Source organism: Myotis yumanensis, unplaced genomic scaffold (assembly GCF_028538775.1).
Source record: "Myotis yumanensis isolate MYYU_CA2020_CCGP unplaced genomic scaffold, mMyoYum1.0.hap1 SCAF_8, whole genome shotgun sequence".
In the NCBI taxonomy this organism is placed as follows: domain Eukaryota; kingdom Metazoa; phylum Chordata; class Mammalia; order Chiroptera; family Vespertilionidae; genus Myotis; species Myotis yumanensis.
This window is the reverse complement of record NW_027223759.1, coordinates 21479095-22035842: the sequence shown is the minus strand read 5'-3', so window position 1 is coordinate 22035842 and position 556748 is coordinate 21479095. Positions and strand designations below refer to the sequence as shown.

At 46.4% G+C, this 556748-nt stretch overlaps 19 protein-coding genes, 1 long non-coding RNA gene, 1 other non-coding gene and 2 pseudogenes across 52 annotated transcripts; 11 read left to right on the top strand and 12 right to left on the bottom strand.

The window, feature by feature from the left end:
* The first annotated feature begins 13382 nt into the window (after positions 1-13382).
* IHH (Indian hedgehog signaling molecule) lies at positions 13383-20070 on the top strand. Of its 2 annotated transcripts, none has more exons than XM_070422170.1 (3): positions 13383-14067; positions 16506-16767; positions 18634-20070. In XM_070422170.1, the coding sequence occupies exons 1-3, from the start codon at positions 13753-13755 to the stop codon at positions 19290-19292; spliced, it is 1236 nt and encodes a 411-aa protein (XP_070278271.1). In that variant the 5' UTR covers positions 13383-13752; the 3' UTR covers positions 19293-20070. The 2 variants fall into 2 exon arrangements, with proteins under 2 accessions (XP_070278271.1, XP_070278270.1); XM_070422169.1 differs by lacking the exon at positions 13383-14067 and adding an exon at positions 14099-14429.
* A 10757-nt stretch (positions 20071-30827) lies between these two features.
* On the top strand, positions 30828-63287 carry CFAP65 (cilia and flagella associated protein 65). 6 transcript variants are annotated; one of them, XM_070422163.1, is made up of 35 exons: positions 30859-30903; positions 31480-31662; positions 32647-32696; positions 33101-33273; positions 35878-36059; positions 36457-36559; positions 37023-37189; positions 37363-37562; positions 37855-37994; positions 38519-38741; positions 39115-39380; positions 39677-39877; positions 40090-40449; positions 42096-42233; positions 42939-43184; positions 43690-43914; positions 44865-45023; positions 45241-45391; positions 45828-45956; positions 47047-47260; positions 47545-47673; positions 51644-51820; positions 52143-52209; positions 52356-52466; positions 56148-56339; positions 56435-56593; positions 58000-58143; positions 58334-58447; positions 58602-58709; positions 60175-60219; positions 60412-60614; positions 61043-61171; positions 61709-62224; positions 62891-63022; positions 63144-63287. In XM_070422163.1, the coding sequence occupies exons 4-35, from the start codon at positions 33145-33147 to the stop codon at positions 63262-63264; spliced, it is 5580 nt and encodes a 1859-aa protein (XP_070278264.1). In that variant the 5' UTR covers positions 30859-30903; positions 31480-31662; positions 32647-32696; positions 33101-33144; the 3' UTR covers positions 63265-63287. The 6 variants fall into 6 exon arrangements, with proteins under 6 accessions (XP_070278265.1, XP_070278266.1, XP_070278263.1 ...); XM_070422164.1 differs by lacking the exon at positions 31480-31662 and having other exon boundaries at positions 30828-30903; positions 51662-51820; XM_070422165.1 differs by lacking the exon at positions 31480-31662 and having other exon boundaries at positions 30828-30903; positions 56217-56339.
* A 17105-nt stretch (positions 63288-80392) lies between these two features.
* Positions 80393-83744, top strand: FEV (FEV transcription factor, ETS family member). The gene is made up of 3 exons (XM_070423316.1): positions 80393-80444; positions 81169-81243; positions 83158-83744. Exons 1-3 carry the CDS (start codon positions 80393-80395, stop codon positions 83742-83744), a joined length of 714 nt encoding a protein of 237 aa, XP_070279417.1.
* Positions 83745-96542: 12798 nt separating this feature from the next.
* Positions 96543-103349, bottom strand: CDK5R2 (cyclin dependent kinase 5 regulatory subunit 2). The gene has a single exon (XM_070422161.1). It carries the CDS (start codon positions 103185-103187, stop codon positions 102078-102080), a length of 1110 nt encoding a protein of 369 aa, XP_070278262.1. The 5' UTR covers positions 103188-103349; the 3' UTR covers positions 96543-102077.
* On the top strand, positions 96624-96747 carry LOC139015892 (small nucleolar RNA SNORA42/SNORA80 family; annotated as a pseudogene).
* A 32848-nt stretch (positions 103350-136197) lies between the features above and the next one.
* WNT10A (Wnt family member 10A) lies at positions 136198-149026 on the bottom strand. The gene is made up of 4 exons (XM_070423315.1): positions 148534-149026; positions 147248-147510; positions 139631-140010; positions 136198-137277 (listed from the first exon to the last, which is right to left on the bottom strand). The coding sequence occupies exons 1-4, from the start codon at positions 148647-148649 to the stop codon at positions 136780-136782; spliced, it is 1257 nt and encodes a 418-aa protein (XP_070279416.1). The 5' UTR covers positions 148650-149026; the 3' UTR covers positions 136198-136779.
* Positions 149027-155428: 6402 nt separating this feature from the next.
* On the bottom strand, positions 155429-168308 carry WNT6 (Wnt family member 6). The gene is made up of 4 exons (XM_070422160.1): positions 168229-168308; positions 158337-158557; positions 157809-158143; positions 155429-156344 (listed from the first exon to the last, which is right to left on the bottom strand). The coding sequence occupies exons 1-4, from the start codon at positions 168306-168308 to the stop codon at positions 155883-155885; spliced, it is 1098 nt and encodes a 365-aa protein (XP_070278261.1). The 3' UTR covers positions 155429-155882.
* Positions 168309-190341: 22033 nt separating this feature from the next.
* Positions 190342-201375, top strand: PRKAG3 (protein kinase AMP-activated non-catalytic subunit gamma 3). The gene is made up of 14 exons (XM_070422159.1): positions 190342-190381; positions 190751-190790; positions 191183-191338; positions 191702-192054; positions 193016-193097; positions 193521-193579; positions 193698-193743; positions 193953-194007; positions 194199-194325; positions 194422-194587; positions 196207-196244; positions 196425-196571; positions 196914-197142; positions 197967-201375. Exons 1-13 carry the CDS (start codon positions 190349-190351, stop codon positions 197028-197030), a joined length of 1419 nt encoding a protein of 472 aa, XP_070278260.1. The 5' UTR covers positions 190342-190348; the 3' UTR covers positions 197031-197142; positions 197967-201375.
* A 14262-nt stretch (positions 201376-215637) lies between these two features.
* CYP27A1 (cytochrome P450 family 27 subfamily A member 1) lies at positions 215638-250055 on the bottom strand. Of its 2 annotated transcripts, XM_070422158.1 has the most exons (10): positions 249508-249586; positions 221589-221695; positions 219431-219621; positions 218440-218639; positions 218115-218312; positions 217777-217949; positions 216754-216920; positions 216468-216549; positions 216175-216387; positions 215638-216020 (listed from the first exon to the last, which is right to left on the bottom strand). In XM_070422158.1, the coding sequence occupies exons 3-10, from the start codon at positions 219592-219594 to the stop codon at positions 215901-215903; spliced, it is 1317 nt and encodes a 438-aa protein (XP_070278259.1). In that variant the 5' UTR covers positions 219595-219621; positions 221589-221695; positions 249508-249586; the 3' UTR covers positions 215638-215900. The 2 variants fall into 2 exon arrangements, with proteins under 2 accessions (XP_070278259.1, XP_070278258.1); XM_070422157.1 differs by lacking the exon at positions 221589-221695 and having other exon boundaries at positions 249508-250055.
* A 12121-nt stretch (positions 250056-262176) lies between these two features.
* TTLL4 (tubulin tyrosine ligase like 4) lies at positions 262177-292127 on the bottom strand. Its single transcript, XM_070422155.1, is given in 20 exon segments — positions 262177-262605; positions 263297-263382; positions 263764-263834; positions 263982-264192; positions 264828-264930; positions 266482-266613; positions 267282-267416; positions 267709-267807; positions 268103-268225; positions 269485-269613; positions 269845-269927; positions 270028-270219; positions 270959-271035; positions 271375-271485; positions 271912-272033; positions 276377-276440; positions 276801-276910; positions 277797-279151; positions 279153-279370; positions 291898-292127. Coding segments are annotated over 19 exon segments (3489 nt in total). The 5' UTR covers positions 279276-279370; positions 291898-292127; the 3' UTR covers positions 262177-262442.
* On the top strand, positions 289032-296040 carry LOC139015018 (coiled-coil-helix-coiled-coil-helix domain-containing protein 5-like; annotated as a pseudogene).
* A 1986-nt stretch (positions 296041-298026) lies between these two features.
* On the bottom strand, positions 298027-325648 carry STK36 (serine/threonine kinase 36). Of its 4 annotated transcripts, none has more exons than XM_070422152.1 (27): positions 325589-325648; positions 324917-325089; positions 323971-324111; positions 323784-323861; positions 322096-322226; positions 321607-321856; positions 319420-319513; positions 318948-319144; positions 318658-318833; positions 318137-318242; positions 315296-315439; positions 314297-314476; positions 309090-309187; positions 308314-308419; positions 306910-307060; positions 306589-306716; positions 305940-306044; positions 305300-305398; positions 305125-305213; positions 304803-304866; positions 304522-304632; positions 302637-302711; positions 301804-301984; positions 301444-301591; positions 301074-301221; positions 299788-300534; positions 298027-298745 (listed from the first exon to the last, which is right to left on the bottom strand). In XM_070422152.1, exons 2-27 carry the CDS (start codon positions 324998-325000, stop codon positions 298602-298604), a joined length of 3975 nt encoding a protein of 1324 aa, XP_070278253.1. In that variant the 5' UTR covers positions 325001-325089; positions 325589-325648; the 3' UTR covers positions 298027-298601. The 4 variants fall into 4 exon arrangements, with proteins under 4 accessions (XP_070278253.1, XP_070278252.1, XP_070278254.1 ...); XM_070422151.1 differs by lacking the exon at positions 325589-325648 and adding an exon at positions 325366-325466; XM_070422153.1 differs by lacking the exon at positions 325589-325648 and adding an exon at positions 325366-325466 and having other exon boundaries at positions 318975-319144.
* Positions 325649-325806: 158 nt separating this feature from the next.
* RNF25 (ring finger protein 25) lies at positions 325807-332198 on the top strand. Of its 3 annotated transcripts, none has more exons than XM_070422149.1 (10): positions 325807-325878; positions 328103-328177; positions 328428-328530; positions 328622-328689; positions 328787-328856; positions 329960-330031; positions 330140-330283; positions 330526-330615; positions 330900-331034; positions 331230-332198. In XM_070422149.1, exons 1-10 carry the CDS (start codon positions 325838-325840, stop codon positions 331806-331808), a joined length of 1377 nt encoding a protein of 458 aa, XP_070278250.1. In that variant the 5' UTR covers positions 325807-325837; the 3' UTR covers positions 331809-332198. The 3 variants fall into 3 exon arrangements, with proteins under 3 accessions (XP_070278250.1, XP_070278249.1, XP_070278251.1); XM_070422148.1 differs by having other exon boundaries at positions 330523-330615; positions 331230-332197; XM_070422150.1 differs by lacking the exon at positions 325807-325878 and adding an exon at positions 325985-326650 and having other exon boundaries at positions 330523-330615; positions 331230-332197.
* A 272-nt stretch (positions 332199-332470) lies between these two features.
* Positions 332471-336647, bottom strand: BCS1L (BCS1 homolog, ubiquinol-cytochrome c reductase complex chaperone). Of its 3 annotated transcripts, none has more exons than XM_070423312.1 (8): positions 336566-336647; positions 335022-335390; positions 334791-334930; positions 334405-334599; positions 334067-334130; positions 333666-333835; positions 333103-333220; positions 332471-332960 (listed from the first exon to the last, which is right to left on the bottom strand). In XM_070423312.1, the coding sequence occupies exons 2-8, from the start codon at positions 335339-335341 to the stop codon at positions 332711-332713; spliced, it is 1257 nt and encodes a 418-aa protein (XP_070279413.1). In that variant the 5' UTR covers positions 335342-335390; positions 336566-336647; the 3' UTR covers positions 332471-332710. The 3 variants fall into 3 exon arrangements, with proteins under 3 accessions (XP_070279413.1, XP_070279414.1, XP_070279415.1); XM_070423313.1 differs by having other exon boundaries at positions 336431-336573; XM_070423314.1 differs by lacking the exon at positions 336566-336647 and adding an exon at positions 336509-336524.
* A 171-nt stretch (positions 336648-336818) lies between these two features.
* ZNF142 (zinc finger protein 142) lies at positions 336819-360526 on the top strand. Of its 6 annotated transcripts, none has more exons than XM_070422138.1 (10): positions 336819-336931; positions 337197-337321; positions 338354-338667; positions 341729-342328; positions 343343-343474; positions 346020-346844; positions 348554-348731; positions 350006-352901; positions 353518-353623; positions 354550-360526. In XM_070422138.1, exons 3-10 carry the CDS (start codon positions 338388-338390, stop codon positions 355017-355019), a joined length of 5487 nt encoding a protein of 1828 aa, XP_070278239.1. In that variant the 5' UTR covers positions 336819-336931; positions 337197-337321; positions 338354-338387; the 3' UTR covers positions 355020-360526. The 6 variants fall into 6 exon arrangements, with proteins under 6 accessions (XP_070278239.1, XP_070278240.1, XP_070278242.1 ...); XM_070422139.1 differs by having other exon boundaries at positions 337197-337597; XM_070422141.1 differs by having other exon boundaries at positions 337197-338667; positions 354550-354734; positions 354836-354973.
* Positions 356338-385220, bottom strand: PLCD4 (phospholipase C delta 4). Of its 3 annotated transcripts, XM_070422144.1 has the most exons (16): positions 384357-385219; positions 378896-378951; positions 378602-378760; positions 377197-377425; positions 375943-376072; positions 375145-375376; positions 369847-370048; positions 368655-368799; positions 365416-365568; positions 361165-361341; positions 359312-359468; positions 358934-359050; positions 358532-358704; positions 357610-357745; positions 357110-357259; positions 356338-357031 (listed from the first exon to the last, which is right to left on the bottom strand). In XM_070422144.1, the coding sequence occupies exons 2-16, from the start codon at positions 378915-378917 to the stop codon at positions 356925-356927; spliced, it is 2289 nt and encodes a 762-aa protein (XP_070278245.1). In that variant the 5' UTR covers positions 378918-378951; positions 384357-385219; the 3' UTR covers positions 356338-356924. The 3 variants fall into 3 exon arrangements, with proteins under 3 accessions (XP_070278245.1, XP_070278244.1, XP_070278246.1); XM_070422143.1 differs by having other exon boundaries at positions 356338-357259; positions 384357-385220; XM_070422145.1 differs by lacking the exon at positions 365416-365568 and having other exon boundaries at positions 384357-385218.
* LOC139015014 (uncharacterized) lies at positions 384768-405334 on the top strand. The gene is made up of 3 exons (XR_011472399.1): positions 384768-384809; positions 399344-399405; positions 405134-405334. It is a non-coding gene; the product is annotated as an uncharacterized lncRNA (long non-coding RNA).
* Positions 393104-416088, bottom strand: CNOT9 (CCR4-NOT transcription complex subunit 9). The gene is made up of 8 exons (XM_070422146.1): positions 415698-416088; positions 404613-404792; positions 403370-403485; positions 401774-401883; positions 397834-397943; positions 395752-395850; positions 395460-395551; positions 393104-393914 (listed from the first exon to the last, which is right to left on the bottom strand). Exons 1-8 carry the CDS (start codon positions 415719-415721, stop codon positions 393746-393748), a joined length of 900 nt encoding a protein of 299 aa, XP_070278247.1. The 5' UTR covers positions 415722-416088; the 3' UTR covers positions 393104-393745.
* Positions 409962-410096, top strand: LOC139015909 (small nucleolar RNA SNORA79). The gene has a single exon (XR_011472558.1). It is a non-coding gene; the product is annotated as a small nucleolar RNA SNORA79 (small nucleolar RNA).
* A 206-nt stretch (positions 416089-416294) lies between the features above and the next one.
* USP37 (ubiquitin specific peptidase 37) lies at positions 416295-499997 on the top strand. Of its 3 annotated transcripts, none has more exons than XM_070422132.1 (25): positions 416295-416441; positions 420111-420206; positions 425897-426121; positions 430114-430285; positions 432008-432108; positions 435070-435248; positions 435602-435676; positions 441430-441527; positions 443304-443388; positions 450702-450860; positions 453126-453257; positions 453420-453543; positions 454044-454234; positions 467357-467474; positions 468755-468834; positions 471765-471929; positions 474318-474383; positions 477111-477252; positions 482582-482837; positions 483711-483877; positions 488769-488829; positions 491970-492085; positions 494473-494542; positions 494855-494993; positions 495521-499997. In XM_070422132.1, the coding sequence occupies exons 3-25, from the start codon at positions 425966-425968 to the stop codon at positions 495606-495608; spliced, it is 2940 nt and encodes a 979-aa protein (XP_070278233.1). In that variant the 5' UTR covers positions 416295-416441; positions 420111-420206; positions 425897-425965; the 3' UTR covers positions 495609-499997. The 3 variants fall into 3 exon arrangements, with proteins under 3 accessions (XP_070278233.1, XP_070278232.1, XP_070278234.1); XM_070422131.1 differs by having other exon boundaries at positions 420111-420251; XM_070422133.1 differs by lacking the exon at positions 474318-474383 and having other exon boundaries at positions 420111-420251.
* Positions 499843-529042, bottom strand: VIL1 (villin 1). Of its 2 annotated transcripts, none has more exons than XM_070422135.1 (20): positions 528863-529042; positions 520404-520488; positions 520008-520082; positions 518743-518939; positions 517154-517262; positions 516879-516989; positions 515151-515353; positions 514966-515044; positions 514645-514743; positions 513864-514017; positions 513222-513322; positions 512996-513133; positions 512224-512382; positions 511056-511235; positions 510397-510542; positions 509583-509727; positions 508984-509172; positions 507515-507583; positions 506028-506168; positions 499843-501783 (listed from the first exon to the last, which is right to left on the bottom strand). In XM_070422135.1, the coding sequence occupies exons 2-20, from the start codon at positions 520476-520478 to the stop codon at positions 501670-501672; spliced, it is 2484 nt and encodes an 827-aa protein (XP_070278236.1). In that variant the 5' UTR covers positions 520479-520488; positions 528863-529042; the 3' UTR covers positions 499843-501669. The 2 variants fall into 2 exon arrangements, with proteins under 2 accessions (XP_070278236.1, XP_070278235.1); XM_070422134.1 differs by lacking the exon at positions 528863-529042 and adding an exon at positions 524162-524199.
* A 4109-nt stretch (positions 529043-533151) lies between these two features.
* Positions 533152-538661, bottom strand: CTDSP1 (CTD small phosphatase 1). Of its 5 annotated transcripts, none has more exons than XM_070422127.1 (7): positions 538310-538661; positions 536891-537054; positions 536417-536521; positions 536252-536308; positions 535561-535653; positions 535266-535451; positions 533152-534761 (listed from the first exon to the last, which is right to left on the bottom strand). In XM_070422127.1, exons 1-7 carry the CDS (start codon positions 538374-538376, stop codon positions 534633-534635), a joined length of 801 nt encoding a protein of 266 aa, XP_070278228.1. In that variant the 5' UTR covers positions 538377-538661; the 3' UTR covers positions 533152-534632. The 5 variants fall into 5 exon arrangements, with proteins under 5 accessions (XP_070278228.1, XP_070278229.1, XP_070278230.1 ...); XM_070422128.1 differs by having other exon boundaries at positions 536417-536518; XM_070422129.1 differs by having other exon boundaries at positions 536906-537054; positions 538310-538659.
* Positions 538662-542044: 3383 nt separating this feature from the next.
* Positions 542045-553042, bottom strand: SLC11A1 (solute carrier family 11 member 1). Of its 4 annotated transcripts, none has more exons than XM_070422122.1 (15): positions 552853-553042; positions 552191-552272; positions 551215-551337; positions 550792-550911; positions 549857-550032; positions 549432-549502; positions 549030-549097; positions 548732-548887; positions 548007-548165; positions 544747-544836; positions 544519-544638; positions 543987-544136; positions 543475-543548; positions 542969-543122; positions 542045-542829 (listed from the first exon to the last, which is right to left on the bottom strand). In XM_070422122.1, the coding sequence occupies exons 1-15, from the start codon at positions 552975-552977 to the stop codon at positions 542719-542721; spliced, it is 1779 nt and encodes a 592-aa protein (XP_070278223.1). In that variant the 5' UTR covers positions 552978-553042; the 3' UTR covers positions 542045-542718. The 4 variants fall into 4 exon arrangements, with proteins under 4 accessions (XP_070278223.1, XP_070278225.1, XP_070278224.1 ...); XM_070422124.1 differs by having other exon boundaries at positions 549926-550032; XM_070422123.1 differs by having other exon boundaries at positions 552191-552324; positions 552853-552938.
* Between the last annotated feature and the right edge of the window lie 3706 nt (positions 553043-556748).

Genomic DNA, 556748 nt, shown 5'->3' with positions numbered 1-556748 from the left:
AGTGCTTTGCAAGAAAAAACATAAAGGCCATATGAGATAGCCAGAATCTTAGACAGTTAAAAAGTCAACTCTGGACAGATCTGGAAAATGTAGCAGACCAGATTGGCAAAGTCCCTTGTCCTTCTCTGCTAGGTTTTCCTATATAAGTAAACCATCTGAAACTCTACCTTTGAGAGACAGGAAGGAAAGTAGAACTCAGATGTTAACTGGGATCTGTAAGGTAGAATAAGGGGTCAGGGGCAGAACCCACAGAGGCCTTTTCTGGTTTATTTACCATGCATATGGTGGTCAAATGCCTCCTCGCCCTCATATTCTCTCTGGCTGGGATTGGTGTTTCTGTCCTCATATCAAGTTCTGGGAGAGTGGGCAATCCAAGCAATAATAGAATAATGATTATAAAGAGAACTACAATAGTGACATTTATTGAGCAGTTAATGTATACCAAGTTAATAAGTGCCTGACATGGATTCCTCACAGCATCAGATGAGGAAGATACTGCTAACCCACTAGGAAATGGAGTCTTGAAGAGATTAAGTGGCTTATCAAAGGTCACACAACTAATAAGTAACAGCCAGAATTTGAACCCAGACAGCTGAGTTCCTCATTCTATACATTACTGAAACCATTTTCCAGGAAGGATGTCAGATCCTTCTTTCCTGTCTTCCACTGTGGCATCCTTCTATGACCCTGCCTATTTTCAATAGGATGTTCTAGTCCTCATTGCTCCTCAAGGCAGGAAACTTTAAAGACTCCAGGACTTACCTCCATGTCCTTACCTGTTGGTAGAGTCGGAGAGAGTCACCAGGGCTCATCCCAGTTGCTGCTGTTAACTTTCTTTACCTCCAGACCACAGTGTCCAAGGGTGTACCCAGTCGTGACTGTCATCGAAGTGAAGTCATTGGGAACCAAGTAAAATCAATCTATAGATGCCTCATTTTGTTCTTTAGTTTCTTTTTGACATATTTTAGGTAACCAGATTTCAGGATCTACGAGATATGAGACGACATGGGAAAACGGAAAGACTTCCCCAGCAAGCTGGGAGAAAATATGGGTTCTTCACCTGGATAATCCCTCTACCTTAAGAGCACAGTCTCCAGAGTAGGCCTTTTTCATCACCGGGGGTTCTGGCGTTTGTGAGTCCCCCCTAATTAGAAATAAAATCCTAGAAGCATAACTTTGTTTCATGTTCTCAAAAGAATGTGTACTTTTTTAAAAGGTTAAGTAAGAATATGCCTAATGGCCGAAACCAGTTTGGCTCAGTGGATGAAGCATCGGCCTGCGGACTGAAGGGTCCCAGGTTCGATTCCGGTCAAGGGCATGTGCCTGGGTTGCGGGCACATCCCCAGTAGGAGATGTGCAGGAGGCAGCTGATCGATGTTTCTCTCTCATCGATGTTTCTAACTCTCTATCTCTCTCCCTTCCTCTCTGTAAAAAATTAATAAAATATTAAAAAAAAAAAAAAAAAGAATATGCCTAATGACCTCTCCGTCCACTGCCCACTGTATCCCCAAAAGGCTGCTGTCTCCATGGGGATATTGCCCAAACACAACCTTCTATAAACATTGCTTCCAGAGGCCCTGCCTCAGGCATTCTTGCCCTGAACCTCTTACCCCCCAAACCTAGGGGTGGTGGTTGAGAATCTTTCGTCCCAGGGCAACTCCAGGGAAATCCCTGCCTTGACAAATTGGCCTAACCAGGCTGTATTCCAGCCCTGCCCCCTGGCTTGGGCCCCTCCCCAAGGCCCCCAGCCTGGCCCAACCCCCACTCCACATGCACATAAAAGGGTCGAATTCTCGTGGCTGCTCCATAAATTTTATTCCGTAAATATTAGTTTTCCCTGTGTTTAATAAAGCAGTGGCCCACCTCCCCGCCTACCCGCCCGCTCCCCGGGGCCGGGGCTGGGGCCAGGGCTGGCTGGTGGGAGAAGGGACTCTTTCAATTGCTTTGGAGTATTTTTAGAAAAAAAAATAATATAAGGTGGTTTACACGAGCCAGCCAGCAAACCAGGAGCAGGACTAGAGACCTCGAGGAAGTTCCTGCAGGAACTTGACCTAAAAAGTAGAGAAATAGCGCCACCTAGGCTGCAAGGCCTACTTGGCCTGGCTGGCTGGCTCACCCCTCCCCCACAGTCAGCTAGGACTGGCCAGCTCTTTGCTGGAAAAGAAATCTTCACCCCTTAGCACTCCAGCTGGGCCGCATCTCCTTTACTCAGGCCTCACAGAGGGCTCTCCCAGCAGTCCTTGAAGGCAGAGCCCAAGCTGTGTCCTGGAAAATCCTACTGGGGTCATTCTCTTTCCTCCTGTGACAGGCAGCCAGTCTCCCAGATCAAGGAGTGTTTCCAAAGGATAGTGACGTTATTGAGAAGGTAGGAAGGAGCTCCTAGTCTCTGTCTTCCCACTGAATCCTGAGGCTCACCCTGGAATTCTTAGGGTGTAAGGTGGCAAAGAGTGAAATCGGTGCTCCTTGGCTCTGGACTTGAAATCTCTCCTATCAGATCTAGAGCCTCCCACGCATCGCATCTAATGCAGGTCCCCACAGTGAGATACTCAAGTCTCCTGCATACTCAGCCCTCCTGCTTCTTAATTTTATCCTGTGGTACATCTGAACTCCCTTTTCTTGCCTTTCTGTTCATTAAAACCTCCCATTTTCTGAAGCCCTTATATCCTCCTCCTCCCTGGTCCTCTGGAGATAATTAGGAGCCCCATGTGTCACTCTCCATAGAAAGATGGCGGAAGGAGCAGGAATAAAAGTTCGTGCCCCTTCTCCTGGTCCTGATTCAATCTCGTTCTTGACATTGTCACCAGGGCATTTTCTTCCCTCCAATTATTATGTCCCCCATTTTCTCCTAGTTTTTTTTTTTTAACTGGTTTTGATACAATCATGAGATGCTTCTCTAACCTTCGAATTTTCCTGAAGAAGAAACTGTTCAAAAGGAGTAAGTGACACACTGCAGGGAAGCCACCATTCTCAGAGCTCAAGGCCCTTGGTTCCTAGTCCCTGGTACCGACATCAGTAAACCTTCAGGCTCACAATATTGTAATGGATCCTACCAGGCACTTAGATACCGAAAGAAATGCCAGAGGAGAAGGGAGCCACGGTTTGGAGGAAGGGTTTTTTCTAAGACCTCCTGGAAGCTGCTTCTGGGCATGCCTGTTGAAGGCTCCTACTGCTCTATTTTTCATGTTCTCTTAGACAGGGCCTCCAAAGATCCACCCCTAAGTGGGAGTGTGTGAAGTGCCTGTGTGTGAGGGCTAGGGACCCGAGGGAATCCCTCTCTACTTGAGGAACCTCAAGCCCATCTGGCCTCCATATTTCATCCCACAACTTCAAGGACTACTTTCTCGTCTCCTAAGACTTTGCTTTGGCGGTCCGTTCTGCTTCCCCTCAATTCTGGGGTCTCATGTCTCTACTCCGGCACATGGGAAGTCATTAGGTAGCATGACTTCCAGAGCATTCTAGCAAAGGCTCAATTGCTTTTCCAACCTGTTAAGTCCTACCTGCACTCAGTATTTCTATCTGGGGGGGCAACAGGTTTTGCTATGCTCTCCACACTCCCTTTGAATGAATGCTCACTTCTCCTCACCTAAGTCTCATGGGTTCCGGAGGCTCTGGGTTAGCCTGGGGGAACCCGGAAGAGGCATTGGAAGAACTCCAGGGTGTGGGGAGCACACAGCCATTGACTCACCTGGGAAGACTGTGCCCAGATTACTTGTCCTGCTGGGCCAAGGGCCAGGAGTTAAAAGAGCATGCAGTACCACACTCTTCCTCCCTCACTCAGGCCAAAATCAGTAGCAGGGTTAGAATTGGGGACTAGGACTCCGGGGCTGCTTGGAGTCCCTTTTGAAATCTGGGTGTTGTATTTACTTTTTCATATTGGCAGCTGGAAGGGGAAGCCCATCCCAGCTCGGCATTGTTGTCTAACATGGTTAATCAGATCCTATAATCCTGCTGTGGAAATATTGGGCCTCACTCAAAACAATAGAGACCAAGAATATTGTGGTTAAATTTCAACCAACTGCCTCCCTGGCCTGTTTGCCTAACCTCTACCCCCCTCTCCCGGGCCAGAGTCCTCCTGGCTTTATGGACCCCTGATAGGATCGACAGCGGTCAGAAATCGGTGACAGGAGAAGGGAGAATGGAGTAGGGGAAGGGTAATCCTCTTGATTGGCTCTCTATCCTGCCTGTCCCCTCCCACCCTAGGCCTTGAAGGGTGAACAGGGAGTGGTGAAAGCAGTTAGAGCTGGTGGGGAAGCCCCGCGGGGTCTGGATCTGTGTTCAGGGGTCAGGGGTCAGGAGCAGTACTTCTGGGAATCTTGGGTGGTAAAGAGTTCCCTTATTCAAGATGGAAAAAGACTGCTGCTGGACCAGGAGACTGCTGCTTCAGTTTATTATGGCTGCCTGGAACTTCTAGGGCACAAAGCAATGCCAGTTTGTCCCATGTCACATATGGGAGAAATAGGAAGGCACTTGTTGGGGGAAGGGGAGTTGGCAAAAAGGACTTGTGTTTGATTAGTAATCTGGTATAACAACAATATAAATAACTAGAGGCCCAGTGCACGAAATTCGTGCACGGGTAGGGTCCCTAGCGGCTGCTGGCTGGGGGCACCTCCCTTCCCCCCAGCTGCCTGCCACCGCTGCTGGTCCCACCCCCCTGGTCGAACTCCTGGTTGAACCCCCAGTTGAGGGGACAATTTGCATATTAGGCTTTTATTATATAGGATAATACTCTGATGATGTGTGAAGGTGACACTGAAACCCTCACTGGAGTTTTCTGGTAGTGCTAATGTTCACTATGTTCTCTACACTGAGTACAAATTAAATGTGGCAGAATGGGACTAGATAAGTTGTACAGTGACATTGTGAATCAAAAAAGGACACAGTGTCTGGATGGGTGGGGGGAGAAGGAGGTCGTAATACATGGTGGCAGGGAAAGATTGGACTTCGGGTGGTGGGCACACGGTGCAATATGTACAGATCTTGTAACATAGAAACCCACACCTGAACCCTATATATTCATGTTGACCATGTCACCCCAATCAATTTAATTTTAAAAATAAAGAATGAAAAGGGGGGGGGGGGGGGAATTAACATGGCGATATGTTTACCAAAAGACAGAGAACATTCCTCTTGCAGATACCTGGCTTGTGAAGTGGTCGACTTTGAAATTGTACTGGGCCGTCATGCACCCAGGATGCACTGGGCACAAGTTGCAGACACACTGTGTTTGGAGTGTCAGCAGTCAATGAGGTAAAGCACAGTGAGGCCCCAGCTCCAGCACGGTGGAAAATTGAATGTTCAAAGTGAATGTGCATTTTTAGGATTTAAAAAAAAATATGTATTTTACTATTAATTTCAGAGAAGGAGGAAGAGAGAGATAGAAACATCATTGATGAGAGAGAATCATAGATTGGCTGCCTTCTGCATGCCCCACACTGGGATTGAGCCTGCAACCCGGGCATGTGCCCTGACTGGAATCGAACCGTGTCCTCCTGGTTCATAGGTTGACGCTCAACCACTGAACTGCACCACTGGGCCATTTTTAAGATTTGAAGAATGAAATAGCAGAGTTGTGCCAAATGAAACTATATTTACTTAATCTATTCATACAGGATGGGGATGGAGGAACAACAAAGAACACTTGATGTTTCTCACCTAGGGTGCTATGAGATAATTCAGGGACTGACATGGTTCCTATGGATCATTCATCAAAGCCATTTTAAAGCAGGGACTGCTTGGTGGGGGCTGTGCTTTGCACCACAAAGGCATGTGGAATATAGTTCCTGGGAGTGAGACTCTAAGAGGTATGTTTGTTCAGGAATCTCAAAACTAACTTAATGGCAGACATCAAATGGCATTGTAGCAAATATGAAACTGACATCAAAAGGATCTAATGAGCCCGGCTGGTGTGGCTCAGTGGTTGAATGTCAACCTATGAACCAGGAGGTCACAGTTCGATTCCTGGTTAGGGCACATGCCCGGGTTGCAGGCTTGGTCCCCAGTGGGGGCATGCAGGAGGCAGCTGATCAATGATTCTCTCTCATCATTGATGTTTCTTTCTCTCTCTCTCCCTTCCTGTCTGAAATCAATAAAAATATATTTTTTTAACAAACATCTAATGATGATGGAAAACATTTCAACAGCTGAGCAACTTGAGTAACTAGTGCGAATAATTCAATGAGAAGAATGATCCCCAATGGAAGCTTCAGAGAATGAGCCATGTTCCTGACTGAGAGGGGGAATGAAGAAGCCAAACTAGTTCGTTTAACCTTATGCTACACATAGACTTGAACTGCAAATGGGAAAGTCCAACAGGAAAATCCTGGGTCACTACAAAGGAATTCAAAGGAATGGTACAGGCTTGTAGAAAATGTGTGGGGAATGAGATTGAAAAATCCATATTCAAGCCCTAGCTGGTTTGGTTCAGTGGATAGAGCATCAGCCTGTGGACCGAGGGGTCTCAGGTTTGATTCCGGTCAAAGGCAGGTATCTAAGTTGCAGGTTCCTCCCTGGCCCGGGCCCTGGTCAGGGTGCGTGCAGGAGGCAACCAATTGATGTGTTTCTCTCACATCAATATTCTCTCTGTCTTTCCCTCTCTCTTCCACTCTCTCTAAAAATCAATGGAAAAATATCTTCGGTGAGGATTAAAAAAAAAGATAAAATAAATCCATATTCAACAAGAAACAGGAATAATTAAAAATGCATTTACTCAAGTCATAAATATACTCACTAGCATCTCACCAATTGGCATTATGCTACATATATATGTACATGCATACATATATGGCCACAAAGACATACTCCTGCTTTCAAGGAAACTACAATCCAAAGATGATTTTAAAAGGTTAGATTTTTTTTCCTAAAAACTTTTCAAGCATATGAAGTACAAAGTGAGAGTCATGACTATGTATCTCTTTTTTAACAAGTTTAAAAGAATTGTATGTATAAGTGCTATTTGTTACCTGCTTTTACTTTTGCTTAACTATATTGTGTCTATATTTCCATGTAACACAAAGTTCTTTAAAGGGTACATTATCTTCATGCTGAGCTTTATAAAAAGTTTGAAAAACACTCTCATAATCATAAAGGAGAGTCAAGCTTACTCACTCCATTTTCCCTGTAGCTTCATCTTCCACCACACTGGTCTCCTTGCTATTCCTATAATATGCAAGCATGTTAGAGCCTTTGCTCTATGCAGTTCTCTCTACTAGAATGCTCTTCCCCCAGTTAACCACTTAGTTGAAGCCTCACCTCTATCAGGTCTTTGCTTAAGTCCCACCTTCTTACTGAGGCCTCCACTGACCACCCCACCTGGCAGAACACCTGCTTCCTGACCTTTCATCCTCTTCCCACAAGCTGGCTGTGTGCTTCCAGTCCTTTTCACCATCTTCGTGTTTTGCGTTCATAGTCTTTCCTTAATCCCTTCTAAACCATTCTAGATTTTACTTATTTTTATATTTATGTGTGATTATCTGTCTCCCCACTGCCTCCCACTTGAATAAAGCTCCATACGAGCAGAAATCTAGGGTTTTGTTTTTATTGTTCTCACACCCCAAGCACTGTGAACAGTGTCTGGCACTTAGTAGTTGCTCAAAAATAGTTGTTGATTGAATAAATGAAGATATTATCTCTCTTACATGCACACCAATACACACGTCTGCTCACACCAGCAGCATCTTGAAGTGGTTTTAGAAATTTGTGGAGATAAATGGATGTAATCTTTGTTGTTTGCAGCAACCAAGTTGTAAGGTGAGAGTTGGGCTTAGATATCATTTTGTTAGTTATAGCCATAAGGGAACAAATTTATCATTTTGCAGAAACTCAGAATACAGCTTATTTTTTAAAATATATTTTTATTGATTTCAGAGAGGAAGGGAGAGGGAGAGAGAGATAGAAACATCAATGATGAGAGAGAATCATTGATAGGCTGCCTCCTGCATGCCCCACACTGGGGACCGAGCCTGCAACCCGGGCATGTGCCCTTAACCAGAATGGAACCTGGGACCTTTCAGTCCACAGACTGATGCTCTATCCACTGAGCCAAACTGGCTAGGGCAAGAATACAACGTATTAAAAAGCCAGTGCCTGTATACCTTCCTTATTTGGCTACAGAGCCCCAGCATCCTTAGGGTGCTATCTCTACCAAGGGAGACTGGTGAAGCAGTGACCAGCATAAACCCAGTTACAGAACGCCAACAGGCATGTCAGGAGCATCACTTGAGCATCAAGAGTAGTACCCCTATCCCACTTTACTGAACATTCAATGGACTAGTATTTTCCACGATTCTCTTTAGGCAACTATTTCTTCCCAAATAGAGACACTGGGGTGGAAATAAAGCTCATTATTTGGTAAATATGTTATTATCCACACCAGAAATATATTTATATGTATGTCTTCCTGTCTATAAGAGTTTCCCACAATGTTTAGTCTCTGATGTGAGGGGAAAACACATTCTTTTTGTAACTAATTCTGCTGCCTTTTCCTCCCCTTTCAAAGTCATCAAAGCAAGGTCTTTAATGCTTGGAGCTCTCTGAAGTGCCTTGTAATGAGCTTATTGTTTGGGCAAAGGTAACTTGACATTCCCATTTCTAATCAATAGCTAGCTTTCAAAGCATTGTTAGTTTTGAGTGGCTCTAATTGGATCTCTGGATGCATTCTGGACTGATCTGAGGCTTGAAAGACAGGCATGTTCCCATTTCTGCATTTGGTGGAGTTGCTAGCTTCTTAAAAAATCCAAAGTAGAAGTTAAGAGTGTACCCAACCAGCTGGGGAAGTGGTCAGTCAAATAGAGTTTGGAGTCTTAAAAGCCCAGGATGAAGATAACAGAAGAGTCCCCTAGATTTAGAGAGAAAATGAGTGACTTGAACAAAGGTCAACAGCCCAGCATGCCTGTCCTAGGAATCACCAAGATACTGATTATTATGGAGTCAAACAAGCCTGGATTCCAACTTCAGTTTCCTTACTGACAAGCTCTGAACCTCAGTTTCTCATTCATAAAATGAAGATAATGGTGTCAACTGCATCCGGTTTTCATGAAGGTTACATCAGATAATATTAGGGTTTCTTCCCTCTACTAGATCATTCAGCGTGGCTCTTCATCATTACTAGTGCCATCATCTTTGCTTGGACCACTGCCCTTTTCTGTGGATCTTCTTCATTCTTGTCAGTCATTTCTTTTCCTCCTTCAGAATGGACTTTTTCCGCAAGAGATCTCATAACAGGCTCATCGTTTCTTTTTATTTTTAATTTAAAAATTACAGCTGACATTCAATATTACATTAGTTTCAGGCTTACATCATTGTTTCTTAATTCCATTTCTTCTAGAGCAAGTTCAGCTTATCTATTAACCTATCTGATTTATAATACATTTTTTTTGTACTCACTAATGAGTGGCATTTATGGATTTGTAACTGCCTTTTATTTTCATGATTTATCCTTAGGCGTAAATGGTAAATTCCTTGAGGACAACAACTGTGTCTTCTACTTTTCTGTTTGTGTTTTCTATCCTTATGTACCCATTATACTCGTGTGTACACGGTAGATGTTCCCTAATAGAAAGAAGTAGGGCCTCCTTATCCCCACTACCGTTTTAGGGAGAACATACATGAGCATCCTAGACGGGTAATAGGCTGCCTCTAGTGGACCCAACAGAGAATAAAAATGAATTATACATTCGATTTGTACTTTACAGCTTGTACTTTAATCCTCTTAACAACCTTACGAGGTAGGTGATCTTAATTTTCACTTTATAGATGAGAAAACTAAAATTTAGAGAAGTCGCGTGACTTACCCAAGGCCACACAGGTTGAAGGTTATAAAGACAAGTATTCAGGCACAGATCTGCCAACTCCAGGCCTAGCGCTCTTTCTACTGGCCAGAGCTGCTGTGCATTGGGTCATGGGAGTATATTTTTCTGACCGCATTCCTGAAGCTTGTTTGACTGTGGCTCGGAACCAATAGATTTAGAGTGGATTGATTTGGTCAAATGGCAGGATTAGGAGGAAAAAAAGACTAGTTGAATTAGAAGTGTGGACTTAGTGTATATGTGAAAATATACATAACATATATATTTACGTATATATGGGTACATCACTATAAGTACACTATACTTGTATGAGAGTGTTACAGTCAAGATTGACTGAAAATACTAACATGGTAGTCTACCAAACAGATCTTAAATAATCAGGTTCTATGGTGTATTTTCCTCCCTCCCTTTTCTTCCAAGCTATTTTTCCAACTTTCACTTTTGTGAACAAAAAAAGTGAATCATGTTATCCAAAGAAATATATTTTACTTTGTTCTCTTCAAATAGAGATGTTTGAGGAGTACAGAGCTCTAAAGGTGAGAGTAGAAAAGTGATTTTACCAGTTGGCCCAGGACCCAGATCAGGTGCCCTGATGAGGCCCTGCCACCTCTGCTCAGACCCCAGGCCTTTGGTGCCTCCAGAGTGGATATCTCAGTTCCCCAGGTTCCCTGCTGGCAAGAGCCTGAAAGTGACCAAAAAGAGAGCCAGACTTTATTTGATAGATCTAATGGATTGGCCTGATTCAAAAGCTACCACACATCCACTAAACAGCTAAGAACATAGGCAGCCAAGAAATGATCAGGGTTCTTAGGCCCAACTTGGTTTAACAGTGCTGCAGGGTCACTGCTGTAGAAGGCATGATGCTTCTAATTTCTCCCTTCTTCTCCCCCTTCCTCTGCTGAAGGATATTGGACTGATGTTTATCTAAATTTGAGCTTCAGCTCTTGAACCACCATTGTGTCCTGAGAAGAGGCTATAGCTTTGGAGTAAAAAAAATCTCCAGGTTCAAATCTTAACTGTGTGATCACAGGTAAGCTACTTTACTACTAAAGCTCTAGAGTTGTAGATCTGTAAAATGAGAATAAGAATTACTGTGTACAGAGCGTTATTGTGAAGATTTACTAAGTGTTTAAAAGCATCTGTCATAGAAAAGATTTGGTCACTGTTAGCCCCATTTGCTTCTCCCAGTACACACCCTTATCACTGCTCTGAAGACTGTCAGACCGAGGAGGGTCTAGGTTCAGTGCAGTACAATCCAAACCAAGGTCGTGCAGCTGCAGAAGCACCCTCACCAAACTACACCAGCACTGCATAAGTAGTTCTTATTTGACACTGATCCGATCTTTACCGGAGATTTGTATTGAACAAGACCACAGTTTAAGAGGAGAAATAAAGAGGAAGAAAGGCAAAATTAAGAAATCATTATAAAGGAGAACTTCTGAGAGGATCTTAAAGAAATAGTCTTTCACTTGGATAAAAGAAGATTGAAAGTGAGTCTAACAACCTTTCAAGACCATGGGTAGGAGAGAATAAACAGGATAAGAGCCCTAGTTGCTAAGGCCAGAGAAAGAGGAAAGGGGATGAATTTGCATTAGAGAGGGAGGAAGAAGGAAAGCTTGAACTTGAGGCAAAACTTGTATAGAAAATGAGTATCTTTTATACTCATTTTCTATACAGGTTTTGAACTCTACAGGATTTTCTCTTTTGGAACTCCATCAAAACAGGGAGCTCCTGTCTGTGTGGACTGGACGAGGTACTGAGCTGGCTGCATGGTCTGTCCCAGAAATCTGAGGGGAGGGGGATATTGCAGGGATCATTCTTAAACCCTGGAAAACATAAGTGAAAGCACTCTGAAAGCTTTCAAGGAAAAGAAGCAACATCAGAGTGATCTGTGAGTCAGAGATATAGAATCTGAATGCTAACGTGAGAATGAATGACGCGTGGGGAGGAAATATGGGCAAAGGGGAAGGAAAAGAAACAATCCATTTTTGTTTCCCAGTGACACATGCCACTCCACTCCTGGTGGAGCTGTCCTAAATTCCCTGCTGTAAGCCCCAGTCCTTTTCTGCAATATGAAGTGCTTGGGCTAAACCTTATCTTGAGTGAGTCCCTCCCCATTCTGAACTGTTTTCACAAAATTGATCTAGAGAAAACGTGAGTCCATCTGCGAAAAGCCATCTTAGCCCCAAACCCGAGCTGTACTGAATGAGTGGGCACTGTACTGAATGAGTGGGCGCTGCACAGAGAGAGGGTCAATATATCTGCTCTGGGGTCCTCCACTCCCCACCCCTCACCCCCACTGGAATCCCCAGGGGCAGGTTGCTTATCCTCTCTGAAATTCAAAATCTTCACTTGTAACATGGGGATATTAGCTCATTTGGGGGTTGTGAGTTTAAATTAAATATTGCAAGTAATAATATCTAATAGTTTCCATGTATCGGGCACATAAGTACCTATTGTATCAATATTCTTGGAATGAGAATTTTTAAACCTTTTAATTGCTCAGCCTTTTATTTCTATTGCTATTGACTTTGTAGAATATACACAACTAAATCATATATGTAGTTTGTTGTGTGGGGTGTGTGTGTGTTTTACACACTTGCCTTTTCTTGTTTTAGCAGAATGAAACCTAATTCATTCAGCTTTCCTGAATGGCATATTAAAATAAACACACAACCCATGTTTACTTCTCCAGCTGCCTCTACATATTCTCTGTCCTTGTTAATTTGTAAAGTAGAAGGAAGAGAGTAATTGTTTAGCAGCTCCAGTAATTATTTAGTGGCATATTTGTATGCCACTGGCTTTTTTTTTTTTTTTTTTGCATTCTTAGCAAGCCCCCTGCGTTGCCCCTCTTGATGGTGGCCAGTCGGGGTTTCTTTGGTATTCTGTTGATGTCACTATGTTGGCTGCACTTCTCTACACCTTGGCTATCCCTTTGCAATTTCATCTTGCTTCTTTTCACAGCGTTCCGTTCCCAGCTTCACAAAAGGCGGCTGAGAGGGCGCGTCTCCTGCGCCAGGGTGGGGCACCAGGTTACCAGCGGCCTCCTGCCTTTTGGGTTTACTTCCCCGCAGGGGACACCGTAGGCGGCTGTGCGGTCCGGCCACTGCCCCCCCGCCCCTCGCGTCCGGCCGCGCCGTGGGTTGCGGTCGCTGTGGGGGTGGCAGCTCCTGTCCGGGAGGTTTGCGCCTGGCGGGGCACCCCGGAGCCGCGGGGAGCCCAGAGGCGAGGCCAAGGCGGGGTGGGGCGCGTCCGGGCGGGGAGGGCAAACTCAGGCAGCGCAGGGGGCGCTGAGGGCAGCGGGCGGGCTGGTGGACTCGCGGTGGCGGAGCGAGCGGGACGAGGGCTGGCTGGTGCCGGGGGCCGCCCGCCGGAGGGGGAGGAGGCTGCGCTGCCCTTGTTGCAGGTTCGCTGTCGAGCACACAGGAGGCAGGGACATGGGCAGGGTGCGGTCTGCGCGGGGCCCGCTCCCGGATCTCTTCCATTTCCCCTCTCACTCGGCCCCGGGCTGCGCCACAGACAGCAGCAGCTCCCGCTCCGCCCGAGCCGCCTGACCGCCGGGCCGGGGTGCTAACCGCGGGGCCCGCCAACCCGCCGGCCCGGCCAACCCAGCCCAGCCCGGCGGCCCGCAGCCCCGCCGTCCGCCGCCCCCCGCCGCCGCCGCGTTGCCAAAACAAACGGGCCGGCCTATTTATTGGCGGCGGGCGAGCCGGGCAGCTCAGAGTCGAGGCGCCGAGGGGGACAGCGCGCCGCCACCAGCCAGGGCCCCGGGCCCCCGCCCCGCACCTGAGTCCCGCCGGCCCTGCGCCACGCCGCGCAGCCCATGGCGCCCCCACCTGGAGCCCCCCGAAGCCACCCCGACGCCTGAGCCCCCTCAGGGCCCGGGTCGACTAGCCCACCCATCAGCCCACCAAGCGCCTTCGCCCGCCGCTCTCCCGGGCTCCCGGCCATGTCTCCCGCCCGGCTCCGGCCCCGACTGCGGTTCTGCCTGCTGCTGATGCTGCTGCTGCTGGTGCCGGCGGCGCGGGGCTGCGGGCCGGGCCGGGTGGTGGGCAGCCGCAGGCGGCCGCCGCGCAAGCTGGTGCCGCTCGCCTATAAGCAATTCAGCCCCAACGTGCCCGAGAAGACCCTGGGCGCCAGCGGGCGCTATGAAGGCAAGATCGCGCGCAGCTCGGAGCGCTTCAAGGAGCTCACCCCCAATTACAATCCCGACATCATCTTCAAGGACGAGGAGAACACGGGCGCCGACCGCCTCATGACCCAGGTGAGCGCGACCCGCCCTTCCAGGGCGCCGCTGCCGAAGCACCGCCACCTGCCCGGCCCTATCCGCCCTCCCTGGCACTTTTGCTCCACTGGTTGGCACGCCCCCTGGCACCTGCCCCTCTCGCCAAACCCAGCTGCTTCTTGCCCAGGATGGGACAGCCAGGGGTCCCGGCAGGCGTGTCGGCATCCCCGATCGATCGTGCCGATGGCTATGAGAAGAGCTCCCTGCCGCCGAGCGCCACAACCCAGCCGGTTGGCCACGGCCCCTCTGCCCCTGCGCGCTGGCAGCTCGGGTCATTCGCGGCATCCGGCACCCGGAGGCACCTCGATCTGGCTGCCTCCTGCGCTACCGGGATCCACGCGGTACTTCCTGGCCTAACCCTCCGCACGTCTGCGCCTCTTTCACTTAGAAGCCATTCGGCACCCCGAGGCGAAGCAGCTCGGGGTGCAGAGGGCCCCACGGCCTTTGCTCCACGCGCGGTCGCTGTAGGGGTGGCAGCGCCCGTCCGGAAGGTTTGCGCCTGGCCGGTTTGATGCGCTGCCCCCGGTGGGGTCTGGGGTTAAGGAACAGCGAGGAAGGTGAAGGTGGGAAAGAGAACTTGCCGGGAGAGACCACGTGTCTGTGCAGAGAGCTGAGAGGCGCCCCTGCGTAGAAGGGTGGGGGACGGGGGCCTTTGAGCGCTGGGGCCGAACTTGGGGGACCCCTGGGCTTGATGGCGGGGATGGGTTGGGTTGAAAGGGAGGAGTTCGGGTGCCGGCGAGGCAGGGAGCAGAGCTAAAGTTAGTCTTTGCATGCTAGGACCAGCGCTCAGCACAAGCGCTGAGGAGTGGAGGGTGGGGGGTGGGGTGAGGGGAGGATTGGGGGGAGACGCAAGCTTTCTTCACTGCAACCAGGTCCGCAGGGGAAGAGACCTACGTCCCCTTCCTCAGCGGCCCACCCATGCGCCCCCCTTCCCCCCCAAGCAGGCAGCCCACGTTCTAAGTGCTTTAGGAAAAGCAGCTAGACCACGGCCCTCGGCATGCGCCCTGGCGCCGGGGCTGGCCGGCCAGTGTCGGGGCGAAGGTTGGCTGGTGGCCGGGCCGGGCTGGGCGCAGAGGAATGCAGATAAGGATCCGGGCCACGGGCTGGGCAATCATTGACAGCGCGCGCCCCGGCTCTGGACCCGAGGGGGCGGGGGGTGGTGGGAGAGAGAGAGGCGGAGAGCAGGGGCCGCCAGAGAACATAGGTGGGGGGCTAGAAGCCTGGAGGCAAGAGCACACGGAGCTCCCTCCTGGGGCAGTGAGCGCCCCAGCTAGCTTGCCCGCCAGGGAGGACTACGGGCCTTGGGCTGTAAACGTTGTTGGCTCCTGGGAGACAGAGTCCAAGGGTCTGTGGGGCCGGGCTCTGCGGGGTGGGGGTAGGTTGAGACAGGGGCTACCCACGCCTGGCGGCACCTCGAACTTCAGAGTCAAGGACTGTGGAAGGGCCCCCTCTCTTGCCGGCCCCTCCCCCCAGTTAACTGCAGGATCCCTTGGGCTGCAGGCACGCGGGGAGTCAGCACAGACAGGTGATCGCTCCCGTCCTTCCCGCGGGTGCGGCTCTACTCCCACCCCATGTGAGGCGGAGCGTGGAGGCGGCTCCCTGAGATTAGAAGTTCGATTTCTGGAGTCCCTTCCCAGATGGGAGCAGCGCAGAGGCGAGGAGGACTCTGGGCTCGGGGGACATTACCTAAGACGATCAACCCTGCGGAGACCCTTGTAGCGGGAGATGCTCCGCGTCGCCCTAATAGGGCCAGGCCGGGCACTAGTCCTTCCACCAACTTCTGGGGACAGGGCTGCCCTCCTTCGGCAGGGGTGCGGGCAAGTTTGGACATAAGAGGGTCCCAGCAGGAATGCTTTGTGGTGCCCGAGGGATCCAGGTAGGCCAGGGATTCCCTTCCAATACACCCCCATGCTGCTGGGTCTCCGCACCTGCCGCGCCTCCGGGGCTGGTGTCCCCGGGCCTCAGCCCTGAGGCTACGGTGACACCTACTGGGCATCTCTGGCCTTGCACGCCTAGTAGGCCCGCCGCAGGCCGCTCCCGCCCCTCGAGGTAGCAGGCTTCCCTGGTCTCCGGTGCTTCCGTGAAACAGAAGGACTTGGCGTTGGAAAGGTGTAGGCTGCGGAGGAATTAGTACCCGTGCGGGGCAGAGAAGGGAGGGGCCACTTATCCGAGAAAGGAGCCCTCAGGGTATAGGGCTTGCCATGCGCTTCAGATTTGCGGCATCACTGTGCGGTCCAGGTCCGCGGGGCAGCCGATGCTATAACGGAAGTAAGTTAGGGCTCTGTGTTCCGAAGAGAGAGGAAAAGAGCCCCTTTCCCGGTTTCCCATCTCCAGCGGTTGCGCTGGGAGAGCGAGGCTAGGACTCCACCTGCACGCGGGCCAGCTCCTCCCCCTAACTCAGCGCTTTCCTCTCGCAGCGTTGCAAGGACCGCCTGAACTCCCTGGCCATCTCGGTGATGAACCAGTGGCCCGGGGTGAAGCTGCGGGTGACCGAGGGCTGGGACGAAGACGGGCACCATTCGGAGGAGTCGCTGCACTACGAAGGCCGCGCAGTGGACATCACCACGTCGGACCGCGACCGCAATAAGTACGGACTGCTGGCGCGGTTGGCAGTGGAGGCCGGCTTCGACTGGGTGTATTATGAGTCCAAGGCCCACGTGCACTGCTCCGTCAAGTCCGGTGAGCCGCTGCCGGGGGACTGGGCCCGGGGCCGGGGCCGCAGGGCGTGGGCAGGCGGCGCAGGGCCCTCTGGGGCCGAGAAGAAAAGACCCGCCCGGGGATGGAGGCGGGAACCCCGGGAAAGAGGACGTCGGCGGCACTCCCCGCTTCCTCTTGTGACCGCCTGCTCCTCCCGTGCCTGGTAGTGTCAATGCTGGGAGCCTAGTGAGACAGGGCCCTGTCCCGGCGCTGCTGGGTGCTGACCTTGAGGTCCACAGTCAGCGGTTCTCAACCTGTGGGTCGCGAACAATGAAAATACATCCTGCATATCAGATATTTACAGTACGATTCATAACAGTAGCAAAATTACAGTTATGAAGTAGCAACGAAAATAATTTTATGGTTGGGGGTCACCACAACATGAGGAACTGTATTAAAGGGTCGCGGCGTTAGGAAGGTTGAGAACCACTGGAAGCCTGCGGCAGGAGGTTCAAGACAGCGAGCTGAGCGGATGTGGAAGCCAGGCTGTGACAGACAGCCTCCCCACCCAGGCTGGTGCAGAATGAGGCGGGTGGGGTGGGGGCAGGGGCCAGGGCTGCCCAGACATCAGCAAGTCTGACCAGGAGCCAGGAGCCCAGAGGTTCAGAACCTACAACGGGGCTGCAGGCCAGACCCTTTAGGGCACTAGGTATGCTCTTCCCAGGGGGTGCAGGCATCCCCAACTCTCCCTCAGGGCCCTGAAACTGGGCATTTGGGGGCAAAGCCAACCACGAGGGCCAGAATAAACAGAATGGACTCAATAAAGTGTATTTTCCCAAATTTGCCGCCTTGTTGATCCGAATTGGCAGGCACTGGGGCCTTGCCCCTCTCTCAAATCTTGTCAGCATCCCTGTCAACACACTGAATCCAGTCATGGATGCTTCAAGTGTTTCCTGTGGGACTGCCAGCCTGGCCCCAGGGCTGCAGGCTCAGCCCGCCATGCTGGTACCAGGCATAATCACATGCACAGACCCTGCACATGGAGACCAGGCCCCTTTTTACTATTCCTGATCCCACCTGGGCCCACAGGGGTGACCCCACCCCCACTCCCACATTGCCCTTCTCCTCAGCACTTTCCTGCCAATGGTATCTGTTTCAAGTCACATCCACCCTTCACCTGCAAACACTGGCCCGGTGCCAGCTCCCAGAGAGGCCACTTCCATTCCTTATTCCTGACCCCCAAACACTGTTCTCCATCCCACGCACTGATGCCACTGTGTCCTGTTCCTGCACAAGGACCCAGCACATGAATTGAGACAGTGATTTTACCATTGCCACTGAGCTGGGCTTCCCTGGAGTCTATATTCACCCCGCGGCTGGTCTTCCTTTCACTTCCATATGGACTCCAAGGCCCAGCTCTGGCACAGAACTTGGCATGTCAGTCTGAGAGGGCACCACTGGGGGAGTGAGAAATAATGGCACATTTAGACCCCAGAGGAGCTAAGTGACTCACCTTCTCCACGAGGCTGCAGCTTTCTGGGTGTCAATCACAGCTGATCACTGCTTGGCTCAGCTGACCTCTGACCTCTCTGACTGCTGCACAACATTGTCAGGATTGAAAACAGATGGGGACTTCGTCTGGGCTTCAGGATGGCCTTTTCCTTCTCACTCACTGGAGCCACAGTATGCTCCTCTCATTGGCAAAGGATTAGACTGGGGAGAAGGGCAGAGATCACATTGTGGGTTGGAGTGGGTTCAAGGCTGCATGAGAAGTGGGGATAGGAGCCAAGATATGGTGATGGGGGCTCTTTGGGAGCAAGAGGGAGCACTGGCTGGGCTTGGGAAGGGTGCTATGACTGGGAATTGAGCTCCACAGCAGTAACACCTTCATGTCCCTTCTTCCCACAGAGCACTCAGCTGCAGCCAAGACAGGTGGCTGCTTCCCTGCTGGAGCCCAGGTGCGCCTGGAGAGTGGGGCACGTGTAGCTTTGTCAGCCGTGAGGCCAGGAGACCGGGTGCTGGCCATGGGGGAGGATGGGAACCCCACCTTCAGTGATGTGCTCATTTTCCTGGATCGTGAGCCAGATAAGCTGAGGGCCTTCCAGGTCATCGAGACCCAGGACCCCCCGAGACGCCTGGCACTCACACCTGCCCATCTGCTCTTCACTGCCAACAATCACACAGAACCAGCGGCCCACTTCCGGGCCACATTTGCCAGTCAAGTGCAGCCTGGCCAGTATGTGCTGGTGGCTGGGGTGCCAGGCCTGCAGCCTGCCCGAGTGGCAGCTGTCTCCACACATATTGCCCTTGGGGCCTATGCCCCACTAACGAGGCACGGGACGCTGGTGGTAGAGGATGTGGTGGCCTCCTGCTTCGCGGCCGTGGCTGACCACCGCCTGGCTCACTTGGCCTTCTGGCCCTTTCGACTGTTCCACAGCTTGACCTGGGGCAGCTGGACCCCGGGGGAGGGTGTGCATTGGTACCCCCAGCTGCTCTACCGCCTGGGACAGCTCTTGTTGGAAGAGAGCAGCTTTCACTCACTGGGCATGGCTGGGCCAGGGAGCTGAAAAGATTCCTCCACTGTCCTCCCGGAACTGCCCAACTGGATCCAAAGGCCTCCCTACCTGGAGGGCATTGGCCCTGGAAGAGACCCGAGCAGGGGGTAATGGATCCCACCATTGCCGCCCCCTACAGAGATATACCATTGAGACTTGACTGGGCAATGCCAAAGTCCTCCACCACCATCTTGGTGTAGTGACAGAGCTTCAAGCTGAGCTGGCAAAAGGGTGGTCTGTCCTTCTAACTATAGACCTCTAGACTGGCACAGTGGGTCCCAACCCAACCAGCTCTCACTACGATTTTTCATACCTGCCTCCCCCAATGGGGAGAGCCCATTCTATCTGTCTTAGGCCCCCCTTTGGTGGGCTTGCACCTCAGTTGATGCTGCTAGATTCCCTGGGAGCCAGCAGGGAGCTGGCTGGACTCAATGCTGCCTGGAACTGAGAAGGCTGCAGGGTGGGGCAGCCATCCTGGCCATCCTGAGACACGTCCTTCCTCCCTGGCCACACTCCTTGGGACACATCCAGAGACTGTTGCTGTCAGTGGGCAGAGTTCTGTGTTCCAGCCAATGTGACCGTAGAGCCCAGGACGGGGAGTGGGCTGGATGTCCTTCCCACCCCTGTCCAGGCTAAGCTCCCTCTTCTGCTGAACCATGACCCCCGCCCCCTCCTCTGGTCAGTCTTCCCCACCTTATTTATTGGCACCGAGGGGGAAGCCCATGGGAGAATTTGAGGGACATTTTGGTGTTTTCTTCCTTTTGTAATAAAAATTATTTAAGTTGTTAGAGCCATAGAGTCCAGAATGCTGAGTGGATTCAATAGTTGGATAGTCCGGAGTCAGGGATGTGCTACTTTCCTCTGAGGACAAAACCTCCAGTACTCCACCCCCTCTACAGGCCTGTTCTCATGGAAGCTCTGCAAAATCCCAAAAGAAAGCTGTGTTCATGCCAGGGCAGGCCTTAGCATGCTGACCCCAAGGTTGGACCAGAGAGAGAGAGAGAGATGAGGTAACTAGTTCATGGTCACTTCACTCATCTAGACCACCACCTCTAGTCACGGTGCTTTCCCTGCTGACTCAAGTCTTTCTTGGGGCCTGGTTTTCTGACTCTTCATTGTGATCATGGACCATGGCATGAAATTATTCTGGAGACATCACATCTGCCTTCTGACTTCTTGGATAAATCAGGGGTCCCTAACCTGGAAGTTCTAAAACCTCAGAATCACCTAGGCAGCTTGTTAAAAATTATTCTTGGCCCTACTTCCAAGATTTTGCTTTAATAAATCCAGAGTGAGGGCCCAGGAACTTAATTTTACAAACACTCCAAACACGGCAGAAGGCCCATGGATCACACTTTGAGAGACATTACTTAGTGTAGAGAAGGCCCAGTTTATTGCCAAAACAGAATGATACTTTTGCCAGCCCCGCCCAAAAGACCAATCTTGGGGTGAAGGTGGGGCCCTGTGCTCACTACAGGTTAGCTGATTCCCAGGCTCAGTGGTACAATTGTTAAATTTTCAGAAACTTCATGAGCCAGTTGATATAGACCATGGTGGGACTATTTATACCATGGAAATTGGCGTATGCTACAAATTAGGGTTCCTCACACTGTGGAGAGCTGGTTGTTAGAGCAAACCACTGCCAAGGTTCTAACCTCCTACAGAGATTACTGTGCTGGGTGACTGCTCAGATTTTTATCTTACCAATCCCCATCTCCATGGAGGAAAACTCCAGAGAAAACTTCATTCCCCCAGGAACCGTGTCATCTGGGGGAATAGGCCCCCACAAGGCTATAATGAATAAAAGCTGCTATCATTTAATGAAGATTTCCCATTGCCAGGCTTTGTTTTAAGTGCTTCACATGAAGCACCCATTTAATTTTCATAACAGCCCACTGTGGTATATTCTATAATATTACCATTTTTTCCAAATGAGAACACAGAAGCACAGGGAGGTTAGTAACTTGCTCAAGATGTTACAACAAGTGATAAGCAGGATTTGAATCTATGCAACTTGGGGTGAAGGTGGAGACCTGCAACTTTTCTGGGAATCCTGGACTCAGGTGTGAGGAAACGATGTGAGCAGGGAGACCAGGAGAAACAAGCTAAAAAGTCACCCTCCACCTCTTCAGTGTGATGGCCCCTAATCCCTCCCTCCAGAACCCAGCTTGCCCCAACCGCTGTACGAGGCCAAGGCCCAGCAGAAGGTCAACCATAGAGCCTAGGCCCAGGCAGCTTCTGATCCAAAGCATGGCTCGTGCTCAGCCCTTGGCCAAGGCTGCTGCATCCACAGTTGTAACCTTCATTCAGAGTTGTAGCCTTTAGTCATTGTTTACTGGACACCATGTGTCAGGCGCTGTGCCAGAGCGAGGGAAAGAGGCAGTCCCTGCTCTCAGTGAACTGGATGGCAGGGAGCAGCACAGGAAGAGGGATGTCCATGCCATGTGCTGAGTGCTGTGCCTGACATCCTCACAGGGGCTATTGGAGTGCCACAGAGAGGCTGGAACTAGGAAAATGTCCTGGAGATGAGGACCATGCAGGAAGGGCAAGGAAGTGTTTGCATGGCAGGTGAGTAAAGGAAGGGATCCAGCTAGGGGTTTGAAGGAATTACCACCAGGTCAGCATTGCAAACCTGTTCAGTGCCAGTGGGTTTGGCAAAGCTGCCGTAGACAGGTGGGCAGCAGTTAGGTTACACTGAGCCTTGTGTTCCATGCCTTTGGACTTCATCCTGAGGGCTTGGTGAACGCCTGTAGGGGTTGAAGTTGGGAGAACTTGCAACTAGATGGTTTCAGAAAGCTCACCAGGTTGCAGTGTGGAGGACAGACCAGAGAAGGCAGCTATGGAAGCAGGAGTCTATACACTTGGTAAAGAAGTTCACTAACTTTTGGACTGAAGAGGTGGCTGTGGGGGCAACGGATTGTAGACAGAAAAAGGCAACGGATTGTAGACATTTTGGCAGGAAAATGGCCAGGACTTGAAGCCCATTTGGATGGGCAGTAAGGGTGAGTAAAGGGCCCAAGTCAACTTCAGGTTTTTAAGCCTGAGATCCCACCTTGGCTATGAGGCCTCTGGAACAGCCTTGGCAGACTACCTCCACATAGAGGTCGCTGCACCCTGGCTCTTTGACTTGTCTGTGCAGAGACCTCTCCTCAGATCCCCATCCCCAAGTTGTCCTTACATGTTCCTCTCTTGTGTTTGGAAAGACCCAATTACCTTGGCCATGGCTCTTCTGAAGCCACGTGGGCCTGCACTCCCTCTTCTCCCCCAACATAGCCTGAAGGTGCTGCCTGCCCCGCAGATGGCATCTGACAGGAAAGGCTGAGCCCAATGCACCAATCCTTTAGGCAACCAGGCCTGCTGCTAACACAGCAGCTCAGGTGTGGGAACTGGAAATAGGCACCTCTCCATTTAAAAACGTCCCCTGAGGAGATCTAACTAGAGAAGGCAACTCTTCTGGCCTGGCACCAGGAGACCCTTGCACTTGGGGCATGCGAGGGTATGTAGCATGTCTGGATTTCCTGGTGGCAGCTCCCCCAACCCTGCTCTGCCCTCTGGGTGGGATGCACCTCCCGGGGCTTGGCCCCACATCCCATACCCCAGCTTGGTTCTCAAAGCCTCTTTGTTCTACTGGGACAAGCTGTGGCCAGCCCAGACCTGATAAGGCTGAGTCAGGCCGATAGTATCCCCAAACCACACCCAGGCTGCCTTGCACACACACTGAACTCACCTCAGACTGGCATAAATGCAGGATGCTTCCTGCCCAGGTTTGGGTCTGGAAGCCTTAACCTCTGGGCTGACCCTCCCTTTGTTCATTTAAGACCTCTCATCTGGATGGGGAAGCAGGCTAAGGGGATTACCCCCATTTTAGAGATAAATGAACTAAGTCTCCAAGAGGAAAAATGACTCACCCATCGTTATTTATTCCATAATCAGGAGCATCAATTGTGCTAGGTCTTCTACTTACAGCATCTTTTAAAATCCTAACTGCCTACAAAGTTAGATTGTTCCTAATTCTTACTTTGCAGGAAGGTAAAGTCCAGAAGCCCAGAGAGGTGAAGTCACTTTCCCATGGTGGCACAGTAGTTGAAACCAGAACCCAAGTCCTCTGCAGCAGCAACTGAGGGAGGTAGGAACTGATGAGTCATCATCCCACAAAGATGGGAGGAAGTCACTCCCATCATTAGCCTAAAAGATCTGATGAAGCTGGGGGTGGCCAAGAACCTGTGAGGGAAAGTGGTCTTGGAAGAATAATGTTCTATGAGAAAATCTCATTTTGGTGGGAGTGGCAATGGTTAAAATAAGTCCTCGGTTATTTGAGTCTCCTCTCCCCTTGAATCTGGGCTGAGGCTAGGAAAGGCCATGTAGCTTCTTCCTGGTTCTACCCTGAGACTGTCAAGCTGAAGCAACTATAGATTGGTGTTCCCATCCACAGCCTAGCTGAGTGCCCAGCTGATGGCCGGCACAAACTTTCAGCCATGTGAGGGCACCATCTTGGATGACCAGCCCCGTGGAACTTTTGGATGGCTGCAGCCTGGCCAACATCTGAATGCAACTGCATGAGAGACTCCAAGTGAGAGCTGCCTGGCCACACCCTTCCTGAATTTCTGACCCACAAATGCATAAGCAAAATAAAATGATTGTTTGGAACCTTGAAGTTTGGAATAATTTCTTATACAGCAATAGTAAACAGAACAAAGGGCCAAGAAGGAATGGGAACTGATGAAGGCATCTTCTAAGGCTTTCCAGGGCCTTTAATACACTTTTACACAAAAGCTTTTTAAAACGGAGCCTGCATGAGGTTGGAGGAGGTGTAGTGCCTCTTCATCTTCTAAAGGGGCAGCATGAGAAGACACACTGACTAACCTTGGGGCAGATAGAGATGGAGACAAAGGGAAGAGTTGATAAGCACATCTCTTCACACTCAACTTATTGAAAAATGTTATTTGTGTATCTGTTCTGATGGCAGGATCTCTCATGATAGCAAACTCTTGAAGGAATGAAGAGCTTTCTGGAAGGAAGGAAGCTCGTGTATTTGGGCCAGTGGCCAGCAAGAAGTTATACATGGCCAAGTAGGAGAAAATGTTATTAGAGATTTTTTTAAAAACCCAGTGTTAGAAGCTGAAGAAAGGGCTCAGAGATCAGGGACACGGAAAAGAGCTGGACATTCCTGTGGGCAGTTGCTGGCCACATTTTTCCAGAGTACCCCTGTCTGCAGAAACTTGCAGGACCTGGACAAAAATATCCATGAAAATAAACTAGAAGCACCCTGCTGCCCCACTAAACTCCAGGTGTATCTGCATCTGGCTTCTGTGCACACCTCCAAATGCCCAACTTAAGTAAATTCAGAGGAAAGTGATCAGGCATATAATGGGACATGGGTGTGGCTCTGGGGAGTAATTGGGGAGTGTAGGGGTGGAATGAAAGATTTCTTGGTTTTGAACCCATTATCCCAAAGAATCACAAAATGGGAATGATCAAAATCTAATAAAGATGGGGGAAATACACATTTACAGTAGAGAATCCTGGCAGACACCACTTTAGCCAAGTGATCAAAGTTAACATCACCAATAAAACATATTGACATCATGTACCCTCTAATACAAGGCACTGAGAAGGGCATATCACCTCTCTGTTATGCTTCTCAATAATGGACACCTCACTCTATTATAAGAAACTAGAGGCCCGGTGCATGAAATTCGTGCATGGGTAGGGTACCTAGGCCTGGCTGGCGATCAGGACCAATCTGTGGAGTGACCAGTGGGGCAATCAGGGGGGCCCCCTGCTGTCACCCGCCTTGGCCAGCCTAGTACCACCCACTCACCAGCCATGCCTCCCGCTGCTGCCTGTTGCCTCCCTCTGCAGGGTGGGGTGAAGGGGGGCAGCACTGGCACCCACCTTGGCTGGCTTGGGACCTGCGGGCTGGGGGCAGCTCCTGCATTGAACGTCTGCCCCCTGGTGGTCATTCTGCCATTTGGTCAATTTGCATATTAGTCTTTTATTATATAGGAAAACCCAAATTGAGGAAAATTTTACAAATAATGGACAGTACTCTTTTTAAAAAAATATATTTTATTGATTTTTTTACAGAGAGGAAGGGAGAGGAATAGAGAGTTAGAAACATTGATGAGAGAGAAACATCGATCAGCTGCCTCCTGCACAACCCCCACCGGTGATGTGCCTGCAACCAAGGTACATGCCCTTGACCGGAATCGAACCTGGGACCCTTCAGTCCACAGGCCGATGCTCTATCCACTGAGCCAAACCGGTTAGGGCTGGACATTACTCTTAAAGAAAGTCAAGGTCATGAAAGACTAGGAAAACTCAGGAAATGCATAGGTGGGATCCTGGATTAGATACCAAAACAGGAAAAGAACGTTAGTGGAAAAACTTGTGAAATCTAATAAATTTTATACTTTCATTAACAGTATTTATTGTATCAAGGTTAACTTCTTAGTTTTGAGAAATGATCTATGATCATGTAAGATGTTAACCTCAGGGAAAGTGGGTGAAGGGTTTATGAGACTTCCTGTACTATTTTTGTAACTCTTCTGTATATTTAAAATTAACTCACAATTTTTAAAGCATCTAAAAGATAGAATCTCATAGACCAGTCAAAGATGGTCTCCTTTAGCATACATGAAGTTCAAGCCAACTTCCATACTCAAAGGAAGCCAGTGGTCATGACTCCTTTACTTGAGAGAAGACCCTGATCAGAAATGGATTAGAAAAGGGTTTGAGGAATTAGATAGAATGGAAAGTAACAAAATAATGGTGTTCTTCATTCATTCAGAGCCTGTCATGAGCCAGGCACTGTGCTAAGTTCTTTGAATATTTTATTCCACTTAAATTTCACAACCTTTGAGCTGTTAAAGTTTTCCCTGCTATGGAAAGAACAAGATCATAGCTGAAAGCTGGTGCAGTTGAGATTCAAATCCAATCTGCTTTACTCCAGAGCTTGTTCTCAGTCACTCCACAGTACTGTCTTCTCAGAAATATCCCTCATTTAGTTCATACCTCAAGGTTTCTGCACTGTGGGTGGGGAAAGAGGAGATAGAAGGCAGGAGGAAGTGGATGGGCTGGTCATCAGGAGCTGTCCATGGTGCTGGTCAGAGAGACTTGGAGCTAGAGGGCCAGCAGGAGATGGTGTAGGGAAGACAGCTGGGAGGTCTCACACAGAGAAGGAGCACTGTTCAGAGTAGAAGGAAAGAGCGGTTAGATGTGGTAACAGGTCCTTCACCAATGCGGAGGAATTAGAGGGGGAAAGAAGCCGGTGAGGTAGGATTTGTTTTTGGGTCTAAATTGCAACTAATAGTATTCAGTATAGCTATACTGATTATTGAAATCTGGAAATACTTTGGTACTATTTGGTAAATAGTCACTGACTGAGTCCTCCACTGCTGTGGTGGCTGCTCTCTCAGTCCCTCCCTGTGCTCCCAGGTTCCCCCATGACCCAGCAACTGAAGGGTTAAGGCCTGGCACAATGTGGGCTCCCTGAACTCTGCTCCAGTTCCAAGGCCCCTTCTCATAGGTCATGTCAATACCTTACCAATTGTTAAATATTTTACCCCTGTTTATCCCCATTTTAAAGATGTGAAAAGCGAGGTTCTAGAATGTTGAACAATTTACTTGAAATTGCTCAGCTACTAAATGCTAGAATCAGGACTTGAAATCAAGTCTTCTGGATCAAACCTCAGGTCCTTTCCCCTTCATCTCCCTACCATTGGCCTGCATGTCTATATACTTTTTGTGGGGATAAAGAATATTAGGAGAAGGTTATCTAGGGGGCTTAGGTTGGCACAGGAGACTCAGAAAACCCTTTGGGGGCCCCAGGCAGAATAAAACTCTTTTCTTTGAATTCTCTTGCCATATGGCAGCCTACCCCAAACTACTGCTAATTTTGTGCCATGGTAACTGTTTCAGGCTGGAGGTGCCATCAGTCTCTTAGTGCTCTCCCCACCCCCTGCTGCTCTAGGGGAACATGACACTCTAATGCAAAAAGTGCTCTATGCCTGCTCCTTGATCCAGTCCTAAACCAATCCAATGACCCTTTTAGCTGCAGTCTTCTCTCACACTCCACCCCTTGGGCTGAGCTTAGAAGATTTATTCCACTAATTTCACCTCTTAATCTCATTCCCGTAAATTAAATATGCCTTGGATGAAGACCTGATTTCCAAACTAACACTCCAAATGGAGTCAGTCACAGGGAGAGAGTTTTACAAGTGCTAGAGCTGGGTTGCCTTGCCATCTGGACTGCAGATTACTCTGGCATCTCCTTTTGTCTTTCTCCACCCTGGAGCGGCAAGGCAGCCTCCTTCTTGGAGAAACAAGAGGAGGATGTAAAGAGGAGAGAAACTTCTCACCTCTCCAGTGTGCAGCAGAGAGGCTGGGAGGTGGTAAGAGAGGAGGGTGCACAGGCCAAGTGGTTTATTTATAGGGACCTCCCATTCAATCAGTGACTCTGTGTGTGTGTGTGTGTGTGTGTGTCTAACTTTGTTGTCTAGCATGTGTCAAGTACTTTACACATTCATGATTACTCAGTCCTTACACCAGCCTTTTGATAATTATCACCAGCCTTTTGATAATTAACAGATGAGAAAAGTGAGGCTCAGAGAGGTCATGTGACTTGTCCAAAGCCATAGCCAGTAAAAGGCAGAGTCAGGATTAATATCAGATCTGCCTGATTTCTCAGACCAGAGTCTTCTCTATTCCATAGTCATGAGAGTTGGAGGTAGCGAGTTATGGGTGGTGTGGATATGTGTGGAAAAATGCTTAGAAAAGATACTTTTGTGTGTGTGCACTGGAGCCCAAATCACTGAGTGTGCTTTATCTTTATTACCCCCACACCCAGCTTTCTACTGGAAGGATTTGAGTCCATCTCCTACTCATCCTCCTCCTCCTGTTCTCCTACATCCTGGTCTTTGTCAATTTCCTGAATTATCACTCACCTTTGTTTGGAACTTTGAACCAAATAACACCACCCCCATTGTCTTTTTTAGATCCATGAAGGATATAGTCACTAGGACCCAGCACCCATTATCTCCTACTAGAGGCCCGGTGCATGGATTCGTGCATTGGTGGGGTCCCTCAGCCTGGCCTGCACCCTTTCGCAATTTGGGACCCCTCGAGGGATGTAGGACTGCTGGTTTTGGCCCGATCCCCGCAGGCCAGGCTGAGGGACCTCACCGGTGCACGAATCCATGCACTGTGCCTCTAGTATGCATATAAGATCTTTGGTTAATCTCTTCTCCCCTCCTCCCTTCTCTCTGCGATTCATCAGTCTGTTCCATGTTTCCATGCCTATGCATTTAGCGTCTGCCCCTTGGTGGTCAGTGCACGTCATAGCTACCGGCCGAATGGTCGAATGGTTGAACAGTCGCTTAGGCTTTTATATATATATATATATATATATATATATATATATATATATATATTCTGGAGTTCTGAAAAGGGGGGCTTCTAAAGCAAATCTCAATTAAAGTCATGATTGTGGGGACATCCTCTCCCATCCTCAGGCTCAACTCCTTGCCACGCTCTTTTCTATGCTGTTCACCTCCTGGGGCAAAGTCTAGGTTGGGTCTCTTTTTGCATCTAAGATATACCTTTGAAATGTCAGAGTAATCTCCTTTCCCAGACCCCTCAAGGCACAATCCCCCACCAGAGCATGAGACCACAGAACCCCTCATTGTTATCTTGTTCCCTCAATACCATCTCTACGTGCTGTAAATGTTAATTACTAACTATGCTGCACTCACCAATGTAAAAGAAGTATGCATCTCTGTTTTACTTTTTGTTCAGTCCCAGAGATTTCCTTACTTCGCTTTCTCCTGCTCCCTTAATTTACCATCTATGAATTTTATGTAACCCTCCTTATGTCTCCTCCTTTTATTCCAATGTATAAAATAAGCTGCAAAGCTGCCATTCTGCAGAGTTTTTTCTCAGTCCATTGAAATTTTGCTTTCTGCCAGTTTGGCTCAGATAAATTTATAAAAAACATTTGGACGTTTCTTATGTCAACACTACTAAGAATTCCCAAGTCCAGAATCCACCAAGGTTTGGGCAGATCTCTGGAGGGACAGTCCCCCAGTGAAGAGGCACAAGGATGTGTGGCTCCTAGCATGAGCTTTTCCTCCTACTTTTTAAAAAATTTGACTTCAGAGAGGAAGGGGAGTAAGAAAGAGTTAGAAACATCAGTGATGAGAGAGAATCATCAATTGGCTGCCTCCTGCATGCCCCGTACTGGGGGTCAAGCCCACAACCCCGGCCCGCAGCCCTGGGAATGTGCCCTTGACTGGAATCGAACTGGGGATCCTTCAGTCTGCAGGCTGGCGCTCTATCCACTGAGCAAAACAGGCTAGGGCTCTGCTTGTGGTTTTGTCTCTGGGATTGCTGAGGCCACCACCAAGCCTTGCCCCAGAGTCACTTCTCCTTACTTTTTTTTTTGACCTAAAAATGAACAAACAGGTCTCATCATTCCAGCTGAGTCAGGATGACCATTTCAAAAGAGCATAGGGGAAAATCAAAAATGAAATCATTACAGAAACTATAAACAGCATAAAAGTTATCATGTCCACACTTCAGGTCTCAGATTTGAGAATAACATTAAAATCAGTTCAAAGCTCACTGAGTTCTGCATTCCTTGATCCCAAGTAAACTCCTAACCTCACTGTGCTTGCATAACCAAATGGGCCCTTGGCCTGTCCCTTCCCTCCAGTCCAGCCAGCATCTGGCCATGTGATCTCCCAGGCCAACTCAGTCCACTTTGTCAACAAAATCTATCTTTTACCTTTCACGAGTAAACCCCAACTTTCCCAAAATGAGAATTTATTTTCTGGATTTACCCCGAGACTCATTAAGGTTTCTCCCCTTAACACCAATCCCCATCACTGTCCTGGGCAGTGAAACATCTTCAATTGTCCATGAATGAACTTTGAGACTTTTGGCTTCACCCATCAAAGGCATCTTCACCAAATGAGACCCTTCCCCACAATACATCCAGACGAATGAACAAAGGGTCCAGAAATCCATAGTATGTATAACAATGCCTTCTTCATACATTAACCTTCAGATCCCTTCAGAGAGTTAACTTTGTGCTGGTCAGGAGATAAGGACACATTTTCTCCAACCAGCAAAAGGAAGCCATTTGCAAAGCAATGTGCAAATGAGAAGTGCTACGGGCTGCTTTTCAATTAACAATTGCAATCACAGAATGAAGTTCCGCTTGAGATTCTGACCCTGTGTCACCAACTCGTGGGGAAAGAACAGGAACGACTCCCACTCAGGTGATGTGTCCATGGAATAGCTTCCTATGAATTTGGTCGTCAATTAAAGTCACGATTGCGGGGAGGTCACGACAAACAAGGGACTATACATATCATGTTGCAACTGGTAGAAGCCCAGTTACTATTTGCAAGGAAAGTCGTAAAATCAACAAACAGTGTAGGACTTAAAAGTTGGGCGGAGCTTTCGCCTTCTCTGAGCCATGACTCATTTGGGCTGCCGTAGTTGCCCTAGGATACCAGAAATCGACGCTTCCTGTATCTATGGAGACGACAACAAGGCGGCGGTGTGAGTTTTGAGCGTTGATCTCAGGGACTCAGGAGCTGCTGCGCGAGTGGCCAGGAAGGTATCTGCCCCAGAGATCGCCTCCTCCGGGAAGTGGCCCCGGGTCCCCTCCTTGCCCTTCAGAGAGTCCCGTGGAACTGAGACTTGGGCGAGATCAATCAGACTGGGATCCCGAAGAGAAAAGAGGAACAGCTATAAGTAAATTTTGTCCCTTCATTTTACCTATTTCTTCCTCCCCCAACTCTACACAACGACCTGCCACTTTTCTCACTGCTCATTTAGGAATTTTCAGGTTGGAAATTAGAAAATTAAGCAAACTGACAATATATTTTCAAAGTCCTTAAAATAGAAAATTTGATTGAAAAACACCACCTCCTTGCATAATGATTGCAGATGTGTGTCTTTTGGAAGGGTGGTGCAGGCCAATGTGGAGGTTATGATCATTAATTATAGTAAAATAAGTTTATCTAGGGCTTTTTCAAATCCTTTATTTCATTTGAGCTTAGCATTAACTTTGTGAAATAGTTAGCATAACCCTCACTTTACAGGTGAGGAGACTGAGGCTCGGGGATTTGGAGAAACTTTCCCATCTCAAATGAATCTAAGCAGATACCAGAACCCAGTTTTCTTTTTCCAGGATCAGCACTCACTTTCCTAAGCCCTAAACTCTGACCAGGACCAGCTTTCTACCTCATCCTCTCTCATTTCTTCTACACTCACTGGGATGTTCCATGTGCTGACTGGAGACTTTTTCAGAGCCCTGAAGTCACAGGCATTAATGAAGCAGGGTAGAACTACAAAGCCATCTAGTAGCAGCAAAGTAAGGGACCCTCTTCTCTGTTTCCTCAGCTTGCATTTCTTTGATTGCATTTGAAGGTACACTTCACAATTGAAGGTAGGGGCTTACCTTTCTTGTCCAGTGCCTAACAGGCACTCAGTAAATGCTTTGTGAGTGAATGAATGAAGGAATGAATCTAATCAGAGGTTTTGAAGATGTTGCCAATTAGGAAATGAATAGATTCTGAATGAACAGAATCTTTTGCTCTGGGTAGGTGGTGGGTAGGGGATGGGAGAGTGTCTGATGGAAGTATGTAAATTTCTAAAGGGTGACCATAACATTGTCTACGAAAGCATAATATATTATAATAAGGAGCTGACCCCCAAGCCTAAAAAGAGATAATTTTAGGCCAAATAAAAGACAAACCACATCTACTCATATACTGTTTTAAGAATTAAAGTACATGTGAAGGCCTTACAGCCCTGCCTGGCAAGTTCTCAGTTAATGTCAGTAGAAGGTTTTATTAATTTTGTTATTGTTATTCAAAGAGGTGGGGAAAGATACTGAGTTGTCTGCAAAATATACATATGTTCAAAAAAGGTATTACATTGATGCTGTCCAATATGATAGCCACACGTGGGTGTGTGTGCTGAAGGGAGTCTGCTAAAGGAAGAGGGTATTTGAGGAGATGGAGCCACAGCCTTGTCTGTTCCCCTAGAGGAGGGCCAAGCATCGTTTTGAGTATTTGGTGAAAGCTGTGGACGCTCTCTCTGGAAAAGGTCACTTTCCCATACACATGATACTTTGCATATAATTTGCCTATATATTTGCATATAACTTATAGCTCTAGTCCACCCATAGATTCCTTTGCTTTAAAAGTTGTTTCATTTATCCTTGGGAGGAGTCATTATTTCAGTGAGTGCTTACTTTAAACCTGGACTACAGGTTGCATACTGGTAGAGAAAACCCAGAAGACTGAGAGCCCTCCAGTCTCATTAGCCTCTTTGCTCCTTATTCTTCTCACAGGATCAAGACACATTCAGAGGAAAGATACAGAGAGAAAAAGCCAGACAAAGGTAATGCATATGCTTCAGTAAGTCTCACTGGGGGCTTTCTAGGAAATGCCAAGTATGGCCATAGAGGGCAGGGTTCCTCTTCCAGGTGCCTTTGCTGAATGCTGAGTCTTTAGGTTCCCAGCCCTGGATCTCATTCAGGCTCATTCCTCATGGTGCCAGCTCACATCTGTTGCCAGAGCTGGGAACCAGGCACTCTTCCGTGATAATGATGGCCATGGGGAGTCTACTCCATTGGCCTCTCTTTTTCATGTCCCTCCTGTCTCTCCTCTGGTCTCTCCCAGCTCCAAACTGGCAGGAACATCCGGCTTAGCCAGGAGCTCTCTTTTCCTTCAGAAGGCTCTTCTTGTCATGACCCCTAGGACTTTGTGCTTTATCAATATGTAGATGTTGATTACTTTTTGCAGCCCCAAGCCCCATCACAAGAACGAGAGACAGCAGGGATTATACCATGACTTCCACATCGTACCTGAGTACCAGCACAACGGCCATTCCCACTGTCACTGGCAGCAGTATTGCCATGAGTGTCTGCAGCAGCAGTAGCAATGTCAGTGCCCGTGGGAGCCCACATCCGGGGCAGGTGAGGCAGGGTACAACAGGGCTAGGGCTGACGGAGGGGTGGCAGGAGAGGGGAGGGTAGGAATCTGAAAGGACCTGACTCTCATGTCTAAACCCATATCTAGACCTTGTACAGATGGAGCACCAAGCTGGCTGGCATGATGGTAGCAGTGAGTGACCGTGGTGGGAGGGCTCTAGGACCATGTGAATTGGAGACTGATAGAGTAGCCAGGAGCTCCCTTTTCCTTCAGAAGGCTCTTCTTGTCATGACCCCTAGGACTTTGTTTTTGACCAATACATAGATGTCGATTACTTTTTGCAGCTCATAGGGTTCTCTCTATGTGATAGAGCAAGAGTGGGAAGTGGTGGTCTAACGGTGGGACTACGGGGTATGGCTTTGTCTTTGAGGCAGTGTGTGCCTGTGTTTGTGAATCCTTAGATGTGGTGGTGGTTGCACTTGCCTCCCTATGGACCAGGGGTCTTCTCACCCCTCCATCTTTGCCATTCCAGGCCTGTTTGCCCTAAGATTCACTTACTACCCTTCCCTGCTCTACTCTGAGCTGGCAGGAGATTGGAAGGTGGGAAGAGGGGAGAAGCCAGAGTATTTCTCTTCTGCCCTCTCCACCCTCTCCATCTCCAATAGCAGTTGCATCTCTCTGTGACTCCAATCCACTCCGGACAGGCCTGTGGTCTCAGAGAAGCCCACCACCTCATCTAACATAGGTGTGGTTGCAAAATATATATATTTGTGGTTGCAAAATATATAAAGGCTAGCAATACACACACACACACACACACACACACACACACACACACACACACACTAGAGGCCTGGCGCGTGAAATTTGTGTGTGGGTACAGTCTCTAGGCCTGGCCTGCGATCAGGGCCATCTTCCCCAGCTGCCCACAGCTGGCCCTGCCCCCCCCCCCCCCCCCACGCCTGGTTCCTGGTTCACCATCAGGCAATCGGAGCCTGCCGGCCAGGGAAAAAGACCAAGAGGTGGTCAGTGCGCCTCATAGTGACTGGTCCAGTGGTCATTCTGGTCATTCTGCCATTGGGGTCAATTTTCATATTACCCTTTTATTATATAGGATTTTAAAAATAGATTTCAGAGAGGAAGGGAGAGGGAGAGAGAGAGAGAAACATTAATGATGAGAGAGAATCATTGATTGGCTGCCTCCTGCATGCCCCCTACTGGGGATTGAGCCCATAACCCAGGTATGTGCCCTTGACCAGAATCAAACCAGGGACCCTTCAGTCCCCAGGCTGATGTTCTATCCACTGAGCCAAACCAGCTAGGGCTGGTTGCAGCTTCTTGTTGATTCTAACTTCTGGTTACTTCATTATCTACTGGTTGTACATTCAATTCCTTGTTTTAAATATCCAGAGTGGCTTCTGTTTTCCTGGATGATTGATGCACCAACTGATATTTATAATAAATTACCCTTGCTCACCCATGTAACCTTTTCTCCATGGAAAAATTGGGAAAGAAAATACGATGTTGGCCAGCTGAACTCTGCAAATATTGACATTGAGAGTATAACCTCCAAGAGAGGAGGGATTTGCCAGTCATGTTCACTATTGCTGTCCTGGCACCTAGCTCAGTGTCTGGCTCATAATAGGTAGTTAACAAATATTTGTTGAACAGATGAATATTCCTTATGCTATATATCCTATATAATAAAAGCGTAGTATGAAAATTGTACCCTTGACTGGGAGTTGTCCAGGAGTTTGACCAGGGTGTGGGGCTGGCCAGGGGAAGGGAGGGAGGCCCTGGCTAGTGGCAGCAGCAGCAGCAGGCAGCTGGGGGAAGGGAGGAAGTACCCGGCCAGCAGCCAGCAGCTGCTAGGGACCCTACCAGTGCTTGAATTTCATGCACTGAGCCTCTAGTAACAATATAAAATGATCCTTGGTCAAAGATAAAATGGCAATGAGTTGAGCCTTCATAGCAATGACTGTGGTAGGAAGAAGCACCTGGTTCATCCTCCTTCCTCCTTGCCCCCTAGGGGGGTTCCCATCCCCCCCTCCTCAAATAGATAGGGATCACAGATGGGAAGTATTGCCACATGGCACCTCTAGTGTCATCAGGAGTAGTGCTTGGAGTGGCCCCAACGTTAGGGCATGGGGTTGCAGGCAAATTGACTCCTTCCTTTACTCCACCAGCCAGTTGAGGGAGGAGAGGGAATGGAGGAGTATCACTGTGGTCTGGATAGTGCCTGTGATATACCACTCCAGCTGGCAGAGACTTCTGTAGTAAAGGGTAGGATGGGGAGGAAGGAGGAGGAGGCAGCATCTGAGAGGTGTGGTGTCTAAGGGTGCATTGAGGCACACAAAAGGATAGCTAAGACCGCTAAGAATGCCGATGCAAGGACCAGATGAAATGGCCTACGGGAGGCTTTATGGGCAGGGTTGCCAGGAATCTAGTTGGAAAACCATTCTGGTGATCTCAGTAGAGATAATATCTGATTCCAGGGTCTGCCTTCCCCTCACCTTCTCTCTCCAGACCATCCCTCATGGCTGGGGTATGATTCATTACTTTCTGGAGGTGGAGAGATCTTTGCCTGTACTCTGGATCTTGGAATCCTGCTCCAATAATTCGTCCTTCTGTCTCTGGCAACTGAACAGCCAACCAGCTCCAGGAACACTCAGGTGTGCTTCTCAAAGAAGGACAAAGTGAAGAAGAAGGTCATCTGGGGCATTGAGGTGGCTGAGGAGCTGCTATGGAAAGGCTGGGAACTAGGGAAGGAGATCACCAAGAACCTGGTTCTGAGAAATCTATCCTTGAAAATCCAGAAGATGAAGTACAGGTACGAGTATGAGTGGTCAGAGACCCAGCCTCTGATCCCTCAAACCCCCAAAGCAGGCACTCTTTAAAAAAAAACTTAAAATGTTACATGAATTCAGAAGAGTGTATAAAACATGTGCAATTTGAAGAATTATGGAAAGTGGAACCCATGTGACCAGATTAAGTAATGGAATAAGTGTCCAAAGCTCCTTCCATTATGTGTCCCTCCCTATTGGAATACTAGCCCTACCTATAAAGTTCTATAAGAAGAATAGTAAAATGAGAGAGATAGGTCCTCCTGTGACAGAGCCCTGGTTTTTCCCCTTTATGGTCTCAAGGACTTAAGCCTGCTTAGCTTTCCAGGGTCTTATTACTCTGCCCTGACCCTGAAGTGTGTGTCTTCTGGTTCTCTCCTGCAGGCCCCCCAAAACCAAGTTCTTCTTCACGGCCATGCCTCAGACCATCTTCCTGAGCCCGGGCATAACCCTCACACTCCCCATCATCTTCCGGCCTCTGGAGGAGGTAAGGCTCACCATGGTGAGCAGAGGGCAATGAGCGACACATCCACAATGACCTTGGAACTGACAGAGCAACACAGAGGCCCCTCCAAACTCCAGCTGGGAAAGCCCTGGAAAACTTAGACCCTAAATTCATTAGAGCCTAAACTCATTCCAGTTGGATGCGGCTCTGCTACTATACTGGTCATCAGAAAGCCCCAGGTTCCTTGACCTCTTCCTGCTCTCAGGATGTTCCCCCTAAATATGTTGTTCCCCACAAAAGGGGCCCCATATCTTTGAGACCAAGACAATGGTAGAGCACAGATAACCAAACCTCTCCTCAGAGACTGAGATGGAAAGCCATAGCCTAGCCCACCCCTCAGTGGTTTGGGGGGAAAGCCATGGGCTGGGGAGGAATGTGAGGTCCCTGAGTACTACCCAGGTACGACTGACCAGGGACTGCCTCTGCCCCCACCCCCTCACTGCAGAAGGAGTACATGGACCAGCTGTGGTTTGAGAAAGAAGAGGGGAAGTTCTTTGTGGACCTGAGGGCCACCCTGCCTTGCCACAATCTGATCTGCCCACCGTCCCTGCAGTTGCCCATGTGTGCCATGGGGGACATGGCTGAGGCCTGGTTCTGCCTGGACAATGTAGGGTAAGGGGCTCAGAGATGGGGAAGCAAAAGGGTACCTGGGAGAAGAGAGACTGGCCCATCTGGTGGGGAAAAAGGTAGGGGGAGTAAAGAGTGCTGCCCAGCCCCTCTACCTTTCTAAAGCAGGGGCAGTGAGCATAAGGAGCCCAGTGGCTCTGACTTGCCCCACCTTCCAGGGACCTGCCTACCTTCTTCACCTGGGAGTTCTCAAGCCCATTCCAGATGCTGCCCAGCACGGGCCTGCTGCAGCCAGGTCAGGCTTGCCAGATCAAGGTGACCTTTCAGCCTCTTATGGCTATCATCTATGAAGTCCAGGCCACGTGCTGGTATGGGGAGGGCAGCAAGCAGAAGAGCAGCATCCAGCTGCAGGCTGCAGGTGAGGCTCAGCCTCTCACCTGTCCCCAGAGCCCACCTGCTGCACTGCCCTGGGTCTTAAAGCCTCCATGTGCCCCCCAACCCCACCTTCTGCCCTGGCCTGGCCCCCACGGGACCTCCACCAGCTTCTTGCCAACCTCCAGCCCTGCAAGCCTTGCCTTTTCTTTGCCTTCCTTGGTGTCATAGACCAGTGTTTCTCTGGGTTCACCTACCTTCTTTAGGGGTCTGTTCAGCTGGGGCCACAAAGGCCCTGGTCAGTTTTTCCCCAAGACTCTCCCCCAACTCTGCCTCAGGCAAATGCGCCCAGCTGCTAGTGAGCATAAAGGGACCAGAGGACCAGGATGTCGAGGGCTTCCAGAAAGTGCTGCACTTCGGCTCTGTGGCTGTGGGCTGCACCGCCGAGAGGCAAATCAAGCTGTATAATCCATCAGTGGTATACATCCTGTGCATGGGGGTGGGAGTGGGGGCAGGACTCAGGACCACAGGGCTGGGTGCTCCTGACACCCACCCCTGTACAGAATGTCCCCCTTTCTCTCCACACCTTTGGCTCCAAGCCTCACATAACCCATGTCTATTGATACATATACAGTCTGTGTCAACATGTGTCCTCCTCTCTTCTCAGCTGGGGGACTGGGCTTTGGTATTCCATGATCCTCCAGATCAGTCCCCAGATCAGCCCCAGGACTGTCCTGATCCCAGAACCACAGCTAGCCTTTATGGTACCTTTGGCGGGAGGAGGTACCCTTCTGGTCAGTCCCAGTACAGAGCAACAAGGAGCCTGCCCCACCTTACTGCAGGGCCCCTTCCTTACTCTTGGTGGAAGTAGGGTCACCAAAGTTGACAAGTGAGGCACAGGCTGGATGCCAGCTGCCCTGACCCCCTTGGCTAGGCACCTTGGTAATGACAGACTGCCCCACTCTGTGACCTGACCCCTCCTGTCCTCACCTGGCCCCACAGGTGAGTGCCCCCTTCAGGATTGAAGTGGTTCAAGACATGCTGCCCAAAGACCAGGCCTTCTCATGCCCCACGGCCTATGGCATCGTGCCTCCAGGAAAGAAGAAATGTGTGTCGGTGTTTTTCCATCCCAAGACCTTGGACGTCAGAACTCTGGACTACGTGACTGTTATGCCCTCTGGCTGTGCCTCCCCAACCCTGGTCAAAGTCGTTGGTTTCTGTAGAGGTACTGGCAATCCCAGGACGCTGCAATTCTCTGGGGACAGGAGCAGCCCATGCTTAGGATTGGGAAATGCTGCTTGCCTGCTAAGAGCCGGTTGCCTCCTTGCTCTTCAGCCTCTGTGTTTGCTGCCCCCTGGTGGACTCAGTGGGGAATCAGTTGAGGACACCTGGAGATCATGTGCCTGCCCTCACTCCTGGGGACCTGGAGGTCTGCTCAGGCTGCTGGGCTCCCAGCCTTTCCAGCCTGGCCGCCTGTCTCCAGGCAGCACCACCTCCCATCAGTGGGACCCTTTCTGAGACACCCTTGGGGAGGCTGATAGTTCAGCCCCACCCAGGCGGCAGGGCCCACTCACAGGGACCCCATCTCCTATGCCCAGGTCCTGATGTGTCCCTGCAGCACTACTGCATCAATTTCAGCTGGATCCACCTCGGAGAGCGCTCAGAGCAGTCCCTGTGGATTGAGAACAAATCGGACTGCACGGCCCACTTCCAGTTTGCCATTGACTGCCAGGAGAGTGTCTTCAACATCAGGCCCACCTTCGGGACCCTGGTGGGCAAGGCTCGCATGACCCTGCTCTGTGCCTTCCAGCCCACTCACCCCATCATCTACTTTCGGCGGGTGGCCTGTCTCATCCACCACCAGGTGAGTGGGGAGGGAGGGGTCAAGGAGGGGCTTCCCTGGGAGTTGGAGAGGCCAACCTGAGGCCCCATCATAAAGACAATGCTTGGTGCTCACCTCTTTATCTCGAACTTCTGAGGCCGTCTGCCTGGATCGTCTCCTCCAGAGCCCCAGCTTGGCTTTGGAGCCACAGTGTGGCCGGAGGCACCTAAAGTGAGCACCCCAACCCACACCCCTGGGCAAGGTCATTCAAACTGTGCCCTGACCAGCTGGTGGTGGGTGGGGGCTGAAATCCAGCTTCACATGGACAAATGTCACAGGACCCACTGTTCCTGGACCTGATCGGGACCTGCCACTCAGACAGCACCAAGCCGGCCATCCTGAAACCTCAGCACCTCGTTTGGTACCGCACGCACCTGGCTCGGGGCCTGACCCTCTACCCCCCTGACATCCTGGGCCAGATGCTGAGCGAGAAGAAGCTGGAACAGGATAAGAATGGAGCCCTCATGATTCCCATGGAGGTTCGATGGAACCCCCTGGGCCCTGGGGGCAGGCTACCCCCCCCAGACTCATGCCCCCTTCTTTAGCAATTCTTGGGCAGCCCTGTGCCTCCATAGCATGGTGGGGGTGACCTGTGCAGAGTTCTGGCAGCTTTGTCCAGAAAGAATCATACAGGTGAGGGGCATGTAGGAGGAATGCAGCTGGGCCTCCACCCGCTTGTCTCTCCCACCAGGACCTGGAGGACGTGCCGGCGCCGCAGTATCCCATCATCCCCCCCATGACTGAGTACTTCTTCGATGGCACCAAGGACCTGGCCATCTTCCCCCCGCCTGTCAGCCTGGAGCCTGTCGAGGTGGATTTTGGTGCCTGCACCGGACCTGAGGATCCCAACCCTGTCCCACTGTGCCTGGTGAACCACACCAAGGGCAGGATCACTGTGGTCTGGACACACAGGTCTAACTGCCCCTTCTGGGTGACCCCAGAAACCTGCGATGTGCCCCCGCTCAAGTCCACAGCCATGCGCCTACACTTCCACCCGCCTCACCCAAACTCTCTCTATGTGGTTGAGCTCGAAGCCTTCGCCATCTATAAGGTGTGTGCAGACACATAGGACGGGGAAGGTGGGTTCTCTGGCCCAGAGCCTGAATGGCAGGGCGGGGTCTGAGGGGGTTACAGAGGGTTCCTATAGGACCTATCCTCTCTTCTCCTTGCCAGGCTCTTCTCCTTGGCTTCTTGGCTGGGAAGTAGCCTTACTGGTTTGTGTTCTCCCAGGCTCAGGGCCCGCCTTGGCTGAGGGCCTTCTTGTCATGTGTGATTATGTCTCAGTCATGTGTGGCCTCCCACCCCCTCCAGAGGGAGATCTCAGCTGGGTCCAGCCCAGGGGGAATTCTGGTGTAGGAGTTGCTGCTCCTGGCTTCTCTTCTAGTCCTTGAAGTAGGAAGTAGTCCCTCTAAAGGAGCTGGGGACAGGAACGAGGGCCTGGGGACAGAGGTGCCAGGTAATTAGGTGTGTGTGGGGGGAGGGGGAGCTTATAGCACAGCACAGTTTCCCTTGGCCAGGAAACTCCATGCACAGGCTGACCCCAGCCCAGCCTCAGTCCCAGGCGCACATGGCTCCCTCCTCATCTCCAGTTGGTCCTGCCCTTTCTCTCCCTTCCCCTCTCAGCTCTGCCCACCTCACTGTCTCCTCACTGTCTTTCCCGGTGGCCTGGGTGGTGGGGCCCAGAGAAGACCTGAGCAGTGCAGTCAAGATTAGAGTCCTTTACCAGCCATGTGACCTGGGCAAGTGCCTTGATGTCTCTGAGCCCTGGTCTTTTCATCTATAAACGAGATCACATCCAAACTTCCGAGAAGTCTTTCTAAAACTGAGTCTTTAATTGTCTCCATTCTAATACCTTGGCAGTGGAATGTGGAAGTCTGTAGGAATGAGGCTGTGGACACCTGCCTTGGCCAAGGCTGAGCCTGACAGATATTTTCCCCCCTTTATTGATTTTTAGAGAGAGAGGAAGGGAGAGGGAGAGAGAGATAGAAACATCAATGATGAGAGGAAATCATTGATTGGTTGCCTCCTGCACACCCCCTAACTGGGGATTGAACCTGCAAGCCAGGCATGTACCCTGACTGGGAATCAAACCAGTGATCACTGGTTCCCAGGTTGACACTCAACTGCTGAGCACACCAGCCGGGCAGCACGTCAGATTTTTAGGTTGCATGCCTAGCCCTGTGCTGCCCGATACAGCAGCCACCAGCCACAGGGGGCCACCAAGCACTTGAAATGTGGCCAGTCCAAGTTGAGATGCGCTTTAAGGGTAGAAGACACTCTAGATTTCAAAGACTTAGCATGAAAAGAATGTAAAATACTTCGCAAATCACATATACCGATTATATGTTGAAATAAAATTTTATTGGGTTAAATAAAACATAATTGAAATTAATTTCATGTGTTTCACTTTATTAATGTGGTTCTTAGAACCTTTAAAATTATGTCTGTGGCTCACATTTGTGGCTCTCATATTTCTATTGGCCAGTGTCTCTCTAAGCACATTTCTCCAGGATGTCCTAGGGCTGGTGTGAGGACTGAAGGGCGGTTGCTGAGTGCTCGCTCAGTGTGGGGAGCCAGGCTTGCAGCAGGAGGGGCCTGATGAGGACTCCTGCAGTGCAGGGGGGCAAGCTGGGGTGCCACACAGGGTCGGACACAGGACCCTGAGCTTGTCTGTGGATCCACCCCCACCCCTTGCAGGTCCTGCAGAGCTTCAATAATATTGAGGAGGACTGCACTGTGTGCCCCTCCTGGTGCCTGACACTCCGGGCACAAGGCCACAGCTACTGTGCTGGCTTGGAGCACCACATCCCCCAGTATTCCCTGGACGCCCCCCAGGTGAGCATGGCCCAGCAGCAGTGGGCGGTGGACAGAGAGCCTGGCTTCTGCCATGGCCTGCAGATCCCTCTCCCTTCTCTGATGGTCTGAGAAACGCATCCCAGCACTCTCTCTAGCTGTCCCAACCTCTTCACCGCCAGTCCCTGGGGACTTTCTCCTGGGCCACGGCCCCGGAACTGAGGAGAGCCTGGGGCTTGGACAGCTGGTCCCTGCCTGCTCCATCTGAAATACACCCCTGTCCTCTCACTCGGGTTTAAAATGCTCCAGCTCCTTCGTTTCTCTGTGCCCCATTTACTGAACACCTGTCAGGGGTAGGGCACCACAGAATGAGCCCTTGCTGGGATTGCTGGGGCTTTCACTTTCTCAAAGTGGGGTTCCCCTCGGCCTCCTGCAGGAGAATCATCTAGAAGGAGCTGCTCATCCCAGAGCTCCTGAATCAGGACCTTTGAAAGTGGGTTCTTCCAAAAGATGGTTTGAAGGTGCCCTAAAATGAAAGAACTCTTCCTTAACCTTGGGGGGGAGGTCTTGGAGGCCTGTTTCCTGGGGCCAGTTCCTATGGTCACTCTGTCTCCCTGTCTGGAGGTCTCTGGAGGACTGAAGCATTTTTTGGTGCCAAGCTATGGCCTCTCTCCATTTCCTGAGTGTGTGTCAGGGGTGGGAGGGCCTGTAGATCTGAGCATGGGTCCCTCTTCTCTCGCACCCCAGCTGTTTCCTGCAGTATCTCCCAGTGAGGCCTCCTACCGCAGCCTGCTCCTCACCAACAAAGGCTCCCTGCTGCTGACCTTCAACCTGACCCCCAAGAGCAGCCCAGACGTCTATCTGCGGCCCAGCTCGGGCCTCCTGGCCCCTGGGGCCCACCAGATCTTCCTCATCTGTACCTACCCCAAGGGCAACGCCTGGAAACAGCACATTTTTTACTTCCAGTTCAATTTTTGCCCCCAGTATCTTAAGGTAGGAGTCAGGGGTAGGGGCCTGGGTCCTTGGGAGTGAGCCATAGTCTGGAGTTGCTCCCTTTTCAAAGCCACATGCTGGGGTTGGCCTTTAATGCTCACTTAAAGTAGCCAAGGGACTGCCACTCCTTCAGGAAGTGCATGGCAGGGAGGTGAGCAGCTCTCTCACCGCTCCAGGCCCCTTATGGGGTCTGGGTCAAGAAAAGGGATTCAGAGTTTCAACAGGAAGGAGCAAGGCAACACAAGACTCCTATCTGCAGGTGGTAGAAAGAGCCAGGCCAGAGAAAGGGTCTGGGGTGGTGGAACCATCAGTCCCTGAGCTCTTTCCAAGAATCATCTGGGTCAGTCCCGATCCACTCTGCCTTCGACAGAAGCTGCCCGGGCCCAGGCTGGTGGGAGGCCTTTTGCGGCCCCTTGGAGCTACCCACCCATGGCTTCCTGGGCATTCAGGGGCTACAGGGCTGCAGGGTGAAGTCAGGGCACTGACCTCCCTCCTCTGGCTCCAGGAGGTGAGCATACAGAGCCGGGAGGAGCCACTGCAGCTGAAGCTGGACACCTCCAAAAGCATCTTCTTCAAGCCCACCCGGGTGGGCTGCTCCTCCACCAGCCTCTTCACCTTCCACAACCCCGCGCGTCTGCCCCGGGAGTTTGAGTGGAGGGTCTCCCAGCAGTACCGAAAGATGCTGACCGCCCAGCCGGCCAGGGGGCTCATCCAACCCAATGAGAGCCTCGTGAGTTCCCTGCCCCACTGCCCAAGGCCATCCTCACCTCAACCATCATCTCTTACTCATGCCTCTCAAGGGCCAGGCTTACTATGTGCACTTCCCACTTGATCCATAGTCACCTCCCCCAGTCTTACAAGTAGATGTGATTGTTACCATTATCATCACTCCCCATTTTGTAAAGAAGAATTAAGACTTAAAGAAGAAAATCCATTCACTAAGTTAGGAGGTGCAGAGCTGGGACTTAATCCAGGGTTTCTGATGCCACTGCCCAGGGATGAGTTCACCCTCCTCCCATGGTCACCCAAAACTGTGAGATCACCGGGAGGTGGTTTGGAGCAGCTGGATTTGGGCCAGGAGTGAGGAAAGGGACTCCTAGAGGTCCCAGTGGCTGTCTGGAGGGGAGCACAGACTAGGAGTAGGACACCACAGAATGAGCCCTTGCTGGGATTGCCGGGGCTTTCACTTTCTCAAAGTGGGGTTCCCCTCGAGCAGGGCAACTGCACCCTCGATTATCACCTGTTCCTAGGACCCAAGCTAGCATCCTGGTCTATGGCCTTATATATTAGTTGGGAGGCCAAAACAGGCCACAAACCACTAGCACGTGGTCGGGGTAGTAATCGGCAAGGCAAGAGACAGACTGTGGAGTCAGCCTTGAGAGTTCACACCCAGCTCCCATCAAGCACCCTCACCACTGTGTGACTTTGGGCAAGTTACCCCAGTTCTCTGAATCTCCAGCTTCTCATCAGAAAACGAGGCACTAAAATAATACCACTTCCCTGGTGGGGACAAAGGATTGAGAGGCTTTGGAAAGTAACATGATATATATAGTGTGGGTAAGATAAACACTCAGGAAGGGTTACTATCGCTTGGTGTCCTGCAATGGGACTTCAGACAGCCTGGGTGGAGAGGGGGGGGTTCCTGAAGACCCCACACAGGGAGAATCTCTGTGACAGCAGACGCTGACGTGGACCTTCAGTCCCCTGGAGGAGACCAAGTACCTGTTCCGAGTGGGGGTGTGGGTCTGGGAAGCCGGCCTGCCCTCAAACGCTAAGCCCCCCACCACCATCCACTACATTATCCGGCTGGTGGGCATGGGCATCACCAGCACCATCTCTGTGAGTGGGAGAATCCCGGTGGGTTGGGGTGGGTGCTGGGGGTCAGTGTACCCCAGGAGACCCAGGTGATGGGAGCAGGTGATCCGAGAGGGCAGGAGATGGGAGCCCTCTGGCCCCTGGCCCATACCCCTGGAACTGCCCTTCCTTGGGGACTCAGGGGTGGGAAAGCCAGAGCTGGGGGAGCCCCCTACCCTGGCTGGCTGACTCTGGCCCTCAGGCAAAGGAGAAGGAGCTGGACTTTGGGAACGTGGTGGTGAACAACCAGCAGTCCCGGTTTCTGGTGCTCCAGAACGAAGGCAACTGCACCCTCGATTATCGCCTGTTCCTGGAGCAGCACAGCCCTGAGAGTATCAGCAACGACCCCCTTGGTACTGGCCTGGGCTGGGGCTGGGGCCAAGGAGGCGGGCGCTGGTTAAGACTGGTTAATCAGACCACGGTTTGTGGGCAGGCAAAGCAGAGCTTAAACCTTAGTGCTTCTACTTCCTAGATGCTTGGCATTGGGCTGGCCCTCTCTGAGCCTCAGCTTCCTCATCTGTAAAGCGGGGCTAATGGCAGCACCTACCTCACAGGCTGTTAGGTGGATCAAAGTGTTTAGCAAGATGCCAATGACACAAAGACAGATGCCCTCTGTCTTGGTCTGGGAGGAGGGACTCTGCTCCCCATTTTCTGGCTCAGAGCCTCCTCTGCAGCCAGTGCTCTGCCAGCCCCGGGGGGATATCTGGAGAGGAGCAGGAGAGGCAGAGCCTCTCTGACCTGCACTGAGGGCCCTCTGCCCTTGACCTCACCTGGGTCATCCCTGAGCAGCTCTTCAGCTGGACCACACAGAGGGGAGCATGCCACCCTGGTCCCAGGACACCATCTGCCTGACCGCCTGTCCCAACCACCGGGCCCAGTTCTTGTGGACCATCAGTTACTCTCTCCTCTCGCACAGAGGTACCTGGGTCACCTGACACGGATTCAGGGCTTGGAGGAAAGGGTGAGGGCTATGTGAGCAGGACTTGGGTGGGGAGATGCGGAGGGTCCAGGCAGAGCTAGCTGACTAAGTGTGAGTGTCCTGGGGTGCACCTGTGGGTGTCTGGTGTGTGCCTCTCATACCAACTACCTCTGTGTGGGTGTCCGTGTATGCGACACCTGAGCCGTGGAGGTTCAGTGAGGAGGTTAGAGCTGTGCTGATTTACTGTGGGATCTCAGGCAAACCCTCAGCTGCCCTGGGCCTCAGCCACCTCCTCAGTGGAACGGAGTTGTTCCCAGCCTGCTCGGGGTCAGGGGACAGCATCCAGGGCAGCAAGAAGAGTGGCTCAGAGTGTGGACTTGAGCCAGACTGCCTGGGACTGGATCTGGCCCCTGCACTTATTAGCTATGTAATCTTAGCGGGTTGTTTAACCTCCCTGTGCCTCATTTTCCACATCTGTACAATGGGGATAATAACAGTGCACAGGCAAGAAAAAGGAAAGCAGTACTGACACAGGTGACCGCATGGAAGAACCTTGAAAACATGTCGAGTAAAAGAATCCGCTCACAAAAAGCCACATAGTATATGGTTCCATGTATGTGAAACATCCGGAATGGGCAAATCTATAGAAACAGTAGATTAGGAGTCATCAGAGGTGGAGGGAGGAGAGAATGGGAATGGCAGCTACTGGGTTTCTTTTTGGAGTGATGGAAATGTTCTAAAATTAGATAGTGGGGATGGTTGCACAGGTCTGAATATACGAGAGAACACTGAATTATATGCGTTAAAGGGTTAATTTTATGGCATATAAATTATGTCCAATAAAACCGATAGTAAGAATTAGTTTGAACACAAATGCGGTGCACATTAAACACAGTGGTGTGTGTGAAGCACTTAGGACCGTGCCTGGTACGTGCAAGCATCAGACAAGGGCTGGCTGTCGTTTGGAAACGTCCCATAGCCTGGGGGACATCTGCTGCTCCTAACCAGGGCCCCAGGGGTCCCACACGCCCCACCCCAGGGGAGCCGGGAGGAGAGCCCACTCCTCTCATCCACATCCCTCTCCTCCAGATAACAACATTGGGGAGAAGCGGGAGCTGTGCCGCGTCTTCCTGACGGCTGTGTACCCCTTACTCTCCGTCCTGGATGTCTGCTCCTTGGGCAGCGCTGAGGGCATCACCCCCAGGCACCTGTGGTACCTCTTTTCCCTGGACTTGCTCAACAGTTACCTGGAGCGTGACCCCACCCCCGGGGAACTCATGTACAAGGTGCCCACCAGGCACAGGTGAGCCGAACCTGGGAGGGGGTCAGGGCCTGTTGGGGATATTCTTGGAGCTTTCTGTCCACACCCTCAACACCAGGCCCTGTCCAAGAAGTCGCTCCCTAACTCCCCCCAAATCCTTGCCCATCCCTAGAGGGGCCTGGAGAAGGCAGGGATCAGCTTGGCATCCTAAGTGCTGCCCAAGTCCCAGAGTCCCTAATTCCACCTGTAGGGCGATGAGTGCCAAGCCCCTGGGAGGTCCCGCTCTTCTTATTCCTGTCTCTGAGCCATTTCTCTGCTCCGCACAGCACAAGTCTAATCGCACCCGTCTACACCCCTCTGAAGCTTGACTTCAATTTTGGGGTAGCGACCATAGAGGCCCCACCCTCCGTGGTGCTCCTGGCCCTGAAGAACAGCGGAGTGGTGCCCCTGGACTGGTAGGGCTGGCGTAGGGGGTAGCTAGGTGCCTGGGGGCAGAGGGGGCAGGTGCTGGAGGCCCTCACTTGCTGCTGGTAGACCTGGCTGCCTGGAGTCTGTGAAAGCGGGCACCCCATCGATGGGCTGTGGTGGCCAGGGTGGGACTGTGGCTGCCCAGCAGGACGCAGGGCCTGTCACTGGCTGGGACATGACCACAGGCTGGGAAGTGGTGGCATCACCTGCTGGAGACGGCACCGTCATCTCAATATTTAATGAATGAGAAGCGTCCACTGAGCATCTGCTCCATGTCAGGCTCTGCTTCACAAGCCTTTTTCCTCCAAGCCTCACGCCAGCCATGTGGGAAGTCCTCCTTTGCTGACTGGTTCACAGACGGGAGGCTAAGCACTCAGCACAGCCAGGTTTAACCCCAGATTTGTCCACTCTAGGGCCCCTGTCCACCCCCCTTAGTCAGCAAGGCTTAGAACAGCTCTTGTGTACCAGGCACTGTGCTGGGCACTGGGGCACCCCTGACAGAGCCCCAGTCCAGTGAGGACAGGCCTGCATGGGGGTGAGTAGAGGGTCTCAGGTGGGGTGGAGGGAAGGGGAGAAAGACAGGGATTTGCTGCTGCCAGGGGGTCAGGGAGGAAGGTGTGACTGAGTGCAGCCCGTGGGGCTGCGGGAGGGTGGAGGCTGGCCCGGGGCAGGCTGCACTTCTCTAGTCACCCGGGGCCTAGGCCGGAGACCCGAGCCACACGCTTGGCCCTTCCTGTGCTTGGCTTTCCTCCCACTGGGGCCCGAGCTTGTGCCCAGTAAACATCCCGTTTCCACGCCAGGGCTTTTTCTTGTTCTTCCTCCCTGTCTCTGCCACGCGCCTTGATTTCCTAGTAAACTTCCTTTTGATGACTTCCAACTTTCCTTGGCTAAATGGAGGTGAGAGAGAAGTGTCCCATCTGGGTCAGGCCGGGGAGAGAGCCAGGAGTCCAGCCTGGGCGTGACAGTGGGTGGATGAGGTGGAAAATACGCAGGCAGGGCATCTGGGAGCTCAGGAACCTTCCTGCCTGAGCAGAGGGTCTTGGGGGTGCGATGCCCCTTACTCTGGCTTATCCTGCTCCTCCCTGTGGAGGTTGCTGGGGACACTGGCTCCCCAGGCGGCTCCTGCTGAGAAGGGCTGGATTCTGAGTAGCGGAGGGCTGTGGCTCTGAATGACTAAGGAAGCTTGGCAGGCAGGGCTGCCGGCTGATGGGGAAGGCCTAGGGCCCGTTTTGAGCTCTGGATCCACCATTCACTGGCTCTTTAGTAGCCAGGAGCCAGGTCCAACGGGGCTGGGGGGGTGGCGGGGGAGCTGGGGGGGGGGGGGGCGGGACAGGAAAAGCGGCGCTGGCCTGTGTCCTGGCATGGAGCAGGGTATTTTGGTGGGTTGTGTGTGCATGTGTGTTTGTGTAGGAGCAAGCCAGCTCCCACTCTCTGTGGAGAGGGTCCAGGTTGCTGGAAACCGAGGCGAGAGGAAACCCAGGCAGAGTGCCCACGCGCGGGGCCGTCCGTCGGGAGATCACTGGAGGTTCAGGAAGCAGTCTATGCTTCTTCCAGGAGCCCAGGCACGGGGAACCTTCCTTGGATGGCTGGACTCTCCTAGGCTTTTTGTGTGTTGTGTTTCCCTTCCCTTCCTTAGAAGGCTATTTTTGAAAATTCTAGCTGGTCTCGGCTGAGTTTATAAAGAACAAACTGAAGGTTTTATTTTTGCCAAGACCAGCAAGAAACGGGAATGTGGACTTGGCCTGGAGGCGGCAGCCAGCAGGACAGATGGAGTAAGAATCCCAAGGATGAGGAGAGCATGGGGGGAACAGGGAGCCACACCCCGTTGCCCACTCCCTTTGAGCCTTCTCCTCTGACGCCTCTGCCCTGGGTGCAGCGAATACTAGGGGCCTCGTGTTTTAAGGGGAGATTCCTTACAGGGGCCGGCTAACCTCGTTTGTTTCCTGGTGCACTCGGTGGGTTATTGTCTAAATTTTCCCTGGGGCTTCCTAGGCACAGGGTCCAGGCTGGCTCTCAGATAGGAATGCAGGCAAGCCCAGGCCCTGCAGCAAGGCTTTCTGGGCAGACAAGCCTGTGGTGCAGGGTGATATGTGCAGCGCAGGAGGCCACCTCACTCCGTTTTGGACGTGAGAAAGGCTTTTTGGAGGAAGCTACAACTAAGCTAGGCCTGCAGCCTCTGGAGAAGCCCAGGGAGATGCACAGAACCTTCCAACAGAGCACCTGGCTTGTACGTGGGTAAGAGGAAAGGGCCCAGCATGACTGGAGCATTGATGAGGAGGGAGGGGAGAGCCTCAGATGTGGCGGGGTGGGGGGTGGGGGGGATCCAGCAGGGGCCAAGGTCTAGGCCTTAGAATCCTTCTCCTTCCTAGAGTTTGGACTTCTTCCCAAGAGCATCCATGGGATGTAAACTGGACGAAGGGCAAAGATATCATCTACTTACCAGACCTGTCACTCTGGTCTGGGTTTAGGAGAGAGAAACGGATTAGCAGTTTGAGGCAGGGGACAGGTGGGGAGGCTGCTGCAGCCCCCAGATGGGGGAGCCCACACTAGAGGATCAGCAGGGGAAGGGGTTCAGGATTATGTGGAGGGAGACTGGGTGAAGGCGGTGAGGGAAACGGAAGTATTGAAACTATTTAGATGACCCCCAAAATGACAAGATCTCCACTGGTCAATATCCCCCAGATAAAAATGACAAAAGCTGTTTATTCACCTGTAACAAGTCAACCGACACAAGGTGATGGGAGAAAAGTAAGAACTTCCCCTGCTCCCCTTCAAGTCTGCCCTGCTGAGGTGAGAGCTTCCTCCCTCAGCATTGTATAACATACAGACCCAGCGAAAACTACAGGGTTATTCATTCTCTCTCTCTCTCTCTCTCTAATAGCACATTTTACATACTACTTTCTGCTCAGCATTATATCAATAACGTTCCCTTTAGCTAAATACAGATCAATACATAGATCTAGCTCATTCTTTTTAGTAGTTGCATAATATCCCATTACATGGCCATAAATTATGAAACCACTCCTCTATTGGATGACATTAGTTGTTCCCAGTGCTTTATATTTTTCCACTACAAAGGAGGTTGAATAAACATCTTTGTGTGTGTGTGCATGTGCATGCATTTATTTCTGCAGGTTACTTTCTCAAAATATAATTTCTGTGTCAGAGCGCATATACATATTTTATTCCAAATTCCTACCAAAAAAGGTGGCAGCAGCTTCTTCTCTCCCTACTTACTTTTGAGGGTATCTCTTCTTCCTAGACATAACAGCACTGGATGTAACTCTTCACATTTCTGATGTGAAAATATTTCAGATCAACTGGAAGTTTTAATTTGCTTTTTCCAACTCCCATTGAGCCTTTTCAGATTTGTTGACCATTTTCTCTTCCCCTCTGACTTCTTCCTGTTCATAGCCTCTGCCAGTTTGGGGCCATCTCTGTGCCAGACCTCAGGTTGTGATCTTGGCCTCCTTTGTCACTTGTTTTGTCAGCAAGTGCAGTGTCTGCTTTACTACAGCACCAGGCATTTCAGGGGCATTAATCTAGGCCCATCTTTCTTCAGATTCCAGAACGCAAGTCCTGCTGGGACCTGGACACGGTCCCTCTCGGGGGCCCGGGTTGGTACTGCTGGCATTCTTAGGAGCCTCAAATGGAGTTTTGTCACAGAAAACCCTCCAGGGTTAATGGGCAGCTCTAAGTGACCCACATATATAAGCAACCCCCTTGAGCCCCCAAACCCACAATGGGAGCCCGCCCAGCCTTCAATTCCCGTTTAGTCCTTGTGCAATGACATTCTACAGCAGCCACGTTTGCCCGGCCATGCATGGGACAGCTTTCCAGATGGGATGAAGCAGGGAGGCATGGAGAAGGTGCCCCCCTCCCTCCTGGGGCTCAGAGCTCCCGCCTCTCTATTCTGAGTAAGAGGCTTCATCCGTCCTGCTTTGTACCCCCTCCCAGGGCCTTTCTCTTTCCAAGTGACCTGCAGATCGACCTGGAGCTATGGGCAGAGCAAACAGAGTTTGACAGCACCGAGCTGCACCACATGCGTGTGCAGGACAATTGCATATTCTCTATCAGCCCCAAGACTGGGAGCCTGAGTCCTGGGCAGGAGCAGGTGGTGGAGCTCAAATACAGGTGCTTCCCCCCACACCCCCGTCCCTGCACCGCCCACCCTGCACTTCCAGTCCTGGAGATCCCTCCTTTCCCCTGGCTCCCGGAGAATCCTAGCCTTGCACTGTGTGATTCCAGGGTACCCTGAGCAGCCACCACCCTGGGAGGATTCTGCCTTCCCACCTACAGGGAAGGTTTAATTCCCCTCTTGTCCCTTCCCAACTCAGCAGCTTCCACATGCTCCCAGGGCAAGCCAACTCAAAGCCACTAGTGTGCTGTGATCATTTGTTCTCCCACTGGTACCAGGGCTCCCTAACTCATCCTGGACTTGTGTCCTCCCTTCCAGCCACCTGTTCATCAGCACTGATCGCCTCCCAGTGCTCTTCAAGGTGTCCCATGGCCGAGAGATCCTGGTGAGGCCCCAGCCCTGATCCTGTCATTGAACAATCAAGAGAGGAGCAGGGACTTATACCCCCAAGGAGCTGGGGTCTGGATCTCTCTGCTGGGGGCTTCGCTTCCTCCCTGGGAGGAATGCTACTCATGAGCTGTCTATCTCCAGATAAATTTCATAGGTGTGACAGTGAACCTGGAGCAGAAGTATGTGCACTTCACCTCCACCGTCCACCAGTTCATCCCTGTCCGGATCGGTGACACACTGCCCCCACGCCAGGTCAGTGGTCTACATTGTTCTGCTCACCAAGAGGCCTACTTGTTGATCTATGTGTATCTACAAAAGTTCTTGACAGGGTGACAAAGACACTGCCTTCCAGAAGCCCTCACTCTAAGAGGTGGGCCTGCAAGTTGGACCCCGAGAGACCCAAGGCAAGAGGCTTCAGCTTCCTGGTGCCCAGTGCCCAACCCTCTGCCAGGCCTCGTTCCCATGCAAAAGCAAGGTTATTATATTTGTTCCTCTAGCACAGGATTCTTCAAACCACACTGATAACCCACCCCAGATCACAAATCAATACATACATGCAAAGTGCTCTGATGGTTTGTTTTATTATATTCTGTTACTTTTTTTTTTTAATCTTTATTGTTCAGATTATTACATTTGTTCCTCTTTTTTCCCCCCATAACTCCCCTCCTTCCAGCTCCCACCCCACCCTCCACCCTCACTCCCCACCTACTGAGTTCATCCATAGGTGCATGATTTTTGTCCAGTCTCTTCCCGAATCTCCCATTCCCCTTTCCCCCCCAAGAATAGTCAGTCCATTCCCTTTCTATGTCCCTGATTCATTATAGTCACCAGTTCATTCTGTACATCAGGTTATTTATTCACTTGATTCTTAGATTCATTTGTTGATAGATGCATATTTGTTGTTCATAATTTGTATCTTTACCTTTTTCTTCTTCCTCTTCTTAAAGGATACCTTTCAGCATTTCATATAATACTGGTTTGGCGGTGATGAACTCCTTTAGTTTTTCCTTATCTGTGAAGCTCTTTATCTGACCTTCAATTCTGAATGATAGCTTTGCTGGATAAAGTAATCTTGGTTGTAGGTTCTTGGTATTCAGCACTTTGAATATTTCTTGCCATTCCCTTCTGGCCTGCAAAGTTTCTGTTGAGAAATCAGCTGACAGTCGTATGGGTATTCCCTTGTAGGTAATTGAGTCTCTTTCTCTTGCTGCTTTTAAGATTTTCTCTTTGTCTTTTGCTCTTGGCATTTTAATGATGATGTGTCTTGGTGTGGTCCTCTTTGGATTCCTTTTGTTTGGGGTTCTCTGCGCTTCTTGGACCTGTAAGTCCATTTCTTTCTCGAGGTGGGGGAAGTTTTCTGCCATTATTTCTTGAAATAGGTTTTCAATATCTTGCTGTCTCTCATCTTCTGGGACTCCAATGACTCTGATATTAGTCCGCTTAAAGCTGTCCCAGAGGCTCCTTACACTATCTTCACACTTTCGGATTCTTTTTTCATTATGCTTTTCCAATTGGGTGTTTTTTGTCGAATCTTTGGTTTGATTCTTGCACTCCTCTGGTCTGCTATTGGGTATAATATTCTTTATTTCAGTCCGTGTATGCTTACTTTCTAATTTCTTTATCGTAGCATCGAGGGTCTCATTAGTTTTCGTGAGGCTCTGCACGAATTTATGGCAAGCCCTCAAAATTGCGATTCTTAGCTCCATATCCTCCATTTCTGTCATGTTTTTTTGTCTCCGCATCTTTTCTGCTTTCTTGGTGCACCCCCTTGTGGTCTCTGTGCGCAGTCTTGTTCTAGCGAAGCCTTAATTGTTGTAGTTATCACTAGAGGGATTTGACCATCAGGCCGACTGGCCTATTCTGTTACTTTTTAAAAAAATGCTGGACATAACCCACTAAATTGGTTTCATGACCTGTTCACTAATAGGTCTCAGCAACAGTTTAAAAATCACTGCTTTGAGAGGGATATCTTTCTGCATTGTGAATTCACCTGAAGCTATAAGGTTTTCTTTATTAGTTGGAGGGAATCAGGTTCCTTTGCTGTGAAAACATACATTGAAAATCTCCAAGAGGGGGGCATAGTATTTTCCTAAGTATTTTATAGCTCTGAAATTTCCAACTGTTTAGAAGCCCTTGTGTTTCTGGGCAGGGGCCTCTGGCCATTTAACCTAGAGCAGTGGTTCTCAACCTTCCTAATGCCGAGACCCTTTAATACAGTTCCTCATGTTGTGGTGACCCCCAATTTCATTGTTTACAAATTGAACATAATTAAAGCATAGTGATTAATCATAAAAACAATATGTAATTATATATGTGTTTTCCAATGGTCTTAGGCGACCCCTGTGAAAGGGTTTTCGACCCCCAAAGGAGTCGCGACCCACAGGTTGAGAACCGCTGGCCTAGAGGAAGAGAAATGACAACCTGAGATGGGGTTGCCAGCAGCAAGCTCTGTTCACTTCCCTACGTCACCCTCTACTTCACTGGCTTCCCAGAAGCCTCACCTGAGGCTGGGCATGCCCAAGCTTGCAGAGGTCCAGAATCTCAAAAAGGAAGTCAAAGGCTCATGTGCCCCAGGAGAGCTTTTCAGAGCGACCAGACCACTCTCCTGTGGCCCTGAATGCAAACAATGGAAAATGCCCTCAGACATGGAGCCAGCAGATCCAGTTGTGCCTCCAACCAAACCCCACAACTGTGGGCAAGCTTCCTCTTTCGTTCATGATGACAGATGATGGCCTGGACTTGCAAGAGGGCAGTGGAAAGAGAGAGAATTGAACAGATTTAATTTACATTTTGGAGGTAGAATCATTGGGACTTGCTGGGGATTGGATCTGGAAAGTAAAAAAGGGAGGGAGCCCGGCTGGTGTGGCTGAGTGGCTGAGTGTCAAACCTATGAACCAGGAGGTCACAGTTCAATTCCCAGTCAGGGCCCAGGCTCAGGTTGCAGGCTCAATCCCCAGTGTGGGGTGAGCAGGAAGAGCCGATTAATAATTCTCTCTCATCATTGATGTTTCTCTCACACACTCTCTCTCTCCCGACCTCTCTGAAATCAGTAAAAAAATTTTTTTAAAAAGAGAGAGAGAGAAAGTGAGGGAAGGAGAGTGTATTGGTCTCCTACTTTGAGCTACTGGGAGTATGTAGTGCCATTTACTAAAAGGAGATACACTGCGGGGAGGAACGAGTTTTAGAGTGAAGAGGTTGGTTTGGGCCAAATTTGAGATGCTTGTGAGACAACCAAGAGGGGTTATCCAGTAGAAGTTGGTACAGGTCTGATGCTCAGAGGATGGTCCAGGCTAGAGAAATAAAGTCAGCATATTCAGGAGTGGGTGCTAAACAAGATGAGAGGACTGGGCCTCAGTCCAGATGAACACTTTATTCTCTCTGGCTTCTGTTTGCTCATCTCTAAAATGACTGATTGGACCAGAAGATCTCTGGTTTCTTCCAGGACGTTCTGTGATTCCCAAACTTTGAAGTTAATCCTGGGGGACCACATGCCTTCTTTCTGCTCCCCCTTGTTTGCCTTTAAGCAGGAAGGCCTCTGGTAGCAGATGTGGAAAGTGGCAGTCGCACAGGTGACTAGAACCAGAGCCTAGAAAATGATGAAGAGTCAGGATGGTGCTTGCTTGGACAATTTCCCTAAATGCCAATACTAAGGACATGAGCTAAGTGTCCCCTTATACCTTGACAAAGGTAAGTTCAGAGCAAATAAAATGAAGATTACAGATTATCTTAAAATATCACAGCCTGAAAATACAGTTATATACTTCTTGGATGATGAAGCCAGAAGGGAAATCAGAGGTACTTAGGGGAACTCTGGGACTGTAAGTGTGACTTATGGAGATCAACCTGCCCTCCCGCAGTGGACACAGAATGCCAGGCTCTCTGCATTGCAGCCCTGAGCCCATATGGAGGTTTCCTTATCTCCACCCCCTGCAGATATATGAGCTGTACAACGGTGGCTCGGTGCCTGTGACATATGAGGTCCAGACCGACATCCTGTTGCAGGTTCAGGCAAAAAATTTTGACCACCCCATCTTCTGCTGCCTCAACCCTGAAGGGGAGATCCAGCCAGGCACCACTGCTCAGATCTTGTGGATCTTCTCACCAATTGAGGCCAAGACCTACACAGTGAGTAGCAGCCTGGGCTAACATGGGGCTTGGAATTGGCCTCCTCAGCAGGCCTTGCTCTGACTAGTCCTTTCCCCACCCTCCTAACTTCCCAGGTGGAGGTGCCCATCCATATCCTGGGATGGCACTCGGCCAAAATCCAATTCCAGGGACTGGGCTATGACCCCCATGCCTTGGGGGACACAGCGCCTTTCCACAATATCTCCTCATGGGACAACAGCTCCACACATTCAAGGCTGATGGCTCCTGGACAGGTAGGGGGAAGGGAACTGGGAAGGTCTGAGGCCTAAGAGGAGCTTGATGGCCCAGGGTGGCCAGTGCATGGGAATGGGGATGCTGGGGAGGAAATTGTATGATGTTGAGAATGGAGAGATACAGAGGTGAAGTCTGGAACCAGACTTCCTCCAGATTTAGGAGGCAGCACCAGCTCCATGGGAGGCTTATCCTGCCACCTAGTGACCACAGGTGTTCCTGCTCAAGCCAGTCTATCCTCTTCTCTGGGCATTAAGGCAAGGTTACTAGAAGGCGTAGAAAGAAGGGGTAGGTAACACCTAGGGCTCTAAGGTATTATTTTCAAACAGAACAGCCCACCCCTGGACCTAGATGGATTTTGCTGAAAGATATCTAGAGTCACTAACACTACCTTTAGTTCACATACTCCTCACTGTTGGGAGGTCTGACCCATTTATCCATCCACCCATCTATCCATCTCCTCACTGACCTGTATGCCAGTTTACTCATTCATGTATCCATCCATCCATGCAGTTCTCCATCCATCCTTCTAGGCACCATCTAATCATTACCCGCTCCTACATCTGCCTGTCCACCCTTCCACCACTACCCTTTTGGACTCTTACTGCAGGATATGCACTATGGAGGCCCTGGGAACACAGAGAAGAGTCCGACAAAGTCCCAGCCCTGGAAGCACTCACTCAGTCTGGACAGAGAAAAAGTGTTCCTTTCCTGTGACCTCAGTCTTCCCAGACACCCCTATAACACAGCTCCTGTTCTGTGCCCAGTGACAATAACAACAGCTGGTCACCCATTAATTTCTAACCATCCTTCAGGGCCTCAAACTATTTCTTTATTTCTGTCTTTTTCTTTTTTTAAAATATTTTTTATTGATTTTTTACAGAGAGGAAGGGAGAGAGATAGAGAGTTAGAAACATCGATGAGAGAGAAACATCGATCAGCTGCCTCCTGCACATCTCCTACTGGGGATGCGCCCGCAACCCAGGTACATGCCCTTGACCGGAATCGAACCTGGGACCCTTGAGTCCGCAGGCCGATACTCTATCCACCAAGCCAAACCGGTTTCGGCATATTTCTGTCTTCTTTAAGCAAATTCTGATTTCTCAGCCTTTCCAAGCCCATTTTAATGGTCAAAATCATAGGATTCAGAGTAAAGCTAGGTTTACCCAAGCTTCACCTGTGAGAGACCTTTGGAGAAAATATTTATGCTGTCTGAACCTTAGCAGCATATCTGTAAAATGGGAATAGCAGTAGAACCTGTATCATAGGGCTATTGGGAGGATCAAATGCATGTAAATTGCCTACCATTGTACCTGGACTGTTGAAAGCACTCAGTAATTGGTAGTGGTTGCTCTGATTATTATTTTTTCACATCCCAAAGTTGCTGTTGTGTTGTCTCCACCAATAGGATGTCTTCCTGTCCCAGTCTCACGTCTCCCTGGGAAACATTCCTGTGCAGAGCAAGTGCAGCCGCCTGCTGTTCCTTAACAACAGCTCCAAAAATGAGACAATTGTCTTTGCCTGGCAACTGAAGCCTCTAGAGTTCGGGGAGGTGAGAGCCGATTGTGTCCACAGATTCTGAACCTCCAGCAGAGTTCCAGACCTACCCCCTTGTCCCATCTCATCCCACCCCATCCCATTCCCTCCCATCCATACATCCCATCCCACTTCATCCCATACCATCTCAGCTTGTCCCATTCCATCTTTGTGAAGCTCCAGAGACTCCTTCCCCAAACCAACAGGTGTCCGTGAGCCCCATGAAAGGGAAGGTGGCTCCGGAAGAGACGATCCCATTTGTGGTAACTCTGAAGGCCTCAGTGCATGCCAGTTTCTACAGCATGGACCTGGTATGCAAGGTAGGATCAGCCCCAGAAAGAAGCTGAGTTAGAGCACAGCTCCCAGCCCTATTAGATCCCCAGATCCCCAGGGTGAACCAGCTCCTGGAAGGACAGAGGGCCCACAGCAAGCTGCCCAGACCTTGGTCTTCTCTTTCCTTGTCTTGTGCCACAGGTATACCAGCAGGACCTCCTGAAGGAGTTCCAAAAGGAACTGCAGGAGTGGCAGGATGAGAAGGTGCGGCAGGAAGTGGAGTTCACTATCACAGATAGGAAAGTGAAGGTGAGGAGGACAGAGTGGGCCTTGAACACCATAGATATTTCTGATTGGCCTTACCAGAGATGACAGAAGTAATGATCTGAGGGGGTCTTACATGCAAAACTGGCCAACCTGCCTTAAGAGAGTAGATTTCTTTCATTAAACTAATCATAATATCTCCCCAAGAGACTCTTTGGATACAGAAGGCTGGCTGACCATCCTGCTTCATGTAGCTAGTACTTAACAGGTGCCTTTGAAGTGCTGGGTACTAGGGACCAGAGGAAACAAGATAGAGCTCACCCTCTGATGGGGAACAGTGCAGTACAGTGGTTTCTGGTGTAGACTCTGGGAACAAGTTGCCCGGTTTGGATAATTTCTAGCTCTGTGATCTTGATCAAATTATTTAACCTTTCAGTTCCCTCAACTGTAAACCGGGGGGTCATATGACATCTGGGATTGGCTTCAAGATAATTCAGAGGTGGGGTAGAGATGAGACAAGATTGGCTGTGATTTGCTAATTATTGAAGCTGGGTGGTGGGTAATGGAAGATTCTTTGTATACAAATTTATATATGTCTGAAATTTCCCAAGGTTAAAAATGAAAGTTTTCCAAATATTTTAAGTGTGAGTAAAATATTATCTGCTTTGAGTGCTCTTTGGGGGATCAAATGAGTTAATACATGTAAAGTGCCTGCCCCCCCCCCCCCCCCAGTAAGCATTCATTAAACATGCTATGAGCATTTGTCAGGGGAGACCAATAATAAACATAAGACAAAATGTATCTTGGTTCCTCCTCCAATCTCATAGCTTTCCCATGGTAGTATTCATGTTCCTTGATCACCTTTGTGTCCACCACATAGCTTCCAAGGAGGGACTGCTCCCCTCTAAAGCTCTGACCCACCCTAATCGGTTTGGCTCAGTGGATAGAATGTCAGCCTGTGGACTCAAGGGTCCTGGGTTTGATTCCAGTCAAGGGCATATACCCTGGTTGCAGGCACATACCCAGTAGGGAGTGTGCAGGAGGCAGCTGATCGATGTTTCTCTCTCATCGATGTTTCTAACTCTCTATCCCTCTCCCTTCCTCTCTGTAAAAAAATCAATAAAATATATTTTAAAAAAATAAAGCTCTGATCCAACCGTGGAGGCAAATCATATCTTGAGGCCACAGAAGAAGGGATTTCTGCATTAAACCTTTTTTTCTGAATTAAATCTTAATAAGAGAGGCTGTTTCCTTATCACACCAAACCACAAAGCTCTAGGGCACAAAGACAAGCCTTTTGGGGCAGCCTACACATATTTGGCGGCACCTCCTCTTTCCTTCAGTTGGATAACTAGGTTTTCCTTGTCTTTAGGTTGCACTTTCCTAAGGAAGGTTCTGGAAGAAGGTGTTTCTAGAACTTGGGCAAGTTCAAGAGGGCAGCAGGTCCTGGCATTGGCTTCAGGCCTCTAGGCCTCTTGTATCCTAAGCAGGGGTCTCTTTGCTTTCACAGAAAAGAGCATATTATGAAGCCTATGAACCTGTGAGGAGGTACAAGGTAAAGCAATAAGCCCCAGGACCATCTCCTTGGATAACTTGAGAGGGTCCTTGCTCGCTCTCAAAGATACCTCCAGCCCCTGGTCCAGCCTCCTAGAAGGGTAGAGTCAAACCCCTGCATGGCCCAAAAGACCATTGGTGATGGGAGTACAGTCCTGAAGCCCCTGCCATCATTGCCTCTCTCTTCCCAAAGACGCTGCCCCCCATCAAGAAACAGCAGTCTTTCGATCCACCCACCAGCTGGAATCTTAGGATCCCAAAGGAGGAGACATCCTGGCCATGTCCCCAGCCACCCTCGCCAGGCATGCTCTACTTGGGCCTCACTGCCCGCGCCCATGCCATCGACTACTTCCTGGACAACTTCTTCTCTGACTTTCCCCGACACTTCTTGTACCGGTGAACTCTCAGGGAGTGAGGGGTCTCCTTCCTCTACTTTCTACCCCCCTCCCCTCCAGAACAGGGGCTGCCCAGACCCAACCCTTCCTGAGGGCTGGAACAGGTGCAGTGGCAGGGGTGGAGGAGATTGGGGCTAATATGGCATTGTTGGGCCCAAGATGCCCCCATTACTACTAAAGCCAATATGCAGAGGAGGCAAAGAGCGAGCCAGAAGCCTCCAGGGAACCCACCTAGGCTTCCCCATCCCTCCTTCCTCCCTTTCCAACTTGGAGCCTCTCCAGGTCCTACATCAACTCTGAGGGTTGGGTTTAGTCCCCCAAATGCAGTAGCACTATGTCCTCTTGACTGGGAGGCCACTGCCACTGCTTGTGTCCCCAGTCCCTGCATGGTGGCTTGTCAAGGCCACTCAATGTCATGGCTCACCCCAGGATGCTGCCAAAGAGGACGTGCATCAGGGAGGAGTCAGAGGCTTCTGAGAAAGAATCCACTGACACGTGGGGCCCTGTCTCCAAGCAGAAGAAGCAGCTTTTGGTTGACTGTCTCACTACCATCATCAGGTGACTGTCCACCCCATGGACCCTAACCCTCATTTCTCCAGCCCATTCAGTCAATTCTGAGTCCACTCACAGCCGCTGAAGTCCTAGCCCTTCCTTTCCTGAAAAATAAAATTTCCTCACAAGATCCTTCCATTGGTGGCCCCAGGCTCTCTAGGATGGTACAGCTCCAATAGAGCTGGCTGGAGGGATCATCAAGGCTGGGTCCCAAGTTCTGCCCTGTCCACGGCTGGTAGATGATGTCTAGAGGCAGTTCACATTCTCCTCAGGGTTTCTGTTCCTCATGTGTGTAACTCAGACTTCCTGGCTATGTCTCTACCATATAATGTTCACCTCTAAGGCTCCATGGGGTCCAGAGATACCTTCCTCTAAAGAAGGATGAGGGTAGGAGCAATGGACCAAGGGCTTCCCTCCCCCACTTAGCTCCTGTTTGTGGACACAGTAGGTGAGAACCACTACTTGGGGAACACTGAAACCAAAGCCTCACAGGGGGCCACAAGGCCTCTCAGTGAGAACCTTCTCTTCCTCCCTGCCATGCAGGGGCCTGCTGGAAGATAAGACCTTCCATGAAGCCATGGACCAAAGCCTAGTGGAGCAGATTCCTTACTTTTGCCAGTTCTGGAGTGAGCAGTCAGCCAGGTTCATGGCCCAGTCCAGCAGCCTGCACGTAGGACCAGGCCTGTTTCTGTCCTCCAGCAGCTTGGAGGACAAGGAAGGCAAGGAGCAGGAGGAAGACAAATGGGAGCTAGGGGAGAAAGATGGGGAAGAGGAGGAGAAGGAAGAAGAGGAAGAGGAAGAGGAAGAGGAAGAAGAGGAAGAGGAAGAAAAGGAAGAAGAAGAGGAGAAAGAGAAGAAAGAGGAGGAAGAGAGCAGCAAGGAGGAGCCTGAGGAGGATGAAGAGATGATGCAGGAGAAGGAAGAGAAGTCGACCTGGACAGGGACTGAAACCACACAGGAGCCTTCATCCCAGGAGTCCCTGAAATGGTGGTGGCAGCAGCAGCTGAAGATCATAATGAAGGAGGAGCGAGAGCAGGATGAGAAGGTGGCCATCAGCAGGTGAGCAGCCAGACCCAGGTGAGGGTTTGGAGGAGGGCTGTGTGCAGAAGGATCCTTCCTGCAAGACAGTGGTATACTGGGGTGGCCTCCTGTGCGCGGGTCTTCCAACTCAGTGTTCAACGGTTGGAAGGGTAAGGCCTGGGTGGGAGTATTTGCAGAATGGCAATCTGAGCTTTAATTTTTTTCTCCAAGACCTGCCTATGAACATTCACCATCATACCACTTCAAGGAGAGTAGTTATAGTCTTCAAGATCTCTTAAACGGGTTTCTAGAACCAGGAGAGAAGTTCCACCTCCTCTTGTACCACTTTCCCTGGGACTGCTCCGCGGTTGCTTTCTTTTGGGGTTGGGATTCCCTAGGCCCCATGTAGTCCCTTCTGTACATTCTCATTGTTGGATGCCTTTCCCCAAACGTGGCCGAGAGATGTGGACTACAATTGCCTGGGTTCTAATCACACTACTGTGCCAGCAACATAACATTTGACAACTTGGGCTCTTTAAGTGTCGGTAAACTTGGAACGAGGATGCCGCCTAGTGTTGGGAGGGTGGGGAGGTCAATGAGAATCCAGGTAGCGCACGTGGCACACGGTACAGCACCGAGGAGGCCAGCAGAGAATGTGATTGTGGTGGGTGACACCGCTGACACCTACTCTCTGGTCCCCCGCAGGCTCCCGGCTTTCGCCAACCTGCAGGAGGCGCTGCTGGAGAACATAATCCAGAACATCCTAGTGGAGGCGAGCAGAGGGGAGGTGGTGCTCACCTCCCGGCCGCGCGTCATCGCTCTGCCGCCGCTCGGCAGGTGGGGGCACCCGGGCCAGCGCCGCGTGGACGGCAACGGAGGGGTGTGAGGGGTGGTAGGGACGGGCAGGTTTGGTCCCAAATCTCGCCCTCACCCCTACCTGGGGCTTTCTGTCTTCCAGGATTCCGACTGTAGACCTGCTGCAGGGGGCGCCCCAAACAGCCGTGCCTCGGCCGGTGCCGCCGCTCCCTGCCGACACTCTGCGGGCGCCAGCGCCCAGCCCCTTCGATTTGCTTCGATAGGTTCTAACCGGTCCCCTCTCCACCGCCCCACCAGTAAAGCATCTAGCTTTTTAATTTTTATTTGTTCCTTTCTATATCTGTTTTTATTTCCCCAACGCGGGAGCCACTCGCACTGGGTTTGCTACGAAACAGATGGTGGGAGCGGCGGCTGTGGAGTGCCGCAACTCATCGGAGACCCAGGGGCTGGCTGGGAGATTGCCCTCTCCACTCCACACCGAGGCTCGGCGAGCGTTCCCGCAGCTGACTGCCCGGCGCTGGATCTGGTCAGGCCAGGGGAGGGCGCTTTGGTTGGGGCCCGACTGGCCTTAAACCCCATGTAGCCCGGTGGACAGAAACTGAGCGCCAGGCCTGGTCAGTGCAGCAGGTGGCCTCGGGTCGAGGTGACCTCTCCAAAGCCTGGCCACTCCGCCCTAAGCCTTTTTTTCAGCAGCTGCGGGGCTCCTGGGGCTCTGCTAATAGACTGGAAAAAAAGGGAAACCGAAGCGCTTCGAGGAGGACCAAGTTACTAGACACTGGGGCGCCGGTGTAGGTCTCTATTAGACAGAGTGCCACAGTCTCTACCAGCGACTCGCGTCATAACCCTGAGTCCCCTGACCAGGGGTGTCCCGCCTTCCCTGAGATACCCACCTCCACTCCCCCTAACCTCCGCCAGGCAGCCTGTGTCCTTTGCTCTTCTGCTCTTCGGCTCCTCCCATCCCCTCTCCCCACCCCCCGCTAGAGGCAAGTGGGTGGAAAAGTGACATCTGGTGTTGTTCCAGAGGCGCCCAGGTCCCCAACACTCCCCCCCCCCCGCCCTCCGCCCCCCGCCGCCCGCCCCCCGCCGCCAAGGCCTGGAGGAGCTCTGGCCCTGGAGCCCAGCCGGGGCGGGGAGGGGGTTGGGGCGCTCCGCCTCCTCTGAGTCAATATTTGCCCCGAGCAAACGAGGCCCGGACAGGTGTGAGTGTGCGTGTGTGTATGTGTGTCTAGGGGCGGGGACTGAAGAGGCCGTATAAGAGGGCGCTGAGCCCGGGCTTTGGCACAAGCTCCGAGGTGTGCGCTGGGGACTTAGCCAAACGGGCCCGAGAGGGTGGAGAATGGCCAGGAAGGGAGGGGCAGGCCAGGTGCGCACCTGCGGGGGCCTCCCTGGCCGCCGACGTGTCAGCCGCAGTTGCGCGCAGGCGAGGCGGCGGCTGGCGGAGTGCAGTTCGGCACTGCGCTCGCTCGCGGAAGACCAGGACCGGATCACCAAGGGCCACAGCCAGGCCCCGGGCCCTCCGCTCCCGCCCCGCGACGAGCCCCTCGCACAAACCGGACCTGAGCGTTTTGTTCGTTCGGCTCGCGTGAGGCAGGGGCGGCCTGTCAGCATTCGCCCGGAGGCCCAGCCCCATCGCCACGCAGGCACCTGCCGCTGCCGCCGCTGCCACACGGGTCGGAGAGGCTGTGCGCCGCTCCCAGGCGAGATCCGGCTCCCATCCGGCCCCACCCGCTTTGCCTTGTCCTGCCCTGGCCCGAAACCCCTAGGCTGCCGGGCTCTACTGGGGTAACCAGGCCACAGGGCAGGCTCCACCGGATGGCACAGAGGGCTGTGACCCAGAACAGGAACCTTTTAAAGGTAGAAACCCAGTTTCTGGTCCGACTCTGTCCCAGGGACTTCTGTGGCCTTGGGCAAGTCATTCTCGGCCTCTCCTGGGGCTTTCACATTTGCAAAATGAGGACGATGGTCTGGCCTCCCGTGAGTCTTCATATCCTGGTTCCTGGGAAAGTTGGAGGCCCACAAAGGGATTGAAGCAGGAGTGGTGAGATGTGAAGCCGGATGGGGTGGGCTAGAACCATGCTGGAGATCAAGTCTTTCCTCCAGATCCCTATGGTACTGCCAGCTCGAAGGTTCACTCACTGCCATCTCTCTGGCCCCTCTTTTAGTCTTCCCATGTCCGGGGTCCCAAGGCACAGCAGCTCACTACCTTCCCCAAACGTAATAATTCCACAACCTCTTGTTTCAGGATGGGGGTGGGGTCTGTGTGGCCCCCAGCATAGCTGAGAGTCCATGAGTCATTAGCTATAATCCAAACCTGGGACAGACCATCTCCCTTTCCAGGGACTCAAAGTACTAAGATCTGACATAGAGGAGGGGAACAGAGATTGCTCAAGACCCTGGCCTCCTGCTAAGAGATCTTAGAACTGAGGGTTTCACACAAGGCTTTTGGTCAGTCTGAGCCCCTAGCTGAGTCTGTCCTTGACTCCAGGTGTCCTCCGTTCCCCTTTCCAAAATTGATGGTGATGCTGAGCCAGCCCTGGATGGAGGGGCTAGTTGTAGATCGGAGGTGGAAGTAAGGCTCCTTGGACAGCAATATGGAGCCCTAGTTCCCCCTTAGGGTGAGGAAGCTCATGGGGAGGGAATGTATCACCACACACCCAGGCCTAGGCAGCCCACAGGGATATGAGAACAAGGGTCAGGAGTCACTGGTCCCTTCCAGCTCTAATCTGTCTGTTGCTGGAGGTGCTTGCTGGCTTGTCCCCCTCTCTCACCCTCCCCCCACTCCACTGCCACACTTCACACGACCACCCTCAGGCCCCATGGGGATCTGCTGTGTCCTTGTTGCAGAGAAAGAAAGAAGGAGTGGGGATGAGATGGCTCTGACAGATCCCAGGCAGGTCTGGGGAGAGGGGCGCATTACAGATGGGATCTGTGGGCACAGCAGCCATGGATGGGAAGGAGGGATGCATGGGTCCCAGGCTGGGGTGTGTGCGGTCCCCATTCTGGCCTCACTGACCAGGCTTCTGTCCTGGGCTTAGCCCTCTGCTCCTTGCCTGGCACTGAATGATGTGCCTCTTAGGGATTAGGCCTGGCACTGGCAAGTCCTCCCTGTGTCTTGGAGGGCTTCCTCTCCCCTCCCCCAATCATAGAGGGGGGCTAGAGCTCCTCCCCTCTGGCTGGGACTCTAGATCCTGGGGCTGCACAACAAAGGTCTCCCTAATGATCCCTAAGACACACATAGAGCAGTCCTTTGGGGAGGGAGGGGATGTTGAGAAAATGAGGCTACCAGTGGACTGGGACATGCCCTTATTCCTCTTCCCCCCCAGAGCCTAATTTCCCTGGGCCTCCACCCCCCACCCATCATAAAGACCTGCATATCTTGGCCCTGTCCCCTCATCCAGGTCCCTCCTCCCCTGCCTGGCCAGGGGCGGAGTCTTTAGGCGCCAGGCAGGCCTGCAGGTGCCAGGCTGCCTATGTAAGGGGGGTGCTCAGCAGCTGGTGTTTGAAGGGGCCCATCCCCCCTCGCCTGTCCAGCTCCCAGCCAAAGCCTGCTTCCTGTCTTCCTTGTCAGCACGCTGGGCAGGGGAGGGAGCAGGAAAAGGGACTGAGCTTGGAATTCAGGCAGTGGTGGGACTGGGAAACTGCTGACTGAAAATGGCATTGGGAAGAAGGATGAGATGAGGGCCAAGAACACAGCCAGAAGACAGATGGACAGACAGAGGGTGCTGCCCAAAGGTGTGTGAGATCCATAGGGGAAATTTCAAGGCCCAAGAGACTGCAGACACCGCCCCCCCCGCCCCCACACACACACACACATACACCCACAATGAAAGCAAGAGCTAGAGAGAGACCTGAGAGAGAGGCAGAGACCACTTGAGAGAACCCAAAGAGGGACAGAGACAATGTGAGATAACAGAGATGTACACTTAAAAGAGATGGAGGGATTTAGAGATGGAGGGTCAGAGGTCAGGTAACCAGAGGTGGAAGGCACAGTATAGGTAGAAGGAGGGGGAGGTGATGTGGAAACAGCCTTCACCCCATCCCACATTGGTGAGGGGAAATTGCCTCCAGAAGAGGAGAAAGTGTGGTTTCTATGTGGGCTGCAAATGGGACAGCCAGGGCTGGAGGTGGGAGTGACACCCTCTTTTGGGGGACCAGTCTCTCCCCATTAAGAAGCAGAAGCCAAAGAGGGGCAAGACTCAGGCCATGAGTGGGGCATGATCTGACTCCATCTCTCCTCCTTTCTTTCTCGGCCACAGCTGGACAGAAAGACAGACAACTGTGGCAGCTGCCCTGCCTCCACTGTCCACCTGCTGATTCTGGCCCAGCCTTGGAGCCTCTGGGTGTGGAGGCTGCCCAGGGTCTATAAAGAGTGGGGGACCTGGGCTTGGAAGCAAGGGGGGGTTCATAACCAGGTACTAATCCCCATCAGGCCAAGGCAGAAGCAGAGGCTCAATGACCTTCTTAGAGATTAGTCCCCATGGTGACAGCAGGCAACTCGCCCCCTCACTCTGGCTAGGTCTGAGGGGGAGGGGGGAGACTGGGTAGGAAGAGCGGGGAACCTTCCTGAGGCATCACGGGATCACAGAAATCATGGCTGGGAGGCCCCTCCGGGATCAGCAGTTAGCTTAGTTTACAGGTGCAAAACTGAGGCCCCAAGAGGGGAAGTGCCCTGCTTAAGACCACATATAGAGCCAGAAAAGGTGTGTGGACCAGAAGTCAGATCTCCAGTTTCACTCCCAAGCATTCTTTCCAGAATAGCAGAGGCCTGAACAAGAACAAAGGCTTGGGATACTCCCCTCTGACCTTCCCAGTCCTCCCAAACAGGTCATAGCAGAGTGACTGGAATGGGATGAGGCAGAAAGGCTCCTCATCCTGAGTGTTAGGCTGGCTTCCACAGGCAAGTGTGGGAAGGGGGATGCAGATCCCAGACTTATGCTTGCTGCCCTGGATCCTCTCCTCTCCCCACCCCAGCCCCAGGGGGTGGGCAGAACCATGCAGCAAAGCCAGTTATAAACATAACAGGAACAGCTAACATTTATTGGGTGCATACAGCAGACTGTGTTTTACATGGATTTAAATCTTCACAGCAGTTTTTAAGACTATTATTCCCATTTTACAGAGGGAAAAGCTGAGAAATAGAGTACAAGTTCATCTAACTTATAAGCAGTGGAGCTTGGATTTGAACCCAGGCAGCAGTGTAACTCCAGAGCCCATCTTCAGTGTATGATGATGGGTGGGTGGCTGAGATGATCTTCTCTAGGTGACCATAAGCGGGATATGTGCATGTGAAGGTGCATACTCAGGTGTCGCTCCAACACTCAGCACAGTGCCTGGCACATAGTACATCTTACTAAATATTTGAGAAATGAGTGAGCAATGTCAGCCCATCAATGAGTGTGACTTTGAGGTGTTTATTAAATGCTGGGATGTTTACCTGTGGTGCATGTGGGACCCATCCATGTGCCTGTACTGTGTGAACGTGTGTATGCGTGCACATACTCCCTGTCGCTCTGTGCCAGCCGGTGCCTTTGTGTCTGGGTGAGTGGGTAGTGGTAAAAGCTGCCTTCCATCTCCCTGGATGGTGGCCAGCTCTCTATCCCTACTGAGGGGCTCTGTTTATAGCAGGATAAGACAATGGGTCTGTGTGGGTGGGGCTCCCACCCCCTCAAGACCCACCTCTTTGGGGCCCAGCTGTTGGACCCTGCTGGGGCTGAGCTGGTCTCTCACTGTTATCTCTGTCTCCCAGGAGACCAGGCCACACAGCCCCAGGGAAAGTGCTCATCTGCCTGTTCCTGGCTCCAGACCTGGGGTGGGGGCAGGGAGTGGAGGAGCAGAGCTGCAAAGGAGGGGCTGGTGATGGTACAAGGGTGCAAGAGGGCACCAGTCACAGAATTTGCATCTTCAGTCACCAAAGCCCTGGCTGATTTCCCAGTGAAATGAGGGGTAAGGGTGAGAGCAGGCTGATTTGATAGGACAAGGGCCACCAGGCACGTCTCAGCTGCCCAACAGTACTGAGAAGTTGGGCCTTTTATGGGATGGGGCTCTATATGAAGGAGACATCACTTCTCTGGGGATTCTCAGGGCCTTTAACTGGGATGGGGACCTGGGTGAGAGGCCAGGATTGGGTCTGAGGGTTTCTTTGTTGGATCTATATGTCCCCATATAGGATGGGGGTATGAGTGGGATCTACAGGAAACAGAACTGGGTCTAAGGCTTTCTCTGTGAGATCTTAGGGTGCCTTATGAGAGGGGTGTTTGGGTAGAATCATAAGTGGGGGAATGTCCTGAGGATTTCTCTGTGGAACTTTGGTCCCTATAAGAGATGAAGAGCCCTAACCGGTTTGGCTCAGTGGATAGAGCATCAGCCTGCTGACTGAATGGTCCTAGGTTCGATTCTGGTCAAGGGCATATACCTTGGTTGCGGGCACATCTCCAGTAGGGAGTGTGCAGGAGGCAGCTGATCGATGTTTCTCTCTCATTGATGTTTCTAACTATCCCTCTCCCTTCCTCTCTGTAAAGAAATCAATAAAATATATATATTTTTAAAAAATGAACTGGATGGGTTCTCTGAGGTGATGAGACCTCTATGAGATCTTGAGGTCTCTTGAAAGTGTGGATGTGGGGACACTGTTTTTTGTTTGTTTGTTTTGTCTTCCTAACTCTCCCTCTCCACACCTAAAGGCCAAGGCTGTGGCTGTGGAGGAGGTAGCAATGAGGGTGCTGAGCTGGCAAACAAAGCCACCTGTGCATCCACCCTCAGGAAGCTCGGGGCAAAACTGATCTGGGAAAACAAACAGGACCAGCTGCTGGGGGGTTGGAAGGGGGGCTAGGAGGGGGTTGGATGAAGGGAGACTGGGGGACTGGAGCTGGACCAACCTAATGGACAAAGAAAGGAAGCTGGGAGGGCGTCCATAGTACAGGAAAGGGACAGAAACCCAGAGTCCCATTCTGGCACACCAGGCAGGGACCCCTGACAGCCCCTTTCTTGCTCCTTCCCCTCAGTGGTTCATTCTTTCCTTTCTCCCTCAACTTTGAGGTCCAGAGTCGGGGAGGGGACCCTGACTGGAGAGATCTTGAGAGAAGTCTAGAGGTGGTCTGGGCAACTAGCTATTGGCAGTGTTTGGTGGGTGTGCAGACAGCTAGAATGAAAAGCTGTGGACTGTAGGGTGGGGGCAGTGGTACCTATACACCACCTTCCTGATGAGGAAGCTGAGGTACAGGGGAGGGGAGAGGCTGGCTAGTGCCCCACAGCTTCATAGTGCAAGCCAAGATGGGAACTTAGGCCTAGAAGAGGAGCAGTGACCCTGCTCACCACACATACAGGGTCCCCACCCCAAATCTCAGCCGGACTCTTAATTCTAATTGGATCTCAGCTGTACTACTACCACCACTTCCCCCAAGCCTTTGAAACACACACACACACACACACACACACACACACACACACACACACCCTCCTGCGGAATACAGTCTTCTGATCTGACCAACACCTGGACTGGAAACAGCCCTCCCAGGTGGAGCCCCAACTTCAGGGGCATGCCCAGACCCTGGGCCCCAGATCCTGTAAACACAGTGTCCACTCTTACAGACACCCCGCAGCCTCGGATCTAACACCCAGCCCGCGTCACCGACCGGCGAAGACGCACAGCCTGACGCACTCGCCATGGGCGCCCGCCACCCCTCCCAACCTCAACTTTCTACCAGCTGCCTCTTCCACCAGCCCGGCGGCCTCAGCTTCCCTCCCAAAGTGGCCCGTCCGCGCCTCCTGGTGGCTGAATCCAGAATTCTACAATAGAGATAGGGGAGAAAGGCAGAAGGGAGGGAAAGAGAAATTGGGTTCCTCACCTCACACTGCTGCCATAGTCCCGATTTGGGAAGCCAAGACAAAAGGCCAGGACACCGAGTCCAGGATTGGTTCTTGCCTCCCTTGATTGTATTTCTCCCTTATGGTTTTGGGGAAATTATGGTCTATTTGTGTCTCTCCAAACCTCCTCTAGGGCAGGGAGTCAGGGGACTGGGCATGGTTCTGACCCATCCCCATGATGTCCCTGCTTTGACTTAAACCCTCCTAACTTGGACTTTATTCCCCATGTTGTAGGACATTCACCTTCACATACACTGTGATCCTCAAGAGCAATTCCTTGCCAGTAAGAGAGAGACACAGGGAAGGGGAGACTTTGGCTGCCCTCAGCACCTATTCTTGGCACTCCAGAACTTCAGGGTGGGGAACTTGGTAGGATGGGCAAACCATTACTCCTGCACTCTCATTGTAGAATTTCCTCTACACCCCATCCCCATTGGACATTTGACCCAACCTGACCACCTTATTCACTCATTCAAGATTTACTTAGCGCCTACTTTGTGTCCAGCATGGTGCTAAGGTTTGAAAATAACAAAACTGACACAGCCTGCTTAAAAGGAGCTTACATTTGGTCTAAAAGAAGACACTCAGCACACCCATAAACACTCATAAACAAAAAATGAAAAAAAAACAATTTTACAGAGTGACAAATGATACAAAGAAAACAGAGTGATGTGATGGACAGTAAATGTCAGAAACAGGGTCACCCATGCCAAGAAAGTCAGCCACGCCAAGATCATGTGACTAGGACACTCGAGGGAATGGGGAACAGCAAATGCAAGGGCACAGAGGTGGGAATGAATTCAGCTGTGTGGTTAGAAATCCTGCTGCAAGTTGTGAGGAAATGTCTTCCTTGGGGCCTCCCTTAGGGCCCCAAACCTTTCACCTCCTTTCCTCACCCCAGCTGGCCGGGGATTGGGGGCGAGGGCCTAGTCAAAACAGAAACCCAGGTTCACATCTCAGCTGGGACACCTCCTCCACCAGCTTCCGCAGGACCTTCCTAAGCTGCCACTTCTTCTGTGAAGTGCAGGGCAAGGACAGCTCCTACCTCTCGGATATGGTGTGAGAATTAGCTGAGCAGAACGCCTGGCCTGAACTAGGCAATCAGTGATCAGCTGCTGGCTCTCAAGTAGACTGGAGACCCCAGCCCAGTCCCTGGAGCTGTCAGGCGGCTGGTAACTACTCTAGCCACTTCCTTAGTTATTATTCTAGGTGCTTTGTAAATCCGAGCCCTCCCTTGGGCGGTTCAAATTTCCTGCGCTCAGCACTGCCTTGCGCCCCTCAGCTCAAGAAAATCCAGGAATACAGCGCGGATCTGGGAACTCAATTTGGGAGGAAAGAGGCTGCGGTGGAGCCATCTTACAGGGAAGAGAATACTGAGGGGAGCCTGTCTATCTCTACCCTAGAGTCGCCCAAAAGAGAGGCCTCGACCTAGGGCTGAAGAAAAGGTGGACTTTAGACATTGGGAAGAACTTTCGTGCCTCCAGTCGGAAATGCGCAGTTTCAGTGAGGCCTCTGGGTAGTCTGGTACCTCTAGTTCGGAGCGTCTGGGCCAGGGAGGGTGTGTTCTGTTCGAGGTCGCATGCGCCTTGCCTGGCTCTGGCCCCCCAAAAAGAAAAGGCTGAGTCACCCTTGGTTGCAGGGTGCGCGGGACGTGTGCCTCAGCACTTTCTAGTGTAATCCCCGAGGACAGGGGCCAGATCCGCGGCTGCAGGAAAGGCCTCGGCTCCTCCGGGGACAGCAGAGCTGACCGCAGCCTGCCCGCTGACTCAGCTCCCCCCAGCCCAGCGGGAGAGGGCGTGCGGAGGGAGGCGAGGCGGAGTATAAAGCCCCGCACGCCCGGCCCCTGCGCAGCCTCTCCATTTCCGTCAGTACCACGCTCACCCGCCTGGTGAATAGTCCGTGCTGGGGCAGGGTCTTTTCAGGGCGGGGGAGGGCGAGATGACGCAAACCCACTAGCAACCCGGGTCCAGACCCCGGGGCCTTCTCCCTCAACCCGGGTTGGATGGGCCTGGGCCTGGCTCCGGAGGGGGTTCGCGAGATGCTGAGCACTTGGTCCTGTTCTTCTTGCCACAGTGGCATGAGCTGCACCCTCCGCGCCGGGCCGGCCGGAGTCCGCCTGCCTCACATTCAGAGAGAAAGAGGACTCCAGGGCCGCCGCGGTCCGCTGTTGAGTGACTGCACGAACACCTGCGAGCGCGGAGGCCTGCGAAGGGTACGCTCATTAAGGTGGAACGAGGTGTGTGAGTGATCGCCCAGGTGCGGCTGGGCTGGGCTGAGGGGCTCTGGGCTCCCCTAGCCCAAGTTCCAAGCCTGAGACATCATCTCTCAGCCCTCTGTTCCCCAGTCTGTAAGACCCACCAACAGAGGAAACCCTCTGGCCTCCCCCAAATCCCCAGCTGCCTCAAGACCAGTCATACGACAGAGTGTGAGTTAAAAGCATAAACGCGAAAAGGGAACCTTTGTGCAGAGGCGGGGGAGCTGTGGGGCCAGCTTGAACAATGAAGAGGTTTCCAGTTTAATCTCCTCTCCAAAGTTAGAGGCTCTACGCTTCATTTAACAAAAGAAGACAAATCTCTTCCACGTGATCCACCTTGGTCTCCTAGAGCCTGGGTCCTCGGGAGAGCTGACTGCTGTTATCATAGGTTGTTACGCAGGTTGGGGTGCAGTAGGGTTCCTACACCTACTTTTGCAGGCATCTAAATTCTTTTTTTTTTTAAATATATTTTATTGATTTTTTACAGAGAGGAATGGAGAGAGATAGAGAGTCAGAAACATCGATGAGAGAGAAACATCGATCAGCTGCTTCCTGCACATCTCCCACTGGGGATGTGCTCGCAACCCAGGTACATGCCCTTGACCGGAATCGAACCCGGGACCCTTCAGTCCGCAGGCTGACGCTCTATCCACTGAGCCAAACCGGTTTCGGCTGCATCTAAATTCTTGATGTGGAAGCACTTGGTTGGGTGATCTTTGTAAGCTGGAAAATTCTTTCCACCCTAAGGGCACTGAGCTGGAAGTCTGGACCCCTCAAACCCTGCTCAGGGTGTTTAGCCCTAGTGGAGCTGATCTGCCTTGCAGTGGATGCGTCAGGGAAAGGGCCTGGGATTAGAGGAAAGGATCGGGTTTCTCAATCTTTTCAATCACAGCAACAAGGGGGAGGGGGAGGAAATAGTGCTGCTGGGCAGATGCTTCCCAGCTCCCCTTACCTTTCCGCAGCTGGATGGCCTATGAGTACCCCAACTTCCAGGGACAGCAAATCATTCTGGAGAAGAGTGACCATTCTTGCTGGAGCGCCTGGAATGACAGTGGTGGCCACCACAGCAGCGACCAGCTACTCTCTTTCCGGTCTGTGTTCTGCCGGGTGAACACAGCTCTCTCCCTCTTCTTCTCCCTCCTAACTCCTGGATCCAGGCCCTGGTCCCACCGTCCTGCCTCCAAAAGGACATCCACTGACTGGGGGTGCGTAAACACATCTTTCTTAGATGGGTGGTAGTGGCATTACTTCCCAGAACTAGAGGGCTTCCCATGAGATTGGATTGTGGGCCTAAGCCAGACGTTGAAGATCAGCACCACGGACAGCGCCGAGTCCATGCCAGTCTTGAGAGGCATGGGGTTTCCTCACATCCAGTTGTGGGCAAGAGTGAGAGAGTGTCTCTGTCATCACACAGCCCTATGAGGTCTGGGTGGCTGCTATTAGCCCCAGACACTAGTGTGGAAATGGGGATCAGATGAGACTTAGAACTCAATCCAGGAATCAAGGCTTAGAAAGGTCAGTGTGTGTGTGTGTGTGTGTGTGTGTGTGTGTGTGTGTGTGTTGTGGTGAAAGGGTTGGTAATAAATCAAATATACTAAAGGGGAGGATCTCACTTCCTGTTTGTGCTGACTTAGGTACCCTGCTGGTGAGGCCAGGGACTGGGAGGTGGAGGGCAGAGAGCAAGCTTCTCCATTCCAGGAGACCAAGGAGCCTTTCAGGGGGAAGAACCTGGCACTGTGGAAGCCCAGACCAAACCAACACTGATGCCCTGGCCTATCTGTTCTGACTCTGCCATCCAACCCATTAGTTGGGCTGCCCAGGGTTCTGGGCAGGGGATTGGGTTAGTCAATGAGGCCCTTAGGGAAACTGTCTTCATTAATGGACCAGATTTCTCTCAAGACTTCTAATTTTCCTCATGAAAAACAGGTCAATGTCACAAGATACTTTCCAGCCCTGACCTGGAAGGGTCTCTGGGACACCCCTTTCAGTCTCACCACCTCAATCCAAAGTCATAGAGGAGACCAGATTGGGAATCTCTGAGCACCCCAGCTTTTCAGGCTGCTAGGAAGCTAATGGAATAACTGCCAGGAGTGTTTGTGGAGCCTAATTATCTGCACAATCTGTGTTGGCAGTGATGTGGGGGGAGTGATGCTGAGAATGTACCCATTAACACCTCTTTGGAGGGCTGACCCCTACCTTTCTGTGCCTCAGAACCACAGTGACAGCCCTGTGACACTATTTGAGGGGGACAACTTCCAGGGTTGCAGGTTTGAACACAGTCATGACTACCCATCCCTGCCCTCCATGGGTTGGGCCAGTAGGGATGTGGGTTCCCTTAAAGTCAGCTCTGAAGCGTGAGTCCTGGGACTGGAATAAGGGAGATGAGAAGAACAGAGAGGAGAATGAGGAAAGGTAATGGGCATGCTAAAAGACATAGTAAGAGAGATGTTGGAGACTGGAGGACAGAGGGAAGAGAGGTGATGGGAGACTTGGAGGGAAGCAGAAGAAAGTGAAATGGTGGAGATTGTCTGGGAGGGAGGCACAGGTCATAGGAGTCAGGGGAACAATATAGGGATGGGGAAATTATTAAAAACTTGGATGAGGAGGGAGTGGAGGGCAGGAATAGGGGACATGGTCAGGAAGGTGATAGGAAGATGTGGACCAGTGAGCAGGGCAGGAAGAGATCTATGTAGGAAAGCAATGGTGTTGGAGCTGAGGGTTGGGAACTGTGAAAGGAGGACTACTATGAATGGAGGACATTGATGGGGCAGGGGCAGAGCCTACTTACCACCCTTTTGCCCTCCCTGGTCTAGGTGGGTGGCCTACCAATACCCAGGCTACCAGGGTTACCAGTATGTATTAGAGCAGGACTAGCATGGCAGGGAGCTCCATACCTACAGCGAATTTGGCACACAGGTCCATACTGGGCAGCTGCAGTCCATTTGAAGAGTACAGCAATAGGCCATATGGCCCCAACACCTCTCCTGAGGACCCTCAATAAAGCCTCCTGAACCTGCCTGCCCTCTTGCCTCTTTTTTTGTGTCTTGCTTTGTGATTTCCATCCTCATCTTTCTGAGGGTCCTTCCCTGCCAACCTGACTTTCCCTTCAGGCTTCAGGACCTTTGATTATGGAGCATTACTGAATTAGTGTGTGGCTAGACTCATGGGGCTGAGAGGAAACTGCTGGGAAGAGTCTTGGGTATCCTGTTACCTACAACTAGTCCCACACCACTCCTTGGTGAAGGCCCATGAGCTTGGGATGGACACTGTGGCCACACGGCACTGTTGCCATCCCCTGGTTGGAGTGCACACAGCTCCACAGCAGGATTTAATGCTGCATGTCAGTCCTGGGACAGGCACCATCATGCAGGGCAGGGCCTCTGTGCAGGAGCTCTGTTGGGTTCAACTTTAACCCCTACGGCATTTCCAGTCTTTATTGTCACCTCCCTCCCTTTTTGGCTAGAGAAGCTTGCATCCTTTTCCCAGCCTTATAAAATCTCTGCCTTACAGAAAAGCAAGAGTGTGAGAGGAGGAATTAGTGGGAGGTTTCACTGGCTACCAGACCTTCTAAGGGGGAGACTTCCTCTCTCTGAACAGAGCCTCCAGACCCTTTGTCTGAATAATAATGATCCCTCACATTGTTTGAACTCCAGCATTTACAAAGCACTTTCATACCCCTCCTCTCTACTGTTCCAAACAACTCACTCTTCATTCTTCCTCTTCCTTCCCACTCTTAGGAGAACTGGTGAGCTGGAGAGGCAAACCCTCAGCCACTGACTACAGTGAGCCTGGGTTATGGAGCAGGTAGCAGAAGCCCACAGACATGGCAGGACTGAGTGTGGCAGCAGCCACCAGAGCCCCTGCCACCAATGTAGTTTCTTCCTAGTTTCCTCTTTTGTCCAGGTAATAACACCCTCAGTCCCACATAGGCAGGACCTCCAAGGCTCTGGGGACTCCTCTCATCATGTCCCTCCCTCAGGAATGCTTGTGTTTTCCAGCCCCTAGTGGGCTTATCAATGCGGAGGGGTGGCTCAGATCATTGCCCCAACTGAGGGGAGGCAGGGTGATGTGGGAAAACAGTCAGACTTGGACCTGGAAGTCCCCGAGGGTCCAGCTGTGCAGTCAGGCATCTGCTCCCTGGGGGAAGAGCCCTGAACTAGATGTCAGAACACCGGAAGTCAGACCCAATCACATATCACCCCTGAGCTTCGATTCCCTCTTTTGTAAACTGGGGCTAGTGATCCCTGCCTTATCTGTGTCACAGGGATGTTTGGATGATTCGTTGAGAACCCCCTGAAAATGCTTGTGGTGTTATGGAAAAGCACTGGGGCAGTCAATTAGGACCATCCTTTCCTTTCCTTGCCCCCCCCACCCCCACCCCGCCCCATGGATCCCAGAGTTAGGTCCAGAAACCAAGGGACAGCGTTCTAGGTGGGGTCTATTGCAGATGATTCTCCTAACACTCCATGCTTCATCCATTTCACCAATAAAAAAACTGGACCTCCTCTGAGAGGGAGAAGCCTCAGTGAGGCTACCCACTTAATTGGTGACTTGAACAGGGGCTCTTGACCCCAATCCATGCTAAGTGGAGGCTGACCTAAGCTGTGGCTTAAAGCCTCAGGCCTCAGAAAAGCTCCAAACTTTTCTGGGCCCCAAAGGAGCCTGGGGTTCCTGCCTAGTCACAGGCTCCTGTCTCTTTGGGGGATAGTAGCAGTAACAATAGCTAAATGCTTAGAGAGAGCCTTGTCTGAGCAGTCAGCATGTGTTGTATAAGCCTTATAATCCTGTGTAATAGGTACTATAATCCCCATTTTACAGATGAAGAGACTAAGGTGGAGAGATTATGTAACTTTTCCAAAAGTCACACTTGGAAATGAGACCCAGAGTTGAACCCAGACAAACTGGCCTCAGAGCCCAGCAGGCCTATCTCCCCACTCGGTTTTGGGAAGCAGACAATGGGCAAAGAAAGATCTGGTCTCTACCATCAGTTGAGCTGTTCTCTCTCTGGGAGGGTCTGTGGCTGCTGGAAAGGTCAAGATGGCTTCAGAAACTGGCAGTGTGACCCTGAACAGGGCATTATCTGTCTCTAAGTATCAGTGTCCTCACCTGTACAACAAGGGAGTTGGGGAAGCTAATATTTGTAACAGCTTTTGTTTTCCCAGACCTGGGGGTCAGACTCTGCTCCCCACACTGACAACAAAGGTGTGGGGGCTGCAGAGGCCCATTCCAAGCAGACTGGTGGTTTGCAGAACCCTGTGGGACCTGCACCCTGCCTGAAACTTGCTCATTGGCTGCACTCAGCCAAAGGCCAAAGCGGGTAGAGGAAGACAATTCCTTACCAATACAGCCAAGATCCAGATGGAGTTAAAGGCCAACTCTCATCTACCACCCACACACACTTGCCCATCCCCTACCCTCCCACTTACCCCCCATCCAACACCCGCACAAATTCTTCCTGGAGCCCACCTACCCTTTTAACACCTGAGTCCTCAGTGAGGCAGGGGCTCAGAACCTGAGATGCTGATCCATCACCAGTTTAGAGCTGGGATGTCTGGATAGACTGCTCATGCTGGGAAGCCTCTCTGATGAGAGCATTAAGTGACTGAACCTTGGTGTCTCCAGGCTCTGACCACCTGCTCCTTACTTTCTATCTGGGGAAGTGCTAAGAAAACACCCTCCACCAGTAAAGACAAACACTGGCAGTAACAGCAAGAACCCACCACGTTAGACTTTCCAGCCATTCTCAGTCAGGCACCCCAGAACCAGGATCCTACAGAAAACTTGCCCATTCTAATCCATGTGCCCTGGAGTCCCAGGCCTCATCACCTCCTGGGCTCAAGTAGTGGGAGAAAAAGGCCTGAAGGGTACCAATTCCAACAGTAGCCACCAGGCGCTTCATGGCTGCAGGTGGCTCCTGGCCCAGAGCCTTTAGCCAGCACCCCTCCTTGGCAGCCTTTCCAGAGTTAGGAAGACCCACAAGTGCCCAGAGCCTCCAAGCCCCTGGGAAGCACATCAGCTTGGCTAATACACAATCAGCATCTTTGCCACTTTTTCAGAGTGGATTTCAGTCTCCACTCCCCCTGAGTTGGGGGCCTTGTACAGTACACAACCCTGTTTTAGCCCCTTTACTCTTGTAAGAGTAAGGTGCCAATTCCCAAGTGATTTAGGGATAGCCAGGATGGCAGCAGTTGTGAGGGTGGATGTAGGCTGGGATGACATGGTATGGGAAGGCTGGGAGAGCCGTCATTGTGGTGGAAGGGGAAGGGGGCTCATGAGCTTACTGTATGCCACAAATTAATGGGGAACAAATGAATGAGAAAAGGGGGAGAGAGACAGGAGGGAGAGAGAGTGGAGGCAGGAGGAGAGACTAAACGGAAGAGACCCAGAAAGGGGGGAGGGGCAACCCACTGCAGTTGTGGGGAAGACGCCCCGCGCGGGCCCAGAGGCCTGGGAGCCCTGGAAAGGCAGACAGGGAAGGAGATTGGGTCTCCAGGGAAGAGCAGAGAGTGGGAGAGGAGTTGGAGGGAGAAGGCTTGGGGAGGAGGGGTGCGGAGATAAAGGGAGCCACGGCTGCCCGGCCTGGGAGCGCAGCGACAGGAGAGAGGGAGGGAAGCGGAAATTTAAAAGTGAAGATGCAGATAACGCAGCCTGGAGACGGGAACCCGGGTGGGGGTGGGAGGAAGAAGGGGGAGGAGAGTGAAGCGGTGAGGGGGGCGGGAATGGTCGGGTAGCAGGAACTGTGGCCCTGAAGGTCCGAGGTGGGGCCGCGTACTCCACCCCACCAATGTTTGCTAAGACTCAGGGAGGCGGAAAAGAAACGCGCTCCTGACCCCTGTCAGAGCGCAAGGCCCAGGCCCATCCCCCCGCGCGTCTCCCGGCTGCGGGGCGCGGGGGGCTGCCGGGTGCGCTTGGCTACAGCACGGCGTGTTGGAGACTTTATTGCGATGGGGCGATAAGAGGGGCGGGGGCGGGGTCCCGGGGGCCGAGGCGACAGCGCTTTAATTAAAACGGAAATTGCGGCCCCTGCCCGCGCCGGGGGCCGGAGGGTTCCAAGCTGCCTGGTAGCTGGGAGCGTGGCTCCAGGACCCCCTCCATCCCCGCTTCACCCGGCCAGCCCCCTCCCGCCAGGCCCTGCCGGACCTGGCGCTGTCTTCATCTCCCAAGTACCCGCGGTCGCATCGGGCGGAGATCAGTACCCCAGAGCGCAAAGCCTGACGCGTCCCCCCTCTCTCACCCCCCCCCCCAAACCTCCCACCACCCAGCCTCGGGCGGCGATGAGACAGAGCGGCGCCTCCCAGCCCCTGCTGATCAACATGTACCTGCCAGGTACCAGGGACCAGCTGGGGGCTGGAGGCACCGGGACCCGGGGCTGGAAGTCTAATCTGGGACGTGGGAAAGGGATTGTTGGGGTCCAAGGGAAGGGGTGCAGTCCAGAGATTCGGATCGTTGAAGGACTGAGCCATCTAGGGCATTGGAGGACGGCAAAGACAGATGGAGAGCTGTGGGGCTTTCATGTGAGGTCTAGAAGACTCGAAGTGAGCAGATTGGGAGACTGGGAGGCCGAGGGCGCCAGCTCGGGGGCTGAAAAAGCCTGAGGGGGAACAGCGGTCTTCGATGTGGTGGGGACTCGGTGCGCGTGCAGCGCTGGGAGGTTGTAGTCGGCCGGGCGCCGCCCCTGCACCCTCGTGGCTCCTCACCTCCGTGCTCCCAGTGTTCCCACCGGCCCAGCCTTCCAGGCGCCCTCCTCTTCTCTCCGATGGGCTCCCCGCGCTCCGGCTCGACAGACGCAGCCCCGGCTTGGCTTTATAAGGCTCCCGCCGGCCCGTTCGGAAAGCGGATTTCCTTTTTCCTGGACGCGTTTCCTGACTTGGGCGTTATGGAGGGGCTCAGCGCGGCGCGCGCCCGCCCGGGCCAGGCTCCGGGAGGAGGAGCCGGGCAGCTCGGGCCCCCAGCCTCACGCCCCTTCTGGAGCCTTGGCCGCGGGGCCCTTTGGGTCAAGCCCGCAACCTCCGCCTAAGGTCCCTCTGACTGTTTTCTTCTGCTGCCACAGATCCGGTCGGAGAAGGTCTCTTCAAGGAGGGGAAGAGCCCGGGGTGGGGGCCGCTGAGCCCTGCGGTACAAAAAGGTGAGCTGGCTGGTGGACTGGGTACGGGGGGCGAAGACAGAGGATGGGAGCCAGGGCATCCACCCAAGGACAGGCGGCACCGCTACCAGAACAGGGGGTGGAAGGGATGTGCACTGCAGCGCTCTAGGAATCGGAGGGTCCGGGCATAATTGTGGGAAGAATGGGCGGGCAGGCGGGGGGTGGGGGACACGCATTCACTTGGCCTGAGCTCTTGCAACTTCCAAATTTCAGGGCTGAGGGAGAGGATCCTGGCCCCCACTCACTCTTCTGGGGACAGGCTGAGGTGCTTGGCATCCTTTCCTTGCTAGCAACAGGAGCACAAGGCCCTGGCACCACTGGGCAAAGAAAGAGACCAGAAGATTTACTCCCTGACCACTAGCACCACTGGCACCTACCTGACTCACTGACCCGCAGCGGCCAGGCTTTTCCCGCCAAGTCCCCTGGGTCATTGCTGTGGATTCCTATGTTCAAGGCCAGCTCTCCGCGGTGGCTGCATTACCTTCTGCTTTGCCTTGCTGGTGGGGCTTGGCTGGCCTTGCAGGCAAAGCCTCCCTACAGCTCCCCATCCAGTCGGTACCCTAAACTGCATGGTTGCAGTTAATCATAAAAACAAGGCCGGCAACAGTTTTATTCAAAGGGGAACAGGACTTCCATCAGGAAGGCCTTTCCAGGCCTCCGATGGTGCTCTGCATCTGTACCAGCTGCACATTTTTACCCAAACCCCCTTTGCTTCTGACCTAAAACCCAACGCTCCCTACCTGGAGCCAGGCAGCTTCTCTCTGGGCTCTTGTGGAGGGATTGTGGTTGAAATTATGGGGGGCAGCATCTGAGTTCTGAGCGAGTCGTTGAAAAAGAAAGAGAGGTTCCCCAGGCTCGATTGGATGAAATCAGACTTTGAGAAAAATCCATTTTATTCTAAAAGGGGGTGGGGGTGGGTGTATATCAAGATTTGTCTCTGCTTGTCTGATTGAGGCTCCAATACAGGGGAGTGGGAGCTCTGGGGCATTTGACTCTCCTCACACTAATATCTGGGGAAACCTCCTTGTCACTTCCAACAACCCCAGAACAGGGAGAAGGCAGAAGAGCCTGGAGGTGAACCAAAGATGGGAGAAGGCAGGGAGCTAAGCGTGTCGGTTTCCCAGTCTCAGCCCCTCTCCTCAGAGCTGTGCATCTCCCGGGGAAGTATAGCAACTTTGCAGGCCAGGAATCCCGCCTGTTCCGAAAAAGAGGCCCAACCTATTCAGCGCCAGACTGTGGGAGGAGTGGGGAGGGGGCGGAGTGGAGGGGTATAGGAAGGTAGAGAGCCTTCAGAAGCTGCCCTTCTTCTCATGCCTGGGGGCCCCTGTCCCCATTCCTGTCTGAGTTATGCAGCAAAGAAACCACCCACCACCTCTTCCCCAGCTCAGGCGGCCAGCAGACTGACTATATGCCTTTAGGGGCTGGGCGTTGTCCAGTGGCCAGGGTGGTCCTGTTGCATGGTGGTCTCCTCTCTCTGGCTCTCGGTATATGGTCCAGCTGGGATGTGGCAGTTTAAACACCTGGGCAGGCTACCCCCATGGTTGTGCAGGCTCTGCTCCAATTAGGACTCAGGCCCAAGTGACCGCAGGGGCTGATATCCTGTCCTTGCTCACCTTAGGGAGCCCAGTGTCTTGCTGCAAGGCTGCCTCCTTGCAGAGGAGGTGATGCTTCGCCCTTGCTCCCAGTTCTCACAAAGCCAGGCGCTGGCGGGCCTTGGTCCTCCTAAGTGGAGGCTGTGTTTCTATTGTGGAAAAGGCGGTCACGACTAGGACAGCTTTGCTGATCAGCCCCTCCCTGGCCCGCCCCTCCAGCTGGGTTGGTCTCCCGTCTCCTCTCACCCCTTTCCCCACCTCCAGCCCCCCATCCCGCCCGTGGCTGACGACCCCCTCCCCACAGGCAGTGGGCAGATCCAGCTGTGGCAGTTTTTGCTGGAGTTGCTGGCGGACCGTGCCAACGCAGGCTGCATCGCGTGGGAGGGTGGCCACGGCGAGTTCAAGCTCACGGACCCGGACGAGGTGGCGCGGCGCTGGGGCGAGCGCAAGAGCAAGCCCAACATGAACTACGACAAGCTGAGCCGCGCGCTGCGCTACTACTACGACAAGAACATCATGAGCAAGGTGCACGGCAAGCGCTACGCTTACCGCTTCGATTTCCAGGGCTTGGCGCAGGCCTGCCAGCCGCCCCCGACGCACGCCCAGGCCGCCGCCGCCGCGGCTGCAGCTGCTGCCGCAGCCCAGGACGGCGCACTCTACAAGCTGCCGGCCGGCCTGGCCCCGCTGCCCTTCCCCGGCCTCTCCAAACTCAACCTCATGGCCGCCTCTGCCGGCGTCGCGCCCACCGGCTTCTCCTACTGGCCGGGCCCGGGCCCCGCCGCCACCGCCGCCGCCACCGCTGCGCTCTACCCCAGCCCCGGTTTGCAGCCCCCGCCCGGGCCTTTCGGCGCGGTAGCCGCCGCCTCGCACTTGGGGGGCCATTACCACTAGACCGGCGGCGGGGTGGCGCGAGGCCTCTCCCAGACGCCCAGGCCCGCCCTCAGTCCCATCTACGTCCAGGGGAGGAGTCCCCACGCCTCCCCACCGTTCCTTTGACTTCAGATTTGACTCCATTCGCCGCACCCAGCCCCGGGAGAACGGATCTGAAACCGTCTCAATCTTCCTTTAACAGCTGATTCCCCTCACCCCACCTCCCAACCCCTAGGGGAGGGTGACTGTGTCCCCCCACTTCCTCTAACTTCCATCTTCTTCTAGACCTCAGATCCCTGACGGGAGGTTTTCAGATTTCCCTGTTGTTTCCTCTCATCCACCTGTGCTTAGGCCTGGCTCCGGGAAGCCCCCTCCATTAAGACCCCCCTCTCTTTTGAATTCCAAATCTTTTCTCATATTTTCTCTTCCCCATGGAGCTGCCCCGACCCCAGTAGGGCGGAGGCCTCTCACAGGCCACCTTCTCCTCCTGGGCACTTCAGCAAGCTTGGTCAGGGCCACTGCCCCCATGACTTACCTACGAGCTTTGGGGCCCCTCCCTCCCACCTCTATTCTCTCGGCTGGACAGGCTTGGTGTGTTTCTATTCCGTTCCAGACCCATTAAAGCTCCCAAGTTCTCTGCTGCCTCCTCTCTCAATTCCTTGCTTCACCAGAACCTTGTTTCAGGGAGGAAAGAAGTGAGATGCCCAGCGTAGGCCTGAGCAGAAAGGCCTGCCAAAGAAGAGCTGGAGAGATCGAGGGCAAAGAGGCTGGGGTGCTTGCTACTGGAGGGGAGGGAGGAGCCCATGGTGATGGGCCCAGCCAAGAGGGAGGTGCCATGTTCCAGATACACTCCCCCCCACCCACACACACACTCACCTTGCAGCCGACCTCAGTCTGCCTCACCCTGCCTTCCACTCACACCTTCACCCTACTTTATCCCAATTTCATCCCAACACACATGGTCATCTCACCGTTTCCCATCTCACCCATCCTTCACCTGCCCCTCATCTCATCCTAACCTCCGTCCTACTTCGTCTCATCTCCACAAAACACAAACTCAATCTTTCCTCAGTCTCCCATTTCATCCACTTCTAACCCTCACTCAGACTTCTCTCTCTCACCCTCACTCACAAGCCGCCGCCCTGCCCAGACATCTCCATCGTTCTCTCTGGATCTGCCGTCTCATTTTCAGGAGGGACCCCTCCGCCTTCCTCGCCTGGCCACTTCCAGCCAGGGCTTGTTGTGTACCCGCCTTCTCGCGAGTGGCGCGCGCCCTCTGCTGGTTGGAGGAGGGTACTTCCGGGCCAGGTTTTGCAGCTAAAACCTTGGAAGGCTTTGCTGGGGCGAGGTGTGTTGGAGCCTCAGGTGTGTCGTCGTCCCCCACCGAAGGCTGGAGGACACCGAGACTTCAGAAAGGAGGGAGAAAAGAGGGAACCCCAGCCCTGCACTCCAGGTTTGACCTCAGGAATGTGGAAGCCTGAGAAGTGAGTCAAGTGTTTCCTTCTTCTGGCTGGGTCTTTTCCCTCGCCATCTAGAGGCCCTTCTGAATGCTGCTCCCAAGGGGACCACGGCTCTTACGTTCTCTCGGCGCCTTTTAAAAAACGTATTGGCAGGAAAACTGCCTTAAACATGTCCCCATAGATGGAAACAACACCGGGGAAGGTACCTGAAGTGATAGCTGGGACCTCGAGCTGCACAACTAGGCAATCTCCTCGCTCCTCCTTCCTCTTGGTTCTGGTGTTTCTTTCCCAGGGCACATCTCTTCCTGGACCAAAGGCTCCTCGCTGGTTGGTGGGAGAATGCCTGGGCTCCTACAGGCAGTTTGGGAGATTTTCCTAAGCCCTGTAGGAAGGAAGGAGAAATGCAGGTGGAAGGCTGGACAGTTAGTGCAGCCAGAGCCTGAATGTCCCTTCCCAGAGGGCTGATGAAACCAGGCAGGTCCACTAGGGAGAGAGTCTTGCTTTCTTTTCATTTTATTTTCCTGACTTTCCAAATAACACACACTCAGCATAGAAAAGTTGGAAAATACACACATCAGGCCCCCATTAAACATTAGTTGATGAGAGTGTAATGAAGAATGGGAAAAAGTCCCCTACAGTCCCATTATACAGAGGCTTTATTCATATCTCTTTGTCATAATTTCCTGCCTTTTAGAATGTAATGGTAGCCTGCTCTAGTCACTTAGCATTTGGGGTGGTATGTTCCACGTCATGTAGACATCATGGGTGGGAGGGTGGGCTCATGTATTCCAGGGAGCAGATGAGCCAGGGAAGGAGTCCTTAGTGACTTGCTCTGATTGGTTTCTCCATAGTCCTCAGTGGCCCTTGGTAACCTTGCTTATAATGTCAAACCCTCCCCCAACCCCTAGGATTACACAAACCCGTGTCTCCTCCTGTAATGCGTGCTCCATTCAGCCAAGCTCCACTTGCCTCCATGTGCAGATGGAATCAAAAGCCCAACTGACCTTAGCTGGTTTGGCTCAGTGGATAGAGAGTCAGCCTGCTGACAGTTTGATTCTGGTCAAGGGCATATGCCTGGGTTGCAGGCTCAATCCCTAGTAGGGGGTATGCAGGAGACAGCCGATCAATGATTTTCTCTCATCATTGATGTTTCTATCTCTCCCTCCCTCTCCCTTCCTCTCTGAAATCAATAAAAATATATATATTTTAAAAAGCCCAAGTAGCACACCGTGTGTGGATGTCCATGTCCACACTGCTTGAGACCTGCACAATCACAGAGCAGTGATGCCATCTAGGGCAGTGAGGCTTGCAGAACACTTTCACATCCGTTAGCTCCTGTGACCATAGGCAGACATAAAATGGCTGCTGTGATGTACTTTTCTTAGGACCTTCTGCTTCTCTGGCCTTTATCTCCCCTTCAGCGTGTCTTTAAAATGCACTTGACTTTTGCTTGTTTCCCACCTTGTTTATAATTCATAACAAGTAGTGCCGCTAATAATAACACTGTGCCCTACCACTTACTGACCCTGACTCTTGCCAGGCTCTGCCTGTGTTATTGCTTTCCAGTGGCATCTCCTTTATCTGGCCACAGCCTTGCCAGGTGGAGGTGGCTACCTCTATTTTCAGATGAGGAAACTGAGGCTTGGAGAAGTTAAGTGACTGGCCAAGCCTGTCACCCCAGAGCTCAAGTCCTCACCGTCACACCAGATCCCCTCCTGCCGGGCCTTCTTGGAGCACTTCTTTTGCATGTACATGTGACCTGCTGCTTGGCTATTGCAGGTGTACTTGGTCTAACTGTCTAATCATAGCAGAAATGGTTGATTATAATGAATGAGGTGATGGCTTGTTTTCTGAGGGTCCTTAGTTAGGGCCCTCAGCTGATGAAGAACAAAGCAGAGGCTGTTTTGTTGCCCATTGTCTTTTGCAAACCTTCACTTTCCCAATTGTGTTCCTACAAGCTCAGAGTAGATCACTGGACTCTGGTGTGGAGCTGCGAATCTGAATGCGCCTTGATTTTGGTGGCAATTCCTACCTAGTTTGGTCAGTGGGATTTCTCCCTGACTCCTCTGTCCTGGGATGGTGGGTCTCATGTCCACAAGAAATTAGCCCAATGTCCCATTGACTGTGACTTTTTCTGACAATTCTCTCCCACTGGATCCTGTTTGCTATTTCCTTCTTTACGTTCATTGTAAACAAAAATGAACGTAAAAAAAAGCAAGGGCTCTGGGGCTGGACTTCCTGGATTTGAGCACTAGTTCTGTCACTTATTAGCTGTGTGACCTCAAGTTACTTATTTGTGCCACAATCAGCCCATCTGTAAAATGAATATGATACTAACAGAACCTACCTGATAAGGTTTAAATGATTATATAAATACCTTGGTTTTCTATTATTAGAAAAACAAACAAACAAAATCCCAAACAAAGCAACACCTGCCTCTTCCTCACTAGTCCCAATCAAATGCTCACCATGTATGTACCCTGGGAAGAAACTTGAGTGGTTACACCTATGTTTCCTAGCCGATCCAGACCTTGTCCTGGGCCCAACTGGCAAGCTTCACCAAGAACCGCCCTCTTCACTGGTTATAGCCACCATGGCATGGCTCTGCCCCCTATATTCAGGACATCCTTCATTTCTTTATGGAGTAACAAGAGAATGTACTGAATTTATAATTTATAAGATTTCAGCCAGTTACCAGATGTGTGAGTTTGGGAATATGTCTACATTGTTAGAGGACTTAGTTTTCTCCTACAAAATGTGGATAATAGTAGCACTTACATCCATGGTTATTGTGTGGATTAAATAAAAATAATATTAGCAATAACACTTACCATAATTCTCACATTTAATAGTACCCAAATAATATCCTAATATTATTTCTCTCAATGTGGCGGACACAGCTAGCTCTCCCTTTGAGTTGCATGCTCCTCATTTTGTACAGTAGAGTTGCCACTGAGAAGTGATTGTCCATACAGAGTCTAAAATCCCAGCCCTCCTTGTTTTGTTTTGTTTTTAGAGAGGAAGGGAGAGTGAGAGAGAGAAACATTAATGATGAGAAAGAATCATTGATCAGCTGCCTCCTGCGTGCCCCACACTTGGGATTAAGCCTGCAACCCGGGCATGTGCCCTGACTGGGAATTTGAACCGTGACCACCTGGTTCATAGGTCAATGCTCAACCACTGAGCTACGCTGGCTGGGCCCAGCCCTCCTTGTTTTTGCTAATGGAATATGAATAAAACAATAAGTGTTGCTCCCAGACCAAAGCATTTAGAATTGGATCTGCCTTCTCCATACTCTTATTTCCTTTCTGCCACTTGGATTCAGAGGAAGACTAGTTCCTAAGAGATGACAGAGCTACAATATACTAGTAGAAGGATCCTGGTCCCTAGGACATCATATGGAAAGAAGTCACCCATCAAAATGCATTGGATGATGACAGGAAATTTGGAGGATTTCTTGTTATAGCAACTAACATTGCGATAACTAACACCAACATCACATTTAATCTTTATAACAATCTTCTGAAGTAGACATGGTTTTCCCCATTTTATAGATGAGAAAACTGAGGCATGGAGGGTTTAAGTCTAAAGTCACATGTGAGAAAGGGCAGAGCAGAATCTAAGCCCCATCTGATTTCAGAGGCAATGAGTTATCTTACCCAGTAAGGATGTGAAGTAGCTTTTGAAGTAATATAAAAAGTACTAGTAATTATTGAATACATATGTGCCAGACATGATTTAAAGAACTTTACATTCATTTACTCCTGAAAACCCTCTAGAGTTGGTTCTGGTGTTATTCCCATCCTATAGATCATCTCTCATGGAGGAATGAGCAGATTCTGGAGATTCTGAGATATGCAGGAAGTGGCAGGACTATCTGCCCATACCCTAGCTTAAACAGAAACAGGTTCCCAATTCCAACACTCACCATGGGCTCCAGACAAACAATAGAGCAAGAAATACATTTTAGAAGACTTGTGGCCAACTGTGAGGCTTGCATTTATTTCAAATGACATGGTGGAGAAGAAGGAGCCCAGATGGACATGAATCCAAACCCACCCTCTGCCTACTCCCTATGGGACTGAGAAAGCTACACTTTCTCTCTCTCTCTGAATCCCAGTGGCTTCATCTATAAAAAGGAGATGTCAGCCCTAGCTGGTGTTGCTCAGTGGATAGAATGTCAGCTTGTGGACTGAAGGGTCCCCTGTTTGATTCTGGTCAAGGGCATATGCCCTGGTTAATAGCTTGATCCCTAGTAGGGGTCATGCAGGAGTCAGCCAATCAATGATTCTCTCTCATCATTGATGTTTCTATCTCTCTCACCCTCTCCCTTCCTCTCTGAAATCAATAATAATAATAATAATAATAATAATAATAAACATGTTGATTATACCCACCTCGTTTGGTTTGGTTTGCTGCAAGGGCACAGCATGTGCCTAAAGAATCCATCATGGGGAAAATTGGACAGATATATGCAAGAAAATGAAACTAGACCACCAACTTACACCATACACAAGAATAAACTCAAAATGGATAAAGGACTTAAATGTACGACAGGAAACCATAAAAATTCTAGAAGAATGCAAAGGCAACAAAATCTCAGACATATGCCAAAACAATTTCTTCACTGATACAGCTCCTAGGGCAGTTGAAACTAAAGAGAAACTGAACAAATGGGACTACATCAAAATAAAAAGCTTCTGCACAGCAAAAGAAACCATCAACAAAACAACAAGAAAACCCACCTCGTGGGAAAACATATTTGCCAACGTCATATCTGATAAGGGCTTAATCTCCAAAATTTATAGGGAACTCATACAACTTAACAAAAAGAAGATAAACAATCCAATCAAAAAATGGTCAAAGGATCTAAATAGACACCTTTCAAAAGAGGACATTCAGAAAGCCAAGAGACATATGAAAACATGCTCAAAGTCACTAATCATCCGAGAGATGCAAATCAAAACAACAATGAGGTACCATCTCACACCTGTCAGAATGGCCATCATCAACAAATCAACAAACGACAAGTGCTGGAGAGGATGTGGAGAAAAAGGAACACTTGTGCACTGCTGGTGGGAATGCAGACTGGTGCAGCCACTATGGAAGGCAGTATGGAGGTTCCTCAAAAAATTGGAAATGGAACTCCCATTTGACCCTGTGATCCCACTTCTAGGAATATATCCCAAGAAACCAGAAACACCAATCAGAAAGGATATATGTACCCAGATGTTCATAGCAGCACAATTCACCATAGCTAAGATCTGGAAACAGCCTAAGTGCCCATCAGTAGATGAATGGATTAGAAAACTGTGGTACATCTACACGATGGAATACTATGCTGCTGTTAAAAAGAAGGAACTCCTACCATTTGCAACAGCATGGATGGAACTGGAGAGCATTATGCTAAGTGAAACAAGCCAGTCAATGAAAGAAAAATACCACATGATCTCACTCTTTCATGAATAATTAAGACCATTACAAACCTTTGAACAATAATAAATACAGTGGCAGAGCTGCCTCAAACTGATTGTCGGACTGCAGTGGGAAGGCCAGGGAGGGTTGGGGGACAGGAGGGAGGGGAGTAAGAGATCAACCGAAGGACTTGTATGCACCCATATAACCATAACTAATGGACATAAGACACTGGGGGGTAAGGGAGGGCAGGGGCTTGTCAAGGGCGGGGGGGAAAAAAGGACACTTATGTAATACCCTTTGTAATACTTTAAGCAAAAAAAAAAAAAAAAAAGAATCCATCATGAAAGGCTGCTCCATAATTGTCATTCTCTCCAGCATCCACCAGCCCAGAACAGATACCTGCTCTGTGAGCACAAACCATCTCCCACCAGCCTAATCCTCCAACTCTGCACCCCAGTTCTCCTTCCATGAGTCAGAGAAATTCCTTGAGTTTCTGTGAGGTTGTGGGAGAGGAAAGTAGGTAAAAGCTAAAAAGCCAGACCCTGAACATTGGATTTCTTTTTCTGGAAGAAAAGGCCAAGTTGCTTAGCAACACAGCAGGAATTTGTCAGGGAGGCTCTAGGCAGTTCTGTCCTTTTGCATCCTGCTGCGGGGAGAGATCTGGGGTGACACTAAGTGAAGAAATGAATGGGAAAAGTGGGGAAGGGTCACAGGCTCTGATGGTAACCTTTGGGTCTCATCCTCCATTCCTGTGATCACCTTCCCAACCACCTCACTCTTTCACTTTGGTTTTCTACCCGTGACACACAGAGGCAGAGAGGCAAGTTCTAGGGTCTGTCTTGCACACACATCTGTGCAATGGTCACACCTGTGACCAAGTACCTAAGGGCCAGACTCAGGACCACCTTATAATGTGTACTGTGCTTTACAGCTGACAAAGCACATCCATATGATTTCACCTGATACTTACAACAGCCTCTTTAATTCTATGTGACAGTGAGGGGGAAAGTCTCAAGGTTCCACAGTGAGGGAATAGCAGGATCCAGATTTTCTACAAATCTCAGCATATTTCCATTACGTGTTGTAGCATGGATCTTAGTCCAGGCATTAGTACACACATGTGTACACACTTTTCCATGTGCTCTCAGTTTGAAGTTATTTCATGCCTAGTGTCCCCAGATGCCCCAAAGTTCACCCCTCTATCCCTTCCCTCCCACCAGTCACAAAGCAGGTACGTTGTGATGGCAGAGATCAGCTGTTCTTCCCTGCTGGCCCCAACCAGCCTGGGGCAGGGGGATCCTTGGAATGGAGAGTCCCAAGAGGGGTCTGGCCTTCTCAGGAATGTTGCTGTGCTAGGCCAGGCTGGCACAAATATCTACACACTAGCAGCTGAAGCAAGTCTCCTGGCTGGTATTCCAGAGAGAGGCATGTGGATCCTACTGGGACCAAGTCCTGGCAGCAAGAAATAAATATAAGTCACCCAGTCACAGATAGCTCACGGGAGGCCCAAGCCTCCACGGCTCTGAGCTGCCTCAGAGGCCAGCAGAGCTGGTCAGAGCAGCCCCAGGCTTCATTCTGGACTCTGTAGTGGTCCCTTAATCCTTCTGTCAATATTTATTAAAAGTGCTGACTACCATAGCAATGGTTGTTACCCTAGCAACAGTTATATTGTCATTCCTATCATAGCCATTTGATAGCCACAACAAATCTGATATCCTTGTTTCCATCTGATAGATGAGAAAATGAAATTCAGAGAGGTTGGATAACTGTCCTAGGTCAACAGTTAGTAAATGATAGAGTAAGGACTCAAACCTCTGACTCATAATCTTTTGTTCATCACATCACAATATCTTCACATGTCAGAGGGGAGGAAGGAGTCCCGGGGAGACATTCAGCCACCCTGTCCTCTATTCCTGAATTACACACCAGGAGCATCTAGGCCAACATAGCTCAGTTGGTGTTCTACACTGAACAGCCAATTTGAGTATTTTGATCAAAGTTTTATTGACATCCAAAAAATGGTCTTGTGTGTATACAGCAAGATACACAAAACAGAATATTCCGTTTTAAAAGAAATAAAAAAGCAGCTGGTGAAATATGAGAAGCATTTTCATAAGTCATGAACAAGGCAAGGATGTCCTTTTTACCCCTTCTGACCTGTCATTATTGCTACTACTAAACACTCTACTAGAGTAATAAGACAAGAAAAGATATATGCTGTATGCACATATTGGAAAGGAAGATATTAAAGTAGACTTCTTGCAGACAATATGATTGCCTACCTAGGCAATCCAAGAAATTCAACTGGAAAACAATTAAGAACGAATGAAATGAGTACATCCAGTAAGATATAAGATTAACGTAATTTAAACTTAAGGTTCTCCTATAACTCTGTAAAAATAATGGGAAAAATGGATTTACAACAACAATTAAAAATACACTCTCAGATGAACATAATGAACAACATGGAAAACATTTAAATGAAAAGGCTATAAATCTTTTTTTTTTAATTTTTTATTTTTCGCTAAAAGTATTACAAAGGGTATTACATAAGTGTCCTTTTTCCCCCCCGCCCTTGACAAACCCCTGCCCTCCCTTCCCCCCCAGTGTCTTATGTCCATTAGTTATGCTTATATGGATAAGGCTATAAATCTTAACAATGGAATGTAAAAGAAGACCTGAATAAATGGAATAATTAGCATGTTCCTGGGTGGAATGATTCAGTTTTGCAAAATGTCAAATCTGTTCAAATCGATCTATGAAAGTGATACAGTCCCAAAGAAATTTTATGGAAATTGACAGGCTTGGTTCTAAAGTTCTTCTGGGCTACATTTAAGAATAGCCAAGCCAATTTTAGCAAAAGAATAATGAGTACACTGCAAAACTACAGTTATTGAAGGTGTGGTTTGGCAGAAATAGTCAAGCAGACCAATGGCACCAAGGAACAGATCCATGTATATGTGGGGATTTCATAAAAAAATGAAGATGGCATTCACTGGGGGAACAGGAAAACTGTTCAAAGGTTGGTACAACTTACTATCCATTTCTTGCTGCATACAAAAATAAATTCCAAAATAGATTAAAGAATAAAATAAAGATACTATAAAAGTAGCAGAATAAAATTAAAAAACAAAAACAAAACCTAACCTCCAAATCCAGCAAAAAACAAAACAAAACAAGAGCATTCAAAAAGAGAAGAGAAATATCAAGTATCTAGGAGGAGTTAGTTATCACAGTTGTGTCCAAAAGATATATACACACATATTTGTTGTGTATTTTTTGGCAACCAAAGATAAGCATAGAAACTGTTATCACTTACCCATTTCATATTTCTGAGATCCTACTACATTGCCAGGCAGTGTGCTCATTGTTTAAATAAAGAATGTGAGTAAGTTAATGTGAAGAGAAAAATTTATTATTTGAATGAGGAAAAATGGGTCTTCTATGGCAGTTACGTCTTCTTTGAATGGTTTTGTATGGATCCTTGTAAGGGTGTGTACATGTGTGTGTCCATTTTCTGTGTATGTGCATGCACCATACCTGTGCTGTGTGTGTACATACACATGCTTGCTGGGCTAAATAAGTGTCTAACTGCTCTTGTCCAGCAAGGGAAATTCATAAATCTGAGGAATTTGGTGACAGCTTGGGGTAGTGGTGGAAGGGAGTGAAGAGACGAGTGGGGCAGGGCTCCTTTTTTTTTTTTTTAATCCTCACCCAAGGATATTTTTCCATTGATATTCAGAGAGAGTGGAAGAGAGAGGGAAAGACAGAGAGAAACATCAATGTGAGAGAGACACATTGATTAGTTGCCTCCTGCATGAGCCCAGACCAGAGGCTGGGCCGGGGAGGAGCTAGCAACCAAGGTATGTGCCCTTGACTGGAATCGAACCCAGGACCCTTCAGTCCCCAGGCCGATGTTCTATCCATTGAGCCAAACCGGCTAGGGCTGTTTTTCTACTTTTCCAGACACTGCTCAGCCTCATATTTTTCTTCTTTCTTTCCTCCTTCCTTCCTCCCTCCCTCTCTCCCTTCCGTCCTTCCTTCTTTCCTGTCTTTTTCTTTCTTTCATTCTTTTAAAAATATTTTTATTGATTTCAGAGAGGAAGGGAGAGGGAGAGAGAGATAGAAACATCAATGAAGAGAGAGAATTATTGATCGGCTGCCTCATGCACGCCCCCTACTGGGGATCGAACCTACAACCCGGGCATGTGCCCTCAACTGGAATCGAACCTGGGACCCTTCAGCCCACAGGCCGACACTCTATCCACTGAGCCAAGCCAGCTAGGGCTCTTTTTCTTTCTTTATGATTTTCCTTTCTTTCTTTTTTAAATCATCATCATCTTCTTCTTCATCATCGTCATTATCATCATTACCAACTAGAAAACTCAGGAAAGGACTAAGGGAGTAAAACTGGTCATTTACAATCCCACCATATAGAAAGTTGGGGGAGGTAAAATAGGGTACAGTGGGTCAAATATATGGTGACAGAAGCAGACTTAATTTTGGGTGGTGAACACACAATGCAATATACAGTTGAAGTATTATAGAATTGTACACTCAAAACTTATATAAACTTATTAACCAATGTTACCCCAATAAAATTAATTTAAAAATTTTAAATTAAAATTCCACCACTTAGAGAGAACTATTAATATTTTAATCAACATCCTAAAAGTTCCCACATGTGCACACATGCACACATACAATCTGTAATATATCTATTGACTGCCTACTGTGTGTCCAGCACTTTGCTAGGTACAAGGACTCTAGCAGTGAACAAGATAGAATTTTATCAGGTGGTGACAAATGCTATGAAGAAAAATCAGGAGTCTGTGATGGAGGGTGACTGTGGGGCAGGCTGAGATGAATTCATCAGGAAGAGGGACTATTAAGTAGAGATTTGAATGACAAGAAGAGGACAGCTATTTAAAGGTGTCTCTCTCATATTATTTTTAACCTGCTATTTTCACTTTGTCATGGTCATTTTTCATGCCAATAAATATAGACTGATGCATAATTTTTAATGGTCCATAATATCCCAATGAATATTCATTTATCACAATTTACTTAATCTCCTATTGATGTATCCATTTTTTATCATTATAAATAATGTTATGGCCCTAGCTGGTTTAGCTCAGTGGATAGAGCATTGGCCCACAGACTAAAGGGTCCCAGGTTCCATTCTGGTCAAGGGCACGTACCTCAGTTGCAGGCTTAATCCCCTGCCCTGGTTGAGGTGTGAGTGGAAGGCAACCAATCGATGTTTCTCTCCAACATTGATGCTTCTCTTTCTGTCTTACCCCCTCCCTTCCACTCTCTCTATAATCAATGGAAAAATATCCTCGGGTGAGGATTAAAAATAAATAAATAAAGTAAGTTATGATAAGCATCTTTGTATCAGGTTTTTCCCTGCTTACCTTTTTAGGGTAAATTTCTGAAAATGTGGTAGCTGGGTCAAATAGCCAAGTTGCTCTCCAAAAAGACTAAACAAACATGTATGTCTACAAGCATGGTGAGGAAGTGTACATTTCCCTCAGTTTTTTCGTGGTTTCAAATGTTCCATTTTTATAACCTTTGTCAGTATAAGAGATTCAATACCCCATTACTGTTTTGATTTGAACTTCTTAGGATGGTCAATAATGAAGTTAAATATATTTTTATGTATTTATTGATTATTTACATTTTTGTGTGACTTACCTCTTTATGGTTTTAACTATACATTGAAAATATATTGTGTTGTAAATATGTACTCTCGGCTTGTCATTTGTCTTTCAATCCTGCTTTGGTTGTTATTTTTCTTTCTCTATTTCTCTTACTTACATTCAAAAGCTCAAATGGAGTCAGATGAATCAATCTTCTCCTTTAAGGTCTCTCTATCTCAAAAAAGATGTTCTCCATCCAACCCAAGATGCAATAATAACAATACCATAAATAACTCATATTTTATCCAAGTATTTTTATTTAATATTTGACTATATAGTCATATATTAATTACTATTTTCTAATTATGAAAACAACATACTCATGCATTTTTATTTTTAAAAATTAAACTCCTCATAGTGCCCCATGTCAGAGCAAACTGTGGCCTTGACCCATTGTCTGGCCTCTGCCCATAGGCTGCAGGCATTGAAGTGAGTTACACAGTGGGAAAAAAATTTAAACTCCACAGATAAGGTGAAAGTCCTCTAGACATTTATCCCAGTTCATCCCCAGAAGTCACTTTTTAAGAATGATGTACATCTTTCTCAAGCTTCTATTTTGTATACACACACACACACGCAGAAATTATAGTTTAGTTTAATTTGTTTGCTTTTGCATAATGGTATTGTACTGTATGTATTGTCATGCAACTATTCATAATACAATATGCTTTGGATATCTTTCACATCAGTACATACAGTCCAATCCACTCTTTTTAACTGAATACTACGGTCAGTAATTTGGATGTCTCAAAATTTATTTGACCCCTAACCTATGGGCAGATATTTAGGGTGATTCCAAGTTGTCTCCCTCCAAACAATAATGCATTGTTAAAAATATCTGTTATGTCTCCTTGTGCACATGTTTAAATATTTCTCTAGGGTTAATACTAGAAATTGGAATTCCTGAGTAAAAATGTATGTGCATTTGAATTTTAATAGATACTTTGAAATTTCTCCTCTTCTAAGGCTTTTATGGCTTTTTACTTAATTTTAAAAATCAATTTGAAATTTATTTTGGGGTAAAAAATGAGGAAGAATTGACCTTTTCCTTCATAAAAATGACTACTCAGTTGTAGCAAAACCATTTACTAACTAATCCATCTTTTTCCAATGGATTTGAAGTGGTGCCTTTATCATATATTAAATTACCACAATTGTTGAAGTTTAACTTTGGGTTATGCCTTCTGTTCTATGGATTTGTCTGTTCCTGTATCAGTGCCATATATTTTAGCTACTTAGGTCTATAATACATTTTAATAGCTGGTAGGACAAGTTCTCCATCATTATACTTCCTTTTTGGGCTTTTCTCCATAGTCTGTGTTTTCCTGGGATAACATAAATTATTTTTTTAAGGAGTAAAATGTAAAAGATTGTAAAGAAATACCTCTTTTCCTATTTATATTGTTTACTAGAGGCCCAATGCATGAGATTCATGCAAGGGGCTCAGCCCTTGCAGCCCTGGCTTCATCCAGAAGGTCATCCGGAAGGACGTCTGCAAGGTCTAATTAGCATATTAGCTCTTTATTATATAGGATTATTACCTTTCCTTCCTTCTAGGTTGTCACATACAAGAATGTACTCAGAGAGACTAATTGTATGATTTATGGGCTTAACGCTAAACATTAATCACAGGAGACCATAACCAAGGGGTGGGCTATATCTCCAAGTAGAAAGAGAATTTGGGAGCAGCTAATTGCTGAAGAAATAGTGAGGAAAAATCTACGGGGAAAATCCTGAAAGCCCAAACTAAATTGGGAGTATTTTAAGCCAGAAACTATGAGGTTAAACCTGAATACTGAGAAAGGAGGCAGTGGTGGGGCCACTGGAGTGAAAAGTCAGCTAGCTAGTCTGCAAGTGCATCAGAGAAATTGACTCTGAAAACCTCGTCTATGTATTAAGGAACTTGAATCCTAAGACTGTGCCCTGTGGTCTATTTTGTACCCAATCTTTTACCACAGTGAACTAAAACCATTTTTTCTACATCTCATTTACATATCTAGCCTGTGTAGGTAAAATACACTCTCATTGTAGGGTGTCTTCTTGTAGGGTGTCTGGCAAGGTGCTGAGAGGCAAGGTAATGGTCTTAATAATGGTATTTAAATTGTTGAGCTCTGTGCTATCTTGAGGCCACTCTCGGCAAATAGCATGTATGATGTATAAAGGGGTCAGCAGTACCACTTAAAGTAGGGCACATGATGAAGGTCAGGCCCCACACCTAGCTGCCAAACCAGCCCCTATTGTAAAAATCTTCCGGAAATGCCTATTTGAATGCCTGAGGCAGAGTCCTCAGGTGGATAGAGGCCACAGGATGTCCCCTTAGATACTGCCAGATGCTCTGGTTGCTGGGCATCCTGCCTGGCAAGCAAGGCAGTTACCATGACAACACCCCCCCCCCAACTCTGCAATTTTTTGTTTCTCCTTTCCCATTAAGTACCAAGGTATTCTAAGGGCAGGCAAGCATAAATCTCAGGACAGGATGTCCTCTGCTCCAGGAAGTGGGGCAGGGAAGGTGGGAGTGGAGATGTGTATGTTACAATTGAAAAAAATCTTCATCAGTATAAATGCATATGTACCTACTTCTGGGTTAAAATGTGTGCCTTTTGTTGTATATCAATGCATGTATTATGCAAATGGTTGCCCATTTGCTGTCTTGCTCCCCTCCCCTCTCTGCTGCCCCTGTACTGGGAGAGTCCCCCTCTTCTCCCCCCCCCCCCTCCCCCAAACCAGGAGAAGTGCTGAGTCATGGCTCCAGCTGGATTTCTGTCTCCTATTCTTCATCTCCATTTTTTCCTCAGTCCACTCCTCACCCCCTGCTGGGCTCTCTCTAGAGCTCTGGGTCCTCTTCAAAACCTCCTTCCTGAGCCTGGACTCACTTTCCCAAGGTCCACTTCTTGGCAGTGAAAAGGAGGCACTTCGCTATTTCTAAACTTACTTGCTTCTCACCTTGCCTTCTCAGAAGATAGTTCTGAGCTCTTCACCTTACAACTGCCTTCTCTCCCAGAAAACAGGAGTCTGATCTAGTTGACCCAGAAGGCTATTTCTTCCATGCATTCATGCTGATCCTCCTCCGGTCCTTCACCCCTAATCGGATTATGTCAAAGCCTCATGCCTTGGGGCCCGGCAAAGAAAGTGAGATTTAATTTGACTCCACACACTGAGACTTTTTCTCATTCTAGGTCTTCAAGTGCCAAACCACAGGTTCCTGGAGGGGTGTGTGTGTGTGTGTGTGTGTGTGTGTGTGTGTGTGTGTGTAATACAGGGAGGGTGCTCCGTCAATGGGTTCAAGGGCAATACCTAACGCAGTAACTCCAATCAAGTAGTCTTGCTAACTAGTTCCAAAAAAGGAAGATTAGGACTGTTTCCCCCGCTAGAAGACGAGAGGAGAGAGAGAGGTGGCCCCGCCCATCCGCTCAGTCTGGTTACTATGGCGACAGCCGCGGGGTGACCCAAGTGCTCCTCCCTCCCTCCTTCCAAACTAAGAGAGATGACGGCACCGCGCTGACTGCGCCAAATTCCAGCCAATGGGCGGCTGCTCCCGCCTTCTCTTCCGCCAGTTCTCCCCCCCTCCCCCGGGAACTCGATTCACAAATCTGGACTGGGGATTTCCGGCTCCAGGCCGGTCCACGGGTGCTTGACAGAGGCTGGGGGAGAGTCGAAGTCTGTCCTCTTTGGAGGGCAAGTGGAAGCGGCATTCCTGGGTTTGGGGCCAGACTCCTGTAACTCGCCAACAGAATAGATCACAGCCCACTTCCAAAGACCTAGTTGAGACCCAATCCGCAACTCCTCTTGCCCCTACAGGTCCCTACCCAGCTCTTCCTGCCCCTGCGCGCCAGTCAGCACCACGGACAGCGAGCCTCGTTCTTGAGGACCTCGCCCAGTTGTCCCTCAGGATTCTCCCGGCGACTAGGGTCAGAGACGCCAGCGCTTTTACTGGAGACAGGCTTCCTTGGGCCAATGAAACAGTGAATGGAGCGCTTAGCCATGTGGCTAAGAAGGCAAGGGAAACCAAACAGAGATCTCAGGCTAAATAGGTTATTTCTCTTTCAACCACAATCAATGGCTCCCTTCTCCCAGGTTGCCTGTGTCCTAGCCTCCCTGGAGATAAAGAGCCAGGTCTGAATCTCAAGCATGGATGGTCCTCCCAAGTCTGCTCTGGGTAGGCGTGTGGCCGAAGCAGCCTTGAAGCAGTCCAGTGGGTGAGGGGAAGCGTGTGAGGCTGCGTGTGGCAGTCAAGCCCCACCTGAGTGGTGAACACAGACTTAAATCAGGTCTGCCTGGATTCCTGACGGGATATATGGTGGGGAGAGATGAAGGCAGAGAAAAGTAGCCACAATAATAAGCTATTTCTGCCTCAAAGGACCACTCTGTAAGGGGGGACAACTTCTGCTGTCCTCATCATTTAATCCAGAAATGGATCGGCCATTAATGAGGAGCAAGGTCAGACAAAATGGAGGTGGGGGTGGGGATAGAAGTAAATGGGACCAAAGAGTAGCAGTTCTCAGGGACCAGACCTTCCTCACTAGGCCCCTGGGGGCCTCCTGCCCTGCTTGTGGCAGCTCCATTCCTGCTCCCTCCCTCCTGGGGCCCAAAGAAAGGCCGGCGCAAAACCATCTGCAGGCGCTTCAAGCGCTTTATAGTTATCTTCCGGACAGACGGACAGAGAGACAGTGCGGCCCGCGCCGTCGGCCCGCATCATTGGCACCTTGGATCCGCACCAGGCCCAACCCAGTCCCTGGCACCCTCCCGAGAGGATTCCAGTCTGGCCTCAGATCAGCACCTCAGACAGCTCCCTGCCCAACCCTCCCTCCCCCCACCCTCCAGAAACAACCGAATAAATTAAAAGAGGGGGAAACAAAAAACACCTAAGGATAAGGAAGAGGGTGCCCCTCCCCCTAAGTAAGAAGAGTTTCTGTCTCTTCCCATCCTTCCGCTGAGGCACCGCTGCCGCCGGGGTGGCCTCCTGGGTTGAGTTTGCTCCCAAAGGTCAGCCTCTTGTAGTCGGCATCCCTCTCCCCCCAACTCCCGGCATGCAACACGTTGGAAAGGTAGAGAGAGGCGGTGGGGGTGGGGTGAAGGACCATCCTGGTGGTTGTCTGAGCCTCTGGGAATGCAGTTTCTCGCCACACCTCAGTCCATCCAAATTAAGAACTAATGTTCCTTTTGGTTTGGGGAGGGAGGAATGGGGGCTCATTCGGGGGAATGAATGCAAGCTGACACAGGCAGGGTGGCGGAGGCAGACAGGAAGGAAGGTGGTGACACATGCCAAGAGCGAGGAAAAAGAGAACAAGATGGGCGATGGGGACACAGGTGCAGAGAGAAATGGGGGCAAAGAGAAATAGGTATGGGGTGAGATGTAGACGGAAATACACACCCAAGGAACGTAAAATGGAAAGGCAGATAAGAGGAAAGATGAAGATACAGGAAGAAAGTGAGGAAACGGACAAAACCGAGGAAGATGGGCTTGTAGACACACACAGAGACGGGAAAGGGGAGACCTGGGCAGAGTTGGAAAGATGAGGACGCAGACAGAAAGGTTGAGGTAGGGGGGTCCCCTTCCCGCGTTCATCCCTCAGCCCCACCCTACGCCCAGCAAATCCAGACGCCGCGGCCTCTGGCTTCCTGGCCTCCACCTTCCCCGGCGTGGCAGGGGCGGCTCCTCCTCCGGCCGGGGCGGGAACGGCAACGGCGGTTACAGAGGCGGCAGCTTGATGGTTCCAGGGCTCCGAGTGTGTGTCAGGGGCTGGCGCGGGGGCAGGAGCGGCCGTCGGGTATCCCTAGCGGTCCAGGTTCATAGTCCAGTGCTTGGCTCCGGTCGCGCAGCTGTCCCTGGCGGCCGAGGAGGAGACGGGGGTCGCGGGCGCACCCCCACTGGGTGGACCCCCGGCGCCGGCGGCGGCCTCTCCCTCATTCTTGAGGTCTTGAAAGACCTGCGTGAAGAAGTGGGGGTCGGCGTTGAGCCGCAGCATCTGCGGGCTGAGCCGCTGGATGAGGCGCAGGCAGCGTTGCCAGAAGCGCTCCTTGTCGGGCTCCACGAGGAAGGGCTTGAGCGGATAGGAGATCTCGTTGCCCATGTAGGAGTAGGCGAGGTAGAGGCAAGTGAGGAAGGCAGCCTGCAGCTCGGCGGCCGACGCCAACTCATCCCCGCGCAGCGACTCGCGGCACAGCAGGTACACGAACACCAGGTTGGCAGGCGTAATGAAGGCCTGGTCTTGCCAGCCCTGCAGCAACAGCGAGCGGTCCACTCCGCGGAACCAGCCCACCAGCTCGCCGGGGCTCAGCTCCTTGAGGCGGTAGCAGCGTCGGCACACGAAGTCGCCCAGGCAGCGCAGCAGCTCGCCCGTTGACGCCTGCACGATGACCCGCCGTGGCGAGCCGCCCGGCACCGGTGGCGCCGCCTGAGGGGCTGGGGGTGGCGGCGGCGGCTTTCCCCCGCCCGAGCCTGGCGGCGGGGCGGCCCCGCTGCCCCCCGACGGCGGCTCGCAGGTGGCGGCGGCCGCGGGCACTGTGGGCACAGGCACGGCCAGCGGCTTGGTGGCGCCGCCGCCGTCGGGGGGATCCCGGCCCTTGCGGAGTAGGTTCTCGCGGTTGCGTTGCTGGACCAAGGGGTCCGGGCCAGTGGACGCTGGCTTGGGCGTCACCTTCTTGCTGCCTTTCTTCTTCTTGGCAGACGCGGCCACCAGGCGCTTCCAGGTGAGCGCCGAAATGAGCACGGATGGCCGTTTGAGCCGGCTCTCGCCTTTGCCGCCCTTGCCTACTGGCGGCGCTCCGTAGCCCCCCAGCGCCTCGTCCCCCGCGGGCGGTGCCTTCTTCTTCTCCTCGGGCAGCCCGCCGGGCCTCCGGCCCTTGGCCGAGGAGGCGGGGGAAAGAGACAGCACCGTGCCCATCCTGCAGAGAGGGGCCGGCGCCCGGGCCCCAGCGGGAACCACGGGCGGCGCCGCTGCCGCCGCCGCTGCTGCCGCAGCCCCCGGGGACCCGGCGGCGGGGGGGCCTAGCCCCGACCGGGGCGCGGGAACGGGCGGGGAAAGCCGGTTGCTTTGCTGCTCGGCGACTGCTGGTCGGAGTCTGAGCTGCGCCAGCTGCAGCGTCAGCCCCACCCCTAGGGCCTCTTCTTTCGCTGCGCCGCGCCCCGCTTCACGCTGCCAATCCTCGCCCGAGCTGCCCTCCTAATCGGCAGCTCTTTTGACCAATCGGATCTCACATGCCATTACAAGTCCCGCCCACCTCCACCCTCTCTTGCTGGTCCTTTCCCTACACCAGCAAGGGGTATGGAGGAGGATGTGGCGGTCGTTCGAGGACCCCCGTAGGGTCTGAGCTGGGGAGGAAGAGTGGCCGCTCCCACCTCCCTATACAGGTCTTAGAGACATGGGTCAGCTTGTTTTGATGCACTGAATCGAGGTAGAAGAGAAGCCATGGGAACAGCCTCCCCTTTTGATTATGTGTTGGTGGCAGCATAGTCATCAGGGCGCTCTGGCTTCGGCGGGGTCTTACTGCACTGACTCCTTCAATTGGGCTGTCTGACCTATTCCCTCTTAGATCTTCTCCCCTACCTTACCTCCTCACGAGGCCACCACAGAGAGCTGCAGTAGGCACATTTTTGCTCTGCCTGTGATGGGGTGCTGGCAGGGCCTGGGTTCTCCTGAAGGTCACAATTCTCCTTGGGGGCCCTTGCTATAGGGATCACAAGACCCTCATATATGTCCCCGAGGCCGAGTTCTTTGGCCTGATTCTCTGTAGTTGAGTTCTGTGGGGAGAGGTCCTGGGGTTCTGGTCTCTGGATGGCTTTTCTCGTGCTCTTCATCCTCACCAACACACCCTGACCCCACACTTGGGTGGGTGATGGATGGTTGGTCCATGGGGCAATGCTGGAAATTGAATAGGTTGGTCTCTGCAGGCTTGGGCAGCAGACAGGGCCTTCTGAGTGGAGGGTAGGCACGACCTCCAGCCCAGTCCCAGGTTCAGGTTGAGGTGGGTTTTCATTGTTAAATGCTTCCTGCCATTCTATCCCCACTCCCAGCTGCAAACTATTAGGCTGAGTTCTTTCTTTCTTTCTTTCTTTCTTTCTTTCTTTCTTTCTTTCTTTCTTTCTTTCTTTCTTTCTTCCTTCCTTCCTTCCTTCCTTCCTTCCTTCCTTCCTTCCTTCCTTTCTTCCTTCCTCCCTCCCTCCCTCTCTTTCTTTCTCTCTCTCTCTCTCTCTCTCTCTCTCTCTCTCTCTCTCTCTCTCTCTCCCCCACAAAGACTTTGTCCCGTATTTCAGACTCTACAAGGCTTACTGCAGGTTCTGAGCTCAGCTGGTTCTGGGCTGTATGTGCCTTGTACGATAGTGTCCACCCTTATCCAGGCCTGCTCACTGGCTCCCCAACACAGGAGTCTTCAGCTTCTTCTTTTTAAAAAGTTTATCTTTATTGTTGAAAATATTACAGATGTCCCCCTGAGCCCCCCACCGATCTCCTCCACCCCTCAATGTCCCCCCCCTTTCCAGGCCTTCACCACACTATATTGGCTGTGTCCATGGATTATGCATATATACATATAAGTTCTCTGGTTAATCTCTTCCTGCTCCCCATTCCCCCAAGTCTTCATCTTCTTTTTGTTTGTTTTTGTTTTTTGTTAATCCTCACCCGAGGATATTTTTTCCATTGATTTTTTTAGGGAGAGTGGAAGAGAGAGGGAAAGACAGAGAGAAACATCGATGTGAAAGAAACACATCGATTGATTGCCTCCCGCCCGAGCCCCGACCAAGGCCTGGGCTGGGTAGGAGCCCGCAACCAAGGTATGTGCCCTTGACCTGAATCAAACCACAGGATCCTTTGGTCTGCAGGCCGACGCTCTACCCACTGAGAAACTGGCTAGGGCCCAAGTCTTTAGCTTCTTAAGTGGGCCTTGATGGTGGGTAGGTTGGCAAGAGAAGCCCCTACCTATGAATTCAGCCAAATCTTCAGAATTGTCTCTGGAGTCACCTCCATGCTCCTCACAGTCCACCAACACAGCTCCAAGCATCCACTGGTGTCAGGGTTGGTGTGTATGCACATGAGCTTGTGGTTCATTCCAGATAGGCTGTTCCAGAATCCCCTTAGGCTGCAGCTCCTGCCACCAGCTTTTCTCAGCTGTCTTACAATCCCAGCTTACTCACACCTGGAGGCCCGTGGTCTGCCTGTCTTGGTTCCCTATCTGATTCCACTGTACACATGCAGACTTATACCCCTCCCTGACTCAGCACCCATGAGCATGGTCTCATTAGGGTCTCTTTTGCTCCCTTATATCTGATCTTTATTCTCTCACAGCCTAAGCTGACCTGCTCAATTTCCCCATTCTCCCTTTTTTCAGCTCCTAGAACTGGTCCCACTTTTTCCTACAAAGCCTTCTGAGTCAGCCTTTATCAGGCCCCATAGAGACTGAGTTGCACTGGCAGAAACACCAGACACATGGATCTGAATGGCACGTGGGTCCTCCCAGCTCTGCTCCCCAGAGTCCTTCACTGACGTAAATCTACTGCTGGTGTGGTTTAGGACAAGCTCTTCTATGCAGTACCCACAGATGTCACCACCATGGTACCCTCACTACAGGCCCAGCAGTGACCTCCTGTTGTCCTCTGGGTCAGAATCAAGAGTCTCTTCCTCTGCATCAGGGTCCCCAGATCAAGTATCTTAAAAGGTCACACTTCCCTTTCTTTCTTCACCTTACCCTGCCTCATACCCACTCTCTGGCTCACCCACTCTCCACCTAGTGTGGTTATCTCTATTGAATCTCAAATTCCTACTACTGGGCCAGACACCCTCAAAAATAAACATTACTTTGCCTTCTCCAGTGAAGCCCTTGAAATTCTACCTCCTCCAAGAAGCCTTTTTTGGACTAATTGGAAGGGACCTAATGCTCTTTCCGACATCAGTCTTTTTAACCTCTTCTCCTGAGCAGCAGCTGCTACATAACAACTTGGTTAAGGGCTGGGCTCTGAGTCCCCAGTCCAAGATGTGCAGGATGGATATGGGTGACATTTTTTAAAAAAAAGCAGACAAAATAATCAAAACTAATCCTTAAAGAGCGACAGCATTTCTGTTATTAAAAAGCTAGAGATATTAAGGGAGGAGAGAGGGAGATTATGCCTCTATACAGAGTGGAGGCCTAGAGGGCTAAGCGTAGTGAAACCAGAAAGACTTGATGAGAAGGCGGGCTTTACAGAAGGACAATGATGTCCCTGCCACAACCACAAGTGTACTTTTCTGGTTGGGTTACATTTCAGGTCTATATTCTGTAACTGATGCATTTATCTGTATGTCGGTTCTGGTCTGTCCATTTCCCAGGGACATACACCAAACATGTCAAACTTGCGGCCCACAAGGAATATTTTTGCGGCCCAGCCAATATAACAGTATGTAAGAGACATTTTTTTAAAAAAATATATTTTATTGATTTTTTTACAGAGAGGAAGGGAGAGAGATAGAGAGTTAGAAACATCGATGAGAGAGAAACATCGACCAGCTGCCCCCTGCACATCTCCCACTGGGGATGTGCCCGCAACCCAGGCACACGCCCCCGACCGGAATCGAACCTGGGACCCTTCAGTCCTCAGGCCGACGCTCTATCCACCAAGCCAAACCGGTTTCGGCTGTAAGAGACATTTTAATAAAAATTTTGTAACTTAATTTTTCAATATCCTGCTATACATAATTATTAATAATGAACTACAACATTCGCTAATGGCTGATTACTATAATGGTGTTGCATTTATTTCCCTTACGTGCCTTATGCACAGGCGCACCATTTCTTTCCACTAATACTAGCAGCGAATATTTTAGCAGCCTACTGCCATGTCATTAGTCTTGTACTGACTTGTTTGGTGTGCACAACAGGAAATATTTTGCTTTCGGAGAACAAGAAAAATAGGTTTATTTGCGTTATGCTTATTAATTTGTGGTTATTCAGTGTCCGGTAAGTTAATGTTCAAGAAAAAATATTAATTATTATTAAAATGTTCTATTATTTTATGTTAATGATTACTCACTTATTTCAGCCCTTTGTATTCAGCATGTCTCTATCGAAATAAATCTACGTTTCTATGAAAATTGAAGCTTTTGCTTTTTTTGCAGCCCACACAAACTTAAACCTTGTTTATTTGGCCTCTGTTAGCCGTTGAGTTTTGACAGGCTTGACGTACACACTCCTCTGGGACAGTGCTGGCTGGATTAGACTCCTTTAGATGAGAAACCCCTTGTCTGTCTCCATCACTTTGGAGAACAATGCCCTGTCCAGATAAGCAGTTATTCCTGAAGGCTCTTTAAGACCAGAATTGTAGGCCTAGATCAAGTAATGGAGGACCTAGATCAAGGTTTTAGCCTGTGTAGGAACATGGCCTTATTGGAGAATTGTACTTTCACTGTAGAGATGAGTCTTTCACTGACTCCTCCCACCCCCATCTCTGGGAAGATGAACCCTTAAGGGAATATCTCCAGGCAATGCAGCTCAAACTCTTATGCCCTTTGGCGGTTTTCATCTCCCTCTCTGAGAGTCCATACATAGTCTAGGAGGCAGGAGTTCTAGTCCAGGGCTTATAAACGGTATGACTTGGGGAAGTCATTTCAGCTCTCTGGCCTCCCTTTCTTCACATTAAAATGTAGAAACTATATATTTTACTTTTATTATCAGATAAAAATTAATACTAAAGGAATAAGATAACATCTTGGGGACTGAACTTAAAATGATACCTAAAGTCTCTTCTAATCCACGAATCTGATTCAAAATTAATCTGTGCTGTGAATCTGTTTCCCCCTCTAGCTCCAGCCCTGTCTGGTTCTCCCTGGTCTGTTTCTGCCTGATGAACTCAGTCTCTGTGTGCACAGCATCCATGTGAGGCCTGCATTTCTGCAGTTCAGCCCAGGAGACAAACGGGAGGCGTACTCAGGCTCTCAGCAATGCTTCAGAGGGGCCCCTGAAAGATGGTGAGGCAAAGGACAGGATGCCAAGATGGCTGAGGTCCAGGGTCTCCCCAGTAAACCTGAAGACCAGAGATCCCAGAACCCAAAGTCATTGCACCTCCATTTCTCCAATGGATCCCTCCAAAGAGGCTGATGACAATGCTAGAGTTCTTGAAGGTCCCAAGAGTCTCCCAGAGCAGGGTTTTCAGAATTCATTGGGGCGAGGCCACAGCAGAGGGTACCCCCTATGCCTGGGCACAGGGGTGGGAAAGCAGGACTTATGGAGGGTCTATGCTCACAGAGTGGAATTGAGACAGAGGAGGACATGGGGACAGGGAGAGGGACAAAGAACTAGAGGAAGACCCAGTCACAGCAGCAGCCTCCCTGCAGCCAACTGCCTGGTTGAGATGGAAACAGTGATTCCAGCTCCAGCCTCCAGACAGGCTAAGAATATCTCAGAAAAGCAACAGCCACCACCCCCACCCTTTTTGATCTCCTCCTACATCTGGAGTGCTATGTTGGGTGCCAGCAAGGGCGGGGAAGAGAAGGGGTGTGTGTGTGTGTGTGTGATGCTTGGGATGGGGGAGGGCGTGAAAGGGAGGAGGCAAAAAAGGGGCTTGGCGGAAGCAGAAGTTAAACTAAGAAATAAAGCTACTGGAGAGTGCTGGAAGAATTGGGCAGAAAAAACTGTTCTCAGGGGGCAACAAAGGGAGGTGAAGGTAGGAGCCTAGGGTTGGGAAAAGAAGATCCAGGGGTGAAGATGAGGGAAGGCTGACCTGATGGGGAGACCAAGGCTTTATTAAGGAAGGAAGGAGAGCTTATGGCAAGGAAAAGGAGCCCCAGCTCACCCATGCCCTCCCCTGATCCTTTATCCTGGGCCCTGCAGCATCTCAGCATTGGTCCCTTCTCTTCCTGCCCCAGAGCAGCTTTTCCTCATCTATGCTTATCAACTCTATTCTCTGCTTTTAAAAACCTACATTTGGACTCCTCAATTAAGTCCTTCTAGCAAGGGGCCTGCTGGAATGGGAAAGGCGTTGAGAAGGTGGGGCTCTTCCTCCTGGCAGCCAGCAGCATCTCCTTGGTCAGGTTCATCTCTTCTCTCTGCCCACCCCCTTCCCCCACTCCCCACTATTGCCTGGGGTAGGTTCCTACTCCAGGGCCTTACTCCTCCCCACCTCAGCTCTCCTAGGGTAGAGTCCTCAGGAGAGGGGGGAGAGCTAGGCTGGTGCATATGCTCTCCCTTTGCACACCTAAGGAGCTGGATCCACACACAGCCTTCATCTCTGTGCCCCCAAGCTCACTTTCATCTGGCCCCCAAGAAACCCTCCATCGTACCTGGTCCCTAGACACTAGACATGACCATGAGAGCCTTTCTTATCTTGACTTTCAGGAATCATTCAGGGTCCCTGGAGTTCCAGGAGCCTACTCCTGAGACAGGCTGAGCCCTGAGGTCCAGTTCTCCTTTGGGATTGAACAAGGAACTCATGGCCCAGATTTTTTGTTAATAAAGGGAGGGGCCAGAAAGAGATCTGACTCATTCACAAATAGCATAGAGAACATTTGTCTTTTTAAGAGAAAGACAGTATAGGAGTCCTATGTGGATTCTGGAGCTGCAGGTCTGGGTTCAAATCCAACTCCTCCACTCATGAGCTGGGAGACTTGAGGCAAGTTTCTTAATTCTTCTGAGGTCTATCAAAGTGGACCATCGCAGGGCTATTGTAAGATTTTATTTAATCTCTCAATGTTTATATATTATATGTATATGGTGCTTGTGTTTAAAAAATGTGAGTTATTACAAATTATATTGTCATCATTATTTTTACAGAGCAAGGAAGGTTTGCTTGATCTGTACCACTAAAATGCTTTTTCATTTTTTTGTTTTTGTTCTTACTAGAATATTCTTCATTAATGAGCCAGGGTACTATTAAAATTTCTTTTTGTTTGGTTTTTGAGTCCGGAATTTATAACTGTCTTTTCTTCTTGGCTATTGTGCTGATGGCAATTGTTACTCAGACTGTTCCTAGGGGATTGCTGGATTTGATTCCTGAGGTCATAAAGACCTAACAGCGTGTCAGGCACCGTTCTCTTCTCTGGTCCACCACATGCCTCATTAATTTTATGAATCTCTGTGTATTTGCTACGTGCCAGGCACCATGCTGGCCACCCCACCCTCACCCCTTCTGACTGTGCTTTTCAGGGGGCGTGCTCTGGCTACTCATCACACACCTGCTATCTCTCCAATGCTCCCGAGGCTTCACGTAGGGTTAGCTCTATTTTTCAAGGGCTTTGAGAAATTGTTCTGCAAAATTTAAAAATCAATTTTAGCAAATACTACTCAAGAAACTGTGGCCTACAAGGTACTGGGCTAGACTCTGGGAACATGAAATGCTGTGAAGTAGGGCTCCCTGTACAAGGAAGGTATAGCAGAGATGACAGAGATATGAAAAATAACAATAAATAGTAGCAAATTGACCAGTGTCCTCTGATTAGGTGTAGAGAATGCGATAGGATGACTTGGCTAATCCTGCCCATCCCCCTGCACCTCCCACCTTTGCAGCTAATCCATCTCCTTTGTCCTGAGTTCTCACTGGTAAGCAAACACTGACAGGAAGTTAAAATCAATTTTTAACTGAGGTCCAGTTCCTCTAGCTGGTATTACGTCCTCTCCAGTCCATAGCCTTCTCTGCCTGACTCCAAGCTGTGATGATAACCACCTTTCCCAAGGCATAGCCAGGCCTCAGCAACTCCTCGCTCACAGCGACAGATTCCTGCCCTGTGAGCATGAGGGTTAATGAGTAACTGCTTGTATGAAGAACCCCAGTGGGCCTGCTTACCGGCCCAGCATCTTAGTTGGATAGGAGCCTCTTCTGTTTATCTGCCGTTTGTCCAGGATTAGGGGCAGGTGGGGGATAGGCTTTGAAACAGTGTCATTAATTTAGACTTTCCTCTCCCTAATCTCAAAATATAAAGCTAATTCTTTTTCCCTCCTTTGAGTTAAAAAAAGGAAATTCTACTTATATAAGCTAGAGTCGCACATATATTCACTTTTGATGTTGAGTAGCGAGTAGAGAAGAATAAGAAGGTTGTCTACTATATTAATTAGTAGTTCCTACACTACTCTGCCCAGCAGAACCACCTGGGGAAATTTAGTAAAAATGCCATTTCTGTGCTCTATCTCAGACCTATGGAGTTATAATTTCTTCAGGTGGGATCACTATCAGAAAATGTTAAGGGGGAGCCCTAGCAGATTTGGCTCAGTGGATAGAGCATCAGCCTGTAGACTGAAGGGTCCTGGGTTCAATTCTGATCAAGGGCACATACCTAGGTTGCAGGCTCAATCCCTGGCCTTAGTCAGGGCACGTGTGGGAGGCAGCCAATTGACGTGTCTCTCTGTCTCTCTCTTTCACTTCCACTCTCTCTAAAAATCAATGGAGCCGAAACCGGTTTGGCTCAGTGGATAGAGCGTCGGCCTGCGGACTGAAGGGTCCCAGGTTCGATTCCGGTCAAGGGCATGTACCTTGGTTGTGGGCATATCCCCAGTAGGAGATGTGCAGGAGGCAGCTGATCGATGTTTCTCTCTCATCAATGTTTCTAGCTCTCTATCTCTCTCCCTTCCGATCTGTAAAAAATCAATAAAATATATTAAAAAAAAAAAAAAGAATAATCTGTTTAAAAAAATAAAATAAATAAATAAATAAAAAAATAAAAATCAATGGAAAAATATCCTCGGGTGTGGATTAACCTCCCCCTCCCCGCCTCAAAACAAAAGGAAAAGAAAATGTTAAGAGGGAGAAGAAAAATCTGGAAGGTGGCTAGATCCCATTTGTTCTTTCTGTTGCGCACCATTGTCGTTGCTACAGCCGAGCATCCAGCCTCCCTGTGGTAAGAACCAAATTTGCCATTGGGAAATCACTTCTCCCACATTACAAATCCATGTGATATGCATGGGCCCAATCCCTCTCTAGATCCAAGGGGTGGGTATACAAACACGGACCTGACCAGCTACCATCCTAATCACAATGGATCAGGGCTTGGCTGGTGACCCAAATCAATACAACTAACACTCAATTCTTGGAGTTTTACTAGAACTAGAGAAAGAGATGCTTTCCTTTCTCTAAGGTTTGCTAAGCTGGTAGGATGAAAGTCTTAAGATCCTGGTGACTCTCTTGCCCCCACTTCTGTTTGTCTGCTGTTTGTCCAGGATTAGGGGCAGGTGGGGGATAGGCTTTGAAACAGGGTCATTAATTTAGACCACATGGACAGAGGTCATCTGAACCAACACATGGGAAAACAGAATCAACAGTTGGAAAGAGGGATTCCTGATTTAATTTTAGCTCCTGGATCCAGCTAGGTCCATGAGCCAATTAACATCCCTCCTCCCCACTTTTTTTTTCTAATCATAAGGTAATTTGAGTTGCAAATCTAATATTTGCAAGCAAAAATTTCTAATAGAACTTCATGCCTAAAATTTTTTCTTCTGAAAATGTGTCCATAACTTTAAAGTAGTACATGTTTGGTCTTAGTGACTAAGAAGGGTGGTCTCTTACATTCGATTGTCAGCTAAGGACTGATTCTGAAAGACACTATTGACCAATAACCTGGGTTCTGAACCCAAGGCCAATTTCCTGTTGGATTCCTCAAACTTGTGTGTCCAAACCATAGCTGGTGATAAGAGTTCTTTTTCAGGTCCCATGACCCTTCCTCAGAGTAAAAAGCCTTGGGATAAAAAAGCCATTTCCCTACAGCCTGCACAATTCTCAAATCTTCTTTCTGGGTTGCTGCCAGGTTGCATTCCTTAGGTATCAGCTTCCTGCTCAAATAAGAAATTTGATACTTCACCCTCCATTATGCTTCTGAATCAAGTTTGCCCCCAACCAGTGTAAAAGGCAGCTGTGGCCACACAGACCATTTGTTATTATCAGGGCCATTAACACAGTGTCTCTGGGGGCAGGGGTGGAGGTGGGTTTAAGCTGCTCCAGAGTTCTTGTCCAGGACTCCAGAACTCCTAATCTAGCCTTCCTTTGGGGAGCTCTCTCAGGGGAGTGGCTGAAACTCCAATCAAACCAAAATTTACAACATGGTTCACATCTTTTTTTTTTTAAAATATACTCCAAGACTGTTTACTTTCAAATAGTTTGTGGGTTATTCTACAATGGAACAATATTTTCCTTTCCCACTCTGTGATGATTCTATGGGTACTTGGGCATCCATTCATAATTCATCTTTCTAGTCATTCAGTCATTCATTTATTCACTCCACAAATTTGAGTATAAAGGAAATTTTCTTTCTTTCTTTCTTTTTGTTTGTTAAATTAAATCTGACTTCTAGCCCAATCCTATTGGAGTGGAAGGAAATTCGATCTTAGTTTTGTTGTTTTTTAAAATATATATATTTTATTGATTATTTTACAGAGAGGAAGGGAGAGGGATAGAGAGTTAGAAACATCGATGAGAGAGAAGCATCGATTAGTTGCCTCCTGCACACCCACTACTGGGGATGTGCCTGCAACCAAGGTACATGCCCTTGACCGGAATCGAACCTGGGACCCTTCAGTCTGCAGGCCAAGGCTCTATCTACTGAGCCAAACCGGTTAGGGCCGATCTTAGTTTTTATGGGAACTCTATCTTCCTTCCAAAGGTTATATGATATTTCCAGAAAGTGAAAAGTTTCTAGCACAGTCCTTTGGGGGGAACTCATTGTCCCCTCAAAGTCTGGCAGTTCTACTGTTTCTAGTCTGTGATTGAGGATCAAGAATCTTTTAAATTGTTGTGAAACATAGAAAAAGGTATAAAAATAAAATGATATATCCACTACCTAGTTTAAATAATACTGCCTTACACACTTTAATCCTCTTATCTTCTCCTCCCTAATAGTCTCCTCTTCCTATCAGCAACCGTCCCCCAACAGAATGACCAATATTCTAAATTTGGTATTTATCCTTTCTATATATTTGCTTATTCTTACTACATATGTAGATGCTGATTAAGCAAATATGTGTGTGTTTTATTCCTATCATAACAATTACCATAAACTTATGTTATGGCAGAAATCAGGTCGGTGGGAAGTGACAAACCAAACACACTCGGAGGTTCAGAAAAGGACTGTTTATTTGCACCCGTGCTGGCCCAGTAGAGTCCCCTCCTGAGGCTGAGTGCCAAATGTGGCGGGGTTTTGCCTTAAATACATCCCTAGGTTCTTTGTCTCCCATATATGGCATTCATACACATTCTAGACTTCTTTCTACATTACATGCTAAACTTCCAGATATTCGCGGGCTTTCCACACCCGTTGCTCTTCGCGCTGAAGGCAGTCCCCAGACTGCGGGCAGAGAGTGCCGCATGGATGCAAGCAGACTTCCCCTGCTTCTCACAATCAATCCGCCAAGAAGCGAGCGAGCGAGATTACAGAAGCCACGGATGTGGTTATGGTGGTGCAGACAAAGGGGGGGAGGGAGGCCTTATATACTTTTGACTTGCTTTCTCACACATTTAGAGGCTTAAACAACATTCATTAGCTCACCTCTATAGGTCATATGTCCAGACAGGCTTGGCTTGGTTCTCTTAGAATTTCACAGGCCAAAATCAAGGGCAGGGCTCTTATTTGGAAGATTTGAGGAAGTATCTGCTTCCAGGCTCATTTAGGTTCTCCTTTCCTTGCAGACTGTCAGCAGGGGTTGCTCTCAGCTCCTGGAGACCACACATCAGTAATTGTGCATGAAATCCTTCATACACTAGGAATGTCTCTTATTTCCACTTCTGTGACCAACTGGAGAAAACTTCCTGCTTTTAAAGAGTTCATGTTAGATTAGTTAGGCTCACCCAGATAATCTCCCCATTTTAAAGTCAACTGGTTAGTAACTTCAATTACATCTGCAAAAATCCCCTTTGCCACATAACATTACATAATCATGGGAGTAACACAGGAAAGAGGGACCAAGAAGGCTATCTCAGAATTCTCTTCTCCCCTTCCTCCCTTCCTTCCTCCCTTCCTCCCTTCCTCCCTTCCTTCCTTCCTTCCTTCCTTCCTTCCTTCCTTCCTTCCTTTCCTTCATCTTCCCATAGAAAGAAACTGTCCCTCTATTGAGAGACATTTGTTCATATTCTAACTTTATGTAAGTAAAACTATACTATATTAATCTGAAACTTACTTATTAATGTTCTGGGGCCAGGCAAGAATGATAAAAAGAATAAAAATTATAACAATCAATCAGAAAAAAGACAGACAACTCAATTTTTAAAACAGGTAAAATAGGCAAGTTTTTTAAATAAAGGGACATTAAACTTTTGAAAAGATGCTAACCTTCATTAGATACCACAAAAACATAAATTAATATTACAATGAGATTTCACTACAAACCATCAAAATAGCTAAAATTAAAAAGACAAAAATATCAAATGTTGGTAAGATTATAAGTAACAAGAACTCATATACACTGCTGGTTAGAGTGTAAATTGATATAAGCACTATGGAAAACACCAAATAACTTTTTAATACCTACTAATGCTGGATGTATGTGTATACTATGGCCCAGCTTTTTCCCTTCTAGGTTCATACCCCACAGAAATGCACATATATTCACCATAAGACACACGTTAGGATGTACACAACAGGGTTATTTGAAATAGTCCCATACTCGAAGCTACCTTAATGCCCATTACATTAGTTACCTATTGCTGCATTAAAAAAATGACTCTAAAACTTAGTGGCTTAAAATAATAAACACTTATTATCTCACAGCCTCTGAGATCAGGAGTTTGCGAGTAGCTTGGCTGGATGGTTCTGGTTCAGGGCCTCCCATGAGGTCACAATGAAGGTAACAAAGAGAGGACTTCAGTCATTTGGAGACTTAACTGGGGCTAGAAGACCCACACAAGCGCTTTCTCTCACAAAAATACTTTATACGCCTCTTGGCTTTGACTTGCCAGGCTCCAACCTCACCCGTCAGCACAAACCCCTCAGTCTCTGCCCTCCAATTACATTCTCCTTCTTCCAGTTCCATGCTCCCTCCACCCTCAACCCCAGGGCCTTTGCAGGAACTATTTCTTTTGCATAGAATGCTCTTCTCCCACAATCATCCAGTTAACTCCCACTCATTCTTTAGATGTCAGCTCAAATGTCATTTCCTCAGGCAGACTTTCCTTATTCAATTCAAAAATAGGTATTTTCTTAACTGCTCTTTTCCACCATGAACCTTTCCTCTATAACCCTTAACTGGGTTATAATTGTACACCTATTTAATAATTATTCAACTAACTGCCATCTCCTCCTCTAGATTGTAAGTTAATATTAAGGCAAGGCCATTTCAGTTCTGCTCACTTGTATTCCTAACATGTCACAGAGTGCAGTGGACAAATTTACTTGTATTCCTAGCATGTCACAGAGTGCAGGGGACAAATATTTGTTTTTCTTTAATGAATGGACAAGTGAATCATGAAAGTCCTTAAAATTGTCTGGATGATACTAACAGGACAATTTTAGTTATGTGGATGAGTTCTCAGACCACATGGCTTGATTTAGAGTTCTCAGCTTTGCAGTCACTATAGCAAGTGTGGATTCTCTCCGTCCTCCTGTGGGCAGAGTGGGTTGTTTGAATTCCATATTCTAAGGCTTAATTCTAGCATCTAGTGCAGCCGTGGGCAAACTACGGCCGACGGGCCAGATCCGGCCCGTTTGAAATGAATAAAACTAAAAAAAAAAAAAAGACCGTACCCTTTTATGTAATGATGTTTACTTTGAATTTATATTAGTTCACACAAACACTCCATCCATGCTTTTGTTCCGGCCCTCCGGTCCAGTTTAAGAACCCATTGTGGCCCTCGAGTCAAAAATTTTGCCCACCGCTGAAGTGCATTGTCCTCTTGCCCATATTTCAGAACTTAGACAGCATCTGTAACCTGGTCATTCTACCCACAAATGACTAGATGTGTTTTCTACCCCTCTCCACCTGGCCATCTCCTAGTCCTCCCTCAGAACCACTTGAAATGTCTCCTCCTCCATCAAACATTATCTGACACCCCCAGTCAGAATTAGTCACTCTTCTCTGCTCTATAGGATATTGTTATTCACACCTTCATCATAGCACAAATCACCTGTAAAATAATTATCCACTTATCTGTCTATCTCCCATATTGTACTTCTCAAGGATAGAAACCTCCTCTTCTCCATCTTTGGGCCAGCATCTCCACATGTGGCACCTGGCACATAAAGGGTTCACAATGAAGACTTGCTGAAATGAAACTAGGCAAGGGCACAGTTTCATAGTACCCGGTGGAAAATATAACAGTGCTTTTCTTTTTCCTTTTCTGGTGGTGTTGATCAGAGGTTCAAAACTACAGACACTTCTGAATATTTCTTTTTAATGTTTCTGGACTCTCTCCTTCTGCTTGAATCTGTTCTGTTCTCTGCTATGTCCTCAATGCCTAGAACAGTGCCTGGGAGACAACAACCATTTCACAAATAAATTTTGAATGAATGGATATCTTTGATCAGAAGGAACATCTACAGTGCAGCTGGGATATTTTATTTTATTTTTTGCCTGTTTGCTGTGAAGATGAGCAACATTATTAACCAACTTGATCTATAGAACACTCCTCTCAACAACACCAAAATACACATTCTTTTCAGATGGGACATGCAGGACTGCAGCTTAGGAGAGCCATCTATGTAGGAAACAGACTTGAAAGTCATTAGCTTTACAATGATAATTAAAGGCTTGGGAGTGAAGGCAAAGAGTGTGGAGGGTGAGAAGAGAGGAGGGGCCTATGCCTGAAGTATGGTAAAGGAAGAGGAATCAGCAGAGCAGCCTGAGGAATAGAATGAGTGTGGGTGTTATCAAGACTACATGAACAGTGTTTCAAGCAGGGAATGGTCCATGGAGTCAAGCCTGCATTTATTCATGCGACAACTCAGAGCACCTTCTCCATGGCAGGTACTATGCAGGAGGCTGGGGATACAATGGGAAAAGAAAAAGCAAATTCTACTCTACTCTCCTGGAATTTACAGTCTACAGGGAAAGATAATCAAATAAATTTGTAATTATAAAGATGGTTTGGTGAGAGCATATATCACAGGAAAGCTATCTTCCCTGAGGAAGTGACATTTGAGCTAAATCAAGACAGAAGGGCACCAGATAAAACACCAAAAGTACAAGCAACAAAAGAAAAAACAGATAAATTGGACTTCATCGAAATAAAAAACTTTTGTGCTTCAAAGGACACCATCAAGAAAGTGAAAAAAGACAACCTGAGCACAGAAAGTATTTGCAAAGCATATACATATCTGATAAGGGACTTCTACTTAGAATATATTAAGAACTCCTAAAACTCAATAATAAAAATACAAATAACCAAACTAAAAAATGAACAGAGGATTTGAATAGACACTTAACCAAATAAGATATTTAAATGGCTAGTAAGTATGTGAAAGTATGTTCAAAATCATTTGCATTAAGGAAATGCAAATAAAAAACCAAAATGAGGTACCACTTGACACCCAAAATTATTGTTAAAATAATACTTTTATTTTTTTTAAATATATTTTATTGATTTTTTACAGAGAGGAAGGGAGAGGGATAGAGAGCCAGAAACATCGATGAGAGAGAAACATCGATCAGCTGCCTCCTGCACACCCCCCACTGGGGATGTGCCCGCAACCAAAGTATATGCCCTTGACTGGAATCGAACCTGGGACCCTTCAGTCCGCAGGCCGACGCTCCATCCACTGAGCCAAACCGGTCAGGGCTAAAATAATACTTTTAAAATGGAAAATAACAAGTGTTTGTGAGTGTATTTGTTTGCTAAAGCTGCCATAGTAATGGTCTCACAGTTTTGGATGTGTTAAAAGATAAAATGAGGCATAATAAAAAAAAATTTTAATATATTTTTATTGATTTCAGAAAGGAAGGGAGAGGGAGATAGGGATAGAAACATCAATGATGAGAGAGAATCATTGATCAGCTGCTTCCTGCAAGTCCCACACTGGGGATCAAGCCAGCAACTTGGGCATGTGCCCTGACCGGGAATCGAACCTGTGACCTTCTGGTTCATAGGTCGATGCTCAACCACTGAGCCACGCCAATAGGGTGCATATTAAAATTTTTTCAAGTTTATTTGAGCAAACATTGATTTGAATTGGGCAGTATTCAATCTAGCAGATCGCGAGGAGCTCTGAGGAGTTGTATAAAATGAAACACCTTGCCTGGCTGGCTTGGCTTAGTGGTTGAGCGTCGACCTATGAACCAGGAGGTCATGGTTCAATATCTGGTCAGGGCACATGCCCTGGATGTGGGCTCGATCCCCAATGTAGGGCATGCAGGAGGCAGCTGATAAATGATTCTGTGTCATCATTGATGTTTCTATCTCTCTCTCCCTCTCCCTTCCTCTCTGAAATAAATAGAAACATTTAAAATCATTAAAATGAAACACCTTTAGAAGCAGAAGGAAGCAGGAATAAGAATGTTATTCTAAGCAAAAAGGCGGGTTGGTTACTGCAAGGTTACTTTTTTTTAGGGATGCATGGCAGGGGTCTATCAGGCGGATTAACTAACTAGTGCTGATCAGTGATTCCTGATTGACTGCTTTAAGATTCCATTTCTGGGAGAGCCAAAACTAATTAAGTCTCCATTTGGTGACATGGGGCTTAGCATAAGTGACTCCATTTTGAGTCTGTTATGTTGTTTTTAAAAGAGGCCAGAGTCTGAGATCAAAGTGTCAGTAGGGCCATGCTCCCTCCATAGGTGCTGGGATGTGAATCTGTTCCAGGCCTCTCTCCCAGGTTCTGGTAGTTCCTCGGCTTGTGGCAGCATAACTCCAATTTCACATGGTATTCTCTCTGAGTGTGGGTCTCTGTGTCTAGATTTCCCCTTTTTATAAAGGACACCAGTCATATTAAATTAAGGGCCTGACCTACTCCAATATGACCTCATCTTAACTAATTCCATCTGCAATGACCTTAATTCCAAATAAGTTTACATTATGAGGCACTTGGGATTAGGACTTCAACATGAATTTTGGAGGGACACAACTCAACCCATAACAGCAAGGATGTGAAGAAATTGGGACCTTCATACAGTGCTGGTGGGAATGTACAGTGGTACAGCCACTTTGAAAACAGTCGGGCAGTTTCTCAAAATGTTAAACATGGATCTACCATATGATCTGGCAATTCTACTCCTAGGTATATACCCAAGAAAAGAAAAACATTTATTCATACAAAAAATTGTACACAAATATTCATAGCAGCATTATTTACAGTAGTCAAAAGGTGGAAATTACCCAAATGTCCTGCAATTTATGTCTAAACAAAATGTGACATAGAATACCATGGAATATTATTGCACAATAAAATGAAATAAAATACTTAAACTTATACAACGTTATATGCCAATTATATCTCAATTTAAAAAAAGAAGGAAGTAAAGTACTGATACATGCCTCAGCATGACAGCATGGAGGAACCTTGAAAATGTTATGCTAAGCGAGAGAAGCTAGTCATAAAAGATCACATAATGTATGGTTTCATTTATAAGAAATGTCCAGAATTTTCCAATTTATAGAGATGGAAAGTTGATTGGTTACTCAGGGCTGGGGAGATTTGCAAGGGGAAAGGGGAGTGACTACTAATGAGTATAAAATTTCTTTCTGTGGTGACAAAGATGTTCTAAAATTATTTCTTTATGGGGTGATGAAAATGTTCTAAAATTGCTGCAATGGTTGCACAACTCTGCATATACTAAATTGAATTGTACACTTTAAATGGATAAATTTTATGATACATGAAAAAAATAAAAAGAGGGAAGGGGAAGAGCATTCCAGCAAAAAACAATCACCAGAAGGTGAGTTCCAGAACAGCAGCAATGTTTGCCTGCTTTGTTCGCTGTTGTATCCCAGCACCAAAACAATGTCCGGAAAATAATAGGTATAAGTAAAATAGTATACATATATGTAGGTACAAATAAAATAGTATATATATGTACTACACACATACTGGTGCCAAAATACAAGCATATATACATTAGTATAAATAAAATAGTATATATACACACACATATATATTTATATGCAATGGGTGAAGGAAGAGAATATGGCTCATTAGAGAAATGAAAGATCAGTGTGTGTGACTGAGACGACCTGGAGAGGGCTGGATCTGATCAGGCAGCTCAGATTTGGATCTCAATTCTAAAAGCAATGTGGAGCTACTGAGGGATTCAAAATGAAGATGGATCAGATTTACATTTAAAAAGAATACCTGTAGCAGGGAAGAGTCAGTTAAGATAAGGACTGAAAAGTTGGATTTAACAACTAAGTTTTGTGACCTTGGACAAAATCGGTCTAGATGAAGAGATGGGATGACTAATTTTGGGAATTGGAAAGGAAGCAGAGCTGGCAAAATTAAACTACACTTGGTAAGGCCTCTCCATATTCTCAAGTCTCCAGGGAAACCGACCAAAAATATACTTGGCTTGAAAAATAACAAAAGACATGTTTGCATGCATATTCACATATAGTCAGTTCACCAGTTGATTCTGTTTCTATTCCAGGATTCCACACTTACCCTGACACAGAGGGAGGACCTATGGCTGCAGTTCTTCCGCCATTCTCTCCACCAGATGCTGTCCTTCTTTCATCACTAGCAGGGAGGACACAGAGAAGGCTGCCATCATCTGAGATTTGGGGGCAGTTCAGAAACACAATTTGTTTCTTTTTAGCTTTACTGGGCCTCTCATCTGGACTATTTACAATCCAGACCCCAGAGGCAGACCAAATAGATACACATTCAAGCCCTACTCACTAAAAGGTGAAAAGTTTTGGAATAGGGCACCTGCCCCTGGAGTGAGAATCAAAAGGGCTTGGTTCTAATTCTAGTTCTACCAGTCACAGTAGCAAAACCTTAAGAAAGTAGCTTCACACCGCTGGATTTCCATCACCTCATCTCAAAAATTAAAGGAATAAACACATTTCCTGCCCTGATCAGAGAGGTTAGGAGGAATGAACAACCATGTAAGGATATCTAGATTTTGTGGGGCCTGAAGTTTATATCATTTTATGGGACCCTTTTAAGAAAAATATACAATTATAAACACAATTACAAATACAAAATTAGGTACAAATGTGAACATGTATTTATAATGAGAAATTACATCAAGCTACAATTTTTTAAGTTAACAAATACCCCCCAAAATCACACAAAAATTAATATATTTGTTAAATTAACTTCTTGGTCTACACACTTTTGCCCCAACTACTTTTGGCTGCATATTCTTTAGAGGCCTCAAAGGTAACAATTTTGTAATGCTTTCTGTGGAGAGAACAGGACGGTAAATCAGTCTTTTCTCTCTTGTGGCTGACCAAGATTTGTTCTTTATTATTGCTAGTTTAGAAAAGCTTCTTACAGCTTCCCAATTCATTATTTTAGGCTGATTGTCAACTTGGGCAAAAATCAAGATTTAGAGATTTCACGCTTCTTTTTCTTTTTTTTTTTTTCTTTTTTTTTAAATATATATTTTATTGATTTTTTTACAAAGAAGAAGGGAGAGGGATAGAGAGTTAGAAACATCGATGGGAGAGATCGATCAGCTGCCTCCTACACGCCCCCCACTGGGGATGTGCCCGCAACCAAGGTACATGCCCTTGACCGGAATCGAACCTGGGACCCTTCAGTCCGCAGGCCGACACTCTGTCCACTGAGCCAAACCGGTTCGGCAACGCTTCTTTTTCTTTGTGAGCTGTGAGATTTCTAGGATTTTCACATTTCTTGTGCAGTGATATTTTATATCTCCTCATTCTTCTGCTGCTTGACCTCTGGCACCTTCAGGTCACCATGCTTGTAATTCAGCCCTGGAGTATTCCTAGAAGCCACCCCTTCACCGGGAAGGCTGGCAATAAGGTATGGAGGAACCTTAGATAAGTAGGTAGATAGGTAGGTAGATCCCACTTAAATTAAGAATATCCCCTACTCCAAAATGCCTACAAGCAGCCACTTCAATGCCCCCAGATAGGGAAGTCTCAGGGAAAGACAAAAGCTAAAATATTTCAGTTTGGCTAATTTTATAAAAAGATGATCGTAAGGCCTCTTTCATGCCATGGAGGGGGCCGGGCAAGAGAGGGCCCTGAAGGTGAAGTTTCATTAGCGTCAGGCAAACCACCTCTGCGACCACAAGACTCATTCAAAGGCTCAACCAACGTGGGAATGTTACTCTTGTTGGGAGGAAGGCACAGCGGCCCCGGCTGTGCGCTGGGGAAGCAGGGATGACCCCTCCGACCTGGTTCACAGCGCGTGGCCGGCCCGTGGTAGCTGCCCAGGGAATTAAGCTGTGGCCGCTGCAGCGCGACCTTCCGTAGAAGTCTCCGCTGAGCCAACTTCTCCCGGCTGCGGCCTCCCCTCTGGTCCCTGAAGGTACAAGAAACTCCAACCTGCCCTTCTCCTCTGCAGACCCGCGTCTCCGGTTTCAAAAGGGGCGCGCTCCCTCATGCCCGCCCCTCACTTCCGGCCCGGAAGCCCATTGGTCCCGCCAGGTCTCGCGACATCACGACTTCTCGCCTGCCCGAGCCGCCCGGGGACAGCCGCCCCCGCGGAGGTGCCGGGGCTGATTGCTCCCGGTGATGATGGGGACGGAGCTCTTAGCCCAACCCGTTTCCTAGCAGCATGGGCGGGGCTATGCAGGCCCCCCGGGCCCTAAAGGTTCAGATCGGAAGCCGAAGGGCAGGGAACCGCCTTCCACGCCGTGTTCCGCCGGACCCCGGCCCGGGTGGAGTTCTGCCGTGTATGGGTGGGTGATAGGCACTCAGATACGAATGACTGCCTGTTCTAGGCGCTCACAGGGTGCCAGACACCCGGCTCTACCCCCGTCCGTCGAATGTAATCCCCACAGTAACCCCGAGAGAAAGGTGTGTTTTTAGACTCTTATTATGCAGAGGGGGGCACTGAGGCTCGACAGGGAAGGAGCCTGAGGAGGACCACAGAAAAGAAGCAACCAACATTCAAACCTGGACAGCCCTGACCCCAGCTCTGAGGCCTCGTTGCTGTGGTAGAGCAGTTTGTTAGCATATCCCGCCACACCCTAGAAGATTCTTAGTGAAACGCGTCCCAGTTTTGGATTCACACAGAATAAGGTTGGAATGAAAATCCAGACACTTTCTAGGTTGTGTGACCTTGAGCAACTTCCTTAACTTTTCTGAGACCCTTCACCCGACAGAGGGGAATAATAATAATACTTCCTGGGATCATTGTGAGTGCTGGGTGTCTGTTCAGTGCCTACTCCAAAATAAACACCCAAATGAATGGAAGCTACTGCTAATCTTTTTATCCCCTTACAAGTGGTACAGTGTTCGATGTGTAGGAGCTGCTGTTATAAACCATCAATGAATGAGTGAATGAATGAATGAATGAATGGAGGGAGAAATGAAATCCAACCCTGGCAGAGTAGGGTATCATGATGCTGAGCCACAGGATGGTCATACTCAGCCTCACACCATTCCAGATAACACTCCTCTCTCTGCTCTGTTTTGTGTACCCCTTCCTCTTTCATGAAGAACTTTCTCGCTCAGGGTGATGAACTCTTAGGGCCTCTGCTGTTCCTCCCTGCAGTTTGGCATCGACCACAGTCCCCTGGCCCACTAGACTTGTCTGTTCATACCTGAACCCCAATTGTGGGCATGGTTTTCATTCTCTTCCAAAGGATTCCTGATGCCATGCAGGTTTAAGGGTTCTGGGCATTCTGCCTCGAGGGGGCAGTGTTGCCTACAATCATGAGACAACCCAGTCCATAGCCCAGTTAAGAAGCCCCATTACAAAGATACCATCAAACTCATGCTACATATGAGGAGGGTAAGGCTCAGATGTTTAAGGGCTTTGTCCAAAAGCAGATAGTTCATAAGTGTTAAGAATTAGACCTTGGAGTGCCATTTAATGCAGGTCTAGAAGGCTGGGTATATCTTCAAGAGACTGAAGTGGACCAGATGCATAGATATTTTACATATCGACTCCTCAAAACCACGCCAGGAGATAAGTGTTTTATTTCCATATGAAAAATGCAGAAACTGAATTCCGGAGAAATTATGTTGCCCAAGGTCACAAGGATAGTGAGAGACTAAACTAGGATTCAACCTTTTCCATCCCACAGCCTGACCCCAAAGCCTTTCTCTTTCCTCTGCCCTGAGCCACCCTAAGCAGAGGGATCTTGACAAGTGCAGATATGAATGGGTATGTGGGTAGGATAGGACTAGGGGGGAACATTTCAGAGAGAGCAAAACATGTACCACAAAGGGGCTGTATCGGTTTTCTGTGTAACAAACCACTCTAAATTTTAGTCACTTAAAATAACAATTTATTATTATCTCTCATACTCCTATGGGTTGACTATACTCAGCTTGGCAGTTCTCACTTTGGATCATATGGAGCTGGAGTCATCTAAAGGCCAACTGGGCTGAATGTCCACAATGACTTTTAAAATCACATGTTTGGCACCTCATCTGAATGGGCTGGAACAGATGGGGACTGGCCAGGCATTTTTCTCTCCACACAATCTTTCCATGTGACTTGCTTAGGCTTCCTGATAGCATGAGACCACCTCATGCTTAGGTGATCTCAGAGTAGACAGACCTCATTCATGGTGTCTGCCTTTCCCCAAAGTAAACATTCTAAGAGGCTGAGGCAGAAGCTGCAAGACTTCTTCTTTTTTTTTTTTCAATCCTCACCCGAAGATATTTTCCCATTGATCTTTTAGAGTGAGTGGAAGAGAGAGGGAAAGACAGAGAGAAACATCGATGTGAGAGAAACACATTGATTGGTTGCCTCCTGCACACACCCGGACCAGAGTGTGGCCTGGGGAGGAGCCTGCAACCAAAGTATTTGCCCTTGACCGGAATCAAACCCAGGACCCTTTGGTCCACAGGCCGACACTCTATCCACTGAGCCAACCCGGCTAGGGCTGCAAGACTCCTTATGACCTCTCTTTGGAAGTCATGCTGCATCACTTCCACGGCATAAGTGAAAATGAGTCACAGGCCCAGCCAGATTCAAGGAGAATGGATGATACATGGGTATGAATACCAGGAAGTTTGGTTCAATGATCTTTGGAGATAAGCTGCTACAAGAGGCTGAGGCAGGAAGGATCAACTGAGGGGACTGCATATAGTCCTGTTTTAGTGCAGCATGATTTGCAAGGGAAAAATCTGGAAGTGATCATTTGTGGCAGATGGTGAAGGGCTTCAATGACATGCCCAGGAACCTGTATGTGGGTACATACTGGGGTCATCAGCTGCCCAGCATCTGAGTCTCCTTCCTGTGTTGGAGGATCCTCCTTAATGGAAATCTTTAATGGGAGGTCAGATACTTTCTCCCTTGACCCCTGACAGGAAGGTCACAGAACTGTGCCTTCAAAAGTGTGCCAAATCAATGATCCAACTCAGGACTATGAATCTTCAGTAAGTGACCCAGGGAAACAGAGAATTGTTTATAATTCATTCTAGAGGCAGCAACAGCCAGATCTCAGGGTGGTGATGGCTGTGTGAGAGACGGCCCCCAGAGCCCAGGGCAGCAGCCCCCAGGGCTGCTCCTGGGGTAAGACCTTGCTGAGGTTCTGGCTGCTTAGCTTCTCTTGGTTCCTGTCTATTTCCTGATCCTGATTCTTGAGGCTACCCATCAATTCTGCAATTATCTGATATCATTCCAGTAAATTCCTCTTCTACTTAAGTGAAGCAGAGTCCATTTACGTTGTTTGCAATTAAGAACCCTGATTGGTACAAAGACCCCACTGAATGCTTCAGCCAGAGGAAATAACATGATCAGAGCACGTTATGGGAGAGAAAAATAGAAAAAATCTGATAGAGGTGAATTAAAGAGGAAAAAACAGGAATCGCAGAAGTCAGTTAGGAGGCTGTTGTGACATTTGAGGTGTGTGATGAACTACAATATTGACAGTGCTGATGAAATAGGAAAATGGGCAGTTTTTGGCCACTAGAAAGAAGAGAAGGGAAAGTCCAAGTTGGCAGGAGTTTTGAGCCTTAGTAACTAGGAAAATGATGGTATTACAAAGAGAAACAAGCAAGTCAGGGAGAACTAGTTTGGAGAAGGAAACCATTCATTTATTCAACAAACATTAAATGTCTGCTCTATGCCAGCCACTGTTCTAGGCAGTGAAAAGAAACAGTAACATAACCAAGTTTCAGTCCTTAAATTAACAAATACATACATGAGATAATGAAACTGCCTTATTAAAGCTTTAGTTTGTGGAGCCACAGACACACAGCAAAGCATGTCTAGCTGGCAGCCAGAACTTTAAGAAAGATCATAGGGCCCTAGCTGGTTTGACTCAGTGGATAGAGCATTGGCCTGTTGGTCTGGGGTTGGATTCCAGTCAAGGGCACATGCCTGGGTGTGGGCTTGATCCCCAGTAGGAGGTGTTCAGGAGGCCGCCTATCAATGATTCTCATCATTGATGTTTCCATCTCTCTCTCCCTCTCCCTTCCTCTCTGAAATCAATACAAATATATTTTAAAATAAAAATAAAAGAAAGATCATAGGAAGAAAGGCTGGTCCTAAGTACAGATTGGTAGTCATTCCCAAGGACATTCATTCACTCACTCACTTATATTTATTGAGTACTTACTTATGTAGGCAGTACCCTTCTTGCTATAGAAATACAGCAAAGAGAGAGAGAGAGAGAGAGAGAGAGAGAGAGAGAGAGAGAGAACCTCAGCTTTCATGGAGTTGCCATTATAGAGTGTGTAGGAGATGGTAAACAAATACACAAATATATCAAAGATGTGATGTGTACTGTGAAGAAAAATAAAGCAAGTTAAGAGTAGGAGGTGGTTTGCTATTTTACACAGGATGAGCATGAAGGCCTCTCCTGTAAGGAGATATTTCAGTGAAGTGCTGAATGAAGAGAGACAACATCCATGTGGTTATCTGAGACAAACCTATTTCAAGCAGAGAGAATAATGAGTGCAAAGGCCCTGAGGCAGGATAATTTGGTTTGTTCAAAGAACTGCCAAGAGGCCAATGTGTTGAAGCAAAATGGATGAGGGCGAGAGTAGGAGGACACGAGGTGAATGTGGTCATGGGAGCCAGATCTTGTAAAGCCTTGTGAGGCATTGTAAGTAATTTGGCTCTTGTTCTGAGTGAGAAAGGAAGGCTTTAGAGTTTTGAGCAGAGGAGGCACACTATATGACTAACACTTTAAAAGGATCACTCTGGCTGCTGTGTATAGAATAGATGACGATGGGAATGGGGGGACAAGGGCAGAAGCAGAGACCTACTCGGAGACAACTGCTGTCATTCAAAACAAAGGAGGTATGGACCAGGATGGTAATGATGGAGGAGATGACATATGACTAGACTCCAGATAGAAACTGAAGGAGGACCACCAGGATCTGCTGATGGTTTGGATATGAGGTGTCAGAAATATAAAGGAGTCCAGTGACTCCAAAGTTTTCAACAAGAATAGCTGAAAGAGCAGTTGCCATTTACTGAATAGAGAGGATGAGAATTATATCTAAAGTTTCAAGAGAGAGTAAAATTGTTGCTAACCTTCCTTCCTACCTGCCTTTCTGAATAATTTAGCTCAAAAGCCATGATATGGACCAAGCAAAGCAAAGCATCTATGTGGGGGCAGAGGAAATATTGACCGACATAGGTTACCAAGGCCAAGATGGGAGAAGATGACATCTGCAAGGGAGTTGAAGGGGGTAGCAGCAGTGATGGGGAATAGGTTAGTTACAAAGGAATTAATCCAACCAGAAGGGAGAAAGAAGCTACACAAATAGGGAGAAAATTAGAATAAATCCTGTGGTACTGGATTGGAATTGAAGGTATGTGAACTCATGATTTTCTACATAGAAAAATTGATAGATGATAAATAGATATAAATGTGTGATCAATCATACTTTTATTTCCTAGCACTGTCCACTGAGAGACAATGAGCACCCTTAGCACCCAGATCTTGACTTCTAACGATTACTCTCCATTAAAAGAAACAAAGGTCCCTTGGAAAAAAAATGGCTGCTTGCAGGGCTGGAGCCGAGAATGTATAAGATGAGCCTGGAACATCTTGTGCCAGAAAGTAAGGAAGTACTCAAAGAATTATGGTGATAGGAGCCAGCTTGGCAGCTGGCCAATTCTGGGGGATTTTGAGCATGAATATAAATAATGAGGCAATAAGTAAAATACTCACATCTGTAATATTGCTGCCAAAGATACATAACCCCAATCTAATCGTGAGGAAACAACAGATAAACCACAATTGAGGGACATTCTTCTTGTACTAGGTCTGTAGTCTTCTAAACTGTCCTAATCATAAAAGTAAAGGAAGCCGAAACCGGTTTGGCTCAGTGGATAGAGCGTCGGCCTGCGGACTGAAGGGTCTCAGGTTCCATTCCGGTCAAGGGCATGTACCTGGGTTGCGGGCACATCCCCAGTAGGAGATGTGCAGGAGGCAGCTGATCGATGTTTCTCTCTCATCGATGTTTCTAACTCTCTATCTCTCTCCCCTCCTCTCTGTAAAAAATCAATAAAATATATTAAAAAAAATAAAAATAAAAAAATAAAAGTAAAGGAAGCCTTAGAAATTGTCTTAGACTGAAGCAGTGAATAACTCGGGACTGGATCCTATCATCATAGGCCAACTGATGAAAGTCCAATAAGGTCTGGGGGTTAGATAGTATTAATGTATTGATGTTAAGTTCCTGATTGTGAACATTGTATTGGGTTATGTAAGAGAATGTTGTTATTTGTAAGAAATATACACTACAGTATTAGGGGTGATGGGGTATCATGTAGGCAACCTACCATCAAGTGGCTTCAGGGAGGGGAAAGTTCTTTGTACTATTTAACTTTCTGAGAAACAAAAGAAAAAGACAAAGAAAGAGTGAATGGAACCCTTGAGGCAGTACAGAATGAGAGGAGAGCCAGGCAGTATAACATCAAATACCTGGTATGTGCACTAAAAGGTTGAATATGTCAAAGCAGAGGACAGCTAATAATGTGCAGTGTTGCAAAGACATCAAAGAGGATCAAGACTGGGGAAAGGTGCCCTGACCAGTTTTGCTCAGTGGCTAGAGTGTCAGGTCTTGGACTGAGGGGTCCCAGGTTCGACTCCAGTTGCAGGAGGCAGCTGATCAATGTTTCTAACTATCTCTCTCCCTTCCTCTCTGTAAAAAGTAAAAAAAAAAAAAAAAAAGACTGGGAAAAGGTATTAAAACTTAATTTTTTTATATTGGGAATTATGGCAGCATCTTTATACATCTGCAGTACAATGGAAAATAAATCAGCTATTCCATTTTCAACAATACTGATGTATATATGGATTTGAGGACCCTTCTAACAATATCTTGGGTTTTCTGAGCCCTGAGATTCAAAGGTTGGAAACCTGCTTTCATTGCAATCAGTATGATTTTAAGAAGAAAATCCCAGTGACATAATCATATTAGCTCTTGCCAGGAGGTCAGGTCTCTCTAACATCTAGTTTTAAAAATGGTCTTTCTTAAATTTGGTATATCATAATGATGTAATTTGATGCTCACATTTTGGGCAAAAATATCCTGGATGTGGAATTATTATTGTACCCAAGTAATATATGTTCATTATGGACAAATGAATAATGTAGATTAAAAGGAGACAAATTTTAAACCACCTATAATCCCATCATCCAAAAATAATTTCTGTTAGCATTTTGCTGCCTATTTTAGACTGTGTTTCTAAATGAAAAACACATCTACAGTTTTTTGTTGCAATAAAGGAGCGATCCTGCCCTGTGCTATTTTATATCTTGCATCCACACCCCAAATAGAGCAAACATTGTCTCAGTCACTAAATATACTTCAACCACCTCATTTTTAAGGACGATGTGAGGAATTCCATTGAGCAGATAGGCGGTGATTTATGTAATCGTGTTCCTATTTGCAGACTTTTATCGTGGGCTCCAAGAGATCGCGCCGCAGCACGAGCCCTCAAAGCCAGAAGGACTAGGAAAGATGGGAGATTGGGGAATGGTTAAGTCACCCGACAAGATTTTAAGCACGCAGAGAAGGGGGAAAGAAGGTCAGCGAGGGTGCGGCCGGCGGAATGCATAGGACCTAAAGGAGTCGATTTGGGAACGGTGGGCGGCAGAGGGTGGGTGGTACCCAAGAGCTCGCGGCGCGGAAAGGTGGAACCCCAAACCCACCCGAGGCAGGCTGCGACAGCGGGCGGTCCGGGCTCAAAAGCTGGTGCGCCGCCGTTCCTCACCAACAGAGGGCGCTGGGTCCGCAGTAGTTCTCAGTGGGCGGGTCCCAGCTGCCCGCCAGATGTGGACTGCTGGACCGCGGGAGAAATGAGCTCTTACCCCAGCCGTTGCCGACCCGCAGACGGGGCGAGAGCGAAGAAGGGATGGCAGGGCATAAGGGGAGTGGCAGAGTTCCCCACTGTCTGTGCTCTGCAGGCTCCCAGATTGCCTTCACTTGTGTATCAAAAGAGGGTAGCCTCCCGCCCAGAGGGGGCGCCGTTTTCTGATCCCCACAGAAGTGCGGTATGAATTGGCAGGGGACCTGGGGTTGGCTCAGCAAGACAGAGCCGTGTCCATGGGGTGGGCCCCGGGCCAGGAGAGATCCACGCGACCGTCTGCAGCGGGAAAGAGAACCGGCCTTGAGGGCTTTGAGCCTCTTGAATACCCAACCCTCGACTTCAGACGCTCCAACTCTCACACACACGCACACAGATCCTCCTGGCGCTCTTTCTGTCCTGGGTGCGGTGTGCATTCCAGGAGAGAGAAACTGAGGCACAGCAGGACGGAACAGTTAGTAGAGCCATCCTCTGCATATTGTCTGGTGCCGAGAAGTTGGGCTAAGAAGGCCTCAGCCCCAAGCTCCAATTAAGGACGCTGGGCAGGGGACAACCCCAGGGAACCGCCCTTTTGACCTGCCTGCTGTCCCCACCCCCGGCAGCTTCCCGGACTCGGGAGTAATCAGCTGCTGCGCGCTGTTGTAATTGGCGGTGCAGGCCCTACCTAGCAGAGGACCGGCGGGCAGCCGAGGGGCTAATTGCAGGGCTTTCGGGTCGGTAGTTGGGGATCCCTTCCCCGGAAACTGGGAGTTGGGGGCTTAAACCCCAGCGAGAATGCAAGAGGAGGAGCGGAACGTCCTGAGAGCTGGGGGGGAGGGGGGACGGGGGGGCAGGGAGCAGATTCCAAACTCCCCACTCCAACCCCAGAAGTCCTGGTTAGTCTTGTCCGAGTCTCCTCCCTCGTCCTGACCCCCCCCCTCCTCTTTCTGCCACCCCCGTCACCCCCCCCCCCCTTCTCGTATCCCTAGGGCGCTCCCACCCTGGGGAAGAATGTGCCCTACTAGCGCACCCTTGCCATGGTAACGGCACACCCCCACCCCCGCGCACCGCAGCAGCCCGGCCAGGCCCGAAGGGCGGCGAGAAGAGGCGGGGGGCGCCTCCCAGCCCTGCGGACACACCTCGACTGCCCTGGTTGCCACAGCAACCGGGGGCGTTTCGCAGTGCGCAGCCGCGAAGTGGCAAAGGGCTCTGCTCTGCTCCGGATCCCTCACCCCTCTAATTCACCAGCAGAGGACCCTGGTTCCTCAGGAGACTGCCCTCCCCCAACTTTCAGGACAAAGTCCAGAGAGGGATCATGGGGTGTTACAGCTTCCACACACTGCAAGCCTAGGGAGCAAAAGCAGCTGGAGAGCCCCAGAGAGCCGGGAACCTAAAAAGGAATCCCCCCCCTGTCCCCAGCCCGTCCTCCTCTCCCAGCAGAGCCCGAAGGGGGCGCTGGCAGCAGGAAGCTGGGGTAGGGCCCGGAGGCGCGCAGGCCCAACAGCCGAGCGGTGATTACAGGGACCTGTCCCTCCCGCCCCCGGCTCCCACTCTCATTAAGTCATTTTTTCCCCTGTTGGAAAGTCCCCGCGCCTTGAGCGCAGGGGTTGGGGCGACCGCAGGCAGCTGCCGGCAACCACATAAGAAGTGGGAGTGGGAGGGGAGGAGGGGGACCGCGACTAGGGCCTGGCCAAACTCCAGTGTGGAAGGCCCCCTGCCGGGGGCTAGCTGGGGGCACCTTAATTCGGGGGAAGGAGGGGTAGGGTGAGGATGCCCCTGACCTTGCTTCTCACCCACCAGGGCCCTCCGACAGCTACCAAAGTCTACCTTTGCCTCTGTCCTCTTCTTTTTTCCAACCCTGGAACCTTGGGCGACTGTAAAGCAGGATGTTGGGTTCTGATCCCCACGCTAATCTGGCTGCTTCTCCCGGACCTTGAACCCACCACTGCCTGCTGATCTGTCCACCACCCTCATTCTCTATTAGTTCCTCCCCTTCCTCCCGTTGGGACCTTCCAGGTTCCATTAGACCAGTGGTTCTCAACCTTGGCTGCACATTAGAATCACCTGGGAATCTTTTTAAAATCCTGATTTCTGGGCCTCATCCTCCGGAAATTCTGTTTCTTTGTTATGGGGTGAGGCTACAACATCAGTAACAAAGAAACAGAATTTCCGGAGGATGAGGCCCAGAAATCAGGATTTTAAAAAGATTCCCAGGTGATTCTAATGTGCAGCCAAGGTTGAGAACCACTGCACTAGACCAAACTATGTTTTCCTTCTGCAAGATGACTCAGTGTCCATCAAGGTGAAAGGTGTTGAGGGCGGAGATGGTCCCCTTCTCCTCTGAATGTTCTCTGGTCCCCCTTCTGTTCTCATTTCCAAATCTCAGCCCTGATCCTCTCTGAGCTCTTGGAAAGTTCTTCCTCCCATCTACCTCCACTGTCCCACTTTATTTCAGCCCATTTCCCCTATTTGCAATCAGTACATTGATTCCTGCCTCGCCCTTCAGCCAGTATACATAAGCCCAATGCCTCTTGGGCCCCATTTTCCCTGCCCTTCATCATCTCCACATCTTCCTTCAGGCCATTACCAAATTCCACACACCCTTGCCTCTTCAATTATGGGATCCAGCTTTGGTCTCAGGACTCTAGTCAGCTTCTGGCCCAGAGAGAGGATGGGGGTGGGCAACACCCTATTTGTTCCTTCCCCAACTTTTCCTGTCTTCCTTTACATGTCAGACTAGCATATGTCAGATCACCATGACTCAACTGGTCTGGTGTCCAGCCCCCTGCCACACCTCACCACCCACCCTTCCTTCTAGAGGCAGCATGCTCTCCAGAGTTACACCTCCTGCCTCCAAATTCCAACCCTGATCCTATATCCCCCATTTCCAATCTCTCCTCCCCCAGCTCTGTCTTCCTTAAGCAAGGAAGGCAGAAGAGGAAGAGGCCAAAGCTTATGCTGTGGTGGACACTGCTGGGGGGGGGGGAGTGCCCAACCCCTATTCCTCCATTCCCCACGTGCCACCATTCCACCCCCCCTTCCCTCCTCCTCCTCCTCAGGATGGTATGGCAGGGAACCCAGCCCCCACAGCTCTCCTGGGTGAACAAGAGGAAAGGAATGAGGCAGGTGTGTCTGGCTGCTCCTGCTTACCCCTCCTCCCTGGGGACTCTTACCAGCCTGCCTGCCTGTGGGGCTGTCTTTTGGGGGATGGGGAGAGAAACCCTGTATTCCATAGAGGCAGAAAAGCTGAGCATGTGAAAGGAAGGCCATGCTGCCGTAGGCATGTCTGGGAGCTGCTGGGATGCAGACATTGGAGGGGAGGGAGCTGAGGACAAGCTAGTGAGGTCAAATCTCCCAGCTGGTGGGCCTATGGGGTGCATCCTTTCCTTCTTACCCTTCCCCAGGGGTAGGGAGACATGGGACAGGGCTAGGGAAATATGGGGGGGTTTGTAGGCTGACAATTGGGGAGAGGAATGAGACTCTGTCCTTGTCCAGTTGATCATGAAGGGTGGCACTCTGGGGTGAACTGAGGCAGGCAGCAGGATCCCCAACTGTGAGCAGCAGGAGGCCTGGATGAAGAGGTGAAGTATTCTCTCCCTAAGGTCCTGATCCCACCTTCCTCTCCACTCCCACCTCCTCTTTGAGGATCTGTTCCAGAAAACATCAGATCTGAGAGCCAAGGAGAGTGTGACACTGAACCAGCTCAGCAGTGTTTTCATGGGGGCATGAGGATGGGGATGTGCTTGCTGACCCAAGGGCACCCTGAGTTGGGGATCTGGGGGCACAAGAGGTCCAGGAAGGATGCCTCCCTCCCCCACCCCAGCCTTATATACCCCACCTCCCCTGCCTGGACTCAGAGAGACCAGAATCCAGACAGTGAGTCTCCTGGCCCTCCCCCGCCACCCTTCTCCCAGCCGCACCTCTTAACCCCACCTGCTCCCTGGGGCACTGGGCTGGGTTGAGCTGGGTCTTGCCCAGGATTACTCTTCTCAGAGTGCCTCCTGTCTCTGCTGACGGGTGCTGCTGGGCACAGCCACTCGTCCTGGCTTGTGGCAGAAGGTTCAGATACAAGCTGGACTGCTAGAGCTCTGGCATCAAGGGCTCTTGATCCAGCCCCTTGTCAACATCCCCTGCCTCTACTCCATCTAGTCTGGGCCCCATCTCTGGGTTGGAAGACAGCTATAGTCTCCTAACTGGCTCCCCTGCTGTCAACTTGTCCTCCTTCAGCCAGTTCCCCATGCAGTAATCCAGGTGGGAATCAGACCATGACACTTGCCTGTGCCTGCTTAAGACCCTGTGAAGGTGTCCATTCCTCTTCAATAAAATCCCAACTCCTTACCTTGACCTAGGACACGTGATATGACCCTTTCCCTGCACCCAGCTCCTCTCCTGCTAATCTATCCCTTGATTTCTTCACTCCAATCACACTGGCCTCTTCGCTATTCCTCATCAGAGCTTTTGCATTCACATGGCTTCTGCCTGGAAAGCCCTTACCCTCAATCTGTGCATGGTTCTCCTTCTCATGGGGTCCCCAGCAACAGTATCACAACTCTAGAGGCCTTCCTGGACCACTCAATGGCTTTATCTAAAGGAGCCCCACTCCCCCCAAATTACTCTATATCCAGTACTCTGTTTTATTTTCTTCATCGCACATAGCATTGCAATGTTTTGAAATGAGCATTGTCTGAAATGAACTTGTTTATGTATTTACTTGTTTATTGTCCATCTCCCCCAGCCAGAATATAAACTCCAAGAGGGCAGGTGCTGTCTCTCTTATTCACATCTGTATTCCCAGCACCTCTCATCCCCTGAAGAGTACCAGGCCACAAAGAGTGCAAAATAAATATTTGTTAATTGAATGATGAGGGGCAGAAGCCTGTCAGGGAGGGTGTCTGGGCCTCTCTAGGATCTCTGCAGCTCAATTATGTCCATTTCTTCTTTTCAATCCTCTTCCCGCTGCCCATCAGCTTCCATTCATTCCCTCCCACTCCAGGGGAAGGGGGGAAGGATGAAAGGAAACAGGCATGGGGTTGGTGGCACTTGCCCCAGGATGTGGGGCAATTCCCAGCCCAACTGAGCAGCTGGAGCTTGGAGCCCACAGAAGTGAGTACTGAGGTCTAGACTTTCTCGTGATTACAAATTTGAGAACCCTCAGAACTGGAAGGTTCCTATAAGATCATGTGATTCAACCTCCTCTCCCAGGAGCCAAGGCGACTCTGTCAAGGTCTCAAGCAGCAGGGAAAAGGCCAGTCTCGGGGAGGGGAGCCCTCTGCTACTTGCAGACGCTGACCCACTCGGTGATACGGCACTCCTCACAGACCACGAAGCAGCACCAGTGGAAGCGGCAGTGGCAGCGCTCGCTGCGTGTCTGGCGCAGGATGTTGTGGCCCCGACCACAGCACATGCTGCCACAGCCGTCGGGGCCCGCGCTGCTCTTGTTGCACAGGCGGCCGACGGTACCCGCCGAGTCCAGGCGCGGCTCGCGCTCGCAGAAGTCGGGCGACTTCTCGAAATAGACCAGGTCTGCAGCGCTGGCCCGGCGGCGTGGTCCGGGAACGCCCGGGGCCGGAGAGGGAGCCCCCACTGGGCCCAGCTCCAGCTGGCCGCTGTTGCGGTTGTGCGGCCTGATGAGTGTGGCGCGGTGGAAGCGGTTGCGCAGCAGCGCCCCCACAGCGCGGAACTCCGGTGTCACCTGCCAGCAGGTCTTGAGCTGGCAGCTGCCTGAGGTGCCGTGGCACTTGCACTTCCGCCGCATGTTCTCCATCACGGCCTGCAGAGAGAGGCACGGTGAGAAGTGACCCAGGCCACCCCACTGCCCTCCTTCCAACACAAGACACTGGTCTGAGAGAGTCAGAGGCTTTTGAAACCAATGCCCATTAAACTGAGGCCCGAAGCGGGGTTGGAGGGCCGGTGGCACAGCCCCTGAGCCAGGCTGTGCAGAAGAGAAATCTGCCTGCGCTTCTGCTGCTCTCGCACCCACCTCCCACCAGGCCAGGCCTTGGGGGAATTCCCTCTTTCCTGCTCCCCCCTCCTCCTGCCCACCTTTCCCAGCACCTGCAGGGGGCCCTTGGGGCTGGAGGCTCTTGCTTCCTGAGGGGGGATCCCAGATCCTCAGGGAAATTCCCTCTCCTTCCATCCCTCAGGTGGGGGCCAGAAGAGGGGTTTGCTGGCCCCACTACATCCCAGCCCCAAAGCCTCTGGCCTTGCTCCAGGCTGTGAGTGGGGGCTTTGGGGAGTTTGAAAAAGCCCCTTTCCTCCTCTGGGCCCTGAAACCCTTTGCTGGGAACCTAGGAGGGGGAGGGGATGGAGAGACAGCCCTCCCCCCAGTAGACTGCCTGGGGCTTATTCTGCCCAATGGGGAGTACATAGTTCCTCCTAGGAAACAGAACACCAACAGGGCTCCAAGGCTTTACCTGAATGCAGAATGGGAACAGAACCCAAAGAGCCAGACCCGCCAACCCAATGAAAGTGGAGAGAGGTTCGCAGACCTCCAAAGGAGATGGTTAGGGAACAGAACCTACCCACGCCCTGCTCTTCTCTGGAGTCTCCTCCCAAAGAAGCCCTTGGCATTATCCTCACCAGAGGACCCAGAGGAAGTTGACCACATCCTTCTCTGCCCCCACCTCACCCCCCCCCCCCCGTTCTACATCAAAAATACACCCTCAGACAGGGAGGGCAACGATCGGGGGCCCTCAACCTGGGCAAGAGGGCCATAGACAGACACCCTGCTCATCCATGTTTTAAAAGGCTCTTCAGCCTGTATGTGCAGCCTGTGGTGTCAGCACCACATGGGAACCAGCCCAAAGCCTCCCCTGGCCAACAGCTCCAGAACATCTGCTTCCCACAGGCAGCAGCCATTAATTAACCAGTTTAACGATGAGGAGGAGGTACTGCTGGTATGGGCTGGGATAGTACTGAAGCTTGGGAAAAGAGCTGCATGGACAGGGCAGGACTGGGTGGGAGCTAGACTTGACCTGAGGGTGGATATGCCTCAGTTTACTTCACCTCTAAGGCAGAATGGGAAGAGCGAAATCAACTTGGAGATATTTTTGGAAGGAGAGGGTGAGCCAGCCTGACTGAGGGGCCAGGAGAAAGGGGAGTGAGATGGAGAAGGTGCCAGCCAGAGTGAAGGGAAGCCAGGACCAAAGCCTGAGCAGGCCTGGCAGGGCAAGAGAAGGGGCAGGGTAGGGGTGGAATAGCCAGGAAAGAAGAGTGCTGAGTTACCATGAGGCTAAGGAGGCATCCTGGTGTAGGTGTGCACCTAGAGTAGACTACGCTGTAAGCAAAAGAGCAGGGCCCCAGAGCTCGACTGCCCAGAGATGAATCCTTCTTCTACCCCTTTCCCACTGGTTACATCACCTTCAGTCAGTTTAGTTTCTCTGTGCCTCAGTTTCCATATCTTAACCTGAGGTTCATAATAGTACCCTCAATAGGTAGTTGTATGGATTAAGTAGGCTAATACGTAGTAAAGTACTCCAAACAGTACCTAACATATAGTAAGCACTCAATAAATCCAGTTTATTATTACTTTCATCTCTCTCTCTCTCTTTCTCTGTCTCTCTCTTCAAATGAATGAGACATTTGAGGTAGCATGACCACTTGAGGGTAGGGGAGACTGGGACACAGTTCTATAGAGATTCCTAGGAACCTCACTTTGAGGAATTCCCCATTCTTCACAGAAAGGTTGGGAGAGAAGAGGGTTGCAGCAGTAAATATCACAGAATCATGGAACACTAGAGCGATGGCCTTATAGATGATCCAGTTCAAATTTCCCACTTCACAGGGGAGGAGAGAGGGTGGCAGAGCCAGGCCTAGACCCTTGAGGTCTGACTACAACCCTGTCTCTCACCATGTTCCCAGAGGAAATGGGCAGAGCAGGCTGCTCAGCAGAGGGTGAATTAATTAGGGCAAGGGTTGTTTCTGCCCTCTATCCCCAGGCCTAATCAAGTGCCTGGCACACAGTAGATATTCAATCCATGCTTGTTGACTGAATTAGGAGGGGGCAATGAGAAAGTTGCTGAGTTAGGGGGATCCATGTGGTTCCCAGAGGAGAGGCAAGCTGGGGAAGGGGAGGGGCTGTGGCAGAGGGAGTAGAGTGAGGGGTTGGGAAGGGTAGTTCTTACCTGCCTCCCAACTCGGTTGTTGTGGAGTCTCATGCGTGCGTGGATGTCTCTATGAGGCTCCCGGGAGTCCAGAAAGTCTTTAGAGAAGCGCTCCCCAAAGCCCACGTCAGGGCTACAGCCGCCCCACTCCCAGGAGTCCTGCAGGCCAGGGCTGGCAGGGGGCAGGGCTGGGTGCTCGGGAACCCCGTGGCTCAGGCCCTTACCCCGCTGCAGCGCATCCAGCTGTAGGCGGTGCAGCTTCCGAAGGAAGGCCTCCTCATCCCCACGCCGGGATGCATCACAGCCACACGCCCTCAGTTTGCCCAGGGCACAGGCATTGGAAACCGCGTGCACTACGCCGGCTGCAGCAATGGCATATGCGAAGGCACTCTCTCGGAAACCTGCAGGTAGAGATCCAGGAAACTTAGGCTCTGAGCAGCCTTGACATCCCATTCCTCTGCCTTCTCTACCCAAGCTACTCACCATACAGAGGGGAAACTGAAGCCCAGTGTTGGGAGAAGGCCTGTTACAGAGCACAGAGTCAAAGGGGGTCATAAATCACACCACAAGTTCTGCCCAGAGGATGCAGGTGGTGGGAGTCTCCCTCATGACCCTCCGTTTTGGCACTTATTTCCCTGTTTCATTAACATCACCCTTAGCAAGCTCAGAATTTGTGTCTACATCTCTCCTTTTGGACAGAGGTATCTGGTAGTAAACATTCTTTTTAAAATCAGGGACTTGCCCTAGCTGGTTTGGCTCAGTGGATAGAGTGTCCACCTGCAGACTGAAGTGTCCCAGGTTTGATTCCTGGTCAGGGCACATGCCTGGGTTGTGGGCTTGATATATATTTAAAATAAAATAAAATCAGGGACTTAATCTATTACCTCTCTTATAATATTTGCATTGTAAAAATAAGCCTGCAGAAAGAAGGCAAATTAGGTAGCCTAAACAGTAAATCACCAGTGATGGAATTCCAGGTTGCAGGAAATATTAACGGGCAGATGGGTAAGTTAGAGGAGCTGGTATCCTCCTAAAGCTCCTGGCCCCAAGATTTCTTGCCTGGTGCCCCCACTCCAGGTCCACCATAGAACCTCTCTGGGGCCAGAATTGAGAGGCAGGGAAATCAACTGGCAGAGTTTCCCTTTTTCCTGTCCACAGGACATTCCTGAACATCTGCTCAGAGAAGGGCTACCTGTGGTGAGTCTTGGTCAGCTGAAGCTTGTTTGAGGGATGCTAGAGGTGAGCCCTGTGCCTTGCATGGGGTCAAGCATAATAGTGTTGAAAACTGAGAGGGAAGTGTGATCTAATGCAGACACTTTCCCTGAGATGCTGGTGGTGGTAGGTGGGGGTGGGGGGCACAAAGACCCCCTCATGAGCCACTCTCAGGGGCTCAGGGCTGGGCCAGCCTGGCCACTGACTTGTCTACACTGCTTTCCTCCTTCGTGTTCCCAGAGCTTTTCTCTGGGACATCCCTGTTAGGTCTAGGCCTGTGGCAGGGGAAGGCCTACTTGCAGAAGAGTATCTAGCTCCCAGACCCACAGCTGCTTCTTGCTTATTCTGCATCTGAGAAAGGACCAGCTATGAGCAGGTTCTGGGACAAGTTTCTGACCAGTCTCTGAACCTGTGTGGGCAATGAAAGAAGCTAAAAGTAATAATAGTCCTCATACAAAGAGGAGAATCTACCTGTGCCATGAGCCTCTGCTGAGGAAGCCCAAAACTAGCCAGAGGCTGAAGGCCTTGGGGGAGCCCCGAGGTTCAGAGGAAAAACTGGGGCCTTCCATTCAGCATCAAAGAATGGAAGGACATGCTCTCAGAGGACTTACAGCTCCAGAGAGCCAACCAAGACTGGACAGAGACCCTAGCCCAACCTTACCATGTGCACCACAGGCCCCTGTCCTTTTCTTCCTGCCCAACCAACTCAAACAAAAAAAGAAAAAAACCAAAAAACCCTAAGATATATAGTAGTAGTTAAGATTATGAACTTAAAGTCAGATTGCCTGGGTTCAAATCTAGCCTCTTCCACTTACTAGATGTCAACAGCTATATGACCTTGGCCAAGCAACTTGACTTCTCTGTGCCTCACTTTTCTCATCTGTAAAACAGGGTTATTATTATCTGCCCCACTGTTGTTCCAAGGATTAAATGAGTTAGTAAATTTAAAGTACTTAGAATAATACCTTACTCATAGTAAGTACTATATAAACATTAGCTATTAAGTTCTTCCTGCTGTCTGACCTCACTCACTATTTCTACAGTTTCAGGCCATTGCTTTTTGTTTCCCTGATCAGGGACAGAGCCCAGAAGCTCATCTACAATAAATTACTTGGGTCACCAGACGCCCATACAGCAGACTGTCCCTCTCTATTTTCTCTTTCCAGCTTGTGGTATCTTTGGGACCTTTCATAAGAAGCCAGCTATGAACAGACAAGAGGAGATGGATATTAGGCTGGAACCTTCAAAGGGGATACTGGGAATTGGTGGCAGCTGCAGAGGAGTAGGCGCTGCTCTGGGAGGTGGGGCCCAAGAGAAAGGAGGACAGATTCACGCTGAGGAGCACAGCCTTTGTTTATCCATTGCCTTTTGTCTATGGCAGTGGTCGGCAAACTCATTAGTCAACAGAGCCAAATATCAACAGTACAACGATTGAAATTTCTTTTGAGAGCCAAATTTTTTAAATTTAAACTATATAGGTAGGTACATTGTTATTAGCTTAATTAGGGTGCTCCTAAGGCTTAGGAAGAGCCACACTCAAGGGGCCAAAGAGCCACATGTGGCTCGCGAGCCACAGTTTGCTGACCACTGGTCTATGGAACTCTGAAGCACTTTTCTTATTGCTGATGGAGTCATCAGCCTGCTCCTTAGACAAATGGCAATATTCATCCTCAGAAATCTACTCCCCAGAACTCACACACACACACACACACACACACACACACAGTGAAAGGGAGATGTCCAAGGTCATGGGGGTTATGGAGCTGGATCTAGCCCCAGCTCTCCCAGTTTCCAGGCCTGACAACTTTTTGCTGAAGATTTTGACAGGGAAGACCTGCTGCTGAGTAAGAAACCAGGTAGCCCAGTTCCCAGTTTCCATGGCACTGACTATGGATGGCACCAGGAAAGAGCAAGAGAATGGTCCAGGGGGATGTGCTAAGCCAACCATCATATTCTAGGCTCTGTTACATTCAAGGATAGGCTGGAAGAAACTGGAGAAATGTAGTCCACAGCCTGCAATGACCTACCACAGGCAGCAAAAGAAACCATTCCATGGTCTCTAATAGCTGTCACAGCCCCATGTAGGTGTGACCAGGCGGAGTTTCTGTCTGTGGCCACCCTCTGTTCTAAGCATCCAGGCCTCGAGAAGTCCAGCCCACTGGGTCTGCCTCCAGTTCCCATTCAGGGCCCCAGTTTCGGTCCTGGCCCCGACTGTCTGGAGCAGACGCAGGCACTGTGCCATCTGGCCAGCTGGAGGGGGAGAGGGGTGGGGCCATGGCCAGCTGGGCTGCCGGGAGCATTGGTTGGGGTGGGGGTGGGGGGCTCGTTAAGACGCACAATTAGCCTCTCTGCCTTTGATCTGGGACAGGGACTGCCAGCATCTAAGTGGAGTCAGCTGCTGCTACAGGCTGAAGCCAACGGCCAGGAAAGGGCTGGGGGAGGAGATTCGGAGGGTAGGGGAGTGTGGAGGAGAGAGGATTCAGGAGCCAGTGGGAACCTGAAGGGGGTAAAGAAGCTTGAGCCCTGCCCATTTGAATCAGACAGAAAAGGGGAAAGGTCTGGTCCCCATTCTCTCTGTGCAAACAATCTGTGCGTGCTCATGTGCCTGGGCTGAGAGGGAGAGAGCTGTGTGCATATGGGAACACTTAGGGATGACACTGAATGTGGCTACATGCTTGCACAAACATGGGTAGGAGTGTGTGTGCATGTCAGTTTCATTTCTTGGACTACTCTTACATTGCACAGTTCACCTCTGGGTACAGAGATCATGGTGGCCTTTTAGCTTGGGAGGCAGTATGGCAGGAGTTGAGTGGAATCTCTAAAGTTAGCTGGCCTGCACTTGAGTCCTGGCTCTACAGCTCACTTACAAGCTGTGTGACTAAAGGCAAGTTACCTAACCTCTCTTAGCTTCATTTGTAAAATGAGGATAATAATAGGACCTACCGAATGGGGATTGTTTGAGGACCCTAAAGTACAGATAAAGTGCTTTAGAAGAGTGCTTGGCACACAGCAAGTACTTAGTATGTGTTGTCTGACTTACTGGAGTAATGGGACCTTAGGTGACCTTGGGATAGGATCGCCTGTGCCTCTGTGTCCCCATCTGAGTTCTGCCACATACCCCAAGCCTGGAGACCTAGGCATGAAACCAAGACTCTCTGAGGATGAATGTGAAAAGGAGGTGGGAGAAGAAAGAACCAAAACCTTGGAGCACACAGGCTGGACTCTAATTTGCTGGCTTCTCCTGCACTAGGAGCCTGGCTTGCTGTGGGGCCTCCTGTGCCTTCTATCCAATGAGTCTGGGCCTTAGGGAGGGCAGTACCCAAACTGTGTGGGAGCTCCAGGACCTGCTGTGTGAATCTATTGCAGTCTCCTCCATCAAGCTTCTTCCTGCCCTCTGATCCCTTCTCACTCCAGGGTCCAAGTCCAGCCCCTTCCTCAAATCTCCCTCTGGTCCCTGAGTGAGAGATGGGTTCTCTAGTTCTCACAAGGAAGAGCTCCCCTCTAGCTGGTCTTCTGCCAATACTCCACCCACCCAGGCACTAACCCTCTGGGTCCTAGAACTAAAAGCTGGGAATACCAGTACCCTTGGCACTTAGGTCACAGCTGCCCCTGGGCTGGGTAAAGCAGCCAGCAGGGACTGGGAGCCCTCTCACAGCTTTTTTTTTTTCTGACTCTAGCCTCCTAGAGGCCCCTCTTCTTGTCCCCCAACCCCAGGCTTCAGCACACACAAACACACACATCCCCTCTCCTTGGCTGCGTAAAGCCCTGTTATATGCCCTGCCTTCCTAAGAACACCTCCTTTCCTTCTCTCTCCTGCATTAGAACCCCATCCCTCAGCCCAACCCATCTCAGGAAAGGTGCCAGGACAATTAGATGACAGTAACAGCATTAAAATGGAAGGCCCAAGGGACCACCTCTACCTAGCAGTTCCTGTATTTTAAACATGGCAGGATGCACCTTCAAGAAACCCTATTGGCAGCCTGGGTCAGGAGAGGGCTCAGCACCTTGATATTCCATGTGGCAGAACTGAGGTCACCTGGCCCCACAGTGGACAGCCCATAGCTTCAAACGAAGTGAAACTGTGGAAAGGGCCTATACCAGAGGCTGGCTGCCATCAAAAGTGGTCCCATGGGATTTAAACTCAGCTAGTCCTTCAGGTCCATGCACCAGGGCAGACCAGGAAATGACCCCATGAGGGTGAACTGAGAGGTGGAGACGAGAGAGGTCCTTTGAGGGGGGAGTGGCAATTCCTTTCCAGAAGCCCAGAGTCCCCTCCTCAAGGGAGAGGTACAAATGAGGTGTCTCAATGCCGCCATGCCGGGAGCAGAAGCCGCAGAGGTGTGCGACGGTGTTCTGAGGCCAAAGGAAGGAGCCCAGCCTCCTTGCCAAGCCCAGGAGTCGCTGTCCCGCCCCCTCCCCGCTTTGGGCGCCGCCCCGCCCCGGCTAGCCCTGGCAAGTCTCCCCCTCCACCCCTAACCTCTCCCCCTACCGTCCCCCTAGCTCACCTCCCGCTTATTAAACTGCAGGTGAACCCGGGAGCGCCTGGCGCCGCGCCAAGCCTGCTCGGTAGGTTCTATCGCTCGGAACTCGCCCCCAGTGTCCAAGACCCTGCGTCCTCCCCTGGGCGCACGGGCCTCACCAGGGGCAGCCACCGGGACGCCTGGCTCACTCTGTCTAGAAGGGACAGGAGGACCAGAAGGAAGAGGGGCGCCGAGGCCAGGAGGGGTAAAGAGCTAGCGTTGCCTCGCCCCTTCGGAAGCGGCGGGGCTGAGAAGCTCAGCGCCCGCCTGAGTCCCAGGGAGCGGAACCGAAGCAAAGTGCTACGGTGTCCTCACTGCGCGGCGCGAGCGCTGGAGGGAGATCGTGACTTCGGGGAACTCGGGTGACCTAGAGACCCACCCGGCGTGGGAGCGGGCGCGCGGCGGCGGCCAGCGCCGGCCGGGGCGTGACAGATACGGAGGCCTGTCACTTCGCGTCGGCCGGCTCTCGGCGGGGCAGGGCGGGGCGGGCGCGGATGGGCCGGCCAGCCCGGGTCCGGGCCCGCCGCCCTCCAGTGGCTGGAGAGGCTCGAGAGCAGCGGGGCGGACGGGGCGGGAGCGCAGGGCCGGGCGGGGGGCGCCCTCTCCGAGCGGCGCGGCTGGGCCCGGGAGCTGTCTGCTGCGGCCCGCGGGGATTAGTTCGCGGCTGCATGCCGCCACACGCGTCGGGCTGGGCTCCGCCAGGGAGAAACAGCGCCCCGGGCTCGCGGGGGAGGCAGGAGGGAGAGCGCGCGGGGGCGGGGCGGGCGGCCTGGGGCTGGGCTGGGGGAGACTGGGAATGCTCGGAGGGGTCCTGGGAGGGGTCCTGGTGAAAAGGGGAAGACCCTGGCTTTCTAAGTTCTCTCTGAAGTTGGGGTCCATTGGAGCCTTATTCTCCCAGAAGCTTCAGGCCCCTAGGCCAAAGGGTATAGGAGTACCCTTCCTTCCTCCTTCACCATCAACCGAGAATTGGACAAGTCTCAAGGAGCTAGGTCCCCACACTGTCCCACACGGGTCCCCACATTGTCTCACCCAAGCAGCTGAGTAGGAGAGATAGGCATCCAGCCAGACCCGGCTAGGAGGCAGGACCCCCATCTTTCCCACAGCACCTGAGTCAAGGCCTAAGATACCAACTCAGGAGGTAGGTGTGAGCAGAAATGAGTGACAAAACCTTCCTAGATCTCCAGCCCAAGCCATTCCAGGGACTGCCCAGGTGAGACCTGGGTCACCTAGCAGTGAGGAGGGAGGGCAGGAGTCTTAAGTTTCTCTGTGTCGTGAGGGAAAAAGAAATTGGCAGGACCTCCAGGCTTACTAGGCTGGAGGCACACACACCCAGTGCCTCTGATTCAGAGAGAGCTTTCCAGAGAGGTGAGGATGACACAGAGGCTGGTGGCATACCCTGCTGGGAAGAGCTTCTTCGGAAGTACAGACCTTTTACCTGCCCAGGCTTCCCTCACCTACGCCATTTGGCAAAAGTCCCCCATGCCTCTTCATGCTGATTCTAGGTACTTTATCACAGGCTCTCTGACCCCAATGCTGTTTGCTAGGTGGAGGGTAAGTGAGGCAGGTCACAGACATAGATAGTTCCTGGGCCTGAGATAATGCGTTGCAATGACAGGGCAGGATAACCCAGGAGTCCCCTTCTCAGGCATGGAACCTGCCACCCTGGACCCACACAGCCCAGCCTCTAGCCAACTCTTCCCCATTTGTGTGCCCCTTCCCCCCCTCACTGTTTGTGTGTGTGTGGGGGGGGCATTTCTGAGACCAGATAAAGGTAGCATGGCTGGCAAGTGGGCACCTGAGGCGGTTGCCGGCTTGAGGGAGTGGGTTGGGGATGGCTGGCAGATATAGGTTTTGAGGTGGAGGTGCTGGATGGGGCAGGCAGAGGGGCAAGAAGAGGGGCAGCTACCTCTGCTGAAGATGGGACTCTCGTAGGGGATCTTATTTCGAGTCTCGAGACTAGAGCAGTTCCAGCGCTGGTCCCGGAACTGGTGCTGACATTCGTGGATGGCAATCTGGATGCCCTGGATGGCTGAGGCCGCCACATCAGGGTGGCGCACGCACACCTCCATCTGCCGCCTACTCAGGCCGGGCAATGTCAGGCACACGGTGTTGGCGTCGAGCACGGGCTCTGGGGGAAGGCGGAGGCCCAGAATGTCGTTGGGTGCAGACCTGCAGAGTGGGATGGGGGTGGGTGAGTGTTTGGGGAACTAGGAGGACCCCATCTAACAATACACAGTCTGTCCCAAAGGCTATTATCCCCTGGCCTTTGACTTTGTGCCCATCAGTGTACCCCTAAAGCATTCTCTTTCTCTTGACCTTCTCACCAGCATCAACTCCAACAAAACCCACCCAGCTGCACACCCACACAGGTAAACATGTGCAAATGCACACATCTGGAATGCCTGAACACACACTATTTTATAAGTACATCTGCAGACATAGATGCTTACACACACAGCATTCCCCAGAAGACCACTCTTTAAGACATGTTTCAGACAGTCATATTCCTGAAGACACACTTCTGCACATTGAGGTGAACACCCAGACCCACTTACACAAATGCACACTTCACCAGACATAGTTACACACACAGACACACAAGTACACACATGTGTTCATCTTAACATCTAGGAGCTCTCACATTCACGTACATGTGAATACAGACTGCTATTTACATAACACAGCTTGCTGGGCTCACTCAAACACACACACACACACACACACACACACACACACACACAAACACACCACACACACACACAACCCTTCCATCTTCAGTACCTCACTGGCCCCACCTGGGCTATACCCTTCCAACCCCCAACCCTGTCCCTGCCTGTGAGCCATCTCCAAGGTGAAGCAAGGCAGTTTGAACTTACTCCTCGGGTGGGGGTGCATGGCCCCAGCACAGCACTGACTCCAACTTGGTACTTGCTACACACACACACACACACACACACACACACACACACACCTTCCCTTCTAGTAGCCATCACTCTCCTGGGCACTGCCCTGTCTCCCTGGACTGCCCATATTCTGTCACCAGTTCTATACCCTCCTATGAGGACACTGTCTTTCATTGGGCAGCAGGACTTTCCTGCAACACTGTCCCTCCCTCCTTCCAGGGTCCCCAGAGGCCTCTGTGGCTGGGGGTCCCAGCTCTCTAGGAGGGCGGAGCATAAGGTGAGGGCTCACCTGGGCAGGGCGGCAGCCAGCAGCAGTAGGAAGAACAGGAGCGCGCAGAGCGCGGGCCGCGGCTGGGGCCCAGGTCGGAGAAGCCGCAGCCAGGGGCAAGGGTGGGTGCTGCCCATGGCGCGCGGGCCGTGATGGGCGGGGAGTAGGGGGCTCACAGTCCGGCAGGACCCGCGAGCCAGGGGCGACGGCGCATGATCCGCGGGGGTCAGGGTGGCTGCGACACAGAGCTCCGACCTGGGTCACGGCTCCGGGAGCAGACAGCGCCCGCCTCTCCGCTCCATGGGGCAGCGCCCCCGGGCACCGCCCCCGGGGGGGGGGGGTAGCGGGCGGGCGCACCGGGCACCTCCTGGCACAGGGGTCCAGGGAATTTCCCGAGCCCCCCCTGCGACAACTCCTGGTGCCTCTTGAGGGTAAGGGGGGCCCAGAGGTGCTGCGGGCTGGGGACGAGAGGCTGGGGTGCCGGGCAGCCCCCCAGCGCTGTCCCGCCGAGCCTTCGCTTCCGAGGGCGTGTGGGGAGAGCCGGGGTGGGGGGTGTGGGGGGGGGCGGCGCTGTCTGTGCCTGGCCTCGCCGCCCAGAGAGTGACTGTCCCAGATCAGGGAGCGCCGCCGCCTCCCCACCCCCCAGCGTGTCTCAGGGCTCTACCCCACGTGACGTCACGACGGGGTGGAGGAGTGGAGGCGTGTACGCGTCCTGAGGCCACTGCGTCCGCTCAGGACTCTGGGTGGGAGCGGACACGCGGGGGGTAGGGGAGGAGGGGGCTGGGGTCTGTGCGCGCAGAGGCACAGGGAGGTGCCAGTATTCCGGACGTGCTGGTTTGTGCTGGAAGGTGTGTGTTACTGGGAGGTGTGGGTGCCTGGCTGAGACACAGCTGCTGGGGAGCGGTCCCGCCCCCCCCCCAATACACACACCTGCAAGGGCTGGAAGGGGAAGGGCTGGCCCCTCTGCTCGCCTCCCCCACTTCAGGGGGGACTTCCCAGGCTTGGCTGTCGAGGCAGGTGTTGGATTCTGCAAAGAGGGGTTCGGCAGCTTCTGGATCTTGCTCTCCTTCGCCGTGTGACCTTAAACAGGTGCCTGCTGCTAACTGAGGCACCCTTTGCTCCTTTGTGAAATGAGGTTAACGAGGCCCCCTCATCTAGTCACCTCCTCCAGCCAATGAAGATAAAATTGCTGGGAATGCAGTAGTAAATGCTTGTCTGGGCGCAGAGCACCCAGGAGTGGCACACCCTGGGAGGGGCAGGGTCAGAGAGCCTTTTAATCCTAAAGGTGTGCTTCAAGGGCACCTTATTTCACCCTCTTTTATTCACAAGAAAATATTTAGGTTCAGAGAGGGTCGTGATTTACTCAAGGTCACACAGCAAGTAGGTGGAAGAGTTGGAACTAACACCAGTTTGCTTGATCCTGAGCACAGCAGCAACTGCCCCAACACTGAGTGCTGCTTGCCCTGGCCCTGCAACCGTAGGTCCTCTGGGACCTCCCCGACACCAGCTTCCTGCCTCAGGCCCACTCCTCTCTGGGATCCCTTCCTGTCCTCTCTCTGTAGCTGAACACTGGGCTCACCTCAATATAGGGTGACTAGATCCAGGCAAGCGCCCGAGAGCCAGAGGGTTGGGATAGAGGCTTCAGCGTCTGATTCTGGTTCTAATCTGTGCCCTGATAGTGAATCCTACTCCCGCTGAGGCCTTAGCATCCTCTTCTCTAAAATGGGCACAAGCCTCCCACTCTATGTACACACCTCCCTGCCAACCTCACGGCCCTCTCTCTCTGAAGAGAGCCCCTACTGGTTTAAGGACAAACTACCGAACTTCTGGCCTCAGAGACAAAAGGGGCCCTTTCCTGGAATTGGCCCACCCTGGGGAATTGGCCGAGAGGGGTGGGGCCTTCTCTATCCCTATACTGTCAGGTGGTGGAGGCAGCCTGAGCAACAGCAGGCTGATGGCATAGTCCCCCCTTCACCCCCCCATCTCTGCCTGCAGCCACCGCAGCTGTCAGGAATTAAGGACTTGAGGCTGTGGGGGATGGGAGTGGCAAGGAGGAGGGGGAGAAGATTGGCTGGACAGCATGAAAACGTGGGGGGGCGAGGGGGGGGGAGCAGTCTGTGTCCGCCAGAGACTTGTTTGACCCCAGCTGCCCTCTGCCCCCACCTCTCTCTCCCACCATGTTGCAGGCACCATGCTACAGGCACAGGAAATTTGGGACTAGATTTTGGGAAGGGTTTAGAGAGGGACGGGGCAACACCAGACTCAACACAGGAAGGAGGCATGAACCCAGGGTGAGAGCAGGGGCAAGCCAGGCTGGGAGGTCAGGCTCCCATTGGCTGCTAGAGAAACTGAGGCCCAGAAAGGAGCATGCTCAATTAGGAATGGGTTCCTAATCCTTACTCCCTGTCTAGTGCTCACACTAGCACTTCCCAGTACCCATGCATCATATGTATCCCCTGGGGTGGGCCATTGTGGGAAATACTGCTTCCAGTCCCAAGCAGCTGAACCATCCTCTCCAGGGGCAAGGCCTGGACATCTGCATTTCTAACTGGCATCCGAAGTGATTTTTGTGAGGACCACATTTGGGAAACACTGCTGATCTGCTTGAGTGGCTGATTTTTTCCTTCGGCCTCCATCTAATGAGGGACGGTCTCCTTGCTCTCCCACCCTCTACTGTTCATGAACCATAGACATGTAGAGGAGAGGGAGAAGGCCCTTTCTTTGAAATCCCCAGGAGACAAATAATGTTGCCCAACCCTGCTTGCACTAGGGCGTGGTTCTGGCCCGATGTCATGAGGGTTTAGAAGCACCAAGCCTGGGGCACCTCTCCACAGTTCGGGGAGGAGAGGGCATATGTAGGGTTTTGGTCTATGTGCAGATGAAGCCCAGAAAGAATGCCCGCCCCAGCCTCATATGACCCACACCATGGGCAGCCCCTAGGCCCCACCCTGGCCCTGCCCTGGGCTCTGGCCCTCAGCCCAGCCCCAGCCCCCGCAGCAGCCTCAGTGCAGCCTGAGACCACAATTACAGGGGCCACTGGGGGTGGGGGAGCACCATGGCTGAAAGGCAGCTCTGAGAATGGTTCCAGCTGTGGCAGCTCTGGAGGAGGTTGCAGGGAAGGGAGTGCTGGGGAGGCACCAGGGTGAGAACAGGTGGGACCCTCAGTCCTGATGCTCTGCCAGAGAAGTTTGTCTTGGTGAAGAAGAGAGGGAAGGAGTCCAAGACTGATACGGGAGCTTGTTGTCCACTTGTCTAGGTCTCAGGGGCCACTACCCTTCAGCAAGGTAAGGGAGCATAGCTTGCTGCTTCAGCCTCCCAAACACCTAATTTGTTTCGTCATTGAAGGGAAGGGGAAATGTTTCTTGAGCTCTCAGCCTCCAGCTGATCCTGGCCCTTCCAGCCATCTCCCCACCCATCTTGCATTCAGGCTGTTCCTGATATGGTCACTCACACATCTGGAGCATCTCAATACTCTTCCCCCATCTCTTTGATTCCACATGTCCTCCATCCCTCAGCCAGCAGGAAGCTTTGGTGGCTCAGATTGTGCCTGGGGCTGAGCAATTGGGTCAGCAACCGGGAGGGGGGGGACAGTGTATGATGGGCTATTTTTGAGTTCTGCTTCCAGCCTCCTTCCCAGGCAGCAGTGCAAGAGCACAGAGCCCTCTCTGATCTTAAAGAGGACCAGGATAATGGTTAAAATGGTGCCTATTGGGCCATTACTCTCACCCTTCACAGATAGCTGTTCCCAGACTCCTGCTAGGCTCAGTCACAGAAGATGGACCCCTAACAAGCGACTAGTACTTTAAAGATTGCAGTGTACTTTTACATGTACTAATAAGCTACCAGGCACCCCCACCCCATTTAATGATGGGAAAACTGAGGCTCAGAGAGATTAACTGATTTGATCAAGGTCGAGCTAGCAAACTAGGCCTTTCGTTCACTGTATCATGCTACTTCCTCTGAATTCCTTTTAACATGCTTGGGTTGGTATCAGTTCATGCCACTGCCTCAGTTTCCTTCACTGGCACCATGGAGAAGAATGTCCAGTATCACCCACCCCATACACTCTCCACTCCCCCACTCCCCTGGAACTGGAAGTAAAGATGAGGAGGATCCCAGATAATCTGGAACCCTAGCAGCTTAACCTAAACTGTCTCTGGGTCTCCTTGCTTCCTTTCATCCTTTCTCCTGCCTACCATTCTGAGTTCCCTAAATGTCCTGCAGGTTCTGTTGGTCCCTTTTAATAGGGAAACTGGGCTCTGTGCACCCTCTGGTGGTTTCTGAAAGAAGTTCAGGATATTATTTTTAAAGTATTGTACCCATCAAAGAGCTCTGGGGAAGGCAGAGATGTGAATAAAAAACCTATCTGTAGGAAGCTTCATTTCACCTCTACATGGCCCACAACACCAGTTCCACTCTCTTCCCTTTGTAAGTTATTCAAGTCCGCTTGTACAAGAAGTTCTGAGTCCAAATTCTCCATGACACTTCCCTGAAGCCCAGGCATTTGACCCGAGGGAGCCAGGAGAAGCAGGAAGGAAAACCCAGATGCTCCTTCCTTCCCACAGCAGCCTATACCCCCTTTCCAAACATGCCACATGCTGGGGCCCGACCTGATCCTTGAGGTCTGAAGATGAGGATGGAGGGGCATTGAGGGGCAGGGGGGACAAATGCACTAGAAGCCATGGTTAGGGCCTGGCACATCCAGGATAAGTTCCCCTTCCTTCTGTTTCATTGAAAGAACTCTGCCATCCTCCCTGTGCCCCTATTCCCTGTGGTCTTGGTGGGGCTGTCAATCCCAGTCAAAGTAGTACATCTCCCTGGACATTGTTATGGCTTCAGGAATAGGCAAGAAACCCAAGCTGACCCAGTCAGGGTCTTCCTCAGGACTTCTGCTTAGAAGGCCATTCTTTTTCATATCACTAGCTCTAAGAATGTAGGCTGTCATTTAGAGAAAGTCAATCGGCAGTAGGTGAGAATGAGGATGGCATGAAAAGAGAGGCAGAGGTAAGCAGAAACAATAGATGTGGGGTGGAGGTGGGAAAAGAGACGTATGACCCTTTGGGCCCCTGGGTTCACTGTGCCTGAATTCAGTTTTACCCCTGGACTTCCAAGGTATAAGACCCATTAATTAACTTTCTTTGGACGAAGCTAGTTTTTAAAATATATGTCTTTATTGAGTTTTATAGAGAAAAGAGGGAGAGAGAGAGAGAGATAGAAACATCGATGAGATGAGAGAGAAGCATCATTGATCGGCTGCCTTCTGCATGACCCCTACTGGGGATCAAGCCCAAAACCCAGGCATGTGCCTTGACCAGGAATAGAACCTGTGGCCTCTTGGTTCCTGGGTCAAAGCTCAATCACTGAGCAACACGGGCCAGGCTGGACCAAGCTAGTTTGAGTTGGGTATCTTTATTTTCAATCAGGGTCTGCCTAATACCTACAAAAAACAACAACAACCCAGCAGCTTTCTATTCCCATTCTTACAGTAACTACCATTTATTAAGCATACATTTAACATAAATTATTCTGTGCTGAGTGCTTTTCATAGTCCAAAGATATCCTCCCCACAATTCTATGAGGACGTGGGATGGGTTATAATGGTTGCAAATTCTTTGCCATGTTCCCATGGAGAGGTGGAGTCTATTTCTCCTCCCCTTGAATTTTGGCTGATTCTATGACAGGTGTCGACCAATAGAGAGTATCAGAGATGATGTGCAACTTCCAAAGCTGGAACTAAAAGAAGAGACTGGCAGCTTCTGCCTCCCAGTTTGGCACAGTCTATTTCAAACGTCAGCCTATGTAAGAAGTCCCACTACACCGAGGCCACCATGCTATGAGGAAGCCCAAGCTAGACACATGGAGAGGAAGGCCACTGGAGAAGCTCTGAGGCACTAGACATATGAGTGAAGCCTCTTTGAGTGTCCAGCCCAGCCCAGCCACCAGTGGAGTACAGCCAAGTGAATGACTACAGCCAATAAAGAGCAGAACAACCAAGCTGAGCTTTGACAAACTCCAGACCAAAAGGATCGTGAGAAGTAGTTTTGTTGGGGTTGTTTGTTATGCAGCAATGGATAACTGAAACAGGATGATAGTCCCATTATATAAGTAAAAAAACTGAGACTCACATGATCTGTACTGTAAACTTCTAAGCAGCAGCACCAGCTTCAGACCCAAAGCTCTTGCTTTGCCCTACATACCTTGAAGGGGGCATGTACAGTATTTGGACTATGATAATATTGGGGGCTTTGAATCCTAGCCTTTTGGCTATTCCCTCCCCCATTCTCTCTGGAGGACGATGGGGGCATGAAGTTCAGCTCTGGAAAGCCCAAACCTTTCCTCTCTTCCCTCCACACTAACCGTCAGCTTCCTGAGAAAGAACTAGAAGGGAGGAAATGTAGTTGAGTGCCAGGAAAAACCTTGGAACAACTTTTCTTTGTCTCCCTCTAAGTGTAATTAGAAATGCTGTTCTGAGCAGTCTTTTCAGTGTTAATGGGGGTAAAGTTAGTTTCAAATGTTTAGTCTGATGTTAGTAATAACATATTTCATCACATTCTATAGTTCATAAAGTGCTTTAATCCTATGGGCTTGGGTGGTCCTAAAAGTCTACCCACAAATCCCCCAGGGATCACAGAAACAGAAGGGCAGATGAGGGTATCACACTCCCCTAGAATGTTGATGAGAGCTGAGTATACCAGTAAAGGCTTCCCGTCTGCTTTCCCCAAACCCTCTCAAGAGTCTGTTCCTTTAAAGAGGGATTGCTCCTTCTTCCCCGGCTTGTAGATCCAGGCCCTAGATGTGTGACAAGAGTGAACAAGAGGAATGCCAAGGGGAGATCTGGCACTCTTCACCATGGTTGCCAGGAGAGCCCAGACCCATGGAGGGGGGGACGGGGGGGGGGGGGGGGGAGGGACCCAGTTCTATCAAAACCATCTCCCTTTAGACACTCCTTCCGGAGCCTGGTCCCATGTCAACCCGCAGGAGACCAGCCCCCCTCCCAAACTGTGGTCCCAGTCCTATTGGTTTAAATATCTTTATTGAGACTAAACTCACCCACCCAGCACATGGCCAGCAGTTCTGAGGACCCCGCATCCAGAGGCCTAGGTAAGTTTCCATCTGGGACCAAAAGAGGGAAACCGCGGAGCTCCCTACAGCGTATAGTCTCCCCAGAACCCGTTAAAGCACCTCTGGGGATCCCTCCGCCGCACGGGGCCTTCTTGGGCACGCGAATATCTCCAACCTCAGTTTCCAGAGGCTTGAGAGATGGACCTTTGCCAGGGTAAACTGGGCCACGGCAGCGCCTCCTGCTGGAGCCCAGAGGTCACACAGGTAGAGAGGCAGCGCTGCGCGCCTTGGGAGAAGCCCGCGGCAGGTCAGAGGCAGAGGCTGAGCTCCTTGCGCACGAGGCACTGGTGGCACTGCACCACGCAGCACCAGTGGAAGCGGCACAGGCAGTTCTCCTCGAGCTGCACGCTCTCCTCGCGGTGGCCGCGGCCGCAGCACAGCAGGTCGCAGCCGCTGAGGTCCAAGGCGCTGCTGTTGCAGGCTCGGCCGCGCGTGCCTGGAGAGCCTGTGCGCCGGTTGGGGGCGCAGAAGTCGGGCGAGTCGGCGACATAGAGTAGGTCAGAGCGACTCGGCGGCTTGAGATTGCGGACCGCGGGCAGCAGAGCCTTGCCATCGTTGGTGCCCATGACACGCGAGGCGCCGTGGAAGCGCTCGAGCAGCTCCGCGCCCACCTCTCGGAACGGGGGCAGCTTCTCCCAGCAGGTGCGCAGAGCGCATGAGCCCGACAGCCCGTGGCACTTGCATTCAGTGCGCGTATGGCTCCGCACCGCCTGCAGGGAGCAGAGAGCCGGCGGATGGAGACAAATGTGGGGTGCGGGTCGCGGAAAGGGCCAGAGGACCGACAGACAGAAAATAAGCGGGGGTGAGGGTGAGGGGGAATGGAAGAGAGGAAAGAGCAGACAAAAAAAAAAAATGAGAGCGCAAGGTGAGGAGGAGGAAATCAAGGGTGGAGGGTAAGAATGACAATGATGGAGAGGTAGAAGTGGGGAGTGGGAGAAAGAATGCAGCGCAGGGATTCTGGGATCCAAAGCCAGAGAATGGGGAGAAAGTAGAATGGACTGCGCAGGTGAGAATCTCCCTGGAGCAGGGGAGGTGGTGGTGGTAGCTGTCGCACCTTCTCCCTCCTGCCAACCCTCAAGGCACCAGGCAGGGCTGAGCAGAGGCGCAGAGCCCGCCCCTTGGGCGTCTGTCTCCACCATCCCTCCCCAACCCTCTCTGACAGGTATGTGGGCCTGTCAGGACATACCTCTCTGGGCCCCTTCTTACCCCCTGCCCATGCCTCGCTCAGCCCCAAACTCTAGAAAATACAGGATATGTGTGGGGATGCCCCTAGAGCACCCTAGAACTGAGGCAGGGGTCCGCTGTGGACGCACTAGTGAGAACTGGAACCTGGGCGTCCTGCCCTCTATTTGCTGTTTGTGTCTAAGAGTCACAACCCCACTAGAGATTTATGGGGCCAAAAGCCCCAGGAAGATCATCTCTGGAATCTCAGAGTCTAGGGACCAATCTGATTATAGACATTTGTGTCCCTCTCCCTCCTAGGTTCTGTCCTTCCCCTTGGAGACATCTGGCCCAGACAGCTTTCTTGTCCCTAAACAAGCTCCTGGGCCTCCTCCTTGCAGAGGGAAGGGGAGAGGCTGCCTGAGTCTGGGCGGGGCCTGGTCTAGGGTTGCTGGGAGGCCAGTTGACAAGAGCCCAGATTCAGTCACAGCTTCCTGGCCTCTGCCTGACCCCCTCCTGCCTCCACCAGGATCCAGCCCATTGCCCCTTGGTCCAGCCCCTTTCCAGGCCTCCCTCACACCTCCTGGTTCCCCTACCTCAAGACCTTTGTCTCCATCCTCTTGTCCCTGCCCTGGCAGCCACATCTCTAACCACCCCAAGCTTTACCCCACCTGTCCTGCTTCAGAGGAATGCCCTCTCTACCTGGGGTCCCTAAAAGCCTCAACCGAGTCCTCTTCCCTGGGTGACAACCTGCCCCAGGCTCTCCCAGTCCTCCAACCAATCTTCCCAAGTGGCCCCCCACCACCACACTAGTTCCCACACACGTTAACATACTCCTGCACATACACACCCTCTCTCACACCCTCACTTCTCACTTCCACAAAGTGCTCCTACACATTCACCACACTGTCCTACATCCACCCACCACACCACTGTCCCACACCCACGGACACAAATACACGCTTCCACATTTGTGCGCACACACCCTATCACACAACCCTGCCCATACTCACCAGCCGGCCCGCCTCATTGTTGTGAAGTTGCACCAACGCTCGGATGTCTCCACTTCCCCGCTTATGCCTCGCGTCCATAAAGAGCCTGGACTTCTCGTCCCCGAAGTCCACATCGTCCCCACAGCCTCCCCACTCCCAGGCTGCACTGCCCTCTGGAGAGCCCACAAGGCCAGGGGGCCCAAGGGTGCCTGGCAGGCCAGGGGGCCGCGGTGTGGCCCGCCTGTGGGGTGCCTGGCAGCCACACTGCAGCAGCTCGCCCATGGAGCAGGCCTGCGTGACTGCATGGCTGGCGCCTGCCGCCGTGATGGCAAAGACGAAGGCGGTCTCCCGGATGTCTGTGGGGACAGGGAGGAGCAGTCAGCACAGCATCAAAGCTGAGTCCTAGGGGACTGGCAGGGCAGTGAGGTGGGGCTGGAAGACAGGGTCAGGGCAGGGTGCCCAAAGATTTGTGGGAGAGGTGGGGCTCCGGCAGCCTCCCCAAACCTCCACCCTCTCCTCTGAGCCCGGAGGTTCCCTCCTCACACTGACCCTGCTGCAGGATGCGCCCAAAGGCCTTGCTGTGGCTCGAGCAGTTCCAGCGGCGGAAACGGAACTGGAACTGGCACTCTCGAACCCCAAGCCGGGCACCCCGCGCCAGCTCAGCCACCACTTCCGGCTCCTCCTGGCACAACTCAGCCTGTCGCCCTGCCAGCCTCCGTGCTTTCCTGCAGATACTGGTGGGGTCCATGACCAAGGGGCTGCCCACTGCCCTGGGAAGCAAAACACAGCAAGTAAGGGGTGTAACTCCAAGAGTTGGGGGTGACAGAGAGGGAGACCAACACCCCGCCCCCCTCAGCCCACCAATAACTAACATTGAGCCAGGATACGCCTCCAGGAGCCAGGATACGCCTCCCACCACCACCAACTAACATTGAGATTCTCCTATCTGGTTCCCCTGCCATTCCATCCATGTCTGTGTTCCCTTTTAACTAGAGTCTAGACTGAAATCACTGAAGAGCAAGAATTCAATCTTGTCCTTCTATGCACATTTTTACTAATAAATCCTTATATAATTTGACTCAAGGTGAAGGCAGCTGGCAGCAGGTAGGCCAAGACTAAAATTCAACAGGCCTCGCCCAAAAGGAGACAAGGAAGAAATTAACAGAAGGAAGATCAAGAAGGTTGTCAAAGAAAAGAAAAAGATTTTAGAAAAAGATCAGAAAAGAACTGGTCTTAGTGGACCACAAGCTGATGTGTCAGCTGAACAGTCCTGATGCTAGAAAGGCATGGGCAATTCCAAGGGATATAGAAAGCCATCTGATGTTAGAATGGCTGGGGAATGGAGCCTCTGAGGGAAGTCACACTCCCTCTCCAGCCCAAGTTTCTCATTCTGTACAATGGGAAGGATGGGCTTTGATCTCTAAGGTGGGTCCTCCCACCCTGAGATCCTCTGTTTCCCTGAATTGGAGAGCAGGAAGAAGGAGCTGGGGGCTGAGTCTCTGAAGCACTGTGAAGCAGGTGACAGTGACCCTTCTCCTACTCCAGGAACTGTGGCCTTTCCAGAGCAGCAGGGCAGCAAGCCAGGCCCTATGCCCTGGGGTGACATAACTGATTGGAGAAGGGGGACCCTGAGAGGGTGGGTAAAGACCTCATGGGAAGCTCCACACACTTTCAGAAATCCCTCCATTCCCACCACCATGCTGGCTCCCACACACATTCCCAGCCTTCATTCTACCATGTGGTCTCCACACCAGGCCCGTGAAGGTTAACTTGGCTGGGTATTCACACCTGGGTGAAAGGGCTTTCATCAGATTGCTCTTATTTGAATGCTTAACTGGTATGCCTGTCTTGTAGGAATGAGTGAGTTGAGCACTTGGGAGCTGAGGGTAATTTGAGACCACTCAAAAACCCTTCACAGAGGGCAGAAAAAGACTCTCTGGGCGGGGAGAGAAAAGTGGCATCAGGAAATAGAAAATGTAGAGGAAAATGGTGGTAGATAGGTGCCAAAGGTCAAGGTGGCCTCTTTTCAGTTTAGCTTCAGTGTACTCCACCCCCACTGTCCCCATTTGCTCCACAAGTACAGGCTTCCCAGGCATGTTCTGGCCCAACAACAATGAAATGTAATGGGCTTAAATAGCAGCAAGAGGAATTTAGGTCTTAAGATAGAACTTAACACTAAGGAGTGAGATGCTTGAAGAAGAGGTGGATGCAGGAAGATGTGTAAGTCCTTTAAGGTCACACACACACACACACACACACACACACCACCCGACAGATCATTGTTATCATCCTTTTCCAAGTAGTCCAGGAGCCAGCGTTCTCTCCTCAGTGGAGAGACTTATAGTCCAGACCAGCGATTTTTCAACCTGTGTGCCGTAAGAATTTTTAAAACATGCAATACCTGACTATTGAGCCATAGCACTGAGCTCTTTTCCCTTAGATTATTAAACAAACAAAAAAAATGACAACAGCCAACACAACAATAGTTGTCTGGTGTGAATGAATCAAAATTATACCTAATTTTTTGGGTCAGATTGACACATTTTTGGTGTGCTGCAGAACTTTAGTAATTAGTTTATGTGTGCCATGAGATGAAAAAGGTTGAAAATCGCTGGTCCAGACCTTCCCTCCTCCATGCTTAGGACCTGCCCATCACTGCATTCCAACTGTAGCCTGGGAAGGTCTAGCCCCAATCCTTTCCCAACCCTAGAGAAGTGATGGATAGAGCAGGCCAAGGGTAGGGCAGCCAAGCTGGCTCCCAGTGGCTCAGTGACCTTCAAGAATTTTAGGTGCTTCAAGAATTGATTTCTACTGCCCAGTGTGGCTCAGTGGTTGAGTGTGTTGACCCATGAACCAGGAGGTCACAGTTTGATTCCTGATCAGGGCACATGCCTGGGTTGTAGGCTCGAATTCCCAGTGTGAGGCATGTTTCTATCTCTCTCTTCCTTCATCTCTGAAATCCATAAAAACATTTTTTTAATTTTAAAAAGAGTTGACTTCTATCTATTTATCTATCTATCCTCACCTCCAGCCACTTATTTCACCTCATTACAAAAAGAATTTGAGGCAGCTTCCAGGAAGGTCATATAGGGTCAGCAGAGAAGACTATAAGCACCTTGAGAGCTAGAAGTGTCATTTTCTTGTCTCCTAGGCAGATTTTAAGGTGCTTAATTCATATTTCCCCTCGATTTTAATGAAAATTTTGCATATTATGAACCATTACTATAATAATACAATGAAAACTATTTAATACATGTTTTTGAGTGAATAAAAGAGCCATCTAAGGAGAAAAATCCTTACTTGAGCCCAGCCCCTGTCCACATGTCATTTCATGACTCCTAATTGCTTTCCGTAAACATTTTATTTCTCCCCCTGGATTCAGAGGCAGGGAAGCAGGCCTCCCCAGGCTGTCCAGGTCCTCTCCTGCCACCACATGTCCAGGCCTCCCTCCACCTAGGAGTCTGGGGCTCTACACACTCAACACTCCCCCATGCCACTAAGTTCCCCAGTTCTCCTCCCCAGCCCTGTCCTCTGCTAACTCCCTACTTTCCCAAGGTCGACTGGCCTTATCTTCCCAAGGTTACTCTGCCCCATCCCTCTCTTCTCCCTCCTCCTGTCCCAGGGGATGGAGGGGGTATGCAGGGGAGAAAGGCAGAAATCTCTTGACCTTATCTGTTTCCCAGGGGCTAGAGATAGAAGACTCAGAAGGATTCCTGGCTGCCTGGGAACTAGACTTGTTTACAAGCTGGTCAGGAGAAGGGATGGGCAGTAGTAGCAGCCAGAATCCCAAGGGACCAGTTTGCTCCCTGCCCTCCTGTTCTTGCTCCCATCCTAAAGTCACAGGAAAGGGAACTCCAGAAAATGAGTGGCAGGGCAGCATTGGGCAAAACACCGAGCCTCGCTTCAATACCCTGGTCTCTGTCAGCTCGGGGTGAGCTGAGCCACTCTGGGCAAGTTGGTTCCCTCTCTGGGTTTCAGAAACATGAGGAGCTCACATGAAAGGCTCGCATACCCTCTCTAACTTTAACACTTGACTCCACATCAAAAAATAACTCCCCCATCTCTCCTCTTCCTTTACCCTCCTTCCTTCCCTTCTGCTTCCTTAGGGAATGAACTCTGCTATTCATGCTCTGAGTCAGCATTGTCCTGGGATCAGCCCACAGAAGCTGTGCCCGTTTGGGAACATCTGCATGTTTTGGGGGCTGGAACACAAGGTGGTAAGAAATATGTAATATAGAATATGTAGGGTCTGTGATCCTAATCAAGTAGACATTCCTGGGCATAGAAACAATGAGGCTAGTTTTAAAAGAAATCAGTATGCAGACAAGAAGGGACAAGCCTAGGGTTAGCCATTCTAACTGGCTTGGCCTGCGCCAAAATCTTCCTCCCAGGGCACAACATCTGTAGATCCCGCTCTGGGGGCCCGGAGTCCTGGCCTGCTCTACCTTTCCTTTCCCAGATTCACAGGGCCTAAGAGAATACCCAAGGTCATGCAGTCCAGCTCCACCAACCTGACCTCCATTATACAGACGCACAATCTGAGAAGGGAGGTGACCAACGCTGACCACTCAGCGTGTGTGTGTATGTGTGTGTGGGGGGGGTCTCATTGCAAGAAACTTAGGTAAATATTTTAAAAACCAAAGGGCCAGAGGGAAACGGCCACCAAAGGTATCAGAAGACATTAGGTAGCCTCACATGCCACCCTCCATACAGCCCTTACTCCTAGCAGGATTGGGTAACTCTGCAGCCATCCCAGATTCTACTGCTAAATTTCTGGACTCAGAGCCAGCCCCTCTATACCCCCTAAGTCATGAAAATCTTCCCCAACATCTCTCCAAGCTCACCTTAGATACCACTTGCCCTAAGGTGCCTCCTCTGGGCCCCATGCCTCCCTCTACATCATTCTGCCTGTCACTCATTTGGGGGAGAGGGGCAGGTGCTTGTTATCTTGCCAGTGGCATAATTATTTTGTCATGTTTTCTTGTCTGTCTCTCCAATTAGATAGGAAACTCATTAAAGACAAAGATCTCATGAGGAAGCATAATATCAGTGGCAGAGTACATGCAGGGCTTTGGGGATCCAGCAGACATGGGGTTGGATCTGGGCTCTGCTGCTTGCTTATTCTATGACGTGGAGCAAATCCCTAGCATGTGAAGTTGGCATTTAGTATTTGCTGAATGGCTGCTGAGACTTAACCTTCTGAGCTGGTTTCTGCAACTGTGAAATGGAAGCAAATAGTAACACCTGCCTACTTCCCAGGTGACCTGTGAAAAGAGCCTGTCCAGAGAGTGGGCTTCCACAAGTGATTTTTGTCTTGCTATTCACACCCTTATTTATCTCTTGGCCTGCTCAGTGCAGAGCAAACAGTAGGAGAGCAGGCAGTGTCTGTGGATCCTGAGAACTCTCTCTTCTCCAACTTACACTTCTCAGCCTGTGTCTCCTCCCCTACCAGCCCTGCCCATGGACCAGAGGACCCTCCAGGACTCCCACCCCTCTAACCCGATGAGCACTCCTGGGTGGATTATTGAGGCCAAGGGGATCACAGACCCTTTTGATGCCCAGCCTCCTCTGAAAGGTCTCACAGCCAGCTCTCTATTTTCTCTATTTCCCCCCAGCCCCTTCCAGGGTTCCTCATCTGACCCTCACCTCCAGGAGCCAGCAGAGGGAGCCCTGAACCCTGGGGCTGTGGGTGGGGGCTGCACGGGGGTGGGAGAGGTAGGTGGTGGAGAAGGGGCAGAAAAATGTTGCCTGACGGCTGCGGAGGCGGCTGGGCCCGGGCCTGTGCCCGCCCGCCTGTCCTGTCCTGCTCTGTCTAACTCCCTAATTACTGCTCCCCCTCCCCCAGTCCCTACTCCCACCCCAACCACCACATCAAAGCCAGTGATGCCCCAGTTCCATTAACCCATGCCTCCCCACCACCCACCAGCCACCCTATTCCACCACACCTCCCCACCCCACCCCAATTTGGTTCCCTGTGCCCTGTCCTGGACATTGCCCTTCCCACCTCCTCACACTTCTTCCTTCCCATTCCTCTTGTATGGACTTCACCATACAAGAGGGCTTCCTATTGATCAGGGCTGTGGGAGGCCAAAGAGTAGACACATTGAACCTCCTACTGGATCCCCTGAGTTCAATCTGTGCCTTCTGCTCTCCCATACTTAGGTGGGGGCAGAGATGGGGGAAGCTCAATACCCCTTTCCTGACTCCCACCCCCAATGGCACCCAGGGTGAGATCCTCAGCAGGAGGTAGGCTCCTGGCTCCCACTCTCAGCTGCATACATTCTGTGTGGCCTCTGGCCATCTCCTATCCCTGGACTTTGCTGGACTTCTTACTGTAAGTGATAAGATGGGGCCAGATGATCTCTAAGTCGTTTCTCGGTCTAATTTCCGAATTAAATGGAGGGCTCAGAGCTGGAGGAACCAGCCTAAGAGGCCAGGTGGAAAACGGGAAAACCCTCCCAGCAACCTTTCCCTTCCTCAGGCAGTCCAGGCAGCACCTAAGGTCTCCTCCCATCCCACTGCAGGCAGGAAGGAGGGCGCAGGCTAGAGGACTCTTACCCAGTCCCCAGGGACAGGCCTCCTGCTCTGGCTGGCTGGGTGCCCTGCTGCCAGCCTGACCCAGGCCTGGCTGCCTGCCCCGCCCTGGCCTCATCCCCTCCACAGCTGCATTTCTTCATCAAAGTACACATTTGAATCCCGCTCACTGAGCCCTGGTGATCAAGCCTCCCACTGACCTCCCCCCACCAACTCCTGGCTTCTGATGAGAGCTGGGCAGGAGGGGGCTGGCACCTCCCAGGAAGTGTCACAGTGCCAGGACTCTGGTGGGCTCAGGGCATGCTCTGGCCCAGATTGAGCCAGCCTCCTTTTGCCCCTGCCCTTTTCTGCTCACAGCCCCATTGTCTTCCTCCAGGGAAGCTGCCAAGGCAGGAGGCCTGGAGGGTGGGACTGGATGACCACCCCACCCCCATCCCCACCGCACCCTGAGCTTGGCAGGGACCAGCAACAGGACTGCCCACAAAGCGAGAGGGCCCCAGATAAAGATGGGATGGGAAAGGGTGGCCAAGCCCAGCTTGGGGTGGGGGTCACAGCTGGAAAACCCAGGTTTCAGGAAGGAGCCTTGTCTTTTCCCTGTCTCCCTGTGGGACCAGATATGAGGCTATCTTAGGCCCATGGTTCCTGTTTCTATAAGGAAGGGGGTGGTGGTGAAAGGCAAGATGAGATGGGGGAATGGGGTGGGATTGGGTGGTGCTTTTCCCAGTGGAATAAGGGGAGGGTTAGTTTCTTTCATAGGAAATATAAAACAGAGAGGAAAGAGGAAGAGAGAAAAAGGGAGATTAATTTGGTGACTCTGTGAAAGTGAGCTATTTTCTACATCCACTAATTAAAGGATAAATACAGATGGGTCAGACATTAAGAAGAACTTTCGGGGTGGAACGGTCGGGGAACAGGTAGAAGGGAACTGGTGCCCTGGAAGCTATAGCCTCTCCCTCTCTCTGACTCATTCCCAAAATAGGACCTGTCAGGGTCAGCGCACTGGCTGGACAAGACAGCCTGGTCAGTGTCTTCGGATTCTACAATTCACAAGGATACAGTTACAGATGTGAGAGAGGCAGGCAGAGAGGCTGGGGCAGAGTTTAGAAAGCATCAATTCCATCAAGGGAACAAGGGGGAGAGGGACAGAAGTGAGAGAAACCTTTGGAACCAGGAGCCAGGTCCCTGAGCCTATTCCAGGGCCGGGGCCACTCCACTCCAGGAAGGACCCTCCCCTCCTAACCAGGACAGTCCTGTCATTCAGAGTTCCTGGGGTCCTCTCTGCTCCCAGTCTGGCCACTGCTGGAATGTCCGAGCGGACTGCAGTGGGCTGCTGCAGGTCACTGCTTCCTCCTCCACCACTGGAGCCCTAACCTGAGAAGTAGGGAGAAGAGGGCCAGCAAGTAGGTCCTAGGCCTCAGAGAACAGCCTGGAAGTTCCTGGCCTGGAAAAGCTCCTAGCCAAAGTGAAGCTGGAGGGTGAGGGTGAAAAAGAATGGCAGGAGCCTCAGGCCACTTGGGATGCTGGGTCTGGCCCATCAGCCCATTCCTGATCTTGGAGGGCAATGATGGGTGTGGTGGGAACAGGACTGAAAGCAACCAGAGTCAAAGGTCCTGAGAAAGGGAATCTGGGCTCCGACCAAAAGAAAGAAGTATCAGAAACAGACAGAGGAGTGCGAAGGGCCAAGGCGGGCAGGAGAGGCAGGTTCTATCTGGGAAGCATCTGAGCGAGGCAGTCTCTGGACATCTTATCAGCCCAGCCCCTCACTCTTCACCCTGCTTGCCCTGCAGCTGTGGCCATGAAGGCTTCTGTGTTCTCCCACACCTGCCCTCCTCACCTCCTCCCCCACTCCTTGCTTCCCAGCTTCAGGGTCAGTCTCCAAAGGATCAGGTCTCCCTCCCTCTGGTTTGGCTCTTACCCAGGAACCCTTCCTGAACAAAGGCACCCCCACAGATACAAATCCCAGAAAGGTGAATCAACCAACCAGTTACACTCCATAAAACTGTCCCCAGCACGTTTAGCCTCCAGGGCCCCAAAAGCCAAGGCTCTGGTTTCCAAGACCAGGGAAGAGAGACACAAGAGGAGATGGTTGTCAAAATGCAGTAACTGGCATAGTTGCCCAATGCATGGGATGGTGCATTGGCAGCACAGAGAAGGCAAGGGAGAGAAGACAGAGGGACAGCTTCCTGGAGGAAGTGTCATTTTAATTAGAAGGATGAGAACAATTTGGACAAATGGAGAGGGAAGGGAGGGAAGGCAACAGCTATCAGGGAGAAACCCCTGTCCCACCCTGAGAAAGGGCAAAGTTAAGAAAGGTTTTGGAGAGCAAAAGAGAGACCCCTTTACAAAGTTTTGCTTGGGACCCTGGACTTTAAACTTAAACAAATATCCCTTTACACCCAGGAGGTCTCTGGCCAGGAGAACCTGGGGTGTGGAGGAGGGAACTACATTTAAGGAGTACCTCCCAATGTCAGATAACTTTGCAAATTATCCCACCTAATGCCCTGACTAAGCCTGCCAGGTAGAAGGATTGTTTCCCTGTTTTATGGTTGAGACGTTGGGGGAGGGGGGGGGGCAGCGAAAAAGTGACCTGCCCAAGGGTCGAAGATTTAACAAAAGGAGCAGGTTAGATCTCAGGTCTATTTCAAAGCTGCTACTGGATTATGCTAAGACAGGAGCAAAGGACACGTGTTGCCTAGCCGGAACCTGGGTCGTCCTCAATTTGCCCCCTCACTGACACCCCAAGGGATGCTCTCCCGCCAGCAGCTCCCTGTGTGGGCATCCTCCTCTCCATCTCCCTAGAAGAGACAGACCTGCCTGCTCCACCCCTCCTTCCAAATCCTGGGATGGGGGAGGAGTGGAGTGTAGAGCATCCAGCCAATGACATGGCGATATGCAAATAGGCAAGACCCTGCCTCCTTAGGATTGGCTGATGCCTCAGCGATATTGTCCAAGTCCCTCCTCTCTTAACACTAAAGCTATTCCGGGATGGTTTTTGCTGCTCTGGAGACTGGAAAGGAAAAAATCCGCGGGACCCAGATATCCGAATGGTCCTGACTTGGCACCCACCTCCCCAGTCCTTACTCCAGCCCCAAGACTCAAAGTTCCTGCACCCTTCGCTGCCTAGGTGTCTGCTCTAGCTAAGGCCAGTTCCGGAAAGATGTCCTCATTTCTTGGTTGACCAAGCCTCCCTCCCTTCCACCGGACCCTCCCCGGTTCCTGAGCTGCACATTTACTTGATCCTTGATCCCATATCCACAAGGTCCAGGCGCCTGGGTCCCTCTCCTGCCTTTCCTCCTCTGCTCGGGGAGGAGGACATAGAGAAAGCCAAGGTCCTGACTCAGTTTCCCCTTTCCGTCCCTTTCCTGCCACTCCCGCCCACACTGAAGGAGCTCAGAGAGAAGTAGGTAGATGTGTGGGCAAAGTGGGGCGGGGAAAAGGCAGCCGTTTGACCCTGCTTATGACTTCCTACCTTGTCCCTCTCTTTTTCCCAAATCCAGTCCAACTCCCCTAAATCCAGAGCCCTCCTCGCGTGTTCTTTTCTTCGGGTCTCTAACTACAGATCTTCCCCCGCTGTCTCCCCGGTAGCTTTTGCCTATTCACCCACCAGTTTCTTGGTGACCTGGATTGAGCGCATAACCTGGGAGGGAGCTGGAGTGTAGGACACGGGAGGAGGAAATACAATAGAATGTGCGGGGGTTTCGAGCAGATTGGAGCCGCCTGAGTGGTGGTGGAGAAGTGCCTCGGGTGGAGGCCGGCAGGAGAGCGGTACGCACCTCCCCCGCACCGCCCCAGCGCGCAGGTAGAGCCGGGCGGCAGCGGGACCGCGGTTCGGAGCAATCCGTCACGAGGTCCCCACCCTCGAGCGAGCGTCGGGAGCCGCACCGGGACAGCGCGCTGCAGCACTCACCACCACAGTCCGCCGACGTGCGCGGGACACAGCAGCAGCAGCAGCAGCAGCCCGAGGCGGGAGGGCAAGGGCGGCAGCATCGTGACCGCTCTACCGCCCGCCGGTGCGGGCAGGGGGGCGAGGCTGCAGGGCCAGTCGGTGCACGCGGGGCCCGGGCTTCAGGGCGAGTGCGGCTCTGGCGGCGGCCGGGAGGCGACGGCTCCGGCGGCGGCGGGGGGGCCCATCCCGGGCGACCAGGGCGCGGCGGAGGCGGAGAGCGGACGGGGCAGCCAGCGCCTGAGTCTCCTGCCGAGCTCGCTCGGGAGAAGAAATCAGAGCCGGGGGCGGGGGTGGGAGGGGAGCGGGGCCCGGGCGGGGGCGGGGGCCGGGAGGCTGTTGGGGTGGCAGTTGCGACAGTCAGGCGGCGGGACTCTCGGGAGCGAGCGGAGAGCCCCGGGGCGGCAGGCGCAGCGCCGCGGAGGGCGGGAGCGAGGGTCCGGGGCGGGGCCGCGCGCTGGTGGCTGCCCGACCCGCCGGCCTCGCCCCCTCACCACGCCTCTCGGGGAATGGGAGCCCCCCGCCGTCGCGGGAGTCGGGGGCCAGGAGGGCGGGGAAACAGGGTGGAGCGGGGTGAGGGGGGGAGAAGAGGCGCTGAGGAATGGGGGACGGGCTGGAAGGGAGACGTTTGACAGGTTTGTTGACTGTAAAGAGAGAAAACTTCCCAGGAATGAGGGAGTTTGGGTGGGTGGGGGGGAGGGCGGTGCGGAGGGCGCTGCTAGAGCGAGGGGGTGGGGGGGGCCCCGAAGAGGAAGTCCGCCTGGGGCTCTGGGTGCTCCTGGGCGGGGTGTCTATCGAACTACTAGAGGGTAGGGACGGGCGGACTCAGGAGGGGGTCACCCCTTACCGGGGCCCGCCTCCGCGCCCCATGCCCCTTTCTCAGCCTTTCCTGGAGGCAAGGAGGAAGCCCTAGGCCTCCACTCTCGCTCCCCAGCCACCCCGCCTCTCCCAGCCCGCGTTCCGGGGAGGGAGGTGCGGAGGGGAGACTAGACAGCAAGGGGAACCTCTTGATGGTCTGCGCTCCAGCGCTCCGACTCGGGCGCGATAGAGCGGAGGGTGCAGACGAGCAGGAGATTGAGGGGTCAGAACTCTGCAGCCGGCCTCGCGTATCCGCGGGTTCCTGCCTCACGTTGCTTCCCCCAACTTAGCGAGGCCAGAAGGGGTAGGAGAGCCAGCTGCAGGTGAGATGGCATTTATTCGATTCTCTAATGCTACAAAAATGTCTTTGATGCCCCTGGCCCCCGCCCCACGTGGGGGGATCAAAGGCTCCGTGGGAAGGAGGGACAGCTCCATTCATCACGGCCTTCGGGCTCACAACGGCTGCAGCCCCTGCTCCTCCCCTCGGGCCCACATGCCCCAGGGGTGCTGAGGGACAGGTGGTGCGGACATTCCACAGCAAGGGCCTGTCTCCAAACCACCATCCTCTATCTAGAGTGGCCATCAACCTTTAGGAAGGTATTGGGGTGGGGAGGGCAGGTCTCGGACTTCAAGCCCGAGATGCAGACACCTCAGGCTCCCACAGCAAGACGCCTGGTGGTTTGAGTGGGGGAGCCCCTGAACTTGGAGTGTTAAGCCACTTCCAAGAAAAACACCCGTGGTGAACAGAGAAGGCAAGATTCTGAGTTCCTCAGAGAGCAGAGACAAGTGGGTCCAGATGAGAGTGGGGAGCAAGGGGTGTGACAGAAGACCACAGGTGCCCACCCCACAGGAGGAGGCAGATCTGGGGAAGGAAAGGATGGGTGAGAAGTGGGAAAAGGAAATGGAGAAATGCTCACCGAGGCACATAGGGATGACCCTGAGTTTGCTGGGAGCTCCACCCCAGGGCCCTGGTGTCTGGGCTGTGCTGGTCTAATTCTTGGGTACAGAGAGTTCTGGTGAGGGGCTGGGATACTCCAGAGAAGGGGAGGGGGCCCTGCGGGAGAAGCTGGTGGCTGAGGGAGTTAATGAGGAGGACATGGTCTAGTGCTGCCCTTTCCCATTTTAACCCCCCAGAGCATCCAGATGCCATGCATAGCCCTGCACCTATTAATTCTGCACACAGTTGCTGATTCTGCAAGGCAATGCCAATTCTGGGCACTGCACACTCAAAGACATGCCCAGGTTAGGCACACATTCAGGCTAGATGGTGCTGAACAGACTGTTGGGGGCTCTGTGGGGGTCCCTGGAGGCTGCAGGTGGCCAATGATCAGCCCCCCCCTCCCATCCACTGCCTGGGTTCTGAACCCCCTGCCCCCACCCTGCTACTGTTATTGCAGATTATGAAATGCTCTCCCTATCCTGCATTCTTCTTGGAGGCAAGAATTTTAATGTATTTGTCTTTGTCATCAGGGGACCAGGGCTCTGGGACCGCCCTGCCTCTGCCTGAGGAGGGAGCGCCCCAAATCTGGTCCCAGCTGCCTCCAGACCCCAGCCTCTCTCCATTACCACCCCCTCATGCCCTAGCCCTGCCCCTCGCCTCCCCCTTCTAAGACACAGTCTCTCTGTGGGGTGGATAAAAATGATGTTATTGAAACAACAGAATTGGGAGCAGTGGCAGGGAGCAGGGATCAGCTCAGGAAACTGGGGTGTTTGCCAAGAAGCCTTCTCCCCCGCAGGCGGCCTTTCTGCCCCCACCCCCCACCTTTCCTACAAACACACACAGATAGCCCCACCCCTCCTGCAGTACTCTGTCTGGTCAGATCTTGCAGAATAGTTGGCCATCCCTGGACTCCCCAATTCCTTGTCCTTTCCTCCCACCCCAGAGTCCCATTCCAGAACCAATTGGCTCAGTGGTGCTTGCATAAACACTGGGGCAGTGCAGGTGTGGGCTGTAGTCTGTGATGGACAGGCTCCCAAAGCCTCAATTACCAGGGCCTGGGTTCCAAGGGAAACCTTGCCTCTGCTCACTTCCTTTTACTTTCTCTGCATTCTCATCTAGGAGTTGGCTGGCATCTGGGCAGAGCCAGAGCAATGATTTCTGCCCTTACACCCTCCAAACCTTCATGTAGATGAATTCAGAAGTTACCGAGACTTCAAGCCATCACTATCACCCTGGAAGGCTTTCCATAGAGAAGGACCAGGAGTTAGAGACAGAGGCACACAAAGACAGATCAAGATGCATGCGCACACTCCTCTCTCTCTCTCTCTCTCTCTCTCTCACACACACACACATACACACACACCACCTCTGCACAGACATGCATGTAGAGAAAGGGTCACAAGAGATTGGAATGGGAACACAGCAGCCCAGACGTGGGCAGCATGAATGGAATGGTGCCCCTCTAATCCCTCTCTGTTCTTTGAGCACTGGACACTCTCTCCACCCCCCCCCCCCCCCCGACCCCCGCCCGCCCACTGCTCTGCCTTAAGTCCCAAGAACCTATTAATTCCAAGTCTAGGCCCTGATGCAAAAGAGAGATGGGAAGGAGAGACATGGGTGTCTGGCTGTGGGTTTGGAGAGGAAGGAGGGGTAGAGTTGGGGACTGTGGAGGGGGAGAGAGGCACCTGGAGAAAGATAACATCAGAATCGCTGCAGGCACAAGCAGAGCCCTCTGTCTCTGTCGGATTCTCTCTCTCTTTCAGTGTCTTTTCACGTTTCTCCCCGTCTCCATGATTCAGTCTCTATTTGTGTCTGTCTCTAAATCACTTTCTCTGTTTCTTTGTTTCTCAAAAGGACTGAAGCTGCAGGAGCCCAGGAATTTGGGCCTGTGACCCTTCCCCTCCCAATAACCTCTCTCTCTTCCTCCCTCTCCACTGCCCTCCCTCCCATCTTTCCCAGCAATGGGACCTAACTCTCATTCCTTTAGGATAGTGGCAGGGCTTCAGAATTCCTCAGGGCCCTGGGTCTCTGGGTCCCAGGAGAACAGAGGACAGGCCAACTCTCTAGAGAGATGGAGGGAAGGAAAAAGATAGAAAAAAAGAGTCACTTTCCTCCCCCTTCTGTTCCCCAGATCCCTCCACTCCAGCTTTTCCCAGCCCACCTGAAGTCATCAGAATGCACCTTCCCAGCTGAGAGGGTGGGAATTCAAATGTCCAAGCTTTAGCTAGGCTTGTCCCTGCCCTGCAGGCCAAGTTTCCTCTGAGACTCCCTCTGGGCCTTTGTCCAAGGGAACCCCCACTCCAGGCCCCAGTTCCCCACAGAGCCCACCTGCCTCCCATCTTCCACATCTCTCAACCCTATCCATGTCCCCAACCTTCCTATCACCCCATCAGTCAAAGGGAGAAAGAAGGAGGGGGAGGGAGCAGGGGATCAGAGGGAGGGGCTGCTGGCCCACCAGGACTGGGCTAGGAAAAGCCAAGGAACATTTGTTTCCACTTAGCTGGGCCCCAGTGGCCCTGCGTGGGAGTGGTAGGACCCAGGAGCTTCTCCAGCCATCCCAGTCCAGGCCCAGCTCCTGCTTTATGGATATGGGGTGGGCAGGAGGACCCTGGGTGTTCTGGGGGGAGCCTCTACCCTCTTCTCACTGCTCCATTCTTTTCCAAATGACACCAGTTATCCCGGCTGTGTAAGCTCTCACCTCTGAGGAAGCCCAGGCTCCTCAATCAGTTCTTCAGACCCAGACTCTCTCCTAATTGTATTGGTGTCTGCTGGCTATCATCTCTCCCTGGGCAGCAGGCAGCAAACTTTTAATTGAGCACCTACTATGTGCCAAACACCCAGCTAGATAGTGGAGAAACAATGGTGAGCAAAAGCAGACATAACCCCTATCCTCAGGGAGCTGACAGTCATTAATCATACATCTCACAAACAACTGGAAAGCCACAACCTTGACCTGTGAAGGAGAAAGGAGGGGGCTGTGAGAGGCTCTGGTTGGGGGACTGACCAAGTCGGGAAGGTGGAGAAGGCTTTTCTGAGAAGGGAATGCTCCAATTGAGATAAAAAAATAAGTTGGGGTTAACTGGGAGACACAGGGAGGGGAGAACATTCCAGGCAGAGGGAACAGCCTCTGCAAAAGCCTTATGGGGCCCAGGCCAGTTTTGCTCAGTGGTTAGAATGTTGGCCCACAGACCAAAAGGTCACGGGTTCGATTCCTGGTCAAGGGCCGTACCTAGGTTGCAGGTTTAATCCCCCTGAACCTTCTTTCCCTGCCAGCGAGCAGGAGGCAACCAATCAAAGTGTCTCTCTCACATCAATGTTTCTTTCTCTCCTCTCTTTCTTTTCCCCTCCCCCCTCCCTTCTACTCTCCCTAAAAATTAATGAAAGAAATATCCTCACTCCTGGGGTGAGGATTTTTTTTAAAAAAAACACCCTGTGGGGATATGGAGAAGGTATGTGGGCACTGAATCAAGGTTGGTACTGAATCATAGGGTGGGAAAGAGTGAAAGGCAGCTGGTGGGAGATGAGGCTGAAGGTATTTAGATGATCAGACCAAGTAAAGCCTTACAGGCATGGAAGGAATTTTTTTTTTTTTTAATTTTGAAAGCAATGGGAATTCTACAAGACAAATACATTACAAGGGAGAAGAAAAAAAGATGGAAGGGGACCTCTAGTTTAAAGGAGAACTGCAGACATCCTATATAATAAAGAGCTAATATACTAATTAGACCAAACAACAGAATGACCGACCAGACGGCCTTCCAGACGAAGCCAGGGCTGCGAGGGCTGAGCCCTTTGCACAAATTTCGTGCATTGGGCCTCTAGTATAAATTAAAAAACAAAACAAAGGTGAACTATAGTATTTAGAGATGCATGCTTGGATGACAAAAATAAGTTGTCATAAAAGTCAGGATAGTACTTGCTCTGGGGTTGAGGGACGGAGGCAGTTCTATTTTGAGGGGTATGGCTGGCAAGATTCTGTCTCCTTTCATGGCAGTTGGTTTCAAAGCTCTTCAATTTAACATTTGATCTGCACTCTTTTCTGCATTATCTTAATCAAAGGGTTAAAGGTAAAAAGCAACAGGAAGCCCTGTGAAGATTTCACTGGGACAGTGAGTGACAGGGCCAGTTCTACGTTTTGAAAAGGTGGCTCTGGCCACAGTGTGAAGAGTGGATTGGAGCCAGAGTGGAAGCAGAAAGACCAATTAGGAGGCTCTGTGTGGCCGAGGTGAAAAGCCCTTGCGGCTTGGGCCCGGGTCGGTGGTGGAGGAGATGGGGGAAAGCCAGCAGTTCTGACTGGTATTGGGGAAGTAGGGTTGAGTGGACTTGGGGAGAAGGTGAAAACGGGGGTGAGGAAGAGAGAGGTGGCAAGGATGCCTCTGAACATTTAACTGGCCTAACAGGATGAATGGTGGTGTGTCTACTCAGCTAAGAACACTGGAAGAGGACCAGCATTAGGTGAGGTCGGGTGGGGGAGTTTGGGACATGAATTAAAGATGCTTCCGAAACATTAGCAAGAGCTGTCGAGTAGGCAGTAGGATATATGGGTCTGCAGCTCAGAGGGGAGGCCTAGGCGAGTCATCTTGATGTAAGGTGTAATTAAGCCAGAGCAGAGCTGAGATCGCCCAGGGGAGAGGGAAGAGTGAGAGGAGCCGTGATGAAGTGCAGTGTTTAATGGCTGCATGGAGAGGAAGAGGCTGCAAAGGGGGCGAAGGAGGGGCTCCAGAGGCAGGAGGGGAAAGAGGATGGTGGTTCCCAGGAAAGACAGCACTTGGAGAAGGGAGCGTGGAAAACCATACCAACCACTTCTGAGATGGGGAGGAAAATGTATCTACAGAACACACGAGGAAAACCACTGAATCAGTTCAACCACAGCCTAATTTTGCCAAAGCACAAATACAACCCCACCATTTTCTTGCTGGAAAACTTCCATCGGCATACCTTCACGTACAAAATCAAGCCCATGCTTCTTAGCTTGGCATTCAGGCCCCACCACACAGTCTGTCTCTTGGTCATCCCAGCCTCATCTTCCTTTTTGTTTCCACCTGAGCTCCAGGCTCACAGTGGCTCTGGGTCAGGCCTCCATATCCTGCCCCAACTCTCTCCCCTTCACACTCTGCTGGCCCAGCTCAACCCCCACATCCTCCAAGACCCCACATACCTAAAGTTGGAGGCAATCACTCAGATTCCCAATAACTCATAGCACTTTGAACCTTTATAGGAAGTACAGCCTTTAGACTTTTTTTTGTTTGTATATATTCTTCCACTTGTTTAGGAGTTTTTTGGAGGGTGAGAACTAGGTATGTCTGGCCTGCAGTGGACACTTCATGAACTTGGGTTCTGTCGAACTACGAGAGAGTGAAAGATATGCTGCCTGGCAGGGCAAGGCCAATTCAGCATGCGTGGTCTCAGCTCCTCACCAAAACCAAGTCTTCTGAACTCAGGTTGGAAACGGGGGCTTCAGAGGAGACCAGGAGATTTTTTAATATCCCCTCTCCTGCTGCATACACACAACCCACCCTGACCGCAGGGCTACTTCTCAGGGAGCCCAAGCACAGGGTCACAGCGCCATCTCCTGCCAAGATAGGGCACTGTTCCTTAAGAGAGGTGGTCTCCAAAGCAGAGAAATACAAATTAAAAATGAGAACCAGGAAGAACGCCAACCTGTTAAATTACCAACAAAATTTTAGAAGGTGTAAAACGCAAAGTTGGAAGAGGTGAGGAGGAACTTCCGTGTGTCGCTGATGGCACTATAAATTCGACCATGCTTTCTGGGGGGGCATGTTGGCAAAACTGCTAATATACTTTGCATGACTTTACTTCTGGGGTGATAACCAGTGTATGTTACTTAAGAGAAATAACCCTAGCTGGTTTGGCTCTGTGGATAGAGCGTCAGGCTGCAGACTGAAGGATCCTGGGTTCCATTCTGGTCAACGGCACGTACCTTGGTTGCAGGCTCCTCCCTGGCCTGAGCCCTGGTTGGAGCTCTTGCAGCAACCAATTGATGTGTTTCTCTCACATCAATGTTTCTCTCTATCTTTCCTTCTCTCTTTCATTCTACCTAAAGATCAATGGGAAAATATCTTTGGGTGAGATTTAACAGAAATAGGGGGGGGGGGGAGAGAGAGAAAGAAGAAGAAGAAGAAGAAGCAGCAGCTACTCAATGCATGCAAATGTAATTATTTATATTTACTATATTAGTGAAGAGCTAGAAGCTTATGTAAGGCCTAGCCAACAGCAGGGTAGAGCTAAAGCAGATATGATTTGAAACGAAGAACAATCTCTATAAAATAATTCCAAGTGACAAAAAGAGTACCCCAAATGTTATTTTCATAGTAAAGACTGTGAAATAGAAACAGTGCATACAGCAATGGGGATCAGAAGAGGATTAAAAATCTTAGAAGTAGTTGATGTTCCTCAATACTGAAGAAGCATTTTGAGTTGTTGTTGTTTTTGCCTACTTATTTACTCTTCAGTTGAAGCTTGTTTTTATTATCCAGGCTTCAGCTATTCAGTGAAAAGAAATCAAATAAGGAGGGAACCGATTAGGAAAATGTCCGAAGCTCATGGAGCTGAGGAGTCTCCCTTAAGGGCAATCAGGGTCAGAGACCTTCTCTGAGGCTTTTCTCCAAAACTGCCCACCTCCTAGCACAAGGTTGTGCATATAGCATGTGCTCTATAAACGTCTGTGGAGCCACTGAATCAGGGGTGGGGAACCTTTTTGCCAAGGACCATTTGGAAATTTAAAACATCATTCATGGGCCATACAAAGTTATCAACTTAAAAATTAGCCTGCTATAGAAAAAAAGGGGGGGGATTAGCCGTCTATATTTGGTCAAACACTTAATTAACTCACCTCTAGTGCCTTGGCAGGGCCAGACTGAATGATTTCTCTGGCCTCATACAGCCTGTGGGCCGGACGTTCCCCACCCCTGCTCTAAATGAAAACGATTAGCTGCCTGAAATATTGACCATCTTCCTCCTTGCCCTTCTTCTCTCAACAGCTCTGGAGGGAGAGTTACCCACCAGAATGCCTCTGGCTGGACTGAAGTGGCTGGGCCTTTACACCCTACCTCACTTGGTCACCAGATAGGTGGGCAGCCCCAAGAAAGACAGAGTGTGTTCTCTGACGCTGGCCCTGAAGAAGCTGGAGACTGTTTGCTGTCCCCACTCCCTATAGCTGGGCAGCAAGTGCTTCCATGAAGGGGAACTTGGGCGGTGCATCTCCGTGTTTACGATGGAACTTTTAATAAATGAGGAAACTGAGGCCTAGGTCAGAGTCATCGAGTAATAGACCTTGGAGTCCAGCTGGTACTTCTGCCTTATCCCCATCCTCCTCTGTTTGTCTGCCAGTGGCCCAGCTCTACCCCAGGGGAAGGCCCAGGTGGAGCCACCCATTAGGAAGGCTCCCATGGAGCCAATGTTACCGGCAGCATGTAAGTGATCAGAAGAGGCCACAGGGTACCCAGCAGCATCAGTGACACTCCCCAGGGCATCAGAAAGGCAGGTCCTGGAATGCCCCTCGGATCCACCCATCTCCTCTCTCTCCTCTCTCTGTCTCTACTCCCGGGATGTATGGCCCACCTGTCTCTGAGCTTCCTATATTCCCATTGGCCAGGATATCACACCTCCTCATGCCTCTTTGACAACACTCACATGTGCACCGTCTGCCTTCCTCCTGCACAACAAATCCCTCCATAGCACAGATGCTTCCCCAGTCATTATCTCATAACTACAGCTTTGCATCATTTTACTTTGTTTTTTTCAATCCTCACCCGAGGATATTTTTCCATTGATTTTTAGAGAGAAAATTAGAGAGAGAAACATCGATGTAAGAGAAACACATCAATATGTTGCCTCCTACATGAGCCCTGATCAGGGCTGGGGATGAAGCCTGCAACCAAGGTACGTGCCCTTGACCGGAATTAAACCCGGGATCCTTCAGTCTACCCGCTGACGCTCTATCCACTGAGCAAAACCGGCTAGGGCTGCATCATTTTACTTTTAATTTCAAAAGACAAGCAAGGTCACATCAGTTGGCTTTGGAAATAGAGTGGGATTAAATTCAGTCAATCACTTACCAACTGTGGGACCTTGATCAAGTAACTAGCCTGTCCATGCCTAGATTTCCCATCCAGATAAGAATACCCACCACCTGCAGCTGTAATGAGGATTGAACAATATGATGAAGACACACACCAAGATCAGTGCCTGGAAGATACCAGGTTCTCATTTGCTAGCAATGCTTGTTTTTTAAGTGAAGAACTCAGGGTGAGGACCAAGTCTTCTTGCACTAAAGGTAGACAACAGGACTCCCAGACAATTCCTAGGCAAGCAGATGCATCTACACGTTACCACCCAGGGAGAGGCGATGCATTTCTTTTCACCTTTAAGTTTAAAATGAGATAATATAAGAAAAGTATTAGGCAAATGATAGTCTGGTGGTACATGGATATGGCAAAATCCATGAAGGGGCCAGCAAATGATGGTGTTGGGGAAGCACGGCCTGTGCCGAGGTCATTATGAAACCCATCCATGCTCTAAGGGCAGAAATGAGGAGTCCCAGAGAGAGCACAGCAGCATACAGCTAACGTTTGTTCCTTTCAATCCAGGGGTCACCTGCTCCAGAGAGTTCCTGGGGGCATGTGTGAAGGTGGATTCCCCCGCCTGGGAGCTCAGTCTGATATGTCCTATGTTCGTCATTCCCTCCAACAAAGGTATGCTGGGAGTCGTGCTAGCAGAAGAGTCAGAAGGCCTATGTTTTGGTTTGAGGAGCTGATTTGCTTTGTTTTTAAGCAAGTCATGTCCCCACCTGCTGTCTGTCTCAGTTTCCCCATATGACAGTGGGGGTGGGGATGGATGAGTTTTAAGGTGAGTGCAGGTCAGGCAGTCCCATAACGACTGTGGTGGATCCTTAAGGCCAGCAGAGGGCAGCAGACCCTAAGGAGCAGATTCAAAGCAACCTTCAGACCGTCCAGAAAGAACCACAGTGAGACAGAGTGATGGGGTAATCTACTGACTGGTGGAGGGACAGGGCTGCTCAGGAGAAAGAGCTCTGTGTAGGGACAGGGCCAGAGGTGCGGCACTTTATCTCTCTGGGCTAATGGCAATTAGAGACCAACTGGATGGTATTCAAAGGCAACATTTCATTCCAGCACCACCTTCTCTTGAGGCCTCCACTATTGGATGGCAGTTGAAGATTAGATTCACGCATATTGTCTCTCTCTCCTTACAAAAAAAATACTTTAAAATACTTGGGGAAAAGAAATGTAGCATCATGGGAAACTATCCGGTTCTTCAGAAGATGCAAATGCCTCATTTTTACCTCATCTAAGTTCAAATTGAATTTGTCATTTCAAGATGTTTAAACAAGACAACTTGTTAGCACATTACTGATAACAGTAAAAACAACAAAAAACCACCAAAAAAACCCAACCTAAATACCATAAAATATAAACTCTCTACAGATACCAATGGGGTCAAGACATACTATTCGTGAAGAAAACAGGATCAGTGCACCAGGATAAATCCTGAAAAGGGTAAACTTCTGGGAGGAAACACAAGTAATTTAGCGCCCTGTTAACAGGGGCACTACCTTCTGGGACAATGGGAAGGGGAGATTTACTTCTCAGTTTTGATCTTCTGTATACTGCTTTGGAATTTTCTAACAATGTACATGTATTATCATTTTAAAATGTCAACAGGGATTATCTGGTAGGAAGAGTATGCATTATTTCTGTTTTTATCTTTATACTTTACACTTAAAAATGTTCTGTTATTTTGAATGTGTTACACATTATAAAGTCCAAAAAATCAGGACAATATAATAAATCTTACTCCCACCTTGTTCACATCTACCCCACTCTCTTAACTCCCCATCCCCCAGCCCATCTTCTGCCAATCTGTTACTGGTCCAAAGTCCATGTGTCCAATGCTTCGAAAAACAAACTCAAAATGCCAGTGTTTGGAGTAAGGAGGGGTTTATTGATAGAAAAGGCACCAACTGAGAAGATGGGAGACTTCCTGGTGCCTCAAATCCATCTTAAGAAAGTATGGAGTTCAGGCTTCTTTTATGTCAAGGGAAAGGGAAATGGGAGGGACAAGATGTGATTGACAACTGCAGACATCTGGGTGTTAGCAGGGATTCATGTTAGTCCTGTGAGCCCAGTGGCTAGCTTCCTGCACATATTTGATAAACAATGTATATTTTCCTTGTCTCCCCAAGCTGCAAGCAGAATGCCTCTAATGATTAGCATGTCTTTATGCAAGACTAAGCAGAAGTTATTAGCCTGAAGGTTATGGAAACAAAGCAGGCTTGAACAAAAGCAGTCAGAGAGGCCAAGCATTTCAATTGTTACAAATTCTCAAGGTAAGCACTTCTATTGTTTCATGGATCCTGGCAGGGTTTCTTTGTGTAACATAGACATACAAATGTATACTTTAGTCCCCTTTTCTTATACAAAAGGTGGCATTCTATGTCCACTGTTCTGCCTCTTGCTTTTTCTATTTAACAATGTGTCCTGGATATCTTTCTATATCACTAAAAAAATCTCTCCCACCTTCCTCTTCCCCCCTTTTCTAATATAAGTATTTAGTGCTATAAATTTCCCTTTAGGCATTGTTTTAGCCATGTTAGGGATGTGGAAATCAAGGCTCAGAGAAAGCAAATGATTTGCTAAAAGTCACACAGCTAGTGAGGCAATGTCTCTTAGCTGAGCAGAGCAGGAGCTCTGTTGAGGCCCAGACTCTGCTCAAAGGCTCTCTGTGGCCACTAGGTAAACAAAGACTTCTTGGGACAGATGTCCCCTCAAGTTTGTATGCTACCCAGAGGCTCTGAAGAAGAAAACTTGAACTTGGCCTGTTATTAGCATTTAAGCATGTACAACAGGTGGAATGGGATTTTTCTGAAGAAGGTAGACTGAGAGAAGGGGAGAGAGAGGGAAGAAAGGTTAGAGGAAGACAGAAAAGAGAGAGAGAGAGAGAGAGAGAGAGAGAGAGAGCGCGCCCTGGAGGCAGTTACTGTTTGTGAAAGAAATCTGGCAGAAAAGGCTGTGCTGGAAAGCGGGGCCAGGATGTTGGAGGGTGCTGTGAGTCCAGGTGGGAAGTGAGTCTGCGCTAGACAGTAATCCAGTACTCACTCCACACCGTGAGACTGGGAAGGAGAAGGCTTGGTACAAGGGAAAGTAGGGTACTACTAGGGGCTAGCAGCTCGACTGTGGAAAGGAGTTTTGAAATAGCTGATCTAAAGATCTAGATAGAATGTTTCTGTTGGCCAAAGAGGGAGACAGACGCCACAGAGGTCTGTGGCCAGAGGAGTAAGGAAATGCACAAGCAGTGGTGTGGGTAGTAGGGTAGTCTCAGCCACCAGAGAGAAGGATGGCAAGAGCAGAGGGCAGCAAGGCAATGGGACTGCAGCCCAGCATGATAGCTCTGACTGTGTGTGGAACATACTCAAACTCTCAGAAGAAACAGGGGAGGAAGAGCTTAGTTCCAGAGGGAACATAACAGGTCTTTTTGCTAATCAAAAGAGTATAATTTGAGCTCCAGGATTTTGGCATATCATCTGCAAATGTGGCACATTTATTATGATAAGCAGGTGAGATATGAATACACACAGCTCACATTGGTTTATTTTTGTCATTTATTTTATTTTAAATCAGTATCACAAGCTGCATAGAAGACATTATTATTATTATCATTGAATACATGAGGACACTGAATTAGAAATAATCACTTCATTCCTCTGCCCAGTTTCTTTTAAATCCGGGTGTACATACTGACGATGGAGGGGACTGCACATCTCCCAGAGGTCCTGGGTTTGCACCTGGATACAGACTTGGATGAAGTTCGGGTGGTACTTTTTCAGAAGGGCCCAAGTGCATTTTATTAGGCAGGGGAATTTCTGGAGTTGTGTGTAACATATGAATATTGGGCAACTAAAGGGGAGGATTGTAGTTATAGTTGTTCCTCAATGTCCACTCCATTTCTCCTTATTTTGTAGTAGTCATGCAATTGGGAGACCTTAGTCAAGGATGAGCCCTGAGGGGTCTAAGTCAAATGTTTTCTCTGGGTGATGATTCTGGAATGAGCATGTGGCCCACTTTGGGCTAATGAGACACAAAGAGAAATTTGCCGAGGGGTTTTGGAAGATGTTTCCTTCTCTTAGAAGAAAGTACAGGAAAAGGTGGTCTCTGGGTATTGTTGGACATCGATAAGGACCCAGAACTGTTGCTGCCACCTCAGTACTTGAAGTTGGCACTGGAGGAGATCCGAACTAAGAGACTCAAAGGAAAATATATCAGAGCCACTAGCTTAAATCAACTGGAAGCCCAACCAGCCCTGGATGCCCTGTTAAGTGAACCAATAAATCTCCATCTTGTTTAAACCAATTTGAATAGAGTTTTCTATTTCTTGTGCCTGAGATCATCCTGACTGGTACAGCCTGCCCTCTGAGAAATTTAACCTCAATGAATTCAGGATCGCCTCAACTCCTCTGGGGTTGTATCTAAGTTCCTGAGTACTTATATAGGCTAAGATTTGGGGACTGAGAGTAGGTATTTGGTCCTGATGTCTTTTCTGCTGGCTCTTGCTCATGACTCCTAGTTTCCTTGTATATCTAGTTATTTTCAACTCTGTGCTGGATATTGTTGGAATAGTTTGTGGCTTTGGAAGAGGTAACTTTGCCCAGAGAACATTTATGCTTGCTTCATCTGGGCAAACATAAGACCACCTCAAGGCAAGTTACTCTTTGATACTCTCTGAACCATACAGATGAAGAAAACCTTGATTGTAAATCAGTCTAGGAACTAGTTTGCTTCTGAAGTGCACTTCCTCTGAGGATGTGGCCCTTTGAGAGCCCAGCTTTTTATAGGTTGGATTTCTATCGTACTCCTAACTTGTATGGGTCCTGGGCCCCCATGACCCTACATGATTATTGTTAGCATTGGCAGTAACTTCACTGTGTGCCCATTTTTCTTTCAGTTGGGCCTAGTAAGTCATTACTATCTTGTCTTTTCAGTGCTTTTAAGAAGATGCTCTTTATATTTTATTCAGCATTTTTGTTGTTTTTAGTGGAGTATGTTTTCTAAATAACCTACCCCACCAAACCTTCCAAGTCTCTTGTTTAAGCCACAGGTATTCCCTTTCCTCCAGAAGACCTCGCTTTTAAAACTCAAAAGCCAGAGGATGCCTTTTCTTCTTTGCAGGTATCCTTTCTTCCCTGAGGTATTAAACAAGGAAATGCCAAGTTGGAGTGAGAAAAGGGCTATATGGTAGAAGGAAGTACACCTCAATTTGGCTAGTATTTTCAAAACATCCTTCCACCACATATATAAATTGCTTAACCCAGTGCCCAGCGCATGTTTAAGGTTCAGTAAATAGTTGCTGCTGTCGTGATTATTATTCCTATATCCAAACTCACCTTCTTTAGGAACCTTCCTTCGTTATCCTTGTCCCATTCCAATCCATCTTTTACTGTATTTTCCAAAGTACCTTTTTGTCCCCATTGTCAACCTGTTGCTTTACTCCAATTGCTTCTTCAGATGTGCACTTTTTCTTGGGAAAATGCAATGACTGAACACAACCTCTAGAAGCCTTTGAAGGTGTCTAGGTCTTGTTTCTTTAACTCTGGTATCAGAACTTCAACGGCAGGTAATGGAAGATTCACTTCAAACTGCATTAAACAAAAAAGACTCTATTGGTTAATGTAACTGAAAAAACCCAGGGGTAGGTCTTCAGGTATAGTTTGATCTGGGGCTCATTCTCAGGCAGCTCCTGTATGGTGGTGGCAGGATCTCCACACTTACAGCTCCAAATCCAGTGGGAAAAAGAGTTCTCATTAGCTCCATCCAAAGTCCCAGGATTCACCCCTTTGGGACTAATTATATCAATGCCCCCCTCACTGTGGCCAGGAGAGTATGATGAGCTGACTGGATAAGTCTGAATCAGAGGGTATAGTTCCTGGAACCCATAGCTAAGCCTTTTGGAAAACCATGTGCTCTGAGATTGGAGGAACTGTGGTTCCCTGAAGGGCCTGTGGTTCCTTGGAGGGCTGCCATGAGAGGGTATAATAGATACTGAGTAGATAAAGGCACCATTTGTCCACTTCAATTTCCAACAGCCCACAGAAAAGGGCTCAGCAATGTGGGGCAGGCTAAACTACATTAACAAGATTCTGAGTCCGTCTAGGTCCTTGGAACACGGGCATTGACGCTGCTTAGTTTCAGCCACACACAGACAGGACAGGAGCTGGAGTGTCTGGGGACTGACATGACGGCTGCTCTCCCAGCCACTCTGGCACAGGGGCCACCATTTACAACATATCAGTAAGGGGTCTCATCCAGGTTACTCCCTTGGCCTCCTCAAGCTGTTTTTCTTTCTCTAATATAAAAATAACACTTACAGAGGATCCCGACCCCATGTTCCAGACAAATAAGCTACCCAGAGATGGCAGCCAAATCCACGCCAGGGTCAGGATGCAGTGTTCTTATCACATCTCCTTTTGAGAGCAAGCCAAGAAACAGGGTTTCAAGAAATAAGATACCACGACCAGAAACTAAAACCAAACACCCAAGGAGTATTTGCTTCCCAACCAAAGCCAGTACCTTCTGCTGATTTGCCCTAAGAGGATGAGTGGGCTGGGATGGCAGCAGGAGCCAGTGTGGGAGCTCTGAGAGGTGAAGGGCTAGGGCAAGGCCGAGAGCTCCTTTCTGACACCCAGAAAATCGCTATGGTTTTAGTGTTGAGCAGTGCTGGCGTCTGTCCCCACTAGAGCTCTCCTCTGTCCCACCCTTAATGCCACCACAAGATGACTAGCGAAGAGCCGCTTCCTCGTGCCTGCCCGCCTTCAAAGCCTCATAGCTGGAGGTCTACGAGGACCAGAAGCAGATGGCAAGGCAATCCTTTCAGTAACCACTTACTGAGCATATACTACATGCCAGGTCTGTGCTTTATTTACATGAAGCTTAGTGGTTGAAAGTGTGATGCAAGAGCCCAGCAACACTGGGTTTGAGATTTTAATCAAGTTATTTAATCTCTTTGTGACCTGATTTTTCATTTGTAAAATTATAATAGGAAAAGTATTTACCACATAGGATTGTGAAGGATTACGTGGGATACTGCACACAACCTTAAGCGCTGCATAAATGGGAAGCATCCTTCTTTGCATCCTTCTTGTAATTTCTAATCCTACCCTGATCCTGCCGTGCAAGTGCATTGCTTAAAGAGAGGTTTGGCTGCTGCAGCAAAGGTTCCGATTGTCCGTGGCTTCAACAAAATAGAAGTTTATTTCTCGTTACAATACAGCAGTCCAGGGATAGGTAGGCAGGCCAGCACGAGGGTGGGGGGTTCTATCATGTTCAACTTGCATCTTCTACCATTAGGTTCAAATGGCTGCTTCAGCTCCCACCATCATATCTTAATTCCAGTCAGCAGGAAAAGGGAAATCAACCCCTTCCATCTAACAGCACCCTTAAAGGTTACATATAACATTGCTGCTCAGATCCCATTGGCCAAACTTAGTCATATGGCCATCTTATCTGCAAAGGAAGCTGGGAAATATAATCTTGCTCTTAGTTAAAATTGTAAGGGTTTACTAATAGAGGAAGGAGGAGGAGGAAATAGATTTTACTCTGCCAGAGTTCAATGTCTGTCCACCCCTTACAAGAGGCACATATTTCACCCCTCAGAGGGAGGAAAAGCAGGGTTCCAAGACACAGCACCAGCCCAGAGCCTAGGACCTCCGAGGGACCAGGTGCGGATGAGGTCCTCATGGTCTAGTGACTTGTAAACCAAAGGCAGGCAATCTGGCCCTCCCATTCCCCATAAACAACAGTGGAGAAAGAACAAGATAAACTCAAAACATCCACAAAAGGATAAAAAGACTGTAGGTCATATATACATATATACAATAGAATATTACTCAGCAATAAAAAAGAACAAAATCTTACCATTTGCAACACTTAAGTGAAATAAGTCAGAAAAAGACTAATATCATATGATTTCTCTTAATGTGGAATCTAAAGAACACTATAAATGAACAAACAAAACAGAAACAGAGTCAGAGATACAGAAAAAGACTGATGGTTACCAGAAGGGAGGAAGGTTGGGGAACTGAGTGAAAAAGGGGAAGAGATTGAGAAGTACAGATTGGTAGCTACAAAATCATCATGGGGATGTAAAGTACAGCATAGGAAATATAGTCAATAATCTCTATATATAAAAGGCTAGATGACCATCTGACTGGCTGACCATCTGACCAGTCGGTACATATAATGCACACTGACCACCAGGGGGCAGACGCTCGACACAGGAGCTGCCGAGCTGTGGTGACTTGGCAGCAGTGTTTCTTGGGTGACGCACCCCAGAACCAGAGAGGAAGGAGCCTGATTCCTCATGGGGGCCATGTGTTCCACCTTCAGCCGTGGGTTATGTTGTTGCTGGGGCACTGTCGGTCCTGAATCTGGTTTACTGCTGAGCTGTGGTAATTAATTTCCTTTCAATGTGCACGAATCCGTGCACCGGGCCACTAGTAATGTAATAACTATGTATGGTGCCAGTTGGGTACTTGAAATATCAGGGGGGATACTGTGTAAATTATATGATTGTCTAACTACTTTGCTATACACATGAAACTAATACAAAGTAATACTGAATGTAAACTGTAATTGGAAAAAATTCTAATTATAATGACAAACAAATACATCCACTCAACAAGAAAGAACAGCAAACACCCAGCAGTCACTGGATCTTAACAGTTACTAAATCCAGTCGGGTAGGAACTGCAAAGCTGCCTCCTAGCCATGGAGTAAGTTGGGCAGTGCATCTGGCCACTCCTGCTTCTGCTGTCTGGGAGGAGTTCCCCTGTCTACTCTCCCCTGTGGCCTCTGGCATTACCTCCTGGGAAGTTTTCTTTACCCAAGATCCTCTGCAGCTGCATCAAAGAACATATCTGCCTTCTTGCAGACTTTACAACTTTCACAGCCCTCCTCCTGCTGGTGCAGATTTGGGGGAGTGGGAATAACTGGGGGTTGGGGTGTCAAACCAGAGTTTGCTATCCAGATTGTGGTTTTTTTGTGAAAACAATATCTTTAAAATCTTAGAAGTCTTCTGACTGGTTCCATATTTGAGTAACCACAGCCAATGAGCTCATAGAGAGATAACTTTTATGCTTGAATACGCTGGACTTGGTGTACTTCCTAATCTTTCTCTCATTGCTGGTGGCTATCTTGAGGCCAGCTGAAACAAATATGCTTGGCTCTGAAGGGGACTCCCTTATTCTGCCCACTGAGCCGGCTTGCACTGTTTGCTGAACAGGGTGAGCTTGAGAAAGATTTGGGACCACAGATACAGCCCTTGCTAGGCCTGCCTGCTCAAAACTACCTCTTAGAACTAGCCTGAGTGCATCTGTCTTATAGGACTTTGCTTGTAGCAGCAAGCAGCAGCCAATACACACCAACAATCTCAGTATTTCTGCTCAATTTCCGTGAGTGTTTACATATGCTTATCTTTCAAGGGATCATAGATGACAGACATGTCCTATGTTTTGCTGTAACATAACAATGGTCACCAGCTTACCTGCATACAATATTTTTCTTTGCTTTCTTCTGTCCATTCTCTAAACCAATGACACTTGTCTTAGGCATTTAAATCAGTGCTGCTTCCAGATACCAAATTTTGCATTGTTAATATACATGTTTGGTTGTTGTAACAAAGATCCTTTTTATTTTTATTTTTTTAAGTGTGGGGAACCCCTAGGACTGGGCCCCCAGGAGTTCTTTTTCATTTAAAAAAAATATATTTTATTGATTTTTTACAGAGAGGAAGGGCGAGGGATAGAGAGTTAGAAACATCTATGAGAGAGAAGCATCGATCAGCTACCTCCTGCACACCTCCTTCTGGGGATGTGCCCGAAACCAAGGTACATGCCCTTGACCGGCATCGAACCTGGGACCTTTTAGTCCACAGGCTGATGCTCTATCCACTGAGCCAAACCGGTTGGGGCTTCATTTTTATTTTAATTGATTTCAGAGAGGAAAGGAGAGGGAAAGAGAGATAGAAACATCAATGATGAGATAGAATCATTGATCGGTTGCCTCCTTCATGCCTCTTACTGGGGACCGAGCCTACAACCGGGCATGTGCCCTTGACCAGAATTAAACCCGGGACCCTTCAGTCCGCAGGCCAACACTCTATCCACTGAGCCAAACTGAACTCAAAGACCCCAATTTAAATGACTTAAGAAAGTTTATATTTCTTTCTTATAAGAGTCTGTAGACAATCCAAACCTGGTAGGGTGACTCTGAAACCCCCTTAATAAACATCTTTCATCATTGGTATAAGATAGCTGTTCTAGCTCCTGCCATCACATTAGCATTCCAGTCGCCAGAGGGTGAAAAGGAGAACTCATGTTTCTTTCTTTTAAGTCCTGACCTGGAAGTTGCTCACATCACTTCCACTCATATATGTCATTGGCAAAATTTAGCCACAAGGCCATATTTAGCTGCAAGTTAGATGGGAACTTGTGTTTATAACAGGCAGCCATTCCCACTAAAATTCAAGTGATTCTATTACTAAAGGAAGAAGAGGAAAATAGATTTTGGGAGGCAACTGGTAGTCTCTGCCACCTAATGTTTTTATCTTCATTTTACATTTGTGGAAACAGGCGGGAAGAAAGTGAGCAATGCTTGCCAAGGTCATATGGCCAGCCAAGGGCAGAGCATAAATTTTCATCAGGTCTGTCTGACCCCCAAACAGGCTTTGCATCACATCCAGCCAACAAATTTGATCATCAAGGTGCCCACTGTTTACTTAGAGATAAAAGATATTTGCATGTGATTCATTATGTAAATGCCAGTCCAGTGCACGCTGAAATGCGTCCAAAGAACACTCACAGACCATTGCAGTGAGGGTGATGCAATCAGGGAAGACTGAAAAGAAGCCTACTGGCCCTGTAGGTAAACCATATCTGAGGTGGAGGGACCACAGAGTATTGCAAGAGAAGGTGATGGTGTGAGCTGATGTGTATCTGGTTTGTCTGTGAGGGTGGCCTGGGGAGCAAAAGGGGGTGGGGGTTTTCCAAGTCCGATGCATCGGATACCTCCAGGGATTGTCCACTTGATCTTTCTACCATTTGAGGTGTCCCATTAGCTGTGCCTTAGAAGTTCCATCATCTGACAGGGATCCTGTGGAAGGAGAGCTGCACTCACCCCTGCACTATCCAAGACACATGGATGGGCACAGTCTCTTCCCTGCTGTGTTCTTCCCCACCCCCATCCTTAGGCAGGACAGGGGCTTTGAGGGAGAATGGAAAATATATTCAATGAATTCAGCAAGAAATCCAGTAATCCATTACCAAGTGTCCACTCCAGGGCCAGAGACTAAGATGGAAGAGACTGGAAGAAAAAGAGGAAGGGGAGGGGCAGAGAGAGAGGAGCTAGAGCAGCTGGGTCAGCATTCCTGATTTGGACATTGACTCAGGCCCCAGGAATGCCAAGGAAGGGGGGTGGGCCGCCACCAGAGCCAGGCTGGGATCCTGTTGGCACCAGAAGACGTAGAGACAGGAGACACAGCAGGATGAGGGGGTTGGGCTGCTGCACACCTGGACTTACCTTCAAAACCACAGGCAGAAACAGGTGTCTGTCACCCTGTGGACAAGTGTAGGTCCCAAGCCCTCAAGCCCATGGCACACCTTCAAGAGGATCGTCACAGGTTCCCACCTGCCTGAGGCTCCTGGGTCTCAAATGGGGACGTCGGGACACATATTGGTCACTCTCCCGGAACCACCCACAAACCCCGTATCCCCAGCCTCCCAGCTAGCTGGCTGCAACTGCCCTTTCTAACTCTAACACCACCCCTGACTGAAGCTGCTACAAGGAAGAAAGGTAAGCTCAACCCGCCTCTATTTTCCTTCATTTGCCATCTGACAAAGACGAGAGAGGCCCTCAGAGGAGGAACCCACTTCCTAGCCCCAATGCCCCACATTGCTTCAAGCCCTTCCCTGGCCCTCCCTCCCCCCTCCCCCCATACACAGCAGGGTCCTTCCTGTTTGTCCTCAGAGATCTAGAAGGCGGCCCAGGACCAGATATCAAGATTCCAGGTTGCCCCAGCCCTCCCCACCCTGCCCCCAGGCTGCTGGGCTGGAGCAGCTGAGCCGGTGGACCCCTCCCTCCCAGCTGCCTGACACCCAGAGAGAAACTGATATGGGAGGGCAGGGTGCCAGGGGCCAGGCCCAGAATAGTGCTGCCCAGCCACAGTGGCCAGCACTTGCTCTTCGTAGGCCCGGCTGGCCCCATGGAGCCCGAGCTGGAGCACTCACTGCGCACGGTACAGGGGTCCCAGGGAGGCCGTGAGGGAGAACACATCACACTGTGTGAATGTGTGCGCGTACTCGGGTGTGTGTGTGTGTGACCTGGATTTTCTCAGTATAGAGCATGTGGGTGTCTGTGTGTATATATTCTTTGTGTAAGTCAGTGTACCTGGGAGTGGTTGCATTTGTTTGTTTCTAGTGTGTATTAGTATTTGAGTATGGGTGTGTGGGTTTATGTGTGTTTGTGGGGTGAGTGTTTATATGTTTATATGTGTTTGTGAGGTGCATGTATATGTGTGTTTACGTGTGCACCGTGGGAAGGGAAGGACCTGTGCTTCAGAACGTAGGGCATTTTCCCACCCTTTCAGACATTCTTCTCCCCACAGACCCCATCCTGGAGCAGCCTGGTGGGTTCTCAGCATCAAGGTAGGTGGGCAGTCCCCTCCTGCTGGGCCCAGTCTCTTTTCTCTGGGCCCCCAATCTCACCCACTCCACTAGCCTGGCTTTGGTCTTCCTCCCCTTTTATTTTTTTGTTCTTGTTTCTTCTTCCTTTTCCTCACCTGCTCCTTCCTCTTTCAAATGAAGAGAAGGTGGACCTATAGTCTGAAGACCCTGGTTCTGACTTTATCACTTACTGGCTGTGTGATTTGTGGCAAATTGTTTAACCTCTCTAATCTTGCTATGAGGTTTGGATGAGAAAATGTTGAAGAAAGGCCCTTTGAAAGCTTGCAAATATTAAACATTACTACTAATAACATTTTAATTGATTCTGTTATGTTATTCCCTATTAACCAAACAGGCCCCCTTCCCCCTTCCAGAGATGAGCTTCCTGGAGCAAGGAGATAGCACTCCGTGGCCATCACCCGCCATGTCCACCAGCTCAGAAAGAAGCCATAGGAAGCGGGGGGCCAAGGCCTCAGGATGGACAAGGCAGGAGGCTGTGGAGGAAGAGGACCTGCCAGGCCTGGGGGAAGGTGAGGCCAAGACTAGTTCTAGGGAGAATGGGAGGCGGGGTGCACGCAGTGTGAAGCCCCAGAGCCTGGGGCCTGGGTTTTGTCCTTGATTCTTCCAAAACACAGAGCTGGGCCCAATCCTCGTCTTGCAGCCTCAGTCTCCCCACATGGAAGAGGAGTACCACATTGCAGAGCCAGGGACTCAACATGGGTTATTCAGGACAGTACCACTGTCTCATGTGACTTCCTGAGACTCAGCTTTCTCATCTGCAAAATGGAGCCCCCAACATCCAGGCTTCCCCAGGCTGCTCTGAGGATAAACTGAGACAGCACATAATAAGGTACTTTGGGTGATGGAATTACTGTCCTCTCCCCCTCAAACAGGTCCCCAATCCAGGCCAGCTGCTGAGTTCATCGGGCTGGAGTCCACATTCCCCAAGACCACACCCTTGGCCCAGGCTGCTCCCTTGGACATCCTCCCCTCTGAGTGCGCAGTCTCAGCCACGGGCTCCAGCAAAGAGTTCCCAGCCACAGTAGCTTGCAGGTCTGAGCTCAGCCTGGTGGAAGAGAGGCCTGCCCCGTGCCCATCCCCACAGGCCCCGTTACCCAAGCAGGGCTTGGACGATGAACTGCAGAAGCCGGGAGCCCAGGTCTACATGCACTTCATGCAGAAGCACACCTGCTACGATGCCATGGCAACCAGCTCCAAGCTGGTCATCTTCGACACCACGCTGGAGGTGAGGCCACAGTTCTGCTCACCTCCATCCTCACGGGGCTGCACCACCACTCACACACTCCACGATACCTAGCCAGGCCAGGCCTCCCAGCAGGTCCCCTTCCAAGCTCCTTCTTAGCACCCTGGAGACCAGTGTGGGCAGGGCTGCTCCTCTCTGTGAGCAACCCCTAACTGTCATCACAGCTCTGCCACTTAGTATCTTGGGGTCTTGGGTCAGCCACATTACCTCTCTCATCTCTACAATGGGGGTAGGAATGCAAAGGACTCCTACAACATCCCAGGATAGGTAGGAACACTTTGCAAACCCTGAACGATGTGGAAGATATTCCAGAATGGCTTAGGGCACAGAGCAGGGGACTCTCATACCATATAAATAGGATGAGCTCTGGCCCCTGTTCTTCCTTTGGCTGAGCTACAACATGCCTATAATTCCATTCATACCATCACGTGTAGTAAAACAGTGTTTCCCAAAGCATGGCATATGTGTCGTCCACAGTACATGATTTGATTCTAGTGACTTGTGAATAGATATATTTATATCAGTAGCTTTGTATCTATTTTAATATGTATTAGAAATACAAACAGGATGTTTAGATAGCATTGCTTAGGTAAGGCCAAAATGAGTCAATGTAGAATTTATTTAGATAAAAGTATTTTGTAAATCAACAAAATAATTATACCTCTAGTACTTATATTAGCAAAATTATACCGTGTGTGCCTGTACACATATGACTTCTGAGTGGAAACACAGTTGTTTTCACACCCTGGTGCCTGGTAAGGGGATCACCCCAGTGCCTCTGGCCACCAGCAGCCTTATCTCTGTAGTAAACATCCCTGACAGGGATTATGAGAAAGACAGGCTAGCTGGTATGGAGGAGGACCTGTGAGAAGGGAACCCTGGTCGGGACAGGGGACCACCGGGGGCAGTGAGAGACTCACCTCAGCTTCTCCCTGGCCCTCAGATCAAGAAGGCCTTCTTCGCCCTGGTGGCCAACGGTGTCCGGGCCGCACCTCTATGGGACAGCAAGAAGCAGAGCTTTGTGGGTGAGGAGGGCTGGGAGGCAGAGGGGTGGGGAAGGGTCCCTCAGAGGAGGCACCTTGTGTGATGGTTCTGCATTTAATTTTCCCATCTGGGGAGGAGTGACCCCTCCAGCTCTACTATCCCACAGTCCCAGGTCATAGGTGCTAGGTAGAAAAAGGGAAAAGGGAAGGGAAGAACTTAGGAAAATAGAAAAGGGTGTGGGGGGAGGAGAGAAATTGGAGGAGAAAGGGAGAACCCCATTCCTCAGGCACGGCGTGGCGTGGGGGGGGGGGCTGCTCTACTCCCCTCCTCCCACAATTCCCATTGCTGTCTCAGTACTAGGACATTGGAGGGCCCAGAGGGGGTGGGGGAGTCTGGCCCCTCACCCTGCCTCCCACCACAAGGCCCCAGGCTGATGCCCCAATACCCCACCCCCCACCCCACAGGGATGCTGACCATCACAGACTTCATCTTGGTGCTGCATCGCTATTACAGGTCCCCCCTGGTGAGGAATGGGCTGGGAGTCCAGCGAGCACCCACCTGGGCTGGGTGGTGGGGAGTTCAGGGAACCTGGTGCCCCAGGGGCTTGTGTCTGACTTCTGGAGGCCTGTCTATGTCTCTAGGTCCAGATCTATGAGATTGAAGAGCATAAGATTGAGACCTGGAGGGGTGAGCGGTCCGAGGGGACCCGGAAAGGGGCTGAGGGTGTGTGGGTGTGGGACCAAGGGGCATGGGAGAGGATGGGCTGTGGGGATTTCCTGGAGGAAGCAGAGGAAGGGTGACAGGGAGCCCAGGGGACCTGAGGGAGGGGATGTACTGGTGGGCTATGTGGTAAGGCAGGTTACCCGGCCCTTGGCCTGACTCGGCTTTTTCTTCAGAGATCTACCTTCAAGGCTGCATCAAGCCTCTGGTCTCCATCTCTCCCAATGACAGGTAAGCATCCCAATCACCCACCTGAGCCTCCTTGCTCTACACAGTTCCCTTCCCCACCCCTCAGTTCTGAACACACCTCTTATCCTGGGAGGCCCACAAGGCAGCCTCAGCACCTGTCCTCTCGTCTAAGGAGTTGGGATGCAGGATGTCTCTCCCCAGGCTGCCTCAGGCTCACTGTTCCCACCCCTCAGCCTATTTGAAGCCGTCTACACCCTCATCAAGAACCGGATCCACCGCCTGCCTGTCCTGGACCCGGTATCAGGCGACGTGCTCCACATCATCACACACAAACGGCTACTCAAGTTCCTGCACATCTTTGTGAGCCTAGGGTTGACCTGATCATTGGGAAGGGGCCAGCTGGGAGCCCTGGAGGCTGCTCACCCTGATGGCACCACCTGTCCCCAACCCAACCAGGGCGATCTGCTGCCCCGGCCCCCATTCCTCTACCGAACCATCCAAGATTTGGGCATCGGCACATTCCGAGACTTGGCTGTGGTGCTTGAAACGGCACCCATCCTGACCGCACTGGACATCTTTGTGGACCGGCATGTGTCTGCACTGCCTGTGATCAACGAAGATGGTACCCACTCCAGGATAGGACTTAGGGGTGCGGGGGGGCCAGGCGGGGCAGAGGTCTATGTGGCATCAGCTCAGGGCCCAGGGTGGAGTCTGGGTTAGAAGTCTCTGCCTGCTTTGAGCCTACTTAGCCTCTCTGTGCCTCAGTTTCCTCATGTATAAAGTGGGCATCTTAACAACACCCATCTTCTGACTTGCTCTACACAGTCCCCTTCCCCACCCCCAGCTCTGCCTGTTTGCTTCCAACAGGTGGCCTTTACCTGGTCCTCTATTCCTGTTTCCTGTAAACCAGAAATTAGATTTAGACTCTATCAGATCCAGGCTAGAATGGGATGATTTTATTATTATTTTTTATTTTTTAACATATTTTTATTGATTTCAGAGAGGAAGGGAGAGAGAAGAGAAAGAAACATCAATGATGAATCATTGATCGGCTGCCTTCTGCACGCCCCCTACTGGGGATCAAGCCCATAACCTGCGAATGTGCCCTTGACCGGAATCGAAACTGGTTCCCTTCAGTCCACAGGCCGACGCTCTATTCACTGAGCCAAACCGGCTAGGGCCAAAGGATGATTTTAAAGGTTTATGTGCCATCAAATGAACAAAATGAGAGGAAATAGTAGATGAGGTTTTTCATTTTAATTCATCCTAAAATGAGCCATGGGACCTTTTCAGACCTCGATTTCTTACTCTGAGAAAGGGTCAGAGGAATTACAAGACCACTTCTTTGGTAAACCATGGTTATAAATGATTTAAAAGTTAAAATTGCCACAATGAAGTTACCTATCAAGAAGTATTCTAATTTATTTTTTATTATGAAAAATTTCAAATGCATGAAAATGGTGGAAAACACTATATAATGAATCCCACATATCCATTGCCTGGATTGACAGTTAACATATTGCCATAATCAGTTCTTTTTCTTTTCTTCTCTTTTGCTGAAGTAATTTAAAATAAAATTATAGATATCATGTCATTTCATGCCTAAACACTTCAGTTTGCATCTCTTAAAATATTTCCTCTATCACCTAACAAAACTATAAATAATTTATTAATGTTATCTAATATCTAATTCTAATTCTCATTTCCCTATTTTCCCCAAGAACAAATATATACAGTTGATTTGTTCAAACCAGGATAAATTAAGGCCTATATTTTGCTCCTTTTGCCCTTTAAATCTTTTAACTCAAAACAGTTCCCTCCCCACTTAATTTTTATGATATTGATGATGAAAAGCCTGGGTCAGTTGTCCTATAGAATGTTCCATCCACCCCCAGCTCTGCCTGTTTGCTTCCAACAGGTGGCCTTTACCTGGTCCTCTATTCCTGTTTCCTGTAAACCAGAAATTAGATTTAAGACTCTATCAGATCCAGGCTAGAACATTTCATAGGTGACTCCATGTGCTCATATTGTGTCAGGAGGCATGATGGCGGGTTGTCTCTGTGATGCTGTGTGATTTGGGTTCAGATAATGGCCACCTGATGCTTCATTATAAAGCTAGTAGTCTAAGGGTGGGCGGGGATGGGTATCAAGGAGTTTATTCCAAAAGCCCAGCCCAAGCCCTCACACAGCATCCTGGTTCTGATCTGAACCTCTTCTGTGTCTCTCTCTCCCCACCTGCAGGTCAGGTCGTGGGCCTCTACTCCCGCTTCGATGTGATCGTAAGTGTCTGTGGGGAATGGAGGGGAGCTGGAGCTGAGGGTGCTGCAGGGAGGCTGTGGGTGTGAGAATTAGTCATCTGTGGAACAGGGGGACCTTTTTGAGTGTGTGGCAGACGATATCCACTGGGCTAGAGCCTGGTTGAAGGGGTGACTAAGAGCGATACTTCCCTCCCTGCCCAGCACCTGGCTGCCCAGCATACCTACAACCACCTAGACATGAGTGTGGGGGAAGCACTGAGGCAGAGGACGCTGTGTCTGGAGGGAGTCCTTTCCTGCCAGCCCAAAGAGAACTTGGGGGAAGTCATCGACCGGATTGTCCGGGAGCAGGTACCCCTTGCCCTTCATACATGTTCCTAACACATATGGTCCAATCCTTCTCATGAACTGCTCCAGCTCTTCCTACACATTGGGCACCTGGCCTGTCCTCCTATTTCATGGCCAAGCTCTTGGTGTCCACACTGGTCTGCAGCTGGTCCTGTCCATTGGCCCATGTGCCATGGGCCACAGTCATCTGATCACACAGAGAAGTCAGAATCTTAACTGATTTCTAAGAGGCACCCTCTTGCTCTCCCAGTTATGTCCAGTTGTTTTTCCTGATTCTTGATGCCAACCTCACTGGTGCCAGAGCTGCATGGCCCTGCCCCTTATCCAACCTCTGTGGACCCACAGGTACACCGGTTGGTGCTAGTGGATGAGAGCCAGCATCTCCTGGGCGTGGTGTCCCTATCCGACATCCTTCAGGCACTGGTGCTCAGCCCTGCTGGCATTGAGGCCCTCAGTGCCTGAGAATATGAGTCCTCATTCCCAGACTGCCTTCCACAAGCAGAGCCAATGAAGAGAGCTGGGCGTCGGCCTTCATCTTCCCCCACCCCCATTAGCTGGTTCGACTCTGGTTCAGGTAGGCTCTGCCCTGGGCTTTTGGCCTCAGCACCAGCCCCTCAGTCTTTCTGGTCTCCCAGATCTCAGATTGAGGCACCCTGAGGATGGGAGTGGCCCAGCTCATAGCTGAGCAGCCTTGTAAAAACTATGAGTGTCAGGACTCACCATGGGGCCACCACTTTGTTCCATTCTTCTTTTTTTAAAATATATTTGTATTGATTTCAGAGAGGAAGAAAGAGAGAGAGAAATAGAAACATCAATGATAAGAGAATCATTGATTGGCTGCCTCCTGCATGCCCCCTACTGGGGATTGAGCACGCAATCGGACATATGCCTTGACTGGAAATTTAACTGTGATCTCCTGGTTCGTAGGTCGATGCTCAACCACTGAGTCACATCAGCTGGGCATTTTGTTCCATTCTTTAGTTGAGGTCCTGGAGCCCCTCATAAGAGGGATGCACAGGGGCCAAGGTAAAGACAAGGGCCGTGTGATGTGACTTCAGGCACTCTGGGGAGATTAACCTGCCCTCTCACAATTCAATTCCCACCTGTTTGGAATTCCACTACTGGAAGGAAGCAAGTTAAACATTTGTTGAATGAATGGAATTTCCCCACTCAGTAAAAACTAAGGCGAAAAGGAGGGAGTTTCTAAATACTCATCTCAGTAAATTCCACGTGATCTCAGACTTTTTCCTGGGTGTATGTTTGCTAAGGGTTGGCATAAGGGTGGGGCAAAAATTTCACCTACTTGGCAGTGAATGGCAAGACTGAGGTTTCCATATTGGAAAGGCAACCTCCTCTCAGAGGCCATTTAGTCACCATCTTCTTCTCTTTTCCTCACAGGCTTCTCCAGCCCTCCCTAAATGCCCTTGCCCTGACTATTCTCCCAGAAGCCCTCGGGAATGCCCAGTGCACTATGGGATGATGCCATTAAGGAAAACAGCTGAGTCAAGCCTAGAGATCCCTGAATCAGAGGCACTGGGATTGCCCTAAGGCCCACTGCTCCCTGTCCACCCACATCACCTTCCCCCACCTGGGTTATGACTGGCCCCAGTGGGGCCACGAGCCCTCAGCACATGGGTATAGTCAGGGGCTCAGGATTCTTCGAAGGTCCTAAGAGTCCCAGCTGTTCTTCCCCCTGGAGAACCTCTGACCTCCTACTCCCCCTGCATTGTCGTTTCAGGACTGCTGGGGGCACCACAGAGCAGCAGTTATTTGTAGAACTGCCTGTTAGAGTGGCCCTCCCTCCATTCTCTTCCTCAGCTCTCACTTGCAAACAGTGTTCTCGGTTCCCAGTGATGGCCCTGTATTCAGATCACTGATGATGGACATAGAGAAAACAAAAACAAAAAGAACAACACACAAATTTAGGTTTTATACGTTTCGCTCAGAAAATGCTACAGTCATTTGATCTTGTGGCAAGACCCCTACACTTTCTGAATTCGAAGATACAGAAGGAAAATCTGTAATTAGCAAACATTGCAAGTGGCGTTACTTTTGTGCAGAGTGTTATTCCACCAAAATGTCTTTTTCATCTTTTATCTATAACAAAACCATAAAGAAAATATTACTTACATAGTAGCTACAACTCATACCATAAACTCTATTCTACAAGAAACATAACTTTATTTTTCTAACACTGAATGTAATTTCTATTATGAAGCCCCATTTCCCAGGTGGTAGAAATGAATCTCAGTGAGTTTTGGTTTCCCCTTCCAACTTTTCCTGGGGTTAAGTTCGGTGATGGGGGGAAGGCTTTCAATAGTATGAGAATTTGTTCCTCAGTCTTCATCAACCATCCATGTCAGCTCCTGCTAAAATATCCCCATTCCATCTGGTTGTCACTTGGTTGGTCATTGGTGGGCATGGCCCCTCCTTGATGCCCCCTCACTCCCTACCATGAAGCCTCATTGGGCCTGCCTGCTCTTGGGGCATAAGAACATCCTAGCTCCTGGGCCTGCACCCTCTGGGCTTCAGGAAGCTCTGGTGGGGCTGTCCCAAGCCCATCTGCTGAGATGGACAGCAAGTGGCCTGTTCTACTCTGAGCCGTACAGTTTTCCCAGCCTTTACCCAGGAAATATGGGGCCCTGGGCTCTTCTACTCTTTCCCCTCCAAACTTCTCTGGGGTATTAGTCATTCTTCCCCCCACTTCAGAACAGCTCCTTCTCAGGGACCCCAGAAATGTCCACCCTCTTTGCTTTCCCAAACCCCCCAGTCTGTGGGGAAGAGAGGACATTTTTCTCCAACCCATCATATATTCTTCCAGATCCACTGTGTGTGCCTTGAGTTTCTGCCAATATATCTAAAGTTTGCTCCCACCCCATTTGCCTCACAGAGCAACAGTGTGGAGACATGAGCTTGATGAGTCAGGTAGTAAATGAAGGCATTTTCTCAGACTCTCAGCTTTTGTTTCTGGTTTTGCTCTGCTCTGGCCCTACCTGGAAAGGTACTGAGTCTCGGGCTCAAGTGAAAGGATGGGAGGGCGTGCTTGCTTACTCAAGAGACAGTGTCCTGGGGGGCTGCCTCCAGCTGCGCTGGTTCCAGGGAAAACGCAGAAGGGTCAGTCTTTGGTGCCCTGGGTTGCTCAGCACGAGCAGACCTTCAGAGGCCACAGCACAGGCTTTAGGTGAAAGGGCAGCCTGAGGAAGGCGGTCTTCCCCCTTCAGAGCAGATAGGTCTGCCCTCCTGGGCCCACCATCCTGAGGGCCAGCAGTTCACCCACCTGGGGAGAACGTTCTTTCAGTCAAAGGTATATTTGCTGTGCTGAGTTCATGTTTACTCTTCCTCAGTTATCCTCAATCCTATTGTTCTTTCCTTACAGTCAGATCGGGTGGGTTATCAGGGAACCTCACTGTGACATCCTTCCCAGTGACTTCTGGGGGCAGCCAGAGTCCCTGAGACCTCAGATGCTGGAAGTGTGCCTCATCACTGGCCACTGATGGACTCTGTGCCAAACTTCAAACCAGAGCTGGTGTTTTTCACCCTCCAGAGAGAATAGTGCAAAGTAAGGAGCTCATGCTATTACATCACATCCATCCTGTCAAAGAAACATTAGACAAGTCTTGTCTGGGCATTGTGCTGGAATTTTAACTGGCAGAGGCCATTTTGAAGCCCCCAAGATAAGCAAAAGAACTTCATGTGCACATCTGGTGTAGGTGCATTGTTCTGCAGGTATATTTCAATAAAAATAGCCTGGCCAGTGTGCTCAGTGGTTGAGCGTCGGCCCATGAACCAGGAGGTCATGGTTTGATTCTCAGTCAGGATACATGCCTGGGTTGTGGGCTCCATCCCCAGTTAGGGGCTTGCAGGAGGCAGCCAATTCTCATCATTGTTGTTTCTCTCCCTCTCTCCCTCTCTCTTCCTCTCCCTGAAATCAATAAAAACATATTAAAAAATTTTTTAATCTTATACAAATTAAATTTAAAAAAAGAACCTCTAGTACAAAAGGAAAACTTCTTTGGCCATGTTGTATTTTGTTTTACTCTGTTCTGGGTAGAAGTTTTTGATTCTTTTCTTCCCAGAGCTATGTCTGAGGACAAGGTTTTGTAGTTGTGCTAATAGCTCTTTGGTTCTTATGTCTTGTGGGACACGATGTTCACTTGTCACTGATGGCAAGGCTTTTTGTGGGGAGCCTCTGAAGCTGTGCCTACTTCAGTAGCCTGCTTAGCTCTTGTTTCAGCTCTGCATTTCGATTTCCGATTGGAGGTTGGATTTTAGGTCCTGTAGATCCTGCACAGCAGAACAGTGCCGCCTCAGAATTTCCTGTGGTGCCTCCAGAGGTACTGCTTCCATCGGCAGCTATTTCTACCAACTCATTTCCACAGATTTCTTTCAATTGAGATACAATTCACATACCATTTAAATTCATTCTTTCAAAGTGTACAATTTAGTGGTATTTAATATATTCACAAAGTTGTGCAACCATCACCACTATCTAATTTCAGACCATATTCATCATCCAAAAGAAACTCTGTATTCATTAACAATCACCTCTCACTCTCCCTTCCCCTTGGCTTCTGGTAACTACTACACTAACCTACTTTTTGTCCCTATGGATTTGCCTATTCTGGATATTTCATGTAAATAGAATCATACAAGATGTGGTCTTTTCCAAATATATGGTGACAGAAGATGATCTGACTTTGGGTGGTGGGCACACAAGGCAATATATAGATCATGTATTATAGCTATCTACACTTGAAACCTGTATGATCTTATTAACCAATGTCACCCCAATAAATTTAATAAAAATATGTGGTCTTTTGTGTCTGGTTTCCTTCATTGACATAATGTTTTCAAGGTTTGTCCATGATGTGGCATGAATCAGTATATCATTCCTTTTTTATGACTGAATAATATTCTATTTATGGATATACAAGATCTCCATAGATTTTAATGGGAAATTAGCCTTTATGTTCATTAGCTGAGCTGTAGATCATGAATGTTGACCCACTTGGGTAGATGCTACAAAACCCCACTTCCAAGCCACATCACACCAATATTCCCCCACCCACGTGCCAGCACTGAGGGGTTCATGTGGCTTGGCCAGCTCACCTTTGGTGGTCAGAAGGAACAACACACTGGGAAAGGCAGAAGTTTGCTTTGATTGGCATTGTGACAGGGATCCTGGCACCCTCTGAGCCCAGCCCCAATCCTCTGCATTTATAAGGAGCTCTCACAGGTGAACCCCTACACAGGTAGGGTTGAGATCCACACCTTTATAATCTGGAATTCCTTCCAATTATTTCCAGGTTTCTCTTCTCAATATGGAAAATTCATATCCATCCCTGTCCTTCCATTTCCTTCCTCCAATTCCAGTCTCTGCTCATTAAATAAACATTTATTGAGACAACCAAGATGGCGGCATAGGTAAACACCTGAACTTGCTGCTGCGCACAACCAAATTAAAACTACAACTAAAAGACAAAACGAATATCATCCAGAACCACAGGAAGGCTGGCTGAGTGGAAATTCTACAACTAGAAGGAAAGAGAAAAGCGCACTGAAGCGGGTAGGAGGTACAGAGGTGCAGAAATGCAGAGGTACAGAGACGTGTGTGAAAGGGGCTGGCAACTGGGTAGTCCGCTGTCTTTTTCAATCGGGAGGGAGATACAAGCTCCCGACTGCTCTGAACTCTAATTGTGGGCAAGAATCTGGGGACCCAGATTCATACGGAGAGAAACTGGACTATCTGGCATTGGGCCGGAACATGAGGACAGCTTTCTCTCAGAGGTGCTTGCAGTGGTCATTGTTCCTGCACAGGCCGCGGGACACAGAGACCCAGGGACCTATCAGGGCAGGGCTGATGGGCAAACATTGCTGTTTTTCCCGCCCTGGTGATTCCCTGAGACCCCGCCCCACCCAATTTACAACCCCACCCAAGCTGTGCGCATAGGCGTTTGCATACGAATGGCCTGGTCTTTCTCTGCCTAAAAACCTGTCAAACTGCAGCTGGGTCAGAGAACCCCAGAGCTTCCAAAAGAAGGCCTAAGGCTCGTCAGCAGCCTGCATTACTTCACATCTGGGCCTCATCTGGGTACCTCCAAACCCCAAACAAAGAGGAGGAATCTGCATATCTCTCTGTAGCTCCGGCTGGGTGGCCTCAGGCAGTGGCTGACTTTGCATCTCCTTGGAGATCCAAGAGCCAGTGCACCCAGTGGTCAGAGTGAGACCATCCAGATTACAACTCTTCACATCCATAAGAGACACACTCAGGGGACAGACTCAGTGAGTGCCAAAGCCCCACTGAAGCAAGTCCTGCCCCATAAGGGTGTCTCCAGCACAGAAGTTCTCCCACTGTAGACACAACGTGTCCTCATAGCCAATTGGCCTGGAGGTCAATTCCTCCCAGTAATACCAACAGCAATCAAGGCTTAACTACAACAAGACTGTGCACACAGCCCACAAAGGGGTTCACCAAGCGGGTACACCTCAGGTAATTAGGAAGGCTGAGCCACTGGGCCCTATAGGACACCTAACACACAAGGTCACTCTATCAACTCAAGGAGACTTAGCAGCTACCCAATATATAGAAACAAACACAGGGAAGCAGCCAAAATGTGGAGACAAAGAAACAGGTCACAAATGAAAGAAATGGAGGAAAGCAAACTATTGGATATAGAGTTCACAACCACGATTATAAGGTTACTCAAGAATCTTCTAGAAACCTCCAAGAAATATAGTGAGACCCTCAAGGATATGAAAAAGGACCAATTAGAAATTAAGCATTGACTGAAATAAAGAATAATATACAGAGATCCAACAGCAGACTAGAGGATCCCAAGAATCAAGTCAAAGATTTGAAATACGAAGAAGCAAAAAACACCCACCGGAAAAGCAAAAGGAAAAAAGAATACAAAAATATGAAGATAGTGCAAGGAGCCTCTGGGACAACTTCAAGCGTACCAACATCCGAATTATAGGGGTGCCAGAAGATGAGAGACAGCAAGATATTGAAAATCTATTTGAAGAAATAATGACAGAAAACTTCCCCTACCTGGTGAAAGAAATAGACTTACAAGTCCAGGAAGCACAGAGAACCCCAAACAAGAGGAATCCAAAGAGGACCACACCAAGACACATCATAATTAAAATGCAATGGCAAAAGACAAAGAGAATCTTAAAAGCAGCAAGAGAAAAACAGTTCGTTACCTACAACAGAGTACCCATACAACTGTCAGCTGATTTCTCAACAGAAACTATACAGGCCAGAAGGGAGTGGCAAGAAATATTCAAAGTGATGAATAGCAAGAAACTACAACCAACATTACTCTACCCAGCAAAGCTATCATTTATTTATTTATTTTTTTAAATTAAATCTTTATTGTTCAGATTATTACATTTGTTCCTCTTTTTTCCCCCCATAACTCCCCTCCTTCCAGCTCCCACCCCACCCTCCACCCTCACTCCCCACCCACTGTGTTCATCCATAGGTGCATGATTTTTGTCCAGTCACTTCCCGCATCTCCCACACCCCTTTTCCCCCCAAGAATAGTCAGTCTATTCCCTTTCTATGTCCCTGATTCTATTATAATCACCAGTTCATTCTGTACATCAGGTTATTTATTCACTTGATTCTTAGATTCATTTGTTGACAGATGCATGTTTGTTGTTCATAATTTGTATCTTTACCTTTTTCTTCTTCTTCCTCTTCTTAAAGGATACCTTTCAGCATTTCATATAATACTGGTTTGGCGGTGATGAACTCCTTTAGTTTTTCCTTATCTGTGAAGCTCTTTATCTGACCTTCAATTCTGAATGATAGCTTTGCTGGATAAAGTAATCTTGGTTGTAGGTTCTTGGTATTCAGCACTTTGAATATTTCTTGCCATTCCCTTCTGGCCTGCAAAGTTTCTGTTGAGAAATCAGCTGACAGTCGTATGGGTATTCCCTTGTAGGTAATTGAGCCTCTTTCTCTTGCTGCTTTTAAGATTTTCTCTTTGTCTTTTGCTCTTGGCATTTTAATGATGATGTGTCTTGGTGTGGTCCTCTTTGGATTCCTTTTGTTTGGGGTTCTCTGCGCTTCTTGGACCTGTAAGTCCATTTCTTTCTCCAGATGGGGGAAGTTTTCTGCCATTATTTCTTGAAATAGGTTTTCAATATCTTGCTGTCTCTCATCTTCTGGCACTCCAATAATTCTGATATTAGTCCGCTTAAAGCTGTCCCAGAGGCTCCTTACACTATCTTCACACTTTCGGATTCTTTTTTCATTTTGCTTTTCCAATTGGGTGTTTTTTGTCGAATCTTTGGTTTGATTATTGTGCTCCTCTGGTCTGCTATTGGGTATAATATTCTTTATTTCAGTCCGTGTATGCTTACTTTCTAATTTCTTTATCGTAGCATCGAGGGTCTCATTAGTTTTCGTGAGGCTCTGCACAAATTTATGGCAAGCCCTCAAAATTGCGATTCTTAGCTCCATATCCTCCATTTCTGTCATGTTTTTTTGTCTCCGCATCTTTTATGCTTTCTTGGTGCACCCCCTTGTGGTCTCTGTGCGCAGTCTTGTTCTAGCCAAGCCTTAATTGTTGTAGTTAACACTAGAGGGATTTGACCGCCAGGCCGACTGGCTATAGGAATCAGCTGTATGGAAAACGTCTGCCTTCTGGGGAGGCGCTAATCCAGCCTTTGCCTGAGGCGATCGGCAAATGGCTGTGCGCAGGGTTTGGGCGGGGCGGGATCAGCAGGGCGGGCGGAGGGAGCAGTTATGGCCACGCTCAGTCCCGTTCCCAGAGGCTCTGCTTCTCAGAACCCCGGCAGCCGCTGCAAACCTCGGAGAGAAAGCTGCCCTCAGGTTCCAACTGATGCCGGATAATCCCGCTTCTCCCGTTTGAGTCTGGGTCCCTAGAGACTCGCCCGGATCTGGAGCCCAGAGTCTGAGACTCACTCCCGACAGAAAACGACAACCGCGCCCTCAGCCACCAGCCCGCTTTGCGCGCGCACCTCGGTACCTTTGTATTTTCCACACTGCGCCGTTTCTGAGCCTCGATTTGCTCTTCTCTTTCCTTCTAGTTGTAGAGTCTCTCTTCAGCCAGCCTTCCTGTGGTTCTGGGTGATGTCCGTTCAGTCTTTTAGTTGTATTTTTGAAATGGTTGTTTGCGGCAGCGGTCTCCGGTGTTTACCTACGCCGCCATCTTGGTCTCCTCCAAAGCTATCATTTAGAATTGAAGGTCAGATAAAGAGCTTCACAGATAAGGAAAAACTAAAGGAGTTCATCACCGCCAAACCAGTATTATATGAAATGCTGAAAGGTATCCTTTAAGAAGAGAAAGAAGAAGAAAAAGGTAGGGAGGAAGCAAGATGGCGGCGATATAGGCAGACGCGTCCCAGGTCTTGTCCCGGAGCAAACGGAGTAAGCAGCTGAAACTAATAACACCCACCCCGAATTGGCAAATTTACTCAGCTGGTGAGACGGCTTGCAGCCTGGAAGGGCAGACCTCCCCTGGAAAGGTTAAAAACCAGGGATCTGGGCAGGAAAGTTTGCCAGACCTGAGCCCAGAGGGTCGGAGGGAGACCGCATGGCAGACAGCCGCGTCTCTTGGGACAGACACAGACCCTGACCAGGGTAAGGAGTTCCGCGGGTTTGCTGGCGCCAGGAGATTTGAGATTTGGATTTTGTGATTGCGGAGAACTGAGACTAAAGGGGGCATCCTGAGGAACTGATCAGACCGTGCAGTGCCCATAAGAGAGGAGCGTTTCCCAGACCATGCAGTGCTGGTAAGAGGAGCGTTTCCCAGACCGGTAAGAGGAGCGTTTCCGCGGCCGGCCGGCGTTTGTCTGTTTCTTTGTTTTCACTGAACCCTGCTCATAGGACAGTTCGGATACAGACACTCACCTGTGCTGAAGAGAGGGTGAAGGTGCAGACGAGGGGAATCTGGGGAGAGGCTGAGGAAAGAGGGGGAGCCGGAGGAGGTGGCAGCGAATTGAGTGCTGAGACCCCCCTGGGCCCAGGACTGGGGCAGCCATTCCTCCAGAGGGTGGAATTCCTCCCCCCAGCCCCCCAGGCAAGGAGCACAGCCACACCCAGATTCCACCCTGTATGAGATAAAGGACTAAAACAAGCTGATTAGTCCCTGGGAGTTACCAGGGTCTGGCCTATAGAGGGATTTTCAGTCCCACCAACAACACAGAGCAGGGTAAGGATTAAAAAAGGATAGAGAAGCTGTATAGCCTCAGAGGCCAACCCAAAAACACTGCCACCCAGAGGTTGAGCCACAAACTGACTCTTAGGGGAATACAAATTAAGGCAGACTGGATCACAAATACGGCCTGCTTTAAAATCAGGACTGTGATTTACAACACGGAGGAACAGTGTAATGCAGGCAACACTCTCCTAAATACCTGGCAGGACCAAGGCGAACCAGGCTGAAGAGTAGAAGAACCGAAAGACCATCACTACTGCAAATTTTTTCTTTTTCTTTTTCTTTTTAATTTTTTCACCTTTTTACTAAGAAACCAATTTTTTTTTTCTCTTTTTCTTCTTTTTCCATCACCTGATTTTACCCTTTCAATTACCACATTTTTATTTTTAACCAGTATTATTACTCCTACCATTTTACCATTTTTTAAAGTGCCATTTTATTTTCTCTTTATTTTCTTTTGGGATTAGTGTTCTCCATTCTATTTTCATCGTTCCTTTAGCATTAATTTTCCCTATCTCAATTCCACCTCTTTGCTAAAACCCTCTTCCTTACTTTTCCCCTTTTGGTGTCCTGTTTCTCTTACCCTATTCCTGCTCCAGACTTTCCCAATTCCCTCTTTTTACCCCCTGTCTAATTCCACCCTACTTATATATCCTATTTCCAATCTACTGCTCTAAATCCTTATACACCTATTCTTTATCCTTCTTCACTTTCCAACCATTTTTTTTTCTCTCTTATCTTTCTATTGTTTTCTTGATTGTTGAATATATTGGGCTTTTTTTTTTTTTTTTTTTTTTAATTTGTTTGTTTGTTTTGTTTTGTGTTTTTTCTTCTTTTTTAGGACTGGTTGTGAGGTTGTTTTTCTTTTTCTTTTTCTTTTTCTTTTTTTTTTCTGCTGGTTTTTCCCTTCCCTCCCCCACCCCACCCCAGCTATTTTTGTGCTTCTGTTTTCCCTTACCCCTCTGGATATTATTGGTGGTTTGTAGTTTGCATTCATCTCCAGGGATCTGTTGCTGGAATTTGTTGAGATTAGTGGCAGTTCTATTGGAGTTTGCTCCTCATACGGGGAGTCTCTTCCCCACTTCTACTTCATTCTCTTTTTTCGCTCTCTTTTTTCCCCCCTCTTTTTTCCCAATTCTATTTTTGCACTCCTTTTTTGTTTGTTTTTTTCTTATTTTTCTTTTCTGTTCTCTCTTTTATCTTCTTCTCTTCTTTCTCCCTTATCCCCTAATTCTCTTAATTCGGGTGGTCACCTTTATTTGGAGTTATTAATATTGTGAATATACTTGTGTTCAGTGCCTGGTACGTTGTGCCTTGCTCTGTTGTATTTTGTGCCTTTAAATCAATGCAGCAGATCCAAGCAACAGCAGCCCCCTGATCACCGCAGCCTCCTGATCACCACAGCCTCCTGATCACCACACCCTCTGTCTGTGGAACAGCAACTGTACGTGAAGCCTCCCCCCACCAGCCAGAAGAGCCAACACAGCTGTGAACAACACCCACCAGAGGAGCTGCTGCCAACTGGAAAGCAGCTGCTACCGCAACCGTCTGAGCAGCAACCACAACCCAAGGAGCCCCTGCCACCCAGGGAGCAGCCACTGAACACCTCAACATCTACATATGTCAGCGAGATCAAACATGGGTAGGCAAAGAAACCCCCAAAGGAAAGAAAAGGAGGACTCGCCAGAAAAGCAGCTAAGTGAGACAGAGATATGCAACATGACGGAAAAAGAATTCAGAATAAGGTTCCTAGAGTACATGCACCACATGTTCAAGAAGCAAGAAGAAACAGATGAAAAACTCAACTACTTATGCAAGAAGCTAGAAGAAACAGATGAAAAAATCAACAACTTAAGTAAGTCCCAAGAAGAAATGAAGAGTGACATAGCTTCAATAAAAAACTCCATTGAAAGTATCAACAGTAGACTGGGAGAAGCGGAGGACCGAATTAGTGAATTAGAAGACAAGGAAGCAAAACACACTCAAACTGTACGGCAAATGGAGAAAAAAATTAAAAGACAGGAGGAGAGCCTAAGGGAGCTTTGGGACAACATGAAACGAAACAACATCCGAATAATAGGGGTGCCAGAACAACAGAAAGATGAACATGGATTAGAAAACCTATTCGAAGAAATAATATCAGAAAACTTCCCTGAGGTGGGGAAGAAAAAAGTCACACAAGCCCAGAGAGTCCCAAACAAGGTGAACCCGAAAAGACCCACACCAAGACACATCATAATTACCATGGCAAATGTTCAGGATAAAGAGAGAATCTTACAGGCTGCAAGAGAGAGACGGAAAGTAACATACAAGGGATCTCCCATTAGATTATCAAATGATTTCTCAACAGAAACACATCAGGCCAGAAAAGAATGGACGGAAATCTACAAAGTGATGCAAAGCAAAGGACTGAATCCAAGAATACTCTATCCAGCAAGGCTATCATTCAAAATTGAAGGGGAAATAAGAAGCTTCACAGACAAAAAAGGGCTAAGGGAGTTTATCACCACCAAGCCAGCCATGCAAGAAATGCTAAAGGGACTGGTGTAAAAAGAAGAAATATCAAGCTCAGAAAGAAAACAGCCACACACACACACACAAAAAGAAATGGCTACAAACAAATACCTTTCAATAATAACTTTAAATGTAAATGGACTAAATGCTCCAACCAAAAGACATCGAGTGGCTGAATGGATAAAAAAACATGACCCATACATCTGCTGTCTACAAGAGACCCACCTCATTAGAAGGGACTCACACAGACTGAAAGTGAAGGGATGGAAAAATATCTTTCACGCAAATGGAAAGGAAAAGAAAGCTGGGGTAGCAATACTTATATCTGACAAAGTACATCTCAAAGTGAAGGCCATAACCAGAGATAAGGAAGGCCACTTCATAATACTAAAGGGATCAATACAACAAGAAGATATAACCCTGGTAAACATATATGCACCCAATGCAGGAGCACCCACATACATAAGAAAACTTCTGGAAGATATCAGGGGAGAGATCGACAACAATACAATCATAGTAGGGGACTTTAATACACCACTGACATCACTGGATAAATCCGCTAGACAAAAACTCAGCAAAGAAACAGCAATCCTAAATGACTCACTAGATCAGATGGACTTAATTGACATCTTCAGAACACTTCACCCCACAGCTGCGGAATATACATTCCTCTCAGGTGCTCATGGGACATATTCAAAAATAGACCACATATTGGGTCACAAGCAAAGTCTCCACAAATTCAAGAAGATTGAAATCATAAAAAGCTTCTTCACAGACCACGATGGCATAATGTTAGAAATAAACTACAATAAAAACAACCCAAAATACTCAAACACTTGGAAGCTGAATAGCATGTTATTAAATATTGATTGGGTTACCGATGACATCAAAGAAGAAATTAAAAACATCCTGGACACTAATGACAATGAAAACACAACAATCCAAAACCTCTGGGACACAATGAAAGCAGTCCTGAGAGGGAAGTTTATAGCTCTACAGGCCTATCTCAAAAAACAAGAAAAAATGGTAGTCAATCATCTAACTCTACAACTCAAAGAATTAGAAAGAGAGCAACAAGAAAACCCCAGAGTGAGCAGAAGGAAGGAGATAATAAAGATTAGAGCAGAAATCAATGAAATAGAGACCAAAAAAACAATACAGAAAATCAATGAAACCAAGAGCTGGTTCTTTGAAAGGATAAACAAGATTGACAAACCCCTAGCCAGGCTCACCAAGAAGCAAAGAGAGAGGTCCCAAATAAACCAAATCAGAAATGATAGAGGCGAAATAACAACAGACCCCACAGAAATACAAATGATTGTTAAACAATACTACGAGCAACTCTACTCCAACAAACTGGACAACCTGGAGGAAATGGACAAATTCCTAGAAAAATACAACATTCCAAAACTCAATCAGGAAGAATCTAAAAACCTCAATAGGCCAATAACTATGGAAGAAATTGAAGCAGTCATCAGAAAGCTTCCAGCAAACAAAAGCCCAGGGCCAGACGGCTTCACAGGGGAGTTCTACCAAACATTCAAGGAAGAACTAAAACCTACCCTCCTCAGACTACTACAAAAAATTCAAGAGGAAGGAACGCTTCCAAGCTCATTCTATGAAGCCAGCATCACCCTAATACCAAAACCAGGTAAAGACATCACAATGAAAGAGAATTACAGGCCAATATCCCTCATGAACATAGATGCCAAAATCCTCAACAAAATCTTAGCAAATCGGATCCAGCAGTACATCAGAAGGATCATACACCATGACCAAGTAGGATTCATCCCAGAGATGCAAGGATGGTACAACATCCGTAAATCAATAAATGTGATACATCACATAAACAAATTGAAAGAAAAAAACCACATGGTCATATCAATTGATGCAGAAAAAGCATTCGACAAAATCCAACACCCATTTTTGATAAAAACTCTCAGAAAGGTGGGAATAGAAGGATCATACCTCAACATAATAAAAGCCATATATGACAGGCCCACTGCCAACATCATACTCAATGGACAAAAACTAACACCATTTCCCCTAAGAACAGGAACAAGACAGGGATGCCCACTCTCACCACTCCTGTTCAACATAGTACTGGAAGTATTAGCCATTGCAATTAGGCAAGAAGAAGGAATAAAAGGCATCCAAATTGGAAAAGAGGAAGTAAAACTGTCCTTATTTGCAGATGACATGATATTATACATACAAAACCCTAGAGACTCCATCAAAAAGCTACTAGACTTAATACATGAATTTGGCAATGTAGCAGGATACAAAATTAACCCCAAGAAATCTGAGGCATTTCTATACACCAACAGTGAACTTTCAGAAAGGGAGATCAGAAAAACAATCCCATTTACCATCGCACCAAAAAAATTAAGATACCTAGGAATAAACTTAACTAAAGAGGTTAAAGACCTCTACTCAGAAAACTACAGGACGTTGAAAAAAGAGATAGAGGAAGACATAAACAGATGGAAGAACATACCATGTTCTTGGATTGGTAGAATCAACATCATTAAAATGTCCATACTACCCAAAGCAATCTATACATTCAACGCACTTCCCATTAAAATACCAATGGCCTTCTTCAAAGATCTAGAACGAACTCTCCAAAAATTCATCTGGAATAAAAAAAGACCCCGAATAGCTGCAACGATCCTGAGAAAGAACAAAGTAGGTGGGATCTCAATGCCAGATATCAAGCTGTATTACAAAGCCACTGTTCTCAAAACTGCCTGGTACTGGCACAAGAACAGACATATAGATCAGTGGAATAGAATAGAGAGTCCAGAAATTAGCCCGAACCAATATGCTCAATTAATTTTTGACAAAGGAGGCATGAACATACAATGGAGCCAAGATAGTCTCTTCAATAAATGGTGTTGGGAAAATTGGACAGACATATGCAAGAAAATGAAACTAGACCACCAACTTACACCATACACAAGAATAAACTCAAAATGGATAAAGGACTTAAATGTACGACAGGAAACCATAAAAATTCTAGAAGAATACAAAGGCAACAAAATCTCAGACATATGCCAAAACAATTTCTTCACTGATACAGCTCCTAGGGCAGTTGAAACTAAAGAGAAACTGAACAAATGGGACTACATCAAAATAAAAAGCTTCTGCACAGCAAAAGAAACCATCAACAAAACAACAAGAAAACCCACCTCGTGGGAAAACATATTTGCCAACGTCATATCGGATAAGGGCTTAATCTCCAAAATTTATAGGGAACTCATACAACTTAACAAAAAGAAGATAAACAATCCAATCAAAAAATGGGCAAAGGATCTAAATAGACACCTTTCAAAAGAGGACATTCAGAAAGCCAAGAGACATATGAAAACATGCTCAAAGTCACTAATCATCCGAGAGATGCAAATCAAAACAACAATGAGGTACCATCTCACACCTGTCAGAATGGCCATCATCAACAAATCAACAAACGACAAGTGCTGGAGAGGATGTGGAGAAAAAGGAACACTTGTGCACTGCTGGTGGGAATGCAGACTGGTGCAGCCACTATGGAAGGCAGTATGGAGGTTCCTCAAAAAATTGGAAATGGAACTCCCATTTGACCCTGTGATCCCACTACTAGGAATATATCCCAAGAAACCAGAAACACCTATCAGAAAGGATATATGCACCCAGATGTTCATAGCAGCACAATTCACCATAGCTAAGATCTGGAAACAGCCTAAGTGCCCATCAGTAGATGAATGGATTAGAAAACTGTGGTACATCTACACGATGGAATACTATGCTGCTGTTAAAAAGAAGGAACTCCTACCATTTGCAACATCATGGATGGAACTGGAGAGCATTATGCTAAGTGAAACAAGCCAGTCAATGAAGGAAAAATACCACATGATCTCACTCATTCATGGATAATAAAGACCATTACAAACTTTTGAACAATAATAGATACAGAGGCAGAGCTGCCTCAAACTGATTGTCAAACTGCAGTGGGAAGGCCAGAGAGAGTTGGGGGGCAGGAGGGAGGGGAGTAAGAGATCAACCGAAGGACTTGTATGCATGCATATAAGCATAACTAATGGACATAAGACACTGGGGGGTAAGGGAGGGTAGTGGTTTGTCAAGGGCGGGGGGGGGGAAAAAGGATACTTATGTAATACCCTTTGTAATACTTTAAGAGGAAAATAAAAAAAAAAGGTAAAGATACAAATTAGGAACAACAAATATGCATCTATCAACAAATGAATCTAAGAATCAAGTGAATAAATAACCTGATGTACAGAATGAACTGGTGATTATAATGAATCAGGGACATAGAAAGGGAATGGACTGACTATTCTTAGGGGAAAAGGGGTGTGGGAGATGCGGGAAGTGACTGGACAAAAATCATGCACCTATGGATGAACTCAGCGGGTGGGGAGTGAGGGTGGAGGGTGGGGTGGGAGCTGGAAGGAGGGGAGTTATGGGGGGAAAAAAGAGGAACAAATGTAATCATCTGAACAATAAAGATAAAAAAAAAAAAAAAGAATTGAAGGTCAGATAAAGAACTTCACAGATAAGAAAAAGCTAAAGGAGTTCATCACCGCCAAACCAGTATTATATGAAATGCTGAAGGGTATGCTTTAAGAAGAGGAAGAAGAAGAAAAAGGTTAAGATAAAAATTATGAACAACAAAGTGACAACAAATACATATCTATCAAAAAGTGAATCTAAAAATCAAGTGAATAAAAAATCTGATGAACAGAATAAACTTGTGAATAGAATAGAATCAGGGGCATAGAAAGGGAGTGGACTGACAATTCTTCGGGGGAAGGGGGTGTGGGGGGTGTGGGGGGTGCAGGAAGAGAGACTGGAAAAAAATCATACACCTATGGACGAGGACAGTGAGGGAGGTTAAGGGCAGGGGGTGCGGTGGGAACCGGGTGGAGGGGAGCTACGGGGGGGGGGGGGGGGGGGAGAAGAGGAGCAACTGTAATAATCTGAAAAATAAAGATTTATTTTTAAAAAATTAAAATAAACATTTATTAATTGCCTCCTAGGTGCTAGACACAGAGTTAGACACTGGGATCCAAACCGAAAGGAGTTTGATCTGTGCCCTCCATGGAGTTCACAGCTGGATGGGGAGACAGTCGTGGCTACAACAAGGTGAACAAACTGAGGGCTCAGTTCTGTGAGAGGAGGCAGATAGGGGAAAGCACAAAAGGCAGTGCTCACACTCACCCAGAGAGGTCAGGGAAAGATTTGCAGAGGCCATGACATTTGAGGTGAGCCCTAAGGAAAAGCAAGTTGTCTGGGATTACTTGACAGTTGGTGAAGACATGGTTCCAAGGAGAGGGGATATTAAGTACAAAGTACTGAGACCTGAAAGAGCATAAGGTGCTCAGGAAAATACAAAGAATTTGGGCTCAGCTGTGGCAAGAGTATCTGGGTTGGGAGGGAGAAGGGAGAGTAGGGTGCCAGGACATGAGTCTTTTAAACCCGCTAAGGAGCTTGAAATTTGCCTGAGTGCTAAGGGTGTGTGTGTTGGTGGGGGGATTAAAGGATTTTAGTCAGGACAATTATGTGTTTTTTAATGAGTTAAAACTCAAATCCCCACAAACATAAGAAATTTGACTCTTGTTCTCTATGACTCAGCAGACATTTACAACTGGGACTGGGACTCTGAAGTTGGGACTCACTGACTCCTCGGGCTTGCGATATGGTACATTGGATGTCAATGCAAAACCGCTTTCCTTCTAGTTGACTTTCTATACTAAAGAGGTTTGAAAGCTAAAAACAATAATCCCCAGACTCCCTTGCAGCTGGAGTTCCAAGTGAGACTTAGGTTCCACCTCTCAGATGTATATGAGAGAGATTTGTAAAGTGGTTGTGAGGCAGAGGCCATGTTTCTGCTCCTTCTGATCTTTCTGGAGGCATTAGCAGAGGTCCAAGTCCTAGGACCAACAATTGTAGTAAGAGCTTCCCATCTCTCATCCTCCTGATTGTGGTCAATGTGGTGCTCCCCAGGCTGGTCAGTGCCCTGGTGATGTCCTAGAAGTCACTCCTGTAGATCTGGCCTAAAGCTCTTCCCAAAATTTGTATAGCACCTTGTAGTGTCTATATCTAAGAACTTTCTGCTCAAAAGAAGGTGCTGTTCTCAGTGTCTAGGAGGATCTCTGCATCTCCTGCTCAGGTGGGGCCTCAACGAATTCCAGGTGAAGCCAAGGCCTGTCTGGGAGGTCTGGGAAAGCATATGGTGTTCTCAGTTTCCATGGGGGGAGGTGGTTTTGCCTCCACCAAGATTCCTAAGTGGAGAGAGAGCATTTCCTAAACACAGAAAGGGGTTCAGATGTTGAATCATCAAAAAGAATGACCAAGGTCTCCAATTATCAATAAAAGTCCCTTTATTCTGTATTTCCCCAAGGAAAGCAATGTAACAAGGGGATGGCCTTTTATCTAAGAGGAAGCTGAGCACAATGATAAAAGTAGCAAAATATCAGGGTTCTATAGGAAGTGCACTGAGTTTCTCCAACCTTTGGTATCTGGCAGCCCTCTTTGCTCCTCCTCATCTGAGCCACAGCCATGGCCAGGAATCACTGTGACAGGGCCGGGGTCTCTAGGGCAAGCCCCGGGATGGCAGAGGCCCAGCTCAGCAAGGTCTCTGCAGGAAACGCAGGCCCACGTTCTTATTAGGAACCAGGACAATGCGGGCCACACTCTTCACCTCCCCTGTCTCAGGGGCCAGGACCACCTGGTACTGCTGCATCAGCTGGGGGGTAAAATGCATATGGGGTGGTTAAAATCTGTGACCTTCATCCGCTGCCCTCTTCTGCATGCTCCCACTCTGTGCCTCCCTTTCTCTCTTCCCTAAGGCCTTCTTTACCCCTCCCTGGCCCACACACCTCCTGCCTCTCCCCACTCACCCTTGCCAGCAGCAGCTGCATCTCCAGCTCTGCAATCCTGCGGCCCAGGCAAGCCCGGACCCCATAGCCGAAGGGCACAGAGCCAAATGGGTGTTGGACCCCGAGGGTATCAGGCTGACTCTTCTTCAGCCAGCGATGGGGCTGGAAGCTTTCTGGCTCAGGGAAGATGCTAGGGTCCCGGGACACCACATAGTGGCACAGCACAAACTGGGTCTTTAGAGGAAGAATGGGCAGCACATCAGCTTAGGGTTGTGGGGCACCCCTGGAAACCCCAGATCTCTAGCCCCACTCACATTCTTGGGGAAGAGGAAACCACCAACTTCAATTTCTTTTTCCACGATTACCCGGGAATTTATGGGAACCACAGGGTAGAGACTGTAGGGAAAAGAAAATGTAGGCCTGCTCTGGATCCAAGAAGGGGCAGGATGCTCACCCCTTCAATCCTACCTCTCTGGTCCCCCAGGCCCTTCCTCCCATCCCACCCCTGGCCCTACCCTCAGCCCACCAGGCCCTACTTCCCACTCCTGTCTCTGAGTCATCCCACTCACAGACACTGTGCTCCCGAAAACAGCAGCTTACCGCAGGGTCTCCTTCAGCACAGCTTTGAGCAGGGGCATGTGAGCAAAGTCCTTGTGCCGGGGCGCCTGCCCAGCTGGCACCACACCTACCACTTCTTCATGCAAGGCCTTCTGGATCTCTGGGCTCTTTGAAAGATGGTACAGGGCCCACGTCAGCGTGTTGGACGTCTAGGAAATAGAGTGAGAGAGGAAGTGAGGAGGGATTTCTAGGAAAGAAGCCAGTTAGGTAGTAGGAGGGAGTGTAAATGGGTGATGCAAAATGCAGGAGAAAAATGAATTTCCCATGAGTATGGCAGGATGAGACAGGGTTCATGGGACCCTCCACACCAAACGTGACTCCACAGAGGGATAAGCACCAATGATGTAGGATCACACTCTAATAACACAGGAGGCTGTAACGTAGAGAAACCCGACATGACAAAAGGACCGAAAGGAGATCCTACAAAGAAGGATCTTTGTGGACAAGCTTTCAACTCTCCATTAAATTACAGCATGAGAGCCCTAACCGGTTTGGCTCAGCGGATAGAGCATTGGCCTGCGGACTCAAGGGTCCCAGGTTCGATTCCGGTCAAGGGCATGTACCTTGGTTGCGTGCACATCCCCAGGAGGGAGCGGGGGCGTGCAGGAGGCAGCTGATCGATGTCTCTCTCTCATCGATGTTTCTAACTCTCTATCCCTTTCCCCTCCTCTCTGTAAAAAATCAATAAAATATATTTTTAAAAAATAAAATAAATAAATAAATAAATAAATTACAGCATGAGAGAGTTGAGTTAGATGTGAGATGAAACTCCCAGCTGTCAGCAAAGCTCCAAGGGGATGGGATCCCACTACCAAAGGACAATTCCCTGCCCACCTCTCCTGGGCTGAATGACACCCCCCTCCCTATTTTCCCTCTAGTTCTACATCCATGTTACAGAAAGAGAAGCAGATACCTGGAGGGACGAAGGTCAGGTTCAGGTGGGGGATAATGGGGAATTGGATCAGGATGGGAGCCCCATTCTCCTCGCTGGCCCCCCTCACGCACCGTGTCTACTCCAGCCATGAGCAGCTCAGGGAGGCTGCCCATGGCCTCCTGAGGACTGAGCTGTCCACTGGTCAACAGGAAGTGCAGGTAGCCAGATATCTGGACCCCTTCTGGCCCTTCTGCCTGCAGTTGGGCCTCTATCTCTTTGAGTTTCTGATCAATCAATTTCTTCCCTGCAGGGACAATGGACAACAGAGGAGGACAAGGTCAAAAGTCATGATCTCCATGGACCAAGCACCACTTCGATAGCTGGCAGCATGAGAGAGAAGGTCCTGGGAGAGACTGCTAATTCCTAGTCCCTGGGACCCACCCCCAACTTCATTTCCTGGGTTCCTCACCAAAAGAGAAGATGGTGTTCCAGCCATCCAGGTATCTCTTCCAGAAGGGCAGCAGGGGACGGGTCCACTTGGGGAGGAAGGTGGCATAGAGCGAGTTCTGGAACATGAGCCCGACAGATCTGACGAAGGCCGCAGTGTCCTGGGGGATGGAGCGCTCCAGGCAGCCAATACGTTTCTCAAACAGGATGTAGCAAATAGCTGGCAGTGCACAAAGGCCAACACAGGAGGCGGTGCCATGGCACACAGAACCCAGGGGGCTTTGAGGAGGGCAAGCACAACCTCCCCCTGACCCATGCCCACCCAACCCCTCTCCCAACAAAGGTACCTTCCAAGGCAAAGTAGTAGAAAAGGTGAGCCATGTCAGGCACCTGATCCCCAGAGGCACTCTCTGCCCGAATCTCATTCAGTCGAACCATGAAACTGTCAATCACTTCATTCAGAGCATCTGTGTAGAGTGCAGCCTCAGCTGGCTTCAGCATCCGCTGGTTCAGAACCTGGCGCAGCTGGTACCAGTGATGTCCTTGCCTGTGGGGAACAAAGGAGCAGCACCAATGTGAGTAGCTAATGGGGTTTAGATTAGAAGGCATCTTCCCACCATGAGACCACTATGGAGTCTAGGAAAATCTCATTTTGAGGTTGAAAATGATAGAATCACCAAACTTTCAAATGATGGACTCTTTGAATCACAGAACTTTAGAATCTCACTACTGCCCCCGCCTGCCAGCCTGGTTGCCCCCTACTGTCCTCCTCTGCCGGCCTGGTCACCCCTAACTGCACCTTCCCTACCAGCCTGGTTACCCCTCACTGCCCCCCCTCCCGCCCCCACCAGCCTGGTCACCCCCAACTGCCCCCTACTGCTGGCCTGGTCACCCCTTACTGCCCAACCCCCTCGCTGGCCTGGTCACTGCCAACTGCCCTCCCCCCCACCATCCTGGTCACCCCACACAGCCTACTGTTCAGTCATTTGGTCGTCCCTCACTAACCCCCCTGCCAGCCTGGTTGCCCCATGCAGCCTGCTGTTCAGTCGTCCATCTGGTTGTTTCGGTCGTGATGGCCCCTGGCTTTTTATATATTAGGATAAGGCCAAGGAAGGGAAAATTATTCATTTGTCCAAAATCACAATATACTAGTGGAAAAGTCAGTGAATGGTCCCCAGGTTTTAGTCCATCCCAGCCACTGCTTTCTAGACTGAGTATCAGGTTCAGAGGTTGCAGGGAGAGCCTACCCTGCCCATGATCTACTGGTTGCCCAGTGCCACTGTTCTTTGGGCCTGGCCCTCTGGGGCCCTGTTCCAGTCCCTTCAGGCCCCAGCTCACGTGGTAAAGGGCCCATATGCCAGGCCCTGCAGGTCCCGGTGCTCCTTCCATAGATCCATGTCATTCCGTACTGGGTACTTGCCCTCTTGCCGCATGACTTGCTCCAGGAGTGGGGCACTGGCCAGGTTCACATGGGTCTGAGGTCCTACACGGGTTATCCACATTGGACCATACTTGGCCTTGCTCAGCACCTATAGGGTTCAACCAAAGTTGGGCATGAATAACCATGCCCAACCAGGCAGGCACTTCATGGAGAGAAGATGAGATGGGAGAGTGTCTGATGGCCACATCACAGCAAGTAGGCTGGGCAAAACCACGTTATGTAGTAGGTAGGCACCAGGATGGCCTGCAGTTCCAAAAGGAGAACACTGAAAACAATGAGCACACGGGAGTTAGAATATTGAGAGAATGAGTACCTGGTGAAACTGGGGGAACTGAGGTCCTTGGAGGAATGAGATTTGGGAAAAATGGGATATGTTTGCAAACTGAGGTATAGATATTTGGGGTCCAGGGTTTTAGAGAAACTGAGCCCTTTGGTGAGATACAGTAGAATGCCTATGGCTCCTCTATAGAAGCATTTAAATCTACTGCAGCTTGCTGTCAATGAGATAAAGATAAATATCTCATGTAATCAACAATTAGAAACTCCAGAAAAAAACAAGAAGCTGATAAGAAGGAATACAAATATGAAGCAATGTGCATTTTTTTAAATAAAAAATTATTAAGCTGTGTTAATTAATGTAATTCTCAAATATTTATCTTAGAATTTCAAAAGCACTTGACAATACCCATAGCATCTATGAAATTGACATTTCTATGATGTCTTTATACCTGCTGAAAAATGAGGAAGAAACTAGATATATTTTGGTTTTGGGGGGTAACATTTTAAAAGAATCCACAAATACTGAGACTAAAATTTACTGATTAATTTACACTTGCAAACTGAAAGCAAATGAAACAGTAGTTTTCCAGGTACTTCGTCTTTCACAATCTGTTACTAAAGAGATTTCAAGAGAATCAGAATCTGTCCAGTATTAAAATTAGACCAATGGGTTCTGCAAAAGAGGCCTCAAAATTATAGAGATCTGCCCTGCCGGTGTGGCTCAGTAATTGAGCGTCAACCTATGAACCACAAGGTCAGGGCACATGCCCACGTTTGGGCTCGATCCCCAGTAGGGAGTGTGCAGGAGGCAGCCAATCGATGTTGTCCCTATCATTGATGTTTTTATCTCTCTCTCCACCTCTTCCTTCCTCTCTGAAAGAGAAAAAAAAATTATCATAGAGATATATCATTCAAAATATAGAAGGAACTTCACCTAACTCACAGTCTAGAAAAACACCAGTCTTACTGGGTCTTACTATTGGCATTAAAAACTGGATCCGCCCTAACTGGTTTGGCTCAGTGGATAGAGCGTCGGCCTGCGGACTGAAAGGTCCCAGGTTCGATTCCGGCCAAGGGCATGTAACTGGGCATGTAACTGGGTTGCGGGCACATCCCCAGTAGGGGGTGTGCAGGACGCAGCTGATCAGTGTTTCTCTCTCATCGATGTTTCGAACTCTCTATCCCTCTCTGTAAAAAATCAATAAAATATATATATTTTTAAAAACTGGATCCTCTTAGAACCAATGCAACATGATTGCCTCAATATATATTATCCAATTCAGAATCCACCCTGAATAACAGTTCATTCTGCCAATTCCTAGGAAGGCAGCTTTGACAAGCCCCAACATCCATTTAGGCTGTTTCCACTTCTACCTCCCAGTAATGCCTGCCAGTGTGGTATGATTTTGAACAGTTGATTGTCTGTAAACTATATGATTCTTGGAGAGAAACAGGCATATTCTCTTGAAGAGAAACCAGTGGGAGCATAAAATGACACAGCCTTATGTGGAGGACAATTTGTTAATATCTATAAAAATTACAAACACATTTATAAACAAAGTAGGGGACATCTACATAATTGACTACTATATCACCTTAAAAGAGAATAAAGCAACTCCCTGTGCACTAACATAGAAAGAGATAACCAAGATAGTTTGTTAAATGGAAAAGTGTATCTTTTGTCTAAGAAAGAGGAGCTAAATAAGAACACACAGCATTTGCATTTGCTTTTATGGAGAAACATTGGATTGAGCAGAAACTAATTAAACTGATTACCTGTGGGAGGGTGGAGGGGACAGCAGTGGGAGTAAGACTGTGCACTGTAGATCTTGTTTTATTGTTTTGAGTTTTGAACTATGAGAACGCATTCAAATTTTTTTAATCTAAAGGAGGAAAAAAAGAAAGTTTTTTCTGAAACAATAAGTCACCCATCAGGTAATTCAAGAAAACAGGAAAGCCTCACTGAATCTCTGAATTCATGTATACACTCCTGAGATTTAGAAGTGGGCCCTACATATTCATTTCATTTATTTTTCTTAAAATTTCCATTAAAAATACTTTTTTTTGTCTACTAAATTCCATAGGAGAATTATCCTAAAAGTAAGCTTAATTTGTGTTTTCTGTTGGTTTATTTAAGATATGAATAACAATAGTATTAGTAGTAATGATAATAGCAAATATTTCTACAGAGCTTAGTATAAACCAGATTCTGTTCCGAGCATTTTAATTATATTGTCATTCAGTCTTCGCTACAGCTGTATGATGTAGGTTTAACATGACCACAGTTTTGTAGATGAGAAAACTAAGGCCCAAAGAGATTACTCAAGGTCACTTTACTGGTGAGTCAGAGTTCAAGCTCAGACCACCTGCTAGAGCAGTGGTTCTCAACCTGTGGGTCGCAACCCCTTTGGCGGTTGAACGACCCTTTCAAAGGGGTCGCCTAAGACCATCCTGTATATCAGATATTTACATTACGATTCATAACAGTAGCAACATTACAGTTATGAAGTAGCAACAAAAATAATTTTATGGTTGGGTCACAACATGAGGAACTGTATTTAAAGGGCCAGAAGGTTGAGAACCACTGTGCTAGAGGCTGTGCTCTCAACCACTTACTCCACTGGTCCCTGAGAAAACTGTCTTACTAACCAGAAACAAACTTGGGCCCTTTAAAACTGTGTGCTATTTAAAACAACTATGCAATAACCCACGGTTTCTCACAGCAGTTGACACTCTGGGCTGGATAATCCTTTGCTGTGGAGTCTGCCCTGTGCATTGTAGGATGTTCAGCAGCATCCCAGGTCTTTACCCACCAGCACCCTCCCAAGTATGACAATCAAAAATGTCTCCAGATATTGCCAAAATGTCCCCAGAGGGGTAAAATCACCCCAACTTGAGAACCTGTGCAATAACCCCAACTTCCTAATATGTCTCTTAATTATTTAATTTTAGAGGACTCTTTTTGAGAAATAATATCTCATTTTGAAGAAATATTTATTTGAAGTTTGGTTTCTTTTCCTTCTGTTAAGTTCAAGTCAAATTGCATGTCACATATTTATAAAAACACAAACACAGGTTATCTCTGAGTCAGCTTATAGTAGTTTCCTTTCTCCTTTATACCCTGATTTTTAAAATTTTTACATGAACTTGAAATAAGGGGGGAAATGTCATGTTTTAAAAGATTAGACCAAAAGCTATTTACTTGGGTACCAGCTTCTTCCCTGGAATCCAAAGTCTCTGGCACCACGTCCCAGTTATCAGTTTGGAGGTTTCTGGGACATTTCCCCCCTTGCCCAGGCCCTGCTTTCTTCCCTCCTCCTTTGTCGTCTTCTTCTCAGTAAGTTTACTCAGTGGAACTTAATGAGGATCTATTTATGTAAGAACTTATTTTAGAAAGACACCAGAACACTTGCTGAGAGATGTGTGCTGTGTCTGTGTGCCAACCATTAGACTGTAACCTGAGCCAGTTAGAAAGCCCCAAGTTCTCAGAAAGGTTCTAACTACCACTTAGCAGAACAGAACCTCCTAAAGAGATTCTCTCCAGGATGAATGGCAGGGCTGGCCTCTGCCAGGTGACATTCCAAAGAGCGAGGGTGTTGAATTCACTCATTAAAACAAAAGTGTTTACTGATATAGAAAGATATTCATATTTCTTTTTTAGTAAATGACAAATAACGAAAGAGAATATGAGAATGTATGGTATGCTTTCATTTTTAAAAACAGGTATTTGTAGATGACACATGGGGAGAGTGTGGAAGTCTATTCACCAAGGACAAGCAAGGAGGGACAATGCCTACTTACTCTCAGGATCATGTGTGTATTTATGGGTCCATTTCACAAATGCTTACTAAGCACCTATGTGTATAAGACACTCTGACATATGCAGGGTGTTAGGGTTAGGAAAGATTTGATTTTCTTCTTTTTGTGTCTTTATATTTTCTGATTTCTCGATTTCTGGAAATAATTTCAACTAAATAAAAATGATACTCTCCTCTTAAATGTGGTATGAAATCACAAATAATTAGCATGTAACTCATATTTATGTGATTTTTTTTAAAAACAAGGGTAATTTTTATAGGGAAAAATAATGCCTGTCTCATGGCCATGTGATTCGTCTGCGCTCAGTCATCCATGGCTGGCAGCCATTGAGGAGTCAGGGACTACTTGGCAGTAGATTTTGTTCTAGCTCCAGCCCCAACACTAACAGCCTTTGTCACTTTGTTGGGTAATAGCTCCGCCATGGCACCCTCCCAGCCTTGTGTCCATACACACAAAGGCTTGGACGCAGCCTTCTCTGATCTTCAGGCTGAATGCCCTGCGATCCTCCAGGAATGCCAGAGCCTGGATGCCTGCTCAGAGCTGCCTTGAGGCCACCTGGCACTGAACTCCCTAAGTCCCCTAGGAAGCTGTCATGAGACAGCTTCTCCTGCTCTGTGGGTTCTGATGGAGTGTGGACTTCCTGCCTTAGAGAAGAGGGGGGCTCCTTAACAACGGGGTACTTCATTACTTGCATTCCACTCATCTGGCCCCTTTTGTTTCAGGGTTGTCCTTTTCTGTGGGGGGACAATGATCTTGGCAAACTGGGACCAATTCTTCTTTTCACTCTCTAGGTAAGCAATAAACTGTCTAAATCTAAATATAACCCACTGTATCTTTCCCGGAAGAATCCTTAAGACTTGGCCTTGCCTTGTGTAGTGTGTGAACTCGACATGTTTGGTGTCCAACATGTGGCTGGTAAAGTTACAATGCTCTTTTAAGACCTGGCCAAGCAGGAGATAAATGGATTTCCCCAATCCTAGTGTATGTGGGAAGGGAAGGGGGTGGGGGGTGGTGGAGAGCGAGTGGGAAGAGGGGGAGGCAGGGGAAGGTTATTCCCATTAGGGGATGTGCAGTTCAGGATAGGACAAATAAGACTAACGTGCAGAGTAGGGATCTCCCCACAGTCCTAACTATCTGTCAATAAGTGGCCACTGAAAACTGAAAGTGAGCATAAAACTGCTTTCTGGTAAGCACCCCCGATTCCCTCCCCCACCCAGATTTCCTGAGCTTCCAGCCACTGCATAATTCCGGAAGTGCCTGTGTTAAAACCTTTAGTCCGAGTTTCTGTAAAAAGTAACTAATAGTTTGGGGCAAGACTTGCCATGAAGAGAGAACAAAAGGGAAAGTGATTCTGTGAGTGAGAAGCTTGTGAGCCCATTGCCTCCCACACTTGCAAAAATGTGAGACCAGTAACAAATGTTTGTGAGCGTTCCCAAAGTGTTAGGAAAATTCCTCTGATATCCAAAGTTTTCATTGTATAATGTCTTGTTGATTGGCAAGTTGAAAGTTCCCAACCAAGGTTCATGTTGGGAGTGGTTTTCTGGAAACAATGTTGTGGAATGACAACACTGAATCCCTTGGCAATCAAAGAAAAACTGCTGTCTTTTACCAACTGAAATGCAGATGTTCCTGATATAAAAGTTGCACCTGGTGATCCTGAAGATCATCTCCAGGGTTTTTTTGTTTTGTTTTGTTTTGTTTTAAAATATATTTTATTGATTTTTTTTTTTTTTTTTACCTAGAGAAAGGGAGAGGAATAGAGAGTTAGAAACATTGATGAGAGAGAAACATTGATCAGCTGCCTCCTACACACCCCCTACTGGGGATGTGCCCGCAACCAAGGTACATGCCCTTGACCGGAATCGAACCTGGGACCCTTCAGTCCACAGGCCAACTCTCTATCCACTGAGCCAAACCAGTTGGGGCTCCAGGGGGTTTTAACCCCTTGCTCCTCAAAGCTGATAAGGTCACAACATATTTTTGGAAAACAGACAGAGACCCCGCAGGCTGACTACCAAGGTATAGAACAGGATCCTGTCAGGCATTAGCAGACCTGCTGTATTTAGTGACAAGGTGATGAGGGACTTTGATCATTGTTCCTAAGAGCCCTGGTGAGTTGGTTTTGTTGGTGTTTAGAACAAAAGAGGAGAAGGCCCCATGATATTTAAAAAGCATATCATGGTTGTTCCTTACCCTGAAAGTGAAATTGCTTTGCTTGGACAGGTAGCTGTGATTACAGATAAAATACTCCCTGGTCTTCAAGGGCAGTTAGTTCCTCAGAGATATACTGAGGTCCCTGCTTACAAAGAGCAGGAATGGAGAACTTAGAGACAAGTTTGGGCAAAAACCTAATGAAACACTAGATGTTTGGTTGCACTGGCTTGCAGAAGAGAAAGCCACACCAGTTCTGCTGAAGGAATGGAAGTCAATTCATCACCTAATGACTACGCCCATGCTCCTAGTCACATTGGCCACAAACAGCTTAGCTGATGACATGAATATGGAGGATGAATAAGTAAAGACTGATCGCAGCTGGTTGTGATGAGTCTTTATTTATTTATTTTGTGTGTGTGATGAGTCTTTACATCTACAATGAAACCATCGTCTGATAAGCACCATACATGATCACAGGGGAAAATATAACCCAGCCTAGATTTATAATGGAAAACAAGAGTGCCCAGATGATGAGATAGTCACTCAGGGTTAGATTCAGTGGTGTGTTAAATGGGCACCAACAGGCCTTTGGAGACAGTTAAATCTTCTCATGCACCCCAAAGACAGACTCTGGAAAATTAGCTCTGGGCAACAAACTTCCCAGAATGGAAGCCTGGACACGGACCAAGATAAATGCCTTTCAGGCTAAAGGGGGTGCTATGTGTTGAATTGTATCCCCCCCCCCCATTCATATGTTTAAGTCCTAACTCCCAGTACCTCAGAATGTGGCCTTATTTTAAGATAGAATCTTTACAGAAGTGATACAGTTAAAGTGAGGTCAGTAGGGTGGGCGGAATTCAGTAAGACTAATGCCCTCATAAAAAGAGGAGATTTGGATGCAGGCACACATGCATACAGGGAGAATGCCACATGAGTGTGAAGACAGTCATGCACGGGCAACAAAAGAGGCTCCACTCACAGCCCTCAGAAGAAACCAACCCTACCAACACCTTGATCTGGGGCTTCTGGCCTCCAGAACTGTGGCACAATATATTTCTGTTGCTTAAGCCACTCAGTTTGTGGTGCTTTGTTATGGCAGCCCTGGCAAACTAATATGGGGGCAGAAGGCAGGAATACAGGCATCCACAATGGTGAAATGCCATAGGAACTGAACTCTCGTTTATATCAATTAGCCGAGGTAAAAGTGGCTGTTTTCCTCAAAGTTGCAGAGCCTAGTGACGTTAAGTGGGGACTTACTGAATATATATATATATATATATATATATATATATATATATATATATATATATATATTAAGGAACTGGCTCATGCAGTGGTAGAGGCTAGCAAGTCTGAAATTTGCAGGGTAGGTCAGAAGTCTGGAAATTCCAGCAGGAGCCGATGTTGTAGTCTTGAGTCTGAAGGCAGTGTAGGGGCAGAATTCCTTCCTGTTCTGGAGTCTTTTCACTGAAAGCCCTTCACTCACATTATGGAGGGTAAACTGTTTGACTCAAAGTCTACCTTGACAATATCATGGCCAAGCCAAGTTGACATATAAAAGGTTCACAGTGGATGAGACTTTTTGAACCAATACACACTCAAGTCGTGCTGAATGTATTGTGGGAATAGACATGTTCAATGCATGTAATTATTCTCTTGATGGTAAAGCAAGTCCCCATTGAGGAACTGCCCCATTTAGAACAGTGGTAGTGGGTTGAGGGGACCATCAGGAGTCTACCTAGTTCTCCAAGCTCAGCCATGTGGTATCAATAAAGTAATGTAGGATTTCAGGGAAAGGGAAGGGGTAGAAGGATAGATCACTGTCTTGATCAAAGAACTAGACTGACATGCTTAAGGTACTCTTAAGCACAACCTCTCAAGTGTACTCTTGGGCATTGACTGTAGTAGACACCTTTTCAAGGTATGGCACTGCCATCTCCATCCACATAACAGGTGGATGCCCATGGAAAAGGTCTCCTTGGATGGAACATCAATGGAATCAACAAGTTGATGAGATCTGTTAAGAAAACTACCCAACAGACTGTACAGATTGTCCTTCTACTTGGGCCAGTCAGAGCTCATGAGACTTTTGAACAACACATGCCAGTGACTAACAATTCTACAGACTGGAGCCTGTGGCAAGATATGTAGCATTTACGTAATGGCTCCCTAGGATTTTGGATGTGACATTTGCCTTATATCACCACCCAGAATTTCTCATTTGGGAGACAAATGAGTGCTTGTGGACACTGAGAGACTGCCAAACAAAGTGTTGCTATACCCAGATGTCCCTATCATGAAATGGGGCAGAAATGAGAAGAGCAACAAAGTGGGTAATGCCTAACAAGTCATGTGTGGAAGTGATACTTCCAGGAAAAGAAGTACACTGAGCATTAAGTGGTTGGTTGCCCTCCAGATGTGCTGATTAAGATGGAGGGTCTATTCCAACATCTCGGGGTTTCTTGGGAGCTTTGCCACACTGAGGCTCTTGACAAAGCTTGGGTACACTGAGGACTTTAGTACACTGAGGATGACTATTTCATGGATTAATCAGCTAAATTGAAGGCCACTGGGGTATACTGAACTGCTACTGCTGTGCAATAGCCCCCAAACTGATTAAAACTATGCATGGAAAAGAGAACTCTGTTCAATAGGTACAACTGTAAGCTGGGTACTTGCCCTGGAAAAGACCTCCCAAATTTCACCTTGTTACATTTTCACTGGTTCATGGTGGTATGGACTGGTGCCTGGCAGTAGAGTGCCTGGATGAGCAAATCTTAACCTCCTGGGGGATGAGCATTATGGCAGCAGATCACCCAAGATTCACACCTTTTGTTTAAGACCCAGGGGAGATCTCCTTGGATGAAACATCAATGGAACCAACAAATTGATGAGATCTGTGGTGCCCATATAAAGACCATGTCCACCTGGATACACCATTTCATAAGTCATGGTAATCCACCTACAGTTCAAGACAGGGACCCAAAACAATGACTCCAGCACATGAAATCAAGGAAGCATGGCAAGTATGCCCAGACTCCCAGCTACATAGTCTAGTGATAAAGGAAACTGAGCCACATAGTGAGAGGTACCAGACTTGGCCTGTCCAGGCAAACAGACTGTATAGGTCCCCTCAAGGGTACTCTTGGGCATTGACTGCAGTAGATACTTTTTCAAGGTATGGCACTGCCATCTCCATCCACATAACAGATGTGGGGGGGTGCAAACTATTCAAAGACCCTTCCCTAGATAACTATGCTACATATTCAAATCCCCCAAGAGCATCCAATCAGACAATGGTGCCAACTTTGTAGTGAAAAGTACCCAGCAGTGGGCAGCTCCCTGGGACATTCACTGGGCCTTTCATGCCCTGGATCATCCCCAGGCAACAGGGGCCATTGAAAGATGGAATGGACTTTTAAAGGGGAAACTGAAAAAGATAACTCGACAACTAAGACTCAGCTCCCAGTGGAGCACACACTTTAGAAAGTTTGGACTATAAATGTGGCAATTCACCAGAAGGGCACCTCCCATTTAAACAGAATTTTTCACTATGAGTTGGGGAGGTAAAAAGAGGCCCAAATAGGCTATAAGAGACCCAAGCCACATAATTAACTTTTCTCCCTCTACTACTTTTCTTCCCACACCTACCCTTGGAAAATTAGGCTACTGGAATCTGCAAGTAGCAAGAAGTGTCAGAGAATGAACCAATTGTTGCTTCTTTTGCCACTGGCTATGCTTCATGCTCTTGGGAAATCATAGATACTGATGATAATGATCACGCAAATGACATGACAAAATGCCAGGAGTGGGAGATATTCTAGGATGGTATGAGGTATACAAGGAAGAGATGACTGAGGCACCTCAGGAGAAACCAGGGCTCACATGAGGGTAAGACACAAGTAGGACTGGGACATGGCATGAAGTAATTACTGGAGGGACTATTCACACTGATGACATGGCTGTCGAAAGGGTAACACCTCTGGCTTGGGGGATATCAGGGGTCAATCCTGATTGGTTAAGGGATAATGGGAATGTTAACCACTCTTACTCAGCTCTTGTCTACAGGGCATATGGCCAATTTGACCCAGACTGCCACCATCTACCCTCAACTGACTGCTGGCCAAAGAGAATCTGAGCCTAAAAACTCTTAGAAACTTCCCAAGAGCCACTGGCTTCAGAAGGGATCTGTTTCTACTAAAGATGACAGAACAAGCTTAATTTTCTGTTCTTTAGCCTCATTTTGTCATAGGTTGTTCTCAATTCTTCAGCCTGGATAGTAAAAGGCAATTGTACTGACCAGGACTTCTGGGGTCAGCCGAGGCAGGTATCCATGGTTTCGACACCTCTAGTGGCCCTCCCCATGGGGACACTGGCTGCAGCCTATCCTCCAATAGGCTTTGGGTTATGATAAAAATTCTCTCCTTAACTAAATTGTAGTCAGGATCCCCTCTTCCCTCTTCTGGACTAGGCCTCAACCTTGGCCTAGAAAAACATGAACACATTAACATAGTTTCCAACAACTCCAGATCCCATCCCTAGGATGACCTTCACCCCTAGGATGAACCCTCTCTTAAAATGCCTGCCTGAGGAACTCAAGGCTGCTAAAATAATTTGCTATTTGTTCCAGGCAACACCTGAAGATAGTGTCCCTGTCTCCCAGTCCCAGTGGGATCATGGGAACCTGACTTCAATAAGATAAGCACTATTTAGCAAACCCAGATGAGTTTCATGTGAACCAAGCCTCCCTTCCTGCTTTTGTAATTTTTTACTTCCTTGACTCTACTCAAGCCCCTGCTGGTCCCCCTCCCCACTCCTTCACGCTTCCTTTAAACACCCTCTGTACGATTGGAATGGAGTTCATCTCTTTCCCCTATTGTCAGTAGTTGCTGTATAAAAAGAATTTTCACCACTTTAAGTAATACCTTTGACAGTTGCATGTACCTTGAAAACTCAAAAAGTACTACATAAGCCAAAAAGTGGAAACAACCCAAATATCCATCAACAGATCAATGAACAAATTGAGGTAAACTCCTACAATGGAGTATTACCCAGCCATATAAAGGAATAAAGTAGTGATACTTGATACTGCTACCAATGGATGAACTTTGAAAACATCATGCTAAGCGAAAGAAGCCTTTCACAACAGACCACATATTGAATGAGTCCATTCATGTGAAATGTTCATAATAAACAGAAAGTAGATTAGTGGTCGCCAGGGGATGATGAGGGAGGTCAACAGCATAGGAAATGTAGTCATAAGGAGAAAAGGGGGAGTGACTGCTAAAGAGTACAAGGTTTCTTTCTGAGGTGATGAAAATATTCTAAAATTGATGTGATGGTGGAAAACTTTGTCAAATTTTATGGTATGTGACTATACCTCAATAAAGCTGTTACCAAAAGAAAAATAAGAAAATTAAAATCACCTAGCCGGCCAGCTTGGCTCAGTGGTTAAGCATAGACCTATGAACCAGGAGGTCACGGTTCAATTCTCAGTCAGGGCACATGCCTGGGTTACGGGCTCGATCCCCAGTGTGGGGCATGCAGGAGGCAGCCGATCAATGATTCTCTCTCATCATTGATGTTTCTATCTCTCTCTCTCCCTTTCCCTTCCTCTCTGAAATCAATTAAAAAATATATATTTTTTAAATCACTTAAAAATTTCCCCCTGAAAAAATTGATACTGCATTGCGATGTTCTATTCTACTTGGTGGCCTGGTAGTGTACTGATAGTGGGCTTCTTAGGGAGAGTGTCAGCACAACAAAACAACACTAACACAGCAAGTAAACAGCCTGAGGACAAAAGTGAGCTCACAAATACCAAGTACTGTTCTGCCAGTATCAACAAACCTGACCCTAAAAGCTGGCAGCCACCAGTTGGATAAACAGGCAGATGTAACTTTAGGCACAGGCCACTCTTTTGATGCCAGAAAAAAGGCCCACTCAGGGTCAAAGGTGAAAAGGACAGTGTTGTCAAAGTGTTGTCAGGGGTTTAGCCTAACCCCCTCACACAAGTGAAATTCACATTTCAAAGACACAAGAGGTGTTAGATAATTAACAGCATTCTCAGGTTCTCCTTGCTCCAAACTTTGCCTTGAATGATCTCCTCCAAGATCAGACCAAGTCAGTGGCACCATTTGGACTCATGATGAGCAAAATTACCTGTATTTTTTACTATGAATATTTTAATGTGGATAATTAAATAAAATAACATTATAACCACCCATATACCCACCCTCTAGAATTAAGATTTGTCATATTTACTTCACATCTTTTTAAAAATGAAAACATTTCAGATACAAATTCCTCATCTTATCCTTCCCTCCACAAAGCAGTTACTATCCTGAATTTGAAGTGTAGTCTTTCTGTCAATGTTTATATAATTTTACTACATATACATATCCAATGATGGCTTATAGTATTTTTGTATTTTATAGTATTTAGTTTGTATTTTAGAAACACTATTCTACTGTACATATCATTCTATACCCAACTTTGTTTGAATTCTATATTGATACATAAAAATCTTGTGCATTCATTCTAATTGTTGTATAGTACTCCATTGTGTGAATGTTGCAATTTATTTATCCTATTGATGGGCATTTAACTTGTTTCTGAATTTTTTATTTTACAAACAAAGCTGCAAAAAGAATTTTGTGCATGTGTGCAGCTATTACTTCAATAACAGAAATATGTGTTTTTGTGCAACAAGGCACAACCGTCATAAGTTACCAGGTAGTTGGACAGTAAGAATTTCCTTCTGATTTTGCACTCTAGAGAAACATTAGGTTGAGAGTAGAGGAAGATCCAAGAAAAGGCCATCCGGCAAGGAGAAGCACTGCCCACCCACCATCTGCAGCCCTGACACACCCAGAAGCAAACTTCAGTACACTGAGCACACTTTGCCTAAAGGCTGGGCTGGGCTGGAGTGAAGCAATGAGAATATTTCAATAACAAGGAGTAGATGATCAGCAACAGATGTAGAACTGAAAAGAGGATGTCAACACAGAAGTGGACATCAAAAGTAAGGACCCAAAACCAGACATAAGTACAACAGAAAGGGCCATCAGAGGACCTCAAAATATTATGTTGGACCAGGAAGCACTTGGTTAGACATCTGTTTATCTCCTGCTCTCCATTCTTTTGCTGTTTATGCCTAGGCAGGGTAAAGCCAGAAGAAACTCCGGTGGAGGTCCATAGCAATCCTGCAATAAAAATTAAGTCTTTCTCCTAGTTCTCACCTCCAGACTCAAAGACCCCTACACAGAGGCAACCATCATTACCAATTTCTTGTGTGTCTTCCCAGAGATATTTTATGTGTATACAAACATATAAATGCATATATACCTCACACTCTTTTTTATCCACATAAGATGGCATATTATATACTTTTGCACCTTACTTTCTTTCCATCTCTTAGCAAGTGATTCATGTTAATACCCATAGATCTGCCACTATTCTTCTTAATGGTTGCATAAAATTTCATCATACAAATATATTATAACTTATTTAATTAGTCCCCTACTGGAACATGGAAGTCATTCTAATCTTTCCCAATCAGAAATATTGCTACCTTGAATATACTGGAATATTCCTTTATCAGTTAGATGAAAATTCTGGCAGTGCAGTTGATAAGTTGGTATGTTTCATATTTTTGGCTTTAACACCTAGTTTCAAATTACCCATCCCTGAGGCTTAAAGGCAGTACACCTAATTCTGCTATAGCCTCAACGGCACCTGTAAATGTCTGCCAGATGAGACTGAAAAACACTTAAGCCAAGTCAGGGTAACTGGAGGATAATCTCTGGAAGGCTTGATGGTAATGTGAGTTCTAAGGAAGAAAATCCATTAATCAATGGTATTAGCCAAACTGAAGAAAGAATGTGTTAACAGAATAGGAGTGGCCATTATAAAACCCAGAAGATGGGAGCCAAACAGCAAGAATTTGGCAGCATTTATTTCTCAAGAGAGAGATACTTTATGTAATAAACAGACACCAGAGCCCTAGCTGGTTTGGCTCAGTGGATATAGCATCGGCCTGCGGACCAAAGGATCCCGGATTCAATCTGGTTGCAGGCTCCTCCCTGGCCCGGGCCTGGTCAGGGCACGTGTAGGAGGCAACCAATGGATGTGTTTCTCTCACATTGATGTTTCTCTCTGTCTTTCCCTCTCTTCCACTCTCCCTAAAAATCAATGGAAAAATATCCTTGGGTGAGGATTAAATAAACAAATAAACAGACACCAGAGAAGTATATTCAACCACATTTCTCCAAGGCCTAGATGAAATTTCCTTCATACATTTATATTCCTTTAGTTATGGGGTCCCCTGCACGCCAGCAGTCCACTAGGGTAGTTACTAATTCTTTCCCTAAGTACCTAAATCATAGGAAGAGGATGTGGTGGATTAAAGATAGCCACAGCCTGGCTGATGTGGCTCAGTTGATTGCGTGTCATCCCATGAACAAAGAGGTCACTGGTTCAATTCCCAGTCAGGGCACATGCCCAGGTTGTGGGCTTGATCCCCAGTGGGTGGCATGCAGGAGATAGCTGATGGATGTTTCTCATCAATGTTTTTACCTCTCTCTCCCTCTCCCTTCCTCTCTCTCTCAAATCAATAAAAACATATTTTTTTAAATATATATTTTATTGATTTTTTACAGAGAGGAAGGGAGAGGGATAGAGAGTTAGAAACATCAATGAGAGAGAAACATCGATCAGCTGCCTCCTGCACACCCTCTACTGGGGATGTGCCCGCAACCAAGATACATGCCCTTGACCGGAATCGAACCTGGGACCCTTGAGTCCGCAGGCTGACGCTCTATCCACTGAGCCAAACCGGTTAGGGCAATAAAAACATATTTTATAAAAATATGTTTTATAATATGTTTAATGGGAGGGATGTCACAGCTTCTTTGACATCCCTCCCATTAAGAGGTAAGGTCTACATCTTCACCTCCAGAGTTTGGATGGGCACTGTAACAGATTTGATGGGTAGAATACAATGGAAATACTACTGTGACAGTTTCCAGGCCCAGGCCTTAAGAAACTGGCAACTTCCACTTTCTATCTTTTGGAACATTCACTTTGGAGACAGCTAGCACTCTGGAAGAAGTTTGACTATCCAAAGACCACCAGACTATGAGGAAGCCCAAGCTAGCTACATGGAAAGAAAGAAATACTCAGCTGTTCTAACCAAACCATCCCAGACACCAAACATGAAATTTAAAAAGCCACCTTGGAAATTCGAATTCTGGCAGATGTGACATGGAAAAAAAGTGAGGAAGCCAGCCAAAAGCCAGACCCTAGGTTCAGATATATGATCCCAATTAAGCCAGTCTAGTGATCAGCTATTTGAACTGAAGCCACACTCCATCGTGAAGCAGAGATGAGCCATTTCTAATGTGCACAGCCCAAATTATCGACCCACAAAATCATACTAGTAAGTATAACAAAATGTTGTTTTAAGCCACTATGTCTTAAGATAGTTTGTGATGCAGCAATAGATAACTAAAATAGGGAGTTCATGGTTCGATTCCTAGTCAGGACACATGCCCGGGTTGTGGGCTCGATCCCTGTAGGGAGTGTGCAGGAGGCAGCCAATCAATGATTCTCTTTCTATCTCTCTCTCCTTCACTCTTCCTCTCTGAAATCAATAAAACATTTAAAAATAAATAAATAAACAAACAAATATTAAAAAAAAACATAGTTCTGATGTCAGGGAACTCTTAAAGCTAGGAGCAAAGCAAGTAGCTTTCAAAACTCAAACTTATTTTTCCCCAGTGATCATCATGAGGATTATCATCATGGTTTGGGTCCTGGAGGACATAACAAAAGTTACTCGTTATTCTTTATCTCATATTAAGATACAGGCATCCTGGCCTGCTGCTACCTCTACTGATGCTGTGATCTCTGCTTGTAAATGAGTACCTAGAATGCCCCCTCCAAAGCTCAGGGACCATCACAGAAGAAGTGGGTGCATGAGATTGTAAGAGGAGGGTAACACGGGCACAATGGGCAGACAAATCTGACTCTATATTAAAGTAAATCCTCCCTCTTAATTGAACCTGGACCCAGTTGCCCTATTTCCCTCAAGTTTGAGGAATGAGCAACAAAAAGAGGAGATTTGTAACCACAGAATCAGCTCAACATGGTCCTATCCTGTTTAATGAGATACTGAGTTGCTTTTCAGAGACAATAAACCCAAACCACAAGTCATGCAGCCAAAGCATGTGCAAAGGCGAGAACTTTGACCTGCCAGCTCCACACAATACACACATACGTGGAACCAAAGAACCTGGACATAACTAGAATTTAAATACTGGAATCCTTTCAGGAGAACCCTTTCTTGTCCAGAAAAATCCAGTGTTGATGCCCATTTACCATAAATGGCCAAGTTCCTAGGTCCACCAGTTAAAACTTGCTCCATCAGCACTTCTGCAAACCAGTTCCCCTTAACCCCTTAGAAACCCTTAACCTAGTCTAGCAAGCAAGATGGATTTGAGGCACTATTAGGTCTCCCATCTTCTCAATTGATAATAAATCTTTCCTTAAAAAGAAAAAAAGCAATGGAATACACTTCCTCTCAAGCACACATGGAATATTCTCCAGGACAGATCATAAATAAATTTTAAAAGATTCAAATAATATCAAGCATTTTTTCTCAATAACAAGAAGAAAACTGAAAAATTCACAAATATGTGGAGATTAAACAACATGCTACTGAACAACCACTGGGTCAAAGAAGAAATCAAAAGAGACATAAAAAGAGAACCAAGGCCTAACTGGTTTGGCTCAGTGGATAGAGTGTTGGCCTGTGGACTGAAGGGTCCAAGGTTCGATTCCAGTCAAGGGCATGTACCTTGGTTGTGGGCACATCCCCAGTAGGGGGTGTGCAGGAGGCAGCTGATCGATGTTTCTCTCTCATCGATGTTTCTAACTCTCTATCCCTCTCCCTTCCTCTCTGTAAAAAGTCAATAAAAATACATTTTTTAAAAAAAGAGAACCAAGATGGCAGCATAGGTAAACACCTATACTTGCTGCCTCTCACAACCACATCAAAATTACAACTAAAAGGCAGAACACTATCATCCAGAACCGTGGGAAAGCTGGCTGAGTGGAAGTTGCACAACTAGAGAGGTGAAGAAAGCGCATTGAGACTGGTAGGAGGTGCAGAGGCGTGTAAAGTGCTGGCACCCAGGTGTGCTGCTTTTTTAATCAGGAGGGAGATACAAGCTCCAGCTTGCTATGGACTCCAGTTCTGGGTGAGACTCTGGGGGACCCAGACACATACGGGGAGAAACGGGACTGTCTGGCATCAGGATAGGAACGCGAGGGCAGCTTTCTTTCAGAGGTGCTTGCAGCGATCATTGTTCCTGCGCAGGGACGCAGGGACACAGGGACCTCTCTGGTGCAGGGCTGACTGGCAGCCTTTGCTATTTGCTCTGCCCTGGTGATTCCCTGAGACCCCGCCCCACCCAATTTATAATCCCACCCAAGTTGTGCACAGCAGCTTTTGCATATGAATGGCCTGTCCTTTCTCAGCCTAAAACGTGTTAAACAGGCAGCAGCAGCAGCAGTCTGCCTTGCTACACAGCTGGGCCTCATCTGGGCACTTCCAAACCTGATACAATCAGGAGGAATCTGCAGATCTCTATGTAGCTCCTGCTAGGTGGCCCAGGCAGTGGCTGACTTTGCACCTCCTTGGAGATCTAAGAGCCAGTGTACCCAGTGGTCAGTGTGAGACCATACTGGATTACAACTCTTCACATCCATAAGGGACACACTCAAAGGGGAGACTCAGTGAGCACTAAAGCCCCACTGAAGCAAGTCCTGCCCCATAAGGGTGTCTCCTACACAACAGCTCTCCCATTATAGACACAGCTGGTCCTCACAGCCAACTGGCCTGGAGGTCAATTCCTCCCAGTGATACCAACAGCAATCAAGGCTGTGCACACAGACCAACAAGACTGTGAAAACAGCCCACAAAGGGATACACCAAGAGTGTCCACCTCAGGTGACTGGGGAGGCTGAGCCACTGGGCCCTATAGGACACCTACCACACAAGGCCACTCTATCAACTCAAGGAGACTTAGCAACTACCCAACACATAGAAATAAACACAGGGAAGCAGCCAAAATGTGGAGACAAAGAAACATGTCACAAATGAAAGAAATGGATGAAAGCAAAATACTGGATATAAAGTTCAAAACCACGGTTATAAGGTTACTCAAGAATCTTCTAGAAACTTCCAAGAAACTTGGTGAGACCTTCAAGGATCTTGGTGAGAATGCCAAAAAAAAAAATACTGGAAAAGGACCAGTCAGAAATTAAGCATACACTGACTGAAATAAAGAATAATATACAGAGATTCAACAGCAGACTAGAGGATCCCAAGAATCAAGTCAAAGGTTTGAAATACGAGGAAGCAAAAAACATTCAACCCAAAAAGCAAAAAGAAAAAAGAATCCAAAAATATGAAGATAGTGTAAGGAGCCTCTGGGACAGCTTCAAGCGTACCAACATCAGAATTATGGGGGTGCCAGAAGAAGAAAGAGAGCAAGATATTGAAAATCTATTTGAAGAAATAATGACAGAAAACTTCCCCTACCTGGTGAGGAAATAGACTTACAAGTCCAGGAAGCACAGAGAACCCCAAACAAGAGGAATCCAAAGAGGACCACACCAAGACACATCATAATTAAAATGCAATGGCAAAAGACAAAGAGAATCTTAAAAGCAGCAAGAGAAAAACAGTTAGTTACCTACAACAGAGTACCCATACGACTGTCAGCTGATTTCTCAACAGAAACTTTGCAGGCCAGAAGGGAGTGGCAAGAAATATTCAAAGTGATGAATACCAAGAACCTACAACCAAAGATTACTTTACGCAGCAAAGCTATCAATCAGAATTGAAGGTCAGATAAAGAGCTTCACAGACAAGAAAAAGCTAAAGGAGTTCATCACCACCAAACCAGTATTATATGAAATGCTGAAGGGTATTCTTTAAGAAGAGGAAGAAGAAGAAAAGGTAAAGATTAAAAAAAAATTATGAACAACAAAGTGACAACAAATACATATCTATCAACAAGTGAATCTAAAAATCAAATGAATAAAAAATCTGATGAACAGAACAAACTGGTGAATGTAATAGAATCAGGGGCATGGAAAGGGAGCGGACTGACAATTCTCGGGGGAAGGGGTTGTGGGGGGTGTGGGAAGAGATTGGACAAAGAGCTTACACCTATGGACTAGGACAGTGGGGCTAAGGCCTGGGGTGGGGTGGGAAGCGGGTGGAGGGGAGGTATGGGGGGTAAAAAGGAACATCTATAATAATCTGAACAATAAAGATTAAAAAATAAAATAAAAACAACTTGCAGAAAGATTAAACATTGCTCAGCAAACAATTTCCGATCATTTACAAGCAATGGGAAAGATTTTAAAGGAAGGAAAATGGGTGCCATATCAAATGAACAAAAGACAAATGGAAAACCAAAAAGCCATCAGTAAAATGTTGCTTCAACGGCATGAAAGAAAGTCTTTTTTGCATCGAATTGTGACTGGTGATGAAAAGTGGATTTATTTTGAGAATCCCAAACACACAAAATCATGGGTTGATCCAGGTCAACCAACATCGACTGCAAGGCCAAATCGCTTCAGAAAGAAGACAATGCTCTGCGTTTGGTGGGATCAGGAAGGTGTGGTGTATTATGAGCTTCTAAAACCAGGTAAAATTGTTAATACTGATCACTACAGACAACAAATAATCAATTTGAACCACGCTTTGATTGTGAACCGACCAGAAAGTGCCAGAAGACACAGCAAAGTAATTTCGCTTCATGATAATGCACCATCACACACTTCAAAACCAATTAAAGACACGTTCAAAGATCTTGCCTGGGAAGTATTAACCCACCCGCAGTATTCACCAGACCTCTCTCCTTCAGATTACCACTTGTTCCAATCGATGGCACACGCACTTTCTAAGCAGCACTCCAAAATGTATGAAGAAGTGGAAAATTGGGTCTCTGAATGGTTTATCTCAAAACAAGAAAAGTTCTACTGGGACGGTATCCACAAATTACCTGAAAGATGGGGGAAATGTGTAGCTAGCGATGGACATTACTTTGAATAAAGCACTTTTGATGTTTCTCTTGGGAAAAAAAAGAGACATAAAAAAATACCTAAAGACAAATGAAAATGGAAATACAATATACCAAAACATAAAGGGAGGGGTGCTTGGGAAAGGAGGCTGGGGTCTCAAATGTCCATGTGAGGAGTTTAAAGCTGATTCCCCAAGCCTGTGGAGATTCCTGAGCAGGGGAGCAATATAATCAAACATGCTTTTTGGGGCACTGATGTGGTAGCGGTGCATGAGTAGACTGCAGAGGCAGATCAAGCAGCAAGGGAGACGAAGCCCAGACACCATTTCTTCCCAGAGTCAAGATGGTGCTGTTCATGCTGTCAGCTGAGTCACAGATAAGCAAGGAAGGTGACCTAGTGGAGCTGCTGGAGCAGCTGGAGCTGGAAATAAAATCCTCTGTGGGGCAGAACAAAGCTTCCACGGTTCAGGAAGTCAGATCATCTGGCCTTTGATGCTGATGTCCAATGGAGAGTGGGAATGGAGGCTTTAGGTCATGGGTGGGGAACATTTTTTCTGCCAAAGGCCATTTGGATATTTATAACATCATTCTAGGGCCACATAAAATTATCAACTTAAAAATTAGCCTGCTATATTTGGTCAAACATTTAATTAACTCACTCCTAAGGCCTTGGCAGGGCCAGACCAAATGACTTCGCAGGCCTTTTAAGGCCCACAGGCCGGACATTCCCCACTCCTGCTTAGGTGAAGGATGCAAAAAGTGGTAAAAGCCAAACTTCATGGGATGCAGCAAAGCATCCTAAGAGGAATGTTCATAGCAATAAACGTGTACAATAAGAAATAAGAATGATCTCAAATAAACAACCCAACTCTAAACTTCAAGGAACTAGCAAAAAGGAGAACAAACTAACTCAAAAGTTAGTAGAAGGAAAGAAATAACAAAGATCACAGGGGAGACAATTGAAATTGAGACTAAAAAGATAATAGAAAAGATCAGTGAAACTAAGAGCTGTTCTTTCTTTTTTAATGCTAAACAAAATAGACAGGCCTTGGCTAGGTTCACCAAGACAAAAAGATAAGAAGACTCAGACAATAAAATCAGAAATGAAAGAGGAGCTGTTACAACTGATAATACTAGAATACAAAGGGTCATAGGAGACTACTATGAATAACAAACTGGACAACCTAAAAGAAATGGATAAATTCCTAGAAAAATATAAACTACCCAGACTGAATCATGAATAAATAGAAAATTTGAACTGACCAATTACTAATAAGAGTTAAGCAATAATCAGAAACCTCCCAACAAACAAAAACTGAGGATCAGATGGCTTGATTGGTGAATTCTACCAAACATTTAAAGAAGAATTAATACCAATCCTCTCAAATTCTACCAAAAAGTAGAAGAGAAGGGAACACTTCCAAACTCATTTTGCAAGGCCAACATTTTCCTGATACTAAAACCAGACAAGGACACTACTAGAAAAAAAAATTATAGGCCAATATCCCTGACAAACATAGATGCAAAAGTCCTCAACAAAATATTAGCAACAAAATTCAACAATATATTAAAAGGATAATATACCATGATCAAGTGAGATTTATTCCAGGGATGCCAGAAAAGCTGAACATTTGCAAATCAATGTTATACACAAAATTAACAAAATGAAGGATAAAAATCATATGATCATCTAAATAGATGCATAAAAAGCATTTGACAAAGTTTGACATCCATTTATAATATTACTCTCATAAAAGTGGGTACAGAGGGAACCTACCTCAACATAATAAAGGCCATATATGACAACCTCCCCAGCTAACATCATAGTCTACAGCAGTGGTTCTCAACCTTCCTAATGCCACGACCCTTTAATACAGTTCTGCATGTCGTGGTGACCCCCAACCATAAAATTATTTTCGTTGCTACTTCATAACTGTAATTTTGCTACTGTAAACAATATGTAATTATATATGTGTTTTCCGATGGTCTTAGGTGACCCCTGTGAAAGGGTCGTTCGACCCCCAAAGGGGTTGCGACCCACAGATTGAGAACCGCTGGTCTACAGTGAAAAGCTGAAAGCTTTTCCTCCAACATCAGGAATAAGACAAGGGTGCCAATTCTCACCACTGGTATTCAACATAGTATTGAAAGTCCTAGCCAGAGAAATTAGGCAATAAAAAGAATAAAAAGCATACAAATCAGAAAAGAAGTAGTAAAACTGTCACTATTTGCAGATGACATGATATTATATATAGAAAACCCTAAAGACTCCACCAAAAAACTGTTAGTGCTAATAAATGAATTCAGTAAAGTTGCAGTATATAAAATCAATATACCAAAATCAGTTGTGTTTCTATACACTAAGAATGAACTATCAGAAAACGAAATTTAGAAAACTATCACATTTACAATTGCATAAAATGATAAAATATCTAGGAAGAAAGAAATTTAAGGAAGTGAAAGACCTGTGCACTGAAAACTATGACATTGAAGAAAGAAATTGGAGAGATGCAAAAGGAGAGATATCCAATGTTCATGAACTGGAAGACTTAATATTGTTAAAATGTTCATACTACCCAAAGCAATCTACAGATTCAATGCAATCCCTATTAAAATTCTAATGCCATTTTTCACAGAAATAGAACAAACAATTCTAAAATTTATATGGAACTACAAAGACCCTGAATAGCCAAAGCAATCTTGAAAAAAAAAAAAAAAGAAAAAGAAAAAAGCTGGAGGCATCATGCCTCCTTATTTCAAACTATATTACAAAGTTATAGTAATCAAAACAGTATGGTATTGACATAAAAACAGACATGTAGATCAATGGGACAGAATAGAGAACCCAGAAATAAACCCATGCATATATGGTCAATTAATTTACAATAAAGGAGCCAAGGATAGACAATGGTGAAAGGACAGTCTCTTCAATGCATGGTGTTGGGAATACTGGACAATCACATGCAAAAGAATAAAACTGAACCATTAGCATATCCCATGTACAAAAATTAACTCAAAATGAATTAATGATTTGAACATCAGATCTGAAACCACAAAACTTCTACAAGAAAACATAGGTGGTAAGCTCTTTGATATCATTCTTGGCAATGGTTTTTTGGAATTTGACATCAAAAGCAAGGGCAACAAAAGCAAAAATAAACAAGTAGTATTACATCAAACGAAAAGACTTCTGCACAGCAAAAGAAACCACAGACAAAATGAAAAAGCAACATATTGAATGGGGAAAATATTCCAAACATATATCTGATAAAGGTTAATATCCAAAAAATAGATAAAAGTACTTATACAACTCAATAGCAAAAAAACAATCTACTTTTAAAATGAGGAGAGGATCTTTTTTTTTTTTTAACCGCTTAAAGTATTACAAAGAGTATTACATATGTCTCCATTTTTCCCCCCGCCCTTGACAATCCCCCAGCCTCCCCTACCCCACAGTGTCTTATGTCCATTGGTTATGCTTATATGCATGCATACAAGTCCTTCGGTTGATCTCTTACCGCCACCCCTCCTGCCCCCCAACCCTCCCCGGCCTTCCCGCTGTAGTTCGACAGTCTGTTCGAGGCAGCTCTGCCTCTGTATCTATTTTTGTTCAAAAGTTTATTATGGTCTTTATTATCCATAAATGGGTGAGATCATGTGGTATTTTTCCTTCATTGACTGGCTTATTTCACTTAGCATAATACTCTCCAGTTCCATCCATGGTAAGAGTTCCTTCTTTTTTACAGCAGCATAGTATTCCATTGTGTAGATGTACCACAGTTTTCTAATCCATTCATCTACTGGTGGGCACTTAGGCTGTTTCCAGATCTTAGCTATGGTGAATTGTGCTGCTATGAACATCGGGGTGCATAGATCCTTTCTGATTGGTGTTTCTGGTTTCTTGGGATATATTCCTAGAAGTGGGATCACGGGGTCAAATGGGAGTTCCATTTTTAGTTTTTTGAGGAAACTCCATACTGTTTTCCAGAGTGGCTGCACCAGTCTGCATTCCCACCAGCAGTGCACGAGTGTTCCTTTTTCTCCACATCCTCTCCAGCATTTGTCGTTTGTTGATTTGTTGATGATAGCCATTCTGACAGGTGTGAGATGGTACCTCATTGTTGTTTTGATTTGCATCTCTCGGATGATTAGTGATTTTGAGCATGTTTTCATATGTCTCTTGGCTTTTTTTTTTTTTTTTTTTTTTTAAATTAAATCTTTATTGTTCAGATTATTACATTTGTTCCTCTTTTTTCCCCCCATAACTCCCCTCCTTCCAGCTCCCACCCCACCCTCCACCCTCACTCCCCACCCACTGTGTTCATCCATAGGTGCATGATTTTTGTCCAGTCACTTCCCGCATCTCCCACACCCCTTTTTCCCCCAAGAATAGTCAGTCTATTCCCTTTCGATGTCCCTGATTCTATTATAATCACCAGTTCATTCTGTACATCAGGTTATTTATTCACTTGATTCTTAGATTCATTTGTTGATAGATGCATGTTTGTTGTTCATAATTTGTATCTTTACCTTTTTCTTCTTCTTCCTCTTCTTAAAGGATACCTTTCAGCATTTCATATAATACTGGTTTGGCGGTGATGAACTCCTTTAGCTTTTCCTGATCTGTGAAGCTCTTTATCTGACCTTCAATTCTGAATGATAGCTTTGCTGGATAAAGTAATCTTGGTTGTAGGTTCTTGGTATTCAGCACTTTGAATATTTCTTGCCATTCCCTTCTGGCCTGCAAAGTTTCTGTTGAGAAATCAGCTGACAGTCGTATGGGTATTCCCTTGTAGGTAATTGAGCCTCTTTCTCTTGCTGCTTTTAAGATTTTCTCTTTGTCTTTTGCTCTTGGCATTTTAATGATGATGTGTCTTGGTGTGGTCCTCTTTGGATTCCTTTTGTTTGGGGTTCTCTGCGCTTCTTGGACCTGTAAGTCCATTTCTTTCACCAGGTGGGGGAAGTTTTCTGCCATTATTTCTTGAAATAGGTTTTCAATATCTTGCTGTCTCTCATCTTCTGGGACTCCAATGACTCTGATATTAGACCGCTTAAAACTGTCCCTGAGGCTCCTTACACTATCTTCACACTTTCGGATTCTTTTTTCATTTTGCTTTTCCAATTGGGTGTTTTTTGTCGAATCTTTTGTTTGATTATTGTACTCCTCTGGTCTGCTATTGGGTATAATATTCTTTATTTCAGTCCGTGTATGCTTACTTTCTAATTTCTTTATCGTAGCATCGAGGGTCTCATTAGTTTTCGTGAGGCTCTGCACAAATTTATGGCAAGCCCTCAAAATTGCGATTCTTAGCTCCATATCCTCCATTTCTGTCATGTTTTTTTGTCTCCGCATCTTTTATGCTTTCTTGGTGCACCCCCTTGTGGTCTCTGTGCGCAGTCTTGTTCTAGCCATCTCTTGGCTTTCTTAATGTCCTCTTTTGAAAGGTGTCTATTTAGGTCCTTTGCCCATTTTTTGATTGGATTGTTTATCTTCCTTTTGAGTTGTATGAGTTCCCTATAAATGTTGGAGATTAAACCCTTATCAGTGATAACATTGGCAAATATGTTCTCCCACGTAGTGGGCTTTCTTGTTGTTTTGTTGATGGTTTCTTTTGCTGTGCAGAAGCTTTTTATTTTGATGTGGTCCCATTTGTTTATTTTCTCTTTAGATTCCAATGCCCTAGGGTCTGTGTCGGAAAAGAAGTTGCTTCAGCATATGTCTGAGATTTTGTTGCTTTTGGATTCTTCTAGTATTTTTATAGTTTCCCGTCGTATATTTAAGTCCTTTATCCATTTTGAGTTTATTCTTGTGTATGGTGTAAGTTGGTGGTCTAGTTTCATTTTTTTGCATGTATCTGTCCAATTTTCCCAACACCATTTATTGAAGAGACTATCTTAACTCCAATGTATGTTCTTGCCTCCTTTGTCAAATATTAATTGAGCATATTGGTTCGGGCCGATTTCTGGGCTCTCTATTCTATTCCATTGATCTATATATCTGTTCTTGTGCCAGTACCAGGCAGTTTTGAGAACAGTGGCTTTGTAATACAGCTTGATATCTGGTATTGAGATCCCACCTACTTTGTTCTTTCTCAGGATCGCTGCAGCTATTCGGGGTCTTTTTTTATTCCAGATGAATTTTTGGAGAGTTCGTTCTAGATCTGTGAAATATGCTGTTGGTATTTTAATGGGAAGTGCATTGAATTTATAGATTGCTTTGGGTAGTATGGACATTTTAATGATGAGGAGAGGATCTTAATAAATATTTTTCCAAAGAAAATATACAGATGATCAATGGATACATGAAAAGGTGCTCAACATCACTAATTATCAGGGAAATGCAAATCAAAACCATGATGATATCACCTCACACCTGTTAGAATGGCTATCATCAAAAAGACAAGAAATAACAAGTGTTGGTGAGGATGTCGAGAAAAAAGGAACCCTGGTGAACTACTGGTGAGGCTGTAAATGGGTACAGACACTATGAAAACAAGATGGTGGTTCCTTAAATATATTAAAAATAGAACTACCATAGGATCTAGCATTCCACTTCTAGGTATTTATCCAAAGTCAATGACAGCACTAATGTGAAAAGATACATGTACCACTATGTTCAATGCAGCATTATTTTTACAAAAGCCAAGACATGCAAGCCACCTAAGTGTCCATTGATGCAAAAGAAAATATGATATATGTATATATATATATATATGAATATTATTTAGCCATAAAAAGAAGGAAATCTTGCCATTTACAACCACATGGATGGACCTTGAGAACAGCTAACTGAAATAAGTCCCACAGAGAAAGACAAATACTGAATGATCTCACTTATATGTAGAATCTAAAACAAAACAGAATCAAACTCATAGATACAGAGAACAGATTGGTGGTTGCCAGAGGCAGGGGCTGGGAGGGTGGGCAAAATGATTGAATGTGGTCAAAAGGTACCAACTCTCAATTATAAAATAAATAAGTCCTATAGATATAGTGTACAGCATGGTGACTATAATTAATAATACTGTATTATATTTGAAAGTTGCTAAGGGAGTAGATCTTAACAGTTCTCATCACAAGAAAAATGTGTCGGACTGCAGTGGGAAGGCCAGGGAGGGTTGGGGGACAGGAGGGAGGGGAGTAAGAGATCAACCGAAGGACTTGTATGCACCCATATAACCATAACTAATGGACATAAGACACTGGGGGGGCAAGGGAGGGCAGGGGCTTGTCAAGGGCGGGGGGGAAAAAAGGACACTTATGTAATACCCTTTGTAATACTTTAAGTGAAAAATAAAAATATATATATATATTCAATAAAAAAAGAAAAAGAAAAATGTTGTAACCATAAAAAAAGAAGCATGAAATGACAAGTATGTGCACGGGGCATTAGAGGGGTCACCAATCCAGGAAGTCCACCATAAAAGCTACAGAACAGATGACTGATCTCATCATTCCTAGGGTTGACATCTCTAAAAGAGATCAATTTACTATAAATATACATATACATTTAACATCTATTCACATTTCATTTTTCCAACACTCTGGATGAACATTATTTTGGTTAGGAAAGAGAAAGAAGCTAGCGTTTATGGACTAGCCCAGTGATGGCGAACCTTTTGAGCTCGGCGTGTCAACATTTTGAAAAACCCTAACTTAACTCTGGTGCCGTGTCACATTTAGAAATTTTTTGGTATTTGCAACCATAGTAAAACAAAGATTTATATTTTTAATATTTATTTTATATATTTAAATGCCATTTAACAAAGAAAAATCAACCAAAAAAATGAGTTCGCATGTCACCTCTGACATGCGTGTCATAGGTTCGCCATCACTGGACTAGCCTGATTTACACATGTCTCAATTCTCACTCTACCACCTTAAGTCCTACAATGCTTCCTTAAGCTGATTTGATTATTTTTATGCATTCTATGCAATTTTTGACAACTGAGGGTGCAGGAAGCATTGTGGTCAGGTGGCCCTATATTAATTCCAGTTCTCCCCCTTGTATAGTAGCCACCTGGTTTAGAGGGAAAGACCCAACCCCAGATTTAGGGGTGAGCCTATTTGGGTCTAAGCTACTTAGAACATGTATGTGGCCATTATGATGTGTTCAGGGATGGACAATTAACCCAGGCCAGTCAACTAATTTCTGCAAGACAGCTGGACCAAGAGAACTGCAGAAAAAACAAAACTGTAGTTTTGATGATTTCATGAATTTCTAGAGCAAACTATACCTGAAGGGCACCCAACTATTAGACTTTTCAGTTATGTGAACCAATAAAGCTGCTTTATAGTTTAAGGCAGTGTGAGTAGAAACCAAATGAATTTGAACTGATACAAAGTGGGTCACTGGAATGCATCCTATTCTTCAGTAGAGTTATTAACTGGGTTTTATAGAGTTATTAACTGAGTTATTAACTCCTGCCCTTTATTAACTCACACAGGCCACGTGTAGTCAGTGGGAAGGGCTAATATATTTCCCATGGAACATCCCAGGTTCACATGACTCCAGATCTTTGGGATATAAAGGCTAGAATTAGGGGACTCTCCTAAATCCTAGCCATTGCCTCTCATTTAACAGGATACACATTCCTGGCTTTCTTGTGCTTCTTCCTCCTCCTCCTAGGGCCATTTAGGATTTCTTTGGTAGTTACTGTTCTAGAGAAACTCCTGAGCAAAACCTCTTAGTAATCTTCCCCTGAGAAATTCTCAGGTGCCACCCTGGACCATTCACTGGGCCTCTCAAATTTCCAGAGGTCAAATCAAGCAGAAAAAATATACAGGATTCTGGTTTCTTGGCTTATTTAGTTCCTTGGGGCTGAGCTTAAAAGAATAATTTTTTAAGCATCTCTGAGTACCTTACGACCTGCCCACCAAGTCTCAGAAACAGGGAAGGTCCCAGAGTTTATAAACCCCATGAGGGTGTTGGCTTTATCTCATTGAATTCTAACACTTGGAAAAATGCCTGGGACAAAGTGGGTGCATTAATTCAGTTCATTTCCTAAAAAAACTTCTCCAACTAAACCAATATTGGGTTTTTTAGCCTCTGTCCATTGACAGTAGGCTATCCATTCATTCCTGCCTCATATCTGTGTTCCATTGAATAAATCCTTCTTACTGAAAGTTGACAAAAAAGGTGCCTTTTCCTTAATGTCTATGATTTCTTTCACGTCTAATGTCCCTAAGAAATGACATCTTTTTTCCCCTAAGGGTCGATTTACCAGGTTAAGTGCTAAGCCTCTGTAATCCTCCTAAAGCCATTTCCTTTGGAAGACATCTATGGTAGCCAATATAACTACAGAATTAAATAGTGGCTCTATAACATCTGGCAGCTTATATACTTGCATTCTGTTACCAAGACAGTTCCCTCCTCTTTCAAGCTCTGTTCACTTTAAACCTCGCCTCTTTCTGGTGCCCTCCTGGTTCTTAACACTCCTAGACCTGTTCATTTCAGTTCCAAGGGCTGTCTGCCCTTTGCACATAACCCCTACAGGACCCCAGTCGGTGCCCAGCTAAGTTCCCATGTTCTTCACTTTTTGTCCAATGTCTCACCATCCCCAGCTTCTGTCCCAGTGCTCACTCACCTCCCATTCCCCAGTCCGGAGGCCCTGCTCACTTACCTGGAGCTGGTGTAAGTGCAGAACGTAGCCTTGCACCAACAGCTGGAATAAGAAGCGCAGCTGCCCTGGTCCTGAAAGCTCCTCCAGGCTCCGCAGCCTCCGGTCGCCAGGCCCGGTTTCAGGAGCCTCGGCTGCGTCCGCCGCGGGGAGGGCGCTGGGGAGCGAGGCCTTGGCTCTGGCCCCGAGTGGACCAAGGCCAGGGCGGGCCACCCGCGTCCCCAGCAGCGCCCACCGCAGCCTCGTGCAGCTCACCGCAGCAATGCGATTCATAGCTCACGCAGCTGCGCCTGTGGGTCGCGAGTGCCGAGCGCCTGGAGCCCGCCCAGAGATAGATCAGGATGGGCGGGTTCAAGGGCAATGTTCACTTTACCTAGTTCAGTCCCTCCAACTGGAACACAGAAGCCGCCTTCCACAACTGCAAGCCTCCCGGCCCAGCCCGGGGGCGGGACCAGCTAACACTGTGGCAGGAGATGCACATGACCTAGGCTAGGGAGACCCGGAGAGCTCTGACCATGGCCGCCTCTTCCGTGACTCCCCGCATCGCACTTCCGAGAACTCTAAAGGAGAACTTGAAGTTCGCTTGGTCCGAACTCAGAGCAACAGCGCCCGAAGTTCTCGGAAATCCCCGAGGCTTCCAGAGGGTGGGGGTTAGGGGGGCGGGGCGGGGACACATCCAGTGAAACGGGCCCTCGCCTGGCTTGCGGGTTCATCACCCCCAGGAACCCGCCGCTGAGATTTAACGAGCTGAGGGGCTTTTCCTAAGGCATCCCCTCCACCCCCACCCCCAATTGATCCCGCAGTCCTAGCGCTGAGACAGGAGAACACAAAACAAAACAAAAAGGCCCAGTGTCTGAGGGCATGCGATTCCTGGATGGGGAAGCCAAACAGACCAACAAACAAATGTAAAGAGGTTTTTTGTTGTTGTTGTTGTTTTTTTTCCTCCCCCCCCCCCCCCCGCCCCCCTCCGTAAAGAGGTTTTTAAAATGCAATTCTACCCATTTCCCCTCTTGCCCCTCACCCCTCACCGGCCCTAAGTTTGCTAAGGCAGTTTTTCAAACTGCAGGTTGAGATCAGATTAGTGAGTGTAAGCAGAATTACTTTTCAGTAAGATGGGGGGAAAATAATACAGAAAATATTGTAAGAAGAAAAAATATTGTTTCATGAATTCTTTGTTTCACATATATTCAAAAGTATACTTTTCAACCCCTGACCTGTTTGGCTCAGTGGATAGAACGTCGGCCTGCGGACTCAAGGGTCCCGGGTTCGATTCCTGTCAAGGGCATGTACCTTGGTTGCGGGCACATACCCAGTGGGGAGTGTGCAGGAGGCAGCTGGTTGATGTTTCTCTCTCATCAATGTTTCTAACTCTCTATCCCTGTCCCTTCCTCTCTGTAAAAAATCAATAAAATATATTTCTTTAAAAAGTATACTTTTCAAAAAGTTAAAAACGTGACATACAAATATAAAATAAACATAGGGTCAAAGTTATTCAACCCATTAGTGACAGAACCAGCAAAACAGTAAAGTTTGTTCTAAGAGCATTTGGAGAGTTGGTTATTTACAGGCAGCTAGAGGGGGGAAAGGGGCATATTAAGTTCAAAGGGACAATTAGACTGACAGCTGATATGGCTAGGTATGGATTTCTTTATAATTAACCCATCTTAGGGGTCATAGAGTTTCTTGAATCTGTGACTTAATGTCTTCTTCAGTTTGGGAAGTTTTTCAGGCATTAACTGTTCAAACATTGTTTCTGTTGGAGATGGGGGTGGGGTGGAGGTAGGGGGGTTTGGGAGGTAGGGTGAGATAATGGCACCAGGTCTTAGACCTGTGGGGTCAGACCTGGGTTCAGCAACTTTGGTACTTGAGTTCTAGCTAAGAAAGAATTCAGAATCAAGACTCAAACTATAAGAGAACATTTTAACTGGCTGGTCCAAAAGTCATAAAACAGCCCTAGCTGGTTTGGCTCAGTGGATAGAGCATCAGCCTATCGGCCGCAATTCCAGTCAAGGGCTCCTCAGGCCCTGGCTCTGGTCAGGCCTCATGCAGGAGGCTACCAATCGATGTTTCTCTCACATTGATATTTCTCTGTCTTTCCCCCTCTCTTCTACTCTCTCTAAAAATCAATGGAAAAACAAACAAAAAAAGTCACACATTTTCTTTTGAAATTTCTGAAAATTGCTTCCCAAAGTGATGCCTGATTGTCCATTATCTTGGTCACCAGACCCAAGAACTTTCGTGCAAACAATAATGTATTAAAATAATTCAATCCTTCCCTGCCCGGTATGGTTGTTGGTTGGGTGTCGTGCTGTGCAACGAAGGTCTCTGGTTCAATTCTTGGTCGGGATGCATACCAGGGGCAATGGATTGATGTTTCTCTCTTTCTCCCTCCACCTTCCTCTTACTCTAAAATCAGTAAGAACATATTTTTAAAAGGATAATATATACCTATAGCACCTTAATTTTCCTTTCTTTTCTTTTTTTTGGGGGGGGGGGGGGGAAGGAATCGCCAAAAAGAAGTATGTTGTGGAAAATGTATAATTGCAGATATCTATGAATTCAGTACAAGGACAAATAGTGTGCATAAAAATTGGTGTGCAGACGGATGCTCTACCACTGAGCCAGGGCGGGGGTGTCTTTTATTTTGTTACTTTAAATAAATTTTTCAAGTGGTGGAATAATGGGTGACTTTTACTTTGGGGCTGTTTCTCTGTATAAATTCTTTTTAAAGCAATTGTAAACATAAATTTTCCACTTTCAGGAGGTGTGGAACAGTTTTGTTTATTTTAATTTTCTAAGTCACAAAATGTATGTTAAAATAATCAGATCAGTTTTTATCTACTCTCACATCTCAAACCAATGGAAAAAATATCCTCAGGTGTTTTTTAAAAAAAACACCCCCTGCTCTGCTTCCCCAATTATACGCCCTTAAAATTAAGCACTGTCCATAGTTTGGTATACATTCTTTCAGATTGTTGTTCTATATTTATATAAACTGCTGTTTTTTTTACCTGTAAGTGAAAAATATCATGTTGATACCTTAATGCAGGGGTGGGGAATGTCCAGCCAATGAGCCGTATAAGGCCAGAGGAATCATTTGGTCTGGCCCTGCCAAGGCATTAGGGGTGAGTTAATTAAACGTTTGACCAAATATAGCAGAGTAATTTTTAAGTTGATGAGTTTATATCCCTCAAATGATGTTATAAATATCCAAATGGCCCTTGGCAGAAAAAAAGGTTCCCCACCTCTGCCTTAATGTGAATTCCTTTAAATATTATAAAGACTTAAGTTGTTTTTTAAAATATGCTTATTGACCATTTCTTTCTTCCCTGAAGTCCTTAGTTACATCCTTTGATTATTTTTCTATTGGATTATTTTTCTTTCCTTATTATTTTGTTGAAGATATATATATATATAACTTTTTTAAAATTATTGATTTCGGAGAGAAAGGCAGAGGGAGAGATAGAAACATCAATGATGAAAGAGAATCATTGATCAGCTGCCTCCTTCATGCCTCCTACTGGGGATCGAGCCTGCAACCTGGGCATGTGCCCTTGACTGGAATCAAACCTGGACACTTCAGTCCACAGGCTGATGCTCTATCCACTGAGCCAAACCAGCGAGGGCTACAAGTATTTTTATAAATATATATTACAAGTATTTTCTCCTGGTGGTGTGTGTTCTCTGTATCTTGACTGTATTTAGGGTATCTTTTCTTAATTTCTGTGTGATTTAGTCTGACATTTCTTCCTTTTATAACATCTGGTTTTCATATCTTGCTTTGGAATGTTCCAAAATTATTGGGAGCGGGAGGGAGGGGACCTCCTATATTTTACCCTACATTTGATAGTTTCATTTTTGCATGCTACATTTTTTTTAAAGTTAACAATTCAATCCATGTGGACTTCATTTTTGGTTTTAGTGTGTCCTAGAATCTTAACATATTCTAATTATTCCAACATCATTTATTAAATAATAGCTCAGGAGATTTCTGGATGCCCTCATCTCCTATCTGGAAACAGCATTCTTTAAATTACAGAACACAGCAGAAGATTTGATCTTCCATTTCCCTCCAGGACATTCCTTTGGTGCCATGTAACTTTCAGGAGCTGGCTCTGTGTCATCCTCTGATACTGCAATGACCACCTGGAGCTCAGAGTCACAGTCTACACTAGGATGACCTTCCATCTTCACTGGCGGCCAGGAGGAGACGACAAGAACAGATACTTCCACTGCCACTCTGTCTCTTTAGTGTTCACAGGACCAACATATCAGAAAGCACATGTTCCTTTAGCAAGAGATTAGGACATTTCCTGGGGGATTCACTACATAGGAGAATCAAACATGCTAAATCTCACTTACTCAAGTTCCACAAGGTAGGCAGCTGAACACTTAGACCTTAATGACCTTGTACTTCAGAGGCTTTTTCATCAGCTTTCTAACTGGGTTCTCCAGCATAATAGTTTGTTCATTGTCCCTCTTGCATTCTCTTCTTCCAAGTCTCAAAGTGGGAAACTCCACTTTCCCTTCCTCAGGAAAGCCCCACTTCTTTCTCCCAAGGGCCCTGGATTCCTTTCTTCAGATAAGATTCTGAGTCCTAGTTTGGTAGTCTCATACAACCCTGGGTTTCAGCCAATGGCCCCATAGGTGCAGAGGCGGGGCGGAAGTGAGAGTTCCTGGGAGACAATGAAGGAAGAACCCTCAGTTCCTGTTTTATTGACAATATTTGCACTCATGAGAATGGTGGCCAGGCAGCTGATTTGGTTCCTCTATTGGCTGACCTAAACATCTACTCCTAGATAAATTATTTTCTTCCCTTTAAGACTGTACAGTCTAAACCCACAATGAATCAGTGCATGTTATTTTACTGCAGAGCAAAGCAGCTACTTTCTCTTCTGTTTTTCTTGGGTATGCATGAGATCTGCTGCATCACAGGTCTACATTAGCTCTTAATGACTATACCCAGGGAAAGGTACCTGCCTTCATTAAAGTCAAGTCAACAATTATCCTCTGATTGGGATGAGAGGGTGTGGCCAACTCTTCCACACAATGCTTCCTCAGAGATTTGCAATACCATATATATCTTTTCTTTAATTCTAATACGTATTTGGATCTATTTCTGTATTCTTCATCCCAGCAGTAAAAAATTAAAATAGCTTGAAATGAAAAGTGGCAAGGTCAGTTGTAGAACTGCATGTGTGTTGAAAGAAACTGCTGCAGCCACCTTTGGGAAAAAACAGTCTCCCACACTAGCTATCAGGGAAATGCAATGTAAAACTACAAGATAACCCTATGCTTCCACCAGAATGAGTAAAATTACACATATAAGTGAATAAAATGAGAAACATTGAAATTACAAATACTCAAGTGTTGCCTCTTCAACTGGAACCTTTATACACTGCTAGTAAAGTGTAAGCTGCTATGAGTACTATGGAAATCTAGCCATATTTATGAAAGCTGTGCCTACCCAATGATGCTGTAATTGCACTCCTAGATACAAGTCCAACAGAAATGTGTACATATGCTCACCAAAATGTGTCTAAGAATATTCTTAGTAATACTATTTGTGATAGTCCCTAACTAAAAAGCACTCAAATAACTCATGACATTAGAATAAATAGTAAATTGTAATATATTCATACAATGGAAGTGCATACAATGATGAGAATGAACTGCAACTACATACAAGTGAATTTCATTAGAATAATATTGACTGATAATCATGCAAAATATAACATATTGCATGATTCCACTTACATAAAGTTTAAAAACAGATGAAAGTAATGCGTGGTGCTGGAAGTGAAGATCATGGTTTCTCTTGAATGGGAAGGCAGTGATTAGCAATTGGAAGGGAGCACAAGGGGGCTTCTGAGTTCTGATTATAGCTGTTTATTGTTCTGAGTGCTGGTTTCATGGCTTTGCAGACATCATAAAAATTCATCAAACAAACTGTACAATTATGTTTTGTACACCTTTATATATGCTATATAACAATTAAAACTTTACATTAAAAAGACAGAGAGGCCCAGCTGGTATGGCTCAGCAGTTGCACTTCCACCCAGGAACCAAGAGATCACTGGTTCGATTCCCAGTTAGGGTACATGCCCAGGTTGCAGGCTTGATCCCCAGGCGCGGGGTTGGGGTGGGGTGGGGGGAGCATGCAGGAGGCAGCTGATCAATGTTTCTCTATCATCAATGTTTCTAACTCTCTATCCCTCTAAAAATCAATAAAAACATATATATATATAATATATATATCTACACTAATAAAAGAGAAGCATACAAATTGACCATCCCTCCACTACGCCCACCAGCCAATCAGAGAGAGTATGCAAATTAACCCAACAAAGATGACGGCTAATTTGCATACACAGGCGTGCGGGGCGAAGACTGAAGACATCGTAGAAAGAAGCAAAGCTGCGGAGAAGCAAGCAGGTGAGCGGAGACGGGAGGGAAGCAAGCAGGGTGGTGGAGATGGGAGGGAAGCAAGGAGGGTGGTGGAGTGAAGCTCCCTTCTCTGCTTCGCTCTGGCCACAGGAAGCCCTATTCTTGTAGGAATAGGCCCAAGGAAGCCCTAGTCTTGCAGAAATCTTCCTGCAACAAGCCTCTAGTATATATATTTAAAAAGATAGGGGATGTCAGTAAAGTGGTGGAGTAGGCAGATCCAAATGCCCATTCCCACACAGAAACATTGGGACTGTCAGAATCAACTTTGTCAAAAGGCTGAAAGTTAAGTTTACAGCAAATGCTCAATTTATTGGGACTTGTTTTGTGGCCTAACATGTGCGCTATCCTAAAGAATGTTCTATGTGCACTTGAGAAAGATGTCCAGCTGCTTCGGGGTAGAATGTTCTGTATATATCATATAAGTCCATCAGGTCTGTGTCTTCAAGGCTTGATTTCTTAATGTGCCATTTCAATGTTTCCTTATTAATTTTTTGTCTGAATAATCTACCCATTGATCTAAGTGGGATGTTACTGTATTGCTGTCAATTTCTCCTTTTGGTGTCAATATTTACCATATATATATATATATATATATATATATATATATATATCCCCCAAATTATATACACACTTTGAATAAAGGCAGTGTTTATTAAAATACATTTCATTTTCAAAATTGAGCTGTCAACTGTTAAAGTGTGTATACATTTTTGGGGGACACCCTGTATTTTGGTACTCCTATGTTGGGTGCATATATATTTATAAATGTTTTATCTTCTTGCTAGATTGGTCCCTTTGTCAAATATGGTTGCCAATTCAACACCAACAGGAATCCCCAATTTGGGATTTGGTGAAGGAAACTTTATTCAGTGCAAACCAGCTCAAGTGTGATACAGCACATCCGTGAAAACAGCACGGCAGTAGATCAGCTCTGGGGCCAGAGATATCTTTGGTGTTTCAGTTCAGCCAGGAAGACAGTCTTCCAAGGATCTGTGGGAAGGGAAGTGATGTGCTATCAGTCAAGGGGAGCTGCCTTACATGGACAGGGTCCTCACCCCTAGTTTCTGATTGGCCCATCCTCATGTAAATAAGGACTCCAAATCTTTGAAGTTTGTTTGGTCCAAAAGGCACTGTCTGATTGGTCAGAATAGAGCCACTCTGCTTGGTCAGAGCTGCATAGCTCCAACTGGACAGGGAAAGCCTCAGTCCTATTGGTTGAAGTAGGATTCTAGGAACTCCTTTATAAGAGCTGGCTCAGATGGCAGAAACACAGCACAGGCAGAACAGTTCAGTGCAGAGGCAGGCAGTTCAGCACCAGCTTGTTTTCAGTTTAAAGAAGTCCCTTGAATATTCTTGTATGGCCAACATTTTTTGTAAGGCTAGAGTTTATTTCTTTTTATTGCTGAGTAGCATTCCAAACTAGTTTGTTTATCTGTTGAGAGGCATTGGATTGTTTCCAATTTTTTTTATTATGAATAAAGCCACAATAAATGTTTTTGGTGAACATCTGATTTCATTTGCCAGGGAGTGGGGGTAGGATACCTAAAAGTGAATTGCTGAGTCATAGGTAAATATGTTAACTCATAATAAACTTGTAGTGTTCCATAGCAATTGCAACATTTTACTCTCAGCCACCAGCCATATGTAAAAGTCTCAATTACTGCACATCCTCTCCAACATTTGGTCTTGGCTGCCTTTTTAACTATTCTAGTGTTATCTCATTGTGGTTTTAATTTGCATGTGTCATGAAATGATACTTTGTCCTTTTTTAAAAGTCAAATCTATTTAACTGCATATAATAAAACTCATCCATTGTAAGTATACAATTTGATGAGTATGGACAAATGCACAGTCAAAATATAGAATATTTCCAATGCACCCCTTTATAGCCAATTCCCTCCCTCATATAATCCCTGGCAACCACTGATGTGCTTTTGGTCAGTTTGCCTTTTCCAGAATATTATGTAAATGGAATTATAAAATATACAATCGTGTTTCTGGCTTCTTTCACTTAGCACCAGGTTCCCCAAGAAACATGCATTGCATGAGATGTGAGGGAGCCGCCCCCTTTTCTGCACAGCTGCTTTTCTGGAGGCTCTCTGCTCAGGACTCATGCCACTGCCCTATCATTCTGCCTTGGTGGATTCTGATTTAGAGATAATCCCACAGATGGTAGTACACCAAATATCTGAACCTGTGTCATTATAGTTTTAATTGCATTTCCCTGACAACAACCGTTGGGGTTCCAACCTTTCAAAGCTAATTACCTTGATTAAATCTGCAAGTTCGATATCCCATGGACAGAATAAAAATATATTTTATCAAAGTTGTGTAATAGTAACATGCTGTTATTTCTTTATGAAGAAATGTTTTTGGCGGTACTAATTTTGTCTGTTTTAGATTTTAAATCTGCACTATATATCAGGCACCTCTCCTAACTACCCTATAAAGTAGGCTTTGTTCTCCCCACTTTACTAATTGAAACTTAAATATCCTTTCAAAATTGTGTTGGCTTTTGCCATACAGTCTCTAGCATTCCATGTGTCTCAATCTATTATAATAAAGGTACAAATGGATTTTAAAAACAACTACCCGCTGAAACCGGTTTGGCTCAGTGGATAGAGCGTCGGCCTGCGGACTGAAGGGTTCTAGGTTCGATTCCGGTCAAGGGCATGTACCTGGGTTGCGGGCACATCCCCAGTGGGAGATGTGGAGGAGGAGGCTGATCAATGTTTCTAACTCTCTATCTCTCTCCCCTCCTCTCTGTAAAAAAATTAAAAAACAACAACTACCCTTTGCTGATACTTCTTGTATTATTTCACCAATGAGAGATTTGCCAAGGTCAACATTAAGACTGCTTGCAGCTTTTATTGCTCCAACACTGATGAAAGGTCAATTCAATGAGCCTCGGCATCAATAGGGTGCAAACTCTTAGGGGGAAGGAAATCTAAGAGGCCAAGGGTTGTCTAAAGGCTGGATCAGAATCTCAAGTGAGATGAAATGGAGCATCCTTAGCCACATATCTAAAAATCATCAATGCTTCTAAGTCTCAAAGCAGTTGGGGCATTGGAACAGTAGACAGCTGAGCCTTAGTCTTAAAGGACAAATCCAGAGGAAGCCAGGAGGGGAGGTCTCCTAGCCACCTTTCGATAAGTAATTCAACTGACAAGGGCAGTGGAATGTACCGTGTACCCAAATTGTCCACCTCCTTCACTGGCCCACTGCTGTATTGCCCCCAGGGCAATCAGGTATGTCCTTTGGCCCTGGTGACTAAATAGCTTGTAACCATAAGAATTAACCTGCAATGACAACTGTCCCTTGGCAGAGCTGTTGGGTAGGTGCGTCTGTTCTTTGGCGCCAGCTCCAGTTCAAGGTCTCTATTTTCTTTACTATGCTCCTCCCCTTCCCAGTCACCAGGCATCTATTGCTCCCTTGCTCTCCTTCAAAGCTTATCTTGGGGTAAGATAATGTCATTTAATTCACATATTTCTAATGTTTAATATGCTTCCTTACCCAGAGAATTTGCATTCTGTGTACCTCAGGTGAAGGTGGGAGTGATATGGCATCTGAACCCTGTCCTAGCCTCCTTCACTTCTAAACTGGCTCTACAGCTGCTTCACTTCCCTTGTGAAAGGGGTTTTACATTTCTTACCTGCCTTCCCTACCCAAGACAGAGTTTGGATAGCAAATAGGAGTGGCCATGAATTAAGTACCTCTAAGTCAGTGTTTCTCAACCTTCTGGCCCTTTAAATACAGTTCCTCATGTTGTGACCCAACCATAAAATTATTTTTGTTGCTACTTCATAACTGTAATGCTGCTACTGTTATGAATCGTAATGTAAATATCTGATATGCAGGATGGTCTTAGGTGATCCCTGTGAAAGGGTCATTCGACTGCCAAAGGGGTCGCGACCCACAGGTTGAGAACCGCTGCTCTAAGTCCTAAGTGCTTTTACTATATTTTACTTAGCTTTCACAACCCTGCAGTATAGGTATATTCATACAATAAAAAAACTGAGACTTAAAAAAAGTGGGAGCTGAAGTCACACAGCAGAACTGAGATTTGAACCCAAGGTCAGTCTCTAAGGCCCATGCTCTTTTCCTATCACAATACCACCTCTTCGTTAGTATTTATTCTAAGTCACTTAGTTTTTTTATCAATCCTGAGTGAATTTGAAGTAAACAGCAATAAGCAACCCTTGTCTTCTACCCTAAATCTTTACTCCAGTGCTCCAGAAATACTCTGTACTGCACTCCCCTTTCTCCAAACAGGGTCTGGGTAAGTTAGGAAAACAACTAACATGTATCCTACTATATCCCCAACTTTAAACTTTCTAAGAAATAGCATTACTTCTCCAAAATTCCGCTGAACACCTTATACTGTGGGTATTCATTGCTAAGTATGTATGCTTAATGCTTAATAAGCAAGATTTAATTTTCTCCCAATGATAAGAGGGAAATAGATAAACCCCATTCCTTCTCCCACCCAGCAAAACACACCTCTCCTATATTCAAATGTGGTGAAAATTAAAAACAATGCATGTACAAACATGTTTTAAACTACTAAGAACACTCTATTTTCATCATTTAATTTCCTAAGTCCTTTACTGCCTCCCCCTAACCCCCTCCATTACCATCATGCTGCAATGCTGGTTCCCTCTCCAGCTGCAGGGATGGAAATGGACTGGTTGTGCTCTCAGAAGGTAGACCAGAGAATTGAAGCTGGATTGCAAGGAGTAAGCCAGCTCAGGCAGGCCTCTACACCCTTGACCAGAGGACCAACCACAACAAAACTACTTACACAGGTGGCTAGTTTTCTTAGGAAGCCTGCTTACTGTCCTTGTCACAAGGCTCACTGTGACATTTCTGCATCCAGGTAGGACAAGAAGGAGTTGGCTTCAAGGACCTTTCCTGCTGGGCTACCCCAGAACTCTGCCAAGCTTTCTTCCCAACTTGTCAACATGGCCTTCACATTGGCCAGACCAGCCACCTACTTGTGTGGCCTTAAACCTAGTCAGACCTTGTAGTGATTTTTCCATGGCTCCATTCCAGCTTGCCATAGAACTCCAGGAGCCATAAAGCAGAGTCTCCATCTTCCAAAAGCTCAGAATGATGGCAGGGCCCAGGACAGGACTGTGAGCAGAGCTCCCTGCCTGATGTGCAAAGGGGAAAACGGGTATCACAGATGGGCCAGTGGCTTCTTGTTGGACCCCGCTGCTAAAACAACAAAGTAAAGGGATGACAGGGCAGGGGAGGGGGCAAGCAGTAACCAGGAAGTACCTTTGTACGGGTTAAGAAGGAGCACACAGTTCAAGTGAAAACAACTTTTCTGATCCAAACTCCCCACCTTGGATTCCCTGGGTGCCACTTTTCCCCCGGGGAAAGATAAGTAGACCTTCTGGATCAGATACAAGTGTCTTTGGAGATCTTCGTCTGCACAGTTCATTCAAACATTTATTGAACAGTCACTGTTTTACTGAGTCTTAGGGAGGGAGGTAGATTCAGTTAAGAGTACAAGAGTTTAGGCAGCAGTGTGTGGAAGCCCATCCTTCAATGAATGACTGCTTCTGAAATCCACCTGCTATGCCACCAGACTCTGCTTGCCCTAGCGACCTGTGAGCCAGACCCCATTAATCAGAGACAGTGAAGGGAGTAAAGAGATCATGAGCCTTCCTAGGTTATGGGGAAATCACAGCTTCTTCTGCTCTCTCCCAGACTGTGTCCATTGACAGACAACAGCAAGTGGGATTATCCAGGCTCCTTCACTGAGGCCACAAGAAATTCACAATATGGCTCTCACCCTCAGAAAGCCACGAGTTGAAGAGGAAACATCCATGACTGAGAAGTCTAGAAGGTTGACTGAGTAGTGTTATGAGGTCAGAATAGGAAGACCCAAGGCCACTGGCTGGGTGGATATATGTAAAGACAAACGGTCTACAGGTGGTGAAGCTCCCAAGACTAGCATGATAGGACATGGTTTCACCATGTCATCGCCTCTCCCTCTCTGTCTACTGAGGAAGTTTGAAGGTTTCTGAAAGTGACTTCTCAGGATAAAAGGGAAGGGAGGGAGCGGACGGAAGACCTGAGGAAATGAGAACCTTCAGAGGAACCTCCTCAACTACAAAGGACTTCAGACCCAAACAGGTTCACTAGGTTTTCTCCTCTTGAACTCGAATTCAATCACTGCACCAAGGCCTAAAACAAACCACACACAGCTCTCTGAAGGTAGAAAGCAAACCCTGCTTTATAAGGCTGAGTAGCTGTCCTTGGCTTCTCTGCTGAGATATGAGGTACCAGCCAGTGAACCTTCTTCACCTTCTCCCTGTCCCCACCACCCCACCAACCTTCCAGATAACCATCTCTGTAATTTCACTGCTTCAAAAAAATACTCTGAAGAGGGGGAAGGTGAGGGGGCAGAGGCTCAGGCTGGCCAGTTCCCATGAGGTAGCTACGCCAGTGCTCCTGGGCAGGGGCTAGTGGAAAGAGGCCAGTCATGGGCTCACAGCAGCCAGGAGGGAGTCACCGGTTGACTGGGAGATGGGGGAAGCAGAGAGTCTCAAAGTCCGCCCAGAGTATTTGTTCACAGGTAACATCTGCTTGGAGAGGCTGGGCTCTTTGCTGGTGTCTTCACTGTCTTTTGAGGAAATAGGTTTCCTGGAGAAAGAGGAAAAAACACAAGCATGAGTCTTCTTGGACTTGGGTATAGTCCCATCTTCAAAGAGTGGTATGATTTCCTCAGAGGAGCTGTTTTTTGTTGTTGTTGTTGTTGTTTTTAGACAATAAATAGGACAAAGAAATAGCTGAGAAACTGTGTAGTTTAGACTTCAACTTGTGACCTGCCTTCAGAGTCTGAACCGGGCATTCACAACATTATGGTGTAATAAACCATAGTTATATAGAGGTATAAGTAATTGTAAAATATACTTTATTTATTTGAAGGCTTGAGAGCTTAAGTACAAGTATAAATGTGTGTGAGCATAGGAGAGCTAAAAGATTTCTTACAGCTAATGAGTATGGCTGAAAGTGGCCATTTCTGCAGATGGTTCTGTGCTCAGCTCGGCTCAGCATCCTGGGCATACCAAGAGCCAATCAATTGAAAAATGCTGATTTCATAATAGTCTGAGCATATCAAAAGCCACTAGGAAAAGGATATTAGAGCTGAATATTCTGAATATCAACCAATTAAAAAATGCAGGTCTCATCATACTCTGGGAAGAGAGAAAGGAACAAAACTCTCTGAACTCATACCGTTAAGATATTGTGTATCAAATGTAAAAATAAATATTAAATAAATTTTAAAAAGTATCTGAAGTCACAACCAACACCCTTTCCTTGCAGCACTCACCCCAGCTTGCCAGTCTCCGATTTGGAGAAAGCACTGACCATCACATCACCCTTTGGGACAGTCAGAAGTGATGTCGGGAGAGACCACTGAAAGCAAAGGAAACAATGAGGCTAAAATGTTCCAGGTCTTGGCACTCTCTCGAACCTCTGCCTCTGAGTGATGACCATGGGCTTCTCCCCTTCCCTACCCTTCATACATGGGCCCACATGGGAAAAAGTCTTGGTTTTCTCCCTATTGAGACAAAAAGTTGAGGCTACAAAGCACTTTTTGATCCTTGAAAGAAAGGCACCCAGGGAATCCTAGAAGCAATTATTCCTTTGAAAAGGAAGGGCCATGAGACAGAAAGGGAGGGCCTAGGGAGAAGTGGGAGGGTCTGGACCTCCACCCAACCTACACTGCACTCTTCACGCAGAAGAAGGAGGACTTTGAGATGGAGCTGACCCCTCCCTCCCAGTGGTATCACTTACTACTGGAGCAGACTCAGTGATGGCTCCTGTGTGGAACCCCTTGTAGCACCAACTCCGAAGCAGATCTACTCCTAGGACAAGATGAGTAGGGGTGGGATTTAAGAGGTGGAATCAATTGGCCAATCTTCTTGCCAGGGAGGCCCATTTCTTGGTCTACAGGGATTTAATCTCTCACTACTAGTAAACATGGCCTCCTATGGGCAGGGAGGACACTTCACCTTTGAGCTTGTTGCCATGGTACTTCTGTTCCCACTGGGTGGTGAGAATGTTGAAATATCGTGGCTGCTCAAAAAACCGGAGATAGCGAGAAGAAATTCGGGAAGGAAATATTCGTTCAAATTGACCCCGGCGGGAAAACTCGTCTTCCATCTCGACCAGAACTCGAACGTCATCTGGTGTCAGGACATCCAGCACAGATGCATAGAAGTCCTATGAGCCAAGGAACAGGGAGGAGGAGATTATGACAGAAAAAAGAAACAGAGAATCAAGAAGCCAGGGGTCAGGGAGAACAACTCTGGAGCCCCAGGACTCTCAGGGGACCACCAAGGCAGCCTGGTGAGCCAGTTCTGGACCTCATCTGTTCCAAAGTCTACTGAGCTTAGCTGGGAGATGAATATATTCTTGGTCAAGGTGAGGGGAACCACTGGAGCACAGAGGTTAAGTGATTTGTTGGGTGGGATCAATATCAGAATCCAGCAACTCAGATTTGGCAATAGTCCTATGTCTGCCACTCTTCCATCCAGCTCCCTCACCAGCTCTGAGAAAGCCAAGCCTTCCAAGGGCTCACTGCACCTCAGGGAAAGAAACCCAAAGGGTCTACAGCTCTGAGGACAAGGGTGGGCTAGGACAGAATATTGCCAAGGGCAGTGGTTCTTGAACACATGATAAAGGCCACCAACTCTCTCCTGAATGATGTACATGCCAACATATCTCTGCACACAAAGGAGGTTGTGGACCTAGACTAGGAAACCCTGTCCTAGACAGAAGGAAAACTGGTTCCAAATGTTTGAGTAGGGAAGCTTTCTGCTGACACTGGGGGTGGGGGGTGGAAGATAATCTCCTACCTGATCAGGAATTTTCTGGGTCAGGTAATAGGCTTTCTTCAACTTCTGTGCAGTGATTTGCTCTGGGGCCATTTGACATTTGTTCCTGGGGGAGGCGGGCAGGCTAAGGCAGGGGGCAGAAAAGGAGAAAGGGTAAGGTCAGCAACTTCACATCCTAAGGACATGTGGAGAGAGGGTCCAGCCCAGGAAGGCACCCTTTTCAAGAAAAGACAAAGAAGTACGGACAGATGTTAATTGAGTAGATTAGTCTGCAATGCACGCCATTCGAGCAGACTGAGAGTCAAAGAGCAAGTACCATGGAAAAATGTGAGGAGTATGGCCCTGCTGGTGTGGCTCGGTGAGCATCGGTCCATTCACCGAAGGGTCTCGGGCTTGATTTCCAGTCAAGGACACGAGCCTGGGTTGCAGCCTGAGCTGCAGATTTGATCCCCAGCTCTGGTGGGGGCACATAGAGGAAACAACCAATTGATGTGTCTCTTGTGTCAATGTTTCTCTCTCTCTCATCCTCCCTACATTCCCTCCCTCCCACACTCTGTAAAATTTCTTCAGGTGAGGATTAACCAAACCAAAACAAAAAAAAGTAAGGAGTACAAAGTGTCCTTTCTAGTTGTATTTCAATAGTAAAAAAAGACCCTGGAATAATTACTGTATACTCAGTTTAGTTTAATTTAGTGAACACTTACTAAATACCCAGCTCAACCCTACTGGCTATGTGATCCTTGACAAATTACTTGACCTTCCTGTACCTTGGTCTCATCACCCACATTATTATAATTACCTCCGAGAGACACAAAGATGGCCTCCAAGGAGCTCACAGGATGGCAGATGTCAAATGACAACTACAGCACAGAGCCCAAGAAGAGTCTCTTAAGGTATGGTAAGGAAAGCAAGTTTTGTTACTGGCAACTTAGGAATTGAATTCCAGCTCTACTTCTTTGTAGCTGGATAACCTTAGATGGGCTACTTAATTCTGGTGATTTTCAACTTTCTCTTCTGTAAACTGAAGACACCAATACCAGCCTCATTGGGCTGCTGTGGGGATGAGTTATAGTTTCTTCCTTACATAAAGCAGGTCCTGGCTAAATACTGGCTCCCTTCCCATGAGAGTGGATCCAAGAGCAGGCTTCATGAAGATGTTGCCCTGAGTTAGGCTTTGATGGATGGGTGAAGTTGAAACAGGAAGGTCTAGCTGAGGGGAATTTTAACAGGAAGAAACCCTATGAGCAAAGGAGGGGACACTATGGGGAAACAGTGAGAAGCAACAAATGTTGCAGAGAGGAGACTGGATTAACTGATCTTTAAGGATCCTTCCAACCTTGAGGTTCTCTGAGTGGTCTGGTTCGTCAGAACATGGAAACCAGAAGAGGAGTAAAGGGAGGGGTGCCTTGGAAATGGAGGCTCAGGCCTTGACTGCCCATGTGAGGAGTTGAAAGCTGAGTCCCCAGGCCCTATGGAGATTCCTGAACAGGTGAGCAGTATAACTAAACTTGCTTTTAGGGGCACAGACATGACAGAGGTGTGTGGATAACTGTAGGGGCAGATCAAGCAGCAAAGGAGACCCAGCAGGTGGAGCACACTGACATTATTCCTTCTCAGATTCACAGTGGGGCTGTTCATGCTGCCAGCCAAGCCGCAGACAAGCAAGGAGGCTGACCTGGTGGAGCTGCTGGAGCAGCTGGAGCTGGAAATGTCCTCTGCGTTGGGCAGAACAAAGCCTGCCAGGTTCAGAAGGTCACGGATCATCTGGCCTTTGATGCTGATGTCCAATGGAGAGTTAGAGTGGAGGCTTCAAGGAAAGGTTGGAAAGAGTGGTAAAACTGTTTCCAATTGTATGTCCAGGTCAGTGCTAGCCCCATTTACTCCCTGGCTTCCCCAGGATAAAAGGACTCTGACATTCAAACTCACGAGCACAATTATAGGGGTCTTCCTGCCCCACAGATAGTGAATAACCTTAGCCAGGGAGGTTCTTGCCCATGACATTCATTTGTTAGGGAAAAGCAAGTGGTGGGAGCAAGTTCAAAAGAACAAATTTTAACAACCCCTGTCCTAGCCAGTTTGGCTCAGTGAGAGCATCGGATTGAAGGGAACTGGGTTCAATTACAGTCAAGAGCACATGCCTGGATTCCGGGCTCAATCCCCAGTTTGGGGCATAAAGGAGGCAGTCAATCAATGATTCTCTCTCATCATTGATGTTTCCAACTCTCTCTCCCTCTTCCTTTCTCTCTGAAATCAATAAAAATATATTTAAAAAATTTTTAACAACCCCTCTCCATCCTCAAAGAACCCTGAAATAATAGCAAAGAATGAGTAATGAGCAAACAAACAGATGCTGAAGGGTAAACACAAATTCTAATGAAGGAAAGGTCTTCCCAAAGTCAGCAAGATTGGAGTGGAAATAGGATCATAAGCATAAAGAAAGGGTTCTGCTGTGAGTGCCCTGACAATACCACCTACCTTGGGGAAATGTTGACCTCCAGGACCCAGGGCTTAAGGTTCTCATCCAGCATGATGTCAAAACCAAAGAGCTCGTGGCAACTATAGGGCCGCCGCACATACATCTTCAGCAGGCTGGTCACGTAGGGTTCTGACCTGGTCATAGGGAGAAGGGAGGCCTTACCCAGAGCTGCCCTGCCAATGAAGTGGCCCAAAGATGGGAGAGCAGAAGCAAGCCAGAAAAAGCAGCTCTCAAGAGGCCTCTGATGTGGGGCCAGCTTCTGGGGATGGATTTCATAGAAGAGCAGAATTTAATTCTATCTACTCCTTCTTACTCCCTTAGAAACTGAAACAGCACAGCACAAAGTCTGGGGCACAGCAGTGTAAAACCCATGAGAAAAGAGGGGCTTTGGTGGCAGGCCCCACACCAGATGACAGTGTGACTCACGAGATGATGGTTTTGACAACAACATCCTTTATCTTCTCCCATATGGCATCACTATTGACTCCTTTCTGGTTCAGGTAGTTCCACAAAGCTTTCAGTGCCCTGCAACATGGGGAAGGGAGTACAAGTATTAGGGATTATATTCTATGAATTGAGTGATGAAGAGAAAGAAAAAGGAATAAGAAGCACAACAGTATTTTCTTCCTATCTTTTCTTTTGATGTTTTGAATTAAGACAGAGTTGAGCTCGGATACAAAGAGACCAATTCTGAATTGCCAAGTGTTTAAACATCTTGGGTCTTACATTAATCTTCCATTCATCATCTCCTTGAACCTCCCCAAACCCCAGAACCCTGTGCTCCTCTAAGTTTCCATTGACAGAGACACTGCCTCGGTACCATTTGTGGCCCTGGCAGGCCGTTTCATCTGCATTGGCCTGGTACTCAGCATTCTTTTTATTGACGCTGTAGTTGGTCAGGTGCATGAACTTGTTACCAAGGCTCTTCATGGAAGGGGAATACCTGAAAGGAGGAGAAAGGCAGAGGTAAGAAGAGGAGATAGCAATCAGACAACGGTTCAAACATTTACCATATCCTGAGGAGATAAAGGACAAGGGGACAGATCTTTTCAGATGCACAAGAGCCTCAAAAGTATGCCTGGTGGTAAGGTTTCTAGAATAGCACACTAAACTCCTCTCCTTTATCCCACCTCAGTCCTGCAGGAAGACCTTCCCCAGATTTACTGAAGTAGAGAACCTCCTCATATGATATTGTGATTTATAATGTTGTGATTTATAATCTTTGCCCCCAATTTTCTGACACACAGTTCCTAAAACCCTTGTAAATCCTAAGTGATACGAGCATTAAGCATCTTTTGTCCTAATATTGGCCTTGGCCCAGTTCCTAACACAGGACTCCTGAAACCTTTGTGAACTCCTAGGTAATAAAAGTGAGTTTTATTCTAATGAAGAGCTTTGGGGTGGGCTCTTGGATAAAGCTGGTGACCAGAAAGATTAAGCCATGATTATAAGCTTGTAATTTTCAGCCTGGCCCCCCCATTCTTTTAAGATGGGAGATAGGCTGAAAATGGATGAATATGATCCCTCATGCCTATGTGATAAAGCCTCCATAAAATCCCGAAAGTATAGGGTTCAGAGAGCTTCTGGGTAGGTGAAAATATGGAGGAGTAGGGAGAATGGTGCCCCCAGAAGAGGAATGAAAGCTCCTAGCCTACACATCTCTTCCATCTGGATGTTCATCTATATTTTTTATCCTATTCTTTCATAAGAAACCAGTGAACATAAGTAAACTAAGTTCTGTGAGCTGCTCGACCAAATTAACAGAACCCTAGGAGAGGTCATGGGAACCTGATTTATAGCCAATGGGTCAGAAGCACATGTGGCAATGTGGAGTTGTGACTGGCATCTGAAGTGAGCAGTGGAAAGCCTTGCGAGGCTGAGCTCTTAACCTGTGGGATCTGACGCTAACATCAGGAAGATGATGTCAGAATTGAGTTACATTGTGGGACACCTAGCTGGTATTGCAGAGATTTGCTTGGTGTGGGGAAAAGCCCCATATATTTGGTGACCAGAAGTGTCTGAAGCAGATACAGAGGAGGAAAGGAAGACTAAGTTTTCCTAAATATACCTCACATTCTCCTTTGCTAACAAAAACTACCAAAACATTTGTTATTTTTCTGTTGGGTGTTCTCCAGTTTCCCTTCCTCTCAGGAAAGCAAATCCCCAGACCTGTTAGGGTGACACTTCACCACTAGCACATACTTGCAACTGGCAAAGCGGACGAGTCCATCTGAAAAGAGGTAAATCCGTAGAGGATCATAGCAGGTGACGTAAACATAGATTCGCAGATCAAATTTGCTGCCACTGATGAGGTAGGGTTTGTGTAGATACCTACGTATAGAAAGGCCAGCTTTAGGAACATGATAGATGAAGTAGGGCTCATTGGGTAATTGAGCCATAACAAAAGCCAGCCAACAGTCCCTGAGATAAAGACTAAAACAGTTGGCTGAGGACAGTCTTTGGCTGGGAGGACAAAGGACAGAAGAACATGACAAAAAGGGAACCTCCAGGCTGAGGAAATGAGAAAATGGGAAGGGGGATCTGAGCTGCGGGCAGACTCACCTCTGTACCAGAAGGGGCCTTCTCTTGGGGAGCTGACTCCATTTGTGAATGACCTGGATGCCAATGCCCCGAGCTGATGCTGGCTAGAAGTCAAGTGCATAGGAGATGAGATTTGCTCATGGCCAATACTCTGTTGTTCCTAATCTCAGACCATGGCCTACTCGCCCACTGTGACCCACTCACTGGTTTGACAATCCACTTTTGGCGGCTGTTGCTCTCCCAGGTTTTGCGCAGGAGCTTGGCATCCTGGGGCAGGATGAAGGACTGGGGGAAGAAACTGAACTCCTTCTTGCCAAAGCAGTTCTGCATGCGGGATAGGTTCCGCCACAGCCGGTCCTTTCGCCCAATTTGGAATGAACCTGGGAAGTGGTTTAGCTACAGAAGGGACAAAGGGTGAGAACAGGGAGAGGGCCCAGGTAAGATCACGAGGAAGATGGCAGGACTCACTCTCCCATTCCAACTTCCTTAGCAACTTTTTAAGCTCCTGTTCTATCTTCTTTTCACTATCTCACGGTCCTCAAGAATTCAACTGCCAAGCACTCACCAAAAAATGATTAAAAGACAAAACAACAAAATTAGTGCCTTTCAGGAGTTGACAGTTCATGATATATAATAGCAATTAAGGCAGACATAATATCCACCTTAAGTGCAAAGACAAAGCTATTAAGTCTTTTTCTATGACAGCCTATAGTACAAAGATAAGAAAGTACCTGGCCTTCGATAAGGGTGGGGCAAGGGACTCATTCATTTCAATATGAGACCAGAGTCCTCTTTATACATATTCAGCTTGGAGGAAGGGAGGCAAAGAGGTTACAGGGGAAACAATAAACTGAAAACAGTGGTTATAGGGGAAACATAATAAACTGAAAACAGATGTTGCATCTCTAGACACATTAGAAAATAATGTCTTTGAGAGGCTGTGACTGCCCAAGTCACTGCAGCTGAACTGCTAAATGTGTGTGATCTGCTAGGGTCACACTGCACCCTCTCCTGTACTTTCTCCACTCCTCTATAAGCCTTCCTGACTTCTCTGTGTTATCCAACTCTTCCCCCATTACCAATCTCCTCCTGCCCAGTCCAAACGGCTGAAGAGCACCTCAGAAAGGGCTCCTACCTTCTGGTGCCCCCGAAGAGATCGGAAACTAGAAGACTTCATGTGGTGACCCCAGCAGCCCAGCCAGTCATCATTTTCTATAGAAGACACATCAGGGAGTCAGTCCCTAGAGCAGAGAGGTCCCCAGAGGCCCCAGAAATGCCACTGGGGCTGGGCATATTGCTACTAGACCCTATTTTCTAAAAGTTACCATGGGGCTATCCTACATGAGGCCCTGGGGTCACAGGTAGAACAATCTCTGTCTTTCGGTTTTGAGGAATAGGCTTCAGCCCAGAAGGAGTTCAAAGCTATGTCCTATGAGACTGGCAACTTCAGGACAGGATCCCCACATAGGAGGAAGTACCCAGGGCTCCCTTCTTCCCAGAGCCCATCTGTTGGGGCCGAAGACAGATTTCAGAATAAGGCAAGTGACTCACTCGTGCTGACTTTGAAGTGGGACCGTCCAATGGTCTGTCTGACAATGTTGGGGGTCACTGTGCTCATCTTCCACCGCAGCAGCTTCCTTTGTTCCCAGGGAAGTTTCTCCACTGGGAGAGAAGTGGGGGTGGGGGGATGGAGAAGAGCAGGAGAGTCATGGTTAGAAGAGGAAAGAGATGGTATTATTGCTCAACCTTTCCTGGGTAGGTAAGTCACGAAATACAGTTTCTGATCATAGTTTCAGTGGGGAAGAGGCGGGACTGCACAGGAATGAGAAGCACAGAAAGGAGGAGAGGTTGAAAGGGGAAAGAAACAGGTTAAAGGGCAAGAACAATGCATGAGATTATGGGGCTGAGGATCAGCTCAAGGACAGACAAGAAAAAGGTCTGCATATTGGACCGGTGAACCAGGTGGGGGACCAAGCACCATAAGAGCCATTCTGGAAAGCCCCTCCAATTCTTTTGCCACCTCCTCCCAACTTTGTTAGCACCCTTCTCCTGGGGCTCTTCTGGGCTTACACACTTGGCCAGGTTTACCTTTCTCATCTCGAGTGCCAAAATAGATGGTAGGAGGCACATTGGGAAAGAGACTGTAGATAAGGGCTGGCCGGACAACTTTCTCATTGGAAAGAGGTTTGGTCAGATCCTCATTGCAGCCCCTAAGAAGAGAAACAGACATGTGGTACAGAAAGGGAAAGCCACAGCCCTGAAGTATTGTTACTACTACATATAATTTCTTTGGGAGTGCTGTCTTTTAATTGTACTTCTATAAGTGCTCAATAATTATTTTGCAAATATCAATAAGGTGCTAACCTATATATAGCCACACCTTTAAATGTCACCTGAAGATAAGGCTTTCGATACTTCATTCTGTGATACAGCTCTAAAATTTCCTGTGACAAGCTACAGGCTGGGGAAATCCCTGAAAAGAGTGGTTCTGGCCCTAGCTGGTTTGGCTCAGTGGATAGAACGTTAGTCTGCGGGCTGAAGGACCTCGGGTTTGAGTCTGGCCAAGGGCACATGCCCAGGTTGCCAGCTTGCTCCCAAGTAGGGGGCATGCAGAAGGCAGCCGATCAATGATTCTCTCTCATCATTGATGTTTCTATCTCTCTCTTCCTCTCTCTCTCTTCCTCTCTGAAATCAATAAAAACAAAATAAATAAAAAAGAGTGGTTCTGAGAGCAGCAGGTAATGAGTTTGGGTGGCTGCTAGTAGAGGAATAAGCTACACTAAGACAAAGAGAAATAAACGAGAGAAAAATGATATGGATAATTTAAAAAGGGGAAAAGCAACAAAAAGGAAAGAAATAGTGATACTTCTAACTCATTTTATATTTAGGCTTCTCTGAAGATAAACATGGTTGATTAATGCTCTCCTCCACCTGGGAAATGATTTGACACCAAATTATGTAACAAAATGGCAATGCAGGTCTGGGAATCTGGGGCAGTGGGCCATGGGATCCCTATGTTTGTTCAACAATGGCTTGGCCAAGGCTATGTCAAGGGGTCTCAGAACAGTGAATAACTCAACTATCTATTAGGTACAAGGTGACAGACCCAGTCCATTTCTTTAAATAGCACTGAAAATAGAGAGAATAGATTACTCTCTATACTGAGCTCATAGAATCCACAAATATTACTATTTAAGATTAATTTTTAGTTTATAAACAGCCATTCTACCTGTTATTGTGCAGCATAACAGAAATAGACACAATATATAAAACATTAATCTTTTAAACCTTAGAAAATTTTAATGAATTTTAGTGGGTCAAGTTAAATACTAACTCCCAATTAAATAATTCCAATTAATTCAACTCTATTCCTCATTTTAAAAATATTTTACTTCAAAGCCTTTTAATTTACTGAGTACCAAAATTTAAGATTATTGAAAATCAAGGAAAATGAGTTAATTTAAAAACAATGACAAGTGAAACTCAGATAACATTGCATGTCAGCTGCAATTGAAAAATATAATTTTTAAAAAAGCAAAGCAAGATAGGAATGTAAAATGGTATAGCCACTCCAGAAAACAATTTTGGAAGTTTCTTAAAAAACTATTTGTACCCTAGCTGGTTTGGCTCAGTGGATAGAGCGTTGGCCTGTGGACTGAAGGATCCCCCAGGTTCGATTCTGGTTAAGGGCACATGCCCGAGTTGCAGGCTCAATCCCCAGTAGGGGGCATGCAGGAGGCAGCCCATTGGTGATTCTCTCTCATCACTGATGTTTCCATTTCTCTCCCCTTATTCCTTCCTCTCTAAAATCAATTTTAAAAATACATATATATCTCTACAATAATAAAAGCGTAGTATGCTTATTAGACCAGATGTCCTTCCGGACAATCTTCTGGATGAAGCTGGGGCTGCAAGGGAAGCCCGGGTCACGGGTGCCTGCTGGCGGCTGGAAGGAAGCCTGAGTCCCAGGTGCCAGAGGGAAGCGGTGCCAGCAGCTGGGGGAAGGAAGGCCTACTCTTGCACGAATTTCCTGCATCGGGCCTGTAACACACACACACACACACACACACACACACACACACACAAATATAAAAGCACAGCAACCTTTATGGCGGAACGATTAAAACAACTGGTTGCTATGATGCGCATTGACCACCAGGGGGCAGACGCTCAATGCAGGACGCCCCCTGGTGGTCAGTGCGCTCCCACAGCGGGAGCACCACTCAGCCAGAAGCAGGACTCACCGCTGGTGAACGCAGCAGCAAAGAGGCAGCGAGCCAAGCGGTTAGGAAGAACAGGCGGGCAGTAAGGAGTGAGTAGGCAGAAGGGTGGTTAGGAGTGAGGGGTGCCCCACTGTGAGAGTGATCCCGCATTGCTAGAGGGCACAGGCCAGGCTGAGGGCCCCCCCCCCCCCCCGAACACACACACACAAATTTTGTGCATTGGGCCTCTAGTATATGTGTGTGTGTGTGTGTGTGTGTGTGTGTGTGTGTGTGTATAAATGTATAAATGGTGTTTGGAAAATTGGACAGATACATGCAAAAAAATGAAACTAGACTACCAACTTTCACCATACACAAAAATAAACTCAAAATGGATAAAGGACTTAAAATGTAAGACGGGAAACCATAAAAATATTAGAGGAATCCAAAGGCCACAAAATCTTAGACATATGCCGAAGCAATCTCTTCACCGATACAGCTCCTAGGGCATTGGAAACTAAAGAGAAAATAAACAAATGGGACTACATCAAAATAAAAGGCTTCTGCACAGCAAAAGAAACCATCAACAAAACAACAAGAAAGCTCACTGCATGGGAGAACATATTCGCCAATGTTATAACCGATAAGGGTTTAATTTCCAACATTTATAGGGAACTCATACAACTCAACAAAAGGAAGATAAACAATCCAATCAAAAAATGGGCAAAGGACCTAAATAGACACTTTTCAAAAGAGGACATTCAGAAAGCCAAGAGACATATGAAAACATGCTCAAAGTCACTAATCATCCAAGAGATGCAAATCAAAACAACAATGAGGTATCATCTCACACCTGTCAGAATGACTATCATCAACAAATCAACAAACGACAAGGGCTGGAGAGGATGTGGAGAAAAGGGAACACTAGTACACTGCTGGTGGGAATGCAGGCTGGTGCAGCCACTATGGAAGACAGTATGGAGTTTCCTCAAAAAATTAAAAATGGAACTCCCATTTGACCCAGTGATCCCACTTCTAGGAATATATCCCAAGAAACCAGAAACACCAATCAGAAAGGATCTATGCATCCTTATGTTCATAGCAGCACAAATTACCATAGCGAAGATCTGGAAACAGCCTAAGTACCCATCAGCAGATGAATGGATTAGAAAACTGTGGTATATCTACACAATGGAATACTATGCTGCTGTAAAAAAGAAGGAATTCTTACCATTTGCAACAGCATGGATGAAACTGGAGAGCATTATGCTAAGTGAAATAAGCCAGTCAATGAAAGAAAAATACCACATGATCTCACCCATTTATGGATAATAAAGACCATTATAAACTGATGAACAAAAATAGATACAGAGGCAGAGCAGCATCGAACAGACTGTCAAACTACGGCGGGAAGGCTGGGAAGGGTTGGGGGGCGGGAGTGGGGGGTAAGAGATCAACCAAAGGACTTGTATGCATGCATATAAGCATAACCAATGGAGATAAGACACTGGGGGGTAGGGGAGGCCGGGGGAATGTCAACGGGGCGGGGGGGGGGGGGGGGGGGAAACCATATGTATTACTCTTTGTAATACTTTAAGCAATAAGACAAAAGTAAAAAAAAAAAAGGTGTTTGAGACTCATTAAAATATATATATATATATATAATTACCAGATGACCCAGAATTGCACTACTGGGTATTTATCTCAGAGAGATGAAGACCTACATTCATGCAAAAACGTATATGTGATGGTTTATTCATAATAGCCCCAAACTGGAAACAACCCATATAGCCTTCAACAGGTAAGTGGTTAAACATACTGTGGCACATCCATACCATGGATCCTACTCAGTAATAAAAAGGAATGAACTATTGATATATGTAACAACCAGGGTGAATGTGCAGAGAATATGCTGAGTAAAAAAAGCCAATCCCTAATAGCTACATCATTCCATTTGTATAACATTCTTGAAATGTCAATATTATAGAACAAATCAGTGGTTGCCAAGGATTAAAGAGGGGTTGGGAGCAGGAGGGAAGTAGGTGTGGCTCTCGGAACAGTAACAGGGGTCCTTGCAGTGATGGGAATGTATCTTGACTAATTTTGGTATCTTGGTTATACAACAATATACCATACCTTTGCAAAATGTTACTATAGGGGGAAACTGAGTAATTTTGGGGATCTCTATATATTATATATTACAACTGCATGAGAATCTATAAAAGTTTTAAAAAGTTTAATAATAAAAAGACAACTTTTTTGTTAACTGCCTCTCAAGAGTACTGGACTTAGCCTCTCCTAAAGAGACAGAAAATGATCATCTATCAATGATCTATACAACCAACACTCACCGAGAGATCACTGCTATCGACTCGCTGGAAGAGACAGCACGGAATGAGGAGCACTCTGAGTCTCCTGGCGGGGGGAAGCAGAGAAGTTCTGAATGGGAAAGGCTGCTACACAAACTCACCAAGCCTAGACAGCTCTTCCTTGGACAGCCTGGCTCAGCCTTCTTGCGGAGTCACGAGCACCACTCTGCTGCCTTGTACTGCCTTCCTTGAGCTCAACAGCAGCAGGGAGAAGGCAAGACTGGTGGGACAGGAGGACTAGAGAACAAAGTCCCTCAAAAGCCACTACCCACCACCCTTGGGCCCCCAAGGCGAATGAGTAATACAGGTGACAAAGTGGGTCAAAGACCTGGTACACAATTGTTAGCCTCCTTCCCTAGCAGTAATGACCAATTCCTAGTTGGAGGTGAGAGGGTCCCCTACTCACCCTCCTCCTCTTCATTCCCATCATTGCTGCAGCAGTCTTCCAAACCATCTATCAGCTCTTCTTCTAGATCGTCAGCCTCAACCTGGTCTGGCTGGAGGTCAGCAGCTGAACTATAAGAAAGAACCAAAGTCCCAGCCCAGCCAATTCCATAACAGAGGTCACAGTTAAGATGCTCATTCCTTCATCATCTTCCAGTGTTTGTCTCTTCCCTGGTCACCAATCTGCTATCTCTTGCCTGAATCTCACAGTTTATTTCCCTTGCTCTCAGAGCATAGGTCTAGCCATAGTTCCTCAACCCTACACCCCCTATTCTGCAGGGAGGCACTGTCTTCCATCTTCTTTGAAGTCCCTCCAAGCATGTAAGTCCAAAATTCTGCATTCAAACCACCACCAATGAATGTCTGGTCATTGACTTCAAAGTCCCTAGACCGCTCTCTGGGAACTTAGAACAAGGAAAACTTTGGTGAATCAAATTAGTAACAAGGAGCTAAGAGAAGAAACCAAGTACATGTATGCCCTAACTCTGAAATGGCTGTCATTCCAAGAATGATTGAGAACCTGATCTGGTTTGGAATTAAGTAGAAAAGTCACAGGCCCCAACTCATGTGTTTGGAATTTTTATATCTCCCTGGTTATAACCTAAAGCAGGAGTCAGCAAACTCTTCCTCTAAAGGACCAGACAGTAAATATTTTCAGTTTTGTGAGCCAGTCAGTCTGTCACAACTATTCAACCCTACCATAGCAACAGGAAAGCAGCCATATACAGTAGTAAATGAATGGTCGAGGCTGCATTTCAATAAAACTTTACAAAAGCAGACAGTGTGCAGGATTTGGCTTGCAAGCTGAAGCTTGCGGACCTTTGCCCTAAAGTGAAAACCATAACTCTAGGGCAGCTAAAAAATAAAACCAACCTTCAGAGACACAGGGCCAGTGTCAGCGAATTTGCATACATATATTCTACTGCTCTAAATGAACCAAAAACTTCCTCCGACTTACCCAGTATCCTTAGCAGGTGAGTCCAGCTCCCTGGCTTCTATAGGCTCCTCCTTCCCAAGCTGGTCCAAATGGATGGAAGAGAGGTGGGTGGCCACATCTGCTAGGTCACAGGGCTGAGGGGGAGAAGGCAGCACTGGCGTCTTGTCTTCTCTGGGTGGTGGGGAGTCGACCGTAGACCCACAAACAGGGCTATGGCTGAACCCACTGGTGTGTGAGGCAATGAGGTGAATGCTGATGCGTTTGGTACAAAAGACTGTATTGTCCAACTCCAAGGTGTCTGAGGCTCCAGGGAGGATCCTATTGTCTGCTGGGGCACCCTCCTGGGGGAACTGCTGGCCTACCATAGGTTTCCACTGCCTGTTCCTGTTGAGGAGATCCCATTGTAAACTCGGGTTCACAAAACAAGACTGTTCAAACTGGGAGCCTTGCCTCGGCTTCTCAAAGCCTCTTGCAGTCAACTGCCTCACAGCCTCAGTGAACCGAGCCTCCTTGGTCAGAGCCTGGGAAACAGGGTCGCCATTCAGGCCACAGGGATGTGGCTTTATCCTCATGACTAAGTTACTGTGGTTGTACTGGGGGGAGGCAACACTGGTGGTAGAAGTGTCTAAGGAGCTAGGAGTAGACAGGGTGCTATGGGCAAGGGCACCATGTACGACAATGCCATTGCTCTTGGGTACCTTGTGTTCAATAGGCTGGAATGCACAGTCTCCAGTGCCCCCTGAATGATGCCAGGACACAAGTTGGATCTTGGGTGAGGATAATGGCTTCAGGCCCTCTGTGGCCAGTGATAAAGGCACTTTAGTGCTATTTGGCCGCGTTGAGTTATTTAGCATGGGCTTATAGGAGGGTGAAGGGGAGGAGAGTGGAGATGGGATCTTCCCTGAGAAGGCAGAAGCCAGCCTCTTCCCTGAAGGGTTTTCCCCAGCTGCTCCCAGTGTGAGGTATGGGTCTATGGATGAGGATGCCACAGGCTGGGCCATGGGGGAGACCGTGGAAGAAGTGGCCTTATTGGCAGTGAGTCTGGCAAGGAGGCTCTTTTGAGGGACAGAAAAAGGTCTTTTTTTTGACAGGCTTGAACGTAAGCAGAAAGACTCCAGCTGCTGATATGTTTTGTGCCTATGGTTGAAGCGGCGGTACAGCAGGGTACTGCTGAACAAGTCCTGGATAGAAGGCAGGTAACAGGTGTTGCTGTGGCCTGCAAGGGCAGCTGTGGTCCCAGAGCTACATGAAGTGCTGGGACAAAAGAAATACGCTGGCTCGTTTGGGAAACCCAAGAGGTGTAGGTCCAATCCTGCTGAAAGGGTGCCTACGTGCTTCTCCAGCTTCCAGACTGTCTTCGCCTGCTGATGAAACTGAAGACCAGACTTTGCCCTCAGAGGGTTTCTCAGATGGTGGGGCAGATACTTTGCCAGAGGGACCCCTCTGCGTGAAGCTATTTCCCTGGCCAATACTGTAGTATTCAGTTCCTGCTGAGGCCATGAGGGGCCCACATCATGGCAACATGGCCTCATGGCCTGGCTCAGGTAAGGTGCCACACATCTCCAGTAATAGCTGCATCCTTGAAGTCTGTCAGCCTGAAGGGGAGAGAAGCAGTTGGGAATGTTACAGTCCAAGGAAGACAAGTACAATGCTACAGTGGTCCTTGGGTAAACAAGAGTCCCTCTTCAGTATTTCTTGGGTGATCAGTCTTGCTTGTCATTTGGGGCCATGAGAGAAGAACACTAGATTCCTAATGTGTTTTCAGTGATCTTCCTGCTGCCCTCATGTGATCAAACCTGGCTACAGGTTTGGAACTGATAAAGTCTCAAGGGATGGGACTCTAAGTCTCTGCCATTGAGAATCTGCTCACATGCTTACTCAGAGAGTGCTATCCTCTCTCTCCAAAAAACATCTTCCTGTCTCAACATTCACAACTTTGCCTGAGTGTTTTCCCCTGAGGGGTCCCAGATTGTGAGAGGGTGGTTTTCGGGTGATGCACCCCAGATTTGGGCTCCCTCCTCTCTGGTTCTGGTGTTCGTCACCCGAGAACCGCCGCTGCCAAGTGACCACAGCTCGGCAGCTCCTGAATTGAGGGGCTTCCCCCTGGTGGTCAGTGCGCATCATACCTACCAGACGGTCAGAAGGTCGCTTAGCCTTTTATATATATAGACTAGAGGCCCAGTGCACAACATTCTTGCATGTGGAGGGAGGGGTTCCTCAGCCCGGCCTGTGCCCTCTCGCAGTCCAGTACCCCTAGCTCCTTACCACCCGCCTGCTCGCTGCTCCTTATTGCTTGGCTCACTGTTCCTTAGTGCTGCCACAGAGGCAGGAGAGGCTCCCGCTACCACCACTGCGCTCCCCAGCCATGAGCCCAGCCTCTGGCTGAGCAGCACTCCCCCTGTGGGAGCTCACTAACCACCAAGGGGCAGCTCCTGCATTGAACATCTGTCCCCTGGTGGTCAGTGTGCATCATAGCAACCAGTTGTTCTGCTGGCCATTCTGCCATTTAGTCAATTTGCATATTAGGGTTTTATTATATAGGACTAGTAGCCCGGTGCACGAAATTCGCGCACATTAAAAGGGAATTAATTGCCCTAACTGGTTTGGCTCAGTGGATAGAGCATCAGCCTGCGGACTCAAGGGTCCCGGGTTCGATTCCGGTCAAGGGCATGTACCTTGGCTGCGGGCACATCCCCAGTAGGGAGTGTGCAGGAGGCAGCTGATCGATGTTTCTCTCTCATCGATGTTTCTTTCTCTCTCATCGATGTTTCTAACTCTCTATCTCTCTCCCTTCCTCTCGATAAAAAAATCAATAAAATATATATATTTTTTAAAAAGGGAATTAATTAGCAGAGATATTTTAATATTGCTATTTGCCCTTTCTCTATAATAGAAGTGTGAGAGATGAAAGGAAATTAGTAAAATTTATATGAAAATAATATATAAGTTTATTAATAAACAGTAACAAAAGGATATAACAGAGGCATGATATAAAAACGACAAAAACATGATATGAAAAACAAGTGATGCAAACAATGACTGATAAAGTGATTAAACTTATTCTAACATCTCCTGTACACCACATTAAGAGTGAAAACACTTTCAAGTGCTTAACTAATTTCCCTTGTGATGAGGTATTTAGAACTTTAACTGTAACGTCACATGCTCTTCAAACTCGAGAGAAAGCAAGATATAACTGACCATGTGTGAAAATGGGTTCAGGTAGGAATATGCCTACTCTGTCTAGAGTTTGTCCTTGTGATTTATTAATAGTCATCACAAATGCTGGCATTATGGAAACCGTTGTCGAATCAATTTAAATGGGAGGCCAGTGTCAGATGGGGACAAATTAACTCTTGCAATCAGAACAACCTCTCCCTCTGCAGATCCTGTTAATACTTCAGCTTCAATAATGTTCGGTCGTAATCTTTTATAATAAATCTGGTACCATTACAAAGACCCCATTTACTATTGAGATTTCTCAATAGCATGATGATGGCACCCACTTTCAATTTTAATTTATGACACGGCATTCCCGAAGGAGTAATACTATTAAGAAATTTGATGGGAAAATTTTCCTTTTCAGCATCATCTGTGGAATCAATGGAATCATCACTCAAATATGTGTGAAAATCTCCATCGAGTATATCTAAAATTTCTTCATTTAATTTTTGAACAAAGAATTGCTCATTTTTTGGACAAAGAATTGCACGTTTAGATATATACTTAATATTATCTATATAGTATTTCCAAAGGTAGCTTCAATAATAGATCCATTACAAATCATTTCACAGGGGATTTCAATAATATCCATTCCTAAATGAAAACTGCTATCAAGTTTGCCATCTCCAAGTTTTACTAACCATCCACTATAAGCAGGATCCTCTGATCTCATATTTGTTGTAAGAGACAACTTTCTGAAACATCCCCAAGCATTGCAGTACTTTAAACTCATTTGTACTATGGCCGATCGCATAGCATGCAGTATAATACTGAGACATTGTCGAAAATACAACATTCAGACTCATAATTTCTCTTAGTAATCTGTCTATGGCATTTATAGCATGACTGGGTGCCATGGTGCATTCATCAATAATGAGAAGTTGGGCCTTTTTAATAGTTTTAGCAACTTCACTGTTTATGTGGAATCTAGAAATTGAAGTTTCATTTAATGGAATCGATAATTTATATTGGGAATGAAAGGTGCTTCCACTGAAAAGTAAATTTGCAGCAATTCCTGTAGACGCTGTGGGTAAAACAGTACCACCACGACCTCTAATATAATGTATTAAAACTTTATACAGATATGCAGGTGAATAGGATTCCTAGCTGGCAGGCCCCTGACAGCAAGCTGGCCACCTGTGGATTCCGTGAGGAATGGGGCTCCCTCCTCCCTCCTGTCAGGGTCTGGTTTGAAGGCTGGCTACGCCCCCTGTTGGGCCAGACCCAGAGTTCTACCACGCTGTGGCCTCCGCCTCAGCAACCCAGGACTGACTGCTGCTGGGCGCTGCTGGGCGCTCCTGGCGCTCCGAGGGTGAGTTCTTCCCTCAGGCCTCACGGGAAACAGCGCGGGGAGGGCACAGCCCTTGGCAAGGCAACCCAAGACTCAGTACTTCCACACTCCGTTCCGAGCGCGGGTTCCTGCCTGAAACCTCACCCTCCGGGAAACAGCTGGGAGAGGGCACAGCCATTTCCAAGATGACCCCTGCAGGACTGACTGACTTCGGGTTGATTGCACTTCTGGCCGCGATGTTACACCCAGGGTTTTTATATAAGTAGATGGTATTACACCGATGTTAATTTCCTGATTTTGGTCATCATACATACTGTGGCAATGTAAGAGAATATCACTGTTTTAGGAAATATTTAGGAACTGTCTAGGAAATATTCTGATGTAAAGGGGCATCATGTCTGGAAATTACTCTCAAACATTAAAAAAAGTTCACAGTTCACATAAGTGTGAATAATAAAGTGACTGTGGAAAATATTAACATTTGATAACTCTGGGTAAAAGTAAAGAGATTTTTTTGTACTATTTACAACTTTTTGCAGGTCTGAAATAATTTCAAAATAAAAGAAGTTAAAAAAGAAAAATCTACTTCAAAATTTTCTTTGAAATTAGACTGGCAAGAATGGATTTTACCAGTGAATGAGTCAAGCCAATATAATAAAACTCACTCCTTGTCCCATTACCTGAAGCAGGCCTGCTTGGGCGATCCACCTGAACTGAGGTCATATGCCTGATGAAGAGCTTCACCAAAACACAAGTCTTTTCAATGTAGCCACCAGAGGCAGCCACCTTAGGATGAAGTAGCCACCCAGCACACTCCACTCTAATCTGACAGTGAATTTGTAAACTATGGCTTAAGGGGAGTTTAAGGAAGAAGGCACACACTACACCTGGCAGATGAAGTTTAATAGCACTTTCTCTGGGGCCCATCAACACACAGTGTCGGGGGAGTCTCCGATTTTTAGAAAAGAAATGCTGTGAAAACCTCACTACCCAACAAAACACAAGTCCTATCTTGCCCTCAACTGAGAGAGCAGCTGCTGTCAGCACCAACCTGAAAAACAGGAACCTAGATGCTAAAATAAGGACTTTAGGACTAGAGTCAAGAAAACAAGGGGGACAGTGTGGGAAGCTCAGAGTTCTCTATTACTGCTGTTATTCAAGGAAGGAACACATTATCCTTTAATCTTCTTGAAATTAGATGGGAATGTCAGATTTTAGTAAAAAGTCATGCTAAGGGAAGTGGGTGGAGGACTAAAAAAAACAGGAATGATCAATCGTATTCCACACATAATCTTTTAGGGTCAATTAATCTTTTGGAGTCAGAGACAAGGAAATAAGCTGTAATTGCACAAAGAAGACTTCAATACAAAAAAATATATCCAGGCAGAACGACTTAAGTCCCTAAGACAGGTGTTAATGCAACACAGAAACTCCCAACATGCCCTGTGGTAATGACTTCACTTTAATCTCAGGAGATCTTCACTTCCACTCATTCAATCATCAAGTCCTTCCAGCTTCAAATATATGTCCTTGAATCCATCTATTCTTCTTCATTTCCAGTTATTACTTTAGTCCAAATTACTATAATCTCTCATCTGCTGGTTTCCCTACCTCTATTCTTACCACTTCTTATAATCTACAAGAGGCCCGGTGCACGGGTGCGGTCCCTAGGCCTGGCCAGCGATCGAAGCACAAGCGTCTGGAGCGGAAGAGCAGGTCCCAGCTGACCTCTGGGCCCTGGGCAGCACCCAGGCCCCTGCGCACCCCCCTCTGCCTGAGTCATCGGGCCCCCACCTGGCTCCCTCAGCACCTGGGAGCTGGGCAGCGGCCCCACCCCCGCCGCCACCACTGGTCAGCATCTGCAGGGCGATCAGGAAGGCGATCAGGTCCCATTCACACCTGCCTTGGACTGGCGTTGCCTGCTCACCTGCTCCACCATCCCGCCGCAGTCCCACTCTCGTCTCGTCGGGGCCCATCAGGGCTGGCAGTGCCTCCACTGCCATCCACTGCCAGCACCATGTTCTGCACTGTCCCCTGGTGGTCAGCACACGTCATAGCAAGTGGTCAAACTCCCAGTAGAGGGGACAATTTGCATACTAGGCTTTTATTATATAGGATAGGATTCTCCAGACAGTGGCCATGGTGCTCTTGATAAAAAGTAGCTTAAAGCCATTGGATGGCTCCAAGGCCTATGTAATCTGACCCCTGACTCTCCCTCTGACCTCATCAGCCACTTTCCCCCTCACCAGGCAAGTTCCTAGGGTCTTTGTTGTTTCCTCTACAACACTGCTACACCCCTAATTATTCCCTATCACATGACCTTGTCCTCATGTTTCATTTTTCCATTATCTAAAACCTTATTAATTATATTTTAAAATGAAAACTTTATTTAAACATTCCTTTGCTATTTGTCTTCTTCTCTTTCACAATGAACGCTCTATGAGAACTGGGACCTTGTTCACACAGCATATGCCCAGCCCTGAAAATGTAATCAGGGTTCCTTAAATATTTGCTGAATAAACAAATGTGTCTACAATAGGTATGACAAAGCCACAAGATGGAACTCTTCAGATTAAACAGGTATGTGGCTCCTCTCTTACCATATCTCCTTGTTGCTACTTTATTCACTGCTTAAAACTCTGCCACAGCCACCCTCAACACCTTCAATAATACCTATTCCTCCTGCTGAGGCCCCCTCCAAAATGTTCCACAGTGTCTCTCTTTTATCCTCTCCCACATCAAACCAATCTGCTCCCACAATTTTAACTATTATCTTCAGGAAAACAGTCACTTTACAGACCTGACCTCTCTTAAGCTTCATGTTCTCATCACCAGCTATCTGCTCCACCTTCTCCATGTCCATGTCCAACCATTTCAATCCAGCTTGTCAAATTAGCTCTGTACCCTTGACTTAACTAATTTCTCTCAGTGGAACCTTCTTTATCTCAGTCACCTTAGAGGACAACTTAAGTCACTTGTGACATCTTCCTTTGCCAAACCAGACACAAAACTTATGAGATTCTTTCTTCATAATATGCTTCCCCGTTCATTTCCACCACCACCCACGACCTGGACTATTACAACAGCATAAAGACTGAACTGAAATCTGTATCTCTAGGGTCTGCCCTTTTAACTCCATCCTCTGCTGGTCTTAACACTCAACTCCTAGAATAAACCTTTCAAAGCTGCCTGCAGGCCTTTATAAGCCTCTTCCTTTTGAATCTTACTCATCGTTTTTTACAGGCCCAGCTCAAGGCCCTCTCTCCATGAATACCTGTGTATTGATTCCTCTAATTTGACACTTTGCAAAGACTATCTTTTACCACTGTTCTCTTTTCATATATATAGATATGCCTCGTAAACTCCATGAAGGTTTTTAAGGGAAGCCCTGTGTATCTCTTAACAGACAAATGCAGAACTAATCTGCTAGAAGAGAAAGATCACTGCCCTAGCTTGGCTTCCTCCTCAGCAATGCTGCCCAACTCTCCTCTCACAACTTCATGGAGGTACTAAGACTCCCTAAAACAAAGTTAAAAAAAACAATTCACATGTTATCACTGATAAGGGTTTAATCTCCAACATTTATAGGGAACTCATACAACTCAACAAAAGGAAGATAAACAATCCAATCAAAAAATGGGCAAAGGACCTAAATAGACACCTTTCAAAAGAGGACATTAAGAAAGCCAAGAGACATAAGAAAACATGCTCAAAGTCACTAATCATCCAAGAGATGCAAATCAAAACAACAATGAGGTACCATCTCACACCTGTCAGGATGGCTATCATCAACAAATCAACAAACAACAAGTGCTGGAGAGGATGTGGAGAAAAAGGAACACTCGTGCACTGCTGGTGGGAATGCAGACTGGTGCAGCCACTCTGGAAAACAGTATGGAGTTTCCTCAAAAAACTAAAAATGGAACTCCCATTTGACCCCGTGATCCCACTTCTAGGAATATATCCCAAGAAACCAGAAACACCAATCAGAAAGGATCTATGCACCCCGATGTTCATAGCAGCACAATTCACCATAGCTAAGATCTGGAAACAGCCTAAGTGCCCACCAGTAGATGAATGGATTAGAAAACTGTGGTACATCTACACGATGGAATACTATGCTGCTGTAAAAAAGAAGGAATTCTTATCATTTGCAACAGCATGGATGGAACTGGAGAGCATTATGCTAAGTGAAATAAGCCAGTCAATGAAGGAAAAATACCACATGATCTCACCCATTTATGGATAATAAAGACCATAATAAACTTTTGAACAAAAATAGATACAGAGGCAGAGCTGCCTCGAACAGACTGTCGAACTACAGCGGGAAGGCCGGGGAGGGTTGGGGGGCAGGAGCAGGGGGTGAGAGATCAACCCCCCACTAAGGACTTGTATGCATGCATATAAGCATAACCAATGGACATAAGACACTGTGGGGTAGGGGAGGCTGGGGGACTGTCAAGGGCGGGGGGAAAAAAGGAGACATATGTAATACTCTTTGTAATACTTTAAGCAATTAAAATAAAATAAAATAAATATGAAAAAAAAATTCACTTGGGAGTGATGGATATGCTCCATGTCAATTATACTTCCACAAAGCTGTTAAAAGTTTGAATAAAGGGACAAGAAAGGAGGGTAAAGAACTACAGAGTATTCTAAAGATGAATAAAATGGCCTCAAACATCTCTTTCTTTGTATTTGCATGGCTGGCTCAGCTCAATCCCTAACCGCTCAGCCCTTCACCAAGTGCAGGACTGTCACAGTAGAATCCTGACAGACTTCCTTGGCTTCAGCCTCTCCCCCTCTAAAGGATCCAGTCTCAGTAATCTCAACATCCTGCTTTGTCATCTTTATACAGCATTCAGAAACTGCCTATCTCTTTCTGCCTTCCACTCTTTGTGGGGTAATTCTGCCTCAAAGTTTCTCCTTAAGTAAGAGAGAATGATGAGCAGCCTAGGCTTGAAAATCTATGGTTGCTGTCTCAAATCACCAAGTCTCTAGGGACCAGGCCCAGACCAACTTGGACAAGGTATCTATTTCTACAGAAAGCAATTATTCATTAGCCACTGATTGAATCACTCTCCTCTATTACAGGAGGGTGTGTGACTCTTGGGATCTGCAGTTTCCTTTTTCTCCTCCATCTAAGTGTTTCCTCGGTCAATAGGGGAACTCAGGACATCAGAAATAGTTCCGAGTCTACAATTCAAAAGCTCTCTGATGAGATTACTATAATTGCTCAGTAGTTGTGCTACAAGATAGAATTGACTTATGCAGAACCAGATAGAATGGGGAGGAGTACAGGAACCAGACTCATTTTATCTTATGAGATAAATCCCAAGCTATGTTTCCCTAAAGAAAGTTGGAGGAACAATAAAATGATTATGATGATGATGATGATGATGATGATTTTTAGCAACGAACTTTTTAAAGGAAGGCGACCATCCCAGCCCTAATGAGAAGGGAAAGTCAGTACCATAAGTTGAGAAAGGTAGCTCTGCAGAACACAGTTGAGCACTGCAAAAGGAGTTGGCAAAACTGAGGGCAAGGCCCTGGCCAGGCAGCTCAGTTGGTTAGAGTGTTGTCCCGATATGCCAAGGCTATGGGCTCAATCACCGGTCAGGGCACATACAAGAATCAACCAATGAGTTCATGAATGGGTGGAACAAATCTATGTTTCTACCTTTCTCTCTCAAAAACAAAACAAACAAAAAAATACCTGAGGGGAAAATACAGCTCACAGCAGCTAGAGCTAAGGGAGGTAAATCTACAAATTACTGAAAAGTAAAAAAATAAACAAAACAGAAACAGTTGAATGAATAACATAATTAGAAGACATGTTCCCCTGAAGCCTTGACCTTTATCAGCTTTTATCAGCTTCAGAAAGTACCCTCTTTTCTTCCTCCTGAGGTAAGCTCTAGAGCAGTGGTCCTCAAAGTATGGTCCATAGAATCTGAGGGAACCCCTAGATCCTCTCAGGAGTTCTGCTAAGTGGAACTATATTCATAACAAAACTTAGGTGTGGTTTATCTTTTTTTACTGTGCTGGTCTTTCCACTGATGATGCAAAAGCAATGGTGGGTCAAAACACTGGTGTCTGAGCAGGAATTGAGACAATGGCACCACGTTAGGTCCTTTACCACCACATACTTCATCACCATACTGTCAGTGAGTAACTGCCAGCTTTACCTAAGACTGTCCTTGATGACACAGTAAAAATTAAGTCTCAACCTCAAGTATGCCTTTTTAATATTCTGTGTGACAAAATGAGAAGCACATATAAAACACTTATGTGCAGACAGGAGATGATGGTTGTCTCAGCAAACATCTGACTGCAAAAACCTCCCGTGGAACCCTGTTTATTTGAAAGAATGAATGACACACACGTGATGGGTTAGTCAGACTATGGTATTTGGCAGATATTTTCTGGGGGAGAGAATAAAACATGAGTCTGTCATGTCAAGGAAAACAACTGACAGTATTTGTTGCCAATAATAAAATTTAAGCTTCCAAGAGAAAATTAGAATTTTGGCAAACTTGTATCTGCCACCATGAGCTTGACAGCTTCCCAATATGTAACCATTTTCCTAATGAGTGTGGTGACAATGTGGTATGATTTTTTAATGCTGTATAGTAAAAGGTGACATTTGTAAGATCTGCATAACTCAGTAAGGATTTTCCAAATACCTATGACACAATGTTACTGGTCAAAGTGAAATAGACCAATGGATTTTGCTGTAACACAGTATGAAAAGTTCACTAGTATCATTTCAGATTCTACATTGCAACTAACCTTCACAAACCACCCTTTCGTTAACTTTTGTGAAGTACCAAAGAAGAATACCCACAATTATCTGAAAAGGCTATAGAAATACTCCTTTTTCCAACTAAACATCTGTGTGAGGATGAATTTTCTTCATAATTCAACCAAACAACACATCCCAACCAAATGAATGCAGAAGAAGATATGAAAATCCAACTGTCTTCTAAAAAGATATATGTAAAAACAATGCGATACTTCTCACTAATCTTTTGAAACAACAGCTTTTTTAATTTAAAAAATGCTACTTATATTAACCTGTAATGGACTTATTTCTAAAGAGTTAGTATTTCTACTTCTAATATGGTAAATGTCAAGATATATATCCCACACTAAAATATATATATTTAAGACCTCAAAGAGCTTAAAGTGCATTAAGGAGTCCTGAGACCAAAAATGTGGGCACCTCTAGTCAAGAATACCACTATCTGCCCAGGATATATCCAGGAGGGCACCTTATGTCCTTTGTATTTCAGGGCCTAAAAGAAATTAGTACTCTCAGTATTTGTTTCAAAATGCCAAATCTGGCTTCCCAGTTCTGCCAAAAAAGAATTTTTTTTCTCTATACTTCACTGACAGATTAAAGCATCTGATCCTATGCTAAAATCCAGGGAACCTTCAATCAGAACATTCCAAGGTCATAAAGGAATCTAGTGGGAAAGCTAAACTCAAGATCATGAGTATCAGATAGATTCTGAAGTTAAGGCTGCATCTAGATAGTTTTCAGCAAGTGACTTCATTTACATACTCATTTTTTAATTGGCTATAAATTCTCTGCTTCCTTGGTGTTCCTCTGAGCTCCGTCTTCTCACTTTGCCTGGAACACAGTAAGTGCACTTAATAAATGGCAGCTGCAATTATTATCACAAACATTCCCACAGCAACCAGCTCCATCCCATGACTACAACCACCTCTTCCATTCTTAACTTTCTACCATCACCCAGACCTCTGTCACGAGCTCCAAACCTACAGAATGGTCTCCTGGGCCTTTCTATGTGGATGTGCTGCAGGGACCTCAACTCAGCATGTCCAAAGTGTAACTCCTTTATCTTTCTTCTCAAAACTAAGTTAATTAAATAAACTGGTTAAAAATTATTTTATCAAATCAAGTCATGACATGTTTTTGCCAATTACAGTTAACCCTAAATTTAGTTCTTTTTATAAAACATTTATATTTTCTACTTCCTTTAAAAAAAATAATGTAATGTTTTTTTGTTTTTTAATATGATTTTAAAAATTATATTAAAATTATAATTTTATTTCAGAGAGGAAGGAAGAGGGAGAAATAGAAACATCAAAGATGAGACAGAATCATTGATCAGCTGTCTCCTGCATGCCCCCTACTGGAGACCGAGCCAGAAACCAGGGAATGGGCCCTGATCAGGAATCAAACCATAACCTTCTCCTGGTTCATAGGTCAACACTCAACCACTGAGCCACACCAGCCGGGCTCTACTTCCTCTTAACAAAGAAGAAACTTGTTTAAACTTGTGATGAAAAATTTTTGAATTCCACTTTAAGATGTGCAAGAAATACATGGTTTTTAAAATTCTTCTGAGAATATATTAATAAAACCATTTGAAGAGTGTGTTGCAGGAAAATCACAGATAATTAACAGGAAAATACCATCAGATTTGTGTTTGGGAATACCATAGTGTCAGTGCATGGGTTGAATATGAAGAATTTTAGCAGGGAAGCAGGGAGCCAATGAGAAAACGTCTTTAACTTCTCTCTAACCTTCTCCATTCCCACTGCAACCACCACCGTAAGTCCCTCATCTCTAGTCTGGTCTCCAGAGTGACAAAACCTGGTGGCCGAGTAGACATAGGGAGAATGAGACAAGGAGCAGTCTGGAATGATCCTAATTTTCTGATTTTAGTGACCAGGTGGGTGTCGATGAAGAAGAAAGTATTAGAAAGAGGGGCAGCTTGTCCATTAGCTAAATCAACAGGTGCTGTAAGAAAGATGGACCTCCGGCAGCGGTCGCCAACCGGTGGTCCGTGAGGTCCGAAAGGTTGGCGAGCGCTGATTATCTGAGGGATGACTCCATAAAGGAAGGATGAAAACATTTCTTGGATCCAGAATAGGACTGTGAAGACCAGGGAATGGGAATAATGCTGTTCCAAATGAGTCTAATGCTCTACCGCAGCACACCCCACACAGTATGGCAAATGCTTGTTTAATTGATTAAAACCTCCCCTGGACTACAAACTCCGTGAACACACCTGTCTCGTAGACCACCGTATCCTCCCAGCGCTTTCCATGGTGCCCTAGCTCATTAAATAGTTACTGATTTTTCTTTTAAATTGTTGAATGATTAAATGAAGGGTTGGTTGGGTGGATAAATGAAGAGTTAGATTCCACAGGACCTCAGATACTGTTTGAATCTCTACAGTTTAGGAGCGTCTTTTTCTATAGGCACTGAAGGTGGGGAAGTAAAAAGGTGGGATCCGTGTTCAATTCAGCCTTGAGGAGCGTGGGCTCACATCCAAGGGAGAATTCAAACCGCGGAGCGGCGGGAAGAGGCGGCCAGGGGCCTAGGCTGAGGGGCGTCCGGGGTTCGGGTACCCACCAGAGGCGGGGCCGCTAAACTCCCGGCGCGGCGAAGGGGGAGGCGGGTTCCGGCAAGGCGCGAAGTCCTGGCCGGTGAGGCCGAGGCCCCCGGCCTCCCAGGGGATGGAGAGGTGGCGGGCAGGAGCGGAAGCGGCCGGGAGGCCGGGGACCTGCGTGAAGGGACCGGGGCAGAGGAGGGCCGGCGGAGGGTCGTTCCTCCGGCTCCGCAGCCACACTCACCTAGTGGACCCGCTTCGCCCGACTCGGCGCCGGCTCCGCGCGGCTTCCTCCTTTGGCCTGCGGGACAGGCAGGAGGGCTCAGGCGCCCCTAGCAACCACGCTCCGCCGCACGACCCGCGTTCTCAGCCGCCAGGGCCGCTACCGCCTGCCACGCACTGCGCGCGCCCCCAGTGGACAGACCGAGGGCCTGGGAGGGGCGATCCCGGCGGCAGGGAGGCAAGCGCGCGAATCTCGGGGGTAGTGGGGCCGGCGAGGGCAGGGTTTCACTGGCCTCGCGCACGCGCAGTCGCTTCTGGGCGTGGGACCCGGAGAGCGGGATTCTGGGAGGTGTAGTTCCGAGATTAAATCCCTGCAAGCCTTCCCCCAGGATTCTCCCTGCCCTGATTTTACCTAACCTGTACGGACCCTTTCATTGGCTGTGCTTTAATTCGCCCTTCTAAAATAAAAGAGTGAAGGCCTTATTAAAGAACATTATTTTTTTAAAATATATTTTATTGATTTTTTACAGAGAGGAAGGGAGAGGGATACAGTTAGAAACATCAATGAGAGAGAAACATCAATCAGCTGCCTCCTGCGCACTCCCCACCGGGAATGTGCCCGCAACCAAGATACATGACCGGAATAGAACCCGGGACCCTCCAGTCCGCAGGCCGACGATCGATCCACTGAGCCAAACCGGTTAGGGTTTAAAGAATATTCTTAGTAGGTCTTTCAAGTAAACGTATTTGACTTTGACCCCAGGAAAGGAGAGACTGCCAGATCCACTGAAATTCGGTTTCCTCCAACCGAACTTCCCTTAACCGCAACCCACCCACAGTTACAACTACAGCCACCTGCTTTATGGGCTTCAAGTGTGAACTGTAGGAAACACTACCTTAGGTTAATTCACCTCAACAAGACAGATCATGCCCCCTCGGTCTCAAAGGTCCCCAGACCTCCGGGATTTGGAGATCTAAACAGAGCTGGACGGTGAAATCTTTTCTAAACAGTCTGCTCCAGGAAAAACAGGGGAGGACAATAAAAGATTAAACTAACCTAATGAAAACAATCTGGACCAGAGCAAGAATGCTTAATAAATAATTGATTTAAGCAACAGTCATTGATGGATGCTAAAATCATTAGAAAATTGATGGAACTTTACACTGGAAGGATGCTGAAAGGTGGGACAGCTATAAATTATGTCATCTGATGTGATGCAATTTGAACTACACAGTAATATTTAGGTAGTGTATTTCTGTGGAGAAATTAAAAGATGAATTTGAATCTAATCGAGCTTTTGGCTCCAATTTCCAGGTTATAGGAAATAAAGAGAAACAAACACAAGAGCCCTGGCCCAGTGGCTTCGTTGGTTAGACCATCACCCTGTATACCAAAAGGTTGTGGGTTCGATTTCCAGTCAGGGCACATACCTAGGTTTTAGGTTCCCCAGTCCAGGCATGTATAGGAGGCAGCCAAGTGATGTTTCTCTTACATCAATGTTTCTGTTTCTTTCTCTCACTCTCTCTCACCCTCCCTTTCTTTTCCCTTCCACTCTCTAAAAATCAATGTAAAAATATCCTTGGGTGAGGTTTAACAAAAAAAAAAAAAAAAGAGAGAGAAACTCCTGAGTAACTGATATAGACAGAGGAACCCAAGGAGACAACTGTAACTGGGACAGAAAAGGAACATTAGATAAAAACTAAAGAAATCTAAATATATATGGGTTTTAGTTAATGATATATAGATTTTGGTTCACTGTAACAAATGTATCATAATAATGTAAGATGTTAATATAGGGGAAATTGTGTATAGGATGAGTTTAATATGTGAACTCTGTCCTACTCCTATCTGCTCAATTTTTCTGTAATCTATTTTCTAAAATATAAAATATATATTTTTAAAAAGCTATAGCTACAGAAATTTGCTCAGCCTACCATAGCCAAGTGAACAATGGAAAAAAGCAACATCATCAGCTTCCTGATTACGTGTACTAAGAACACATCATCACTATGTAGTGTTTTCTGACAAAAATTTAAACCGGAATCAAATAAAAGACAAAGAAAGGATGAGGAATGGTTCTAGATTAGAGGCTAAAGACATACCACAACCAAACACAAATCATGATCTTTTCTGGACCAGGAAAAAAACATATAAAGAACATTATTAGAATGATTGGCAATATTCAAACATGAGCTATAGATTAGTGAATACTATTATAACAATTTTGAATTTCCTGATTTTGTTCATTATACTGTGGTTATATAAGTGAATATACTTGATCTTAAGAAATTCACACTTAAGTATTTAAAGGTAAAAGGGCATAATATTTACAACTTTTAAGTGGTTCAGAAAAATATAAAACTAATTGTGGTAAAATGTTAATGAATCTGGGTGAAGGGAGTATGGGCGTTATTTGTACTATTCTTACAACTTTTCTTTAAATTTAAAATTATTTCAAATAGTTTTTTAAAACTATAGCAATGACAAACTTGAAAAAGGAATAGATAGAACCAGTGTGGCAAAATGCTGATAACAGTTGAATCTGTGGGATCAAGGTATGGGGGTGTTTGCTATTCTCTGTACTTGTGTATGTTTGAAAACTTTAAGCTCCCTGTCCCCCCAAGAAAGGTAAAACACATATATATACACACACACACATTCATAAACATGAAAAACCAAACACAGGCACAAATCCTCAAACCTCCCAGACATTCTCTGAATTCCAAGCACTACTCAGACCACTCACTCCAAATCCTCTCAGCACTTTGTGAAATGATTGCTAAATGCAAAATTGTTTTCGTAATTCTAATCCTTTAGATTGTATGCTCACAAGGGTAGGAACATGTTTTCTTATTATGCCTCCTCATAAAGTGACTAAATAGTGTTTTATGCGATAGCCTAAAAAGTTTGGATATATATATTTAATTTCTCTACATTACATTGTTTATGTACCAAATAAGCATGTTTCAAGCTAGTATTTAATCAATACTTTGGGGGAAAAAACACCTACCCAGTTTGGCTCAGTGGATAGAGCATCAGCCTGAGGACCAAAGTGTCCCGGGTTCGATTCTGGTCAAGGGAACATACCTTGGTTGCTTGGTTCCTGTCTTCATTTTTCAAGGCCCTGGTTGGGGCGCAGGCAGGAGGCAACCAATTGTGTTTTTCTCACATCAATGTTTCTCTCTGTCTCTCCCTCTCTCTTCCACTCTCTCTAAAAATCAATGGAAAAATATTGGGTGAAGATTTAAAAAATAATTCTTTCATAAGGTAATTCCTCCTGGGTTATCTTTTAGGGGGAAAATTGAGACTTTAAAATACAATACTGGCCCTGGCTATTGTGGCTCAGTTGGTCGAGCGTTGTCCTGTGCATCAAAAGGTTGCTAGTTCAATTCCCCATCAGGGCACATACCCAGGATGCAGGTTCGATCTCTGGTCGGGTGTGTATAGGAGGCAACTGGGTCAATGTTTCTTTCATATTAATGTTTCTCTCCCCTTTCCTCTCTTTCTAAAAAAATCAATAAAAAAATATTTTTAAAAAATACAATGCGCCAAACCGGTTTGGCTCAGTGGATAGAGCGTCGGCCTGTGGACTGAAGGGTCCCAGGTTCGATTCCGGTCAGGGGCATGTGCCTTGGTTGCGGGCACATCCCCAGTGGGAAGTGTGCAGGAGGCGGCTGGTCGATGTTTCTGTCTCATCGATGTTTCTAACTCTCTATCCCTCTCCCTTCCTCTCTGTAAAAAATCAATAAAATATATTTTAAAAAAAAATACAATGCTGGGACACCAGCAAAAGTGGGCGCTTCCCCCAGACTGATTCCCCTGCCACCTGCCTCAACGTGCAGGGGGGACTAGAGGTACACTGCCTGCCACTATAGCCGGGAGGTGGACCAGTATGGATAATGTGTGGCCACCAAGCCCTGGCAGCGGGACTGTCACCACCTCAAGATGAGGATTGCTCGATGCACCTCCAACCACCCAGTTATCTATCAGATCTGCCAAGCCTGTGCGGAGCCCTTTGAGGCCTTCAAGGAGTGTCTGCCACGGAATGAGGCAGCTACAGGCAACTATGTGGAGCAGGTGCGCCACTTCCTGCATTGCACTGAGCAGGTGCAGCCCCAGAGCCCACCCACAACTGTGCTGGCGCAGCCACTTCCTGCCTCCTGATGACTCTGGGCCATATGAAAACTGGACAGGAGTGACTGGCCACTTAATGACCCCAGCCCTGAAGCTTGAATGACCAGCTGCTGTACTGAGGGTCCTGGATGTAGGCCTAGTTTTGGATATCAGGACTCACAATAAAGAAAGACTGTGTACATTAAAAAAAAAAAAAAAATTTAAACCACAATATTGTATTTGTCTAAATCCAGGCAAGTCTTGTTGAAATACTGTGGTTTTGTTAAAAACGAAAACAGAAGTTCTGATCTGTTAGAGATATATGCCAAAGTACTCATAGGTAACATTATGTTGCCCAGCATTTGTTTTTAAATACCTGAGTGAAAAAAGAACAGATACAATATGATAGCTGCTGAAGCAGTGAGGGTGTTCACTGGACTAATCTCTCTACTTTTGTGTGTGTGTTTGCAAATTTCCAACTAATAGACTTAACATGCTCAAAATTGAACTTGTGTTTTCCCACCTACCACCACCCCACTAGTAGCCTCCCCATTTCAGTTAATGGCAATTCTATCTTTCTAATTGCTCAGACCAAAAACCTTGTAGACATCTTTGCCTGCTTTCCTTTGTTCACATCCCCACATCCAATCAGTCCCGAAATAATACTTGCTCCATGTTCAAAATAGATTCAAAATATGACTCCTTTTCACCATTCCATTGGTACCACCCCAGTCCAGAATACCGTTCTCTCACCTGGATTACTACAATAGCCTCTTAACTGCTTACCCTACTTCCCATCTTCCCGACTCCTCAGAGTCCATTCACAACACCAGAATAAAGAGCAATCCTTTTGAACATAAGGTAGATCACAGCCCTCCTCTGTTTTAAACTCTTCAATAGATCCCTACTCTATTCAAAGTACAAGATCTACAAGGCCTAGAACATCTGGGCCCCATTACCTTCCTGTCCTCATTTCTCACTATTTCACCCTTTTTCACTTCTTCCATCTAAACTGGCTCCACAAGCAGGCCAAGCCTGCTTCTACCTCAGGGCCTTTGAGGTGGTCATTCTCTCTGCTTTCCCCTCAGATAGCTGCACTGCTCATTCCCTCATGTCCTTCAAGTCTTTGCTGAAATGTCACCTTCTCAGTGAGGCCTACCCTGACCATTTCTAACTCAGCACTCCTCATCTTTTTTCCTTGCTTTATTTTTCTCCCGTTTTTATTACTTTCTTACGGACTATATACAGGAAAATTCACTCATTTGGATTAAGTTCCGTCTCCCCCAACGGAATGGTAAGTCTGCTTCAGTCAGGCACTGCTTTATCTCCAGTAATTAGAAGTTTCTGGAATACGGGACTCAGGAAATATATGCTGAATTGGTTGAAATATATGCTGAATAGGAGGAAATTATGGGAAAATGTTAAAACATTTGCTAAAATAGAAACACAGACAATGAGTGGGCAATGAAGATAAGAACGAAATAAAATTCCTTGTAAAAATAAGGGAACATCTTTCATTTCTAAAACAATTGGAATTTAAGGAAGGACAAAAAGTACTCTCCCATTTTATGGATGGAGAAATGAGGGCCCTGGGAAGCTTGCTGTAGGCTATCCAATGAGTCGATGTTTAAGCTTTCCAGAATGTTTCCAGCTGGTTTATGATTCTAACTAGTGAGTCTGCCAAATAACCCTTTCTGGCACACTGCACAGTCTCTATACAGCTACCCTACCAAAGCAGCGAGGCTTCCCTATCCCTAAAATGCCACCTGATAGTAACACTAGCCACTGAGCCTGAGATTTCAAAGCCATCCAATTTACCTCTCTGGTTCATCCTATTGTTTCCTATTTCAGCTTCACTGGCCTGGGCCTGGAATTAAGTAGGTGTCCACATGTAGGTCATTTGGGATGCTGAAGGCAGGAAAAGATATAAGCTCCCAAACCCAGGATCGTGTCTGAACAGGACACCAGTGCTTCCAGCACCACACAGAAGCTAAAGAGGAGCTGAACCTCCCAACCCCTTACTCTGGCAGCTCAAAGTAGGGTGAGGCACACCTTTTATTACAAGAATTTACAAATAGATTACAAAAAAAAAAAGGATACACTCCCCATCCCCTCCCACGGATGGGAATGTGGGCTACCCTCCACAACTGGTGACATTTATACCCAGAGCCTAGAGCTGAGACAGGCTCTGTCTTCATCAATCCTTGGGCCAGTGCGCCTAAATCCAGAACCTGCTGGGGGATGATAGGAGCTCCAGAAAGGAAGAGATCTCTTAGGCAGGAGGTGTCTCCCTAAGGCCCGGGAAGCATGCTCCTGGGGTTCAAGGCACAGTATTGGAGAAAAGACCCCTGGATGTAGAGAAGGAAGGGTCCTTCTCTGGCATCAACAGCAATGAAGTTTACTGGCTAAAATCATCCTGAATTGGGGGAGGAGGGCAGCTTTATACATAAATCCCTTCTAGTTTCTCATTCTCAAATCAGGTGAGTTGGCAGCTTATCTCTTTTTAAATCTCCTTAGCTTTCAGTTGAGTTGGTGGCTTGTATAGTAGAAAAAGGAAGAGTTGGCAATAGTAGGACAGCTAAGGTTGGAGGCTGGACCCCAGGAATCTGAGATCACGTGCTGTGGGCTGGTCTCAGGAGATGAATGAGTTTCATGCAGTGTTTGGCAGAGGCAGGCCTGGGACTGCTGTGCGGCAGTAACTGATTCCCCAGAGAGAGCAAGGCTAATTTCTCACTGGCACCCAGGGACACCAGCACCTGTGGGAGAGAGAGCAGATGACAGAACAGGACATGCAGAGGACTCTCATTTGGACTAGCAATTCCTACTCCAGAAAAGGAAGAAAAAGAAAATGGGCTCTTGGGGACTCAAAGTAGACTGTGTGATAAAAGAGAAACCTTGGAAGCAGAAACCTCATCAGAGGTCTATTTCCATTCTCTTTGGTTACAGACCATGAAATCAAGGCACCAAGGGATCCAAGCACTTGTCCCCAGGAAGAGGAAATGAATGCAGCAGTGATAGTAAACCAGTGATTCCCAGCTGTGGATCCGGACCAGTGGTTCTTAACCTCATTACCACCAAGAATCCTTTTTATTACGTCCCCACTTGGATTGCCAGAAAATCCTATAACATGTATCACCACTATCCTGTCAAATTTCTGTTCTGCATGAGCCACCCGATGCTACTATACTGAGCTATTATAACTTAGAGATTTAGCCTTTCATAGGTAGATGTGTGACTTCATTGGGCTATTTATATACTGAAAATTGAGCAAAAAGACAGAATAAAGCAGTGGTTAATAGTATAGGTTCTGGACTCAGACTCTTGACTTCAAAAGTTTAATCCTATATACTAGCTTTTAACTTGGACAAGTTATTAAATTCTTCGTGTCTCAGTTTCATAGCCTGCAAAAGGAGGAATATAACAGTTTAAACCAGATATTAAAGGTAAAATGCTTAGCACGGTGCCTTTAACATGGCAAGTGTTAAAACCACCCTGTACCTCAACATTTCCAATCTTCCCTCACCTCCCTCTCAGGTAGCCTCTAGAAAAGAGAAACAGTGGTCCTGAGATCCCAGGCATTTCTCAACCCAATGGAGCCCTCTTCCGGGTCCCTTCCCTTCTCTGTGGTGAGAGATGGTAGGTGGAAAACTCATTTCCAAGACACTGCCCCTGAGTGTCCTACTCCCAAAGAGGGACAGAGATGGATTTCTGGATGTTCCAACTCCTTAAAGACTACCTCAAGAAACTGTTGTGAAATACAACCCCATCATTGTGGTTCCAAAGTCCCCTGGAGTGTACCTGATGGATACAGGGCTCCTGGCTGAGGCTCCGAAGGGCAATGAGGGCGGCCTCCTTCACATGTGGCTGGGGGTCTCCACACGCCATCTCTAGCAGCCGTTGGGGTACTTGACACTGTAACAGCTCTTCTCCCAACCCCTCAGATCCCAAGTTGCCCAGAGCTGACACAGCATGGCGCCGGATACCAGCCTGAGGATCTCCAAGCAGCTGGGTCATACAGGGTACCGCAGCTGCCAGGGCAGGTCCCAGGGGACCAGCTTGATAGGCTGCATTGCCCACAGCAAAGCTGGCACTGCGCCGCACAGCAGGGTCCTTGTCTCCAAGCCCCAGCAGCAGAAGGCTGAGCAGTCCAGCCTGGCTCTGTAGTGCCCCACGCAGGGCCATGCTGTGTTGGAGCAAATGTCCCAGGAGCCCATAAATGCGGGCCCGCACACAATTCTCTGGGTGACCCAAGAGGCTACGCAGGGGCCTATAGGATTCATCGGAGCCAGCAAGGAGTTCTTGGATAAAGGACAAGTGACTGGGAGGCAGAACCCGGGCTGTGTGGGCCAACAGAGAGAGAAGGTCAGAGGTCAGCAGCGGCTGGTCACCTAGAAGGGCAACTGAGAGGAATGAGATGATGGTTCCAGGGGAGGCAGCCACTGTGTTCACAAACTGGTTGAGAGAGGTGGGATCCCTGAGGGCCAGATGTGTGAGGAGACTGATGGGCAGCTCCACTTGTGGCAACAGGAGATGGTGACAGCAGACCTAGGAGAAGGTGGGGAGGGGAGCAGCAAGAGTAGTTCAGAGAGAGGGAGAGTACACTGTAGCTTGATAGCTAGGAGCCCAAAATCTGGGAGAAAAGCCTGGCTATGGTGAGAAACACTACAGAGAGCTGAGAGCGATGACCCACGGTGCTCCATGGGAGACACAATGTGGACTCCAAGAGAATAAGTCCTCTCCTAGTTCAGTCCTTGCTCTGCTTGTCAAGGACCCACTGTTTAATGCCAAGAATTGCCAGAGAAGCAACTCCTGGCTCAGGAGCTGAGTCTCCAGCACCTAGACTGGGATGTTCTCCCCACCAAGCTCCAACGGAATTCAGATAAGGGACTGATGCCGTTATCAGCCCCAGCTCCAACCACACACCTCTGTTCAGGCCTGAATGCTTTCTCCACTCCAACTCTTACATCAAACCAGATGCTCCACTCTTACAGGGGCCAAGGAGAGCCCTGGAGCTGTTGGAAGTGAATTACAGTGTACAAGGTTGTTGGCCATCTTCCTCTCCCACCTTCATGCCTCCCAAGTACCTGCAGCAGGTGGGCTGTGACTGCTGAGTCTGTTAGGTTAGCCAAGATACCCCCAAGGAGGTCAGCATCCACATCCAGGGCAAAGGGGAAGCAGAGGAGCTGGCAGACAGAGAGCACCACGACGGGGAGAAACTCAGACCCGTGAGGCCTAAGGAGGTGAGTGTGGAAGGATTTACTCGGCCTTGCTCACTCACCCTTTATTATCTCCCCCCTTCTCAAATTTCCTAGTCCAGCTTTCCTTCCCCAATCTCAGCATACCATTTCTTGCCTCATAGCTCAAGCTGTCAGCTATTTCTCTCCTGCCTTCCCCTCCTCACCCCCCACTGCAGATTCTGGCTCTTCGGGTCTCCCTCCTCTAGCTCAAACTCACGCCTGGCCCAGCTGCTGTAGGAAGCTGGGGGAAAGCAGATGCTTCAAGGTGGACATGAGGATACTTCCATGCTGAGACAGGTGGCTCAGGCATAACTGGGGCTCCTGGGTAAAGGTGGCCACAGCCAGGCTCAGCATGGCTGCCACACCTGGAAATACCAAGAATGAAGAACCAGTGGAGCAGACAAGAAGCCCAGATGCTCCTGCTTCCCCATGTCTCCCAGAGCTACCATCTATTCAGTCCCTTTCCATCCCAGGCAGCAGCAGCAATCTCCATGGCTACTCTAGTTCTAGGCTACTCCTCTTGAAGAGGGATCAATACACTGGTCCCATAAAGGAGGCCATGCAGATGAAAAGCTACCTTGGGGTGAGATCAGTGTCCAGTCTGGCTCTGAGCTTGAGCTATGTGGACTGGACAGCGTTAGCTCCTCTTCCTGTGTAGATACCTCCTTGGAGAGCCTCAGCGCCATGGAGAAGCGGTGCCACAGAACGGTCCACATTTCTGAGCTAACCATGTCCCTTATCAGGTTAGCTTTCCCCTCCTGAGACAAAATTGAAAATAGATGGGTGGGGAGGTCAAAGTCAAGAGTCAAATGCCTTTTTTCCACTCCTGTCCTTGACCTACGAGGACAGGAAGTCCCAGAAACAATCCCTTTTGTTTTCCCAGCTAGGATTTCCCTGTTATCTTAGTTCCCTTTCTTACCATATTTAAATCGTGTGTACATCTGCTGGAAACCAGGAAATTACTCTTTTCTCCCCACTGAATCCTAAGGGATGCATTTGAGTAGTTCCCTTTAAAGGGTCCATACTTGCCCTAACCGATTTGGCTCAGTGGATAGAGCATCGGCCTTCGGACTGAAAGGTCCCAGGTTTGATTCCAGTCAAGGGCATGTACCTTGGCTGCAGGCACATCCCCAGTAGGAGGCGTGCAGGAGGCAGCTGATCAATGTTTCTCTCTCATCGATGTTTCTAACTCTCTATCCCTCTCTCTTCCTCTCTGTAAAAAAAATCAATAAAATATATATATTTAAAAAAAAAATAAAGGGTCCATACTGAAGGCAGGTGGTCCCCTTCTAAAGCCATCACAAGCATAGTAGTTTGTGGACTGCTTCTTCATTCCTAATGTCCAGCAGCATCCTAAAATGCCCAGTTTCTCTCTCCTTCCTTTCCATCTGCCCTAAGCTGTATCTGTACCTGGGTGAGGAGCTGCAACAGAAGGATGAGTAGGCCGTCATAGAACCCACAGCCATCAGGTGGAGTCAACCGGACCTGCAGGAGAGAGGCAGGAAGAATGCAGATCCGAGAGGCATGAGGTGGCCTCACAGCCTGTGCACCAACTCCTGGTCAGGCAGAAAGAGCTCTTCCTCAGCCTGGTCTGTGGAGAGCTCTTATGAACTTAGAGGAGTCTTGGTTCCTGCCTATTTGGTCAATGACTACCTCTGTCCTAAAGACACACAGTCTGGCAGGGTAAGCAGACATGGAAACAATTATAGTTTATTAGGAAGATACTTCCTAAACAAGAGGCTAGGGTGGAGGTGGAAGTTCACAGGTAAGAGTACCTAACTCTGCCCTGGCCGGTTTGGCTCAGTGGATGGAGCATCGGCCTGTGGACTGAAGGGTCCCAGGTTTGATTCCGGTCAAGGGCACACGCCTGGGTTGCGGACTCGATCCCCAGTGGGGGGCGTGCAGGAGGCAGCCGATCAATGATTTTCTCTCATCATTGATGCTTCTGTCTCTCTCCCTTCCTCTCTGAAATCAATAAAAATATATATTAAAAAAAAAGAAAAAAAAAGAGTACCTAACTCTGCCTCCAGGAGGTAGGAAACTGATGGGATTAAACATTTAAAAGACAGATAAAAGAAAGTGGAGGTAGGGAGAACATTCCAAGTGGAAGTCACAGTACATACAAAGGTAGTCACGGAAGACCAAAGTGAATTTTGGAAATGGTAACTCTTTTGGTCTAGCAGGATTACAGAGCCTAGAGGTAACAGATGGGCTTTCAGTAGCCTGCTAAAGAATTTGAACTTTATCCCAGAAGCAGTGGGAAGCCACTGAGGAATCACACAAGCTCGACATGGGCAAAACAGATTTTTGTCTCTTTTATTCATGGCCATATTCTCAGAACCTAGAATAGTGTCTGGTACTCAATACCTATTTTTGTGTTAAGTAATTACTGGTTAAACAAATGACCACATTTTTCTTTACTGAAAGCTCACTCTGGTGGCAGTGAAGAAAATGGACTGGAAAAGAGCCTAGAAGAGAGATCCTTTAGAGCAGCGGTTCTCAACCTGTGGGTCGCAACCCCTTTGGGGGTCGAACGACCCTTTCACAGGGGTCGCCTAAGACCATCAGAAAACACATATATATAATTACATATTGTTTTTGTGATTAATCACTATGCTTTAATTATGTTCAATTTGTAACAATGAAAATACATCCTGCATATCAGATATTTACATTACGATTCATAACAGTAGCAAAATTACAGTTATGAAGTAGCAATGAAAATAATTTTATGGTGCCGAAACCGGTTTGGCTCAGTGGATGGAGCGTCGGCCTGCGGACTGAAGGGTCCTGGGTTCGATTCCGGTCAAGGGCACGTACCTGGGTTGCGAGCACATCCCCAGTGGGAGATGTGCAGGAGGCAGCTGGTCGATGTTTCTCTCTCATCGATGTTTCTGACTCTCTATCTCTCTCCCTTCCTCTCTGTAAAAAAATCAATAAAATATATTTAAAAAAAAAAAAAAAAAGAAAATAATTTTATGGTTGGGGGTCACCACAACATGAGGAACTGTATTAAAGGGTCGCGGCATTAGGAAGGTTGAGAACCACTGCTTTAGAGGCAAATGTCGAAGTCCCTCTTTAGAAGTCTAGAGTGTTAACAGCAGGTCTAAAGCCCTGACCAGTCTGGGCTCAGAGGGGTCACTTATCTGGAGGCAGAGGGGAGGAAAGATTCCTTGATTCCTTTATCACTTTTTAGTTTACTCTAGACTGGCTGGCATTTCAGTCTTTTCTCCCTAATTCCAGTCCTTGTTTGACTCAGAGAAAACATGTCTATGCATTATCTAGCAGAACTCACCTCAGCAGGGGCACACAGGGCATGAGTGGCTGCAGGGATCCACTCCACAGGCTGGAGGTCAAAGGTCACCCCTTGCTGTCCAAGCTGTCCCAGTAAACACGCCGCTGCACTCTGGAGAGTTAAAGGAGGAGAAGAAATGGTATTCAGCACAAGCAGAGAGGATTTAGGTCTCTGTCCTAGACCAGAAGAATACTGCATACGCAGCTGCAAAGGGGACAATGACTCCCCTACTCCCCAAAAGGTTGGATGATAGGGGAAAAAGATAAAGGTTGAAAACTCACCACAAGAGAGACGACGTGTGAATGGGTAAAGAGAGTAGCAGTCTCACTGCCCAGCTTCTCCATTCTGGAATAAAAAGATATAGCAAGGGATGCAGCAGTGTGAATGGAGGCCAGTGATTGGCCTTCCCTCTTTCTTGGAAGGCACTCTCCACCTAGGCTGCATGTCCAACTCCAAGTCACAAAGCTGGTGGGAATCCAGGTCTATTCTTTGTACAGAAACCGCCACTCTCTATCGCAATCTCTCCTAAGGATAGGCTGTTAATGCCAGGGTGAGTTCTGTAGGTAGAAAATTTCAGTGGAGAGATCCTACTTTATGACTCACCCAGAAGGCAGATCTTGGAGCCGAAGGACAAGAAGGGAGAGGAGGTAGAGTGTCACTTCAGTAGACTCTTCCCAATCCACTACCTTTATCTACAAAGGAAACTTAAGATATCAGAGCAACCTCTGGTTGAGATGGTGGGGCCACCATGAAATGCCCACCTGTGTTGCTGGCCTACCTTGCCCTGGACCAACATCAACAATGACTTCAAGGCCAGGGGCTCTTGCCCTAAACGGCGGCACAGGCGTTCACTAACGTGGCAGCAGGAGTAGAGAACCTAAGGGAGTGTAGGGGAGTCTCTCAGTGAGCAGAGCAGCACCTGGGCTCCTAGGCTAGAAGGCTCAGCTGAAAGCAGGCTAGCCTCTCAACAGATCTGGTGCCCACACCTGAGGAAATGAGAGAAGCTTGGGCCACTTCTGCCTCTTGATGTAAGACAGCGGTTCTCAACCTGTGGGTCGCGACCCCTTTGGCGGTCGAACGACCCATTCACAGGGGTCGCCTAAGACCATCCTGCATATCAGATATTTACATTATGATTCATAACAGTAGCAACATTACAGTTATGAAGTAGCAACGAAAATAATTTTATGGTTGGGTCACAACATGAGGAACTGTATTTAAAGGGCCAGAAGGTTGAGAACCACTGCTGTAAGATAGTAGATAGGGATACTTCTCGGTTCTGGTGAGGACTGACTAACCGTGGGGTCTTCTCAGTTGAAAAGACTTAAAAGCAAAAAGGGGTCCTGCAAGGGGTCTCTCCCTCAGTCCTGGGGGTTAAAAAGAGACCTGAAGTGCCCAGAGTTACAGGCAGGCAGTACCTTAAGAAGGTGTAGGCACAGGATGGGATGCTGCAGACCACAGATGAGAGATGGCCTCAGTTGGTTGTTGTCTTCAGTGAGTTGATTTGCCAAATGCCGAGAGATCTATAGGGACATTCCTGAAGACTCAATCCTATTCTCATTATTCCAATCCTATCTCCAACTAATCGGGACTCTCAAACCCTTGCTAGTCACTCTTCCCTAGGTTCACCAGGAACCTCAGACCCCATTCCATTCCAAGTCTTCATGGCCAATGGAGAACGAAAAGGCAGGGTCTTGATTAGCTCCAGCTACAGAGTAGTGTTGCCAGCCAAAAGGGAGCAGAAAATCTGAATCCTGAGCCCTTGCGGAAGTATCACTGGCAGCTTCAGATCAGCTACCCTACCACATGGGCAGTTTGTCACTGAGCTCTCTAATCAAGGCCTCTGGGATTTTAGTTACATCATGTTCTACAAGTGGTAGGATCATGTGTTTTTGGAACTACAGATTAAGAGGAGTCATAAAGCCAGGACCTCGTGGCACAATGGTAGCACGTCTGACTCCAAGAGGAGGCATAAAGGCTTATTTTTTCTGCCTTTCTAAGAAGCTGGAACCAGCCTTCCCCACTCTGGCAATAGGAGGGAGAGGAACAAAAAACTGCAGCTCAAACCTGTTCCTTGGCTTCCCAGCAGCCAGGCAGCCCTAGAGGAACAATGCAGATGGCTGCCAGCGCAGAGGAAATGGCTCCAGGCAGATCCTCACTCTGCTCCTTCAGTGGCTGGCTCACTTGAGGGGCTCCTATGGAGAAAAGCAAATAATGCAAAGTAGGTCTAGTTGTTTTTCTCAGTTGCCCCTTCATTCTTTCAGCTCAGTTATTTCTTGGACACTCACTAAATGCCAGGCACTGTGTCCAGTGATGGCAATAGAAAGAGCAGAGTTGGATCCATTCAATGAGTACGTCCAGAGAACCTCCCCTTCCCACACTGGTTACCTGGGGGTGTGTGGAAAGGGAGCTGTGGGACTGTCAAGCCACGAAGGAGCCCGTCCAACACGGCCCGCTGTGTAGTCAGCAGACTGGAGTAAAAGGCTTTGGAGATGGCACAGCTATTCCCATCCATGGCTTCACACAGAACAGTGAAGCACTATGGGAGATAAGGGCAGGGTTACTATTAGGACATCAGAAAATTGACTAGGCATAGAGTAGGGAGCGAGACTCCCCAGAGAACCTGAGAGAGGAGGAGGAAAACCCAGGGGGACTAGCTATCTAATTTTAAGTATTCTTCATACAGAAGATGCATTATAACTGTCTTCACATTTCAAGGACAGGAATATTAGGTGTCAGTTGTTCTTTTCTCGGATCAGCTGCTCCCTAGATGATGTTTCTCAAAGTATCAATGTGACCATGAGTATAAAAATTGCTGGGGATTCCTGTGTGACCATGTGTATAAAAATTGCTGGGGATTCCTGGGTCCCTCCCAAACCAGCCCTCTCAGAATTTCAGAAGGTGGGGTATCTATTCCAAACTCTCCATGCTACTCACTGCACAATGACATATGAGAAGTGCTGAGAGTGAGTCACTGCTGGCCAAAATTTACATTAGATATTAAAAGCTTCCTGACTTGAAAGGGTGAGGAATGTTAAAATAGGCTCTCAGACTACCAGAAATTGAATGGACTGCTAGCTAGAGGCAGGAAAGTAGCCCAAATATGTGTTCCCAATTACCAGTTTGCACGACTTGGCAATTGTTACTTCCTTGAAAGTGTTCCTAATTATCTTCTCTGAGATTTTCTCATTCAATCTTCCATTCCCCTGTCCCTCACTCCTGAGTCCAGGGGAGAGAACCCATATCCATATAGTTTACTAGTCCATAAGACAAATAAGGTTGGAAATACTAACTGATGTGCAAGTCTCCTCAAGAACAAATATTTCAATCTGTGGTTCCCTGAAATAGGCACACTGCTTAGTGCTTCTGGGCCTTTATATACGTTGCTCTTTCTGCCTGGAATATCCTCTCTACTTTCCTGCCTCATCTACCTGGCAAACTTCTGTGTATTCTCCAAATCTCTGCAAAGGTTTTTTCCTCCTTCAGGGTTTCTTCTGTGACCCGCCAAGTAGCGTTAACCTTCTTCAGTGGTGCTTCTGTGTCTTACACAAAGTTCTAATGTACTTTTCACACTATTGTCCTTTACAACTTTATATCTCCCCCACTAGACTATCCCTGGTCCCTTGAGGATAGGAGCTTTCTCTTACTCAAACTGTATATGGCACATAGTCAGCATTCAACAAATATTTGATGTATTGCCTTGATCTAACCCTACCTAGTCATAAGAAAGGGGATGGAAGAAACACTGAGAAAGACAGAAGAAACAGAAATCTGGAAGTGGGAACAGATTACCATAAGGCTATCCCTCTGTAAAGTCTGCTTGGAGTCATCTGGTTGGGCCAGAAGTTTCCCCAACAGGTCCAGAAAGAGGTCGGCAGCTTCTTGAAATACCTGTAGGCTAGGGGAAAATGAGCCCATGGTTTCTTCTCATCTTTCTACTAAAAGCCTAGACATGGTGAATGGGTCAGTTCTGGGCAAGTAGGAGTAGCTCAGTAAAGGAACACATCATAATGCTCCCTTCTCTCCCCTGCTCAGCACACACATAGTCTCACATATACAATCTCCAAGCCCTTCTCTTTGCCATTGCTCTATCCGTGGTCGGCAAACTGCGGCTCGCGAGCCACATGCGGCTCTTTGGCCCCTTGAGTGTGGCTCTTCCTAAGCCTTAGGAGGACCCTAATTAAGTTAGTAACAATGTACCTACCTATATAGTTTAAGTTTAAAAAAATTGGCTCTCAAAAGAAACTTCAATCGTCGTACTGTTGATATTTGGCTCTGCTGACTAATGAGTTTGCCGACCACTGCTCTAGGTTATTCACATCTTGATCCTTTCATTTAGTGTATAGTGACTGCTGACCCTTAAAACCCAAAAGTCTTGGGGCAAAGTTGGAGGTATCTCAGCGTCTGTAAGAGAATTAGCTGGACTTTGAGGGGGCAGTCAGCTGATCCCTAAACCTGTCACAAATCATGGCTTCTCCTTACTTAGCCTTTTCCTAAAGGAGAAATAAGAATAGGGATAGAAATTGAAACCAAACTAGCCAACAGAACAAAATTGTGTCTTATCCCACCTGTCACCTGTCTGGCTCCTCTCCAGATTAAAGGTGCAGACAAAGTAGGCCTGAATCACGGCCATCAGGTCCCGTAAGAAGGTCCCATACCAACATTGCTGCCAAGGAAAAAAACAGAGTAAGGGCAATGTAGGGGATGGAGACAAATAGAAAAAGCAGTAAAGGCCAAAACCGGTATGGCTCAGTGGATAGAGCGTCGGCCTGCGGACTGAAAGGTCCCAGGTTCGATTCCAGTCAAGGGCATGTACCTGGGTTGCGGGCACATCCCCAGTGGGAGATGTGCAGGAGGCAGCTGATCGATGTTCCTTTCTCATCGATGTTTCTAACTGTCTATCTCTCTCACTTCCTCTCTGTAAAAAATCAATAAAATATATTTAAAAAAAAAAAAAAGAAAAAGCAGTAAAGAAAGGTATCAGATATCCAGTCAGGTTAACCAGACAAAAAGGGGCAGGGGGAAGAGAGTGTTTGGAGAGAGACAGGAGATCTAGAAGAAACCAGTGGCAGCTAATGGGCTGTAAATAGTCTGAAAATGTGCCTTGTTTGGCCTGAACAGCATTTTGGAGTTTAGAATGTTACGTTTTTCAAAATAGCTCAAATTCTTTTTTCAATTTCTTTAAAACACTCAAGATTAGAAGATGGCGGCATAGGTAAACACCCGAGATTGCTGCCGCAAACAACCATTTCAAAAATACAACTAAAAGACGGAACGGACATCACCCAGAACCACAGGAAGGCTGGCTGAGGAGAGACTCTTCAACTAGAAGGAAAGAGAACAGCATACCAAGGCTCAAAGGAGGCGCAGTGTGGAAAATATAAAGGTGCAGAGGTGCGCGCGCAAGGCGGGCTGGTGGCTGAGGGCGCGGTTGTCGTTTTCAATCAGGAGGGAGTCTCAGACTCTGAGCTCCAGATCCAGGCGAATCTCTACGGACTCAGACTCAAACGGGAGAAGCGGGATTGTCTGGCATCATTTGAAACGTGAGGGCAGCTTTCTCTCCGAGGTTTGCAGCCATTGCTGGGGTTCTGAGAAGCAGAGCCTCTGGGAACGGGACTGAGAGCAGCCATAACTGCTCCCTCCGCCCGCCCCGCCCAAGCCCTGCGCAGAGCCATTTGCCGGATCGCCTCAGGCAAAGGCTAGATTAGCACCTCTCCAGAGGACAGAAGTTTTCCCACAGCTGATTCTCACAGCCAGTCAGCCTGGTGGTCAAATCCCTCTAGTATTAACTAGAACAATCAAGGCTCAACTAGTACAAGACTGCGCACAAAGACCACAAGGGGGTGCACCAAGAAAGTATAAAAAATGCAGAGACAAAAAAACATGACAGAAATGGAGGATATAGAGCTAAAAAACGCAATTTTGAGGGCTTGCAATAATGTGCTAGAAGCAGCCAATAAACTTGATGAGAGCCTCACGAAAACTAATGAGACCCTCGATGCTATGATAAAGAAACAACTAGAAATTAAGCATACATGGACTGAAATAAAGAATATTATACAGACACCCAACAGCAGACCAGAGGAGCGCAAGAATCAAGTCAAAGATTTGAAATGCGAAGAAGCAAAAAACACCCAACCAGAAAAGCAAAATGAAAAAAGAATCCGAAAATACGAAGATAGTGTAAGGAGCCTCTGGGACAGCTTCAAGCGCACTAATATCAGAGTTATAGGGGTGCCAGAAGATGAGAGACAGCAAGATATTGAAAACCTATTTGAAGAAATAATGGCAGAAAACTTCCCCCACCTGGTGAAAGAAATGGACTTACAGGTCCAAGAAGCGCAGAGAACCCCAAACAAAAGGAATCCAAAGAGGACCACACCAAGACACATCATAATTAAAATGCCAAGAGCAAAAGACAAAGAGAGAATCTTAAAAGCAGCAAGAGAAAGAGACTCAATTACCTACAAGGGAATACCCATACGACTGTCAGCTGATTTCTCAACAGAAACTTTGCAGGCCAGAAGGGAGTGGCAAGAAATATTCAAAGTGATGAATACCAAGAACCTACAACCAAGATTACTTTATCCAGCAAAGTTATCATTCAGAATTGAAGGTCAGATAAAGAGCTTCACAGATAAGGAAAAGCTAAAGGAGTTCATCACCACTAAACCAGTATTATACGAAATGCTGAACGGTATCCTTTAAGAAGAGGAAGAAGAAAAAGGTAAAGATACAAATTGTGAACAACAAACATGCATCTATCAACAGTGAATCTAAGAATCAAGTGAATAAATAATCTGATGTACAGAATGAACTGGTGATTATAATGAATCAGGGACATAGAAAGGGAATGGACTGACTATTCTTGGGGGGGAAAGGGGAATGGGAGATGCGGGAAGAGACTGGACAAAAATCGTGCACCTATGGATGAGGACAGTGGGTGGGGAGTGAGGGTGGAGGGTGGGGCGGGAACTGGGAGGAGGGGAGTTATTGGGGGCGGGGGGGGAAGAGGAACAAATGTAATCTGAACAATAAAGATCTAATTAAATAAATAAATAAATAAATAAATAAAATTTAAAAAAAAAAAAAACACTCAAGATTAATACTCATCAGCAGAGTGCAGCTTTCCAGCTGCCTGAGCCCAGATCCCATTAAACATCTCCTTTTTCTGTTCTCTCAGCTTAGCTGTGGCAGGACACAGCACGAGAAGTAGAGGTTTGCCCCAAAAACATTGAGTCTCAATCCTAGCTCTTCCACTATCATCTCCGGGACCATTTACAAGTTAGAGCCTGTATATGAGTCAGTTACTCTCCGAATTTCAGTACCCTGCTCTGTAAAATGGTGTTAAGAAAGCCATGAATTTAACATCTTAAAGCACAGTGCTCTAAATATTGGGAAATTATGCATAAAAATCTGGATTTCTAGCGTCTCTTGGAAAACTAAAAGGTCTGGAAACACTGGGCTGGAGCTGAGGATAGGCTATATCATTAGACTAGACAAGAGATGTCCAGTTTATCTATTCCCCACTATTCGCATAGTCTGACACAGGCGACTTTACTGACTGATATTATTTGCCTGGTCTCTGAAGGCATTAGAGTTTGCAATTCATGGTCTACTAGCTTGAAAGAGAAGGAAGGAAAATAAAAACCCCTCAGAAAACTACAGGACGTTGAAAAAAGAGATAGAGGAAGACATAAAGAGATGGAAGAACATACCATGTTCTTCGATTGGTAGAATCAACATCATTAAAATGTCCATACTACCCAAAGCAATCTATACATTCAACGCACTTCCCATTAAAATACCAATGGCCTACTTCAAAGATCTAGAACGAACTCTCCAAAAATTCATCTGGAATAAAAAAAGACCCCGAATAGCTGCAGCGATCCTGAGAAAGAACAAAGTAGGTGGGATCTCAATACCAGATATCAAGCTGTATTACAAAGCCACTGTTCTCAAAACTGCCTGGTACTGGCACAAGAACAGACATATAGATCAGTGGAATAGAATAGAGAGTCCAGAAATTAGCCCGAACCAATATGCTCAATTAATATTTGACAAAGGAGGCAAGAACATACAATGGAGCCAAGATAGTCTCTTCAATAAATGGTGTTGGGAAAATTGGACAGATATATGCAAGAAAATGAAACTAGACCACCAACTTACACCATACACAAGAATAAACTCAAAATGGATAAAGGACTTAAATGTACGACAGGAAACCATAAAAATTCTAGAAGAATCCAAAGGCAACAAAATCTCAGACATATGCCAAAGCAATTTCTTCACTGATACAGCTCCTAGGGCAGTTGAAACTAAAGAGAAAATGAACAAATGGGACTACATCAAAATAAAAAGCTTCTGTACAGCAAAAGAAACCATCAACAAAACAACAAGAAAACCCACTGCATGGGAAAACGTATTTGCCAACGTCATATCTGATAAGGGCCTAATCTCGAAAATTTATAGGGAACTCATACAACTTAACAAAAAGAAGATAAACAATCCAATCAAAAAAGGGGCAAAGGACCTAAATAGACACCTTTCAAAAGAGGACATCCAGAAAGCCAAGAGACATATGAAAACATGCTCAAAGTCACTAATCATCCAAGAGATGCAAATCAAAACAACAATGAGGTACCATCTCACACCTGTCAGAATGGCTATCATCAACAAATCAACAAACAACAAGTGCTGGAGAGGATGTGGAGAAAAAGGAACACTTGTGCACTGCTGGTGGGAATGCAGACTGTGCAACCACTAATGGAAGACAGTATGGAGTTTCCTCAAAAAGCTGGAAATGGAACTCCCATTTGATCCTGTGATCCCACTTCTAGGAATATATCCCAAGAAACCAGAAACACTAATCAGAAAGGATATATGCACCCATATGTTCATAGCAGCACAATTCACCATAGCTAAGATCTGGAAACAGCCTAAGTGCCCATCAGTAGATGAATGGATTAGAAAACTGTGGTACATCTACACAGTGGAATACTATGCTGCTGTAAAAAACAAGGAACTCTTACCATTTGCAACAGCATGGATGGAACTGGAGAGCATTATGCTAAGTGAAATAAGCCAGTCAATGAAGGAAAAATACCACATGATCTCACTCATTCATGGATAATAAAGACCATTACAAACTTTTGAACAAAAATAGATACAGAGGCAGAGCTGCCTCAAACTGACTGTCAAACTGCAGTGGGAAGGCCAGAGAGGGTTGGGGGGCAGATGGGAGTGGAGTAAGAGATCAAACGAAGGACTTGTATGCATGCATATAAGCATAACTAATGGACATAAGACACTGGGGGGTAAGGGAGGGCAGGGGATTGTCAAGGGCGGGGGGGGAAGGACACATATGTAATACCGTTTGTAATACTTATTATAATATTTTTTTTAAAAAGAATAAAAAACAATAAAAAATAAAGTTTAAAAAAAAAAAAAAAGAAAAGAAAAACCAATTGGGCCAAATAGAGATGGCCGTTTGAAGAAGAGAAATCTAACAAGAAACTCCTGGAAGTCTTTAGAGCAGTGGTTCTCAACCTGTGGGTCGCGACCCCTTTGGCGGTCGAACGACCCATTCACAGGGGTCGCCTAAGACCATCCTGCATATCAGATATTTACATTACGATTCATAACAGTAGCAACATTACAGTTATGAAGTAGCAACGAAAATAATTTTATGGTTGGGTCACAACATGAGGAACTGTATTTAAAGGGCCAGAAGGTTGAGAACCACTGCTTTAGAGGCTCCGTGAATAGAGCTTACCTGCTGAATACTGTGGCTCTCCTGGCTGTGCCTGAGTAGCCTGAGCAGCAGCCCAGGGAGCCCTGCCTCACGGCAGAAGACATACAAGGGAACAGAGTCACTGCAGCTGGTCAGAAGATTGCTCAGGACCCGGAGTGCAGGGAGGATACAGGACGCACCCTCCAGCATGTCTTTCAGGATCTGGGTGACGTGAGAGAAGAAGTAATCAATATTACCAGAGGTAAAAGAAGAATTCTATATAGCAAGTGTCCCCAAGGAGTTGGCAAATCATACCAGATGTTCTCATTCCTTTCTTTGTGAGTCTAAAGCTCAGAAAAGAGAGAAATAGGGAAACTGTACCAGGGAAGAGAAGTATAGATACTCGGTCATCTAACTTATAATAGCAGTGACCAAGGGGGAGGGGACTGTCCCTCAGAATCTCTGTGTCAGACCCAATGCAATTCCTATTTGTTCCCTCCCTTCTCCAGCCCTTCATTTTAAAGACAAAACAAAACACACACACACACACACACACACACACACACACACAAACTCAAATACACTTCTGAAAATTAAAAACAATGGTCACAAAACATATTCAACTCTAGACCAGGGGTTGACAAACTACAACCCACAGACTAAATACACTTATTTTTATAAAGCCTGCAAGCTAAGGACAATAATATATATATATTATCATCACCCAAAAATATGTGTTTTTTTAATGTTTCCATTGATTTCAGAAAGAGGAGAGGAGGAGAGAGAACATCAATGATGAGAATCATTGATCAGCTGCTTCCTGCATGCCCCCTATTGGGGATCAAGCCAGCAACCCAGGCATGTGCCCCACCAGTAATCAAACCCTGACCTCCTGGTTCATAGGTTGATGCTCAACCACTGAGCCACACCCACCAGGGCAAGGATATGTTTTTATCGATTGAGAGAGAGGAACATCAATCAGTTGCTTCCCATACACTTCCTGACCAGCAATCCCCTCCACAGTACCCTTCTGCCCATCACCTGCCCTCCAGCCTCATGTAGCTGACTCTGGATGCGCTGGCAAAAGTCTGGATTGCACAGCAGCGTGAGAGGAGTCTTCAGCTGGATGGGCACAGGCTCCGTGGTCTCTAGCAGGTGTTGCCACTCATCATCACTGTCTGGCTCCTGAGGCATAAGGGAGAGACAGAGGACAGGAGGAGTTGTAAGGCTGAGGATAGTGGCTCCCAATCTGGGGGATCACACGTAACTGCAAGAAGTCAGTAACTCCTTTAGCACAGACGTATTTTTTCCAGCTACCAGTTTAAAAAGGTATAGCTGACCGTTTGTGAGGGGTCTTGAAAGTCTCAAGAACACTGACATGTGTGCATAAAGAGATACCTAGAAAGATGTCTATGGTAGCATGACTTACAATACCAAAAAAAATTGGAAATGTCACACAGCCAGTCAGTAAGGGAATACTAAATGATGGCACATCCATATTAGGAAACATTAAGAAGTTATTAAGAAAACTGTTGCTTGGCAACGTGGCTCAGTAGTTGAGCGCTGACCTATGAACTAGAAGAGACATTATGGTATTTGACTTTCTCTCTCTGATTTAACTTAACATAACACCTTCTTGGTCTATCAATGTTGCCATAAATGGCAAGACTCCATTCTTACTTATGTCTGGGTAATATTTCTTTCTGTATATGTACACACACATGCCACATCTTCTTTATTCGTTTATCTATAGCAGGACACCTAGGTTGCTTCCATATGCTGGCTACTGTAAATAATGCTGCAGTGAACATTAGGGGTGCAGATAGCTTTTCAAATTCATGTGTAAGTTTCTGTACAATAATCACCCAGACGTGGAATGGCAGTTGTATTTCCAATTTTTTGAGATAGCTCCGTGCTACTTTCCACCGTGACTGTACCAATTTACAATCACATGGACAGTGCACGAGGCTTTCTTTGTTCTCCATATCCTCGCCAACACTTGTTTTCCATTTATATTTTGGTGATAGCCATTCTGAGAGGAGTGAGCTGGTACTTCATTATGGCTTTCATTTGTATATTCCTGATTAGTGATGTTGAGCTATGTGTTTCCTGTAATTGTTTAAAAATATGTTTTTATTTATTTTTAGAGAGAGAGGAAAGGAAAGGGAAAGTAAAATAGAAACATCAATGAGAGAGAAACATCATTTCAATAAGCTGCTACCTTCTGCCCCTGCTGGGGAAGCTGCCTGCAACCCGGCCTGTGCACATGCCCGGGTTGCTGGCTCGATCCCCAGTGTGGGGCATGCAAAAGGCAGCTGATCAATGATTCTCTCTCATCACTGATGTTTCTATCTCTCATTTCCTTTCTGAAATCTATAAAAATATATTTTAAAAAAAGAAAACTGTTATACTGAGGATGCATCACTTATGCAGTCTCCCTACCAACAACACACAATTTGAATCTAACCAATTTGAGGAATATTCTGTAAAATAACTGGCCTGTGTACCTCAAAATTGCCAGTCATGAAAGGCAAAAAAATGACTATGAACTGTTCCAGATTAAAGGAGACAAAAGAGACAAAACAACTAAATATAGTTCGTAACAATGGATTGGATCGTGCATCAGGAAAAAAATTTTTGCTATAAAGAACATTACTGGAGCCCTGGTCAAGGGACTCAGGTGGATGGAGCATCATCCTGTACACCAAAAAGGTTGCGGGTTCAATTCCCAGTCAGGGCAACTTATCCTAAAATGATTCAGAAAGTTGATACGTTCATATATATATGGAAAGAGAGAATCATAAAGCAAATTGGCAAAATTTTAACAATTAGTGAATCTGGGTAAAGAGCATATAGGAATTTGCCCTGGCCAGTGGCCCAGGTGTTTGGAGCATCATCTCATACACCAAAAAGGTTACACATTTGATCCCAGTCAGGGCACATATGGGAGGCAACCAGTTGATATTTCTCTCTCACATTGATGTTTCTCTCTCTCTCCTCTTTCCTTCCCCTCTCTCTAAAATCAATAAAAACATATCCTCAGGTGAGGATTAAAAAAATAAGAACATATAGTAATTCTTTGTGGTATTCTCAGAATTTTAAGTTTGAAATTATTTCAAAATAAAAAGCAAAAACCCTAAAAAAAACACAAAAGATTGAGTAAAACTACATGTTCAGATGTAGAATGATCTCTAAAATAGATCATATGGCATGATGCAAAGCAATATATATTACTAATTACTCACTAATTACTCAGTAATGTAAAAACAGCCAAACTATATATTTCTATACAAGAAGCTCGGTGCATGAATTCATGCACAGGTGGGGTCCCTTGGCCTGGCCTGCGATTGGACTGATAGGGGCTGTCTTGCCCAGTCTGGATCAGCAGGCCAGGGGCCGGGGGAGTGTGGGGGGTGAGGGCGGGCAGAGGGACCACAGGAAGTTGGCTGTGGGAGCACACTGACCACTAGGGGGCAGCTCCTGCGTTAAGCATCTTCCCCCTGGTGGTCAGTGTGCGTCATAGTGACCGGGCGGTTGTCTGGTCATAACGGGTCGCTTAGACTTTTATATATATAGATGTGCATATATATAAATGTACAGAAAGTTTGGAAGGAGACAGATGAAACTGATAGCAGAAGATACCTCTGGGACCTAGATGAGGCTTAAGAGGGACTTACATTTTTACCTATGTATTCCAATTTTTTATAATTACACATTCAGATAACTGTGCAACTAAAACCTATTAAGTTAATAATAACAAAGCAGTTTTTAACACATGAGAGCTCATACTTGGAGCATTGGAAATCACTGTTCTAGAAAAACAAATACCCAGACCCAACATCCCATGGCAGTCACAAGGCCAAGAAGAGCCCCCAGGCTCACCTCATTTTCTAGGTCTACTGCACCAGTGCTCTGCTGGCTGGCCTGTGAATGCTCTGGCCTCAGCTCTGGGAATGCTCGTTCACTATCCTCAGTGATCCAGTTTTCCCTGCCAGAGGAAGCAGAAGTAGAATTAATTACAGACCTTTGAGGCTTGGAGTTTCTTAACTTGCCCCTCCCTCTAAGCCCAGGATAGGAATGAAGGCCATGTAGGATTGAATAGAGGAGACCTTCTACAATATGGCCAGGTCAGGATAAGTTGACCACTAATTACACACACATCCTTGACTGCCCTCCCACTTCCTTATACCTTGGCAGTTTTCACCTGTTGCTCCCAACTCAATCTTCCCTTTTGTACTGAGATAATTCTTGCCCTTACAGTTAATGTACAACTGAGCCATAGAGAAAGGAAAGTTCCTATGTTTCCTGACAAATTAGGAATGTATCTGGAATTAGAATTCAAGAACCCAGGACTCACACTCCTAGGGCCCTGTCCCTATAAATCCTGGCTCAACCCTCCTCACCGAGGTGCAGGGGGCGCTTCTCCAGCCCCCCACTCAGCCCAGCTGCTCTTCATTTCTGAGGCCATGATCCCAGCCAAGAGGCCTGGTTCCTGAGGAGCGGACACAGGGGTCGTGCCAGTAACCACCTTGATGGTCCTGTCTTCCTGTTCCAGGGTAGGTCCTGTATTCTGGTGTTTCTGTGGGAAGTGGGCAGGAGACACTGGGTGCCATAGGCCAGTACAAATCCTACTTGTGGCCCTTTCCCAACCCTAGAAAACCATTCTCCTTCTCCAGCAACCCCAGTCACTAACCTGCATATGTCCCACATTCCTACACACCTTCTGCTTGGCCTCCTCAGCCATGAGCTTACGGGCTTGACGCAAGATGCGAGATCGATTGCCCTTGGGGGCCAGTTGATGTGCCTGTTGGTCCTTGAGGACCTGAAGTTCTGGGGGTAGACGACTGGTTAATGGGGTGCCCAAATCTGGACCTGCTGGTTCAGTTATTACTGCAGGGAGGGAAGAGGAGGAAGACATGATCATACTAGAGCTCCGCCATGTCCACTTGGCCAGAGACAACTTCAGTGACTCCAGACCATTTGATAAAGTGACAAAAAAAAGGAAGAGGGTTGTAAGGGAGGTGGCAAAGGTTAGGCAAAAGACTAGGAAGAAAGTTCAAGGTGGTAGGGTAAAGAATATATTTTGGATCCAGATGCTGGGAAGGTGGGTAAATTGGGGAGGACACTAGGGAAGTACAATAGCCCTGGGAACCCTAATGACTCACTGGTGACACGGCCAGCAATAAAGGGGTGATGTAAAAGGTCTGGCCAGGACAGGCGCTGCCGGGGGTCTTTGGTGAGCAGTCCCTGCAGGAAGTTCTGTGGAGAGAAAGTCCCCCATCAGCCTTTACTTCCATATAGGCTGCCTCTAACTAATCAGAGCCTGCAAACCAAGACTCCAGAGTCTAATCTTAGACCAGACCAGCTGCTCTTGATCACACCCTCTTTAGCCCTATCCTTAGGCCTCATTTCCCTGGATGAAATCATAGAACTCACTGCCTTGTCTCCTGGGGTACCCCAATCCCTGTCCATGGGCATTCTAGAACCCCAGAAAAACAGAAATCTCAATGTCACCAGCTTTGTGACAAAGTGAGAAATAAACCAGAAGACAGAGATGTCACCTGCATGATTATCTTCAGAAAGCAAACATACAACAGAGTCCCAAACTGCTCACTTTGCCTTCCCTTTGACTGCAATTTGTCAGAAACAGATGCATTTATGGTTGAAAGCGCGAGCACACACACACACACACACACACACACACACACACACACGAGTCATTGTGTAAAGACGTGTTTGGGAGCACTCAAAACCAGAAATCTCTCAGCAAGACTTCAGATGATGAGGGGTAGGAAGACTGTCTCTAAAAAGGGTACATCATTATGAGGTATCCTTGGGGAAAGCCTCAATTGGGCCTGAAACAGGAATATAAAGTACTAGATTAGGACCACTGTTCTAAAACAAGGAAATTAGTATGCCATGGCTCTGGCTGGAGATTACTGCATATCTGCCCCAAGGGAGAATAAATATATCCCATGTATATCACCCACTTAAGTTTCCTTGGTTTAGATTCTCTTTATATATATATATATACTTTTTTTTATTTTATTTTAGAGAGAGGGATAGAGAGAAACATCAATGAGAGAGAAACATGGACTGGCTGCCTCCCACATGCCCCCCACCGGGGATTGAGCCTGCTACCTGTGCATGTGCCCTGACTGGGAATTGAACTGTGACCTCCTGGTTCATGGGCCGCTGCTCAAGCACTGAGCCACACTTGCCAGGCTAGATTCTTTTTGATAATTACTTGGGCCTCCTCAAACTGAGTAGTTTAGGGGAAAACCTGTCCCCTTTCATCTTAAATAAAATGAAGAAAACTTATATGAGATTTCACTCTGGGAAAAAGCTGCATTAAAATTCCACTGAAAGCCGAAACCGGTTTGGCTCAGTGGATAGAGCGTCGGCCTGCGGACTGAAAGGTCCCAGGTTCGATTCCGGTCAAGGGCATGTACCTGGGTTGCAAGCACATCCCCAGTGGGAGATGTGCAGGAGGCAGCTGATCGATGTTTCTCTCTCATCGATGTTTCTAACTATCTCTCTCCCTTCCTCTCTGTAAAAAATCAATAAAATATATTTAAAAAAAAAAAAAAAAATTCCACCGTAAGTCCAAATCTTACCCTAGCTCAGTGGTCGGCAAACTGCGGCTTGCGAGCCACATGCGGCTCTTTGGCCCCTTGAGTGTGGCTCTTCCTAAGCCTTAGGAGGACCCTAATTAAGTTAATAACAATGTACCTACCTATATAGTTGAAGTTTAAAAAATTTGGCTCTCAATCGTTGTACTATTGATATTTGGCTCTGTTGACTAATGAGTTTGCTGAACACTGGTCTAGCTAGATAAGAAGTAAAAAGGGTCCACTCTTTTTCCTCTCCCTCTCCATACCTCCTTCCTCCAGTCTACTGAGACTTAGCTGCAAGGAGCAGGCACCACCTTTCTCATTTTCCCCTAATCACCAAGATAGCCCCACTAGCTCTGGCCATTTGGATAGCTAAAGATTCCTTCTTTCAGAAGAGGACTGAAAACTGTTTGCAAAGCTAGATATCATCTGATAGAAAATAAGTGGAATAGAGGGTATGTAAAAGGACCAGTATCTATCTCTGGTTTCTTAAAACTCACCTTTCCATTGTGACAAAAGATAGCCTGGCCCAAGGAGGGCTGCTATTCCCAAGTATGACATGCCCTCCCAGAATAAGCCCCTACAATACAAAAGCAAGACAGCTTGGCCCAGCTCCTGTATTAATTCAGTAACTGCAAAGTCCTTCCCAACTCTGGAAAAGGATTTTGAAAAAGGGAACAGAGGCAGGGGGAGATAGGTTTCCAATGCAAAAGTAATCTCCCTCTCTATATGCATTACCTTGAAGCAAGGACTAATGGTTGGGGGCCAGCGCACAGGGTCCTTGAGAATGAGGTTGACCAGTTGAAAGATGCTTGTGGTATAGAAGGGAGGGGTGCCTACAGCCAGCTCATAAAGTATGCAGCCCACAGACCAGAGGTCTGCGGTGTGGTCGTATGGTCGCTCTTCCACCAGTTCTGGGGACATATAGAGTGGTGTGCCTTTGATGGATGTTAGCACCATTGTGTTGGTGCTCATAGCCCGGGCAAATCTGCAGGTGATGGAATGGAAATGTAAAGAGAGAAGATAGTCAATAAAACTAGACCTGGTCACTACTCCCTCTCATTGTGTGAGATATCCCAAACCCAAACAGAGAGAGCACCTTCCAAAAGACCCAGCAGGAGTTCCAGTCTGCAGCTCAGGTTCTAAAACGAGGCCCATGTAAGCCAAGCAAATGGCCTAGGACTCCCTGCAGAACTGGAAGTAGAGACGGAAGGTCAGGCTCCTCACCCAAAGTCACAGAGCTTGATGCCACCATCCTTGGCAAGGAGGATGTTCTGAGGCTTCATGTCTCGGTGAAGGATACGGTGGGAATGCAGATAATACAGGGCCGACACCAACTGGGCAGCAATGGCTTGAACCTAGGGATCAGCCAAGTGGGAGGAAGAAAGGATAGGTCAGAGGAAGGAGCCTGATCCAGGAGCCCAAAGACTCCTCCCTGATACTACAGCTGATGTGATCATCTCTTCCCTTTCTTTGAACTTCACACAATACCTTCTATAGTTCTTGCTCCCCTAATCATTCATTGATTTGTTCATTCATTCTTTCTTTTTTTTTTTTTTAATGTGTCGATTTTGTATTTTATTAATTTTTTACAGAGAGGAAGGGAGAGGGAGAGGGATAGAGAGTTAGAAACATCGATGAGAGAGAAACATCGATTCAGCCGCCTCCTGCACACTCCCCACTGGGGATGTGCCCGCAACCAAGGTACATGCCCTTGACCGGAATCGAACCCGGGACCCTTCAGTCCACAGACCGACGCTCTATCTACTGAGCCAAACCGATCAGGGCCATTCATTCTTTCAAAGAAAATTTATTGAGTCTCACTAGCTGCATGACCATAGACAAAATATCTTATGCCTCTCAGATTTTTCATCTATAAGATGACAATAATCAAAACCTCTACCTCATAGGATTATTATGAGGATCAAATGAGTTAAAGCATGTAAAGTAATATAATGCTCAGAATGGTGCCTGGCATTTAATAAGCATTTGACATGCATTAGTTGTTATTAAGACAAAATCCCTTTTTAAAAAGAAGTAATCAAACAAATAAGACAGACAAAAGGAATAAGATGATGAATTACCAATGATGATGAGCGCTCGTAAGAAAATACAATGCTGCAACAGAAAGTCCTGAGGAGGGCCTACTTGCTAGAGTACAGGAAAACCCCTAGAATAAGTGTGGCTGGAAAATGTGTTCAACCAAATCCCACTATGAACCACGATGTCTTGGTGGTGAATCTTGCCTTAACCATAACCCTCATACCTTCCTGCCCTCTCTGGTACCACCACACTAGCCCTTCTTCCCTAACGGCACCCAATAACAATAACACTAATAATAGCTAACTACAATGAATGTTGTGTTTCAGGAACTCTTTAACCATTTTACATGAATTAACTCACTAATCCCCACAGTAGCTTTATGAGATAGACATTATTATTTCCATTTTAAAAAGAAGAAACAGCCCTGGCTGGTGTGGCTCAGCTGGTTGAAACACTGTCCCACACACCAAAAGGTTGTAGGCACAAACCTATGTTGGGAGTTATATCCCCAGTTGCATGCAGGAGGCAACCGATCAATGTTTCTCTCTCTCTCTCCCCCTTTACCCTCCTCTTTCCTTCTAAAATCAATCAATTAATTAATTAATTAAACAGAAAGAGGAAACTGAGCACAAAGAGGTTCAAATAACTTATCCAAGAGGATCCAACTAGAAAGTGGCAGAGCCAACCTTTGATTTCAAAGAGTTTTGGCTGATATACTTCATTGTCATACCACATGTCCTCTATATACACTGATTCTTATATTTTTCTCAGGAATTTTCAAAATGCAGACTCTCAGTGCCCTCAGCTTTCCCTGCCAGTCCTTAACCTGAAGAGAGTCAGGGGTAGGGAGAAGTTTGAGCCTGGAAACATACCTGGTCTTCAGGAAGTTTTCCATCATCTTCCAGGATCTGAAAGAGCTCTCCCTCAGCATAGTCTGTCACTACCACTACCTGAAAGGCAAAGGCAAAAGACACTGATGGCTTCAGAATTATGCATTAAGGTTGGGAAGTTCCTGGGATGCTTCTTCTTGGGGAGAGGTGACCCCAAGCCAAAATACACCTCTTTATCAGTCTCAAAACTGTCGAGCATGTGCACAATGTTGGGATGCCGCAGGCCCCGCATGATTTCAATCTCTCGTTGCAGATTCCTCAGCTCTTTCTCTGAGCGTCCCAATTTTGGAATGAACTTCAGGGCCACCACCTATCAGAGGTAAGATGAAGAGTCAAGGCCTAAGCACACCACTGAAACTAGCCTGAGAACTCCAGAAGTGAGACTTCAGATTGAGCAACTGTCATTGTACCTGCTAGTCTCCCACTCCACTCTCCCCATGGTACTGTGCCCTTACCCAGCCTTTCCTTCCCCTTGCCCTGGGAGGAAACAGTCTCTGCCAGACAGAACCCTTTGGTGGATTCTGGGACAGGTGTTCTGGTCAAAGTAAAAAACTCAAGATTTAAAGAATTTAGAGGGAAAAAACGGAGAAGAATAGAGTTCAGGTGGTTTATTTCTTCCTGCATAGGATGATCAGGATTAATAGTAGTGATAATACTTATTTATTTGTTGTCTATAAGGTGCCAGGCACTGTACTAAGTAATCCAATGTAACATTACATTTAATTCTCAAACCCCATCAATCAGATACTATACTGTGTTCGCTCTATAGATGAGGAAACTGAGACAGAGAGCGGTTACATAACTTGTCCAGTTCTAAGGCTAGAAAGTGGTAGGGTGAGGATTTGAACGCAAGTAATCCAATTTCAGAGCTCACACTCCCTACGCACGAAGGAGTCAGTGTCCTAGGAATACAGGTTGGTATGAATGCTTCCCTTCTGGCCCCATTTTCCACTGGAGTTGGGGGTGTGGAATCCCAACCAAGAGTTACCCCTCTTTTTTCACCACCTGAGCACTGTATTTCCTCCGACCCTTGTATGCTTCCCTTCTGGCCCCATTTTCCACTGGAGTTGGGGGTGTGGAATCCCAACCAAGAGTTACCCCTCTTTTTTCACCACCTGAGCACTGTATTTCCTCCGACCCTTGTACACCCGCCCAAAAGAGCCTTCTCCAATCATCTCCAACACGTGGTACTTTTCCATGGCAGAGGCTTCGGGGTTCCTCAGAAGAGAGAAAGCAGAGATGGTAGCGAAGAACTCCCGCTCCACACAGTTCCACACATCTGGGAAGCCTGGTTGGCACATGAAAAGAAGGTTCATGTTAGCCACCTTGCTTTTTCCTCTTTTTCATAATAATCCAGGCCTCAAACCCATGGCAGAGTGGAGTGAATGGAAAGATGAAATCTTCGAGCAAATAGAGCGCCTCTTGTAGTTCTCCCACCTTTTCAGCCTCCTCGGGTCCCCAACCCAACCTCGCGCCCACCCATACCGTCTCCTTTCCCCCTCCACCAGCCTCCCCCGCCAGCCCCACCCCTTTCAGCCTTCCCCAAGTTCTTGCCATCGCCAACCTCCTCAGCGACCCCGGCCGCGCCCGCGCCCACACCCCCTGCGCGAGCTCCGCAGGCCTGAGCGCCGCTTCACCCCAGCCCAGGAGCTTCCAGCTCCCCAGGCCGAGGGACGCCGGATCTGGCCTCAGTCCCGCCCCCTCAGGCTGCCTGCATACTGTGCCTGACTTAAAATTCTTCCCGACCCCCGCTGCCCGTCTTCTAGAAGATTCCTATTGTTACCAACCGTGCTTGCTACAGCCAGCCAGAGTCCGGAGGACAAAGGCCTTCAGAGGTGTGGGGAAGACGGTGGACCGTCCTTGGGCACTTTTTCGGGCACTTCCGAATCGCCTCTTGGCTATCAGGACCCACTAAAGACCCAGAGTCTGCGGTTGCTTAGCAACTGCCGCTTAGCCACGCAGCCGCCATTCCCTTAACTTTCTGCCTCCGAGTAACCCGAGAGTATTTCCGGTTCCGGCTGTGGGCCGGAGAAGACATGGCGACATCTTCGTCGGCAGCTGCAGGGGAGGAGGACTGGTAACTTTGGGGCATGGGCTTTGGCTGACCGCCTGGATCCGGTCCGGGGGACTAGCGGCGCCGTGGACGGTCCGTATGGCGGGCATGTGGGGCGGAGCGAGGGATGGCAGAGACGCTGACATCTTTCCCTGAGAGCTTCTGGACTGGGAGTGGGTGGGTGGAGGGGCGCTGATCTAAGCGAGAGACGACGGGATCTGCGCTGACCAGGCCAGGGCGAGCCGCGCCTTATCTGGTTCGACCCTCTTTCCTCCGGCCTCATCCTATCCCCTTGTCTCTCCTTGAAGTGGATTTGCTCAGGGTCCGGGGGGATGCCTGCTCATCATATGGCCCCACGTCTCTTTAACCTCCCAAACCTGTCCTCCAGCTCCCGTGCCCCTCCCCGCTTGGTGAGCCTATTTCTGCCGAGGCTTTCCTCTGCCTTCTCCCTCCCTGACAGTACTGAGGACTGTTGTCTGAATAAAGCCTTACACTTCACAAAAAGCTCTCTTAGTCCTTCTCTCAAGCATTCTTAAAAGAGACCAGAACCTGAAAGGACTCTGGGATTTGGGGAGAGGATAAAAGTGGGTCCACTCCACATTTTATTAGCTGTGTGATGCCGACCAGGCCTCCTATGTTCTATGAGTCAGTGTCCTCTGCTGTGGAAAGGTGGGTGTGGCATCTACCTCATAGAATAGTGGAGAGGATCATGAGGGGTTTGTCACATACATCGGCCTCCTCTTCATGAATAACTCTGAGATGTAGGCATCTGAGGAGACTACATGAAGCCTGACAGGTAAATGATTTGCCAAAAGGTACATAATTATGACTAGGAATCCAGGTTGCCTGATTCCAAATCCTGTATCCTTAGTACTAGGATATCCTACAGTCCCCTCCCCCTTTTTTTGGTCACAGCTTTACCGCCATCCCACCCCATACTTCACATCAAGGCTCAAGTCCCAGCTAGACTGAGTGAAATATTGAAGGGCCTCTTGATGGAGGCTACACCCCAGTGTTTCATTGATTCAGCTGGCCTTTATTGAAATCATTAGACCATGGTTTTCAGCCTGTTCAGGGGAACATTATGATTCTGAGGAGACACTTTGATGCATGGAGAGAGCAGCAGTGATTGCACAGCTAGTCTGTGATGCTGTGAGACCAAAAAAAAAAAAGTTTTGAGCCTTGGCTGGTATGTTCAGTGGTTAGAGCATTGGGCCTTGCATGGAAGGGTCTAGTGTTCAATTCCTGGTCAAGGGCATGAACCTGGGTTGCAGGTTCGCTCCCACCCCCAGTTGCAGGAGGCATCTGTCGATGTGTCTCTCTCACATCAATGTTCCTCCCTCCCTTCCACTCTCTCTGAAAAAGTAATGGAAATGTGGATTTAAAAAAAAAAGTTTTGAGAACCACTAATAAAAAGTCATGCTAAGAGCAGCGTTGCTTTTGGTGAAGAGGGAACAATATACCTGTAAGAAAGCAAGCCAATTATGCATCTTTTAATGTATCAGTGTCACCTTCAGGGTCATTATGACTGCTGTTTCTGTGATTAAAAATGTGTGTCCTCTGATTTACATCAGGACCACTGGATCCAGACCTGGACAGGTTGATACAACAGGGTCATAAATACACTGAATACTAACTATATCCTTCTTCCCTTTTAAGGGAAAAGGTTATATACAAGTATAGGCTAGGTACTATGGCCAAGATGTCCCTAGATATCTTACATAAACAAAGCCCTTTCGTCCTCACAATAACTCTAGAGAGTAGGTGGCATTATTTATATATGTTAGACAGGGTAACTCAGGCTTACAGAGATAAGTAACTACTCAGATCACATGGGTACTATGTGATTGGTACCTATTGACTCTAAGGCTGATGGCTCTTCCACTACAACACAGCAACACAGCTTTTATATCACCTTGGTCTGTTCAGATGGCATCTCCTTTGAGAAGGTTTAGGGTAATTAATATTGGCAGTATATGTAAATACTGTGATTCCCATGAACAGTAGTTAGAGAAAGCCAAGAGTGGTATTAGTAACCTTGATGTTAATCAATGGACATCATATTTCTGGGTCAGAGAGAGGGCCACTAAGGAACAATCAACAAAACTTAAATAGGGAGTCAGGAAACCAGGTTCTCACCTGAGTTCTGCCTGTTAGGCCTTGAGATTTGGGCTAGTAATTTCACCTTCCTGAGAACCTGTTTCCTCGTCTGTTGGCAGAAATGATCTCTAAAACTCTGTCTCTCTAGGGTCCTTCCCTCTGAAATCGAGGTGTTAGAATCTATCTATCTGGATGAACTACAAGTGATTAAAGGAAATGGCAGGTGCGTATTCCAGTAGAGGTAGACGTGAGTCCCCTTAGAAATGAGATGTTTCCATGCAGAATCTGTGAGCCCTGATCCAAAAATGTTTCTCTCGTGTAAAGACTATTCCTTTCATTCCCCCACCACCACCAAAAAAAGAGGGAGCCTGTTGCTTACTTCGTCTGCCTGCTTTACTATCTCACCCCCAACCTCCCCAGCCCTCCAGCCCTTGCCCAGTCACATCCCAGGTCTCCACTTCATCCACCTACAGATCTTCGCCGTGGGAGGTCTACATCACCCTGTACCCTGCCACTGCAGAAGACCAGGATTCACAGTATGTCTGCTTCACTCTGGTGCTTCAGGTCCCAGCACAGGTGAGGTTCCTACCTTATTGCAGCAAAGGGAGGAAGGGGGCAGGTCTAGGGTGGGGTGCTTTAGCAGTAATTTTTGGTTTTCTCCTACTAGTATCCCAATGAGGTGCCACAGATCTCTATTCGTAACCCCCGAGGACTCTCAGATGAACAGATCCACAAGTAAGCAGGCTGGTCAGAGCAGGGGAAACTCAGAATACAGCTCAGTCTGGGGAGGGAAGGAAGCAGGCCTAATGTTTGGTTTGCCTTCTTCTTTCAGGATTTCACAGGCACTGGGCCATGTAGCCAAGGCTGGGCTGGGCACTGCCATGCTCTATGAGCTCATCGAGGTAAGAGGTCTAGCCTGGGGAGATGTCCTTTCTTTCAAGGGAAGCCATGACCTAGAATCATGAATATGTTTGTGTTCATCCATTTAGTCCTTGTTTTGGTAAGGTCTAAATCCAGAAAGACAAGACTTTCTTCTGCTTCAAAAAAATCTCCCAACAGGACAGTTCTATAGCTTTCTCAAGTTGCCTATTCCAGCATCTTGATAGAAAATTGCATTTCTTCTTTAACTTGCATTAGTCTTGCTTTAGTTTCAGTGCTAAACTTGTTTTCTTGGCACTGGCAACTGAAAGTAGCAAGAGACCTGGAGGGTCTCTGCCACAAATGAACATTTGAAGGCTAGTCTGCCATTAGAGCTGACTCCAGAGTCAGGGTTCTGTACAGAGTTTCTCTCCTAGTGAAGGAAACCCACAGGAAGCACCACCTAGAACTACAAGTTAACATACAAAGGTCACTTTTGCTGTTTGAGGTTAAAAAACACACAATTAAGTATAGTCTCGTTTTCCTCTACTTTGAGTTTTTTAGAGAAATGTTCAGAAAAGAATAAAGTTGGGTGGTCTGGTGTCAGAGAGAGAGTGCATAGGCCATTGTAGCACTCCTGAGTCAGGCCTCCACAAAGCAGTGTTGAACTTTGTGGAATTCCAAAGTATTAACTATTAAAATAACAGTGCAAATGCATATTTGATAGCTCAACTTGATGCCTTTGAGTTCTCTGTTCCTTGATTTTCTTTCTGGAAGCCCATTCCAGAACAAACTCACTGGGTCAATGATTTCAAAGGGGGCTAACCAAGAAAGGCCTCCTAGAAGATGTGTTTTCACTGAACACTTTTTTTCTCTAAGATACATTATTTTCATCCTCGAGCTATTAAAGGTGACTAAATGAGTGGGAAAACAAATTGGATTTTGAATCTGGCAGTTTGGATGAGGGTCAGGGACTTAGGGCAGGATTGATTCCAAGCAGAGGGAGCATCACCAAGACAGAAATGTGTGCACACGAGGTAACAGACCGGTGTGGTGGGAGACCAGTTACTCCTGGGAGTACTGACAGGTTTTGCTCACAGTTCTTGCTGCTGCATCCCTGTTTGAACAGTGTCTTCTCTTCTCTCAGAAAGGGAAGGAAATTCTCACAGATAACAACATCCCACATGGCCAGTGCGTCATCTGCCTCTATGGTTTCCAGGTGGGTCTCTCTTGTGACTTGGGGTCTGCTTGGGTAGGCAATGGAGGGCTCATGAGAGAGCTCATGAGAGAGCTCTGATGCAGCGCCCTGTATCCATACTCCCTCCAGGAGAACGAGGCCTTTACGAAAACACCCTGTTACCACTATTTCCACTGCCACTGCCTTGCTCGGTACATCCAGCACATGGAGCGTGAGCTGCAGGCTCAAGGACAGGAGCAGGAACAGGAACGGCATCATGCCGCAACCAAACAGGTCGGCCTGCCAGACCCTGCTAACGTTTGACAGCGATGACTAACAACCTTTTCTCCCCGTCCAGTCCAGGGGCTGTTAACCTTCTTATGGTCATGAGTGAACACTCACTTCTGTTTAGAAACAGGCATGCCTGTGCCTTCTGTCCCAGCCCGCGGCAGATTAGGCTGGCTGAGTGGTTGGGCAGCTGGTGATCATCCTGGGCCGTGAAGCAGGGGTGTGGTTTTCTCCTCTCTTTTTAGAAGGCTGTTGGTGTGCAGTGTCCAGTGTGCAGAGAGCCCCTCGTGTATGATCTTGCCTCACTAAAAGCAGCCCCTGAACCCCAACAGCCCATGGTAAGGAACTCCCTTCCTAATATGAGGCAGGAATAATGGCATTCTCCAAGGGGGGAGGAATGGCATCTTGTTTGCCTTGAATGGGCTCTGAAATTGAGCTCAATCTGAGACCTCTACAAAGCCACAGCCGCCACTGGAGCCCAAGGCTTCATTCAGGAGCCCAAATCTGAGGGATAAAAACCAATAGCTGCACAGATTTCCTGAGGCAGTCCTGGAAGAGCAGGGGCTCAGGTCTACCTTGTGTTTATTCTTCCCTCCCTGCCAATCTGCTCCCTTCCTACCAGGAGCTGTACAAGCCCAATGCAGAAAGCTTGCGCCAACAAGAAGAGCTCAGGCGGCTCTACCAGAGGCAACAGGAAAGGGGGGGCATCATTGACCTAGAGGCTGAACGTAACCGGTACTTCATCAGCCTCCAGCAGGTGAGGAAATAATTTCCCACTCCTTCCCTCATGACACCAAGTTTCCTGTGAACACCCCTCTGCCATGCTGAGCTTTGTTCTACCCAGGGTGGTTACGGGCTGATGGTGGTCAATTCATTTAGTGGGCGAGAGGCCTGTAGTTCCCTGCTTTGAGAAGCTGAATCTCCTTATCTGCATCTGCTCACTTTTTTCTAGCCACCTGCCCATGTGGAACCTGAGTCAGCTGTAGATGCCTCCAGAGGATCCCAACCACTCAGTGCTCTTGCCACAGAACTGTCCCCTTCATCAACTGCCCAACCTACCCAGTCAGCTCCTCTGCCTGTGGCTTCCCAGTATATGTGCGAGAAGATTCCAGGGACTGGGCCAAATCAGCAAAGGTTGAGCGAGACACAGAAAACTATCCTGGATACGCCCCGGGCCAACCGAGGCCCCTGGAGACAGCCTGAACGGAGGCACATGAAGGGAGGGGAATACAATGCCCACAAAGGTACCAGTGACACCCAGGAACTGCCACTTCCTGAGGGGCCCAAGGAGTCCATGGACGTAAAGCCAGAAGAATCCCATAACCAAGGGGTTGGAGGTCCTTCCCAAGAGAATGGGCCTGGCAACTGGCAGGGTCCCCCGCCCCGCAGGACTCGGGACTATGCTCGCTGGGAGCGTTCTAAGAGTCGGACACCAGGTTCTTCCTATCCCCGCCTGCCTCGGGGTCGGGGAACCTATCCACCTGGTATTCAAAGGGAGCCCTTGAGCCTGGAATCGGAGGATGGTTCCTAGCAGTACTGTGGTGGGACAGGGAAATGGGGGTAGGAGGGGGGCAATAAAGAGATTTGGCCTTGTTTGGCTTTCTTTGCTCAGTAGCGCCAAGCCTGTGACGTATGGCTGTCTTCCTAAATTCCTAGCAAGGCTGGAGTGTGCCAGAGTAGCCTCAGCTTTGCCCTGAGGTCTGCTATCCATGGTCTAGGTCAGAAGGGGTCTGACATCACAGCTAGTGTAGTGGGTTTCAGGGAAAACTAGTGGATGCCAGCATTTAAGCAATCTGCAGGAAGCACCCTGCCCTGTAACCCACTGTGTGTATACCCACTATTTATGTGTATGGGTCCCTCAAAAAATACATACACTTTAACAGGTAACTCAATTTTGATAATGAAATGTATTTTAATAAACAGTGCCTTTATAATTATTAAGTATAGTCTTCAAAGTGTGTGTATATATTTTTTGGAGACACCATATATAGATGCTTTTAGGTGGAGGACTGTACTTTTTTGTTTACTATAGTGTCGTCTTCCCCCTTCGTCCTAGGCCAGTGATGGTGAACCTTTTGAGCTCAGCGTGTCAGCATTTTGAAAAACCCTAACTTAACTCTGGTGCCATGTCACGTATAGAAATTTGTTGATATTTGCAACCATAGTAAAACAAGATTTATATTTTTGATATTTATTTTATATATTTAAATGCCATTTAACAAAGAAAAATCAACCAAAAAAGTGATGTCATAGGTTCGCCATCACTGTCCTAGGCTGTGCTGCTAGCACTTGTATAGATAGATGCTTAATGGCTCCTGTGATTGCAGCCCCTGCTTTTTACTCAAGTACCAATACAGGGAAATCAGAGACCAGAGTAGTGTGGCAGGTATTTATTGATCCCCTAGAGGAGAGGAGCTGAGCACAACCCAGTTGTCACCTCAGGGACTCAACATTTTGCATTGCCCCTGTAGGGTCATTTTTATACAGCATGAAGTAGCCCTGCACCTGGGCAGGACTAATCTGAGTTGTAGTTTGAAGGACACATTCTGCAAAGGCCTCCGCCAAAGAAGGTGCTTGCCCTGGATAGAACCTCTGGAACATCTGAGTCAGCTGCCAGTGTGAGCAGTAGCCCACGTACTCCTTCATGTCTACTCGCCCCGGGCGTATCAGGGCAGGGTCCAGTCTAAGGAAAAGGCAGCAAAGTAGAGTCACAGGTAGTAGTACCACTGGTAATCCCCAAATAGATGGTTCCCACTGAACTTCCTGATTCTCCCAAGGTACAGAGTTGGTGAAGTCTAGCCTCAGAGTGTCTCACTCCTTCCTACCTGTCAACATGGTTGGTGGTCATGAACACAATGCGGGCCTCAGTGGAAGCCACACCATCCAAGGCATTGAGCAGTCCACTGAAGGTGAGACGACCTAGACCTTGGTACTTTATTGGGTCTAGAGGAAGGGAGAGATAAAGAAGCATAGCTGGTCAGTCACAGTCCTACTTAACACATTGTGGGCCAGTAGTTTTATTGCTAGCTTTACCCAGGGGCCAGATAAGTTTCTACTGAACAAGTACAAAAAACATTTCACATAAATGTTAAAGGCATGCTTTAAAATTAAATACCCATTGCACTTTGAAGTTATTACATGTTCTTACAAGCTAATGTCTTTTTAATATTGTGATTGGCCACAAGCCTTAGAACAGAAAACATGAGAATTCTTGTGATCTGTCCACAATGTGTTAAAATTAGCTTTCTATTCCCCACCACATTCCCTACTTATCTGAGTCACTTCTGGGCTCTTGTTGCTAACCCAGCCATCCATCAGTCGTCTGGGTTTCTTTCTTCTACTGTTCCTCATTTTAAACCGCCCCCTTTCCTCAACTCCTTTCACTTACTCTGCACAGCCAGGTCTCGACTGAGAAAGGCAGCATCCACATCCTCTAGGAGCACCAGACTCTGCTGTGGGGCCGCACTCAGCAAGTGGTTGAGCCGGTCATCAGAGAGGCTGGAGTCTGTGAGACTCAGCAGGCAGATGCTGTGCTCCAGCTCCCCGGCCAGGGCTGTGCTATGGAGGATGGGAGGACAGGTGGTTGGCAATCTGGGAATTCATCCTTGGGCCCAACTGCTCGTTCCTCACTATACTAGGTATGTCAGGCCTAACCCTTTCACCACCCCACCCTAATGTTCCACATCTTACGTTTATCCTGGTTCCTGTTCTCCACATTTATTTCTCTTTCCAATTCCATCAACCCAGTTTTTCTCCAGATTGAGGGTTAAGAGAAATGACTCTACTCACATAAAACTGCTCTTTCCACAACCAGGGGGCCCATAAAGCAGGTAGCCACGTCTGTAGGGAATGCCTGGGAATACAGCCAGGATGATCATTAAGACTTCAAGTCAGTCATGTACTCTGCCCCAGATATCTGCATTCATTCCCAACCCTGTTTCCTGGAGGCCCAAGGACCTTGGTATTAGAAGAAATCATCCCCGTAGGCAACTTTCTTTTCCCCTTCATCTCTGGGAATTGGGCTAGTGCTGTATGTCCACCCCATCTGGCCACAGAGACTAACCTGTTTCCTCCTGCTCTACCACCACATCAAAAACAGCCTGGTCAAGACCCCAGCTGCTTCTCACCTCTGTCAATGTACCACTTGGGGTTATCAATAAATTCTCGGATGTCCTTGATAATTCGGTCAGCCAGACCCTGTTCTAGAACCACAGAATTCAGTGGCCGCCGCCGGCGTGGATATCCAAAGGGGCGCCATTCAGAGCCCACGGCTGTGTGCATCACTGTTTTCCCTTCTTCCTGTTCCAAGGCTAGTGCTCGAGCTGGGAGGGAGGAGATGAGACAAAGTCAGTATTCCTCTCTGCTGTGCAACTAAGGCAGAGCTATGCCAAAACAGCTTCCCCCAGCCCCCTGATCCCATGGGCTCAGATCCTCCAAGCTTCCCTTCCTCTGATGTCAAATGCTCCCAACCCTGCAACTCCCCATAGAGCCTGCCTGTGTCATCATCACACACCTTCCTCCAAGATGTTGAAGAAAACCTTGCGGTCAGTGCCCAGAGCTGTGAAGGTGACAGATTCCCAAGGAGTGCCCGTCTGCAGGTCTATCATCTGCATCTCTCGACTTCGTTCCACTCGGATCCATTTCCCCTGATACCTGAATAAGAATGGTCACATTGGGGTGAATTAATGGGTCAAATTCATTCTCCTTTGCTATTCTCAGAGCGCTCCCTGGCTCCCAACCTTACCAAATAAAGTGATTTCCAGGGCTGGGGACAAATTCAAACTTGGTAGAGATGCGACCACTCTCATGCTGCAGGTACGAGGTCTCGACACTGAGGTGCTGAGTACGGGCACTGTGGCGGGTGAGCCAGCTAAGCAACCAGGCATAGCTCCTGTCTCGAGCAGGGACTTCCAGTGTGATCATGTAATGGCGCCGGAATGCCACCAGGCCCAGCTGGGCACCCTTCCGGGCCAGGGCCAGGACTGTGCCCACACCCACCAGCCCAAATCCAGCCCCAAAGTAGGGATTGTCCTTCAGGGTCAGGACAAAGTCTGAAAGGGGCATCTTGAAAGGGAAACACCAAACCTTACAGGCCCTGAGGCAATTTCAAAACCTGGAGATGCGGAGCAGTGGGAATGGGAAAAAAAACACAAGATTAGTTAAGCAACTGGACTCCTCAATCCCTCCCTCCTGCAGAAGCTGGGAACAGGAAAGGCAGGTCAGTCACTGTGCACTTCAACGTCCTCCCCTTGTGAGTTGGTGGTGGTGTTGGAATGCAAGGGCTGAGACTCCAGGCCCCTTATCCCATTTCATTATCCTGTTCATACTTCAGTTTCCTACCAAAGGACTGTCTGGAGAATCCTAAGAGAACAATGTAACTGCCTCCACAACAGGATAATGGACAGAATTTTTGTGGTCCCTGGGACCAGTTGAGATAGAAAGGGACCAGGATCAGCAGGGATGAAGACATTCTCTTCCATTGACTTGTCAGTAACCACCATGCCTTGTTACAATGAGTCATGTCCTTCAAATATCCTCTCCTTTACATGCTCAATTCCCAATGTCCTGCTTAGCCCTTTAATATCTCCCACCTGAGATATTAAAAAATTTTAGTTCTTGAAATGGTATCTTGATGGGGAGTTCTCCATCTCTGCTTCACCAAACTGGTACACAGGGGTCCAGTTCTTTCTTCCTAAAGATCGGCTTCTATCATATTTCTTTCCCTACTCCCAACATCTCTCAACAGATCCCTGAATTAGGTAAAAACTCCTCTGCCTGGTACTCAAAGCCCTCCACCTACCCCTCATGGATTAGCTCCTAAAATTACCTGTTGAACAAATAAATAAACCACCTCCCACCTCCTGGCTCAGCGGTTCTGTCGACTCAGAAGCCCATTCTAATGTATTCTCTCCTATTGAAGTCCCGCCCATTTGCTCCTTCCTCCATAGAGATTTTTCACAATTCTCCACCATCAAACGTGACCGGGTCTAACTCTAGTCTAGACTGTAAGATCCCGAGGGGTAGGAAGCCAGTCGGTTTCTACTACGTCTCCCCCGCCCCTTCCACTTTGCTCTGCGCCTGGCACGCTGGGCGAAGCACTGACAGCAGTGACCTCCGGGGAGGTTCAGCGTTGGATGGAGAATTCCAAAGCACCTGCGCATGGAAGCCACAGACAAAGCCCTTCCCGTCCCGGGCCCTGGGCGGACGCCCTCGCCCGCACCCTCTCCGCACCCCAGCTCGCGCCTCCAGCTGCGAGGTTGGGGGTAACCCGTCACTCCATCGCCTTACCCGCATGACTCTCTGGCCCGCCCTCTCAATGGTTTCACCCCTTCGGGTTTGAGGGAAGCGCCGCTCGGCCCCACCCCCGAGCCTTCCATCTACTTCCCGCCACGCCCACCGGGAAGGCCCTGCCGCTCTGCTCCACCGCTCTCGATGGTGCTCCTCGGGCTTCCTGACGGGGGCGGGGGCGGGGACGCTAGAGAAAACCATAGAGTACTCCTCCCGCCGCCAAAAGGGAAGAGAGAGTGGCCTCCGTATGCCCAAAGCCCTGGAGTTCCGCTGGGCGGGAGGCGGTCGTAGAAAAGGGATCCCTGGAGGCGACTCCAGCTTCTGGTCGACCATAGAGATGCGGCTCCCGCCGGCCCTGGCCGGGAGGTGAGTGAGTGCCTGCGGGGCGGGAACGAGGAGGGACTGCGGGTGGAGCGGGCTGGACGCAGAAGTTCCTCGTGCTCCAGGGTGAGGGTGGGCCTGGGTCTGGGAGGTGAGAACCCTCGGGAGGAGGTGATGAGCACGGCGACGAGCGGGCCCGGGAGCATCACATAGCCGCCCGGGTGCCTCACTCGCGTCACGGCCCTGAACCTCGCCCGCTTACCCGCTACCTCTCCTCAGGGCCATCATCATGACGATTCCACGTCCCTAGCCTTGCAGGTTACAAGTCGGCCTTCCCATTCTCTGGCTCTTGTGATTCCCGTTCCGGCCCAACGAGGTGGACACTGTCATTGCCTCCACTTCGCAGATAAGAAAGCTGAGGCCCAGAGAAGCGAGGTCACTATCTGCCCAAATCCACGCGGTGAATCAGAGCCCACAGGCGGGTGGAAACTGGGTGCTTTAGTACATGGGCCAGGTTTCATTCATTCCCGAGGCCTTCTCTCTGCCTTAATCTGTCAGGAAGCCTTCATAATGGAAGTGATATGTGTGTGTATTATTAAAGAATAGTTAGGAGTTGGTTAGCCAGACAAGAAAGATGGGGAAGGTCCATGGAGGAGAAAGACAGAGACAGACCCCTGCATGTGTGAGAGTATGGAAGCAAAAGAGAATGTGGTGAGTATGGGGAATGGCACATCATTGGAGTGATGGGTTCAGAGATCTGTTGAGGGGAGAAGTGGAAGACGAGTCTGGAGAGGTCAGCAGGGGCCAGGCCATGAAGGAAGGGCCATATACCCATGCTAAGGAATAGTGAGGTCATAAAATGTTAAAAGGGAAAGTTACCTCTGAGATCCCTTGACCCCACCCAATTTTGTTGCAGATAGGAAAACAGACCCAAATCACTTCATGATTTGACCAAGGTCATTTAGTGCCAAAAAACAATCTGCAGTCTTTAGCATATTGGCCAAAATGTGCTTGTTGTCTCCTAATATTGGCCCCTATTATAATTTTTATACTTTTTGTTCCAGACATTGTTACAAAAAGAAAACTTCTAGCCCTAACCCGTTTGGCTCAGTGGATAGAGCCTGTGAACTGAAGGGTCCCGGGTTCAAATCCACTCAAGTGCATGTGCCGGGTTTTGGGCTCAATCCCCAGTAGGGGGTGTGCAGGAGGCAGCCGATCAATGATTCTCTCATCATTGATGTTTGCATCTCCCTCTTCCTTCTCTGAAATCAATAAAAATATATTTTATAAATAAATAAATAAAAAGAAAGAAAGAAAGAAAACTTCTAGGTTAACTAGTTGTGGCATGCTGCCATGCAAGGAAATGTCTAAGTGAGCAGGCAATAGGTTGTACACCCACACTAACTGGGAAGGAAGTGAGAGATCTAAGTATATTTTGTTTGGTTTCTTTTCTCATTGGTTTATCAGCACTTAAGAGACCACAGCACACAAGTTGGTGGTGATGACAGACCCTGTGTTGGACTCACAGCCAGCCAACAGCACTGCAGAGATGGATGGACTGTGCTCTGAGCTAATGCTGATCCCCCCACCTCTCTCTAACCCTGGAATCCTGGAGCCTGTCCAGAGCCCCTGTACATCTGGGAACCCCACACCTTTGCCTGCTGATCCAGGCTGCCTGCTGGTAGAGGCCACAACAAGTGAAGAGGACACAGGGAGCATGGAGATCATTGTAGAAGCAGTAGCTGGTAACCTGTCCTCAGGTGCTCCTGGAGAGACCCCAGGTATGAACACAGTTGCTAGCAGGCCAGTGGGACAAACAGCCCCGAGGTTTTGTCTGTGCTATTTTTGATCCTCGTATATAGTAGTATAAGTAGGATGAGAACACAAGATAGCATCCTATTTTTATACTGAGAGATGTAATTTGATTTGGAGCTGGTAAATGTTGATTGTTGGCTGGCAAGGTGGTGTACAACCTTGTACCAAGCTCTTGGCAGTCTTTCACTGCAAGGGCATCGTGTATGCTAGGCAATAATCCAGAAGGGAAGACCTTTCTGATACCTCTGCCCAATCCTCTCTCCAATAGTCCTTGGGGACTATTTCCCAGGAACTGCAGCCAGGGATTAGCAAAAGTCCCAGTCTCTCCACCACCCAAGCTTCTCAGAGGTAATATGGTATTCCCCACCCCCTGTTTCTTGTGTATAACATACTTAACTCATCGAAGGCATGTGGTTGAGAGTTGAGCATTTACACTTATGCTGGAAGAAAGATTCTGCCTTTTATTCCTCCCGAAGCTACAACTTTTTTAAGTAACTTCACTGTTTTGTTTTTTTAAAATATATTTTTATTGATTTCAGAGCGGAAGGGAGAGGGAATGAGAGATAGAAACATCAATGATGAAAGAGAATAATTGATTGGCTGCCTCCTGCACACTCCCTACTGGGAATTGAGCCTGCAACCTGGGCACGTGCCCTTGGCCAGAATTGAACTCAGGACCCTTCAGTCCGCAGGCCAATGCTCTATCCACTGAGCCAGATTGGCCAGGGCAGCTTCCCTGTCTTTTAACTGCCATCCTCCATCTATAGTTGTCACAACTTCCTTTGATGGGTATAAAAAATTCTGGGAAAGATTAGCTAATTTGGTCATGTAATATTTCTAAACTTCTTTGTGGTAAAAGAAATAATAAAAAACAAACCTGGGAGACCTAACTGGTTTGGCTCAGTGGATAGAGCGTCGGCCTGTGGACTGAAGAGTCCCGGGTTCGATTCCAGTCAAGGGCATTTACCTTGGTTGCGGGCGCATCCCCAGTAGGGGGTGTGCAGGAGGCAGCTGATTGATGTTTCTCTCTCATCGATGTTTCTAACTCTCTATTCCTCTCCCTTCCTCTCGGTAAAAAATCAATAAAAAAATATATATATATATTTTAAAAAACCTGGAAAAAACATTTGCAATGTATGAGAAAGAGTTAATACCTTTAAAATTTAAAGAGCTCCACTATAAGAAAAAGAAACAAAGGGAGAAAGAAATCTACATGAAATTCACTAAAGAAATAAAAATAGTCAATAACCATAAAGATGCTTAATCTCACTAATAGAAAAATAAATTCCAGTTAAAAATAACTATGAGATGCCATTTTTGTTTCTTGATTTTGGCAAAAGTTCAACATTTTTATAATACCTAGTGTTAGTGAGGCTGTGGGGAAGACAGACACTTTTATAGATTATGGAAAGTATAAATTAGCTAATCTTTTGAAGGTCAACTTATCTACATAACAAAATTTAAAATATGTGTACTCTGACGTTGTAATTCCACTTGTCAGGATCTGTCCTATAGAAAGACTCACACAGGCATACAAGGATATAGGGATAAGGATGTGTAGGCTAGCTTTATTTGTAATGGTTAGAAACAACCTAAATGTTCATCAGTGAGGGCAAAATCTCATTTTGATTTATCCATGCTCTGGAGCTTTATGAACTGGACAAAAAATATGAGGTAGATCTAAATGTACTCATAGAGAAAAATATATTTGATATATAGCAAAGGAAAAAAATAATCAAATTACAGAAAAATGACCCAGAAAGACCTGAAAGGATATAGACCAAACTGTGTGAGGTGGGTTTTAAAAAATATATATCTCTGTATCATTTGAACTGTTGCACTAAACTTTTATTTCAACAAAAATATAATAAAGAGAAAAATGATCACCAGAATAAATGTGAGGCAAACCTGGGCTTGAGTCATGGCTCCAACGTTAACAAACATGGTGACATTAACCTTGCAGAATCCCAGGTCCCTCTGCTCATTGGGCAGTTGGAGGACCAAGAGAGTATTTCGTAAGCCTTTCTTTATCAAGGCCCTGCCCACTGCTTAAGAAATGGCAGTGATTATTATGAACATGATTTGGCTTTTTTCAGTAGGATGTTCTCCATTTTATGAATTACCATGCTTAGGAAAATCTCTTTACAGAATATGGAAGTAATACTTTGTCATTTATATTGCAGACATTATCTCCATATTGTCGTTTTCTTGTTTTTGGAAGTTTCTAATTTTGTTGTTAATCCTCACCAGAGGATGTTCTTTTCATTGCAGTGGAAGGGAGGGAGGGAGAGGGAGAGAGAGAGAAACATCGATGTGGGAGAGACACATTGACTAGTTGTCTACTGCACACAGCCTGACTGGTGGTGGGGAGTGAACCTGCAAACCCAGGTACGCATCCTCGACCAGGAATCGAACCTGTGACCCTTCGGTGAGCAGGCCAGTGCTCTAACCACTAATCACACTGGCCAGAGCCTAATATTTTATTTGGGCAAAATATATTGATTTTTCTTAATGCTTTCTGTATTTGATTAATGCTTGTTACATTCATTTAACAAATATTTATTAAGTGCCTACTTTGTGCCAAGTGTTGGCTAGATATTAGGAATCTAACCCATGTGCAAGATAGACTATCCCTGCCCTTATAGAGCTTACAGTCCAGGTGCAAACCAGTCTTAAAGAACACCTCCATTCCATGAATATTAAAAGATTCACCGCCCTAACCTGTTTGGCTCAGTGGATAGAGCAGTTGGCCTTCGGACTGAAGGGTCCCAGGTTCGATTTCGGTCAAGGGCATGTACCTTGGTTGTGTGCACATCCCCAGTAGGGGGTGTGCAGGAGGCAACTGATCGATGTTTCTCTCTCATCGATGTTTCTAACTCTCTATCCCTCTCCCTTCCTCTCTGTAAAAAAATCAATAAAATATTTTTTTTTAAAAAAGATTCACCTATATTTTCTGCTGGTAACTAACTCCTATGAGGCTCATTCTATCTGATTCTGTGCCTTTCTCTGTTGGTCCTCTGCCTGCAGGTGTCCTGGTAAAGGTGGTGGAGTTGTACTTCTGTGAGCGCTGTGAGCAGAGCTTCGCAGAGCCCACTCTGCTGGCCCTGCACCAGTGCACTGAGACCCTTATACAGCCTGTACAGGGCCTCTCTAGCCCCCCATGCTCTGTAGAGCTGTCTCCCAGCAACCTCACTCTCCCTGGCCCTGTGCAGGGCCAGAGCACCCCCAATAGCCCCCTGCCATGCCCTGTGTGTAGACAGGAGTTTGCCCAACCCCAGGCCCTGAAGAGCCACTTCAAGATTCACCGGGGCCCTCCCAACACCTTCTCCTGCCCAGAGTCTGGCTGTGTGTTCTCTGCTGAAGATCGTAAGGGTCTGCAGCACCACCTGAGGCAGACCCACAGAGTGGTTCCTGTGCCCTGTTCTTTCCGGGGCTGCCCCCTGCTCTTTGGGAGCCAGCAGGTCATGGAGCTGCACCGACAGGCCCATTACCCTTTCCACTGCAACCATTGCAGCTTCATGGGCTCCAACGTCAAACTCTTCCGGCAGCATCGACGCAGCCATGGGGCCAGGACACAGGGAGAACTGTCGGCCGTTAAGGATCTTTCATCCAAGGAGCTGCTGCCAGGTATGAGGCCAGGGACCCAGCAGTATGCCACCTGGAGAGGCAGGTGTATCTAGTGCCATGGATATATGTCTGATACAAGAGAATCCAGAGTAAGTGACTCAGAAAGACAGAACTGACTAACATGAGAAGGCATCCAGAAAGCTTGGACCAGTCAGAATATATGGAATACAGAGAAAGTCTTTGTCTATGTCAGTGAGTGAAATTGGGCTTTAGCTATACTGTGGTCTTGAAGTTACTTAACCAACATTCTCTTCTGATCCATTTCAAAACTTTCAGAGAGCAAAAGCTAAAATGCCCATAGCCTCTGGTAGAATGCCTTTGATGCCATTTTAGAGCAAGTGGGATTAGGTAGGAGAAATCTTCAAGGAGGGTGGTGCTTCACTGATTCAGACTCCTCTTGGTGTCAAAAAAAAAAAGGGCATTGGTTAAGTAGAGGAGCATCAGGAAATAGAGAAATCAGGCCAGGAGAGGCCAAGATTCTGAGAGAATTTGGCTTGCTAAGACTTATTTGTGCTCTGCTTCCAAAGAGAAGACCCTTCCCCCCCTGGAAAACAGTTGCAAGTCTTTACCTTACCAAGGAAGCTGCTTCTATTGAGGAATGGAAGGGAGAGATTTGAGGGGACAGGGTGTGACCTGAATTGCTGAGTTGGGTTTATCAGAACAGTTTAGAGAGGTCAGGGTATGTTCACCTGCACTGAGCCAGCAGCCGTTAGCCCTGGGACCTGAGCCAGGGAAGTGCAGTCCACCCATTCTCTACCTCTCAGTCCCCTACCCCAACTCCAGTGACCTCAAAACTCTTACCTTCGAGGGGTCTGAGGATGGTGTTATCTGAGGAGTGATTTACTTTGGGCTGGAGCATTACCGATGGCTTCACTCCTGGTCTTCCTATAGAAACCCAAGATTCCCTTATGCTAAATGGGGTAGAGGTGATTCTGTCAGCCAGTAAGAGAAGAAGTATAAGCAATCAGTGCTGTCATTGGCCTGTAGATTTCATCAAATTTTATGTGTCTCCAGCTCCCCAACTGCCCCCAGGAGAGGGACAGCCTTCAGAGGAAGCTGAAGAGGAGAACATAGAGGAAGAGAGTGGCACCCTGAAGGACTCCCAGAAAGCCCTAGAGAAAGGCCAGGGGGCTCAGCAATTGGAAGGTAAGGCTATGATTAGGTTTGAATTTCTTGGGGGTAGGGAGAAATGGATTGTGGGGAGCCTGGCATTGAAAGGTTCTAGGGTTTGGTTTTCTGAGCTTTGATTCAAATGCTTTCTTTTTTTTTTTTTATCTTTATTGTTCAGATTACATTTGTTCCTCTTTTTTCTTTCCCCCCATAACTCCTCTCCTCCCAGTTCCCGCCCCACCCTCCGCCCTCACTTCCCACCCACTGTCCTCATCCATAGGTGCACAATTTTTGTCCAGTCTCTTCCCGCATCTCCCATCCCCCTTTCCCCCCCAAGAATAGTCAGTCCATTCCCTTTCTATGTCCCTGATTCATTATAATCACCAGTTCATTCTGTACATCAGATTATTTATTCACTTGATTCTTAGATTCACTTGTTGATAGATGCATGTTTGTTGTTCACAATTTGTATCTTTACCTTTTTCTTCTTCCTCTTCTTAAAGGATACCTTTCAGCATTTCGTATAATACTGGTTTAGTGGTGATGAACTCCTTTAGCTTTTCCTTATCTGTGAAGCTCTTTATCTGACCTTCAATTCTGAATGATAGCTTTGCTGGATAAAGTAATCTTGGTTGTAGGTTCTTGGTATTCATCACTTTGAATATTTCTTGCCACTCCCTTCTGGCCTGCAAAGTTTCTGTTGAGAAATCAGCTTACAGTCGTATGGGTGTTCCCTTGTAGATAATTGATTCTCTTTCTCTTGCTGCTTTTAAGATTCTCTCTTTGTCTTTTGCTCTTGGCATTTTAATTATGATGTGTCTTGGTGTGGTCCTCTTTGGATTCCTTTTGTTTGGGGTTCTCTGCGCTTCTTGGACCTGTAAGTCCATTTCTTTCACCAGGTGGGGGAAGTTTTCTGCCATTATTTCTTCAAATAGGTTTTCAATATCTTGCTGTCTCTCATCTTCTGGCAGCCCTATAACTCTGATATTAGTGCGCTTGAAGCTGTCCCAGAGGCTCCTTACACTATCTTCGTATTTTCGGGTTCTTTTTTTCATTTTTCTTTTCCGGTTGGGTGTTTTTTGCTTCTTCGCATTTCAAATCTTTGACTTGATTCTTGCGCTCCTCTGGTCTGCTATTGGGTGTAATATTCTTTATTTCAGTCCATGTATGCTTAATTTCTAGTTGTTTCTTTATCATAGCATCAAGGGTCTCATTAGTTTTCGTGAGGCTCTCATCAAGTTTATTGCAAGCTCTCAAAATTGCGTTTTTTAGCTCTATATCCTCCATTTCTGTCATGTTTTTTTGTCTCTGCATTTTTTATGCTTTCTTGGTGCACCCCCTTGTGGTCTTTGTGCACAGTCTTGTTCTAGTTAAGCCTTGATTGTTGTAGTTAATACTAGAGGGATTTGACTGGCTGTGAGAATCAGCTGTGGGAAAACTTCTGTCCTCTGGAGAGGTGCTAATCTAGCCTTTGCCTGAGGCGATCCGGCAAATGGCTCTGCGCAGGGCTTGGGCGGGGCAGGGCGGGGCGGGTCGCAGGGGATCAGCAGGGCGGGCGGAGGGAGCAGTTATGGCTGCTCTCAGTCCCGTTCCCAGAGGCTCTGCTTCTTAGAACCCCGGCAACCGCTGCAAACCTCGGAGAGAAAGCTGCCCTCACGTTCCAACTGATGCTAGACAATCCCGCTTCTCCTGTTTGAGTCTGAGTCCCTAGAGACTCGCCAGGATCTGGAGCTCAGAGTCTGAGACTCCCTCCTGATTGAAAACGACAACCGCGCCCTCAGCCACCAGCCCGCTTTGTGCGCGCATCTCCGCACCTTTAAATTTTCCACACTGCGCCTCCTCTGAGCCTCGGTATGCTGTTGTCTTTCCTTCTAGTTGAAGAGTCTCTCCTCAGCCAGCCTTCCTGTGGTTCTGGGTGATGTCCATTCCGTCTTTTAGTTGTATTTTTGAAGTGGTTGTTTGTGGCAGCAGTCTCCGGTGTTTACCTATGCCGCCATCTTGATGGAGTCGGATTCAAATGCTTTCATTCTTAACAGTCCACTTTGGCATGTCTAGTGGGAAAGTGATAAATGTTAACTCTCGGGTATATAGGAATAAATTGATTATTACCAGCTCCCCATAACCTAGAACTCATGAGCCCATATTTGGAAGTTGGAATACTTTACCTTCTTCTCTTCTGCTCATTCCATATGGAGTTATTTTCCTTCCAACCAACTCTGCTGATCCTTCTGTCTGCCCCCATGAACCTGGGCAGGAAGAACAAGAATGCTCCATCTAGATTGTTCTTTTGAGCAACTCTAAACAGAGGCTCAGGAATAGTGAGTGGGTGGCTGGGCAAAGCAGTTCAAACAGGCCACACCAAGATCTGAATTCATGTGATTTTGTTTATCTAAATACTTGCATTTCTTGTCTCTTCTTTGAGACCACAGTATTGGAGATGCTATTGTTTGTTTCCTAAGGAGGAAGGGAAAAGCCATATACTGTTTGTGTCTGGGCAAATTGTGGGTCTCCCATTATCTGGCCAGCCCCAGGCCTAGCGAAGAATCTAATTCTCAACCCTCTCTTCCTCTCCTTGTCACAGGGGATGTGGCTCCTGGCACCGAGTCCCTCTTCAAGACCCACATGTGTCCGGAATGCAAGCGCTGCTTTAAGAAGCGGACCCATCTGGTAGAGCACCTACACCTCCACTTCCCAGACCCCAGCCTCCAGTGCCCCAACTGCCAGAAGTTCTTCACCAGTAAGAGCAAGCTCAAGACCCATCTGCTGCGGGAGCTGGGCCAGAAGGCCCACTGCTGCCCACTGTGCAACTACAGTGCAGTGGAGAGGAACGCACTCAACCGCCATATGGCCAGCATGCACGAGGATATTTCCAACTTCTACTCAGACACCTACGCCTGCCCTGTCTGCCGGGAGGAATTCCGCCTCAGCCAGGCCCTTAAGGAGCACCTCAAGAGCCACACAGCTGCAGCGGCAACAGAGCCACTGCCCCTTGGCTGCTTTCAGGAGGGCTGCAGCTATGCAGCACCTGACCGCAAGGCCTTCATGAAGCACCTGAAGGAGACACATGGCATGCGAGCTGTGGAGTGCCGCCACCACTCGTGTCCCATGCTTTTCGCCACAGCTGAAGCCATGGAGGCCCACCACAAGAGCCACTATGCCTTCCACTGCCCCCACTGTGACTTCGCCTGCTCCAACAAGCACCTGTTCCGCAAACACAAGAAGCAGGGCCACCCTGGCAGTGAGGAGCTGCGCTGCTCCTTCTGTCCGTTCGCCACCTTCAACCCGGTGGCCTATCAGGATCATGTGGGCAAGATGCATGCTCATGAGAAGATCCACCAGTGCCCCGAATGCAGCTTTGCCACTGCCCACAAGAGGGTGCTCATCCGCCACATGCTGCTGCATACAGGTGAGGTGACTTCCTTACAGTTTTATAATAATGGTGGCGATGATGAGGGTACACCCACACATGAAGGGCTTTGCATTCGTTGTCTCATTTGACCTAGTATTCCTAGAGATAAATCTGGTATTTGGAATTTATGAGCCTTAAGCTGAGTGTTACTCAGCTAGAAAAAGTGGTCAGGCTAGGATTTGAATCCAAGCAATCTGATTCAGAGCCTGTGCTGTTGTGTTTTACCCATAAGGCCCTGCCCAGTTCTGCCCACCCCTAGTCAGCCTTGGGTGGGTTAACACCCAGCCTCTTAAAATGAAGAAACTCAAATCAGGACAGATAACCTTCCTTTGCTGTTCAAGTTTTGAGATGTGCTGTGAGATGGGGTAAGGGGTCTGAGCCGTCTATACACGTTATAGCTTTGGCAGCTGTGACATGAAACACAAGCCCATTTGGTGACTTGGAAGTTGCAGATATTTCAAGTCAGATTTTTAATTAGTTACCAGCATTACTGATGCTTTGAGTGACAACCAAACCAGGCTTCCTGCTATAGCGACATCGCTTTTGTGATCTCTGTGTAAGTATAGTGGGTTGATAAGACATTTAAAAATCTCATTGAAGATTGTTTAGTTTGAGAGGACAGTTGTTAGGCAGCTCGGGACAAAGCCATTGTTCCCATTGATACATGTTTTAGTCACAAAATCTCATTTTTATGAGGCCTTTTCTGAAACCTTATAAATATATAGTGCTTTATAGTGTACAGCGTTCTTTCATATATATATTATCTCATTCAATCCATAGTAAGAATCCTGTAAAGAAGACAGATAAAGAGGAGAAACTCTGAAAATTGAAATGGCCTGTTTCAGAATCATACAGCTAGTAACAGCCAGAGCACTGTGTGGCTTGCCTTTCACAATAGGGAAAGGGGCTGAGTGTAGGCAGGGATAATAATGAAGGGTCCTGAAGAAATATGGCCCCCAGCTTTTTAGTGCCATGTCCTGACCAACTCCAGGGACAGTTTGCCCTCTAGTTCCCACTAGATGCCACTGAAGACTTGGGGACATCTCATGTAATCTTCATATCAACCATGTGAGGTCAGTATTTTAGTTGCCCTCTTTTTGGAAACAAGAGAACTGAGACTTAGAGAGGTTAAATGACCTGCCCGCGGCCATGTAGTAGTAAGCTGGGATTTGAGCCACCACTTAATAGCTCTTATGATTTCTCTGTGCTTCAGCTTGTTCCTGTAAAATGGGGTAGTCATAGCACCTGCCTCATAGGGCTGTTATGAGGATTAAGTGAGGGGAGGCATTTTTATAAAGTGCTCAGAAAGGTGTCTGGCACAGAGTGAGCACTATATACATGTTGACTATTAATATCTTTGTTATTCCTTAACCACCATGGACTCCTTAACCACTATGTTGTTTTGCTTAATTTTTTTCTCATTCTCTTCCACAAAACTGAAAGGAATTGGGCTAAGTGGAGCAGTTGGCTGTTAGTGCTAAGCTATATAATCAGGAGGAACCTTAAAGCTAGTTTTGCAAAGCCCAGTCTTCATTTTCTTCCCATCTTCATTGGTGTTGGAGCCAAGGAGGAATTGCCTGAGAGGGCTGTGGAGCTTTTGCTCCCGCCTGGCATCAAGACAAACTTGCTGGGGAAAATGATCTGTCTGCTTACTTGATCTGTGCATGACCTGTGTTCTCTCCCTTCTCACCCCACCTGTACATAAGGCGAGAAACCTCACAAGTGTGAGCTGTGCGACTTCACATGCCGAGATGTCAGCTACCTATCCAAGCACATGCTGACCCACTCTAACACCAAGGATTACATGTGCACTGAGTGTGGCTATGTCACCAAGTGGAAGCACTACCTCACTGTGCACATGCGAAAACATTTAGGGGACCTCAGGTATGAGCGTACGCATCCCTATCCCAAGAACCGTAGGCTAAGTTAGCCTCCTCTTGAATTCAGCTGTGGCCCCATGCTCTTCTGGCCCCGGTAGAATCCTCATAATGCCCCTCTGTGCTCCTATCATCTCAGCTCCATTGCCTATAGCTCGCCTCTGTGCCTGTGGCCCAGTCTGCATGGTGAAAGGTCTCTGGGCTCAGAGAAGGGAGGATAGACCCAGAGTATAGGTCTAGACCAGGGGTGGGCAAACTTTTTGACTCGAGGGCCACAATGGGTTCTTAAACTGGACGGGAGGGCCAGAACAAAAGCATGGATGGAGTGTTTGTGTGAACTAATATAAATTCAAAATAAACATCATTACATAAAAGGGTACGGTCTTTTTTTTTTTTTTTTAGTTTTATTCATTTCAAACTGGCCGGATCCGGCCCGCGGGCCGTAGTTTGCCCACGGCTCGTCTAGACACTAAGGTGTCACTTGAGTTCTCAGAGACCAGTCCTGGGAAAGCAGACTACACTGTGGCCCCAAACCTGATCACTTCCCCTTTGATCTCTGGGCACAGCTGGCGGGGAGTTTCCCCTTAGCTTTCTTTTTTTTTCTTTTTCTTTTTCATTTTTTATTAGTTTTTTTTCTGGTAGACAGTACACTTGGGAATTATACTGCACCAGGCATAAGAAGTAAGATTTCTACCACAGGGACATTTTGTATTCAGAATCCAATGTAAATATTTCTAGTCAGACATTTCTATAGCTACAGATATTTGGTTGTTTGATTTATATGCATAGAAAGAAATAGTTGTCATAACTGTAAAAAGCAGTAATTAACAAGTACTTTTAAATGATTGGAACAGTTTTCCTTTAATATTACAGTACTGCTTATTGGTTCTCCTTAACTTTCATGCCTCCATGGGAGAGTGGGAACTAGACACAGAAGCCTGCCCTGTGGATCTGTGGGCATGTCAGCTCCTTAGAAGTCATGTCTTCCCTTTAGGGAGCGATATAGAGTAGGGGCTAGAACAAAAGCCCTGAAGCTAAATTGTCCCTGCCCTTCACTTTGTAACTTCAGGCAAGTTATAACTTCTATGCTTCAGTCTCCTCACTTATAAAATGGATCCCAGTTTCATAGGGTAGTGGGAAAGAACATTGACGGTATATGTACAATACTGAGTGTAAAGCCTGCCCCATAGTAAGTAGTGACTGTTAGTTGTTATGATTAATTTATGGTTGTGATTTTGCTTCTCCTCTCCCCCCAATGCCCTCTTCACCCCTCCTCATCAGATACCAGTGCAATCAGTGCTCCTATCGCTGCCACCGGGCTGATCAGCTGAGCAGCCACAAGCTGAGACACCAGGGCAAGTCCCTGATGTGTGAGGTGTGTGCCTTTGCTTGCAAGCGGAAGTATGAGCTGCAGAAGCACATGGCTTCCCAGCACCACCCTGGCAAGCCAGCCCCACTCTACCCCTGTCGCTACTGCAGCTACCAGAGTCGCCACAAGCAGGCCCTGCTGAGCCATGAGAACTGCAAACACACCCGCCTCCGTGAGTTCCGTTGTGCCCTCTGTGACTACCGCACCTTCAGCAACACCACCCTCTTCTTCCACAAGCGCAAGGCCCATGGCTATGTGCCTGGGGACCAGGTCTGGCAGCTCCGCTATGCCAGCCAGGAGCCAGAGGAGGCCAGGCAATGCCTGACACCACCAGACTCAGAGTCCTCAGGCCAGCTGTCACCCCAGACTGTGGAGCAGGACCACAACCCTGGGGGTGTGGCAGACCCCAGCTTGGACCATACACTGCCAGAGGCCAGTGAGAAGGCCAGTGCCGGGAGACAGGATGGCAGTGAGCTTCCCCGAGGGGATGACCTGGTTGGCAGCCCCAGTTCAGCGGAGGTAGATGAAGGCAGCTGCACACTACACCTAGAGGCCCTGGGAGTAGAGCTGGAACCTGTGGCCGAGCCACCTCTGGAGGAGATCGCTGAAACAGCCCCTGTGGAATTCGGGTCCCTGAGACTGGAAGGGCCAGATGGGACTTTGACAGAGCTGTCTACCTTTGAAGGTGCTGGCACTTCTGGCTTGAGTGCTGAAGAAGAGCCCATTCTGGAAAAGCCAGTCCCTGAGCCCCCCAGAAATCCCCCTTCCTCAGAGGAATCCCCTAACAGCTGGGTGGGAACCTTCAAGACAACTCCACCCACTGAGACAGCGCTCCTGCCTCAGTTGCCTGAGTCAGAGTCATTACTCAAGGCCCTAAGGAGACAGGACAAAGAACAGGCAGAGGCACTGGTACTGGAGGGGCGGGTTCAGATGGTAGTGATACAGGGAGAAGGGCAGGCCTTCCGCTGCCCACACTGCCCTTTTATTACCCGGCGGGAGAAGGCCCTGAGTCTGCATTCCAGGACTGGGTGCCAGGGCCGCCAAGAGCCCCTGCTGTGCCCTGAGTGTGGGGCTAATTTCAAACAACAGCGTGGCCTTAGCACCCACCTGTTGAAAAAGTGCCCTGTTTTGTTAAAAAAAAACAAGGGATTGGCCAGAACAGATTCACCTATCCCTCTGCATCCTCTGCCCACTGGTACCCACACCTCAGAGGCTGCAGAAGGTGGGAAACCCCCACCTGCACCATTAGAAGTAGAGGTAGTGCTCCCAAAAGATGCTCCTGAGCTTCCTAGGGAACCAGAAGAAATAAAGGAGTCTCTGGCCATACTCTCTGGCTCCACAGTACTTCCTGCAGGAAACTCCTCATCCCCAGAGGCCCCTGAGAAGTTCCACTTTGAACAGGGCAAGTTTCACTGCAACTCATGCATGTTCCTTTGTTCTCGGCTCTCCTCCATTACCTCCCACGTGGCTGACGGCTGCCGGGGGGTACAGAGCGGAGCAGGAAAGCGAGGGGCCTCCCAGACCCAGCCTATTGTGTCCCCACTGAGCATTGGGGACTCTGTTCCCCTAAACAGTGGGAGTACTAAGTGTAGCCCTGGTGATGGGGACCCAGCTCTGGTTCCAAAGCAGAAGGGGGCTCGCTTTTCCTGCCCCACGTGTCCCTTTAGCTGCCAGCAGGAGCGGGCTCTGAGGACTCACCAGACCAGGGGCTGCCCCCTTGCACAATCTGGAGAGTTGCACTGTGGCCTCTGTTCCTTCACCACTCCTGTTGCCGCTGCCCTGAAGCTCCACCAGAAGCGGAGGCACCCCACTGTGGCCCCAACCCGTGGCCCCCGCCCCCCTCTTCAGTGTGGCGACTGTGGCTTTGTCTGTAAACAGAGCAGGTGCTTGCAGCAGCACCAGCGGCTCAAGCACGAAGGAGTGAAGCCACATCAGTGCCCTTTCTGTGACTTTTCCACCACTAGGCGGTACCGATTGGAGGCTCACCAGTCCCGACACACCGGTGTTGGCCGCATCCCCTGCAGTTCCTGTCCTCAGACATTTGGTACTAACTCAAAACTGCGCTTGCACCGGCTGAGGGTACACGACAAAACACCCACTCACTTCTGCCAATTCTGTGACTATAGTGGCTACCTTCGCCACGACATCTCTCGCCATGTGAACAGCTGCCACCAGGGCACCCTAGCCTTTGCCTGTCCCCAGTGTGAGGCTCAGTTCAGCTCTGAGACAGCACTCAAGCAGCATGCTCTGCGCCGGCATCCCGAGCCTACCCCCCCAGCCCTGGGCTCCCCTGTGGAGGCCACTGAGGGCCCTCTGCATTGCTCCCGCTGTGGGTTCCTATCCTCCAGTCCTGCCAGACTGCAAGGGCACACCTGTAAACAGCACCCACGGCTTGAGTGTGGGGCCTGCCAGCAGGCCTTTCCTAGCCGGCCAGCACTGGATGAGCACCGGAGGCAGCAGCATTTCAGCCACCGCTGCCAGCTCTGTGACTTTGCTGCCCGGGAGCGGGTGGGCCTGGTGAAGCACTACTTGGAACAGCATGAGGAGACTTCAGCAGCAGCCTCAGATGGGGATGCTGGCCAGCCCCCTCTGCGCTGCCCCTTCTGTGACTTCACGTGCCGCCATCAGCTGGTGTTAGATCACCATGTGAAAGGGCATGGGGGCACCCGGCTCTACAAGTGTACTGATTGTACTTACAGCACCAAGAACCGGCAGAAGATCACCTGGCACAGTCGCATTCATACTGGGGAAAAGCCCTACCACTGTCATCTCTGTCCCTATGCCTGTGCTGACCCCTCTCGCCTCAAGGTAAGGTCAAGGACAAAGGGGGCTAGGAGTACAGTCTGTCGAGTTAAATTGCCTGGGTTCTCTAATCCTGACTCGACCAAATATTACTTTTCTGACCTTTGTCAATTCCCTTAATTTCTCCAAGTCTTAGATTCCTCATCTGTAAAAATGGGATAATACTTCATAGAGTTGTTATAAAATTCTATAATACATGCTAGTCGTGTGATAAAGGCATGTAATAGGTTGGGGATAACCTAGATAATAATAACAGCTAACATTTATTGAGCACTTACTGTATGCTGGTAAATGTAATTTTAATCCTTGAAAAAATATGAGATAATAGTTACTTTTCCTATTTTACAGATTATTAAGCTGACAATTAGAGATTAGGTCACCCAAAGATGCAGGAAATAAAGTGGCAGAGCTGAGAGTCTGGGCAGATCTAGGAGTAGGTCCAGTGGGTGAGGTTGGTGTCAAAGTGGCCAGACTGGGGAACCTGGTTGGTAACTGGAGTATAGATAGGATGGGAGCAGGGAACAGGGTTGTCTGCCAACAATCTTTCTGCTTCTTTCCCCTATTTCCTTATCCTTGAGTACCCACATTTTCTGGGCATATTCTTTGCTCTTTTCTCCTTCAGTACCATATGCGGATCCATAAGGAGGAACGGAAGTATCTGTGCCCTGACTGTGGATACAAGTGCAAGTGGGTCAACCAGCTCAAGTACCATATGACCAAGCACACAGGTGAGTCTGCATGGTTTTGACAAGCTCAATGGGTTCCCCCATTCCCTGGCACACCCAGCCTCCCTGATTGGGTTCTTATTGATTCAGGCTGCACATCAGTTTTCACCTTGGGGATGGTGGGTGGGTCAGATGGCTACAATAGCTTCCCAATCCACTGAAGACTTATCAGAATCAGAAGAGAGGTGAGCCTGAGAGCCTGGGTATGTATACTTTTCAAAGATTCCCTGGGTGATTGTGGTACCAGGTCACACACCTCCTGTTGAGAACCCCCCCAACTCAAACATGAGTGACTAAGGTCTCCCTGGTTCCTATAGACCTGATGGAACTATCATGAGTAAAGAGGAGAAAGTGGGAAGGTTTTAACCTATCCTTTTTTCTCTTGGTTATGGAGTCCACAAACTACAGGTTCTCTGAAAAGGGTTAATGGTGACATGCCTGTGATTATTGGGTATGATCTCCTCATGTAAAGGAATTGAGCAGATGCATTTCAAGGCCCTCTGCGTCTATGAATGCTGTTGCTTTCACTTCTATCCCCTTCCCTCTTAAACATTTTTTTCGACTTCTTGAATTGAACAAGGAGTTGTATTTAAATGCATCCCCAACTTCCATGAGTACCTACTCCATGACCAAAAGGTTAGAATTTCCTATTTGGAAACCCTATCATATCTGAGTATCCATTGCTATCAGGTGGCTATTTAGAGGTCCAGTTAATTATCAGCACTTATTGAGCATCCATTGTGTACAAGGGGCTGTGTTGGGAGAAGGGCACAGAAATGTCAGACAAGACTGGAATATTCCAAAGATATGGTATTAGCTTGCTGCTTAGTTTTTTATGTCCCAGGATCACAGTGACTCTTATGGTTCACTGAACCCTGTTCCATCCCCTTCAATGGTGATTTGTTACCTATCTTTGCCATGTCCTATAGGACTGAAGCCATATCAGTGTCCCGAATGTGAGTACTGCACCAACCGAGCTGATGCCCTGCGGGTGCACCAGGAGACCAGGCACCGGGAAGCTCGGGCCTTCATGTGTGAGCAGTGTGGCAAGGCCTTCAAGACACGCTTCCTGCTGCGCACCCACCTCCGCAAGCACAGCGAGGCCAAACCCTATGTGTGTAACGTGTGCCATCGTGCTTTCCGCTGGGCTGCTGGCCTGCGCCATCATGCCCTCACCCACACTGACCGCCACCCCTTCTTTTGCCGTCTCTGCAGCTACAAAGCCAAACAGAAATTCCAGGTTGTCAAGCATGTGCGCAGACACCACCCTGACCAGGCTGACCCAAACCAAGGTGTGGGCAAAGACCCCACCACCCCCACGGTGCACCTGCATGATGTGCAGTTGGAGGATCCCAGTCCTCCTGCTCTTTCTGCTCCCCCAACTGGACCTGAGGGCTGAGAGCCCATCCCACCTCCCAGACAAGAAGAAAGTGTGGTCCAAGATGTGCAGACTTGAACCAGAGCTAGCCTGAGAAGCTCAGAGTAAGGAAGGACTGGCTTCGGGATGTCAGGTTGGCTGGAACCCTCCTGGGACTCCGGCTATAGTACTTTGATGTTGATGGCTACATAAAAGAGAGATATGAACTATAGATTGATTTTTGTGTTGAGAACCACTGTGTTTTTAACCTGTGAGGTCTTTGTTTCTTCACCATTACTCTACCAAAGTCCCTGACTATAAGATGCTGGTTTCACCCATTCCATCTTCTCTTTGCTTCTTGCTATGTCAAATCCTATTTTCATTTAGCATCCTCAAAACAATTGTACTGAACTGCATGTGCTGTTGTGCCTAATGCTCTGTAAAGCATGTTAAATAGAATGCTTACTAGCTTATAGACTCGTCCATGTCCCTGTTTTAACATTTTCAGTCTGTCATCTCAATCTACCCCATTCCCTCTTAGACCTCTGCCTCCTTTTCTCCTTCCATCTTCACTGAGTGATTGATTCTCAAACAGGCCCAAGTCTGCCTTCTCTCTGTTCTTGAGTCTGTCTTGGCCCTTGCTCTTCTCCCTATTTCTGAACAACTTTGACTACCTATAGAGCAAGGGTGGAGAACCTTTTTTCTGCCAAGGGCAATTTGGGTTATTTATAACATCATTCACAGGCCATACAAAATTATCAACTTAAAAACTAGCCTGCTATATTTGGTCAAACATTTAATTAAGTGACCCCTAATGCCTTGGCAGAGCCAGACCAAATGATTTTGTGGGCCTTATACTGACCATGGGCCAGATGTTCCCCACCTTTGTTGTGGAGGGAGGACTGCCACTCACCAAGCTTCCTCATGGAAACAGGTATAATTCAACATCATTCCTCAGACTACACTAGAATTAAAGCATAAAGATAGTATGAAAGGCAAATGATTGCAGGGTTGAAGGTAAATCTCTAATGCAGAATTCTATAAATGTCTTACAGTGACTAATTAATCATCTAAACTAGGGCACACTAGGGAAATTAAAGAAGGTACTATTAATAATTGTACTGGGACAGCAGTCATAAACCAGGACTGTTGCAGGCAAACTTTTCAGGAGGACTTGGATCACATAACCCTTTTTCTGCTCCTTTTGCCCTGACCTCTAGAAGCTGTACTTCTGTACCATTCTTATGTAGTACATGCAGAGGGACTCCTGGAAACTTTTGTTTTTCTGTCTACCCAAATGTCCCCCAACCCTCATTCTTCCCCTTATTGCCCAATAATGACAGATCATACTCAAGCCAAATTAGGGAGAGCAGCTAGCTCTATTAACACTGGTGGGACTAGGAAGGAGCAGACCAGTGTGGACTCAGAGCTGTGCAGTGTTTTCTTGAGAGTCACAGTACAGTCTTAGGGTCAGTTCTCTCCCCAGCCTTTGCTTGGGGAGGCTGGAGGCTTGGTTTTTCCTTTCCTTGGCTCTGGCCTTTGAGGAAGTTGTTGGGGAGGGGATAATGCCTCTTTGGGTTTCTTTGCCCCAAACCCCTCTGGATTTGTAGTTGCAATCTGCCTTGGAGCCAGAGTTGATAAGAGAGATTAGTCCTAGGTCTGGGTAGGGACTAAACCTACAGCAAAGGAAGGAAGGAACTCCAGGATAGAGTACGCAAAAGGGAAGGGCAGGAAAGATACCAAAAGTTTGTGAAAATGAAGAAAGGGAAGAGAAAGCAGGTGAAAAATCAGGCCCTAGATTTGCTTGTTAGGAAGGGTGGGGTAACTTTATGCTTAGGAACGCACAACCATGCTTGGTTTCCACCACCTCTGCTTTCTGGAGCATCCTTCCAGGTTTATCTTACCATCTGAAGCAAGTACACCCACCCTTCCCATGAAGTGTCCACCTTAAGATTCAACCTCCCCCAGCGCTTCCAGCATGCAGATGTGCACGAAGAGGGATGCCGGGTGGAGGCTGGTGCCATCCTTGGAGAGCAGGTGTATATGGCGGTAACCTGGAAAGGCATAGGAGGACAGCATTAGGAAGACAGCCAGAGTAAGGGGTTTGGCCAGGGGTGGAAGGACACACTCACCTTGTTGCATGCAGGTCCAAGGCAAGGTGTACTGACCGATAAAGTCATTTCGGGATGTCCAGTTGTAATCCTTTACCAAAAAACGCAGCATGGCCAGCTCAGGTACCAGCAACTGGAAGCATAGTGTCTGCCCCCAATACGGATTAAATCCTGTTGTGGAAGAGGGGTGAATGTGAGAGGGAATGAAGGAACAGACATTGTTGACTTTTAGGGGGGACCTGCATTCTGGGTTACTTTCACTTAATTTTCATAGCAATCAGGTGAGGAAATTGAGGCTCTGAGTGGGTAAGCAATTTGCTCTGGTTACTAGACCTTATAATTGAGAGGCCAGGATTCAGACTGAAGATGTCCAAGCCCTGATTCTTTGTCCTGTTCCACACTGTCTCCCATGGAGGTGGGAGCAGGATGGTGGTGACATGGACTATACTGATGAAGGGCAGGAAGTTAGGAAAGTAACAGTCATGTTCCTCCCACCTCCCCCCAGCACTGCCCAGTCTCACCATTATTCTCCACATAGCTGGTCTCCTGCCGGGTTGTGTCTGGGCGAACACCAAAGATCTCCACTCTCACCAGTGGATCCACAATGGATCCCTCTTTGGTCTTGTCCACTTTGGGGAGTTGCTGACCACTGATCACCTGCAATAGTTTCTGCTCAGCCAGCCCCATTCCAGCTCTTACCCCAGGGGAAGGGGGAAAACTAAGGGAAGAAAGAAATGCAGCACTTCGTGCTCTAGCTTTGGGTTTGCAAAGCCAATCCTCCATGGGTAACAGATTTTCTTCTAGTAATCTATGTGCAATTTAAAATGCATCCAAGTAGAAGTTGAACAAGGTTTGAAAGGTATGTTAGTGACAGCAACTCCTTCTATAGCATTTACTGTGCACCAAGCATGGTTATAAGCACTTCGTTTTAACTAATCACCACAACCCTGTGAGGTAGCTAGTAGTATTACCCCTATTTTGCAGGTGAGGAAACTAAGGTTAAGAAACTTGCCCAAACCCTGACCAGTTTGGCTCAGTGGCTAGAGCGTCAGCCTGTGGACTGAAGGGTCCCGGGTTCGATTCCGGTCAAGGGCATGTACCTTGGTTGCGGGCACATTCCCAGTAGGGGGTGTGCAGGAGGCAGCTGATGGATGTTTCTCTCTCATGGATGTTTCTAACTCTCTAGCCCTCTCCCTTCCTCTCTGTAAAAAATCAATAAAATATATTTTAAAAAAGAAAGAAACTTGCCCAACAGTTTCACAGCTAGTAGGGTTTGAACTAGGCAATTGGCTCCAAGGTCCATGCTGTTAACAATCAGGCTAGCCTGCATCTCACAAGGAACTTTCCACCCATTACACTCCTGTCAGGCCTAGCCACCTCTTCCCCCTGCTTCTATCCCAGCTATCCCAAATTTCTTCCCAGCATTTTTACTTCCCATTATACCTGGATTTGGAGGGTCTGGGCTTTGAAAGGGCTGATGGGCCTCTCCGGGTGGAAGGAGCTATGGGTATCACGAAGGAACTCTGGCTTCAGCACGTAGCCACAGCCACCATTCTGGCGGAAAAGGCCATCATAGATGTCCATCTCAAGCCCCGCAGTCTGCACATTCATAGCCACTGAGGGCCCCAGAAGAGAAGGGAAGAATTCACCTTGGAGGCCATCTAGCCTCTCAGGGAGTTATAAAAAGATATATTCAGTGTTAAAGAGCCTGCTGGGAATACCTCCATAGATGTCTTTCTCAGCCTAGCACTCTTGGAACATTCCCTGGCCCTACAGCCACCCAGGATCTTGTTACCAACTTGTTGCTCTCCCACTCCCCCTTCACTGGGCCTACTGCCTCCTCACCCATCTGGCAGCCTGCATTCCAGAATTCCTGGGGGTTGTAGTTGGATGAATCTGTCCTCAGACCACTAGGATACACACGGCTCAACTGCCAGGCGTTATGCTGCACAAACTCATTGCCTGTAAAAAGGGTGTAGGTAGAGAGTTGGAAGTGGAGTGGATGCTCCCCCTCCCCTGGTCCCACCAACTTCAGTCTTCTCCCCAGCTTCTCCCTAGAGCTTTGAGCCCACTATAACTCCTGTCCCCATGCCTACTCTGAGAAGTTTCTTAGCTCCCTGATCCCTCCTTAGCTCCCTTGTCTTCTTGGAACTCATCTGCTTGCCCATCAGGCCTGACCTTACTAATCCCATTTCTTCCCTGTCCCTCCCTTTTGGTCCTGACCAGTCTCCTTGATGAGGTTCTTGGCCTTTGTTTCAGAGAAAGATGATAACTCATAGAAGCGGTAGTGCTCCTTTGAATGAGTGAAGTTGTAGAATGAAACAGTCTTTGTATAGATAACCAGGGCAGAGAGAGATGGACACAAGATGGCCTTGGATTTCTGGAAAAGGAGAAAGAAAGGATGATGGAATCAAACCATCAGCAATCTGAGAGGGAAGAAGCCAATAACCAAGATCTGAACTTCCCCACCCAACCTAAGCCTCTGCCCACTACCTCCCCACTGCATTATCCCTCCTGCCTCACCTGCTTGAAAAAGAGAGGGAGCCCAGGCTTGGGAAGAGGAACCTGAACCGTAATCTGACAACAGATAGATGAACAAAGCAGCGGACACATCACAACCTGGGGGTGGGAATGGGAATAAAAGCAGTCTACATATACTGATGGGATTAGTTTCCTCTGGACTTGAAGAATCTGTTCTATATTACTTTCTGGGTAACAGGTTTTAAATTTTATTATTATTCTTAAACTGGTATCATCCTCCCTGTCTTTTGTCTTTTAAAACAATTATTTTTGGTCAAAATGTACATGGACCCAGATAGATATGTCCAGGTATGCAAATGGTGATGTAAGTCACATCTGGGAGGATGTGAGGGTACCAGAGTACTACCTTTAGATTTATCTCCTGAATTCCCATTTCCATCCCTGGGCATGGCAGCAGGTTAGACACCAGAGCCCCAGAGGGAATAGTATAAGCTAGGAGTGAGTCAGCTGAGCCAAGCAAGTGCACAGAAGAAATGCAGACTTCAAACCAGGATTTTGATGGTCCCACAAATGACACTCCTTCCCCACAGGGAGCTGGACCACTCAGGTACAGCCTTCTCACAGTCTTCAGTCTCTACCTCTTCCTGCTCCTTCTCTTTAGCTATTTTTGGCCCTACCTCAGATTGACCTTTTCCAAAAGCTTTCTCTAACTAAGCTCACTTTAGTTGAGGTCACAGCAGTCACTCCAAAAAGCCCTACTTACTCAATATAATAATGCTGCACACACACCCATCAGTCACTTTCAAACTTGCCTCTGAGGAGACTGAGAAGTACAACGATGTCTCAGGAGTTACCTGGGAGACCCAGGATAGAGCCAAATGGGCATATCAATTAGGATGGCTCTGCATTTATCTATTTTATGTACTGAGATTCCAGATAAGATTTCATTAAAAAAGATTTCATGGCCCTAGCTCAGTGGTCGGCAAACTGCGGCTTGCAAGCCACATGCGGCTCTTTGGCCCCTTGAGTGTGGCTCTTCCACAAAATACCACGTGTAGGCGCACACGTACAGTGTGATTGAAACTTCGTGGCCCATGCGCAGAAGTCGGTATTTTGTGGAAGAGCCAACTCAAGGGGCCAAAGAGCCGCATGTGGCTTGCTAGCCACAGTTTGCCGACCACTGCCTTAGCTGGTTTGGCTCAGTGGATAGAGCATTGGCCTGAAGACTGAAGGGTCCAGGTTCGATTCCAGTCAAGGGCACATGCCCAGATTGTGAGCTAGATCCCCAGTAGGGGGCGTGCAGGAGGCAGCCAATCAATGATTCTCAACATTGATGTTTCTATCTCTCTCTCTCCCTTTCTCTCTGAAATCAATAAAAATATATTTTAAAAAAAAGATTTCATGGCCCACAGAAGTTGGACAGCCATTGCAATATATCTACTAGTATATATGGCAATATATACTGATGCCAAATATGCCTCTTTCATTGGGGGAAAGGGGCATTTTGCTCCTTGGCTCTAGTCTCTTCACACATGGACTCTCAGCTTGTGATAGTCAAACCAAATGCCAGAGCAAAGACCACTCCCCTGGCCTACCTTTTCATTTTTGTCCTTGCTGCGAGGGCTCAGCTCCTGGGTCTCAGACTCAAACTGGGGTTCCAGCTCAGGCTCCTGCTCCCCTTCTAGTTCAGTCTCTAGCTCTTCCTCTTCTTCAAGATCCTCCTCAAGTGTACTTAACTTCTTCCCCTTCACCAGGATCTTCTTCTGAAGCTCCTAGGGGACAAAAATGAAGGGGCTTGGCTACCTGTCTGCTTTGGGACCCTTCTGGGGACCATGCAGATCCTATTACTCTCACAGGGCCACATCAAAGGCAACAGAAGTGAGTGAGTGAGTAGTCAGAAGTTCCCACAGGAAGGCTGCTTGATACATACAGTAGGAATTTGTATTGTTAAAAGCAAACTGGTAACATCTCTATCCATGTGGAAAAAATAAATGGGGGCCTTATCTGGTTTGACTCAGTGGAGAGAGTGTTAGCCTGAAGACTGAAGGGTCCCAGGTTCAATTCTGGTCAAGGGCATGTACCTTGATTGCAGGCTCGATCCCCAGCCTTGGTTGGGGCTTGTGTGGGAGGCAACCAATCTCACATTGATGTTTCTCTCTCTCTGTCTCTTTCCCTCCCTTCCACTCTCTCTAAAAATCAATGGAGCCCTAACCGGTTTGGCTCAGTAGATAGAGCGCCGGCTTGTGGACTGAAAGGTCCTGGGTTTGATTCCAGTCAAGGGCGTGTACCTTGGTTGCAGGCTCCTCCCTGGCCCAGGCCCTGGTCAGGGCATGTGCAGGAGGCAACCAATCATGTTTCCCTCACAGCAATATTTCTCTCTGTCTTTCCCTCTCTCATTCTCTCTAAAAATCAATGGAGCCGAAACCGGTTTGGCTCAGTGGATAGAGCGTCGGCCTGCGGACTGAAGGGTCCCGGGTTCGATTCCGGTCAAGGGCATGTACCTGGGTTGCGGGCACATCCCCAGTGGGAGGTGTGCAGGAGGCAGCTGATCGATGTTTCTCTCTCATCGATGTTTCTAACTCTCTATCTCTCTCCCTTCCTCTCTGTAAAAAATCAATAAAATATATTTAAAAAAAAAATCAATGGAAAAATATCCTCGGGTGAGGATTAACAATAAATAAATAGATAAATATCCCTGCCTCACATTTGACACATAAAGAGTCCTCATTGATTGAAGATTTACATGAAAATATAAAGAATATTACAAAAAAATATGGAATCTCTTTGAATAATCTTAAGGTGGGAAAGCCTTTACAATATGAGATGAAAACTCAAAAGACATAAAAATCATTGGCATATTTGACTGCATAAAGCTTAAAAACCCCTGTGAGGCAGAAGGTAAGAAAAAAAGAAAAGAAAAATTAGACTGAAAAATATATTGTCCAGCGCATTATTTTTTCTTTCAAAATTATTTTATTTTTTCTTTATTGTCTAAAGTTTTACATGTCTCCTTTTTCCCTGATTGACCCCCAGCCATTCCCACCCCAATATTTTTAACATTTAAAAATTTTTATCCTATATAATAAAAGGCTAATATGAAATTGACTGAACAGTGAAACAATCGGTCGCTATGATGCACACTGACCACCAGGGGGCAGATGCTCAATGCAGGAGTTGCCCCCTGGTGGTCAGTGTGCTCCCACAGGGGGAGCACTACTCAGCCAGAGCACAGCAGCGGTGGCAGGAGCCTCTCCAGCTTCCGACGCAGTGTTTAGGATGTCCGACTGACGGCTTAGGCCTGCTCGTGGGGAGCAGGCCTAAGCCATCAGTCAGACATCCCCCAAGGGCTCCTGGACTATGGACTATGAGAGAGTGCAGGCTGGGCTGAGGGACCCCGCCCCCCGACAGTGCACAAATTTCGTGCACCGGGCCTCTAGTATGTTAATAAAACTTATAAACCCTCAAAGTGGGTAAATAATATTATTAAGTCAAAAGAAGAAATAGACCTTTTAAATTTTTTTTCACACTTTCCTTTATGAATCATCTCACTACTGGAGTTATTTGTAGTCCCTCTCTTATATTGTTAGTGGGAATGCAATTTGGTATTTTTTCCAGAGGACTCCTTGGCAATAATAACCAAAATGTCAATATGCAAACTCTTCAACCCAGAAATTTTGCTTCTAGAAATTCATCTCAAGGAAAGAATAAATGGGCAAAGCTGTACGTACAAGTAGAAAATTATAAACAGCCTAAATATTGATCACTTAGTGGTTACCTTTACCATCTACTGGTTGAATAAATTATGATCCATAGAGCTGTTAAAAAGGAAAAACATTATATATGAAAAGACATCCTTGATATATATTACTAGGTGTACCAGTTAATAATGCGGATTTTTTTCAATAGATGGAGTTACACATATGTTGATATATATGCAATTTGATATGTATGCTATTTTGTTGTATTGACAACAAGCTTCAAAACTTCATATGTAAAATTTTCTGAAGGTGTTAACATCATAGATATTTTTATGCTTAAAAATGTTGAATTTTGTGCCCAAAAAAAGAGCATTTGAGGGAAGTTTTAATTCATTACCTTATTTTGAAAAGTGCTGCTGAAAGTTATCGTATACTTTAGGAAGCTTATGGTGAACATGCTCCATCTCAAGACACTTGTGAACACTGGTTTAAACGCTTTAAAAGTGATGATTTCGATGTGAAAGACAAAGAATATCCAGGTCAACCGAAAAAGTTTGAAGACCAACAATTACAGGTATTATTGGATGAAGAAGCATGTCAAATGCAAAAACAACTGGCAGAAAGATTAAACGTTGCTCAGCAAACAATTGCCTATCATTTACAAGCAATAGGAAAGATTTTAAAGGAAGGAAAATGGGTGCCACATCAACTGAACGAAAGACAAATGGAAAACCAAAAGTCATCAGTAAAATGTTGCTTCAACGGCATGAAAGAAAGTCTTTTTTGCATCGAATTGTGACTGGCAATGAAAAGTGGATTTATTTTGAGAATCCCAAACGCACAAAATCATGGGTTGATCCAGGTCAACCATCATCATCAACTGCAAGGCCAAATCGCTTCAGAAAGAAGACAATGCTCTCGTTTGGTGGGATCAGGAAGGTGTGGTGTATTATGAGCTTCTAAAACCGGGGGAAACTGTTAATACTGATCACTACAGACAACAAATAATCAATTTGAACCACGCTTTGATTGTGAAACGACCAGAATATGCTAGAAAACACGGCAAAGTAATTTTGCTTCATGATAACGCACCATCGCACACTTCAAAACCAGTTAAAAACACGTTAAAAGGTCTTGCGTGGGAAGTATTAACCCACCCGCCGTATTCACCAGACCTCGCTCCTTCAGATTACCACTTGTTCTGATCGATGGCACACGCACTTTCTGAGCAGCACTTCAAGTGGAAAATTGGGTCTCTGAATGGTTTGCCTCAAAACAAGAAAAGTTCTATTGGGACAGTATCCACAAATTACCTGAAAGATGGGGGAAATGTGTAGCTAGCAATGGACATTACTTTGAATAAAGCACTTTTTAAAAATATATATATTTTATTGATTTTTTTTACAGAGAGGGAGAGGGATAGAGAGTTAGGAACATCAATGAGAGAGAAACATCAATCAGCTGCCTCCCACACATCCCCAACTGGGGATATGCCCACAACCAAGGTACATGCCCTTGACCAGAATCAAACCTGGGACCCTTCAGTCTGCAGGCCAACACTCTATCCATTGAGCCAAACCAGTTAGGGCTGAATAAAGCACTTTTGATGTTTCTCCTGAAATTATCATGTTTTCTTTGATTACAAAATCCACATTATTAATCGGTACACCTAGTATATGTGCTATAAAGGAATATAGAGGATAATTCCCATTCACTATTTTACAGGTGAAATACAATATTATATTATTATTCACTTTTTAAAAATATGAATACACACACACATATACACACACACACATATATGTTTATAGAAGTATTTAAAATCTATTAATAGCAGTTATTAGGAAAGTCCTTATGGTGGGGGGGATTTCCCTTTCTCTTTATTGTTGGCATAGTCTACAACAATTATGAACTTTCAGGAAAAATTAAGATACTCTCAATGAAAAACTAAATATAAAGTAAAACTGATTTAAAATTTAGAGAACCCTGTGTTCAATTAGATTTTTAAAAAATTAAAGTTGTCTCCAAGGATATGAAGAGCAAAATGGTCCATCTGAGGGTGAGAAGGCACCAAAGCAGGGAAGGAGCCAAAGCAGGGGGGATACGGAAGCCACAGAAGAGTTTGGGCTGGGGGAGCAGGGCCCCTACCTCAGGTGAGGGCAGCTGAGTGGGCAACTGCCCATCCAAGGTGGTGCTCAGCAGCTGATCCCCCAGGATCTCGGTCAGATGGTGTGCTATGATCTCTTGCTGTTCAAAGCTGCAGTGGTTCTCCAGAGATAAGATGACTGGATAGTCTGATGTCTGAAGGGAGGGAAGAGGACTCTGAAGCCAAAGTTCTAACACTTATAACCTCCTTGCTTCTCCAGACTCACCTAGTTGCTCACTCAACTGAGTACCCTGATTGCTAAACTCCTCCAACCCCATTCCAGGCCTCAAGGAGGTCTTGCTGGGTCTGAAGCCCACCTCACATCTAAAAGTCACTCTTGGTGCAGCCACTGTGCAAAGCAGTATGGAGTTATCTCAAAAAATTAGAAGTTGAACTGCCTTACGACTCAGCAATTCCATTTATGGGACTATAACCAAAGAAACCCGAAACACTGATCAAAAGAATATATGCACCCCTTTGTTCATTGCAGCATTATTTACAATAGCCAAGATTTGGAAGCAGCTCAAGTATACACCAGTAAATGAGAGCATAAAAAAGCTGTGGTACATTTACACAATGGAATACTACTTGGTTGTATAAAAGAAGAAAATCTTATCCTTTGCAATAGCATGGAGAGGCTTGAAGAGCATTATGCTAAATGAAATAAGCCAGTAAGAGAAAGACAATACCATATTATTTCACTCACATAGGGAAGCTAATGAACAAAATAAAACTAACAAAATAGAAACAGGTTCATAGATAGAGAACAGACTGACAACTGTCAGAGGGGATGGGGGTTGGGAAACTGGGTGAAAAAGGTGAAGGCATTAAGCAAAAAAGAAAAAAAGCACCTCATAGACACAGACAACAGTATGATGATTACCAGAGAGAAAGGGGAGTTGGGGGAGGTAGAGGAGGGTATAGGGGGATAAATGGTGATGGAATGAGACTTGACTTAGGGTGGTGAGTGCACAACACAATGTACTGTAGAACCGTACACCTGAAACCTATATAATTTTATTAACCAATGTCTCCCCAATAAATTCAATTAAAAAGAAAAAAATTAAGGGACAATTAAATGATGAACATAATAAAAATTTTAAGTGTAAAAAATAACCCTATATAATAAAAGGATAATATGCAAATTGACCCTAATGGCAGAACAACCAGGACGACCACTCGACCAGTCACTATGAGGCACACTGACCACCTCTCAGTCCCTTTCCCTGACCGGCAGGCTTCGATCACACAATGGTGAACAGGGAACCAGGGGTGGGTGGCAGGGGACGCAGGTGGCGCCAGGCCAAGGCCCTGTCCCCACCAATCATCCCACACACAGAGGGCGACCCACGGTAGGGTGGGGCCAGAAAGCAGGCGGAAACAGCCAACCTCTCGGTCCCTTCCCCCAGCCGTCAGGCTCTGATCATCCGATGGCGAACAGGGAAATGGGGGTGGGTGGCAGAGGGGGGCGGGGCCAGCTGCAGGCAGCCAGGGAAGGTGGCCCTGATCGCAGGCCAGGCCTAGGGACCGTACCGCACACGAATTTTGTGCGCTGGGCCTCTAGTAAATAAATAAAAGTCACTTTTGGGCCAGGCCTGCATGGCTCAGTGGTTGAGCATTAACTTATGAACCAGGAGGTCATGGTTCAATTCCCAGTCAGGGCACATGACCAGGTTGCAGACTTGATTCCTAGTGTGGGGCATGCAGGAGGCAGCTGATCAATGATTCTCTCTCATCATTGATGTTTCTATTTCTCCCTCTCCTTTCTTTGAAACCAATATATATATATATATTTTTTAAAAGATGGAAAAATCAATTTAAAAAAACACACAAGTCATTCTTGGGACCCCAAATCTCAGACAAGTGCCAGATCCAACCCATGTTCCTTTGGGATGTTAGGGTTTTCAGGCTCAGAGTGGGTAGGCCAGGCCACTCCCCTCGTTACATGCTCATGTTACACTCTCAGGCTTTAATCTCCAGGTTCCTATCATCCCCGACTCCTACCCACCACTTTGTCTATTTCCTTATCCACAGCCTCACTCAGATAGGTAACGAAGTTGTTAGAAATGATTAATCTCTAGTAATTACCTCTATGACAACTAATTAACACAGCTAACACTTACTCATAATAATTCCTTAATATTGGGTAGCTCAGTTGGTTAGAGTGTCGTCCCAATATACCAAAGTTGTGGGTCTGATCCCAGGTCAGGGCACATACAAGAATCAACCAATGGCCCTAACCGGTTTGGCTCAATGGATAGAGCGTTGGCCTGCGGACTCAAGGGTCCCAGGTTCGATTCCGGTCAAGGGCATGTACCTTGGTTGTGGGCACATCCACAGTAGGGAGTGCGCAGGAGGCAGCTGTTCGATGTTTCTAACTCTCTATCCCTCTCCCTTCCTCTCTGTAAAACATCAATAAAAAATAAAAATAAAAATAATCAACCAATGAATGAATGGCAAAATAAGTGAAACAAAAAATGGATGTCTCTCTTCTCTGATAGTCGAATGCAAGGGGAGGGTAGAATAAATGTAATGGATGTATACTGGGTCCTGCACTGGGAATAGAAGGTTCTATTTCTTAACCCTGTGACATTCCTCTTCTATGTGGTTTTCTGAAATGACTAGAGGCCCGATGCATGAAATTCGTGCAAAAGTAGGCCTTCCTTTCCCCAGCTGCTGGCACCCGGGACCCGGGCTTTCCTTGCAGCCCCAGTTTTGTCCGGAAGGACATCTAGTCTAATTAGCATATTACGCTTTTATTTTTTTATTTTTTTATTTTTAAAAAATATATTTTATTGATTTTTTACAGAGAGGAAGGGAGAGGGATAGAGAGTTAGAAACATCGATGAGAGAGAAACATCAACCAGCTGCCTCCTGCACATCTCCTACTGGGGATGTGCCCGCAACCAATGTTCATGCCCTTGACCGGAATCGAACCCGGGACCTTTCAGTCCGCAGGCTGACGCTCTATCCACTGAGCCAAACCGGTTTCGGCACGCTTTTATTTTTATAGATTGTTTCAGCCCCCTTTCTTCTCTGAGCACCCACTCTCTAAAATCAATAAATTTTTAATATTTGCCTGATCCTTCACGGTTAAAATCTCTTTTACCAAATGCCATTTGATCTAACCTCCCCTTGTCCCTTTACCCTCTCTAGACCCAGACCCAGACCCAGACCCAGACCCAGCCACTTTTTCCTGAGATCCTCTGGCCTCACAGTATTCCCATCCTGGGGCTCCTACCTGGAAGGCATACTGTGCTAGAGTGGCCACGACTTCTTTGAACAGGATACGGGAGGTCAGGGTATGTCCATGGTAAACAACAGGCTCCCCACTGGGTCCATCCCATACATCCACCTCCACACAGCGGCACCCCCGCTTCAGGGCCCTGCAAGAACCCCAAACCCCCAGGGATAGGAGAGGTCAAGGTTTGGTCTTCCACCTAGGAACCCTCTTCCCACTATGGAGAGAACAGTGCACTTACCTCTTAAGATCCCTGTTCAAGTTACATCTCCACAGACCATTCTCTGCCCACTGGAACACTGCTGTAGCTTACACTGATCTCCAACACCTCCCCTAACTCCCAACCAACTCACAATCTTTCCTTAGCAAGTCATCATATACTGCCTCATGATGCTCTGATGTTCTGGTTGTATTTCATTATACAACACCTGAGTTATTTATTTTCTCTATTAGACTTCCTAGGGCAGAAACTATATGTTCCGTTCATCTTTGTATCCTCTGAAGCTACTAGATCAGTAGTAAGTGCAAAAATATATTGACTTTCTATCTAATGCATGATTGGTCACAATAAAAGTAGTTACCATTTATTAGGTATTGACACAGATTATATCACTGAATCCTCACAACAACCTAGACAGAATAGACACTGTTATCATTTCTGTTTCACAAATGGGGAAAGTGAGGCATAGGGAGATGAAATATTTAGCTCCAGAGTAACAGTGAGATAGTTAGGATTTGACCTCAAATGGTCTGACTCCAGAACCTATGTTTTTAACTCCTATGCTCTACTGCAAGCATGTCAAACTCACGGCCAGAGGGCCGCATGCTCAATAAATGAGGTATGCGGCCCACCAGCTGTGAGTGAGACATGCTTGTACTGCCTTCCATTTAACATTTAGTTTATTTATTTATTTAAAATAAATCTGTCAGGGCCTGAGTTCAAAAAGAGTTTCATAGCTTATGAAAGAGAGAAGCTCCATCAAAACCCATAGGTTTTAATACCACTCTCCCACCAGTCTTCAGTATCTCCTCCAAGTCTCTCAGGTATTCAAGGATACTCAGCCCCCAAACTCACCCCCCCCCCCGCCCCCACAACGTATTTTCGATTCCTGTTACCACTAACTGTCCTAAATTTCCCACAGGTGTTCCCTTCTCATGAGCTTGATTCCTCCCCCCTTCCTCCCCACTGCACCGTATATATCCCTCGACGCTGCTCTGGCCACAAAGCTGGTCCCCCACCAGGTAGGTGTTGTGAGAGGAATTGATGTAGTAGTGGTTCAGGGGTTGAGTCATATCCTGGTAGATGGGGAGGCAGGAAGGATTGAAGATGTCTCCGTCCTTCGAGTAGAGGTAACTGAGGAAGCCATCCATGCTCAGCACATGTCGTAGCTTGCCTGAGATGTGGAGTAGGGGGACACTAGAATGAGAGAACTCTGAATGGGAGCACCCCAGCACACCCACAGCCAGTCCACCCTACACCTCTCCAGGGTCCTGCCTGTCAGATGGTGTCCACTCCCAGCCTCCAGAACCCAAACTTGACCCCGTCCAATTTCTGTCATTTCAATCATCCCCACCCTCAGAGAATGTTAAAGCTACAAGGGGAATCATTACAAACATTCTAGTTCAATGCTGTCCAATAGAACTTTTTACAATGATGGAAACTGCACTGTTCAATATGATAGCCTCTAGATACATAAGGCTACTGAGCACTTAAAATGTAGCTGTGTAACTGAGGAACTGAATTTTTAAATATATGTTTTTATTGATTTGAGAGAGAGAAGGGAAGGGAGAGGAAGGGGGGAGAGAGAAAGAAAAAAGAGAGAGAGAAACATCGTTCATTTGCCTCCTGCACGCCCTTGCTGAGGATCAAGCCCTCAACCTGGGCATGTGCCCTGCCTGACCAGGAATCGAACAAGCAAACTTTTTAAAATTTATCCTCACCCAAGGATATTTTTTCCATTGAATTTTAGAGAGAGTGAAAGGGGGGGAGGAGGAATAGAAGAGAGAGAGAGAGAGAGAGAGAGAGAGAGAGAGAGAGAAACATCAATGTGAGAGAGACACATAGACTGGATGTCTTCTGCATGCACCCCAACTAGGAATAGGGTGCAAACCCCCAACGGAGGTACATGCCCTTGACTAGGAATCGAACCCAAGACCCTTCAGTCCTCAGCCGATGCTCTAACCAGTGAGCAATCTGGCCAGGAAAGAACCAGCAACCTTTTGGTGCAAAGGAGGACACTCAACCAACTGAGCCATACCTGCCAGGACAGGAACTGAATTTAAAATTTTGATTTTAGTTCATTTAAATTTAAACAGTCCTATGGTGCTCATGGCTACCATAATGGGCAGCACAATATTCATTTTGAAGGGGTCATTTTATAGATAGGGAAACTGAGGCCCGGAGAGAATCAAAGTCAAAGGCTTGTTAGCAACACAACCAAGGTATCTTTGTTTTATTCCCTGGACTGTGTAGCTGCTGCCAACTATGATCTAAGGGGTTTTTTTCCCTATTGTCAATTCCCACATGGTGTTTTGCCTTGGACCACACTTTCTTCAAGGGCCAGGTCCTGTCACCCTTCCATAGCCCTCACCCATTTCAGCATGGGCTTCTATATTTACAACAACAATGACTAACAGTTATTGAGCACTTGCTCTATACAAAGGATGTCACTTTCAACATCTCTCTTAACGCTCTCACCAATATGATGAGGTAGATGTAATATAATCTGTCTTGAGAGGTTGGGTAACTCATCTCATGTACATAACCAGTAAGTGTAGGGACTTGAACCCAGGCAGCCAGGTGTCAGAGCCACACCCTACACCACTGGGCTGTGCAGTTTCACTGAGGGAAACATTGCTGCAGGCGGGCTCCCTTGGAAGGCAGAATAATTAGATTCTCATGCCCAGCTTCTTGTTCCAGATTTGATAAGGCCTGAAGATGCTGGAGAATGGCAGCAACTTTCATTCTTTATAGTAATACATCAGATCAATAGGTTAAGTCCACAGCTGCCAGGTACTTTCATATGCATTATTACATTTGATCACCAATTATTTTAAAAATGAGAAAATCGAGTCTCAGATTAAGCAACTTGACCAAGGTTACTCAGTAAGAAGCAGAGTGGAAACTTGAGCCCAGGTCTCTTGACTTATACTACCCGGCAGGCAGAGTATAGCATCTGATAGTTGAGTGCAAGGGGAGGGTAGAATAAATGTAATGGATGTAATAAATGTAATAGAAGATCCTATTTCTTAACCCCGTGACATTCTTCTTCTATGTGGTTTTCTGAAATGATTGCTTTCAGTCCCCTTTCTTCTCTGAGTACCCACATGAATCAACACTTTCTATTTGACTCTAAGTTCCATGAATACATTGTCCTTGTCTTAACCTACTACTATATCTCTGGTGCCTAGCACATAAGTCCTGCCACATTTAGGTATTCAATAAGCACTAGCAGAAGTATAGTGTGAATGAATGAATGAATGAATGGAAGGAAGGAAGTGGGAATTGAGACTTAGGAAACCTGGGTCACTTGTCCAGCTCTCATTCATCTCATCTCTAATCCTTATTCTCAAGAAAGGCACCAAGTAAGAATCAGATGACCTGGATTTGAATCCCAATTTCTCCTCTCATTAGCTGTTGGCTTTGAGCAAGTAATTTAATGGTTCTATACCTCAGTTTTTCTCTCTTGCACAACTGACTCAATAATAAAAACTATTCCAACAGGTCATTGTAAGGATTAGAAGAGAAAAGGCATGAAGAGATATTGGCACATTATGGAATACTTGGCAAAAGCCCAATCTTGATTTACAAGATTGTAGTAAGAACTAAATGAAGTAAGGCATGTGAAAGTGCCTTATAAATAATTTCTACATATATAAAAGGCTAATATGCAGTGTCCCCTTGGGAGTTCACCTGGGAGACCAGGAGTTCGATCGCGCACTATGACGTGTGCTGACCACCAGGGGGTGGTGTGGAACATGGTGGGCGACCAGCAGCAGCTGGGGCGTTGAGGGAGCAAGGGAAGGAGGAGGTGAGGAGGTGGGGAACCTGATCATCCCTGATTGCTGGCCAGGACTAGGGACCCTACCCATCCACAAATTTCGTGCACCAGGCCTCTAGTCTAATCTAATAAAAGAGAAACATGCAAATTGACTGCACCTCCACCATGCCCACCAGCCATGCCCACCAGCCAATCAGGAGGAAATATGCAAATTAACTGAACTAAGATGGCGGCGGCCACGGAGCTGGAGTGAGCAGGAGGCTTCCCCCAGCAATGGAGGAAGCCAAGCTTTCCGCCTGCCCTGCTGGCCCTGAGCTCTGCTCAAGGCTATAAAGTTGCAATTATAGAAGATAAATAAATCCCAGATACTTGCTTTCAGCCCGTGCCCATGGCCAGCCTGAAAACAGCCATCAGCCCCTCACCCAGGCTAGCCAAGCACCCCAGCGGGATGCCCCCCCCCCCCGAAGGGGTTGTGGCCAGTCTGAAAACAGCCCTCAGCTCCTCACCCAGGCTGGCCAAACCCCCATGGGGTGAGGGTCCCCACTGGGGGCCTTGGCCAGCCTGCAAACAGCCATCAGCCCCTCACCCAGCTGGCCAGGCACCCCAGTGGGACCCCTATCCTGATCTGGGACACCCTTCAGGGCAAACCAGCTAGCCGCCACCCATGCACCAGGCCTCTATCCTATATAATAAAAAGGTAATATGCAAATTGACCCTAACAGCAGAATGACTGGGAATGACTGGTCACTATGACACATACTGACCACCAGGGGGCAGATGCTCAATGCAGGAGCTGCCCCCTGGTGGTGAGTGCGCTCCCACAGGGGGAGCTCTGCCAAGCCACAAGCCAGGCTGATGGCTGCCAGCACAGCGGTGATGGCAGGAGCCTCTCCCACCTCCTCAGCAGTGCTAAGGATTTCTGACTGCAGCTTAGGCCTGGTCCCCGCTGGCAAGTGAACATCCTCCGAGGGCTCCCGGGCTGCCAGAGGGATGTCTGACTGCCAGCATAGGCCCGATCCCCCGGGGAACAGGCCTAAGCCAGCAGATGGACATCCCCAGAGGGATGTCAGACTGGGAGAGGGCACAGTCTGTGCCCTGACTGTGAGAGGGCATAGGCCGGGCTGAGGGACCCCCCTGAGTGCACAAATTTTTGTGCACCAGACCTCTAGTATTATTAATAACTAGAGGCCCAGTGCATGAAATTCGTGTGTGTGGGGGGGGTGTCCCTCAACCCGGCCTGCACCCTCTCCAATCTGGGATCCCTCAGGGGATGTCCAACTGCCGGTTCAGGCCTGCAGGGATCAGGCCTAAACCGGCAGTTGGACATCCCTCTCACAATCCGGGACTGCTGGCTCTTAACTGCTCGCCTGCCTGCCTGCCTGATTACCCCTAACTGCTTCTGCCTGCTGGCCTAATCACCCCCTAACCGCTCCCCTGCCAGCCTGATTGACACCTAACTGCTCCCTTGCCAGCCCAATTGTCCCCAACTTCCCTCCCCTGCCAGCCCGATCACCCACAACTGCCCTCCCCTGCCAGCCTGATCACCCACAACTGTCCTCCCCTGCCACGACTTGCCTCCTCCGCCAGGACCTGCCTCCTCCACACAAGGTGGCAGAGACGCCTGGACCGGCCTCCTCTGTGCCATGCAGAGCCACAGGACCCCCAGGCCTCACCACATGGAGCAGCCACCAGACCCCGCCTCCCCTGTGCTTGTGGCCATCTTGTGGCAGCCATCTTGTGACAACATTGTGTGAGGGTGTCATACGACGCCACCTAGGCTTTTATTATATAGGATGTACTAGTAAATTCCTCACATTCTGAAGGGAATGGAGAGCAGGAAGATATCTACTAAAAGGGCAAGGAGGAAAATTTGAGGGCAGAGAGGGCATATTTTAGTTGTGTTTGATAATGCTGAATGATTGACCTCATCATCATCCCCCTCAGCCAGGGGCTGACTAGCTTCCTAGGACTTTAAGGGACTCAGAGACTTCAAGAACCATCTGGTAAACTTGGAGAAAGCCCAGGAAAGGGCAGAGAGCCAGCACTTAAAGTGATAGCAAACAGGAACCATGAAGGGAACTAGAGGAAAATCAATCATATGCACTAGAGAAGAAGAGACCAAAGCAAGAGGATCAAGTATTTTATACTATATCTCCACTGAGGCCAAAAGCTGATATAAGAAGAACTTTCAGCAAGTGAAGGATGTGCAACTTGAGCATGGTGGAGGAAAGGGGTCTTGTGGAATGTTCTTCCTCTGAGAGATCTAGCATTGCAGAGGAGACTTCTCTCTTATCTGGGCAAGAAATGGAAATGGCTGCACTCCTTCAAGAAGTGGCTGAATGAGATGAAGATGATTGGGTAGGGGACAGAGGTAGGGGTGGACTCAGCCTTCCTTGAGTTAGACAGAAAGCTGCTGATCTCTGGACCTTTCTGGTCATGGTCCCCCTCCCTGACCCCTGTCTGGTGCCTCTCTGCTCTGGTCCTCTTACCACTTTCTGAAGGCTCATGACGGTCAATGAGTTCCAGAGCAAGGTCAGAAGCATGGTCTCCTTCTTTCTGCTCCTCTTGGAGGAAATCCACAAATTCTAACAGGGTCAGCTTCTGCCCATCAGCCGAAAAGTTTCCAAACAGTTCCAGTACCTCAACACGCTTAGTCAATGCCTTATAGAACTCTATAAATTCTTGTCCCTCCAGAGTGTCAGATTGGGATGTGTCTGCTGCCTGCAAGAGGGTTTAGAGGAGATTGGACAAACCCTTTAACAGCAACTTTTATGGCCTTGGCTTGTCTTATAAGGACAGTCTTACTAACAGATGGATCCAAGTATGCTTCCACGGAATACATGATACTTGGTGTTCATAGAAGAAGTCACTTCAGTAAGTAAGAAGCAAAATTTCAGCCATACCATTTGCTACTAAAAATTTTTTTCAACTAGAAAGAATTGAAATCCCTAAAGGTCAAAATATCCCTCCTTCTATTTATTCACATTCCAGTTGGAGTTTTCTATTGTTCTAAGCACCTGTGAAAGTCTGGCCATGGACAGAGAGGTTCTTGGGGTCTGATGTAATAACATATTATTAGTTACCTTTTATAAGATTATAAATCATCTTTCCAACAAGACTGAAGAGTAAGAAGCATGGCCTACACTTCCCATTGAGCCTGGCATAGTGCTAAGGGCACATAATAGAGATTCAATAAATGAATGTTGTTGGAAAGGATCAGAGTACTTACGGTCAAGTGAGAATGTGGCCTTGTTTGGCTTCTGCAAATACTTTCCTGAAAGACTCACCTGGAAAAGCTGAAAGGCATGTTCTTGTTCCATTTCCACATTCATCAGGCGTAGTAACCGCTGGACTTCGTGGAAACTCATCCGACCATCCTGGTTTTTGTCTCCACGCTGGAACCAGTCACTCAGCCATCCAGGTCTGAGTCAAGGCAAAAGCACTGTGTGTGTTTGTATGTGCAGATGTGTGTGCATGTTCATCCACTGACATCTCTCCCTATCTTTTCTGCCTGTCTATCTCCCACACCAATTAATTTTTCACATTAGCTTCTAGAATCCGCGCCCCCCCCCCCCCAAGTACCTATCTATCTTATCCCTGTATGGCTCAGATGCCAGCAGGTACCTCTTTTTTGCAGAAAGTACAGATTCCTTAACATAGAAGTTAAGATCTCCTGTGCCCCCATAATCTGGCTCCAACCCAGTCTTCTCAACACATCTCTGCCCTTTCTGCACTTTAGCTAGAACCCCAACTTCACACTCTGTGATGTCCCAGTTCTCCAGCGCTTCAATTTCCTATCTCTGGGCCTTTACTCATGCTGTTCCTTCAGGCAGGGGTGTTTTTACCTCCTCTCTTAATGTTCAAATTATACTAATTTCCAAGGCTTCGCTAAAATACTACTTCCTCCCTAAAGCTTTCTCAGAATCCTCTCAGCTAGAATTAAATATTTATCCTTCCTTTGAACAGCCTCAAATAATCTAAGTACCATACAGTTCCATGGTACTTAGATTATTTACACAATCCCATCTTCTCCACTGAGGAAAACAATATCTTTGTACTCTTAAAGCCTGGCATATAGTGCCTGGTATATTCTGCTTAATAGCTGGTGAACGAATGGATGAATGAATGAAAGAACTAGCACAGAAGGTGAATACAATCTAGGAAATTTGAAGTGAGTTGACACCAGTAAGTCTTTGAAGGGATTGCTTCCCACCCCTGTGGTAGCTCATGCCACTAGGATCTTCTGTTCAGCTCTCAGGATCAGCATCTTGTTTGGCCCCTGACCTCTTGCTGTCCCTTCCCCCAAAACTAGGAGGCCTGATGCATGCCCAAACTCTGCCTGGCTATGCTTTTGCCATCTCAAACCTCAATTCCTCCTTCAGCATTCTCAGCCTCACATCGGTCTGAACTGCCCCTACCCACCCCATCTGGACTTTTGGGATTCCCTAGCCCTATACCGCCCCCCTCACCTGTCTCTAGCCCTGCAGCATCTGCCCCTTCAGTGATTCTGGCCCCCATTCTGACTCCATCCTGCCCGATACTGGTCCAGCCTCTCCTGTTGATCCATGTTGGTGACAAAGTCCACCAATAGCTGGAGCCCCTTCATCCAGATCTGGGCCTCTTCCACACTGTTGGCCACCAGGTCCAAGTTGGAGCGGCGGCCATGGAAGACGATGGTAAAGCCCTGCTCCAGGGGGAACTCCTCTGCCAGGCTGCGCAACACCTCAGATTCATGGCCATTACGCACTGTCTCCACGTCAGAGATCGAGACTGCCAGAGAAGAAGCAAGTGGGGAGACTGAGGAAGAGAGTTCACCAAATTGCAGGAGCTAATGATCAAGGACCATTAATTACTCCCTTCTTCTCTGTGAAGCCATAGAGAGGAGGAACCCCAGCCTCCACAGGCTAAAACCTCAAAAGCTTTAGTATGGGGAGATGCAGACCCCTGGGATTCAGGATTCCACATGAATCACTGCTGAGTTCATAGGCGGCATGGCAAGGGGCCTGTGCTGGGAATGGCAAGACTGGCTCCCAGCTTTCAGCTGGCAGTATGACACAGACAAAAGACCTTAATCCTTAGTGTCCTCATCTTCAATAAGGGATGGTCCCTTACATGGCCAGTGTACATGGTGACCACAAAAGGACTGGTGGGGCTGACAAATGGAAGCACAATTAAGGGTAGAAGCAGTTACACCAAAGCATAATAGGCCCAATTTCAGTTCTTCCATTCCAGGTTTGAGAGCTTCCTCTTTCCAGATAGGAGGGAACCAGAGAAATGCTCCCACCCTCTTTCCTCAGCTGGGAGTGGTGTGGAACGTGAGCTTTGATATGTCTCTAAAGCAGACTCCCTTAGATGTGTCCTGTGATCAAATTTTTAGAGGGATCATAAAGTGTTCAGCCAATATAGAATGTATACTTATGATGCATTTATGACATTTTAAAATATTCACTATAATGGCTCATATTTATTAAATGCATCTGGTTTCAGGTCCCATGCTTTAAATATTAATTTGTTGGGACCCTATAACCTACTAGGCAGGTACTGTTTAACATCCATTTTACAGATGAGGAAACAAGCTTAGTTTAAGTAACTTGTCCAAAGCCACTCAGCTAGAAAGTGTCAGGGCTTTAATCCAGCCAGTCAGATGCCTGAGATCATGCTCTTATTATAATAAAAATAACAAGATATATAATGTATGATTTATTGAGCCTTTTTATGTACCAGGACTCTTCTAAGCCCTTTACATGCAATAATTGATTTTATCCTAATAACAGCTTTAAGAGGCAAATACTGTTATAATTTTCATTTTATAGGCTCAGGCATAGATACAAGTGGGACAGCACAAGGCAACATCATAGGACCCTGGTCCCTCTCCTGCTACAGATGCTGGGTTCCTCAGGATTCTATCCACCCATATGCCCACCCCTAGCTATCCATGTCACTTACAGCTGGCCTTGGCTCTGCCTCCGACCTGCCGGGCATGCCAGACGGTCATGCCATCTTCCTTAAGTCTGAAGTATCTTAGCTTCTTCCAGTTTTTGGATCTCACCTTGCGCATCATCGTACCTTTCTGCATCAGCAGCACATCTTGACTGATGGGCAGCCCTGGGCCAGAAGAAGCAGGGGCTGGATAGCCAACCAGGGATGTGAAGGGCCCAGGAGGAGCTCTTGAATAGGGGGTTCAGTATCCTCCCCGTCCCTGGGCTGTCTCCCCAAGCCCTCTTCTGCAGGGGTACTCACGGCCTTGCAGCAAGGATGCCATCACTCACTGCTCCACCAGCTGGCGCCAGAGTTACCTAAAGGAGTAAGGAGGAGCAAAAGACTGGGTTAATCTTGGTGATTTTAGAATAACAGAACAAGGGAGGAGGAGAAGGAAACCAATGTTTCCTGATTGCCCACTATGTGTCAGGCATTCCATCTATATAGTCTGTAGCTCTTTTTACTTCTAATTTGAATTTGGTAACTACAAGGCTTAGAAAGGCTAAGAAACCTGCCTCAAATTGCATAGGGATTCAGAATTTGAAGCCAAGTATGTCTGATTCCAGAACCTTTGCTGCTTCCCATAGTCATCTCCAGAGAGGGCTAAACCAGGTCTTTCTGCCAAATACTCCTCTCTTTCCCAATACCCCATATTCTACAAGATAACCTCATGTCACACTGCTCAGCTCCTCATTATTAAAAACCACTATCTTGCCCTGACCGGTTTGGCTCAGTGGATAGAGCGTCGGCCTGCAGACTCAAGGGTCCCAGGTTCGATTCTGGTCAAGGGCATGTACCTTGGTTGCAGGCACATCCCCAGTGGGGGGTATGCAGGGGGCAGCTGATCCATGTTTCTCTCTCATCAATGTTTCTAACTCTCTATCCCTCTCCCTTCCTCTCTGTAAAAAATCAATAAAATATATTTAAAACAAAAAACCACTATCTTGCTGGCAGCCCTTGCAGAATCTGGAATCTCTATATCCCAGTCTTCTCTTCTCCAGATAAAATCATCTTAATCATCCTAACTTCCCTTTCTGGGAGCCCTCTCCATGCTCCCATGTAGACCATCCAGCTTGGAAGTCTTTCTTTATTTTTAATTTATTTTTTAAAATTTTTTGTTAATCCTCCCTGAGGATATCGTTCCATTGATTTTTAGAGAGAGTGGGAGGAAGAGAGAAAGAAAGAGATAAACATTGGTTGCCTCCTGCATGGAGCCGTGGGGCCAGGGATTGAGCCTGCAACTGAGGTATGTGCCCTTGATCGGAATTGAACCTGGGAACCTTCGTTACGCAGGCCCATACTCTACCCACTAAGCCAACCTGGCTAGGGCTTTTTCTTTTCTTTATTTTTTTAAAATTGATTTTTAGAGAGAGAGAGGAAAGGATAGAGAGAGATTTATTGTTCCACTTATTTGTGCATTCATTGGTTGATTCTCTTTTTTAAAAATATATTTTATTGATTTAGAGAGGGAGAGGAAAGGATAGAGAGAGATTTATTGTTCCACTTATTTGTGCATTCATTGGTTGATTCTCTTTTTTAAAAATATATTTTATTGATTTTTTACACAGAGGAAGGGAGAGGGATAGAGAGTTAGAAACATCGATGAGAGAGAAACATCCATCAGCTGCCTCCCGCACACCTCCTACTGGGGATGTGCCTGCAACCAAGGTACATGCTCTTGACTGGAAACGAACCTGGGACCTTTCAGTCTTCAGGCCAATGCTCTATCCACTGAGCCAAACCGATTAGGGAGCATTGGTTGATTCTTTTATGTCCCCTGACCAGAGATTGAACCCAGAACCTTGGCATATCGGAACGTTACTCTAATCAACTGGGCTACTTGGTCAGGGCTCCTGAAGTGTTTCCTTTGTCTCGTGTACAACACTTCATGTTGTACATAGCTAAATAAGCCATCTTCTTCACTTCACATGGTAAAGCATATTTTATACTCCTTTTCATAACAGTTATTCTGAGAGTTTTAATGGACCATATAAATTACAAATTCTCAGAATTGCATTTTTAAGTTTTCTCTACCTACTAAAAAAAGAGTGCCTCCTTTATGATATATGCTAATTCAGGACCTGGTTCATTTGTCCTAGTAAGTAACAACAAACTTCCCTTGAAAAGAACTAGAAGATTTTATATATGGCCACTTGATTCTAGCTTTGCCCCTATAAGAAATGCTCAATTCTTGACCAAATCATTCTGAAACTAGCAAAGCCTATGAAACATAAACGTCTATGCTTTTGTATAAGAAAAGTATCTACACTTGAATAGAAATGCTGTGCTTTTTAATTAATAAATTTAAAATGTTGATATTGGTGAACGTCTAAAAAACTAAAAGAATCTCTGAAACAATCATTTGATTAATGCTCCATGAAAACATCATGCAGCCCTGACCGGTGTGGCTCACTTGGTTGAGCATTGCTCCATGCACCAAAGGGTGGCCTATTGAATTCCCGGTCTGAGCATGTGCCCAGGTTGTGGGTTTGGTCTCTGGTCAGGGTGCGTGCAGAAGGCAACTGATGTTTCTCTCTCACATCGATGTTTCTCTCTCACATAGATGTTTCTCTCTCTCCCTCTCTCTTCCTCTCTTTCTAAAAAACAAAATCAATAAAAACATATTTTTAAAAAAACATCATGCAGCTCAACTCTCTATATTTTACAAATGAAAAAAGCAGAAGTCTAGAAATGTGATGTGACTTGTCTGAGGCCACAAAGCATATTAGTATCCTATGTCTCCAGTGGGAAGAGCGTATAAAGTCACCTGGGGATAACTAAGTCTTTGGAAAGAAGGTAGAGGTCGCTGAAAATACAGCTTCCCTGACTGTAGCACCTAGAAAAGGCTTTCTAAATGAGTAGCAATGTGCAGGTGTCAGAGGGAATAGAGAAAGTTGGTAATCAGTCTGTACCTAAGTGGGAAAGAGAACTCAAGGCTTCTCTCAAGGGAGAAAGATCCCTGCAATGGTTCCAAAAAAAGAAAAGGTTTTGCTGGCTGAGACTAAATAGGAGAGCCTGGGTGAGAAACCCCCCAATGGAAGAAGGGCTGCAGAGTGCTTCCTGGGAGACAGAAGTGCATCTCTACTTTTCTGGGTGGAGATACACAGTTTGGAACCTGAGGCTTGCAAAAGCTATATTAAGACTGAAGTAGAAAGTAACAAACAGGTCCCTCTTAAGTATCTCAGGTCCTCAGACTCTGGGGTTGGGTGGGGATGGGGGTCAGCCTGGAACTGAAATTGAAACCCCCTTGCCAACATCCTATAACATCTTCCCTCAGAACTTCAGCTCCCACATCTGGGGCATAGGGACTCTGGGACGGGGTGGACCTTGGCCCTGGGAGAAGACAGAATTACCTGATCTTACGCCTGGGTCCAGGAGCCACAGAATAATGTCCTAAAACATGGGAAGCCTGAAAACAGAGCCCAAGTACCAGGATGCCCCTATTTTGGAGCTTCTCAGACCAGCTTTAGAAAGTTCTTTTATCCTCTTTTGTCAAACACTTCCAACCCCAGAACTTGGCATGCTCTTCAAATCCTGCTCCCATTCCTGAATCACTATTTCAAATCTGTATCTAGGTGACATGTGGCCATGCATAAGATGGCCAGTTTCAACACAAGGAGCTACAGAATGTCAGAGCTGGACTTCATTTTATAGAGAAAAGGAGTGAGCACTAGAAAAATTAGCTCAACTGCCAGAGTCACCTAAAATTAAGTGGCAGAACTAGGATAACAACCAAGATCTCCACATGACCAGCTCAGAGATCTCACCAAGACTCTGCCCTTAGAAAGGGCTTTCACTAGGAAGCAGATTAAAGCAGGGCTAAGAATCAATGAAGAATATGAAAGTTTTGTCTCTCCCTTCCATCATTTCTGTTTCCTCCATATCCCACAAAACAGCTTTTCTTTCTTATCATTTTCTCTCTTTTCCCCATCCTCTACCTGACCCATACCTTTTCTTTTCCCCCCAACTCACTCTTCTCTCCTGTCCTATCTGCCTCTCTACTTGCTCACTTGTCAGCTTCTCTTTGTTCTCTTGTCATCCTTCTCCCCATCATTTCATCCTCTCTTTTTTCTTGTTCTCAACCCATGAGAATTTTGAAACTGTGGTCCAGTAGCACATCCCTCTACTCAACCTCACTTTCCCCCGTATCCCAGGAGACTAACTAAACAAACTGCCAAGAGAATGCAACTTAGAACCCAAGTGTTCTAGGTCTCGGTGTTTCCTCTGGTGTCTGAAGGGAAATTGGGAAGGATGCTCACAGCTGGTGCAAGTGTGGTTAGAAAAGAAGACACAAAAGATTTGGGAGTAGGAGCAAGAGGCAGGGAGCAGAGGATGAAGACTGTGAGTAAGAGAGACTGGTCTTAACTGTTCACTCGTGGACACACATGTAGAGATCCTCAAAGGTACAGATAATTTCCTCTATAATACAGATGAGAAAACAGAGACAAAAAAAATGAGGTGGGAAGTGGCCAGGTCTGCCAAGCAAGATTGGGTCCTCAACTTCCAGGTAACTTGTAGGAGACATGGCAGAATTGTCAACGGCATTACAGTGGGATTCAGGGTGTCTCCGGTCTCCCTGAGGAACAGGAAGGAAGAGAACCATTCTGTCTACTCTTTTTTTCTAAGTTGTTACATTTTGTCTACTCTTTTGCTTCTGAGCAGGATTATGCCTGGTTCATGTAGAGAGGACAGAATGCCCCCAGACATAGGTCCTAGCCCTCAGAATGTCAGAGTTTGAAGACTTTTTATAACACATATAATCCAGAGGTTCTTGGCTACATCAATATTCCCTGGAGAGGGTCTTGTAACAGAGATCCCTTAGCTCACAATCTACCAGATCAGAAATTCCAAGAATGGGGCTTAGGTAGATTTATTTTTATCAAGCACCTCTGACACACAAGCAAGTCTGGGAAACCCTAAACTTCCTCTTATCACAGATCAGGAAGTTGGGGACCAAAGTCACCTACCTGATTGATGGCAAAGTCAGGACTAGAAGCAAGTGCTCTTCCCAGAACAGCACTTGGGCATGCCAACAAACGGTCTTGGTCCAGTGAGCAAGCGAAGAACGAGGTATAGAATTCAAACCCTGGCTCTTTCCAAGGAAGTCTCATAACTCTCTCTCATTACCAGGGGTTCCTATACTCCACCTGAGCCATGGCCAACCCTCATTTGATAATCCTCAACAATCTGTTAATGAATCTATGCTAAAGCACAGTTATTCCAATTCTCTCTCTCCTTACTATGATGGGGCTACCTCTAAGTGGCAGCCCTAGGTAGCTAAGAAGTCCCATATAAAGAGGTGATTGACCCAAGCCAGCAGGAAAACTGTAAGTCAAAGAGGATAAGCTAGAGAGAACCAGAAGGCCAGAGCCTTGTGGACCTGTTCTGGCAAAGAGTCCAGGGTGATAAATATATTATCCTCGCCTGAGGATATGTTTATCGATTTTAGAGAAAGAGGAAGGGGGAGAGAAACATCGATGTGAGAAACATCAGTCAGTTGCCTCCCGTATTCGTCCTGACTGGGGATCAAACCCACAACCGAGGCAGGTGCCTGGACTGGGAATCGAACCCATACTTTTTGTGTACTTGTGTACGGGATAATTCTCCAACTAACTGAGCCACCCGGCCAGGGCCAGACTGCAATTTAATCAAGGCATGTAGAAGGCAGACCTAGGGACTCAGGCAGGACAGAACATGGAAGAGAGGCTGGTCAGGCCCTTACCGTGTGCAGGATAGCAGTCCTGTGTCTGTGAGCTCTGCAGTGCTTGCTCTCCACTGTGGAATGAGGAAACCCAGCCGTCTCCTTTTCTCCTTTTCTTCTTTGCTCCTCTTGCACTCGCTGGCTTTCTCCCCTCCTCTACTGCAGTTTGCTGCTGTGACTGGCAGAGTTACAGCCAGAAGGAGTGGGGTGGGGGGAAGTGTGAGCTATCTTCAGTCCAGCCCACCCAACTCTTAAAGGCCCAGGACACTGGTCAGTGAGGGAGTCGTGGGGATAGAGTGGGTAGAAAAAGATTAAGGGGAGGGATTGGAGCACCACATCTCCAGGGAGGAGGAGCCTGGCTGCCCTTCATCTTGGTGCCAGCCCTCGCTGACCCCAATCCAGACTCAGCTCTCAAAGTGAAATCCAAGGAGTGTCTGAGTTGCAGTGCTCCATGAATCACGGCTTTTCATTCTGGTTGGTTTCTCTGCATGTTATACAGCTGTCTTTGCCCTTATTTCCTCTGGCTTCTTTCCATGGTGTCCGTTTCCACCAGCCTGCCTGCTTCTGTATGTCTGCATGCTGCCTTGCAGGGCACTCAGTCTAGCTTTGCGGTGCAGTGAAAGAAAAAAAGGAATAGGATGGAAAAGGAAGATGAGGAGAAAGGGAGGAGAGGAATGATCTTAAGAGTGTAGGGAGACAGGTTTGTATCTCTGTATAAATAATAGGCACTCGCTAAATACTTAAGGAATGTATACAGGAATTCATTTGTTCTTCCTTTACATTCATTCATTCTATGAGCATTTGCTCAGCACCTCCAATGTGCAAGGACATACATGCATGTTTATAAAGATGTGTGTGAAGCAGACTCACCGTGTGTAAGAATCAAGGGCAAAAAGAGAAGCACAAGACTGGAAAGACCCAGCTGGGAAAGGGAGGTAATGAGCTTCTTATATAAGGGTGAATGAATAGGCAGCCGAAACAGACACCAAGATTGAGGAAAGAGGACTAAGTTAGGAGAGGAATGGGTGATTGTAAAGGGCTTTATTGTGGCCCCATACTTCACAGTGAGAAAGTGAGGCCCAGGGAAGTTCAGGCAATGTCCTGGACTCACATATCATTAGCAAAGACAACTAGTTCCTTGCACTCTCCCAAGCACTGTGAGCTGGGACCTACTTTTGCTCTGCCTTGGAAAGACTGCAGGGTATGGCTCTTTCTGGACCAGTAGATGACAGTCAAATAGCTGAGGGCATAGGGCACAGCCCTGTACTTGCTTGGACTTCTGTGGGATCCTTTTCCAGTGAGGTCTGTCTTAATTATGGGCACAGAGTGAACTAACTGTATAAAATGATGTGATTTTAAGTGTGCTGAGATCTGGCTGTCTCTCATGGCTCCCCCACATACCTCTCAACCGCCTAATATTCTACCATTAGTGATTATTTATAGCTAAACTTTAGTCCCATTAAAATAAAATCCTTCTAAGTGATTACCATAAATGTCAGGATAGTGGTTACTTTTGGGAGGAGGTGGGAGTTGTGATGGAAAAGGCAGAGATATGGCTTCTGAAACAGCTGGCCAAGTTCTATTTCCAGTTCTGGGTGCTAAAAAGGGTCTTCACTTTATAATAAACTAGAGGCCCAGTGCACAAAAACTTGTGCACTGGCGGGGGGTTGGGGGTGGGGGGGTGTCCCTCAGCCCCACTTGTGCTCTCTCACAGTCTGGGACCCCTTGGGAGATAACCACCTGCTGGCTTAGGCCCGCTCCCCGGGTGGCAGATGGCAGGCCCGATCCCTCAGTGCCTGCCCCACCTCCCCAGGTGGCGCACACGGCAGGGCCGATCTGGGGGTTGGGGTGCTGCCCCGGGTCGGGTTGCACATGGAATGCCCAGGGCGGATCGCACACGGGATGCCTGGATGGAGGCCGGGCGGGCTGGCCGATCGCTGCTGCACCCCCTAGCTGCCCTGGGTCGGGTCGCACATGGACGCCTGCCGCCCTGGGTCGCAGATAGCAGGCCCGGATGGCGGCAGGGCAGGCAGGATGGCGCTGTCCCGCCCCACTGCCCCAGGTCGTAAATAGCAGGCCCAAAGGGCGGCAGGGCAGGCGGGATGGTGCTGTCCCGCCTTGCCTGCAGTATGCAAATTAGCTGCCATCTTTGTCGGCGGCTAATTTGCATATTGCGCTGATTAGCCAATGGGAGGCGTAGTAGTAGTGAAGGTAAGGTCAATTACCATGTTTGTCTATTATTAGATAGGATTATTAAGCTATATGTTTTCTTTATGTAGTTTGCTATAGCTGTGTTATATTTTATAATAAGAGGGTTTCAAATTTTTGCACCTCATAATTTCTAAAGCCTTACTGGTTTTTCACAATTTATACCTAGGTAATGTTTACCATCCTTTAGTGAGAGCGGGTTTTGATAAAGGAAGAGGAGTGTACAGAGAGGGGAGGCAGAATGAGGCCATTATTGGGAACAGGAAGATTATGGGGATATAAATATTTAAACTGTGCTGACCTCAGATTTTAATTAATAGAGGCCATGTCTCGTATGCTTGTCGCACTCTCCCATTTCTACTTCCTCAACATCATCATGTCCTTATTTTTCTATGCTTCCCCTTCACATTCCCACTCCTCCAGGATTATATATGGTTTGCCTCTTCCTAAGTGATTATTGGCTTCACTGTATTTCTGCCCAACCTTCTTCCCTTCTGGGTGTTTTATGAGGAGTACTCTCATTCAATCTGGATTTTCTGGGAGAGTCCAGATCTCAAATATTCTCTTTCAGTGTCCTCATAAACAGTGCTCCCAGATCATATGTTCTGATTTTTGGGGCAGGCAGTTGGAGACCTTCAAAGGTTAGAATAGCTTCAAAGAGTGGCTTAGAAAACATGCTCATTGCAGGATGCTCTTTAGATTAGGGAGCAGATAGATGGCTCCAGGCACAGGAACTGTCCAACTGGTTTGGTTATTCCTATTCCCATAATGATCCTGGCCCTTCCTCCACTGTTGGCTATTATTAACAGATCCAGAAACCTGATCACAGCAGCAGCAGCACAGAGACTTTCTGGGAACCATGCCCAGGAAAGGACCAGAAGCCCTAAATTGAAGTAAAGGTTCAGCTGGCAGAGGAAGACCTAAACTCTACATTCTCACACTGCCATCCAGACAAGCCTAGACCCTCCTCCTGACACGAAGGAGTGACACCCTAAACATTTTTTCTTTTGGGAACAGTTAGGCTAGGGAGTCAGATACCAGTTCCCCAGCTCATCCAGCCAAACTACTCACACTTCTGAAGTAAAACCCATCTTCTTGATGGTCCAAAAAGTAACACAAAATATTAAATTTCACTTAAAAAATCATCAGTGAGAGTACATGTAGAATTAAAAGAATATATAACTTCAAAAGGCCAGAGAATATATAGCCATCCCTTCATTCCAACAAAATTAAAAACAAACAAGAACACCCAGGGGAGGAGGAACAGGGAGGCATAAAATAAATGAGACTGAAATGATAGAAGCTAGAATAAAAAAATACAAATAGTATATTCCATAAGAAACCTTTCAGAAAAGGTCACATAACAAAATACAAGTGTGTGCTATTAAGACTCATATCTACAAAAAGGTATTACTAAAAAGTTGAAATTTAAAGGACCACATCTGGGAATGGGAGGACTCCAATTTTCTTACTCAAGATTGCTTGGCTGTTTTGGCACACTGCATTTCCATACAAATTTTAGAATCAGCTTGTCAGTTTTCACAAAAATAAATCTGCTGGGAATTTAGTTAGAAGTGAGTTTAATCAGATCAATTTGAGAAAATTGGCCTTTTACACTATTGTTCTCCAATTCATGAAGATATATGTATCTATTAATGTAGGTTTCATTTAAGAACGTTCCATTGTTTTCAATGTAAAAGTTCTGCATGTCTTTTGATATATTTCTAGCTCTTTGATTTCTTATGCTATTATAAATGGTATTTTGAAACTTTATTTTCTATTGTATTTAGAAACAGTTGATATTTTTGTACATTGACTTTGCAAAATTCACTTAATTCTAATAGCTTGTAGATTCTTTTAGATTTGTGTATATAATCATGTTGTCAGTATTTTTTTTCCCTTTGTAGTTTTGTCTTTTATTTTCTTGTGTTATCACACTGGCCATAACCAGTATAACAAGTGGAGGTGTGATATGAACATCTTTATCTTGTCCCTCATCTCATGGAGAATGATTTCAATACTTTATCAATAATGATTTTAATATGAGTTTACTGTAGGGTTTTTGGGATACTTAAAAATATATTTTTTATTGATTTCAGAGAGGAAGAAAGAGGGATAGAAACATCAATGACGAGAATCATTGATTGGCTGCCTCCTGCATGCCCCCTACTGGGAATCAAGCCTGCAACTTGGGCATGTGCCCTCACCTGGAATGTAACAGTGATCTCTTGGTTCATAGGTTGACACTCAACCACTGAGCCACACTGGCCAGGCTATCATCTTTATATAATGCTAGATTTGTCTAGAAATTTTATGACTATATTCATGGGATTTTGGCCCTTTTCTTAATATCCTTGATAGGTTTTGGTGGCTGAGTTAATACTGCTTTAAAAGTGAATTGGATGTTCCTTTTTTTTCTAGTCTCTCGCAGTTAATGAGATCGGTGACTGTAAAATATGAAAATGTCCCTTTTTCTATTTCTAATATTGTTGATGTTATTTTTTCCTGATCAGTCTACTAAGGGTTTATCAATTTTATTATTTTCAAGGGAATATTTGGCTTTGTTGATTTTCTTTATTGAACATTAGTTTTCTAATTCACTGATGTGCTTTTTTGGGTATCTTTCTATTTTTTGAATTTGCTATTCCTTTCTAGTTTCTTGACATGAAAACCTAGACCACTGACTTCAGCCTTTCTTTTATAATGTGTGAATTTAAAGTCATGTATCTCTTTTAAGTTCTGCTTTACCTGTATGCCACAAGTTTTGATATGGCATATCTTCATTATCATCCAATTACAATTTTTTCCTAATTTCCTTTTGTGATTTCTTCTCTGATCCAGGGGTTATTTAGAATTGTATTACTGGTTTTTTATTTATTATTTAAGTTTTTAAAAAATATATATTTTATTGATTTTTTACAGAGAGGGAGAGGGATAGAGTTAGAAACATCCATGAGAGAGAAACATCCATCAGCTGCCTCCTGCACACCCCTTACTGGGGATGTGCCCGCAACCAAGGTACATGCCCTTGGCCGGAATCGAACCTGGGACTCTTCAGTCCACAGGCCGATGCTCTAGCCACTGAGCCAAACTAGTCAGGGCTATTATTTAAGTTTTTAACAATTGAATTTAATGGGGGTGACATTGGTTAATGAAGTTATATAGGTTTCAGGTGTACAATTCTGTAATACATCATCTGTATATTGTATTGTGTTCACCACCCAAGTCTCTATCACCATTTATTCCCTGTATACCCTCTCCCCACCTGCCCTTCCCCTCTGGTATAAATTTTAATTTTTCAAATTATAGTTTATATTTAACACTAGGGGCCCCAGACATGAAATTCATGCATGGGTAGGGTCCCTAGGCCTGGCTGGCGATCAGGGCTGATCTGTGGGGGACCAGTGGAGCAATTGGGGGGCCCCTGCCTTGGCTGGCCTGGGGCCTGTGGGCAGCTTCTGTTGAGCATCTGCCCCCTGGTGGTCAGTGCACATCATAGTGACTGGTTGTTACAACATTCGGTCAATTTGCATATTAGGCTTTTATTATGTAAGATTATTCTGTGCTAGTTCCAGATGTACAGCAAAGTGATTAGAAAATCATGTAATTTAGAGTGGTCCCCTGCTGCTTCAAGTACCTACCTGGCCCCATACCTATTTATCATATTACTGACTATATCTCCTATGCTGTAATCTATATCTCTGTGGCTATTCTGTAACTACCAATTTGTACTGCTTAATCCCCTTCCCCTTTTTCACCCAGGCCCTAAACCCCCACCCCTGACAATTGTGTCTGTTCTCTGTATCTGAGTCTGTTTCTAGTTTATTTTGTTCATTAGATTCTACATACAAGTGAAACCATATGGTATTTGTCTTTCTCTGACTTATTTTGTACTACCCGATCTTAAACAGTTAGGGATTTTCCAGTTTTCTTTTTCCTAGCTTAAGCGCATGTATTCAGTTCTGAGAACATTCTATTAATTAAAAATAATTTCTTTTGAGACTTGCTTGGTCTAACTAATTATGATCAATTTTGGTAAAATACTTCAGTCTAATTAAAAATAGTATGCATACTGCTGGTTTGGAGGATAGCATTCTATTTGTCAGTTAAATTAGGTTTCTTGTGTTGTTCATTTTATGCTATATTTGCTTTTGAAATAAATATATTAAAATATTTTTAAAAATTAATCTACAACTCAGGAAAGAAATCTCATTTCATACTATGGTTTCCTATTCCACTTGTTTTTCTTACGTTTTTGATAGCAATAATTTTGTATATCTCCTCTTTCCCAGCCACTGAGTAGCAGGAATAGTGAGCAGGAAATCGTATATCTGGATAGTAAAGAAGGCATGCTGTGAAGGCTACCAATGTCTCTCCTTGCCCTGTTGCACCACTGAAACAGTCACAGGCCCTCTAAAACCTTGGGGGGGTGGAAGCTGGAAGCAGAGGTTGGCTCTATCCCACTGAGAGCCATGACCAGGCATGGAAACAACTCCGGAGATGAGCTCTAAGTCCTGAATCTCAAGAAGAAAATTAATATTAAAGTCAGTGATAAAATCTTTCAAGTGTTACCTCTTTATATATAGAAGTCTAACCGGTTTGGCTCAGTGGATAGAGCGTCGGCCTGCGGACTCAAGGGTCCCAGGTTCGATTCCGGTCAAGGGCATGTACCTTGGTTGCGGGCACATCCCCAGTGAGGGGTGTGCAGGAGGCAGCTGATCGGTGTGTTTCTCTCTCATTGATGTTTCTGGCTTTCTATCCCTCTCCCTTCCTCTCTGTAAAAAATCAATAAAATATATTAAAAAAAAAAAAAAAAAGGAAGACGAAGTCTCTCTCATATAGTACTAAGTTCTGGCCACTACAGCCAGGAGTGAGGTTCTGTCCCAGTAAAGAGATACTTTATCAGATAAAGGGCACCACCCCTGTAATCAGCAAGACTCTCCCAAATGACTTATCCACAAAGGAACTATCAATGCCCTCTTGGCAGGTCAGTGTGTTTGTTCAGGTAGACACAGGGTAGACAGGGGTGACAAGGATCATCTGACTAAAGTGCCTAGATACCTCTATACTGACAAAATAGTTTAAAGGAAAAATTATTTTTATAAAAACAGAAGCATGTTTTATTTCAATCCTGTTGAAGAAATGCAAGGGATGAAAAACACAGAATGAGGGGAGGGATCTTTTTATACACATGACATCAGGATCAACTACAAGGAATAATACCCATTTCCATCCCTCCCCTGCATGGGGTCCAAGGACAGCTGAGAATAGATGGAAAAAGAATTAAGACACTATTGGCACAGTAATATGGCCAATGCACCAAAAGATGGAGAAACAATTTCTCAGGGAGCAAGGGCCTGAGCCTCAGCTGCTTCCCAGTAGAGGGGGATGAGAACACTTTGGCTCAGTAGGAAGATGTTTGGCAAAAATTAGGGTTACCCTAGCTGGACTCTTCAGATACAAACTATGGGCTGAAGGGAGTCAAGATGTCTATCCAGTCCATTCTTCTCTGTTCCTCCAAGACTTCTTCTCTTCAGGCTTGAGATTATTGAGAGCTAGTTTGGTCCTCCTCTTCAGTTTGGAAGGCAGGGGATTAAGTGCTTATCCTACTCTTCCTACATCTAGGCTAGTCAATTACAACTTTCTTGGCTCTAAAGAGACAGAAGTCAACTAACAAGACTGGCTCCCTTTGTGAAAGTCAGTTTGAAAGAGCCCTTGTGTTGGCAGAACTGTCTCTGCAAAGACTTCTCTGAACTTGCCTTATGGACTAAACTTGTTCAGACACCTTCAATTGTGTGAGATGTGAACAGAATATACTTGGTCTCTCTCTAGAGTTGGATTAACAATCCCATCTTTCAATGGAGATGGGTACGAGAGAGCAAGAGCAGGTGTTGGTAGGAGGAAGGATTGGAATACAGCAAGGCAGTTTACACTGGATTGTGAGTAGAGTTACCTAAAGATTCACAGAAGGAAGTGGGGCTCTCTAACACAGTATGAACAGTGAAAAAAATTTTAGTGGCAACCCTGTAATTCCCATAGATCAAAAGGGAATGTGTAAAAAAGAAAGGACTAAATGGACTAAGATAGTGGACTCAGCCATCTACCTTAAATCTGAATAAAATGAACTCAATTTGGCTAATACTGCTTCAAGTACAATCATGAAGACAGATGGAGCTGCAGAAATTCACACTAAAACAAAGAAAGAATGGGATCAAGTAGCCTATCATCTTAATTCCAGGCACCTCCCTTTAAAAAAGTCTTCCAGAAAAGATCTTTGAGGACTTGAATAGGTGAGAACCACTGCCTCCCTCAATATAATAACCTTCCAGGACAGCCTGATGAATTAAGATGTCTGTTTTAAGTTTAATTGGAAGAAAATGAGATTTGGAATAGTTAGCAGCTGAAACCAAAAATGAGGTTAAGGTCCTGGTGGCATCCAGAACTGAGGGTAGAAGACTTGGAAAGGAAAGGGAAATAGGTGGTTGGGTTCCTGCTGTCCTTTGGCATTATCTCTTTCCCCTGCCTCCCATTCTTCCCAATAATTCATGCAGCTATTGGCCTGCTGGAGGGGATGTTATGCCCAGACCAACTTTTTATTGAGCTTATGCAGCTAACAGATTGTAAACACTGCCAATTGACAAAGTTTTGCTGAATATTACAGCTAAACACACCTCTCTCTCGCTGAGATTTAAACAAACAAAAAAACAAACAAATACCAAAGTAAACAAATACTGAGAGAGGGAATGAAGAGACACATCTTGAGTCTTCCAAGAAGGCAAAATGAAAAAACAAAACAAAAAACAAACACCACATGGCTTGGTCCCAGGCGTTCCCATGCCTAGAGTGCCGCTGCTATCACCATCATCTCCTCTCCCTGCCAGTGGCTAGGTAGAGGTGGGGGAGAAGGATCTTGGGCATGCTGCAAATACAGCATTTGCTGGTGTTGACTCCCTCCTGGGGCTGTGGTGGCAGACTGCTGTCAGGAGCCCATTTTCTGGGAGTAGCAGAGGAAGCCCATGTCGTCAAAGCAGCTTGAGATGGCAGCTCATACACCTCAGCTGGAGTACCTTGCCCTTTTTCTCCAGTGCAGTTCAGCATTGAGGTTGTCTATTCCCAGTCGGCAATAAAACCTGAGCTGTTTTCTTTGAAGGTTCTCCCTCCCTTCCCAACTTGTGGGAGTAGTGGGAGGGGACAGGAGAGGATTACTGAGGGGGGAGGGGGATACCCCGGGGATCGGTGACCTGGCCTTCTTGCAGGTTCTTCACCAGCTGTGCAAGCCAGCGTTTCGTGGTGGTGTCATCTTTTAGCACCTGGGCAAAGGTTGTGTCCTTCAGTTGGTCAGGGAGGCACTGCCTGAGTGCTTCACGTGCCCTACATCAGAAACAAACAAACCAACCAGGGAGACCAACAAATAAAGCCACATTTGAGGGACAGGGAAGAGCCCCTTACTTAGACATAAATATACAGAATTCTGGAACCTATGGCTTTGTCAAGTTACTTTAAGAAGCAATTAACATTCTTTAAAGCTTATATGAGGTATAGGCTCAGAGACATCTTCAGAATCTGTAGCCTGCAGATTTTCACAATGATGCCCCAATATAGAATTTCATGACAAAGGAAAATGGAATGAAATGGTATAATAGTTTACTTCAATTCAAACTGCTTCCTGATTTATTACAGTAAATATTGCCAATATGCTCATATCAGAAATATATGGGTTATAATAAATGAAACATTTCCAAAATCAGTACGCTAACAAAGGAATATGACCCAACTCATATTATTACAATAAACTTTAATTCTAAATTAATATAAATTTGTTTCTTTCTAAAAATTGCTTCAGTTTTATAGTTAAAACCCTTAATAAGAGATGAGCAATAAAAACAAAACTATGGTAGCAAAATTATCAGATGAACTTTTACATGCTTTATTTTTTTTTTTAAAGTTGACCAGCAGAAAGTCAAATCTGAAAACCTCAAAAAGGTTTAACTACAGGGGTGGGCAAAAGTAGGTTAAATTACCAGATATCATTACCTAAAAGATAAATCATAAGTCAGGATACAAAATAATAACAATAAGACAAATAATACAAATAAATAACAATACAAAGAATAAATTATTTTGCATATTCGCAACTGTAAACCTATTTTTGCCCACCCCTGTATAAGGCAGTTTCGTTTTAAGCAAAGTTACGACTCTGTACAAGCAGAATTTCAAATAAATATAGTCAAACTTTGGTGAAAATAGGAACCACTAAGGAACAGGACAAAATGGTCAAACAAATAGTTAGGGCTTGAATAACCTCAGTGGCAAGAGTTCACATTAAATCAAGTAATTCCCATTCCTAGGAACACAGAAATCACCCCATTATGTGGTTTAGCAGAATCTGAGCAAGTGGCTTTCAGCATGAATTATGGATTTATAAAGCAAAAGGTCAAATATTTCTAAAATGCATTATACCTACAATATATGATTTCTGGCTGAAAGATTTTATAAACATAGGGAGATGAAATAATTAGCTAAAGAACTTTACAGGAATCAAGGAGAGAAATGAAAATACATCACGAGCCCTCTAAGTCCTGTTCCTTTCTTAAGATCTTTGAAAATATTATCTTTTTGACCACCTAGAGTAGCAATAGAAAGCTCAAATCACAGGAGTAATGTATTCTAAGGTTCCCAGGGAACTATTTGAAATTTTAGAGTAGGGTACAGTTATAATGGAGAAATAAAATTCTGATGGATTTTAAAAATTTATCACTTCAGATTTTAAAAGGAATTAATCAAGTTCTGTCTCAGATAAACTAAATATAGTTATATCCCTTCCCTGCCCTAAAGATATAGAAGCTATGCCATGAGATGAAGCAACCTTTCACCAGAGTATTTCCCCAAAATCCTATAAATTCTGTAAATGTTTACCTGGGATTATCTGAGAGTCGAAGGTAACATCTTACTACATGCTTCAGCAGACGGGCGGAAGGTTCTTTGGATAGCTGTAGGACCATCTTACCCTGTTTCTCCCCAAAATGGGGTGGGTAGGAAAAAAACCGCAAAACACAAAATAATCAAGAGATGAGATATCCCAAGTATGATTATACAAGGTCCCAGGGTTGTTTCTAGTTGGAATACTGAAGTTGTTCAGTATCAATTGCAAAGGGACTAAGCTGTGTGGTCAGAAGTAGTTGCAAAGAGGGTGGATAAAGGAACTCACCAAGATCATGGCAACATGGGAGAAACGCTCATATGTCTGACATATATAAGCTAAACCGGTGTCATCTAAGAGGATCTTCTGAAGGATGAATGTGGCAACCTGGAGTAAAACAAAATGGAGTCCAAAACATTACTCAGATTTGTCTTCCAACAGTCTATTCAATCTCCAGAAATAACCATGAATCAGAAAATGAAGCAGAGACTCTTGCATTACATACATCTTACTTGATGAGACATACATAGTAAAAAAAAAAAAACACACACAAAAAAACAACTACAGTGGGGCCTTGACTTACAAGTTTAATTCGTTCCGAGACCGAGCTCGTTAAGGAGTTCGTTAACTCAAATTACTCTATCAACTCAATGCAAAAAATCAGCCGAGAGAAAGCTGGTATCTCAAAAAACTCGTTAGTCGGGACACTTGTAAGTCAAGGCCCCACTGTATTACAATATTGAACAGTTACTATCTGTCAGAATTTTTCCTAAAGATATAAAACATGCCTTATTTTATTTTCACAATATACCTATGAGGTAGGTACCATTATTATTCTCATTTTACATACACAAAAGAATAGATTCTGGATAATTATCAGATTCTTAAAAAAGTAGAAACTTTCTGTTACTGAATACCTACTACGTATCAGGTATAACTGATAATCAATAACTTGCCAGGTTATGGTCCCAAGTGACAAAGCTATTAAGTTGCAGAACTGAGATCCAAAACTAGTTTGAATACAGAGCCTCTTCCGTTTTCCATGGGACAAGATGATTTTAGAGATGCAGCTATGCCTCATCTTTTCCAAATGAAATAAGGCTTTTCCTATTCTTAAAAGACCTTTAAAAAATAAGATTTTTAAGCCTCCCTTCGAATACCCCCAACTTAAGCTCATTAACTCTTACATAGAAAGAATTTAAAAAATACTAGTTTAATTCAAGTCAGTTATTACAATGATTCTCTTCTTTGCCTGCTTATCAGAATCAACTGTGGGAACTAGTTAATTTTACTGGGATATAACATTGTGGTTAGCCCATAATGGCTCCCAAAGATATCCAGGTCCTAATTAGCAAACCCTGTGAATGCTACATAATATAGCAAAAGGAACTTTATAGATGTGATTAAGGATCTTGGGGGAGGGCGGGGGAGATTACTCATCCTGGATTATCCAGGTATGTCCTAAATGTAATCACAAGTGTTTTGTTTTTTTTTGTTTGTTTGTTTTTGGTAGTTTTTTTTAAGGGAGAGGGGGAGAGAAAAAGAAACATCGATGTGAGAGCAACCCGTAGATCAGCTACCTCCTGCTTGCCCCTTACCAGGGATTGAGCCTGCAACTGGGGCAATGTGTTGTGCCCTGACCAGGAATCAAACTGGCAACCTTTCAGTTCATGGGGTGACACCCAACTGAGCCACACTGGCCAGGGCATCACAGTGCTATTACAAGAGGGAGGCAGAAGGAGATTCAACCACAGGGGAGAAGGCAGTGTGATAGAAGCAGAGAGAGATTTTAACATGCTACACTGCTGGCTTTGAAGATGGAGGAAGGGTGCATGAGTCAAGGATGCAATTCTTGAAGATGGAAAAGGTAAAGAAAGGGACTCTCTCCTACAGCCTCCAGAAAGAATGTTGCCCTGCTGACACCCTGACTTTCGCTTGGTGAAACTGATTGACTATTTCTGGCTTCCAGACCTATAAGAGAATAAATTCGTGTTATTTTAAGCCACCAAGCTTGTAGCAATTTGTTATGGCATCAATAGCAAAGTAATACAAACATATAAAATAAAAGTGTAAAGTGTACAAAATGCACTAATCTTAAGTGCATGGGCCAGGGCTAATTACTATACCATTTATTTTGTGACTATAATAAATTTATCCTTTATAAGTAAAACTGCTATAAACATTCTTGTACATGTGTTGATGTATATGAGAGCTCATTTCTTTTGTGTATATTCCTAAGAGTGGGACTGCTGGATCATGAAAAAGGCTTACTGCCACCAAATAGCTTTCCAAAATAGTTATCCTATACACCATAAAGAAGTAGCTCAAGAGCCAACACAATGTAGAATCCATTAAGTTAAAAGCACATACTGTTTTAGAAAGTTCACTTCCAGATTCCATAATGCGCAAACACAAAGGGATAATTTCTGTTGTCAATAAAAAATTGATTACTTCCTGCTCGTCTGTTTTCACCAGAGCTCCTAAAGAAAATACGGACAAACAAAAGTATTTCAGTTGTTAGGATTTCCAATTAAAATGAACTTTGTATTGTTCATCCAAGCTAGTTGTGGAAATGAAATAACACAGAACACAAACTGTAGTTTATATGTCATAACATCAGCTGTACCCATGTTGTTGTTTTTTTTTTTTTTTTTTAAAAAGGGGGAGGAAGAGAAGCACAGATTGACTGCTATCAGTCAGCTCTAAAAGATCAGGAACCAAGTTTGGTCCACCACAGAGTTTGCAACAGTGTAGCCATCTAAATCATTTTTTAAACCACTCTTGGTAGACAATCATATAATATCACCATCTATTCTTCATTTATTTTAGGTAAGAGAGAATTCTACATCAGTATTAAAGCACATTCCCAGATAGCAAAAAGGTGGTGTCAGTCTGAATCCTACTTCACAATGCACATAAATAAACATTACTTCCTGATTATTAATTGCCCCTCTTTCCTCAAAGAGCACAAACATTTGGATATCCAAACAAGAAACACACATACACCTAGATTCTAATCCTGGTTCTACAATAGTTTACTTAAGTTTGATAATGGTACCTTCCCTTTGTAGGCCTGTTTCTTTATCTAAAAATAATAGTTGAAATAAATGATTTCTAAAATACTATTATTCTGTTTGTCTCTAAACTAACACCATTGACCAAGTGACTGACACAGTTCAGTGGTATTATCTCCATTCTGTACACAGGGAAGCAGAACCCCATGAAACAACTGAGTTTTGTATACTTGGTTCACCAGCAGCATGATGTTCCTCTTTAGCTTCTACCGGTTGAAATTTCAAGCCTTTCCCCGACCCTGACTTATTTGTGGAGTTCCACTTCTTGCCTTTTGCATTTTCCATCTCAGAAAAGAAGTCGAGGTTGATAAAGAGAAAATCTTACTCTCTTGCTCCTTTTTCTTGTTTCTTAAAGTGCTTGCTTAAGATATTTAATTAAAGCCGAAACCGGGTTGGCTCAGTGGATAGAGCGTCAGCCTGCGGACTGAAAGGTCCCGGGTTCGATTCCGGTCAAGGGCATGTACCTGGGTTGCGGGCACACCCCCAGTAGGAGATGTGCAGGAGGCAGCTGGTCGATGTTTCTCTCTCATCGATGTTTCTAACTCTCTATCCCTCTCCCTTCCTCTCTGTAAAAAATTAATAAAATATATTTAAAAAAAAAAAAAAGATATTTAATTAAAGACCTCTCTCCTTTTCTAGTATAAGAATTTAATGCTACAAATTTCCTCCTAAGCCCTGCTTTAGTTGCATTGTACTAATTTTGACATGTTTTAATTTTTATTCAGTTTCAAGTGTTTCCTAATTTCTTTTATGTATCATTTCATTTATATTCAAACTTGCCTGATGACTCTTGAACTACACTACAGTAAAACCTCGATTTTGCGGACCTTAATTTAACGAATTTGGGATTTAATGGACAAAATTTCTGGTACGTATGTCATATATGAAAATTAACATCCTGTTAATTTTAAAATGCTTTTAACCAAAATTTGCTTATAATTAAATTAACAGATTACTTTTTGTTATTAGTTCACTGTTATTTTGTTGTTGTTGTTGTTAATCCTGACCAGAGGATATTTTTCCCATTGGGGAGAGGGAAAGGGGGAGGAAGAGGGGGAAAGGGAGGGGAAGAGAGAGAGAGAGAGAGAGAGAGAGAGAGAGAGAGGAACATCGATGTGAGAGAGACACTTTGACTGGTTGTTTCCCATATACACCCTGACAGGGGGTGGGGAGCAAACCTGAAACCCAGGTACCTGCCCTTGACCAAGAATCAAACCCAAGAACCTTGAGAGGGCAGGCCAATGCTGTAACTACACACTGGCTAAGGCAATCACCATTATTTCCTTTTTGTTTTTATTGATTTCAGAGAGGAAGGGAGAGGGAGAGAAAGACATAGAAACATCAATGGTGAGAGAAAATCATTGATTGGCTGCCTCCTACATGACCCTCACTGGGATCAAGCCCACAACCTGGGCATGTGCCCTGACTGAAAACAAACCGTGACCTCCTGGTTCATAGGTCAACATTCAACCACTGATCGATACCAGCTGGGCAATTCACTGTTATTTTTTACAAATTTTAGGGAATACGCCATATGTTAGAAAAAACACTATAGTAATTTCGCCGACATAAATAAATACTACATCTACAATTATAGTCTACATATTTAAATCAAAGAGTTACCCCATGTAAACAATGTTCAATGAATGACTAGTATGTGATCATACCACATCATGCTTGGTAATTGGTTCTTTGTTGTGTGGCATGACTTTCTGCAGCAGTTTTAACTCGTGTGGAGGATGTTCCGATGTGTGCTAAGCCATGCTCCAGCCATGTGCATTTGTTTACTTATAGTGACTGGTGAATGCATGCATTTACTAGACTAATTCAGTATAAATTTAAAATTACCATTATATATCTAGAAATATTTTTTGTAAAATTAAACTTCTCAAACATACTTAATTACATAAACATGTCTACATAAGTAAAAACAGGTAAACTATTTGTCAACTTTTTAACATAAGCATTTGGAAAACCTACTTTATTATATAACAAACTTTCAGCTTTAACGGATACCACCTCACTCAAATAGTCTGTTATATCAAGGTTTTACTGTATAAGCAAAAAATTTAGGTCCAAATGTTCACCTTCAATTGACTGGGAGAAACTGAGTTTCAGAAAAGATACGCAACCATGAACAATTGGCTTAATGTTGTCCAAGTATTTTATTCATCCTCCACTGTTATCTTTATCTTACCATCTCATAAATATACCATCCAACATCAACAGTAAAAAAAAGCAGACAACAGAAATAGGATGATTTAAATCAGATTTAAAATATAAATGTTTTCTTTTGGCTGAAATCATGTTATCTTAAATCCTACATGACAAATTTATATAGCAATTTATATAGCTTTAAAGCAGAAAAGAATATATTGGAAAAAAAGTTACTAATTAGAGTGCCACCCAGAAGATGTAAAAAACAATTACATTCATCTGGAGTAAATGAAGTAATAGTTACTCCTTAAAAGCATAATAAAATGTCAGAAATATGTCTTAGAAATACCAAACTTTTAAATTATACTTCCTGATTCATGGTTTAAAACCATAGGCATGTGAACACAGGTTGAACATAAAAATAACCTAATAAAACAAAATTTGAATAATCAATGTCCTTATGGTTTGATTGGTATGTAAGCAAAAACTATAAGAAGACACTAAAAACAGAAAGGGTAATTGAGAAAGAAACTTTCTTGAGTGTGTTTACATTTCCCATACCCAAAAGTAGTTCTTTACTACCCAGGAGGCTGAGATCTGAAATAGCTATCTGAAATAGCTATATATTATAGGAGCTATATTACTTTCTTGAATAAAATGTATTTTAGATACATTTCCTATAGTAAATGTATATGGAAGCATTAGCTCGAGCATGCAAAAATTGAACTAGGTGAAATAGAAGGTAAACCTTTCGAGTTAAGAAAGAACAGGTTAGAGGTGAGAAAGACAAACAACAAATTCAAATTCTTATTCCTAGAATTATACTTTTTATTTGTTGACTGAAGTACTTTACTCTCCCAATTCTAGCAAATGTTTCTACATATACACTGAATTTAATCCCAAATGTTGGGCCTTATTAACAACACCCCGAATAGTACTTGAGAAGAGCCATCATGGTCGATATTCATTACTAAAAACATTCTAAATCTCAAAGACAAAAACAATTAGTGAACTAGAAAACAGCAGACCACTATTATAAATCAGGACTTCAGGCTTGCAGAACAACCCTTATGACTCACCAATAACTCCAAGACTGGTTAGCCGAAGATATTCAAAGGGACGCGTTTTGCTGACAGTGTGTAAAAAGGGGTACAAAAAAAGTGGAATGTGTGCTGCAAGAAATGCTGACCTGGAAGAAATAATCATAAGGAGCCCAGAATTAATTTCTAAGGATTCTAAACACTCAAATTTCCAGATGGTTAATTCTGTAAGGTCTTTAACATTGACTGACCAAGGTATCTTTAGGAAAGACCGTTATTAGACCAGTGGTTCTCAATGGGGGTGATGTTGCACCCCCAGGGACATGTGGCAACGTCTGAAGATATTTTTGGTTGTCACAACTGAGGTGGTGCTGTTGGCATCCAGTAGACAGAGGCCAGGGATGTTGCTGAACATCCTACAATACACAGGACAGCCCTTTCCCCTCCCCATCCCCTCTCCTCCCACCACAGACACTTATCCAGCTCAAAACATCAATGGTGTCAAGATTTAAAAACCCTAGTCTAGACCAATGGTTAAGAGAATACATGATTTTCCCTCTTATCAGTACCAAGTACTTAAGAAATATCTAACTGCAGATTGTAAAATACTAGACCATAAAATGCAATCAAGTGCCCAAGAGATTCTCCTAGATGCCTTCTCTCACCTAAGTTATGGCTGAACAACAATATTCACAGGTATGTCAGACAAAACCTTATAAACCAAGACAACAAAACAGCCATTTCAGGTTTATTTGCTATGCTTAAATGCATACTCTTCTCTTTTTATTAGAGAAATTCCAGATACACTAAATATTCTAAAAACATTTTAATTGGGGGGGGGGGGGGAAAGGATACTTATGTAATACCCTTTGTAATACTTTAAGAGGAAAAAAAAAAAAATAAAAAAAAAATAAAAATAAAAACATTTTAATTTGCAACTTATGTCAGGCAACTAATATGGAATCAATCTATTACTTTACAGTATTTATAGTTAAACCCTGTAGGAGAGCTAACACACAAAACTTTAAAAAAAATTATTATAATTTATTTTTATTGATTTCAGACAGGGAGAGGGAGAAAGAAACATCAATGATGAGAGAAAATCATCAACTGGCTGCCTCCTGCAAGCCCCCTACTGGGGATTGAGCCCGCAACCAGGGCATGTGCCCTGACCGGGAATCGAACCAGTGACTTATTGACGCATGGCTTGACCCTCAACAGCTGAGCCACACCAGCCAGGCTAGCATTTTAGCTTTAAATGATGAAGAATTATGGAGATGGATGGTAGTGATGGTTGAACATTATAAGTATATTTAATACTAATGAACTATACACTTAAAAGTGGTTAAAGTGGTAAATTTTATGTTATGTATATTTTACCACACTAAAAAGAGGTTAAAAAAGTTAATTATAAAAGAACATGTTAAATAATACTATAACTGTCATCACACTAAAATTTAGTGAATAAGAGACCAGAAATTCTTCAGGATAAAATCAAAAAGTAAATGTGGATCCTGAATATCCATGCCCACGTACATGCACCCTACTGCAAGCCCCTCCTTGTCATCATTCAGAAAAAGTTAAAGATCACATTCAGTACAAAACTTCCCAAATAGACTCATTCAAAGCATTTACCTGGTTTCTGGGTGTGATGCCACACACTGCAGTAATGCCAGAGCATTGCAAACTCTGTTAGATTGGTGTGCTGTTAAGGTGGGTGGGTTGATAGATGGATAAATATTTACGATTTCCTAAAAAATGGAAACCACAAGATGAACAAAGTATAACTTGTTATAAAATTAATTACCATGATATTAAAGCAAAGAACTTAAATATGCTCCTATCCTTTCATCAGAAATATACTTGACTGAAACTACCTGATATTTCTACATGTCTCTAGGAAGATAGCTATGGAGGCAGCTGTGGTCACTGACACTTTCTTTATATCCTGTATCTGTTGAAGCTTTCACGTGTGTGGAATTCTTACATTTATAATCCCTTTTTTTGTCAACACCCTGCTTTAAGTTACAGTGATGAGGAACCTGGCCAGAAAATGTTAGTAAATCAACCACAGTGACTCATAAAGGAGCTTGAGTTTGGTCAGATAGTAACTGCAAAAGGAGGAAGATAAGAACATGGGTATATGCAATGAATATATGTACTCTCTCTCAAAAGGTGATGATTTGTTGAATACAATTTCATTTCTTTTTAATTGCAAAACTTTTACATAAAAAAATATTCCAATAAGAAAGATTAGATGTTTGGCTACATGCAATAGGGACAGAATGTGAACTGACTTAACAGATCTGAAAAATTAACATAAATATTAGGTATTTCATACAGTACTTTAAAGGATGATCATTCCTAGACTATAGCATATCAATTTATTCCCTACCAATGACCATTTTGGTCAGAAACAAATTTCAGTTATTTAATCTTTAATGTACAAGTGTTCCCACCTTTAATCTTACAACTGTCATATCTTTAACATTTTCTTTCCCCAGTATGTACCTTGCAGTCTTTACACCTGACTTTCCACCTTCTCGCCACTGTCATGTAGAACTGTCCTGTAGTACTCCTAAAGCTGTGTTTCTCAAAGTGTAGTTGTTAGACCACCTGCATCAGAATCACCTGAGAGCAGGGGAGGTGCTTATTAAAAATACAGATTTTAATCTCAGACTAAATAAACCAAATATCTTGGGTAGGATCCAAAAATCTGCATTTTAACAAGCACCTTAAACTTTTCTACAAGATTCTTGCAAATGCCAACATTTAGAGACTCCCCCTACTAATGTCTTCAAAATCATTTGGGCAAAGGGAGAGAGTTACAAGTGTAATAAACAGGACTGAACTACAGCTCATGGATATATATACTCACCTGTAAAAGTGCTGCAATAGTACCAAACGAATGCCACAGCATGGGTGCAAGGTCAGGAACAGATTCTCGCTTCTTACTTAGCTCCAGCAAAGCATTTTCCCTTGTCTCAGGACTGGACAGCTCATTGATCCACTGATAGATTTTTTCTCTATCTACTTGAGCCAGTGCAGTAGGCACAGGCTTCAAGTGAAAACAAGAAAGTAAACAAGTGAGTTTCATTAGAATCAAACCAAATCTTACTCTGCAGTAGTGCTTTAGAGTGAATATACTTCTCATAAATATCCGGGGAGCTTTTCTAAATATACACACTTGATATAAACTAATTGAATTTGTAAAATCTAAATTGCACACACACTTTAATAATTCCATGTTTAGGAATTTATCCCATAGGTATACTTGGACTGTACTGAAAACATACCAAGATATTTACTGTTACACTGTTTTAAAAGCAGAAAACTTAAAATAACAAATACCTATCCTTAAGAAACTGGTTTAAAATGTATGGGTACATTTTTATACAGAACTAGAAGCCCGATGCATGAAATTCATGCAAGGAGCGGCCCTTGCAGCCCTGGCTTCGTCCAGAAGGTCACCTGGAAGGACGTCCTGAAGTTCATTCGGCTGTCTGGTCTAATTAGCATATTATGTTTTTATTATTATAGATACTATGTAGTCTTTTAAAAAAGGGACACTGTACCTCGGTATCTGTTGATACTAAATAAAAAGCCAAAAACAACAAAAAAGAGTGTAGAACGGCATATATGCTTCCATTAACATACACATATATTCTTACATATTTACATGTAACATTTCTAAAGAACACATAAGAAATTGTTAACAGTAGTTACCTCTAACTTTGGAATTCTTATGGGAGACTTACTTTTCATTGTATACAATAAAACCTTTTGCATAGTTTAAACTTTTTTTATCATGTACCTATAATAGTTTTTTGTTTTTATTGATTTTTTTTTTTTTTTTTGAGAAAGAGGAAGGGAGAGGGATAGAGATAGAAATACTGATGAGAGATAAACATCATCGATCGGCTGCCTCCACGCCCTCTATGGGGAATTGAGTCTGCAACCTGGGTCGACACTCAACCACTGAGCACACTGGCCCTGTTATAAGTTTTTGAAAGAAAAAAGTTACACCCATGCCATCCATTGCTGTTCAACTCCAATAATTCCAGCATCCCTTTCTCTCTCTCTCTTTTTTAAATTTTATTTTATCAGCATCCCCTCTGTGAAGAAGAAACGGATGTAATTTAGAAAAGCTCTTCCTTCTAATGATTCTCCCCTTTAAGAATCATGTTAGATACTCATGTAGGAATTATATAAAGACTTAATAGAACAAGCTTTCATTATTGTGCTAAAGAACTACAATATTCCCCTCAAATTGAGGATATCTATAATTCTTCACACTTGTCAAATAGCCATATGACCTAGTTAAGTCCCTTAATTGTTCTTATCTGGAAAATAAGATGGTAGACTAGAAAAATGATTACTGTTGCTGTTTTGAAAGTCCTATCAAATTTATGTTGATTTCTGTCCCTATGTCCAATATTTTCTCATTTAATTCCTCCCAAACCATGACAAAGAAAAAGTTGGGTAGCTAGAAAGAAGGGCTCTGCACTTGCAGATGAGATCATTATGCTCAAAGGAATAAACCTGCTCAATTTACACAAATATGAAGGTGCATATTCCAATGCTTTCTTGAACGGTATTACATGGCTTCTCATAGTATTTACTAGTACATGTTCCCACTGTACCTTAATGTGATAGAATGTTGATTCACCCATCATACAGATGGAAAGATGAGGAACAAAACAGACAACTGTTTTTGTTGAAGAATAGACTGAAGTCTCAGATGAACTTTGAGGCGTATTCACATTTACTCTACCCAAGCTAAACAATCGCCTTCTACAAATGGAAGCTTGATTCTAAGTTTTTAGCTTAATGTTTATCATTTCACTTGCTTGACAGAATGTACCACAAGGTGTTCTGCTAAATGAACTGAAACACCATGCAGCTTAAGTCTTCTTTAAATGCCTTAGAGCAGTGATTTTCAACCTTTTTCATCTCATTGCACACATAATTACTAAAATTCTGTGGCACACCAAAAAATATATATATTTGTTGATCTGACAAAAAAAAAAAAGGTATATTTTTGATTCATTCACACCCAACGGCTATTGTTGTGTTGGCTGTTGTCATTTTTTAAATTTAACAATCTAAGGGAAAAGAGGTTAGTGCCCTTGACTAAACAGTCAGGTATTGCATGTTTTAAAATTTCTTGCGGCATACCAGTTGAAAATTGTTGCCTTAGAGTAATCTGTTAAACGCTGTTTTTGACTCCCAGCAGTGATACTCCTCAAGGAAACAAAGGCTCCTAAAGTAACAATATGATGTAGAAAGAATAGGGTAGTTTCGCCCCTCTCTACAGCAAAAACAGAATTGTCCAAGCACTTGTCCTTTCTATTCTAGTATAGACAGGCCCTCAACTTAAAAAGTTATTTTTGGAAATGCAATTCCCATCAGAAGATAAGATATGCTTAGAGTATTACATCACCTTAAAAGCTCAGTGGAAACAAGGGCTAAAATTTTAGCTTTGGGTTTCCTGCCAAGTCTCTTGAATAACCCACAATCCAGTAATTCAATGGGGCTTCATAGATGCTGCTCTAGCAATATAGTATCTACCCTGATTAGTCATTGCTCATTCTGGTCAACTCTCCCCAAAGTCCTGTCACCCAGACACTACCGTCAATAAACTCTATTACCCCAACTAAACCCAGCCTGTGACTTATACCCAGCACCCCTGTACCCTAACCCACCCTGGGGCACCCTAGGTGAACAACACCAGTCAGCATATTATGGCTTCTGAACATCATGCCCTATCCCCACATATTAATTTATATTTCCAGAGCTGATCTGACTCCAATTAGATGAATGGTGCTGGCACTCTGGGAGGCCAATGACTTGTGCCTGTCTGCTTGGGTCCCTAGGGCTATGATCACCCACTACCAGCAAAACTCCAACTTTTGAGACTATTTGTGGGAGCTGCAGCCTCCCTGAGAATTTGGTTCTAAGAGAGTTAGGGATGTCAGGTGGGGATCTCAGACATTTAATTTGGAGCTGTGGATTCTGTAGATCATTCTAGCAATGGGAAGGTAGTGAAGGCAGTTTGATACCAGGAAATATCTGGGGCAGGGACCCTCCTTTTCATCATCCCTATTGAATTTTGCCTCCAGCTTAATAGGAGGCATTAGTTTAAATCCCACAACCTATTTGTTATGGGATGAATATAATCATTTCTTAAAATATAAAGGGAGCTAACATACATAGTACTTACTCTGACAGGCACTGTCCTAAATAAATATCACCACCACCAGCATTTTACAGATGAGAAACCTGAGGAGCACTGACTTAAAAGTTAAGTGACGAGCCAGGATTTGAATCCAACTGGTCTGTCTGGCAGCAGACTCTTAACTGCTTTGCTAATGCTGCTTCTCATCTGCCTGAAAGATTAGGTCTGATCTAAATACGACTTTCTAAAAAACTATTTCCTGTGTCTATTTCCTAGACAATAGAGATAGGGAATATATAAAAATCTCAAACTAAAATTAAAAAGTTATTGCTATTAGTTCAGCAGAATCTGAAAACAATCAGCACCATGAACAGTGTCACTGATGTTAAGAGAAATTCTCTACTTGTTGAGATTACAAGGCACTTAATAACCATCATTTTAATGGCAGTCAGTGAAATCATTTGACATAGACCGTCGACCCTCGGACTGAAGGGTCCTGAGTTCATCGTACTTCAGTTGCAGACTCAATCCCTGGCCCCGGTCCAGGGCTGTGCAGGAGGCAACCATCAATGTTTCTCTCTCTCTGTCTCTTCCTCCTCCCTTCCACTCTCTCTAAAAATCAATGGAAAAATATCCTTGGGTGAGGATTAACAAAATAAAAAATAAAAAAAGAGTAGTATTATAACAGGTATGATGTGATACCCCATTGTGGTTTTGATTTGCATTTCCCTAATATTAATGATTTTGAACATCTTTTCATGTGTCTGTTGGCCCTCTGTATGGCTTCCTTGAACAATGTCTATTCAGTTCATCTACCTATTTTTATTTATTTATGAGGATATTTTTCCATTGATTTTCAGAGAGAGTAGAAGGGAGAAGGAGAGACAGAGAGACACATTGATGTAAGAAAGACACATCGATTGGTTGCCTCCTGCACACACCCAGACCAGGGCTAGGAACCTGCAACCAAGGTAAGTGCTCTTGACCGGAAATGAACCCAGGACCCTTTAGTCCATGGGCTGACACTTTATCCACTGAGCCAAAATGGCTAGGGCCATCTACCCATTTTTTAAATCAGTTGTTTCTGTTGTTGAGTTGTATGAGTTCTCTATGTATTTTGGATATTAACCCTTTATCATAAATATCATTTGCAAATAATATCTTCTCCCATTCAGTTGGTTGCCTTTTTGTTCTGTTCATGGTTCCTTTGCTGTGCAGAGGCTTTTTAGTTTTTTGTTTTGTTTCCCTTGCCTTTCTAGTCAAATTCACAAAAACTGATGTCCAAAAGCTTAATGCCTATGTTTTTTTCTATGTATTTTATTGTTTCAGGTCTTACATTCAAATCTTTAATCCACTTTGAGTTAATTTTTGTGAATGGTGTAAAATAGTGGTCTAGTTTCATTCTTTGATCTTGATAGTAAAACCCAAAATGTATCTTACTCTCTTTCTGAATCCCAAAGATCATTTAGGCATACCTCTCACAAAATTTTTAAAATCTGAAAATTGATGTCTTCTTAAAAGGGAGTGGGAAGTGAAAGAGGGGGATGAGGGAAGAGAGGGAATTGTATTGTACTTTTTTAAAAACATAGTTTCACTTAGTAATCACAACAATGTGGTTATTATCCTTGTTTTACAACTAATGAAACTATGAGTAAATGATGGTGGGCAGATTTCCTCCTCTTCCCATTCTCTATTTAAAGATCACCTCTAAAGATTCCTGATTCCATTGCTAAATCTTTTAATTTATAAGTTACTAATTATATTTCTGAGGCTGTGGCTAATATGGAATTCAGCCTAGTAGCACACACTGTCCAGCAGCAGATAAGCAAAATAATCTATGACTTACCTAACTTAAACACATTAACAATGATAGGACACTACCACAAACACAGAGATGAACATTTCTTGAATCAACAGAAATCTATGGATCTTTTTCTTAGAAAAAAACATAACTGCAAATTGTTTTGCACATAATTTGTTTTTCACAAAATTTACACATAATTTCAGAGAACTCATGGATAGCACCCCAACCCATCCATTAACCCAGGATTAAGAACCTGTTTATCAAGTTAAAGAATAGACTTTAGTCCATCATATATCTAAGCTGACTGTCTTTACTCAGAACACCATGGGATGGGTTGGCTGTCCTTTAGTGCCTTCTGATTTTTGCAGAGTCAAACAATTTTAAAAAAAAGAAGAGTAGAAAAGACCTTGATTTGCAAGTAACTACACAAGTACAAAAGTGGAACGCACACTGGACTAGAAGCCAGAACTGTCTTCAAAATACTCTTTTGCCATTTCTAGAATTGTGTCCTTTACTTTTCCAAGCTTCAGTTTTATTATTGGTAAAATGAGGGAACTATATTCAACTAGAGGCCTGGTGCACTGGGTGGGGTGGGAGGCCCTCGGGGATGTCCGACTGACGGACATCCTTAGTGCTGCCATGGAGGCAGGAGAGGCTCTCACCACCATCACCGTTGCACTCACCAGTTGCACTCACCAGCCGTGAGCCTGGCTTCTGGTTGAGCAGCGCTCCCGCTCCCACTCCTGCTGTGGGAGAGCACTGACTACCAGGGGGCAGCTCCTGCATTGAGTGTCTTCCCCCTGGTGGTCAGTGAGCATCATAGCAACCGCTCATTTTGCAGTTCAGTTGATTTCCATATTAGCTTTTTATTACATAGGATTATTCCCAAAGTCTCAGTCAGTTATAAAATCTTAGAAATTATTTAGTTATAAGTGAGAACCTAATTTAAGTGGTCCTTTAAAAATAACAATTTTTTTAAGTTATAATTTGCACACAAAACTTTTCAGTATTTGAGAAATCTATACACCGGAGTAACCATCACCACAATCAAGACATAGACCACTTCAATTACCACCCCTCAAAGTTTTCTAGTACTCCTTTTAATAAACCCCACCACATTCAGCCCTAGGTAACCAGAAAGCAGAAAGATATGCTTTCTGTTGCTATATACTAGGTCTGCCTTTTCTAGAAACTATTTATAGGAGGTAAATTTATTGAACATACTATGTGCCAGCCAGTCACTGTGGATCACCTCCCTTTATTCTCAAAATTATAACAGGAAACGGTTTCAGGGAGGTTTAACATACTCAAAATTGCACAGTGAGTGTATGGCAGAATTAGTCTACTTCTCTCTAAAATCAGTGAACCTTAACTGGTTTATAGAACTGAAATCACAAATATCCTTCCAAATTGAAGAAAATGTTTCTTAAGAACACAATATAGAACTTTAATATTCTATTATGTATAATACAGCTCACTAACAGTTGGATTTGGCTAAATAGTAAGTTCAATTACATATCTAGAAACATAAAGTGATGAGAGTCTGATTTGGACTATTATCTTCCTCAACAATGTCTTCTAAGATTAGAAACAGAATCTATTGGATATAACTGTGTCTTTAGTTATATACTCACTTAATGTCAGTGGTTCTTTCCTTTAAATATGTGTGAAAAATATTTGTATTGTCAACATTTACGAGGGAATCACTCTCCTCTTTTCTGTTTAACAATTTGTATAAGAAAAACGTATTTCAAATAATTTTCTTTCTTTCAACAAAGCTTAACACAGGCAAGGTATTTAACAAAGTGAGTCACCAATGGTTAACGCCAAGTGTTACAAACACAGGTTATTGACAGTTGGTTTTCTATCTATGAAAATCTTAACACCTAATATGAAAAGGAAAAACATATCTAGAACTTATATAAAAAGACTCTCATTTACCCATAAATAAAAATATGATTTAGCCCCTATGATTAAAATTAAAAATTGACATTGATGGCTTTCTTAAACAGAAAATAGACAAACCTATCAATACAATTTTATGTTTAAAGGCCAAAATAACTGCTGGTTTTCCTACCAATGAATATGTAACAGAATGGAATTGGACTGAAACAGGTATTTTCCCAATTCTGGAGATGACTCAACATGTGGTTTTGGATGTCTACATAATGATGATATTCAAAAAACCTACACTTCTTAAATAATGCCAAAGGGAAATAATGAATTGGCTTAATTATCCTATCTTTATAAAATAAGGGCCAGAATGTTCTTTAAAATACCTTTTTAAAAATGGAAGTGAATAAGCAAAGAGAAATTAGGCAATCTGCTTAAATTCAACAGGAGACATGGGAGGGAGGAGATAGTGTTTGAATTAGATCCTTCAGAGTGCACAATGTTCTTTTTATCTGACAAAGGGGAGAGTGTCTGGGAGTCTAGTACAGCTTCAACAAAAAGATATAAAGTAACTAATCATGTTGCCGCTTAGGTGGAAAGTGATGGGAAAAAAAGGTTTATGGATGTTAGAATTGCCGATGGATATCAGTGAGGAAAATTTTAAAAAATGCATACCCAATGCATCTCCTAAAGGCTTACCTTTGGCTGTTTTAAATCACTAGCATAACATTCATTACAGAAGACCCACAGTATGTGAAGGTTTGTAGTTCTACTATTCTAAAGCAATCTGTGAGGTCTATAACAAAGTGATTTGTTACTCTGCGGAGGCAGGAATTGAGTCCCAAGGTTGAATCTGGGAGCAAGTCATTTCACCAGTGAGTGAACCTAGCCAACCACTGAGCACTTCATTATTCTTATTTAATCTTTAGGTAATCCTGTGTGGTATGTGTGTCCTTATTTAATAGACTAGAGGCCCGGTGCACAAAATTTACGCACAGGTAAGGTCCTTAGGCCCGGCTGGCGATCAGGGCTGATCTGCGGGGCAACTGGGGGTCCCCGCTGGCACCCGCCTTGGCTGGCCTGGGGCCTGCGGGCTGGGGGCAGCTCCTGCGTTGAGCGTCTGCCCCCTGGTGGTCAGTGCACGTCATAGCAACCAGTCGTTCCGCCGTTAGGTCAATTTTCATACTAGGCTTTTATATATAGGATGTGAGACAGAAATTACTTTCTATGGTGGCAATAATGAAGATGTTAAGATGTATTCTTTTTTTTTTTTTTAAATATATTTTATTGGTTTTTTTACAGAGAGGAAGGGAGAAAAATAGAGAGTTAGAAACATCGATGAGAGAGAAACATCGATCAGCTGCCTCCTGCACATCTCCCACTGGGGACGTGCCCGCAACCCAGGCACATGCCCTTGACCGGAATCGAACCTGGGACCTCTCAGTCCACAGGCCGACGCTCTATCCACTGAGCCAAACCGGTTTCGGCAGGATGTATTCTGTAAAGAATGACAAGTCTAGCCCTAGCTGGTTTGGCTCAGTGAATAGAGCATTGGCCTGAGGACTGAAGAGTTCCGGGTTCGATTCCAACCAAGGGCACATGCCTGGGTTGTGGGCTCGATCTCCTGTAGGGGGCATGCAGGAGGCAGTCTATCAATGATTCTCTCTCATCATTGATGTTTCTCTCTCTCTGAAATCAATAACAACATATTAAAAAAAAGATAAGGTTCCAATTTCATTCTTTAAAAAAAAAATGACAAATCTACTACACCATACATTTTTAGCGTAATAAAATACCACTCAAGAGTGAAAATTTAAGATACTTCCAAAATTATCTCAAATTCTCCCTTTTGTGAATGACATTCTGCATTCACATGTGACTACATTCTCCCTTGATAGTAATGTCTCCCCAACTGAGTGAAGATTTACCTGTTATATTAAAAAGAGATAAACATTAACACAAATGCAAATTTTCATCATTAGGCACAAAGTAAGCATTTTCTCAAGTGGCTTTAGATTATTGCAAGCACTATTGCATGTATTACAGTAGCTAGTGACAAATACCATTACTGTTCCTTTACCCAGAGCAAAATAATCAGAATAACAAGCAGCTTGTCTAATGGAAGGCACAGAGAATTGGGAAAGAGGCCACTCAACTTTTCTATGCTTCCACCTCCTGACTAACCAAATATTCTAGTGAATGAGTGGTACAAAGGAACTCGTCAGCACTTTTGTGTGGTCTAATCAGCATAACAGGTGAAACTGTACCTAAAAGTTCAAATTTTAAATAAATGCAAGATATTGTAAATTTAATTGGAAAAACATCAATTCAGTACTTATTTTAAGTAATGAAACACAGCTTTAATGGCTGTTCAAAAGAAGCATTAGGGAGCAAATGAAAATAATAGTGAATAGGTATAGAGTTTGGGGAGGCACAGGGAAAAGAGCAGCTTGGTATCAAAGTGTGGAGAAGACACAATCAGATTTTGAGAGATGGACAGACAAGCCAACCTTATTAGAATCCCTTATTTAACTTGCCCCTCCCCTACCAGCAGCAACCTCATCTTGACTTGCTTCTTCTAAATTATACATGCAATTTGGGAGAAGAAAAAAATTGGGAAACTGCAAATACCAATTGAGACATATAAAAGGTACCTCTCCACTTTGAATAGTTACAAACACTTAGACACATGGTGTCTGGAGGCAGAGATGCCACTGGCTCTGGAAATGGCAGTTTTCCACAGCCCAATCACACTTAAGCTCACTTTTTATATTTAAAGTTAAGGTGATTTTTTTGGTTCTCTATTTGGTACTTGTCATTTTGCCGAATAATGCAGTTTCCGTATGTTACCCTCTCCTAAATCACTTCATCTTGGTGAAACAGAAAAAGTGAAATGGGCATTTAGAAGAGGTGCTCAGATCACATGGTCCTGTGTTCCCATCATGGCTAAGCGCTCTCAGTAGCCACCTCCCTCATTCAGCAAAGTATCTGAGCCCTTACTTTATGCCAGGAACAAGGGTAACCATGTACACAGGGCCCACACTATACCCGTCTCTGTCCTCAAGAGGGAGACCGACAAAACAAGGGAATGAATACAAAAATTACAAAGTGGAATCCATGCTGTAAAGGTACTTTAATAAAGTCGAGGGTTACAGAACTACTTTAAAAAGAATGGGAAGGGAAGGCCAATTCTAGGGAGGTTTAGGCAGAGACCTGAGGGAAGAGGAGCCACTTTAGCCCACATGGTGTGTGTGCGTGCACATAAGGGATGGGAGTAGGACGAGCGTTCCAAGAACAGAGATCAGAAAGCGCCCCTTGGATGGAAAAGCGCACTGGGAGGGAGGGTAGAAGGGATGCAACGGCGGCCAGTGTTACTGGAGCCTACCGAGCAAGTGACATAAAACGAGGCTGCAAACGTGGGTAAAGACAAGGGAGGGCTTTGTATGTCATGGCAAGGAGTCTGGACTTTATCTTAATGCAATCGGAAGCCATAAGCATTACTTCAGACAGGTGAACTGCAGGCACCGTTTTTTGTCAAAAAACTACACTGATAAAATGGGATGCGTGGGAAAAGGTTTTAAGCGCAGAGAACCGTAAGTCACACATGAGCACGGGTCTGAGCGTTGCTTCGGTAAAGCATGTTGTTTGGGTCAGAAGCCCTTTCCTTCCCGCTGTGCTGTGCGTAGGCAGGGAGTCCCGAGGGCCCCGGGCCCTGTCAGGTTGCTCACGGAATTCTCCTCATCCCCACCGGCGCCCAGCACGCAACCGCCACCCCAAACTGTCGGTCAGCGCAATGAATGGCAGGTCCCGGCCGCGAGACCGGCGCTCCGGGCGCGGGACCAGGCCCCGAGGCCGGAGAAGAACGCGAAACGCCACGCAAGAGGCCACGAGAGCCGGCCGGCGAGCAAAGTGAGGGCGGGCTCCACCACGGCCAAGGCGCGGCGAGGAGGAGGGCCGGGGCCTCGGGGGGAGAGGGCAGGAGGCGCTGGACTCCGGGCTCGACACAGGGACCTAGGAGGAGGCCGAAACGCAGGGCTGGAAAGAGAGAGAGAGGTTCTGGGCCTAGGCCGGGCGGCTTAGTAACTTACCGCAGCCGTCGCCAGACTGTGCATGTTGGGAGTGGCAGCCGCTCTACGCCCACCGCCGAACGCTCCCGACCCACGTCCCCACTTCAGCACTGAAGCCGCCCAAGATGATGAACCGCCGCAGCCGCCATCCGTCTTTGGCTCGCTCCGCCCCTTCGCAGCCCTATGACCTTTCACCCCTGACCCCTTCTGAACAACTTATTCCCACCTCCTAGCTCTCAGCAAAGTATGTCCTTTGCCTCTTAAGATTCAGGACCTTAAGGACATCTGCCACCTACTTGTCCCCGCATCCCCTGGGAGGTACCCCGAGAGAGGGGCGTGAACTCCCACCCTACTCCGGAGGCCAGTGAAGGGCGGGAAAAAGTCCTGGGAGGACAAGTAGTGCGCATGCCCCACCAGGCCGACTAAGACGAAATGAGGGGAAGTCGCAAGTGAGTGAAGTGGCTATGCGCATGCGTGCTACTATGGGGAGGAGCTACCTCCGCGGACTCCGCTCGGTGCTGGGGCGGAACGGGGGCGTGGAGGGGCGGTGTTTTCAGGCTTGCGCGCACGCGCCTTGTCCGGTCGCGTCGAGTGTGCGTGCGTGCGTTGCGTGTTTGCGTGTGGTCACAGTTCCCGCCATCAGCCACTCTCCCTGACTTGGGGTAGCGAGCTGTAGACCTCCGTTTGGGTTCGGCGTCCCTTCCTTAACTTCCATTCTTCCCCCTCCGCGCGGACTCGGTGCGAGCCCCGGACTCACAGGCACAGGTAAGACGGGCCCAGCGAGCTTCTCCACTGAGCCGTTTTCCGAGACCCCCCTTGCCCCGTGCGGTCCGCCCACTCGGCGTTCACTCTTCTGGAGTTCGCCCTGCTGCTGCTCAGCCTGCCTCCATCCCCTCGCAGCTCCCCTGGCCTCACACGTACTCCACTAGGGTCTATCCCTAAGCTTTCCTTCTTTGACCTGGTCCTAACTGTCGCTCGCTTCCTCCGCAGCCCGAACCTGCCCCATTTCGCTGGGGGCTGTCGCCGTCCGCCACTCGCCCCTTAACGAGGCCTGCTGTCTCCAAAGGGAACTTAGGTTGCGGTAGCCGCACATCCGTCAGGCCTTGGACAGGGTACTCTTTCACTCTTGACAATTCTTCACCTTCCTCTCCTAATCATCTCTAACCAGAAGGCATGGATTGTATTTTTGTCATGCATTTGGTTGCTCCCCAGCTCTAGACATCAGATCACGTTGTCAAGTTAACATATTTTGGGGCATGGTCCATGAAAGGAAATGATAATCGGTGACAAAATCCTGTGTTTCGGAAAGTTGGCCTGTACTGGTTTTGTGGTAGTTCTTTCAAAAATTTGGCTCTGCCTAGGGATAGGCCCTTTTGGGGGGTGGCAGTATCTGAAAAGTATCTACCTGGAGATATCTAAGAGAGGATGTCAAGTAGACAGTTGTATATATTAAGTTGGTGCTCAGAGGAGTGTTCTGGGCTGGACATACAAATAAGTGTATATATGTCATCTGCCACCATGATGGTAAAGCTATGGATGTGGATGGAATTGCCTAAGGAGCGTATGGTGCTAGAAAAGACAGGGGCCTAGGATGGAGCACTGAGGGATTCTTGGCATTTAATAACTGAATCTATTTACATCTTCAGTGTCACTTTTCTAGTTGAAGCCACAATCCTCATTCACCTGAACTTAATGTCACTGATACCCTGTTTTCTCATCTGTAAAATGGGAATAAACATCACCTTATTGGATTGTTATGAGGATTAAACGCAGTAACCATAGCATGCACATGGCCTTCCGTCAATAGCCAGTAAACATTAATTGTTATTGTAAGTGTTGTTATAAGTTGAATCACTCAATACTTTCCTGTCTGGTTGCCCTGTTTTCTTTCATTCTTGCTGCTTTCACACTCCTCCCGAAACCCAAACAAAGCACATCACTTGTCCATTCAGCAGTAACATGTCATTTCTCCGCTTAAAACTCTTCAGTGGATTGCCCATCACTAGTGTTTATTACATTTAGGGTAAAATTCAAAATCCTTACAGTGGTCTTCAAGATTCTTCATAATCTGATTCTTTCCTGCTTTACTGGCTTCATCTTGCACATCCTCCCTTCCCTCTCAGAACTCCAGTCACACTGCTTTTCATTTCTTCAGTCACACCAAATTATTTTCTATCGCAGGGCTTTTACACATTTTGTTCTGTTTGCCTGGATTGACCCAGCATGACCATCTTTCACTTAACACATTCTTCAGTTTTCAGCTTAAGTGGTACTTTCTAACCCCTAACTCCCAAGTCTTAAGTCAGGTACCGTATTATAATCTCTCATCAAGCCCTGCATTTTATATCATTTTTCAGAAATTCTAATTATATCTTTATTTGTGTGATTATTTAAAGTCTGACCCTACTAGAATATAAGCTAGTAATTATTTTATGTCTCTTTCTCAAAAATTTGTTAAGTGAATAAGTAAACTGGAGCTTGCTGTAAGAACCATCATGTCTTTTGGAAGCACCAGCTTACTGATATTTTTGTCATTTGAATATTCACTCTACAAACAAATTGAAGAACACAAAAGAAAAAACAACGGGTTTTCCATGGCTTTGGATGATTTTACATTCTTATGTCATAAAACCATTCAGATTTTAGACACTTTAAGTGAAGATAAAGTTTATCTAGGTCAACTTCTCTCTTTCAGCCATAACACTAATTTTATCTCTGTGCATTTGTTTTATGGATCTTTTTAAGAAAGAAAGCCCTTAAAATCAGAATAGTGGTTTATATATCTTAACAACAAGTTAAACTATGAGACCAGTGAGGATGATGTTTTCATAAACAGATAAAGGAAAATACCATATTTAAGTTGGTGGTGGTGGATGTGAAAGAAAGTATTAAAATTCAGTAATTTGTGTGTATATAGAACAACATTTTTGTTGAGAAGTAGAAAATAAAACATAGGAAATGTATGAATGCCAAACAAAGAGGCATTTGGATTTATTTTATAGGTAGTGAGTGATGAGCTGTTAAAAACGTTTAGGAGGAAGTTTCATTTAATCAAATTGAGTAAGTTCTAGAGATATGCTGTGGAACATTGTACCTATAGTTAACAGTACTGTATTGTACAGTTAGAAATGTGTTAAGAGAGCAAATCTTGTGTTGGGTATTCTTTGTGTGTGTGTGTGTGTGTGTGTGTGTGTGTGTTAAGTATTCTTAACACAGAATTTAAAAATGTTTGGGAGGGAATTGGCATCAATGGCAAGTATTTAGCACTTACAAAGTGCCTGTTATTTTGCAGGAGTACAAAAGAAGATAGGACAGGTCCTCCTTCCTCTCTCCCCCTCCTTCAGGGAGAAAGTTAAGAAGATAATTAGTGCATATTGTACTTTCTTTGGTAGGAGATAAAAGAAGTAGTTTTTTAGAAAGGGTAAAGGATTCATTGCTGGAATCACTTTCATTGATGAGGATGCATTATGGTAGTGGTTAAAAACGTAGATTCTGATGTTAGACTTATTTTTGTCACTTACTGACTATAATCATGGATAAATTACTTGAACTCTCTTAGCTTCAGTTTCCTCATCTATAAATAGATATTAATACCTGTCCTTTAGGGTTATTGTGAAAATAAATGCATGTATGGTGCCTAGCACTGTGCTTAATAAATGTTGTGTAATAAATATTAGATTGGAGTGGTAGCAAAGTGATGTGTTTCTGAATTAAGGTAGTAGTTACAAAAAGATGGGGTTTTTGATAAATGAGAATGAGGTTAAAGCTGATACTAAGATTTTTTGCCTCAATGATGGTGGGAGGACAAGTATAGGGAAGCCTTCTGAGGGCATGGACTGTATAATTTTCACATTTGTATCCCTACCACAGTGTATCAAATTAGAGTAGCTCAATAAATGATTTTTTTAGAAGTGAAAAAATCAGTTTAAAGTTGTTTTAGTTTTCAAAAGGCAATGAGAGATTTAGAGATGCTTCAATTTGAGAAAGAAACCTGTAAAGCTAGTTTTGAGAAAAGTAAAAACTAAGTTTATCAGTTTTTTTAAATTTATAACAGCACCTGGTGGAAGTGGTGTTTTAAGACATAAAACATCCTTATGTAACAATGTTTATAAAGTCAACAAAGGATGTATTCTTTTTCACTGCCTTCATAGTTTCAAAATGTAGCAGGGATAAACCAAGATACAAATGGATCAAGGTCCAACTCCTCCTGGAGTCCCTCAGTTTGCACACAGATCCCTAAAGTTCTGTTTTGTGTGTGTGTGTGTGTGTGTGTGTGTGTGTCCTGAGCATTATGTTTTAAATTTTTTCAATAAGGTTAAATTTGTGGTTTTTAAATAAAAGGTTAATCTTTGTTGTATAAATGATCACTTTTAATAATCATTTTAATTTTGTGAATTGGATTATTTTTAAGAGGCATAATTATATTTCCTTTAGCTGAGTTGATGGCTTCCGAAGAACTGGGATAGCTGCAGAATATGAGTAGCTCCCCAAGAAGATTGCATTGCCTTTGGCACAAGCATCAGAATAAAGGTGAATCGTTATTACATAGGGTTTTTCAGTAAAAGTCACTGAAAAGTAAGTAATGTTTTTATTTTAGATATGTTTCCAAGAGTATGCATAGTGGCAAGAATTGACCATTTTCTTTCTTCTGTTTTTAGTAACAGTTTTCATGCTTTAGCATGTTTTTTTTTTGTGTGTGTGTGTGTGTGTGTGTGTGTATTTTTTTAACCACAGAATGCCTTTCTAGATAAGGATATTTTCAAAGCAATACCTAAAATAGGAACATTTATTTAATTATTTATTTTTAAGCTGTAGGTTTTTATTTTTTGTTAATCCTCACCCAAGGATATTTTTCCCATTGCTTTTTAGAGTGAGAGGAAGGAAGGGAGGGAGGGCGGGAGGGAGGGAGAGAGAAATATCGATGTGCAGAGAGACACATCGATTGGTTGCCTCCTACACACTCCCCGCATGAAGTCAGGGATTAAACCTGCAACTTAGAAATGTGCCCTTGACTGGGAATGGAACCATGACCTTCAGTGCAGGGGCTGACACTCTGACCACTGAGCAATATCAGCCGGGGCTAAAATAGGAGTATTTAAATATCTGTCCAGGGTATAGAAACATTTTTGGCAATGTTATTGAGCTTTCATAGAATGCACAAGGTTGAATGGTAGTTTTAATAATTGTGAAGAAATTTAGGGAAAGGAGAATCTGAACGGTGTACTTAAAGAATGAGGTTTTATTATATTTCGTCTTCCTAATATCACTTTGGTAGTGAATTAGCATTACAGAATTCAGAGAAATCTTATCTTGGTTCTAGGTTCATAGAAAGTTTAACAGTTACTGAATTATGCTGAATACTGAAAAAGAAACTCAGTTTTTTTCTCTTTAAGTTAAGTAAACCCTGAAAATATGATGATTATACAAAAATAGATATAGTTAATGCATTTAGTACAAGAGCAGGTGATGGACTAAATTGAGGCATTAGAATTTTTATTTTATTGGTTCTGCCAGTTTTATGTCCTGCACCTTTCAGGGTTTCTTCTTTCAAAGAAAGAGAGGTTGCTAGTAGAAAAGGTTAAGAAAATATTAAATATCTGAAGTAAAATTTTATATGTGTAATCAAAACTGCATCAAATATTTGAAAATTATATATAGGGAAACAGAAGTAACAATTAAGTTTTCATTTTTTATTAACTTTAGTGAACATTGAAATCTTCATCTCAAATTTTTGTTAAATGCAATTTTTAAAAACAAGTTTTTGTTGGAGAAATTCAAGATTAATAACCTTTATTTACTTTTGGTCTGTAAGGAAAACACTAAAATAATGTGGTTTTATTTTAATTCATTTTAATTTGGCACCATGACCCATAATGACATTTTTTTTAAGTGAAGTAATCTGACATACTCTTAAAATGAAGTTTCTTTATTGAGCAGTGAATAAAATGAATCCCAGTTTAGGCAAGTTTATTAATGTTTTTGTTTTAATGCATTCTGTAACTGCATATTAGTTCTTGTTCTTCATAAATGACCTTTTTCTCATTGAGTTTAAGATATGAGAACAGCTGTACATTTAGTGTAAAAGTTCAGGTCCACATAGAAAAAGCTTAAGTGTTCAAAAGATGAGTCATATGTAATACAGGGCATAATGATACTATTCTAAAGAACTTAGTAAATATAACCCTATATTGGTCACATAAAAGGAATTTATGGTTCCAGTATCTACTGTTGTATATATATATTTTTTAAATATATTTTATTGATTTTTTACAGAGAGAAAGGGAGAGGGATAGAGAGTTAGAAACATCGGTGAGAGAGAAACGTCGATCAGCTCCCTCCTGCACACCCCCTACTGGGGATGTGCCCGCAACCAAGGTACATGCCCTTGACCGGAATCGAACCTGGGACCCTTCAGTCCGCAGGCCGACGCTCTATCCACTGAGCCAAACCGGTTAGGACTACTGTTGTATATTTTAACAATAAATTGATAATATTGATTTGTTCATTATTTTGTTGTTATTTATTCTTAAACTAGAGGCCTGGTGCATGAAATTTGTACACAAGTAGAGTCCCTAGGCCTGGCTGGCGATCAGGGCTCTTCTGGGCATTCCAGCTGCTGGCCAGGGCCTCCCTTCCCCGGCTGCCGGCCAGGGCCTTCCTTTGTTCCACGCCATCCCCTGGTGGTCAGCGCACATCATAGCAAGCAATAGAACTCTCAGTTTCCTGGTTGAACTCCCATGGGGACACTTTGCATATTAGCCTTTTATATATATAGATTGTTGTTTCATGTATGTCAGACACTGTTCTAATGGAGATGTAAAGATTAAAGGACATATTCCCTGTCTTTAAATAACAGAGTCTAGATAGAGACAAAGAGGTAAACAGTTTATATAAAGTAAACAGTTTATATAATGTGATAAATGCTCTACTAACAGTGAGCACAGAGTATAATAGGAGAATAGAGGAACCTTAAACAATGTCAGTGTGGATATGGAGTGAGAGTAAAGTGAAAGGTAGCTAGGCAAAGCTTCTTAAAGAAGGTAATATCTAAGTTGAGCCTTGATTTTATAGACAGGAGAAGAAATTATGGAGGATGGGGGAAGTACATAAAAATCCTATAAACATGGACTACAATGTACACATGGCATGAAAGTATGTGGCTTTTTTAGGGAAATTATAAGTAGTTCAAATGGCTGGATTTGGAGAGCTTGTTGGGAATAGAGAGGTAAGGAGGTCCTGGATCATGAAGGGGGTTTATGTCATATTAATGAGTCTAGATTTTATTATGAGGGCAATTGGGAGTCATTGGATAATATTAAGGAGGAAAATGATGTGATTTTATCTACAGCTCATTATAGAAATGTCTGGAAGGTGTATGGAGGTAGAATTGACAGTACTCTACCTTTACCTTCCATCCCCAATCCAATATCAATAATCATCAAGAGAAAAGTCAAAGGTAACGCCCATGTTTCTGGCATAGGCATCTGGGTTAGGAGGGGGCCACATATTATTGGCAGTGCTAAAGGACAGAGTAGGAAAAAAAATCTCGAAGGACATATCCAAACAATGAAGCACCAAATTATTAATTGCCAAAGTAAAGTATTGCAAACACACATTGCTGGCCAAAAATTCTATAATTACTGGTTGAGCAAAATGTCATATTAACAGACTGGTTAAAAACAGCAGTGAACTCGATTACTTTGATGGATTCATATACCCAGCCAATTATACTATCTAAATCTGACCACAGTAGGAACCCAAAAAATTTGATGAGATGAGTGAATAACAATAAAGGACTTACAATGTGCAACACCTTTTAACTATTCAAAGTGTTTTCACGTCTCTTTTTAAATTTCATTCCCACTTATTTGATGTATACTATCTAGAGGCCTCAAACTAGTGGTCCCCAGGCTGTACCCTGCCTACAGGTGGGTTTTGTTTGATTTGCAGCTTTTATTTTTTTTATTTATTTTTAATATTTTTTATTGATTTCAGAGAGAAAGGGAGAGGAAGAGAGAGATAGAAACATCAATGATGAGAGAGAATTATTGATTGGCTACCTCCTGCACCCCCCCTACTAGAGACTGAGCCCGCAACCCAGGCATGTGCCCTTGACCAGAATCCAACCTGGGACCCTTCAGTCCACAGGCTGACGCTCTGTCCACTGAGCCAAATCTGCTAGGGCTGATTTGTAGCTTTTAAAAATAACTTTGAATTCACTGACCATAATTAAAAACGGGCAGGTTTACATGAAAATTGGGATGTCATTTTCTTGAAAAATTAGATGATCTGGCAATGCTAGGTTCACTTATTTTCACATGAAAAAATTGACTAAATTTGAATAGCAGTTTTCTTTTGTTTAATCCTCACCTGAGGACATAGGTAGAGAAAGGAAGTTAGAGACAGACAGATCGATGTGAGAGAGAAATGTCAATTGATTGTCTTCCTTACGCTCCCCGAGGGTCAAACCTGAAACTCAGGTGTGCGCCCTGACCAAGAACCTCACCTGCACTTTCAGGACACTGAACAGTGCTCATCCAACTCAACCACTCTGGGTGGGGTGATTAGTGGTTCTCATATTTTGCCTGCCTAAGTCTTCTGTGTGACTTGCCAGGCCTTATAGGCAGTTGGATTGGTAATCCCTGTTAATTTATTTATCTGGTATCTTTGGAGAAGGGTATTATAGACCAGGAATAAATTTAGAAAGTGGACACTAATTTCATATTAAGAGCTAGGGTCTATTTAATGCCTAATGTGTGTTGTTTAACTCTGCAACACTATAACATTTGTTCTACCTATTTTACAATTGAGAAAACAAATGGTTAGAAAAGATAAGTTATAAATTATATCAGAGCTGGTTCCTGATATCTAGACCTAATCTGTTTTGATGACTACTTTATTAAAGCTTTTCTAGGTTAGCTGTTTTTGCAGATGCAAAATTTAATGAATTTTTTTAAATTTATTAAGTTATAAGCAAGAATCTGTATTAGAGCAGTGTTTTTAGAGATTTGAAGTGTATAAATAAAATTTGTTTTAACATTGTATGTGATGTAATTTGATCTGAAATTCATTGTAAAGATACCTGGAAGGTATATAGACATAGAATTGTATAATACACATGCTATTTGATAGCATTCTGTGCTATTACTAGAATTGTATTTATTTATTTATTTCTATTTATTTTTTAAATATATTTTATTGATTTTTTACAGAGAGGAAGGGAGAGAGATAGAGAGTTAGAAACATCGATGAGAGAGAAACATCGATCAGCTGCCTCCTGCACACCTTCTACTGGGGATGTGCCTGCAACCCAGGTACATGCCCTTGACCGGAATCGAACCTGGGACCCTTCAGTCCACAGGCCGACGCTCTATCCACTGAGCCAAACCGGTTCCGGCTAGAATTGTATTTATGTATTGACATTTGGTAAGCTAATTTGAAGAGTTTTAGACATTCTATTGTAAGTCGTTTTTAAGTTATTAGAAGTTTATTTGGGAAATTTGAATATTTGTCATGGATAAAATTGATAGTCTTTCTGGGAATGATAATATTAAATATAAATGATAGGTGGTTCTTAGGAAGACAGATTATATTGTTAGTTTGTTTTCCCTAGAAAATAAATGGTTTTCTCAAATAATTCTGGAGGTTAAACTAATTTGATTTTTCTTATAGTTTGTATTAATTTAATGTCTTCTAAATGTGGATATGCTTAGACTACTTGGTGATATGATTTGATATTTTGGAAGGAGCTCCATTCTAAGAAATGAAGTCAGTTGACTGAAAATATTTTTTTACGTATATTTGAAGTTCAAGATGCATTAGTATTCATGAAGGAATGTAAAAATTGATCACATTGAGAATGGAATCTTTAGTATTATCGATTGGCACGCCTTTAGAGGCAGCACTTTGACTTGTTAATGGTGCAAAATGCAAAATTTAGGCACTAATAGACACAGGTGCAAGACACATGGCAAAGAAGAGAATGTGTATAGAAGAACTAAATGTTGGTTAGATTCAGACACTTAACATGAGTGACTGCTTTAGTTGTCTTTCTTATCTGTGCCATCCAGCTAATCAAGGCCTTTAAGGACGCTTAATAAAATGTGGTTTATGGAAATGGAGAAAAAGACATATAAGATGGTTCACTAACTGTTCTCTTTCATACACTTATTTTTAATCACTAGTAAATTGTAACTTTTAATTTTATTTTTCTTTCTTAGAATCTGTTGGGTGAAGTTGTATTTTTTTTTTTATAATTTTGCTAGAAGCAATTTATTTTTAAAGAAAGTATGTCTCCTCTGAAGATACATGGTCCTATCAGAATTCGAAGTATGCAAACTGGGATTACAAAATGGAAAGAAGGATCCTTTGAAATTGTGGAAAAGGATAATAAAGTCAGCCTAGTGGTTCACTACAATACTGGAGGAATTCCAAGGATATTTCAGGTATTACCAACTTTTGATTTGGAATAGATCTTCCATCACATCCTTTAGTGAATAGCTGTTCTGTGCCATATTGAGAATCATGGTAGCCCTTCTACTAGATTAATATTTCTTGTTTTTTATTTCCAGGACACTGATACTATTATGTTCTTATTTTATAAACTAGAGGCCCGGTGCACGAAATTAGTGCATGGGGGGTCCCCTCAGCTCAGCCTGCACCCTCTCCAATCTGGGACCCCTCAGGGGATGTCCAACTGCTGGTTTAGGCCCAATCCTGGGGATCGGGCCTAAACTGACAGTCGGACATCCCTCTCACAATCCCCCTTCCGCCCCCACTGGCCTGGTCACCTCTTACTGCTCCCTCTGCCGGCCTAGTCACCCGCAACTGCCCCCGCTGCTGGCCTGGTCGCTCTTCACAGCCCTCCCGCCGCCTGGTTGCCCCACATAGCCTGCTTGTTCAGTCGTTCGGTCGTCCCTAACTAACCCCCCTGCCGGCCTGGTTGTAGGCAGCCATCTTGTGAGGGCGTGAGGGTTAATTTGCATATTATATTATATCCTTTATTATATAGGATTATTCAGCAGCATTATAGATAATATATAATAAAGAGCAGGAAGTAGTCACCGTTATTGAAAAGAAAGCTAGTGGAAGATGAAACTATCGAAGCTATTTTAAAAACCACATTAGTATAACTTTATTCTTTTTTTTTTTTTTTTCTTAATGTATATGATAGATTCATTATTTAGTGTTTGCTTTTAATGGGATCAATTAGTGTTATCTTAATGTTTACTTTCAAAATAATCCTGCCAGAATGGTGTATGCACTGTTCAAGGATGATAATTCAAGGTCATCCATCCTTACAGCTATTTTCTTCTAATTGCAAACTTTTAAAAAAATTATGTTTTTATTAATTTTAGAGAGAGAGGGAGGGGAAGAAAGAGAGAGAGAGAAACATTGATGTGAGAGAGAAACATGGATCATCTATCAGCTGCCTCCTGCATGCCTCCTACCTGGGGGGATCAAGCCTGCAACCTAGGCATGTACCCTAATTACTGAGAATCAAACTGGTGATCTTTGGTGCATGGGATGACACTCAACCAACTGAGCCACACCAGCCAGGGCTAATTGCACACTTAAAGGGTCTCATTATTTTATCACTGCAAAAAATAGTTAACTTTGTTTTCACTTCTATGCTGTTTATCTTGCGCAGCGAAGAACTGCTCATTTTGATATGAGTTGAAATTAAGAAAAAATGTTTTACTTACATTTTCCTGTACTTTAGAGTTTTATTTGTTAATTAAATTATACAAAATATATTTATTCTAAATGTAAAGTACCCTATAGAAGAACAATTTATAAAACTTTATGCTTGAGAACCTGAGCTGAGGTAAAATTGCCATTTATCTTTGCTTTTTAACTATGAAAATAAATTGCTTATGATTTTGTGTATCAAAGATATACATAGTTTTTGTGGGGATCTACTGGTGAGCTTTGGAAGACCTACTAGATAAATTTAAGAAGAGTTATTAGCTGGAAAGATATTCTTAAATAGATTAGAAGAAAGACATGGTGACATGGGTAATAGAAACAATAGTAATTTCTGCCATATATGTACACCAAAGTGCCCATTTCAATGAAAGATTGTTTTCCAAATAGAGATTTGATTTTTCAGTCCTCAGCCCAAATTAGCACTAAATAAATATTTAAAGCAAACATAGATCTTCAGGAGCATATGATTCTACATGTGTTTCCACCCTCATCTCAGTTTTACATCAGGTTGCATTCAGCATTCGTTAACCACCTACAAATTGCTGTGGCTAAGAATATAGAGCTGAATAATACACTTTTCCTCTCGAACTTAGAATCAAATGCATTCGCAGCTGTAAAAATATTTCAAAGATGTGGTATTAAAAAAAATGATATATATATACACACACACACACACACACACACACACACACACTGGAATATTACTCAGCCATTAAAAATAATGAAATCTTCCTATTTGCAACTATATGGATGGGACCTAAAGGGTATTATGCTAAGTAAAATAAGTTAAACAGAGAAAGACAATTTTTATTGTTTTATTGATTTTAAAGAGAGAGAGGAGGGGGAGAGAGAGAAACATCTGTGTGTTGTTCCATTTATTTATGCATTTATTGGTTGGTTCTTGTATGTGCCTTGTTTGTGGATCAAACCTGCAACCTTGGTGTATCTGGACGATACTAACTAACTGAGCTACCCGGCCAAGGCTTAACTTTCATTTTTTAAAAGAGGTCTATTGATTGATGTTATCTACTTTTCTGTTGATATTAAAGTGTTCATTTATACTTCGGAGTGAAAGCATCTAAAACTAGTTATTGTGTTTTGTGAAAAAATTTCTACCAATGACATGAACTTAAGACCTATCTATCACTTAAAATTTAAATATAAATTAAGTCTGACTGGTAAAATTATTTTTTTCATTCTTTATCTGAATATTGGTAAAGGTCAATTTTTCCTAATCAAGAAATGAAATTCGATTACTTCCTTTTTTATGCTGTTCAGAGAGTATGTCTTCACGAAGATTGCTTTAGAAACTTTTGCATATGCCTGCTGAGGGAGAATGTTAAAGAACAGGTTTGCCTGATTGGCAGGAATTATTTAGGTAATAAACTACAAAATATATTAATTCTAGGAAAAATTTCAGCTAAGAGCATAGAAAAGTTATCACTTGAAAGCACATGTCCAGAGTCTGGAAGAGTATAAGACAAGTTACTGAACCAGTTCTGGGGAGTGGGAGAAGTAAGCTAAGATAGTTCTAGGGTGCTCATGTTGTTTGTGATTGAATAAAAGTTAAATGAGCCTGCTTAAACAATTAAAAAAGAAAAAAAAGATGTTCTTATACTGGTAATGTTTTGTTTCAATGTGTTAGAGTGGAATTCTTTTGAGGATTATAATTTGAATTAATATGTCCTATTTACATTACAGCTATTTACACCATTTGCCAGGTATTTTATAAGCTTTTGTTGAAAAGAAAAAGAAAGCCTCTAATCCACTATGGCAGCAGTCGCCAACTGGTGGTCCTGGTCCGTGAGGTCCGAAAGGTTGGCAGCCGCTGGTTTACGGAGACCTTTGGAGCAGTGGTCGCTAACCAGTGCTCTGCGAGGTCCGAAGGTTGGGGACTGCTGCACTATGGGGCTTTCTAAACCGATGATGGTATAAAAACCATCCAAACTCTGAAAATTAACTCCCTCAGTTTTATTGTTGTGTTTTTTTTTAAATTTTTTTAATTTTTATTTTTTAAATATATTTTATTGATTTTTTACAGAGAGGAAGGGAGAGGGATAGAGAGTTAGAAACATCGATGAGAGAGAAACATCGATCAGCTGCCTCCTGCACACTCCCTTCTGGGGATGTGCCCGCAACCAAGATACATGCCCTTGACCGGAATCGAACCTGGGACCCTTGAGTCTGCAGGCCGACGCTCTATCCACTGAGCCGAACCGGTTAGGGCTGTTGTGTTTTGTTTTTTTTTAATTAATTTATTTTTAAAGTTTTATTAAATTGATTAGGATGACATTGGTCAACATGAACATATAGGTTTTATGTGTGGGTTTCTATGTTACAAGATCTGTTTATTGCACTGTTTGCCCACCTCCCAAAGTCAAATATCTTCCCCTGTCACTTTATATTAGGATCCCCTTCTAACTCACTAGTTTTTATAACTTTGTAACTATACCTGAAAATATGCAATTTCCTGCCATAAAAACAACACTGCTAGGATTACAATGTAAAATAAAATTTAATACTATGTGTTTGCCTCTTCTAAAAGTGAAATCTTTGATTTAAATGTGTCAAGAAGTGGGAACTATTTTTGGTTGGGGGAAAAAACCTAATGTGAGGAAGAGTAAGAAATGTAACTTAGAAAGTATAAAGTTTAGTATTCATTATACAACTTATATACTTCATTATCATGTTTTTAATGATAAGATCATTTCCCTTTTGTGTTAATCAGCTAAGTCATAACATTAAAAATGTGGTGCTTCGACCCAGTGGAGCAAAACAAAGCCGCCTAATGTTAACGCTACAAGATAACAGCTTCTTGTCTATTGACAAAGTACCAAGTAAGGATGCAGAGGAAATGAGGTTGTTTCTAGATGCAGTCCATCAAAACAGACTCAATGCAGGTGAGCACTAATTATCCCAAGGTCTGACATTAGTAGTTATAAAAGAATATTACTAGGTTGTAGACCAGTACCCCTGCTGAACATTTATGCAAAAATCCTCAACAAAATATTAGCAGACGAAATTCAACAGCACATTAAAAGGATTACACTATGACCAAGTGAGTTTTATTTCTGTAATGCAAGGATGGTTTAAGATATGAAAAAAATCAATCAGTGTAATACACCAAATTAACAGAATGAAGGACAAAAACTAATGTGATCATCTCAATGCAGAAAAAATATTTGATAAAATTCAGCACCCTTTCATGATAAAAAATACTCAAACTAGGAGTAGAAGGAAACTACCTCAGCATAATAAAGGCTATATGTGAAAGCCCACAACTAATATCACAATGATGAAGACTAAAAGATTTTCCTCTAGGATGAGGAGCAAGCCAAGGATGCCCTCTCACCACTTCTTTTTTTTTTTTTTAAATCCTCACTCAAGGATATTTTTCCATTGGTTTTTAGAGAGAGTGGAAGAGAGAAATATTGATGTGAGAGAAATGCATCGATTGGTTGCCTCCTGCATGCACCCTGACCAGGGCCTAGGCTGGGGAGGAGCCTGCAACTGAGGTACATGTCCTTGACTGGAATTGAACCTGGGACCCTTCGGGTCCGCAGGCCAACGCTTCTACCCACTGAGTCAAACCAGCTATGGCCCCTCTTTCACCACTTCTATTCAGCATAGTACTGGAAGTCCTAGTCAGAGCATCCTTTATTTTACCCCAGCAGTTATTATTTTGAGTTTATCCTATAAAAATCATACCATTAGTGCAAGGGATCGGAAAGGATATTCAGCATTGTTTTCAATTTTTAAAAATTAAAACATTCCAAATGATCATCAGTGGGAATTGACTAAATTAAGTATAAAATATTTTTTAAAGTATATACAGTACTTTGCGTGTTCTTTATTGTTGATTTCTTTGGAATACAAGCCATTTCACTTGCTGAACTTACAGAGAATGTTTTTTAAGTATACATTATTAGAAATATATCTGCCACGGTTCTGACATGTCTTCTTGGCATTCATCCAATGTCAGTGTTCATGCCATAGACACATGGTGACTAACTTTTCTATAGTGTTAATTACCAAATATCGATATAGGAAAATTTCTAGCATTTTAATTTTGCATTTAAAATTTTGTCCTAGCCCTAGCCGGTTTGGCTTAGTGGATAGAGCGGTTTGGCTTAGTGGATAGAGCGTCGGCCTGCAGACTGAAGGGTCCCAGATTTGATTCCGGTCAAGGGCAGATGCCCGGGTTGCAAGCTCGATCCCCAGTAGGGGGCGTGCAGGAGGCAGCCAATAAATGATTCTCTCTCATCATTAATGTTTCTATCTCTCTTTCCCTCTCTCTTCCTCTCTATAATAAATAAAAATGCATTTAAAAAATATTTAATCCTTATATTATAAGGCTTATAACAACCCTATGAGATACTTTAAAAAATAAAATCTTGTCCTATTATATGTTTCCAAATTTTTGCATGTTCGTTTTTTGCTTGAGGCTAGCTCTAAATTTTAATTACAATTTATATCAGATGTGCTTTCTATTCAGAAAGAATTGGTTAATAAGCACTTTAATTTATTTCTGCTTCTCCTTCTGCAATGTTATATACTAATAATGGCAAATCTCTATATTAAAATAAGTGATTTGGGATTTTTATTTTTTTCTTTTGCACTAGCCATGAAACCTTCTCAGGGGTCTGGTAGTTTTGGAGCTATTCTGGGCAGTAGAACCTCACAGAAGGAAACCAACAGGCAGCTTTCTTACTCAGACAATCAGGTATGTTCTTTTGAATCTAAAAGCTTTTTTAAAAAACGATAGACATTCTATAAGGTAATTGCAAGAAGTAGAATTTAGACTGTAATACCTGATAATTCTGGCTTTGTCATAAGGGTCTTTTCCACATACCTGAAATTTACCATTTTAGCTATTTCAGTCTCCAACTATTTTTTATGAACGTCTTTCTAAAATTTATCACTTCCCTTCTTACATACAGTTTTACAGAATAGAATTTAATCTTTGCTCAGTGTCTCATGTCTTATGAACCGCAGTAAAGTACAGTATGGTTTTTAAAAGCATAGCTTTGGAGTTGTATGTGAACTTGAGATTTGGTGCTGACACTTACTAGCTGTGAGTCATTGGAGGGATTCTTTAAGTATCCTAAGCCTTAGCACCCATCTGTAAAATTGAGACAGCAATGATATTTTAAGGGTTGCTGTGAGATAATGCATGTGAATACCATATACTAACAACCTGGTCAGAGTCTGCTGCTACTATTTCTATGATGCCATTTGTGTCTGTTCTACATTATGAACTTTGCCCCCACACTATATGATACCATACTTTTTTGTTAAAGTCTTCTGTTTGCTTTTTAAATAGTTTTTCTTTCATAAATATTCAGCCAGCCATGAGATTTGCTATGCACTGTTGCAATTAAACAGGCCTATATATCTTAATTTTTTTTACAAAGTGAAACTGGGCACAAAGAGAAACTTTGGAACTGATTACTTTTATTTGGCTGTGCATCGAGGTGATTACTTAGTCCATTTACTAGGATAAACAGTGAACAAAATTTCATTTTTGTTAGTTTGTTGTTGTATAGAATGGGTGGGATTTTTTTACTAAATTTTAGTTGAGGTATAATTGACATTCAATAAATTGCACATAATTAAAGTACAGTTTGAAACGTTTTGACTTACATATACATATCTGTAAAATCATCACCACAATCAACCTAGTGTACATAGCCATAACCTTAAAAGTTTCCCCATTCTCCCTTTGTTGTCCTTCCTTCCCTCTCCCTCTCTGGTTCCTATCCCTAAGCCACAGACGATTTGCTTTCTGTCACTATAGATTAATTTGCATATTCTGGAGTGTATATGAATGGGATCAATGTGTAATTTTTTTATTTTTTTTATTTTGGTCTGGCTTTTTTACTCAGCATAACTACTTTGAGATCCACCCAATTACTAGTATAGGTAGAAATGTATACTGTTGAAATATTTAAATGTGTAAGCATTATCATGTATAACAGAAGCAAATATTTATACTCCATAAATAATTCCTATTTCCAAGATTATAAAATTAATTTGTGGATTGTGACTAGCATTAAATAAAAAAAGGAAAGAATAGAATAGAATAGGTATTATACGTAGTAAGGATAAGTATTGGTTTCTGAAACTTTTGTTTCATTTCTACTTTACATGTATGTGTAATAGGTTGCAATGTAAAGTGTCTTCCTATGGGGTCAAATAAGGTTGAAGATAATGCAAAACAGTTTGCATATAGTATGCTACCATGTATATAACAAAAAGAATAAAATATTGATTTGCCTCTGCATAAAGGAACAATAAAAGAATACTTATAAGGAGTAGGAAAATGAGAAGTGGAAGAATGGGTGAATGGCATTGGGGTGATAATGAAATTTTTCAGCATGTGGTTTTTATAATAGTATTTTGATTTTTGCATGGGTTTTTTTGTTTTTATTTTTTTATTCTGGACTTTTAAAAAAATCTTTATTGTTGAAAGTATTACATAGGTCCTTCTTATCCCCCCATTAATCTCTTCCAGTACCCCTTTGCTCCCCCTGTATTTTGATTATTGAATCTTGAGTATGTATCACCCATTTGAAAATAAGTGTAATTTTTTAAATTGTTCATGCAGAGAACCTCAGATTTTTTTCTTCCCTATCCTAAGATTGTAATTCACATAGCTCTTAATATAGTTATAAAATTTCAATTTGGCAGAATGCTGGTAGAAAGCACTATTTCCCAAGGTGTAGCAAAAGTTGTCAGTACAGGAAACAGTTTATTCTTATATTATTATTTATTAATTATTGTATTATTTTCTATACAGACAACTGTAAGTGTACTTTTGCCCCACCCTGTATTTTTTTATTACTGTTTTCTCTCCAAATTTTTTTGCTGTGTCTTGAGAGTAATAGAGTATTTGATTTAGCTTCTGCAATGAGCTTTATGTCACTATCATTTTCTCCATCATTACATATATTTGTTTCATTTTTCCAAACTGGAACCCCTTCAAAAGTCATAATGATGTACATGTGACTTGGCATTTGAGTTGTGGCAACCAAATGTCATTGTTGCTCCTTTTTGTCACATCTATGTCATTTTAAGACAGTCATACTGGGAAAAATAGAAGGCAGCAAAAAAAGAGGAAGACAAAAACTAAGATGGATTGACACCATAAAAGAAGCCACAAGCATGTTTCCTCAGAAGCTAAGCAGGGCAGTTGAGGACAGGACATTGTGGACATCACTTATTCCTAGGGTTGCCAGGAGTTGGATACTACTCATAGGCACATCACACACACATCACTTTAATTTATCATAATTATAATTGGATTTTTCTCTAAAGATTTATTTTCATCCTGGTTACTAGAACCATGTCTTTATATGTGAACCCTCCCTCCCCCTTTTTTTAAATAAATAATTCACAGTATTTTCCTTCTGCCTCTAGGTCTGTTTTGGAATTTTTAAGTTTTTAAGAATACTACAGGGGAAAAAAATGTTGCTCAATTTATGACACTGATCATAATTAGAATCACCTAGGGTGCTTAAAAAAATATACTGATGAATGAGCCTCATTCCCACACCAATTAGGTTAGACTCTCTGGTGATGGATCTCTAGTTGTATATATTTTTTCATACTTCCTCACTTGAGAATCACTGGTCTAAAAGTTTGCCAATTTGACGATTTACTATTTCAAACTTTATTCTTACAGGCCTCTTCAAAAAGAGGAAGTTTGGAAACTAAAGATGATACTCCATTTCGAAAAGTTCTTGGTAATCCAGGTAGAGGATCAATTAAGACTGCAGCAGGAAATGGAATAACTGTCACCCGAACGATTCCGTCTTTGACATCTACATCAACACCTCTTAGATCAGGTTTATTAGAAAATAGGTATGAAAGACATTTTTTCTTTCTTAGTCATTAGCTGTGCCTGTTTATAAATGTCTTTTAAGCTTTATAGAAAGACCTGTAATTTGATAAAAAGAGTGAGATTTTCCAGTTAGTCAAATGTGTTAGAAGAAAGTATAGAGTGCATCTTTGGTAGATAATTAGTATTTGTCTTATGTGGTTTATGTCAGTGACACATATTGAGTGTGCAGATATATGGTATGTTATTTTACATGTGGTATAGAGAATTAGATAGCAGTAGTCACAGTATCTGTCCTTGAGTGTGTTGTTTAATACTTTTTAATGGTATGAATTCTGACTTTTTAAAATAAGGTCCTTTTCTCTGTTCTCTATAGAACTGAAAAGAGGAAAAGAATGCTGTCTGGCTCAGAGTTGAATGAAGATTACCCTAAGGAAAATGATTCATCATCGTAAGTTGCTTTAAGAGCTTTTAAGGCCCTAGATCAGTATTTGTTATAGTGGTAGTTACAACTGTGAGCGAAGATTATCAATTTATGGGAATTTCAAAGATAGAAAAGCAGAATTTAAAGTATTTTAGTGATAGATTGACCATTGCTATTGCTTTGATCATTTGATTGCACTTCTTCCATTATAGATTCTTTTAAAAAATCTTCAGTACTTAGAGCAGTGATGGCGAACCTTTTGAGCTCGGCCTGTCAGCATTTTGAAAAACCCTAACTTAACTCTGGTGCCGTGTCACATATAGAAATTTTTTGATCTTTGCAACCCTAGTAAAACAAATATTTATATTTTTGATATTTATTTTATATATTTAAATGCCATTTAACAAAGAAAAATCAACCAAAATAATGAGTTCGTGTGTCACCTCTGACACGCGTGTCATAGGTTCGCCATCACTGACTTAGAGGAAGAGTAGAGTTGAAGAACTCTAATAAATGTTTCTTGCTGTCTGCTCTTTTAGAGTGAACTCCTTTCCCTCTTCCCTTTACCTACAAAAATTTCTTTTTACCTTATTCATGTGAAAGTTAGCTTAGGGGTAAAAAAAATGTAAACCATATATAGGTTCTAGGCATTGAGTATCAATCTTTTAGAGTTATTTTCTGGGTTGAACAAAAAGGTATCCACCTGTAACAAGACAGTCACCAGCTCACATCCTTTTTTTCCTCATGGGAGGGTCTTTTTTGTCTTCTACGGGGAGAAAACTTATTTTACACAGTTCTTAGTTAATACCTCAGTTAACACCTTAACAAAAATCGATAGTTAACTGGCATTTGAGGTTAAGAGATCACCATAAAAGAACTGGGAAAAAGGTGAAGGAACTTTAACTAGAAGCCCAGTGCATGAAATTTGTGCACTGCGGCGGGGGGCGGGGAGAGGGGTCCCTCAGCCCAGCCTGCACCCTCTCCAATCTGGGACCCCTTGGGGGATGTTCAACTCACAGTCCGGGACCGCTGGCTCTTAACTGCTCGCCTGCCTGCCTGATCACCCCTAACCACCTCTGCCTGCCTGCCTGATCTCCCCTAACCGCCTCTGCCTACCTGCCTGATGCCCCCAACCGCTCTCCTCTGCCAGCCTGATCGCCCCTAACCGCTCTCCCCTGCCGGCCTGATCACTCCTAACTGCTCTGCCTGCCTGCCTACCTGATTGCCCCTAACCGCCTCTGCCTCAGCCCTGCCACCATGGCTTTGTCTGGAATGATGTCCAGAAGGACGTCCGATCTACCTGGTCTAATTAGCATATTACCCTTTTATTAGTATAGATTGGGATCTTTGTTCTGCTGCTGAAATAAATGTAAAAATCTGGGCAGGTAATAGTGTGGTATCTGAAACCATAATCACCAAGGTCTCAGACTCCTTTTATCTTGTTTGTTCACTGTCCTTAATAAGCTTCTATTTTGCTTCAGTCTTCGCTCTCATGTCTGCATTCCTATCAGAGGGAAGAAAGAAAGAGGAGCAAAGGGAGGGCATACTGCTTTCCTTTAGGCTGGAAATTGTACACACAACTTTTATGAATGTCACATTGACCAGAACTTAGTCATACGGTTATATCAAGTTATAAGGAAGACCAGTAAATATGCCTAGCCCAAATTTTATAATGGCAGAAGGGTACAATGGTTATTTGGGGACAACTAACAGGCTGTTGTAGTTTACCCCTATATCCACAGAAATAGCCCTGTTTACTAACACTCTTTCCCTCAGCCTAATAGAGACAGCCTCCAACTCTCATTTAGTCTTTGTATCCAGCTCCAAGTCCAGGATTGCTTAGTGATGTGCAGTCCTCTCCGTAAGGTCCAGGTGTGCTCTTTTGGACCAAGTGCCTTATAGTCTGGTTTCTAAAAACTAAAAGGCAAGTTAATCTGCATTCCCCGTGCCCATCTCCATACACATATCGTTATACAGGCATATCTCAGAGATATTGTGAGTTTGGTTTCAGATCACTACAGTGAAGGAAATAATGCAATAAAATTACACAAGTTTTTTGGTTTCCCACTGCAGCCTGGTAAGTATGCAATAGCATTATGTCTTTAAAACAAACAAGCAAACAAAAAAACAAGGCGTATACCTTAATTTTAAATACATTATTGCTAAAAAAAATTGCTAACCATTATCTGAACTTTTAGTGGTCATAATCTTTTTGCTGGTAGAGGATCTTGCCTTCAATTTGTAATAAAGTGCTGTGCGAAATACAATAAAATGAGGTATGCCTGTACATTGCTGGAGTAGGCACAGAAGATTCACAATAAAAATTTACGTTTAGAATAGACAGAATAGGAAACTGAAAGAGTCACTGGTCTGTGGCAGCAATAAAATCTTGCTAGGCAGAAACTGTGAAGGCAGGAGAGTAAGTTCTTTTTTTATTTCTTATTGATTTGAGAGAGAGGGAGGGAGAGAGAGAAAACATCAGTGATGAGAGAGAATCATTGATCGGCTGCCTCCTGCATGCCCCCCTAGTGGGGATTGAGCCTGCAACCTGGAATCAAACTGGGGACCCTTCAGTCTGCAGGACACGCTCTATCCACTGAGCAAAACCAGCCAGGGCAGGGGAGTAAATTCTTGATTAGCCCATGTAGCAATCTCTGTTCTTTCCTCTGAGAGAAATCCTTGTTCATTGTATTCCATATGACTCCTGGCTTTGTCCTTTGGTGGGTTTCCTTTGTTATCTTTCAAGGCTATAGCTGAAGGTTTTGAAAACTGTTCTTTGTAGCCTGTTTCATGCTGCTGCTGTTTTGGAAGAAGTGTCTATAGAAATCTAGAAGTTTCTTTAAAGGTACAACAAGCAGGCTTTTATAGGGTCCAGAAAGAATTTGGACCAATATTTTGGTTTTGTTTGTTTAATCATTTTAATAAAACTTTTAAATTTTGGAATAATTTTAGATTTACAGAAAAGTTACAGAGATGAAATGGAATGTTCCTATATATATATCCCTCACCCAGTTTCCCCTAATGCTAATATCCAAGTTTTCACAAACTACTTTTCCATTTACCTCTTATCATTGCCTCAGTTTGAGAGTTAGAAGCAATTGCATTTCTTGGGGTGGGAGTGTTGAATATTAGGAGGGGAATAATTTGGGACATTTTTTTTTAATCCTTTTATGAGGATATTTTTTCCATTAATTTTTAGAGAGAGTGAAAGGGAAGGAGAGAGAAAATATTAATGTGAGAGAGACACATAGACTGACTGCCTCCCGTACAAGCGCCACTCTGGGGGTCGGGGATTGAACTTGCAAAGGAGGTACATGCCCTTGACCGAGAATTGAACCAAACCAGTTAGGGCAATTTGGGACATTTTTAAACAACTTTATTGAGGTACATTTTATAGTCCATAAAATTCACCTGTTTTAAACCTGCAATTCAATAATTTTTTGGTAAATTTATTGAGTTGTGCAATCATTACCAAATTCAGTTTTTGAACATTTCTATAACTCCACCAAGATTCATTGTGCACTCTTCCACATTTCCGTGAATGCTAGAGATACTGCATGAGCCATATTTCTTTCACTTATCCATTCCAATTCAGTACAGATACACTGTGGATCACAGAGGTATTATCAGCAATGGGATTTCTCTTCCCATTGCCAAACAAGTGATCCAATCACTTCCAGAATCCTGTCCTTAGAGTGTACTTCTTAGTTCCAGCTGTTACAGATCAAGTTTCCCAGAAAGCAAACCCTGAAATGGAGATTAAGTGTGCAAGTGATTTATTAAGGAAGTATTCCCAGGGGTTACCAGGAGGGGAATCGGGTGAGCAAGACAGTGAAGTACAGAAAACAAATCCCTTAAGAAACCAAAATAACAGTAATAGAATATTATTAGGGATAGCCCTAAGTACTGCTATGGAAAACATACCTAAATTGGTGTGGAAGAGAGGATACAAAAATGGGGTCAGAGGGAATTTGGGTGGAGCATCTAATTTGTTTGCTACAGGCTTTATTCATAATGGTCCTTCTAAAGTAAACACTTTTAATTAAAGCATGAGCATTATCTGAATATAAGTTTAGGAATGATAGTGGGGGAAGTGGGGCTTAAGAAACTTTACCTTTGTGTTCATGAAATTAAAATAATTTAGGATGGGGGTTAATGGGGGGGATGAGGACACATTTGTAATACCTTAACTAATAAAGAATTTAAAGATAAAAAAATAATTTAATTATTGTAAATGTTACTCGTAAGTGATATTGACACAGTAAATAGTATTTCAAATCTATAGACTATAAGAACATTTTGGGTTTTATTTCTTTGCTTTACTTTTTTCACAAATTTATTTGGCAAACATTTGTTTTAAAAATCCATTTTTCATATTCATAAATATATGTATATATTTTGGCCAAACAATATTGCCACCATGTGATATTGCTTACATTGTTGTACATGTTCCTCTTGCTAATAATGTGTTCTATTTCTTGTGAGGTTTTTTTTAAATCCTCACCCAAGGATATGTTTATTGATTTTTATTTATTTTTATTTTTTTAGAGAAAATGGGAAAGAGAGAGAAACATCTATGTGAGAGAGAAACATTGGTTGCCTCCTGTATGCTCTTCAATTGGAGATTGAACTTGGAACCTAAATATGTGCCCTGATGGGTAATTGAACCCACAACTTTTTTGGTGTATGGGATGATGCTCCAACCAACTGAGCCACCTGGCCAGGGCTGGATTTTTTTTTTTTTTCCCTCCATAAGTAAACTATAAGCAATTTGAGGACAAGGTTAATATTCCCATATGGTCTAAAAATGTCTACAATACACCAAAACCGGTTTGGCTCAATGGATAGAGCATCGGCCTGCGGACTGAAAGGTCCCAGGTTCAATTCCGGTCAAGGGCATGTACCTGGGTTGCGGGCACATCCTCAGTGGGAGATGTGCAGGAGGCAGCTGAATGATGTTTCTCTCTCATCGATGTTTCTAACTCTCTATCTCTCTCCCTTCCTCTCTGTAAAAAAAAACAATAAAATATATTTTAAAAAAATAAAATAAAAATAAAAATGTCTACAATATATTAGCTATATGACAACATTTTCTCATTTTATTTTAGGAATGTGAATATTCTTATATTAAACATGTCAAAAGTAAAAAAAAAAAAATAAAGCATCAGTGAGCAATTATATTAACTGATATCTGTTGAGTATCAACTATGTGCTTGGGGTTATTCAGTGATAAACATACTGCCGAAAAACTGTGCCTTACTCTGAAATAGAATCACACTAAGATAAGATTATAAATCAATCCAATTCCTCTTCTATACACAGGTCTTTGAATATTTGAGACATCCTCACTCATTCATTCCTTCAACAAACCATTATGTTTACTTTTTAAACCTATTTAGTATCAAGCTTGAATAGTTTACTTCTTGATTCTTTTGGTCTTTTAGTAGCTAAATCATTTAATCTGCCCTTGCTTTTGACTAAGAAAACCTGTGTAATCTTGCTGTCTCTGGTTTGACTTTTGTAAAAATAAAATGCTCCTTCATTTTTGCTTAATCAATAAGGTTATGGATTGGTTGGTTTTTGACTTGGTAATGAAACCTTATTTTCATGATTCTCATTTGCTTAAGTCTTTGACCTTTTGAGGCTTTAACACTTTGTAGCATAACTTCCAAGCAAATCCATGAATTTAGCACTTGAAATGTAAATTTTTAATGACAACTATTTAAAATTAAGAATTACACTTTACACACATATATATTGAATTAAATTATTGATTATAGGAACAACAAAGCTATGACAGATCCCTCAAGAAAGTATTTAACCAGCAGTAGAGAGAAGCAGCTGAGTTTGAAACAGTCGGAAGAGAATAGGACTTCAGGTAAGTATTTGGTCTTTATATAAGATAGTCATTTATTATATAACTAGAGGCCCGGTGCACAACATTCATGCACTGCAGGGGTGGGGTCCCTCAGCCTGGCCTGTGCCCTCTCACAGTCTGGGACCTCTTGGGGGATGTCCAACTGCCGGCTTATCTAAGGGGTCCTTAGTGCTGCTGCAGAGGCAGGAGAGACTCTTGCCACCACCGCTGCACTTGCCAGTCGTGAGCTCGGCTTCCCACAGGAGGAGCACACTGATCTCCAGGGGGCAGCTCCTGTGTTGAGCATCTCCCCTCTGGTGGTCAGTGTGTGTCATAGCGACCGGTTGTTCCGCCATTTGGTCAATTTGCATGTTAGCCTCTTATTATATAGGATATACTGTATAGACTAGAAATAAAACCCTAAATTGGGACATACCTCTCTGTTATTCAGGAATACTCCATAATTCAGTACTAGTTATTGGGCACCAATTTGTATCCAGTACTCTGCTAAAATACTTTTAAAGTATAGAAATATAAGGGACCTTTTATTCTATTTATAAAGAGTCTAGACCAGGGGTGGGAAAACTTTTTGACTCGAGGGCCACAATGGGTTCTTAAACTGGACCGGAGGGCCGGAACAAAAGCATGGATGGAGTGTTTGTGTGAACTAATATAAATTCAAAGTAAACATCATTACATAAAAGGGTACGGTCTTTTTTTTTTTAGTTTTATTCATTTCAAATGGGCCGGATCCGGCCCGCAGGCCGTAGTTTGCCCACGCCTGGTCTAGATTTTACCTTCTTCCCTATTTAACTGCCTAGAATTAAACTCTCATTATCAGGGTACCTTAAAGTGAATTCAAGGAGTTAAAGTGATTGAAATTAAAGTTCATCAGTGTTGCCATTTACTATAAGTTCTATAAGATCTTGAAGTTAATTGCCTAAAGCAATTGTTTAATCTCACCTTGTACCCTGTTTTTACAAAATCTAAAAGTTAAATTGTCTATTAAGTTTCGTTAATATTTCCTACACTTAACCAATCTCTGTGATCCTCTGAACTATGTAGATTTGAATATTATGTCAACTTGAAATTAAATTGAAGCAAACTAAAATATGGCATGATTTTGATAAATTGAGAGTTTAAGGGAATTAATTCGATTAAGACTCTAGAAATCATCTCCTTTTAGCCTTTCAGAGTTGTGACTTTAGACTCCGACAGAAAGAAGTATCTTGAATATACTTCTTATCTCTGAAATAATAATACATTATATAATCTCCATTTACTAGTTTTAAGCTTTTATAATCAACCTATAGTTAGAAAATACTTGAAGGTGTAATAAGCCTTAACAATGTTGAAGTTAAGATACACATTACAAAAGTTATTGTGGAAGAGGAGAGAGAAGGAAGATAAGAAGGTTTGTGGAACAAAATGTAGAAGTTTTAAGTTACAAAGTTAATCAGTAGAACTAAAATAACACAACTAATAATTGGTTGGAAGGAAGTACATAAGAGTAGGGGTGATATAAATGAGAAATTTCTAATTTTTCCTAATAGGGAGTCAGTTGATACTGTTCAAAATGAATAAGTTAAAAAGTTTTTGGAGCTTTAGGGCAGGAGAGTATTCTTAGCTATTATAACCTTTTACACAGTATAGATCTTTTAACAGTTATCCAACTTTGATGAAAAGAAAGGGGGAAAAGAGTTAAATATAAATAGCCCAATGCATAATTTTATTATTAATTGGACTTCAATGGTTGATTTAGGAATAAAATTGTTCCTGTGTTTCTTCGTTTTATAGGACTTTTACCTTTGCAGTCATCATCCTTTTATGGTAGCAGATCTGGATCCAAAGACTACTCTTCTGGCAATACTAATCTAGACAGGTATGCATTGGTTATATGCTCTGTAAAGATCTTAAAGAGCTCTCTTCTTCAGAATATTTTTTTAAAAATATTTTTTTATTGATTTTAGAGAGGAAGGGAGAGGGAGAGAGAGATAGAAACATCAGTGATGAGAGAGAAAAATCATTGATTGGCTGCCTCCTGCACGCCCCCTGCTGGGGATCAAACCCACAACCCGGACATGTGCTCTTGACCAAAATCGAACCCGGGACTCTCCAGTCCAGTGGTTGCCAACCTTTCGGACCTCACGGACCACCAGTGGTCTGCGGGCCACCATTTGGCAACTGCTGCTCCAGTCTGTAGGCTGATCCTCTATCCATTGAGTCAAACCAGCTAGGGCTTCTTCAGATATTGAATGAAGGGATAGATTATGCATGAATACCCTTTACCCCCTCTCTTTCACATCAACTTTGTAAGATGTACCTTAATTTCAACATTAAGGTTTATTACATCTTTAAGTATACTCTAAGTGAATACACTAATTTAAAATAACAAGCCGAAACCGGTTTGGCTCAGTGGATAGAGCGTCGGCCTACAGACTGAAAGGTCCCAGGTTCGATTCCGGTCAAGGGCATGTACCTGGGTTGCGGGCACATCCCCAGTAGGAGATGTGCAGGAGGCAGCTGGTCGATGTTTCTCTCTCATCGATGTTTCTAACTCTCTATCTCTCTCCCTTCCTCACTGTAAAAAATCAATAAAATATATTAAAAAAATAAAATAAAATAAAATAACAAAATTGATGAAAATCATAGACTCCTGACATTTTAGTTAGAAAGTACCTACAAATATTTTCATTAAAGCTCTTCTTTTTTACATTTTTCAGTAAATGAATAAACTAAATTCTAGGAAAATTTGTACTGAGGCCACAGGTTGTGACTGGCAGTATGATCAGATCCTGGATCAGTGAATTCTCCATCATCCCAAATTATGAAAATATTAAGATCTCAACAGATTGCCTTTGTTGCCTGTGTGTTTTTTAAGGTACCTATCAAAAGTTAAGGCATTTTCTTTTTAAAAAACAAGTTTCACATTATTGGAAAAGGCTAGTCAAAAATTTAATTGTGGTCTATAGCTGTAGATTACATTTTTTGAGATTTATTGGATATAAGTACATAAGACAACTGCTAAACGCTTGTCAGGAAGGTGTGATTACAGATTGTAGTACAGAGGAGCAATGGTAAATGTAAAAAGTGACGGTAATGGTGTTGTATAATAAATATGGTATATAATGAATGACCTATTAGGTCATATTTTGGTTTTTACTGGAAATTCAGAGTGGTAAAAAACATCTTGATTATTTATAGAAAATGATTAAGGTGAAGTAAAGAATTTGATAATGTATAGGTATATAAGACTTTGGGTGGTATCTGTCAAGCACTTTATGAGTGCAGTGGTAGCTATAGGTCATTTGAATTTAAGAGAGAGGAAGCTTGGCTTATTTCTGTTTATTAGAGGGATCGTAAAGAAATCTTAAGTTTTAAAAAACACCTACATTTGGTTTACAAATGATTTATTAGTACAATACAAATTTCTTCTCAAAATAATAGAATAATCATTTCATTGCACAAAGCAATGATTGAGGGGAGTGATTTTTTAAAATGCAAAGCTGCATTCAAAAAATAAGGTAAAAATTTCCAGATAAGTGAGAAAACTAATATTGAGTAAAGGCTGAGTCCATAAGACACATGGAAAACATAGACAGGAGTCAAGTATTTACGGTTGGGTCTTCAAAATTAACATGAGGTTGGAAACTGAACAAGACCCCAGACCAGAACTTGGTTTCTTATATGAAGCTACATGAAAGTGGGTATCTACAACTGCTCTCTCTATGCTAGTAAGCTAAAACAAAACCATAAATGTGCTGCTTGCCTGATGCTCGTTGAGCAAGAGAAAATACAAAGAAATGGGAATTGCAGCGATTTGGTATCTGCTTTAGTGTTACCTTCATAGGGCAAGAATTCTGAACCCCTAACATAAAGTCCTATGCAGATTAGAGGTCCAGACCGAGGCAACTTCTAAGTAGGTCAGGCATGATCATGGAATGCACCAGAGAAGAGATGATGAGTGTAAATGAAATTAAGAGACTTATGTTGGTCTCCATGGTCTATCTTCCATGTCTTAATAGCATTCTGGGGGGAAAGACTAAGAAGAATAAAAGTAAGGAATTTGTCAAAGACATGATAGATGAAAATGATGAAAGTCCACAGATGGAAAAATTACCTCAACAAGTGCTAACAGCAAATATTAAAAAAATAAAAATTCACATTGTAGAATATGATGGGTAAAGAAATTTTAAAAGCTACCAGAAGAAAATGTCATCTATGAAGGTAAAACAGACTGACATTAGCAACAATAGGAACAGAAGACACTGAAGTAATAGCATCAAATAATTCTACCAGTATACTCAGCTAAATTATAGTTGAAGAATGCAGACAATGCTATTTTTAGATAATACAGAGAGAATGTATTCAGCAAAAAGAAAACTGAACAGGAGTGAAAGTAAGAAATACTGTTGAGCAAAATAATTTTAAAGGTGAATTTTAACATCAAAATACTTTTAAAATTCTTTTGTATAACTAATAAATATATATAGTAGAAACTTCAAAGTTACAGAGTGGATACAGTGAAAAGTAAATAGTAAATCTCCCTTTGTTTCTTAACTTCTAGTTGTACATTTCCTCTTTCCAGAGGACAAGTTTAAGTTCCTTTTCTTATTTAAGAAGAGGCCACAGTTAAGTTAGACATATTAAACAGTTAAAGATGATTTCCTTTTCTGGCCAAGGTGGAGTAACGGGGACCAGACTGTCCTCCTTCATGAAACAATTAAGAACCAGAGCAAATCATATGAAACAATGGATCTTAAGACATTGGAAATGAGGCAGTGAAGTATATTGATCCTCGAGAGATGGGAAACAAATAAAATTAGCCTTATGACTGCTCCAGCTTGCTTTCTAGAGAAAGTTCTCAGGCTGCCACACTGAGGGGGAATTAGGCAGAGCCCTGTGCTCTTCCTGAGTTCAGGAAATGGAGCTAAGAATCCAGAGAGGCCAAAGCACCTGGAATTCACAGGGTACCAGAGGGCAGAGCTGTACAGAGAAAGAATTGCAGAGTTCTGCAGAGGGTCCATCTTGAGTATTCAGTTGGGTGCCAATCATCTTATGCAGGTGAGAAATCTAGGCAAGGCTAGAGAAAGAACTACCCAAGAGGATCTAAGGGAATAATACTAGGGAGTTCACATAAACCCAGGCATAGTTCCTATTCTGAATAGCAGTTTGAATGCTAAGAAAGGTCTTACCTTATTAGTGATGAAAACTATCCCTAGACTAATTGCTGCTCTGGTCCCTCATAACAAACCTTAAAAGCAAGGCCCCATAAGATCAAACTGTTTCCAGGTAACCTAACCACATCCCAGAACGAAATTCAAGAATGTTTATAGTCCTGGACACTGAAGTGTTGCTGGTTCAATTCCTGGTGAAGGGCACATACCTGGGTTGCAGGTTCAATCCCCTGCACTGGTTGGAGTGCGTGCAGGAGGCAACCAATGTCTGTATCACATTGATGTTTTTCTCCCTCTCCCTCCCCCTCTTCCTAAAAATCAATGGAAAAAATATCCTTTGATAAAGATTAAAAACACCAACAAAAAGAATGTTTATAGAAGTCTAAAATATCCAGCACCCAGCAAGATAAAGTTCACAATGTCTGTCACCTGAGAAAACATTACTAGACATACTAATAAGCAGGAAAACACAACTCATAAGGAAGAGAAAAATTAATAAGTACTGACTCAGAAATTATACAGATGATAGAATTAGTAGGCAAGGATATTAAAACAGTTATTAACCCAAATCAGTAAGTATCCTATCTAATAATAGACAAATGTGGTAATTAACCGTACCTCCGACACGCTTCACATAGGCTAATCAGGGTGATATGCAAATTAACTGCCAGCCAAGATGGCGGCCGGCAGCCAGGCAGCTGAAGTGAACAGGAGGCTTGCTTGCTCCAGTGATGGAGGAAGCAAAGGTTGCCTGCCTGCTGCCGGCCTCTGAGCTGCACTCTAAGAAACAATGTTGCAATTATAGAAGCTAAACAAACCCCAGAAACCTGCTTTCAGCCAGCCGGGCATCAGAGCTGGAGCCAAGCCTCAGAGCTAAAGCCGTCTCTCAGCTCCAGTGACAGCCATAGAAGGTAAATCAATCCCAGAATAAAAAGAAAAAAAGAGGTTGGGAGCTTCAGTCACCCGTCAGCCTGAAAACGGCCCTCAGCCCCTCACCCAGACTGGCCAGGTACCCCAGTGGGGACCCTCACCCTGAAGGGGGTGTGACCAGCTGCAAACAGCCATCATCCCCTTATCCAGGCTGGCCAGGCACCCCAGCGGGACCCCCACCCTGATCCGGGACACCCTTCAGTGCAAACCAGCTGGCCCCCACCCATGCACCAGGTCTCTATCCTATATAGTAAAAGGGTAATATGCAAACTGACCCTAACAGCAGAAGGCCTGGGAATGACTGGTCACTATGACACACACTGACCACCAGGGGGCAGACGCTCAATGCAGGAGCTGCCCTCTGGTGTCAGGGCGCTCTCACATGGGAAGAGCTCTGCTCAGCCACAAGCCAGGCTGATGGCTGCCAGTACAGCAGTGGTGGTGGGAGCCTCTCCTGCCTCCTCAGCAGCACTAAGGATGTCTGACTGCAGTTTAGGCCTGCTCCCCACTGGCAAGTGAACATCCCCCGAGGGCTGCCGGGCTGCCAGAGGGATGTCTGATTGCCATCTTAGGCCCAATCCCCCGGGGAGCGGGCCTAAGCCAGCAGGTGGTCATCCCCTGAGGGGTCCCAGACTGCGAGAGGACACAGGCCAGGCTGAGGGACCGCCCTCCCCCCCAGTGCACAAATTTTTGTGCACCAGGCCTCTAGTATTATATATAAATATACTAAATGCTTCAATTAAAGAGAAAGATAAACTGGATTTTTTTTAATCCTCACCTAAGGATACTTTTTTCATTGATTTCTAGAAACAAGGGAAGGAGGGGGAAGGAGGGGGAGAAGAAGCATCAACTGGGAATCAAACCCAAGACACTGGTCCATGGGCCATTGTGCTAACCACTGAACACCAGCCAGGGCAATAAATTGAATTTTTTTTAAATATATCTTTATGGATTTCAGAAAGGAAGAGAGAAGGGGAGAGAGATAGAAACATCAATGATGAAAGAGAATCACTGATCGACTGCCTCCTGCACGCCCCCACTGGGGATCAAGCCTGCAACTGGGGGCATATGCCCTTGACTGGAATCGAACCCGGGACCCTTCAGTCTGCAGGCCGACACTCCATCCACTGAGCCAAACCAGCGAGGGCTAAACTGGATTTTTTAAAAAAGAAACAACTGCAATGAAAGATGCAGAAAGGTTGAGAGAGAGAATGTAAACAGATATACCTTGCATTGTCCAAACTACAGTATTTAACAGTGCATTGAAAGGATAAACCTGAAATAGTTAGTGATAACATTTAGGGTAGAGGAATAGGGTTGTGTTTGGGAGGAGGCATTTAGGGTTTTTTTACATGAATGATTGTTACATAGGTATTTACTTTATAAAGATTGCTAAGTTGCCCAGGGGTGCGGCTCGGTTGAACGTCGACCTATGAACCAGAAGGTCATGGTTCGATTCCCTGTGAGGAGGGCTGCAGCATTGTGGGGTTTATTCCAGTGTAGGGTGTGCAGGAGGCAGCCTATCAATAATTCTCTCTCATCATTGATGTTCCCATCTTTCTCCCCCTTTCCTTTCCTCTCTGAAATCAGTAAAATTTTAAAAATTGTTGAGCTCTACATTTCACTTTTTAAAAAATTAATAAACCTTATTTTTTTAGAGTAGTTTTAGATTCATAATAAAGTTGAGCAAAAAGTGCAGAGAGTTCTTATGAACCTCCTGTCCCCACACACATGCAGCTTCCCTCGCAATTGACACAGTGGTACACATTTCATTTTTATATACTTTTTTGTAAAGTATTCTACTTCACATTTTGTTTTTTAATCCTCACCCAAGGATATTTTTCCTTTGCTTTTTAGAAAGAGTGGAAAAGGGAGGGAAAGACAGAGAAATATCGATGCGAGAGAAACACATCGATTGGTTGCCTCCTGCACACGCCCTGACCAGGGCCCTGGGCAGGGGTCAGGAGTCTGCAACTGAGGTACATGCCTTTGATGGGAATCGAACCCAGGACCTTTCGGTCCTCAGGCTCTATCCACTGAGCCAAACCGACTAAGGCACACATTTTTTTTTTTTTTTTTTTACAATAAAACCAAGCAGTGGCTAATAGATGGCCTAGCCAGACAATAAGTCATTTGGAGACAGTTTTTCCTTATAAAAAAAGCAAATCATATTCCTACTTCACAACAACAAGTAAATAAACATTCAAGCAGATTAAAGACCTAAATAGGAGGGAAAACAGGTGTTAAAACTTTTAAGGAAGATATTTCTATGACCTTATGCTACAGAATGAATCTTAAACAAGACACATAATTTGGAACTATAAAAGAAAAATGATAAATTGGACTATGCAAAAACCTGAAACTTAGGATATCTAATAGACAAAGGACTAGAATATAGAATGTGTAAAAAAACTACAAATCTTTAAGAATCCGATATAAAACCCAAGGGTGCACAAAAAGAAATTTAGAGAAGAGTAAACAATTATAAAAATATATTCAACTTCAGTAGTAAATCAGGAAAATAAAATAACAATGAGGGATCATGTGTCACTTATTAAATTGGTAATAATGTAATGAAGAAATGGAAATCACTACTGTTGGAATCTATAAGTTGGTACAGTCTTTTTGGAAAAAATCACACTATCTAGGAAAATTAAAAGATACTAATATTTTCCCTTCTCAGCATATAAACTGAAAGTTGTTCTCAAGTAGGTTGGGTAAGAATATTGGTTGTGTCATTTAATAGTGGAAAAAGTTAACTGTCCAAATGTTTTCAAACTAGGCAAACTAATGTATGATATCCATTAAGTGGTAAAAGTGAATAAAAAAGTAAAACTATATTTATACTGTTTCTTAAGCCATTGACTTAGATTATTTTGATTGTAGGTTAAGTATTATATGCTTCTTCAGCTCTCTATCAGACTTGGAATTTGTGAATTTTTTCCTCAAGTGATCATTATTACTGGTATTTCCCCAAATTTAGATTTTTTTTCTCTCAGATATGACTTCTCTGAATCTACTTACGGGGGTAGTAGGGGAGTATTTTAAAAACTGTTTTGCTTCTTTATTTTTTTATTCTTTTTTATAGGACTAACATCTCAAGTCAAACTCCCTCTGCCAAAAGAAGTTTGGGATTTCTTCCTCAGCCAGCTCCTCTTTCTGTTAAAAAATTGAGGTGTAATCAAGATTATACTGGCTGGAATAAACCAAGAGTGCCCCTTTCCTCTCACCAACAGCAACTGCAGGGGTAGGTAAATTCTTAAATTTTGCTTTCTTTTTATAAAGTGATTCAACTGAAGTATGTTTTTGTTCTTAGGAAATGCATCTTGAAGTATTTAGAGCTAAAGGGGTATGATTTCTGCAACTTTCAAATGGTTCAGGAAAATAAAACTCACAGAGGTATGAAATGATAGAGCATATAGTGCAAAAGATTAACAATTGGTGAATCTAGATAAAGAATATTCTTGTGCAACTTTCCTAAAAGTTTGAGAATATTTCTAAATAAAGGTTTTTTAAAAATAGGTACTTTGGAAAAGGGTTTGGTAGTAATCATTGAAGCTAAACACAACATATACAGAGTGGGGCAAAAGTAGGTTTACAGTTCATATGGCAAATAATACAGTGATTAATAATACAATGATAAGCTTTTGTTTACTCACAACTGTAAACCTACTTTTGCCCTACTTTTGCCTTCTATGACCCAGTGGTCCTACTAAGAACAAATAGCAATTTGCGTAAGTCCCCAGCCTCTGTTAGCTTTTATTTGAAAGTATATGTTGTTATCCTATCTAATAAAAGACAAAAAGGGTAATTGACCGTACCTTTGCTATGCTTCCCATTGGCTAATCAGGGTGATATGCAAATTAACCGCCATCCAAGATGGTGGCTGGCAGCCACGCAGCTGAAGCGAGCAGGAGGCTTGCTTGCTCCAGTGATGGAGGAAGCCAAGGTTCCCCACCTGCCACGGCCCAGCTCTAAGCTGCAAAAGCAACAAAGTTTCAATTATAGAAGCTAAACAAACCCCAGATACCTGCTTTCAGCCAGCGGTGGCCACGTAGCTGGAGCCGGCTCTCAGCTCCAGTGACAGCAACAAAGTTTCAATTATAGACGCTAAACAAACCCCAGATACCTGTTTTCAGCAGGCCGTGGCCTCAGAACTGGAGCTGGCTCTCAGCTCCAGTGACAGCAACAAAGTTTCAATTATAGAAGGTAAATAAATCCCAGAATAAAAAGAAAAAAAGGAGAGGCTGGGAGCTTCAGTCGTTGGCCAGCCTGAAAACGGCCCTCAGCCCCTCACTCAGGCTTGCCAGACACCCCAGTGGGGACCCCCACCCTGAAGGGGGTGTGGCCAGCCTGAAAACAGCCATCAGCCCCTCACCCAGGCTGGCCAGGCACCCAAGTGGGACCCCCACCCTTCAGGGCAAACCAGCCGGCCCCCACCCATGCTCCAGGGCTCTATCCTATATAGTAAAAGGGTAATATGCAAACTGACCCTAACAGCAGGAAGACTGGGAATGACTGGTCACTATGACACACACCACCAGGGGGCAGACGCTCAATGCAGGAGCTGCCCTCTGGTGGTCAGTGTGCTCCCACATGGGAGGAGTTCTGCTCAGCCACAAGCCAGGCTGATGGCTGCCAGTATAGCAGTGGTGGTGGGAGCCTCTCCTGCCTCCTCAGCAGCACTAAGGATGTCTGACTGCAGCTTAGGTCTGCTCCCTGCTGGCAAGTGGACATCCCCCGAGGGCTGCCGGGCTGCCAGAGGGATGTCTGATTGCCATCTTAGGCCCAATCCCTCGGGGAGCAGGCCTAAGCCAGCAGGTGGACATCCCCCGGGGGGTCCCAGACTGCGAGAGGGCACACGCGGGGCTGAGGGACCCCCCCCGAGTGCACAAATTTTTGTGCACCGGGCCTCTAGTCTTATAAAGTGTAATATGCAAATTGACCGATGGCAGAACAACCGGTCGGCTATGATGCGAACTGACCACCAGTGGGCAGACAGCAAATGCTCAACACAGAAGCTGCCCCCAGCCCGCAGGCCCCAATTGCCCGATGGCGAACTGGGAACCAGGGGTGAGTGGTGGCGGACGTGGGCAGTGCCAGGGCCCCAATCGCCCCATCGGTCGCCCCACACACAGAGGGCAACCGGTGGCAGCGGGGACGGGGCCAGCTGCCAGCAGCAGGGAAAGATCAGCCCTGATCGCAGGCCAGGCCTAGGGACCCTACCTGTGCACGATTTCGTGCGCTGGGCCTCTAGTAATGTTATAATGCAGTGGTTCTCATAGTGTGGTCCCAGACCAGCAGCATTATATCAGTAGATCCTATTAGAGATGCATATTTTTGCACTTTCTTTTTCCAGAAGCAGAAACTCTGGAGATGGGGCCCAGCAATATGTACTTTAATAAGCCCTCTAGGTGATTCTGATGCATGCTTTTCTGGAGAACCCATGCTCTAATGAACATACTTCAGGAACTACCATTGTCTTCAAAAGTATTTTTTCTTTACTTTTCAGCTTCTCCAACTTGGGAAATACTTGCTATATGAATGCTATTTTACAGTCCCTATTTTCACTCCAGTCATTTGCAAATGACCTGCTTAAGCAAGGTATCCCATGGAAGAAAATTCCACACAATGCACTTATCAGGTAACTGTTATGTACTTACTGAGTAAACTTTTACCTTATTGATTATAGAATAATGAAGTTTTAGACACTTAAAATTCTATGTGCTATGTTAATAGTCTTTAAAATATCATACCATTCAGTGTTTTGTAAAACATGCTAAACTAGTTTCTTTTGTTTTACCAGACGCTTTGCACACTTGCTTGTAAAAAAAGATACCTGTAATTCAGAGACCAAAAAGGATTTACTCAAGAAGGTTAAAAATGCCATTTCTGCTACAGCAGAGAGATTCTCTGGTTATATGCAGAATGTGAGTACCAGTTGTTTTTAGCCACTTTAGAGGTAGTGGAAATTGAAATGATCTTAGTGTGTTACCTGATTTTTACTTTAAAGTGAGATTTATATATGTATGTTGTGTTCATCACAGGTTGGAGAACCTAAGAACTTCTGGTAAGGTTCAATGTGACTCTTCTGTGGTTTATTATTTAATAATACAGATGTGTTCTGTCAGTGAAGGAACTTGGGGTATTTTACCTACAAAGGCTTTTTTTTTTAATTACCTTTTTTTAAAAAAATGAAGAAGTGATTCCATTATTCTTGCTAATCTCACTGATAGTAAAGAATATATAATTCATCATTTGTTCTTATTCAGAAAATATGTAGAGTAAATCATTAGAGTAAATCTCTATATTACTTTTTAATATAGTGTTATTGACTTCCAAGTGCTTAGTTTTATAAATTATAATGTTGATAAGCTATTATTGTAATAAAATATGTTTTGATCTGATTAAAGATGTTATACCTTCTTAGGATGCTCATGAATTTCTAAGTCAGTGCTTAGACCAGCTAAAAGAGGATATGGAAAAATTAAATAAAACTTGGAAGACTGAACCTGTTCCTGGAGAAGAAAATTCACCAGATATTTCAGCCACTAGAGTATACACTTGCCCTGTTATTACTAATGTGGAGTTTGAGGTTCAACACTCCATTATCTGTAAAGCGTAAGTAGTCTCCAAGAAATCTGTTTTTCCTTTTAATTCTTTTTTTTAAATATATTTTTATTGATTTCAGAGAAGAAGGGAGAGGGAGAGAGAGATAGAAATATCAATGATGGGAGAGAATCATTGATCAGCTGCCTCCTGCATGCCCCCTACTAAGGATCGAGCCTGCAACCCAGGCATGTGCCCTTGACCAGAATCGAACCTGGAATCCTTTAGTCCTCAAGCCAATGCTCTATCCATTGAGCAAAACTGGCTAGGGCTCCTTTTAACCCTTTGCACTCCGCTGTCCCCTCTCAGGGGATATCGGAATTCTAGCATATCACTCAGATGTACCCTCTCAGGGGACGTTGCAGTTTATTAGTGATTACGGGGAATTGAGTTATTTCAACGCAACTTTTTGAGACACGCATGTTTCCCTGAAGTTTTATCTTGAAATGGCACAAGAAATTAAATCAAAATATCATAAAATTACTAAGATATATACAAGAAATGTCAGCGGGTTTTGTGTCGGATTAAACAATAAACTACATATTCCCGATGTGGGACAAAGAAAACGGGACTGCATTGTGTGTTCTAACAGGAAAACACCTGGTGGCAGGCGTCAAACCACTTATTACTGTCAAACATGCACTAATCAGCCTGCAATGCATATTGGGGAGTGTTACAAAACTTATCATACTGTACAAAATTATAAACAATAAAATATTGTTTTTTTTGCAAATATACATTCCTCGATGTCACCCAATTCATATAAGTCCAATATCATTATAATACGTTACTTGGTTCCAAAATTATCTACACTAATAAAAGAGAAACATGGTAATTGGCGTACGACCGCTACCCTTCCCATTGGCTAATCAGCGTATCCTTATGCAAATTAACTGTCAGCCAAGATGGCGGCCGGCAGCCAGGCAGCTGGAAGCGAACATGAGGCTTGCTTGCTGCAGGGACTGCAGACTCCAACTCTCAGCAGACAGTTTGAAACTTTGTAACAAATATAGCCAGCCGGGATCTCAGAGCTGAAGTTATACATTATTTCGATTATAGAACAGCAAACAAACCAGCAGCGGAGGCCTCAGAGCTAGAGCCAGAGCTAAAGCTGGCCCAGAATAAAAAAAAAGAAAAAAAAGGAGCGGTTGGGAGATTCGGTCAATCGCCAGCCTGAAGGCAGCCCTCAGCCCCTCACCCAGACTGGCCAGGCACCCCAGTGGGGACCCCCACCCTGATCCAGGACACCCTTCAGGGCAAACCAGCCGGCCCCCAGGCCTCTATCCTATATAGTAAAAGGGTAATATGCCTCCCAGCACCGGGATCAGCGGAGCCGGGAGGCCTCCTGGCACCAGGTCAGCGTGACAGGGGGCAGTGCCCAAACCCCCTGATCGCCCTGCGGCTCTGTGTGTGACAGGGGCAGTGCCCTAACTCCCCTATCGGCCCTACTCTGTGCATGACAGGGGGGAGCTCCCCAACCTCCTAATGGGCCCTGCTCTGTGCATGACAGGGGGGAGCTCCCCAACCCCCTGATGGGCCCTGCTCTGTGCGTGACAGGGTACGGAGCCCCAACCCCCCTGATGGGCCCTGCTCTGTGCGTGACAGGGGGCAGCGCCCCAACCCCCTGATTGGCCCTGCTCTGTGCGTGACAGTGGGTGGCACCGCAACCTCCCCATCAACCCTGCCTTGAGTGTGACAGGGGGAGATGCCCCAACTCCCAATCGGCCCTACCCTGAGCATGACCAGGGGCTGCACCTAGGGATTGGGCCTGCCCTCTGCCACCCGGGGGCAGGCCTAAGCCAGCAGGTCGTTATCTCCCGAGGGGTCCCAGACTGCGAGAGGGCACAGGACGGGCTGAGGGACCCCCCCTTCCCCCCCCCCGAGTGCACAAATTTTTGTGCACCAGGCCTCTAGTACTAAATAATACGAGGGTCTGTAAATGCACGTTTCCGCCGCAAAGTAGCGTCGAGTAGCTGGTAGCCAATGTCCAGAATGGTTCGGAGTGCAAAGGGTTAATTTTAATGGCAAGGGATTGAAACTCTTCTGAAGGTTTTAATTCTTACCACATTTTCCTTCCCATGTCATGGGAAAACAGAAATACAAACATCTTTTTTTAGTGTTACTATTTCCTGTAAAAATGCTTGGTGGGGTGAGAACTAAAAAGTACTTAAATATTTTGCCATATGCTTTAGTGACAACAGTTCATTTTGATCTACTGTGTGTGTGCTTTTTTTGTTTGTTTTTCATATATTTTTATTGATTTCAGAGAGGAAGGGAGAGGGAAAGAGAGATAGAAACATCAATGATGAGAGAAAAATCATTGATTGGCTGCCTCCTGCAAGTCCCCTGCTGGGGATCGAGCCCACACCCAGGGCATATGTCCTGGATAATCTTTTTCTTCCTGAAAATCTTCCTTATTTATTGGAAATTAACATTTTTCACTAGTTTACATCTAGATATAGACACTTTTTGTTAATTTTGCTTTTAACATGATGAAGCTTTTTCATCTGAACCTGGGGCCTTTCACTCCGCAGGCTGACACTCTATCTACTGAGCCAACCAGCTAGGGCTGTGTGGAATATCAAGTTATCTGGGAATACTTGTTCTTTTTATCCTGAAAAAACTTGCTATTGCTTATTTTATTGAACCAAATTGATTTTATTAAAAATGGGTTTTTAGCCCTAACCGGTTTGGCCCAGCGGATAGAGCGTCGGCCTGCGGACTTAGGGGTCCCAGGTTCGATTCCGGTCAAGGGCATGTACCTTGATTGCGGGCACATCCCCGGTGGGGGGCGTGCAGGAGGCAGGTGATTGATGTTTCTCTCTCATCGATGTTTCTAGCTCTCTATCTCTCTCCCTTCCTCTCTGTAAAAAATCAATAAAATATATTTTTTAAAAAATGGGTTTTTATAAAATAGATCAAAATTTGAATTATTTTTAACTTCTGCAATGCTTTTTAACCATATTTACATTAGTCACTCAAATTTACTTTTTAAATTTAATTAATTTCTATGCTCATTGTATCACATCAGAAGGTTCTGCTTTGATTAATTTTCCAATTATTGGTAGTACATATCTGAATACAATTTTTCAGAGAGAGTAGAATTCTTCACAGCGCCTGTATTAGTGAGAATTAATTTTGTGACTTTAATACATGACTTAATACAGGATTATTCAGTCACATATATCCTTTAACATATTATGCAAACTTTCATTGTATCTTTTTAAATTTTTTTAATTGATTTCAGAAAAGAAGGGAGAGGGAGAGATAAAAACATCAATGATGGGAGCGAGTCATTGATCGGCTGCCTCCTGCACACATCCCCTACTTGGGATCGAGCCCGAAAACTAGGCATATGCCCTGACTGGAAATTGAACTGTGACCTCCTGGTTCATAGGTCGATGCTCAACCACTGAGCCACGTAGACTGGGCTGTTTCATTGTATCTTGTTACTATATGTAACTTGGGAGAAACCTGATTTTCTGGATAATCTTTTTCTTCCTGAAAATCTTCCTTATTTATTGGAAATTAGCATTTTTCACTAGTTTACATCTAGATATAGACACTTTTTGTTAATTTTGCTTTTAACATGATGAAGCTTTTTCATCTGAAGATTTGGAGTTTTCTTCAGTTCAAGGAAACTATTCTCTAAATACTACTTTTCTTTTATTCTGGATTTTTTTTTTTAGAAATACTCAATACCCATATATTGGCTCTCCATTCTTTGGCTTCCATATTTGTCTGTTTTTCTTGGTTTGCTCAAAATGTAGTGTTCACTGAGGTCTCTCAGCTAGAACATTCTAGTATTTTTTACTAGAATTTTGAATAACCATGTGAAACGTGGACACTAAAGATGGTAGTTTTGTATTACTAGTCTGTGACTTTTTTTAACTTTTAAAAATTTATTGTTGAAAATATTACAGATGTCCCCTTTTTTTCCCCCATTAACGCCCTCCACTCCACACCCCCCACACCCCAGGCCTTTACCACACTATTGTCTGTGTCCATTGGTTATGCATATAAGTTCTTTGGTTAATCTCTCCCCATCAACTCCCCTACCCCGCCTTCCCTCTGAGATCCATCAATCTGTTTTCTGCTTCTATATCTCTGGATCTATTTTGTTCATCAGTCTGTTTTGTTCATTAGATTCCACATATGAGTGAGATCATGTGATATTTGTCTTTCTTTGACTGGCTTATTTTGCTTAGCATAATACTCTCCAGATCTCTTTATGCGGCCTCAAAGGGTAAGAGATTTTTTTTTTTTTTTTTTTTTACTGCTGCACAGTATTCTATGGTGTAAATGTACCACAGCTTTTTTATTCATTCATCTACTGATGAGCACCTGGGCTGTTTCCAGTTCTTTTTTTTTTTTTTTTTTTTTTTTTTTTATTTTTATTTTTTTTTTATTTTTTTTTTTTTTTTTATTTTCCTCTTAAAGTATTACAAAGGGTATTACATAAGTATCCTTTTTCCCCCCCCCGCCCTTGACAAACCACTACCCTCCCTTACCCCCCAGTGTCTTATGTCCATTAGTTATGCTTATATGCATGCATACAAGTCCTTCGGTTGATCTCTTACTCCCCTCCCTCCTGCCCCCCAACTCTCTCTGGCCTTCCCACTGCAGTTTGACAATCAGTTTGAGGCAGCTCTGCCTCTGTATCTATTATTGTTCAAAAGTTTGTAATGGTCTTTATTATCCATGAATGAGTGAGATCATGTGGTATTTTTCCTTCATTGACTGGCTTGTTTCACTTAGCATAATGCTCTCCAGTTCCATCCATGATGTTGCAAATGGTAGGAGTTCCTTCTTTTTAACAGCAGCATAGTATTCCATCGTGTAGATGTACCACAGTTTTCTAATCCATTCATCTACTGATGGGCACTTAGGCTGTTTCCAGATCTTAGCTATGGTGAATTGTGCTGCTATGAACATCTGGGTGCATATATCCTTTCTGATAGGTGTTTCTGGTTTCTTGGGATATATTCCTAGTAGTGGGATCACAGGGTCAAATGGGAGTTCCATTTCCAATTTTTTGAGGAACCTCCATACTGCCTTCCATAGTGGCTGCACCAGTCTGCATTCCCACCAGCAGTGCACAAGTGTTCCTTTTTCTCCACATCCTCTCCAGCACTTGTCGTTTGTTGATTTGTTGATGATGGCCATTCTGACAGGTGTGAGATGGTACCTCATTGTTGTTTTGATTTGCATCTCTCGGATGATTAGTGACTTTGAGCATGTTTTCATATGTCTCTTGGCTTTCTGAATGTCCTCTTTTGAAAGGTGTCTATTTAGATCCTTTGCCCATTTTTTGATTGGATTGTTTATCTTCTTTTTGTTAAGTTGTAAGAGTTCCCTATAAATTTTGGAGATTAAGCCCTTATCCGATATGACGTTGGCAAATATGTTTTCCCACGAGGTGGGTTTTCTTGTTGTTTTGTTGATGGTTTCTTTTGCTGTGCAGAAGCTTTTTATTTTGATGTAGTCCCATTTGTTCAGTTTCTCTTTAGTTTCAACTGCCCTAGGAGCTGTATCAGTGAAGAAATTGTTTTGGCATATGTCTGAGATTTTGTTGCCTTTGTATTCTTCTAGAATTTTTATGGTTTCCTGTCGTACATTTAAGTCCTTTATCCATTTTGAGTTTATTCTTGTGTATGGTGTAAGTTGGTGGTCTAGTTTCATTTTCTTGCATATGTCTGTCCAATTTTCCCAACACCATTTATTGAAGAGACTATCTTGGCTCCATTGTATGTTCATGCCTCCTTTGTCAAAAATTAATTGAGCATATTGGTTCGGGCTAATTTCTGGACTCTCTATTCTATTCCACTGATCTATATGTCTGTTCTTGTGCCAGTACCAGGCAGTTTTGAGAACAGTGGCTTTGTAATACAGCTTGATATCTGGCATTGAGATCCCACCTACTTTGTTCTTTCTCAGGATCGTTGCAGCTATTCGGGGTCTTTTTTTATTCCAGATGAATTTTTGGAGAGTTCGTTCTAGATCTTTGAAGAAGGCCATTGGTATTTTAATGGGAAGTGCGTTGAATGTATAGATTGCTTTGGGTAGTATGGACATTTTAATGATGTTGATTCTACCAATCCAAGAACATGGTATGTTCTTCCATCTGTTTATGTCTTCCTCTATCTCTTTTTTCAACGTCCTGTAGTTTTCTGAGTAGAGGTCTTTAACCTCTTTAGTTAAGTTTATTCCTAGGTATCTTAATTTTTTTGGTGCGATGGTAAATGGGATTGTTTTTCTGATCTCCCTTTCTGAAAGTTCACTGTTGGTGTATAGAAATGCCTCAGATTTCTTGGGGTTAATTTTGTATCCTGCTACATTGCCAAATTCATGTATTAAGTCTAGTAGCTTTTTGATGGAGTCTCTAGGGTTTTGTATGTATAATATCATGTCATCTGCAAATAAGGACAGTTTTACTTCCTCTTTTCCAATTTGGATGCCTTTTATTCCTTCTTCTTGCCTAATTGCAATGGCTAATACTTCCAGTACTATGTTGAACAGGAGTGGTGAGAGTGGGCATCCCTGTCTTGTTCCTGTTCTTAGGGGAAATGGTGTTAGTTTTTGTCCATTGAGTATGATGTTGGCAGTGGGCCTGTCATATATGGCTTTTATTATGTTGAGGTATGATCCTTCTATTCCCACCTTTCTGAGAGTTTTTATCAAAAATGGGTGTTGGATTTTGTCGAATGCTTTTTCTGCATCAATTGATATGACCATGTGGTTTTTTTCTTTCAATTTGTTTATGTGATGTATCACATTTATTGATTTACGGATGTTGTACCATCCTTGCATCTCTGGGATGAATCCTACTTGGTCATGGTGTATGATCCTTCTGATGTACTGCTGGATCCGATTTGCTAAGATTTTGTTGAGGATTTTGGCATCTATGTTCATGAGGGATATTGGCCTGTAATTCTCTTTCATTGTGATGTCTTTACCTGGTTTTGGTATTAGGGTGATGCTGGCTTCATAGAATGAGCTTGGAAGCGTTCCTTCCTCTTGAATTTTTTGTAGTAGTCTGAGGAGGGTAGGTTTTAGTTCTTCCTTGAATGTTTGGTAGAACTCCCCTGTGAAGCCGTCTGGCCCTGGGCTTTTGTTTGCTGGAAGCTTTCTGATGACTGCTTCAATTTCTTCCATAGTTATTGGCCTATTGAGGTTTTTAGATTCTTCCTGATTGAGTTTTGGAATGTTGTATTTTTCTAGGAATTTGTCCATTTCCTCCAGGTTGTCCAGTTTGTTGGAGTAGAGTTGCTCGTAGTATTGTTTAACAATCATTTGTATTTCTGTGGGGTCTGTTGTTATTTCGCCTCTATCATTTCTGATTTGGTTTATTTGGGACCTCTCTCTTTGCTTCTTGGTGAGCCTGGCTAGGGGTTTGTCAATCTTGTTTATCCTTTCAAAGAACCAGCTCTTGGTTTCATTGATTTTCTGTATTGTTTTTTTGGTCTCTATTTCATTGATTTCTGCTCTAATCTTTATTATCTCCTTCCTTCTGCTCACTCTGGGGTGTTCTTGTTGCTCTCTTTCTAATTCTTTGAGTTGTAGAGTTAGATGATTGACTACCATTTTTTCTTGTTTTTTGAGATAGGCCTGTAGAGCTATAAACTTCCCTCTCAGGACTGCTTTCATTGTGTCCCAGAGGTTTTGGATTGTTGTGTTTTCATTGTCATTAGTGTCCAGGATGTTTTTAATTTCTTCTTTGATGTCATCGGTAACCCAATCAATATTTAATAACATGCTATTCAGCTTCCAAGTGTTTGAGTATTTTGGGTTGTTTTTATTGTAGTTTATTTCTAACATTATGCCATCGTGGTCTGTGAAGAAGCTTTTTATGATTTCAATCTTCTTGAATTTGTGGAGACTTTGCTTGTGACCCAATATGTGGTCTATTTTTGAATATGTCCCATGAGCACCTGAGAGGAATGTATATTCCGCAGCTGTGGGGTGAAGTGTTCTGAAGATGTCAATTAAGTCCATCTGATCTAGTGAGTCATTTAGGATTGCTGTTTCTTTGCTGAGTTTTTGTCTAGCGGATTTATCCAGTGATGTCAGTGGTGTATTAAAGTCCCCTACTATGATTGTATTGTTGTCGATCTCTCCCCTGATATCTTCCAGAAGTTTTCTTATGTATGTGGGTGCTCCTGCATTGGGTGCATATATGTTTACCAGGGTTATATCTTCTTGTTGTATTGATCCCTTTAGTATTATGAAGTGGCCTTCCTTATCTCTGGTTATGGCCTTCACTTTGAGATGTACTTTGTCAGATATAAGTATTGCTACCCCAGCTTTCTTTTCCTTTCCATTTGCGTGAAAGATATTTTTCCATCCCTTCACTTTCAGTCTGTGTGAGTCCCTTCTAATGAGGTGGGTCTCTTGTAGACAGCAGATGTATGGGTCATGTTTTTTTATCCATTCAGCCACTCGATGTCTTTTGGTTGGAGCATTTAGTCCATTTACATTTAAAGTTATTATTGAAAGGTATTTGTTTGTAGCCATTTCTTTTTGTGTGTGTGTGTGTGGCTGTTTTCTTTCTGAGCTTGATATTTCTTCTTTTTACACCAGTCCCTTTAGCATTTCTTGCATGGCTGGCTTGGTGGTGATAAACTCCCTTAGCCCTTTTTTGTCTGTGAAGCTTCTTATTTCCCCTTCAATTTTGAATGATAGCCTTGCTGGATAGAGTATTCTTGGATTCAGTCCTTTGCTTTGCATCACTTTGTAGATTTCCGTCCATTCTTTTCTGGCCTGATGTGTTTCTGTTGAGAAATCATTTGATAATCTAATGGGAGATCCCTTGTATGTTACTTTCCGTCTCTCTCTTGCAGCCTGTAAGATTCTCTCTTTATCCTGAACATTTGCCATGGTAATTATGATGTGTCTTGGTGTGGGTCTTTTCGGGTTCACCTTGTTTGGGACTCTCTGGGCTTGTGTGACTTTTTTCTTCCCCACCTCAGGGAAGTTTTCTGATATTATTTCTTCGAATAGGTTTTCTAATCCATGTTCATCTTTCTGTTGTTCTGGCACCCCTATTATTCGTATGTTGTTTCGTTTCATGTTGTCCCAAAGCTCCCTTAGGCTCTCCTCCTGTCTTTTAATTTTTTTCTCCATTTGCCGTACAGTTTGAGTGTGTTTTGCTTCCTTGTCTTCTAATTCACTAATTCGGTCCTCCGCTTCTCCCAGTCTACTGTTGATACTTTCAATGGAGTTTTTTATTGAAGCTATGTCACTCTTCATTTCTTCTTGGGACTTACTTAAGTTGTTGATTTTTTCATCTGTTTCTTCTAGCTTCTTGCATAAGTAGTTGAGTTTTTCATCTGTTTCTTCTTGCTTCTTGAACATGTGGTGCATGTACTCTAGGAACCTTATTCTGAATTCTTTTTCCGTCATGTTGCATATCTCTGTCTCACTTAGCTGCTTTTCTGGCGAGTCCTCCTTTTCTTTCCTTTGGGTGTTTCTTTGCCTACCCATGTTTGATCTCGCTGACATATGTAGGTGTTGAGGTGTTCAGTGGCTGCTCCCTGGGTGGCAGGGGCTCCTTGGGTTGTGGTTGCTGCTCAGACGGTTGCGGTAGCAGCTGCTTTCCAGTTGGCAGCAGCTCCTCTGGTGGGTGTTGTTCACAGCTGTGTTGGCTCTTCTGGCTGGTGGGGGGAGGCTTCACGTACAGTTGCTGTTCCACAGACAGAGGGTGTGGTGATCAGGAGGCTGTGGTGATCAGGAGGCTGCGGTGATCAGGGGGCTGCTGTTGCTTGGATCGGTCTGGGAAACGCTCCTCTTACCAGCACTGCATGGTCTGGGAAACGCTCCTCTCTTATGGGCACTGCACGGTCTGATCAGTTCCTCAGGATGCCCCCTTTAGTCTCAGTTCTCCGCAATCACAAAATCCAAATCTCAAATCTCCTGGCGCCAGCAAACCCGCGGAACTCCTTACCCTGGTCAGGGTCTGTGTCTGTCCCAAGAGACGCGGCTGTCTGCCATGCGGTCTCCCTCCGACCCTCTGGGCTCAGGTCTGGCAAACTTTCCTGCCCAGATCCCTGGTTTTTAACCTTTCCAGGGGAGGTCTGCCCTTCCAGGCTGCAAGCCGTCTCACCAGCTGAGTAAATTTGCCAATTCGGGGTGGGTGTTATTAGTTTCAGCTGCTTACTCCGTTTGCTCCGGGACAAGACCTGGGACGCGTCTGCCTATATCGCCGCCATCTTGCTTCCTCTCCCTCCAGTTCTTAGCTATTGTAAATTGCGCTATGTCACCAGTCTGTGACATTTGTTGCCTTCATGCTTTCTTTAGCCTTTTTTCCTCCAGTGGATAAATTATTTTTTAAAAGAAAAAGTCCAGGTCTTACAAATTCAGCTCATCTTCTTGTAAAAGCTGGGAAACCCATCAGCAGTTAATAATGTGATAGACTGCCATCCTTCCCTTCTAATGCACTTTTTTATTAATCCTCACCTGAAGATATTTATTTTAGAGAGAGATGGTTAGGGAGGAGAAACATTGATCTGAGAAACATCGATGTCAGAGAGAAACAGCAACTGGTTGCCTCCCATATGTGCCCCAACCAGGGGTCAAACCCGCAACCCAGGTATGTGCCTTGACCAGGAATCGAACCTGCCACTTTTTGGTGTACAGAACGACACTTAACCAACTGAGCCATCCGGCCAGGACCCAGTGCACTTTCCAAACAAAATTTGTTCAAGTCAGAAAGAGAAACAAAGGTTTAAAAAATATTTTTTAATAGATTTTTTTAGAGAGAGGAAGAAAGAAAGAGAAACATGGATGTGGGAGAGGAACATTGATCAGCTGCCTTCTGCACGCCCCTCACCGGGATCGAGCCTACAATCTGGGCATGTGCCATGACTGAGAATCAAACCAGCAACCTCTTGGTGCATGTCTTTATTGGTTTGAAAGAGAGGAAGGGAGAGGGGAAAGAGAGAAACATCAATCTGTTTCCTCCCATATGTGCCCAACTGAGCATTGTATCCACAACCTGGGTATGTGCCCTGACTGGGGATCAAACCAGTGACCTTTTGGTGCACAAGATAATGCTCAGCCAACTGCGCCATACTGGCTAGGGCAACCAAATTTATTTTTATAGAAAAATTTCAGTTGCCTCTGATAGAAATGGCCACAAGCAGCACAGGAAGAAAGAAGATGATATCAAAGAGGTGGCTCCAGCGCTGTGCCAACAGCATCAGTCAGGCGCAGCACCCAAGTGTCAGGTGTTCAGTTGAGGTGTGTGCATCGGTGCATGAAACTACGTGACTCACAGAATGTAGGCACGCCAGGCTGAACAGTGGCCCAGGATTTTGCCAAGTCTGTAGGCAACAAGTTTCTGTGGGGCCACAGCCACTGTGGTACAACTACCTCCTCAAAGACCATGACTTAGTTGCTTTATTAGTAATTTTCTTTAAGACAGTTCTTTAGCCCTAGCCTGTTTGGTTCAGTGGATAGAGTGTCAGACTGTGAACTGAAGGGTCCTGGGTTCGATTCCAGTCAAGGGCACATGCCTGGGTTGTGGGCATGATCCCCAGTAGAGGGCGTGCAGGAGAGAGCCAGTCACTGAATCTCTCTCATCATTGATGTTTCTCCTCCCTTCTTCTCTGAATCAATAAAAATATATTTCTTTAAAAAGAAAAAAAAGACAGTTCTTTAACCACAAAGTAGTTTCTGGCTGAAGGAAGATATTTTATATACCTTATTCCTCATATTGTAATTTTTTATGTTTAGCTTCTGTCTCTTCTGACTATAAGTTAGTTTGGCCAATTTGCCAAATGTACCTATTTTTTAAAGTATTATAGTTTAAATCTACCGGTTTTCAATTATTACATGGCATTTTAATATGTTCATGTATTCTTGAATATGAAGAATTATGAATTCTTGCCCAAACCGGTTTGGCTCAGTGAATAGAGCGTCAGCCTGTGAACTCAAGGGTCCCAGGTTCAATTCCTGTCAAGGGCATGTACCTTGGTTGTGGGCACATCCCCAGTAGGGAGTGTGCAGGAGGCAGCTGATTGATGTTTCTCTCTCATCGATGTTTCTGACTCTATCCCTCTCCCTTCCTCTCTGTAAAAAATCAATAAAATATATTTTTTTTAAAAAGAATTATGAATTCTTCATTTGAAGAACTTAAAAATCTAAAATTAAGTACTTAATATTCCTCATAAAACTTCCTTCTGCAGTCTATCTCAGTAATGACAGTTCCAGAAATGTGGTGTATACCTTAATTCTTTTCTTTATCTTGCACCCCTACATCTAATTGTCAGCACATCCTTTCAATTCTTCACAGTACATCCAGAATCTGACCCCTTCTTACCACCTCTGTTGCCACTACTTTGGACTAAGCTGCTATCATCTCTTGCCTGGATTGTTGCAGTTCCTTCTAAACTGGTCTCTTTGTTTCTGTTCTTGTCTCTCTGTGGTCTATTTTAAACACATTAGTCAAAGTGATAAATTTTTAATGGAAATTAGTTCATGTCAACCCTCTGCTTGTAATTCTTAAAATAAAAGCTGAAATCCTTACTATGATCTACAAAACTTCTTATGATCTGCCTTTGATTAACCCCTCTCCCCCAGTTTACTCTCTAGCTTCATCTCCTATTACTCTTCCACTTGTTCATTCTGTTCTAACCTTTTTTAAAAAATGCCAGAATCTTGGTACCTCAGGGCCTTTTCACATTTCAAGAAAGTACTTAAATACTTGCCAGGGTTACCCTTTGTGTTGATTTTTTTGGATATATATATATATATTTTTTTTTTTTTTTTTAATTTAGAAATAGAGGGAAAAGGAGAGAGCTAGAAACATCGATGAGAGAGAAACATCAACGTCGATCTGCTGCCTCCTGCATGCCCCTTACTGGGTTTTGAGCCCACAGCCCTGGGCATGTTCCCTGACCAGGCATCAAACCAGTGACCTCTTAGTGCATGGGTCAACGCTCAGCCACTGACCAACACCAGTCAGATACCTGTGATTTAATAAGGGTTAAAGTAATGTGTCTTAAATGTGTATATTTATTATGCTTAATCATAGCCTGTTCATATACTGTGGGGAGCAGCGTTCCTGAAGTATATTTGTATTTATTTTGTATTGCAGTTAGGTTTCTGAATGCTTAGATTTGTCTTCTTTTACAGATGTGGAGAGACTATTCCCAAAAGAGAACAGTTTAATGACCTCTCCATCGACCTTCCTCGAAGGAAAAAGCCACTCCCTCTGCGTTCAGTTCAAGATTCTCTTGATCTTTTCTTTAGGGTAAGTAATATATTTTGGTATTTTTACATAACTAAATTTTATATATCATAGATAATTATATTTGAAATTGGTTTCTTTAAGGCAGAATTTGGACAAAATTACTTGAGGGAAAACAAATGAGAAATATTTATAAATATTTTTAAAAGCTTGATAAATCTAATTGTTAACTCATTGAAGAAGATTGATTGCTTAAATAGATTATACATTTGACTCAACAGGAAGTGTTTTAAACCTTAGAAGCAGTTATTTGTAAACAAATATTAATTTGAAGCCTAGGAAGTGACACATGCTAAAATTTGGTAATGTGGATTAAAATTGGAGACACTATGTAAGTGAGTATACTAAGATCTGAGGAATAAAAAATGCTCTTTGCTTTTCTTAGGTTGTATGTACTCTATTAGAAACAACACAGAAGTCATGTTTACCTAATGCTGTAAATAAATATTTGTGTCTGTGAAATACTGTTACAGATAATCTGAGGCATAATTGGACCTGTTGTGTAGCAGTCCTTATAACTGAGGGAAATTTGCCAGGATTACCCTTTGTCTTTAAAATAGTGTTTCTTGTTTTGTTGTAGCAAATGGGCAGAATTGTCTTCCTAAGGTTAATAAACTTCTGTTCTTTAAATGATTAACATTTAGCTCCACCCAATGATAAATACTCTGCTTTTCTTTTTGCTTTAATCATTCCTTGCTATTCCTATTATTATCGTAGAATTTGAAGCTTTTCCTGTGTAACTTTACCCCCATTTTTTAAGGATTTCTTGTTTCAGTTTTCTCTAGGTAATGCTATCCACCCCAAACTTTGGTTCTTTAGAGCAGTTGTTCTTAGTGGGCTGTTACCAGAAGATTGAGTTCCATTATAAGAAAGGGGTAGAGTTACACCTAACAGACCAGGAACTCCGCCTAACCTGAAGGTGATCTTATCTCTGCTATGGCCAAATGTTAGATATACTCTTGGCAGTGGTTCTTGTGTATGTATTCATGGGGAAAAGGTTGAAAATCTGCTACCAAAGAATCTATCATAAATTGAGTTACTATCATAAATTGAGATGTTTCCTTTGTAAAAAAGGAAATTAGGAATTCTGAAATAGGGCATGTTATTATAACTATATTTTGAGCATTAGGTCTTAATTTAGTTAGGTTTGTGACTCTAGATACAAACTTGTTGGAGCTGTCAATCCACTGAAGTAGTATGACTAGAGAAAATTAGTAGCATTTAATGGGATAATACTAATTCAACTTTATGCTTCTTTATTTTTCCTTCTTGTCTTTTTACAGGCAGAAGAAATCGAGTATTCCTGTGAGAAGTGTAGTGGGAAGTGTGCTCTTGTCAGGCACAAATTTAACAGGCTACCCAGGTAAAATTAATTGCTCTTTCATTTTTCTTTTTTAAAGTACTTACAAATATTACTGAATAAGTGAGGTTTACCAGAGTGGATTGGTAAAGAAGGTCAGTAGAGCTGAGATATGAAGAGGGTAGAGGATAGAAAGCTAGAATGCAGAAGACAGGAGGAGGGTTTGGAATGTTGAAGGAACTTCAGAGTCCCAAGTGATGGCAACAAGAGGACGTTTCTCTCTCATCGATGTTTCTAATTCTCTGTCCCTCTCCCTTCCTCTCTGTAAAAAATCAATAAAATATATATATATATATTTTTTAAGAGATTTATTTTTTTTAAAATATATTTTATTGATTTTTCACAGAGAGGAAGGGAGAGAGATAGAGAGTTAGAAACATCTATGAGAGAGAAATATCGACCAGCTGCCTCCTGCACATCTCCCACTGGGGATGTGCCCGCAACCCAGGTACATGCCCTTGACTGGAATTGAACCCGGGACCTTTCAGTCCGCAGGCCGACACTCCATCCACTGAGCCAAACCGGTTTCGGCAATAAAATATATTAAAAAAAAAAAAAAAAGAATTAACTAAATGTGGAGTTTCTGGAACCTAGCCCCTAGAGCAGTGATGGCAAACCTTTTGAGCTCGGCATGTCAGCATTTTGAAAAACCCTAACTTAACTCTGGTGCCGTGTCACATATAGAAATTTTTTGATATTTGCAACCATAGTAAAACAAAGATTTATATTTTTGATTTTTATTTATATATTTAAATGCCATTTAACAAAAATTAACCAAAATAATGAGTTCGCGTGTCATAGGTTCACCATCACTGCCCTAGAGCCTAGTTCTTTTGCTCCTTTCTAGAAAATGAAATATTTTTTAAAGAAATGACTTTCTAAATCATAACAAAGAATTTGTTCTTTGCTATTTGTGAGTGTTTTAAGGCAGGAGGGTGAGAGGGGACAAATATTAAGGCAAAAGATTATTACCAGCTGTCATTAGTGAATGAAACCGGTGTACAATTAAAAATACTTGTTTGACCTGGCAAGCTGAATGTCTATTCCCTTTCTAGCTGTCTAGCTATATGGTCTTTCAATTGGTAGAAAAAAATACTGAGGGAAATTTATCTTCTTAGTTTTTTTTCTTTCTGGTAGGTCACATATGTTAAAGGTTAATTTATTCCAAACTTACATGAAATAGAAGCCTTTGTATCATAAGTCTTAATATTGTACTTTTTTTGTTTTTGTTCATTTTACTATTAAAGCCAATCAACTACTATTTTTGAAGGGTCTGGTATCTTCATCAAATCTACCTGGCTGGTGTGGTTCAGTAGTTGAGCATCAACCTATGAACCAGGAGGTCACAGTTCGATCCCCAGTCAGGGCACATGCCCGGGTTGTAGGCTCAATCCTTGGTGGGTGGCATGCAGGAGGCAGCTGATCAGTGGTTCTCTCTCATCATTGATGTTTCTATCTCTCCCTCCCTTCCTCTCTGAAATCAATAAAAATATCTTTCTAATGTACTTAAAAAAATTTTTAAAAATCTGTTCATTTCTAGTCTACCTCATCTTTGTAAATCAGTGATTTTTAACTGTATCATCTGTCTTTCATATTGCCTTTTATTTTGGTATGATTATTTGAAGTTAGTCAAAATATTTGACATCTCATAATAGTTTTGTATTGCAGTTAGACTTCTGAATGCTTACATTTCTAATTGTCAGCAAATTAGACAGTTTCTTCACATCAGTTGTATGCTTGTGTTTTCTCAAGTTGTGAATGTGAAGGTTAGGAATTCTAGCATACTTTTAAAAGAAAAATACAGTTGATAACTTTAATTTACAGATTTTTCAGTTTGTGGCTTCTGTGATGAAGGTATATGTATATGGTAAGAAATGAAACTGTTTTCCATAAATCAGACATTACTTTTGCAGAATTGAGGTTTATTCCCATAAAGTTCTGAAATTCACTTGTTAAAGTGTTCTTGTGCACTATGAAGTATATCTAGTCCATCAAGCAAAGATTATGTTCTGTATTAGAGATGAAAGGTTGCCACAGTAGCAATTAAGAAGAAGTGTTTTTACAGATCTAAAAGCCTTTTCAGACCCACAAACCAGATGTGCCATGAAATTTTGTAGAACTTTTACGTAGAGAAAATGTTTCTATTTGCCTTAGCTTTTTTCAGAGAAAGTTCTAATGAAATAAGCCTACTTCTTGTCAAAAATTATCTTGTTACCCTAGCCGGTTGCACAATGGTTAGAGCGTAAGCCTGTGGACTTGAGGGTCCTGGACTCGATTCTGGTCAAGGGCACGTATCTTGGTTGCAGGCTCGATCCCCCGCCCCTGTCAGGGTGCATGTGGGAGGCAACCAGTCAATGTGTCTCTCTCACATCAGTGTTTCTCTCTTTATCTGTCTCTCATCTTCCTTTCCACTCTTTCTAAAAATCAATGGAAAAAATATCCTCTGGTAAGGATGAACAAGGGAAAAAAAAATCAGCTTGTCAAAAACCAGTGTTTACCATCCAACATTGGGCTGTTTAATGCTTTAATTAAAATTATCAGTGGTTATATAACACCTATTTTTTAAAACTATATAACATTGAATTTAAGAATTTAACCCAGTTATCAATATTAGCATTTAAAAATATAGCGTTCTTGCCTGATGTGGGGGTTTTTTGTGTGTATTTTGTTTTTCTAGGAACATTGTAAGTATTTTACCTAAATCCACCCAATGCCACTGTTTTATTTTTATTTCTATTCTTACTACTTAACACAATGCCTAGCACATAGCAGATATGCAGTAAATGTTCTTTGGCCAAATCTTTAGTTTGATCAAATATATTCTTTAAATCAAGAGCTATTTAACATGGTTAGTTGCTGTGATCTTTTTTCACGCATAACAGAGTTACCTTTATTATGTACAAACTAGTAACATCATCGTCTCCTGTTTTCAGGATCCTCATTCTTCATTTGAAGCGATATAGCTTCAATATTACTCTCTCACTTAACAACAAGATTGGGCAGCAAGTCATCATTCCAAGATACCTGACCCTGTCGTCTCATTGCACTGAAAGTACAAAACCACCCTTCACTCTCGGTTGGAGTGCGCATATGGCAATGTAAGTCCTTAAGAGAGAATTTCTTTGCCTTTGCTTTTAAAGTAGAAAGGCTTAAAATAATAATAATAATAATAATGTGGAAAGCCTGTAGTGTCTGATCAAAAGAATGACTAAGCTAGATAACACAGCTCCCAGGTAAAATCAGACCAAGAAGGAAATTTTAATTTTGCTTTATTTGGAGATTTTGTGTTAAATTACTGCCTGATTGAAGTAATTGTAATCAATTGAAGTAATAAAGTGCTTATTCAAAAATTTTCCGAGTACATTAGTTGCCTTTCATAAAAAGTTACCTCTTTAGGTAATACTCTTAACGATTTTAGATCACTAGAGGACAGTGTGATACATGTTAGGAATATAAACTTAATTTGCATGCTCATATGCATTATCTGAACACTAAAATACTGACTCCTGTGTTCCTTAGAAGTTCTGTTTCATTAGTTCTAAGATAGGACTTTGGAATCAATATTTTTACCAAAAGCCTTTCTGGCTCTTTGGGATATGGCAATTTGGGAAACACTATATTGAATGTTATGCTGGGGCCCCAAAAATAGATTTTGTCTTCATAAATGTATTATTACCAGTGGGAGTAAAGAACTTCAGTGGCTCCTAGAAATTTTTACATGAGAAAAGAAGTAACCTTTAATTTTGCTTCATCATAAAATGCAAGAAAAACCTTAGGACTTTTCTGAATACTGCTCTTTCTTCTGCATACTTGTATTACTTTGGAACCATATAATGTAGTTCCTTTTTATACTTGGACTCTAGTTTGAGAGAGTCATAAAGTTTAGGACTTTAGAGTTGAAAAGGACTTTAGAGATTTTGTCTAAACTCTTAATTTTACAGAGGAGACCCAAGGAGATTAAGTAATTTTCTTAAAGTCATACGGTTAGTACACCGGAAAAGCCAGATTTCTTGGCTAAAGTGGAATAAAAGACATGTCAAAAAGTGAATGAACATTTGCTAACGTGAATTGATATTGTTTTGTAAAAATGTCTTTCTCCTTGGTTTAATAATTGAAATGTATACTACATCTTATAAGTATATATTAAAGACCTTAACGGATAAACTAATAAAACCTGTTCCAGAGATTCTTAATGTTTCTGGATTTTGTCTTATGGCCTTTCTTTGGAGTAGATGTGGGTTTTGTGGGTGTGTTTTTTGTGTGTTTTTTGTTTGTTTGTTTTTGTTCGTTTTTTTTACTTGATGCAACTGCCTTCTGCTGGTAGAGTTGTTACTCTTTCTGGCTGGCAGTAGTACTATATCAACCTATCAATGTAGGCTCTTTATGAATCATACCAGCCCTGAAAACAGGCTATCTGACTCTGTAATTTAATAGCTTTAAGACTTTGGACAAATTCCTTAACTTAGCTGTAGGGAAAATAATCGGGTGGTTGTGAACGTTAAATGCTGTGAAACACACGCATTCTTACTCCAGTGGCTCACATCTAGTAAGTCCTCAAAAAATGAGAGCTATTACTATTTTATTGCTTAAAAGTAAAGAACTGGGACAAGATAATTTTCCCAAGTTGTTCATATGCGTTACATTCGACTTCATTTACATTTGACTTTGTTTCCAATGCTCTTTATTTAGGTCATTAAATCAAGGAAAGGCCAGAGATAATTTTATATATATATACACATCCTATATAATAAAAGGCTAATATGCAAATCGACTGAATGGCAGAACAACCGGTCACTATGACGCGCACTGACCAGATGCTCAATGCAGGAGCTGCCCCTTGGTGGTCAGTGTGCTCCCACAGGGGAAGCATCACTCAGCCAGAAGCTGGGCTCGCCAGCGGGCTCATAGCTGGTGAGCACAGTGGCTGCAGCAGGAGCCTGTCCCGCCTCCGCAAGGCTCCTGCTTCCCTGGCAGTGCTAAGGACCCCTCAGAGGATGTCCAACTTCGAGAGGGTGCAGGCCTGGCTGAGAGACGCCCCACCCCACAAGTGCATGAATGTCATGCACCGGGCCTCTAATATATATGTGTGTGTGTGTGTATATATATATTCTCCCCTCCCCCACCCCCCACCCACAGAGGAAGGGAGAGGGAGAGAAACATCAATAATGAGAATCATTGATCAGCTGCCTCCTGCACACCCCCTACTGGGGATCGAGCCTAAAACCTGGGCATGTACCCTGACTAGGAATCAAACCATGATCTCCTGATTCATAGGTTGATGCTCAAACCCTGAGCCACACCAGCTGGGCCAGAGATAGTATTTTGTTTTCTCCTTTGGCCTCTATTGCTAGTAAAAGTAGTATAATTATTTGCTTTTCAAGAGGATAGATATGGGTCTATAGTTCAGAATAATTCATTTTGTAAATTAAATATATATTTTTAATAATATAATTGTATACATTATATATTTTCTAATTTTCTGATAGTTCTAGACCATTGAAAGCCTCTCAAATGGTGAATTCCTGCATCACCAGCCCTTCTACACCTTCAAAGTGAGTTATATGTCTTGTGTACCCAAAATTTGTATTTTTAAGGATTTGGCTTACCCTAATTTCCAAAATTATTCCCTCCCCTTTTCTTTATTGTTTCTCTTTTTGCATGATAACTGCTCTGTATTACTATACTTTGGAATTTTCTTGATTCTGCTTTAAACTATAATCTGGGGTAAAACAAGTTTTTAACAGTGAAGCAATTTGAGATGATCGTCTCAAGATTTTGTTCTAAAACATTTAAAATCATCTGTTAATATGTAATATTTTCATCCTACTTCTCTAGAAATTGACTGATGATGAGGAATTTTAAGGATTGAAGGGCTGAAATAACCCATGTTGGTGTAAAGCACCATCCCTCAAGGATAACATGGGAGATACGAAAAATATCTTTTTACTTGTTGCTAGCCAATCTGGGACTTCTTGTCTTAGACACTGAACTGAAGCTATTCTGAAAGGAGACAGAAAACAAACACACATTGGAATGTACCTGCTTTACAAATGTTTTATTTTTTTATTTTTTGCTTAAGTCCAAAAGTTTGTCCAAGATGAGACGCAAATACATTTTTAAATATACCTCCTCTATGATTAAACTAGAACCACAGTTTCTTGATTAGACCATTCTAAATGTCTAAATGCTTGTCATTGGTCTTTAAAATTAGTTTTTCTAAAAATTTGATGTCCCAACGTACTTTTAGAAAAGAGACATTTTTATTGTTTAAGGGCTTTGGGGGGGCTTATATAACCATAAAATGACATTTGGGAATTGCTATTTTCTTTTCCTCCTGTTAATTATTTTTCAGTGCAATTAAAACCAGATGACTAACATGACTAGAAATGATACCGATATGAATACTCTTGCCCGTTCTCAAGATACAAATGAGCAATACCACTTGGCTGCTTAGAAAGTGAGCAAGTGATGCATTTACAGGATGAATATTTTTCATTACTACAGGCAAGCTGCCTTCTGTGAATATAGTAACTATTAATGGAATGCACTCTTTATGTACCAGATCACTGTAGTTTCAAGAAAGAGATGGTTTCATTGAGCATCATTATACTTGGCATGGTCATCTGTTCTCCAGGGTCTATTGGTATGAGAATTTGAGAATTGGTCAATAAAGGATGATTAGGCCCTAGAAGACCTGTCATGCCGATCAAATTTAAAAGAGGCTGAGTTATGAAGCAGAATACCATTGGATTGTCTACAGTGTCCTTTGTCATCACATTTGACCCTGGTATATTGATAGCCAGGTGTCAGCCTCATTCAGCAAAGTATTCATGTGGATAAACAAATTTAACATGTTCAGTTTTGCTTGGTGAGCATTAAATCAGAAATGAGAAGTAAAGATGGTTAATTGGCTATTTCTCAGTTATTTTTAAAAACTCTCTTGAAAACATAGTGGGAGACTATTCAAGTGTTCCGGCTGGAGTGCAGAGATATCCTGGCTGCTCTCAGCCAAAGACTATGTTTGGGATTATCACTGACCACTTGCCTCTTTTCTTTGATCTACATTGCTATACAGTTCTCCTGGTTTCCACTGTGGCCTCTTATTTCTTGGTACCATCATTCTATATGTTTATGTACAGTTTTCACTTTAAATTAAATGCCTTTTTTCCAATTTCCATTTTACATATTTTACATAGTATAGCATATGAATTTATGTTAACCTCCATCAAAGAAAGTTTGTGCTCTTTGACCTTTACCACTTTTTCCTTTAATTCATTTTCAGCTCACTTGGAAGCCAACACAGTAACACCTTACTTATCTAGTATCATTGAAGAATATTTGATATTCCACATAAATGAATTTTTATATAACTAAAGCTTGTCTTTTTGAGCATTAATCTTAAAAAAATTTTAACCATTTTAGGTGGTTATATAGTCTGTAACTTTACAGAATTCTTTATATTCTTAAGTAAAATATATTGAAGATAATTTAAATATATTGTAATGACTTAGAATCAACATTTTGAGTATCAGTTATTGCACTGTGTTTTAATATAGTAATGCCCTCAGATGGCATTATTCTACAAGACGGTTTACCTTTACATTAAATGACTTATAGGTTTTTATTGCCCTATTTGTGGTTATTCTCTCTCATTTCTTAGCTCTCATTTCTTGATGAACTTGCTACATTATTTTATACATCATTTCCTGGGAAAGAAGGGTCCCTGTCTAAAGAGTAAAGTACATGGGCTTTGAAATGCTGCCTTCCTCAGAAGCCTTTTTTCTTACTTTTGAATCCCTGTATTCTGGAAGGTAGAGGTTGCCAGATGTCTGACCTACATATAAGTGGATAAGTGGAATGTTACTGTTAATTTTAAAATACATGGATCATAAATTAAAAGTTCAAAAATTAGTTCTCATACTCTATTGTCAAAAACATTTATTCATTGCTATCTTTGCATGCATTCAGTACTGTACTTGCTTTATAAAGACAATAACAAACTTCTTTGGGGCTGATCATTAAAAGAAAAAAGGCACAAAGTGATTGGTTTATTGACATATAATAATATAAAAGCTGTCTAATTTTCAAAGCATGACTCTTTTGAAGTGGGGCAAAGGTAATAATCTTTAAGTATACTTTTTGATATATCTTTATTTCTGTTACATTATTTTCCATATAGGAAAAACTTTTGTTTTATTTTGGACTTGTGCTTCAAAAAAATAATAAGGACAGTGTTTATCAGTCTTATATAGGTTTTTTTATTTTCCCTTGAATTACAGGAATTTCCCCTTCAAATCCAAGAGCTCATTGGCTTTGAGCCTTGATTCAGACAGTGAGGATGAACTAAAACGCTCTGTGGCCCTTAGCCAGAGATTCTGTGAAATGTCAGGTTGTGAACAACAGCAGGAAGATGTGGGAAAGGTAAGTAATTTCTTATCAGAATATATGACAAAGATTTGTATAGCTCTTAGTAGCCAAACAAATAATGCCTTTTATAACCAGCATCAGCAAACTTAATATACAAGATAGATCATAAACTTAATGGGTCTGTTCAAACACCAGTTGTTATGATTTTTAATTATTTTCTTTATTTTTCAATTACAGTTGATGTGCATTGTTATATTAGTTTCAGGTGTACACCCCAGTGATTAGACATTACATAACTTACTACTAGTAAGCAATCATCCCAATAAATCTCGCACCCACCTGACCCCATACATAGTTATTAGAGTATTATCCTATCTAATAATAAAGAAAGATGGTAATTAGCCGTACCTCCGCTACCCTTCCCATTGGCTAATCAGGGCAATATGCAAATTAACTGCCAACCAAGATGGCGGCCGGCAGCCAGGCAGCTTGAAGCGAACAGGCTTGCTTGCTTCAGTGACGGAGGAAGCCAACATTCCCCGCCTGCCTTGCTGGCCTCTGAGCTTGCAGTTTAAGAAACATTGTTACAAATATAGAAACTAAACAAAACCCCAGAAACCTGCTTTCAGCCAGCAGGACCGCATCATTGTTTCAATTATAGAACAAACACAGATCCCTGCTTTCAGCCAGCCGGGATCTCAGAGCTGGAGTGAGCAGGACCGCAACAGTGTTACAATTATAGAACCCAAACAAACCAGATACCTGCTTTCAGCATCCGAGGCCTCAGAGCTGGAGCCAAGCCTCAGAGCTAAAGCTGGCCCAGAATTAAAAAAAAAAGAAAAAAAGGACAGGTTGGGAACTTCAGTCACCCACCAGCCTGAAAATGGCCCTCAGCCCCTCACCCAGACTGGCCAGGCACCCTAGTGGGGACCCCCACCCTGAAGAGGGTGTGATCAGCTGCAAACAGCCATCATCCCCTCATCCAGGCTGGCCAGGCACCCCAGTGGGGACCCCCACCCTGAAGAGGGTGTGACCAGCTGCAAACAGCCATCATCCCCTCATCCAGGCTGGCCAGGCACCCCAGTGGGGACCCCCACCCTGAAGGGGGAGTGACCAGCTGCAAACAGCCATCATCCTCTCATCCAGGCTGGCCAGGCACCCCAGTGGGAATCCCTACCCTGATCCAGGACACCCTTCAGGGCAAACCAGCCGGCCCCCACCCGTGCACCAGGCCTCTATGCTATATAGTAAAAGGGTAATATGCCTCCCAGCACCGGAATCAGCAGAGCCGCAAGGCCTCCTGGCACCGGGATCAGCGTGACGGGGCAGCGACCAAACCCCCTGATCGCCCTGCGGCTCTGTGTGTGATAGGGGGCAGGGCCACAACCTCCCTATCTGCCCTGCTCTGTTCGTGACAGGGGAAGGTGCCCCATCCCCCTGATCAGCCCTGCTCTGTGCCTGATAGGGGGAGCTCCCCAACCCCCTGATCGCCCTGCGGCTCTGTGTGTGACAGGGTGCGGCGCCCCAACCCCTCCCCCTCCCCCCACGGGCCCTGCTCTGTGTGTGATGGGGTAGAGCCATAACCTCCCCATCGGCCCTGCTCTGTGGGTGATAGAGGGCGGCATCCCAACCCCCTGATCCGCCCTGCTCTGTGTGTGATGGCGCGGTGCCCCAACTCCCCTATCGGCCCTCCTCTGTGAGTGACAGGGGGAGCTCCTCAACCCCCTGATGGGCCCTGCTCTGTGTGTGACAGGGGGGAGCTCCTCAACCCCCTGATGGGCCCTGCTCTGTGCATGACAGGGTACGGAGCCCCAACCCCCCTGATCGGCCCTGCTCTGTGCGTGACAGGGGGTGGCGCCGCAACCTCCCTATCGACCCTGCCTTGAGTGTGACGGGGGCGGTGCCCCAACCCCCCAATCGGTCCTACCCTGAGCGTGACTAGGTGTGGCATCGCAACCTCCCGATCCGCCCTGCTCTGTGCATGACAGGGGGCAGCGCCCCAACTCCCCAATCGGCCCTGCTCTGAGCCCGACCAGGGGCTGCACCTAGGGATTGGGCCTGCCCTCTGCCACCCAGGAGCAGGCCTAAGCCAGCAGGTCATTATCTCCCGAGGGGTCCCAGACTGCGAGAGGGCACAGGCCAGCCTGAGGAACCCCCGCTCCCCCCCCCCCAGTGCACAAATTTTTGTGCACCGGGCCTCTAGTTGACTATATTCTCTATGCTGTAGTTTATATCCCCATGACTGTTCTGTAACAACCAATTTGTATTTCTTAATCCCTTTACCTTTTTCACCCATCCTCTTAACCCTCCTCCCTTCTGGTAATCATCAAAATGTTCTGTGTATGTATGAATCTGTTTCTGTTCTGCTTGTTTATTTTTATTTTAGACTCAATTATTGATAGATATGTATTTATATCTATAGATATATATATTCATAGTGCTGGTCCTAGAGCCACTTAGTGAGAGATACAGGGCACGCTGAGGCCAGATGTTGTATATTTGAGAGATTTTAGGAAAATCTGAAGCATGAGCCAAGACATGCCACTCATATAGAAAAGCCACTGGAAACAGGTTGGGTGGGCCTGCAAGTTAGTGGAGCAGGGTCTCAGGGAATAACCAGGGCAGGGCAAACTGTGTGAGCCAGGTTGATGGAGTCTCAGTTATGGTGCCTGCCTGCCCGCTCTGTATGGGGAGGGCTCATTAAAGGAACAATGGACGCTGCCAGCATTTCTGTCTGGGAGAAAGCTGCCCTTTCCTTCCTCCCCATCCCCTCCAGCTTTCACCTTGATGCTAGACAATTCAGTTCCTCCCTGTATGTCTCTCGTGTTTTTCAGGCTGCTACCAAGTGGGAGTGAATCTGAGTAAGTCTACATGTGGGCCCTTTAAGAGAAACTGCCTGGGACTCCAACAGCCTTCTCTTTCCTTCAGCCTCAATCCCACCTGATTTTTATAGCCAGAAGTCATGGCAACTTCTCTTCCTGGCACTGGAACCACTGAGTTGGGGGGCCTGGTGTGGGGCTAGGACCCCTCACTCTTCAGAGGGCACCTCTGCAGCTGAGATATCCCTCCCGATTTTTTTATCTGTCACGTGTGGGTGTGGGACCAGCCCATTCCACATCTCCAGTCCTATCAGTCTATGTGACTTGTTCTTTAATTCCCTAGTTGTAGCACTTCCATTCAGCCAGATTTCACGTGGTTCTGATGGTTGTTCTGTAGTTTAGTTGTTACTTCAGTGTGGTTGTGGGAGGATGCAAATACAGAGTTTACCTACACTGTCATCTTGACTGAAAGTCTCCAACACTAATTTTAGAATGTGCTTTCTGTAGCTACAAAACCAGTCTGTTTAAAGTTGGATTGAGACTTTTTTAATTGAGATGTAATTGACAAATAATATTGTATTACATTTCAGGTGTACAATATAAGGACTTGATATTTGTATATATTGTGAAATGATTACCACAATAAGTCTAGCTAACACTCATCACTATACATAATTACCAAAATAATTTTTTTTATATATTTTTTATTGATTTCACAGAAGAGGGGAGAGGGAGTGAGAGATAGAAACATTAATGATGAGAAAGAATCACTGATTGGCAGCCTCCTGCATGCCCCCTCTGGGGAGAGAGCCTGCAACCCGGGCATGTGCCCTTAACCGGAATTGAACCCGGGACCCTTCAGTCCTCAGGCTGACGCTCTATCCACCAAGCCAAACCAGCTAAGGCTCAAAAGAATTTTTTTTTTAAATATATATTTTATTGATTTTTTACAGAGAGGAAGGGAGAAGGATAGAGAGTTAGAAACATCGATGAGAGGGAAACACCGATCAGCTGCCTCCTGCACACCCCCTACTGGGGATGTGCCCACAACCAAGGTACATGCCCTTGACCAGAATCGAACCTGGGACCCTTCAGTCCACAGGCCGACGCTCTATCTACTGAGCCAAACCGGTTAGGGCAGAATTTTTTTCTTGTGATGAGAAATTTTAACATTGACTCTCTTCACAACTTTCAAATATGCAATACAGCCGTCTGGTATGGCTCAGTGGTTGATTGTCAAACAATGAACCAGGAGGTCACGGGTTCGATTCCTGGTCAGGACACATGCCCAGGTTGCAAGCTCAATCCCCATTAGGGGGCACTAAGGAGGCAGCTGATCAATGATTCTGTCTCATCATTGATGTTTCTATATCTCTTTTCCTCTCCCTACCTCTCTGAAATCAATAAAAATATATATTTTTAAATATGCAATACAAGATTATTAACTGTAGTCACCATGCTGTACATTACATCCCAGGACATTTTTATTTTATAACTGGAAGTTTGTACCTTTCGACCCCCTTCACCCATTTTATATATATCACACACACACACACACACACACAAACACACACACACACACACACACCACCCTCATCACCCTCATCTAGCAATCACCAATCTTCTCTATATCTATGAGCTTGGGTTTTTTTGTTTATTTTTTTAGATTCTACATATACTAGTGAGACCCTGTGGTATTTGTCTTTCTCTGTCTGACTTATTTCACTTAGCATAATGCCTTCAGGGTCCATCCATGTTGTTGAAAATGTCAAGATTTTCTTCTTTTTTATGGCTGAATACGATATATGTATACTACATCTTCTTTACTCATTCATTCATTGATAGACACTTAGGTTGTTTACAGGACTGAAGTTTTAGATAAATAACTTTCTCCTGTAAACCTTCAAAGCTACTTTTATTTTTATTTTATTTTTAAATTTTTATTTATTGATTTTTTTTTTTTAGAGAGAGAGAGAGAGGAAGGGAGAGAAAAAACATTGATTTGTTGTTCCACTTATTTATGCATTCACTGGTTGATTCCTGTATGTGCCCTGACCAGAGATTGACCCCGCAACCTTTGCATATTGGGACAATGCTCTAACTGAGCTACCCGGGCAGGGCTTCCTTCAAAGCTTTTACATATTGGTCCTCAAATAATTACTTGCTTTATTTTGGTACTAATTGTTAATATGATGGAACCAGAGTAAATGTTTTACAACAGACTAACCACATAAACTAAAAGTTTAAATAATGTGTGTGAAAGCATAACTACATTATTTCCTATCTTGACACATAATGATAGTTAATACTTTGAAGATACAAGCTTTTCTAGGAGTTTGCATCATCTCATGCAACTGTTTAATTTTATATATGTGTGTGTATTTATTTTTTAATATATTTGTAAGTATTTTTATTTTATTCATTTATTCAAAGAATAATAACTGAACCCAAAGCATCAAAGACAGGAAGCTTTTTAGAAATAAAATTAACTTCTCACTTTAAACTCTAAGATTGCTATATTTATAGTCATCCAGGTTTTCTCTAAAAGTAACTCTCTTCTTCAGGATTCAAAATCATGCAGAATAGAACCTGATAAGTCTGAATTAGAAAACTCAGGATTTGATGGAATGAGTGAAGAAGAGCTTCTAGCAGCTGTTTTAGAGATAAGTAAGAGAGAAGCTTCACCGTCCCTGAGTCATGAAGATGATGATAAACCAACCAGCAGCCCAGATACTGGATTTGCAGAGGATGATATTCAAGAAATACCTGAAAATCCGGACTCTATGGAAATTGAGAAACCTAAAACAGTCACAGAACCAGGTAGGTTTAATAAAGATAGCTGTTAAACAAGGCACAACTGTGTTCAAAATCATTTTAGTGACAAATGGCTTCTAAATAATGGGAAGTGTGAAATGGATCTGTATAATGTATGAGAGTTATGTGGCCCACAGGCCAGAATTTCCCCACCCCTGGTCTACAAGAACAGAAAGAAATTGATGGTTAATTTTTTATCTCCCTGGGCAATGTTCTAAACATATATGTTGTCATATACTTGTGCAATACATGAGATGTTTATTACATATTTTATGGAACTCTTTTTTTAATGTGATTTTATTGATTTTTGAAGGGAGAGGAGGGGAGAGAGAGAAACATCCATCAGCTGTGCCTCCTGCACGCTCCCTACCAGGAATCGAGCTTACAACCTAAGCATGTGCCATGACTGGGAATCATACTGGCAACTTCTCAGTGCATGGGATAATGCTCAACCAACTGAGCCACACCGCCAGTACTATGGAACTCTTGATTCAGAATATGTATAAGGCTTATTTGATTATTAATTCTAAAACACTCATTTAACATACATTATAATAAATGGGGAAAGCTCATTATTAGCTATTTTTGGTTGTCACAACTAGAGAGAGGGGTGGTACTGGCATCTAGTAAGTGGCTACCAGGGATGTATGCACAGGACAGCCACCCCCCAACAACAACAAAATTGTCCCACCAAAAATATCAATAGTTTTGAGATAGAGAAACCCTAGTCTACATGTAGTAAGATGAAATTGTATATCCCAAGCAAGCTATGTGTGAGGTTGAGGTAAATTACTCTCTGAACAGTAGATGTCACTCTAGTCCAGAGATTGCAGTTTATTAGAGAGGATTTCCTAGTTATGTTTTGTTCTGCTTCCTCAGATCCAGCCAGTTTTACTGAGATAACTAAAGACTGTGATGAGAATAAAGAAAACAAAACCCCAGAAGGACCTCAAGGAGAGGTTGATTGGCTTCAGCAGTATGATGTGGACCGAGAAAGGGAAGAGCAAGAGCTTCAGCAGGCCTTGGCTCAGAGCCTCCAGGAGCAAGTAAGATTTATATTGCTACTTTTCTCCAACCTTTATCTTTCCCAAGAAATGGAATAGTAGTAGTAGTAGTAGTAGTAGTAGTGGTAGTAATAATCTACATATATAAAAGGCTAAGTGACTGTCTGACCAGTAGCTATGATGTGCAATGACCACCAGGGGGAAGATGCTCAACATAGGAGCTGCCGATCTGCGGTGACTTGGCAGCTGCGGTTCTCGGGTGACACACCCCGATTCCAGGGTTTATCACCCAAGAACCGCCCTTTTGCAATCCAGGACCCCTCAGGGGATGTCAGAGAGCCGTTTTTAGCCCAATACCTGCAGGCCAGGCCAAAGGACCCCACCTGCTGGAGGGACCCCACTCACTCCACAGATGCCCTTCGAGCCACGGCATCGCCCCAGGTTCGGCCTGCTGTGGGGGGGAAGGAAGGGACTGCAGGAGGTTGGCTTCAGGGCGAGTCTCACCCAGTCCTGCCCCTCAGGCCACCTTCTAATTAATTTCCTTTCAATGTGCACGAATCCGTGCACTGGGGCACTAGTAATCTAATCTAATAATAGACAAACATGGTAATTGACCGTACCTTCGCTACGCTTCCCGTTGGCTAATCAAGGCAATATGCAAATTAACTGCCAACAAAGATGGCGGTTAACCGCCAGCAAAGGTGGCAGTTAATTTGCATACGTAGGCTCAATGCTGGGAGGCGAAAGGGGAAGGACGGAAGAAGCCGCCTGCTGCTGACGGTGATCTGAAACCCAGGTGGCAGGCAAGAGTCGGGTGGCAGGGCAAAGGTGGAGAACCCGGGCCACCTTTGCCTGACGTGAACTATGCAGCTGTGAGAGGGGCGTTGGGCCGCTGGGAGAGGGGCGGGAACTTCCCGGGGTGGGCGTTCAGGCAGCTGGGAGTGGGGCGGGAACTGCCGCGTTGCCATGGCAACGCGGCAGAAGTTCCCGCCCCGTAGCTGCTTGCTCATTCACTTACTCACTCATTCATTCACTCATTCACTCACTCACTCAGCAAACCCTTTCAGGTCCCTGGCACCAGGCCAGGCACTGAAGTTGAAGCAGGATAAGACATGTTAGTAATTCAGTAGGGCGAAGCAGGCACATGAACGAGGCAGTTGTACGCACAGATGCACTATACTGGGTTCAGTGAGGGCTGTAACTAACACCGACTTTTTTCTCTTGATAGAATGGGGCCTCGGGAGCCAGGCCGCCCCAAGCCTGTAGGCCTGTGCCTAAGCCAGGAGCGGCCGAGGTCCCGGAACATGACAGGGTGCAGCTCGGGCTGAGGGGTCTGGCCCCACCCCTCACCCCCCCATCCCCGAGTGCACAAATTTTTGTGCACCAGGCTACTAGTAATAATAACCAACATGTTTTAAGCATTTATGATGTGTCAGGCATTGTTCCAGGTGATTTGAATGCAATGTCATTGATCCACCAAAACAAAATGAAAACTTTGGGGCTCTGCATTGGTTTTGAAACAGAAACTTTGGTAATTTTTCTGTTTTTGGAAATCCAAATGCAACAAAATATATTGTTGGTTACCTTCCATTACAATAATTCATTGCATGCTAAAGCAAGATGGGTTACTAGAGATTATCCCAGTGCAACCTTATTTTGCAAGATGTGAAAACAGCCAGTATAACACTATGATTTTATCATTAATATTTTAAGGCAAAGTATTTGTTTTAGCCATTTTCTCACAATATGAGTCCTTTTCTATAAATTGTTTGACATAAAATTCTTAGGAATATTATCTGAAATTTAGATTTTAGTCATAGACTAACATTTATCTGCTCTTTATATATACTAGAGGCCCGATACACGAAATTTGTGCAAGAGTAGGCCTTCCCCTGGCTGCCAGCACCAGCTTCCCTCTGGCACCCAGGACCCGGGCTTCCCTCACAGCCCCAGCTTCGTCTGGAAGTTCATCTGGTCTAATTAGCATATTATGCTTTTATTATTATAGATTCTGTTCTTTAATTTTTAGTTCTTTATATTTGCCAAAGCTGGCTGATTTGCACTGTGGCAGTAATCAAGGTATCTGACTAAAAAGTGTTGTTTTCATGCTTTTGTAACCCTATGCAATCCAAGTCATGTGATTAATAAAAATTTACCAAGACTCCCTAGAATGAGTAAACAGTTTTAGTGTTTACAAACAGTCAGATTAAGAAATCTAATTTCCCCCGGCTGGTGTGACTCAGTGGTTGATTGTCAATCCATAAACCAAGAGGTCACCGGTTTGATTCTGGTCGGGGCACGTGCCCGGGTTGTGGACTCAGATCTCCAATATAGGGCATGCAGGAGGCAGTCAATACATGTTTTTTTCTCATTGATGTTTCTATCTCTCTATCCCTCTCTTTTCCTCTCTCTCTAAAATCAAAAACATATTTTAAGAAATTATTAAATAAGAAATCTAATTTCTCTAAAACAGTGGATCTTAAGCTTAACTGCACAGGTAATATTAACCTGGGAGTTTTAAAAAATACTGATGCCTAGCTTATTCTGCCTCTCAAATTCTGAAGTAATTGATCTGGGCTGTGGTCTGGGCATCTAGATTTCTTATTTTTCTTTTTTTAAAAAATAATAAGAATTTTTTTCTTTTAGCTGCATCCCTTGATTCTACTGTGCAGCCAAGGTTGAGAACTGCTACTTTAAAACCCTTTCAAAACCAGCTGTTTTGTATTCTTTTATTTATAAATAGTTCCTCACTAGCTACCTTGTCATCAAGATGTATACATGTCAAACTATTTTACAAATAATATAGATCATTTGTTTTAGAAAACTTATTTTTAATGTAAAAGACCAAGGCCTGATTTCTTTCTTTCTTTTCTTTATCTTCATCTAAGGATATGTTTATTGATTTTTTAGAGAGAGACAAACATAGATTGGTTGCCTCCCATACACACCCCAATGGTACGACACTCCAGCTGACTGAGCCTCCCAGCCAGGGCAAGGTCTGATTTCTTTTTTTTTTTTTTTTTTTTTTAATATATTTTATTGATTTTTTACAGAGAGGAAGGGAGAGAGATAGAGAGCTAGAAACATCCATGAGAAAGGAACATCGATCAGCCGCCTCCCGCACATCCCCCACTGGGTATGTGCCCGCAACCCAGGCACATGCCCCTGACCAGAATCGAACCCGGGACCCTTCAGTCCGCAGGCTGACGCTCTATCCACTGAGCCAAACCGGTTCTGGCAAGGTCTGATTTCTTAATAGTAGTACCTTGTAGTATTTCTTACCAGCTGAGCTCATTAAAACTGACTTACAGGACGGGGCAAAAGAAGTTTATGGTTGTTCATATGGAAAATAATACAATAACTAATAAATACTAGTACAAGAATAAACTCTGTTTCACGTACTCACAACTGTAAACCTACTTTTGCCCCACCCTGTGTTTTTCTCAGGTGTGAGGGTAGGATTATAAGATGAAGTTTCTTTAGTTTAGTCTACTTGCATTATTCTATTAAGAACTAAAAGATTCTCTTTCTGGTTTCAGCATAGACTTTATGTATTTGGATAATTTTAAGTAATCTTATTTTCTCTTAGGAAATATTTATTGCTTTCTTGAATACAGTATTTATTGCTACAAGTACTATAATGCAGAATAGTTCATTCTGAGCTTCTCATATACTTTAGTAACTTTATTTTTTTTATTTTTTTATTTTTTAATATATTTTATTGATTTTTTTACAGAGAGGAAGGGAGAGAGATAGAGAGTTAGAAACATTGATGAGAGAGAAACATCGATCAGCTGCCTCCTGCACATCTCCTACTGAGGATGTGCCCGCAACCCAGGTACATGCCCTTGACCGGAATCGAACCTGGGACCTTTCAGTCCGCAGTCCGACGCTCTATCCACTGAGCCAAACCGGTTTCGGCTACTTTAGTAACTTTAAAAACAAGTTCAGATTTAAGGAAAGTATAAAATAATTCTGCTTAAATTACATTTTTTATTCCATTGCTTATAAATTATCTTTTCTCTAAAGATGAGAGGGAAATTTTTTTATAGTCAGCATTTCACTATTTCTTTTTATAATTAGTCCCCTAATTGAGACATTTTCAGAGGTACTAATTTTTCTCTAAGAGAACCTTAGATTTATTAGAAAAGTAACAGTCAACAGTATTCATTTAGTACTTACCAAGAGTCTACTATGTGTCTTGGTTTCTTCAGCAAGAACAAAAATAGAGCCGGAGATGTGCAGGAGGCAGCTGATCGATGTTTCTCTCTCATCGATGTTTCTAACTCTCTATCTCTCTCCCTTCCTCTCTGTAAAAAATCAATAAAATATATTTAAAAAAAAAAAAAAAGAACAAAAATAGAAATCTATGAATAATATCATGTGGAAATATTGTTTATCCTGCTGTCATAGATTTCTGGTCAGTGGTGTGCTACAGCCAGCTCACTCTTAGCTCAGCAGAGCCAACTTGTACACACCTCTTTCCAACACTGCATTCAGTGTCATGTCGGTAGCTTAAAATTGGCCATTGTGGGAGCACTTATACCAGGAAATGAGCAAACGCTGTAAATCAGGGGAGAGTAAAGAGAGCAATTTGCTAAGTATCTGCTGTATGCCAGGTATCTCGTACATGTAAGAAGAAAGGGGATTATATCAAAATGTCACATTGAATGGCTTTTGGTTAGCAAACCAAATTTCACTGACTAGAAGAGATAGCATTTAAGCTTTTTTATTCTCCCAGGTTTTGTTTTAGGAGGACAGTATAGGAAAAAGTAAAGAACTTTTCCACATCCTTCAATAGGTCATGTTCCAAACATCTATGAAACCATGTAACATATTATTAAATATTTCTAGAGCAGCTGATTTTTATCATCACTAAATAAGTTTAATCAATACCTCTTTAAGTGCCTTAGTTTTATTCTTGTCTTTTTAGGAGGCTTGGGAACAGAAAGAAGATGATGACCTCAAAAGAGCTACAGAGTTAAGTCTTCAAGGTGTGGAGATTATTTTAATTACTTTTTTTTAATGGTGAAATAAATCACACAGAGAAGAGCATGTAAAATTTATTTTTAATAACAATAACAAATTTGAACACATCCCAGGTAAAGAAATAGAATCTTAGAAGATACCTGGATTCCCCTTCTTTCCTCCTCCCTCTAAAAGAAACCACGATTCTAACATTTGTATTCATTAGTAGTTTGCTTTTTTAAAAAAAAAAACAAAACAGTATTTACTCTATCCATATTCCTAAACAATATACATTTATTACTTTTGAAAAAATTAAATAGCAGGAACAGTCTATCTGTAATTCATTTATATGAAAGAGCAGTACTCCCACTGTTAAGACTCCTGGGAAAAAATAAGGTGGCTTCAGTTTCCCCATGAATTTACAAGAGCTCACTCTGTGAAAATCAGTGGGCAGTTATGAGCGAGTATTCAGAAGAGTAAGGTTCACCGTAGTTATGGCATTTGGCAGAACTAATATATGAACCAGGTGCTGCAAGGCCACAGGGACATGTAACCACAGGAAGTGAGCTAAGTCTGTATTTTCTGTTTCTAAGATTATTGAGGTCTTCCTCCAACTCTCAGAAATAGATCAAAGCAAAACATTTTGATGGTATAAAATGAGAAAGACTGTCCTAGACACCATGACATGCAGGAAAGAGCAAGAATTTGGGACATGGTTGAGACTATTAAAATAAGAATTTAGGCTAAGCTCACCCAGGCATTCTATTCTCAAATTAAAAAGATGGTATTATGGTGGTGGTGATGTCCGTGTCAAGTCCTATTGCTCCAATCTGGACTGGTTGCCCTCTACATCCATGCACAACCATCCTAAGATCACCCTAATCATTCTCCTCGGAGCTCCATCTGATTCTTTCCTCTCTTTGAATCTCCCATTGCCTATATCTCACTCTTTCTCTTTCTTGATTTATTTGTGCTTTGATAGAGAGCACCCCCAAGTAGTTTTCTTGAAATAGAGGGGATATGACTTAGGTTTTTTTTGAAACCTTGCAAGTTTTATTCTACTGTAGTATTTTATTAGTAGTCTGGCTAAATATAGAATTCCAGGTTTGCAGTCATTGTGAAAAATTGTTTCCCGCCAACTTCATGTTGCTGGGCAATGGGAGAAGTCTTGTTTGCAGGGTCGCTGTGTGAAAAATCTAAAGCTGTTCTTTCTTTATCCTGATGTGACCTCTTTTTCTCTGAAAGCTAGTAGTATATTCTCTTTGTTTTTGCTGTAATGAAGTTTCACAGTGATGTGCCTTGATGTGGGTCTGTTTCATCCTTTTTGCAAGGCACTTGATGAATCATTTTAATCTAGAAATGTACCCTTGAATTCTAAGAAGTTTTCACTGATTTCCTCCCTTCCACTCTTTCTCTTCTCTTCTGAAACTCATATTATCCAGACTTTCTAGTATAGTCCTTTTAATTTTCTTATCTCTTGTTTTGATCTTGTCATTTTACTCTACCTCTAGAAAGTTTTTCCAACCTTATCTCCAACTCCAAAACTTCTTTTGAGTGTTTTATTTCTATATTTATAATTTTTTAAAAACTGATTTGTTTTGTGAATGTTCCTTTTTTGTAATTTTTTGTTTGTTTTGGTTTGGAAACAATACCATCTCAATTCTCTGAGAATATTAAATATAGTTCATTTGTTTGTTTATTTCAAGTTTACTATAGCTGAATAGATTCCATCTCTTCCAGATTGTTCTGTACTATGTTTATTATGGTCTTTATATTTCTTATTAGAGGCTTTCCTCGGATATCTAGTAATCCTTGATTGTCAGCTTATGGTTAAGAATAGGGGACTAAGTAGATGATTGGACACTCTGAACACATGAATCACTGGGCTCTTCAACTTTTGAATTTTACAGGATGGGACTGTATGGGGATGATGTTAATATTTTATCCTGTCTTTTGGCTGGTCAGATTCCTAAAGGGTTTTCTAATCTCTTTCCTTTGCCTAGAAATAAAAGATGTGGCTGCCAGAGTTCTGAAAGGCAAGTATAAGAATAGGACTGAGGAGGAGGATATGCACATCCTTCAGTATGCAGGCTGTTACCTACTCCTATTTTCAGTGTGGTACTCATAGCCTCCCCTTTGCCTGGCACACTCTATCCAGAAACTGTTTTACCCTCTCCACAGAATAAAGTTCTAGACTTTAGTTATTCTAGCAGTATGAAGTGGGGTAAAGTGGATCCTAGGAGTCTGTTTCTCAAATAACTTTCATCTAATCATTATTTTTATCCCCTACTTAGCCTCTAGTTTCAGAGGTACCTGGTATTTCCAAGTTGTATGTCTTTTGAAATTTTGGTGATATAAATTGGATGGTTCTCAATTTTTCCATTGTGGCTTGGGATTTGACTTTGGCTTTCTCAGGTATGTCACCCATCTACTTTCAAATTCCAGGATTTTGAGGCCATAGTCTTTTTTCCTATTCTTCCCATTCTTAGGTGTTCATGTCCTTTAAACCATCAGTCACCAACCGGTGGTCCGTGTGGTCCAAAAGGTTGGCGATCGCTGCTTTAAACAGCTCTATTCTGTGATTTTAGTGGAATTAAATATATTTCAGAGCAAAGAGCCATTTATGCACAAATGCTCCTGTGATTATTTAAAGATAGATTTATTATTTAAAGAAAAAAAATGGATCTTGGATTTGTTTGTGTAATATATTTAAGTTAAAATTTAAGAGTTAAAGGTTAAATTTCCTTTATTTTTGTTAAATATCAAGAAAATGATTTAATATTAAAGAGAATGAAAGGATAGTGACCTTTTTATGGTCTCTTTTCTGTTAGATAATTTATATTTGCTGGTGTTGCCTACAATATGCACCATGTACTTAAAAATTGTTTATATAATATAGGATTTAATACACTTGGATTATCTTTAAAATTAAATTCTCCTCTTCAGTTTTATTCTTTGTGTGAGTTATATACCTTTCATATAGATATATTTAAAAGGAAACGGAGCATTTTTTTTTACAGATACCAGCTACCTGAGTTGTTGGTCCCCAGAATTGGCTGGGTGAATTGGATGATAAAATGTGTACCCAAGCTGTTCTTTTCTTCCTAATCATCTCTTTGTGTCTATTCCAAGAAATTTTACAAGGTTCTGTCTTTGTGTTCTTCAGAGTTTAACAACTCTTTTCTGGATTCATTGGGTTCTGATGAAGACTCTGGGAATGAGGATGTTTTAGATATGGAGTACACAGAAGCTGAAGCTGAGGAACTGAAGAGAAATGCTGAGGTAGGTGACTTTCCATTCCCTGAGTAGCACTGGTCAGTCAGTATTGCTCCTGCTCTTCATCTTCATAGGCCCCACTGTCAGTTTCCATTGAGGTGCATTTCTGCCCCTTTGGTAGCCATCAAGTTGTCTTCACTTTCTCTTGTCCTTAGCTCCTCATTTCTTACAAGATTCAAAACAAAATGGAACAAAAACAGAAATACATCCTGACTACCTTACGTGCAGTTAGGTAAAACCAAGTGACATAGCTCTCAAAGTCACATGTATATTAAATTTCTTTTAGTTCTACTGAAACTATAAAAACTGTTAAAAGTAATAATGTTACTAGAATGCATTGGAATCTTTCATTTTTTTTACTGTACTTTTAACATTGAGCATTTATGTTGTTTCTGTTTTTTCACTGTAAAAAATAATACATTAAGGAACTGTATTATTGTAACATTTTCTATATTTAGGATTTTTTCTCTAAATCCCTAGAAGTAAACTACTACATCAAAGTTTATGACTATTTTAATGATTTCTGGTTTCCATATAGCTGTATTTGTTCCCAAAATTATACCTAATAGTGCTGCCTCGGTGCAGGAATAACTTTTCAGTTTTTGTTTTATTTTTTTAACTAACAATATTTTAATAGCATTTTTAGAAATATTTAAAATGTAAATGTTCACCCATAACTCCTACAACAAATATATATATATCCTCCTATCTAATAAAAGAGAAACATGGTAATTAGCCGTACTTCTGCTACCCTTCCCATTGGCTAATCAGGGCGATATGCAAATTAACTGCCAGCCAAGATGGCGGCTGGCAGCCTGAAGCGGAACATGAGGTTTGCTTGCTCCAGTGACGGAGGAAGCCAAGGTTCCCTGCCTGCCACCGCCTGGCTCTGAGCTCCTGAAGCAACAGCTCCAAAAGATACAATGTTTCAATTATAGAAGCTAAAAGATGGCGGTTAATTTGCATATACCAGTTGCGAGGGAAGACTGAGGACAACATGGAGGCCAAGCGGTACAGAAGGGAGCTAAGTAGAGGCCTCGAGGACAGAAATGGAGCCAAGGCTGCGGAGGTGGGAAGCGGGAGGTGGGAGGGCAAGCCCAGCCACAGCGGCTGCGAGGAGGGGCAGCGGCTTGGAGGGGAAGGGGCAGTGCCTGGGAGCGGGAGGGGAAACCCGCCACAGCGCCTGGGAGCGGGAGGGGAAACACGGCAGGAGAGGCTGGGAGCGGAAGGGGAAACCCAGCCGCAGCGGCCTGGAGTGGGAGCGAAGCCCACCTCAGCGGGTTTCGCTCCCCTCTCTGCTTCGCTCCAGCCACTGGAAGCCCTATTCTTGCAGGAATCTTCCTGCAACGGGCCTCTAGTATATATATACATTTATATATGTGTATATGTATATATATGTATATGTATATATACACACACACACACACACACACACACATTTTTTTAATTGATTTCAGAGAGGAAGGGAGAGGAAGAGAGAGAGAGAAACATCAATGATGAGAGGGAATCATTGATTGGCTGCCTCCTGCACGTTGGACTGAGTCTGCAGCCCAGGCATGTGCCCTTGACTGGAATAGAACCTGGGATCCTTCTGTCTGCAGGCTGACGCTCTGTCCATTGAGCCAAACCAGCTAGGGCAACTCTTCATTTTTTTATTCTGTTATTGAGTACTTAACTATTAGCATACCTATTTTTATAGAACTATGGTTATTATGTGCGTTTTTGTAGGTTTAGAAAACAGGATAATATGTTGGTAACCCACATGATTTTTTAAAATAGCTGAATAGTATGGTATTGAGTTGCTGTACCTCTAATGGTTTAGCTATTATTGGGCCTATTGTTAGTTCCAACTTTTTTTTTTTAAAGATAATCTCTCCCTCTCCTTTCTACTCTGAAATCAATAAAAAAAAAAATTATAAAAAAGAAAGATAATGCTACAATAGAAAAAATTTATACATGTATTCTTTTGAATTATTTTTTTAAATATATTTTTATTGATTTCAGAGAGAGAGAGAGAGAGAGAAACATCAATATTGAGAGAGAATCATCGATCAGCTGCCTCCTGTATGCCCAACACTGGGGATTGAGCCCACAACCTGGGCATGTACCCTGACCTGGAATCAAACTGTGACCCCCTGGTTCACAGTTGAATGCTCAGCCATTGTGCCACACCAACTGGGCTTGAATTATTTTTTTAGGATACATTCTTGTTTGAGAGTAGAATTCTTGGATCAAAGAATATGAACAATACCAACCACTGGATATTTTATTGTATCTGACTATACACACACACTAAAACTTAGCCATGTCACCTTTGATAATAAATTTAAAATTAGTGTTTTGCTTTTTATCCAAATGAGGAGTTTAAAGTCATGCGCACTTCTGTTTTCCAGACAGGATATCTTCCTCATTCGTATCGGCTCATCAGTGTTGTCAGTCACATTGGTAGCACTTCTTCTTCAGGTAAATGAACAAAATGATTTTAGCATTTTATAAATGAGCAGCCAACATTTACTCCTCATTAGGTTGTTTTGTGCCTTGCTTTGTGAGGTGTAAGTTGAATGCATCAAGAAAAACATTGAAGTCTTTTGTCAAAAAGTTGTCTGGTGTAGTATATTTCTACCTTAAATGTTTCTACTTGTATTTTGAGTGGTTTTTAGAAACTTCTGTAGGAGTAAGGTAGAGGGGGTGGCTGTTTTTCTGAAACTTCCTATACCTGAGAGAAATGCAAAAAAAATTTTACAGACCTCAATTTTAAGATTTTCTTTATTTCAGGTCATTACATTAGTGATGTGTATGACATTAAGAAGCAAGCGTGGTTTACGTATAATGACCTAGAGGTATCTAAAATCCAAGAGGCTTCCGTGCAGAGTGATCGGGATCGGAGTGGTTACATCTTCTTTTACATGCACAAGTAAGAAACTCCCAGATCTGAAGACATGGGCTAAAAATTACCTAACTCTTTTTCTTCCTTAAGAATAAAATGTTCCCATTATTTAATTGGTTGATAATTTTTTGTTTTGTTATCTTTGCTTAGGGCTCATGTTTTATTTCCTTATAAGTCCAGAATATTTTCTCTCTTAATTCAGCATTAATTACTCATCACACAGTAGCATCTAGGTATGGAACCTAAGACTGTTTTATGATAGAAGCTGTCTTATCATAAGCCTTTTTGGTCTTCTAGTTGTATCAGCTAGAAGATCTGAGTTATATCGATGGAAACTACATAACATTTTTATGAAAGCTGACTCTTGCCAGCCTCCTCCCTCCTCATGTTTTCAAAAATCAGCACTTGGGGTTAAGATGGTGATCAAATGAATGAGCTGCTTATGTAATAAAATTTAGGTACCAAATGGGATTATGCAGGCTTTATCATTATCTATTTTCTGTATATTCTTTGGCTTTGCTCATTGAATGCTTATTTTTTTGTTTTATTTTAAGGGAGGTTTTTGATGAGCTGCTGGAAACAGAAAAGAACTCTCAGGCATTCAGCATGGAAGTGGGGAAGACCACTCGTCAGGCCTCGTGAAGAACAAACTGCTGGGTTGGCAGTGTGCACTGCATATTCTCCCTTACTGTCACCCACCTCACTTTCCTCCACTTGAGGAGAAGTTAGAACTCTATTTGATGCGGGAGCAACAAACAGCTCAGGGCCAAACCAAAAGATGAAAATTGCAGTTATGTGGAATGCTCCATGCTAATTGTTTTATGGAAACTTTGGTCTCACCTCTATAGCTGATTATCTTCTTTTTCTACAAGAGTAGCACTTCCTTTTGTCTTGGAAATACTTGTTATAAATATATATATGTACATACAAACATGTGTGTGGAATGAATGGAGCCTTAAAGAGTTAGGATGAGCCACCAGAGTATGCCTGCTCAAAATTAATAGCACAGCAGTTTGGAGAAGAAATTAAGTTGTCAAAGAATCCATTCACCTGAGAAATGTGTACAGATATACATATCAGTTGACATTTGGCTTTTATGTTCCTTGAGTAGTTTCACTCAAGTCTGTAATCTTTCATGTGTGTTTCTTATTAGTAAAGGTCACTGGAAAATAAGCTCTCCATGTTACACTAATAACAGTTTGTCCTCCTTGCAAAGGAGGGGCATTTCTGCCACCTGACTTGGGGGGCTAGTTTTTAAAAATTCATGGATTCGTAATGCTTTTGCTGTTTACATGTAGTCCCAAGAAATGGATTGTTGTTGGTGCTTGGAATGTGTTTTGGTCCCACATTTGGTATTTATTATATACTTTGTATTTTCTTTAAAGAGATTCCTTCACACAGTATATTCATTGTATATCATCTATATTACAGTGGTGAAGATAGAATAATTATTTTATGGAGCAAGCATTATCCTAACAGAGTTCAACCAGAACTTTAAAAGGTAGGAAAATAATATTGTCCCAATTGGGACTCCCCAGCAAGGATACTTAGGGGTAAGGAGGAATACTAGAATCTCTGTCTCTCCGAGAGGTCAAGAGGAGTATTCTTGTGTTAAAAGCTAAAATTCTGGACCACTAAAGCTAAAAGCCCTACTACAGTGTGAAATAAGTGCATGAGCTGTAGGATAAAGCTTGAACATTTAACCTTCCACTGTCTGGCTTTGCCCTTAAAACAGAATGGGAATTAAAAGTGTGATTGGTTTAGATAATCCCAAGAACTAATATATAAAGGTGCATAATGTATTTGTCCTACTTTTTAGGTGCTTTGAGTTGAGGTTAAATGGGGGTACAGCATTAATTGCTGCATTAGTCACTCAGCTGACATAATCAGCTTGGTTCAGCAGCTTGTGAAACTATATAAAGAATGAGTTTGAAAGTAGAATTCTGTCCAAAAAATAATTTTGTAAGCCCAGGGATCATTAGGATCATACAGAGTTAAGTATAGCAATATGAAACCTTCAATATTGTTTCTTTTTGCTTTTTTATTATAAACAAATTACTCTTCTGAGGTAGGGAAAAAACTGTTAGCAGGTTTTCAAGTGTAAAGTTCATTGTCATAGAAGATGCAACACCTTTTCTGGAAAATTGCCATAGGAGAGTTCCAGCCTCACTCTTAAAACTTGGATGTGTTCTGACATAGTAACCTCTTCTAAAATTTTGAATTTTTGGATTGTAAACAGCCCCAGCACTCTTGCTTAACCACTGATAAAAGCTTTGCTTCCTACCACTTACTTAGATATTACTCCAGTAGACGTTACAAATGGTATGGTGGTACAATACGCAAGAGTAGTATAGAGCAGAGGGAAATATTTGTTTTAAAAACTAGCTTTTTATTTCTACTGGGGAGCTCCTTTTTTTTTTCTTTTTCTTGAAAATAACTGGTTTTCTTATACAAATGAAGTGGTGATCAAATTCTCTAGCTATTTATTATTCCTCTTTCCTGTGTCTGTATTTGAGAGCCTTGAGAGGTATTGTTAAAAATGATTGGGAATGATTTGAAGTGAGGGGTACATTAGGGCATTAAAAAAAATTAGAAATAATGCGATAAGCCTAGATTGCCCATGAAATACCCTCGTTGACTTGCTTTTCATAGCTTGGTTGTGGTGTATGGTTTAGAAATACTCTCGGCTCAGAAACCTAATTTGATTTGATCTTCATGTCTTGGGCAGGACTTATTAGTTGAGTGAATACAGGTTACTGGGGTAGATGAGTTAAATTACTTTCTTGTTTTGATTTAGTGAAGGATTAATGACTGTAGATGGAGATTTTATCTGGACCATGTTGATGGGGTTTATTGTTTTGTTTTTGAGCTGACTATATATATTTTAAAATTATAAGTAGATTTTTTTTGTGCAGTCTGATCAGTTTGCTCAGAGTCAGGGGGTTGGGATGGCATTTGGCATGTTGTGCCAGGAAGGGACAACTGAAATAGGGACAGAGTGCTTCAGTCCCAGGCAGCCTGCACAATAAATTTCCTATTGAAAATACCACATGTGGTTACATTTTTCTAAATGGCATTGAATTGGAACTTGACAGCACTTAGTTCTGCAGTCAACTGATCTTAATTGGAACTTTTTTGAAAGGGAAAAACAAATTCAAACTTGATTCTTATTGGCTATTATAATGGAGAATTGGAAGGTTGTATGTTGTCAAATGCTCTCTCTTGTCACTTTAGTAGCCATGGCTATAATTTAAGCCTGTGAGAAGAGAGACTCTATTCTGTGGGCAAAATATGTGTGTGTGCGCACGCTCATAAGTTTTGTTTCAGCAAACTAGAAAAGAAGCAAATCCATGACTTGTTCTATTTATATTTTTATTCCAAATGCTATTTGTTTACTTGCCAATTTACTTTACTAATTTAATTGTTCAATAGCAAATATAACAAATGTAAATGTGTTTACATTTTAAGAAGTAACTATCAGCTAACTGTGGGAGGCAAACAGACTACACAATTCTTTCTTTGTCTAGTGTAAAATTCTTCTGAAAGAAAAGCTTTAAGAATTAAAACCTCAGCAAGTGAATTCCTGGCTTTACTTATCCTTCCATACTGCCGTTACCATTATGTAACTTTATAAATATAGCTACAACTATAGATATAGTTGTATAATGAAAGTTGTTTGAAAACATCTAAATTAAAGAAATTCTTGGCAATGTCTCATATATAGTTGAGTGCTTTGAGTGTAGAGAACATATAGAGAGAGCATAGGGGGGTGGGGTGGAAACATACAGAAAGAAGGTAGTTTATAAACTCATTTGTGATCTGAAAAGAGATTATGTTAAAACTAATAAAAACATTACCCTTCTTGCTCACTCTTCTCTGTCCTCTGAAATGAAACAGTGGATGCTCTTAGTCATCCAGACATCTTTTGTCCTGTTTGATTTAATTGACGCTCTTAGGTAGTGTTTTAAGTCAGGGAAACAGCTAGATCTCCAAGTACATGTGGATCTTGTATCTGTGTGGAGATCTTTAGAAAAACCACCAACAACCCAGTACCAGTTGCAAGTCACATAAAAATGTACCCCAAAAACAGATGTGTCCTTTTCCTCCTCCCATCTTGCTTTACACTGAGTAATACTCTTTTTAAATGTGTACGAAAACCCGATTTCTGACCTCCTAACGACTTTCTACTATATTACTTCAGAACCCTGATTTTGTCTCTATCAATGGGTCTTACTAACCTCTAAAAAAAATTTTTTTTTAAATTGGGAAACTATAGTTTGTTAGGTCTTGAGAGTTGTGTGACAGAATTCTTTTGCTGTGTCTCACCACAATCATTGACTCTTATGGCATGCTTTGATTACTAGGCTTCAGGCAGTCTCTTTGGTTGTATCATATTTATAAACAATGAGTAAGTTTTCCTTTCCATGTGTGCTATGTGTCTGAGGTTTTGATATTTTAATACAAAGTGTGCCAGTATGAATATAAGCAATTGATTTTGGTAACATTGGACTTTTCTTAAAGTACAGAGATGAAGAATAGGTGTGTACATTGACGTAAAAATAGAGTGTATTGAGGGTCTGGATCAGAACCCAAGTTCATTAGGCCAAAACAAAGAAGAGAATCGACTGGACTGGTCTACTTCAAGAACGGGAGGGGGGAGCAAAGAATGACTGCATGTGGTACACACCTCGGGTCCCCAGGTTTCCTTCCCTCTGACCGCTCTGGCCTGTTAAGTGTTTATTTATGCTAAGAAAAGGAAAACAAGTAAGCTCTACACTTTGCCTCGTTGAGCCACTACCAGGTTTGCTGGCAGCTTTGGCCACATTATCTGTGAGGTGATTTTCTTTGTGTTCAGAGTGACTTCTGATTCTAAATCTTTATGTTTTGTTTTGTATGGAGCGGCACTTTATCTGTGTTTTAGCAGAACTGTTCCTCTGTATTCTTTACAGTTTTTCCTTGTTTTGGTTTCCTTTTTAAATTATGCATAGAGGTTTTTTTGTGTGTGTGAAATTAAAGCCTTTATTAACCCTGTGTTGGTTTGACTTATTTCTGAAAAGGACATATTCTTGCAGACACTTAACAATAGTTGTTGAAGTTGTAGAAATCACCTTCTGTTGGCCTTCAGACTTGGGACTTCTGTGCAGCACTGTTAAACCCTAAAGAAAATGGGATGGCAAACCAACATATGCACCGATTTCTCGTTGTTTCCATCTGAGGAGCCAGGGAAGCTTTGCAGAGGTTCTGGATAACAGTTTATAAACCCAGCATTGGCCTTAGCATTTTTTACACCTTTCCCAGAGAAGGGTGAACTAGCATTTGCAGTTCATACTTGCCTTTAAACTCAAGCCTAAACCCAGTGGATATGTTGGCTCTCACTGGGGACTGGTTTAGTGAGTATTGTGAAACCTCCTACTAAGGCATCTCCTAGGCCCGTGGTCGGCAAACTGCGGCTCACGACCCACATGTGGCTCTTTGGCCCCTTGAGTGTGGCTCTTCCTAAGCCTTAGGAGTACCCTAATTAAGTTAATAACAATGCACCTACCTATATAGTTTAAGTTTAAAAAATTTGGCTCTCAAAAGAAATTTTAATCGTTGTACTGTTGATATTTGGCTCTGTTGACTAATGGGTTTGCCGACCACTGTCCTAGGCCATTGAACTCCTTCAACGAAGGGAGCCCCTTTAACTTATCACCAGAGGAAGACATACGTGAAAAGGAAAAACCATTATTCTGGGAAAGGTAGACAAAAATGCTTCAGCCCACCTGCCATTGATAAACGCCTACGGAGGACTCCAGAACAAGTGTTCCCTGGAGTGTTGGCTGCTCTTCTAAGAAGGGGCAGCTCTAGAACAGTATGGTTAAAGTGGTGCAACACCTCAGGACAGAAATAATGCAACCACCTTTTTTTTTTCCTTTTAAATAAAATAAAAGGTTGTAATGACTATGGGTGGTGCCAGGTGGGTACTAGACTTACCAGGGGATCGCTTTGTAAATTATATAAATGTCTAACCACAATGATGTACACCTAAAACCAATATAATATTGAATGTGAACTGTAATTGAAAAAAACATATTTACATGGTTAGAAAACAGAGTGATGGCACTCACTCCAGAGCCCTTGATTATAACATTTGATTCAATTTCTTTAAAGCAAGGAGGGGAACTGAGAGTCGCTGATTTCTTAGTGCCCTCTCTGTGTGAACGTCCCAATTAGCATATAGGTACAGATACCTTTATAATCTGAAATTGGGTTCATTTCTTCATTTTTTTAAATTAAGTTTATTGGGGTGACACTGGTTAATAAGATTATATAGGTTTCAAGTGCACATTTCTATGCTACATGATCTGTATATTGCACTGTGTACCCACCACCCAAAGTCAAATCATCTTCCATCACCATATATTTGGTTCTTTTTACCCCTTAGTACCCTCCACCCTTTCTCTCTGGTAACCCAAATGGTGTTGTCTGTGTCTATGAGTTTCGGTTTTATTTCCCACGTATGAGTGAAATCATATGGCAACCACCTTCTTGAGAGCTGAAATTGGGACCACAGTCTCCTGGAAGCATCATCTTTGTGGACGAATAGGTTAGTAAACAGAAGCATTGCTGCAGACTGCTGCTCACAGGTACAAGTAAAATTTCAATTAGTAAAGGATTAATACCAGTAATAACAAAAGAAACTGCTTTGCAACCGCAGCTACTCTTAAAATAGTCCATTGGCTTTCTTAAGGTTTTGTTGCTTCCATCGAGGCAAGGCAGAGAAGGCAGCTGGAGTCATCCCAAAGACTTTGGTGAAATCCTCAACGGACAGGTGCTCCTAGAACAGGGACCAGAAGGCAAAGGTCACATTCTTCCCCAGGGTTTGCTTCCATGAGTCATACAGGTGTGGTATAGAAATCAAATGAAGAGCAAAACAGGCAATGTTAGGAGGACTGGGAAAGGATGAGGCGGGTAAGTCCAAGAAATTGGATCCCTGAATTGGGAGCGTAATAAAAAGGACGCTAACAAACATGAGATAGATGGAGCTCCTTTTCTTTTGACAGGGTCAAGTTCACACTAGCCCTGAAATAAGCAGGACATTACTTAGCTTGGTTAAAGAGTTGCTTCTCTTTCCAGGTCTTAGTTTTCCTCTGTGTAAAATGTGAGAAATTTCTCGCTGGCTGGTGTGGCTCATTTGGTTGAGCATCTTCCCATGAACCAAGAGTTCACTGGTTTGAATCCCTATGAGGGCACATGCTGGGATTTTGGGCTGGATTCCCAGTGGGGGGCACACAGGAGGCAGCCAATTGATGTTTCTCTCAGATGTTTCTACCTCTTAAAAACATTTTCTTAATGGGAAAAATTTCTTATAGGCCAATTTTCACTTCTTTTTAATGCTTTTATGGAGATGAAAATATTACATATGAAAGGGCATCTACCTCCTTATCAAACCGTGACCCTCCAGCTAGCATTCACTTTTCTAAGCCTTGGGTATCTTCAGCCATAAAATGAGGGGATTGCCTGACATGATCTTTGCTCCCAGCTGGTATGACAGTGACATTGTTTAGGGCCAGCTAAATACCCTCAAGGCACGTTCAAGTAAGAACCCCAAATTAAAGCTGCTATAAAACAGCACCCTCTAGTCTTCATCTCTGCTCCCTCAGGCACCAGGAGGAAACAGGGTGGAGTGAAAGCAATGGGTTTCTTTTCCATTATGGGGAGTTGCTTGGGGAACACTGCTGACTCCCACAGAGAACCCTCGTCTGAACAGCTTGGTAAACACCTGCAGCTGGATTTCAAGTTCAGGTGGTTCTGATGCCCCAGTTCTCTAGCCTGTCATTAGATTTGCCTCCAGCCACCAGGCTCCTGGAGCGCTCCCCAACCCCACCCCCACCCCCACAGGCAGGGCAGTGAAGTGCCTTGTTTTGGAAGACAATAGTAAATATGAGTGGTTCGGGCATCAGTGAATAATAGGGAAGAGCTGCCTACCCCAAGTCTATTTGTAGCTTCCCCTCCCCTGCCAGGTCCCTCACAGCTGTCTGCAATGTCCTCGGCCTGTGAGTGGCTTCAGGTGCCCTCTCTGGCCCACCCAGGCCGGCTCTGCAGCTTAGTGGAGACTTCTGGACTTTGACCTTCGGGCTAGATAGCAGAGACTGCCCATCCCAGTGGACTTGTATCTTTCCACTGGTCCTGTTCTTGAACCCTGCTGTCCTGTCAGCTGATTGCTGGCCTCACCCATGCCCACATCCGCCTCTCTATGGCTTACTCACTGGTGTTCAAACAGATTACACTCTTGCTACTGCCTGCAGTCAGACCCACCATCCCATTGTTCACTGTCACTGGCTCCACTTTTGAATTTGGAGCAGCCAGAGGCCTGAAGACCTCTCCCACCTTCCCCACTTGGCATTAAACCCACAGCTCTCCCACAAGAATGTATGCTACTCCCATGATAAAAATCAGCAATAGACAACTGATTTCTTTAAAAGGCTCAAAGGCCCTAGCTGGTTTGGCTCAGTGGATAGAGCGTCGGCCTGCAGACTGAAGGGTCCCAGGTTCGATTCTGGTTAAGGGCACATGCCCAGGTTGCGGGCTTGATCCCCTGTAGGGGACGTGCAGGAGGCAGCCAATCAATGATTCTCTCTCATCATTGATGTTTCTATCGCTCTCTCCCTCTCCCTTCCTCTCTGAAATCAATAAAGATATATTTTTTTAAAATAAATAGATAGATAGATAAATAAATAAAAGGCTCAAAGACTTCTTAGACTGCTTCTACTCCGTTAGGATTGTGTTGGTTCCATGTGCTTCATTCAAAATTAGCAATCCATATAGCCTCCTGTCAATCACTTGGTTCAGTAACACTGGCTGCCCTTCCCTTTAGAAATCCTTTCTTTATGCCACCTGATATGATGGTAACAGTGGGACTCAGAAGACCTGGTTCTTGGTCTGTCTTTGCTACTCAGTAATTACATCACATTAGGCAAGTCACTTCCCTGCTCTGGACCTGAGTTTTTTCAGGAGTAGAAGAGCAATGATAATCACAGCTTACATTTATAGAGCACTTTTTATGCACTAGAGGCTGGGCAAATAATATTTATAATACTATTATTACGAATAATATATTGGGATCACCCCAGTATTATAGTGAAAACACAGATGGGCATATCTGAGAGAGAATGCATGGAAGTGGTCTCCAAGGTGAAGGGCAGGATGTAAATGCTCTGGAAACAATACACTTTCACATATATCAGGCCCAAACTCCTAACAGACTTGGATATTCTTGGAGAAATCAGGTATCTCTTCAGTGGATGTCCTAATTCATTCGTAAGACTTCTTTATGGTTTGCTACACACACAATAAATTTTTTTCCTCTCAGCACCCCATCAAGCTAGATTTGAAATCCATTTTGGATCTTCATGAAGTGGGAATGAATATTAGAAATATTTTTTTAACAAGTTCTTGCCAAACTCTTCCACCACATGTGGCTCTTTGGCCCCTTGAGTGTGGCTCTTCCTAAGCCTTAGGAGTACCCTAATTAAGTTAATAACAATGCACCTACCTATATAGTTTAAGTTTAAAAAATTTGGCTCTCAAAAGAAATTCTAACCGTTGTACTGTTGATATTTGGCTCTGTTGACTAACGAGTTTGCTGACCACTGCCCCAGGTGATCCATGCAGCTGAAGCTACCAGCTGGGTCTGCCCCGGGGCACCGCCTCTGAATTGCCTGCCCACTGACATGTACTTCAAACCGGATGTCTCCCGGGTGTCTCAAACCACATGGCTTCCCTGAACTCACGATCACCCTCTAAGCTAAGCTCTTTCTGACTCAGGGTTTTTTTGTTTTTATTCTTTCTCTCAGAGAGTAATACAATTTCCCTCCTCTCTCACAGCCTTTATCCGGCACTTACCAAGTGTCATTTATTTTATCTCCTATAATTTCTCTAAATCAGCGGTTCTCAACCTGTGGGTCGCGACCCCTTTGGCGGTCGAACGACCCTTTCACAGGGGTCACCTAAGACCATCCTGCATATCAGATATTTACATTACGATTCATAACAGTAGCAACATTACAGTTATGAAGTAGCAACGAAACTAATTTTATGGTTGGGTCACAACACGAGGAACTGTATTTAAAGGGCCAGAAGGTTGAGAACCACTGCTGTAAATCATCTCCTTCCCTTCACCTTCCCCACCGCTACCTATTATGCTAAGCTACCATCTGCCTCTCAGCCTAACTTCCGGCTGCTGCTTTTGCCATTTCCCAATGCATTCTTCACTAAGCTGCCATCGTGGTCTTTTAAAAGTAAAAACCTGACTGCATCTGCCTGCTTCAACCATGATGTCTCCCTTTCTCTATCTATCTATCTATCTATCTATCTATCTATATATTTTTTTAATTGATTTCAGAGAGGAAGGGAGAGGAAGAGAGAGAAACATCAACGCTGAGGGAATCATTGATCAGCTGCCTCCTGCATGCCCCACACTGGGGATCAAGCCCGCAATCTGGGCTTGTATCCTGACTGGGAATCTAGCTGTGACCTCTTGATTCATAGGTCAATGCTTAACTGCTGAGCCATGCCGGCCGGGCAGCTCCCTTCCACTTTTAGGATGACACCACCATCGATAACGTGGCATAGAAGGCACTGCTCAGTTCAACCCCTGACCCTCCGGCCAGCTGCCCCACCCCAGCACTCACCCTGTCACCTCTCTGGCATTTTGCTCCACCCTGTGCTTATTCCCTGCCTCTGGGCTTCGTGCATGCTGTTCCCTTCTCCAGGAATAACCCATTCTGCCTGGACAATTCCTGTTCACCTTTCAGAAGGAAGTCTTCTCTGACTAACCCAGGTTCCTTTTATAATACCCTTCATGGCACTTAACTTCACAAATTAAATAATAGTGTACTCAGGCTCCTTCCTCTCCCCACACTGAGATGTAACTTCACATGAGGGCAGAGACCAGGTGTGTTTTGTTCACCAGGTCGTCCCCAGCACCTGGTCATCTGCAGGGTACAATCTGGGGGTCAATTAGTGTTGTCCAATGAATGGAAAGGCCTCAGCTCTTCCTCCTCCTCAAGTCTGACCCACCTCCTTCCTGCTGGGGTCCACACCCTTAGGGAGCTCCTCCACCGGCTTGTTCACCAGCTGCACCAGGGGAAAGACAGGGAGAGGCCCAGAATTGAGGTTGCTGTTCGCATTGAACACGTCCGGTTTAGGGTTTGTGATCTCCTAGAGGAGAAAAGGAAACCACTGTTACTTCAGCTGGTTTGTGGCTGCCCCCTAAGCTGCCTTTCTCTCTGAAGTCAACATTGATCCTAAGGCACGTCCTCCAAGATGCCTTCCATGACCCCACTTCCACCGGCCCACCCACATACATATACACACATACACACTTGTAAGCCAACGCTTGGTGGTGTGTATCCAACCAAAGCCAGTGGTTAAAGGTGACTCTTTCATTCTATGATATATGAGCGTCTCCATGGCTTCCCCCAGATGTCCGAGGTCTATCTAGACATTATGACCCTCTCTCTTATCTGTTGTGAACTTGTCATCTGTAAAGTCACATAGCCTTGACCTGTCCATACTTTCCTGCCTGTACCATCAATCTAGTAAGAAGGGTTTATGAACGCCACCAGGTTACCAGACTGTGGTGGGGCTGAGGAGCCGTATATGTTATCTGCTGGTGATACTGGTAGGCTTGGGAAGTCACTCCCTTGTTCTGGACACATTTCTGCCATTCTCATTGGCTTTGTTCCACCCGCAAGCCTGTGAACTTCCTAAAGGAAAAGTTTTGCTTTCACTTTCCATGTCCCAGACCTCCAGGCTACATACATTTCTGTAACTAGCTGAAAAATGGACGAGGTTGCCGAAACCGGTTTGGCTCAGTGGATAGAGCGTCGGCCTGCGGACTGAAGGGTCCCAGGTTCCATTCCGGTCAAGGGCATGTACCTGGGTTTCGGGCACATCCCCAGTAGGAGATGTGCAGGAGGCAGCTGATCGATGTTTCTCTCTCATCGATGTTTCTAACTCTCTATCTCTCTCCCTTCCTCTCTGTAAAAAATCAATAAAATATATTTAAAAAAAAAAAAGAAAAGAAAAATGGACGGGGTTGCATTATTCTACCTGTAGAATTAAGATGGACAGGGTAGAATTATTCTACCTGGAGAGGGGATCCCAAGGGTGACAACAGAGAAATCATTTCTCCAAGTGTCATCTATGAGCTAGACCCCTGGACCCCTAATGAAAAACACACATATTCCTGGGTCTCAACCCAATTTTAAAAACCAGAATCTTTGGGAGTGAGTGAGACCTTCGAATCTGTAGCTTAATATGCTCCCCTCACCCCCAGCTCCCCATCACCCAGCCTCTTGTGCATGACAAAATGTGGGAATCATTTCACTAGGGAATGGAGAAGACAAAACATCTAGAGACAATGAACTTCCATGAGGCGTGGGAGGAGACGGTGGGAAGGAAAGCACAGGACACTGGCATCTTCTCTGGAGCTTTCTTAGCCCCCACAGGTTTGATCATGGTCAGATGCCCACTCAGGGCCCAGCCACCTGCCCCAGACTCACAGCAGTGATCCAGCCCCAGTCCCCAGAGTTGCCAAGCTCCGCCTTCAGGTCCTCGTAGGATTTGGCGTTCTGCACATAAAGAAAGTAACAAATTAGGCCTGGCTCTCAGCAGAGGAGACAGAAGACCATTTTCCTTCAAGAATTGAAAGAAGGCTGGCCTACAGCCTGGGCTGAGAAAGGGAAGAGGGAGCTAGGCGGGCGCTGGAGGGGTCCCTGAAAAAGGAGGTGGGGTGATGAGGATCAGCACTGAAGGTCAGAAAAGGCCCAACTTGGGGATAAGGTGTATGATCTTTCCCTGCCCTCAGAGGCCCATGCAAGCAGCCTTTCAAAGTCTTAGGAACCCTGCCTACACTGTGTAGGTGCTGAAGGACTCAGAGGTCCTGGAAAACTGGGAGGCTCTTCTGAGAGCCTGAAGGGAACTGTGCCACAAAGGAGTAAAGAATAGAAGGGACCAAGGCTCCATGAGGAGCCCCATCTCCAAATCCCCAGGACCTGCACCAACCGTGACACATGAGCTTCCGTTATGCTGAATGAATGAATGAAGTTTGAGAGAGAAGCCAGCACAGACTTGAAGCAAGGAGAGACTGCCAGAGTTGTTGACTTGAGACACTGATGATGTGAATTTAAGTTCTGGCACCTGAATTTGCAACCTTGAGATTCGTTTGACTCCATCCTCAAAACTAAACTCAGCCCACTGAATTTTTTAAAATGTATTTGAGGAAATTAATCAAAGATCATCTGCTGTGCCAACTTAGCACACTCAAAGCCACCAGGCCAGCACTCATTCTAACTGCCTTCCTCCTTCCTGCAGAAACCTTTGCTGGGGTTCCATCTGAGGACCTGCCTTCTGCTTCTCTCTGGGGCCAGTTTAGGAAAATCCGGTGGAAGTCTGAGTCACTGCCTCTCAGGAAAGACCCATGTGTGACCCATTTTGCTTAGAATTTAGTGCCACGAGGACATCTGTCTGAACTTTACAACTGACATTTCCTTTCACCTGGCATGAGGACCCACCAGCGCTGTCCCATAGAACATTCTGTGACGAAGGAAATGTTCCTCTTCCTGTGCTGTCCAGTGTAGTAGCCACTAAGCCACAGGTGGCTATTGAGCACTTAAAGTATGGTCAGTGAGAAATTGAATCTTTAATTTTGTTTCATTTTAGTTAATTTAAGTAGCCAGTACAGCTCTTACCAATAATGTATAACAGCTTTGAACTAAAACTAGTGTACAAGCAATGGACGGTCATCAGCCTGAGTTTCCTTCCCTCACCCTCGCCCTCACCCTCACCCTCACCCTCACCCTCACCCTCACCAGGGGGCTTCATAAGCTCACTGCAGCCTTACTTTTCATTCTAAACTCTTCACGAACATATCACATGTCATCTATCACCCTGCTCTCAGGATGCACCATGAAGAGCCACCCGGAGAAGGATGTGCCGGGCTGTCAGGACCAGGGTGGGCTGGGCCACTCACACTCCATTTGAAGGGATCCCATGCCAGGAACCAGCCCGTGAAGGTCGGGGGCTCGTGTCCCTGCTTCACCACAATGATGGGGGTGTCAGGGTCCCGGCCACTGGGGTGGGTCTTGAGGTATTCCTGCACTGTGGTGGCAGCGGCTTTCTTCTCATCCTCGTTGGCATGCTTCCCGATCCAGAAGAAGACCTGTGAGAACCCGGAGCTCTGTCAGTCTGCCCTGTCCCCCTGTCCCGCAGGCTCTGCCTCGGTTCACCCAGGCTCCGCTGTCCAACAGAGGAGCCTGACCTTGAACAGGCACATCTGGCCTTGACTTTGCATCTGGGCAATTGAGGAGGTTGGGCAGATGCTCTCTCCTTGGATATTCTGCAAATATGTGACTTCAGAGCCTAAGCCCCTCAAAAAGACTGTTCTGCTACGTGAAATAAATTGGATTTGGGAAAAGACATCCCACCCAGCAGCCCCTCCAGGCCGCCTTCTTCTTTCTCAGGCCCCTGTGTTCCTAACACTGCTCCCAGGAAGAACATATATGGGAGCCGAGGAAACGCCAGACCTTCCCTATACCTAAAGCCAGTTTCTTGGCCAGGCCTCAGTCCTACCTGGTCCCAGACATCGAGCAGAAACACATCATCCTCTTCCAAGTCATCCTGAGTGAAGTCGGGGATTTCTGTGGCCAGAAAGCGCCCAGTCTGGTTGGAACATTCAAAGAGCCGGGGCGTGAAGACCATGTTTTGCTCCTGCAGTCTGCCGGATGGAGAGAGATTGTGTCGGCAGGAGGAAGGCGGGGAAAGGAGAATCAAGGACACAGCACTCTGAGGGAGGGACTCCGACAGGGAAAGCCCACCTCCTAGGAATATGCTCTCTCCTCCTGTCACACAAAAGGTCCCCCCTCTTCCCAAGAGTCTGAGACGGCTCCACGGGAGAAATTCCCACTGATTTTCCAGGACATGCATTCCAGTGGCTCTTCTCTAGTCCTGTTAGGAAGTTCTTTCTGCTACCTTCCCTCTAGCCTTCCTGCTGCTACTCCAGTACATGAACTTATGCTTTTGAACTGGGGGTCATGGATCTTCTTAAGAAAAACTATTTGAAAGAGGGTTTACAGCTGGTACTTCTCAGCATCCGGGTCCCTCCCGTGTCAACCCCAAGGGCAGGAACTGGGTGGGCTCTGACATCTTCCCAAAGGGCAAACCGATAGCCCTTTGAGCTGCCTCCTCTGGCTGTGTCCTCTCTTTACCAGGGAAACACCCCGCCAGGCCCCAGGCAGACCATGGTGCAAGCACAGCTATAGACCCTGTGTCTAAGAGGTTCTGAGAGTGTTGACTGCTCCTGACTCATCTTGTGGCCCTGGGGGCCTGGCACACGGGGTCCTCAATCCATGCCTGCTGGAGGCAGAGGAACCCCATAGTTACTTACCTCTTGGTGTTGGCGTAGGGTGCCTTCCCACCCAGGGCCACCCAGAAGTTGGCTGGCTCCTGCCCTTCCACCACCACTTGCTTCTCTGTCCGGGAGATGGTGTCAGCGACCATCTTGGCCATCTCCCGCTCATCTCCGCTGCAGCCCTGGGGAAAGGGGGGCTGGATGTACTGGGGAGACCATCTCTGGTGCCATGCTGACCCCCACCCTTGCACCACATTCACTGAGCTCTGGAGCTGTGAGGGCTCTCTTGGGTCAGGACCCTGAGCACATGGCCGATGCAGGGACAGTTCTCCCATCCTCTGTCCTCAACACTCCAAAGAATGACAGGGGAGGCAATAGAAGCTTCACTCACCTTACAAGGCAGAAGAAGGACTATAAGAGGCTGAGAGTCCTCATTACAGAGATAGATGGAGAAGGAGTGACTGGCACAGGGATAGTGAGAGAGAGCCTAAGACATAAAGACAGACCAATACTGGGAGAGACAGGGGTGGCCAGAGACACACAATGAGAGACTGACTCAGACTGAGGCAGAGACTCTGAGCAGGCCAGACCCAAAGCTGCGGAGGAGGGGCCGGGGCTAGAGGCAGCTGGGCCTGTTCAGCCAGAGGCTGCCACCCGGTGCCAGGTCTGCTCTGAGGCTGGGGGCCTGCACACACCTTCCCACACCACAGGTAGCAGCAGGACTGGGTCTTGAGGATGAAGACGTCATTGGAGTTGAGGGAGGTGGCCCGGGCTGGGACCTCAAAAGCCTTAGTGTTATTGGCGCTGGTTCCTCGGACCTGAAACAGTCGCGTGGCCGGCTCCGGCTCCGGGTTCTTAGCCCGGGAGGTGCCTCCCTGTAGGGTGTGAGGAGAAAGCAGACGTCACTTAGTAACGATGAGGGGGCGTTAGAGGGACACAGAAAACCAGGGAGGAAGAGATGCTGGGGTAGGGCCTGCCTGCCCCTCTGGGTCCGCTGATACATCAAATTAATCCTCTGAAACATGTGGTCATGGCACGTCCCTGCTCAAACACCTGCAGTGGCTCCCCACTGCGCATAGACTAGAAGCCAGCTCTTCAGAGGGGCCGTTGGAGGCCCCGAGTGAGGAGGGTGCAAACTGCCTTCACTCTGCTCTCTCCAAACCTTCCAGTTTACCTTGGCCAGGCTCCTCCCCACAGATCCCTTCCTCCAGGCCTCCTTCCTGCTGTGCCCCCTGCACTGCATGCCCTCATCACACCTCTGCTGAGCTCTTCAGCTGACCTCAATGGCAAGACTCTTTTCAAACCACCTTTCCACCAGGAACTCCATGCCTATCCCCAGATGACTGCATTCACAGTCCCCTTTGAATTCAACGTATATTCCTGGCATTTAACCACATGGTGCACAGGCCGCTAGCTCACTGCTCTCCCAACAAGATGGTAAATAGTATAAGCAGGCATTCTCCCCACTTGGCGCTTTGCAGAGGGCTATGTACTTAGTAGGTTCTCAGTAAACAGATTGTTGCTTAAATGAACGCAAAGCTGTCTGTTTCATTATGTTGGAAGGCACCCATGCATTTGAACAAGTCCATGGTTTAGGTAAATCTAGCCAAAATAACTTCCTTTTTCATATAAAGGATCTGAGGAGTTGGGGTGTAGAGAGAAACAGTGCTTGCACATGCTACGTGCTCATCACATGGATTTTTAAAGCACTGAGTGGTGTTTCTATTACCAGTTCTACATCAGTGGTGGAGTCTCAACAGTCCTCTCCTGTGGAGAATAGGCTTCACCCACAGTCCTACCCCCATCACAGATCCCCGCTCCCATCTCCTGGACGCCCACCCTGCCTCAGTCCAGCAGCCACACCTGGTAGACCACCATTTGTCCCTTGAAGATGGACATGAGATGAGGTGGCTCCTTGCCCATCGGAACTCGGATCTGGACCGGTTCATTGTTGTACTGCTGATCCAGGATGACGGCTTGATAGGCCGAGGCTGTGATTTCATCCTGGCTGGCCTGGTTGCCCTGGGATGAGCAGAAGGGAAGGGGTGGATTGAGGTCAAGTCCTGAATCTGACCCTACCCCTGACCTCAGCGACAACTCCATCACCAATTCTGGCCCCAAACCCAACTGTCTTCCCCATCTAACCTCACCTGTTACAGCCAACCCAACCTGACCCTGATTTCAGTTCTGATCCCAGCCCCATACCCAACCCTTTCCCTGCCCCAGCCCAGCCTGACCCACCTGAAACCCCAGCCTTAACCCCAAACTTCCTCTCCTCCTCGCTGTACCTTTCTCTGGGAAACGCCTTTCTCTGGCTACCACATCACTCACCCCCAGCATCTCCCTGCTCTCACATCTGGACACAGAAACCCACAAAGCAGGTGAAGAGAAAATGCAAGAGGTCATGGAAATGAGAAGGGAGACTCAAAAGGGAAAAAACAAAATGAGAAAAGGGTTGTTGTGAATGGGGGTTCTCAGTGCCAGGGGATCGCACAGCCAAAGCAGTCCCAGGTGGAAAAGAGCTGAGCTCCCTATCACCAGGAATATTCAACACAAAGGGGAAGGCCCCTTGGCAAGGGTATAGTGGGGTAGGAGCTGAGCTGGCTGTGTTCTGGAAGAGTGGGCGGGGCCTGACCTGCCAGATGTAGAGCAGGTAGTGCGGCTTCTCTCCGATGAGGTAGGTGTAGAGCAGCAGGTAGCAGTCGCCCCCATAGAAGTGGCCCAGCCACTTGGACTCCACAGGCACCAGCTCTAGGTTCTCAATGCGCCACACCTGGGGCCAGTACCAGGCGAGTGTGAGGTCTGGGACAGGCTCCACCAACCCCTCTCACCCAGGCAAGGCCTCCCTCCCCTCGCCATACCTGCACCTCCCCACTCCCGTCATCTACCATCCTCTGCTGGGCAGCCACCTGAGGCTGGACATGCATGGACATGGCATCGAACTTCACCTGCTCCACCTTGGCTGGAGTGAAGGGAATCATAGATGAGGTCCCCCAGGCCCTCACAAGAGCCCTGAGGGGTAGCTATAATCCTTAGACCCGTTTTAGAGATGATGAAACCGAGACCAGAGAGATTCAGTAGCATACCCAAGGTTACACATGGCAGAGTTATAATACAGGACCATATCTCCTTGTCCCTAAGACTCATGCTTCACCAGGGCACCTCAGGGGTGCCAGGAGAGGGACAACCCTTTCACCCTCCCCCAGGTGCCTGGCACTGAGCCTGCCCTCAGCCAATATTATCTGGTGAGAGACTGCGCTACTTGGTTTCCAGGGAGACCCAAGCCCATTCCAAATGAGAGGCAGGTCATTCTCAGCTCCCGTTTGTGACAACTCTTGAGTTTATCCATATGCCCTCATGTCCCCACACCAGCTGGGGAGCACAGACCAGGGTAAAGTGCACACAGAGGAGGGGTAGCCGGGAAGGAGGGCAGGAGGCAGATCTGGGTGCTCTCCTGGCGCCACTCCCGGCTCCCAGCCTGCCCTGCCTTGCCCGGCCCTCACCCACGGAGCCCACGGTGTGGGTTTTGCCCAGGCCTGAGGTCCTGCTGGGCACCGTCCACTTCTGGAAGAGCTGCTGGAAGACGGCGGACTCGGCCCCATCATTCTGCACCTCCACCTGCGTGCTTGGGGGGTACTTCTTGGCTTTGATGAAGTTCTGGGGAGAGATGGGGCGGCTGGGGCTGTGTCCCACCCCTAACCCCCAACCCCCGGTACAAGCCAAAGCCTGGTTCTTACCGCTGGTCCCAAGCCCAAACCGGAACCCAACCCTAGTCCCAATGCTGACCCTGCTCTGGCCCCAACTTCAAGTCCAATCTAGATCCTAAACTTGACACCAACCCAAACCTACCTCTGACCCACACCCCAAGGCCAACTCTGACACCAAATTTGACCCCACCTCAATTTTAACCCCGGCCGTCAGCCCCATTGTCAACTTGAACCCAATCCTCAACCATACGCTGACCCCAAGTCAATTAGGGTTACTGACCCCAGCCCAACGATGACCCCAAACCCTGACTTGGCCCTGCCTCATGCTGACCCCATCCTCTCTGTGGGAAGGGCGGCCTCCATTTTTCTTCCTCCCTTTTCTGAACTCAGCTTGAGGTAGGAGCCCACATCCTCAGGAGGCCCCCATGCTGCCTGGTGCTTGGCTCCCTGGTGTGAAGAGAACCCTCCAGATGGCCCTAGAGCAGACCCTCAGACCCCACTGGTCTACGCCTGGCCTCCACGCCCCAGTCTGACCTTCTCCCCTCTCCCTGCAATTCTCTCCCGACCCCATGCCCACCAGGGCCTGGCTTAGGGCTCCCTTCCTCTCCTGGGCATTGGCCTTCTTCCCCTTCCACACGTAGATCTTCAGGCCGCCCTGGTCCAGGATGTAACAGTCCTAAAGGTGGGAGACAGAGACCCAGAATGAGGGCCTGATGGTGCGCAGTGCCGGGCTGGGGGACTGCTGGCACAGAAAGCCTCCCTCCCACACCCACCTGGGCCCCCTACCTCCAACCCCCTGCCCCCCAACCTCCCCCACCCCCGACACTGCTTGGCTTGAAGAAGCTTGGGAGCCAGGGCAAGAGGGGGGGGGTTGGGGAGGGGTGTCCAGCCCTCTCACCTCGTGATTGAGCAGGTCTTGTGTGAGTGGCCGCGTGGCGACTTCTCTGACCACCAGCTTTCCCTCCGTGTCGGACACGCTGCGGGACAAAGGTACAGCATAAACCAGGGGGTTCACCCCCTCAGCCGGCACTCTGCCCCCAGGAAGTCCCCCACCATCCGGGAAGAGCCCAGCGGGGCACTCACTGGTACAACTTGAGGGCAGCCTTGAGGGCGGGCTCCACCACTGTGTCAGGCACGGCCGCCTTCAGCTCCCTGCGCTTGCCCAGCACGTGGTTCATGACCTCCATCAGCTGCGGGGACGCCTTCTCGTTCTCCCCGTCCACCACGGCCACGTAGGTCCGCCCGCCCCTCTCCTGGTCCCGGATCTCCTTGGCCAAGGTCATGCCCTGCGGAGAAGCCCGGTGATCCATGGAGGCCGGCAGGGACAGGGCCGAGACCACAGCCGGCCTGCGGCAGCCCCGAGGGGTGAGGCAGCCCCGAGGGGTGAGGCAGCCCCTGCTTTTCTCCTTGGAGGGGAAACCAGGTAAGAACCCGCTGGGAGAGGGTGTTTCAGGTGGACCTTGTTCGCCTTCACTTTTCACATTGTTTGAAATTTATAATTTTACTTCACAATTTTGGACAAAAGCTGAGCTCTGAAGATCACAGTACTCAGTCTCTGCCCCATAGCATGCTCAAACACTTGTGCACACACACACAGTCATATACACACACAGCTTCACATGTGCACACACACATATGCACAAACCCACACACACAGACAGCACAGTTTCTCCTGTCCTCACACATAGACACACACACACGAGGGTGAACAGTCCACATGTTCACACACACACACACACACACACACAGCCTCGCACACACCCTGGCTCACCCTCCTCAGCCCAACATCTACTGTTCAGTTACGGGCATTGAGTCCCAGGCCCCTCTCTCTCCCTCCAAGGCAATCTCACCCCATCCCACATTTCTGTCTCCAGCCCGGCTCTCTGCTCTCACCTTATTTACCCAACTTCCATAAGAGTCCCGTTTTAAGATGTCCAAACTGAACTCTAGATTTTCTTCCCAGATCTGTTGCTTCCTGATCTTTCCCATCTCAGGAAATGGGACTCCGTCCAGCCCTACAATTGCTCTAGCAGAGCGTGAGTTCTGCCTCGCCCCTGTCTCTTCACCCCCATGCAACACACAGTCTAGTGGATTCCACCTTCCCAGGCCAAGGAGCCAGGGCACCTGCCCCCTCTTCACCTGATGGACAGAGGGCTCCCTGGGCCCCTTCGCCCCTTCATCCCCTTTGTCACTCAGAAGTCAGGTGGCCTTCAACAGCTTTCCTGGCACTGAGAACAAATCCCAACCTTTTGCACAGCCTTTTGACCACATAACACACCCCTATGAGACAAGCTCTCCTTTCCAAGCTTCCTGAACCCCCACTCACTCTCAGGCAGCCCCCCGACCCCAGCCATTTCTCTCCTGCCTGAGGGCCTTCTCCTCCCCACCCTCATCAACTCCCAGGAGCTTTCCCAGAATTCCCAGCTGTACACCCCACCCCTCACTTCCGCATTATTCCATTCATGTCCATCCTCCATTGGATGCTCAGCTGGAGGCCTGAGCCAGGGCAGGGCTCTGCCCCTTCATTCATCAGTAGATCCCAAACGCTTGGCACAGGATGTGCCATACAGCAGGTACCCATTAAATCTCAGGGGATTCGCCACAGGTGCACACACGCCAACTCCAACATGCACACCTGTCCCCAAACACATGGAGACTCAGATCCACCTTCAAACACCGCCCCCCGGAGAGAAGGCCTGGGGAAATGGAGGAGGCTGGGCAGCAGAAGTCTGGGGGAGGCCGGGTGCTGGTGTGCAGGGCAGGTGGGGGCAGGTCGGGCTTGGGGGAGGGGTGATGCATGGGTAGGTTTACCCTGAGTCTCTCCATGCGGTTACTCTCCGGCCCGTTCCACTGGATGATCAGCTTCCCGAGGTCCAGGAGGAAAACATCCCCGCGGTTGAAACTCTTCCAGGACATCTCCACCTGGAGAGCCACAGGGGAGGCTCAGACCCCACTCAGACCCCTTCCGTCATCCGTCATCTCTTCCCCATCGCCTTCCCGCCCCTCACCCTTCTTCGGCCTCTGCCCTTCACCCCAACTGGGAGGGGGACAGGAGGCCATGCCCTAGGGCTCTGGTTGATGCCCACCTCTCCAGCCACCACGTTCCTCTTGCCCTTCACATGCAGCAACCGCTGGACCTCGCTCGAGTTGGTCTCCACGTGCTTCATGCCGGAAGCCACGCCCCCTTTCCGGATCCTGAGAAGAGAGGTGAGCTGACCCCAGAGAGTGGGCTGGGAAGTGTGACAGGGTGTTTGGCTACAGCAGGGTCATCTGAGGGCTGGGGCTGGGCTAGGATGAGTGCATGAGGCACCTCAGGTGCAAACTTTAAGGAGACATTCGCTCTCAGGGTCATGCACGGGTAAGGTCCGTGAGTTGCCTGCATTTGCATGACCCTGGCAGTGAGTGCCTCCTGGAAGTTTGCTCCCTAGACCGCTTAATTCCATCTTAGTCTCTCCCCTGCTGGGAGTCCTTCGAAGGCAATGTGGAGGGACAGTGCAGGACTCTGAGGGCAGGGGTTGAAGAGAAGGAAAAGAGGGTAGATTCCCACTGAACTGTGTCCCCTCCCAACCTCATATGCCAAAGCCCTAACCCCCAGTGGGATGGGACTGGGGATGGGACTGTTGGGAGGTAATAGATTTAGAGGAGGTTTAGATGACGTCAGTGGTTAGTGCCCTTATAAGAAGAGACATCAGAGAGTTTTGTTCTCTTCACCAGGTGAAGACACAGTGAGAAGGTGGCCATCTGCAAGCCAGCAGGAGAGTCCCAACCAGCAACCAAATCAGCCGGCACCTTGATCTTGAACTTGCCAACCTCCAGAACTGTGAGGAAATTAATTTATGTTGTTTAAGCCATCCAGTCTATTTTTGTATTTTTTGTATTTTCTGTATTTTGCTATGGCAGCCTAAGCAGACTAAGACAGAAGAGGTGCCAGCTCAGCCCTAGCTGGTTTGGCTCAGTAGATAGTCAGCCTGTAGACTGAAGGGTCCCAGGTTCGATTCCAGTCAAGGACACATGCCCAGGTTTTGGGCTCGAAATAGGGGGCGTGCAGGCAGCAGCTGATCAGTGATTCTCTCTCATCATTGATGTTTCTATCTCCCTCTCCCTGAAATCAATTTTAAAAAGTCTTTAAAAAAGAAGTGCCAGCTCAAATGCCCAAATGAGTGAATGCTGCTGTAAGTGTGGGAAGAAGGGGAGCAGCAAGACAAAAGGGATGGGTGGGGACTGTGGCTAACTGGAGAGCTCCTGGCCTATAACTACAGACCAGTAACAACTTGGTTCCTGACCATGTGTTTCTATGGGAAAAGTCCAGAGACTGGAATGTGAGCTTTTAGTGTAAAAGGCCTGTTTTAGAAAAAGGAGCAGTCATTTGCCAGTTGGTTAGAGGGGATACTTGATGTGATACCCTGAAGGTTGATTTACAAACATTCATAGTACACAGAGTTACAGAATTTCAGAATGGCATTTGGGCAGCCAAAGACAGACAGCACTTGGAAGGATGAAGACCAAGGACAAGGCAGCAGCAGAGGTGGGGGTGGGGGAGTGGAAAAAGAAATCACCCTCATGGGCTCCCCCACAGCCTCAGGCTCCCTTCCCAGCTCCAGCTCTGTCCCCCAGCCTCGGGTGTGCCTCCCCTGCCCTGGTCCCACTCCCCAGCCTGCAGCGCGCCCCTCCATACACAAGGCCCTGCTTGAAGTAGCCACGGAAAGTCTCGCTCTCATTGCCCTGGACCTCTCGGTGCTGGACAGCCCGGCCCTTCAGGAAGTCGTCCATCTGCGTGGTGTAGATGGCAGCCGCCCCTTGCTCATCCTGGGACGAGGCCTGGCCAATCCAGTAGTGGATGTCATAGGACAGGTTGCTGCCCGTCTTGTGGATCTAGGGGGAGAGGATGTCCAATGTGCCTGAGACCTTGGGCTCCCACAGCGCCCTCCCGCCTCCCTGCTTTGCATGGTCTCCCATGCACAGGCAGCCTGGGCCACAGATGAGCCCTGAGTTGTGGCGCCAGCTCTTCCTTCCAGACAAGGGGCAAACAGCTTCCCCTCTGGGCCTTGCTCACCTCCTCTTGGAAATAACTGAGCTGGACTATAGCAGCATTTCCCAAAGTGATGTGCATGGACCAGCGGAGGTCCCTGGGTGATTAGGTGATAGACAAGCAAATGTATATATGAAATTACTATGTAAATATTTTATAGCTACTTTCTGTTTGGGACATGGGACACTGCTTTCCACTTCAGTGATGATATAGAGTTATATTCTTAAATAAGTGTATTTAATTTTTAAAAGTGTGTTATACGCCCGGTTGGTGTGGCTCAGCAGTTGAGCATTGACCCAGGAACCAAGAGGTTGCTGGTTCGATTCCTGGTCAGGGCACATGCCCAGGTTTCGGGCTTGATCCCCAGTAGGGGATGTGCAGGAGGCAGCTGATCAATGATGTTCTTCTCTTATCAATGTTTCTCTCTCTCTATTCCTCTCCCTCTCTCTGAATACAAATATATATATATATATATATATATATATATATATATATATATATATATATTTTTTTTTTTTTAATGTTTTGAGAAACAATACAAATGCATTAATAGTACAGGTAGTACCAGGATGTGGCCAAAACCAAGAAGGTGATATGAAGATGGCTGTGAGTTTGGGAAATGTGGACTCAAGTAGGGTGACATTCCACTAGCACAAAAGGTCCCTGAGACTATGAACCCACAGAAGGTCACCTCAGCTGGGAGCTCAGTGGCCCGAGGGCAGGAAGAGCCTCTTACAGCTCCGAGCCTACAGAGCTGCCGCTAAGCTGGGCACCTGGGCACACCTGGTGAGAACGGTCTGGGGCTGAAGCCAGGCCAGCTCTTCCCACTGCCCCTGCCTCAAGTTTCCTCCCTGACCCCACAGAGGGCTTTGCTCTCTGTTCAGCCCCCTCCCCCACCCGCCCCTACTCACAGCGAGGATTACATAGCAGTCACCATCAAAGAAGCTACCAAAGGTGCTGGGAGGAACAGGCACCATCTGCATCGCCTGGGGAGAGAAGGGAGGTCAGAGGGGCTGCCCTGGACCACTCAGGACCCCGGCTTCCTCTACCCTTAAACACAGGAGTTGGGAGAGGCAGAGAGCTGAGAGGAGGAGGGCATGACAAAGCTGATGAGGAAAAGGGATATGAGGAGGGGAGGAGGTAAAGGAGCAGGGGAAGAGGCCGATGCCCGAGGATAGGGGTGGGGCACTTGGAGACTGGCACCAGGGCTTCCACTCAGCAGGGAAGGATTGGAGGACAGCAAGCATAATTCCCGGCCTTTTCTTCCCTCGGTCCTCTTCCCCACCCCACACCCAGGCAGACCTCACCTCAATCCTCCATATTTGCACCCCAGGGGTGGTGATGTTGAGGGAGCCTTTGACTTGGGCGCTCAGTTTGGTCATGGTGACGAGCCTAAGGAGGAAGAAGTGTGAGAGGAAGGACTGAGGAGCTGGGAGCGCTTGGAGTTCAGGTGCTGCTCTTCCAGCCCAGCCCTGAGAGCTCCCGACGGTGCCAGAGGCCAGGGCCTGGGGGGGGGGGGGGGGGGGGGATGAGGTTTGGCTCCCTACTCTGGGCCCTGATTGGCTGAGGGCCCAGACCCATTTCTTTTTTTCCTGAGACTCATTTCTAATCTTGTCACTCTCTTCCCCAAACACCTGACTCCCTATCACTTTCTGAATAAAGCCCCCTCTCCTTAGCCTATCACTTAAGGCCCTTCTAGCCTCAAATAATTTTTCTTTTTGAAAATTTTCATCAAAGATTGATTTTAAAAAATCATAGAGTTGTGTGTGTGTGTGGTGTTGTGTTTTTTTAAAGAAAGCAAAGAATAATAAGGGCTGAAAAGTGTATGCACCCAAAGAATTGACAAAACAGGTGTTCGAACAAATCTTGTACATGAAGTTCATAGAAGTCTTATTCACAATAGCCCCAAAGTAGAAACATCCCAGATGCTCACCAGCAGGTGCACTGATAAACAAAAGGTTGCATATTCCCACAATGGAGTATTATTTAGCACAAAAAGTATGGTACATGTTCTAATATAGATGAACCTTGAATACATTGTGTTTAGAGAAAGAAGCCAGACACAAAAGGCTTGTATGATATGACTCCATTTATATGAAATACTCAGACTAGGCAAATCCATAGAGATAGTATGGTTTTCAGGGGCTGTCGGGGAAAATTGGGAATCACTGCTATCAGGTATGGAGTTTCCAATTGAGATGTTGAAAAATTCTGGAGCTAGATAGAGGGTGATGGCTGTGCAATGCTGTGAATGTGCTGAATGCCACCAAATTGTAGGCTTTGAGGTGGTTAAAATGGCAAATCTTATGTTGTGTGTTTTACCACAATAAAAAAGTGTATGCAGCAGTTTCCTGTTCCTTCCCAGCTACCCCAAACACCCCTCAATCACTGTTCTCCTGGCCCACAAGATGTAGACTCCACAAGGGTGGGGTCAGGTTTATTTTTTCAGTACTGAATCCTCCCTCCCCATGTAGCACAGTGCAGCACTTAGCTGGCTGAGTGGGTGGGTGGATGGATAGATAGATGGGTGGGTAGGTGGCTGAGCGGATGGATGGATGGATGGATGAATGAATGAATGAATGAATGAATGACAGAGTGAACTCCCCACTGTGAACCACCCTCCACCTGCTCAGCTGGGAGAAACCTCCCCTCCCCAAGCTCTTTCATGGTATTGTTTATGACACTTTTAGTTTTGACTTGTAACTGTGTTCTCCACTTCAGCTGCTCATCAGAATCACTTGGGGAGCTTTTAAATGATACTGACTCTCCAGTGGGCAAGCCACTCCCCAGGGATACTGATTTAACTAGGCTGGGGTAGGGCCTGGGCATGGGTGCTTTATTTTCTGCCTTTTGAGAGGCGAGGCATGGGTGCTTTCAAAACTCCCCAGTGATTCTGATATGAACCAGGGCGGAGGACCTGGTCCCCAGTTGTCCTCGTCCCTGGTTTGCTGCCCCTCCCCACCGAGCCTACCACCCAGCCTGGCAGAGTTACCCTCCATGAGTGCTCCTTGAACTGATGCATAATGACTGAAAGATCAGGTTGCCCCACAGATCCAGCCTCGAAATGACAGCCTGGACTCTATCTAATCTCTGCACCTTGACTCTGAGTCACCTCTTGGGACAATGACCTGGCCTTTTACTGCTCAGTAACTCCCTCTTCTGAGTCCTGAGTGGTGACCTCTCGCCCTGGCACTCTGGAGTTTGGGGCAAGGTCTCCTGGCCCAGCTCCCTTCCAGCAGATCAGAGCCACCTGCCAATGGCCAGCACAGAGCTTGTGCCTGGTGTCCCCGCTGGCCCTGCTCCCCTCCATGAGTTCAACCCACAGGGACCCAAGGCTGCCAGGACTCCTGGCTCAGTACAACCAATTTGGGTGCAAAGGAAGAGAATGTTTGTTTTATTTCATTCACCACCTTTGTCAACATCCCCTTTTCTCTGAGGCAGATTCTTTGACACTGGCTGTATGAACATGGGCCCTGTTCTTCATCTAGGTTGGGGGGGCGGGCAATTAGATGATCTCTGAAGTCCCACCAGGGACATGCTCTGATTCTAGGATGAACAGCAAGAGGAATAGAGGGTGGACACGAGGAGGTAATTCTTGCCCATCGGAGAGGAGATTCAGGTAAGCAGGACTTGAAAAAGCTCCCAAGAGAGAAATCAGGATTGGGGACCTCCAGCAGCCTGGACAGATAAGGGGGAGCCTCCTCGTGGCCAGGGGTGGGCAAGTGGTTATAGGGAGGCCCCCATGCTGCTTCCCACCCTCCCCTCCCTGTCCTTGCTCCTGCCGTCCCCTTTACTGATAGCCCTCCCCACCTTTCTTCACTTGGCTAATACTTAAATGTCCTTCTGGACTCAATTTAGGTCTCATTTCTCCCAGGAGACTGTCTCAGAATCCTCCGGCTAGTTTAGGGACCCTCGTCTGGGGCCCCAAAGCATCTGGACCGAGGCTGTCTTGTCCCCTGACCACATGGTGATGAAACGACCTGTTTGTAAGCCCAAGGTCCTCTAGGCCAAGGACCTAGACATGTTTGTCTGTGCAGCCCCCAGCTCCTAGCACATAGTAGGTGCTCAGCAAATAGCTGGAAGACTGAACTGTGGAATGGAAGGGAACTGACATTCTTGGGGCCTTGGAGGGAGTTAGGGTTTCTGTCCAGCCAGGTCCCATCTTCCCTTTCTTTTCTGCTGCCCTGTTGTCCTCAGAGTTCAGGTCCCAGAGAGCCTGGGATGCTGTCACAGCTCTTAGTCCTCAGTCATGCAGTCTGAGCTGGACAGAGATGTGGCTGTCCCCGAAACAAGGACACCTTTTTGCTTCCCCAGGCCCGTAACAGCAGAGGGATGGGCCATGCCCCAGCCCCCCAGCCTACAGACTCTGCCTCCCCCCCACCGGCCCTGAGGGTGCCTGAGCAGGCTTCCTGGGAAGGGGGTGGTCAGTGTATACCAAGACCCTAGTCTGGACTCGTCTCTTACCTTCGCTCCCATTTCAGCCATAGTGGCTGGTGAGGCCAAGGGGACAATGGGTCCTGGTGGAAGGGAGATGGGGCAGTTCGTGGACCAGGGCGAAGCACCCAGTCCCCTACCTCTGCTTTGCCCATTCAACCCCTGATGGCTTATTGATCACACCCTAGGACCCAAGAGACAAGAGTCCTGAGATCCCAGGAGTGTCAGGGGGATGGTGACACCGAGAAAGAAACCACTTCAGATGAAAAAGAAATGGGTAAAGAGGTGAGAGAGCGGAGGAGTGAGGTCAGTGAGTCCTGGCTAGCTCAGGACTGTCAGAATTTTAAGTCCCAAAGTCCCGAACCTCTGGATTTTCCTCAGGTCTGGGCAACGGGGATGGTTGACACCTGGAGTGAGGCGTGGGCTAGCCGCAGGCAGGGTCCATGGTGAAGCCTGCACAAGTCTTTACTTGGAAGCCAAGGGAGCCACAGGCTCACGGCTCTTCCCAGACTCCAGGGCGCCCAGCCTCCCCCTCAGGAGGCCCCACGTTGCCAGAGAGAAGCGAGGGACCCTGTCCTCTCCCCCCACCGATGGGCCCGATGGTCCCTGTGTCCCGGCAGGGTTGCCTTACCTGCTGGAGAAGGCAGCTGCCACCTGGGAGATCTCAGGGAGTTGTGGCGAGCTGGCTGCGGGGAGAGCGACCTTTGTCCCCACCCCCCTCCTCTAGGAACTGCCCTCACCATATAAGGAAAGATAGGGCCCTTGAGAGAGAGAGAATGGCCGAGGGGGTAGGGAGGCAGGTGCCCAGCAGGTCCCTGGGAGCCAGGAGCCTAAGGACAGCTCGACAACCAGACCCGAAGTCCCTCACCCCGGGCTCCCGCATTCTGCCAGGGATGGGGTGCATTTCTGCCCAGGGCCCAGGCCCTCACTGCGGTGGATGGCACCTACCAGGGAACAGGCTCCGCAGTCCTCCCTCTCCTCCCCTGGTGGGGGAATGGTTCGTGGGGCAAGGGAGCCCCAGAGCCAGAGTTGCAGGGCCAGGGGTTCACTCGCAGGGTCCCTCCAGGACAGATGGGACCCTGACACCCTAGAGGTCTCTCATACTTGGCATGACACTCGCTCAGAGGGGGCACATTGTTCTTCTTGCCCCCCCTCCCTCTTCAGGCTCCACCTGGAGTGTTTATGAGCTGCCATAAACCAGTGCCTTTGGACTCTGCCACCCTCTCCCAGCAGCCAGTCTCCATTCCCTCCTGAGCCCGGGGGCCCAGGATTCAGGATGGGAAAGGAGAGCGACCCTCTCAAGTGCGGAAGTTGGCTTTGCCCACAAATTCAGCATCCTGGGCAGCTGCCCTCCAGCCTGCGTCCCTGTAGACATTCTCCTGTCACCTCTGAACTCCGGTCTCCTGGAGGGTGAGATGCAGTGGGCTGGGCGAGGGCGGCCCTCCTCCTGACCACACCTCCCTGAGTTCTGGAGACCGGATGTTCTATGTGTGCACATATGTGCAGGTGTGTGCAAGTGTGAGCGCTCTCACGTGCAGCCTGTTAAGCGTAAACACACTGCAAGTGAGATTTTGTTTTTGAAAACAATACCCTTGCCCTAGCTGGTTTGGCTCAGTGGATAGAGCATCAGCCTGCGGACAGGAGGGTCCCAGGTTCGATTCCAGTCAAGGGCACATGCCAGGGTTGTGGGCTCAATCCCCAGCAGGAGGCAGCCAATCAATGATTCTCTCTCATCATTTATGTTTCTTTCTCTCTCTCCCTCTCCCTTCCTCTCTGAAATCAATAAAAATATATTAAAAAAGAAAATAATACCTTTTTATGAATAAAAAGTATATGTTCATTCAATTACACATACAGGCAAAAAGGAAAGAAAAACTTATCTGTAATTCCACTATAAAGGTAATCTACAGATAAGTCACTATTAGCATTTCTTTCAACAGCGTATGTGTACTATATGTATATGATACCTATCTACGGATCGATTGATCTACCTACATATATATATACTTTTTTTTTCTGTAAGAGAACATTTGTTGGGTAAATTACAGAGGCAGAGGCAGAAAAAGTAATTCCTAGAAGACATGGGCTTAGCAAACAAGTTCTAGAGGTGAAAGAAGGGCCCGTGGAGCTTGGGAATGAGGAAGCCAAGGACCAAACATACATATATCTTTTTCTGTGACATGATTGTTATTTTGCAACTTCATTTTAATTGTCCCATGGCAGTCCATTAGATAGCATAGTTTCTGTAACCAATAGCTCGTTTTCAGACTTCTAAATTATATCCAATTATTCGATTCTACCAAGAATGCTGTGGTAATATTCTTACTATGAAATCTTTGCCATTAGACTGCATTCATTATTCTTTCTTTAGGATAAACTCCTACAAGTGGGGTTGCTGGGTCAAAGATGCGAGTAGGCCAACTGCCTTCCAGAAAAGTTGCATTAATTGGTAGCCCCACGTTCAGGACAGGAGGACAGGCGATTGCCTGTTTCTCTACATTGTTCCCAGCCCTGGGCTCCAGTTTTTAAGAAAATCTTTGTCCGAATGAGGTATCACCTCACATCTGTCAGAATGGCCACCATCAACAAACGACAAGTGCTGGTGAGGATGTGGAGAAAAGGGAACCCTAGTACACTGCTGGTGGGAATGCAGACTGGTGCAGCCACTATGGAAACAGTATGGAGTTTCCTCAAAAAATTAAATATAGATCTGCCATTTGACCCAGTGATCCCACTTCTAGGAATATATCCTAAAAAAACCGAAACACAATCAGAATGTATCCACTCCTATGCTCATAGAAGCACAATTTACAATAGCTAAGATCTGGAAACAGCCCAAGTGTCCATCAGTAGATGAGTGGGTAAAAAAGCTGTGGTACATTTATATAATGGAATACTATGCAGCAGTAAAAAAGGACCTCTTACCCTTTGGGACAGCATGGAGGAGCCTGGAGAGTGTCATGCTAAGTGAAATAAGTCAGTCAGAGAAAGACAAGTACCACATGAATCGCACTCATATGTGGAATCTAAATAACAAAATAAACTGATGAACAGAGTGGATCCAGAGACACAGAAGCATGGAACAGAGTGCGGAATCTTGGAGGGAAGGCGGGGGAGGGTGAATGGGTGGAAAATAATCAACCAGGAACTTTGTATGCATATATGCATGGCCCATGGCCCCAGACAATGGGGTGGTGAGGGCCTGGGGAGTGGGGTGCTGGAGGAGATCAATGGGGGGAAAAAGAGGACATATGTAATACTGTCAACAATAAAGAATTATTATTACAAATAAAGTTTGGTTACTCCCCCCCCGCCCCCCAAAAAAGAAAATCTCTGTCTGTTTGAATGTCAAAAAGAAAATCAGCATTGTGTTGATTTATATATATTTTTTATTACCAGTGGGATAGACCATTTTTAAATATATGTATTGCCTATGTCTTCTTTTGTGAATTTTAAAGTAATTTGTTGATTGTTTATATAGTTAATGCATTAAGATTGGTAACCTGCCTGTCATTTATGGGTTCTCTACTCCACTTTGGTGCTTGACTTTTAATTTATCCTCAGGATTTTGGAGGAGAACCTATGTTTTTAAAAATTATTTCCAACTTCTTTATTATGAAAATGTCAAAAACAGAAAAATATAAATGATAGTAAAATAGTATAACAATAAACACTGATGGGCTCAAAAATTCTCATTTGCTGTGTGTGTGTGTGTGTGTGTATCATGCTATTCAGCCCCAAATATTTAGTTTATCACTCATCTCCTAAGAATAAGGACATTCTCCTTCATAACTGTAATCCAAGGCCCTGGCCAGGTAGCTCAGTTGGTTAGAGCATGGTCCTGATATGCCAACATTGTGGGTTAGATCCCTGGTCAAGGGCATGTACCTGGGTTCCAGGTTCGAACCCTGTTTGGCACGTGTGGGAGGCATTCAATCTATATGTCTCTTTCACATTGATGTTTCTCTCTCTCTTTTCCTCTTCCTCCATCCCTCCTTCATTGCACTCTCTTTGAAAAAATATCCTCGGATAAGGATTAAAAAAAGAAAAGAAGCAACCAATGAATTCACTAATAAGCAGAACAACACATTAATGTTTCTCTCACTCCCTTCCTCGTTCTCTCTAAAAACAATCAATAGCCCTGGCTGGTTTTGCTCAGTGGCTAGAGCGCCGGCCTCTGGACTGAAGGGTCCCAGGTTCTGATTCCTAGTAAAGGGCATATGCCCAGATTGTGGGCTCAATCCCCAGTGGGGGGCATGCAGGAGGCAGCTGATCAATGATTCTCTCTCATTGATGTTTCTAACTCTCTCTCCCTCTCCCTTCCTTTCTGAAATCAATAAAAGTATATATTTCTTAAAATAATAAAAACAATCAATAAATAAAATAACTGGAATGCAATTTTCACATGAGAATGGTATCACAAATTATTTATAATATCATCTTCTATCCAGTTCATGGTCAAATTTCTCCAATTGTCCTCACAAGGACTTTAATAGCTGTTTTTATTGATTCATGATCAAATTAAGACCCTGCATGTCCTTTTATTGTTATGTATCTTCAGTATTCTCTTTTTAATCCTTTATCTTCAGTATTATTTTTAATCCTCACCCAAGGATTTTAAAAAATATATATTTTATTTATTAAAAAATATATATTTTATTGATTTTTTTACAGAGAGGAAGGGAGAGGGATAGAGAGTTAGAAACATCGATGAGAGAGAAACATCGACCAGCTGCCTCCTGCACACCCCCCACTGGGGATGTGCCTGCAACCAAGGTACATGCCCTTGGCTGGAATCGAACCTGGAACCCTTGAGTCCGCAGGCCGAGGCTCTATCCACTGAGCCAAACCGGTTAGGGCAGGATTTTTTTTTTTTCCATTGATTTTTTTAGAGAGAGGAGCAGAGAGAGAAAGAGAAACATTGAGATGTGAGATACATTGATGGTTACCTCCCACAGGTGCCCCACAGGGGCCAGGACGAACCTGCAACTGAGAAGGTCCTCAGCCCATGCTCTAAACCAGTGGTTCTCAACCTTGGCTGCACATTAGAATCACCTGGGAATCTTTTTAAAATCCTGATTTCTGGGCCTTATCTTCTGGAAATTCTGTTTCTTTGTTATGGAGTGGGGCCATAACATTAGTAACAAAGAAACAGAATTTCTGGAGGATGAGGCCCAGAAATCAGGATTTTAAAAAGATTCCCAGGTGATTCTAATGTGCAGCCAAAGTTGAGAACCACTGCTCTAAACTTTGAGCCAAACCTGCCAGGGCTCTTCAGTGATTTTAAATCTAGAACAGTCTCCCAGCCTTTTTTTCTATGACATTGACTTACCTGAGTCAAGGACAGTTGTCTTGTAGAATGTTCACACTGTGGACTTGTCTAAATCTTTGTGTCTTATTTAATTTGTTCCTCTTCCTCCTATTTTCCCCACAAACTGAAAGTAGCTCTAAAGGTTTGTCCTGGTTAAACAGGTTTTTTCAAGAATACTTGAAGAAGGCCAGCGCTTCTCAAACTGTAGTATCAAAGAATCACCTGGGAACCTTTTTAAAATGCAGAATCTGATTCAGTAGGTCTGGGGTGGGGCCTGAGATCCTGCTTGTCTAACACGCTCCAGGGCGAAGCTGATGTGCCTGCTGGTTCTTGAACCGCACGTCGAGCAGCACGGGCAAAGGTGATGCTGTGTACCTCACATTGCATTGACTCGGCGATATATGCAGTCAAGTTGACGCAGCATGAGTAATGCGAAGTTTGCTCCCTTGCTCACTGCCAGCATTCCACTGAAAAGGCACTTTCCCCCATTTACAATCATAAGTCATCTTGGGGTGATAATTTGGCACTGAGAGAACAAAAGTTTTATTTTAATCCTCACCTGAGGACATGTTTTTATTGACTTTAGAGAGGAAGGGAGAGGGTGAGGGAGAGGGACAGGGAGAGGGACATGGAGAGGGAGAGGGAGAGGGAGAGGGAGAGGGAGAGGGAGAGGGAGAGGGAGAGGGAGAGGGAGAGGGAGAGGGAGAGGGAGAGGGAGAGGGAGAGGGAGAGGAAGGAGGGGGAGGGGGAGGGGGGGAAGAGAAGAGAAACATTGATGTGAAAGTGAAACATGGGTCGATTGCCTTCTGCATGCACCTTGACCTGGGATCAAACCCAATGCTGCTTGACAACGTTCCAACCAACTTAGCCACGTTGGCCAGGGCAGTACGGAAGTTTAAAATTCTTTATTTACCACCTTATTCTTCTTGTTTTGTAATTACTTTTTAACCCTGTTTTCCCCACAGTATCTGTTTAGCTCGCTGCTGTGCCCTAGTGCCTGGTACAGGCGTGCAATGACTATTTGAAGGAAAGACATGGAATTTGAGTTGTTTTGATGTTATGTTTGATGTTATGTTTAGACTGTTGTTTTTGTTTTAAACTAATTTTTACCTTAAAAAAAAATTAAAAAATGTACCTGGTACATTTACTAAACACAAACAGGTGTTGGTAAAAATGTGTCCCTCCCATCTTAGATGAGTCCCACCCAGTCCTCCAGCACTACTTCCCAGAATTAGCCACAATTCCCACTTCTTGTTACCCTACTGGAGTAAACAAAAATATATATGTAGCCCTAACTGGTTTGGCTCAGTGGATAGAGTGTCGGCCTGCGGACTGAAGGGTCCCAGGTTCGATTCCGGTCAAGGGCATGTACCTTGGCTGTGGGCACATCCCCAGTAGGGGGTGTGCAGGAGGCAGCTGATTGATGTTTCTCTCTCATAGATGTTTCTAACTCTCTATCCCTCTCCCTTCCTCTGTAGAAAATCAATAAAATATATTTTAAAAATATATATATATGTATATTTGTCTACCTTTATATTGCTCTTTAGTGGGAATACACCATCACTATTATTATAAATCTTACTTTGTTTCATGTACTGGTCTATCTTGGAAATCATTCTATATCTGCTTGGATAGTCCCACCTCACAGTTTTCCCCATGCATGGTATTCTCTGGTATAGAGAGAGCAAGATTTACTTACAGTCCCTCACTGGTGGACACTTAGGTTATTTCAAGTATTTTGCTATTACAAACAAGGATGCAATTAATACTGGATACATACAAAGGTATATGTATATGCATTCTTCCTACAGCATAAATTCCTAACAGTGGAATTGCTGGATCAAAGGATGTCTGCTAAAAAAATAAAAATAAAATATGGATAGGTTTTCTTTTTTAATTGATTTTAGAGAGAAAGAGGAAGGAAGAAACATCAATTTGTTGTTCCAGTTATTTATGCATTCATTGGTCGATTCTTGTATGTGCTCTCACTGGGGATCAAACCTGCAACCGTGGTGTATCTGCACAATGCTCTAACCACCTGAGCTACCCAGCCAGGGCTAAAAATTACTTTTGAAAAATAGTATTGTCAAATCACTCTCCAAAGAGGTTGTACCAGGTGCCTGTTTCCTCTGCTCTGAGTGTGTGTGTGTGTGTGTGTGTGTGTGTGTGTGACAGGCAAATAGTGAATGTCTGTTCCATACCGGGCTGTCATTTTCACTGCAGCTGAGATCTCCAAAACCTCTACCCCGTCCCTAGGGCCAACCAGCCACAGCTTCCTGTCAAGTTTATCTCCTAGCTCACATCCATCCTTCCTTCTTCTTTTCACTCTGCCTCTGTGCCCCATTCGTCTTCATTCTCCATTCTCCACCCTCCACGGCTGTGGCCTCCCAGGAAGGTCTTCCGTCCCATACCCCTGACTTATCTTCCAACGTGAAGCTGCCAGGATGGAGCACACCTCTTTCCTGGTTAGTGTCCCCGTGTCCCTCAAAGACACCCACCGCCTGCAAGAGAGAAGGCCACTGCCTTGGCGGGCCTATAGATCTGCATGATCTGGCCCCTCCTGCCTTCTGCAGCGTCATTTCCCATCTCCCCTGGCGTGTACAATTCCAAAATTGTTGTCACTTCTCACACTCCCTGCTGTGGCGGGCTCCTGGCTCTTCGGCTTCCTTTCTGGTGCCTCTCCTTGCTGAGGCCACCATTACCTGACTCACACCTCCTTTCCAAACTCCTCTTAGCCTCACTTCCTCAGGATGCATTTTCCAAACCCTGCATCGCCACCCAGGCCGGGTGAGGTGTCCCCTGGGCTCCCATCCCGGCCTTCCATGTTCTTCCTCAAACTACATCTACAGCATTGCAGGTTTTAGATCATCTGCTCAGGCGTCTTTCTCCACACTAGAGTGTGAGTTCCTTGAGAGCAGAGGCAGGCCCTAGTCATGGTGTGTCCCCAGTCCTGGCACTGTGCCTGGCACACAGGAAGTGCAGGTATATGTGGTTACCTTGAACTCTGTGGGTGCAGGGTGGGTGGTAAAGGCTGACTGTGGTCTCCAAGTTGGGAGCCCTGGTGACTCCCTGGCCTCTGTGGGCCTGTGGGATGCAAATCTGGGGGACTAGTGTTTGCATGGAGAGCAGGAAACCCAGTGGCACCCCAAGGAGTACAAGGGCAGAAGCAGGCCACCTGGGCCTTAACTCGGCCAAAGGCTCCGAGGCTCCAGCTCACACGGGAGCTCATGGAACTGAAGGTTCTCTTCCCCAGCACTTTTCTACCAGGAACAGGGGAGGGAGGCAAGGGAAGGCAGCATCATCCACGTGGCAGGTCACCCTCAGAGACCTGGGGGGCAGATCAGCATCTGGGACACCAGGAGGGAGGCTTGAGGCTGGATTCACAGGGGATGAGAGGTTGGGGTGGGGGGCAGGGCCCAACCTTTGGAAGGGGTACATCTCCCTTCTCCCCTGTGAGTGTGTGTATGGCAGGGGGAGGGGGGACGACGGTGGGCAACCCCCGGGAGAGGGGTGAAGGCGAAATGTTCATCTTTCCAGCCCCCCAGGGTTGTGGTGGGGGGAGATCGCCGAGGGCCCAGCGCAGCAGAGTCCCGGCGAGGACCGAGAGGCCTCTAGTGGCCACCGTGGGAAGCAGGAGAGGGCGGGGCGGGAGGGCACTTCCTGCCAGGGCCCGGGGCTGCCCAGTTTTGCAAAGGAAGTGCTGCCAGGGCTGGAGGGGCGGGGGCAGGAAGTGGGCCGGAGGCTCGTGCAAGGGCGCGGCCAGCGGGAGGCCGGTGGGGGAAGGGGCGCCCGTCTCCCCAGTCTCCACGCCTCCGCCTGCCAGCCCTTCCCGCGAAGCAGCGGGAGGCCCACGGCAGCCTCGCTCCAAGTTCTTCGGTTTGGAGTTGAACTTGGCTTCCACTACCCTGCCCCGCTCCCCACCTCCCCCCTCTGGGGCCTCACGAACTCCTCCCCTTCGCTCCGGGCAGAGACCCCACCCCTTCCGTCTCCAAATACCTTCCAGGGGCCTCGCCTAGGGACGCATTTCTGCGTAGCCTCTGAGCTAACCTTACAGAGTTCTCCAGGGGCAGGCATTGAATCGGCTCTGCAGGGAGCCGATCTCCATTTGCAGACCAGATAACTGAGGCTGAGAGAAGCAGGAAAATTAGACAGTACGCGGGCATTCCTGCACGTTCGCACTTGGAGCCCGGGAGGGTAGGGCAGCCTCCAGGACCGCCCTCCGCCCTCCGCAGGGTCAGCTGAAGCGGAACGAGGCTTCCTGGGACAGTCACGCCCCCACTTCGCCGCCCGCCAATAACCACAGAGGCAGGTTGGGGGTCTGGCTTTCTCTTTAGTTCGCGTCACACTGAGGGGCTCTCTATCACAGAGAAGGCACTTAAATGGGAGGGTCATCAGATTCGGACCAGCCATGCCCTCCCTCCCGCCCCCAGCTGCGGGCAGGTGGGAAACAAGGACATCTCCATTTGACATCCCCCTTGGCACTGGTATGTGGGTCCCCTTAACTGTTAGGCCCTGGGAAGAGCCCAAGGCCTTGACCTCCAGATTCAGCATTGGGGGAGGGACTCCAGGTAGAGGCAGAGCTGGAAGGCAGATGTCCTGGGAGCAGCCCTCAGCCAGCAGGGGATGAGGCAGGGGGCTGCAGACTGGGCTGGCATGGAGGAGGCGTGTAGCTTGGCAGGAGTACCCCGCAAACCCCACAAGTGTCCCACCTCCTATAGATCCCCTAAAGGCACGGGTGACGTATGGGGTGGGTGGTGGAGAGATACCCCCCACCCCTCACACACACACTCAGCTGGTTGGCCTAGCACAGGCTGGGCACAGAGAAGGTGCTCAATAAATGTTTTAAATGAAGCAAAGAGTGTGGGTGACAGAGGACAGGGCCTGGGGCCCCTTGGCCCAGCTTGTTTCGTTCAGAAAATAGCAGTTTAAAAATGTAAAAATCCTTTTCCTCCCTCCCCCCAATTTATGGGCCCGGGAAAGGGGTGAGGAAGGGCTGTCTCTACTCCAACCTTTCCCCCTCTCCTTCCCCTAAAAATCTATATACACATATACATATTTATATGGCACCATAAAGGGGTCCTGCCTATTTCCCCACACTTGGAGCTGGGGGAGCTGAGCTGCAGAGCCTCGGGTGGTATGGGGAGCAGCCCTCAGCTGAGGAGTCCAGAGAAGCAGGACTGGGTCCTGAAGGACAAACCCCTGCTGCTCTCACAAGTGGCAACAGATCTTCTCCCCTCCTGTGCCCTCCGAGGCAGAGGCGGCGGGGTCTGCAGCAGCCCCCACGGAGGAGGCGTGAGGACTAGCTTCTCTTCGACCGACAGTCTGGAGACTGTTCCAGGCAAGAGCTGACCTGCCCTGGCCCTGGGAAAGCCAGGCGGGGAAGAGGGCTCTATGCAAGGCACTTGGTGTCCACGTTCCCAGGGGGGGCCCAAGGCAGAGGGCAGCAGGAACCCTGCTCCTCCCCCAAGCAGAACCGAAAGGGCCGAGAGGCCCAACTTGGCAGCAGAGAAACATGGCAGCATAGAAAGAGAAAGGGGGAGCAGCATGCAGGGCCCCGTAGGTCCCCCAAGAAGAGCGAGGAGGTTCTAAGGCACTGACACAGGGACCCAGGGTCTCACTGCCCGCTGTGCAGCCTGCTGCCCCCCTTCGCAGCCTGGCCAGGCTGGTGGGGGAGACGCCCCCTTCCCCATGGCACTGAGGTGGCCCAGGCTGCTGGGCTTTCCTAAGGAAGAGTCCATGTGTGAAAGGTGTAGGTGTGGTCAGGGGCAGGTCCTGGCCCCGGGGCGCCTCACTAGCTGCCAGGCCGTGGCTGCCTGAGCACTGAGTACACGTCATCCACTCGGCTGAGCTGCTCGAAGAAGGGCAGAAGGTCATGGAGCTCTGTGTCACTCATGTTGTCAAACCACGAGGCCACCGGTACCTGGGCAGATGGGTGTAGCGTCACCACCCTGGACGCAGAATATGCAGGCCACCCCTGAGCACCCATGGCTGGGTGGGCTATCTCCTTGAAGCCCCTTACCCACAGTGTTCAAATATTTTGACAGCAGCACCCAGTAAATCACATTTACATACACAACAAAGCAACAGTTTTACGAAATGAAACTTAATCTAACTGTGTGCAAAGCACTCTGATATTTCCTACTTTATTTCATTTTTTCAAAACCCCAACTAGGAACCGTTAAATTAGTTTTGTGACCCACTAACTGGTCACAACTGGCCGCTTAAAAAATTGCACCTGCTCCAATGCCCAGCAAGCAGAATGATCGGAACGATCCATAAAGTACGGGGCGAGTGGGCACAGGTCTATCTATGAGAGGGAGGAATGGGAAGGCACCCAGCTCAGGAGCAGAGGTGGGGGAAGCCCAGATGGACTGACCCTTTTCTTGGGTCCCAGCCCCCTATCCAGGTCCTGCATGGCACTCACGGCATTATCCGGATGGAAGACGTAGGAGGCAGGCGAGTTGTCCAAGATAAGCACCCGCCGCAAGTCTCGGCCCAGCCTGCTCAGGTCCTTGACGTAGTTCCCCCGGTGGAAGACACACGACTCACGAAACAGCCGTGCTCGGAAGGCCCCCCACTTGTCCAGCAGGTCAGCTACTGGGTCTGCATACTGTGGATGGGAGGTGAGTCACCTGGGGCCAGGGGTGATCCAGGGGCCGCTGCCCAGAGGCCACATGCTGGTGAGGAGGGGGGAGTTGTGCCAGGAGCCCTTCACTCACCTTGGCCAGACTGGCAGTGAACAGCACGCACTCGAAAAGCTCGCCCATTCGCTGCAGGAACTCGTCCACATAGGGCCGCTTCAGCACGTAGACCTGGGGGGCGGGCCAATGAGGGGACTGCTGGGCCTCAGGCTGGGAGTGGGGGGGGGTGGCAGGGGGCTGGGAGGGAGCCAGTGAAGGAGGCAGAGGAGCACAGGGGGCTGGCTGGTCCCAGGTCCTATGGGGGCCCCACTTGACCAGCCACCCCAACTGCTGCTAGGGAAACCACCCTCCTCTCAGAAGGGGATCAAAATGAACCTGTGAATTCCAGGCTTCTGGCCCTGCCTCAAGGGGCATCACTAATTCCAGGCCCTTCCCCCACCACGGCCTCAGCCAAATGGAGGGGCCTGGGGCAGCCCCCTCACCCCCAGGCTGCAGGGCACCGACCCCCGAGCCAAGTAATGGAGAACAGGCTGGACAGCACACAACCTATCCTGAATTACTTGAACTGGGTCCCGGGCAAGGTGGGGTAAGGGGGCGCCAAGAAGAACCCCATTCCCCGCAGGCCTCAGAGGATCTGTGTGACCCTGGATAAGTCTCACACCCTCTCTGGGCCTCTGATATTCCACATCTACCAAAGGTTTATACGAAGCTCTCAGGATTGGTGGGAAAAGCCAAGCCCACCGCCTCCCCCCAGGACCCGGCCCCTCACCTGGTGGACAACCCCATCGATCTCCACGGGGATGATGAAGTCAGCATTGTTCACTGGCTATGGGGGAAAAGAGCGGCTGGAGCTGCGGCCAGGCCTGCCCAGACCGCCCTCCCAGGCCAGGGCAGGCCCCTCCGAACCAGGGCTGGGGCTGCTGGGCAGGCCCACCTTGAAGGAGCTGTGCACCAGGGTCTCATCCAGGTCGATGACCACGCAGATCTTGTCTGAGTCCTGGGCCTTGGCCTCGGGGAGCAGATACTGGACTGGGGTCTGCTGTGGGGACGAGCGGGGCTGGCTGGGGGCACCTCTCTCACCCCCGTCATTTCTTCATACAAGTCTTCCCTCCCGCAGCCCTCAGGCTGGCAAGTCACAGGGACACGGGGAGAGGCCACCCTCTTCCCAGATTTGCCCCTGCCACCTCTGGAGCCAGGGTAGGCCGCCTGGCCCTCTGGGCCTCACTCCCCAACCTGGGAAATCCAGGCAGAGAACGGCATCCACCTACAACGGGGACATTTAAATTCCCTTGGAGGAGCTCTCGGAGCTGTCAGGTGACAAGCTGGGCAGACCTTCCAGGGCCTGCAGGCTGGTCAAGAAAAACCCATTCCCCTAACCCCCCTCGAGGGCGAGCCCAGGTGCCCTCACCTGGCCACCACGCACCTTGGGAACAGCTCCGTTTTCCTCCACAAGCAGGGGAGCCCCACTGTGGCTGGGCAGGGCCTCCCCATCATCCCGGCAGACGCAGCAGAAAAGTGAGTGGAAGATGCCCCGGCTTCGGGGCTTCTGAGAAGCGGATGACTTCTGGTCACCTGGAACAGGGAGGCCCACGGTGGGGGCATGGGAGGTGAGTGCCCTGGTGCCAGCCCTGGGCTCTGAGGGTCTGGCCATACCCTCTTCACTGAGGGAGACACATTAGCATGGCTCCAGGCCACCCCTCTGCTTCCACACGTCATTCCGGTGAGGGGTACAGGGTACCCCATTAGGGAGTGCGCTGGCTGGAGGGGGCACAGGATCCTATTTTTTCCTCCCAGCCTCCCAGCCTCCACCTGCTGAAGTACCGGCCCCACTGGGGGCGCCTCCTGACCCCCACCTTTCCCTGAGCAGCCCCTGCTCAGTGAGGCCCAGGAGGGCCGGGGCCTGGGGTCCACTCCCGCCTCCTTCCATACTCTTCAGCCCCTGTGAGTCCAAAGTCCTCAGACCCGAGGCTGGACCGAGAGGCAGGGGGTGGACCCGGGCCACCGCGACCCCGCCCCGCCCCTCCCCTCTCCTCCCCGCCCCAACCTCCAACCCAGAGCCGTGCGCCCACCGGGTGATTGGCAGCCCGTCTCCCCCCCCCACCCCCTGCCCCCCACCCCCGCCCCGGCCCCGGGGAGGAGCAGGCGCAGGCCAGGTGGGCAGAGCGGGAAGGACTCCCAGCCTCAGCAGTCCGTCCCCGGACGGGGCGGGCCTCCAGCCCAGACCCCCCCCCCCCTCCCTGGACCCCGCCAAGGCGGTCGGCCGGCTCCCCGGTCGGAACTTGTGTGCACAGGCCCGGGGCCCACGGGCTGCAGCCGGGCCGCCGCGGGCGCGCGCCTCTCCGGAGTGGCGGCTGCTCTCCGTGCCCGAGAGCTGGGCGCCGCCACCCGAGACCCAAAGTTTGTGGGAATCGCGGCCGAGTGTTGGCGGGAGCCTCGCACCCTCCCGGCCCGCTGTCACCTCGCGCCCCTCCCGCCCCGGACCCGGGGGTGGTGGGCGGGGTCTCCGGCGGCCGCGGGCGCCCTCCACACCGACCTCCCGGCCCCGCCGGCGCTCAGGGCGGGGGAGCGGGGGGGCTCCTCCCGGGTGCTGCGCACCGCCGGCCGGAGACCCTGACGGAGCGCCGGGTCCACTCCCGCCGCGGCTCCCCCGCCGAGCACACCGGAGCGCCCAGGGGCGCCGACCCCGCCCCGCGCCGCTTCCTGGGCCCCAACTCTCCCTGCTCCTCCCGCTGCCAGGCGGGCCCCCGGGGCGGCGGCGGCCCGGGGAGGGTCCTGGCCCCCCCCCTCCTCCGCGCCTCCAGGTGGCCCCTCCGCGCCGCCCCAGTACCTTTGCCCCGCAGCGGGCCCCGCGCCTCCTCCTTGCTGATCTGAGTAATGACCGCCGAGCTGTCCATGGGGCCCGGCGCGCTGCGCTCCGGCCGGACTCTGGCCCCGACGCCGGCGCCCGGCCTCCCCCCCGGCTCGGGCCGGAATCGGGGCGCGGGGGGGAGGGGAGGGTGGGAGGGAGGGATCCCCGCGAGCTTCGGAGGGGAGGGGAGCCAGGTTCTTAGGGGGAGGGGGAGGGAGGGGGCGCGGAGGAAACTTTGTTACAACATGGAGTTTCCTCCCCGCGAGGCGGATGCAAACATGGAACCCGGGCGCCGTTTCAAGGCTCCCCCTTAAAAGGGCAACGGCTTCGGCGTGACCTGGCCGCGGCCGCGGCTTTCACCACTCCTGGGCCGACGCGCTCCGCGGGTGGGGAGGCGGGTCCGGCCCGGTTCCGGCCGCGCTCCAGGGGGCGTCGCCTCCCTTCCTGGCGCCCGCCCGCCCGCTCGCGGGGAGCCTCTGCGGCTGCGTGGCAGGACCTACAGCTCTCGGCTGCGCCGCTCCCGGGCCGGGCCCGCCCCGCCGGCGCGGTGCCTTCACCCCTGCGCATTCCAAGGCCCAGGGGCCCGCCGCTTCTGTTTTCTTTTCTGGAAAATGGGGAAAACTCTCTGGTTTTATTTTTGATTGTTGCAGGGACCACTTCGCGGAAGTCGTGAGCGAACGGTGGCCCTTGGCTCCCTCCCAGCGACTAAGATTCACACAATTACGCCCCTGACCGGACTGTGCCCGTCAGCACCCATCGCAGCCGCGGGGCCCGGGGGTGTAGGGCGGGAAAATCCAACTTTTTGCCCTGGGACCCCCCGCCGACCTCTTTCAGCGGCCCCGCCCGGCGCCCAGCAGAGCGGCCCCGCGCCCGCGCCATCACCCGGCGTCCCCGCCAGGAGGCGCCCTCTCCGCGCTGTTCCCTCGGCCGGGGACGCGCTCCCACCCCTTGGCTCAGCCACGTCCCTCCGACCTGGAAGGAACGGCCCCTCCGCGCGGCCCTCCCAGCCCTCCCCACCCCACGCGGCCATCCGAGGCCCGGGGCGGGGTGTCTGTGGCGCCCGCCCGGGGACGCGCAGCCTGCGGCCCGGCCCCTCGGTGGGGCTGACGTTTCTTGGACTTTTAACGGCGCTTCCGCCCGGGCGGTGCAGGCACACCTGGCCGCGTCCGCGCGGGTTCTTCACGAAGCAAACTCCGTGTTACTGGCCCTGAGTGTGCGTTTCTGTTTCCTGTTTATTCTCTCCATTCGTCGTTATTATGTGTTCGTCACTTAAATAATAACGCCAAGCCTGGACAAATAGGCCTCGGCGCTTCCTTCCCCCGCGGGCCCCGGCGGCGGGGCGGGGCGGGCACGTCCTGTCCCGTCCAACCGCCGGTGCGAGGGCGGCCCCGGTCCCCCGGCCCCACGGAGCGGAGCCTGCCGAGGGCGGGACCTGCTGGAGGCGTGCAGCCGCGAAGCCGGACCCGCCCTCCGGCCCCCGCGGCGCCCCCCGCCGCCCTCGTGGCGTTGAGCGCTCCTCGCCGTCGGGTAGCGAGCGCTGGTCCGGCGGCGCCCCCTCCTCTGCCCTGAACGACCGGCCTGCGTGTTCCTGCGCCCCCCCCCCACCCCCGTTTGCACACGAGGTCACTGGGCTCTGAGCACGAGGCGCCGGGCCCAGCTCCGCAGCGGGCAGAGGCGGATCCGGCCGCCGGGCCAAGGCCTCCGCTTCACCCCGAGGCCCGGCCGCCGACCCCGACGGGAAATGTGCGGCGAGGCCGGGTGAGGCCGTGGCCTGGGCAGGCGGCTCTCCTTCCTCTTCCCCTTCCTCCTCCTGCCCCGTGAGGACGGACCGGCCTGCGGGCCCCGGAGGTCAGAGGAGCTGAGGCGGGGCTGGTGCCCTGGCAGGTCCGCTGTGCGTCCGCCTCCCCGCCCCGCGCACTCGCTGCTCCCCTGCCCCCCCCCCCCCCGCAATGCCCCCGCTGAGCCAGTCGGGGCGGCCTCTGGCCCTGGGGACCTGCCCTCCTCCCGGGCTCCAGGCACAAGGGCTGCCGCGAAGGGTCTGGGCAGCAGTGGGGACCGAGGAGCTGGGGGGGGCGGTCTTGGGGTTTCTTCACTGTGGGGGGGCACACCCAGTGTCTCTACCCCAGCGCTGGGGTCGCCTTAGCACAGAGTTTGTTTTTATTTTTCGTACCAGGAGGAACCAAGTCCTGGGGGCTGTGACTTCTCCATCCAGCACGCAGCGAACCCCATCTCCAAATGGGGGGCCGTGCAGGAAAGGCGGGCCCCAGGCAGCTCCGGGGAAAAGTCCAGTTTAACCCCGGAGCCGGGAGGACCGCAGGGGCCTCCCTGGACCTGGAATGGCGCCCTGGCGGGACCTCCTCGCTGACCTCCTCGGTGGCCTTTGGTCCCCTCCTCCCTCCCTCCGCATTCCTCGTCCCGGGTCCTCAGTCCCGGGCCTCACTGCCCATCCGCTGCGGGCCCCCTCCCTGCGCCACGGGAGCGAAGAGTCCTCCGCTTGTCCGCGCTTTCGCCTCCGCCGCCCCCATGCCCGTCGCCCCCCAATCCCCGTCGCCCGTGGTTATTCAGCTTCCAAGGCTGTCCAAGGCCTTCTCGGGTCCTGACCCCCCTCTTTCCAGCTCCGCTCGCACGTGGATCGTTCCCACCCACTGAGTAGCGATTTGTTACTAACTCGGCCGCCTCCACCCGCCCACGGGCGCTCCTGGCGGGATCCCCGGTCATTCGGAACCCGCCTCCCTCCGCGCCCAGCGCGGAGCCGGAGCCCCGTTAGCGCTCAGGGAACTGACCGGGAGCGTCTGCGGGGGCACGGACGGCGCCCCCGGGAAGCTGGGGACGGGCTGGGAGAGGCCTTTCTCCACCGCCCGCCCCCCCACCTCTAGCTCGCGTGGCCCCCGGTTCTCCAGGGCCAGGCCCGGGAAGGGACTTGGCGGCTTTCTCGCTCAGGTCACCTCTTCCCTGGTCGCTCTGGCAGAGCCCGACCCGTCCCATTCCGTGCCTCCCGGAGGGCCCCACTGGCATCGTTGCCCTTTTAAGAAAGAGGAAATTTTCATCAAGCGCCCCATCCTGAGCGCAGAGCTTGCCCCGCCGAATCCCCGGGAAATTAGGGGCACAGCGTCCGCTCCAAGCTCAACACCCGGGGAAGCCTGGCGACCCCTTCTCCGCGCCGCCTCCTCGGCTCGGGGCCAGGGTCCGAGGATGGGAAGAGGCCGGAGGAGGGGCTTGGGGGAGCCTAGAAACCGCCCAGGGAGCGTCTGTAAAGTGCAGTCCCGGCCAGGGGCGAAGGCGTGGCGGGCGGCTCCCAGCGGCGGCGGGGGTTCCCCGCCCACACAGCTCCCCCGTAACCCCCTCCTGGTCTGGGCGGATTCTGAGACCTCAGGGCGGGAGGCCCAAGTGCCCGCCTTTTCTTCCGCAGCGGGGAAGGGCGAGGCTGCGGCTGGGCTTGCGGGCGCGCGGGACCGTCCCTGCCCCCAGGGGGAGCTGGGAGTCCGCGCCCTGGGCGTGGGAGTCCGGTCGCTGGTTTCCTGGGGAGGCAGCCAGTGAATTGGGCCCTCGGAGGCAGAGACTCGGGTTCCTTATGACCCGGCGCCTGGAGGGGCGAGAACCGCGCCTCGGTTTTACTGCCTGGGAAATGGGATTGCCGGTGGATCAGAAAGGCGGAGGCCACTCCAGCGAGAGGAACTAGACTGCGAGAGGAGGAGGCATTGGAGTAGGTGGCTCTTCTTTTTTTAAAAATATTTTTATTGATTTCAGAGAGGAAGGGAGAGAGAGATAGAAACATCAATGATGAGAGAGAACCATTGATCGGCTGCCTCCTGCACGCCCCCCACTGGGGACCGAGCCCGCAACCTGGGCATGTGCCCTTGACCAGAATCGAACCTGGGACCCTTCAGTCCGCAGGCTGACGCGCTATCCATGGAGCCAAACCGGCCAGGGCAGGTGGCTCTTCTTGATGGGATTTTGTGTTTTCTTGGTTTCCGTTTTCCTCTTCTTTTGGACGAGAATAGAGCTGGCGTTGAGTTAGCATCCACCGCACTGTATTTTAAGTGCCAGTTTGGAGCCTGCCCCCAACTGGGACTGTCTGTCAGGTCACTCCTGTAAGTAAGTGCTCAATAAATACTTTAGGATTTTTTTTTAAGTCCCGTTGCCAAGCACTGTGTTCAAGTGCTTTACACCCATTGCAAGGTTGATGTCCCACTTTACAGATGAGGACACTAAGACCTGTAGGTTCATCACTTGTCCAAGCTGGGAAACAGCAGGTCCCTATGGAACCCAGGTTGGCCTGCCCCCCAAAACTCCCACTCCATCTTCTGCCTCCACTTCCCCCACTCCCCTGTCCAACAGGCCAGTCTGCCCCCTTTATTTCCCCCCTTCAAGCCAGGTCCAGGGGGAGTTCATCCAGAGGGCTCCCCCTTCTGCTCCTCTTCTGGAAGCCCATACAAGAAGTGTTGGTGGGAGCTGTGAGCCAGCCGGGTGGCTCCGTGGGCAATGAAACAGGTCCAGACCTGGGGGAGGAGTGATGATGAGAACCAGACCTCTGGGGAAGCCCCAGTCCATCCCCTCCCTGCCTCCCTCCTTCCCTCCATCTGCTGCCTCCTCTCCTTGCCCTCCCGATCCCCAAGGCACATGCTGGCCCTACAGTACCAGGTAGGCGGTGAGGCCCAGGTAGGCTGCGCCCAGCAGGGCTACCAGGCCGAAGTAGGCGGGGTGGGGGAGGCTGGGCAGGTAGCTGACCACGAAGTAGAGGTTGATGGCACAGATCAGTGTCATGATTGAGGAGGTGATGGCCTTGCTTAGCCTGGAGGACGGGAGGGAGACTCAGGATTGTTGCACCTCCTCCTCCTCCAGTGCCCACGGCCAGCCTGGACGGGGTGGGGAGAGGGGGATGACAAAGCCAGCTTCTCTGGGCTGTGGATCTGGAACAGACCCCCGTCCACTTCTGCCTCTTGGGCCCTGCAGGCTCCACCCTGTCTAGAAACAGCCCTCGCCTCCAGATTTCAGCCCTGGCTCCCCCATTTGCTGGGAAACTTCCTTAACCTCTCTGAGCTCCTCGGGATAAGGGGGATGATAATGGTAATTCCTACCTCAGGGTGATTGTGAGGATCAAATCCGGTAATGCAAGTCCAGTGCCTGGGATGGGGAATACTCACCAGCCATTGGCAAACTCCTGCATGAGCGTGGGCATGCTGGTGAAGGTGAGGATGGGCAGCACCGCAAAGGGAAGCTGGGGAGAACGGGGAGGACGGGGCTGAGGGACCCTGCCCTCGGAATTCAGCCAGGAGGAGAGGATGGGCCAGAGTGCCTTTCACCCTCTGCCTGGCTGTGTGCCCTTGGGCAAGTCTTGTAACCACTCTGTGTCTCCACCTCTGTGCCTTCCAAGTTTGTGGGGCTCCTGAGCAGGAGTGTTTGGGGGCTGTGGTCCCAGGCTGCCTGAGTTTGAACCCCAGTTCTGCCATTGGCCACTGAACTGCGTGCATCAGTTTTCCAAGTTGCAAAATGGGGACAACGGTGGTTCGTACCCCTGGGCTGGCTGTGGGATTATGTGAGGCTTGTTGGCAAGGTGTGTGTAGATTGTGCCTGGAGGAGGGTGAACTCAATATAGGGGACTGTTGTGGTTCCTGTTTAGCTCCGCAAGGGGTCAGGGTGGTAGGGCTGCCCTCACCAGCAGGCTCTGCAGCACGTTGAGCAGGTCGTTGAGGCCTGAAAGGTCTCTCAGGTCCCTGAAGACAGCCACGAGCACGGTGGGCAGGATGGCGCAGGAGCGAGTGAGGAGGACGCGGGCAAAGCGCGACCACCGCAGCTTCAGGAAGCCCTGGGGTGGGGGGGGGGGCACCCTGATGGCTGGAGATTCCAGAGGAAGGACCTCTGTCTCCCTCACCCCATCTCATTCTGGGGGAACCCTCTGTTTTTGCATTTATGAAATGGGGGGCGGCTCTGTCCCTAGTTGGCAATGGGTAGGAAGAAATTGGGGGAGTTCCCACAGCTGATGGCGGCAGACGGAAGAGTTTTAGGTAAAAGCCTCCTATTAGTCCTCGGTCTGCAGCCTTGGGCCAGTCGCTCACCTTTCTGAATCTCTAGTCTGCAAAGTGGGGCTTATAATGGCTGCTTTAAGATCTGCACTGCTTTAAGGATCAACGAAGCCCGCGTCCCCGTATTGTGTCAATTGACCTCGCACCCCTGGCCCCAGGCCCCACCTCCATCACAAACTGTCCCGCGTAGGTGCCAGTCATGGTGGAGCTCTGCCCGGCCGCCAGGAGACCCACCGCCCAGATGTAGAGGGCGGCGGGGCCGAACAGGCAGCCCAGGATCACGCCCTGGGAGGAGGGGTGTGGTCAGACGCGTGGCCCCGCCCTTCTCGCGTGACCCCTCCCCTCGGTGGGCGTGGCCGTCGCCGGAGCGGCTCGGGCCCTCGGCGCACTTACTCCCTGGTAGATGTCCACGTCCACCGTGTGGTTGTTCCTGGGGAAGATCTTGGCGTAGTCGCGGAGGCTGCTGTTGGCACAGACGCTGAACTGCGGGCCGGGCAGTAGGAGGGAGACGGGAAGTGCACACTCAGTCTCCGAAGCTCCGGCCCCCAGGCCTCGACCAGGGGCTGAGAACTGGTGGCCCGTGCACGGGCTGAGTCTGGCCAGACACGTTTTGTTTGGCTAACAAGTTGTTTTTTCTTTCATGTGAATTTACTGCCAACATTTAAAAGTGAGAACTCGCCCTAACCAGTTTGGCTCGGTGGATAGAGCATCGGCCTGCGGACTAGAGGGTCCCAGGTTCGATTCCGGTCAAGGAGGCTGATCGATGTTTCTCTCTCATTGATGTTTCTAGCTCTATCCCTCTCCCTTCCTCTCTGTAGAAAATCAATAAAATATATAGATTTTTAAAAAGTGAGAACTCACACGAGAACCGGGTTCCCAGGGGTCTGTGGGGCCTGTAAGAGCTGGCATGACCACAGAGGCAATGGGCTGGCAGTGCCTCGGCTGCCCCCCAGGCCTCTCCTCCTCACACCGAGCCCCCCTCCCCCAGCTCTGTGACTGGCCAGGTCTGGAAGGCAAGGGTTTGCCATCCCTATTTAGACCTCTCTCCTTGTGTGGAGGAGCAGCATGAGGCCAGGGAGGGGTGTGACTGCAGAAGGTCACACAGCCAGGCAGTGGCAGTGACCGTGTGGTCAGCATTCAGTAAGCACCCAACACTGACCAGCTGTCATTAGGGCCTCGTCACAGACCCACTCGGAAAGGGAGACAGGCACAGGTCACAAACCCAGGAGGTCACAAATCCAAGAGAGTCGGCCAGAATGTCACCTCCTCCGAGTCCTCTCCAGACCTCCCTCCACCACATCCCCAATGATGTTCCATTGCTTGCTTTATTTCCTTCACAACGTTGTCCATACTCTTCCCTTCTGTATTGATTTGATGATTTGCTTCCTGCCTGCTCACTCTCCACCCTCCAAATCTAAGCTGCACGAGGGCAGGGTCTTCATATCATTGACTCCCGTGTCCCCAGGACCCAGGGCACTGCCTGACACATCACAACTGCTTGGTAAATATTTGCTGAACGAATGGCCGTGTATCTGCTAACGAAGATTATGAGGAGAGAGGACTCGGAGGAGAACATGAGTGCTGTGCATTCCCGCTCCACACTCATGCTCTGACATCCTCTCCTCCCAGAACCCCGTTCCTGCAGTTTGCTGGGCAAATCCTGCCCAGCTTTCCAGGTGCAGCTGGAATGCTGGGTCTCCCAAGACTTAGCTCCTCCCTCCCAGGCACTTCCCTCGGATATCTGTGCCTTGCAGCCCCTTTGTGTGGCTCTGACCCTCAAGAGTCTGCCTGTCCCGGCTGGCATGGCTCAGTGGTTGAGCGTCAACCTATGAACCTGCAGATCATGGTTCAATTCCTAGGCAGGGCACATGCCTGGGTTGTAAGCTCAATCTCCAGTTTGGGGTGTGCAGGAGGCAGCCGATTAATGATTCTCTCTCATCATTGATGTTTCTATCTCTTTCTCCCTCTCCCTTCCTCTCTGAATTCAGTAAAAATATATTTAAAAAAAAAAAAGAGTCTGGCCCTAGCCGATTTGCTCAGTGGATAGAGCGTCGGCCTACTGACTGAAGGGTACCGGGTTTGATTCCAGTCAAGGGCATGTACCTCGGTTGCAGGCTCCTCCCTGGCGCATGCGGGAGGCAACCAATCAATGTGTTTCTCTCACATCCATATTTCTCTCTGTCTTTCCCTCTTTCTTCCACTCTCTCTAAGGATCAATGGAAAAATATCCTTGGGTGAGGATTCTTTTTTAAGTCTGCCTGTTGGGGGCTGTGTCTCCCCAGTGGGTTGGGGGTGGGAGTCCCAGGCACAGACTCCCTCTGCTACCAAAGCCTGGAGTCTACAGCAGAGACTCAAAAGGCTTAGCTCATGGCCTGGAGCCCCCAGCAATGCTGAGGATGGGGAGGTGTGGTGGATGGGGAAGTGTGGTGGATGGGAGGTGTGGTGGATGGGAGGTGTGGTGGATGGGGAAGTGTGGTGGATGGGAGGTGTGGTGGATGGGAGGTGTGGTGGATGGGAGGTGTGGTGGATGGGAGGTGTGGTGGATGGGAGGTGTGGATGGGGGGGTGTGGTGGATGGGAGGTGTGGTGGATGGGAGGTGTGGATGGGGAGGTGTGGTGCATGGGAGGTGTGGTGGATGGGAGGTGTGGTGGATGGGAGGTGTGGATGGGGGGGTGTGGTGGATGGGAGGTGTGGTGGATGGGAGGTGTGGTGGATGGGGAGGTGTGGTGGATGGGAGGTGTGGATGGGAGGTGTGGTAGATGGGAGGTGTGATGGATGGGAGGTGTGGTGGATGGGAGGTGTGGTGGATGGGAGGTGTGGTGGATGGGAGGTGTGGTGGATGGGAGGTGTGGTGGATGGGAGGTGTGGATGGGAGGTGTGGTGGATGGGAGGTGTGGTGGATGGGAGGTGTGGTGGATGGGAGGTGTGGATGGGAGGTGTGGTGGATGGGAGGTGTGGTGGATGGGAGGTGTGGTGGATGGGAGGTGTGGTGGATGGGGAGGTGTGGTGGATGGGAGGTGTGGTAGATGGGAGGTGTGGTGGATGGGGAGGTGTGGTGGATGGGAGGTGTGGATGCGAGGTGTGGTGGATGGGAGGTGTGATGGATGGGAGGTGTGGTGGATGGGAGGTGTGGTGGATGGGAGGTGTGATGGATGGGAGGTGTGGTGGATGGGAGGTGTGGTGGATGGGAGGTGTGGATGGGGAGGTGTGGTGCATGGGAGGTGTGGTGGATGGGAGGTGTGGTGGATGGGAGGTGTGGATGGGGGGGTGTGGTGGATGGGAGGTGTGGTGGATGGGAGGTGTGGTGGATGGGGAGGTGTGGTGGATGGGAGGTGTGGATGGGAGGTGTGGTGGATGGGAGGTGTGATGGATGGGAGGTGTGGTGGATGGGAGGTGTGGTGGATGGGAGGTGTGGTGGATGGGAGGTGTGGATGAGGAGGTGTGGTGGATGGGAGCTGTGGTGCATGGGGAGGTGTGGTGGATGGGAGGTGTGGTGGATGGGAGCTGTGGTGCATGGGGAGGTGTGGTGGATGGGAGGTGTGGTGGATGGGGAGGTGTGGTGGATGGGAGGTGTGGTGGATGGGGAGGTGTGGTGGCTGGGGAGGTGTGGTGGATGGGAGGTGTGGTGGATGGGGAGGTGTGGTGCGTCTCACCGCGTCCTGGTTGGTCTGCTGGTAGAAGGCCTGCCCAAAGACGGCCACAACAAAGAGGTTGATGAAGAATGAGACAGACAGGGCGATGGTGGCCTCAATCAGGAAGTACATGTTGGCTTCTCGGATGTCAGCCCGTCGGGTCCGGTCTATCTCTCGAGACTATAAAGGTCAAAAGGGAGGGAACAGCCAAAGTCTCTCAGGGCCACCCCAACACCTTCCACTCGCACACCTCTATGTCCTCCCCAAACCCCAGTTCTCTCTAAAGCCCCCCACATGGAAGTCTGGGACAGGCCCTGGTCAGCGACCCCCTTCCTGCATGCCCAGTTTGTTTCTCCTGCAGCCTTTGCCCTCACCATTCATTCCCTCTGCTTAGAATATCTTCTCCCCTGATCTTCCTTCCCATCCTTCATGTCTCAAAGGCCACTCCTTACAAAGGCCTTTCCCGACCACCTTTCCTAAAGTAGCCCCTGTCTCAGTCATTCTCTGTCACACTTCTCTGTTTCGTTTCCTTTAGGGCACCTTGCACAATCTAGAATTCTCTCCCTCATTTGTTTACTTGCTCATGGTCTGTCTCTCCCTCTAGAATGCAAGCGCCAGGAAGGCAGATGACTTGTCTATCTTGTCATCGACCTCAGGAGCCAAAGGGGAGGGGCTCCAGGCTTGGAGAATGGGCCAGTGTGACGCCACGGGACCAGGCACCGCTCCCTCCCTGCCCCTGTGCTCACCTTGACCAGGGCTGAGTGCAGGTAGATGTTGTGGGGCATGATGATGGCGCCAACGATGCCCACAGCCTGCAGCAGCTCTGGCTGGCCGCAGCCGGGGCACGAGGGCAGGAGCAGGCCGCGGAGAAGCGGTCCCTGAGTAGGACGTGCCACCACGTACTGTGGGGAGGAGCCTGGTCAGGACAAACCTTGCCCCTGCAAAGCCATTCGCACCCTCCACCCTGACCCTGGCCCCTCAGGCTCTGCAGGGGGCAGAGAGAGGGGTGGCCTTCCTGGGGGTGTTGCAGCTCTGGCTTCCCACCTCATAGCCAAAGGTCAAGGCCATGATGGTAATAAGGAATCCAAAAAAGGCTTCCAGCTTCCGCAACCCTAGGGAGAGAGCAAAGGGGCAGAACATTCAAAACAAAACAAAACAAAAAACCGTAACATAAGTGATTATTAATGGTGAGATCTTGAGCACTTTGTTCCAGGCACTGTGCCAAGTGCTTAACATATGCTGCCTCAGTGAATCCTCACCACAGCCCTGTGACGCCTGTGCTGTTATTTTCCCCATGTTCCAGACGAAGAAACAGAAGTCTGGGTAACTTGCTCAAGGCCATGCCGAGCGAGAAGCTGAGCCCTACTCCAGAACCGCAGAGCATCCGCTGGCCTTACATTCACACGCCCAGCCCACAGCCCCCTCTGAGAGGAAGGGCACACCCACCGTAGTTATCCAGGAAGAGAAAGAAGAAAGTGTCCACGATGGTGATGAGGACGCCACCCCAGAGAGGGATTCTGAAACCAGAGAGGCCTGGGTCAGCCCAGCCTGGTCCCAGGGCCCCAAACTCCCATTCTCAGGGCTGGAGACTGAAGTCTGATCTCCTGGGAGCAGGGACCCAAGTGGCCCCAGACGACTGCAGGAGAGGGGAGTGGGAGTGTGCTGGAGATGGCAAATGGCACAGAACGGAGAGGAAGGGCCAAATGGGTGGGGGTCCAGTATGGCAGGCAACCCGGAAGTCTGCAAGGTCACTGACATTGTGTGACTCACAACCACTTTGCATTTCTGGGTCTCTGTTTCCCCACTTGTCCAGTTGGGCAACAACTCTGGGTCAAAGGGAACTGCAAGAGGAAATGGACACAGGGAAGTACAAGGCCTGAGGAAGAAGTAGCAGCTGATCCCAGCTCTGGACTGAAGAGCCGGAGCCCGTGGGGCAGTACCGTCCAGCCGAGAGCAGACTGAATGCGATAGCTGTGCCGATGACCTCTTGCATGTCCGAGCCCACGATGGCTAGCTCGATGGTCAGCCAGAGGAGGGTGCGGGGCACCTAGGGGAGAAGGTAACCTTCCTTAAGGCTGGACAGTTGTTTGTCTCAGTCCTACGTGCACCTTTCGATACTCAGCACTGCCCTGCTGGGCTAGAAGCCTACTAACTGCATTTGCAAGACGGCCTTGTCAGCTGGCTTCCAGTTGGGTTTGGCAGGAAACACTAATGGGAGATGAAAAGGCAGGGAGAAATCGTCTCGCCTGCTTCTGGTGGCGTTTCTGGCAGCAAAAGCACCTGGCAACCTAGGCGCCAGCAGCACTGGTGGCCGTTTCGGCAGAAGTGGCAATGCTCCCAGGCGCTCGGCAGCCAGTGATGGCTCTTGGGCTCCTGCCCAGCAGCTTTCTGACCTCTGGGTGACACCCTCCTTCCACTGCTTGTCCCAGCTCTTCCAACACCTCTGTGGCGACATCCCTGCATTAAATACCTTTGCCATGTGTAATGTTGAAATTTTTTTTCCTTTCTGGACACTGACAACAGCCAAGCCCCCAGTGTCCATCTCAGCCAACGACCAAGCTGCTGCCTACCTATTTTTTTGCCTTAAGCAAGTCACTTCTCGAGGCTTCCATTTCTCCTATAAAATGGACAGGGTCTATCCAAAGTCCCTTTCAGTCTATGTGCTGTTGGTGTGAGCCTCTGTTCTATCAAGTGGACTTGTGACACCCCACTTGAGAGTATGTATTTATTTGATCATGGAACCTGTAAGTGGCTGTTTCGGGCTTGGGACCTGTGGGTGTTTCCTGTCCGGGCCCACCAAGCTCACCTTAGGGTAGTAGAGATGGCAGATCTCACCCAAGTCCTTGCCTGTCACCACGCCCAGCCGGGCAGCAAGTCGCTGGCAGAGCAAGCCCAACACCGTGGCCCACAGCAGCACCCACAGCAGCTGCGAGAAGGCAGGGAGAGGTGTTCAGCCAGAGGGGTGAATTAGCTAACCCCAGAATTGGTGGCACCCTCTAACCAAGGACACTCCTTGGGGACAGAATAGGGGAGATAGAGAAAGAAGACCAACCTCCTCCCATCCCACATTCTGGCAGGGATGCCCTGGGGACCTTTTCCAGCCCATTCGAATCTAGCATCTCCCATGAACAGCAGCCATGCAGGCCACTCTGGGGAAAAGGGGCAAGCTGGGGTCTCCACTTTCTTAACCGGGTCACCCCCCCTCCCCACAGTGCCGCAACTCCATCACTTTGAATCCAGCCACAGCACCAGCCTGCAGGTCCGACTCGATGTTTCCTGGGTCCAGGAAAGCGATGCTCATGAGGAAGCCAGGCCCCGTGAAGGCCCACAGCTTCCTCAGGCTGAACGTGCCCTGTGGGTGGAAGTGGGGTGAGGATGACCTGGGTCTAGGGGCTGCAATAACTGGCCTTGGCCCACCACCAGCTGAATTCCAAGGGGCTCATCAGCCCATGCTGGCCAGCCTGCCCCTCTACTCCCCATTCCTGGAGCCGCATCCCCCAGGGGTTAGTGGAGGACATGGGGTGGGAGGAACCAGCAGGATTTGCTAAGTAACAGCCCATCGGCCGCTATGGATCCAGCACATTCAGCAGTCTTCCTTCACCTGACCAGCTTACCTCCTGCAGACCCTGACTCTGCAGATCCTAGAGCCCCAATAGGGGATTTTCCTGGGGTCAGGCCTCCCTGGTCCAGTTCCTCCCTCCCCAGCCCTTTGTCAGACCATAGGTCTTCCTCTCTAGAGTCCACTGAGCCAAGGGCTCCCTAGCCCAAGCCAAGGGCCCCCCACCCCATTCCAGGGCTTGGTCTGGAAGCCTGGGCTCTGCTAAAGATTCTGGAAATGCAGGTGACAGCATCTAGAAGCCAGCCCACAACCTCCTTTGCTCCTCCCAATGCCCTTGTCTAGTCCTTTCCTTTAGCAACCAATCCTCGAGGCTCCAACCTGAATTCACTCCAAGTCCCTTTGCCTTCATAGGAAAGCTGGGATTCATCCAGAAAGCCATTGATGATTTTTAGATAAATGGTAAGCTAAGTGATGGAGACAGAAGCAGGAAGGGGGCAGTTACACTGTCTATCACCACGGCTCAGAGCTGGAAGGGACTTGCCATGGTCTTCAGGGGACTCCCTCACCCAGCCCGTGAGACCCCCCCCCCCCCCCAATATTGTCCTGTCAATCCTGAAAGAGCCCAGGAAGTTTCCAGTATTCCCACCGGTTTCGTGTCCGGGATGGAGATCTTCTCACTCAGGTAGGTCTCTCCGGGAGGTGCTTGCTGTGGCCCTGCGCTGGGTGGGCTGGAGATGGAGCCATAGCTGGGACTGCTTAGCCTTTGGGGAACCCTGTCACCTGCAAAGGGCCCCATGGGGCATGGTGAGTGACCTGCTTCTTTCGGTGGCCCAGGGCTAAAGCCATGTGTCCTCCCCTGCCTCCTCCTGGCAAAGTGCAGAATCAAAGCCCAGCTGAATAGGGGCCCTTGACTTCCATGTAGGGTCCATGACCTTCACCCGTTGACCAAATGTTCCGTAAAATGTCAGAAGCGGAGCCTTCAGCATTATTCTCCTTCCATGTGAGTGCAAAGATCCCCAAATCCAGATCTCTCTTGCCACAGAGGATGTGGAGAGGGACACGGGGCTCGGAGGAGGGCTGGCTGACACTAACACTGGCACGTGTGCCCCTTGGCCTCACCCCTGCCCCCTCCAGCAGCCGAAGAAGTTCCAGGGGCTCCAAGTACACAGAGATCAGACAAAGGGGATGCAAAGAACCCAACCCCAGGCTCATGTCCGGAATTATGGCCCAGACCAGGACTCCCATGGGACCAGGGGTTCCTTTGCCTCCCTGACTCTCCCCACCCCATCCCTGGACGGGGATACTCACTTGTCATGAGGACGATAGGTCAGGCACTGTCTGCGTGTGAGTGGCGTGCTGGCCAGCTCTTCAGCCACGGGCTCTCTCTGAGTGCCAGTACATGTCAGTGTGTGAGTCCACACCCTCTTGCCCATCCGTAGTGAGCCCGGCTGTCCTCACACACATGGGGCATTGTGAAACACTTTCCAAGGCAGAAGTGGCCAGCTTTGGCGGAAAGGTCTGCTTGGACTTCTGTTCCCCTTCCGGCCTGAGCCCCACAATAACTGTGGCTCCCTTCTAGGCACCCCATGTTCTGCGTCACCCAAATTAGCTCTGATTTCAAGATATTTTCTGCCACTTGGGCATTCACGCCCATATCACTTGACTTCCCCCACTCACCTCCTACATAAGCAGTCCAGCTCTTCTCCTGGAGTCCCTTGACCACTGGGAGGGCTAATGGGAGGGAGGGAGTCCTGATGGCTACCTGGGCTTCATTTCCCATTGAGTGCCTCAGAGGAAAACACTTTCCAGACACTGCCTCCGGGACATGCATTCAGTGCTCTGGCCAAGGAGATCCTCATAAGACAGTGGCACTGGGTCCTGGTCCTGGTTCTGCCACTAGTTCACTTGAGATTGTCACCAGAGCATGTCTTCTCTCTGAGCTTGTTTCTTCTATTAAATAAAGGATTCAAACTACCTAAGAGGTTAAAATTTAGATGCCCATGGAGGCCAGGCTGGTAAGATAAACTATAAGACAGGTTGGGAGTAAGAAAAACAGCACCAGCTCAGTGTTAAATGACAAATGATGCTGAGCCTCTGTGTGAGGAGACAGTAGGGAACAGTGGTGACTGTAGCAAAACAGAGGTCAGATACTCTGTCTGAGGAGGGCAGTGCCTATGGAGTTCCAGCCAATTGCCATGTGGGCCGATTGTCACAGTGCCTTCTGATCTGTCAAGGATGCTAGGAATTTTATGCAAAATAGGCTTTTTGAATACTAGACCCCAAAACATTGAAAATATTGTATAATCTAAACAAAACATTTCTACGGGCTGGGTCTACTTGAGAGATCTCCTGTAACCTCTGGATAAACGGTGGGCAAGACTCCTCCAGCTCCCAGTCTCTTCCCTTTGGCAGCTTCTTTGCTCCCCACTTCCTTTCCTCAAGTTCTTCTCCCTCCCATACCCCTCATGCCTTCTATCTTGTGGCCTTCTTTTTCTATCAAAAAGATTCAAAACTGGAATTGTTATGGAGTATCCAACTCCAAAGTCTGAGATCTCAAGACCCAGAGAGAACCCAGTCAGGTTCTCAGGGCCAGACTTGATCTGGGACGTGATGTATGCCGATGTTGAATCAAAAACTTTACCAAAGCTCGGAAACCCAGGGTCAGGGGAGGCAGTCAATACCCTGACTCCTAGTTGATGGAGGAGGCTGAAGGGACTGGAAAGTGGGGGAGTGAGGTGAATGATGAGTCAGACAGGAGAGAGCAGCATCATGGTTTGTGCAACCCTATTGCTCAAGCTCCCATCACCGTCCCTGACCACTGGGTTTGTGCACATTTCCCAATCGCTGCCTTGGGCTCATGCGGGCATGGCTGGTGTAGTATGTTGTGAGGGTTAATTTTATGTGCCAACTTGATTGGACCAGGATGTGACTGGATATATGGGTGTGCTGGTGAGGGTGTTTTTGGAGGAGATCAACTTTGAACTGGTAGACTGAGTGAAGTAGATTCCCATTGCTGTTGTGGATGGGCCTCACCCGGACAACTGAAGACCTAAATAGAACAAAAGGCTGAGTAAGGGAGAACTCTCTCTTTCTCTCTCTGCCTGACTGCCTGTGAACTAGGATTGTTTTTCCTGCCTTCAGACTTAGCTTCGACTGGAACTTACACCGTGGAACTTACCCTTCCTACTTCTCAGGACTTCAGACTGGAATTATGTATGCCATTGACTCTCCTGGGTCTCTAACTTGCACAGATCAGTGGGCTTCTCAACCTCCATACTCATGTGAGCCAATTCCCTATGTATACTAGTCTATCTATCTATCTATCTATCTATCTATCTTTCTATCTATCATCATTTCTGTCTCTCTATCTATTGGTTCTGTTTCTCTGAAGAACCATGACTAAGACAGATGTCTTCTTTGTATCTTTTGTGGGGCCTTACTTATAGTTAGGAACTCAATAGGTATAATTGATTAACAACTGATCAGTACTCTGTACAACCTTTAACTTAACCATTATAGTGTGATGGTTAAGAGCAGAGGTTCTGATAGAGTAGCAGAGAGCGGGAGCTATGTGAGCTAGAGGATTAGAAACCTGCATATCAGTCCCCTTGCACCTGGAGCTGTTGCTGGATACTGAACCCTGCATGTGTGCAATGAAATTTCATGAAACCCAGTTCACTCAAAGTGAAGCACAAACCGAAATGTAAATATAAAACTTTTTAGAAAAAATAAGTAGGAGAAAATCTTTAGAATCCAAGACTAAACAAAGACTTGTTAGACTTGACACCAAAAAGCATGATCCATAAAAGGGAGAAACTGATCAATTGGATCTCATAAAACTTAAAAACTTTTGTTCTGTGAAGGACTCTGTAAAAAGATAAAAAGACAAGCTAAAGACTCAGAAAATATTTGCAAACCACATATCTGACAAAGGACCAGTATCTAGAGATAAAAAAATCTCTTAAAACTCAACAGTAAAAAAATCAGACAATCCTATATAATAAAGAGTGATATGCAAATTGACCATCACTCCAACACAAGATGGTCACCCCCATGTAGACACAAGATGGCCAGCAGGGGGGGACCAGGCCTGCAGGGGAGGGCAGTTAGGGGCAAATGGGCCAGCAGGGGAGAGCAGCTAGGGGTGACCAGGCTGACAAGGGAGGGAAGTTAGGGGTGACCGGGCCAGCAGGGGAGAAGTTAGGCATCGATCAGTCCGGCAGGGGAGCAGTTAGGGGTGATCAGGCAGGCAGGCAGGTGAGCGGTTGGGAGCCAGCAGTCCTGGATTGTGAAAGGGATGTCCTACTGCCTGTTTAGGCCCAATCCCGGTGGGGGCTCCCAGATTGGAGAGGGTGCAGGCTGGGCTGAGGGACACCCCCCCCCACACACACACACACAAATTTCATGCACCGGGCCTCTAGTTTCAATTATAAATGGGCAAAAATCATGAACAGGCATTTTACCAAACAGGATGTACAGATGGCAAGGAACCCCTGAAAAAATGTTTAGCATCCCTAGCCATTAAGGAGGTGCAAAGAGAACCATAATGAGATATCACTACACCCCTATCAGGATGGCTAAAATAAAAAACAGTCATAGCACCAAACATTGGCAATGATGTGGAGAAACCAGACCACTCATAAGTTATGGGTGGGAATGCCGAAAGCACTCCTGGCACTTCAGAAGTACTCAAGATTTGTTTTCCCTTTGCTCAGAGAAGCATGTTTCTTAGTGTTGTGGAGCAAGAAGAGAGGGGTCATAGACGTTCCAGGAACAAGTGATACCATCTAAAAACAACCCAGTTTTGAAATGGATGTCACAGACCAGGCAGGAAGGTGGCTGGACTCCTTCCCAAGTCATCTGACGCATGACAGCAAGGCTCTCTGTGGTCGGATGTTCCTGCCCAACCCTCTCCCCCACGGTTGCAGATTATTGGGGTTGGAGGGGGTTATTGTATCTCTGCAGAAATATTCTGGGTGCACTAGGCTGAGTCAGCCTCGGTTTCAGTTCTCCACAGAGAACTGGCCAGGGCCCTGCCTTCCTCAGAGTGACTCATCCCCAGCCCCTCCCACCCTGTTGGGCTCCAGCCTTCTGTTCCCAACATACCATGCTCAGACCTTTGCACTTGCCGTTCCCTCTGCCTAGAATGCTTTTCCCGCAGCTCTTCACAGGTCTGACTTCTTTTCATTCAGGTCCCAGCTCAA

Bases quoted from the DNA above. Each gene is read 5' to 3' on its own strand.
- IHH (XM_070422170.1), top strand. From the start codon at position 13,753: ATGTCTCCCGCCCGGCTCCGGCCCCGACTGCGGTTCTGCCTGCTGCTG. The intron at 14,068-16,505 runs GTGAGCGCGACC...TTCCTCTCGCAG, and splicing joins CCGACCGCCTCATGACCCAG to CGTTGCAAGGACCGCCTGAA. The intron at 16,768-18,633 runs GTGAGCCGCTGC...TTCTTCCCACAG, and splicing joins GCACTGCTCCGTCAAGTCCG to AGCACTCAGCTGCAGCCAAG.
- CFAP65 (XM_070422162.1), top strand. From the start codon at position 33,145: ATGACTTCCACATCGTACCTGAGTACCAGCACAACGGCCATTCCCACT. The intron at 36,560-37,022 runs GTAAGGCTCACC...CCCTCACTGCAG, and splicing joins TCTTCCGGCCTCTGGAGGAG to AAGGAGTACATGGACCAGCT. The intron at 52,467-56,147 runs GTCAGTGGTCTA...CACCCCCTGCAG, and splicing joins ACACACTGCCCCCACGCCAG to ATATATGAGCTGTACAACGG.
- FEV (XM_070423316.1), top strand. From the start codon at position 80,393: ATGAGACAGAGCGGCGCCTCCCAGCCCCTGCTGATCAACATGTACCTG. The intron at 80,445-81,168 runs GTACCAGGGACC...CTGCTGCCACAG, and splicing joins GATCAACATGTACCTGCCAG to ATCCGGTCGGAGAAGGTCTC. The intron at 81,244-83,157 runs GTGAGCTGGCTG...CCCTCCCCACAG, and splicing joins GAGCCCTGCGGTACAAAAAG to GCAGTGGGCAGATCCAGCTG.
- CDK5R2 (XM_070422161.1), bottom strand. From the start codon at position 103,187: ATGGGCACGGTGCTGTCTCTTTCCCCCGCCTCCTCGGCCAAGGGCCGG.
- WNT10A (XM_070423315.1), bottom strand. From the start codon at position 148,649: ATGGGCAGCACCCACCCTTGCCCCTGGCTGCGGCTTCTCCGACCTGGG. The intron at 140,011-147,247 runs GTAGCTGCCCCT...CTCTACCTGCAG, and splicing joins GAGTCCCATCTTCAGCAGAG to GTTTCCGAGAGAGTGCCTTC. The intron at 137,278-139,630 runs GTAAGAACTACC...CTCTCTCTGCAG, and splicing joins ACAACCGAGTTGGGAGGCAG to GCCGTGATGGAGAACATGCG.
- WNT6 (XM_070422160.1), bottom strand. From the start codon at position 168,308: ATGCTGCCGCCCTTGCCCTCCCGCCTCGGGCTGCTGCTGCTGCTGCTG. The intron at 158,144-158,336 runs GTCAGTGTGAGG...CTGTCCCCACAG, and splicing joins TGGGCGCATCCTGCAGCAGG to ACATCCGGGAGACCGCCTTC. The intron at 156,345-157,808 runs GTGAGTATGGGC...TGCTCCCTGCAG, and splicing joins ACAATGAGGCGGGCCGGCTG to GCGGTGCGGAGCCATACGCG.
- PRKAG3 (XM_070422159.1), top strand. From the start codon at position 190,349: ATGGAGCCCGAGCTGGAGCACTCACTGCGCACG. The intron at 190,791-191,182 runs GTAGGTGGGCAG...TCCCCCTTCCAG, and splicing joins GGTGGGTTCTCAGCATCAAG to AGATGAGCTTCCTGGAGCAA. The intron at 193,580-193,697 runs GTGAGGAATGGG...CTATGTCTCTAG, and splicing joins GCTATTACAGGTCCCCCCTG to GTCCAGATCTATGAGATTGA.
- CYP27A1 (XM_070422157.1), bottom strand. From the start codon at position 249,777: ATGAATCGCATTGCTGCGGTGAGCTGCACGAGGCTGCGGTGGGCGCTG. The intron at 218,640-219,430 runs GTGAGCTGGGGC...TGTTCCCCACAG, and splicing joins GCATATGGGCCCTTTACCAC to GCAAGGACATCACTGGTACC. The intron at 216,388-216,467 runs GTGAGTGGGGCT...CTTCCTCTAAAG, and splicing joins GTTTCCTCTTCCCCAAGAAT to ACCCAGTTTGTGCTGTGCCA.
- STK36 (XM_070422152.1), bottom strand. From the start codon at position 325,000: ATGGAAAAGTACCACGTGTTGGAGATGATTGGAGAAGGCTCTTTTGGG. The intron at 319,145-319,419 runs GTGAGTCATTAG...CCCTCCCTGCAG, and splicing joins TATTGCTGGCCGTGTCACCA to TAATAACTGAACCAGCAGGT. The intron at 306,045-306,588 runs GTTTGAGCTGCA...ATGTCCCTATAG, and splicing joins GCTGGGAAGCCAAGGAACAG to ATCTCTCGGCATTTGGCAAA.
- RNF25 (XM_070422148.1), top strand. From the start codon at position 325,838: ATGGCGACATCTTCGTCGGCAGCTGCAGGGGAGGAGGACTG. The intron at 325,879-328,102 runs GTAACTTTGGGG...CTGTCTCTCTAG, and splicing joins GCTGCAGGGGAGGAGGACTG to GGTCCTTCCCTCTGAAATCG. The intron at 328,690-328,786 runs GTAAGCAGGCTG...TTCTTCTTTCAG, and splicing joins TCAGATGAACAGATCCACAA to GATTTCACAGGCACTGGGCC.
- BCS1L (XM_070423312.1), bottom strand. From the start codon at position 335,341: ATGCCCCTTTCAGACTTTGTCCTGACCCTGAAGGACAATCCCTACTTT. The intron at 334,600-334,790 runs GTGTGTGATGAT...CCTCCCTCCCAG, and splicing joins CTTCAACATCTTGGAGGAAG to CTCGAGCACTAGCCTTGGAA. The intron at 334,131-334,404 runs GTGAGAAGCAGC...CTGTATTCCCAG, and splicing joins CAAGTGGTACATTGACAGAG to GCATTCCCTACAGACGTGGC.
- ZNF142 (XM_070422140.1), top strand. From the start codon at position 338,388: ATGACAGACCCTGTGTTGGACTCACAGCCAGCCAACAGCACTGCAGAG. The intron at 348,732-350,005 runs GTATGAGCGTAC...CCTCCTCATCAG, and splicing joins AAACATTTAGGGGACCTCAG to ATACCAGTGCAATCAGTGCT. The intron at 353,624-354,549 runs GTGAGTCTGCAT...CATGTCCTATAG, and splicing joins CCATATGACCAAGCACACAG to GACTGAAGCCATATCAGTGT.
- PLCD4 (XM_070422143.1), bottom strand. From the start codon at position 378,917: ATGGCATCCTTGCTGCAAGGCC. The intron at 368,800-369,846 runs GTGCAGTGGGGA...GGGTTCTTGCAG, and splicing joins AGCGTCGAGGGATATATACG to GGCCCTGAAGCGGGGGTGCC. The intron at 361,342-365,415 runs GTAGGGGCCCTG...TTTGTCCCCTAG, and splicing joins CTCAGCTGCCCTCACCTGAG to GAGCTTCAGAAGAAGATCCT.
- CNOT9 (XM_070422146.1), bottom strand. From the start codon at position 415,721: ATGCACAGTCTGGCGACGGCTGCG. The intron at 395,851-397,833 runs GTATGTGCTTTT...GTTTTACTCCAG, and splicing joins GAAGTGAACTTTCTAAAACA to GTTGCCACATTCATCCTTCA. The intron at 393,915-395,459 runs GTAAACATTTAC...TTTCTGATGTAG, and splicing joins CGACTCTCAGATAATCCCAG to GGCACGTGAAGCACTCAGGC.
- USP37 (XM_070422132.1), top strand. From the start codon at position 425,966: ATGTCTCCTCTGAAGATACATGGTCCTATCAGAATTCGAAGTATGCAA. The intron at 450,861-453,125 runs GTAGGTAAATTC...TTTACTTTTCAG, and splicing joins CACCAACAGCAACTGCAGGG to CTTCTCCAACTTGGGAAATA. The intron at 483,878-488,768 runs GTAAGATTTATA...TTGTCTTTTTAG, and splicing joins CTCAGAGCCTCCAGGAGCAA to GAGGCTTGGGAACAGAAAGA.
- VIL1 (XM_070422135.1), bottom strand. From the start codon at position 520,478: ATGACCAAACTGAGCGCCCAAGTCAAAGGCTCCCTCAACATCACCACC. The intron at 509,728-510,396 runs GTAAGTAACTAT...TCCATCCGGCAG, and splicing joins CCCTACGCCAACACCAAGAG to ACTGCAGGAGCAAAACATGG. The intron at 507,584-508,983 runs GTGAGTGGCCCA...CTTTATGTGCAG, and splicing joins GGGATCCCTTCAAATGGAGT to AACGCCAAATCCTACGAGGA.
- CTDSP1 (XM_070422126.1), bottom strand. From the start codon at position 537,133: ATGGCCAGACCCTCAGAGCCCAGGGCTGGCACCAGGGCACTCACCTCC. The intron at 536,522-536,890 runs GTGAGGGCACCT...TCGTCCCCACAG, and splicing joins CCAAGGTGCGTGGTGGCCAG to CAGACCCCAGTCCAGTATCT. The intron at 535,452-535,560 runs GTGAGTGAAGGG...TCCCATCCACAG, and splicing joins TCACTGCCAGTCTGGCCAAG to TATGCAGACCCAGTAGCTGA.
- SLC11A1 (XM_070422122.1), bottom strand. From the start codon at position 552,977: ATGGGCAAGAGGGTGTGGACTCACACACTGACATGTACTGGCACTCAG. The intron at 549,503-549,856 runs GTACTTCCCTGT...CTCTGGTTTCAG, and splicing joins CTACTTCTTCCTCAGGCCTT to AATCCCTCTCTGGGGTGGCG. The intron at 543,549-543,986 runs GTGAGGGCAGCC...CGTTCTCCCCAG, and splicing joins ACGTGCTGCAGAGCCTGCTG to CTTCCCTTTGCGGTGCTGCC.